The 576,716-nt window shown below is 47.2% G+C and overlaps 1 protein-coding gene across 8 annotated transcripts; it reads left to right on the top strand.

Moving 5' to 3' along the window:
* The first annotated feature begins 313,292 nt into the window (after nt 1–313,292).
* Nucleotides 313,293–563,291, top strand: prickle1b (prickle homolog 1b). 8 transcript variants are annotated; one of them, XM_086008701.1, is made up of 9 exons: nt 313,293–313,584; nt 405,084–405,163; nt 540,334–540,517; nt 545,907–546,020; nt 548,540–548,677; nt 551,212–551,415; nt 557,230–557,416; nt 559,243–560,109; nt 561,331–563,291. In XM_086008701.1, exons 3-9 carry the CDS (start codon nt 540,386–540,388, stop codon nt 562,182–562,184), a joined length of 2,496 nt encoding a protein of 831 aa, XP_085864827.1. In that variant the 5' UTR covers nt 313,293–313,584; nt 405,084–405,163; nt 540,334–540,385; the 3' UTR covers nt 562,185–563,291. The 8 variants fall into 8 exon arrangements, with proteins under 8 accessions (XP_085864827.1, XP_085864829.1, XP_085864823.1 ...); XM_086008703.1 differs by lacking the exon at nt 405,084–405,163 and having other exon boundaries at nt 540,334–540,409; XM_086008697.1 differs by lacking the exon at nt 405,084–405,163.
* The last annotated feature ends 13,425 nt before the right edge of the window (nt 563,292–576,716 follow it).

The raw sequence follows: 576,716 nt of genomic DNA, 5'->3' as shown, positions 1-576,716 counted from the left end.
GCAAAGCTGTGTAGCTCGCAAGGAATTCTGGGCAATGAAGAGGCCTGAGAATTAAAGGGACCATGCACATTGAAGCAATACAAATTAAAATGAAGTGAAACAATGCAGTTTTCAGCCCTTTCTGCCTTTTGAAGAAAAAAATTAACATTAAAAAGAAATCCCAAACGTGAATATTCAGCTCTTAAAGCTGAATTCCTTTCCTAACCTCAAAAAAATAAGAAAACTGCCTCAGCACTAACACAAATGGCTCAGCAAGCCAGGGAAGGGGCACCCAGGGTCTCACATGCAGCACTCCAGCTTTGTGCAGGGGTTCAACACTGCAAGAGAGGTCCTCGACCCACAGGTGCCAGGAGGCTCTCCAGAAACAAGGATGTAGGACCACATCACCGAGGCCATCACTGCCAGCAGTGTTGCCCCCACCACCTGGCTCCAGTGCCCAAAGAAGTTTCATGACCTCAGACCACTGGTCAAGATCAGTGAATGCATCTTCAAAAGCCGTCTCCTACCAACTGCACCACTAGCCTCACACATTGCTCAATGCACGACCCCCACCCCCAATCACTCACCTACCAACTATCTGTACCAATCACAAGGCACAACTCCCATTCCTAGCCTCACCTCACCTCCTTGAAGGAGACGGTGCAGGCCATTCTAGGCAGGGGCATGGCTGAGCCCTTGGCCAGCGACAGGGCAGCAAAGGATACAAGATGCTGGTATCCTCATACGTTTTCCTCCTTCTGGCATGCACCTCGCTTTCCCGCCCTCCATTCACCACAACTGCACCCTCGGGCCTTCCTCATTTCACACACACAAGAAATGCAGCCTGTCCAGCCAGTGAATGATCAAGAAGAGGGAGGGGAGAGTGAAGAAGAACAAGAAGAAGAAGAGTGATTTGACACCAGCCACCAGCTCCTCAAGGCCAACCAGCAAGGCCATCTGCAGTGTCCCCCACTGAGTCAGCAGCCTACCACCAGCCATGCTGCAGCCACTGGGGTAGCACTGCATGACATCTGTAGGATAGGCAAAGGCACACACAAGACACGCACTAAGAGAATGTGTAAGGGTGATGAGTTGATTTCTTGATGTCATATTGGATGGATAGACGTACATAGGTGGATTGGAAAGTTTGTTTTGTGGTGGCTTTTATTTCAGCATCATGGCCAAGAGGACGTTGTGATGGTCAGTAACAGAGGGAAGGTAAGGTGTAGGACAAACGTGGAAAGGGGAATTGGGGTTGTGGATACCGGGACCACAGGCGGATGATTCCATCTCGTATATCCTGGCCACAAAGGGGCTGTCTGGGATGCATCATTCCGTCTGATTCTTCCTCTTCTGCTTCCTCCTCTTCTGTGTCTTCCTCTTCCTTCTGCAAGCAGATGCTGTAAATGTGAAATGACAGCATAAAATGCTGGAAATACTCAGCTGGTCAGGCAGCATCTTGTTCTGAGACGTGAACACTGTTTTTCTCTCCTCGGATGTTGCATGACCTGCTGAGTATTTGCATCATGTTCTGTCTTCTCAAAGGCCTTCATTTACCATCTGAGCACTTGCAAACGTCCAGCAGCACTCCCCACACACTTAAAAAACTTTTCACATCTATTGCAGCAAGCCACCATGTCAATAAAATTTTTAAAAAGTCCAAAACCTTAAATCCAAATGTACCTGAACAATGTGTGTGTCCCTTTAAGAGGAGCAGACTTCGCCACTGTCAGCTTGCTTGCATGCCAGTGGGTCGAAATTGGTGTTTGTCAGGTAAAGCCGGCGTTGCACATCGATTTACGACACAATGCCTCCACTTTGTTGGAGATGGCGCTGGCAGTGCAAAGGCAAGGACCAAAATGGCGGCTGCTGTGGGACCTGCCAGCAGCTGGCGAAAGACCGGCAGCCACCATTTTAGCACCATTTAAATTCAGTTAATTAAATAAATCTGGAATAAAAAACCAGTATCAGTAATGGTGACTATGAAACTATCGGATTGTCGGAAAAACCCATCTGGTTCACTAATATCCTTTAGGGAAGGAAATCTGCCGTCCTTACCTGGTCTGGCCTCTATGTGACTCTAGACCCACAGCAATGTGGTTGACTCTTAACTGCCCTCTGAAATGGCCTAGCAAGCCACTCAGTTGTAACAAACCGCTACGAAACAAAATAATAAGAATGAAACCGGACAGACCACCCGGCATCGACTTCGGCACCGGCTATGGACATGGCAATGGCACAACCAGCCCAGTTAACTGTGCAAAGTCCTCCTCACCAATATCTGGGGACTTGTGCCAAAATTGGGAGAGCTGTCCCACAGACTAGTCAAGCAACAGCCTGACATAGTCATACTCACAGAATCATACCTTTCAGCCAATGTCCCAAACTCCTCCATCGCCATCCCTGGGTATGTCCTGTCCCACCGGCAAGGCTGAAGCGTTTGCAACCACCTTCAGCCAAAAGTGCCGAGTGGATGATCCATATCGGCATCCTCCTGAGGTCCCCACCATCACAGAAGCCAGGCTTCAGCCAATTCAATTCACTCCACGTGATATCAAGAAACAGCTGAGCGCACTGGATACAGTAAAGGCTATGGGCCCTGACAACATCCTGGTTATCGTGCTGAAGACTTGTGCTCCAGAACTAGCTGTTCCTCTAGCCAAGCTGTTCCATTACAGCTACAACACTGGCATCTATCCAACAATGTGGAAAACTGCCACAAAGTGCAGGAAAAATCCAATCCAGCCAATTACTGCCCCATCAGTCTACTCTCAATCATCAGCAAAGTGATGGAAGGTGTCATCAACAGTGTTATCAAGCGGCACTTACTCACCAATAACCTGCTCACTGATGCCCAGTTTGGGTTGCGCCACGACCACTCGGCTCCCGATCTCATTACAGCCTTGGTCCAAACATGGACAAAGGAGCTGAATTCCAGAGTGAGGTGAGAGTGACTGCCCTTGATATCAAGGCAGTATTTGACCGTGTGTGGCATCAAGGAGCCCTAGTAAAACTGAAGTCAATGGGAATCGGGGGGGGGGAAACTCTCCACTGGCTGGAGTCATACCTAGCACAGAGGAAGATGGTTGTGGTGGTTGACGGTCAATCATCACAGCCCCAGGACATCACTGCAGGAGTTGCTCAAGGCAGTGTCCTAGGCCCAACCATCTTCAGCTGCTTCATCAATGACCTTCCCTCCAACATAAGGTCAGAATTGGGAATGTTCGCTGATGACTGCACAGTGTCCAGTGCCATTCACAACTCCACAGATAATGATGCAGTCCATGCCCGCATGCAACAAGACCTGGACGACGTTCAGGCTTGGGCTGATAAGTGGCAGGTAACATTCGCGCCACAGAAGTGCCAGGCAATGACTATCTCCAACAAGCGAGAGTCAAACCACCGCCCCTTAACATTCAATGGCATTACCATCGCCGAATCCCCTGGGGGTCACCATTGACCAGAAACATAACTGGACCAGCCACATAAATACTGTGGCAACAAGTGCAGGTCAGAGGCTAGGTATTCTGCGGCGAGTGTCTCACCTCCTGACTTCCCAAAGCCTTTCTACCATCTATAAGGCACAAGTAAGGAGTGTGATGGAATACTCTCCACTTGCCTGGATGAATGCAGCTCCAACAACACTCAAGAAGATCGACACCATCCAGGACAAAACAACCTGCTTGATTGGTACACCATCTACCACTTAAACATTCACTCCCTCCACCACCGGCGTACCGTGGCTGCAGTGTGTACCATCTACAAGATGCACTGCAACAACTCGCCAAGGCTTGTTTGGCAGCACCTCCCAAACCCGCAACCTCTTCCACCTAGATGGACAAGGGCAGCAGGCGCATGGGAACACCACCACCTCCAAGTGCCCCTCCAAGTCACACACCATCCTGACTTAGAGGTATATCGGCGTTCCTTCATCGTCGCTGGGTCAAAATCCTGGAACTCCCTCCCTAACAGCACTGTGGGAGTACCTTCACCACACGGACTGCAGCGGTTCAAGAAGGCGGCTCACCACCACCTTCTCAAGGGCAACTAGGGATGGGCAATAAATGCTGGCCTTGCCAGCGACGCCCTGATCCCATAAAAACAAATTTAAAAAAAATGTTAATGGCGCTAAGGCCACAAATTTCTCGTCACCAGCTCAGAAAATGGCACTGTGCGAACTTTATAGGATAGTATCGAGGCAGGATCTTCACAGGATGAATCACCGGGCACGAGTGGGCTGCAACCAAGGCAGGGGGGAAAGGGTAGCACAGTTGCCAGCTATCCGGATTGTGAGGTCGCACATGAGTTCTGCTGCAGAGAACTCAGATGAGGACTTCGATGGGGCAGACTTAAGAAGAAGAGCGATGGGCATGCACAGAGATGCTTGCGCAATGGCAGGCATTCCAGAGAGCTTCTTGTCGCTGTCAAGTAGCATGGAGGAGTCTGGCTCCAACTTTGCATGGGGCTTTGCGCAGAGCTTGGAGCCCATGATTTCATAGAAACATAGAAACATAGAGATAGGAACAGGAGTAGGCCATTCGGCCCTTCGAGCCTGCTCCGCCATTCAATGAGATCATGGCTGATCTTCGTCTGAGATCTTAGCTGATCTTATCAGTTCAGTACCCCGTCCCCGCCTTTTCTCCGTAACCCTTAATCCCCTTAGCCTTCAGAAATATATCCAATTCTCTCTTGAAAATATTTATTGAATTAGCCTTCACAGCCCTCTGTGGCAGGGAATTCCACAGGCTCACCACTCTTTGAGTGAAGAAATTCTTCCTCATCTCTGTTTTAAATGATTTGCCCGCTATTTTTAGACTGTGGCCCCTGGTTCTGTGCTCCCCTGCCATTGGAAACATTCTCTCTGAATTCAGCCTGTCCAGGCCTGCCATAATTTTATATGTTTCGATGAGATCCCCTCTCAATCTTCTAAACTCCAGTGAGTACAAGCCCAAACTATTCAATCTCTCCTCGTAGGTCATTCCCGCCATTCCAGGTATCAGCCTGGTGAATCGCCGCTGCACTCTTTCCATGGCAAGAACATCCTTCCGCAGATGGGGCGACCAAAACTGTACACAATACTCCAGATGCGGTCTCACCAGCACCTTGTACAGCTGTAGTAAGGTATCCCTATTCCTATACTCGAACCCCCTTGATATGAAGGCCAACATACCATTTGCCTTCTTAATCGCCTGTTGCACCTGCATGCTCTCCTTCAGTGACTGGTGCACAAGAACACCCAGGTCCCTCTGCACTTCCCCATCTCCCAATCTATTGCCATTTAGATAATAATCTACCCTCCTGTTTTTACCCCCAAAGTGGATAACCTCGCATTTATCCACATTATAGTGCATCTGCCACGTATCCGCCCATTCCCCCAACCTGTCCAAATCGCACTGTAGCCTCCTGACATCCTCATCAGAGCCCACCCCTCCTCCTAGTTTAGTGTCGTCAGCGAATTTGGAAATATTGCATCCAATTCCCTGATCCAGATCATTTATATATATTGTGAACAGCTGGGGTCCCAGGACAGATCCTTGCGGCACCCCGCTGGTCACTGCCTGCCACTCCGAAAACGAGCCGTTTATTCCAACTCTCTGTTTTCTATCCGCCAGCCAGTTCTCTATCCACGTTAATACTTTGCCCCCAATCCCATGAGCCTTAATTTTGCATGATAATCTTTTGTGTGGAACCTTATCGAAGGCTTTCTGGAAGTCAAGGTACACCACATCCACTGGCTCTCCCCCATCTATTTTACCAGTTACTTCCTCAAAAAATTCCAGCAGATTAGTCAAACACGATTTACCCTTTGTAAATCCATGTTGACTCTGTCCGATCCTTTCCCCATTTGTCAAGTGCTCCGCTATTTTATCCTTAATAATGGACTCTAGCATTTTGCCCACAACCGATGTAAGGCTTACTGGTCTATAATTCCCTGGATTTCGTGGATGGAAATGATGGGCAACTCCATTAGAGCACTTGTGGACCCAACCATGATGCTGGGTGTGATGGGCGATGTCGCAGCTTCCATTGCACCACAAGCGGAAGCGACCCAACGCTGCAGTGGAAGCTCAGACATCTGTCCTGCAGGCTCTGCTTGATGCTTCGCCAGCTCGGACTGCTGCCATCATGGCTGTGTTTATGAGTGTGGAAAGGAGCTTGCATAGTATCACTGCAGTTCAGCACTCTGTCCTCCAACAGATGGATATGAGCTGAGGCACGCTCCAGGGGAGTGGCAGTGGCTGCATGGAGCTTGAACCTGCTGTCCTCTCTCAGGATGACAACATTTGTCCTCCCACCACTGCCACTCCTTCAGTGCCCTTGCTGTTGCCTGTCATCCAGCCAGCCCAGACTGCTGCTGCCCATGCCAAGGTGGTTCTGTTTACAGCCGAGCCTTCTAGGCCCAGAGCTGCTTGAGGTCGTCCTGCAAGGACATCTGCAGTGTTCCCTACGGAAAGTCAGCAGCCTTCCACCAGCTGTGCTACAGCCACTGGGGTAGCACTGCATAGCAGCACTAGGATACGCAAAGGCACACAAAAGACAGACACAAGGGAATACACAAGGGTGATGAGTTGACTTTGTAATGTAGTTTTGGAATTAATCATTTATAAATTATGCTTGGATTGTTTGTTTTGTGGTGGCTTTCATTTCAACATTGTGGCCAAGAGGACGCTGTGATATTCTGTGACAGAACCTGTCTCATCCCTTCCTCCTCCTCCTCTTCCTCAACCTCCAACTCCTCCTCCTGAGGTGGTCGCAGAACCCCTGGTGGCAAGGGCTGCGCCCTCATGATGGCCAACTTGTGGAGGATGCAGCAGACCACCACGAATTGGGCTCCTCCTGAGTGGTCAAGGCAGTGGAACTGTCGCTTCAGCACCCCGATGGTCTGCTCGATGATGTCCCTCGTGGCAACATGGCTGTCATTATATGAGTGCTGTCCACGAGTGGTGGGGTTGCGGAGGGAAGTCATCAGCCAGGTGTAGAGCGGAGAGCCCTTGTCGCTTAGCAGCCATCCTCGAGTTCGACATGGTGGCTGGAAGATTGCTGGCACACCGGACTGGCGCAGGATGAAGGCAGCATGACTGTTGCCAGGATAGCGGGCATTCACCATCATGATACGCTGGGCCTGGTCGCACGCCAACTGCACATTAAGTGAATGGTAACCTTTGTGGTGATAGTACATCTCAGCATTGATTAGCGGTGCCCACAAAGCCATGTGTGTACAGTTGATGGCGCCCTGCACCATGGGGAAGCCAGATATCCTGGCAAAGCCACACGCGCGCTCCTCCTGCTTCTCTCTGTTTAGAGGGAAGCCAATGTAGCCCCTTCTGCTGACGTAGAGAGCCTCTGTGACCTCCGGGATGCAGAGATGGATGACGAGCTGCGAGATGTTTGCTATGTCACCTGTTCCAGCCTGGAAGGATCCGTTGGCGAAAAAATTCAGGGCCACGGTCACCTTGAGGGCCACTGGCAGAGCTGTTATCGCCCTGCTCTGAGGCTGCAGGTCTGGTTCCAAGAGGTGGCCGAGTTCTGTGACCACCTCCTTGGTGAAGCGGAGCCGCCGACCATACTGCTCCTGACTTCGGTGCAGGTGAGATAAGTGCTCCCTGAAAACCCTAGGTGGGTAAAGCCCCCTGCTGAGAGCCCTTCTAATCCTCCCTCTGTGAGCAGCTTGTCTTCTTTGCTGCCTCTGCTCCATCTCTCTGTCATGCTGCAGCGCGAGGGGGTCTGCTAGTAAAGTCCCGATGACTGGGAGCAAGTGGTGTAGTCAGAGGCCTTCCAGTAGCAGCCAACGCCTGCCTAACATCCAGCAAGCCAGTATTCATATAAACTCTGCAAGAGAAATAATCAACGTACCTGTAAGTTGGGTGTATCCCTTTAAATAGCACTGGTGCATGTTCAGCTGTGCATGTTTAGGAGACAGCGTTGATTGAAGCGGTGACATCACAATCTGCCTACTCTGCATACTGCCGGCGCACACATGTCCCACCACGCTATCGCCCCCGCCAAGATGGCGAATATCGCGGACCACACCGGAAGTGGGCAGACGCAAGGTGGCCACCATTTTTTTCTCCAAACCGGCCTTAACTGCTGACGCTAAGGTGCCAAATCTCACGACCACAGTGTCTAAGATGAAAAAAACGTGCTCTCCGCAAGTTTTTAAAGGATCAACATTAAGTGGAATCAAATACGCAGAGCTAGAAAATTGTTTGCATTGTTCTCTGACAGAAACAGAATCTTGTTGCTTCTTTTATGTTTTGGTTTTACTTTACACAAAAAAATGTCATTGCCGTCCTCACCGCTAAGACCAAACACAAAGCAACTTTTTCCCAGTGAGTTGACACTGTATTATTGACATTATTGTTTGTGGTAATCCATTTCTTTTAAATACTTTTATGGCATGTTATGTCTGATCAGTGTCTCAACTGCGACATTGTGGAGTGATTACTGATATTCAAAGCCCATATTATGAGTTGCAGCTGAACCATTGGGAGGCTCACAAATGCTGCAATGATACGTAGGTATTTTGTAACTAGTTATTTTATCTAGTTTCAAGATAAGTCTAAATTGTAAAGTATAGAAAAAAACTGCTCAGGAGGACACAGAGTATAATACCTGATAAGAAGACCTTGTGCATTGGGAGCACTTAAATCATAAGCAATACTCAGGAGAATTAAACTGGATAAGACCCAAAAACTGGTGCAGGGATCGTAGTCCACGATTAACCAGCGCCCCGTCATTGCGGTGCAGGCAGGATGTTAAATTTGTGCTGCATGCTGATTTCCATGATTGCTGCATGCGGCCAGCGCTCCCCGCGCTGTTCATTGGCTGCACGCATCAGTGGGGGACCTGACATGGTGAGTAGCTAGCGCTACTTAAAGGTAGCCTGCATTTCTTAAAGGGGAGGTGCATTGTGGCCGCTGGAAGTTGTGTCAGGAAGTTAATCGCGCTTGAATATGTTTTCAGGATGGCTCAACCTGCGAGTGAGCGCGCACCAAGGTTTTCTGGTAACGGACTGGCTATTTTATCTAGTTTCAAGAGGTGGGAGAGAAGGAGAGACATCCTGTATCCGCAGGGGGCAAAAGGCCCTCGAGACATATGCTCAGGAGGCAGCAGGGACAAATAGCAGCGCAGGTCAATGCCAGGAGTGTTACTCCAAGAACATAGATCCAGTGCAGGAAGAAGTTTAACGATCTGACACGAGTTGTCAAGGTGAGTGAGTTCAATCTTCAAATGGCATATCCTACCAACTGCACCACGAGCCTCATCCACTGCTCAATTCACTACACCCAATCATCTACCTACCAGCAATCTCTATCAATCAGTACTCAACTCTTCAATTCATATGATTTACCTCACCCTCACACACTTAGCACTGTTGCAAGCCTTGCACCCACAATTCACGGCTCGCACCCACTGACAGCTATTCAACCATGATAGCCACATCACCCAAACATATTGCAGGAAACTCACTGACAAACTTCCTTCTTTCTTGCAGGAGAAGGTGGTGCATAACAGGAGGCAGCAGGAATGAACTGGAGGAGGACAAGCGTGCCTGCATGTTTTAACCCCCATGGAGGAGACAATGCTGGCCACCACGGGAAGGGCCTTCGCTGAGGCCGTGGCCAATGATGGCGCTGGAGGAATTGATGATGAGGGTATCTGTAAACCCAATCCTCCTTCTCTCTTCCCACTTCTCCCTCATTCCACAATCTCTTCTGACTCACAAGCTACAGATGGTGTAAGCAAGCACTGTTACCTTTCTCGTCTCCCCACACCACAACCAACACTTGTCCCTTTTTCATTTTAGATACACAAGAACTGGAACCTTCCCATTCAGACGGGGAAGAAGGCAGTGAAAGTGAAGAGACACTGTCACTTGATCTTACACTCAAAACAACCAGCTCAGAAACCGACGCTGCTCGTTTTTTAGAGGCTAGGGTAGAGAAGAGACACAGGCACAAGTGCCCAGGAGCCAGGGCGAGGGGGAAAGGATAGCACAGATGCCAGCTCGCTGGAGAGCGAGGTTGCACACTAGTTCTGCTGCAGAGGAGTCAGATGAGGGCCTTGATGGCCCAGGCTACAGAAGAAGGCTGATGGGTTTACATAACCAAATGTTTGGTTCACTGGAAAGCCTGCCAGAAAGCCAGCGCCCAATATCAAGGAGAATGGAGGAGTCCACCTCCAACTTGGCACAGGGCTTCGTGCAGAACTTGGAGCCCATTCTTTCCAAAATGGAATGGGTGGTTAACTACATTAGCAGACCTTCAGAATCCACCATGATGCAGCGTCTGATGGCTGAGGTCACAGCTTCCATCGCAGCACAAGCAGCTTCCAACAAAGGTCTTGCTGCCTTGCAAGCTCAGATTGCTGCCATCATGGCTCTGGATACCATTGTTCAAAGGGCGTCAGAGCAGTCCATCAGTCTGTTCTCCAACAGATCAGTAGGATTGCTGAGACACCACTCCAGGAGAGTGGAAGTGGCTCCACGGAGCATGAACCTGCTGACCTCTCTCAGGATGACAGCATTACTGCTCACACCCCTGCCACTCCACCATTGTCCTCGCTGTTGCCTGTCAGCCAGCCAGCCCAGACTGCTGCAGCCCAGGCCGAGCTGGTGCCCGGCCCTCTATGCCCAGAGCGACTCGAGGTCGTTCTCCAAGGCCATCCACAGTCTCCTCAATTGGAGGTCAGCAGCCTTCCATCACCCATGCTCCAGCCACTGGGGAAGCACCTCGTAGGAGCACTAGGAAGACAGGCACTAAGGGAATGCACAAGGGTGATTAGTTTAATTTTGTATGCATAATTTAAGGAGTGAATTTATAAAATTGGATTTGAATGTGCATTTTCTGGTGGTTTTTATTTTTGTGCTGTCAGAAAGAAAACAATATGATGGTCAGAGATAGAGGAAAGGTAAGGCGTGTGGGACTGTTAGTCGTGAATAATCTGATCACGTAGAGCCGTGACAGAAAGGGGCTGTCTACGTTGTAGCCTCCCTTCCTCTTCCTGTTCTTTCACTTCCTGTTGCACTTCCTCCTCCTCTACTTCCTCCCCCTCCTCTTCCTCGTGCTCCTGCTCCTGAGCTTCTCGCTTGAAAGGTGGTGGCAACAGCTGTTCCCTCATAATGGCCAGGTTGGGCAGCATGCAACATTCTACCACGAATCTTGATACCTGCTCAGCTGAGTGATGCAGGGCTCCTCCAGAGTGGTCCAGGCAGCTTAAGTGTTGCTTGAGGATGCCAATGGTGTGCTCTATAATGTTCCTTGTGGCAGCTTGGCTCTCATAGTCGGTTCCTGACCGGAGTTATGAGCCATGTCATGTGGGGATAACTCTCGTTGCCTAGCAGCCAGCTTTTGACTTACCGTGGTGGTTCGAATTCAGGTGGAACAGAGGCCACAGACTGAATGAATCTTGACTGCTGCAGGATAATAGGTATTCATTTGTGATGCCTGTGAACAAAAGAACATAAGAAATAGGAGCAGGAGTCGGCCATTTGGCCCTTTGAGCCTGCTCCGCCATTCAGTAAGATCTTGGCTGAACATCTACATCAACTCCACTTTCCCGCCCGATCCCCATATCCCTTGATTCACTTAGTGCACACAAATCTATCAATCTCCGTCTTGAATAGACTCAATGACTAAGCATCTACAGCCCTCTGGGGAAGAGAATTTCAAAGATTCACAAACATAGAAACATAGAAGATAGGAGCAGGAGTAGGCCAATCGGCCCCTTGAGCCTGCTCCGCCATTCAATGCGATCATGGCTGATCATCCAAATTCAGTACCCGGTCCCTGCTTTCTCCCCATACCCCTTGATCCCTTTAGCCTTAAGAAATATATCCAACTCCTTCTTGAATATATTTAATGAATTGGCCTCTACTGCCTTCTGTGGTGGAGAATTCCAAAGGTTCACCACTCTCTGGGTGAAGAAATTCCTCCTAATTTCTGTCCTAAATGGCCTACCCCTTATTCTTAGAATGTGACCCCTGGTTCTGGACTCCCCGACCATCGGGAACATCCTTCCTGCATCTAGTCTGTCCAGTCCTGTCAGAATTTTATGTTTCAATGAGATCCCCTCTCATTCTTCTAAACTCCAGCGAGTACAAGCCCAATCATTCCAATCTCTCCTCATACGTCATTCCTGCCATCCCAGGTATCAGCCTGGTGAATCTTCGCTGAACTCCTTCCATGGCAAGAACATCCTTCCTCAGATAAGGCGACCAAAACTGCACACAATACTCAAGATGTGGTCTCACCAAGGCCCTGTACAACTGCAGCAAGACACCCTTGTTCCTGTACTCAAACCCTCTCGCTACAAAGGCCAACATACCACTTGCCTTCTTAACCTCCTGCTGCACCTGCATGCTTACCTTCAGCGACTGGTGCACAAGGACACCCAGGTCTCGTTGCACTTCCCCTTCTCCCAATCTATTGCCATTCAGATAATAATCTGCCTTCCTATTTTTGCACCAAAGTGGATAACCTCACATTTATCCACGTTATATTGCATCTGCCATGCTTCTGCCCAATCACCCAACCTGTCCAAATCATCCTGTAGTTTCTCAGCATCCTCCTCACAGCACACATGCCCACCCAGCTTTGTGTTGTCTGCAAACTTGGAGATATTACATCTAGTTCCCTTGTCTAGATCATTTATATATATTGTGAATAGCTGGGGTCCAATGACCGATCCCTGCGGTACCCCACTAGTCACTGCCTGCCACTCGGAAAAAGACCCGTTTATTCCAACTCTTTGCTTCCTGTCTGCCAACCAGTTCTCTATCCAAGTCAATATCTTGCCCCCAATCCCATGTGCCTTAACTTTACACGCTAATCTCTTATGCGGGACCTTATCGAAAGCCTTCTGAAAGTCCAAATACACCAAATTCACTGGTTCTCCCTTATTTATTTTACCAGTTACAGCCTCATAAAATTCCAGTAGATTAGTTAAGCACGATTTACCTTTTGTAAATCCATGTTGACTTTGTCCGATCCTGTCACTGTTTTCCAAGTGCTCTGCTATTACATCTTTTATAATGGACTCTAGCATTTTCCCCACTACCGATGTCAGGCTTACCAGTCTATAATTCCCCGTTTTCTCTCTACCACCTTTTTTGAATAGTGGAGTAACATTAGCTACCCTCCAATCCATGGGTACTGTTCCAGATTCCATCGAATGTTGGAAGATGATCAGCAATGCATCTACTATTTCTAGGGCCACTTCCTTAAGTACCCTAGGATGTAGATTATCAGGCCCTGGGGATTTATCGGCCTTAAATCCCATCAATTTCCCTAACACCATTTCCCTACAAATACGGATTTCTTTCAGTTCCTCCCTTTCATCAGACCCTATGTTCCCCGACATCTCTGGGAGGTTATTTGTGTCCTCCTTTGTGAAGACAGAACAAAAATATGTATTTAATTGGTCTGTCATTTCTTTGTTCCCCATTATAAATTCCCCTGATTCTAACTGCAAGGGACCTACGCTTGACTTCACCAATCTTTTTCTTTTCACATATCTATAAAAGCTTTTACAGTCAGTTTTTATGTTCCCTGAAAGCTTACTCTCATATTCTATTTTCCCTTTCTTAATTAATCCCTTTGTCCTCCTTTGTTGAATCCTAAACTGCTCCCAATCCTCAGGTTTACTGCTTTTTCTGGCCAATTTATATGTCCTCTCCTTGGATCTTATGCTATCCCTAATTTCCCGCCTCCATGCCAGTTTCAAAGGAGGCGGGTACCCGCCCCGCACTGGGACCCGCTTCCCCGAGGCAGGAAGGGATTAGTGCCAAATAACTGCCTGTTAACAGGTAGTTGACAGGCAGTTTTTAGCCTAATCCCTATTTTTAAGCTTGAACTGTGGGAATCCCGACGGCTCCAAACCACGCCAAGTTGGAGGAGTCGGGCCGTCGGGTTGAAGAGCTTGGAGGGTTCAAGATGTCGGTGTTCAGATGAGTGATGTGTGCATGAGTGCAAAGGTAAGTGTGTTTGGTGTGTCTAAAGTGATTAAATAAGTTTTACATACCTTTCATTACCTTTTCAGCCTTCCTTCCTCTCGGGAGTCCCTCATCTCACTGGCATAGAAAGCAGAATGGCTGCGATCTGTCAAAAGCGACAGCCTGCAGCTTTCTGTGCAGAAGAGATTTCTAACTGAGTCAGTGGAGAAGGACTCATGTTAGAAGTAAGACTGTCAGTGTTTGACAGCTTCAAACAGCTGTGAAACGCTGATATTTCATCTGTCAAAATATCTTGACAGATGAAATTTAAGTCTGTGACGTCACCTGTTGCCGGGTGGCCCTTAATTGGCCTGCTGAGCCCGCTGGGCTGGCTCAACAAGGTCAATCAAGTTAAAATCGCGTGGATTGGCCACATCTCAATGGAGGCGGGACTACAACCCCGAAAGTTGTAGTCCCGCCTCTAACCCGACTTCTGAATGAAAATCCAGCCCATTCAATACAAAACCAAGGAAGTCATTCTAAGCCTTTATAAATCACTGGCTAGGCCTCAGTGGGAGTACTCTGTATAATTCTGGGCACCACACTTTAGGAAGGATGTCAAGGCTACAAAGGGTACAGAGGAGATTTGCCAGGATGATACCAGGGATGAGGAACTGCAGTTATGTGGAGAGATTGGAAAAGCTGGGATTGTTCACCTAAGAGCAGGGAAGGTTAAGGGGAGATCTAATAATGGTATTCAAAATTATGAGGTGTTTTGATAAAGCACGTAGAGATAAATTGTTTCCTTTGGCAAGTGGGTTGGTAACCAGAGGTCACAGATTTAAAATAATTGAGAAAAGAACTAGCGAGGAGTATTTTTTTCACTGAAAGAGTGGTGGAAGCAGATTCCATAGGAACTTTCAAAAGGTAATTTAATATGTATTTGAAGAGAACTAATTTGCAGGGCTCTGGGGAAAAAGCGGGGGTGTGGGACTAATTGGAAAGCTCTTTCAAAAAGCCGGCACAGGCACGGTGGGCTGAATGGCCTCCTAATGCCTACTGTGCTATAAGATTCTATGATTCTATTCTATGATTCTAAACTAAATGTTTCATAGTGCAGAAAATTTGCTTCTCTTTGAAGTCCATTTTTCAAGAGAAAGTCTTTAATATTTTATGTATTGAGGAGAATAGTGAATGTAAGCTTTGCAGTTTTATACGGCATACTGTTCATGTTCCTGTTTTACTTAAATAGACTATCTTTCGGTTTAGAGCCTGAGTCTCCGTCTGATGAGAATATATATTCAATACACTTTTCAAAGAGAAGAGTCTCACGTGGAGGAACATTCCAGAAGTCAGTGTACAAAGTAAGGGTTCTCTGTTACAATTCCTGGGTCTCACTATTGTTTACAAAAGCAAAATACTGCGAATGCTGTAAATCTGAAATAAAAACAGAAAATGCTCGAAATACTCAGCAGGTCAGGCAGTATCTGTGGAGAGAGAAACAGAGTTAACGTTTCAGGTCGATGACCTTTCGTCAGAACTGGAAAAAGCTGGAGATGGAACAGGTTTTAAGCAAGTGTAGGGGCAGGGAGAGGGGGGAGGGGAGAAAAGAACAAAAGGGAAGGTCTGTGATAGGGTGGGCGGCCGGAGAGATTAAGAGACATTAAGAGATTAAGAGATGGTGCAAGGCAAAAGGAGATGGTAATGGGACAAGTTAAGAAACAAAAGATGGCTCTAGAGAAGTGTAAATGGCACTGGCAGAATGAAAGGCAGCTGCCATGTGGGAGAGAGAAAAAATAAATAAATGGAGCAAAAAAAAAGATAGGGGCAGAGGTTATGGTCTGAAATTGTTGAACTCTATGTTGGGTCCAGAAGGCTGTAAAGTGCCTAATCGAAAGATGAGGTGCTGTTCCTCGAGCTTACGCTGAGCTTCATTGGAACAGTGTAAGAGGCCGAGGACAGTGAGGTCTGAGTGGGAGTGGAGCGGAGAATTAAAGTGACAGGCGACCGGAAGCTCCGGGTCACGCTTACGGACTGAACGGAGTCACCCAATCTGCGGCTGTAATGTGCCGAATTGAAAGATGAGGTGCTGTTCCTCGAGCTCACTATTGTTTACCTAAATATTAAGCAGGGAAATGTAAACTCTGTACCATAGGGAATGCAAGGTTCACTTACAGGAGTGACCAGCAATACTGAACGTGAGAAAATATCTAGTGTAAAAACCCCAAAATGTGAAAAACATCTATTTGCACTTCGTAAAGATCACCCACCTCTGCCCTGACCTCACCCCACTGCCACTGAAAGTCTTAGGCATACCTTCATCAGCTGCAGATTCAACTCCTCAAACACACTCCTCATCAGCCTCCCAAGCTCCACCCTATAAAAGATGGTATAAAAAATAGTAAATGTCCAGGGACACATGGTATAAAAAAGAATAAATCCCCAGGGATGGACAGTATTAAAAAAAACAATAAATCCCTGATGGACAGACAGTATAAAAACCAGCAAATGCCCAGGGACAGATAGTATTAAAGTACCAATAAATCCCCATGAACGGATGGTGTAAAAAATGAATTCCTGGAGACAGATGGTATGTATAAAACAAAACAATAAATTTGCATGGATGAACAGTGTAAAACACAATATTTCTCCAGGGACAGATGATATAAAAACAGTAAATCTTCAGCGATAGATGGTATATAAAAAAGAACAGTAAACCCAGAGGTAGACGATATATCAAAAAACTCCGGGGACAAAAGGTATAAAAAAAGCTAATAAATCTCCAGGGACAGTTGCTATAAGAAACAATAAATCTCTAGAGACAGTATATATATTTTAAAACTCTCTCCAGGGACAGTGTATATATCTTTAAAATCTCCAGAGATGGTCGCTATATATAAAAAAAGCAATAAATCTCCAGGGGAAGATGGTATTTATAATTTTAAAGAAACTCCAGAGATGGACGCTACGTATAAAATATAATGGGCCAGAAATTCGGGTCGGAGGCTTCCTGCGGACGCAAGCCCCCGACCTGCACTTACATAGCGCGCCTGCCATTGTGCTGTGGGGCCGCATGGGATTTCGATCCTGGGCCTCCTCCAGCTGCCGGCGCGCAGTGCTTGCGTATCCCAGCAGCGAAGTTAGTTTGCAACGTCCCCTGGGATCACGTGGGCCATGGGGAGCCAATCGGAGCAGGGAATCTCTATTCACAGATTTGACAAACCTGTCAAATCTATGACTAGAGATCGGCCCCAAAACCTAACTAAAGCTTCAAATAATTTTTTTTTTAAACATCACATTTTTAAAGTAACTATAAATTACATCAAATAACTATTTTAAACAATAATTTAAATTTTTGAAAAAATTAATTACAGTTTTTAACGGGGCTAAAAATAAACTTACCTTTCTTTAAAGTATTTAAAAATAATAAACCTGTGCAAAAAATGTTTTAATTTTACTTAATTCACCACTTACGTTGTTAAAAGCAGGTCTTGCGCCTGCTTGTTAAATGCACAGCTGCTAGAGACTTACTCTCCCGGAGAAACCTGTAAAAAAAACGGAAGTTCCAGGCGTACGCGCTGCCTCACCGGCGCATGCGTTTGACCTGTGAACTCCTTCCTTCAAGGGAACGGAAGTTCCGGTTTCCAGCGCATGTGCAGTGCATGCACGAAACTGGCACTTTCGTTGGCCCTATGCATGAGTACACAGCGCGTACTCACCCATGGGGACCCGAATTTCTGGCCCATTAATTCCAAAGGGACGGATCGTATGAAATCCCGATAAATCTCCAGGGACAGATGGTATATAAGAAAAACAATGGGGGTGATTTTCAGCTTCGCCACCCGAGCTGGTAACCTGGCGAGGGAGGTTTCTGCCCATTGTGGACCCGCCCAAATTTCATTCAAGGTTCATGAATTTTTTTTTAAGGTAGTTCTGTGGTTATAATAGGTTCTATTCAAATAATGCCACGCTCAGTCTTGTGGCAACCTTGTTTACCTGCTTCACAATCTGTATCTTCATCCTGTAATCTGATCAGAATGTCGCAACTTGATTTTGGCCTGAAAAATGGGTGGATGACTACAGAATGACTATGGGAGAGCAGCTCTCTGTCTTTGTGCCTACTGTGATTGACAGCTAGCTGTATTTATTAGTCAAAGATACATTTATCGGTCCATTGGCTCAGAGGTAAAGGTTGGTTATCAGCTCCATACCCAGAGGCATATAATAAGTAGCTTTCTGCCAGTTCTTCAGCTTTTCCTGTAGTAAATACACGAAGGCTCCCTGTGGGCGGGACTCAACGTGATGCTTTGCATTACAGATACTGATCCGAGTTCACAGTTCACTTGCATGCAATTCTCCATCCGCACCACTGGGGTGCTCCATCCAAGCCTGCACCTGGACCTCTGTGTAATTCTGAAAATGAGCTGACCCTAGCAAGCCAAGTGCCATTACCAACAGCATCTGAACCAGCTCTCAACCATTTAGAACTGGCGTACTACGCCAGTAGAGGAAAATCGGCCTCTCTCTCAACCTCAAGTCAGTCGAGTGTTGCTGAACGTTATTTTTATTCAGCACCCAAGTGATTCTGTCCAGTCGCCCACACTACAATTATTGAATAAGCAGAAGGTTCCATCGAACTGTTTATGTTTTTCCACTCTTAAATACACATAAATTAAACAAAACAGCGATTCAACCACCGCAACCACTCAGAACACATTACAAAGTATATCCAATACAAAGATTCAAAAGAGCTTCTTTTTGGGATTGGTAGATCGACCTCTGGCCAGGTATGGCTGGAATATTCTACGTGGACAGATCTGACAGGAAGTAGGAGTTTCAGCATTCATTGAGGTTTTGTTAGGGAATGATTTGGATGATAAGCGAGTTTAGGCCAATATACTTAAAGAGGGTTGGAAAAGGGAGTACATCCAATGCTAAGTCATTGTAGTCAACTGTATTAGGCACTGAGACTGTGGGGCCCAGAAAGGGACTTCACCCACCTGAACAGCAGCAGGAGGCAGAGACCTGCTCCAAACAAATCATGTGGAGTGGCGACACATCACACGCTGAACATCACACTGTATCTAGCTGCATAGTGCAAACCAGGAGGGATCAGAAGGGATTCAGTTAGGTGGCTCTGCTTGAAGATCCATGGGGAGGCAGGACTCGCAGGACAGCCAAGTTCAGCCTCAGATTTGTTAAACAAGAATGAAAGTCCAGATCCTTGATCCACTTTCCTCCCACTAACCCAGGCACTGAGGCCACTGTAGACCCAGCTGAGATCACCTAACTTAACACAGACCATAGAGAGTTGCGTACTTGGATCAGTTGTGTAGTTATCCAGAATGACCACAATTGCTTTTTACATGCCACTGATTTTTTTCTCCTTTTTGATAATTTTTGAATACTTTAGCAAAGGCACAAGGCATGACATCAACGTTATAAAGGGGCTTGGCTTATTGCAACATCTACTTAGAAGCAGGCAACACACAGTAGTGACATACTCACTACACTTGGCCAGCCTATTCAATAATACACATTGTAATTACTCATAAAAAGGTGAAGAGAACACAAGTTATGAGCTAGACAATCCATGAGTACGGTTTGTAAAATAACTAGTGCTAACCTATGCAAACTGGTTTGATTGATTAAACAAGAAGTGCCGTAAAATGATGCTCTTGGTTCAAAGCAATTCTATACAATGGAGAAATAGCAGTGTTTTGGCTCATATTAAGAAACCATCCATGATAACGTGGTAACTTCCTTAGTTCTAGCTTGGACTTTCTAGTCTTATATTTAATCTCTTGATCCTCTTGCCTAAGACTTCTCTTGAAGTTTTATCTTTATTAGCAGGTGTTGGAAGGCATACTCTATGGGAATGTGGTTATGAGGGAGTCAGATTTCCCAAGTTACCAGCCAAAGTTTCCTTTTATTCCCCAGGTGGGATGTCCTATCACAGGATACGACTGAGTACAACAACAACAAAAGCAGCACAACTTGCATTTACTTAGCGCTTATAACATAGAAAAACAGCCCAAAGCATTTCACAGAGGCATAATAAAAAAAATGGAAGCCAAGCCAAAGGAGATATTAGTAGGGGTGATCAAAATCTTGGTCAAAATGGCCTTAATGGAGGTGAGTAAGATGGCGAGTATTATGTCCGTGTATAATTGAGACACGGACTGCAGGAGTTGATTATAACAAGTCTTTACTGAATGGAGACAACCTGGAAACTGAAACTACAGAAGCCTGCTAGGGCCTTTTATACAGGGGTGGTCACTGCCGGTACTGCAGTCTGAGACCAGTTATTCCCTTAAAGGTACATACACAACAGTTCCTCCCCTTTTAGATAAACAGTACATAACATTCATTTAACAACTAAATAATAACTAATTACAATTACAATTACGGTTGCTAGGTACATTGGTTGAAGTTAAGCAATTATAAGTTCAGTCTTTGAGGAGGCTTCCTGATTCTGTCTGGATAATGCCTCTTTGGGATATCAGGTTCTTCTGGCAAGGTTGCGTCGGGATCAATGTCGTTGTTTGGTTCGTCTGCTTCCAATATCACCGATTCTGCGGTAGATGCCATTGGTACTTCGGTTTCATCGCCAGGTGTATCAGATCGTGGTGTGGAGTTGACGTTTTCCAGTGACTCTAGCATCTGGTCAGCATGGCGTCTTACAATGCTCTCTCCAACGTCCACGGTATACATTAGAGGTCCTTGCCGTGTACAGATCGTTCCTGGCTGCCATTTCTCTGTGCGGTAGTCCCGGACCAAAACTGGTTGACCTATCTTAAAACTCCTGGTCGGCCTTTCATTCATATTCTGAAACTGCCTGTTCTCCACATCTCTTCTGACGTTTGGCTTAACCAAATCCAAGCGGCATCGTAGTCTTCGATTGAAGAACATCATGGCTGGCGTTTGGTTGGTAACCGCATGTGTCGCATTTCGGTAGGCAAACAAGAAGTTATCCACCTTGTGTTGTAGGGGTATATCTTCATTACACATTGCCTTGATAGCCTTCTTGAATGTTTGAACAAACCTCTCGGCCAATCCATTAGTGGCTGGATGATATGGGGCGGATGTGTAATGCTTAACACCATTGTTCTTTAAGAACCTCCGGAACTCTTCAGACACAAACTGTGGTCCATTGTCAGAGCAAATCTGTTCAGGCAGCCCATTCCTGGCGAATATGGTTCGTAAGACTGTGATAGTTTTTTCTGTGGTGGTTGAGGACATTTTTATTACCTCTGGCCACTTTGAATGTGCATCTACCGCAATTAAAAACATCGAGTCCATAAAGGGACCAGCAAAATCAATGTGCACCCTTTGCCATGGAGATGAGGGCCACTCCCATGGATGTAGAGGGGCTTGTGGTGGGGCGTTTTGGACCTTCTGGCATCCTGTACAGCTCTTGGTCATCTCTTCGATTTCTCTATCGATTCCCGGCCACCACACAAACGCTCTGGCTAAGTTCTTCATTTTTACCCCTCCCAGATGACCCTCATGAAGTTCATTGAGCACTCTATCCTTTAATTTGGGTGGAATTACTACACTGGATCCACACATCAAGGTTCCTCTGCACACTGACAGCTGTTCTCTTCTCGGCGAGAATGCTGGCAGCAGTGGTTTGCCATGTGCTGGCCATCCTTTCACCGTTAAATCATAGACCCAGGAGAGTGTCGGGTCATTTTGTATTTCCTTTTCTATGTTTGCATTCGTCACAGGGAGACATTCGACTATAGTCGAGTGGAATAACTCCACTGGATCCACTGCCAGTTCTTCTTCCACCGTCGGCAACGGTAGGCGCGACAATCCATCAGCATTCCCATGCTGTTTAGTTCCTTTGTACTCGATGTCATATTGGTGTGCCCCTAGGAAAAGGGACCACCTCTGTAGCCGTTGTGCTGTCATTATCGGTACGCCCTTCTGAGGGTTGAAAATGGAGACGAGAGGTTGATGATCAGTTAGTAGAGTAAATTTCTGACCGTGCAGGTAGTGATTGAACTTCTTCACCCCCCACACCAGGCTGAGGGCCTCTCTGTCAATCTGGGCGTAGTTACGCTCGGCTGAAGTTAACGAGCGTGACGCAAAAGCTATCGGCCTCTCTGAACCATCAAGGAATTTATGTGACAGTACCGGCCCAACACCGTAGGGAGACGCATCACACGCCAGTCTTATCGGTAGTGATGGGTTGTAGTGAGCCAATACTTCTCTTGAAGTGATTAGGTCCTTACTCTTCTGAAAGGCCCGCTTACATTCATCGCTCCATTTCCATGCTACTCCCGTTCGTAGTAGGGCGTTCAGTGGATGCAGAATAGTGGACAAATTCGGCAAAAACTTATGGTAGTAATTCACCAATCCGAGGAATGACCTCAGTTGCGACACATTTTCAGGCGCTGGAGCCTTAACTACCGCTTCAATTTTGTCAGGGGACTTATGCAACCCCTCTTCATCAATCACGTGGCCACAATACGATATCTGTTTCTTAAAAAACTCGCACTTAGGGCGATTGGCTCGTAGCCCATGTTCACGTAGTCTAGTGAGCACCTGCTCTAGGTTGGCAAGGTGTTCACTGTCATCATCACCTGTCACTAGGATGTCGTCCCCAGAATCCCTTGCAGGACTTGTTCCATCACTCTTTGCCATATCGCGGGAGCTGATGCAACTCCGAATACCAGTCGATTATACTGGTAAAGACCTTTGTGAGTGTTTATCGTGAGGTACTTTCTAGAGGATTCTTCAACCTCCATCTGCAAATATGCTTGTGCTAGGTCAATTTTTGTAAAACGCTTCCCTCCAGAAAGTGAGGCGAAGATATCTTTTATCCTTGGAAGAGGATATTGTACTGTGTGAAGGACTGGGTTCACCGTCACCTTGAAGTCCCCACAGATGCGAACCTTCCTTGGCTCCTCAGACTTATTGTTTAACGTTTTCTTCATGACAGGAACGATGGGTGTCGCCCACTCGCTCCAGTCTACCTTAGATAACACGCCTGCCTTCTCCAGATTCTCCAGCTCTGCCTTGACGGCTGGGCGAATTGCATATGGTACCGGTCTTGCTTTGAAAAACTTGGGAATTGCATTCTCCTCTATTTTTATCGAGGCGGTTACGCCTTTAAGAGTGCCCAGTTCTTGTTGAAATACCTCTTTGGCGTCAGCTAAGATTGTTGACAATCGTCCAGGAGTGACGTCGTCATCCTTTTTACCAGCCACCGTCAGTGCCTGAATGGAGTGCCAGTCTAAACTTATCTTTCTGATCCATTCATGTCCCAATAACGGTGGTCCACCATCTTGCAGAATGTAGAGATACAATTTCCGTATTTTCTTGCCGTTGTATTCGACAGGCACCCTTATTTTTCCTCTGGGGTATACTTTTTGCCCCGTATACGTCCTCAAGACAATGGATGTCTCTCTCAAAGGTATGTGTGAGAATAGCCGCTCGTAGTCTCGTCGATTCATGATGGTTAGAGCTGATCCTGTATCCAATTCCATTTTGACTTGGGACCCTGCTATCGTGAGGGTGACCCAAATGGTTCGGTGATCCTCTTTTGCGATTACGTTGTGAAGTTTGAGACAGCTTAGTCTCTTGTTCCCAGATTCACTATCGCTCATCTGGTCTTCGGAACTACTGTCCGTCATCTTTTGTACTTTCCTGTACGGTTCCTTAGTAGCCTTTTTGTTGTCATTGGTCTTCTTCCCAGACCTGCAAACTCGTGCAATGTGTCCCATCTTTCCGCATTGCCTGCATATTTTGTCCTTGGACCAGCAGTCCTTCTGGTCATGGTTTGTTCTGCCGCAGCGATAACATTTTGCAAATCCCCGTGTCATTTCGTGGGTGCCGTATTCCTGTGGCTTTTGTTGTATTTCCACAGCTCCCCTTGCTGCTGCTTCGTACGATACTGCCACGCTGAAAGCCTTATCTAGCGTCAGCTCTTTCTCTGAGAGTAACCTCTTCTGGGTTCCTTCACTCAGGAGTCCACAGACAAATTTGTCCCGTAAGGTATCTGCCAGTCCTGCTCCGAATTGGCAGTGCTTTGATAGCTTGCGTAGTTCCGTAAGGTAATCAGCATTGATCTCATTTTTATGCTGATTTCTCCTGTGGAATTTAAATCTTTCTGCGATCAGCAGCGGTGTAGGATTTAGGTGTTCCTGTAGGATAGCAACAATTTTGTTAAAACTCTTCGCCTTCGGTTTGGCTGGAGTAATCAGGTCTCGCAATAGGCCGTACGTTCTTGCGCCCATTAAATTTAGTAATACCGATGCCTTTTTCTCATCGGCTATTTCGTTTGCCTCGCAATATACCTCGACTCTTTTGACATACGTGGTCCAGTCTTCTATTACATTGTCGAAGGCAGTGATATCGCCAGTCTTTGGCATCTTGAAAATCTAAGATGGCGCCTCCCGTGCTTTGCCTTCGTCCCCGATGGATCAAAATGGCGCCTCCCGCGCTTTTCCTTCTTCCCCGCCGAGTTAAGATGGCGCCTCCCGCGCTTTCCTGCCACTGCCACTGCTTCCAACGCTGTTGCTGGCGATTATATTTATTTTACTATCCTGTAATGGTGATGCCCTATGATCTTCGCGCCTCCCCGATCGCTGCTGCCAACGCCGCTCTCCGCGGTATTTTTATTTTTCTATCGCGCTTCAATATTTGCTCCATTAATTGAAGAACCATTCCCGTCGTGGAGCGGACCCTCTGGGACACTTCCCACCCTCTTCTTAGGTCCAAACGCTGCCCGGCTGCGAAGCACCGGCCGCGCCCTGTGTGCTCCACCCTCTCTCTCTCTCTTTGCTTCCCGACTCGTTGCCCGGCCCCGTTGCAGAGCCACCCGATCGAGCTCTAGCCCACCGCAGCCCAGGAAAGATCGGTGCACTACCTGCCACCAGCTCGATTAGCTGGGAAACCACAGACTGGAGACCAAGCCTGGCTCTCGACAGTCTCTCCTGCACTTTTCAATTCGATGATTTGGAGGGCGGTTGCCCACAGTCGACGCCCGTTTCTCGAGTTTCTTTGGATTATTTTTTTTTCTTTCTTCTGGCTTCGACCTTCAATAACGTCATCTGAGGTGCTGCCGAGTTGCAGGTAAGTTCGTTTCTTACTCATCGCCAGTATTACGTCCGTGTATAATTGAGTCACGGACTGCAGGAGTTGATTATAACAAGTCTTTACTGAATGGAGACAACCTGGAAACTGAAACTACAGAAGCCTGCTAGGGCCTTTTATACAGGGGTGGTCACTGCCGGTACTGCAGTCTGAGACCAGTTATTCCCTTAAAGGTACATACACAACAGCGAGGCAGAAAGATTTACGGAGAGAATTCTAGAGCATGGGGCCTAGATGGCTAAAGACACGGCCACCAGTAGTGGGGCGAAGGGGGCGGGGGAGATGAATGCGGCCAGAGTCAGGGGAGCTGCAGGCAGTGTGTGGGGTCATAGGGCTAGATGAGGTGACAGAGATAAGAAAGAGCAAGGCCATAAAGAAAATTAAACATTAGGAAGACAGAAGGTTTCGAGTTCCTGGTATATTGATGGAATTGCTTCTTCACATATTAATCTTCCAGTGAAGATTACCCATCCTTTCACTGGTTATTCACCTTGTAAAATACAGTGCTATCATTACTAGTAGTTTGGCTTACAAGAACTCCACCTTAAGGTTAATTCTGCAATGCAGCGCATGCACCGGAGAAGCCTAACTCAAAGGGAGCATGGGTTGGAGATTGGGCTACAAGCTGTAGTTCCAATTCTCTGACCCATTCCACCTGTGAGCGCAGCTCCTTGGTGGGAGATCGGGATCATGGACTTAGCCCTCTAATGTCTAAAAATCCCTCTGCATCTTTATTTCCTTGGTACAGTATCGAATCATAGAATAATACAGCACAGGAGGCCATTCAGCCCATCGTGCCTGTGCCAGCTCTTTGGTAGAGCTATCCAATTAGTCCCACTCCTCTGCACTTTCCACAAAGCCCTGTAAATGTTTCCCCTTCAAGTATTTATCCAATTCCCTTTTGAAAGTTACTATTGAATCTGCTTCCACTGCCCTTTCAGGCAGCGCGCTCCAGATCACAACAACTAGCTGTGTAAATTTTGTTTTTTCTCATGTCGCCTCTGGTTCTTTTGCCAAGTGCCCTAAACCTGTGTCCTCAGGAAATCATCCACACTGGTTACCTAGTATAAATATGTACCTTTTTTAACATTGAAGGATTAACTTGCTTTCTTCAAAGTAGTTCCAGCAATAGAAGTCACATAGTTTGTAGTTTATGTATTTTTACTTTGCTATTTCTGAGAATGGAGAGAGCGAGCCTGAGGGGAAGCAGTGTGAGAGGACAACAGATAAAAGCAGGAGAAACGGTGGCAGAGAGTCAATGAGAGCGATAAATCAGAGTTTGAGCACGAGCGGAACACGGAAATCTGAGAAAGAAATTCAAAAGTGATGTCACTGCCGTGGAGCAAGCGGATTGGTGGGTAACAGGCAAGTATTTGTTTTATTAAATTGTTCGTTTTTCACTGTTGAAATTCACATGATGGTAGTTTCCATTGTGTTTTAGATTTATAAATATAATTTCCAGTGCCTTTAGTTAACTTTTTACGTACTATTTTAGTACCTCAGCCTTTCAGTGGTCAGTTGCTTAGTATTTTATAGGTCAGTGCTAATTATTTTAGTGGTTAGGGTCTCACGGGGTTTAGAGGTCAGTGGATTGACTACCATGGCAGGCCAGCTGGGACCCGTTGCATGCCCATGCTATTCTATGTGGGAACTCCAGGACACTTCGTGCATCCTGGACAACCACATGTGCAGGAAGAGCCGCCAGTTGCTCGAGTTTAGGAGCTTGAGGAGTGGCTGGAGTCACTGCAGTACATCCAGGGGTCTGACAGTTTCCTCGAACGTATGTTCCAGGAGGTGGTCACCCCACAGCTATAGAGGTGAGGGAATGGGTGACCACCAGATAGGGTGTGAGGAAGGCACAGGTAGTGCAGGAATCCCCTAAGCCAGTGGCACTCGCTAACAGTTTTGAATACCAGAGAGGGTGACTACTCCTTGGAGGAATGTAGTAAGAATCAAACCCCCGGCGCTACATCAATGTTTTTTTGCAGGTTTCTCCGGGAGGATAAGTCTCCAGGAGCTACGCTTCACAAGGCCTGCTTTTAACAAGGTAAGTGGTGAATTAAGTTAAATTAAAACATTTTTTCAACAGGTTTATTATTTTTAAATACTTTAAAGAAAGGTAAGTTTATTTTTAGCCCCATTAGAAACTGTAATTATTTTTTTCAAAAATTTAAATTATTGTTTAAAATAGTTATTTTATGTAATTTATAGTTATTTTAAAAATGTGCTTTAAAAAAAAAATTATTTGAAGTTTTAGTGATGTTTTGGGGCTGAATTGTATTCATAGATTTGACAGGTCTTCGAACTAACTGTGTCCCTGGGATACGCAAGCACTGCGCGCCGGCAGTTGGAGCAGGCCCAGGATCGGAATCCCACGCGGGCCCACAGCACAACGGCCGGTGCGCTACGTAAGTGCCTCCGACCCGAATTTCTGGGCCATAGTGCTAAGGGTAGGGAAGGAGACGAATTTCTGATATGTGCACAGGAGAACTTTCTCGATCAATATGCCTCCAGTCCAGAAAGGAAGAATCTGGTTCTGGGAAATTAACCAGGGCAAGTGGAGTGTGCTACAGTTGGAGATCATCTAGCTAACAGTGACCACAACATTATTCGGTTTAAAGTAATTATGGAAAGAATCAGAAAATAGCGAACGTAAAAATGCTCAACTGGGGAAGAGCTAATTTCAGTGAAATTAGAAGAAGGGACTTAGCACAGATAGATTGGAAAAGGCGATTGCAGGGTAAAGCAGTAACAGAGCAATGGAGGGAATTCAGGGAAGAGATAGTTCAGGTACAAACTAGCATATTACTTTGAAGGGAAAAGGTAGAGCATCCAAAGCTAATGTGCTCTGGATGACAAAGGAAATAAAAGTTAAAATAAAATAGGAAATGGAGGCTTATGACAAATGTCAGGAGCAAGATTCAGTTAATAACCTGGAAGATTATGGAACGTACAGGAGGAAATTGAAAAAATTAATATGGGAGGCAAAGAGAGGTTACGAGAAAAGATTAGCAGGCAGCATTAAATTGAATCCTAAAATATTTGATAAATATATAGGCCTAGAAATTCATTAGCCCCTGAAAACAGGTGCGAGGCTCACGATGCGATAGCACACCACACCCGTTCGGAGGACTGCAGGCAACACGTGAACTTTGTGCTGCCTGCTCATCTGCATGATTGCAGTGTTCAGCCTAGCGCTGAATGCGCTGCTGAGTGACTGAACCCTCAGCAGGGAACCCGAGTTCATGCAGGACTAGCTCTAATTAAAGCTAGCCTGCACTACTTAAAGGCAGTCTACACTTCTTAAAGGGGAGGTGCTTTCTGCCTGCAACAGGTGATTGAAGTGGCTGGGAAGACAGTGGACAAGAAAGTTATAATGATGGCACAACAGGGGAGAGAGTGTGCACCAAGGTTTCCCAATGCAGCACTTGAGGCCATGGTCCAGGAGGCCAACTCCAGAAGAGAGGTCCTCTTTCCACAGGGGCCTGGAGACCATCCAGGCAACAGGCCAGAGTGCAGTGGGAGCAGATAGCCACTGTGGTAAATGCCAGCAGTGTAGCCCCGAGGACATGGATGTAGTGCGGGAAGAAGTTTAATGACCTCACACGAGTGATCATGGTCAGTAAATTCATCTTCAAATGCCATATCCTACCATCTACACCAATAGTCTCACACACTGCTCAATGCACCACACCCCCATCACTCACCTACCGACAATCTCTACCAAACACGACTCACACCTCACATTCATAGCTTTACCTCACCCGCGCACACTTACCACTGCTACAAGCCTCACACCCACATCTCACAACTTGAACACACAGTCATCTATTCAACCATGGCAGCCACATTGCCCAAACCCATTACACCACACACACTGACCCACTTCCCTTTCTCTTACAGGAAAAGGTGGCGCATAATTGACGCCAGCAGAACCTAACCCCCGGCGGGGGACAGGCACACCTGCATGACCTCACCCCCATGGAGGAGACGATGCTAGCCATTCTTGAGAGGGACATGGCTGAGCCCGTGGCCAGTGGCGGGCCTGAAAGAATACAAAATGACGGTATCCTCATACGTTAACCTCCTTCTCACATCCCACTTCCCCCTCATCCCACAATCTCTTCTGATTTACAAGCTGCACATGGTAAGCATGCGCCTCTTGCTTTCCCCCGCTTCCCTCACCACAACCCGTCACCTGTGCCTTTCTCATTTCAGACACCCAAACAATGGGCGCTGTGCATCCACATTTTTAGCCCCTAAAGTGTAAGCGGTTTGCTGGGGAACTAGTTGGGCCTATTAAGGACTCAAAAGGGAAATCTTCATGTAGAGGCAGAGGACATGGCAAAAGTATTAAATGAATACTTTACATCTGTCTTCACAAAGGAAGCGGATGACGCAAAGGTTACACTAAAAGAGGAGAGGGAAGTTATGGACAGGATAATAATAGATAGAGAAGATGCACTAAAAAGATTAGCATTAATAAAAGTTGGTAAGTCACTTGGCCCAGATGGGATGCATCCTAGGTTGCTGAAAGAAGCTAAGGTAGAAATAGCAGAGGCATTGGCCACAATCTTTCAATCCTCATTGGATACAGGAGTAGTACCGGAGGACTGGAGAGTTGTTAATGTTATATAGGCCAGTTTGCCTAACATCGGTGATGGGGAAGTTATTGGAAACCATTATCAGGGACAAAATAAACTTTCACTTGGAAAGGCATGGGTTAATCAAGGAGAGCCAGTCTGGATTTGTTCAAGGTAAATCGTGTCTGACTAACTTGATTGAATTCTTTGATGAGGCAACAGAGCAGGTTGATCAAGGTAGTGCAGTAGACGTTGTATACATGGACTTTCAGAAGGCATTCGACAAAGTGCCACAGTGAAGACTTATTAAGAAGATGGAAGCCCACGGAATTAAGGGGAAAGTGACGGTATGGATACAAAATTGGCTCAGTGACAGGAAGCAAAGGGTGGTGGTGGTGGATGGTGGTTTATAGTGATGTTTCCCAAGGATCAGTTTTGGGTCCTCTTTGCAATTTTTATAAACGACCTAAACTCAGGTGTAAGGAGCAGCATTATAAAGTTTGCAGATGATACGAAGCTTGGCAAAGTAGTAGACCATGTAGTAGATAGTTATAGGCTTGAGGATGACATAGACAGGATGGTGAAATGGGCTGAAGCATGGCAAATGGAGTTCAATGCAGAGAATTGTGAAGTGATGCACTTTGGGAGGACTAATACGGAAAGACAATATACTATAAATGGCACGATTTTGAAAAGTGTAGATGAGCAGAGGGACCTTGGTGTCCATATACACAAATCCTTAAAGGTAGCACGACAAGTTGATAAGGTGGTTAAAAAAAATATGGGTTACTTGGGTTTATAAATAGAGGAATAGAATATAAAAGCAAAGCGATCAAGCTAGAACTTTATAAATCACTGGTTAGGTCTCAGCTGGCGTATTGTGGACAATTCTGGGCACCACACTTCAGGAAAGTGTAAAGGCCTTGGAATGGGTACAGAGGAGGTTTATCAGGATGTCACCAGGGATGAGGGACTTCAGTTATGAGGAGAGGTTGGAAAATTTAGGACTGTTCTCCTTGGAACAGAGAAGGTTAAGAGGTGACCTAATAGAGGTTTTCAAGATGATGAGAGGATTTGATAGAGTAGATAGAGAAAAACTATTCCTCTGGCGAGTGGGTCAATAACCAGAGGTCATAGATTCAAAATCATTGGAAAAAGATCTAGCGGGGAGATGAGGAGAATTTTTTTCACCCAGAGAGTTGTCGGGATCTGGAACACTCGACCTGAAAAGGTGGTGGAAGCTGATTCCATAAATCATTTTAAAAGGGAGCTGGACAGATACTTGAGGAGAAGGGACTTGCAGGGATACGAACAAAAAGCGGGGATGTGGGACTAAGCACGACTACTCTTCAAAGATCCAGCACAGGCAGGACGGGCTGAATGGCCTCCTTCTGTGCTGTAAATTTCTATGATTCTATGATGTTTGGTATAACCAGACGGTTGCATTCAGACTTCGCATCATACATTTTATTTTGGAACAGCATACGAAACTGGATCACCAAACTATATTTCGCAGTTTGTAGATTATCTTTAACACTAATCTCTCACTTCTAGTTGGTGCTTAGAGATTATGGGCTAAAAATTCAGTTGCGTAGCGCCCATTGTTTGGGCACTACGGGTGCCGTTTTGGGTCAAAAATGGCATCCAAGCAGTGCGCGCGCACTTCAGGTGTGGGCCGCGACGGATGCCACTTTGATGAGGGCAGTAGGTTCGGCACTGGGAGCGTGTGCCGGAAGTATGCAGAGTACGCAGATTGTGACGCCAATCAGCAAGTAATGCTGATTCGACGCCAGCGCTGCCATTTTCAACCTCAACGCTGGAGCTAATGCCCTCTCTTAACCTCTTACAGCTGAGCATGTGTTCAGCAGCAGGAAGGACCCCCCCCACCAACGCTATTTAAAGGGATCATCACCTACTTACAGGTTAGTTACTGATTGATTTCTACGAGCTGTTGCTGAGTTTGTGGAAGTGTTTGGTGCTTGGACTTCTTTAAAGTTGCCTAAAGTCTACGAGGATTAGTGTGGCACGTGCTCAAGGACTTGGTACTGACTTGCAAGGGGTCTGCTCAGGCTAGTTGCTCCCAGACATGGGAGCAGTAGTTTGTATCCCGCCTTGGCCTGCACCATGACAGGGAGAATGAGCAGGACAAGCTGCTGGAAGAGGCCGGAGGAGGAGGGGGGAGAAGGGCTCTCAGCAGGAGACCATATCCACCCAGGGTCTTCAGTGAGCAATTCTCCTACCTCAACTTCAGTGATGAACAGTGTGTGATGTCTCTGTTTTACTAAGGAGGTGCTCACTGAAATCTGCCGCCTGCTGCAGGCAGACCTGCGGCCTCAGTCCAGGGCGAGGACGGCGTTACCAGTGGCTGTAAAGATGACCATGGCCTTGAACCTCTTCACATCGGGCTCCTTGCAGGCTGGACCAGGCGACATCTATAACATCTCCCAGTTCGCCGTCCCCTCCTGTATAAGGGAGGTAAGTAAGGCTCTGCATGCAAAGACAGCTGAATACATTTCATTCTCTCTTGCCAAGGAGAAGTAGGTGGAGCAAGCTTGCAGCTTCGCCAGGATAGCCGGCTTCCCCATGGTGCAGGGTGCCACTGACTGCACACACGTCACTTTGTGGGCGCCGCATCTGAATTTGGAGATGTACAGCAACCAGAAGGGATTCCACTCCCTCAATGTCGAGCTGGTGTGTGACCTATCTCAGCGTATCATGCAGGTCAATGCTCGGTATCCTGGCAGCAGCCATGATGCCTTCATTCTGCAGCATTCCCATGTCCCATCAGCTTTTGAGCCACCACGACAAGTCAGAGGGTGGCTACTGGGCGACAAGGGCTACCCGCTGACCACCTAGCTCGTGACTCCGCTGCACAACCCAAGCAGACGTGGCCAGCATGCACTCAATGAAAGCCAGGCTGCCACACGGAATCTGATAGAGCAGACCAGTGGCGTGCTTAAACAGCACTTCCACTGCCTGGAGCACTTTGGAGGAGCCTTGCAATACTCGCCAGAGTACTCAAGAATCGTGGTGGTCTGCTACATGCTCCACAACCTCGCCATCATGAGGGCACAGCCCTTGCCACCAGGCATACGGCGACCAGCTGAGGAGGAGGAGGAGGGAGCGGAAAACATGGAGGAGCATGCAGCCATTCAGCAGCATGTTTAGCACTGGGCTGCAAGCCGCCATCATTTAAATTAGCAAGGAGCACCAAGTTTGCATGCTGCCTGCATTACTTTGAACAGGCGTGGGTTAATTGTGCATCGTGATCCCTGCGCCAATTTTCAGGGGCTATCGAATTTTTAGCCCGTTATATTTTTACCTCAATTTTATGTACACAGCAGGAGAAATATTACTTTTGCATTAGTGCTATCTGAAGTTCTCAAAGGCTGGAAATCTTCCTAGCTCTGTACAGTTTTTACACAGGTGTGCCAACATTTTAATCCTTCAGATGGATGAATAGATTAGATAATAATAACTAAAAGAGAACAGGGTATTTGTGGCCTCCAGATTTTTAAATGTGACAAGGTTTCCAGGTCTGAAATCTCCTGTTGTAATACTTAATCTATATTATTTTGGCTTTCACCCAGAAACTGCAACTGGGAATGACCAAAGTTGTCTTATTTGTGGTAGAAATAGCCTGAAACAAAGGGCAGGGATGGAGTGGAAAAGGACTAACGTAATACGCAGAAATAATAAAGCCCCTCACCGCAGCATTTTCCACGAATGCACAGCCTTTGAGTTATATGCATGGTTTGTGCCCCTCCCCACCCTCATTAGAGGGGTAACTATATAAAAACACACTCTCTATAACACTGAACATAGTATATGGCTCCAGAACAAAGGCTCTATTGTATTTTTACCAACACACACTGAAAACTGTGTGCCGCTCCCAAAAGGAAAATATGCCTTTCCCATTCGCACAAGTAAATACCTACAGGGTAGAAAACGTCCTGCACACACAGTGCTCTCTGAAGATGACTTTTCTGCAGCTTCCCCAACACAATGAAAGCGAAATTTGTCCGTACATGGCCATCAGTGAACAGAATGCAAAAGAATACAAGCACACCGCGCTTTAAACATTTTTGACTTTGCATTTTTGTGGCATTTTCCAACAGCCATAGAACGTCAAATATCAACCGTATATCACATATCGTACCCCCAACCCTGAGACTAATTTGGATAAATAAGGTCCCCGCTGTGGTTGGCTATACAGCAAAATCATCATCGGTGGGGATTAAACCATCTCCTGATGCCCTCAAACAGTAATTTTATTGTTCAAAAAGCACAAAGTGAGCTGATAGCATCAGATCTGGTATGTACTTTAATTACAAAAAACTTTCCCATAAATATGTATGCATCAGTGATTAGTCCATTCAAGAATTAAAGTCATCCATCATGGCCCAGAATGGAAATCAGTGTTGTGGGGTCCACTGGGGCATGACATAGTTTACACAAGGTTATTTTAACTTGTGGTCCACTTGATCTTTGGTCTGACCTCCCAGCTGTCAAAAAAACAACCATTCCATCGGAAAACTGAAGTGACTTTTGTGCTTAAGAGAACAACTTGTTTTTTGTTTCCACTAACTCGTGGATAGGATGAAGTTCAAAAAAATGTAGTTGTGAAACAGAAAAGAACATCCATTCTCTCTCATGATAAATCGAGCTTTACGTTAACTTAAGCAATTCTATCATGACGGCTGAATGCACATTAGAAGGATCAGGGCTAGCTACTAAAATGGCAGCAATTACATTTTATATGAGCAGTGATTACATGGATAGCAACTGGTTATTACAAAGGGTGTGCAAAGACAATGACTGGATTCAATATTAATGGAGCAATGATTTAAATATTCAAATATATTAGAAATCATACAATCTCTCAGCCCATCCTGCCTGTGCTAACTCTTTGAAAGAGCTAGCTGATTACTTCCACTCCCCTGCTCTTTCCTCACAGCCCTGCAAGTTTTTCCTTTTCACGTATATATCCAATTCCCTTTTGAAACCTGCTATCGAATCTGAAATGTTGGGGCATTACAAAGGCAATGATTGACGAGATATGAAGGGGCAGTAGTTGGATATCAAACAGGCAGTAGTGGTACATTACTGTATTTGGGAAGCTATTGGACATAATGGTGCCAATTCCTGTTTTACTACGTTAGAAGGCGCTATACACATACAAGTTGTTGTTGTAGGTGGGAATGTAAGTGGGCATCACACGAGTGACCCCACTGACTGAACTCGCATGGCCATTTTCACCAGATATTCATGATTTACATAAGGGATCTGATTTGTGTAAACTCCCACCCACATAGTGGGCTGCCTGGCGCAGCACCCACGCAGCTGGCAATAATGTACAGGGCAACAGCAATCATTAAAGGGCTGCCTTCTCATATATAAAATAAGGAAAGGTATTATTCTGTTATAGTCCTGCAATAATGGAGGATACTATCCCAGTTATGCCTAGATTCACAGATTCTGCGCTTGAAATCTTACTGGATGAAGTGGGGCAAAATAGAGCTGCTCTCTTTGGCAGTGAAGGGCACCCTCCCCAGAAAAGGCAAAGTTCAACAAGGCAGGGCAAATGCTGCCGCAGAACATAGCTGCAAATGCGTAAGGCGACAGACCTGAGGAATGACGCTGAAGTAAAGCTGCACAAAAGCTTCTTGTAACAAGTAGCTATTCCAAGTAGGCATGCCAGTGTTTCCTCATCACCTGAGACTCTTTCACAGCTGCCTTATCCAAAGCACTTAGACATCTTTATAGCTCTTTGAACGTTTAACGTGGATGGCCATGCTGCAGCAGGACACAAACTCAAGCTGCAACTTACAATAGTCGTATTGAAATGCTAAAGGAGCTTCACATAGCACATCCAAAAAAGCAACCTAACTGCTTGATGCATATTCATTTACTCACACACACACCATGGCCTAAATGATGAGCACCTGTAGGTCAATATATGTGCTCTTTAAAAGCTTATAACATCTCAAATCTATTTCTTTGCTTACAGGGAACAAGATGGCTTATTACAGAAGTGAACAGATCTGAATTAGAAGAGGATGTTCAAGCTCTTGACCACCTTCGAAGAGGCTGTGCTGTATCTGAACAGCTATGATTGCGTAGAGGGAGTGGGGGGAGGATGAAGTTGCATCTAAACTCAGTACAAGTACCATCCTGCACTTGTTATGACCTGCACCCCACCCCCACCCCCACAAACATGCACCCAACCACCAAACCATTACATGCTCTATATTGCAAGGCAATCACTGTTTGAAAATGTCTCTTGCGCCAACATTATGACATTAGGTCATCTTCTGTCTCTGTAGGCCTGGAAGAATAGCATTGCGTTGCCCTGAGCAAGACATTACTCTCTGTCACAAGCATAGATACATCCATACTTGTGTATGCAGAAATTGAGCTTCAAGAGGCGCACAGCTAAGGAGGAGCAAAGACGAGGCATGATCCGGCTCGCTAGAGAACCATATCAGTTCCTGCTTCATGTCAGTGCCTAGGGGCTTCCCATCTAGGGATTCGACCCTCACAGGGCCTGCATATAAAAAGGAGATTGTTGTCTCACAGGATTTTCTACAGGAGTCAGTTGAGTCTATCCAAAAGACCCTTTAAGGTCTGGCTAGGATTTTTGACAAGTCCATTGGCCATATTTGTAGTGATAGAGAAAGGCCTTTTGGCACTGTAGTCCATCGTGGAGTGCATGGCCACTCTAACGGCATCAGCAGAAAAACTTCCTGTGGTAAGTGTCCTGTCAGAATATCTGTTGTGAATGCTCGGGCTATTATCTTAGAAACCTCTGGCTCTAATATACAAAAGAATGTCTTGTCCAGCTTCAACATGCTGGGGAACTGGATGGAGAGAAAGGGCTCCACAAACATCATTACTGCCCTTGGATCTAGTCCAATTCAGATTGGATTGCAGATTAGTGTTGAGGAAGTACCCTGCAACAGAGGCATGACTGGAGAGGCACAGGTAAAGCTGCTATCTCTCAATGTGACACCATAACTGTCCCATCCAGCTACCCACACCCCACCCACACACCCTCCCTCAGTTGATGTGCCAGAAAATGGGCAAAACCATCCTTCCACTCCAGCAGCAGACGTGGCTGAAACACTGACAGGGCCAGCTCAGGAACCAGCACAAAGAGATGCAGGCCCACCTGAATCCCAACCAGTTTCTACCAGGACCAGCAGCACATTTACAACAACAACTTAATTTATATCGAGCCTTTAACATAGAAAAACATCCCAAAGCGCTTCACAGAGGCATAGTCAGACAAAAATTGGACACCAAGACAAAGGAGATGTTAGGAGGGGTGACAAAGGCTTGATCAAAGGAATGGGTCTTAAGGAGAGCTTTAAAGGATAAAAGGGAGGTGGAGAAGCAGAGGGGTTTAAGGAGGGAATTACAGAACATGGGGCCTCGATGGCTGAATGCACAGCCACCAATGGTGGGGTGAATGGAGGGCGAAACACAAACGACCATGTGGGAACGAGGGTTCACATTACCTGAGTTCTTCAAATGTTCTTCCTGGGCAGTCTGTGAGACCAGCACATGATGAGTTAAAAGTTAAAACAGCTTTCTGCTGAGCATGGGTTGTAAATTGTGTAAGGGGATTTTAAAGCAAGGATATTTTCACAGGAAAGTGAAATAGTAGAATGTGTAAGAGTCATTCAGCCATATCTGTAATGGTCTGGAATATGTCAGCTTGGTCACTTGTGTTTAGGGGAATTGTAAGAGTTTATGACGGCAATCGGGTCACTTGTGCTAATGGAACTGCAAGTTTGTTTAGTTCATGCTGTTATTCTGTTGTCATTTGTATGTATCTTTGATGTACTATGATTTATTGGTGATATGTATGGAATGTAGTGTTCAGAGGGGAAATTTGGTACAAGAGATGTGAGTGAACCAGTGTTCAGCAGCTCGCTCTCATACTGGAATAGTGCAGTGTGGAAAGACCTGTGAGCTCACACTGGAATCGTGAAGTGTGATGTCACAGCAGCAGTTCATACTGGTTGTGGATGGTATGTGGTTTCAATAAAGACTGATCTTGCATTGCTACAACTGAGTGTGTGTGTGTAATCTGGCGTTTAAAGCAACGAGATGAAAAAGAACAAGAAAGCAGTCCAACAGACCACAGAGTGAGAAACGGAGATCTCGGGAGAGTTATAGGGCTGGAGGAGGCGCCAGAGATAGGGATGGGCAAGCCCATGAAGAGATTCAAACACAAGGATGGGAATTTTAAATGTGAGGTGTGGCGGGACTGGGAACCAATGTAGGTCAGTGAGAACAGGGGTGATGAGTGAGCGGGTCTTGATTCAGGATAGGATCTGGGTAACAGTTTTGAATTTGCTGAAGTTTATGGGGGGTGGAGGATGGGGGAGGCCAGCTAGGACAGCATTGGAATAGTTGAGTCTGGAGGTGACAAAGTCATGGATGAGAGTTTCAGCAGCAGATGAGCTAATTCAGGGGTGGAGGTGGACATTGTTGGAGAAGTGGAAGTTGGCGGTCTTTGCAATAGAGAAGATATGGGGTCAGATGGGTCAGCTTGGGGCTGAATAGATTGCCAAGGTTCTGAATAACCAGGTTCAGCCTGAGGCAATGGCCGGGGAGGGGGTAAAATTGGTCGTTAGAATATAGAGTTTATGGTGGGGGCTGAAGACAATGGTTTTGGTCTTTCCAGTGTTTAACTTGAGAAAATTGCAGCTCATCCAAGACTGAAAGTTGGACAAGCAGTCTGACAACACAAAGGCAGTGGAAGGGTCCAGAGTGATGGTGGAAAATTAGAGCTGGGTGCCATCAGCGTATATGCGGAATCTGACCCATATCTACAGATGATGTCGGCCAGAGGCAACATGTGCGTGAGGAACAGGAGGGGCCAAGGACAGATCCTTGGGAGGCTCCGGAGGCAACAGTGCAGGGGCAGAAAGAGAAGCCATCGCTGGAGATGGTCTGAGTACAATTGGATAGGCAAGAGTGGAACCAAGCAAGGGTAATGCCACCGAGCTGGACAATGGATTGGAGAAGGATGGTTTGGTCAACCGTGTGAAAAGCTGCAGTGAGGTCCAGGAGGATGAGGAGGCGAAATGTACCATGGTCACAGTCACAGAGGATGTCATTTGTAACTTTGATTAGAGTCATTTCAGTGCTGGGCCAGGGATGGAATCCTGATTGGAAAGGTTCAAACACAGAGTTGCAGAAAAGATGGTCGTGGATTTGGGAGGCAACAACACATTCAAGAACTTTGGAGAGGAAAGGGAGGTTGGAGATGGGGCAGTAGTTTGCAAGGACAGAGGGGCTGAGGGTGGATATTATAAGGAGGGAGCTGATGATGGAAGATTTAAAAGTGAGAGGGACAGTACTTGAGGATAAGGAATGATTTACAATGTCAGCTAATGTGGGGGCCAGGAAGGAAGCTGGATGGTCAGCAGTTTGGTGGGAATAAGATCAAGGGAGCAGGAGAACATAGGAACATAGGATCATGGCCAAGTTGAGCTGAGAGAGGGCATGAGGGGAGATTAGAGACAAACTGGAGAAAGACACGGGCTCAGGGCTAGGACTGGGGGAGCCTAAGGGGAGGTTTGACTTGGTGGGGAAGGGGAGGAAGCAGCAGAGGCAGCTAAACGGTCTTGCAAACTACTGCCCCATCTCCAACCTCCCTTTCCTCTCCAAAGTTCTTACAAGGAAGTCCATAAACTCCTCATACTTGTAATTAGATATTCTATGGGCAGTAGTTGGATATTATATGGACAGTAGTTGGTTATTATAAAGGCAGAGACTAAATATTATAAAGTTAGTAATTGTTTATCATGGAGACAGCAGTTGGATAAAATATGGGCAGTGGTTGGAACTTATAAGGGCTGCAGTTGGCTATTATGAGGACAGTAGTTGGTTATTTTATGGGTAGCAGTTAAATATTAAAGGGACAGTGTCTGACTATTATGAGGACAGTGATTGTATATTATAAGGGCAACAGTTGGCTATTATAAGGTCAATGTTTGGACATTATATGCACAGTGGTTGAATATTATATAACCATCGGTTGAATATTATAATAGCAGCAATTAAACAACAGCAGTTGGATATTATATGGTCAGTGATAATGTAATGAGCTTACATAGATCTTATAATCCAGCCTTGGCCAATGAGAAAAAAATTGTTCACTTTCCTTGATTGCAATGACAGCGCCATGCACAAAGAATGTAAGGCCAGAAATTACTGCTTACAATAAGACCAGCTGACTGCTCAGTGTATTGTATGGCATTCCTTGTCAGCTGGTCAGCTATTTTAACACAGCTTTATGTGATTTCATAAATTTTCCTGGCAATAAATGTAATGCTTTAATTGTGATTCAGTAACTTCACAGGAGGGTCATATCATCGCTACGTCACGTTGCTGTGTTACCTGTCGAAACAACACTCTTGTTATCTAATATCCTGCAATAAATCTGAGTTTTGTCTGACAGTGGTTTTGAGTGTGATTCCTGATGCAATGCTTCAACAACTTGTTTTAGAATTTGGAGGGAAAGCTCCGCATTTTTTCTTTTCATTATCAAAACAAATGAGGGTTACAAACCCAGCATTGCAACTCATTTCTTGATACTTGCAATTTTATTTCTGCAGCTGAATTTAAATACTGAAGGATAATTAATCTTTGTCACGCTAAAAAATTATGAAATAAATACACCAATAGAATGAATTGGGTACCGTTTTGGGGGAGGAAAGGGACAAGCAGAATGCACAATATTTTGGTCACAATGGTGCCACCCACAAGTGCCACAATTATATTTTCATAATGTAATGACACTTTCAGACATGGCTGTTATAACCACAATGCAAAATACATCATTGTGTCACTCGCTTACAAACTATCCCAACAACTCTTGGTGGGCAATGATGGCCTTTCAATATGTTATGTGACGGACTTCAAATGGAGATCTACAATTTATCACGTCAAAAGAATTTGGTGGGTGCTCCCCTCTCTTAATGGTTCAGTCTGAATCGTAATGAGCCAAACAGACCAGGAAAACCCCAAGCTCCATCCTAGAATCATAGAGTCATAGAGTTATACAGCACAGAAAGAGGCCCTTCGGCCCATCGTGTCCACGCCGGCCATCAAGCCCTGTCTATTCTAATCCCATTTTCCAGCACTTGGTCCGTAGCCTTGTATGCTATGGCGTTTCAAGTGCTCATCTAAATGTTTCTTGAATGTTGAGGGTTCCTGCCTCTACCACCCTTTTAGGCAGTGAGTTCCAGATTCCAACCACCCTCTGGGTGAAAAAGGTTTTCCTCAAATCCCCTCTAAACCTCCTGCCCCTTACCATGAAACTGTGCCCCCTGGTTATTGACCCCTCTACTAAGGGGAAAAGCTCCTTTCTAGCTACCCTATCTATGCCCCTCATAATTTTGTACACCTCAATCAGGTCCCCCCTCAGCCTTCTCTGCTCTAAGGAAAACAACCCCAGCCTGTCCAGTCACTCTTCATAGCTGAGGCGCTCCAGCCCAGGTAACATCCTGGTGAATCTCCTCTGCACCCTCTCCAATGCAATCACATCCCTCCTATAGTGTGGCGATCAGAACTGCACACAGTATTCCAGCTGTGGCCTAACTAGCATTTTGTACAGCTCAATCATAACCTCCCTGCTCTTATATTCTATGCCTCAGCTAATGAAGGCAAGTATCCCATATGCCTTTTTAACCACCTTTTCTACCTGTCCTGCTGCCTTCAGGGATCTATGTACATGCACACCAAGGTCCCTCTGATCCTCTGTCCTTCCTAGGGTCCTACCATTCATTGTGTATTCCCTTGCCTTGTTAGTCCTCCCAAAATGCATCACCTCACACTTTTCAGGGTTAAATTCCATTTGCCACTGTTCTGCCCATCTAACCATCCCATCTATATCATGCTGTAGCCTGAGGCTTCCCTCCTCGCTATTTATCACTCCACCAATTTTTGTGTCATCTGCGAACTTACTGATCATACCTCCTACATTCATGTCTAAATCATTAATGTACACTACAAACAGCAAAGGACCCAGCACTGATCCCTGTGGTACACCACTGGACACAAGCTTCCAGTCACAAAAACAACCTTCGACCATCACCCTCTGCCTCCTGCCACTAAGCCAATTTTGGATCCAATGTGCCAAATTGCCCTGGATCCCATGGACTCTTACCTTCTTGACCAGTCTCCCATGTGGGACTTTGTCAAAAGCCTTACTGACGTCCATGTAGACTACATCAATTGCACTACCCTCATCCACACACCCAGTCACCCCCTCGAAAATTCAATCAAATGGTTAGACATGATCTCCCCCTGACAAAGCTATGCTGACTATCCTTGATTAATCCTTGCCTCTCCAAGTGGAGACTAATTCTGTCCCTCAGAATGTTTTCCAATAATTTCCCTACCACTGATGTTAGGCTCACTGGCCTGTAATTCCCTGGTTTATCCCTACTACCCTTCTTGAATAATGGTACTACATTAGCTGTTCTCCAGTCCTCTGGCACCTCCCCTGTGGCCAGAGAGGTTCTGAAAATGTGTCTGTGCTGAGTTAGCTGACTTTGGTAGAGAAATGAAGTTTGCCTCAGTGTCCCTGAACTGGGGCAGGGAAAGGTGGGAAAATCAGTTGAGATTTTAGGTAAAGAAATGCAGAATTTTTGTAGTCTCAATGCTTAATATGTACAGTCAATGTAGTAAAGGATTTAATAAATAATGTATTTATATCGCACCTTTAATGTAAAAAATGTCCCAAAGGTGATTCACATAAAGGAATGAACAAGGTCACCCACCCAGGAACAAAGAGGTTAGGAAGGGTGACCAAAACCTTGATCAACAATGTGGGGTTCTGAGGACATTTTATAAGTCGGAGAGAGAGGTTTTGGGAAGAGGTTCTAGAGTAAGATCTAAACAGCAGAAGATTTTGTCACCAGTGGATCAAAGGAAAGAGGGAGAACAATGAAGCTTTTGGGAGATGGAAGAGGGCTGGAGGAGATTATACCGGGAGGGTGAGATGAGGCCATGGAAAGATCTATAGACCAAGATGAGGATGTGGAATTGAAAGCATTGGGAGATGGGGAGCTAGCGCAGATCAGTGACGATGGGGTGATGGGCGAGCAGGACTTAGTATAGAACAGGATACAAGTGCCAGAGCTTTGGACAAGTTGGAGTTTATGAAGGATGCAGTTGGGAGGCCAGAAAGGAAATTGTTAAGAGACAAAGACATGTTATAAGGATTTCAGCAGCAGAGGAACTGATGTAGGAGTGGAAACAGGCAATGTTGTGGAGATTACAGTAAGAGGCTTTAGTGAGGAGATAGGATGTGGGTTTAAATCTCAGCTCAGGTTCAAACAGGAGGCCAAGACTCCCAATGGTCTGCTTTAGCCTGAGGGAGTGGCCAGGGAGGGGGGTGGAGTTTGTGTTGAGGCCAAAAGCAATAGATTTGGCGGGGGGGGGGAATTGGGTAGTGTCCATTTTGGGGCGCTAGCGCCGAAAAATGTAGCGCCCCTCCTCCATAAATTCAGTAGTAGTACCCCAAGAAGGAGGTGGAGTGCTATTGGAAACGCTCCACCTCCTTCATGGGACGCTACTACTCAATGTCGCGGCACACAGTGCCGCGTCATTGCAAGCTTCCTCCCCTGATTAAAGGGAAGGGGCCTAGCGCTGCGCACACCGGTGCCCTGCCGAACCACTGGGCAGTGGGGTGCCGTGGAAACAGCCAAGAGTGCCAGGCTGAGCGATCGCGGTCGGCACACCGCATAGAAATGTTAAAGGTGGGCAGGTGCTGGCAGTCGCCAAAATAAAAATGGCCGCCTGACACCTGCCTTTAAGTAACACCACCGCACTCTACTGCCACTGCAAAACTGCCTCCTGATCCTGTTGGTCCCATCGCTCGGCAATAGTTCAAGAGGCGCAGGGGAAGTTTGCGGCTGGGGTGCAAATGGGGCACTGCGCATGGCGATGACGTCATCATCGCTGGCGCAGCACAGCAAGACACTACCGGCTACCGCCGCCACTAACCTCCCGCTGAATTTTGTGGGAGGTGTTAGCGGCGCTGTGCCCGGGCGCTAGGGCATTTGCGTCCCGTTAGCACCACCCGGGACGCTAACGAGAGGCGCACAGCAACCCAATTTCTTGGGTCTTTCCAATGTCGAACTTAAGGAAGTTGTGATGCAGAAGCAAACAAAATGTTGAACTAAAGAGACAGAATAGAAACATAGAAACATAGAAGATAGGAGCAGGAGTAGGCCATTCGGCCCCTCGAGCCTGCTCCGCCATTCAATGAGATCATGGCTGATCATCCAAATTCAGTACCCTGTCCCTGCTTTCTCCCCATATCCCTTGATCCCTTTAGCCTTAAGAAATATATCTAACTCCTTCTTGAATATATTTAATGAATTGGCCTCAACTGCCTTCTGTGGTAGAAAATTCCACAGGTTCACCACTCTCTGGGTGAAGAAATTCCTCCTCATCTCTGTCCTTAATGGCTTACCCCTTATCTTTAGACTGCGACCCCTGGTTCTGGACTCCCCCGCCATCGGGAACATTCTTCCTGCATCTAGTCTGTCCAGTCCTGTTAGAATTTTATAAGTTTCAATGAGATCCCCTCTCATTCTTCGAAGGCACCACAGCAATACACTCCGCTACTCCTGACGCAATTATCTGGTTTAACCACCTAAATGTAAAATGATAGTTGTTGCTGTACATCGGCCATATGAAGTAATAGTAGTATGTCTGATCCAAAGGATGGCACCAATATACCGCACTCCCTCAGTACTCACTGGCATGTCTGCCTGGATAATCAGCTCAAGTAATGGTGTAGGGCTTGAACCCCCAACTTTCTGAATCAGAGGAAAGAGCACGACCAAACGAGCCAATCTGGCACACTCGTCTTGAATGACATAAAATGGGGTATGATTCACCACTTGGATGACACAAAAGGGGGAGTTACCTGAAGAGGGAGGGGGTGGTAATTACATAAACAGAGCCTGTGGGAAACAAAAGGGACCACGGTATTCTTTCCTTGTAAAATTAAGAGGCATTCAACAGTTGAGGCTGATTCTACTTTAAAGCAAGTGCAATTCTCATGTGATACTCAATTCATCGCTGCTAATTGTCCCTGCACCACCAATGAGAGATCTGTGATCGTTGGTACTTTGTGTTAAATTGATAGTGGAGTATAAGTCTGAGGATGTCCTGCTCAAAAGCATAGAGTGCTCTGGACCTTGAGTATTGTTTCCAAGACACATGAGGATATTTAAGCCATTGAGGCAGTACAGAGAAGACACACTAACATTCGAGGACTGAATTTGAGGAAAGTATAGAAAAAACTTATTTTATTCAGCCTCAAAAGGTGACTACGAGAGTAACCAACGCCTTACAGGTATTTAAAACCGCAATTGGGATGGTAAATTAATAATAGTACCTTGTGGCATACCGATCACAGAAAGGACACAATCCGCTTTCCGGTCCGTAGACTATAAATCAGGCGTCATGCCTTTAAGAAGGATCACACCTTTAAGAAACTCGATCTGCAACATAGTTAAGCCCAGAGCGGGGGAGGGGCAGTCGAAGCTGTGGACTGATGAAAGGCAGTCGTACTTTGTGCAGTCTCTGACTCCATTTTGTGTTCAGCATGCAGCCTCAACAAATAAACCTTTTCTGTTGAACCTCTCTGAGTTCAGTATTTTTGCTAGGAGTACATAGACTCCTACAACCTCAAGATAAACCATAACAGTGGAAGAAGGGGCACAGGTCAAACTAGTAAAAGGCAACTTTGGGACAGTCAGGAAATTCTTCACACAAGGGGTGGTCAACTGACGTAGGCAAAACATTAGACTCCTTTAACAGTTGTGCTTCTGGGGCTGTAGGCTCTTTCTGAATGGATGAGCTTAGATAGGATGAATAGCCTTCCTCACCCTCTTCTATAATGTGATTTTGTGATCCTGGCTACTAATTACTATCCAGCAATCCCTGATGGAAAGTGTGGATGTTCGGGGAAGGACAACATCGGACATCTACAGTCAATAGCTTACCAACATTCATTATCTGAGCTCAAATGTGAAGATTGGCCACTTAGGAAAATAGCAAACAGCTGCTAATCCCCAGCATGAGCCTGCTTTTTTTTGTGAGGAGAAAATTAGGGGATGCAGAATGTGTAAAACAAATGTGTAATTCATCACTAATTCATGAATTGTTCGATGTACGTTTATCGGGTGTTTTTCTCTAGGGTGTACGTGAAGATTAGGTCTCCCTTTCTCAAATCTGCCTCCATAGTAGAGTGGAGAGATTAGGGCAGTGTAATCATGGGAGTGTGTGTGCAGAGATAAATATATCACTGTTCACCCAGAACACAGAGCTAGCTTAACAGTGACATGTGCAGCACCCTTGAAATTCACTTCACAAGCCTTCAACGCCTGAATGCTTTGTTATATAAAAGGTAGATGCTGCAGCATGGAATGTGTATAAAAACTTAAAAATAGAAACAGGCAAAAGAAACAGAGCAGAATCATTTGAATGAATGTAAAAACTCATATGGTCTTGAACACTTGGAACATTTTAATCGCATCTGTCATGTTGCCAGAGAGTTCTTCAAAGGGACAAGATTCCCTGAGATCGCTGCCCACCCCCCCCCCCTTCCTCCACTGCCATCCACAAAATAGACTCAATGTCAGCAAAATATGCTTCCCAGGTATAGCAAACAAACAAGCTCCCAGGTCCTGTTGGAACACTCAGTAAGCAGGGTGACGGCAGTGCATGTTGGCCGAATGTTCTTCTTGTCTCACACTGATCCCAGCTCTCCCCTGTCAGGGTCTCATTTCACTCAAACCACTCAGGCTTGGAATTTACAGGCAGGCAGAGCTGATAAAGATCTGCTTGTGAAGGGAGAGCTGACAGCTTTATTAATCGTCAGTGAATCTGGCGATGAATTTTAATGGACACTTTTTCACTCCATTGCATAAACACAATAGGTACTAAATGCAGCACAAGAGGTTGAGGAACTGTCTTCTTCTTGGCCTTATTTTATTTTTTGGCACCGCCACACCGAACACATTAAATGAAATATTAAGTTTCCCCATGTAGGCTCTTGCTGCATTCTCCCCGGACTCATGTTAATTGACTAAACTAAACAGTTTAGATCTATTTTTTCTGATAACAGAGCAAATGCATTCTTTCCTTAAAGCGCACAGTTTAATCTATCGGTCAGAAGCCATGTGTCACTCAGCTGGGCATGGAGGGAAGTAAGAAGTAGCAAACACTTTGCTCCCTTCACTAAGATTTGAACACAATACAGTATGGTTGCACTATTCAATTAATGTTTGTATTATACACCGTCATATTTCCCTGCTTAATTCACTATAAGTGGTATTTCATTGGTAAAAGCAGCATGGTTTAATATTACAGTATTTTCCAGCAAGAGAGTCAGCCTCATTTTTATAATTGTACTTCACTGTGCCAGTCACACTACCACGGTCGTTGCGTCGCTGTGTGAAAGAGCTGATGCTTAGTGGGTTTTGGAGACAAGTTGTCACATGAACCCCTTTTACCTGGACAGTCCACTTTTTGACGAGACCAGATGTTTACAGTACCCCAACAAGGAATCAACACCTTCATGGAGAAGATAGATGGTGAGAAATTAATGAGAAGAGAAGGGAAACAGTCTTTTAAACGTGTACCACCTCCATTAAAAAGAATGTTTCATGTCCTCGAGATGTCCCAAAGCGCTTTATACCCAGTGGATTACTTGTGACGTGCAGCCACTGTTACAGAGCCAATTTCCGCACAAACAGCAAATGAATGACTAGGAGGGGGGAATGCTTTCCAGGACACCAGGGGAACCCGCTGCTCTTCTTCAGAAAGTACCGTGGGATTGTTTACATCAAACCTAGGCAGGCAGATGCAGCCTTGGTTTAACATCTCATTCAAAATACAGCACCTCTGACAATGCAGCACTCCTTCAATATGGCAGTGATGTGTTAGCCTAGACTGTGGGCTTGGGTCCGTAGCAGGGCTTGAATCCAGATCCTTGCGAGTCAGAGGTAAGAGTGCTACCACTGAACCAAAGTGAATATAACAGAATAACTGGATAAATATGGAATTCATTCATATATTGCTATTCATATAATTAATGCCTTCAAAAATGTACTTAGCTTTGGAAATGACCTGGCTACAAGTAGCAACAAGACTGATTGTAAAGGGGATTAGCTATGAGGAAAGATTAAGCTTTACAGTCTAGCAAGGTGGTCAATGGGGACCTCAACAAGGCTGATACCTGGGATGGCAGGAATGACGTATGAGGAGAGATTGTGTCAATTGGGCTTATACTCACTGGAGTTTAGAAGAATGAGAGGGGATCTCATCAAAACCTATAAAATTCTGTCAGGCCTGGACAGACTAGATGCAGGAAGGATGTTTCTGATGGCCGGGGAGTCCAGAACCAGGGGTCATAGTCTAAGGATAAGGGGTAAGCCATTTAGGACTGAAATGAGGAGGAATTTCTTCACCCAGAGAGTGGTGAACCTGTGGAATTCTCTGCCACAGAGGGCGGTGGAGGCCAGTTCATTAAATATATTCAAAAAAGAGTTGGATATATTTCTTAAGGCTAAAGGGATCAAGGGATATGGGGAGAAGGCAGGGACTGGGTACTGAATTTGGAGGATCAGCCATGATCTCATTGAATGGCGGAGCAGGCTCGAAGGGCCGAATGGCCTACTCCTGCTCCTATCTTCTATGTTTCTATGTTTCTATAAAATATTGGCCCTGAAATTAGGATCGGGAGCTTGCCGCGCGTGCAAGCCCCCGATGTTCACTTACCCGGCGCGCTGACATTTTAATTCTGGCCCGCATTGCATTTCCTCTCACTGGCCCGTTTGAGGTCCTGCCGCGCTGTGCGTGCGTGACCCAGCGGTGTACTTAGTGCGATGAGCCGGCTGGGATCACGTGAGCACAGGGCAACCAATGGGAGGTTGCAAAAGTTCATTCATGAGTTTGACAGTAAAAGCTGTCAAACTCATGAAAACTCCTGGCCCCAAAACATTACTTAAGCCTGAAAGAAAATTTAAAAAAACATTGCACTACTTAAATGAACCATAAAGAACTCTGAAAAACTATTTTAAACAATAATTTTAAAATTTAAAAAAAAAATTTATATAAAAAATCGGGGCTAAAACTAAACTTACCTTACTGTAAATTCTTTAAAAATAACAAACCTGTGGAAAAAAAATTTCTCAATTGTATTAATAGACCACTTACCTGTAAAACTAAGTACTTACGTGTGGTTTTTCAATGCGTAAATACCGGAGGCCTTCACACACGCGCAATGTTGTGTATGTGCCTTTAAGAGAAGAACTGCAGTACCGGCAGTGACCACCCCTGTATATAAAGCCATAGCAGGCTTCTGTATTTCAGTCTTGAATTACTCTCTCTTCAGTAAATACCTGTTTTATTGTTCTCCTGCAGTCTGAGTATTATTGATCCTCGGACACTACACTGGCGACGGGCAGGTTTGAACTCACCTGCAGTACTGCATCACCTCACGGGGATCTTTTCCCTGAAGAGAAGCTTCTTGGAGGTCGAAGTCAGAATGGCGGGCGTCGACCGCGGGCAACCGCCCAGGGATCCATCGGAGAGTTGCAGGGGAGGCTGTGGAGAGCTGGGCCTGGCTCCCCAGTCAAGGTGTTCCAGCAAGTCATGCTGGTAGCAGGAAGTGCGCTGACCCTTCCGGACTGCGGCGGGCTCGGGCTCGATCAAGCGGCTCTGCAAAGGGGCCGTGCAGCGTCGTCGGGAGGAAGAGAGAGGGAGAGGGTGGAGCGCACAGGGCGCAGTCGGTGCTCAAGAACAGGGCAGTGTGGAGAGGATAGAATGCCGGGAAGGAAAAGTGAGACGCGCCGAAGCCGCGGGTCACCGCCATTACCCTGTGGAACGCTAGGAGCAGCGTGGCAGCAAGGGGAAGAAGGAAAAGCGCGGGAGGCGCCATTTTATTCCATTGGGGAAGAAGAAAAGGTGCCATTTTATTACATTGGGGAAGAAGAAAAAGCACGGGAGGCGCCATTTTAAATCACCCAAGATGCCGAAGAGTGGCAGTATCACTGCTTTCGACAACGAGGTAGAAGACTGGACCACGTATGTGGAAAGAATTGAAGTGTACTGCAATGCCAATGAGGTGGCCAATGGAAAGACGTCGGTATTATTAAATTTGATGGGCGTGAGAACGTACGGCCTATTGCGGAATTTAATTACCCCAGCTAAACCAATGGAGAAAAGTTTTGAAGAGATTGTTAATATCTTACAGGAACACCTAAACCCTACACCGCTGCTGATAGCAGAAAGATTCAAGTTCCATAAAAGAAACCAGCACAAAGATGAGAACAATGCTGACTATCTTATGGAACTACGCAAGTTATCGAAGCATTGCCAGTTTGGAGCAGGACTGGCAGACAGCTTGCGGGATAAGTTTGTCTGCGGGCTCCAGAGTGAAGGAATCCAGAAACGACTACTTTCGGAAAAGGACCTGACACTAGAACAGGCTTTCAGCGTGGCAGTATCCTACGAAGCAGCAGCACGGGGAGCTGCGGAAATACAACAGAAACCACAGGAGTACAGCGCTAACGAAATGGCGTATGGAGCAGAAAAGTGCTATCGCTGCGGCAGAACAACCCATGATCAGAAGGACTGCTGGGTTAAGGACAAAGTATGCAGGCAATGTGGGAAAATGGGACACATAGCAAGAGTCTGCAGGTCGGGAAAGAAAACCAACACTACAAGAACTACTAAGGAAAAGTACAAGAAAGTAAAGAAATTGACAGACAGTTGTTCGGAAGATCAGGAGAGTGATAATGACTCCGGGAGCAGGAGACTAAGTTGTCTAAAGTTACACAACATGATCGCAAAGGAGGATCACCGAACCATTTGGGTCATCCTCATGATAGCAGGGTCCCCAGTAAAGATGGAATTGGACACAGGATCAGCCCTAACTGTCATGAATCGACGAGACTATGAGCGGCTATTCTCACACATACCCTTGAAGGACACGTCCATTGTATTGAAGACATACACGGGGCAAAAAGTCTAGCCAGAGGAAAAATAAGGGTGCCAGTTGAATACAACGGCAAGGAAACACAGAAACTGTATCTATATATACTACCAGATAGAGGACCACCATTATTGGGACGTGAATGGATCCGAAAAATTCAATTGGATTGGCATTCCATTCAGGCGCTAACTGTGACTGATAAAAAGGATGATGACGGCACACCTGGACGACTGTTAAAAATTCTAACTGACGCGAAAGAGGTGTTCCAACAAGGACTTGGGACTCTAAAAGGAGTAACGGCAACGATAAAAATCGAAGATAACGCAAACCCAAAATTTTTTAAGGCCAGATCGGTACCTTACGCGATCTGCCCAGCTGTTGAAGCAGAGCTGGAGAGTCTGGAGCGTTCGGCTGTGCTGTCCAAGGTGGACTGGAGCGAGTGGGCCACACCCATCGTTCCTGTAATGAAGAAATCATTGAGCAGCACGCCTGGGGAACCAAAGAAGGTTCGCATCTGTGGGGACTGCAAGGTAACTGTGAACCCAGTCCTGCACACAGTACAATATCCACTTCCACGGATAGAAGATATTTTCGCCTCACTATCTGGAGGGAAACGCTTTACAAAGATAGATCTGGCCCAAGCGTATCTACAAATGGAGGTGGAAGAAGCGTCTAGGAAATACCTCACGATAAACACTCACAAAGGCCTTTACCAGTACAATCGACTGGTATTTGGGGTAGCATCAGCCCCGGCTATTTGGCAGAGGGCGATGGAACAATCCTGCAAGGGATCCCGGGGACCCAGTGTTATTTGGACGACATCCTGGTTACGGGCAAAAATGACAGTGAACACCTTGCCAACCTGGAGCAGGTGCTCACGAGATTACAGGAATATGGGCTACGAGCCAACAGCCCCAAATGCAAGTTCTTCAGGAGACAAATCTCGTATTGTGGCCACATGATTGATGAGGAAGGGTTGCATAAGTCGCCGGACATGATTGAGGCTGTAGTCAAGGCTCCAGCACCGGAAAATGTGTCGCAACTGAGGTCGTTCCTCGGGTTGGTGAACTACTACCATAAGTTCTTGCCGAATTTATCTACAATTCTGCACCCACTGAACGCCCTGCTGCAAACTGGAGTAACATGGAAATGGAGTGATGAGTGTAAGCGTGCCTTTCAGAAATGTAAGTGCCTAATCACTTCAAAAGAAGTATTGGCCCACTACAATCCAACACTACCGATTCGGTTAGCATGTGATGCGTCTCCCTACGGCATCAGAGCGGTGCTGTCACACAAATTCCCTGACGGTTCAGAGAGGCCAATAGTCTTTGCGTCGCGCTCGTTAACCTCAGCCGAGCGTAACTACGCCCAGATTGACAGGAAGGCCCTCAGCCTGGTGTGGGGGGTGAAGAAGTTCAATCACTATCTGCACGGGCAGAAATTCACCCTACTGACTGATCATCAGCCCCTGGTCTCCATTTTTAACCCAAAGAAGGGCGTTCCGGTGATGACGGCGCAACGGCTGCAAAGATGGTCACTTTTTCTAGGGGCACATCAGTACGACATAGAGTACAAGGGTACGAAACAGCATGGAAACGCTGATGGGCTGTCACGCCTACCGTTGCCTACGGTGGAGGAAGCACCTGCAGTGGACCCTGTTGAGATATTCCATGCGACCATAGTCGAATGTCTACCTGTTACAAACTCAAGTATAGAGAAGGAAACCCAAAATGACCCGACACTCTCTCGGGTCTATGATTTGACGGTGAAGGGATGGCCAGCACATGGCGACTCACTGTTGCCAGCATTCTCGCCAAGGAGAGAACAGCTGTCAGTGTGCCGGGAATTCCACCCAAGTTGAGAGATAGAGTGCTCAATGAGCTTCATGAGGGTCATCTGGGAGGGGTAAAAATGAAGAGCCTAGCCAGGGCGTTTGTGTGGTGGCCGGGAATCGATAAAGAAATCGAGGATATGACCAAGAGATGCACAGGATGCCAGAAGGTCCAAAACGCTCCACCACAGGCCCCGCTACATCCATGGGAGTGGCCCTCATCTCCATGGCAACGGGTACACATTGATTTTGCTGGTCCATTTATGGACCCAATGTTCCTAATCGCTGTGGACGCCCATTCGAAATGGCCAGAGGTCATCAAAATGTCCTCCACCACCACGGAGAAAACTATTGCAGTCCTATGGACCATCTTCACCAGGAATGGCTTGCCAGAACAGATTTGCTCCGACAATGGGCCACAGTTTGTGTCAGAGGATTTCCGGAGGTTTCTGAGGAATAATGGGGTGAAGCATTACACATCTGCCCCATATCATCCAGCCACAAATGGATTGGCTGAGAGGTTTGTTCAGACCTTTAAAAAGGCCATAAAGGCAATGCATAATGACGACATACCACTACAACACAAAGTGGATAATTTCTTGTTTGCTTACCGGAATGCGACACATGCAGTCACCAACCAAGCTCCAGCCATAATGTTCTTCAACCGAAGGCTAAGATGTCGCCTGGATTTGCTCAAACCAAACATAAGACGAGATGTTGAGGATAAGCAATTCCAGCACATCAATGAGAAGCCAACCAGGAGCTTCAAGATAGGGCAACCAGTCTTGGCCCGCGACTACCGAACAGAAAAATGGCAGCCAGGAACGATATGCACACAGCAGGGACCACTAATGTACACAGTGGATGTTGGAGAGAGCATCGTGAGACGCCATGCTGACCAGATTCTAGAGTCACAGGAACAAGCCAAACCCATACCACGAGCAGGTGCAGCTGGTAATCAACCCGAAGTACAGATTGCGTCTACCTCAGAAGCAGTGGTATTGGAAGCTGACGAACCAACCAATGACAATGAGCCAGAATCAACTCCGCCGCAAGAACAGGATACTCGAGAAAGGCGCTATCCAGTCAGGATCAGGAAGCCCCCTCAAAGACTGAACTTATAAATGATTATTTCAGTTGATGTATATAGTACAGAGAAAATTGTAGTTGTAATTAGTTATTATTTAGTTGTTAAATGAATGTTATGTACTGTTTATCTAAAAGGGGAGGAATTGTTGTGTATGTGCCTTTAAGAGAAGAACTGATTCTATACTGCAGTACCGGCAGTGACCACCCCTGTATATAAAGCCATAGCAGGCTTCTGTATTTCAGTCTTGAATTACTCTCTGTTCAGTAAATACCTGTTTTATTGTTCTCCTGCAGTCTGAGTATTATTGATCCTCGGACACTACACGCAACTCTCTAAAAAGAGGAAATCCAAGTCGCATGCGCTGCCCGATACCGCGCACGCGTTCAGCCTCTTAACCCCTTGGGTCAGAGGACAGGAAATGCCGGTTTTCAGCGCATGCGCTGTGCATGCTGAAAACCGGCAATTCCTCCGGGCACACGCGTGAGTACCCCGTCCGTACTCACGCGTTGTGACAGGAATTACTGGGCCAGTAAATGCTACAGACAGGACATTCAACAGCAATTATTGACGCGTACGTTTAGAACAGATATCAGGAGAAACTTTTTTTTATTCAAAAGTGACAAATGTTTGGAATAATCTTCCAAGCAAGATAATAGAGGCAAAAGCACTGGGGTTATTCAAAATGCAGTTAGATGTCATCATGGGGAAATTGAGGGTAAGTTCCCCATTCCCTTCTACCCAGCGGGGAGTCACACTCTAAAAAGAGCAGGATCAGGGTTAGCGCTGCAGCACTCTTTCGTGTTCCCTTTGATATTGGCTTCTTGTTGAGAGCAGAGGATCTGTGACTGTACCTTATACTAGACACAGGATCAGCTTGGATGAGCCAAATAATCTTACAACGGGGGCTGCTCTTTTTTTGTCTCTGGTATTATACGTGAGTGTGTGATTTAAAAAAGTTTTTAAAAATCTAATTGTCATTTTTCTTAGAATAAACAATAAGGGTTCAAGGGTGAAGAGAAGGAAAATGTTTACAGCAATAAATGCAGTCAAATGTGGCAATTTTTTTGTTTAATGCCACTCCAAAGTAAGTGAAAAAACCCTACCTAAACAGCATTCTATTAGCAGTGTCTCAACCTTAGCGTGTTTGTCACCTTATCCATTCTTGCTCAAAAGAAATGGCCGCAAAATTTGGCTCCGTAGCGCCCATTGTTTTGGTACTACGATTGCCATTTCGGTTCCAAAATGGTGTCCGCACTGCACACGCACACTTCTGGTGGCAAGGGTGGGAGGATGAATGCTGTCAACCTGAGAGAGGACAACAGGTTCACGCTCCATGGAGCCAATACCAGTCCCCCCGGGCTGGTGCCTCAGCAATCCTAGTAATCTGTTGGAGGACAGATTGCTGGACTGCTGTGACACCCTGCAAGCCCCTTTGAACACTGGTAACCACGGCCATGATGGCAGCAGTCTGAGCTTGCATGACAGAAAACTGAGCTTCCACTGCAGCACCCAGATGGGTGGCTTCAGCTTGTGCTGCAATGGAAGCTGGGATGTTGGCCATCAGACGCTGCATCATGGTTGGGTCTGCAAGTGTGCTAATGGAGTTGCCCATCACTTTCATGATTGAAAGGATGGGCTCCAAGCTCTGCGCAAAGTTCTGTGCCAAGTTGGTGCCGGAGTCCTCCATGCTTCTTGACATTGAATGCAGGCTTTCTGGCAGGCCTGTCAATGCACCAAGCATTTCATTGTGCATAGTCATCAACCTTCTTCTGTAGGCCACCCCATCGAAGTCCTCATCTGAGTCCACTGCAGCAGAACTCATGTGCACCCTCACCCTCTGGTGAGCTGGCACCTGCGCTACCCTTGTCCACTGCAGGCCATTCATGCCCGGTGTCTCACCACGTGCAGATCCCGCATCTAAGCTATCCTCTAAATTACGTGCCATGTCAGTGTCTGAGCTGGTGGCTGCAAGTGTGAAATTGAGTGACGGTGCTGTGTCTTCATCATCACTGCCTTCTTCCTCTTACACCTATTGCTGTTCCACCACTGCATGGCTAGGTTGCAGTTCTTGGATATCTGAAGGCAGAAAGGCACAAGGGTAGGGTTGCGGTGCAGGGAGGGCGGGGAGGTGGGTGTGTGGGTGGGAAGTAAGAGGTGTATGCTTATACCATCTGCAGCTTTTAAATCAAAAGACATTGTGGGATGAGGGGGAACTGGGATGTGAGAAGGAGGATTAGGTATGAAGAAACCGCCATCTTCGATGGTTTCAGTCCCACTGCTGGCTGCAGTTTCAGCGATGGCCGCTCCAATGAAGGCGACCACCATCTCCTCGATCGGAGTAAGATCATGCAGATGCACCTGGCCCCCGCTGGTTAGCTCCTACTGCCTCCGGTTGTGCGCCAACCTGTCCTGCAAGAGAGAGGGAAGTGTGTCAGTGAGTGCGGTGCATTGTGTTTGGGTGATGTGGCTGCCATGGCTGAATAGCTGACAGTGTGTGCAAGCTGCGAGATGTGGGTGTGAAGCTTGCAGCAGTGGTAAGTGTGTAAGGGTGAGGTGAAGCCACGAATGTGAGGTATGAGTCCTGTTTGATAGAGATTGTTGATAGTTAAGTGATGGGGGTGTGGCGCATTGAGCAGTGTCTGAGGCTAGTGGTGGAGTTGGTGAGATATGGCATTTGAAGATGAATTCACTGACCCTGACCACTCGTATGAGGTCACTGAACCTCTTACGGCACTGCATCCAGGTCCTCTAGACTTGACTTCTGGCATTGACCTCCATGGCTATCTGCTCCCACTGCCTTTGAAGAGTTAGTCTGGACGGCCTCCTGGCCCCCTGTTGACAGAGGACCTCTCTCCTCCTGTCCACCTCCTCCAACAAGGCCTCCGGTGCAGCGTCTGAGAACATTGGAGCACGCTCTCTCCCCTGTTGCACCATTAGTCACTCTTCTTGCAGGTCAGACTCTCCTCCCCAGCCACTTCCAGCACTGCTCCAACCAGAATGCACCTCCCCTTTAAAAGGTGCAGGCTGTCTTTAAGTAGTGCAGGCTAGCTTTAAATGGTGTTAGCCTTGCTCGAACTTGGGCCCCTGCTGAGGCATGCAGCCAATCAACAGCACGTTTAGCGCTGGACTGAAATCATTTAAATTAGCAGGCAGCATGAATGGGGGCTGTTAAATTTAGCTGCCATTATCTCCATATGAGCCATTTCCTTACATTCAGGAAACATTTAGAAAAATAGTGCTCGCACCCAACAGCCATTCTACTCTAATCACCATTCTTGCCACTTCAGTGTTGATCATTATCAATGGTTCCACTTTAATTCTACTCATCAGACCAGCACTGATGCTTTATCTTTTGCTATCAAGAACAATTTGGCGCACTCCTCTGATCAGCCTAGCAATTCAGTTAATCTCCTGGGCCTTTTCCGCACTACCATGTCTTATCTTTGCTGGTGTCAGCTGTGGCTCAGTTGGTAGCACTCTCGCCTCTAAGTCGAAAGGTTGTGGGTTCTAAATCCCACTCCAGAGACTCAAGTACATAATCCAGGCTGACACTCCAGTGAGGTACTGAGGGAATGCTGCACTGTTGGTCTTTCGAATAAGTCGTTAAACCGAGGCCCTGTCTGCCCTTTCAAGAGGATGTAAAAAATCCCATGACACTATTTTGAAGAAGAGCCAGGGTCATTATTTATTTGTTGTAAGTGGCACTTTGCTGCGTTACTTGGTTGCCACATTTCCCACATTACAGCAGTGGCTACACTTCAAAAAGTATTTCATTGGCTGTAAAGTGCTTTGAGACATCCTGAGGTCTTGAAAGGTGCTAAATAAATGCAAGTCCTTTATTTTCTTCTTTTTCTTTCACTCTTCGTCCTTTTCCAACCATTGACATCTTGGGCTCATTATCTACTCTGATCTCAAATAGGACACCCATCACTAAAACTGCATCCAAGAAGCTCAGATCCCTCTTTCATGCCAAACACTCCCATTTCTCTCAACAACTCTCAACTCTCTATAAAGTCAAAGTTTATCCTAGTAAACACTGTTCCCATATAAGGAGAAGACTCTTCTAACACCTCTATCACACTCCTGGAGGGGATGCATGAAAAAGCTTGTTGTCTGACAGAAAATCCCTACTTCCCTCCTCACATACTCTCTCTCTCTCTCTCACAAACATTTTCTTTCTCTATTTTATCAATATTACTATAGTCAGTGCTCCCCTGAACTTACCTCTCTTGGGCCTAGAAATTCAGTGCCCTTAGCACCGATTTTGCGGCGCTAGAGGGCCTAGCGCTGCAATTGGCGCTGGTTCCTAAATTGCCTGGGGCCCTTCCGCGGCGGTAGACCGGTAGTGCTGCGCCGGCACCGATGACGTCATCAGTGTGCGCAGCGTCCCGGTTGCCGTGGTAACCCGGCCCCAAGCCGAAATTCAGTTGCGGCCGCCTCGCCAGTGGCAGCCGCAACTAAGACTCCGGCAAACGAGTGTTGCCGGAGTCTGCACCGGCGCTTTAAGGAGGCGCGGCGGCCGGCCGCTTTCCCGCCGGCCGTCTGCCCGCAGCTCCCTCCCCGGACTTCTCCCCCCCCCCCCCCCGGAACAGATGCAAGCCCGGCACTTGTCCGAGGTGCCGGGCTCATTTTTGAAGAGATTTGCGCGGGCCGCGGCCGGGTGCAGGCAGCTCCTCCTTAACGGAAGGAGGAGGCCTGCACTTCCCGAGCCTGCCGCACCGCAGCGGGCGCCGCAGCGCTGGAATAGCGCCGCAATGCGGCGCGTTGCGCCAGTTTTCAGGCGCTAAAACCCTTCAGTAGCGCCGGCAGCCGTTTGGGCGCGGCGCTACTGAATTTTTGGCGCGCGCAAAGGGACTTAGCGCCGGCGCTAACTTCCGGCGCTAAAGCCCTGGCGCAGCGCAAACTCAATTTCTAGGCCTTGGTCTTTTCAAGTTCCAAATACACCATTTACTGCTCATCTTCTTTCCCAGATCCTCATTTTGTTGAAATCAAGATTTATCACGTCATCACCTAATAAAACTCCTTCACTCCCAAGACTTCAAAACTGCTTGCTTCCTTTAATATTCCCTTGCAGCTACAATCTACTGACCTTTAAAACACTAGCTTGCCGTCACCTAATCACTAATTCTTAATTTATCTTGTTTTCTCTCCTCTTTCTCAGCCTTAGTGTTGCCCTGCTAAATGGCTTGGCCTTTCACCTTGGTTTCTCAATATATTTTAAAAAATGGTGGCCTTTTAGGTGTAAGCCAGGCTGTAGTAACTATCTGACATCAATGGAGCTACTGGGAATAAACTGGTTCTCCTGGAATCAGTGTGCAGCACCGCACAGGAATGATAGGTCTGAAAGTGTTTGTCATGCTCCATTCCAGCACAATCACATCACGTTCCCAATGGCCATGTTGGACCACCAACAAGGTACCATTTATCTAATGCTTATAATATGCAATTCACACTGTGTAAAATATGCCCTATGTAACAACTTAAGAAGAATTCACCACAATCATGATCATTTGGTCAATGAGCCAAGTTGCCCTACAGGATATAAGGCTAATTTTAACATTTCTTATAATCCCTTCCAACAACACCAAATTCCTTATGCTATCGCTGATGGGTATCTTTGACCCTTATGTTTGACCATAAATTCTTGCATGTAAATTTTCAACTCTATCATCCATTGCTATGCTTTAATATAAGACCTTCATTCTAATGTTGGCAGGTTCTGTAATAAGGACAGACATACCAAATGGCAACACAAATACTTTTTGACATAACTTTGTTCTGTCCTTGTCCAAAATCAACTTCCTGAAGGAATTATGATTATGCTATTGAACCCTGGCTGCAGTATGTGCAGGTGCCTGGCCAAAACACTAATTAAGATTGTCAGAGCAAACAGATACTGAGAATGCACACGAATGCCATGTGCATGAAATGGACACTTTGGGGAGAGTTTGAACTATTTTCATACTTGCAGAAACTAGCTCATGATATAGAGCCTTAAAGCACACCCACACTATAAAAAAGAGCTGTCCCCTAGATTCCTAAAGTACATCTGCTTTTCACTAAACACATCCGCCTATCTGCCACATTTATGACCTTTAACCTTCAATAAATTTCCAGAACGGAAAGAAACCAAATTATAGTCCTTGCTCCCAGCTTCTTGGGTGCTTGCTGCCAAACTCTGATGTACACATGCATTTCTGTGGTTTTACGTGTCAGGTTCATTTTGTTGTTGTGATTTTCATTCTGAATTTTTTTGGGGTTTGGATACATTTATTAGTTGTAAACAATATCTATCCTCTTTCATCCTAGCTGGATCAAAGGGAAGAGAAAGATATCGCCCAGGTTGGTCGCTCCTGCTCTTCAGTTTCCTTGATGCTGTACCACTATATGGGTCAGCTGCCAATGGAGGATTCGGTGGGTTATCTTTCTCATGTTTACTTCCTGGATGTGTGGCCCACGAGTTTGAGGCTTTTGAGACGGTTTCAAAGTATTAGTGAGAAATAAAAGGGGAGAAATAGGGTACCCGTGTTCCTCCTGTTATCACCTCCGGGGGGCGATAACGGAGCGCTAACCACTTACCGCCCGGGCGCGGCAAGAATATCGCCTCCAGCTAAATTCGCCGGGAGGTTTGCGGCAGCGGTACGGCGTTGCGCCCCGATCTCCTTCGCACAGAGATCGTGACATCGTCACCGTGCTCATCACCCCGGTTGCGCCCCGGACCCGAACTTCGGTTTCGCCCCCTGCAGCATCGCCAGACGACAACACCGGCAGCTGGAGGAGGCGTTCATCGGGAGGCCGGGCGCTTCAGGGGGGCGATACTTAAAGATGAGGTGGCCAAGGTAGGGAAACAAATAATCAAATGCGCATTTTCTGTTTGTTCCCCTTTTTTCCCCAGCGCTCGATCAGCTCGGCACTCTGCTGCAGTGTATCGGGCTGATCGGGCCGGGTCGCAGCTGCCGTCGGGGACCAGGTAAGTTTTTTCCTTGCAGAGCCTGCAGCGATGGCCCTTCCCTTTAAGGGCCCATTGAGCAGCACTGCACACCTACCGCCCCGCCTGCTCCCTGTTGCGCTCCAGGAAGGAAGTGGACGCTTGATTTAGCGCTCCACTTCCTTCCTGTAGCGCAAAACCACATTTTTTAAAAGTTGAGAAACATTAGCGCCTGGCACTAACTTTTTCAACTTTTATAAGTTAACGCCCCAAATGGGGCTATAATGAATTGCTCCCCCTAAGTATTTTATTGCTGTATTCCTTCTGCTGATCAGTTTTGCTTCAATGTTGTTAGTTTCTCAATAAAAATGAGCAGTTTTCAACCTGAACTATATGGTCTGCAAATCTGTTAGATTCTTTGTACTGTAGAAAGATCAGGAGTGAGATTCCGCACTAGCAGACACCTGAGTGGTGAAATGGTTTACATGGGGCTCACACGACAGTAAAAGCAGCACTTCAAGTATATAAAACAAGCAAATGGAAGTTTTTATGACAAGAGGTATAGAATGTAAATGTTGAGATTTAATGGTGTATCTATATAAAACTTTAGTAAGACCACAGTTGGAGTATTATGTGCAGTTTTGGGCTCCACAGTATAGGAAGGATGTTGAGGCAATAGAGAGAGTACAGCAAAAATTCACTGGGTGCTTTCTGATATGAGGAAGTACAAATACGAAGAAAGACTTGAAAATCTGGGGCTATTTTCATTAGAGCAGAGGAGGTTATGGGCTGATTTGATACAGGTGTTTAAAAACATGAGGGGTTGGAACAGTGTAGATAGAAACAGTGAAGGGTCCAGAGCACAGGACATGGATATAAGTTTAAAAGTAAGAGATTTAGAACAGAGAACAGGAGAAACCTTTTTACACAGAGGGTTATGAGGCTATGGAATGTTAGTGATTGAAGCAAAGACCATGTCATGTTCTAAGAATAGGTTAGATAGATGATTGAAGGAAAGGGGGATTAAGGGACATGGGAATAGGGTGGGCATATGGGATTAGGACTACTGCTCGTGTTAAGGATAACACCAGTAGCCCGAGGCTGGGCGGCCTGTTCCCGTATTGTGATTTCTATGTAATTCTTTGTATGTCATTTTCACTAAGGAGCATGCTATCCCAGTTATTTCACCCAGACGGTGATGTTCCAGTTCATAAGAGGCAAGCGCTGGACCCAAACAAAATATCGTGGTAACTAAACTAATTCATTGCAATCACCACCTTCAGGAGAGGGGAGAAAATTGGGGCTAATTGAATGTCACTCCACAGTTCTAGAAAAACCTTTAGTTATTTCATATAAACAGATATAGGAATAATCCCCAAGTAAAGTGACTAACATTAATATTTAGCCTCCCCCTCACGCAAACCTCCCGGGACGGTAGCCGGCTGGCCAAATGTCAATAATGCCCAGCTGCTAAAATGAACTGGACTGGGCCTCCTGCGGCAAGTCTCAGGTGGGAAGTCCAGTGCCTCTCCCCTGCTTTCCGCCTGGGAGCTTATATCCCTGCTTAGAAGTTGGTCAGGTGGGCTTTATTTTAATTCATTTTTATGATATGTGGGCGTCGCTGGCAAGGCCCTCCCCCAATTCCCCCATTTACCGATGCCCACCAAATTCCCCATTTACTGATCTTCTCCCAATTACTAGTGCTGTCCCACAATTCCCCCATTGACTGAGGCCCTCCCCATTTACATGGAGTCCATTTATATGGTGCCCAGTAACACTGAACCCAAGGAGAATATCTAGAGTAAAAAAATCTAAAAACATAACAGGACATGTAAACCAGACAAAAAATAAATGGGGTTGGATTCACACTCCCCATCATCAGTGGTAGCACTCTCGCCTGTCAGAAGGTTATGGGTTCAAGTTCCACTGCAGAGACTTGAGCACAAAATGTAGTCTGGCACTCCAGTACAGTACTGAGCAACGTTCCCAAAAAAAGTAACATTGGTACTGAGAGAGTGCTGCACTGTTGGAGTTGCCATCTTTCAGATGAGACGTTAAACTGAGGCCTCGTCTTCACTCGCAGGTGAACGTAACGGATCCCATGGCATTATTCGAAGAAGAACAGGGGAGCGCTGCCCAGTGTCATGGCCAATATTTATCACTCAGCTATCATCGCTGCAACACATTATCTGGTCATTATCTCATTGCTGATTGTGGGAGCTTGCTGTGTGAAAATTGGCTGCCACGTTTCTTGCATTACAACAGTGACTGCACTTCAAAAGTCTTCTTCTTCTTAGGCAGTCTCTCGGGAACCGAGGATGACTTGCTTCCACATTAAAAATGAGTTCGCAGGTGACTGATGAGTCCAATGCAGGACCTACAGTCTCTGTCACAGGTGGGGCAGACAGTGGTTGAAGGGACGGGTGGGTGGGGTGCTTGGGTTGACGTGCGCTCCTTGCGCTGCCTGCGCTTGGCTTCCGCTTGCTCCCGGCGAAGAGACTCGAGGTGTTTGGCGCCTTCCCAGATGCTTCTCCTCCACTTTGTGCGGTCTTGGGCCAGGGATTCCCAGGTGTCGGTGTGGATGTTACACTTTTTCAAGGAGGCTTTGAGGGTGTCCTTGAAGCGTTTCCTCTGCCCACCTGGAGCTCTCTTGCCGTGTCGGAGCTCCGAGTAGAGCGCTTGTTTTGGGAGTCTCATATTGGGCATGCGGATGATATGACCCGTCCATCGGAGCTGATTGAGCGTGGTCAAAGCTTCGATGCTGGGGATGTTGGCCTGAGCAAGAACACTGACGTTGGTGCACCTATCCTCCCAATGGATTTGCACGATCTTGCGGAGGCAGCGTTGGTGGTACCTCTCCAGTGCTTTGAGGTGCCTGCTGTACATGGTCCATGTCTCTGAGGAATACAGCAGGGCGGGTATTACTGCTGCCCTGTAGACCATGAGCTTAGTGCCGGGTTTGAGGTCCTGGTCTTCAAACACTCTCTTCCTCAGGCGACCGAAGGCTGCACTGGCACACTGAAGGCGGTGTTGGACTTCGTTATCGACGTCTGCCCTTGTTGACAGTAGGCTCCTGAGGTATGGAAAGTGGTCCACGTTGTCCAAGGCCTTGTCATGGATTTTGAGCAGCGGATTTTACAGCCATGAAGTACTTCAAAAATATTTCATGGCTGTAAAACACTTTGGGATGTCCTGAGGTGGCGAAAGGTGCTATGTAAATGCAAGTTCTTTCTTAAACCAAGTGATTTTCTGATGTCCCGATGAGTTTATCCTGTGAGTAGCTGAGCCACTCTGAGCAGATTGTTCCATTTCTCCCATAAATGCAATAGAAGTATAAATGATCACACTAAGGTTTACAGACTACTGTCAATACACAAGGCAACCTGTTTAAAGTGTACACAGGAAGGCATGTACTGCATCCCACTGAAAGGACCTGTGTATAATGGGAACGCATGAATATACGGCAGCAGGGTACAACACGGAGATAGATCAAGGATCATGAATTAGGTTCAGTCTGTAATTAAATTGTAATGAAATCCATGAAGGACTCAAGTCAATCAATCTACAGAAAGAGGAAACTGACAGTTGTAAAAGTAACTGTACAGGGTACAATCACGTACATAACTACAGTAATATCATTAAATGATTTTGCAGTGCTTACTAACTTTGATACAGCTGGGGTTGCAGCATATGTCCTAACAGCCCCACAAAACAAAACTAACAAAAGTAGTAAAGAGAAAAACACAGACTTAAATATTAACCAATGAAAGTAATTGAAACTTATAAAATTCTGACAGGACTGGACAGACTTGATGCAGGAAGGATGATCCCGATGGTCGGGGAGTCCAGAACCAGGGGTCACAGTCTAAGGATAAGGGGTAGGCCATTTAGGACAGAAATGAGGAGGAATTTCTTCACCCAGAGAGTGGTGAACCTGTGGAATTCTCTATCACAGAAGGCAGTAGAGGCCAATACATTAAATATATTCAAGAAGGAGTTGGATATATTTCTTAAGGCTAAAGGGATCAAGGGGTATGGGGAGAAAGCAGGGACCGGGTACTGAATTTGGATGATCAGCCATGATCGCATGGAATGGCGGAGCAGGCTCGAGGGGCCGAATGGCCTACTCCTGCTCCTATCTTCCATGTTTCTATGTTTCTATGAACAAAATTGACCAAAGACTTAACAGTCACAAGAGACCCAACACAGACAACATGCCTGATAGCCTGTTGTAGATAATAGCCTTGACAACAGACTCAAACGCTTGACATAGATGCCAGACTCTGATTTGACTCAAGATAGATGGCAGTCAAAAGCAGACAGACTATGGGGCTTAACAAACTCGACTGCTCAACAGTTTGATATAGGTGACAAACTCAGTGGCTCAACGTAGATGACAGATTAGGTACACAATAGACAAGTGTTAGTATCCTGGGAGTCATGACACGGGGTGAACAGCTTGTCGGAGATGTAAATGGCTGTAAGTAGTTCTTAGAGTAGAAAACTCTGGATGTTAGCCAAAATTATACCATACATACCTTAGATATGACTTCATAAGTATATAGGTTCACACTGACTGCTTTGTTGGCCATCTTTGTCTGGTATTGAAGTCTAGTGATAGACTTGCTCAGTGCTGAGGTACCCATCAGTCCCAACCATTTTGATGAAAATCTTCTTTTCCATTCTCTCAAGACTTTTCGCCTCTCCTCTCCTGAGGGTATTGGCTTCTCATTGAGGCACTGTTTCACAGGCACAGATTGTCTTCCAGCATCTCACAAAAGTCGCCATTAATGTGTATTCTTCGATAGGCTATTCAACCACGGGGAGCTGAGCAGCCAGCCTGATCTGGCCCTGATGCTATTTTTAGATTCAAGCAGTTCCAGCAGAGTTGCTAGACAGTGATCAAGAACACGCTTGTCAATTTTGCCCTCTTTAACTGTGGCACTGAGGCCAATTGTAGTGCCTCAAGCAGTATCTTCATGCTGCTTAGCGAACTCAGCAAATACCAGGGATCAAACCTTGGCCTGTGTGACTCTGTCGCTCACGAGGAAAATTCACCAAACCACTGGGGGAGCAGGGATGTATTTTAAACACTTTGCTATTCTTCCACAAAAGGCTCTTTGCCAAAGTTAATCCTTGGAGGCAACAAAACTACAACATTCACAGGCCTTAATCCTTGGTGTAATGTCACATTTTTAGTCATGTATATCCCTATCACCACCATGTGGGAAGCCAGCAATGGATAGTCCAAACACCCTACATGACTACACTGTCTGAAAATAGGCAGCCAATCAAAGACCTTGCGCTCTACATATGGCAGCCATTCATTTTCGAAAATAGCCAAAAGTTATCCAGCAACAAAGGAAGTCCCGGTAACTGCTTTTGGAAATATTTGAAGAGAAAAACAGAACTGAGATTTGAATTAGGCTGAATAAAATTAAAAACGTTAGTTGGGTATTCTCCAGAGAATAGTCTAAGTCTGTATCAGCTCCCACAGTGGTAAGGAATTTAAGGAAAAATCAACACTGTTAAATAAAAGAACAGCTTAGCATTATATTGTGGCTTATTGGACAGCGGTTCATCGGTGCTCCGTGCCGGCGCCATCCTGCTTACATCGTCTTTCTCCTTCCCTGACTTTGACCCTGGTCTCCCTACTATTGTCTCCAACATGTTCCCTGCTGCCAGGAAATATGTATCCCATTAATGGTTACATTTAACTAGGTCTGTGTCACCTGAGCTTTTCCCGTGTCCATTCGCGTGCGCACTTTGGCTGCTGCTCCGTACCCGAGCCATTCAATACTTTTCCACTTTTTTTCCCCATTTTCCTTTTCTCTCTATCCCTCCCTGACTGCTCTCTCCTGTCGTCATGCCTCCTTTCATCTCTCCTCTCTCTCTGCCCTCCCAAATCTCTATCCCAATCCTTCATTACTCTTCGACCTTCCTACTCTCCTGCTGCTGTCCCAGGCTTGACTCCCTCTTAGATAAGCCCACAGCTTCCCTCTGTGCCTCTCTTGGCATCCTATGAAGGGCCCATTGAGGCACTCGTCGCTGCCGCCTTACGAGCAGCAACCCCAACTGTCCCATCCTACTCTCTCGATGACCTTCCTGCCCAGCGCGCCCACTTGGGGCAAATCTTGCCAATCTCCTCCCTGTCCAACTCATTCCACCCCCCCAGCACTGACCCTGTGGACGCTGGCAGTGGGGCAACCATCGCCGATCCTCTCCGCAGGTCCCTCACTCCCTCTCCACATCTCCCGCATGTCCGTTCACTTGCGAACAAGGCCCTTGCCATCCATGAGCTTATCGTGGATGACTGCATCAACATCATGGTCCTGACGGAAACTTGGCTGAGGGGTGATGACACCTTACACTTAACTGAAGCCTCCCGCCTGGCTATACCTTCCATCACAGACCGCCATGGGGGCGGTGTGGCTCTGATCACCAAATCACACCTTGGTCTGTCCCTCTACTCCTCCTGCACTTTCTCCTCCTTTGAGTATCTCACTGTGTTCCACCCCTCTCTCCTCTCATTTAAAATTCTCGTTCTCTACCACCCACCCAAGCACCATAAAAATGTTATTACTGAGATATCTTCACTGCTTTCCTCCCTCAGCCTTTGCACCGAATGACTTCTCATCCTCGGTGATTTCAAATCCATCTCAATTCATCATGCTCTCTTTCCTCTGATTTCACTGCCCTCCTATCCTCCATTAATCTCTCCCTCCACGTAAACTCCCCAACCCATATTCACGGCCACCCCCTCACCCTTGCCATCTCTCGTGGCCTCGCTACTCCCATCGTGTCAATCGCAGATAAGGCCATCTCTGACCACTTCCTGTATCGCTCTCCCCCCACATCCCCCTTCCAACCTCCCCACCACCCCCCACCCCCCAACCCTACTTCCTTCTGTGACCACCACTGGAAAAAAACTCTCTCCCAGCTCTCTTGCAACTGCACTTATGAAATCCCAACTGTCCAGCCTTTGGCCCTCCATTCACCATGACATTTCTGCAGCTACCGATCTGCTCAACCACACCCTCACCACCACCTTTTATGCCCTAGTCCCTATTAAAACAATTACTCTCTCTCACCCTGGCTGTTCCCTCTGGTAAGTCCAAGAGACGCAGACTTGAACAGATATGGCGGACAACTGGTTTAGTCATTCACCACCAGATCTGGCTGGACCACATAAAGCATTATCGGGCCCTGCTCTCGTCTGCCAAAATTGCTCACTATTCCACAATCATTCTAGAATGCAAAGATAAACCCCGGCTTCTATTCTCCACTGCTAACGATCTTCTTAAACCCCTCTCCCCTGTTTTCTCCACCCTCACCTCCGATAACAAGTGTGAGAAGGTCATGGACTTCTTTGTCTCTAAGGCTCAGACCATCCGTTCAGTTGCCTCTGCCACTTCCCTTCCTTCCCCTAGCCCACAGGGCCTAACTTCCTCTAAGGTTCCCCCCTGCCCTAGCCCTGAACTCACATCTTCAGTTTCTCTCTGATCTCCCCTCATGACCTCTCCGCGCTCATCTTGTCCATGAGACCCACTTCCTGCTCCTCGATCCTATTCCCACCAAACTGCTGACCACCCAACTTCCTTTTCTGGCTCCCATGTTAGCTGACATTGTTAACGGTTCTCTCTCCTCAGGTACTGTCACCCGCTTCCTCAAATCTGCCATCATCACCCCTCTCCTCAAAAAAACCCTTGATCCCTCCATCCTTGCAAACTACCACCCATCTCCAATTTCCCTTTCCTCTCCAAAGTCCTTGAACGTGTTGTCGCTTCCCAAATCCATGCCCATCTTTTCCGCAACTCCATGTTTCAATCCCTCCAATCAGGTCTCCGCCCTGCCACAGTACCAAAACGGCTCTCATCAAAGTCACAAATGATATCCTTTGTGACTGTGACAAAGGTAAGCTATCCCTCCTCATCCTTCTTGACTTGTCTGCAGCCTTTGACACGGTTGACCGCTCCATCCTTCTCCAACACCTCTCCACCATCGTCCAGCTGGGTGGGACTGCACTCGCCTGGTTCCATTCTTATCTATCTAATCATAGCCAGAGAATCACCTGCAACGACTTCTCTTCCCGCTCGTGCATCGTTACCTCTGGTGTCCCCCCCAAGGATCTATCCTTGGCCCCCTCCTATTTCTCATCTACATGTTGCCTCTTGGCGACATCATCCGAAAACACAGCTTCAGTTTCCACATGTATGCTGATGACACCCCGCTCTACCTCACTACCACTTCTCTCGACCCCTCCACAGTCTCTAAATTGTCAGACTGCTTGTCTGACATACTGTTCTGGATGAGCAGAAATTTTCTCCAATTAAATATTGGACTGGGTATTATGTAATGAGAAAGGATTAATTAGCAATCTTGTTGTGCGAGGCCCCTTGGGCGGAGCACTAATAATATGATCGAATTCTTCATTAAGATGGAGGGTGAAGTAATTGACTCAGAGACTAGGGTCCTGAATTTAAATAAAGGAAACTACGATGGTATGAGGCACGATTTGGGTAGGATGGATTGGGGAATGTTATGTAAAGGGTTGACGGTGGATAGGCAATGGCAAACATTTAAAGATTGCATGGATGAACTACAGAATTTGTTCATCCCTGCTTGGCATAAAAATAAAACAAAAAAGGTGACTCAACCGTGGCTAACAAGGGAAATTAGGGATAGCTTAAGATCCAAGGAGAGGACATATAAATTGGCCAGAAAAAGCAGAAAACCTGAGGACTGGGAGCAGTTTAGGATTCAGCAAAGGAGGACAAAGGGATTAATTAAGAGGGGGAAAATAGAGTATGAGAGTAAGCTTGCAGGGAACATAAAAACTGACTGTAAAAGCTTCTATAGATATGTGAAGAGAAAAAGATTGGTGACGTCAAGCATAGGTCCCTTGCAGTCAGAATCAGGGGAATTTATAATGGGGAACAAAGAAATGGCGACCAATTAAATACATACTTTGGTTCTGTCTTCACAAAGGAGAACACAAATAACCTCCCAGAGATGTTGGGGAACATGAGAGGGAGGAACTGAATTAAATCAGTATTTGTAGGGAATTGGTGTTAGGGAAATTGACGGGATTGAAGGCCGATAAATCCCCAGGGCCTGATAATCTACATCCTAGGGTACTTAAGGAAGTGGCCCTAGAAATAGTAGATGCATTGCTGGTCATCTTCCAGAACTCGATAGACTCTGGAACAGTGACCATGGATTGGAGGGTAGCTAATGTTACCCCACTATTCAAAAAAGGTGGTAGAGAAAAAGCGGGGAATTATAGACCAGTAAGCCTGACATCAGTAGTGGGGAAAATGCTAGAGTCCATTATAAAAGATGTAATAGCAGAGCACTTGGAAAACAGTGACAGGATTGGACAAAGTCAACATGGATTTACAAAAGGTAAATCGTGCTTGACTAATCTACTGGAATTTTTTGAGGATGTAACTGGTAGAATAGATAAGGGAGAACCAGTGGATGTGGTGTATTTGGACTTTCAGAAGGCTTTCGATAAGGTCCCGCATAAGAGATTAGCGTGTAAAGTTAAAGCACATGCGATTGGGGGCAAGGTACTGACTTGGATAGAGAACTGGTTGGCAGACAGGAAGCAAAGAGTTGGAATAAACGGGTCTTTTTCCGAGTGGCAGGCAGTGACTAGTACCGCAGGGATCGATGCTAGGACCCCAGTTATTCACAATATATATTAATGATCTAGACGAGGGAACTAGATGTAATATCTCCAAGTTTGCAGACAACACAAAGTTGGGTGGGCGTGTGTGCTGTGAGGATGATGCAGAGAAACTCCAGTATGATTTGGACAGGTTGGGTGATTGGGCAGATGCATGGCAGATGCACTATAATGTGGATAAATGCGAGGGTTATCCACTTTGGTGGCAAAAACAGGAAGGCAGATTGTCATCTGAACGGCAATAGATTGGGAGAAGGGGAAGTGCAACAAAACCTGGGTGTCCTTGTGCACCAGTCGCTGAAGGTAAGCATGCAGGTGCAGCAGGCGGTTAAGAACGCAAATGGTATGTTGGCCTTCGTAGCGAGAGGGTTCGAGTACAGGAGCAAGGATGTCTTGCTGCAGTTGTACAGGGCCTTGGTGAGACCACACCTTGAGTATTGTTTGCAGTTTTGGTCGCCTTATCTGAGGAAGGATGTTCTTGCCATGGAGGGAGTGCAGCGAAGGTTCACCAGGCTGATACCTGGGATGGCAGGAATGATGTATGAGGAGAGATTGGGTCGATTGGGCTTATACTCGCTGGAGTTTAGAAGAATGAGAGGGGATCTCATTGTAACTTATAAAATTCTAACAGGACTAGACAGACTAGATGCAGGAAGGATGTTCCTGATGGCGGGGCAGTCCAGAACCAGGGGTCACAGTCTAAGGATAAGGGGTAAGCCATTTAGGACAGATATGAGGCGGAATTTCTTCACCCAGAGAGTGGTGAACCTGTGGAATTCTCTACCACAGAAGGCAGTTGAGGCCAATTCATTAAATATATTCAAGAAGGAGTTAGATATATTTCTTAAGGCTAAAGGGATCAAGGGATATGGGGAGAAGGCAGGGACAGGGTACTGAGTTTGGATGATCAGCCATGATCTCATTGAATGGCGGAGCAGGCTCGAGGGGCCGAATGGCCTACTCCTGCTCCTATCTTCTATGTTGCTATGTTTCTATTGTTTTCGGTCCCCGTCACAAGCTCTGATCCCTAGCCACTGACTCCATCCCTCTCCCTAACATCTTTCCGAGGCTGAACCACACTGTTCGCAACTTTGGTGTCATATTTGTCATTAGAGGAAGTTTGAGCTTCCAACCACATATCCGTGGCATAACTAAGACCGCCTATTTCCACCTCCATATCATCGCCCGTCTCTGCCCCTGCCTCAGCTCATCCGCTGATGAAACCCTCATCCATGCCTTTGTTACCTCTAAACTTGACGATTCCAACACACTCCTGGCTGGCCTCCCACATTCTACCCTACGTAAACTTGAGGTCATCCAAAACTCGGCTGCCCATGTCCTAACTTGCACCAAGTCCCATTCACCCATCACCCCTGTGCTCGCTGACCTACATTGGCTCCGGTTAAGCAACGCCTCGATTTCAAAATTCTCATCCTTGTTTTCAAATCCTTCCATGGCCTCGCCCCCTCCCTATTTCTGTAATCTCCTCCAGCCCCACAATCCCCACCCCCGCCCCCCCTGAGATATCTATGCTCCTCTACTTCTGCCCTCTTGAGCATCCCTGATTATAATCGCTCAACCATTGGTGGCCGTGCCTTCTGTTGCCTAGGCCCTAAGCTTTGGAATTCCCTGCCTAAACCTCTCCGCCTCGCTACCTCTCTTTCCTCCTTTAAGATGCTCCTTAAAACCTACCTCTTTGATCAAGCTTTTGGTCACCTGCCCTAATTTCTCCTTGTGTGGCTCGGTTTTAAATGTTTTTGTCTTATAATACTCCTGTGAAGCGCCTTGGGGTGTTTTATTACATTAAAGGTGCTATATAAATAAAAGTTGTTGTTGTTCTTCTTATTGTTTTCATTTCCAGCAGATACAAGGATTTCTAATGAAAATATATATGTGTATATGAATTAGTTATTCACTTGTTCATCATTTGTAAAATAAATTTGCTTAATAATTTAAAATGAAGTCTGATGTTGTGATGTTATATTGTTTATTGAAGAGAGCCCATGGAAGAATATTTTTATTCCAGTAGCTAAAAGCAATTAGCAGAAAAGAGCACTCTGTTCATTACCCTGGGTATGTTACAGAACCTTACCTAGATACCAAGTGGATATACTCTTGAAGTCACAGGATGTTGGGACTCACCCAAGAATGTAACAATGCTATGCAGAAGCTTTCAGACTTGAAGGAAAATGCTGTGGCAAATTGCCTGTCAAATAACTACACATTAACTCAGATTCAGTGTGTGTGCTATCTAAAATGAATATTTGTTTCATTTATCTGCTGAAGTTGCCAACTCTTCTTGGGGTTCAGGTTCATGGACAAGGCAACAAACTGCAGCATTCACCGTCCTTAATCCTTGGTGCAGGGTCAATAGAGAACAGGCATCTTGGCAAAAATGTTCCCTCTCTGGTCCAGGGATATTGAGGCCAATTGTAGCACTCTTCAACCTGAAGTGCCGAGTGGATGATCCATCTTGGCCTCCTCCTGAGGTCCCCACCACCACAGAAGCCAGTCTTCGGCCAATTCAATTCACTACACATGATATTAAAAAATGGCTGAGCACACTGGATACAGCAAAGGCTGTGGGTCCCGACAACATCCCGGCTGTCGTGCTGAAGACTTGTGCTCCAGATCTAGCCGCGCCTCTAGCCAAGCTGTTCCAGTACAGCTACAACACTGGCATCTATCGGACAATGTGGAAAACTGCCCAGGTATGTCCTGTCCACAAAAAGCAGGACAAATCCAATCCAGCCAATTACCACCCCATCAGTCTACTCTCAATCATCAGCAAAGTGATGGAAGGTGTCGTTGACAGTGCTATCAAGTGGCACTTACTCACTAATAATCTGCTCACTGATGTCCAGTTTGGGTTTCACCAGGACCAGTCAGCTCCAGAGCTCATTACAGCTTTGGTCCAAACATGGACAAAAGAGCTGAATTCCAGTGGTGAGGTGAGAGTGACTGGCCTTGATATCAAGGCAGCATTTGACCAAGTGTGGCATCAAGGAGCCCTAGTAAAACTGAAATCAATGAGAATCAGGGGCAAAACTTTCCACTGGCTGGAGTCATACCTAGCACAAAATAAGATGGTTGTGGTTGTTAGAGGTCAATCATCTCAGCCCCAGGACATCGCTGCAGGAGTTCCTCAGGGCAATGTCCTAGGCCCAACCATCTTCAGCTGCTTCATCAATGAACTTCCCTCCAACATAAGGTCAGAAATGGGGATGTTCGTAACTCCTCAGATAATGAAGCAGTCCATGTCCGCATGCAACAAGACCTGGATGACATTCAGGTTTGGGGTGCTAAGTGGCAAATAACATTCGCGCCACACAAGTGCCAGGCAATGACTATCTCCAACAAGAAAGAGTCAAACCACTGCCCCTTGACACTCAACGGCATAACCATCGCCAAATCCCCCACCATCAACATCCTGAGGGTCACCACTGACCAGAAACTTAATTGGACCAGCCACATAAATACTGTGGCTACGAGAGCAGGTCAGAGGCTGGCTATTCTGTGGTGAGTATCTCACCTCTTGACTCCCTAAAGTCTTTCCACCATCTGCAAGGCACAACTCAGGAGTGTGATGGAATACTCTCCACTTGCTCGGATGAGTGCAGCTCCAACAACACTCAAGAAGCTTGTCACCATACAGGACAAAGCAGCCCACTTGATTGGCACCACATCCACCACCTTAAACATTCACTCCCTCCACCACCGGCCCACATTGGCTGCAGTATGTACTATCTACAAGATGCACTGCAGCAACTCGCCAAGGATTCTTCGACAGCACCTCCCAAACCCGCGACCTCTACTACCTAGAAGGACAAAGGCAGCAGGTGCATGGGAACACCATCACCTCCAATTCACACGTCATCCTGACTTGGAAATAAATCGCCGTTCCTTCATCATCACTGGATCAAAATCCTGGAACTCCCTCCCTAACAGCACTGTGGGAGTACCTTCACCACATGGACTGCAGCGGTTCAAGAAGGCGGCTCACCACCACCTCCTCAAGGGCAATTAGGGATGGGCAATAAATGCTGGCCTTGCCAGCGACACCCACATCCCAGGAACGAATAAAAAAACACTTTTACATCAGCTAACACAGCACTGATCGGGTACTTTTGACCACGTCAATGTCTGGTCTATATATAAGTTAAGAAAATGAAGATTGTCATGTTCAATGAATCTCAATTAATTTGTTGAATTTCACCCAGTCCGCACCCCAGTAGGGGTGGGTCTGGTGTGTTCCTTTGTGCACGCTATCTTTGAGCCTGTAAATATTTTTTCAGAAAGTCTCTATCTTTGCTGCTTACCATAAATTCCTAAACAACATCCATTTCTACTAACATTAACTTTGCTTTAGAATGCAAGGTGCTTTCAGTGAATTTAGAAGAATGTATTGGCAATTCCGATTATTAAAAAGAACTCAGGTAATTTACTCACTGTATGAACATTGCGGCAGCACTACTCTTGTTCTGTGCTTGCTGAACAATAAAGGTCTTTTAAACACAGACAGATTGAGGCTGATGATAGCTTACTGAACAATGCTGAGTTTATTCTGAACAAAACCTTTATTGAATGCAACATTCACGACACCATTATACAACTAGTACCGATCTCAGACCAGGACCTGTGTGGATAGACACAGAGCTGGCAGCTCCAACTTGTACTGCCAATGCCCTGGACAACAGAGCTCTGTCTATGGCTGGAGCTGTCCTGTCGCCCCTAACATTGAAAAAATTAGAAATGATGTTTAAAATGTTGGCCTTGCTGTGAACTTTTAAACTTGGTTGTGATTGCACTGCAGGAGTGTGAACTTGAAATGTGTGAAGCTACGTACTGAAACTAACATCACAGCCCTTCCTGATGTGCGCTTCAGATGACTTCATACCTGAATTGCACTGTACAGTTTTCATCAATGCAAACTGCCATATCACTGGCCCATAAGTAACTTCGAAAATTCTTTGGCATTATTCAAATCTTTATAATGAAACAGATCTGAACTAAAGATCTTGATAAATTTTGAGTGGCTAAACATCCTAACATTGGGAACCATTGCCAAGTATCTATCATAGGGAAACGTGCTTATTTTATTTGTAGTGTGAATGGAAGAAAAGAATAACTCAACTGAAAAGATATTGGGCTCTATCCAAAATTTATGATTGGCCAAGGCAATTTTTAATATGCTTAGCCACAATACAGACTATGCTGGAATTATGAGGACAGTTACAATGCAAGTGTTCCCAATGCAGCCACAGTCAATGTGCCCTTTGCATATTGTCACTTTGCATAAGCAGATATCTCTTCACATGAACAGCCCCTTGTAATATCTCTAACATTGCAAATTAATCTATTGAAGATGCATTAAGGTTTGACCGTTCTGTGATCCAGAAAAGTCTGTCAGGATTCAGGCCTCAGCTCAATGTTGGTAATGATGTTGATAACTGAATTACCCTCTCGGTAGAATTTGGAGCCCATTCCTGTTTTCAGCTGCAAGCAGCATTTTCGCTGCTGTGTCTGTACAAAGCTTGCAAGGCAAGGTCACTACAGAAGTGCAAGACAATGAATGGTTTGGCAAATCTAAAAAAAAATGCAAAATTTCCATACGAAGGGCTATGGGTCAAATGCGGGTAAATGGAGTTGAGGTACAGATGATCCATGAATTAATTGAATGGTAGAACAGGTTTAAGGGGCGGAATGGTCTACTCCTATTTCGAAATTCCTAAATTGATTCAGTGAGTCTGTGCACAATCCTCTCTCTGTAGAGACCATTTTTGGCAGTAGATTCACTTAAACATGACATAAAACAAATCAACAACTTGAGTCACTAGAAAGTAAACTACCTCACAACACTGGAAGTACTTCACCCGTTCATCTTTCTTGCTTATGGATTATGCTTTCATGATGTTATGTGGCTAATTTTCCAGTAAGCAACTGGACTCTTTATTCTAAATGGACAGAATGTTGGCAGTGTCACAGCCAACTGTGGAATCACACGCATTTTTAAGACTAGACCTGAGACAAGCAGAATTTTTCCTATATTACAACAGCAACTACACTTCAAAAAGTACTTAATTGGCTGCAATGCGCTTTGGGATTCCCTGAGGTCATGAAAGGCACTATATAAATGCAAGTCTTTCTTCTTACAACACTGCTGCCTGATGGTATTTGATTCCCCTAGTAACAGCAGCACTCGGGAGGTAGCTGTACTTTATGTTGTACAAAGGGCAGAAAGGTCGGTTAGTCTCTAAGAGCTGGATTTAGCCACCGCTCAGAGGGCGGGTTTGGAGGCGGGTCAAAGGTTAAAATCGTTTTGCTTGACAGCGGGTTGCGATCCCACCATCAACTCACCTCCAAACAATTTTCCCAAGTGTCGGATCCCCGATTTGCGCATGACCCCACACCTAGCGCGGGAAGAGGATTAAAGGCAATTACCTGCCTATTAACAGGTAGTTGCTAGTAGTTGACAGGCTCTTTTTGAATTTTGCTGCTTCTGGCTCGGGTTTCCCGACGTCCGGACACCACGCCAGGTAAGTGTGGCGTGCTGTGAGTCTGCTGTAATGTTTCTGGATTGATGACAGCTGCAGAAGTGATGTGAAGGATCCAATGTTGCACTGGTGAGTCTCAGAGGTAAGAAAATGTTGGGAAATGCATTTTTAATACATTTACACATTTCTTTAGGTTACAAATTTTGAAATCCATGTCCAGTGCCACCTCATTGAGAGAACCTCTCTCACCAGTGATAGATCGCTTCTGTTACCTCACCTGCAGCTGCAATCTATTCCAGCCTATGGAGGGAGTCATTGGAGAGCCTGGGTGCAAGAGGTCACCTTTGTACAGTGATTGTCAGTGTTTGTGGCACCTCAATGCTGTCAAAAAAAATTGTATGTGGTCCCTTTAAGAAAACCGGCAGATGATGCGTCATTAAATGATATCACACAGAATCCCCACAGTGCAGATAGAGGCCATTTCGGCCCATCGATCCTGCACCGACACATATCCCACCCTATCCCCGTAACCCCACGTATTTAATCCCCTAACACTAAGGGTCAATTTATCATAGCCAAATCAACCTAACCCGCACATCTTTGGACTGTGGGAGGAAACCGGAGCACCCGGAGGAAACCCACGCAGACACAGGGAGAATGTGCAAACTCCACACAGACAGTCGCCCGAGGCCAGATTTGAACCCGGGTCCCTGGCGCTGTGAGGCAACAGTGCTAACCATTATGCCACCGTGCCATCTGACCAGCTTCCTCTTAATTGACTGGCAAGCCTGCAGGGTGGGCTTAACAAGGTCAATCAATGTAAAATCACATCTGTGGGCCGGATGCAGTTGGGGGGCGGGACTGGAAGCCGGAAACCACCTGGCCCACACCCAACCCGCCTCGATTGATAAAATCGTGGCCTTAGTGTCTGAGACTCCTGTTTTTTCTTACCAAACACAAGCCAAAGGGCTTGTTATTTTCCCTGTCTGCTATCCTATAATTATTTATCTAGCAATTGAAAATACTCATCTTAACACAGCACTGTTGTTTTGTATCAAACAAGGTAGTCAAATACACACAACAGGGTTCCACAAACAGCAATGAACAGTTAGTCTGCTTTGATGGTGTTGGTCGAGGGTTGAATGTTGGTCAGGATACTGGAAGAACTCCCGGCTCTTTAAAAAAAGTGCCATGAACATCTTTTATGTCCGCCTGAATTAAATATGAATCCCAGGTAATCTAGGAATTCATGCTTAAAGCCTGTTGGCTAGCAGTCAAGAGTTCAACTATTTGTTCAGCTACATGAGACAGGAACATCTTCAGCCCTGAAAAATGACTCCCTAAATATAACCATAGTTGAATGACATAGTTGATTTGAGGAAAACGAGAGGAAAAATGACAACAACATCTTGCATTAACATCCCAAGGCGCTTCATTGAGACGTAATCACACAAAAATGTAAGTCAAGCCAGAGAAGGAGGTGTTAGGACAGATGAACAAAAAGCTTGGTCAGAAGTAGGTTTTAAGGAAGTTCTTAAAGGATGAGTAGCAGGTGGAGAGGCAGAGGGGTTTAGGAAGGAAATTCCAAAACATGGGGCCTAGGTGGCTGAAGGCATAGCCTCCAATGGTGGGGTGAAGGGAAGGGGAATGCATAAAAGGCAAGAGTCAGAGGAACGGAGAGTTCTGGAAGAGGTTACGGAGATAAGGAGGGATGAGGATGTGATGGCATTTGAACAGGAGAGTGAGAATTTTAAACTGGAGGAATTGGGGGACCGGGAGCCAATGTAGGTCAGCAAGGACAGGGGCGATGGTTATGGAGGATCTGGTGTGGGAAAGGATGCAGGCAGTAGAGTTTTGGATGAGTTGAAGTACACAGAGCATGGAGGATAGGAGGCGGGCCAGGAGAGCATTGAAATAATCAAGTTTCAAGGTGACAAAGGCATGGAAAAAACTTTCAGCTGCAGATAGGCTGAGGCAGGAACAAGGCCGAGCAATGTTACAGAGGGGGAAATAAGCACCCTTTGTGATGAAAAGGGTTGGAAACTCATAGAAACATGGAAACATAGAAGATAGGAGCAGGAGTAGGCCATTCGGCCCCTCGAACCTGCTCCGCCATTCAATGCGATCATGGCTGCTCATCCAAACTCAGTACCCTGTCCCCGCTTTCTCCCCATACCCCTTGATCCCTTTAGCCTTAAGAAGTATATCTAACTTCTTCTTGAATATATTTAATGAATTGGCCTCTACTGCCTTCTGTGGTAGAGAATTCCACAGGTTCACCATTCTCTGGGTGAAGAAATTCCTCCTCATCTCAGTCCCAAATGGCTTACCCCTTATCCTTAGACTATGACCCCTGGTTCTGGACTCCCCGGCCATCAGGAACATCCTTCCTGCATCTAGTCTGTCTAGTCCTGTTAGAATTTTATACGTTTCAATGAGATCCCCTCTCATTCTTCTGAACTCCAGCGAGTATAAGCCCAATCGACACAATCTCTCCTCATACGTCATTCCTGCCATCCCAGGTATCAGCCTGGTGAATCTTCGCTGAACTCCCTCCATGGCAAGAACATCCTTCCTCAGATAAGGCGACCAAAACTGCACACAATACTCCAGGTGTGGTCGCACCAAGGCCCTGTACAACTGCAGCAAGACATCCTTGTTCCTGTACTCGAACACTCTCGCTACGAAGGCCAACATACCATTTGCCTTCTTAACCGCCTGCTGCACCTGCATGCTTAACTTCAGCGACTGGTGCACAAGGACACCCAGGTCTCGTTGCACTTCCCCTTCTCCCAATCTATTGCCATTCAGATAATAATTTGCCTTCCTGTTTTTGACACCAAAGTGGATAACCTCGCATTTATCCACATTATATTGCATCTGCCATGCTTCTGCCCAATCACCCAACCTGTCCAAATCATACTGGAGTTTCTCAGCATCCTCCTCACAGCACACACGCCCACCCAGCTTTGTGTCGTCTGCAAACTTGGAGATATTACATCCAATTCCCTCGTCTAGATCATTAATATATATTGTGAATAGCTGGGGTCCCAGGACCGATCCCTGCGGTACCCCACTAGTCACTGCCCGCCACTCGGAAAATGACCCGTTTATTCCAACTCTTTGCTTTCTGTCTGCCAACCAGTTCTCTATTCAAGTCAATACCTTGCCCCCAATCCCATGTGCCTTAACTTTACACGCTAATCTCTTATGCGGGACCTTATCGAAAGCTTGCGTTTGAATAGGACGCCAAGGATGTGAATAATCTGGTTCAACCCGAGACTGTCACCAGAAAGAATATGGGCAGCGATTTTACTTACCTCGGCGGTCCATGGCAGGTGACATCGGTGGCAGGTCCCGACCCCGCTGCTGGCTCCATCCCGCTCTGTAAAATTACTTTCACTTGATTGGGCTTGTTAAGCCCGCCCAGCGCATTTCCCGGCCAATTAGAGGAAGTGGGTCTGGTGACGTCATTTGATGACGCGTCACCAACCTGTTTCTTTAAAGGGGCCATGTCCAAATTGATTTTGACATTTGTGCTGTCAGTGTTCTACAGCATTGAGGTGCTGCAAACACTGATAATGACTGCACAAAGGCACAGGGCTGCACCTAGGCTCTCCCATGACTCCCTCCATAAGCTTGCACGGAGGTCCTCTTCCCTTCCCATGGGTGGAAGAGACCTCCCCAGGAGATCAACGTAGCCTGGTTGCACATTGCAGAGGAGGGCACAAGCAGGGTTGTGGTCAGGAGGACCTGGGTGCAGTGCTGCAAATGTTTCAATGATCTCAGTAGATCACGAAATGTTAGTACAAAGCCACACTCAACCTCATCCTGCTGTGCCTCTCATCACATTCCCATTATTCTGCCTTCCCTACCCTACTCCTGCACATCCTTACTCACACCAACTTACCTTGTACCTCCACCCATCTCTCTCTATCTACATTATCATATCCCCATCTCACGAGTCACCCCTCACACTCACCCTCATCTTAGTGCATTCATACCAACCAACAACACACAAGGGTAGGCACCTGGGTGGTTTAGCCAATGTCATGTGAAGTTTCTGTTAATGTGGTGCCAAACATTGAAACCTTTGTTGTCAACACTTTGTGTTCTTGGACAGATTTGTGTGCCCCTTTGGAAGTGGCTTAGTGAGTTGCAGTGAATGGTGAGACATAACAGTACCCCCCGCAATGGTGATGAGTGTGAAAGGAATGGCTTGGGCATTGCAGGGATGCTTTATGGTGTTGGTGTGGGGTTGTGCCAACTTGGCACATCATGTGGCAGCCAAGGTGTACAGCATCAAGTGAAGTAAATCTGGCTATGGTGAGGCTATCCCTTGCCTCCCGGGCAGCAATGTAGTTGGGTGCTAATGCCCTCTTTCCTGTGCAGCATCAGGTGATTGCGGAGAAGGTTGATGGTGTTGTTGTTGGTGCTGCTGGTGTGCCTGGTGCTGCTGGTGTTGGGGCTGATCGTGGTGGGATTCTGAGGACCAAGGTGAGAGAGTATAAAGGGTACCCATGCTGATGGAATAGATGGCAGGTGAAGCAGAGATGACAGAAGTGATCTGTCAATGGTGAGAGAGGTAATGAGGTCAGACTGGATGGAGACTTGTGGAAAGACTTGCAGCATGGTGAATCTGTTGTGGAAATGCAGTGAGGAACAGCTTGTGGCTGAGGGAAGATATCTCTGTAAGGTGGGAGCTTTTACTATACATTTGAAGCGGTCAACTCAACAGCTGATTCAATGGCCACTGAACTCCCGCCTCAGTTTGACAGGCATGGTCCACGACCACCGTGGACCCCATGGGTGAGCTGTCAAATGCAGAAGTTAAGATGAAAATCATTCTTAAGTGGCTCTAAACAAGCCACTAATTACCTGTATTGGGTCCCCCGCTGCTGCGTGTCGGGTCTGCTCAGCACCGACAGACCCGACATTGGGAAAGGGGTGTGGCGGCAGGTACACAGCGGGGTCCCGACCAACCACTGATCACGCCCACTGACACCCCGGAAAACTCCAGCCATAGAGTTTGTGGTGGGGGTCAAAGACGATGGCTTCAGCATCGTATGGTTTAACTGGATGAAAATACGGTTCATCCAAGACTGGATGTCAGTTAAGCAGTCTGACAGCATAGAGGCAGGATCGAAGGAGGATGGTGGAGGTCAAGATGGGTGTCATCAGCATACATTTGGATGCTGACGCCATGTAGAATTTCCATTTTGATCATTCATACTGGGCCTTTAGTAGAAGATGTTAGTCACCACCAGACTGTTCCATCACTGCATTCCACCACCCCACCCCCCACCCACCCCCCGCCCACCCCACAAGCAGAATGTCACAGCAGTAGAATTTGTGTCAAATACAGATATCAGTATAATTGCTGAAGCTCTCTTTATTAATGTCATTATTTGATATGCTGCAATGTCACATTCATTTTTCATTGGCCTTTTAATTGCAAGGCCGATGATTTGTAGTGTTAATCATGTGGAAGTCTTAGTTCAGCATGATGTAATTTGAACTAGAGATGAAATTAAAAGTAATTTCTTGAATCTAATTTTGCCCAGACACTGTCATCCTGGGAATGGGATGAGACTTGACTGAACAAACATACAAATCGCTTCTGATAGTTTCCAATTTTCCAGTTTACAACATTTTAGGCTTCATGCAACATTTTTGCTTGTTTTAGTTAAGTACAGTGACAGGAGTAACAACAGCTAACACTGAGCATTGCAAATCTGAATCCCATTTCAGATTTAGACTTCTGCTAAATCAAATTCAAGAAACTTCAATTGTCATTGATGTGCCTCAATAATTCCGAGACTCGATGTTAGCAAAACAATACAAGGCTTTTATTAACTTAGAAGGTAACACGCAGTGGAGAGAGGTATCTTCCATCTGGAGGTCTGCAGTACTGGATATGAGGCCAGATTGAGCTTGCTTACATAGGGGCCAGGTATGGGCGGAGCCCTACACACAATACATTACAATATACAATACAATGGTGAGGAGACGGAACTGAGGTAAGGGAACTGAAACCTGAAACCAACCACAGTCACAGGCAGTGATGAATGGAATATTTCATCACAGTCATTGTTCACTCCTAATTAATAAACACAATCTGCAGGTCTCTCTGCATCTACTGCATCTACAGCCCATCTACTGCTTAAACTCTCATCCCTGCCTTTGCCACCACCAGACTCAACTGTGCCAATGCCATTCTGACCAGCTTCCCATCCTCAATCCTCTGTAAACATCAGCACATTCATAACTCTGCTAGCCCGCATCCTATCCCACGCCAAGTCACGCGCACCCGTCACTCCTGTCCTTGCTGACTCACGTTGGCACCCGGTTAGATAGACCACTAATGAACTAATGCAACCATGCTTCTACCTGTAGATCTTTAGCCTGGCTCTTACAAATGATCTATCTGTATCATCCCCTTTCTCTTAACTCAACCAAACCTGCAACCTCCTGCCCTTGCTGGGTTTCAGAATGAGAACAGAAGCCAAGCACATCCAGATTGGAAAAAGTCAGAGGTGGGTTTGATGGGATTAAGAAAAAATGGAGAGATACAACTGGTTTAAAATTAAACAGAACATCGAAGAAAACAAACTTATTTCGCACATGTAGATGCAGTTTTCCTCCAGGTGGGGTGGAGTACTTGCACCCTCAGCAATGCAAGTATTCTCACCAATGCAGGAGGGACATAAAGGCACCTCAGTTTCTTCCGCAGTGCAAGGCTGGTGCCCCCTAGGAAGGGCGTCGGGAAGAAGTAGGCATTAGGTTCTGCACCCGGCCCCTCTCAGATCAGAAGGTGTGAAAGGGGCTGGCAGCAAGAACAACAAAGTTAAAAACAAAGGCCTAGAAATTCATTAAGGCGCTGCCAGCTTTGCGGCCAGTTACCGCCTAAAGAGGGCTTCTGCGCCAAAAATGAGTTTGCGCAGCGGTATTGGCGGCGGTAGCCGTTAGCGCTGCGCCGGCACCGATGACGTCATCGGTGTGCGCAGTGCCCCGGTTCCGCCCCGAAACCGGCCCGATCCCCATATTTAGTAGCGGCCGCCTCCTCCGAAGCGGCCGCAAACAGCGACCAGAAAACGGGGCCGTGCTGTAGCCTTAGTGGGGCGCTTTAAAGGGGAAGGTGCGGCCGGCCGCTTTTTCGGCAGCCGCCTGCCCGCACCTCCTTCCCCGGCCTCCTCCACCACCACCCCCCCGCGGCATTGCCGGCTGCTTTCCGCGAACCCGGCACTTCTCCGTGGTGCCGGGCTCATTTGCCGGCACTCTCCAGCGGCGATCTCCCCGTTGCAGGCAGCTCCCCCTTAAGAGAAGGAGGAGGCCTGCAGTACCGCAGCCTGCCGCTCCGCAGCGGCTGGCGCAGCGGCGCCAAGAGCGCTGAAATTCAGTGTCAGCGCCCCAAGCAGAGGCGGGCACACCCTGGTATAGCGCCCGGTTCCGAATTGGGGCGCAAACACTGAATATCTGACGATCGCTAATGGCTCCCCGCCCAGTGCTAACTTTTGTGCGCGAGCGAGCTGGCCGCCCCAAAGTGAATTTCTAGGCCAAAGTGTCATCTTTTTTCAATGGCCAGCAGGAAAACTCTCAGGACTGGGGGCCTTGTGACTGCTGTTTCAGCCGTACATCCACATGTTTTGTGAAGGAATAAGCCATATAACCTGATGTAAGAAAAAGGAGTCTTACCATCAAGTAACTTTAAAGTAAGCTTTAAGTAACTTATAAACACACTATATACAAGAGAGGTTTTTACCATGCCTCTGGTAGAAGCCTCTTACAATACTGAACAGACCAGTATTTATACCAGTCCAACAGGAAGTGACATATGACAGGAAGTGAGGTATGTACACAGTTCATAGTTCATAGTTCACAGTTCACAGGAAGTGATGACATAACTTCCCGGAAGTTATTATTATTATCACATTCTTCCCTTCTGCAGGATTAGGAGGCTGTGGTCTACCTTTTGGTCCGCAGCCGCCGAACAAGGAAGAGTCGCACCCGTTTGGATTCCCGTCGTAGAGGGTCGCTGGTCCGCTTACATGCGGTTGGCCATTGGTCAGAGTCTGTGTGGCCTGGATTGCCCTGTGAAGGGTCGGGGAGATCATGGCTTCGAGTACGAGCCCCAATAGGTTCAAAGTCGGACTGCCTCTGTTCAGAGGGAGGTGCAGAGCTGGTCTGTGGCGGATCAGTACTTTCATGCACGGTACTGGGAGGGTCGCAACCTTGAGTACAGGGTTCGACCGGCACCAAGCTAGTTGGTGTCCGATCAGGATCCTGGAGAGGGGTACCCGATAGGTCCCAAGAGTTTCCTGGTGAAGTGCCATCACCCGATGTCCCACTAGGTCCTGGTGGGCAGGGAGCCAGATCCCGTAATGATACGGTAGATTCTCGGCCGTCGGAATATCGTATGTTTGCATAGGTGGGGTTGGCATCGGTTAGTTCGACCTCATCTACGAGAGGGTCATTTTTAGACGTCCGAATGTATCTTCGGAGTAATACAGGTCCAGGAGTAGTTAGCCATGACGGGAGTGATGTCCCATGAGATGAGCGACGCTGGAATCCAAAGAACCGCTCATGAGGTGTAGTATTTGTGGCTGTAGAAAGCAGGGACCGTATAGAGTGCAATGCATCCGGAAGCACTGTTTCCCATTGCTGGTCTGGTAGGCCCCGAGATCTTAAAGCGAGACGTACGGAATTCCAGATGATACCGTTATACCTCTCTACCTGCCCATTTCCGATGGGATGGTATGGTGTTGTTTTGCTTGTAGCAATTCCCCGTTCTGAGAGGTAGTCCTTGAGTTCCCTTGACATAAAGGATGGACCCCGATCTGAGTGAATATAAGCCGGCATGCCACAGAGAGAAAATACCTGCTCAAGGCAGCAGATTACTGTGGACACCAGCATATTGGAGCAGGGGAAGGCAAACAGAAAACGTGAATATTCGTCGATCATGGTGAGCAAATATGTGTTCCGAGTTGAAGAGGGCACTGGGCCCTTAAAATCGATGCTAAGTCATTGCATCAGTTGGGTTGCATGTATGAGTATACCATCTGAGGGGCGGAAGAACTGAGGTTTTAATTCCGCACAAAGCCGGCATTCTGAGCATATTTTCTTTACATCTCCAGTGGAAAAAGGGAGATTCCGTGATCGTACGAAATGTAGCATGCGCGTAACGCCAGGATGACACAATCCATTGCCCGTTGGAAGACAGCCACTCCATTAGTAACCCCGAATGGGAGGCGACGAAATTGGTACAGCCGTCCATTAGCCTCAAAGGCCGTGTACTACTTATCTGAGACCTTCAAGGGTACCTGATGATAGGCACTTTTTAAATCGTAAGTTGAGAACACTTTGTATTCGGCCAGTTTATTAACCATATCATCAATGCGTGGCAATGGGTAGGCGTCCAAGTCGGTATATTGATTGATGGCTTGCGAATAATCGATGCATAGTCGCTGTTTGTGAGGTTTTAGAGGGTTCTTGACAATGACGACTTGAGCCCGCCAGGGCGACGAACATGGTTCGATGATATCCTCTGCTAGAAGTCGAGAGATTTCAGCCGCAATAAAAGATTGGTCTTCCTGATTAAAGCGCCGCGATTTCGTTATTATTGGTTTGCATCGAGGCGGAATACTGGCAAATAATGAGGGTTCATCAAGTGAAGCTGCCAATGCACAAAACGGTAATTTAGACGGTATATTAGAAATAGCAAGTCCGGGTTTGGATCCACCAAACTCAATGGTGAGTTTCTTATGCTGTTTTTGGAAGTCCAGCCCTAAGAGGAGATCACTACATAAGTCCTTGAGCACCGAAAGTCGGGTGGAGGGATACATACAACCATGAAGTGTCATATCAGCAACACAAAAGCCGGAGATTCTGGTAATAAGTGATGACTGAGCCATCGCAATTGCCTGGTCCGATGGGAAGACATGTAGTTTCAATTTCGCAACAATCTGTTCCTTAATGAAACTATCGGTACTTCCTGAGTCAATTAAGGCATCTAAGGTATGCCCTTTAATTGAAATTTTTGTGGCTGCATGAGACAGGTTCTGTGGGCAAGCAGCTGTAATTGGTGTCGTTGCACAGAGAGTGGCTAAAACTCTCGGTGTGCTTCTTCGGGAGAGAGCTCAAGGGGAAGCTTGATAGGTCCTAACTGGAGCATCTTGATAGGCCCTAATTGGGGCAGTTCGGTAGGCCTTAGCTGGATTGGCCCTCGTAGAGGCCCTTGATAGGCAAACTTTAGCAAAGTGTCCTTTTTTTTTGCAATAACTGCAGATTGCATTGCGAGCAGGGCAGGTTTTCCTAGGGTGAAAAGCATCTCCACAAAAGAAACATTCCTTCCTAGATTGCCAAGAGGCTGCTAAAGTGGGGTCATCCTCCTCTTCTTCATCAGAATTATCAGAATTAGATTCCCCCATGATAGGGTTCACCTGAGACCGCTTGAATTGTCTGGTTGCAGCTACAGCAGCAGATCGAGATCTGGGCAGCTGATAGAGGTCTGCATTTCTCTTTGCCAAATCCAGAGAACAAGCTAGGTCAAAAGCTTTTTGTAGCTCAAGTGTTTTACTTTCTAGTAGACGCTGGCGTATAAATGGAGAAGCAATCCCGCAGATGAAAGCATCACGAATCATTTCTTTGCGGTACAGCTCAGCTGAGGCTGCCTGAAAGTTACAATCTATGCTGAGCCTGCGAAGTTCTTGCAGGAATTTGTTAATTGATTCCCCTGGCCCTTGTTGGGCTGTGGCCAGTAGATGTCTAGCATAGACCTCATTTGGGGTCTTGGCATACAGTTTCTTAAGTGCCCGAATCACCTCATCGTAATTATCCCATTCATCAACATATTCGAATACTTTTGGGGTCACATAATTGATAAGTATCCTCAATCTAGCAGGAGCATCCGCTTTACATTCATCCAGAAAATTCTCAAAAGTACGGTACCAATGCTTCCATACCCTGCCAGCTGCTGGTGTATTCGGGTCCAAGTCCAGACGAATAGGTCTAAGGATTCTCTCCATGATGGGTGGTTCCCTGGATCCTTAACTCCGAGTTTGTCCGAAGGTCTAGTATTTGTGAGTGTAAATACTAAGTTACTTAAATTGATGTAAGAAAAAGGAGTCTTACCATCAAGTAACTTTAAAGTAAGCTTTAAGTAACTTATAAACACACTATATACAAGAGAGGTCTTTACCATGCCTCTGGTAGAAGCCTCTTACAATACTGAACAGACCAGTATTTATACCAGTCCAACAGGAAGTGACATATGACAGGAAGTGAGGTATGTACACAGTTCATAGTTCATAGTTCACAGTTCACAGGAAGTGATGACATAACTTCCCGGAAGTTATTATTATTATCACATAACCTATTCAGAAAAATACACCATTCTATGAAAGAATTCTGGCCGTATTAAAACATGACAAACTGGGTCTGGAAATCTAGAAACCTAACGATGAAAAAGCTGTGAAAGCATTCTGGCTATAGAGATAAGATAGTTGTTGACACTGAATCAATAACCTTATTGAAACAGAAAGTTAAAGGCTCCGGTAGTCTGAACCTTTTGGAATAAAACAATGGTTCACCCTGGACAAGGTGTTTTAATTTACACCTTGTAAAGAAGCACAAACATCTGCCTTCGTAAAAATAACATCAAGTAAAAAACACACCTGCCGTAACACCGTTTTTTATGATAAACTTAGAACACCTAGAGAAGAGACATAGGGGGAAAAATTCAGTTGTTTGCGCCACCCGTTAGCGCCTAAAGAGGCCGACAAGTGGGGCGCTAACCAACTAGCGCCCGGGCGCAGCGAACCCTGCGCCTCTCCCCATATTCAGTGGACATTTAGCACTGGCGCTAAACCGTAGCGCCCGCTCACCGGCGCACGCAGACCATGAAGTCATTTCAGTGTGCAACGCCTTTGGGGCGCCCCGGACCAGAAATTCAGTGGCGCCCCCCTCCGTTCCGCCTGATGCTAATAAGGACAGCTTACCTGGAACGTTTCCCAGTTGCTGTCGGGCTGGGGCGGCGTTCTTTAAAGGGGACTGTTGTGGTATAAAAGCGGCAGCCATTTTTGGACCACAACTTCTTAGAGAGATACAGAGAGTTGCTCAGCTGCACACAGAGAGCCCTTTCTACACTGAGCCAGCGCTGGCAGAAGAACTTCAGCCTTCTGACCATCACCTTGGTGAGCATCTCAAACGGGATAACTTTCTGTGCGCACTTAATATGGGGGCTGCATTGGATGGGAACATCCTGCTGCTGAATCATCTTGACAGGGCACAGAGACACAGGGATAGAGGGGCAGGCATGGCCAGATGGAGGAGGGCCAACAGACGTCGCCATACGAGACCTTACACTGCCAGGGTTTTCCGACAGCAATTTTCATATATGAACATGTCGGAGGAGCAGTGTTCCCGAAGGCTGCGCTTTAGTAGGGAGGTGGTGACTGAACTGTGCCGCCTGCTTCAGCCAGATCTGCAGCCTCAGCTAAGGTGCAGGACATCTCTGTCGGTGGCTGTGAAGATCACTGTTGCCCTTAACTTCTATGCAAGCGGCTCCTTTCAGGCCGCAACTGGGGACATAGCCAACATCTCGCAGTTCGCGGTGCATTGCTGCATCCGTCAAGTGACTGATGCCCTCTTTAGAAGGAGGCAGTACATCTCCTTCCCAATGACCCTGGACAAGCAGCGGGAGCGCGCAGAGGGCTTTGCAAGAATAGCGGACTTCCCCGTGGTGCAGGGCGCCATTGACTGCACGCATGTGGCTTTGCGGGCACCTGTAGAGAATGCGGAGGAGTTCCACAACCGCATGGGGTTCCATTCCTTGAATGTACAGCTGGTCTGTGACCACCGACAGCTGATCCTCGCTGTGAATGCCCAGTTTCCAGGCAGCAGCCACGACGCCTTCATCCTGCACCAGACTTCTGTGGCAGACCTTTTCGAGGCCCTGGCTCACCCAGGAGGCTGGCTTCTCGGGGACAAGGGCTATCCTCTGTGCCCGTGGCTGATGACCCCGCTCTGTTCGCCCAGCACCCCTGCTGAAGAACGCTACAATGCGAGCCATCAAGTGACCAGGAACATTATTGAGCACACAATCGGCGTGCTGAAGCAACGGTTCCGCTGTCTGGACCATTCCGGAGGAGCCCTTCAATACTCACCTGAGCGAGTCTCCCACTTCGTGGTTGTGTGTTGCATGCTGCATAACCTCGCAATCCTGAGGACCCAGCCAATGCCACCAGACATTGAAGCACCAGCAGAGGAGGAAGAGGAGGAGGAGGAGGACCAAGACGGGAGGGAGGCAGAAACTGGAAGGGCCGTCTGTCAGAGGCTTATCAGAAGTCGCTTCTAGGCCACTCTCAGGGAATGCTTGCTGCCATTCCAAGAACAGGAATGGAACCGATCTGATACCCCAAAGCCTGTGAAGGGCAAAATGTATGTAAAGAGCAGACATGGCCATTGTAAATAAAGAAAGTTGTTTATTTTACAAAATGTGCTTCCTTCCCGCATGACAAAGCAATGGCAACAAAAAGCAAAACAAACAGACTGCCACATAAGTGTCTTGCACACCCGGGAGACTGTTCAAAACATAACTAACATTCAGACCAGCATCCTCGGCCTTGAATTCTACAAATAACAGGTTTCAGCAGCACCTTTTACTTTTTCCCCCTCGATGGTGATCTGCTTCGCTTGCGAGATTGGCCCGTTCCCTCCCTGCAGCTCCTCCGTAATGGGACCCCAGTGGCTGCAGCAAGGCTGGGGGAGGCCTGCTGACTGTCCAAAAGCGCAGATGCCCCTGAGGGACGGCCTGGACGAGCTCTGGGCCGTGGCAGCGCTCAGCACTTGCGCGGCAGCTGCCAGTGCTTCGGTGAAGCCCTGGACAATCCTTTCCAGTGCTGACCTGCTCCTCCAGGTCTGTGAGGGTCTGCAGGTGAGGTGGGCCTCCTCCGGTATGAAGCTGCTGCCTGCAGTTCCTCGCCAGCTTGGCCTGCAAGAGAAAGGACGGGGTGTGATGAAACATGCTGCCCTGAGCTGACATCACATGCCTCCCATGGTAGAATAGCCCTTACATTATGCTGCCCTGAGCTGACATCACATGCCTCCCATGGTAGAATAGCCCTTACATTATGTTGCCCTGAGCTGACATCACATGCCTTCCATGGTCGAATAGCCCTTACATTATGCACTGAGCTGAATGTGCGTGTGTGTTTCCAGAAAGGGCATGGGTGCTGGATGACAGCTGGCCATTGGGGCTTTGCGCACCCTCTGGCCATAAAGTGAGGTGCAAATGGAGGGATGAAGATAAATCTGAAAAAGGCACTCACCCTAACGACCCGAATGAGGTCGTTGAACTTCTTCCTGCATTGCACAGGAGTCCTGGGCACCATGCTGCTGGAGGTGACTCTTTGGGAAACCTCCCTCCAAGTTCTGCGGTATTCGGTCTGATTAGGCCTCCTGCCATTCTCTGGGTACAGCACAGATCGCCGGTGCTCCACCGCGCCAACCAGAGCATCCAATGCCCCCTCGCTGAAGCGCTGCACTCTCTCCCTGACCCTCTCCATGTCCTTGAAGTTTTGGCCGCCACAGGTAGGTCACCATCGATTTTGAGGCCTACAAGGCGCAGAATGTGGCTGCAGATGAGAATCGATCCACCTCTTTAAGAGCTGACCGGCGCCAGCGTGTCTAGGTCAAATTGATTATTGACAGCACCTGCGCTGCGCCCGCCCGCGGAGAAATTGCATTGCACCGCCGGGTTAGCGCCTTAAGACTACCGTGCAGCGCCTGATTTAGCACCGCGATCACCTTCAGGGGCGCTACAACCCAATATCGCTCAAGGTGGCGAGAACCTGCACCTGGCGCTAAACTTTGCGAACCGCCAATACTAATGCCCCAAACGGGGCGATACCGAATTTTCCCCCCATAATTCTGTAATGCTACCAGCTGAGGTGACTGTAAGAATTGCAGGGGTCTGCAGAAAAATGACTGGAGATAATTAGCTAGCATCAGCAGAAAACCTTAAAGGAAATACCACTGGAAAAGGGTATAAATATTGAACTCTCAAATTGGATAGTAGACTCGCTTTAAAGGGGCAAAGTGATTCTTGGCTTCAGAGGTGGCTCTGTAAGTCTCCAACTCTTTGTACCTCGGGGATCAAAGGTATTTGATTTTGGTGGATATCCTGAATAGAACTTTAAGAACTGGGAAACTGTAGCGAAGTTAAGATTTGAGAGTAAGGTTCTCTGGTAATAGAATTGTAAGCTTTCTCTTTTTGGAACTGTTAATGTTGCGATTGACTCACCAACTGTAAATTACATGTCGGTTCTTTAATAAATCCATATATTTTTAGAATTGTCTCACATAAGACTTCTGTATCAAACTCGCGAACTCAATCTCTGTACACTCTTTGGTGAGGAGATGCAGAATTCTGGGGGAGTTTTCTGGACCCTCATAATATCCGGAACGTTATAGTCTAGCTAAACTTATTAAAAGTGCTATCTGGAGGATGGTAACATTTTCAGGTTGTTCCTTTCCTTTAGGAAGAGATAGACCCAATTAAACGTCTTTAGGATTCGGCTACCTCAAACTTTCGTTGAAAGTGAACATCTGAGAAATACGCCTGATCTGGGGTAGCCCTAAAGGGGCTAGGACAGTAATTATCCCTTCAGCTTGCCTGAGCACATCAGATACTATATTTATGAATCGCATGCTCACGTCAGACCTGTGAAAATGCTCATCTTTTTAACACAGTAAGTGGTTAACAAAAAGCTGATGGGAAATTGAATGGGTTGAATGTGCCAGAAGGCAGCTGCAGAAAAGTGGAAGACGTGAATTCAAGGAGCATAATTCACCAACTCTGTCAGTCTGATGGACGTCCGCTAAATTTGGGGTCCAATCCAGCTGCTGCTCCAAGAGTGAAGCCTTTCATAGATTCAGGTTTCAGGAACAGTTTTCTTTGCAAAGAAAAATGAAAGAAGGAAAGAGATTTAAAAGCATTGGATATTTGTCATTGTATATTATGAAAACAATCAGGCAGCCCTGTAAGCTGTTAACCACAAGTTGTTGTACTGTTGCCTGGCAGGGCACAAGTCTGCACCCTTAAACTCAGACATGCTGCCATGGAGAAGAGCTAAGCAGAGGCCCAGCATAGGAGAGGGATGGGAAGGAAGTACCTTATGAAAAAGGTCTCATGTAATGGCCTATTGGGTAAAGGCACCATCTCAGTTGAGAAGGGGTTACAGTTGGCCTCAGCACCCTTAGCCTAAAGAGGGAAAATTCCACTACGGCCCCCCTGCCTAATCATTATCTTGTGATTCCTGCTGGAAAGTGAACGATGGTAAACTTCGGCTTAGAACTAGAATAGAAGTTACACCCGTAGACAAACATGCACAAATATATTCAGCATTACTTGTAACGTCTTTGGATGCAATGAAAGGAAATAGCTTGTCAATTTAAAAAATTGCTACTTTGTGAGAACACACTTCAACTTTTAATGAAAGAGCAGCGAGCCACTGCTTCCTGCTGGTTACAGGACTCATCATCATGACACCCCTCCGGTGCAAATTAGAGAGCCACATCCCTCGTGTGGGTTATGACCTTCTGCTAAATGTGGCTTATTTGATGCAAACACGCCTGGCCTTTCCACTTTTATTAATGAGGAGCAGTATTTATCATTTTGTTTTCATTACTGGGTCTTAGAGATGGACCTCTGTTCTAAGGCCTGGAACTAGGCACTATTCATTGTGCTAGAAGCTTAACTAGCTAGTTAAAAATAATAACGGTTAGTGATAAATAGTGTTGAAGATAGTACTCATCAGGGTTAAAGCACAGCAAAATTCATATCTTTCTGCTTATCCATTGTTATTGGTGAACGAGGATCTTATTTGTTTTGGTAGGTGGAGATGTTACTGTGTTCTTTTTTTGCCATTTTGAGCAAAGGTGAAATACAGTACAACGTGACGTCAAACCTGGTATATATAAAATTGTTGGTGGGCTTTCCCAAAGGCAGTGCTTAGCAAAGGCATACGCCACACATGGTTCCAGGTTTAATTCCCAGTCTGCATTAATTTAGTTCATGTCAGCTGGGGTAATAGGATGCTGTGGCAGAACCACTGAATGACTCTGGCTAACTGTATATAATTCTCTTTAACGATGTTCTAACACCAGCCTAAGCCTGTACCATTGTGTTAGACATTACTGTGTTTTGTATATAGAGTTTGCATGTACGGGGCGTGACCCCTTTAAGAGCGCGGGCAAACGCGATGACGTCACGCCGCAAACCACGTGACTCCTCGTGGCATCTCCGTTGAGTAAAGACCTGTTTCATTGTTCTCCTGTGTCGATTTCAGTTATTCGTAGGAATTTGTCAATTCCTACAATGCTACAGTTGGCCGCATTTCATCTCTGGCTTTGGAATGGGCGGAGGGGGAGATGTTAACCAGGGTTCCCGCTGTTGCTTACTATCCAGTGACCCCCACTGAAAAAGCACATGCATGTAGACATTAGGCAATAACAAGTTTGGGTTGGGCGGTGATGCCTCCCCTTGCATGCCTCACACTCGAAATACGGTCACTCAGTTTACGGTACCAAGCGGCCACCAGTTACCATTTAGCACCAGCCCAGATAGAAGCAATGCGTTCAGAAGAAAAAGGGAGCTAACTGGAGGAAATGAGTGAGAATCACGTGCCAAGAAAAGGGGCCATAAAGCAAAAAATGACGTGATATAAGCAGGACAGAATGTAACCATTCCCTCCTGAGATTTTTCTGCCTTTTACGAGTTGGTTGGTCCTGTAAAGATGCCAATCACATAACTGCCAGAGGCAGTTATAGATTACTCATGAACAGAAGCAAATAAAACAAGAAAAATATTCCCAGCTACGCTACAAATATGCATTGGAAAGAATTAGTGACCAGAATGTCTGCCCTTTCAAGGACAGCTAAATATAATTAATTACTGTGGGCAAGCTATTAAGCCTATTTACATTTGCATTCTGATGAGTAATCCTGTTGACATCAAAACTTGAATGCCATTTGCATCACTATCCCTTTCATCTGTTAAAGATGATGAGAAGGAACTGTTCCAAGCATTTACATAAAATGAATTTTTAGATAATGTTTGCGACCACAAACACAAAGTTTATGAATATACAAGTTTAAAATTCATTGTAACAAAATTTTACAATTCAAATCATCATTACTCAACAGAAAGGCCAACTCATAAAATAAAATAAAATAGTCTGAAAGGTCAACAACATTAATTGGTTGGGCCTACAGTTCACCTGTTCAATTGCAGAGTTCCCTATCTCTGCCTTTCGGAGGTCTAGGTATAACAAGTCATAGTGCTTTGCACAGTCCGATTGAGTGGTCGCTTCCTCAAAGAAGCCAAGGAGTTTGATCAGGAATAATCTTCCCTTTATGAATCCATGTTGACTACTGTTTACTAGGTTAGTACTGTACAGATAATCCTTAGGTTTACTCCAAGTAATTAATTCCATTATTTTCCATGGGACAGAAGTATAACTAATGGGTCTGTAGTTGCCCATGTCTGTTTAGTCACCCTTTTTGAATATGAGCATAAAGTTGGCCTTTTATCAATCTATTGGTTTAGAGGGTTAATTATGAGGACAGGTTGCATAAACTTGGCTTGTATTCCCTTGAGTGTAGGAGATTGACGGGTGACCTGATTGAGGTTTTTAAAATGTTAAAAGGATTTGATAGGGTAGATGTGGAGAAACTATTTTCTCTGGTGGAGGAATCAAGGAATCAAGCACAAGGGGACGTAATATTAACGTTAGAGCTAGGCCATTCACGAGCAAAACCAGGAAGCACTTTTTCACATAAAGGATAGTAGAAATTTGGAATTCTCGCCCCCCAAAAGCTGTGGATACTGGGCCAATTGTAGCTTTGAAGACTGAAATCGATAGATTTTTGATGGGTAAGGCTATTAGGGGATATGGCACAAAGGTGGGTAAATGGAATTGAGGTGCAGATCAGCCATGGTCTAATTGAATGGCGGAGCATGCTCGAGGGGCTGAATGGCCTACTCCTGTTCCTATGTATCTCTGTGTCCAGTGACTTCATCGTAAATAATACTCAGTACCTCACAAATCTCTTCCCTAGTACCTCTTAGCACTGTGGGATAAATGGCATCTATCCCTGGGGACGTATTTATTTTGAGCTATTTTGCTCATTTAATGGAAGTGATTGATTTTGCTTAAGTTATATTTGTTTGGAGAGGGCATATTATTCATGTCAATCCTTGTGAATACTTGAAGGACGTAATCATTCAGATTATCTACAAACTTGTTTCAAGCTTGTTTGCACCTTTTGTGATTCTCACCTCTTCTACAACTCCCCTCTATCCATTGAAGTACAGAATTTTTTCCTGTTATGGTTTCCCTCCATAGCTATATTTTTCTGGGTGTCCCTTTTGCCCTGTGACCACCCTTTTAACATGTTTCTGCGTATTCCTATATTCATCCATTCAAGCCCTTCCCCTTTCTCCCTGCATGCTTTGTAGTTTTTTTGCTTTATTTGACTTTTAATTAGTTTGCTGATTAATTTAGGGTCACATTTGTTTCGTCTGATGCTTACTGATTCTAAGTATATATTTATCCTCTATCAACTGAAAGAGTGTGGAAAGAAAGTTATTGCATAAAAGGAAAGTAGCTGGACTGCCAAAATACTGGGCAAATAGGTCATCTAACAACTGTATAGTGGACCCTTGATACCTGCCAATAACCAGGGAATGGGGAGCCATGTCCCTCCATTACAAAATATATTCAAGGTTCCACTGCATATTCATCTACGCATTTTACAGCTAATGCTTATCAGTATCAATATTACTATCCTTGTGCACAGATGCTGTCCAGGCACAGCACAAACTTAAATAGAAGTGCTTTGCAAGTCCCCATGCAATGCGTTATAAAGGCATGTCATAATAATTTGATTTGGGATAAAAATAAGCTCAAGTCACAAACACTCCAGTTTCTGAATAGAAAATATTACAAAATGTACCAGAGAATCTCACCCCTTCTGTGTTCCTGCAGATCTCAGACAAAAATGAAACTAAACACAGTGCTTAACGACTCCAGACAGTCTGGCTCCATCACGCACATTTCCCAGATGCTGCTGTGTATGGCTAAGATTTAAAACACACCACTTATGTGATTAACACATAATAATCACCTATTTAATATAGTCCAAGATGTGCAATGCCCAAAGATTAGTAACAATTGGTCTTTCTATCTAAGCTATGACTTCCGGGGCATGTATGTTCCTGTAGGGAGAGAACATGGCCACTTCCATGCACACAATATTGTATCTGAGACTGTTCTGGAGATCATGATGGCATCATGAATGTAAAATAATCCTGCTCCAAAAATTCAAAGATGAGTAGCATTTGGTCATTGTAGTGTCCGAGTATAAATAATACACGGACTGCAGGAGAACAATAATAACAGGTATTTACTGAACAGAGGGTAACTTAAGACTGAAATACAGAAGCCTGCTATGGCTTTATATACAGGGGTGGTCACTGCCGGTACTGCAGTATAGAATCAGTTCTTCTCTTAAAGGTACATACACAACAATTCCTCCCCTTTTAGATAAACAGTACATTTCATTTAACAACTAAATAATAACTAATTACAATTACAATTTTCTCTGTACTATATACATCAACTGAAATAATAATTTATAAGTTCAGTCTTTGAGGAGGCTTCCTGATCCTGACTGGATAGCGCCTTTCTCGAGTATCCTGTTCTTGCGGCGGAGTCGATTCTGGCTCATTGTCATTGGTTGGTTCGTCAGCTTCCAATACCACTGCTTCTGAGGTAGACGCAATCTGTACTTTGGGTTGATTACCAGGTGCACCTGCTCGTGGTATGGGTTTGGCTTGTTCCTGTGACTCTAGAATCTGGTCAGCATGGCGTCTCACGATGCTCTCTCCAACGTCCACTGTGTACATTAGTGGTCCCTGCTGTGTGCATATCGTTCCTGGCTGCCATTTTTCTGTTCGGTAGTCGCGGGCCAAGACTGGTTGCCCTATCTTGAAGCTCCTGGTTGGCTTCTCATTGATGTGCTGGAATTGCTTATCCTCAACATCTCGTCTTATGTTTGGTTTGAGCAAATCCAGGCGATATCTTAGCCTTCGGTTGAAGAACATTATGGCTGGAACTTGGTTGGTGACTGCATGTGTCGCATTCCGGTAAGCAAACAAGAAATTATCCACCTTGTGTTGTAGTGGTATGTTGTCATTATGCATTGCCTTTATTGCCTTTTTAAAGGTCTGAACAAGCCTCTCAGCCAATCCATTTGTGGCTGGATGATATGGGGCAGATGTGTAATGCTTCACCCCATTATTCCTCAGAAACCTCCGGAAATCCTCTGACACAAACTGTGGCCCATTGTCGGAGCAAATCTGTTCTGGCAAGCCATTCCTGGCGAAGATGGTCCGTAGGACTGCAATAGTTTTCTCCGTGGTGGTGGAGGACATTTTGATGACCTCTGGCCATTTCGAATGGGCGTCCACAGCGATTAGGAACATTGAGTCCACAAATGGACCAGCAAAATCAATGTGTACCCATTGCCATGGAGATGAGGGCCACTCCCATGGATGTAGCGGGGCCTGTGGTGGAGCGTTTTGGACCTTCTGGCATCCTGTGCATCTCTTGGTCATATCCTCGATTTCTTTATCGATTCCCGGCCACCACACAAACGCCCTGGCTAGGCTCTTCATTTTTACCCCTCCCAGATGACCCTCATGAAGCTCATTGAGCACTCTATCTCTCTACTTGGGTGGAATTACCACTCGGGATCCACACATCAAGGTCCCCCGGCACACTGACAGCTGTTCTCTCCTTGGCGAGAATGCTGGCAACAGTGAGTCGCCATGTGCTGGCCATCCCTTCACCGTCAAATCATAGACCCGAGAGAGTGTCGGGTCATTTCGGGTTTCCTTCTCTATACTCGAGTTTGTAACAGGTAGACATTCGACTATGGTCGCATGGAATATCTCAACAGGGTCCACTGCAGGTGCTTCCTCCACCGTAGGCAACGGTAGGCGTGACAGCCCATCAGCGTTTCCATGCTGTTTCGTACCCTTGTACTCTATGTCGTACTGATGTGCCCCTAGAAAAAGTGACCATCTTTGCAGCCGTTGCGCCGTCATCACCGGAATGCCCTTCTTTGGGTTAAAAATGGAGACCAGGGGCTGATGATCAGTCAGTAGGGTGAATTTCTGCCCGTGCAAATAGTGATTGAACTTCTTCACCCCCCACACCAGGCTGAGGGCCTCCCTGTCAATCTGGGCGTAGTTACGCTCGGCTGAGGTTAACGAGCGCGACGCAAAGGCTATTGGCCTCTCTGAACCGTCAAGGAATATGTGTGACAGCACCGCTCCGATGCCGTAGGGAGACGCATCACATGCTAACCGAATCGGTAGTGTTGGATTGTAGTGGGCCAATACTTCTTTTGAAGTGATTAGGCATTTACATTTCTGAAAGGCACGCTTACACTCATCACTCCATTTCCATGTTACTCCAGTTTGCAGCAGGGCGTTCAGTGGGTGCAGAATTGTAGATAAATTCGGCAAGAACTTATGGTAGTAGTTCACCAACCCGAGGAACGACCTCAGTTGCGACACATTTTCCGGTGCTGGAGCCTTGACTACAGCCTCAATCTTGTCCGGCGACTTATGCAACCTTTCCTCATCAATCATGTGGCCACAATACGAGATTTGTCTCCTGAAGAACTCGCATTTGGGGCGGTTGGCTCGTAGCCCATATTCCTGTAATCTCGTGAGCACCTGCTCCAGGTTGGCAAGGTGTTCACTGTCATTTTCGCCCGTAACCAGGATGTCGTCCAAATAACACTGGGTCCCCGGGATCCCTTGCAGGACTTGTTCCATCGCCCTCTGCCAAATAGCTGGGGCTGATGCTACCCCAAATACCAGTCGATTGTACTGGTAAAGGCCTTTGTGAGTGTTTATCGTGAGGTATTTCCTAGATGCTTCTTCCACCTCCATTTGTCGATACGCTTGGGCCAGATCAATTTTGTAAAGCGTTTCCCTCCAGATAGTGAGGCGAAAATATCTTCTATCCGTGGAAGTGGATATTGTACTGTGTGCAGGACTTGGTTCACAGTTACCTTGAAGTCCCCACAGATGCGAACCTTCTTCGGTTCCCCAGGCGTGCTGCTCAATGATTTCTTCATTACAGGAACGATGGGTGTGGCCCACTCGCTCCAGTCCACCTTGGACAGCACACCCGAACGCTCCAGACTCTCCAGCTCTGCTTCAACGGCTGGGCGGATCGCGTAAGGTACCGGTCTGGCCTTAAAAAAGTTTGGGTTTGCGTTATCTTCGATTTTTATCGTTGCCGTTACTGCTTTTAGAGTCCCAAGTCCTTGTTGGAACACCTCTTTCACGTCAGTTAGAATCTTTGACAGTCGGCCAGGTGTGACGTCATTACCCTTTATATCAGTCAGCGCCTGAATGGAATGCCAATCCAATTGTATTTTTCGGATCCATTCACGTCCCAATAATGGTGGTCCTCCATCTGGTAGCATATATAGATACAGTTTCTGTGTTTCCTTGCCGTTGTATTCAACTGGCACCCTTATTTTTCCTCTGGGGTAGACTTTTTGCCCCGTGTATGTCTTCAATACAATGAACGTGTCCTTCAAGGGTATGTGTGGGAATAGCCGCTCATAGTCTCGTCGATTCATGACAGTTAGGGCTGATCCTGTGTCCAATTCCATCTTTACTGGGGACCCTGCTATCATGAGGGTGACCCAAATGGTTCGGTGATCCTGCTTTGCGATCACATTGTGTAACTTTAGACAACTTAGTCTCCTGCTCCCGGAGTCCTTATCACTCTCCTGATCTTCCGAACTACTGTCTGTCAATTTCTTTACTTTCTTGTACTTTTCCTTCTTGTAGTGTTGGTTTTCTTTCCCGACCTGCAGACTCTTGCTATGTGTCCCATTTTCCCACATTGCCTGCATACTTTGTCCTTAAACCAGCAGTCCTTCTGATCATGGGTTGTTCTGCCGCAGCGATAGCACTTTTCTGCTCCATACGCCATTTCGTTAGCGCTGTATTCTTGTGGTTTCTGTTGTATTTCCGCAGCTCCCCGTGCTGCTGCTTCGTAGGATACTGCCACGCTGAAAGCCTGTTCTAGTGTCAGGTCCTTTTCCGAAAGTAGTCGTTTCTGGGTTCCTTCACTCTGGAGCCCACAGACAAACTTATCCCGTAAGGTGTCTGCCAGTCCTGCTCCGAACTGGCAGTGCTTCGATAACTTGCATAGTTCCGTAAGATAGTCAGCATTGCTCTCATCTTTGTGCTGGTTTCTTTTATGGAACTTGAATCTTTCTGCTATCAGCAGCGGTGTAGGGTTTAGGTGTTCCTGTAAGGTATTAACAATCTCTTCAAAACTTTTCTCCATTGGTTTAGCTGGGGTAATTAAATTCCGCAATAGGCCGTACGTTCTCGCGCCCATCAAATTTAATAATACCGACGCCTTCTTTCCATCGGCCACCTCATTTGCCTTGCAGTGCAATTCAATTCTTTCCACATACGTGGTCCAGTCTTCTACCTTGTTGTCGAAAGCAGTGATACTGCCACTTTTCGGCATCTTGGGTGATTTAAAATGGCGCCTCCCGCGCTTTTTCTTCTACACCAATGGATTAAAATGGCGCCTCCCGCGCTTTTCCTTCTTCCCCAATGTAATAAAATGGTGCCTCCCGTGCTTTTCCTTCTTCCCCTTGCTGCCACGCTGCTCCTAGCGTTCTGCAGGGTAATGGCGGCGACCCGCGGCTTCGGCGCGTCTCACTTTTCCTTCCCCTTGTTTTATTTTCGCTACGCTGCCCGGTTCTTGAGCACCGACCGCGCCCTGTGCGCTCCACCCTCTCTCTCTCTCTTTTCCTCCCGACGACACTGCATGGCCCCTTTGCAGAGCCGCTCAATCGAGCTCGAGCCCGCCGCAGTCCGGAAGGGTCAGCGCACTACCTGCTACCAGCACGATTTGCTGGAACACCTTGACTGGGGAGCCAAGCCCAGCTCTCCACAGCCTCTCCTGCAACTCTCCGAACTCCGATGGATCCTTGGGCAGTTGCCCGCGGTTGACGCCTGTTGTTCTGACTTCGACCTCCAAAAGCTTCTTCTCAGGCAAAGATCCCCGTGAGGTGATGCAGTACTGCAGGTGAGTTCAAACCTGTTCGTCGCCAATGTAGTGTCCGAGTATAAATAATACACGGACTGCAGGAGAACAATAATAACAGGTATTTACTGAACAGAGGGTACTCTTTTATTTGGACCCCAAAAAAAAACCAATTCAACTGTAAATAAACAAAAGTTCAACTAAAGCTTAACAAATCAAATTCAAATTTGGTTTTCCATGTTGATGATGCACTCCAGTCCCCGCGGCGCCCACCGGTCGCGGAAATACTCAAGCACACCGGCGGACACCGCGTGCTCCATCTCCAGGGCCACCCGGGCGCGAACATGGCCGCGGAAGAGAGGCAGGCAATCTGGCTGGACGATCCCCTCGACCGCCCGCTGCCTGGACCAATTGATGGCTCTTTTAGCCAGGCCCAGGAGCAGGCCCACAAGGAGGTCCTCCAACCTGTCCGCTCCCCTCTGCACCGGGTGACCGTAGATCAAGAGCGTGGGACTGAAGTGCAACCAAAAATCGAGGAGCAGCCCCTTCAAGTAGTGAAAGAGGGGCTGCAACCTCTCACAATCCATATAAACGTGAAACACGGACTCCTCCAGGCCGCAAAAAATGCAGGCGGCCTGGGAGTCCGTGAACCTACTTAAAACCTTATTGCACGGGACCGCTCCGTGCAACACCCTCCAGGCCAAGTCCCCGATGGAACAAGGGAGGGCTCCCGCATAGAGAGCCCTCCATTGGGGACCTCCACAACCGCCGGTCGGCAAGACGCCACGCCAAGTCGTGTCCGGACGGTAGACGAAGATGGCAAAGTGGAGAGTGTGCAGGAGTAGCCCGTACAGGAAACCCCTCCGCGCGGAATGAAAAGGCACGGAGGGTATTTCCTCAAGACGGCTCAAGTTGTGAGGCGCCGGTTCCCGAGGGGAGTTTCGGGGCCGGGCGCCGATGAGGAATTCCGTCCGAACAGGGGTAAGCTCGGACGGGATCGCCCCACGTGCTTGAGTCGCCTCGATACACCTAGTGGAGTCGGGGCCCAGTGCCGCTTTTACCGATTCGATGATTTCGACCGCGAGCCGGACGTTGGCCCAGGACAGGCGCCGCGCCAGCTCCTCCGGCGCCATCCAGCCCGCTCCTCCGCCATCGAGCAGGTCCCCGACTCTGGTCACCTTGCCAGCCACAGCCCTACCCTCCGCCAGCTGCCCGAACCCGTGTTCGTGGAGGTGCGGATTCCTGAGCAGCGGCTCCCGAAGGAGAGCCGCCGCTCCTGACGCGGGAGAGCTCCGCCTGGAAGCGACGTAGTTCCAAACCCATAGTAGTTCCTGGTAGAAGACAGGCAGCTCCCGCAGGCCGGCACGCCTGCTGCCCACTTTCGCAAACAGGAGCTGCGTGTCGTAATTGAGGCCGTGTAGCTGGCGGAAGAAAAACGTCACCAGCGCACACCATCTCGGAGGATTCTCGACGTACAGGTATCTCTGCAGCGTCTGAAGACAGAAAGTCACAGCCTGGATGCGAAGGCACACCAGCGCCTGACCGCCCTCCCTAAGCGGGAGGCACAGAACCGCGGCAGAGACCCAGTGCTTCCTTTTGTCCCAGAAGAAGTCGATGAGCTTCTTCTGAATCTTGGCGACAAACGCAGGGGGAGGGATCAAAGTGACCAACCGGTACCACAACATGGCGGCCACCAGCTGGTTTATGACCAGCGCTCGACCCTTGTAGGACAACACTCGGAGCAGTCCTGTCCAGCGTCCTAGGCGAGCGGTGACTTTGGCCTCCAGCTCTTGCCAGTTCGCCGGCCAGGCGTCCTCGGCAGGGCTAAGGTAGACTCCCAAATAGGAGGAGGTGCGTGGTGCTCCAGGCGAAAGGCCTGAACTCCTCCGGCAGGGAGTCCACCCGCCACTGACCCACCAGGAGTCCGGAACATTTCTCCCAGTTGATCTTGGCGGAGGATGCGTCCGAGTAAATCTGCTGGCATTCCCGCATCCTCCGCAAGTCAGCGGGATCCGTGACCGTGAGGAGCACGTCATCGGCGTAAGCCGAGAGGACCACCTCCACGCCCGGCCCTTGCAGAGCCAGTCCCATCAACCTCTTCCGCAAGAGGCACAGGAAAGGCTCCACGCAAATGGCATATAACTGACCGGACATGGGGCATCCCTGACGCACCCCCCTCCCGAAGCGAAGGGGCGCCGTCAAGGACCCGTTAACTTTAATCAGACACTCCGCGGCGGCGTACAGAAGTCAGATCCGGGCGACGAAATGCGTCCCGAACCCGAATGCGCGCAGAGTCCCGAAGAGGTACTCGTGATCCACCCTGTCGAACGCCTTCTCCTGATCCAGGGAAAGGAAGGCGACCGACAGACCAGCCCTCTGGGAGTGGTGGACCAGGTCCCGGACCAGATGGATGTTATCGTGGATGGTCCGGCCCGGGACCGTGTAGGACTGGTCGGGGTGGATCATGTGGGCCAGCACGGTGCCAAGGCGAGCAGACATGGCCCTGGCAAAGATTTTATAGTCCGTGCTGAGGAGGGAGACCGGGCGCCAGTTCTTAAGGAGGCGGAGATCGCCCTTCTTAAGCAGCAGGACAATGACCGCCCTGCGCCAAGAGAGGGGCATCTCCCCGGTCGCCAAACTTTCCCCCAGGACCCACGCGTAGTCGCCCCCCAAGACGTCCCAGAACGCCCTGTGGAACTCCACGGTCAGCCTGTCCAGCCCCGGGGACTTTCCCCTAGAGAGCTGGCGGAGGGCGCCGGTCAGCTCCGCCAGGCTTAGCGGAGTGTCCAATTTTTCGGCGCCCTCTGGGCCGACCTTCGGCAGGTCCTCCCACAAAACTCTGCACGCATCCTCGCTGGACGGATCCGGAGAGAACAGAGCCCCGTAATAGGCGCGGGTCTCCGCGCTGATTCCCTCCGGATCCGAGACCAGAGATCCGTCGTCGGCCAGCAGCCCCAAGAGCTGCTTACGGACCCCCCGTCTTTTTTCCAGCGAGTAGAAGAAGGGGGAGCCGCGGTCCAGGTCCCGCAGGAGCTGGATCCGCGACCTCACGTACGCGCCTCTGGACCCGACGAGCTGCAGGTCCTTCAGCGCGCCCTTCTTCTCTTCGTACACCTTCCGCAGGGCCGGGTCCGCGACGACCTGACCGAGACGGGACTCCAGGTCGAGCACCTCCTTCTCCAACCGCCCGACCCGGGCCTCCCGCCTCTTGGTCGACCCCTTCGCGTACTCCTGACAGAAGAGACGGATGTGAGCCTTGCCCACATCCCACCATAGCCTCAAGGAGGGGAAGCCCCCCTGCTTCCTTCTCCAGTCGGCCCAGAATCGACGAAACGAATCCCGGAACCGTGCGTCCTCCAGCAGCAGGTTGTTAAAATGCCAGTACACGGACCCCCCCCGCGCGTGCAGCGGAGCGAGCTCCGCCCACACCAGGTGCTGGTCCGTGCACGGCACCGGCCGCATGGAAGCTGCCGGAACGCAGGAGACGTACGCCCGGGATATGTAGAGGCGGTCGATTCTGGACCTTCCTCCCCCAGACCTCACGCTAGTGAAGGCGCTGGAGTCGGGGTGGAGATTTCGCCAGACGTCCACCAAGTCGAAGGACCCAACCAGGTCCCTCAACTTCTCCATCGCTGCCGGGCTTCACGGGGGACCCAAACGGTCCCTCGCCTCGAGGGTGCAGTTAAAATCCCCCCCGAGGATGACGCACTCGCCCACGTCGATGGAGCCCAAGAGAGCGGACACTTCTTCGAAGAAGCGCACTTGCTGCGCACTGGTCTCAGGGGCGTACATGTTCACTAGATGGAGCGGCACGCCCCCCAGGCGAACAGTGACCTGGAGCAAGCGGCCCGGCACGTGCTCCTTGACCCCCAAGATCTCCGGCTGAAAATGCGGGGCCAGCAAGATAGCCACCCCGCTGGAATTGTTGGAGAGGTGACTCATGCTGACCCCTCCTTGCCACTCCAAGAGCCACGTGGCTTCATCTCCCGGAACGGTGTGGGCTTCTTGCAGGAAGCACACCGCATACTTCCCGTCCCGAAGGACCGAGAAGTTATTGAATCTGCGGCGCGCCTCCCTGCTGCCGTTGATGTTGAGGCTGGCTATGATTATCTTCATGTCAGAAGCATAGTGCAACCTCTACCTACACTTAACGGGGGGAGGAAGCGCAGCCGCTGGTCAGCCGCCACTTCCTCAGCAGCCCAGTGAGAAACGTTGTGAGCCGACGCAGCTAGAGTGGGTTCACACCCTCGTCCGCGCCCATGATCTTAACGGCGGCGCGGACGGAATCGATGAGCAGCGCCAGCTCCGACCACCTGTCGAGGGCCAGCCGGACCTTATTGCGCTGACCCAGGCATGTGGCCATAAAATCCCGGAGTTCCCTTATGGGAATGAGGGGAGACTCGGCAAGGGGCACGAGGTCATCCATCACCTCGTCGGTGCTGGAGTCCGAATCGTCCTCCGTGCCCATCACCGAGTCCCCATCCTCCTCCAGGGGGTCGTCACCAGCGGCCGACCCGTCCGCCGCGCAGTGCGAAGCGAACGGCTCGGCCGCGCCAGCCAGCCCCGCCTCCGCCCGGATCCCACCCCCAGGATCGGCGGCAGAGGATTTCTCCCTGGGCTCCTCTAGGGGTGCTGGGCCAGAAGACGGCGGCGGTTCAGAGCCCCCCTCCGCCTCAGACGCCGGAACGACCGGAGAAACCGGGGAGAGAACAATTCCCAGCTCCTCCAGTACGTCCGGCACCAGAGACGCAGCCAGGGGGCCATCCTCCTCCCCGCCACCACCCTCCGACCCAGCGGATGGGGGGTTTTGAATTAAAAGCTCTACCAGGACGAGCATCCCCTGGGAGATGTCCGGGTCGCAATGGGTGAGCTCAACAACCTCGAGCTCGCCCGACCCAGACCCCAGGCCGCCCGACCCGGCGAGGGGTAATGGCACCGATAGGTCAATTTCAATTACCGCCGCGGGTGGTTCCGCGACCCCCCCCACGGGCAGGGTCTCGTCCCCATCCCCGGGAGGCATGCGCCGGACAGACACATCTGCCTCAGCCTCCCGAGGGACAGGCGACCCCTGCCGATCGCTGGTGATGACGACAGCGGGGGGCGGCGCAGCACCCGCGGCGGGCGACGACTCCCCCTGCTCGGAGGGACATTCCTCCTCCCGGTCCTCCTCCTCTTCCAGGGGGTCGCGCCTTTTTAGCACGGAGGGAGTGAGGGAGACCTCCATGTCTGCAAAGGCCTCCTCCTCAGCTCCCTCCGGCGGAGCAGGTTTGTCGGGTTCCTCGGGCCCAAGCCCGGCCGCAGGTATCGGCGTTACCGCTGCGGCGGTTGCGGCCACAGGCTCGGGCACGAGGCCCCTCCCGCTCGCGTCTGCCTCGATTAACTCCGCGAGGAGCGCGGGTGTAAGGGGCTCAAGGGGCAAGGGCTGGCCATCCACGGGGGGACACGCCCTAAAGTGTTTATTTTTCCGCCGCGCCTTCTTTCCGGCCGGACACGCTCCCTCCCCCCCGCCGGAGGCCTTGGTGGCATCGGCCCCCGACGTCGACCGCGCATCAGACGTTCCCGACGCGCGGGCAGATCCGGTGGGAGGAGCGTCGGCGGAGCCAGCCTCGGCCGTACGAGCTGATCCGGCGGCCTTGGAGGCAGGGCAGTTTTTCCAGATGTGCCCCACCTCCTTGCAGGCGTGGCACCGCACGCCGTCCGACGTCCAGAAGACGCGATAGGCGGTCCCCTCGTGGTGGACGACGAATGCCCCGTCAGTGTCCTCCTCCCGCGCCAGCTGGATGAACAGCTGGCGCCGGAAGGAGAAGACGTGGCGAAGGCTGGCCTCCCGGAAGCCGAGCGGGATGGGTGTGATCCCCGACCTCACCTCCCCAAGTTGACGTAGATGGGGAAGGAGGAGCTCACCAGGAACATAGGGCGGGACGTTCGAAATAACCACCCTCTGCGCGGTGGCCTCGAGGGGGTCCACCGGCAGGAAGGTCCCGCCCACGGTAAGCCCCTTGGTGACAGCCAGGGACACCGCCCGCTCCAACCCCAGGAAGAACACAGCCTTCCCATACATTTTTGAGGCCGCTACAATGGCTGAGGGGCCGACAACCCCAGCCATGGCTTTAACGCAGGCCTCAATAGTCATAGTGGGGCGAGTGTAGCTCTTCACCCCAAGCTTTTTTGTCATCAGCCTAAAAAGGTGACAGGGCAGCAGAAGCAGCGGGAGCAGCTGTGGCTGTGGCTGCCACTCCCGCATACGTCTTGGCTGGCCCCGTCACCGGCGAAGATGCAGTCGCCATTCTGGGGCGGTATTATAAAGGGCTACACTCACCCCAAGTCACAGGCCTGAAGATGGAAATGGCCTCAGGTATTTTTTTTTTTTGGTTCTCTACCGAGCAGAGGGAGCTGTTTAAAATGAAGGCACACCTCTCCCCTTATTGCCTGAGATTGGGAGAGGGGCCTTCTCCCCTCTGTTCAATAGGCAATTAATTAAAAAAGTAAACAGAGGTGCCTTAGAAAAAGAGGCAGAGAGAGACAAAGAGAGAGAGAGAGGGGGGGTGGGAAGGAGGGAAGCCGCAAAGGCAGGGTCGCCACTCAGGATGGCGGGTGGGTGGGTGGGTGTTGGCAGGGGTGCACTCTCCTGATGGAATTTTAAAGTCTCTGACAGTGGTGTTCTTCTAGCAGGGGGAGAAGATGTCTTCACCTGGGAAGCTGGAGATGCTCAGGCTCAGTCCTGCACCAGGTCTTAATGATGTAATTAATGGAATTAACCACTTAACCTAGGCAGCTCCAGCTGGCCCAGGTCAGGCAATAGAAGGGATGCTTAATTAGTGGTGTGTGTGGCCTAGTTTTTAACAAGAACCACACACACACACACACAGCCACCCCTTGATGTTCCGGCCTTGTTTCTTCTTTTCTCCCCCCACCTAAAATACAAAGTCTTTGGGAGAGTGCCCCAAATAACACCCACCTGTAGATATTTTGAAGATGATATTCCTTCCTCCTTCCGAACAGTTGGTGTTGGTTGATAGTGGTTTCTCCCCCCTCTCTCCTTCTCCTGAAGTGGAGGCCAATTTGGGGGGGCAGTGATAGGAAAGGCCTCTCCCCTGGTTGATGTTATTGCAGGCCTCCTTTCTCCTTCTCCTCCTCTGTCCTCTCTCTCCAGGCACCCCAGCTGCTTTGATGATGGTGGAGGTGGAGGTGGTGGTGGTGGTCCAGCGTTCTCCTCCTCTGCCTGGTCAGGGGACCACCACTTTAGTCCACTCTCCAAAGTCTGGCTGCTCCCTCTGCTCGTGCTTGCAGCTGCACAGCCAGCAATGCTGTGCAAACTGAACAGAGGGTACTCTTTTATTTGGACCCAAAAAAAACCAATTCGACTGTAAATAAACAAAAGTTCAACTAAAGCTTAACAAATCAAATTAAAATTTGGTTTTCCGTGTTGATGATGCACTCCAGTCCCCGCGGCGCCCACCGGTCGCGGAAATACTCAAGCGCACCGGCGGACACTGCGTGCTCCATCTCCAGGGCCACCCGGGCGCGAACATGGCCGCGGAAGAGATGCAGGCAATCCGACTGGACGACCCCCTCGACCGCCCGCTGCCTGGACCAATTGATGGCTCTTTTAGCCAGGCCCAGGAGCAGGCCCACAAGGAGGTCCTCCAACCTGTCTGCTCCCCTCCGCACCGGGTGACCGTAGATCAAGAGCGTGGGACTGAAGTGCAACCAAAAATCGAGGAGCAGCCCCTTCAAGTAGTGAAAGAGGGGCTGCAACCTCTCACAATCCATATAAACGTGAAACACGGACTCCTCCAGGCCGCAAAAAATGCAGGTGGCCTGGGAGTCCGTGAACCTATTTAAAACCTTATTGCACGGGACCGCTCCATGCAACACCCTCCAGGCCAAGTCCCCGATGGAACAAGGGAGGACTCCCGCATAGAGAGCCCTCCATTGGGGACCTCCGCTACCGCCGGTCGGCAAAACACCACGCCAAGGCGTGTCCGGACGGTAGACGAAGATGGCAAAGTGGAGAGTGTGCAGGAGCAGCCCGTACAGGAAACCCCTCCACGCGGAATGAAAAGGCACGGAGGGTATTTCCTCGAGACGGCTCAAGTTGTGAGGCGCCGGTTCCCGAGGGGAGTTTCGGGGCCGGGCGCCGATGAGGAATTCCGTCCGAACGGGGGTAAGCTCGGACGGGATCGCCCCACGTGCTTGAGCCGCCTCGATACACCTAGTGGAGTCGGGGCCCAGTGCCGCTTTTACCGATTCGATGGTTTCGACCGCGAGCTGGACGTTGGCCCAGGACAGGCGCCGCGCCAGCTCCTCCGGATCCATCCAGCCCGCTCCTCCGCCATCGAGCAGGACCCCGACTCTGGTCACCTTGCCAGCCACAGCCCTACCCTCCGCCAGCCGCCCGAACCCGTGTTCGTGGAGGTGCGGATTCCTGAGCAGCGGCTCCCGAAGGAGAGCCGCCGCTCCTGACGGGGGAGAGCTCCGCCTGGAAGCGACGTAGTTCCAAACCCATAGTAGTTCCTGGTAGAAGACAGGCAGCTCCCGCAGGCCGGCACGCCTGCTGCCCACTTTCGCAAACAGGAGCTGCGTGTCGTAATTGAGGCCCTGCAGCTGGCGGAAGAAAAACGTCGCCAGCGCACACCATCTCGGAGGATTCTCGACGTACAGGTATCTCTGCAGCGTCTGAAGACGGAAAGTCGCAGCCTGGGTGCGAAGGCACACCAGCGCCTGACCGCCCTCCCTAAGCGGGAGACACAGAACCGCGGCAGAGACTCAGTGCTTCCTTTTGTCCCAGAAGAAGTCGATGAGCTTCTTCTGAATCTTGGCGACAAACGCAGGGGGAGGGATCAAAGTGACCAACCGGTACCACAACATGGCGGCCACCAGCTGGTTTATGACCAGCGCTCGACCCCTGTAGGACAACACTCGGAGCAGTCCTGTCCAGCGTCCTAGGCGAGCGGTGACTTTGGCCTCCAGCTCTTGCCAGTTCGCCGGCCAAGCGTCCTCGGCAGGGCTAAGGTAGACTCCCAAATAGAGGAGGTGCGTGGTGCTCCAGGCGAAAGGCCTGAACTCCTCCGGCAGGGAGTCCACCCGCCACTGACCCACCAGGAGTCCGGAACATTTCTCCCAGTTGATCTTGGCGGAGGATGCGTCCGAGTAAATCTGCTGGCATTCCCGCATCCTCCGCAAGTCAGCGGGATCCGTGACCGTGAGGAGCACGTCATCGGCGTAAGCCGAGAGGACCACCTCCACGCCCGGCCCTTGCAGAGCCAGTCCCGTCAACCTCTTCCGCAAGAGGCGCAGGAAAGGCTCCACGCAAATGGCATATAACTGACCGGACATGGGGCATCCCTGACGCACCCCTCTCCCGAAGCGAAGGGGCGCCGTCATGGACCCGTTAACTTTAATCAGACACTCCGCGGCGGCGTACAGAAGTCGGATCCGGGCGACGAAATGCGTCCCGAACCCGAATGCGCGCAGAGTCCCGAAGAGATACTCGTGATCCACCCTGTCGAACGCCTTCTCCTGATCCAGGGAAAGGAAGGCGACCGACAGACCAGCCCTCTGGGAGTGGTGGACCAGGTCCCGGACCAGATGGATGTTATCGTGGATGGTCCGGCCCGGGACCGTGTAGGACTGGTCGGGGTGGATCATGTGGGCCAGCACGGTGCCAAGGCGAGCAGACATGGCCCTGGCAAAGATTTTATAGTCTGTGCTGAGGAGGGAGACCGGGCGCCAGTTCTTAAGAAGGGCGATCTCCGCCTCCTTAGGCAGCAGGACAATGACCGCCCTGCGCCAAGAGAGGGGCATCTCCCCGGTCGCCAAACTTTCCCCCAGGACCCGCGCGTAGTCGCCCCCCCAAGACGTCCCAGAACGCCCTGTGGAACTCCACGGTCAGCCCGTCCAGCCCCGGGGACTTTCCCCTAGAGAGCTGGCGGAGGGCGCCGGTCAGCTCCGCCAGACTTAGCGGAGCGTCCAATTTTTCGCCGCCCTCCGGGCCAACCTTCGTCAGGCCCTCCCACAAAACTCTGCGCGTATCCTCGCTGGACGGATCCGGAGAGAACAGAGCCCCGTAATAGGCGCGGGTCTCCGCGCGGATTCCCTCCGGATCCGGAGACCAGAGATCCGTCGTCGGCCAGCAGCCCCAAGAGCTGCTTACGGACCCCCCGTCTTTTTTCCAGCGAGTAGAAGAAGGGGGAGCCGCGGTCCAGGTCCCGCAGGAGCTGGATCCGCGACCTCACGTACGCGCCTCGGGGCCCGACGAGCTGCAGGTCCTTCAGTGCGCCCTTCTTCTCTTCGTACACCTTCCGCAGGGCCGGGTCCTCGACGACCTGACCGAGACGGGACTCCAGGTCGAGCACCTCCTTCTCCAACCGCCCGACCCGGGCCTCCCGCCTCTTGGTCGACCCCTTCGCGTACTCCTGACAGAAGAGACGGATGTGAGCCTTGCCCACATCCCACCATAGCCTCAAGGAGGGGAAGCCCCCCTGCTTCCTTCTCCAGTCGGCCCAGAATCGACGAAACGAATCCCGGAACCGTGCGTCCTCCAGCAGCAGGTTGTTAAAATGCCAGTACACGGACCCCCCCCGCGCGCGCAGCGGAGCGAGCTCCGCCCACACCAGGTGGTGGTCCGTGCACGGCACCGGCCGCATGGAAGCTGCCGGAACGCAGGAGACGAACGCCCGGGAAATGTAGAGGCGGTCGATTCTGGACCTTCCTCCCCCAGACCTCACGCTAGTGAAGGCGCTGGAGTCGGGGTGGAGATTTCGCCAGACGTCCACCAAGTCGAAGGACCCAACCAGGTCCCTCAACTTCTCCATCGCCGCCGGGCTTCGCGGGGGACCCGAACGGTCCCTCGCCTCGAGGGTGCAGTTAAAATCCCCCCCGAGGATGACGCACTCGCCCACGTCGATGGAGCCCAAGAGAGCGGACACTTCTTCGAAGAAGCGCACTTGCTGCGCACTGGTCTGAGGGGCGTACACGTTCACTAGATGGAGCGGCATGCCCCCCAGGCGAACAGTGACATGGAGCAAGCGGCCCGGCACGTGCTCCTTGACCCCCAATATCTCCGGCTGAAAATGCGGGGCCAGCAAGATAGCCACCCCGCTGGAATTGTTGGAGAGGTGACTCATGCTGACCCCTCCTTGCCACTCCAGGAGCCACGTGGCTTCGTCTCCCGGAACGGTGTGGGTTTCTTGCAGGAAGCACACCGCATACTTCCCGTCCCGAAGGACCGAGAAGTTATTGAATCTGCGGCGCGCCTCCCTGCTGCCGTTGATGTTGAGGCTGGCTATGGTTATCTTCATGTCAGAAGCATAGTGCAACCTCTACCTACACCTAACGGGGCGAGGAAGCGCAGCTGCTGGTCCGCCGCCACTTCCTCAGCAGCCCAGTGAGAAACGTTGTGAGCCGACGCAGCTCGAGCGGGTTCACACCCTCGTCCGCGCCCAAGATCTTAACGGCGGCGCGGACGGAATCGATGAGCAGCGCCAGCTCCGACCACCTGTCGAGGGCCAGCCGGACCTTATTGCGCTGACCCAGGCACGCGGCCATAAAATCCCGGAGTTCCCGTACGGAAATGAGGGGAGACTCAGCAAGGGGCACGAGGTCATCCATCGCCACGTCGGCGCTGGAGTCCGAATCGTCCTCCGTGCCCATCACCGACTCCCCATCCTCCTCCAGGGGGTCGTCACCAGCGGCCGACCCGTCCGCCGCGCAGTGCGAAGCGAACGACTCGGCCGCGCCAGCCAGCCCCGCCTCCGCCCGGATCCCACCCCCAGGATCGGCGGCAGAGGATTTCTCCCTGGGCTCCTCTAGGGGTGCCGGGCCAGAAGACGGCGGCGGTTCAGAGCTCCCCTCCGCCTCAGACGCCGGAACGACCGGAGAAACCGGGGAGAGAACAATTTCCAGCTCCTCCAGTACGTCCGGCACCAGAGACGCAGCCAGGGGGCCATCCTCCTCCCCGCCACCAACCTCCGACCCAGCGGACGGGGGGTTTTGAATTAAAAGCTCTACCAGGACGAGCATCCCCTGGGAGACGTCCGGGTCGCATTGGGCGAGCTCATTATCCTCGAGCTCGCCCGACCCAGCCCCCAGGCTGCCCGACCCGGCGAGGGGTAACGACACCGATAAAAGGTCAACTTCAATTACTGCCGCGGGTTGTTCCGCAACCCCCCCCACGGGCAGGGTCTCATCCCCATCCCCGGGAGGCATGTGCTGGACAGACACATCTGCCTCAGCCTCCCGAGGGACAGGCGACCCCTGCCGATCGCTGGTGATGACGACAGCGCTGGGGGGGCGGGGGGGCGCAGTACCCGCGGCGGGCGACGACTCCCCTTGCTCGGAGGGACCTTCCTCCTCCCGGTCCTCCTCCTCATCCAGGGGGTCGCGCCTTCTTTTTAGCACGGAGGGAGCGAGGGAGACCTCCATGTCTGCAAAGGCCTCCTCCTCGACTCCCTCCGGCGGAGCAGGTTGGTCGGGTTCCTCGGGCCCGAGCCCGGCCGCAGGTATTGGCATTACCGCTGCGGCGGTTGCGGCCACAGGCTCGGGCACGGGGCCCCTCCCGCTCACATCTGCCCTGATCAACTCCGCGAGGAGCGCGGGTGTAAGGGGCTCAAGGGGCAAGGGCTCACCATCCATGGGGGGACCTGCCCTAAGGTGCTTCTTTTTTCCCCGCGCCTTCTTTCCGGCCGGACACGCTCCCTCCCCCCGCCGGAGGCCTTGGTGGCATCGGCCCCCGACGTCAACCGCGCATCAGACGTACTTGACGCGCGGGCAGATCCGGGGGGGGGAAGGGCGGCGGCGGCGGCGCCAGCCTCGGCCGCACGAGATGATCCGGCGGCCTTGGAGGCAGGGCAGTTCCTCCTGATGTGCCCCACCTCCCTGCAGGCATGGCACCTCACACCGTCCGACGTCCAAAAGGCGCGGTAGGCGGTCCCCTCGTGGAGGACGACGAACGCCCCTTCAGTGTCCTCCTCCCGCGCCAGCTGGATAAACAGCTGGCGCCGGAAGGAGAAGACGTGGCGAAGGCTGGCCTCCCGGAAGCCGAGCGGGATGGGCGTGATCCCCGACCTCACCTCCCCAAGTTGTCGCAAATGGGGAAGGAGGAGCTCACCAGGAACATAGGGCGGGACGTTGGAAATAATGATCCTCTGCGCGGTGGCCTCGAGAGGATCCACCGGCAGGAAGGTCCCGCCCACGGTGAGCCCCTTGGCGACAGCCAGGGACACCGCCCGCTCTGACCCCAGGAAGAACACAGCCTTCCTATACATTTTCGAGGCCGCGACGATGGCTGAGGGGCCGACAACCCCAGCCATGGCCTTGACGCAGGCCTCGATGGTCATAGTGGGGTGAGTGTAGCTCTTCACCCCAAGCTTTTTTGTTATTAATCGAAAAGGTGGCGGGGCAGCAGGAACAGCGGGAGCAGCTGTGGCTGTGGCTAGCACTCTCGCATAGGTCCCGGCTGGCCCCGCCACCGGCGAAGATGCAGTCGCCATTCTGGGGTGCTTTTTTTAAGGGCTACACTCACCCCAAGTCACAGGCCTGAAGGTGTTAATGGCCTCGGTGTATATATATATATATTTTTTTGTCCTCTATTGAGCAGAGGGAGCTGATTAAAATGAGGACACACCTCTCTCCTTATTGATTTAAATTGGGAGAGGAGCCCTCGCCCCTCTGCTCAATTGGCAATTAATAAAATAGATGAAACTAAGGTGCCTTAGAAAGACAGGCAGAGAGAGACAAAGAGAGAGAGAGAGGTGGGGGGGTGGGAAGGAGGGAGGCCGCAAAGGGCAGTGTTGCCACTCAGGATGGTGGGTGGGTGTAGGCAGGGTTGCACTCTCCGATGGAAAAAGTCTTTGGTGATGGTGGTCTTCTGGCAGGGGGAGAAGACGTCTTCACCTGGAAAAGCTGGAGAAGCCCAGGCTTAGTCCTGCAACAGGTCTTAATGATGTAATTAAATTAAATTAAGGACTTCACCTTGGGCAGCTCCAAGCTCTCCCAGGGCAGGCAATAGAAGGGATGCTAATTAGTGGTGTGTGTGGCCTAGCTTTTAACAAGAGCACACACACACACTACACCCCTTGATGATCCGGCCTTGCTTCTTCTTTTCTCCCCCCACCTAAAATACAAAGTCTTGGGAGAGTGCCCCAAATAACACCCACCTGTAGATGTTCCGGATGAAGTTTTCTTCCCTCCTTTCAAGCAGTTGGTTTCTCTCCCCTCTCTCCCTCTCCTGAAGTGGAGGCCAATTTGGGAAGGCAGTGATAGAAAGGCCTCTCCCCTGGTTGATGTTGATGTAGGCCTCCTTTCTCCTTCTCCTCCTCTGTCCTCTCTCTCCAGGCACCTCAGTTGATGTAATGATGGTGGAGTTGGTGGTGGTGGTCCAACGTTCTCCTCCTCTTCCTGGTCAGGGGACCACCACTTTAATCCACTCTCCAAAGTCTGGCTGCTCCCTCTGCTCGTGCTTGCAGCTGAACAGAGGGTACTCTTTTATTTGGACCCAAAAAAAACCAATTCGACTGTAAATAAACAAAAGTTCAACTAAAGCTTAACAAATCAAATTAAAATTTGGTTTTCCGTGTTGATGATGCACTCCAGTCCCCGCGGCGCCCACCGGTTGCGGAAATACTCAAGCGCACCGGCGGACACCGCGTGCTCCATCTCCAGGGCCACCCGGGCGCGAACATGGCCGCGGAAGAGATGCAGGCAATCCGGCTGGACGACCCCCTCGACCGCCCGCTGCCTGGACCAATTGATGGCTCTTTTAGCCAGGCCCAGGAGCAGGCCCACAAGGAGGTCCTCCAACCTGTCCGCTCCCCTCCGCACCGGGTGACCGTAGATCAAGAGCGTGGGACTGAAGTGCAACCAAAAATCGAGGAGCAGCCCCTTCAAGTAGTGAAAGAGGGGCTGCAACCTCTCACAATCCATATAAACGTGAAACACGGACTCCTCCAGGCCGCAAAAAATGCAGGCGGCCTGGGAGTCCGTGAACCTACTTAAAACCTTATTGCACGGGACCGCTCCATGCAACACCCTCCAGGCCAAGTCCCCGATGGAACAAGGGAGGACTCCCGCATAGAGAGCCCTCCATTGGGGACCTCCGCTACCGCCGGTCGGCAAAACGCCACGCCAAGGCGTGTCCGGACGGTAGACGAAGATGGCAAAGTGGAGAGTGTGCAGGAGCAGCCCGTACAGGAAACCCCTCCGCGCGGAATGAAAAGGCACGGAGGGTATTTCCTCGAGACGGCTCAAGTTGTGAGGCGCCGGTTCCCGAGGGGAGTTTCGGGGCCGGGCGCCGATGAGGAATTCCGTCCGAACGGGGGTAAGCTTGGACGGGATCGCCCCACGTGCTTGAGCCGCCTCGATACACCTAGTGGAGTCGGGGCCCAGTGCCGCTTTTACCGATTCGATGGTTTCGACCGCGAGCTGGACGTTGGCCCAGGACAGGCGCCGCGCCAGCTCCTCCGGCGCCATCCAGCCCGCTCCTCCGCCATCGAGCAGGTCCCCGACTCTAGTCACCTTGCCAGCCACAGCCCTACCCTCCGCCAGCCGCCCGAACCCGTGTTCGTGGAGGTGCGGATTCCTGAGCAGCGGCTCCCGAAGGAGAGCCGCCGCTCCTGACGGGGGAGAGCTCCGCCTGGAAGCGACGTAGTTCCAAACCCATAGTAGTTCCTGGTAGAAGACAGGCAGCTCCCGCAGGCCGGCACGCCTGCTGCCCACTTTCGCAAACAGGAGCTGCGTGTCGTAATTGAGGCCATGCAGCTGGCGGAAGAAAAACGTCGCCAGCGCACACCATCTCGGAGGATTCTCGACGTACAGGTATCTCTGCAGCGTCTGAAGACGGAAAGTCGCAGCCTGGGTGCGAAGGCACACCAGCGCCTGACCGCCCTCCCTAAGCGGGAGACACAGAACCGCGGCAGAGACCCAGTGCTTCCTTTTGTCCCAGAAGAAGTCGATGAGCTTCTTCTGAATCTTGGCGACAAACGCAGGGGGAGGGATCAAAGTGACCAACCGGTACCACAACATGGCGGCCACCAGCTGGTTTATGACCAGCGCTCGACCCCTGTAGGACAACACTCGGAGCAGTCCTGTCCAGCGTCCTAGGCGAGCGGTGACTTTGGCCTCCAGCTCTTGCCAGTTCGCCGGCCAAGCGTCCTCGGCAGGGCTAAGGTAGACTCCCAAATAGAGGAGGTGCGTGGTGCTCCAGGCGAAAGGCCTGAACTCCTCCGGCAGGGAGTCCACCCGCCACTGACCCACCAGGAGTCCGGAACATTTCTCCCAGTTGATCTTGGCGGAGGATGCGTCCGAGTAAATCTGCTGGCATTCCCGCATCCTCCGCAAGTCAGCGGGATCCGTGACCGTGAGGAGCACGTCATCGGCGTAAGCCGAGAGGACCACCTCCACGCCCGGCCCTTGCAGAGCCAGTCCCGTCAACCTCTTCCGCAAGAGGCGCAGGAAAGGCTCCACGCAAATGGCATATAACTGACCGGACATGGGGCATCCCTGACGCACCCCCCTCCCGAAGCGAAGGGGCGCCGTCAAGGACCCGTTAACTTTAATCAGACACTCCGCGGCGGCGTACAGAAGTCGGATCCGGGCGACGAAATGCGTCCCGAACCCGAATGCGCGCAGAGTCCCGAAGAGATACTCGTGATCCACCCTGTCGAACGCCTTCTCCTGATCCAGGGAAAGGAAGGCGACCGACAGACCAGCCCTCTGGGAGTGGTGGACCAGGTCCCGGACCAGATGGATGTTATCGTGGATGCTCCGGCCCGGGACCGTGTAGGACTGGTCGGGGTGGATCATGTGGGCCAGCACGGTGCCAAGGCGAGCAGACATGGCCCTGGCAAAGATTTTATAATCCGTGCTGAGGAGGGAGACCGGGCGCCAGTTCTTAAGGAGGCGGAGATCGCCCTTCTTAGGCAGCAGGACAATGACCGCCCTGCGCCAAGAGAGGGGCATCTCCCCGGTCGCCAGACTTTCCCCCAGGACCCGCGCGTAGTCGCCCCCCAAGACGTCCCAGAACGCCCTGTGGAACTCCACGGTCAGCCCGTCCAGCCCCGGGGACTTTCCCCTAGAGAGCTGGCGGAGGGCGCCGGTCAGCTCCGCCAGACTTAGCGGAGCGTCCAATTTTTCGGCGCCCTCCGGGCCAACCTTAGTCAGGTCCTCCCACAAAACTCTGCGCGCATCCTCGCTGGACGGATCCGGAGAGAACAGAGCCCCGTAATAGGCGCGGGTCTCCGCGCTGATTCCCTCCGGATCCGAGACCAGAGATCCGTCGTCGGCCAGCAGCCCCAAGAGCTGCTTACGGACCCCCCGTCTTTTTTCCAGCGAGTAGAAGAAGGGGGAGCCGCGGTCCAGGTCCCGCAGGAGCTGGATCCGCGACCTCACGTACGCGCCTCGGGACCCGACGAGCTGCAGGTCCTTCAGCGCGCCCTTCTTCTCTTCGTACACCTTCCGCAGGGCCGGGTCCTCGACGACCTGACCGAGACGGGACTCCAGGTCGAGCACCTCCTTCTCCAACCGCCCGACCCGGGCCTCCCGCCTCTTGGTCGACCCCTTCGCGTACTCCTGACAGAAGAGACGGATGTGAGCCTTGCCCACATCCCACCATAGCCTCAAGGAGGGGAAGCCCCCCTGCTTCCTTCTCCAGTCGGCCCAGAATCGACGAAACGAATCCCGGAACCGTGCGTCCTCCAGCAGCAGGTTGTTAAAATGCCAGTACACGGACCCCCCCCGCGCGCGCAGCGGAGCGAGCTCCGCCCACACCAGGTGGTGGTCCGTGCACGGCACCGGCCGCATGGAAGCTGCCGGAACGCAGGAGACGAACGCCCGGGAAATGTAGAGGCGGTCGATTCTGGACCTTCCTCCCCCAGACCTCACGCTAGTGAAGGCGCTGGAGTCGGGGTGGAGATTTCGCCAGACGTCCACCAAGTCGAAGGACCCAACCAGGTCCCTCAACTTCTCCATCGCCGCCGGGCTTCGCGGGGGACCCGAACGGTCCCTCGCCTCGAGGGTGCAGTTAAAATCCCCCCCGAGGATGACGCACTCGCCCACGTCGATGGAGCCCAAGAGAGCGGACACTTCTTCGAAGAAGCGCACTTGCTGCGCACTGGTCTGAGGGGCGTACACGTTCACTAGATGGAGCGGCACGCCCCCCAGGCGAACAGTGACATGGAGCAAGCGGCCCGGCACGTGCTCCTTGACCCCCAAGATCTCCGGCTGAAAATGCGGGGCCAGCAAGATAGCCACCCCGCTGGAATTGTTGGAGAGGTGACTCATGCTGACCCCTCCTTGCCACTCCAGGAGCCACGTGGCTTCGTCTCCCGGAACGGTGTGGGTTTCTTGCAGGAAGCACACCGCATACTTCCCGTCCCGAAGGACCGAGAAGTTATTGAATCTGCGGCGCGCCTCCCTGCTGCCGTTGATGTTGAGGCTGGCTATGGTTATCTTCATGTCAGAAGCATAGTGCAACCTCTACCTACACCTAACGGGGCGAGGAAGCGCAGCCGCTGGTCCGCCGCCACTTCCTCAGCAGCCCAGTGAGAAACGTTGTGAGCCGACGCAGCTCGAGCGGGTTCACACCCTCGTCCGCGCCCAAGATCTTAACGGCGGCGCGGACGGAATCGATGAGCAGCGCCAGCTCCGACCACCTGTCGAGGGCCAGCCGGACCTTATTGCGCTGACCCAGGCACGTGGCCATAAAATCCCGGAGTTCCCTTACGGAAATGAGGGGAGACTCGGCAAGGGGCACGAGGTCATCCATCGCCACATCGGCGCTGGAGTCCGAATCGTCCTCCGTGCCCATCACCGAGTCCCCATCCTCCTCCAGGGGGTCGTCACCAGCGGCCGACCCGTCCGCCGCGCAGTGCGAAGCGAACGACTCGGCCGCGCCAGCCAGCCCCGCCTCCGCCCGGATCCCACCCCCAGGATCGGCGGCAGAGGATTTCTCCCTGGGCTCCTCTAGGGGTGCCGGGCCAGAAGACGGCGGCGGTTCAGAGCTCCCCTCCGCCTCAGACGCCGGAACGACCGGAGAAACCGGGGAGAGAACAATTTCCAGCTCCTCCAGTACGTCCGGCACCAGAGACGCAGCCAGGGGGCCATCCTCCTCCCCGCCACCAACCTCCGACCCAGCGGACGGGGGGTTTTGAATTAAAAGCTCTACCAGGACGAGCATCCCCTGGGAGACGTCCGGGTCGCATTGGGCGAGCTCATTGTCCTCGAGCTCGCCCGACCCAGCCCCCAGGCTGCCCGACCCGGCGAGTGGTAACGACACCGATAAAAGGTCAACTTCAATTACTGCCGCGGGTTGTTCTGCAACCCCCCCCACGGGCAGGGTCTCATCCCCATCCCCGGGAGGCACGTGCTGGACAGACACATCTGCCTCAGCCTCCCGAGGGACAGGCGACCCCTGCCGATCGCTGGTGATGACGACAGCGCTGGGGGGGCGGGGGGGCGCAGTACCCGCGGCGGGCGACGACTCCCCCTGCTCGGAGGGACCTTCCTCCTCCCGGTCCTCCTCCTCATCCAGGGGGTCGCGCCTTCTTTTTAGCACGGAGGGAGCGAGGGAGACCTCCATGTCTGCAAAGGCCTCCTCCTCGACTCCCTCCGGCGGAGCAGGTTTGTCGGGTTCCTCGGGCCCGAGCCCGGCCGCAGGTATTGGCATTACCGCTGCGGCGGTTGCGGCCACAGGCTCGGGCACGGGGCCCCTCCCGCTCACATCTGCCCTGATCAACTCCGCGAGGAGCGCGGGTGTAAGGGGCTCAAGGGGCAAGGGCTCACCATCCACGGGGGGGCCTGCCCCAAGGTGCTTCTTTTTTCCCCGCGCCTTCTTTCCGGCCGGACACGCTCCCTCCCCCCCGCCGGAGGCCTTGGTGGCATCGGCCCCCGACGTCAACCGCGCATCAGACGTACTTGACGCGCGGGCAGATCCGGGGGGAAGGGCGGCGGCGGCGGCGCCAGCCTCGGCCGCACGAGATGATCCGGCGGCCTTGGAGGCAGGGCAGTTCCTCCTGATGTGCCCCACCTCCCTGCAGGCATGGCACCTCACACCGTCCGACGTCCAAAAGGCGCGGTAGGCGGTCCCCTCGTGGAGGACGACGAACGCCCCTTCAGTGTCCTCCTCCCGCGCCAGCTGGATAAACAGCTGGCGCCGGAAGGAGAAGACGTGGCGAAGGCTGGCCTCCCGGAAGCCGAGCGGGATGGGCGTGATCCCCGACCTCACCTCCCCAAGTTGTCGCAAATGGGGAAGGAGGAGCTCACCAGGAACATAGGGCGGGACGTTGGAAATAATGATCCTCTGCGCGGTGGCCTCGAGAGGATCCACCGGCAGGAAGGTCCCGCCCACGGTGAGCCCCTTGGCGACAGCCAGGGACACCGCCCGCTCTGACCCCAGGAAGAACACAGCCTTCCTATACATTTGAGGCCGCGACGATGGCTGAGGGGCCGACAACCCCAGCCATGGCCTTGACGCAGGCCTCGATGGTCATAGTGGGGTGAGTGTAGCTCTTCACCCCAAGCTTTTTTGTTATTAATCGAAAAGGTGGCGGGGCAGCAGGAACAGCGGGAGCAGCTGTGGCTGTGGCTAGCACTCTCGCATAGGTCCCGGCTGGCCCCGCCACCGGCGAAGATGCAGTCGCCATTCTGGGGTGCTTTTTTTAAGGGCTACACTCACCCCAAGTCACAGGCCTGAAGGTGTTAATGGCCTCGGTGTATATATATATATATTTTTTTGTCCTCTATTGAGCAGAGGGAGCTGATTAAAATGAGGACACACCTCTCTCCTTATTGATTTAAATTGGGAGAGGAGCCCTCGCCCCTCTGCTCAATTGGCAATTAATAAAATAGATGAAACTAAGGTGCCTTAGAAAGACAGGCAGAGAGAGACAAAGAGAGAGAGAGAGGTGGGGGGGTGGGAAGGAGGGAGGCCGCAAAGGGCAGTGTTGCCACTCAGGATGGTGGGTGGGTGTAGGCAGGGTTGCACTCTCCGATGGAAAAAGTCTTTGGTGATGGTGGTCTTCTGGCAGGGGGAGAAGACGTCTTCACCTGGAAAAGCTGGAGAAGCCCAGGCTTAGTCCTGCAACAGGTCTTAATGATGTAATTAAATTAAATTAAGGACTTCACCTTGGGCAGCTCCAAGCTCTCCCAGGGCAGGCAATAGAAGGGATGCTAATTAGTGGTGTGTGTGGCCTAGCTTTTAACAAGAGCACACACACACACTACACCCCTTGATGATCCGGCCTTGCTTCTTCTTTTCTCCCCCCACCTAAAATACAAAGTCTTGGGAGAGTGCCCCAAATAACACCCACCTGTAGATGTTCCGGATGAAGTTTTCTTCCCTCCTTTCAAGCAGTTGGTTTCTCTCCCCTCTCTCCCTCTCCTGAAGTGGAGGCCAATTTGGGAAGGCAGTGATAGAAAGGCCTCTCCCCTGGTTGATGTTGATGTAGGCCTCCTTTCTCCTTCTCCTCCTCTGTCCTCTCTCTCCAGGCACCTCAGTTGATGTAATGATGGTGGAGTTGGTGGTGGTGGTCCAACGTTCTCCTCCTCTTCCTGGTCAGGGGACCACCACTTTAATCCACTCTCCAAAGTCTGGCTGCTCCCTCTGCTCGTGCTTGCAGCTGAACAGAGGGTAACTTAAGACTGAAATACAGAAGCCTGCTATGGCTTTATATACAGGGGTGGTCACTGCCGGTACTGCAGTATAGAATCAGTTCTTCTCTTAAAGGTACATACACAACAGTCATGTTGCCAAGTAGTCAGCTAGGGAGGATAGCCATAATCTGAAGAGCATTTGTCTCGAACAAAGGACAGCAAAAGGACATAGAGAACAGCAGACCCCATTGCAACTTGAACTATAGAATTTGTTCATCCCAGTTTGGCACTAAAATAAAACAAAAAAAGTGACTCAACCGTGGCTAACAAGGGAAATTAGGGATAGCATAAGATCCAAGGAGAGGACATATAAATTGGTCAGAAAAAGCAGTAAACCTGAGGATTGGGAGCAGTTTAGGATTCAACAAAGGAGGACAAAAGGATTAATTAAGAGGGGAAAAATAGAGTATGAGAGTGAGCTTGCAGGCAACATAAAAACTGACTGTAAAAACTTTTATAGATATGTGAAGAGAAAAAGATTGGTGAAGTCAAGCGTACGTCCCTTGCAGTCAGAATCAGGGGAATTTATAATGGGGAACAAAGAAATGGCAGACCAATTAAGTACATACTTTGGTTCTGTCTTCACAAAGGAGGACACAAATAACCTCCCAAAGATGTCGGGGAACATAGGGTCTAATGAAAGGGAGGAACTGATAGAAATCAGTATTTATAGGGAAATGGTGTTAGGGAAATTGACGGGATTGAGGGCCGATAAATCCCCAGGGCCTGATAATCTACATCCTAGGGTACTTAAGGAAGTGGCCCTAGAAATAGTAGATGTATTGCTGGTCATCTTCCAAAATTCAATAGACTCTGGAACAGTACCCATGGATTGGCGGGTAGCTAATGTTACCCCACTGTTCAAAAAGGGTGGTAGAGAGAAAACGGGGAATTACAGACCAGTAAGCCTGACATTGGTAGTGGGGAAAATGCTAGAGTCCATTATAAAGGATGTAATAGCAGAGCACGTGGAAAAAAGTGACCGGATCGGACAAAGTCAACATGGATTTACAAAAGGTAAATCATGCTTGACTAATCTACTGGAATTTTTTGAGGATGTAACTGGTAAAATAGATAAGGGAGAACCAGTGGATGTGGTGTATTTGGATTTTCAAAAGGCTTTCGATAAGGTCCCGCATAAGAGATTAGCGTGTAAAATTAAGGCACATGGGATTCGGGGCAAGGTATTGACTTGGATAGAGATCTGGTTGGCAGACAGAAAGCAAAGAGCTGGAATAAACGGCTCTTTTTCCGAATGGCAGGCAGTGACTAGTGGGGTACCGCAGGGATCGGTCCTAGGACCCCAGCTATTCACAATATTTATTAATGATCTGGACGAGGGAACTAGATGTAATATCTCCAAGTTTGCAGACGACACAAAGCTGGGTGGGCGTGTGTGCTGTGAGGAGGATGCCGAGAAACTCCAGTATGATTTGGACAGGTTGGGTGATTGGGCAGAAGCATGGCAGATGAAATATAACGTGGATAAATGTGAGGTTATCCACTTTGGTGTCAAAAACAAGAAGGCAGATTATTATCTGAATGGCAATAGATTGGGAGAAGGGGAAGTGCAACGAGACCTGGGCATCCTTGTGCACCAATCGCTGAAGGTAAGCGTGCAGGTGCAGCAGGCGGTTAAGAAGGCAAATGGTATGTTGGCCTTTGTAGCGAGAGGGTTTGAGTACAGGAACAAGGATGCCTTGCTGCAGTTGTACAGGACCTTGGTGAGACCACATCTTGAGCATTGTGTGCAGTTTTGGTTGCCTTATCTGAGGAAGGATGTCCTTGCCATGGAAGGAGTGCAGCGAAGGTTCACCAAGCTGATACCTGGGATGGCAGGAATGACCTATGAGGAGAGATTGGGTCAATTGGGCTTGTACTCACTGGAGTTTAGAAGAATGAGAGGGGATCTCATCAAAACTTATAAAATTCTAAGAGGACTAGACAGACTAGATGCTGGAAGGATGTTCCCGATGGTCGGGGAGTCCAGAACCAGGGGTCACAGTCTAATGATAAGGGGTAAGCCATTTAGGACAGAGATGAGGAGGAATTTCTTCACCCAGAGAGTGGTGAACCTGTGGAATTCTCTGCCAAAGAAGGCAGTAGAGGCCAATTCATTAAATATATTCAAGAAGGAGTTGGATATATTTCTTAAGGCTAAAGGGATCAAGGGATATGGAGAGAAGGCAGGAACAGGGTACTGAATTTGGATGATTAGCCATGATCTCATTGAATGGCGGAGCAGGCTTGAGGGGCCAAATGGCCTACTCCTGCTCCTATCTTCTATGTTTCAGTAGATTGTAAGTCATCAGCATCAGGGAGACACCACACAAAGTTAAGTGTGTATATACTAAAGGTATATGGTCTGGGAACCTCCAGACATTGGCCAGGAGCACCTTGGGGGAGAGGGAGGGTGGTGGCAGGAATTCATGGCTGAAGGGACAATTTAAAGGATTCAATGCAGGAGAGCAACAACAGCCAAAGGAGCCAGTTGGAGAAGATTACCAGCCAAGGGAGGAGGGAGATGATCTACGACCTGAGGCACTTCTCCAATGCTGCACAATCCTCCGCAGTTTTACTTTCCTTCCCGCCCCACTTCCACTGCTTCTCTGGCACAAAGAGCCCCAGCCTATATGTCCAAAGGTTAGACCCAGCCAATCTCTGAGTGCAAGTAGAAATGTATCAGTTTATTCACCATGTGGAAGAAAATAAAGCATTTGCTTTATAGTCTCTGTGGTTTGAGTGTTCATTCGGGATGTTTAAAGTTAGAAAGTGGATAATTGTCCTTTACATCCACTTTGTGGTTGCAAATGCCTTATGCCCAGTGTGGTCAAGAGACAATATCATTAGTTCCTTGGTTCAGCCTATAGCAACAACTGCTGCCTTGAACACAGCCAGGATTCTGAGCCATATTTACAGTAAGATTAATCCTACCAACAGCCAGGGACTAATAACAGGATGTATGGGCCCATTAACGGATTGGAACACAAAATTGCTCTCCATGGCTCGAACTGAGTGGAAAAGGGAAGAATAATTAAACTCTGTGGAAAGGTCGGGGTGTACAGAAGGTTTAGGTGTAGAACTTTTTCAAACATGCTATTGTGCTAAGATGGTTTGGTTCAGATGACGCAAGGACCTGGAATTTTAAGAAATCGAGGGACAAAGAAATAACCGAAGGCTTAAACACAGTTGAATCCTGATAAATGCATGCAAGAAATTTGGCAAGGAGGGAGTTATATTTGGATATAGAACTCCTATATAATGGGAGTAAATGTAAAATTCTATCTTGGAATCGCTAAACATTTATCCAGATGTCACTGCACTTGGAAACAAACCTATCACCATTGGCTTGAGTTCTTCCGAAAGAGAGGCTAAGCACTTTTCATATTTTGGAACCTTTAACCTTTCAAAAGTACAGCAACTGTTTTAAGTTACTTAAAACTCACTCCTAATGGTGCGAGATCATTTGTTCACAGAAAGCTGACTATTGCAACTCATATGAAATGCTGCAGCCCACATCGTTACCCACGAGTCTCACAAATGCCATCACCCAAACCTTTCCAAGGTCCACTAGCTCCCCATGTTCCAGCAAGTTGACTTTAAGCTCCTTGCCCTCGCTTTCCAAACTCACTACCCTACCCTATCTCAGCAAATTTCTCCAACACGTGGAAGTAAATAAAGTGTTTCTTTCAACGATTAACTGCCCACTAGAACTCCCCAATTCCTCTGTTGTCATCTTCCTCCCTGCTTGCCTCCTAAATCCCCTTTCTCTTTAACTCTGCTTTTCACCTTTCCCTCACCTTTCCATTATCCCCTGCCTTTCTCTTGCTCAGCATCCCCCTGTCTTTCTCTTTACCCTGTAAAATGCTCTAAGATAACCTCCTGGCACTATTTTGAAGAAGAGCAGGGGAGTTCTCCCCAGTGCCCTGGCCAATATTTATCCCTCAATCAACATCACTAAAACAGATTATCTGGTCATTATCACATTGCTGTTTGTGGAAGCTTGCTGTGCACAAATTGGCTGCCACGTTTCCCACATTATAACAGCGACTACACTTCAAAAATACTTCATTGGCTGTGAAGTGCTTTGAGACGTCCGATGGTCACGAAAGGCGCTATAGAAATGCAAGTCTTTCTTTCTTTCAAGTCTTTCTTACTGTAGGTAAGGAGCGCTTTAGATATACAATTGAATGGGACACTATCTCTTTGAGATAATGACATTCAGAACATCAGTCTCAGAGTTATAGGCCTAGAAATTGAGTTGGCGCCGCGCCAGGGCTTTAGCGCCGGAAATTTAGCGCCGGCGCTAAGTCCCCCTGCGCGCGCCAAAAATTCAGTAGCGCCGCGCCCAGACGGCTGCCGGCGCTACTGGAGGGTGTCATCGCCTCGCAATGGGCGCTGACTGCCGCATTGCGGCGCTAATCCGCCGCTGCGGCACCCGATGCAGTGCGGCAGGCTGGGGAAGTGCAGGCCTCCTCCTTCTGTTAAGGAGGAGCTGCCTGCACCCGACCGCTGGCCGTTGATCTGTGGAGAAAAATGAGCCCGGCACCTCGGAGAAGTGCCGGGCTCGCGGCCCACACGCATCTGTGCCGCGGGGGGGTGTTGGAGGAGTCCGGGGAGGGAGGTGCGGGCAGGCGGCCGCCGGGAAAGCGGCCGGCCACCGCGCGACCTTAATGCGCCGGCGCTAAGACCCGTAGCGAACTTTTGAAAAATCGTTGGTTGCGGCTGCCACGGGCGAGGCGGCCACAACTCAATTTCGGCGTTCGGGCGCGTTGCCATGGCAACCGGGACGCTGCGCACACCGATGACGTCATCGGTGCCGGCGCAGCGCAACCGGCTAACGCCGATGGCAGCGCCCAAGTGAATTTCTCAATCGGCTGTACTTGCGGCGCTAGGCCCTCTAGCGCCTCAAAATGGGCGCTAACCCCACTCAATTTCTAGGCCATATTGTCTTAAAGTAATTGTTTCAGGTCTGACATTTTTTAATGGATATGCTTCAAAGAACAGCAATTGCTAACTTGCCAACAGGATGGTTACATCTCGCTGGATTCAGGTATAATGCATCAACATTTGAACTAGTTACCAACTGCTTTTTGATTATAGATGTTGATGGGAACTAATTGTAAAAGAATCACATTATTTTCTGTCCTCTAGGGGGTTTTATATTGCCTCATCCCAGATGTTTACCAACCCAAGCTCAATCTTAGCCAGCAATTCTCCTGATGTTAAACAATCTATCCCACTGAATATCAAAAACTTTACAATTATTAATCCTACAATTATCAATAGATGCAATTGAGTTGGAAGGATTTCTCAGTGCACAAAGCAACATAATGGAAAACTCAACAGATTGAAGTTTTAAAAAAATTAATAGCAAAGTGTCTTAACTGTCTTAATAAAAAAGATGCTGGCTGTTTTTTTCCCCCACCAGCTAAATTTGTTCCACTTCTATGGAATATTGACTATTAGCTTTTCAAACTCTATGTATTTCTATTTCTATTGTACTGACACCATTGTATATGCTGTGCTTGCAGTGAAAGCTTTATAGCGTATGTTTACACACAAATTCTGCATATTGTAACTTTAACCAGCTTGATCTAAGTAAGATCTTAGATTGTTGAAGCTGCCACTGAGTAATGAGTGAACTCAGCGTTCTTGTAGTAATGGCTTCAAATCAGATAGGGCAAGTTTTATGAGTTGGCATCAGTGCAGTCCACAACAGTTTACAGATTACCCTTCTGAATACTGGCACAGCATCCTCGTGAAGGCAGACAAATGGTTCCCGCCTTTTGCACTTAGCCTTAAAGAGCAGGAAGCTGCATTAAAATAATTATGGTCCTGCTTGGCTTTTATTATTTCTCTTTTGAATGATCCTTACAAACATAGCTATTTTCCTTTTTCTTGTGGAGCCGTTTGATAATTTGTATACAAATGCTGCATAGAATATCCTTTTATATACTACAAAGGCCGTGGTACTGTTTTTGAAGTATCCATATTATTATATTGCTTAACATTAGGCCCACCTTCTCTGTCTTTCTTCTCCCTCCCTCTCATTGATGTTGCCTTTTGTTTTATTATTAAATCTTCATGAAAGGAAATTAAAGGTTGATCTTATCTGGCCTAATGTATTCATAATAAATCTTATGACATATTAAAAAGAAATTACCACATAAATACACTGGAGCACGACAGTTGTGTGCCGTCATAGTAAATATAATTATTTTTTAATTATTGCAAACTGCAGTGTCACACCCGGTTAATCTTTTGTACATAATTATTTTAGTCCTTTGCCAAGTATTTAACAGAAAGGTTAAGACATATAAATCATCCTGACAACATACCAAAGATCAAGTGTGAAAGGCTATGCCAGTCCATTATCACTTCTGTTCAGCACCTGCGAGGACGCACTGGAGTCTGTGTAGCTAAACCTGCATGATCTTCATAAAAGCAATAAAAAGGCATTCAGTGCCGGTAGGTGGTCTAACACCTGCTTCTCCAAAACTAGGGCAGAAGCAGCTGCTTTTAAAAGGCATGTCTGTGGTGAGGACCTATAGAGGGTGGCTGTTGACAAAAAAGCAGTAAGGGAAGGTCGTCTACAAGAACACCAATATCACATGGAGAAGAACAGGGAAAGAGAGAGAGAGAGATAATGAGTGAGAGAAAGTGAATTTTGCATTGCGTAGATTTGAAAACTTTGACAAATAAATACATATTTAAAAGAATGTTTATAGGATGACGATATTTTCTATAATAGTTTATATATCTATATAATAAAAGTAATCGGCCACTATTCAGACATTACACTTGCAAGTATCTAAAGTATAAAATAGAAAGAAAGGCTCTATTCTGATTTGGAGCTAGGAATCTGCAAGCATTTGGCAATCTACAAATCTCCCTCTCCAAACAGCAATTAAACTCTGACTGATCTGAGGGCTCATTTAGACCATTTCCTCATTGGGATGACCTGAGCAATCATCTTAAAGGGACAGGCCAGATTAGTAGCTAAACATCATGGTCAGGTTTTCCCATCCCAAATTGTGCTCCAGACAGCAGACTACTCGCGAGGAACATCACAGCAGATCACCTAAAAATCGGCTGGTATATATAGGGGCTGAATTTCCTCAAACATTCTGCTGGAATCCTATCGTAACACCGCCGGGAGTAACCCAACCTAATTTGGGGCTTCCCCCTGGGCCTTGCAAGGGCCGAAGCCTCCATCCACCCCTCATGTGGCCAACCAATGTCAGAGGGGACAAAGTCAGAGCCGGGGACTCCCGATACTGGGAGCTCCCGCTTTCCTGGCCCATAATGGAACTGGTGCAACACTGAAGGTGGGTGCACCGGGTCAGGTGAGGCACACCAGACTCCAGAAGGGTGAGTGTACTCCACCAGGGGGATCCAGGCTATGCTAACATCCTGAACCCCTACAAATGGGTAAGTTCTGTTAAATTTTTGTATCAGCCCCCTTATAGAGGGGCTTGATGGGGGTAGAGAATGGGGTCTCTTGTGGGGATTGGGAATGACACCGTCACCATTAGCTGGCAGTATAGCGGGGGTGGGAAGCCAAGGTGAGCCCTTAGTGGTGCCCTTGGTATGGCCTGCCAGCCTCATGTAATTGGAGTGGCACCAGCGGTCGTAATCCTGGTGTAACGGTGGGGTTGCAGCCTGTGGATCTTCGGCCCCTGTTTCTATCGCAGTAACCAGGTACTAGAAGCAATAGCTTGAAAATATACGGCAGCATGCGACAGTCCCAGTTATACACTGCCGAATCATTTCAAATTTCACATTGCCTGCACCTTCAATACCTATCGGTTTGCATAATGTCACCCGTGTCACATCAAGCTACATAGCTGCAAGAAAACTCAGAAGAGAATTTGGCGTTGAACAGTCGCTTTGTCTGTGCTGAGTTCAGGTGGGATGGCAGTGGGGGCACTACAATTATAGTGTCCCAAGCTAGAACTTGGCGGGTTGTGAGGGGGCATAAGGAATTCAGCATAATTATCGAGGAACCACCGCTGGAAGGATATGTGTGTGCCAACACTGAGATGGCACCAAATCTTGAACACTTGTGACGCCAACAAGGCAAACATGGCCATCCTGCCCACAGCAAATATTGCCATCCACAATTTTTGGTATCTTACTATTAGACTTACAGGGTTAGATTTTCTGAACAAACGTGCTGGCTGTGGAGGCTAAGAATGGGCATGGGGGAGCAGAGCGTTAGACAATCCAGGCTTCAACATGTTTTGCACCCGATTTCTTCTGTCTGTGATTTTGCTGCAGTTTGCACGTTAAAGTGTGAGCACATTTCATACCGGAGCCTCGTTAAGCCTCATTAAGGCTCCGGAAGGCATGCAAGAATATTCATAACGAACACTTGGCATGATTTCCGAGCAATTGCACTAGAATTGCACTTTTTGTGTTCAAACCCCATTGTGAATGGGTCAAGCAGGTACGGTAGCTTAGTGGTTATGTTACTGGACTAGTAATCCATGAGACCTGAACTAATGTGGGTTCATAATCCCACCATTGGCAGCTGGGGAATTTAAATTCAGTAAATTAAATAATTCTGGAATAAAAAGCTAGCATCAGTAATGGTGACCATGAAACTACCGGATTGTTGTAAAAACCCACCTGGTTCACTGATGTCCTTTAGGGAAGGAAATCTGCCGTCCTTACCTGATCTGGGCCTGTATGTGACTCCAGACCCACAGCAATGTGGTTGACTCTTAACTTCCCTCTGAAATGGCCTAGCGTATCAAAAAAAACACTGTTACGATGGACTGCAGATGGACTGATTCAAGAAAACGGCTCACCGTCACCTTCTCAAGGGGCAATTAGGGATGGACAATAAACGTTGGCCTTGCCACTGACGCCCACATCCCGTGAATAAAAAGAAGCTGAAGATCCATGTGCAACAGAGCTCTGAAAGGGAAGTGGGCTTTGGATGCTTTTATGTTGCAATGTTTACATTACTTTTTTAGTCAGAGATTTTTTTCTCAACATTTCTGAAATTTTTATTAATACGTATTTTTGGAATCAGTATTCCAATGGCCGTGATTTTACTTACCTCGGCGGTCTGTGGCGGGCGACATTGGTGGCGGGTCCTGACCCGCTGCTGGCTCCATCCCATTCTGTAATATGAATTTCCCCTGATTGGGCTTGTTAAGCCCACCCAGCGCGTTTCCCGGCCAATTAGAGGAAGTGGGTCTGGTGACGTCATTTGATGACACGTCAACAGCTGGTTTCCTTAAAGGGACCATGGCCAACTTTATTTTGACATTTGTGCTGTCAGTGTTCTACAGCATTGAGGTGCTGCAAGCATTGACACTGACTGCAGAAAGGCACAGGGCTGCACCCAGGTTCTCCCATAACTCCTTCCATATGCTTATGGAGGGAGTCACAGCACGCAGGGATGTCGTCTTCCCTTCCCATGGGCAGAAGGGAACTTCCCAGGAGATCAACACAGCCTGGTTTCACATTGCACAGGAGGTCACAAGCAGGAATGTGTTCAGGAGGACCTGGGTGCAGTGCCGCAAACATTTCAATGATCTCAGTAGATCACAAAATGTTAGTATAAAGCCACACTCAACCTCATCCTGCTGTGCCTCTCATCACATCCCCTTTGTTGTGTATGTACCTTTAAGAGAATAACTGGTCTCAGACTGCAGTACCGGCAGTGACCACCCCTGTATAAAAGGCGCTAGAGAGCCTCTGTTGGTTAGTTTCGTTTATGCCTTTCACCAGTAAAGACTTGTTTGTTTCTCTCCTGCTAGTCCGTGTCTCAATCATTCATGGACTTAACACTGGCGACGAGTTAGAAACGAACTTACCTGCAACTCAGCAGCAGCTCCGACGACGTGTTGAAGGTCGGAGCCAGAAGAAAGAAGAAAAAAAAAAAAAAAAATAGGCCATTGAAACTCGAGAAACGGGCGTCGACCGTCAATCATCGATTTCAAAACTTGCAGGAGAGACTGTCCAGAGCCAGGCTGGGTTCCTCGGTCCGTGGTTTCCCAGCTAATCGGGCTGGTGGCAGGTAGTGCTCTGATCCTTCCTGGGCTGCAATGGGGCCGGGCAGCGAGTCAGGAAGCAAGGAGAGAGAGAGAGGGTGGCACATACAGGGCGCGGCCGGTGTTTCGAAGCTGGGCAGCGTTCGGGCCTCAGAAGAGGGAGGGAAGTGTTCCAGAGGGTCCGCTCCACGACGGGAAAATAATAAAAGAAAAAGAATACGTGCAAGAAACCGTGGAAAGCAGCGCTAACAACAGCGGGGAAGAAGGAAAAGCGCGGGAGGTGCCATTTTGTTAAATCGGAGAAGAAGGCAAAGCGCGGGAGGCGCCATTTTAGATTTGCAAGATGCCGAAGACTGGCTGTATCACTGCTTTTGATAATACATTAGAAGACTGGACCACGTATGTGGAAAGAGTCGAGGTATATTTCGAGGCAAATGAAATAGCGGAGGGGAAAAAGGCATCAATATTGCTAAACGTAATGGGCGCTAGAATGTACGGCCTATTGCGGGATCTGATTACTCCAGCCAAACCGAAGGCGAAGAGTTTTAACGAAATTGTTGCTGTTCTACAGGAGCACTTAAACCTGTAGAACAGGTAAACCTGTTGATAGCAGAAAGATTTAAATTCCACAGGAGAACTCAGCACAAAGATGAGAGCAATGCTGAGTATCTTACGGAACTACACAAGCTATCAAAGCACTGCCAGTTCGGAACAGGACTGGCAGATACCCTACAGGACAAATTGGTCTGTGGACTCCTGAGTGAAGGAACACAGAAGAGGTTACTCGCAGAAAAAGAGCTGACGCTAGATAAGGCTTTCAGCGTGGCAGTATCGTATGAAGCAGCAGCCAGGGGAGCTGCAGAAATTCAACAAAAACCACAGGAATACGGCACCCACGAAATGACACGGGGATTTGCAAAATGTTATCGCTGCGGCAGAACTAACCATGACCAGAAGGACTGCTGGTCCAAAGACAAAATATGCAGACAATGCAGGAAGATTGGACACATTGCATGAGTTTGTAGGCCTGGGAAGAAGACCAGCGACAACAAAAAGGCTACTAAGGAACCGTACAAGAAAGTACAAAAGATGACGGACAGTAGTTCCGAAGACCAGATGAGCGATAGTGAATCCGAGAACAGGAGATTAAGCTGTCTCAAACTTCACAATGTAATCGCAAAAGAGGATCACCGAACCATTTGGGTCACCCTCACGATAGCAGGGTCCCAAGTTAAAATGGAATTGGATACAGGATCAGCGCTAACCGTCATGAATCGACGAGACTATGAGCGGCTATTTTCACACATACCCTTGAGAGAGACATCCATCGTCTTGATGACGTATACGGGGCAAAAGGTATACCCCAGAGGAAAAATAAGGGTGCCTGTCGAATACAATGGCAAGAAAATACGGAAATTGTATCTCTACATACTGCCAAATGGTGGACCACCGTTATTGGGACGGGAATGGATCAGGAAGATAAACTTAGATTGGCATTCCATTCATGCAATGACGGTGGACGGTAAAAAAGATGAAGACGTCACTCCTGGACGATTGTCAACAATCTTAGCTAACGCCAAAGAGGTATTTCAACAAGAACTGGGCACGCTTAAAGGCATAACCGCCTCGTTAAAAATAGAAGAGAATGCAGTTCCCAAGTTTTTCAAAGCGAGACCGGTACCATATGCAATTCGTCCAGCCGTCGAGGCAGAGCTGGAGAATCTGGAGAAGGCGGGCGTGTTGTCTAAGGTCAACTGGAGCGAGTGGGCGACACCCATCATTCCTGTCATGAAGAAAACGTTAAGCAATAAGTCCGGAGAGCCAAGGAAGATTCGCATCTGTGGGGATTTCAAGGTGACGGTGAACCCTGTCCTTCACACAGTACAATATCCTCTTCCAAGGATAGAAGACATCTTCGCCTCACTGTCTGGAGGGAAGCGTTTTACAAAAATTGACCTAGCACAAGCATATTTGCAGATGGAGGTTGAAGAGTCCTCTAGAAAGTATCTCACGATAAACACTCACAAAGGTCTTTACCAGTATCATCGATTGGTATTCGGAGTACCATCGGCTCCGGCGATATGGCAAAGAGCGATGGAACAAGTCCTGCAAGGGATTCTGGGGACTCAGTGTTACTTGGACGACATCCTTGTAACAGGTGAAGATGACAGTGAACACCTTAACAACCTAGAACAGGTGCTCACTAGACTACAGGAACATGGGCTGTGAGCCAACCGCCCCAAGTGCGAATTTTTTAAGAAACAGATATCGTATTGTGGCCACGTGATTGATGAAGAGGGATTACATAAGTCCCCTGACAAAATTGAAGCGGTTGTTAAGGCCCCAGCGCCTGAAAATGTGTCGCAACTGAGGTCATTCCTCGGGTTGGTGAATTACTATCATAAGTTTTTGCCGAATTTGTCGACAATTCTGCATCCACTGAATGCCCTGCTACGAACGGGGGTAGCATGGAAATGGAGCGATGATTGTAAACGTGCTTTTCAGAAGAGTAAGGACTTAATCACTTCGAAGGAAGTATTGGCTCACTACAATCCAGCACTGCCAATCAGGCTGGCGTGTGATGCGTCTCCCTACGGCATTGGGGCGGTACTGTCACATAAATTCCTTGATGGTTTGGAGAGGCCGATAGCTTTTGCGTCACGCTCGTTAACTTCTGCCGAGCGTAACTACGCCCAGATTGACAGAGAGGCCCTCAGCCTAATGTGGGGGTGAAGAAGTTCAATCACTATCTGCACTGTCAAAAATTTACTCTACTAACCGATCATCAACCTCTTGTCTCCATTTTCAACCCTCAGAAGGGCGTACCGATAATGACAGCACAACGGCTGCAGAGACGGCCCCTTTTCCTAGGGGCACACCAATATGACATCGAGTACAGGGGAACTAAACAGCATGGAAATGCTGATGGATTGTCACGTCTACCATTGCCGACGGTGGAAGAAGAAGACCTTGCAGTGGATCCAATGGAGTTATTCCACTCGACCATAGTCGAATGTCTCCCTGTGACGAATGCAAACATAGAAAAGGAAACACGGAATGACCCGACACTATCACGGGTCTATGATTTAACGGTGAAGGGATGGCCAGCACATGGCGAACCACTGCTGCCAGCATTTTTGCCAAGAAGAGAACAGCTGTCAGTGTGCAGAGGAACCTTGATGTGTGGATCCAGAGTAGTAATTCCACCTAAGTTGACGGATAGAGTGCTCAATGAGCTTCATGAGGGTCATCTGGGTGGGGTAAAAATGAAGAGCTTAGCCAGAGCGTTTGTGTGGTGGCCGGGAATCGATAGAGAAATCGAAGAGATGACCAAGAGCTGTGCAGGATGCCAGAAGGTCCAAAACGCCCCACCACAAGCTCCTCTGCATCCATGGGAGTGGCCCTCATCTCCATGGCAAAGGGTGCACATTGATTTTGCTGGTCCCTTCATGGACTCGATGTTTTTAATTGCGGTGGATGCACATTCAAAGTGGCCAGAGGTAATAAAAATGACCTCAACCACCACGGAAAAAACTATCGCAGTTTTACGAACCATATTCGCCAGGAATGGGCTGCCTGAACAGATTTGCTTTGACAATGGACCACAGTTTGTGTCTGAAGAGTTCCGGAGGTTCTTAAAGAACAATGGTGTTAAGCATTACGCATCTGCCCCATATCATCCAGCCACTAATGGATTGGCCGAGAGGTTTGTCCAAACATTCAAGAAGGCTATCAAGGCAATGTGTAATGAAGATATACCCCTACAACACAAGGTGGACAACTTCTTGTTTGCCTACCGGAATGCGACACATGCGGTTACCAACCAAACTCCAGCCATGATGTTCTTCAATCGAAGACTACGATGCCGCTTGGATTTGGTTAAGCCAAACGTCCGAAGAGATGTGGAGAACAGGCAGTTTCAGAATATGAATGAAAGGCCGACCAGGAGTTTTAAGATAGGTCAACCAGTTTTGGCCCGGGACTACCGCACTGAGAAATGGCAGCCAGGAACGATTTGTACACAAGGACCTCTCATGTATACCATGGACGTTGGGGAGAGCATTGTAAGACGCCATGCTGACCAGATTCTAGAGTCACTGGGAAACGTCAACTCCACACCACGATCCGATACACCTGGTAATGAAATCGACGTTCCAATTGCAGCTACCGCAGAACCGGTAATATTGGAAGCAGATGAACCAAACAACGACATTGATTCCGACTCAACATTGCCAGAAGAACCTGATACTCCAAAGAGGCATTATCCAGACAGAATCAGGAAGCCTCCTCAAAGACTGAACTTATAATTGCTTAAACTTAACCAATGTATCTAGCAACAGTAATTGTGATTGTGATTCATTATCATTAGTTGTTAAATGAATGTTATGTACTGTTTATCTAAAAGGGGAGGAATTGTTGTGTATGTACCTTTAAGAGAATAACTGGTCTCAGACTGCAGTACCGGCAGTGACCACCCCTGTATAAAAGGCGCTAGAGAGCCTCTGTTGGTTAGTTTCGTTTATGCCTTTCACCAGTAAAGACTTGTTTGTTTCTCTCCTGCTAGTCCGTGTCTCAATCATTCACGGACTTAACACCCTTCACTCTGCTTTCCCAACCCTACTCCTGCACATCTTTCTCACACTAACTTACCTTGCACCTCCACCCATCCCTCTCTATCTATATAATTACACCCCACTCTCACTAGCCACCCCTCACACTCATCCTCAACCTAGTGCAATTATATCAACTAACAACACACAAGGGTAGGCACTTGGGTGTTTTATCCAATGTTCATGTAAAGTTTCTGTTTATGTGGTGTCAAACATTGAAACCTTTATTTTAAACACTTTGTGTTTTTGGACAGATTTGTGTGCACCTTTGGAAGTGGCTTAGTGAGTTACAGTGAATGGTGAGACATAATGGTACCCCCCGCAGTGGTGATGACTGTGAAAGGAATGGCTTGGGCATTGTAGGGATGCTTTATGGTGTTGGTGTGGGGTGGTGCCAGCCTGGCGCATCATGTGGTAGCCAGGGTGTACAGTGTCAAGTGAAGTAAATCTGGCCATGGTGGCGCCATCCCTGGCCTCCCAGGCAGAAATGTGGTCGGGTGCTGATGCCCTGTGTCCTGAGCAGCATCAGTTGATTGCAGAGAAGGTTGGTGTTGTTGTTGGTGGTGTGCCTGATGCTGCTGGTGTTGGGGCTGATCGTGGTCGGATTCTGAGGACCAAGGCGAGAGAGTATAAAGGGCACCCATGTGAAGTAGAGACAATGGTGAGAGAGTTCTTCCAATGAGGTGAGAGTGGATGGAGAGTGGAAAGTGGAAAGCCTGCAGAATCTGTGCTGGAAATGGACTGAGAAACAGCTTGTAGCTGAGGAAGTTGATGGTCTGTCAGGTGGGAGCTTTTACTGTACATTTCAAGCTGTCAATTAATCAGCTGGAGCAATGGCAATTCAAATCCTGTCACAGGTTCACAGACTTGGTCCCCAAGCAGCGTGGACCCCGTGGGCGAGCAGTTAAAGTTAAACTGTAAGGTTAAAAGCATAATTAAAGGTCTGTCCACAACCCAATAATTGGTTTAATTGGGTCACCCGCCTCTGTGGGTCGGGTCGGATCGGAGATCACACACGCGCCTGTGGGAAAGGCATGTTGCGGCAGGTTGAGAGCGGGGTCCTGACCCGCTGTCAAAAAAATCTAATTTGCCACCTGACACACCACCGATCCTGCCCGCTGACCCCCTGGAAAATTCCCCCTTCATCAATACTGCATTCTTCCTCTTCCACCTGTTGCTCCATCACCACTGCCTGACCAGGTTGCAGTTCTTGGGTCTTCTTCTCTTAGGCAGTCCATCAGAACCGAGGATGACTTGCTTTCTCATTAAAAATGAGTTCTCAGGTGACTGATGAGTCCAATGCGGGACCTACAGAGCTCGATTTTGCCAGTGTGGTCGAGCTGGAGCGTGTCAGGTGTTTTTAGAGTCCTGAACCCGACTCCAGTGTGATGTGGGGAAAAAGAGCGATTTTCCCCTAATTGGGCAATTGATTTCCAACGTGTGGGAACCCCTGGCCCAATTAGTCTTTCCATCCTGAAAGTCGCCTCCGATGACGTCATCAGTGCTGCTGGATTTAAAGCCTGTAAGCAGCCTTGCTTCTTCCGGAGACTGGAAACGCTTTGGACATTGTATGAAGGACTGCATTTACCGACCATGTCCACCAGCAAGCAAAAGTGTGCACCTCGCTTTGATGAGCCCTCCCTCCAAGCTCTGGTGGAGGGAGCAAGATCTAATAAGGAGGTGCTTTTCCCCTCCTCAGGGAGAAAAAAGCCACCACAACAGACTAAAGCTGTGTGGCTGCAAGTGGCCAGGGAGGTCAATGCCATCTCTATGTTCCGCAGAACCTGGCTGCAGTGCAGGGAGTGGTTTCATGACCTTCTGTGCACTGGAAAAGTGAGTATGACTTTCTCATCACCCTCAATCTGATCCCCATCGCCTCTTCTCAGCAGCACTCTGCTTTGCCAACCTTTTCCTCCACATCCCACTTGACACTTACATCCCTGCACTCTTACCCATTCCCTCTCTCTCTATGGTCGCATTCACTTAACTATTTGACCATGCAGCCCTCTCACTCTCTATCACTGCGATGCAATGACAACTTACAACACACAGGGAGGGCCCTTTGTCTCCTTCTAAGTATCTATGCTATGCATTCTCTACACTCACTCCTTCATTCTCACTCAAACTCCACTTGTCTCCCTCATTGCAGGAAAAGAGAGCCCACAATAAGAGGGAAAGAGCAAGGACAGGAGGAGGGCCACCCTCAGTAGCCCAGCTCACCACCTAGGAGGAGGCAGCCCGAAAATTGCCAGGATCGAGGAGGATTCCCAAGTGGGGGACAGACAGGCAGGCGCATCACAGCAAGCTGGTGACAGAATAGTTTGGCATCTCTCTCATTGACATTGCATGAGTCACTGACACTGAATCTGATGCTCTAACAGATTGACTTATGATCATCTGCACTATTTAATGTACATGTAACCTTGACCTCATCTCTAATTCTTTCCTTTACTCCCCCACAGGACCATCGACAGCCCCCGTCCCCACTGTTCAGGAGGAAGAGCCTGAGCTTCCAGACTCCTCAGAGGAAGCTGCAATCTCTGAGGGTGCTGCATCAGCAGAATTAAGCACACACATTACCAGCGCAGACACTCACACCTCAGTGGGACTTTCAGGACATAGAGTTGTCACCTGGTGTACCACAGCTCACAAGTGAGCATCAGCAGATGATGGAGACAGGGACAGCAGTGGAGAGTCCTCGTCGGAGGGTGCAGGACACTCCCAGCTCAGCTCCGCTGCATGTCGACCCTGTGCCTCCGGGTCCATCCAGAAGGACAGCGGTGCAGGAAGTCCAGGAATAGGTGCAGGAGTCTCTGGCAGGTTTTGTCTCCAGGGTCGCTGCGAGTGTGGAGCGAATGGAGGAGTCCATCGCTAACATGAGCAGAGCCTTTGTGGCGGCGTTGGCGCATGAATGCATCACCACGGAAAGGATGGCAACCTCCGTGGAAAGGCTGGCTACCGTAGAGGAGAGGATGGCTACAGCCATGGAGGAGCTTAGTCGCCAGGGTCGCGAAAACATGGTCATTGTTCACAATAGACTGACATCTCTTGAGGAGCGATGGTCAGCTTTGAGCATACAAACCAGACATTCATGCAAGTCCTCGGCAGTAGGACTTCAGTACAGAAACGGGTCCTCATGGCCCCCCTGAAGTGCAGCAAGGTGCTGTCAAGCCACTTGCTAGCTCTGAAGTGGGGCTGACCCATGAGAGGGAAGTTGGTGGCAGACAGCAAGGAAGTGGGGGCTCCTCTCCAAGCGCTCACACGACCATGCCACTGCAAAGCCCTCGGTCAGAGCCCCACCAGTGTCCCCACCCAACTGAGATCGGCGTCTCAACCCCTGCACAGCTGCAGGAGCAGCAGACTGTTGCCGAGCCCTCACAGGTTCGCAATCCCAGAGGACGCCTGCCAAAGGTGTCGAGACAGGAGCAGCAAGGGGCCTCCACATCTGCTGAAGCCACAGGGGAAGCACCATGTAGGAGCACGTGTAAGAGGAAGATAATGCGCAAGTAGTCACAAGGGTTGTCACTTGAGTGTAATGTTATGTTTAATGTTGAAAAGCCATCAGATGCTTATTGCCATTAAAAATTCTGATGGCAAACTGTTGCAGTTGTGGCGTGTGCCATGTCGTTAATGGGACTTCCACATAGAGGGCTTAGGATTACTTGCGATTGTCAGTATGGTGGTCAGAGTGATAGGAATCCATAGGTTCCTGGCCATTGTCGAGGGTTTGATAAGAAGGTGTGAGGCAAAAGTGTTTGATTGTGCAGGCTAAGCAAATCTGGCCAAGATGAGTGCATGCCTTGCATCCCGGGCAGCAATGTGCTCGCAAGCTGCTGCCGCTGGTTGATGCACCTCTGCAAGCTGTTCGTTGTCGCTCTCCTCCTCCTCCTCCTCCTCCTCACCTGAGGAGGCTATGTGATGAGCCATTTGTTCCTCAGGCATCTGCAAGCCACGATGCTGTGCCATGTTGTGAAGTGCACAGCAAACCACGACCATTCTGGAGACCCTGGCTGCTGAGTACTGCAGGGCTCCACCTGATCTATCAAAGCATCTGAAGCGCATCTTTAGCAAGCTGATGGTTTGTTCGATTATGGATCTGGTGGAAATGTGGCTGGAGTTGTAGCGCTCCTCAGCTTCGTTGGAAGGGCTCCTCAACGGCGTCATTAACCATGTCCTCAGGGGATAGAACTTGTCTCCAAGTAGCCATCCGCAAAGTTGGTCTGGCGGACTGGAGAGTGGAGGCACACTAGACTGGCGCAGGATGAAGGAGTCATGGCAATTGCCAGGGTACTTGGCACAAACATGCAAAATTTCCTTCTTGTGGTCACACACCAGCTGTATGTTGAGGGAGTGGAATCCCTTGCGGTTGACAAAAATACCTGGATTGTGATGGGGTGCCTTTAGGGCCACATGTGTGCAGTCAACGACGCCCTGCCCCCTTGGAAAGCCTGCCAGATTGTCAAACCCAACCGCACGCGCAGTTACACTGGCTTGATCCTTGGAGAAATTGATGTGATTGTGCGCGATGGCAAAAAGGGCATCGGTTACCTGCATGATGCAAGTGCATGCGGCCGCCTGGGAGACGCCGCTGATGTCTGCTGCTGATCCCTGGAATGAGCCTGAAGCTAAAAAGTTGAGTGCGGTGGTGACTTTGACGGCCACTGGTAAGGGGTGCCCACCGGATCCTCTGGGCTCCAGGTCTTGCTGCAGCATTGCGCAGATGTCACCCACTACCTCTCACGAAAGTCTGAGCCTCCTTTGGCACTGCTGCTCAGTCATGTTGAGGTAGATGATCCTCTGTCTGTCGACCCTGTTTTGGGGGTATCTCCTGCGCCGACGTGCTTCCATGCGCTGGCGCCTTCTGGCCTGTGCAGCTTCAGGTGGATGAGCAGCAGTTTGGAGCTCCTGCTGTTGCTCCTGCAGTTGGTGCTGCTGTTGGTCAGGGTTCTGCTGCTGCCGCAGCTGGTCTTCGTCCGAATCTGATGTCCAGGAGGAAAGGAAATAAATAGTTCCCATTCTTCTGGTAAATACCTCAGTTGAGGAAGCGCTCAGTCAAGGTGGGGAGAGGGGTTTCCCAGGAGGTCACACTGGAGATGGGTGTCAGGCTCCAAACTTCCAGAACAATGAGTATGCCTGCTAAAAGTTCCCCCAGACATGAGACAACAAAGTTCTGCCACCTGCAAATGATGATTGGTGAAAACTCCTTTATAATGGTGGAGCTGCAGCTGTTAGTAAGCAGTCCACTTGTGAAGCCACCAGGATTCACTGGCGTGTTCCAGAGGAGGCGTGCAGAACGTGGGACTCCCGAGACCTAAATGAAGGAAGGCTGAAAAGGTAAGAAAAGGTAATTTAAACTTCTTTAAACACTTTAGACACACCAAACACACTTACCTTTGCACTCATGCACACATCACTCACCTGAACACCGACATCTCAACCCCTCCAAGTCCTTCAACCCGACGGCCCGCCTCGCAAACTTGGACTGGTTTGGAGCCATTGGGAATTCCACACTTCAGCATTAAAAATAGGGATTAGGCTAAAAACTGCCTGTTGACTACCTGTTAACAGGCAGCTAATTGGCACTAATCCCTCCCCCCCTCGGGTAGGCGGGTCCCAGTGCGGGGCGGGTACCCGCCTCCTTTGAAACTGGCATGGAGGCGGGTTGGGTGCGGGATGGAGTCGGGACCCCTGATTTCGGGATTTTAACCCCCCACACGCCTCCAATCCCGACTCCACGGCCCAATGAAAATCCTGCCCGAGGTGTTCGGCGCCTTCCCAGATGCTTCTCCTCCACTTTGTGCGGTCTTGGGCCAGGGATTCCCAGGTGTCGATGGGGATGTTGCACTTTTTCAAGGAGGCTTTGAGGGTGTCCTTGAAGCGTTTCCTCTGCCCACCTGGCAGTGTCGGAGCTTCGAATAGAGCACTTGTTTTGGGAGTCTCGTATCGGGCATGCGGACGATGTGACCCGTCCATAGGAGATGAACGAGCCTGGTCAGAGCTTCGATGCTGGTGTTGTTGGCCTGAACGAGAACACTGACGTTGGTGCGCCTATCCTGCCAATGGATTTGCAGGATCTTGCAGAGGCTGTGTTGGTGGTACCTCTCCAGTGCTTTGAGGTGCCTGCTGTACATGGTCCATGTCTCTGAGGCATACAGGAGGGCGGGTATCATTGCTGCTCTGTAGACCATGAGCTTGGTGTCGGGTTTGAGGTCCTGGTCTTCAAACACTCTCAGCCTCAGGCGACCAAAGGCTGAACTGGCACACTGAAGGCGGTGTTGGACTTCGTCATCGACATCTGCCCTTGTTGACAGTAGGCTCCCGAGGTATGGAAAGTGGTCCACGTTGTCCAAGGCCTTGTCGTGGATTTTGATAATCGGGGGGCAGTACTGTGTAGCGGGAGCAGGTTGGTAGAGGACCTTTGTCTTACGGATGTTTAGTGTAAGGCCCATGCTCTTGTACGCTTCGGTGAACGTGTTGACGATGGTTTGGAGTTCGACCTCCGTGTGTACAGAGGCAATCGCCGTCTGCATACTGTAATTCAGCGACAGAGGATGGGACGACCTTGGATCTGGACTGGAGGCAACGGAGTTTGAACAGTTTCCCGTTTGTTCTGTAAATTAGCTCCACTCCAGTGGGGAGCTTACTGAGGGTGAGATGGAGCATTGCAGCAAGGAAGGTAAGAGCGTTGGTGCGATGACACAGCCTTGCTTGACCCTAGTTCGTACATGAATTGGGTCTGTGGTGGAACCATTGGTCAGGATCATGGCTTGCATGTTGTCATGAAGCAGGCGGAGGATGGTGACAAACTTTTGAGGTAGCCAAATTTGAGGAGGACACTCCATAATCCCTCACGGTTGACAGTGTCGAAGGCCTTTGTGAGGTCAAAGAAGGCCATGTACAGCGGTTGGTGCTGTTCCCTGCATTTCTCTTGTAATTGACGCGCGGTGAAGATCATGTCCATTGTGCCCCTTAGTGGATGGAATCTGTATTGCGATGCTGGGAGGAGCTCTTCAGCCACTGGGAGAAGGCGATTGGGGAGGATTCTTATGAAGACTTTCCCTGTGGCAGACAGCAGGGAAACTCCTCTGTAATTACCGCAATCGGACTTGTCACCTTTCTTGAAGATGGTCACAATTACGGCATCTCTCAGATCCCCTGGCATGCTCTCCTCCTTCCAGATAAGAGAAATTAGCTCATGTATTCGCACCAATAGTGCTTCTCCGCCATGTTTTAGTGTCTCGGCGGGGACTCTATCTCCTCCTGAGGCCTTGTTGTTCTTCAGTTGTTGGATGGCCTTTTCAACCTCATGCCGGGATGGGGTTGTGCTGAGGTGGTGGTGGGTAGCATGCTACGGGATGGAGTTGAGACACTCACGTCGAAGACAGAGTCTCGGTTAAGGAGATCTTCGAAGTGCTCCTTCCAGCGGGCACTGACTGCCTCCCTGTCCTTGATGAGTACCTCTCCGTTCTTAGCCCGCAGTGGGGTCGGACCTTGGGTGCTTGGGCCATAGGTGGTCTTGACTGCGCTAAAGAATCCATGCATGTCGTGGTTGTCAGCTAGCTGCTGGATCTCCTGCGCATTCTCCACCCACCATCTGTTCTTTAGGTCGCAAGCTTTTTGTTGGACCTCGGCCTTCAGGCATCTGTAGAGCTGCTTTCTTGCTCTCGAGTTGTGTTGCTGTTTCCAGATCAGGAATGCCTTGCACTTGCAGCTTATTAGCTCCTGGATCTGCTGGTCGTTCTTGTTGAACCAGTCTTGATGTTTCCTGTAGACACTCTGGGGGAGAAATTCAGTATTGCCACGTTTGGGGCGTTATACTCGAGCGGGTGCGAAATTTAGCGCCCGGCGCAAATTATCGCCGCCTACTGCTAAATTGACCTGCTTCGCCCCAGGAGGTGCTTGGAGCGCTAAAACAGGCGCGGCACGACTGTCTTAAGGCGCTAAGCCGGAGAAGCGAGACGCTACCACCGAGGGCGGGCGCAGCGCAGGTGCAGCCAGTTAGCGATTGCACGCAGACACACTGGCGCCAGTCAGCTCTTAAAGGGGAGGTTCGATCTTGGATTGCAGCCACACACTGCGCATCGTAGCCCTGATTCTCGGCCTGGACTGACCTGCTGCCACATTCTAATGCCTAGAACCATGGAGAGGGCCAGGGAGTGAGCGCAGCGGTTCAGTGAGGGAGCCCTGGAGGTTCTGGTTAGCGCAGTGGAGTGCATGCGATCTATCCTGTTTCCAGACAGTGGCAGGAGGCCGCAGCCCAACGACTATCGCAAAGCTTGGAGGGAGGTAGCTCACAGAGTGACCTCCAGCAGCATGGTGCCTAGGACCCCTGTGCAATGCAGGAAGAAGTTCAACGACCTCACTCGGGTCGTCAGGGTGAGTACCCTTTTCAGTATCCTCTTCATCCCTGCATGTCCACCTCACTTTATGGCCAAAGGGTCCTGAAAGCCCCAATGCCCAGCCCTCATCCAACACCTATAGGCCTTTCATGAAACTCACATGCACATTCAGCACTTTACACACTGTAAGGGCTAATCGACCATGGGAGGCAGTGCAGCCAAGATCAGGGCTTCACACTGTAAGGGCTATTCCACCATGGGAGGCAGTGCAGCCAAGATCAGGGCTTCACACTGTAAGGGCTAATCGACCATGGGAGGCAGTGCAGCCAAGATCAGGGCTTCATACTGTACTCAGAGCCCGTCCTTTCTCTTGCAGGGCAAGCTGGCCCATAACAGGAGGCAGCAGCAACGGACTGGGGGAGGCCGGCCTCACCTTCAAGACCTCAGCGATCTGGAGCAGCGAGTCCAGCGGATTATGGCAGGCCGGATGATTGGCCCCGTCGCCACTGGAGATGCCGACCCCGTTCTGGACAGCAATGGTAAGGTCATCACCTTTTTGACCTCTCTCCTTCCACTTGTGCCTCGCTCGGACGATGACGTAGCCCAGCAGATGCCGTGAGGGTGCTGCCATGAAGCCTTGTACTTGTCTCTCTGATGGAACAAGGTGTTGGTTATGACAAGGCCATGTTCTAAGCATTTCGTCAGGAGGAGTGTACCATTGGAGTTGGCTTTCCCTACCCCCTCTCTGCCGATCACACCTTCCCAGAGATCTGTGCCCTTTCCAACCCAGTTCTTGGGTATCTGAAAGGAGAAAGGCACAAAGGTAGGGTTGTGGTGCAGGCAGGGGAAAGTAAGAGGGCCATGCTTACACCATCTACAGTTTTTAAATCAAAAGACATTGTGGGATGAGGGATGAGGTTTTAAAGTTTTGGGCAAGAGATACAGGGGGGATATAAGGAAAAACTTTTTTACGCAGCGAGTGGTGAGGACCTGGAACTCACTGCTGATGGAAGTGGTGGAAGCGGACACTCTCAATGTTTTCAAGGGGAGACTGGATAGGCACTTGAGGGAAATAAACTTGCAGGGCTACGGGGATAGAGCGGGGGAAAGGAACTGACTGGATTGCTCTACAGAGAACCGTCACTGACTCGATGGGCCGAATGGCCTCCTTCTCTGCCATTATGACTCTATGGGCTGGATTTTACCAGCCCTGAGGAGGCAGGTTTGGAGGCAGGACAGCTGGGAAAATGGGAAAAATTGGGATCGGGTCCCAAACCCGCTCCCAACTCACCTCCGAACCATCTTCCCAGGAAGCGGGTCCCTGGCTCGTGCAGGGACCCGTCTCCCAGCAGCAGGAAGGGGATTAGAGCCAATTAACTGCCTGTTAAGAAGTAGTTAACAGGCAGTTAAGACGCTTTTCCCCATTTTCAGCCTGCTGATGCGGGCTTCCCGACGGCGGGAAACGTCGCCAGGGTCAGCGAGGTGAGTTGTGGGTCTGCTGCAATCTAAGTGTGCAAATGACAGCTGCAGAGGTAGTGTGATGGGTGCAATGGTTCACAGGTAAGTATGACAGGTGAGAGAATGCAGTGAGAAATATTTTTATTCTGTTTATATATATCTGCAGGTGACAAGATTTGATGTTTCTGTGAAGCCACAACTGATCGGGAGAATTGACAGATTGACAATCTGCAATCTCATATGCAGCTGCCATCTGTTTTCTCCTAAGGAGAGAGCAATTGGTGAGCCTGGGTGCAAGGGCTCACCTTTGGACAGTGATTGTCAGTGTTTGACAGCACCTCAATGCTGTCAAACACTGACAATTCATCTGTCAAAAAATTATGGGGTCTGTCCCTTTAAGAAAACCAACAGATGAAGCATCATGCACTGACAACATCTGACACTGGCTTTCCCTTAATTAGCTGGCAAGCCCGCAGGGTGGGCTTAACAAGGCCAATCAAGGGAAAATAGCGTCTATTCGTCAGACGTCGCTGGGGGCGGAACTAGAACCCAGAAACCAGCAGTCCCGCCCCCAACGCGCCTCTTCAGGTAAGATTATGGCCAAAGACTCTGTGACTAAGTGGGATGTGAGAAGGAGGATTAGTTATGAGGATACCGCCATCTTTGATGAATTCAGACCTGCTGCTGACCACTGTCTCCTCCATCGGGGTAAGGTGCTGCAGACGCACCTCTCCCCCTGCCAGTTATCCCCTGCTGCCTCCTGTTATGCACCAACTTGTCCTGCAAGAGAGAGGGAAGTGTTTCAGTGAGTGTGGTGCAATGTGTTTGTGTAATGTGCCTGTCATGGTTGAATAGCTGGCAGTGTGTGCAGGCTGTGAGGTTTGGGTGTGAGACTTGCAGCAGTGGTAAGTGTGTGAGGGTGAGGTGCCGCTATGAATTTGAGGTACAAGTCCTGCTTGATAGAGATTGTTGGTAGGTGGGTGATGGGGGTGTGGTGCATTGAGCAGTGTGAGGCTAGTGGTGCAGTTGGTGGAATAAGACATTTGAAGATGAATTCACTGATCTTGACCACTCATGTGAGATCATTGAACTTCTTGTGGCATCGCACCCAGGTCCTCGGGGCTTGACTTCTGGCATTGACTGCCATGACTAGCTGCTCCCACTGCCTTCGCAGATTTTGCCTGGCGGGCCTCCTGGCCCCCTGTGGATAGAGGATCTCTCTTCTCCTGTCCACCTCCTCCACCTAAGCCTCCTGTACAGTGTCTGAGAACCTTGGAGCACACTCTCTCCCCTGTTGTGCCATTAGTCACTGTTCTTGCAGGTCAGGCTCTCCTCCCCAGCCACTTCTAGCACCTGTTCCAGCCAGAACGCACCTCCCTTTTAAGTAGTGCAGGCTAGCTTTAAGTGGTGCTAGCCTCGCACGAACTTGGGCCACCTGCTGAGGCGTGCAGCCACTCAACAGGGTGTTTAGCGCTGGGCTGCACGCTGCAATCATTTAAATTAGCAGGCAGCACAAAGTTTGTGTGCTGCCTGCAGTAGAACCAACGGGCGCGGGTTAATCGCACATCACAATCCCCGCACCTGTTTCCGGGGGGCTATCGAATTTAGACCCCAAGCGTGAAGTGGGAGCGAAAAGGAGAAGAAGGATGCCTGCACAAAGTGGGGGAAGAATAGTAGTGTCTTTTTGAACTGTGGGGTAAGGGGATGGGAAGAGAAATGTCTCCATATCATTGTGATAATAAGATAAACAATTTGACAATGACATGTAGCAACATAAAATATTAAAAGTACCCATAGAACACTACAATTTCTCCACAAGAAATTAGTGGAAATCTCCACTATGTTTTACCACAATCTTCCACTATGCAAATGATGGAATGTTAGCTATAGCTGTGACTTAAGTTATGATGAGTCCATGCCCCAACACACTTTCAGTGTGACTTATACGTGTGGTTGTTTTGGGGGTGATGGTAACTTTTGCTTGTTTGCTCGGTCTGAGAAGTGAAGGTTACCAAAGCAGCTCATCGGGGAGGGCATCCCTTCTCAAGAATCTCCCTGTTGGCTAGAAAATTGGCATTTTAAAATAAACATCACAAAAGTTTACAGTGAGATTATCATTTTCTCCCATGGAAAGGGGGAAGGGCATCTTTGAACAAATGTTATTCCACCAAGACCTTCACTACCATTTAATTCAATGTAATGCTGATAGCAGCAAGAGAATCTAGCTTTTAGGGATAATTCATGACAGTTCCCATCACTTTGGTCTATGACTGAAAGTGTCAGTAAATTGACTGTGAAACTAATGCTATCAGACATTGAAAGCAATCCTGTCGCATGCTTGACTCCAAAGAAACCATCGCAGACAGGGGAGGGGGGTGGGGTGAGAAGTATCGTGGGCTGATTGCTTCCTTGAATCGAAGCACAAGAGCAAACTTACACAGATTAGTGTCGGGCCAAGCCTCATGAACAGAAAATGAACAAACAAAAGCTATCCCTCCACTTTGCAGACACGAAAGAGACACTCCAGCATGAGAGACAAATAACAGCTGAGCTAAAATCACCATTCAGGCGTACATCAATGTTAATATGTTAGAATCACAGGGGAATCTACTATTTCAAATTAAATAACCATTTATTGGGGGTGTTGGGGTGGGGGGAAAGAGTTCAATCATTCCACCAAAGTAATCAATTATGTTAAAATCGAGCACCAACCTGTCTTTCCCCCTCCCTTTAATCACTAATTACTACGCTCAGTCTTTAGTTTGCATAATTTTATCGTTCAATCGCAGCAGAGCATCAGAACCACCTGGGACAGTGACATGTGGCATGTTCGATGTTCAATTGACGGAGCTTTTAATTGCCACCTTTGGAGCATGAATGCCGAATTATCTGAGAGGGGGTTCTGCACCACATTAGGTTCATTCTGAATCAATAGTCTGTTAATAATGAGAGCTTTGTTGCTTTCTAAATACTTCAGGGATATTCCAGGGAAACATTATACAGACACATGCCAGTATAATGGCATTGCACGGGGAGAGAGATTGATGCATTTGCCCCATTTAAAAATAGGTTTCCTTTCCGTTTGTGAGGCAGGCTAGATAACTCACCAGTGCCAAGGCACTGAATGCTATAGGGTCTTCTAGGGAGACTGCAGAACAAGTAACCAATGGAAATGAACTATTAAGCAGAAATAAGAACAGTATTTCAAGGGTTGGAGCAAATAACCCCTTTATCACCCTTCCTGACCAGAGCTCTGGCTCTGAATTCTGGGCTGACATCCACTGGAATACTCGTCTCCGATGGGTGTAGGTTCCCCCCCCCCCTTCCCCTCATCGTATGGGTTGTGGGAGCCTATAAAACCCTTCCACCATACAGGACTAACCACTATCAGAAGGTATAAAGATGGCTATGGCCATGGAAGAAGTGTTCACGGCATGGCCTATCCGACTGTTAATCAGTCTGCGAATCCTTCCACTATTTCACACCATTCTTCAAGGGAAGAGTGTGAAGATACAAAAACAACATCACTCTCCCTATCCTCTTCTAATTGAACACAAAAACAAATTCGAAGGGGAGGCACACTCCGCTCATACACCAAATTGCATTTTGAATAACCCCAGCAACTTTGCCTGTCTTAACTTTGCTCAGTAGATTATTCCAAATACTTGTCACTCGGTGAGCAAAGATGTTTCTTGTTTTAAGTTTGCTTTGCACTAATTGTCATTTATAGGCCCTATTTCCCTGGCTTACTTTGAAGTAAAAAGAAAATAAACAACTTGCATTGGTATCGTACCTTTCACATTCTCAGGATGCCCCAAAGTGCTTCACAATCAATGAAGTACTTTTCAATATTAGTCACTTCTGTAATGTAGGGGAACATGGCAGATACATTGCACACAGCAAGATCCCACAAACAGAAATGAGATAGATGACCAGATCTGTTTTTCATGGTGTTGTTTGGGGGATTAATGTTGGCCAGGACATCCTGAGGATGTGGGAGTTTAGTGAAGACAGAGGCAATAGAGGCAAAAGTGCTACCACTGAGCCAAGGCTGACAGTTCAATAAATATATTAAGTAATAACTTGGCTTTGCCTGATCTACACCATTTAATAATTTAACCACCTTTACGAAGGTTGCTATTGAGCATCTCTGAACAATATTGTCATAGAGCAGCCTGTAAGCAGGGGTACTAGAGGTGATGTGTTGCATGTGGAGTCTATGGAGAAGGCAGCGGGTTGGGATTAATGATTAAATCATGAAAACAAGTATAGAGACCACATTCGCAATCTCACTACAAATAGCATCAAGGAAAATATCACTGCAGGAGAGGTGACGTGAAAATATTAGAATATATACTGAAAAAAATGGTTTGTTTCACAAAGCACAGAGCAAAGAGAGTTACAAAGCACCAGTAAAATATTTCCATAGTTGGAAGCCTATCAGATAGAATGCATTGTTTGTTCTGCAGAATTCTTTTTAATTTATTTTGCAACGTCTTTATCATTTTAGAATGATCCAACAGGATATTACACGATTTGCTCTTGAAAGCAATCCAGAATTCCATGCAAATCCTCCACAAATTTTTCTCCAAAAATCCCATGAGCTTATACTGAATCGCTTTAAAAAGATGACAGGATCTTTATTCTACATATTTTATGAACCTTTAAGAACTCTGTGCAGAATTTTTTCCCCCTCCAAAATGTACAAAAACATCCAGGATAGTTCTGAAGCAAACTTGCCCTGTTTGAAATTCTGGTCTGTTTCGGTTTGTGTCTGCTTTGTGTTGCTAACTGGCCTGAATTGCTCCTGACAAGCAACATTTTCTGAAATGGATTGCACAAATGTGGTGACTTTTACTTCAATGAAGATAAGGCCATGTTCACACAGCCAGGTCATGTTCACACAGCCAGACTCACGCAGGAACCAATCCAACAGTTACAGCAATCTGGCACAGAACTGTCAGTACAAAACATGCTGAGTGGCAAACTCCAACTCGTACAAGGACCATAGTCCACGCTGGCAAGGGATAGTTTAATGAATACATCAGCTTGATGAGCAGCTTTATTAAGGTCCCCTGAGGACTCAGGATGGGTCGTGGCCAAGCAACGCACTTGTTTGGATTGAGACCAATGTTCCATTTCTCCCAGCACAGAATGCATCCTGGTCTACTTGCCACAGACTTTACATGTGCCCTGTGCCGAAACCATCCAATAATAGATACAGATGCAAGACTCTGAGCTATCCTTGTAGAAGCGTACTTTCCTCGGTGTTGAATTTAAAAATAATGTAATGAATAAACAGGGGAAGAAGACCAGTAGAAAGTGGTAAAAAATAAATTCTCTCTCCATTTGTACTGCTCCTTTGAGTCTTGCTCCCATCTGAAAATGCATTTATGAAAATTAGCAAGAAGAAAAAAGTTCCTTGTGAAGGACACGTTAAAGGCGAGCCATGAGAAACTCAAACAGAATTGCACATGGGAGGAAAAATCATAACAACAACAACTTACACTGATATAGCGCATTTAACGTAGTAAAACACCCCAAGGTGTTATAGAATCATACAGCACAGAAGGAGGCCATTCGGCCCATCATGCCTGTGAGAGCTATTCAATTAGTCCCACTCCCTTCTTTTCCCATAGCCCTGCATATTTTTCCTTTTCAGGTATTCATCCAATTCTCTTTTGAAAGTTACTATTGAATCTGCTTCCACCACCCTTTCAGGCAGTGCATTCCAGATCGTAACAACATCCTGCATAAAAAATAATCTCATCACCCTCTGGTTCTTTTGCCAATTATCTTAAATCTGTGTCCTCTAGTTACTGACTCTCCTGCCCGTGGAACCACTTCCTCTCTATCTACAACTCGTTTTTGAACAAGAAGGGGGAAAATAAAGTGAGTTCTGGTGGAGTTAGTGTTGTCAATTAAAGGGTGGATTTCAAAATGTCTTCAAAGCACTTTCCAATTCAGGATTCCTGTTGTTTTATCATCAGTTATGAAGAAGGAATAGAATGAAATGGAGCTCCAAATAATTATTAGATAAAATCTAGTTTTTATTAATGGTGCACATGGTACATGCGCTTTTTTTTAAAAAAGGAACCGATTTTGGAAGCAGTAATCCGAGTAGAAGGGGACGTTTGTACAGGGGGACAGACCTTTTAAGTATTCTGGCAGGTTGAGCATTGAGGGAGGGTCGTCTTGTGCTGATTCTGAGAGAGGTTCAAAAAGCTCCAAGATTTTCAGGTTTGCTGAGTTTTAGAAAATTAATCGGCATAAAATACATCATAACAGCAAATTAAAGAACATTCCCTCAGCTGTAGAATTGGAAATATTGCTTTTCAAGTCACTTAATAAATAATCGATTCAACACAGAGACGGTAGGATTGCAAAAGTCTGGCCCATTTTCTAACATCCAGGCGTGATGTAGGTTTATTATTATCCTCAAAGATCCAGGGACGGGCACAGTCGTGGAAATTAATTCACTTCCAGTTTATTTTACAGAAATAATTCGTAACAACAAAAGCAACAACTTATACTTGTATAATGCCTTTAACATCTCAAGGAGCTTTAGAATCAGAATCATAGCATAATACAGTGCAGGAGACCATTTGGCCCATCGTGCCTGTGCTGGCTCTTTGGGAGAGCTATTCAATTAGTCCCACTCCCCTGCTCTTTCCCCATAGCCTTATAAACTTTTTCTCTTCAAGTACAGGAAACTTTGAGTTATCCGGAGGCGAACCGTCCGGCAAGATCAAGCCACCGGCAAAAATCAGGAGCCGTTTTTTATTCTTTTCGTTTCTTTTCTTTGCTTTTTTTTCCCAGTCAAGCACTGCAAGGTCTGTAGCTATAGCAACAGCTTCAGCTACAGACGCTTGCAGCTGCAGCCGAGTGTTTAGAAGCTGTTGCTAAGCAACAGTGTTTGTTGTCAGATACGGAGATGAAAATCTCCGTATCTTTCAACATTAACTCTGGAGTGTCCGGCAGTTTTGAGGGAACGGCAGCAGCTTGGTCCCGTCGGTGCCGGATAGCACAAAGTTTCCTGTATATATCCAATTCTCTTTTGAAAGTTACGATTGAATCTGCTTCCACCGCCCTTTCAGGCAGTGCAATCCAGATCACAACTCGCTGTGTAAAAAAAATGTTTTCTCATGTCATATCTGGCACTTTTGCCAAAGACCATAAATCTGTGTCCTCTGGTTACCGACCTTCCTGCCACTGGAAACAGTTTCTCCTTATTTACTGTATCAAAACTATTCATGATTTTGAACACCTATCAAATCTCTTAACCTTCTCTGCTTTAAGGAGAACAACCCCAGCTTCTTCAGTCTCTCCACATAACTGAAGTCCTTCATCCCTGATACCATTTTAGTAAATCTCCTCTGCACCCTCTCTAAGGCCCTGACATCCTTCCTATAGTGTGTTGCACAGAATTGGACACAGTACTCCAGCTGAGGCCTAGCCAGTGTTTTATAAGGGTTTAGCATAACTTCCTTGCTTTTGTACTTTATTCCTCTATTAATAAAGCCAAGGATCCCATATGCTTTTTTAACAGCCTTCTCAACTTGTCCTGCTACAATCAAAGATTTGTGTCCATACACCCCCAGGTCTCAGTTCCTGCTTTAGAAGTGTACCATTTTGTTTATATTGCCTCTCCTCATTCTTCCTACCAAAATGTATCACTTCACACTTCTCCGCATTAAATTTCATCTGCCATGTGTCTGCCCATTTCACCAGTCTGTCTATGTCCTCCTGAAGTCTATTAATATCCTCCTCAGCGTTTACTACATTTTTAAGTTTCGTGTCATCTGCAAACTTTGCAAACCTGTATAAATCCAGGTCATTAATATATATCGAAAAGAGCAGTATTCCTAATACCAACCCATGGTAAACACTATTGTATGCCTCCCACCTGTCTGAAAAAGAATGTTCACCACTACTCTTGGCTTTCTCTCCCTTAGCCAGTTTTGTATCCATCCTGCCACTGTCCCTTTAATCCAATAGGCTTTAATTTTGTTAACAAGTCTATTATGTGGTATTTGCCAAATACCATTTGAAAGTCCTTATACACAACATCAACCACACTATCCTTATCAAACCTCTCCATTACTTCATCAAAGAACTCAATCAAGTTAGCCAAACACAATGTTCCTTTAACAAATCCATGCTGACTTTCATTTATTAGCATATACTTTTCCAAATGCCAATTAATTTTGTCTCGGATTATTGTCTCTAAAAGTTTCCCCACCACTATCATTTGACTGACTGGCCTGAAGTTACCAAGTTTATCACTCTCCCCTTTTTTTAAACAGGCATCTAATATTTGCAACCCACCATTTCTCTGGCACTACCCTCATATCCAAGGAGGATTGGAAGATTGTGGCTAGAGCCTCCGCAATTTCCACTGTTATCGAGGATGCATCCCATCCAGACCGGGTGACTTTTCTATTTTGAGGACTGCCAACCTTTTAAGTACCTCGACCTAGAAATTCAGGTGGCTTGCACCACCCGTTACCGCTATGAAAGCGGAAAAACGGCGACCGCCACTTTTTTGCCAACTGGTGGCAGGTCGTGCGGCGGCCGCTATTTTTGGCAGGTCGGCAGTGCTGCCGTTGCCTGCTATCGACGGGAATATTTTACTGAGTTAGAGCATGGCGTCAATCAGCTTGCAACGCCTAGTTGACACCAACTCATCCAATTTGGAGTTCTCCACTTGCATTGCTGCCTGCATTAAATCACGCCAGTGTGCACTGCCGCTAAAAGGTGTTTCAGCAGCATTAACAGCCATGAGGAGTCTGGCAGGACTTATGAGGATGGATGCCGGAACTTCAAACGCCTTCTTTGCCAAGGTTCTTCTTTTAAATTTTCATTTTTTGCCCATCAGTGGTGGGGTAGGGGGAAGGATGGTTGCATTTCTGCCAGCTTTCCAGGAGGCCTAGTGTTTGTGGGTCAGGAAGTAATTTTTTTCAAAAAATGTTTATACTCATTCATAGGATGTGGGCGGCGCTGGCAAGGCCAGTATTTATTGCCCATCCCGAATTGCCCTTGAGAAGGTGGTGGTGAGCCACCTTATACAACTGAGTGGCTTGCTAGGCCATTTCAAAGGGGCAGTTAAGAGTCAACCACATTGCTGTGGGTCTGGAGTCACATATAGGCCAGACCGGGTAAAGACGGCAGATTTCCTTCCCTAAAGGACATTAGTGAACCAGACGGGTTTTTACAACAATCCGGTAGCTTCATGGTCACCATTACTGATACTAGCTTTTTTTCACTCCTCAACAAATACACACCCATTTCCTCTCAATGCTCGACCTCAACAACCGAACCTAAACATTAGTATCTTGCTTTTCCAATCAGTAGTTGTTGTTCAACGTCCGCGAAAAACATAACACTCGCAGTGAAATTCACATCCGCTTCCCTTGATGCAGCTCTTGGTAATTAAATGTTATTCCATTTATTGATACAGGTCAACAGTATCATTCCATCTGCTTAAACTGAAAACCAAACATAATCACAATACATTTGCGGCCTGTGGTGGATTCAGACTGTATTAGATGACAAGCCTCACAGTTGGATTTCAGATGGATTGGCCCAGATAATCAACGAGCCCCGTTGGGCACAGAAGAATAACTAAACCTAACGATGAGACTTTACCAGACCTGTTCCCAGATTGGATACCTATACAAGGATTTTTCATTAATCCTTTAATAACTGAGCGGACACCACAGGATTCTTTGTGGGGAACTACATTTGCAGACTTTGAAACACAACAGAGAATATAGACATTTCAGTTACTCATTTATTATATGGAGAAATACATGTAATGAGCCAGCATTATATGTTCCAGGATATACAGGCCTAGAAATTGAGTTTTGGCGCAGCCAGGGCTTTAGCGCCGGAAGTTAGTGCCGGAGCTAAGTCGCGCTGGTCGGGCCCAAAATTCAATAGTTCTGCGCCCAAACGGCTGCCGGCGCTGCTGAGAGCTGTTTGCGCCTGAAAACTGGCGCAACGCGCTGAATTTCGGCGCTATTCCGGCGCTGCGGCGCCCGCTGCGGTGCGGCAGGTTCGGGAAGTGCAGGCCTCCTCCTTCCCTTAAGGAGGAGCTGCCTGCACCCGGCCGCGGCCCGCGAAAATCTTTTTAAAAATGAGCCCGGCACCTCGGACAAGTGCCGGGCTTGCTTCTGTTCCGGGGGGGGGGGGGGGAAGTCCGGGGAGGGAGCTGCGGCCAGGCGGCCGGCGGGAAAGCGGCCGGCCGCCGCGGGGCCTTTAATGCGCCGGCGCAAAGTCATGTAAGACTCTGTTGCCAGAGTCTTAGTTGCGGCTGCCACGGGCGAGGCGGCCGCAACTGAATTTCGGCGCTGGGGCCCGTCGGCATGGCAACCGGGACGCTGCGCACACCGATGACGTCAGCGGTGCCGGCGCAGCGCTACCGGTCTACCGCGGCGGAAGGGCCCCAGGCAATTTCGGCGCCGGCGCCAATTGCAGCGCTAGGCCCTCTAGCGCCGCAAAATCGGCGCTAAGGGCACTGAATTTCTAGGCCGTATTATCTAAGAATAATTTCATGTAATTATTGAGCCTTCATGAATTATACAATGTGAATTGACCATATATTTTTACCGATCAATCAATGGGTGAACTCCATTGTAACGATGATCTGTGATGCGATCTCTTTTATCTGCATTCATATCATAAACAAATAAAAATCGACAAATATCGTGGGCTGGGTTTTGTCAATGGGGATGTGATGGAGGCGGGACTCCCACTTTTTGGGTTGTAGTCCTGCCTCCATCGACTTGTGGCCAACCCACGCTATTTTGCCTTGATTGACCTTGTTAAGCCCGCCCAGCAGGCTCAGCAGGCCAATTAAGGGACACCTGGTTACTGGTGACGTCAGTGATTGACATTTCATCTGTCAAGAGCTTTTGACAGATGAAAAATCAGTGTTTGACAGCTCTGTGAAGCTGTCAAACACTGACAATCTGTCTTCTAACTTGAGTCCTTCTACTCAGACACAGTTAGAGAGCTCTCCAGACCAGAAAGCAGAGGCTGCAGCTTTTGACAGTTCAACGGCCATTCTGCTTTCTGTGCCGGTGAACTGAGAGACTCCCGCGAACTGAAGGAAGGAAGCCTACAGGAGAAAGTAAAGGTAAGTAAAACTTATTAAAACACTTTACACTTACCTCACACACTTACCTCTGCACACATGCACCCATCACTCACCTGCACAACGGACATCTCGACTCCTCCAACCCCTGCAGACCGACGGTCCGCCTCGCTGACTTGGCATGGTTCAGAGCTGTCAGGAAGCCCACACTTCAGGGCTAAAAATAGGGATTAGGCAAAAAACTGCCTGTTAACTATCTGTTAACAGGCAGTTAATTGGCACTAATCCCCTTCCCGCCTCGGGGAGGCGGCTCCCAGCACAGGTCGGATACCCGCCTCCTGGGACATTGGCACGGAGGCGGGTTGGGGCGGGATGGGTTCCTGCCCCCCGATTCTGCAATTTTCCCACCATTCCTGCCTTCAAACCCGCCTCCACAGGGCTTGGAAATTCGAGCCCCAGGTGTCAGCTAATATTTTTGGAACACGTACGGCAACTGTTCAGGTCGCTCCTTTCTTCCCCATTCCTCTACTCTGCGAGGGGGAGACAGAGGCGAGCTTTGGTCTCCTTCGGAGATTAGCAATGCAAAGAGCGCATTGCACTAGAAAATCACCGCCACGCTGGTGTTAATGAGCAGCCAGTGCCAAAATACCAGTACTGCCAGCGGCCGTTATCCTTGGCCGCCAATGTTACCGGCAGGTTTCCAGCATTCTCCAATTTCTAGGCCGCTCTCTTTATCTATTTTTATCCTATTCAATATCACTATTGCCACCTCCTTTACTGCTACATTGGCATTCTCTAATGAAGACAGAGGCAAAGTACCCATTTATTACCTGTCATGCCTTCTGCCTCCACAAGGAGATCTCCTTTTTGGTCCCTAATCAGCCCCACCCTTCCTTTGACTACCATTTCACTATTTATGGGAATGGAGGGGGAAGAGGATTGGATGGCTAGCAACAGGTTCGAGAAGTGACCAAATGGGTCATTAAAAGAGATCATTTTTTGAATGTGAGGAGAGATGTGGTATGAGGGAGGGTTTTAAGGGGAGAATTTTTTTTCATTCACGGGATGTGGGCTTCGCTGGCCAGGCCAGCATTTATTGCCCTTGAGAAGCCTTTACAGCTATGTGGCTTGCTGGGTCATTTCAGAGGGCAGTAAAGAGTCAACCATATTGCTGTGGATCTCGAGTCACATTTAGGCCAAACTGGGTAAGGACGGCAGATTTCCTTCTCTAAAGGACATTAGTGAACCAGCTGGGTTTTTACAACAATCTGGTTATTTCATGGTCACCATTACTAATACTGGCTTTTTATTCCAGATTTATTTAATTCATTTAAATTCCCCAGCTGCTGTGGTGGGATTATGAACTCATGTCTCTTGGATCATTAGTCCAGGCCTCTGGATTACTAGTCCAGTAACATAACCACTATGCTACCATACCTCTAAATTCTACATTGCTGGGGCATAGTGACTGAAAGCTCTGCCACCAGCAGTGGGGCAGAGAGTGTGGGAGATACACAGAAAGCCAGAGTCAGAAGAGCAGAATTGGCAAGCTGGGAAATAAGGTTGAAGGAGATTGGAGAGGTAGGGCAGAGCAAAGCCACGGAGAGATGCACACAGACAAGGAAGAAATAAGTGTGGTGTGAGATGGGAAACCAGTGGAAGTTCAGTGAAGACAGAGGACAGGTTGGGATGCGGGCAGTGAAGTTCTGGATGTCAGAGTTTATGCAGAGTGGAGTTTGGGTGCGCCACCCTCAAACAGAATATCCCTAGGGACTTTGACCAGGGTACGCTCGATGTTGTGGGTAGGAAGACAGAGATCAAAAGGATTTGAATTGGGGTTATACATTCAGGAAGATTATAAAGGAAGGAGAGAATAGAGATATAATGCTGTAGATAAAGACAATGAGGTTCAAGATGGGCATTTTAAGGAAGAGGTGAGATGACAGTAGGTATAAGTTAATCTGATTAAAAAAGTAAGCGGCAGAGTTAAATTTTAATGAAAATTAATGAAAAAAAGATGACGTTTATCCCCCAAAAATTAATATATTAAAAAAACATTTAAAAACTTAGGCCTAGAAATTCAGTTGTTAGCGCCAGCCGCTAGCGCCTTAGGAGCAGGAGAAGTGGGGCGCTAAGCGGCTAGTGCCCGGGCGCAGCGCGATCTGCGCCTCTCGCGAACTTCACTTAAGATTTAGCGGTGGCGCAAAACCGTAGCGCCCGCTCAGCTGCGCATGCAGATCCTGACGTCATTTCATGGTGCAATGCCCTTGGTGCGCCCTGAACCGGGACTTCAGTGGCGCCGCCCTTATGTGTGCCTGGCGCCCCCAGCGACTGGTAGAGGGGAACGGTTCCCAGTCACTGCGGGGCGTGGGGGGCGCTATTTAAAGGGGACTCCTCCTGCAGTATAAGTGGCAGCCATTTTGCTCCACACCTTCTTTGTGAGAGATGGATATTTGGAGAGAGACAAAGGGAGAGAGCTTTCTGGTTTGACTCAACGCTCGCACAGGTACTTGTGGCTTCAGGCCAGGGCTTTGCACTTGGATTTAACTTTCAGTGCCATAGCCTTGATTCGAAACATATAATGGGGGCTGCAATGGGTGGAAACGTTGGCTTACTGCATTGCATTCAAAGGGCTCAGAGACGCCGTGAGAGAGTGCCAGTCATGGCCAGATGGAGAAGGGCCAACAGGCATCGGCACAGGAGGCCTTACCCACCCAGGGTATACCGCCAGTAGTTCTCATATCGGAACATGTCTGAGGAGCAGTGTGTTCGGAGGCTGCGATTCAGAAGGGAGGTGGTCAATGAGATCTGCCACCTGCTTCGCAGAGATCTGCAGCCACAGCTGAGGATCAGGACGTCTCTGTCGGTGGCAGGGAAGGTGACGGTGGCACTCAACTTCTATGCCACCGGCTCCTTCCACTCCACTACTGGGGACATTTCCAACATCTCCCAGTTCGCGGTACATTGCTGCATCCGCCAGGTGACCAATGCCCTTTTCAGAAGGAGACATCAGTTCATCTCCTTCCCCATGACCCTGGACAAGCAGCAAGAGCGTGCAATGGGATTTGCAGCATTAGCGGGCTTCCCCGTGGTGCAGGGTGCCATTGACTGCACGCATGTGGCTTTGCGGGCACCTCTGGAGAATGCCGAAGATTACCGCAACCGGAAGGGCTATCATTCGCTCAACGTGCAGTTGGTGTGTGACCACAGGCAGCTCATACTAGCTGTCAATGCCCACTTTCCAGGCAGCAACCACGATGCCTTCATCCTGCACCAGACTTCTGTGGCAGACATTTTCGAAGCCCAGCCTCACCCACGAGGATGGCTTCTCGGGGACAAAGGCTATCCTTTGTGCACCTGGCTGATGACCCCGCTCCATGCGCCCAGCACCCCTGCTGAAGAGCGATACAATGACAGACATCAAGCAACCAGGAACATCATTGAGCACACAATCGGCATGCTCAAGCAATGGTTCCACTCTCTGGATCGTTCCGGGGGAGCCCTACAGTACGCGCCTGAGCGAGTCTCCCATTTCGTTGTAGTGTGCTGCATGCTGCACAACCTGGCTATCCGGAGGACTCAGCCACTGCCAGCAGACATTGGAGGACCACCAGAGGAGGAGGAGGAGGAGGAGAAGGAGCACCAGCACGGGAGGGAGGCACAAAGTGCAAGGGCCATCCATCGGCAGCTTATTGCAACTTGGTTCTAGGCCCCCTCTCAAGGAATGGCTTGTGCCAATGAAAGGAGATGAATGTAGCCGCTCCGCAAGCCCTCACCCGGTCAAGGCAACAAATACTTCCAAAAGCAAACATGGACAGTGCAATTGAAGAAAATTTTTTACTGTGCAAACTCTGTGCCCTTCCCGCATGACAAACTAATTCAGAGAAACCCCCCAAAAAACAGTCAGAGACATAGCTGGCTCTCACAACCTTCAGAAAATGCAAAATGCAGTTAAACAAAAATGACCATGATCCTCAGCCTTTATAAAAAACAAACACAACAGTCTCGGCCTTCATATATAAAAGAACACAACAGTCTTGGCCTTCATATATAAAAGAACACAACAGTCTCGGCCTTCATATATAAAAGAACACAACAGTCTCAGCCTTCATATATAAAAGAACACAACAGTCTCGGCCTTCATATATAAAAGAACACAACAGTCTCGGCCTTCATATATAAAAGAACACAACAGTCTTGGCCTCATATATTAAAAAATCATTTGGCCACACCTTCTACTTTTTCCCCTGTGAGGGTGATCCGTCTCACTTCCGCGACTGGCCCCTTCCTGCCCTGCAGCTCCTCCTCAATGGGACCCCAGTGGCTGCAGCAAGGCTGGGGGAAGGCTGCTGAGGGTCAGATGGTGAGATGGCAGATGCCCTTGGGGGTCGACCTGGACCAGCTCTGAGCCTGGAGGGGCCGGCTGCTGACTGCTCCAACTCTGCTTGGGCAGCAGCAGTCTGTCCTACGGGTGGTGGCAGCTGCAGTGGAGGAGTGACAGTGTTGGCTGCAGGAATGCTGCCAACCTGACAGAGCACAGGCACTCCCTGGTCGGCTGATACACTGGCACTCGCACGGGCCAGCACTGCAGCATGCGCAGCAAACTGCTGAAGCAAAGACTGCTGGGCTGCGGCGAGTGCCCCGGCGATGCCTGGCCGATCCAGCGAGGGTGGCAGCAGTTAGTGTCCGTGTGGCCCTGGTCTGTGTCTGCATGACACCAGCCAGTGAATGCACGGCACGACTGAGCACTTGGCTGGAAGCCGCCTGTGATGCAGCGAAGTCCTGCTGACTCCTAGCCTGTGCTGCCACGAAGTCCTGCAGACTCCTGGCCTGTGCTGCACTGAATTCTTGCAGACTCCTGGCCTGTGCTGCCCCGAATTCCTGTACACTCCTTGCCAGTGACTCTATGGAGTCAGGCATCCTTGCCACTGCAGCCATGAGCTCAGTGTGCCTGCACTCAGCCTGGGTGCCCATTTCCACAAGGAGCCGCACCTCCTCTGCGCTCACTGTAGCAGGACTGGAGGCCGCACTCACCCTCTGGGGAGAGGGCCGCCGAGCTTCCCCACCCCTCCCGCGTTGCTGCAGCCCGCTGGGCCCCGGAGCTTCACTCTCCTCTGACCCTTCCCCCCTGCTCCCCTCCAGGGAAGACGTGTCCCCATCATGGCCTCTTCCTCCTCCTCGATTTCTGATTCAGACACAGTGCCAGCTTGAGGGGCCGCCTCCTCACCTGGCGATTCACCATCTAAAAGCAGGGAGGCACAAGAGTTGCTTTAGAGTGAGGACAGGGCGGCAGCGAGGGAGGCATGAGTGATGCTATGCACTGCATTGGTTCGATAGTGGCAAAGGATGCTGGTGTGAGGCGCAAGAGGTCAAAAAGGTGATGCCCTTACCATTAGGGCCCAGAACGGGGTCGGCATCTCCACTGGCGACGGGGCCAATCAGCCGGCCTGACATAATGCGCTCCAGACGCTGCACCAGGTCGCTGAGCTGCTGCCTTCGGTTGTGCGCCAGCTTGCCCTGCAAGAGAAAGGACGGCCTCTAAGTACAGTGTCAAGCCCTGATCTTGCCTGCACTGCTTCCCATGGTGGAATAGCCCTGACAGTGTGAAGCCCTGATCTTGCCTGCACTGCCTCCCATGGTGGAATAGCCCTGACAGTGTGAAGCCCTGATCTTGCCTGCACTGCCTCCCATGGTGGAATAGCCCTGACAGTGTGAAGCCCTCATCTTGCCTGCACTGCCTCCCATGGTAGAGTAGCCCTGACAGTGTGTAAAGTCCTGAATGTGCAAGTGATTTTCATGACAGTCCCATAGCTGCTGGATGAGGGCTGGGCATTAGGGCTTTCAGGTCCCTTTGGCCATAAAGTGAGGTGCACATGCAGGGATGAGGAAGATACTGGAAAGGGTGAGGTCGTTGAACTTTTTTCTGCATTGAATTGGAGTCCTGCCAACCACGCTGTTGGAGGTCACCCTGTTGGCCACCTCCCTCCAGGCTTTCCGATACTCGTTGGGCAGCGGCCTCCTGCCACCCTCAAGGAAGAGGACAAGGCTCCACTGCGCCAACCAGTACCCTCAGGTCACCGTCGCTGAAGCGCTGCGCTCTCTCCCTGGCCTTCTCCATTGTCCTGGGCGTTGAACAGTTCAAGCAGCAGTGGCCAGGCCTTCAGGGCTGCAGTGTGCAGGGCGTGGCAGCCAAACAATTCCACCCTCCCCCTTTAAGAGCTGACCGGCGCCAGCGTGTCTGCCTTCAGTCAGCAACTCGCCGCACCTGCACTGCGCCCGCCCTCGGTGGTAGCGCCCCGGCTCGCCGGCTTAGCACCTTATGATAGTCGTGCATCGCCTGCTTTAGCGCAGCAGCAACCTCTTGGGGCGATGCAACTGAATATCGGCGAAGGTAGCGCTAAGTTGCGCCGGGCGCAAAATTTAGCGAACTCCCGGCTGTAGCGCCCCAAACGTGGCTATACTGAAATTCTAGGCCTTAATATTTTGGGAAAACAAGAGCCGTGAACCTCAATATAAATTATTTCCATTATGTAATTTTTTATATTTTTAAATGAATGGACAACACTTTTTAAAGTCAAATAACAGATATTCAGCAGTCAAAGCTCATCAAAAGACACTGCAAATACTGGAGAACTTGAATTATTCAAAAGCTGTCAATGGAAATTAGAATTACTTTTCCATTTTCAGCTGCTGTATTTATTCCTGGTTTATTTATAAATGATTTATAAATGTAAAGGTTTCATCATTTTGAAGTCACTTGCTACTTTAAACCCCCAAAAATACTTAATGTGGAAAGAAAAATTTTCATATTACACCTATTCGAATTGCATGCAATGCTGCTGCGATATCATGTAATAAATTTTCCCTCACACAGACTGACATGGTTGTTCCCCTTAAATCCTGGAAAGTGACAGAATCATGAGGCGATCAGCTTATTCACTGAACAGGAATCAAACACACAGCAGAAGCCAAGGAAAATTCATTTCAATCTTATGGCTCTTGAAATCTCAGGAGGCAGCGATAAGTCTTAATTTGAGTCGCAGTTAGCAGACACTCAGCCCAACACTGAAGCATGTCAGGAGGGATTTGTATGGAGAAGTTGTGATTTATGCTGGGTTGTTTGAAGGATGCAACAATATAAGATAGATAGGCAGACATACATTATGGGGTAGAGTTCCCGCTCAGTTGCGTTGGTTTTTGAAGCGCAATTCGCCTGAAATCAACCAAACCAGCGCGAAAGATCATAAGAAATAGGAGCAGGAGTCGGCCATTTGGCCCTTTGAGCCTACTCCGCCATTCAATAAGATCATGGCTAATCTTCTACCTCATCTCCACTTTCCTGCACTAACCCCATATCCCTTGATTCCCTTAATGTTCAAAAATCTATCAATCTCTATCTTGAATATACTCAACGACTGAGCATCCACAATCCTCTGGGGTAGAGAATTCCAAAGATTCATCACCCTCTGAATGAAGAAATTTCTCCTCATCTCGGTCTTAAATGGCCGACCCCTTATTCTGAGACTGTGACCCCTGGTTCTAGACTCCCCAACCAGGGGAAACATCCGCCCTGCATCTACCCTGTCAAGCCCTGTAAGAATTTTGTATGTTTCAATGAGATCACCTCTCATATAGCGCCTTTCATGACCTCAGGATGTTCCAAAGCACATTACAGTCAATGAAGTACTTTTGAAGTGCAGTCACTGTTGTAATGTAGGAAAAGTAGCAGCCAATTTGCACACAGCAAGGTCCCACAAGCAGCAATGAAATAATGACGAGATAATCTGTTTTAATGATATCGGTTGAGGGATACATGTCGGCTTTCAGTCCCATTAATTTCTCCAGTACTACTTTTTACTAATACTAATATCTTTCAGTTCCTCATTCTCACTAGACCCTTGGTTGTCCACTATTTCTGGGAAGTTTTTTGCATCTTCTTCCATGAAGACAGACACAAAGGCCGTGATTTTCCCAGCGAAGGCGGATTGGAGTCGGGTTGAGTGGTCGGTTGCTTCCGGTCCCGCTGCCGGCTTCAGCCACTCCGAAATCATGATTTTAATTTAACTGGGCTTATTAAGCCCGCCGTGTGCGTTACCCAGCCCAATCAGTGGGTGCGGGTGTGCTGCTCGCCTCTGCTGACATCTTCCATTCAGGAGGTTTTAAGGGGCCCATGTAGCCTTCGATTTCATTTCCTTTATGCTGCTCCTGAAAACGGATCCTCTGAGAATGACTGCTGCAAGATCGAAGGCTGCTCCTCGATTTGATGATGACTCCCTCCATTCTCTGGTGGGGGGAGTAAGAGGGCGCAGGGAGGTTCTGTTCCCTCTCGAAGGCCGAAGGAAGCCTCCTCAGCAGGCAAAAGCAGCCTGGCTGCAAATTGCTGAGGAGGTAAGCGCCAGGTCATTGTGTGCACCTGGGTGCAGTGCCGGAAATGGTTCAATGATCTGCTACACTCAGCAAAAGTGAGTATCACATCACACTTACCTTCAATCTGCTTCCCATCTGTTCTCATCACCAGCACTCTGCATTGTCAGCCTACTACTCCACATCCCAACGTACACTTACTTCCCTTGCACTCTTACCTATCCCTCTCTCTCTATGTACAGAATCACTTCACCATCCTACTATGCACCCCTCACACTCGCTCTCACTGTTATGCAATGACAACAACTAACAACGCACAGGGAGGCAACTTGGTTTTGGCACCTCACTCCATCTTTGTCTCCCTCTAAGCTTCTATGTTATGGAATCTTTACACTCACTCAATCAATCTTGCTGAAACTCCACTTGTGTCCCTCATTGCAGGAAAAGAGAGCCCACAATAAGAGGGAGAAAGCGAGGACAGGAGGAGGCCCACCATCCCTGGCCACTTTAACAAACACTGAGGAGGTTGCTCTCGACATCATTGAAGGTGCTGAGGAGCTGGAAGTGGGGGACGGAGAGACGGGCGCAGTAGAGCAAGCTGGTGACAGAATATATTTGCATCTGATGTTCATAGAGATTGACTTCTGATCATCTGCACAATAGGATGTGTCTGCTACCTAAATATCACAGGTCTAACTCATGCCTTTACTCCCTCACAGGGCTATCGAAAGCCCCCCTCCCCACTGTCCAGGAGGAAGAGCCGGACGACTCCTCAGAGGAACCTGGAGCCTCTGAGGGAGCAGCGTCGCCAGAAATCAGCGCACCCAGCTCGAGCGCAGAAACGCACACCTCGGCGGGTCCTTCGTGACATAGAGTAGTTTTGTCACCTGGTGTATCACAGCTCACAAGTGAGCATCAGCCGATGGTGGAGACAGCAACAGCAGTGGAGAGTCCTCATCAGAGGTCGCAGGACGCTCCTAGCTCTGTTCAGCTGCATGTAGACGCTGTGCTTCTGGGGCCATCCAGAAAGAGAGCGGTGCTGGAACTCCAGGAACAAGTGCAGGAGTCTCTGACAGGGTTTGCATCCATGGTAACTGCACGTGTGCAGGGAATGGAGGAGTCCATCTCAAACGTGAGCAATGCGGTGGTGCACTCAATGGTGTATGTAGGTGCCGCCATGGAAAGGATGGCAACCTCCATGGAGGACATAAATCGCCAGACTCTTCTAAATAAATGGTCTGCTATGGAGGATAGATCAGCATCTATTGAGGAGAGGCACCAGAGGTACATGGACGTCCCCATTATGAGGACTATCAGTACAGAGACGGGTCCTCATGGCCCCACTGATGTGCAGCAAGGTGCTCTCCAGCCACTTGCTAGCAGTGAAGTGCGGGTGACCTATGAGAGGGATGTTGGTGGTCGACAACAAGGAAGTGTGGGCTCCTCTCCAAGCGCTCACACTACCATGCTACAGCGGAGCCCTCGGTCAGAGCCCCAGGTTCCTCACTCAACTGAGCTGGCCGTCTCAGCCCCTACACAGCTGCAGGAAGAGCAGACTGTTGCGGAGCCCAGGCTCCCAAACCCAGAGGATGCCCGCCAAAGGCGTCAAAGCAGGCACAGCATAAAAGTGAGCAAGCTGCCTCTACATCTGCTGAAGCCACAGGGGTAGCACCACGTAGGAGCATGAGTAAGAGAAAGTTAACACACAAATAGTCACAAGGGTAATCACTTGGGTGTTTTCATCTGATACAAACTTCTGTCATCGTTATTATTAATGTATTGAAGAAAAGCAATGGCAAAGATTCAAAGAGTTGGCCTATGTGTGCTTAGTGAAGGGTCAGGGCGCCTTTCATCTGTAATGATGGTGGTGAGAGTGATATAAAACCACAGTTTATTGTACAGATGCTGTATGGTCGACCAGACATTGATTTCCATGTGCCAGCCATATGTGGTTGATGCGTCAAATTACGTAAATCTGGCATGGATAAATATATCCCTTGCCTCATGGCCAGCAATGTGCTCACGTGCTGGTGGAATTGGCACATCCACCCCCGCAAGGCGTCCCTCATCTTCCGCCTCCTCCTCCTCCTCTTCTGAGGAGGCTGTGCGCTGAGCCACTTGTTCCTCAGCCAGTGCTAAGCCACGCTGCTGTGCGATGTGCAGGGCACAGCAGACCACGATGATTCTGGAGACCCTGGCTGGTGAGTACTGTAGGGCTCCACCAGATCTGTCGAGGCATCTGAATCGCATTTTGAGCAAGCCGATGGTTTGCTCTATGATGCTTCTGGTGGAAATGTGGCTCACATTGTAACGCTCCTCAGCTTCATTTGATGGCCTCCTCATCAGTGTCATTAGCCACTTTTTCAGGGGATAGCCCTTGTCTCCAAGTAGCCATCCGGATAGTTGTGTTGACAGATTGAAGAACTGAGGCTGCTGCAGGATGAACGAGTCATGGCAACTGCCAGGGAACTTGGTGCAAACATGCACAATGTTCTTCCTGTGGTTACACACCAGCTGGACGTTAAGGGAGTGGAAGCCCTTGCAGTTGACAAGTACAGCTGGGTTGTGATGGGGTGCCCTAATGGTCACATGTGTGCAGTCTACGACACCCTGCACCCTTGGGAAGCCTGCCATATTTGCAAAGCGAACCGCACGCGCAGTTACACTTGCTTCATCTGTGGAGAAGTGGATGTAAAGAGGGTATCGGTAACCTGCGTGATGCAAGTGTGTGCGGCCGACTGGGAGATGCCACTGATGTCTGCTGATGATCCCTGGAAGGACCCTGAAGCAAAGAAGTTGAGTGCGGTGGTGACTTTAACAGCCACTGGTAAGAAGTGGCCACACGCTCCTCTGGGCTCCAGGTGTTGGTGCAGCATTGTGCAGATGTCAGTGACTAGCTCTTGCAAAAGTCTCAGCTTCCTTTGGCACTGCTGCTCACTCATGTTGAGGAAGCTCATCCTCAGCCTGTAAACCCTGTGTTGGGGGTATCTTGTGTGGCGAGGTGCAGCCCTGCACTGATGCCCTCTGCCCTGTGCAGCATCAGGTGGCTGAGGAGAAGGTTGGCGCTCCTGTTGTTGCTGCTGCTGTTGTGCCTGGTTCTGCTGCTGCCATGGCTGCTCTTCCTCCGAATCTGAGGACCAGGATGAGCGGATATAAATGGTTCCCATCCCACTGGTATATATTTCAGTTGAGGAAGAGATGTTATAAGCACTCAGTCAATGTGGCCAGAGGGTATTCCAAGGAGGTCACAGTGCATATGGATCTCAGCTTAAACACTCACAAGCTCAATAGACCTGCAAAATGTGTTCCAAAACCTCAAAACACAAAGTTCTGGCATCTGAAACTCAGCCATGTTGCAGGTCAGCTGTTACGCTGCAGGAGCAGCTGTCAACAATTCAGCTACTTGCCGAACCTGGCACAATCAGTTGGCGTGTTTGTCGCACGACAGGCAACACGCTGAAAATGTAGTGAAATGGGAAGAACCAGTTAAAAAGGGATTATCTAGGCAATTAACAAGCTGTTAACTGCCTTAAGTGCCTCTCCCACCGTTTGATGTTGGGTCTGATTGGGACTCGCAGACCCGACACTTTGCAAAGTTGCGTGGAGGCGGGATGGCGACAAGTTAGCAATCCGCCGTCAATCATTTGGAATTTTACTCCTGACCCACCTCCAAACCCGCCCTCTGAGCGCCGATAAAATCGCAGCCAAAGTATTTGTTTAATTTCTCTGCCATTTCCTTACTCCCCATTATAATTTCTCCTGTCTCAGCATTTCGCTAATCTTTTCCTTTTCACATACCGATAGAAGCTTTTACAGTCTGTTTTTATGTCTCTCGCTAGTTTACTCTCATATTCTATTTTCCCTTTCTTTATCAATTTCTTGGTCCTCCTTTACTGAATTCTAAAATCCTCCCAATCCTCAGGCTTACTATTCTTTTTGGCAACATTATAAGCCTCTTCCTTTGAACTAATAATACCTTTAACTTCTCTTGTTAGCCACGTTTGGATTACTTTTCCTGTGGGGTTTTTGTGCCTTAAAGGAATGTATATTTGTTGTAAATTATGTATTAATTCTTTAAATGCTAGCCATTGCTCATCGACTGTCATACCTTTTAATGTCGTTTCCCAATCTACCTTAGCCAACTCGCCTCTCATACCTATGTAATTTGCTTTGTTTAGATTTAAGACCCTAGTTTCGGATTTAACTAAGTCACTTTCAAACTCAGTATAAAATTCTATCATATTATGGTCACTCTTCCCTAAAGGTCCCTTTACTAAAAGGTTATTAATTAACCCTTTCTCATTGCGCAATACTAGATCTAAAATAGCCTGTTCCCTAGTTGGTTCCTCAACATACTGATCTAGAAAACTATCTTACATACATTCCATGGATTCGTCCTCCACACTATTACTGCAAATTTGGTTTGCCCAGTCTATATGTAAATTAAAGTCCCCCATGATTACTGTATTACCCTTGTTACATGCGCCTCTAATTTCCTCAATAATACTCTGCCCTACTTACAACTACTGTTTAGAAGAATGAGAGGGGATCTCATTGAAACTTATAAAATTCTAACAGGACTAGACAGACTAGATGCAGGAAGGATGTTCCCGATGGTCGGGGAGTCCAGAACCAGGGGTCACAGTCTAAGGATAAGGGGTAAGCCATTTAGGACAGAGATGAGAAGGAATTTCTTCACCCAGAGAGTGGTGAACCTGTGGAATTCTCTACCACAGAAGGCAGTTGAGGCCAATTCATTAAATATATTCAAGAAGGAGTTAGATATATTTCTTAAGGCTAAAGGGATCAAGGGATATGGGGAGAAGGCAGGGACAGGGTACTGAGTTTGGATGATCAGCCATGATCTCATTGAATGGCGGAGCAGGCTCGAGGGGCCGAATGGCCTACTCCTGCTCCTATCTTCTATGTTTCTATGTTTGGGGGCCTATAAACAACTCCCACCAATGTTTTCTGCCCCTTGCTGTTTCTTAGCTCCATCCAAACTGATTCTACTTCTTGATTTTCGGAGCTAAGATCCTTTCTCTCTACTGTCTTTATCCCATCCTTTATTATCAGGGCTATCCTTCCTCCTTTTCCATTTTGCCTCTCTCTTCAAAAAGTTATGTATCCTGGAATATTTAGTTCCCAACCTTGGTCACATTGCAACCACGTCTCCATTACGGCTATTAGATCAAACCTGTTCATTTCTATCTGCACTATTAATTCATCTATTTTGTTGCGAATGCTTCGCATATTCAGATATCGTGCCTTTAGCTTTGGCTTATTTCTCTTTTTCCCTGATGTCACCTTAGTCACTGATGCCTTATTACCTTTGTTACTCTCTCTGTCCCTTCCTGACCCACTCTGCTTATTTTTACCCAAAACTCTACTCTGCTCTAGAGCCTTGACATTTCTCTCGCTGCTTTTAAATTTACTCTTTCCTGAATCCTCCCGCCCCTCTTCATTAGTTTAAAACCCTGTCTACTGCTCCAGCTATTCGGTTCGCCAGGACACTGGTCCCAGCCCAGTTTAAGTGGAGCCCGTCCCAACAGAACAGCTCCCTCTTTCCCCAGTACTGGTGCCAGTGCCCCATGAACTGAAACCCCTTCCTCCCACACCACTCTTTGAGCCACGCATTTAAACCTCTAATCTGGTTGTCCCTATACCAATTTGCGCGTGGCTCAGATAACAATCCAGAGATTATTACCTTTGAGGTTTTGCTTTTTCATTTGGATCCTAGCTCCTCAAACTCCCTCAGCAGAACCTCATTCCTAGTTCTACCTATGTCATTGGTTCCTACGTGAACCACGACAACTGGATCCTCCCCCTCCCACTCCAAGTTCTTCTCCAGCCGCGAGGAGATGTCTTTAACCCTGGCACCAGGCAGGCAACACAACCTTCAGAACTCTTGGTCACGGCTGCAGAGAACAGTATCTATCCCTCTGACTATACTGTCCCCTACCACGACTACATTTTCTTTCACTCCCCCCACTTGAATGGCCTGCTGCACCATGGTGACATGGTCAGCCTGCTCAACCATCCTACAGGCTTTTCCCTCATCCACACAGGCAGCAAGAACCTCATACCTGTTGGACAAGGGCAAAGGCTGAGGCTCCTCCAGCACTGCACCTGGGGTCCCCTTACCTGCCTGAGTTGCAGTCACACCCTCCTGTCCCTGACCACTAACCAGACCTGTACCACTACCTAATCTAAGGGTGTGACTGCCTCCTGGATCAAAGTGTCCAGGTAACTCTCCCCATCCCTGATGCCCCGCAATGTCTGCACCTCAGAATCCAGCTCAAAAAATCTGAGCTTAAGTTGCTCAAGATGCAGGCACTTACTGCAAACGTGATTGTCCGGGGTCACAATGCTCTCTACAAACTCCCACATGCTGCAGTTACGGCGCACCAATACAATACAATACAATACAAATCGCTTTATTGGCATGATAAGGTACATCTTATGTTGCCAAAGCATCAAAATACATTTATGGTTGATCACATAAACGCGGTTCCATTCATACAGTGTATAAACAGGTATATCCCTGAGTTTATAAATATATTTTCGCCTTGTTTATATATACTCTTGTCTTAGTTTACTGGTTGTCCCTCTGTTCATGGCAAGCTGTAACATAGTGTGCCGCCAGTGTTACACAGCTTCTCTCCTCCCCCAGTAGGAATGGGAGTTTTTGGTTGTCAGTCAGATTTCTGAATTCAGGGCATATTTGTGAGAATTTTTGATAGAAATTCTCTCTGATGCCCTGATATTTTCCACAGGCTGTGAGGAAGTGCATCTCTGTCTCAACTACTCCCTGACTGCAGTGAGAGCATATCCTGTCTTCTCTTGGCAGCCTGGTCTGCCTGTGTCTGCCTTTTTCGATCGCTAGGCTATGTTCGCTAAGTCTGTACCTTGTCAAGGTTCTTCTCAGTTTGTTATCCTTTACCATGGTCAGGTAATCAGCTATGTTGTATTGTCTGTTTAGGGCCAAGTAGCAATTGAGTTTGCTTTGGGTTTTTGTTGTTTCTGCCCAATATGACAGATATTTTTCCTTTTGCTTAGCGACGATTGTGTTGGGTCGAATTCTTTGTGTTACCCTGTCACTGTCCTGGGGCTGGTTATTGTTAGTATTGTTATTAGTTACTTTATTGAGTCCCAGGACTAGTTGACTGAGGGTATTCTTCTTTATGGTCAGCTCTTGGCATTTCAGGGCATCGTAGTGATAGCATTGGGGGTTGCTCATTTGTAGGTGATTCCAAAATTTGGTGGCTCTTTTTTGGATAGTGATTATTAATGGGTATTGGCCTAGTTCCGCCCTGCATGCGTTGTTTACTGTTTTCCTTTGAGTCCGGAGGATACTTTTACAGAATTCCGCCTGTAGGATCTCAATTGGGTGTTTGTCCCATTTTGCAAAATCTTGTTGTGTTAGTGGTCCCCAGACCTCACTGCCATAGAGTGCAATTGGTTCAATTACTGATTTGAAAATTTTGAGCCAAATGCTAATTGGGATTTCTATTTGGATTGATTTTTTGATGGCATAGAAAGCCCTTCTTGCTTTCTCTTTCAGTTCATTCACAGCCAGTTTGAAGTTTCCCGTAGAACTGATTTTTAAGCCCAAGTATGTGTAGTGAGTGGTTTGTTCAATTTTGGTTGTTCCTACTGTGAAATTTATTGTGGGTCCATGTTGTTTGGATCTTTGCTGGAACACAAGGACTTTGGTTTTTTGGGGATTTATTGTCAGGGCCCAAGTCTGGCAGTACGACTCCAGCAGGTCCAGGTTCTGCTGTAGACCCTCCTTAGTTGGTGACAGCAGAACCAGGTCGTCGGCATAGAGGAGGAATTTAACCTTGGATTCATATAGGGTGAGGCCGGGTGCTGTAGATTGTTCAAGTAGTTTTGCCAATCCATTAATGTAAATATTAAAGAGTGTCGGTGAGATTGGCGAGCCCTGCGTCACCCCCCGCCCCTGTGGGAAGTATTTTGTTTGTTTGTCTCCAATTTTAACTGCACATTTATTGTTTGTATACATTGATTTAATTACATCATATGTTTTACCTCCTACCCCGCTTTCGATAAGTTTCAGGAATAAACCGTCATGCCAGATGGAGTCGAAAGCCTTCTGGAAATCTACAAAGCATGCGTAGATTTTGCTTTTGTTATGGTGAACGTGTTTGTCAATTAGGGTCTGTAGGGTGAAGATATGATCGGATGTTCTATAGTTTGGCAGGAATCCAATTTGGCTTTTACTCAAGACATTGTGCTCTTCAAGGAAGTTTATAAGTCTTTTGTTTATGATGCTACAGAATACCTTCCCCAGGTTACTGTTTACACAGATGCCTCGATAGTTGTTTGGGTCGATTTTGTCCCCACTTTTGTATATGGGTGTTATGAGTCCTTTGTTCCAGATGTCAGGGAAATAACCGACACTCAGAACCAAGTTGAAGAGTTTTAGGATAGCCAGTTTCAGTTTGTCGTCTGCGTGTTTAATCATCTCGTTTAGTATGCCGTCTGTCCCGCAAGCTTTTCCTGGTCGCAGGTCCTTGAGTTTTTCAAGAAGTTCTTTTTCTGTTATTATGGCGTCTAGCGGGTTTTGGTTATCTTTTATGGCCATTTCAAGCTTTTCAAGTTTTTTGCGTATTTGGTGTTGCTCTGGTCCTAGTGTGTTTTTCTGGTATAATTTTTCAAAGTGGTTTACCCATGTGTCCCCATTTTGAATGGACAAATCGTCGTGTTGTTTTTTGTGTAGTGTTTTCAAGTTGTCCCAGAAACAATTCGACTCAATGGATTCCTCCATGGAGCTGAGTGTATTCTTAATAAATTGCTCTTTTTTGGTCCTGAGTGTGTTTCTGTATTGTGTTAGCTGCACTGCTATCCTTATATGACCTTGATTTATTTAATTAAATTTAATTAAATTTGTAATTAGGTAACATAGTTTACAGTGTAGTTTCCTGACTACTCACTTGATCTAGATTAAGTTAAGGGTACTGAAATTAAATATCTACCTGTAACACAAAGCACTACAAGTAATGTAAGCAAAAAGCAACAACTCCTTCCCTCTCTTCAAATTCCCACTCTTTCCAAATTCCCAACCAAATCACTCTGTTCAAGTCCACTCCGTTTAAACCCGCTCTGTGCATACCGAGGAATTTCAAATGCAAATTACATTCAGCGCAAATCAACTTTCTTGCGCTGGTTTAAAAAACATCGCGCTGGAAGCTGGCCCCGCCCACAAATCTGGCCACGCCCCCCCAGATCGAATTAATCACCATGGCGAGTTTCCGCTAATTGCATTCGTTTGCAGGCTTGCGAGGAGGCTCTTAAAATTAAACTTTTTTTTAGGCGCAGGGACACAAATAGGCACCTTTTTAAAAGCTTTTAAATGTAAAAAAATATTTAATTTGCTAAGAAACTGACAGCTGTACATCAATGAAACTAATAAATGGTTCTGTAGTTTTTTTCAGTAATTTTCAGTGATTTTAAAATCGGGTTACTCACGGGTGGTGGACTAGACATTAAAATGCTTATTTTTTGTGATAAACCCATTTCCAGCTATATTAATCAAACTACACCAGGTTACCACACTTAAATATATCAAGGAATATTCTTAATGCAAGGAAAAAGAAAGCAATTACATTCTAAAATGCTGCCTGATTGAGCTGGTTTGTGGAAGATTTTAGGTTTGTGATTATGCAAATTAGTTTGAGCGGAAACTTGAACCATGACTTCATTTTGGTAAATTAGCGTAATTTTAAGTGCAATTTCTGCCTGAATTGCCCAAAGCGGAAACTCTACCCCTATATATAAAAAAAATATTCACACATGCATTAGATAGATAGATAGAGAGATGAAGTCCCCATTTTAAGTCTGTCCTTATTTTCATATGTCCTTATTCCTATATGTCCTATAAAAAAAACTGTGTATGTAAACTTGTCATGCTGTAATAACACGCTTCAACCAGTGGTGGTGCTGCCACACCCCTATTGGTGGGAGGATTTAATTTCAGTATTTACATAGGCACGTTTCCATTATAAATCTGGACATTGGCATTTATAAATGGAAAAACGTTGACATTAAGCACACACAGGCATATTTTAAAAATATATTACATAAAGATAACTCAAATTTAATTAAAACACGAGAACACTAAAGACATACGGCTGCTTTTTGAGAAGATCGAGCCTTGTGCAAAACCCCAGATTTTTGCCTTTTTTGTGGAGCTTTTACACAATTATTGTACACTCAACAGCTGAATCATTGAACATCCCGCCAGTGATACCCATATGGTGACATTTTGGCTATTTAAAGAATAGGAATGGAGTATTATCACAACTGTACCATCATTGGCTGGTTTGCTGAAAATTAAATCAGTATTTACAAAATCACCTGCATGAGAATTATTGTAGTGAAAGGTCATTAAATGCTACAAAAAATTCGGGTTGATTATTGCTTTTACACAAAAGTTCATTATCAGACTCACCTTAAGAGTCAGGATGTCATCCTTAGACCCATTGCCAAGATAAAGGGGAAACACATCACAGGCAGCAGTGTGGTGTCCCATTCATCTGCACAATTAAAGCTGACCAGAAAACTCCAAAGTGGCAGTCACGAATGAGTTATGGCAAATAGACACAGCTCATCACAAAGAGACCACGTCACAGCGCTTGCAAATGATGTTTTGAACAGCAAAAAAAAAATCACACAAGATTTGAAAGGTTAATTTGGGTGCAGACGTCCCGTCAGAAACATGGTAACCCAACTTTTCTCTTCTCAGATGCTGAGAGAGTTGCTGTGTCTCTGTTTTTATTGCAAATTTCCGTTCATTTAACTTCACGAGGTTTCTTTGCTTCTTTATTTTGGTTTTCAAGGCTCTGTTGAAAGTGTTGGGTAAATTCCCCGATCAGTGTGCAGACGCACCAATTCAATAAGATTTTTATTGTCACTGGTGCTCCTCTGCCTGAGCAATGACGAGTGAGACAGGAGTTAATAAAAACCTTTCAAAACAGTTTTTTGACTGGTCCAAACCCAATCCAGCAGGGCTTCTTACAGAACAATTTCACAATGAGAAAACTATAGATTAGTATGTTGTAGATAAATAGAGGATTCATATTGAATAAAATATTTAACCAACAGGTCAGTTAATCCCAATCAATAGCACACAAAAATATTTGCTTAACATTTCCATCGAGTGCTTGACATGTTTTTATTTCATGTCATGGGTTCATATCCTATTGTTTTAACAAAATTTTGTCAATTGGTACATTACTAAGCCATAGGCTCCAGGAAGACAGGACAGGCTTGAGGAGCTAAATGGCCTACTCCTGTTCCTATGTTAAAGCCCAGGTTGGTGCTGAGTTAGCTGATCTCAGCTGGGGCAGCGGTCGGGATATAACAGAACCTCTGTGTTGGAGAAAGGAAAATAAATCAGCCAAGATGCCCTCTTCTCGTCTCATGCTTACAAAGTGCCCACAAATGGACGTTGGGTGAGGATGGGATAGGACAAGGCTGATGCCCTCCACAGTCAAACAACACTCATTGTCTAGGCTCATGACTGAAAAATGAAAACTCGAGCAAGGTACTGGAGGGCTGCAGAATCCACGGAACTAGACCCCAGCTCCAGTCAGTGTTTTAGGAGAGGAGAAAATCTGTGGGAGTGGGGAAATATCAGCCCAATCCGGCAACATTTAAAACTATCCAAGCTAGCTTTGTACGTCAGCAAGGCCCTGGAAGCATGGTAGCCTGAGTCATGGAATGCTACATGTCCCAAGGAAAAATTTAAAGCAGAAGGGGTGGGTAGGGGGGCAGGGAAGAACTGGAAAAAAAAACTAGCAAGCAATGAGGGAGAAACACAACGACCGCGATTGTGCCGGCGCTCAGAGGGCGGGTTCGGAGGCGGGTCCACTGTCAAAATCAAAATGATTGACAGCGGGTTGGGAGCCCGCTCCAAACCCACCTCCTGCGATTTCAGACCCGACACAAAGCGGCGAGGGAGGCATTTAAGAAAGTTAAATGCTTGTTCAACGCTTGTTGACTACTATTTTGCCAGTCTATTTCTATTTTCCCACTTTTTAACGGAGTTCACGTCGTTTGGAGATCACGTCAGGTAAGTAGGTTGGGTTCTCTGTGTGAATAGGTGACAGCTGCAAAAGTGGTATGAAAGCTACCATTTCACAGCTGGTCACTTTCCAATGTTAGAAGCTTGAGCCTTCAGCATTTGGAAGACACTTTTGAGCTTTATGCAGTTTGGAAGTGTTTGGAGTAAACTTTCTATCCAGTGTCACCTCTTTGGAACAACCTCTCTCACCATTGACAGATTGCTTCCGTCATCTCAACTTCAGCTGCCATCTATTCCAGCAACATCAGTGCCCTTGAAAAAATATTACCTTGGCCCTCTGAATCCCTCCACGATCAGCCCCAACACCAACATCACCAGGCACACCAACATCACCAACAACAACACCAACCTTTTCCGCAATCACCTGCACAGGACACAGGGCATCAGCACCCGACAACATTGCTGCCCGGGAGGCCGGGGATGGCAGCATCATGGCCAGATTCACTCAACTTGGCGCTGTACACCCTGGCTGCCACATGATGCGCCAGGTTGACACCACCCCACACCAGCACCATAAAGCATCCCTACAATGCCCAAGCCATTCCTTTCACACTCATCACAATTGGGGGAGCGGGGGGTCTTATGTTCATTAATAACTAGACATTCTTATTATGAACACAGCTAGCTTTTGCTAGACACTTTTATTGAGCACATGTGGACTAGGTACAGTATCTGTAGAGGCTTCCATCTTGACTGTTGCCTTGTGGGTAGCCTAGTGCCTCATGGGTAATGTAGTCTTAATATACATACAGCTGGGTAGTGTAGTCTTATACATACAGCTATATACAACTCTACGGCTCCACCTAGTGTCCACTATAGAATGACATGTTATTGATCATTACATCCCCCTTTCTTTGAGGTTTAACAAAATCAATATCAATCAACTTTAAAGAAAACAATAAAGATAATATCAGTAACACTTTTGTTAGTGCTCTATAAACATAAACATTTTCAAAACAGTCAACACATTTTCAAAGCTTTACATTGTACTCAAAGATTAAGTCTATCAGGCTTTTTTACTTCACGTGTGGATCTTCTCAACACGGGTAAGTCTGATGTGTCTTCCTGAGATTGTTCTGGCGGTGAATGACAAGATGCAGTTGCGGCATTGTCATCGATCTGCTCTTGTATAGATCGAGGTCTCCTTGCGATCTTTGCTTGGAGATGGTTTCAGTGTTTCCTTCACTCTTCATGCCATAACTCTCAATGTAGTCAATGCACTCTCGAAAAACTGCTGGCAGCTGGATCCCATCATACAGCATAGTCCTCTCAGCAGCCTCGGCTAATGGAACACCAAAGATTGGCCTGAGGGAAGAAGGAGTATCCACCGGAACTGCTTCCTGCTCTGGTGCAGGCTTCTTCTTTTTCTTTTTCTCTTTCCACTGCTTAACAACATCTGCTGCGGTTATATCTTTGGACTTTTTCTCCTTGTGTTTTTCCTCTTTGTGCTTTTCTTCCTTTGGCTTCTCTTTGACCTTAAAGTCTTTTTCTTTCTTCTTGGAGAAACTAGGCTTTTTGAAGACATGGATACCCTTTGGTCTTTTCATCCTTGATGGGCTCTCTGCTTCATCACCTGAGTCATCTGGTCTGCTTATGGCACAGTTTATATGGTAGACTCTCTTGACCAGTTCTAAGTCTTCACAAGCTTTGTCACCTAATAGTGAATCAAGTCTTTCAGCCACAACAGAAAACATGAGATGATGCACTTTGTCTTTGACTGTCACTTTAAGTCTGCATACACCTAAGCTATCTATTTTCTGTCCATTATAGTCCTTCAGTAGTACTGACTTTTTCTGTATTTTGGGCTTTTCTTTCATATATTTAATGTCACTCATACTGATTAAGTTTGCTTTTGCCCCAGTGTCTAGTTTCAATGTAACTAATGCTCCATTTATCTGCAGTGGGATCATCCATTTGTCCACTTTTACTGCATTGACTTTATGTTCAGCATTGTCCATTTCTGAGGGCTGCACATTTTCTGTATCTTTTTTGTTATCGTCACATGACACCATTCCTACAAAAAATGTCTCACTTAAATCAGTGTCCTCAATCACATTAACTTGTTGCCCTTTCGTTGTTTTTACTTTTGAAAAGCATTGTTTGGCAAAGTGATTCTTTCCATGACATTTTGTGCATATTTTTCCAAACGCTGGGCATTGTCTTAACTGGTGTTTGTAACCATAGCGTTTACAATTAAAAATTTCATCCTCCGATTTCTTTTCATTTCTGTTCTGCCCATGTTTCTTCCCCTTATAGGACATAGCACCGACAGCAGCATTATCACTCATTACAATCGCATCATTATTGATTTCACTGAAAGTCTTCGCGTGCTTTTGAGTTAGCTCGCTGGCTTAGCATATTTTCACTGCATTTTCCAAATTTAATTCGGTTTCTCTCAACAGACGTTCCCTGACTTTTTTATCATGAATACCAAACACAATCTGGTCACGAATCATGGATGATTTCAGCTCAGAGAAATTAAATGTCTGTGCTTTCAGTTTCAGATCAGTTATAAAGCTATCAAAAGTCTCATTTTGTTACTGTGTCCAAGAACGGAAGATGTATCTTTCATACGTCTCATTCTTTTTGGGAGAGCAATGTGCACCAATTTTTTTTAGCACATCTTCTAATTTTTCTCTGTTCTCCTCTGGATTAAATACAAATGTATTAAATATCTCTATCGCCTGTGGGCCTGCAACCATAAGCAGCAACGCTACTTTTCTTGTGTCTGGCTTCATACCGAATCTGATGGCAGCAATGAAGAGTTCGAATTGTTGTTTAAAAATCCGCCAATTGTAGTCGACATTTCCCTTGAGATTCAAACGCTCTGGTGGCTTCAAATTCTCCATGTCGCTTTTCACAATTTTTTAGCAGATATTTACAACTCTTGGTATCCTGGTACCATCTTATGTTCATTAATAACTAGACATTCTTATTATGAACACAGCTAGCTTTTGCTAGACACTTTTATTGAGCACATGTGGACTAGGTACAGTATCTGTAGAGGCTTCCATCTTGACTGTTGCCTTGTGGGTAGCCTAGTGCCTCATGGGTAATGTAGTCTTAATATACATACAGCTGGGTAGTGTAGTCTTATACATACAGCTATATACAGCTCTACGGCTCCACCTAGTGTCCACTATAGAATGACATGTTATTGATCATTACAGGGGGGAGGGAAGTTATGTCTCAACATTCACTGCAACTCACTAAGACACTTCCAAAGGTGAGCACAGATCTGTCCAATAAGGTAAAGTGGTGAAAATATAGATTTCAATGTTTGACAACACATTAACAGAAACTTCACATGAACATTGGATAAACCACCCAGGTGCCTACCCTTGTGTGTTGCTAGTTGGTATATGATTGCAGTAGGTTGAGGGTGAGTGTGAGGGTTGGTTAGTGAGATGGGGAAGTGATAATGTAGTTAGAGAGGGATGGGTGGAGGTGCAAGGTAAGTTGGTGTGAGTAAGTATCTGCAGGTGTAGGGTAGGGAAGGCAGAGTGATGGAGATGTGATGAGTGGCACAGCAGGATGAGGTTGAGTGAGGCTTCGCAGTAACGTTTCGTGATCTGCTCAGATCATTGAAAGGCCTGCGCCACTGCAGCCTGGCCCTCTTGGTGACATCCCTGCTTCTGCCCTCCTGTGCAATGTGCAACCAGGCTGTGCTGATCTCCTGGGGAGGTCTCTTCCGCCCATGGGAAGGGAAGAGAATGTCCTTGCGTGCATTTGGAGGGAGTCATGGGAGAACCTGGGTGCAGCCGTGCACCTCTGTGCAGTGCTTATCAGTGTTTGCAGCACCTCAATGCTGTAGAACACTGACAGCACACCTGTCAAAATCAATTTGGACATGGTCCCTTTAAGGAAACCGGCTGATGACGCGTCATCAAATGACATCATCAGACCCACTTCCTTATAATTGGCCAGAAAACTCGCTGGGCGGGCTTAACAAACCTAATTAATGTAAAATCACTTGGAGAGTGCGGGCTGGGGCAGGCAGAGGGCTGGGAGCGCGACACCGACCCCAGCCGCCCCGGACCCACAGTTGGCGAAATCGCGGCCAATGTCATTTTTTAAATCGTAAAATTGCAAATATTTTGAGAAGGTGTGTTGGGTTTATTTTTAACAGGTTTAGATGAAGGATTAGGTATCGGGCAACAGGGCAGACTAATTAATTGCTGCTGATGCCTTAGGCAGTTCTGAAATAAATGACATTACATATTTTGTGTGATGGAAATGATAATGTAGGCACAAATTTATCATATAAATGATCCTTCTGTGAGAAGTGTGCTGAAAGCTTTTAATCTCCAAGATGACAACAGTATCCGATTCCAACTTTTCAGATGACCTCAATTGCGTCCAATTGTTCGTCAAACAAATTCCTGTGGCTACAAAGGTTGAATATTTATTTTCTCCCCTGCTCTCCCTGAGGAGTTCACGCAGTTGATGAAGTACAGCTCCACTGGCTCCAGAAGCCCTCTGGTACCTCAACTAAGTGGCCACCTCTGTAGGCCGAGGCAGTGAAAGATAGAAAGAACATGCATTTCTATAGCCCCTTTCACGACATCCCAAAGCGCTTTACAGCCAGTGAAGTGCTTTTGAAGTGTAGTCACTGTTGTAATGTAGGAAACGCGGCAGCCAATTTGCGCACAGCAAGGTCCCACAAACAGCAATGTGATAATGACCAGATAATCTTTTTTAGCGATGTTGGTTGAGTGTAACATCCCCACCGACACCTGGGACCACTAAAAAAGTGTAACATCCCCACCGACACCTGGGAATCCCTGGCCCAAGACCGCACAAAGTGGAGGAGAAGCATCCGGGAGGGCGCCGAACACCTCGAGTCTCTTCGCCGGGAGCAAGCGGAAGCCAAGCACAGGCAGCGCAAGGAGCGCACGTCAACCCAAGTACCCGCCCCTTCAACCACTGTCTACCCCACCTGTGACAGAGACTGTAGGTCCCGCATTGGACTCATCAGTCACCTGCAAACTCATTTTTAATGTGGAAGCAAGTCATCCTCGGTTCCGAGGGACTGCCTAAGAAGGAAGAATGTTGGTTGAGGGATAAATAGTGGCTTCCGCATCGGGGATAACTCCCCTGCTCTTCTTCGAATAGTGCCATGGGATCTTATCCATCCACCTAAGAGGGCAAATGGTTTAACATCTCATCCGAAAGATGACACCTCCAACAGTGCAGCGTTCCATCAGTACGGCGATAGAGTCTCAGCCTAGAAGGTCAGTTGGTTATTTGTTTGTGAGGGGGTATCACAGCCCAGCCTAATCTGGCTCTCACTCAATGCCCACCACACGTGCACTTTCCAACAGGAATCACTGGATAGTGATCAGCAGCAGGAACCGTGGCTGATTTTTCTGCTTTCTAACCCAAAAGCACTGAGGTCAAATGTAACACTCTCCCCTGTGCCCTGGCTTACGACAGCTAAGTCAGCACAGGTCGAGACCTTGCGGTTTTAATTTCTTCCAGCTTCTTGGATACTATTTGTTAAATATATAAATAACGCCTCTTTGAAGGATGATTCCAATTTGGAGTTCATGCACTTTGAAACATTTTTCTCCAGTGGACAATGAACTGAAAAACACTGTTGAATCTTTCACTGCTAAAAAAGCCTCAAGGAGTTGGTAGGAAGCCCACTCTCCCCAGAAACCTTCCATTTATATTCTGAAAAAAAAAGTTTTCCTCTCTGAATGGAAAGCATACCCCAGCTTGGCTTGGCTGAGAAGTAATGAAGTTGTCACATCACGGCACGTATGTTTGTCTGCTATCCTGAAACTGCATCCACAATATAAATGACTTGAATAAGTTCCAATTATTTTTTTTAGATCTCTAGGGTTTATGTAACTTGCTGGCACAATGAGCTTGTAAAACATTCTGTAAGTAAGTTTTTAATAAAAGCCAGGCTGAAAATATATTTGCCTCTGTTGCCTTGCTCGGCAACACAGGATGTAATTAGGTTGGAAATGCAGTTCATCTTTCATTGTTTTCTGCTGGTGACCTATTTCAGTATCATTCCGAGAGTCTACCCAAAGCAAGGCTACTGGGGACTATTTAACTCAATGTTATCATGGAAACGCGGCACAGAATTCCTAAGTAATCGACTAAAGATTATTTCCCGATGAATGTGCGTTAATGCCATCATGGCTGTTATGTGAAGAGCACGAAGCATCAGTGATATAGAGTGAGCTGACAGTTGGCATTCATACTCACAGCCATTGCCAGGACAGAAATGGACCCAAACTAAATAAAATCCCTCACGCAAAATCAAAACAGATGAGATTGTAAACAACAGATTCCAGGAAGCCATTTTGAGGCTGCAATCCAACGCTGAGATTCAGATGATGGTTAGAAACCACTCAAGCCTCTCGCTAATGATCTTTGGCAACACATGTGCCTCAGCTATGCACCTTACTAGTTTACCAATCTATGCAGGAATCCCAGATCATCCGTCCCAGCCCCTGCTCTGATTAGGATCATAGGAACAGGAGTAGGCAATTTGCCCCTCGAGCATGTTCTGCCATTCAATTAGATCACGGCAGATCGGTACCTCAACTCCATTTACCCGCCTTATCTCCATATCTTTTGATTGCCTTACGTAACTGTGATGAAATATGTCATTCATCAGACTCTGTATTTAACTACATATATTGTATTGCCTGCTCCTGTGTTTTTACCTTGTATTGTATATAGTGCACCGCCCCCTTTCTCCCCATTGGGTGTGTCGGCTCCGCCCATACCTGGCCCTACTTAAGACAAGCCCAGGCTTGTCTTGCAGCAGAACAGCAGAATGCTAGGTGAAGACACAGGCATCTTTCTTTGCTAATAAAAGCCTAGTTTTATCCAGTTAACTTTGAGCCTTGAAGTTATTGAGGCGCATCAGTAACAAAAAGCTTTCAATATCAATGGGACAAGTTAAGAAACAAAAGATGACTCTAGACACTTTTTAAAGTGGGGGTTGGTAAGGCAGAGAGATGGAGGGGAAGCAGTTCCAGAGAACAATTTTCCAAGTATCCACAGCATTTTGGAGTAAAGAATTCGAGATTTCTACTACCATTTGTGTAAAAGAGTGCTTCCTGACTTCTCTCCTAAATGGCCAGATTGCTCTATCTGAAGCACGCAGTCAGGAGGTTGCCTGCAACGTTGGGGTTTGATCCAGTCAGTTAATCCAGGATCATGCTGGCATACAATGCCTTGTACTCACTGCTGATATCTATTATAACATATATTACCAACAGTACCACATACAGGAAACTTTGGTTTATCCGGAGGTTGTATGGCCGGAAACTTTGCTCTAACGGCAGAAATCAGCAGCTGTTTTGGTTAGTTTTTTTTCTTCTCCTAGCATTCTGTTAACAGGCAGGCTCTGGAAAGCATCTTTGTAGCTTAGCAACAGCTTCAGAGATGCTTCCAAGGTACAGGCCGAGTGTTTACAAGCTGTTGCTGAGCAACAGTGTTTGTTGTCAAATACGGAGATTTTCATCTCCGTATGCTTCAACGTTGACTTTGCATGTCCGGCAATTTTGATATATCGGCAACACGCCGGTCCCGTCGGTGCCGGATATCAGAACCTTTCCTGTAATTTCAAAATTTTATCACCCAACATTGAATTGAATAGCAAGTCCACTCTTAACAATAACTTACATTTCAGTAGTGCTCCTTATTTACAGAAGATGTTGCAAAGCAGAGCAGGAGGAAGAAAGAGAGGAAAAAACAAGGAGTTAAAGAAGGTAGGGTCAAAGGGAAAGGTTTCTAGGAGGCTTTTTAAAGTGGGAAATAAAAACAGAAAATGCTGGAAATACTCAGCAGGTCAGGCAGCATCTGTGGAGAGAGAAACAAAGTTAACATTTCAGGTCGATGACGAAGAGTCAGAACTGGAAAAAGTTGGAGATGGAACAGGTTCTTAAGCAAATATAGGGGCAGGGAAAGGGGGGAGGGGAGGAAAGAACAAAAGGGAAGGTCTGTGATAGGATGGAAGGCAGGAGAGATTAAGAGACAAAAGGGATGAAGGTGCAAGGCAAAAGGAGATGGTAATGGGACAAGTCAAGAAACAAAAGATGGCTCTAGACACTTTTTAAAGTGGGGGTTGGTAAGGCAGAGAGATGGAGGGGAAGCAGTTCCAGAGAACAATTGCTGAAAGCAACTACCAGTGGTGGAGTAGAGTGAGAGAGGGGGGCATAATGAGCAGACAAGTGTTGTAGGAGCTGAGTGTGTGCATGAGGATGTCTGGCTGGAGGACATCACTAAGGTAGGGAGGGGTAAGGCCATGGGGGCATTTGAAAACAAGAGCAAGAATCTGAAAATCAATGTGCTGGAGCACGGAGAGCAAGGTGTAATGGAAGAGTGACGGTGGAGGACTTAAGACGGTGGCATTTTCAATAAGCTGTGGAAGCAGGAAGCGCCAACGAGGACAGCATTGAGGTGCTGTAGGTATGAAATTGTGTTTCAGTCATAGTTGGAGTGGGATAGGAAGGCGCAGCGCCGGTCGATGTTGTGAAGGGGGATGGAATCAGCTTTGGTGACGAAGTGAATGTCTGGAAGGAAAACCAGCTGCAGATCAAGCAGCAAACCAGAAGTTCCACACATCCAGGCTTAGTCTGGCAGTCAGGGCGAGTGATATCAAGAAGGTGTTGGTGGGAGCCAAAGAGGATGGCCTCGGGTATTCAAACATTGAACTGCAGAAAATTTTGGATCATCCGTGTTGACTAGAAACTAAAGAGAATTTTACCAGGATGCATTTATTACCCATCCCTAGTTGCCCTTGAGAAGGTGGTGGTGAGCCGCCTTCTTGAACCGCTGCAGTCCTTGTGGTGAAGGTACTCCCACAATGCTGTTCGGGAGGGAGTTCCAGGATTTTGACCCAGCGACGAGGAAGGATCGGCGATATACTTCTAAGTCAGGATGGTGTGTGACTTGGAGGGGAACTTGGAGGTGGTGGTGTTCCCATGCGCCTGCTGCCCTTGTCCTTCTAGGTGGAAGAGGTCGTGGGTTTGGGAGGTGCTGCCAAAAAAGCCTTCGCGAATTGCTGCAGTTCATCTTGTAGATGGTGCACACTGCAGCCACAGTGCACCAGTGGTGGAGGGAGTGAATGTTTAAGGTGGTGGATGGGGTGCCAATCAAGTGAGCTGCATTGTCCTGGATAGTGTCGAGCTTCTTGAGTGTTGTTGGAGCTGCACTCATCCAGGCAAGTGGAGAGTATTCCATCACACTCCTTACTTTTGCCTTGTAGATGGTGGAAAGGCTATGGGGAGTAAGGAGGTGAGACACTCATCACAGAATACCTAGCCTCTGACCTGCTCTTGTTGCCACAGTATTTATGTGGCTGGTCCAGTTATGTTTCTGGTCAATGGTGACCCCCAGGATGTTGATGATGGGGTATATGGCGATGGTAATGCCATTGAATATCAAGGGGCAGTGGTTAGACTCTCGCTTGTTGGAGATAGTCATTGCCTAGCACTTGTGTGGCACGAATGTTATCTGCCACTTATCAGCCCAAGCCTGAATGTCATCCAGGTCTTGTTGCGTGCGGGCATGGACTGCTTCATTATCTGAGGAGTTGCGAATGGCACTGAACACTGTGCAGTCATCAGCGAACATCCCCATTTCTGACCTTATGTTGGAGGGAAGGTCATTGATGAAGCAGCTGAAGATGGTTGGGCCTAGGACACTGCCCTGAGGAACTCTTGCAGCGATGTCCTGGGGCTGTGATGATTGACCTCCAACCATCACAACCATCTTCCTTTGTGCTAGTTATGACTCCAGCCAGTGGAGAGTTTTCCCCGGATTCCCATTGACTTCAGTTTTACTAGGGCTCCTTGATGCCACAGTCAGTCAAATGCTGCCCTGATGTCAAGGGCAGTCACTCTCACCTCACCTCTGGAATTCAACTCCTTTGTCCATGTTTGGACCAAGGCTGTAATGAGGTCTGGAGCCAAGTGGTCCTGGCAGAACCCAAACTGGGCATCAGTGAGCAGGTTATTGGTAAGTGCTGCTTGATAGCACTGTCCACGACACCTTCCATTACTTTGCTGATGATTGAGAGTAGACTGATGGGGCGGTAATTGGTTTCCAATAGCCCAGTATAGTTCTAACAAGAGTACAAAGCAGAGTATCCTGCACTATCTGTTATTTTAGTACAGCTCACAAAACTTATAATACCCGTCCTGTTTCTCAACACAAGGGGTAATCTTACGACTTCTCAGTCCCAGCTGTAGATCCTCGCCTGTCGAGAGAACGTAACAAAATTTCAAGTTTTCCTACCACTTAAAACAATGGCCAGACAAACAATCGGGTGCAGTGCAAGCCCAAGTTTCTGATATGGGCTCGCTTTTGTCGAGCAGTGTGAAGTCAGAGAATGACCCCTATAAGCCCCATTAGCAATCTTCTACATTAATACATGTGTTGGAAAAAATAATCTTCATGGATTTCCGTGCTCAATGCTGAGATCGGATGGTGTATTCCTGCACCGAACTAGACGTTACGCACTTAATTACTGTTGCCGATATTATTGAGCACACATTTATTTCCTAAAAGGGTGCTGTCAGCGAGGAGTGCCGCTCGCAGGGAGCTTTGTCCGGGAAATTACCCTCCCACCCAGCTTTGTGTCGTCTGCAAATTTGGAGATATTACATCCAATTCCCTCGTCCAGATCATTAATATATATTGTGAACAGCTGGGGTCCTAGGACCGATCATTGTGGTACCCCACTAGTCACTGCCTGCCACTCAGAAAACGACCCGTTTATTCCAACTCTTTGCTTTCTGTCCGCCAACCAGTTCTCTATCCAAGTCAATACCTTGCCCCCAATCCCATGTGCCTTAATTTTGCACACTAATCTCTTATGTGGGACCTTATCGAAAGCCTTCTGAAAGTCCAAATACACCACATCCACTGGTTCTCCCTCATCTATTTTACCAGTTACATCCTCAAAAAATTCCAGTAGATTAGTCAAGCATGATTTAGCTTTTGTAAATCCATGTTGACTTTTTCCGATCCTGTCACTGCTTTCCAAGTGCTCTGCTATTACATCTTTTATAATGAACTCTAGCATTTTCCCCACTACCGATGTCAGGCTTACCGGTCTATAATTCCCCGCTTTTTCTCTACCACCTTTTTTGAATAGTGGGGTAATATTAGCTACCCTCCAATCCATGGGTACTGTTCCAGAGTCTATCGAGTTCTGGAAGATGACCAGCAATGCACCTACTATTTCTAGGGCCACTTCCTTAAGTACCCTGGGATGTAGATTATCAGGCCCTGGGGATTTATCGGCCTTCAGACCCATCAATTTTCCTAACACCATTTCCCTACAAATACTGATTTATTTCAGTTCCACCCTTTCATCAGACCCTATCTTCCCCGGCATCTCTGGGAGGTTATTTGTGTCCTCCTTTGTGAAGACAGAACCAAAATATGTATTTAGTTGGTCTGCCATTTCTTTGTTCCCCATTATAAATTCCCCCGATTCTGACTGCAAGGGACCTACGCTTGACTTCACCAATCTTTTTCTCTTCACATATCTATAAAAGCTTTTACAGTCAGTTTTTATGTTCCCTGCAAGCTTACTCTCATATTCAATTTTCCCCTTCTTAATTAATCCCTTTGTCCTCCTTTGTTGAATCCCAAACTGCTCCCAATCCTCAAGATTATTGCTTTTTCTGGCCAATTTATATGTCCTCTCCTTGGATCTTATGCTATCCCTAATTTCCCTTGTTAGCCACAGTTGAGTCACCTTTTTTGTTTTATTTTTATGCCAAACTGGGATGAACAAATTCAGTAGTTCATCCATTCGGTCTTTGAATGTTTGCCATTGCCTATCCACCGTCAACCCTTTGAGTGCCATTCCCCAATCAATCCTACCCAACTCGCTCCTCAGACCATCGTAGTTTCCTTTATTTAAATTGAGAACCCTAGTCTCTGAGTCAACTACTTCATTCTCCATCTTAATGAAGAATTCGATCATATTATGATCGCTCCGACCCAAGGGGCCTCGTACAACAAGATTGCTAATTAATCCTTTCTCGTTACATGACTTGGTTGCTGCATTGCATAAGGTAACAGATTAGCATTTCTGACAAAAAGTCATCGACCTGAAACATCAACTCTGGTTCTCTCTCCACAGATGCTTCCTGACTTGCTGAGCATTTCCAACATGTTCTGTTTTTATTAGCAATTTCTTTTTCGATTCATGTTTACCTTTGCTCTATTTTTTCCTCCTCTACATCTTCTGTGCCCATCTGGTATTACCATAGGTAGGCGTCATGAGAAGGAGCTTGCACCAGAGTTAAAAGTGATGGTGCACAGAGAGTTGACTCAAGGTGCATCTGGAAGCAGTTTCTATGAGCTGGACCCTTTCTGTGGCGTTTCTTCATACTGACGTTTGTTTTTGCACAGACCTTGTGGCTCAGCGTGGTACAGTGCTTTCATTCAGGACTGTGCACACAGCCGTTTGACTCTTGTAACCTATACATTTTATCTCGTTTTCCATTCACTCCAGTCTCTCTTTATTTAAAAAAAAATTGGCAGCATTGCTCCTTCTTCATCTTTCATCTGATACAACATTTTTTTTAAACCTAAAATGTACAAGAAATGGAGAACAGAGAGGCTTGAAAGATTAATTTGTGGTGGAAATTAAAAACTATTACTTGCATAAATCTAAATATTATGGAGTTAAGATTCAATTTATTGACCCTGCAAAAATATTGAGTTCAACTGAGAGCTGAGGTAAAACATGTCTTTATGTATACCTACAGAATATGACACGTTGGGCTTTTCTCTGTCATTTTGGCCATTGCCTCAGAACTGGTGTTTTTAAGAAAATTCATTATCTGGACTTTTTTTTAAACTGACAAGCCACACACCACGTTCTGTTTCAGTCAATTAAAAATGATGTATGGCCTTTCCTTGGTAAATAGCTGTCTGTTTGGAAGTTAATTTCCATTCATCTTTCCGCCCATCCATCCATCCATCCATTTGTTGTTCCTTGACAGTAAGCTTGAAAGTCCTATAATCCTATTACTTAACACCATGGGGATAAGACTTAACTGGAGACGGATGTCATGATCCTGGCACATTGTATTGATTTATGGAAATCATTTTTTTATTTTTTTTAAGAACAAGTAGGGACATTGCTGAGCTGTAACCATAATTTCAATGTCAATAGATGGAAGCAAAACTGTTATGATATAGATGCTGTGAGTTAAACGCATACCTGGCAGACTGTAATTCTAATTGAAGTCAAGTCATTGAATCACTTTCTCGTTCATGCCCACTACTTAGATACAAGCACAGCCTTTAAAGAGGAACTCCCTTCATCACTTGGAACCGAGAACAGTCAAAATGGGCACACAGCATTTTCAGGGCACCAATCTCATCCGTAAGTGGCTTTGATAATGTTTGTCGTGTGCATGTGTGTGTGTGACCCAAACATTGCATTTCGACATAAATTGTTGTCAACTCATTACAGCGTGAAAGAGTCACCGGAAAAGAGTTTGCCAAATGCTGAGACTTTTACATCGACATTTGTACAGCTTAGATTATTGGGAGAGAGAGAGAGAGACATCAGTGCACATATTTACACTACTAAAACCATCCCCCTTTTCCTGCTCACAGTAACATGGGTCTACGATTCTCCCACTGCGCTAAGGAAACCGGGTTTAAAGGCTCACAAACTTCACCTCCCACAATCCAAACAAGTGCCAAATGCAAGAGCATGTTTTATTTGGAATTGCAAAGCATTGTTTGTACGCCTGCCAAAATCAATATGCTCGATCGCATTGCTATGCATTTCCAGGTTTTCACATCATCGTGACAGAATTTCTTCAGGAGGAAATAACCTGAAACATTGCACTTAAAATAGCAAGACCACATTGGTGGTACTTAAAAAAAACCACGATGGCTGGGCTTGTAGCTGAAGGCACTGCCCAGTGTAGCATTGAGCCATACAGACCAGAAGGTCCCAGGCTCAATCCGGGGGCCTGGGCTGAGTTCATTGTTTCCAGGTGAGATTTTGCAAACTGGCCTTAGTTCCTTAGGATTTGGAAAAGGAGAAAAAAAAAATTATCCAAGTCTCTGCCGTCATGCCTGCCATAGTCACGTAGCCTAAAACGAAGAATGGTTACTTCGGTAAGGCATCAGAGGACTGCCAGTGAAAGAAAGAAAAGAAAGACTTGCATTTATATAGTGCCTTTCACCACCTCAAGACATCCCAAAGCACTTTACAGCCAATGAAGTACTTTTTGAAGTGTAGTCACTGTTGTAATGTCAGAAACACAGGAGCTAATTTGCTCACAGCCAGGTCACACAAACAGCAATGAGATAATGACCAGATCATCTGTTTTAAGTGCTGGTTGAGGGATAAATTTGGGCAGGACACTGGGAAGAACGCCCCAGCTCTTGTTCAAAATAGTTCCATAAGACCTTTTGCATCCACCTGAGGGCAGATGGGGTCTCAGTTTAACGTCATCCAAAAGGTGGCACCTCTGACAGTGCAGCACTCCCTCAGTGCTACACTGAAGTGTCAGCCTAGATTAAGCACTACAAAGTTCCATGGAGTGGGACATGAACCCACAACCTTCTGACTCAGAGGCAAGAGTGCTAACACTGAGCCACAGCTGACACTGTAACCGTAGGGCTCATGGAACCACAGGGTAACTTTCCCACTTGCACATTGCCAGGGTGGAGTCTGGCTTGTTAGGACCCCATATGGAGAAAATTACATGCATATCCCACAGTTTTTCATCCTTGTATTCTGGAAAGTGTCATTGGCTTGGAAACCTTGGGTCTCAATCTCAAAGATTACACTGGGATCATGCTAGGCAGTGCCCTCCAGCACTAACCCGGTCTGGAATTTGCGGTACCGGTGAGAGGGTACGTGATTTGCATGGGCCAGGCAGACGCAAGCACACAGCCACCCGTGGAGGGCTCGAGGTTTCCAAACCCCTCCCCCCCACCCCCTGCATGCCGACCACGCCAATGTTCCTATCACCACCCACCCCCACCCCCCCACCCCACCTATAAGAAAGGGGGTGATTTGGGTACAAGGGGGCAAAACTGACTCTTTGAGGTTCCAGGCCTTTTGCCTGTCCTGAACTCCACTAGTAGGGCTCACTACACGTTTTTTAAATTAATATTAAAGAAATTCCAGGAAATTACAGAGACCTGGCAGTACTGGGACCCCAGAACACTTTGAATATTATCTATAAAATACGTTCTTGTCATCTACTGTACACTCTATGGTGGGATATGGGGTACGACATGAATCTTGTCATTCATGTGGAAATGACGTATGAAATTATACTGGACGGCCTGCTGGTGGCGCTGTCCAGGGACAGTATAAATACTCGGGCATGGGCCCAGCTTGCTCAGGACATTCTTTAACAGGAGCTAGTGAAGGACACAACTAGATCTCCATGTTGTAAAACAGTTGATTAAAGCCTTGTTTAATACTCAGACCAAGTGCCTAGTAGTTTTCTTACATCAGGGTATATTTTACAATTTAGTGATCGTGGCTCGTGGCCTCTCTCGATGGGACCCTAGTAGGTTTCCTGCTGGAGTCAAAGTGGCAAACTGGCAGGATGCCCCGCAGAATATCAGGGCCATTGTGCTCAGGACAGGACAGCTGCACTAAGTCCATGAATGCGATGGATTATGACTGATTGTACACAGATAAGCATTACTGTGCACAGAAATATCTTTTGTGCTGCTGCAATCATTTGTACTCCACTCAAAGGCAGAATGATGTCATGTGTATCGGAGAGGATCAAGCGTGCTTCACATTATCAGAATCACTTGTAACTTCTGTGACAGCACTTTACCTCGCCCAAAGCAGCATAATGCATGGATCATGCACCAACCACTAATAGGGAGGGAAAATACCTTGAACATTATCTATAAAGTACGTTCTTGTCATCTATTGTATGCGCTTTGGTATGATATGGGGTATGTTTTACAATTTAGCGATCGTGGCTCGTGGCCTCACTCGATGGGAGCAGACAGGTCAATGGGGCACGGAGGACAATGTGTCAGACTCACACCCACTCATTTTCTGGTTATTAATTGTAATCGTAGGAGAATCAAGCATGCCATGAATTGGGGGTGCTTACATCCGTGCCCGATTACCTGATTTGCTCTCCCATCGAGCTTGCTAACTTCTAGAACGTAGCCCATAATAGTTCAGTTTAGATTCCATCATCATTTAACTGATTAAATTGTGGGGGTGGTGTGGGGGGTGGTTTAATGTGTTTTGAACGCACAGTCAATATAAGCATTGAAACTTCTGAAAAGATTAAGGCCTAGAAATTGGACACAGCTGGAAAACGGGCGTGGGCATCACGATGCGAGATATGCCCGCGCCCGTTCAAAAAGCACCGGCAGCACATCAAATCCATGCTGCCTGCTAATTACCAGGATTATAGCGCACAGCCTAGCATGGAACATGCTGCTGATAGACTGTGCACTCCGCAGGGGGCCGAAGCTTGTCTGCTCCTCTTCAAGGCAGTTTGCAGTTCTTAAAGCTGAAGTGTTTTCTGCAGTTAAAGCATTTTCAAATTCCTTCAGCACTAAGCAGTCTGCACTTCTAAGCTACCTTCTGCTGATCAAAAATGCTAAAAGTGCTTCTCCACTAACACAATTGACTCAATAGGCCAGGGAAAGGGCACCCAGGGTCTCGGACGCAGCTCTCGAGCTTTGTGCAGGGGTTCAACATGGGAAGAAAGGTCCTCAACCCACAGGGGGCCCAGGAAGCCCTCCAGAAAGAAGGATGCGTGACCAGATCATCAAGGCAGTCACTGCCAGCAGTGTTGCCCCCAGGACCTGGCTCCAGTGCCCAAAGAAGCTTCATGACCTCAGATGAGTGGTCACATTAATGAATGCATCTTCAAGAGCTGTCTCCTATCAACTGCGCCATTAGCCTCACACACTGCTCAATACATGACCCCCCCGCCCCATCACTCACCTACCAACAACCTCTATTAAACATGAGGTATATCTCTCATTCCTAGCTTCACCTCACCCCCTTGGAGTAGACAGTGCTGGCCATTCATGGCAGGGGCATGGCTGAACCCTTGGCCAGCAGCGGGGCTGAAAGTATGCTCATACGTTATCCTCCTTCTCACATCTCACTTCCCCTTCATCCCACAACCTCTTCTGATGTACAAGCTACACATGGTGTAAGCATGCGCCTCTTGCTTTGCCCCCTCCCCTCGCCACAACCCAACCCTTGCGCCGTCCTTATTTCAGACATCGAAGAAATCCAGCCTGCCCAGCCAGTGGTTGGCCAAGAAGAGGGAGAGGAGAGTGAAGAAGAAGAAGAAGAAGAAACACCGTCACTCGATTTCACATATCCCAACCACCAGCTCTTCGAGGTTGTCCTGTAAGGCCATCTGTAGTGTCCCCCACTGAAAGTCAGCAGCCTTCCACCAGCCATGCTGCAGCCACTGGGGTAGCACCGCGTAACAGCACTAGGATAGGCAAAGGCGCACACAAGACAGTCACTAAGGGAATGCCAACGGGTGATGAGTTGATTTTTTGATGTAATATTGGATGCATAGATGGATAAAGTAGGATTGGAAAGTTTTCTTTGTGGTGACTTTTATTACAGCATTGTGGCCAAGAGGATGCCGTGATGGTCAGTAACAGGGGGAAGGTGAGGCGTAGGAAAAATGTGGAAAGGGGAATTGGGGTTGTGTTCACTGGTGCCACAGGCGGATGATTTGATCCCGATATCCCGGCCAGAAAGGGGTTGTCTGGGTTGCCTCCTTCCTTCCGCTTCCTCCTCTTCTGTGCCCTCTTGCCTCTGTGAGCAGCTTGTCCCCTTTGCTGCCTCTGCTCCATCTCCATGTGATGCTGCAGCCCAAGGGGGACGACAGCTAGAGCCCCCAGGACTGGGAGCAAGTGGTGTTCTCAGAGGCCTTCCTTTAAGAGCCAAAGCCTTGCAAACGTCCAGCTGCACTCCCTGCACAATTAACAACTTTTTTAATGTATTGCACGAAGCCACTATTCCAACAAAATGTAAAGAAACCAGTCCAAAAGCAAAAATCTAAACTTACCTGAAAGTTGTGTGTGTACCTTTAAGAAGCACTGGCAGCGGCTCCGTTGTACTGCTACATGCACATTCTTACATGCATGGTTTGGAGAGGACGTTATTAAGAGCGGCGATGTCTAAAATCCCAGACGTGCATCAATTCAGGCGTTGCACGCTGATTGACGTCACAATCCGGATCATTTAAATTTTGGGAAGCGAGCGCAGGCAACGGCAGCGCTGCCGACCTGCCCAAAATGGTGGCTGCCGGAAGCGGCCGGAAACGAGGTGGCCGCCATTTCTTCTTCCAAACCGGCCTTTAACGGCCGGCGCTTAAAGGCTCCAATTTCCCGGCCTAAGTGTACGTATCTGAACTGAAGTTATGAGACAGAGTGAGATATAATTCACAGTCAAAATAAATCACTGCAGCCGTTGGTCATCCAAAACACTTCAGACCTCCTCAAAGCAATAGTGCAGACTGAATCAGTGTAATGAGTGATATCTATGCAATGTGGCTGTGTGCTGTTTTATTTTGCACGAGAATTATGGCGTTTATACTTGTACCATATGCCGTTCTCAGAAATCTGTGAAGCCGCTGCTTTCAAAATCACAAGCTGTCGTACAAGGTCAATTGAGTGATTTATATTCATGACAAAGCAAAGAAGCATTTGCCTCTAACAGTCCTGGATATTTAATTTACTTTGGCGTTCTTAGAATCCTAGGAATATGTAAACATTAACAAAACATATTACATAGGCTCGACCCATTTGCCAGCAAGATTGGTCCAAACCAGCCTTTGAATTTGAATGTCAAAACAAACCCCATTTCGTTTGTTTCCTTTACTGATTGAGTCATCTTTGAACAACAGTTGACAAAAAAATTTGCAAGCAAGTAAAAATTATACTGAGACCACTTTTATAATACTTGAGTAATTTAAGGCACCAAAATGTTGCATTTTTCAAATGATGTGCAATGCATTGTTGGGGCAATTGGGGCATCAGAGATTGCAGCGCACACAGTAAAAGCTGAAGCACTGTCTCTTCGTGCTATATTGCATCAGATTAGTGGGCTGAGGGTGGGGGGATATGTCCTGAGTTTCCTGCTAAACGTATTTAATTTAAATCAATTTCCATTACATTTCCTTCAAGTGCTTTGGGGCATTCCATTACTTAGCGGACACATGCATGATATCACTATGATAAATGCCCAGGATGTTTAATCTGAGCTAGAGCTGTGGCTCCACTGGCTTGGGCAATGGCACTTTGATTGATAGCTAGTTAAGGATTTCCTCAGTACAATATCTTGTTCATTGGTTACTAAATCAGAAAGCTGAATCACAGACATCATGTCTGAAACTAATACTCTTCAATGCTGTGCTCCTGAGATTAGAACTCTGCTGATAACTGTAATACGTTATAAATGCATTTAATTTTACATCATTAACCTTTTCACCGGTAGGGTCCTTTGCAAGGTTCAACTAAATGGCATAATAGGTAAGAGCTATATTTAGTTCCAATTGATATTTTGCTTTTGAGATGGCCACGTCTCTAGCTTACTATAAATCAGCGAGTGGATGTAATTCAGTAACAATTTGAACTACATGTTTTAACAAATAATCTTCAACCCCGACATCACAGCAGTCAAGCATCCTGTTCCAACAGTAAACCACACAGTTGGCCTGGAAAGGTTCATTTCAATGTTGTTCTGGGGCACTCACCATGAAGTATCTTGTAAGACACTTCATCGGGTTGTGTGCATAGGAGTACTCAACAACATAATTGGTGCTGAATTACATCACTCATCCAAAGTGACTGTCCCTACAAGTAGCTACAGTGAAATCTGGGAACTCTATTGTTAATAGATTCCCTTTCTCTGGGCTTGAGATGAAACTGAATGATAAATGCAAACCAAATTTGGGCCTGTAGTACTGTCGGAGGGGTGAAACTTCTGGCTTTTTACACTGTAATCTGCTTCTAGTTGCAGAAGTATGACAGAGGTGCTGCCCACAGAATAAAACCACCTTAATGTGATCCCACTTCAATCCTCCTCCTCCCCCTACTGTTTTAGATACGTCCAAGTAGCGATAATTCAACAATCACTGGAGGCTCAACCTCAAACCCACACAGTTATGTCATTCAGAAACAGGAGCTCCACACCCTCCACCACCAGACAACCCCACTGAATTTGACAAGAATAAAATAATCACTGAAGCCGTGGAGAGAGAGAAGTGAGCATATTGTAAGCACGAGGCCTTCATTTCTTGCTTTGCTCATTCAGGAACCATTTCATTTTTTCTTAAAGTCAAATCTGAGAGCCCTCACCTCCTCCAATTGCCAGGCCAAACCACACTGCATTTTTCCCAAGTGTTACATTAATTATTTATACAAGGTAAATATACACAACAGCAGGTACTTACATTGAACTCCTCACATAGAAGAATGTTTCTGAGTATTAAGCAGGTAGTTTACTAAATGGAAAATCCTGAATTACTCAAGGGCCAGTTTGCGATTGAGTGCTGTAGAGTCACTGCTGTATACTTAAAAGTTAGAAGGGCAAAAAAAAAATTGCAAGCACATTGCAAAAGGTAAGCATGCAAACAGCAAACAACTAAAAGGAAATTCAGATGCCAACACGGAATTGAAGCCATCTGAGTGAAGTGTGTTACTGGCCCCATCCAACACCACACAAACACAGCTCCAACACGGGTCACAGGATAGCATTCAGGAAACAGGAACCATAGCAAGATTTTTGTTCCCCCTCTTCCAAGATCAGCAACACCGAGGCCAACTGTAGTGTACTGTCTATGTCATGATTCCAGCTGAGACTTTTTACCCACTGATCTAGCAGAGAAGCTAATCTCACATATTTCTTAGCAGATACTTAATGGAATGATCCAGCGTAGACCTAAGTAAAGCTCACCTGGTCCCCACATTTTCTTACAATGCTGAATAGTGAGGAACCTAAAGGAGAGGAAAGAGAATACTTCCTTTTTCTTTTGGTAAAAGATAGATTTGAGAAGTTTATAGTTGGGTAACTAGGCTGAGACTATTTTGGACCTGGGCTACTCTACCCTAGACAAAGAGTGACCCATACCAGCTGCCTTGCCCAGCGGCTAGCATTCTTACCATGAGCTGAACTCGGAGCAGTAGTACTGCTGGAAATTAAGACAGAGGCATGACAACTCGTTGATTTTCCACGACTCAGAGAGGATGAATGGATATAAACGACGATGATCTTAAGGTTTGTTATTGAAGCAAATATAAAACATAGCAACTGTGATGAGATTTAAAACAAAGAATGGATGATCGAGGGTTATCCCAGCCTTAATATTATACATTCATAGAATCATACAGCACAGAAGGAGGCCATTCAGCCCGTCGTGCCTGTGCCAGCTCTCTGAAAGAGCTGTCCAATTAGTCCCACTGCCCTGCTCTTTCCCCATAGCCCTGCAAATATTTTCTTTTCAAGTATTTATCCAGTTCCCTTTTGAAAGTTACTATTGAATCTGCTTCCACCGCCCTTTCAGGCAGTGCATTCCAGATCATTACAACTCGCTGTGTAAACAATTCTCATCTTTTCCCCTCTGGTTCTTAAAAATCTCAACTTTTAAAATCAGATCCCAAGATAGTTTTTGGGATAAATTGGGATAATTAGCTTTGTCCATCTGGAACTGCTCACCTTGTCATCAAAGGGAGTTAACAAATGCACAAATGATTTTCCACAACTTGTACCATCTGTGCTGCTCAATATCCCCTTGGCGTAGGGAGAGGGCCCGTGGGAGGTTTTCATATACGAGGCAACAAAGGAGACTAATTTTTTCCCTAGGTATAATCCTAATTTTACAACATTTTGCGCAATGTCAAGCTTGTGTTATTTTAAATGAATATCCCACTATTGAAACAGTTTAAAAATTAAGTACAACTACAGTATTTAGTTTATGAGAAAATCGCTCATTGTGTTCCTCCTGGCGAGTCAGCAGAAATTCATTGCACCCCATGGGCTTTGTGGACCCACCTGCCACCAGTGTCCCTTCACAATCCACTACTGCCAGACCCAACCTGTTCTCCCCTCCTACATCTGCTCTCCCATCGCCTTCCTGTGCCATTCATTGGGGCAAGATTCCCAACAGGCCAGGCAGAATGACAACATGATGCCAGGAACATGAGGGCAGAGGGGAGATGGGCGAAAGGCAGTGGGGAGATAAGACCGGAGGAGGAGATCTGGCTAATTTTGAGGGAACGATTCTGCCCCCCAATTAACCACCCCCCACCTCGCCATTTTTCCTCGTCTCCACCAGCCACCAGCTATTCCACCATCTCTTTCCTTACACTTACTGACCCCAGCCCATTCCCTTCTCCACTTTACATAGAATAATTTGCAGTTGTCTTCATGGGTAACTTGGTAAAGCTATTGTATAATTGTCCACCCTCCCTGTGCTCCGAACAGACTGGCTGCTTGGAGACAAGGACTGTTCACTTAAAACATGATGTGGAGTTGCCGGTGTTGGACTGGGGTGGACAAATGTAAGAAGTCACACAACACCAGGTTATAGTCCAACAGCTTTATTTGAAATCACAAGCTTTCGGAGCGCTGCTCCTTCATCAGGTGAAGTGGAGAGATGCATATGGGCACAGCATATATAGTCAGAGAATACTGCCAGATGATTACAGGTAATCTTTCTAACTGCCCTTTATCACACCTCGGCAGAGAGATAATTACAGCAATCAAAGGTGTGAATGGTGTCCAAACAGGTCAGTCAGGAAAACATTACATCAAAGAGCAATGAGGTGGGGTCACAATGTTGCAGATGCTGGGGTCTGTATGAAAAACAAAAAACTATTTTTTTGCTGGAAATCACAGCCGGTCCGGCTGCATCTGTGTAGAGAGAACAAACCAACGACGACTCGAGTTTGGATGACTCTACGTCAGGTGGGGTTACATGTAGCGTGACATGAACCCAAGATCCCGGTTGAGGCCGTCCTCGTGAGTGCGGAACTTGGCTATCAGTTTCTGCTCGACGATTTTGCGTTGTCGTGTGTCTCGAAGGCCACCTTGGAGAATGCTTACCCGAAGATCGGAGGCTGAATGTCCTTGACTGCTGAAGTGTTCCCCGACTGGGAGGGAATGCTCCTGCCTGGCGATTGTTGTGCGGTGTCCGTTCATCCGTTGTCACAGTGTCTGCATGGTTTCGCCAATGTACCATGCTCCAGGGCATCCTTTCCTGCAACGTATGAGGTAGACAACGTTGGCCGAGTCACATGAGTATGTACCATGTACCTGGTGGGTGGTGTCCTCACGTGTGATGATGGTATCTGTGTTGATGATCTGGCATGTCTTGCAGAGGTTGCCGTGGCAGGGTTGTGTGGTGTCGTGGTCGCTGTTCTCCTGAAAGCTGGGTAATTTGCTGCGAACGATGGTCTGTTTGAGGTTAGGTGGCTGTTTGAAGGCGAGTAGTGGGGGCATGGGAATGGCCTTAGCGAGGTGTTCATCATCATTGATGACATGTTGAAGGCTGCAAAGAACATGGTGTCGTTTCTCCGCTCCGGGGAAGTACTGGACGACGAAGGGTACTCTGTTGGTTGTGTCCCATGTTTGTCTTCTGAGGAGGTCTAAACGATTTTTCGCTGTGGCCCGTCGGAACTGTCGATCGACGAGTCGAGCGTCATATTCCGTTCTTATGAGGGCGTCTTTCAGCGTCTGTAGGTGTCCATCGTGTTCCTCCTCGCCTGAGCAGATCCTGTGTATTCACAGGGCTTGTCCATAGGGGATGGCTTCTTTAACGTGGTTAGGGTGGAAGCTGGAGAAGTGGAGCATCATGAGGTTGTCCGTGGGCTTGCGGTAGAGTGAAGTGCTGAGGTGTCCGTCTTTGATGGAGATTCGTGTGTCCAAGAATGAAACAGATTCTGAGGAGTAGTCCATGGTGAGTTTGATGGTGGGATGGAATTTGTTGATGTTATCGTATAGTCTTTTCAGTGATTCTTCGCCGTGGGTCCATAGGAAGAAAATGTTGTCGATGTATCTGGTATATAGCATTGGTTGGAGGTCCTGTGCAACGAAGAAGTCTTGCTCGAACTTGTGCATGAAGATGTTGGCGTATTGGGGTGCGAATTTGGTCCCCATGGCTGTTCCGTGTGTTTGGGTAAAGAACTGGTTGTCGAAGGTGAAGACATTGTGGTCAAGGATGAAGCAGATGAGTTGTAGGATGGCGTCTGGAGATTGGCTGTTGTTGGTGTTGAGTACTGAGGCTGTCGCAACGATGCCGCCATCGTGGGGGATACTGGTGTAGAGTGCCGAGACGTCCATCATGGCGAGGAGTGTTCCTGGTTCAACTGGTCTGTGGGTGCTGAGTTTCTGTAAGAGTTCTGTAGTGTCACGACAGAAGCTGGGGGTTCCCTGTATGATGGGTTTCAGGATGCCCTCGACGTATCCAGAGAGGTTATCACACAGGGTTCCATTGCCTGATACGATAGGACGTCCGGGTGTGTTGGCTTTGTGTATCTTTGGGAGGCAGTAGAAGTCTCCCATGCGGGGAGTACGTGGGATGAGAGCGCGTAGGGAGCTTTGAAGATCTGGATCGAAGGTCTTGATCAGTCTGTTGAGTTGGCGGGTGTGTTCTTTGGTCGGATCTGCGGGTAACTGTCTGTAGTGTTCCTGGTTGTCCAGTTGTTGGTATGCTTCTTTGCAATAGTCCATTCTGTTCTGTATGACGATGGCTCCTCCTTTGTCTGCTGGTTTGATGACGATGTTGCGGTTGGTTTTGAGAGCGTGGATGGCGTTGCGTTGTGCTCGGGTGACATTCTGGACTGTCTTGTGAGTGCGGCTGATGAATCTGGCATTGATGTATCTCCTGACAGCTTGAGCATACATGTCAAGCTTAGGGCAGCGACCCTCCGGAGGGGTCTAATTTGACTCTTTCTTCTTCGGTTGCTGCACTGTGGATCCCTCTGTCTGCTGTTCCAGATCATTGATTGGTGGTTGATTGATCCAAGGCGGCCTTCGAGACACACAACAACGCAAAATCGTCGAGCAGAAACTGATAGCCAAGTTCCGCACTCATGAGGACGGCCTCAACCGGGATCTTGGGTTCATGTCACACTACATGTAACCCCACCTGACGTAGAGTCATCCAGACTTGAGTCCTCATAAAGATGCGGCCGGACCGGCTGTGATTTCCAGCAAAAAAATAGTTTTTGTTTGTTTTTTGTTTTTCAAACAGACCCCAGCATCTGCAACATTGTGACCCCACCTCATTGTTCTTTGATGTAATGTTTTCCTGACTGACCTGTTTGGACACCATTCACACCTTTGATTGCTGTGATTATCTCTCTGCCGATGTGTGATAAAGGGCAGTTAGAAAGATTACCTGTAATCATCTGGCAGTATTCTCCGACTATATATGCTGTGCCTATATGCATCTCTCCACTTCACCTGATGAAGGAGCAGCGCTCCGAAAGCTTGAGATTTCAAATAAAGCTGTTGGACTATAACCTGGTGTTGTGTGACTTCTTACACTTAAAACATGGCTGATGACACCTGTAAGGAGCCCAAGCAATGAGGCCCAAGAGCCCTACTATCAAAGCCATATGATGACAAGATGTGTCATTGAGCAAGCAATCGGGATGCTGAAGATGCATTTCAGGTGCCTGGACAGATCTAGAGGTGCCCTTCCAATACGCACCAGCCAGGGTCTCCAGAATGATCACGGTGTGCTGCGCTCTGCACAAGACAGCGCAGCAGCGAGGATCGGAGCTGCAGGAGGAGCAAGGCACAGAGCACACAGCCTCTTCAGAGGAGGAAGATGATGATGAGGAGGAGGAGGAACGTCATGAGGCCATGGCACCAGCAGTGGCGCACATTGCTGCCTGGGATGGACTCATCATGGCAAGATTTAGTTAGGTTGCACCACTGTACCCCTCTGGCAGCCACATGCTGATCCTACTTGCCCACCTGTCCTCCCCCAGCATAAGGCAGTCCTGCAATCAACAAAGCATCTCTTTCACAGACACCCATTGCTTGGATTTAAGTCTTGTCTTATCATTCATCAGAACTGAGAAGGCCACTTGCCAGGCTGCAGGCAAAAATGGACAAGACGGGAAAGTGGTGCAAAGAAATAATTTTTGTGTGGCTCAAAATATATACATAAACTTAATAGTGTAACATTGTGTAACACACACATGTGCATAGCCTTGTGCAGCTACTAACCTTTCATCTTCCTTTTCCTACTACTCCTACATCATGCAACACCTGTGGTTTCAGCAGAGTTAGAGGCAGGCCACTCACTTCCCTGCTCTGACTGTTGAGATGATATTGACCGAAGTCCTCTGGGTTTTGGAGCTGGTGAGGGCCAAAGACTGCTCCACCTGCACCTGTGCAGGGGCAGATTCAGCCATCGGGACACGAGGCAGCTTGTGGGGCACTAACTGGGGGAGGGAGGGGGGCAATGGGTGAGAAGTGGAAGCGTTTTGAGCAGAGTCCCCACTTCTATATCCCCTTTCTCCATTTCCCTCTCATGGCCCACCCACACTTCCCTGCTAGCACTGAGCCAGAGAGCACTTTGCTGCACAGCAGTGGGGCACTGAATGGCCATAGCTAGGTTTTGATCGATCGTAGTTAAGGTGACACTGTGCAAACCATTGGTGAGGGCCTGCATGCACTTGTTTGACTGCCACGTTTGATGCTCCATGCAGGTGGCCACTCTTTCCATCATAGCTAAGGGCTGCGACATCATGCTACTCATGCTTGAGATGGACTCCTCCATTCTCTCTACAAGCGTGCACAGTGCGGCTGGAAATCCTGCCAAAATCTCACATTTATTGCTGCTGCTCCAGAATCATCTTCTTTGTTGATGGCCCCCAAGGTTCAGCATCTTCTTCTGGCTGAGCACAACTTGGCACGCCCTGCGCCCTCCAACGATGACTCTCCACTGCTGTCCTTGTCTCCACTATCTGCTCTTGCTCACATGTGCTGTGTGAGAGACCGGGTGACAACACAACTATCTGTCTTACTGGACCCACCGAGGTGTGTGTATCTGCGCTGGTGCACGGTGTGCATGTGTCTTGTGACGGTGCATCCTCAGAGTTAGCGACCTCTTCTGAGGAGTCATCATCCTCCTCCAGCATTACCTCCTGCAGGACACTTGATGGGCCTGTGGGAGATTAAAGACATGAATTAGAACTGTCATGGTAAGAATGTTTTAAGTGAACATTATGCATATGATCATATTTAACTGCCTGCTGACAACAAATCAGCATGAGTGACTGTTGTACGCCAGGTGGCTGTGTGATATTTAATTCTGTCACAAGGCAGCTGGGAGGCCCCCACCTTTCCATCTTCGACTGCCAGGCATGCCAACACTCGGTTTATCTCCAGAACATCCTCATTTGCAGCTTTCAGTGTGGTGATGACTGGAGGGCCACCTCTGTTTCTCTGCCTCTCCCTGGTGCTCTCATAGAATCATAGAATGGTTACAGCACAGAAGGAGGCCCTTTGGCCCATCGAGCCCGTGCCAGCTCTCTGCAAGAGCACTTCAGCTAGTCCCACTCCCTCGGCCTTTCACCGTAGCCCTGCAAAAACATTTTCCTTCAGATACTTATCCAATTTCCTTTTGAAAGCCGTGATTGAATCTGCCTCCGTCACCCTTTCAGGCAGTGTATTCCAGGTCCTAATCACTCGCTGCGTAAAAAAGTTTTTCCTCATTTCGCCTTTGGTTTTTCTGCCAATCACCTTAAATCTGTGTCCTCTGGTTCTCGACCCTTCCGCAAATGGGAACAGTTTCTCTCTATCTACTCTGTCCAGACTCCTCATGATTTTGAATACCTCCAACAAATCTCCTCTCAACCTTCTCTGCTCCAAGAAGAACAACCCCAGCTTCTCCAGTCTATCCACACAACTGAAGTCCCTCATCCCTGGAACCATTCTTGCAAATCTCCGCTGTACCCTTCATATCCTTCCTAAAGTGCGGTGCCCAGAATTGGACACAATACTCCAGTTGAGGCCGGACCACTGTTTTATAAAGGTTCATCATAATTTCCTTGCTTTTGTACTCTATGGCTCGATGAAGCCCATATGCTTTCTTAACCTGCCCTGCCACCTTCAATGATTTGTGCACATACACCCAGGTCTCTCTGTTCAAGCACCCCCTTTAGAATCTCCAGCCGCTCCTCTCGCTCTCTTAGTTAAAGATTGCCTCTCCTCATTCTTCCTTCTAAAATGTATCACTTTGCACTTTTCTGCATTAAATTTCATTAAGTGTCCACCCATTCCACCAGCCTGTCTATGTCCTCTTGAAGTCTATCACCATCCTCCTCACTGTTCACTATACTACCAAGTTTTGTGTTATCTGCAAATTTTGAAATTGTGCCCTGTACACCCAAGTGCAAGTCATTAATATATATCAAGAAAAGCAGTGACCCTAATACCGACCCCTGGGGAATATCACTGTATAAATTCCTCCAGTCCGAAAAACAACCATTCAGTACTACTGTCTGTTTTCTGTCACTTAGCCAATTCCATATCCATGCTGCCACTGTCCCTTTTATTGCATGGGTATCAACTTTGCTGGCAAGCCTATTATATGGCGCTTTATCAAACGCCTTTTGGAAGTCCATGTACATCACATCAACCGCATTGCCCTCATCAACCTCATCAAAAAACTCAATCAAGTTAGTTAAACACAATTTGCCTTTAACAAATCCGTGTTAGCTTTCTTTAATTAATCCCAACTTGTCCAAGTGACTGTTAATTTTGTTAAAAAAACAGAAAATGCTGGAAATACTCAGCAGGTCAGGCAGCATCTGCGGAGAGAGAAACAGAGTTAACGTTTCAGTTCGATGACCCTTCGTCAGAACTGGAAAAAGCTGGAGATGGAACAGGTTTTTAAGCAAGTGCAGGGACAGGGAGAGGGGGGAGGGGAGGAAAGAACAAAAGGGAAGGTCTGTGATAGGATGGAAGGCAGGAGAGATTAAGAGACATTAAGAGAGATTAAGAGATGGTGCAAGGCAAAAGGAGATGGTAATGGGATAAGTTAAGAAACAAAAGATGGTTCTCAATGAAGTGTAAATGGCACTGGCAAAATGAAAGACAGCTGCCATGTGGGAAAGAGAAAAAAAAAGGAAAATAAAAGTATGGGGCAGAGGTTATGGTCTGAAATTGTTGAACTCTATGTTGAGTCCAGGAGGCTGTAAAGTGCCTAATCGACAGCTGAGGTGCTGTTCCTCGAGTTTACGTTGAGCTTCATTGGAACGGTGTAAGAGGCCGAGGACAGAGAGATCAGAGTGGGAGTGGAGCGGAGAATTAAAGTGACAGGCAACCGGAAGCTCGGGGTCACCCTTACAGACTGAACGGAGGTGTTCCGCAAAGCGGTCATCCAATCTGCGTTTGGTCTCCCCAATGTAGAGGAGACTGCATCATGAGCAGCGAATACAAGTAAACTGTATTCGCACTGACTGTCACTGACCTCATCTCCTCTGGAGATCTTCCCTCCATGGCTGCCAACCTTATACTTCCCCAACCCCACACAGCCCGCTTCTACGTCCTTCCCAAGATCCACAAACAGGACTGCCCTGGTAGACCCATCGTTTCAGCCTGTTCTTGCCCCACGGAACTTATCTCTTCCTATCTCGACTCTATTTTTTCTCCCCTGGTCCAGTCTCTTCCCACCTACATCCGCGACTCTTCCGACGCCGTCCGCCACTTTAACAGTTTCCACTTTCCTGGCCCCAACCGTCTCCTTTTCACTATGGACGTCCAATCCTTCTATACCTCCTTCCTCGTTGGGCCGGAAAAGTACTGTTCAAGAAAATTCTCCTAAACACACTTCAGAAATTTTTCCCCTTCTCTGCCCTTTACACTATTACCATCCCAGTCTATACTAGGATAGTTGAAGTCCCCCATTATCACTATATAGTTCTTGCACCTCTCTGTAATTTCCCTGCAAATTTGCTCCTCTATATCCTTCCAACTAGTTGGCGGCCTATAGAATACATCTAGTAGTGTAATGGCACCTCTATTGTCTCTTAACTCTAACCAAATAAATTCTGTCCTTGACTGCTCCAAGACAACCTTTCTCTCTAGCACTGTTATATTCTCCTTAATAATCAATACTGCCACCCCACCTCCTTTCTTTCCTTCCCCATCTTTCCTGAACACCTTATATCCAGGAATATTTAGTACCCAATCCTGCTCTTTTTTGAGTCAGGTCTCCATATTGCCACGACATCATATCCCCATGTGGATATTTGCGCCTGCAGCTCACCAGCCTTATTTACCACACTTTGTGCATTTACACACATGCACTGTAAACCTACCTTCTTGTATTCTCTCTTAGTCTGACCCCACCTAATACCGTACTATTTCTTACTCTAGTGCTATCTGTCTCTCCAAATCCTTTGTGCACTTTGTTTCTCCTTTCTAATGCTACATCCTGGTGCCCATCCCCCCTGCTAACTTAGTTTAAACCCTCCCCAACAGCACTAGCAAACCTCCACCCCCCCACCCCCCATCACGATGATATTGGTTCCGGTTCTGTTGAGGTGTAACCCATCTGGCCTGTGCAGGTCCCACCTCCCCCAGAACCAGTCCCAATGCCCCAGGAATCTGAAGCCCTCCCTCCTGTACCATCTCTCCAGCCACGCATTCATCTGCTCTATCCTCTTCTTCTCTTCTTCTTAGGCAGTCCCTCGGAACCGAGGATGACTTGCTTCCACACTAAAAATGAGTTCTCGGTGACTGATGAGTCCAATGCGGGACCAACAGTCTCTGTCACAGGTGGGGCAGACAGTGGTTGCAGTACGGCATTCCCGTCTGTTGCTGTTGGGGTTGTCCATGAGGGTCCTGACGTTCCAGGTCCCGAACTTCATTTTAAAGGGTGGAGATGCCTGTGCATGAATTCTTTTAATGTGGGGCGGCCGTTGCACACCAGCTACCACATGGGCTTGACAGAGCAAGGTCTTGGTCCAATGGCAAGGGGATCCAAGACGATTGGAGACCAGGCTCTGCTACAACGGCCTAGACCACTATCCTCCTATTTCTATACTCACTAGCTCGTGGTACTGGGATTAATCCAGAGATTATTACCTTTGAGGTCATGTTTTTTAATCTATTTTCCAGCTCCCTAAAATCTGCTTGCAGGACCTCATCCCGCTTTCTACCTATGTTGTTGGTACCGATATGGACTATGACCTCTGGCTGTTCACCCTCCCCCCTCAGAATGTCCTGCAGCTGCTCTGTGACATCCTTGACCCTGGCATCAGGGAGAAAACATACCATCCTGGAATCACATCTGCAGCCACAGAAACGCCTGTCTGTTTCTCTAACTATTGAATTCTCCATCACTATTGCTTTCCCGATCTTCCTCCTCCTGCCCTGTACAGCTGAGCCACCTGTGGTGCTGTGGCGCTGTACTCCCCAGAGGAACCATCGCCCTCACCAGTATTCATACCGGTTAGAGAGTGAGATGCACTCCGGGGGCTCCTGCACTACCTGCCTGGTCCTCCTTGTCTGTCTGACGGTCACCCATTCCCTCTCTGCCTGCACACCCTTACAATGCGGGGTGACCACCTGCTGAAACGTCCTATCCACGAAGCTCTCAGCCTCACGGATGCACCGCAGTGACGCCAGCTGCTGCTCAAGCTCCAAAACCCAGAGATTAAGCTCCTACAGCTGACCACACTTCCTGCACACGTGGTTGTCCAGGGTACGGGAAGCGTCCTGGAGTTCCCACATGGAACAAGATGTGCATTCCACAGGACTGAGGTGCCCTGCCATGCCTCTACTTAATAGACTATTAGCTAACAAGTCTTAAAGGTCGGGCCTACCTTTATCTCTGGCCGCTCCTCTCGCTCTCTTAGTTAAAGTCTTTATTCAAACGATTATTTATAGTTATATTAATTCATTTATCTAGTTAAGTTATTAATTTAATAAAGTACATTATAGTTTTCCCGCTCTTAGTTTAAACCATTGTCCCATCAATCACCTACCTGCTGTCCTGTGGCGTCACTCCTTGATTTTTGCTGTTGTTTTAGAATTCGCTGAATTTGTACTGCCACCTCTGATGCTGACTTCTTCCAGGTCCGTGCTGCCTCTGTGCTCTCTTCTCCTGCAAGGAGGGAAACAAGAGACCTTTGAGTGAGAGTCATGGAATGAGTGGAATGGATGGATGGACAACATCTGTTGAGGGTGACTATGTGGGAGAGGCATGACATTGTATTAAGATGAGGGTGAGTCAGTGGTAGATGGTCAGATGGGGATGTGAGGAAGTACATAGACAGAGAGGGATGGGTGCACCTGCTAGGTACGTTGGTGTGAGGAGTGATGTACAGAAGTAGGCTTGGGAAGACAGAGTGAGGGGGTTGGGGTGACACGCACATCAGGATGTAGTTGATTGTGCCTTTGTACTCACCATCCCTGCCCTCATTAGGTTACTAAAGCGCTTCTGGTACTGCATCCAGGAGCATGGCCCCACACTCCTGCTACTGACCTCCTCAGCGATCTCCAGCCACGCCTTCTTGGTCTCTGAGGCTGGCTTCTTCCTCCCATCAGCAGGGAATAGTATCTCCCTGCGGGCCCTTATACCTTGCACCATCAGGTCTAGGGACCCATCGTTGAAGCGAGGTGCAGCTTTTGCACATGTGGGCTGGATTTTGTCAATGGGGACATAATGGAGGCGGGACTCCCACATTTTGGGTTGTAGTCCCGCCTCCATCGACTTGTGGCCAACCCACACTACTTTCCCTTGATTGACCTTGTTAAGCCCGCCCAGCGGGCTCAGCAGGCCAATTAAGGGACACCTGGTTACTGGTGACGTCAGCGATTGACATTTCATCTGTCAAGAGCTTTTGACAGGGCAGGGGGCAAGGATAGCGCAGGCGCCAGCCCGCCGGAGGGTGAGGTTGCAGGCGGGTTCCATTGCAGAGGACTCAGATGAGGACTTTGATGGGGCAGCCTAAAGAAGAACGCTGATGGGTATGCTTGGTGCATTGGGAAGCCTGCCAGAAAGCCTATGTTGAATGCCAAGGAGCACGGAGGAGTCTAGCACCAGCTTGGCCAAGGGCTTTGTGCAGAGCTTGGAGCCCATCCTTTCCAGCATGGAAGTGATGGCCAACTCCGTTCGCACCCTTGTTGCCCCAACCATGATGCAGCATCTGATGGCTGATGTCTCAGCTTCCACTGCAGCACAAGCAGAAGCCACCCAGTCTGAGTGCTGCAGTGGAAGCTCAGACTTCTCTCATGCAAGCTCAACTTGCTGCCATCATGGCTGCGGATTACAGTGAGCAAAGGGGCTTGCAGGGTGTCACAGCAGTTCAGCAACGGATTACTAGGATTGTTGAGGCGCCTCCCCGCGGGAGTGGCAGTGGCTCCATTGAGCACGAACCTGCTGCTCTTTCTCACAAAGGCAGCATTTGCCCTCCCACCCCTGCCATTCCGCCAGTGCCCTTGCTGTTGCCTGTCAGCCAGCCAGCCCAGACTGCTACTGCCCATGCTTTTTTTTAAATTCATTGATGGGATGTGGGCGTCGCTGGCTGGCTAGGCCTGCATTTAGTGCCCATCCCTAATTGCCCTTGAGAAGGTGGTGGTGAGCCGCCTTCTTGAACCGCTGCAGTCCATATGGTGTAGGTACACCCACAAGGCCAGATCACCAACAACGATGAGTCAGCCTACAGGGAGGAGGTCCAGCATCTCGTGAAGTGGTGCGCCGATAACAACCTGGCCCTCAACATCAAGAAAACCAAAGAAATCATTGTGGACTTCAGGAAGTCTAAAGGCGGAAGTCACACCCCCATCCACATCCATGGGGCTGTGGTGGAAAGGGTGGACAGCTTTAAGTTCCTCGGAGTCCACATCACGGAAGACCTCTCCTTGTCCCTCAATACCTCCTCTCTGGTGAAGAAGGCCCAGCAGCGCCTATATTCCCTAAGGAGGCTGAAGTTTTGTAACCTGTCACCCCTGATCCTCTCTAACTTTTACCGCTGCACAATAGAGAGCATCCTGACGAACTGTATCACAGTATGGTATAGCAGCTGTAGCTACTATGACCGGAAAGCCCTGCAGCGGGTAGTCAAAACTGCCCAACGCATTACCGGCACCCGGCTACTGACCATAGAGCACATATACCAGAAACGCTGTTTACGGAGGTCACGGACCATCATCAAAGACCCTACCCACCCCAGCCACAGTCTGTTCGCCCTCCTGCCATCTGGGAGACGCTACAGATGCATTCGCACCTGTACGACCAGATTTAGGAACAGCTTCTTTCCCAGGGCTGTCATCCTACTGAACTCCACAATTAAACTCTAAAGCCTGCACATCTGCTAATGCACTTTATTATGTTTATGTTAATGTATTACAAGCCAAATGAATGTTGAATGTTTAAATGTCTTAATCTAAATGTACACTCTCGGGAGCCGCAAGCCTACATTTCGTTGTACTGCACTTGTGCACGAACAATGACAATAAAGTTGATTATGATTATTATGATTATGAGGAAGGGAGTTCCAGGATTTTGGCCCAGCGACAGTGAAGGAATGGCGATACAGGTCCAAGTCAGGATGGCGTGTGGCTTGGAGGGGAACTTGTAGGTGGTGATGTTCCCATGCGTCTGCTGCCCTTGTCCTTCTAAGTGGTAGAGGTCGCGGGTTTGGAAGGTGCTGTTGAAGGAGCTTTGGCGAGTTGCTGCAGTGCATCTTGTAGATGGTACACACTGCAGCCACAGTGCGCTGGTGGTGGAGGGAGTGAATGTTGAAGGTGGTGGATGGAGTGCCAATCAAGCGGGCTGCTTTATCCTGAATGGTGTCGAGCTTCTTGAGTGTTGTTGGAGCTGCACTCATCCAGGCAAGTGGAGAGTATTCCATCACACTCCTGACTTGTGCCTTGTAGATGGTGGAAAGGCTTTGGGGAGTCAGGAGGTGAGACACTCGCCGCAGAATTCCCAGCCTCTGGCCTGCTCTTGTAGCCACAATATTTATATGGCTGGTCCAGTTCAGTTTCTGATCAATGGTAACCCCCAGGATGTTGATAGTGGGGGATTCAGCGATGGTAATGCCATTGAATGTCAAAGGGAGATGGTTAGAGTCTCGCTTGTTGGAGATGGTCATTGCCTGGCACTTGTGTGGTGCGAATGTTACATGCCACTTGTCAGCCCAAGTCTGAATGTTGTCCAGGTCTTGCTGCATATGGACACGGACTGCATCAGTATCTGACGAGTCTCGAATGGTGCTGAACAGTGTGCAATCATCAGCGAACATCCCCACTTCTGACCTTATGATGGAGGGAAGGTCATTGATGAAACAGCTGAAGATGGTTGGGCCTAGGACACTGCCCTGAGGAACTCCTGCAGTGATGTCATGTGATTGAGATGAATGACCTCCAACAACCACAGCCAACTTCCTTTGTGCTAGGTATGATTCCAACCAATGGAGAGTTTTCCCCTTGATTCCCATTGACTTCAGTTTTGCTAGGGCTCCTTGATGCCACACTCGATCAAATGCTGCCTTGATGTCAAGGGCAGTCACTCTCACCTCACCTCTTGAGTTCAGCTCTTTTGTCCATGTTTGGACCAAGGTTGTAATGAGGTCAGGAGCTGAGTGGCCCTGGTGGAACCCAAACTGGGCATCAGTTAGCAGGTTATTGCTGAGTAAGTGCCGCTTGATAGCACTGTCGACGACACCTTCCATCACTTTGCTGATGATTGAGAGTAGACTGATGGGACGGTAATTGGCCGGGTCGGATTTGTCCTGCTTTTTGTAGACAGGACATACTTGGGCAATTTTCCACATTGGCTATGATGGTGCAGTCCGAAGCCGGCCCCTCTAAGCCCAGAGCTACTCAAGGTCAGCCTCCAAGGCCATCTGCAGTCTCCTCCACTGAAAGTCAGCAGCCTTCCTCCAGCCATGCTGCACCCACTGGGATAGTATACGTAGGAGCACTAGGACAGGCAAAGGCACACAGGAGAGTGACATTAAGAGAGTGCACAAGGATGATTAGCTGACTTTTGTATGCAATATGGCATGATTTCATTTATAAATTTGGTTTGGAATGTTTATTTTGTGGTGGCTTTTATTTTTGCATTGTGTCCAAGTGGACACTGTGATGGTCAGTGACAGAGGGAAGGTAAGGTGTGGGAGTGTTGGTGAATGGGGAATTGGGGTTGCGGTTGTTGGTATCACCCTTGGATGAGTTCTTCACGGACAACCCGGGCAGAAAGAGACTGTCTAGGTTGCCTCCTCCCTTCCTCTTCCTCCTCCTCCTCATGCTCCTGTTCCTCCGCTGCTTGCCGCATAGCTGGTGGCAAGAACTGTGCCCTCATGATGGCGAGGTCATGCAGCATGCAGCAAAACACCATGAATCTTGAAACCCGCTCTGCCGAGTACTGCAGGGCTCCTCCAGAGCGGTCCAGGCAGTGGAAGCGTTGTTTCAGCACGCCAGTTGTCTGCTCTATCACATTTTGTGTGGCAGCATGGCTCTCATTGTATGCATGCTGTGCACGTGGGCGTGGGTTGCGCAAAGGAGTCATGAGCCATGTTGTCACTGGATAGCCCTTGTTGCCCAGTAGCCACCCTTTGATTTGCCGTGGTGGCTGAAATGCAGGTGGCACAGCGGACTGCCACAGAATGAAGGCATCGTGACTGCTGCCAGCATACCGGGCATTGACCTGCATGATGTGCTGCCTATGGTCGCACACCAGCTGGATGTTGAGGGAGTGGAATCCCTTTCGGTTCTGGTATATGGCAGAGTTGAAATGTGGTGCCCGCAAAGCCAAGTGTGTGCAGTCAATGGCACCCTGCACCATGGGGAAGCCTGCAATCCTAGCGAAGCCACATGTTCCCTCTGCCTCTGCCAGAGACAATGAAGTGTAGTCAGCTCTCTTTGAATAGAGTCTCAGTGACCTCCCTCACGCAACAGTGGACGGCAAACTGCGAGATGATGCAAATATCTCCAGCTCCAGCCTGGAAGGAGCCAGACACATAAACGTTCATCACCACGGTCACCTTCACAGCCACTGGCAATGTAGTCCTTGCCCTGCTCTGAGGTTGCAGTTGTAGCTGCAGCAGGTTGCAGATTTCAGTGAGGACGTCCTTAGTGCAGCGCAGATGTCTCACACGTTGTTTCTCGCTGAGGTTCAGGTAGGAGAATTGCTCCCTGAACACTCTGGGCAGATATGGCCTCCTGCTGAGACTCCTTCTCTGCCTCCCCCTCCTTCTTTCAGCAGATTGTCCTGCTCTGCAAGGCCTCTGTTCATTCTTCAAGTCATGCTGTATTCCAAGGGGAATTCCTACTCGTGTACTCATGTCTGGCAGCAAGTGGTTTGTGCAGAAGCCTTTAAGTCAGGAAAAAGCCCTTCAGCACCAGCGCACCACTACCTGTAGACTTCTGCAACTTGAAACAATTATAGAAAGCACCAAACTCTTGTAGAATCATAGCAACAACCAAAAGAAATCAACCAGCAACTAACCTGTAAAATAGTTGATGATCCCTTTAAATAGCGTTGGTGGGGGGTCCTTCCTGCTGCTGAACGCATGTTCAGCTGTGCGAGCTTAAGAGAAGGTGTTGGCTGGAGTGTTGAGCTCCAAAATGGCACCGCTGGCATCAAATCAGCATTGCACGCTGATTGACGTCATGATCTGCCTGCTCTGCATACTTCGGCGGACATTAGCTGCACGCGCGCTAACGCCCTCACCAATGTGATGTCTAGTACGATTCACCCCACAAATGTCGGACGTCATTTTGGTACCGAAATGGCACCTATAGTGGCCAAACATCGGGTGCTACCGATCCCAATTTCGTGCCTTTTGCATCTAAAAAAAGCTTAATTTTAAGAGCCTCCTTGAAGGCCCACAAATGCGTGCACTTAGCGGAAACTCGCAATGGTGATTATTCAATCTGAGGCTGTAGCCAGTTTTGTGGGCGGGGCCGGCTTCCTGCGCAATGTTTTTTAAACTAGCGCAAATGATCGCGGAAACTTGATTTGTGCTGGATGTAATCTATTGTGGGCTGTATCATGTGGTCATTTTCCACTATGATTCCAATGGAGGCTTGACCATTCCAAAAGCAATAGTTTTTGATTCTAGATCTATTTTTCATGATAGCCGTGACTTGTCAGCAATGTTTCCTGGTAATGAGATATATTCGGATGAAAAGGGCTCTTCAGACCATTGGATTCCATCCTTTCAGAATACCAACCCAACGTCCTCCTACTACAGCATCTTGTTGTTTTTAACTAACTCCAGTGTCTTTGTCTCGATTTCTCTTCCTAGCAATCCATTCCAGCTGTTGATCACCATCTATCTAAAGAAATAGTTATTGATGTCCTTTCAGTATTTGCTCTTCACAACCCTGAATGTCTTGTTCTACTGCCCTGGTATATCTGAAAGTATTGTCTCAGGTTTTACTTTCTCTATCCCAGTAGGTCTCCTATGTACCTTCCATGAGGCCTCCTTGGAAATGTCTTTTTTTGTGGTTGGAGAACTCTAGCTTATCACAGTTCCTTTTTCCGACACCGGGTTTTAACTTCACTGTTCTGCTTCCAACAACTGGACTGCACCCTCATGCTCTGCAGATCAGAACTGTTTGTGTTACTCCAGGCAGAGCTTGGCCAGGGCACTGTACAGCTTCAGCATGAGATTTGAACTGAATCGGTCATCATTGTGAACATGCATCCTCTTCCCATGTGGCCTAGTGCGGATATGCATCTGTTTCCTCAATGGTCCAGTGGAAACGAGGAGCGGCCAGCTTTGACTCCGTTCTTACTGAGTATCTGCCAACAGACGCAACAGGATCTTTGGTTTGTCTCTACTGGAATAAAGATAGACAAACCTACAAGGCACAAGTCGGGAGTGTGATGGAATACTCGCCACTTGCCTGGTTGGGTGCAGCAGCAACAACATGGGGCGCTATCTAGGACAAAGATTAGCATCCCTTCCACTGGCTTAAACATCCACTCCCTCCACCATCGGCATACAGTGGCTGTACTGTGTACTATCTACAGAATGCACTGCAGCAACTTGCCAAGGCTTCTTCGGCAAGGGCAGTAGGTGCATGCGAACATCATCACTCCCAAGTTCCCCTCCAAGTCACACACCATCCCGACTTGGACATATATCGCCATTCCTTCATCGTCGCTCGGTCAAAATCCTAGAAATCCCCACCTAACAGCATCGTGGGAGTCCCTTCACCACACGGACTGCAGCGGTTCAAGAAGAAGGCTCACCACCACCTTCTCGAGGGCACCTAGGGATGGGCAATAAATACTGGCCTTGCCAGTGATACCCACATCCTGAGAATGAATTTTAAAAATCAGTAAGTTGTAATGCCTCTGTGCATAATGGCCTCATACAAGATAGGCCAATATACAATTGCTTGGCTGATCTGCAGATTTGAGAGTAAATTACAGTCGAATTATTAAAAAAATGTTCAAAGGAATAAACCCAAACCAAATTAAAATCCTAGTTACATTAGTTGGTCTACTTTAGGATTATTTCCAATTATTAGAGTTGTGTCCAATTCAGACGATCTTTGCTCATATGTTCTCAGTTCCAAAACTGTTATTGTGACAAACTGAGTTTCTAAAAGACACAGGACATAGCTCCTGTGGACAGCTTTGTTCACAACATCTTGTGGTCATTATTTGGAATATTAATTGTCCACTTATGCAAGAAGCAAGAATGTATGAACAAAAATATGCTAAAGATGTAAAATAACTCCCTTCGTCTGGTCAGTTATACCATCTACAGGAACAGGAAGTGCTTATAATTATGGTATCTACTGCACTGATTTAATTGGAACCATCTTTCAAATATAGAAGAGTAGGTTGATAAAAGGGATACCCTTTCCTTCATGCTTAGAGCTAATAACATCAGAATTGTCTATAATTTAACAAAAAAAATGTCATAATAGCCATCTTATCCTGCCACTGTCAATGAGAAGAATTTTAAGGAGATTTTTGAAAACAGGAAAGAAGATGGAGAGGCAGAGGGATTTTGAGAGTCTTGGAGGATAGGGGTATAGTGGCTGAAGGAACAGCTGCCAATAGCGGAATGAAGCGAACAGGGTATAAGCAGTAGACTGGTGTTGGAGGAGCTCAGATGTGTGCAGGAGAATGTAGCTGGACATCTCAAACATAGGGTGGAGCAAAGCCATGGAAGAATTTAAACATTAACATAAGGAGCTTATGGTCAACTCACTGGGGTGCAGAAAGTTCAGCAAGGTTGGGTGACAGGAGTGATATTGTGGGGTGTGGAGGCAGACAAGGAGAACATTTGAGAAGTCAGGTGGAGGCAGAGAGGCAGGCAAAGAGAGCATTTGAAAATTTGAGCATTTAAGGGATGAAGGTATTCCGTATGGTGCCAGCAGCAGTGGGGCAAGACGGGCAATATTTCACAGGTGAAAGGAAACACGTGAGGTTTGAGGTGAGAGTTGGGAATCTTCGAACCATCAAAGTTTACAGCATAGAAGGAAGCCGATTGGCCCTTCATGTCTGTTCTGGCTATTTGCTAGAGCAATCCGAAAATAATCCCACTGCTCTGTGTTCTCCACACACACCAAATGTTTATTTCTTCTTCCCTTAAAAAGTGCAACGGTCTCTTCCCCCTTCCCTGTGGCGCAACATCATAAAGAAATTTCTCCTAAGTTTCAGTGATAACCCCTTATCACAGACTCCAACCAGAGGAAATAATCTTTCCCTATTCACTCTATCAAAACCTAAATTTAAAATCAAAATATATATATTTTAAAACTCTATTAAATCTCCTCTTAGCCTTCTCTGCTCCAATAGGAATAATTTCAGTACAGGAAACTTTCGATTTACCGGCACCTAAATAACCAGAAATCTCGGTTAACCGGCAAAATTCAGGAGTAGGTTCAGGTAACTTTTATTACTTGCCTTCCTCCATTTGTTGCTGTGCAAGGGTGTGGCTGCAGCTGTTGCTAAGCTACAGAGACGCTTGCAACTTGTGGCCATTGTTCTGAAGCAACAGGGTTTGTTGCTTTATACGGAGCTCTCAGCTCCGTATCTTTTACTATAGCTTTCGGTTATCTGGAATTTTTGATGAACCGGCACCACGTCGGTCCCATCCGTGCCGGATAAAAAAAAGTTTCCTGTATCTCAGGTATCACTTTATAACTATGGGTTCTCATCCCTGGTATCCTACAGGTGAATCAATGCTGTATCTATGGGTTTAATGTTATTTCTATATTGAAGCTCCCAAAATTAATCATAATACTGTAACTGTAATCTAATCATAGAATCAAGGAATGATACAGTATAGACGGAGGTCATTCGGCCCATCGTGCCTGCGCCGGCTCTTTGGTATAGCTATCCAATTAGTCCCACTCCCCTGCTCTTTCCCCATAGCTTTGTAATTTTTTCCCCTTCGAGTATTTATCCAATTCCCTTTTGAAAGTAACTTGGATATGCTTCCACCACCCTTTCAGGCAGTGCATTCCAGATCACAACTAGTTACCGAACCTCCTGCCACTGGAAACAGGTTTGCCTTATTTACTCTGTCAAAGCCATTCATGATTTTGAACACCTCTATCAAATTTCCTCTTGCCTTGTCTAACTATTGCCTTTACCTTAACCCCTTTGTTCTTGTACTCTATGGCCCTATTTATAAAATCCAAAATGTTATGCTTTTTTTAAATAGATACCTCCCTTCATTCACACTTTCAAAGAATAATATATTCCTCTATTCCTCTATACCCTTCAGTATCTTTCTGTTGAGTACATACTCCCCTTCCTTGTTTACCCTGTATTAAATTGCATCTGCCACCTATCTGCCCATTCCACTAATCTGCATGGTCTAGAAATTCGTTAGCCCCGGAAAATGGGCACGGGGATCACAATGCATAATCAACCCACGCCCGTTCAGAGGAATGCAGGCAGCACACAAACTTTGTGCTGTCTGCTCATTTCCATAATTGCGGCGTTCAGCCCAGCGCTGAATGTACTGCTGAGTGGCTGAATGCTCAGCAGGGGGCCCAAGTTCCTGCGAAGCTAGCTCCACTTAAAGCTAGCCTGCACTACTTAAAGGCAGTCTGCACCTCTTAAAGGGGAGGTGCATTCTGTCTGCAGCAGCTCATTGAACTGGCTGGGTGCGCAGGAGCAACAACTAATGATGACACAACAGGGGAGAGAATGTACACCAAGGTTCTCGGATGGAGCTCTAGAGGCCTTGGCGCTGCAGGTGGATAGGAGGAGAGAGGCCCTCTTTCCACAGGGGGCCAGGAGATCCTCCAGGCAAAATCACAAATGGCAATGGGAGCAGATAGCCATAGCTGTCAATGCCAGCAGTGTAGCCCCAAGGACCAGGCTGCAGTGCAGGAAGAAGTTTAATGACCTCACATGAGTGGTCAAGGTCAGTGAATTCATTTTCAAATGCCATATCCCACCATCTGCACCACTAGCCTCACACACTGCTCAATGCACCACATCCCCATCACTCACCTACCAACAATCTCTACCAAACACGACTCATAACTCACATTCATAGCTTGACCTCACCCTCACACACTTACTGCTGCTGCAAGCCTCACACACACAACTCACAGCTTGCACACACTGTCAACTATTCAACCACGGCAGGCATATCACCCAAACACATTGCACCACACTCACTGACACACTTCCCTTTCTCTTGCAAAACAAGGTGGTTCACAATTGGAGCTAGCAGGGGCTACCTGAAGGGGCACAGGCGTGCCTACACAATCTTACCCCCCAAGGAGGAGACGGTGCTGGCCATTCTTGGGAGGGCAATTGCTGAGCCCATGGCCACTAGCAGGGCTGAAGTAATCCAAGATGACGATATCCTCATACCTAGTCCTCCTTCTCACATCTCACTTCACCCTCATCCAACAATCACTTCTGACTTACAAGCTACAGATGGTGTAAGCATGCACCTCTTGCTTTTCCCTCACCACAACTTTACCTTCATGCCGTTCACCTTTTAGGTAGCCAAGAACTGAAACCTGGCCACACACTGGTGGAAGAGCAGGAAGACAGCGATCATGAAGACATGGCGTCACTCAACTTCACACTCGCAGCCACCAGCTCAGATACTGACACTCGGCGTACTTTAGAGGATAGGTTAGATGCGGGATCCGCACCTGGTGAGACGCCGGGCACGAGTGGTCTGCAGTCAGGATGGGGGCAGGAGTAGCACAGGTGCCAGCTTCCCGGAGGGTGAGGACGCACATGGGTTCTGCTGAAGAGGACTCAGATGAGGACTTTGATGTGGTGGTCTCCAGAAGAATGATGATGGGTATGCACAATGAAATGCTTGGTGCATTTGCATGCCTGCCAGAAAGCCTGAGGGCAATGTCAAGGAGCACGGAGGAGTCCGGCACAAACCTTGCACAGGGCTTTGCACAGAGTTTGGAGCCCATGATTTCCAGCATGGAAGTGCTCGCCAAATCCATTAGCACACTTGTCGACCCAACCATGATGCAGAGTCTGATGGCTACATTGTATAGAAACATAGAAGATAGGAACAGGAGTAGGTCATTCAGCCCCTCGAGCCCACTCCACCATTTAATGAGATCATGGCTGATCATCCAAATTCAGTACCCTGTCCCTGCCTTCTCCCCATATCCCTTGATTCCTTTAGCCTCAAGAAATATATCCAACTCCTTCTTGAATATATTTAATGAATTGGCCTCAACTGCCTTCTGTGGTAGAGAATTCCACAGGTTCACCACTCTCTGAGTGAAGAAATTCCTCCTCATCTCTGTCCTAAATGGCTTACCCCTTATCCTTAGACTGTGACCCCTGGTTCTGAACTCCCCCGCCATCGGGAACATCCTTCCTGCATCTAGTCTGTCTAGTCCTGTTAGAATTTTATAAGTTACAATGAGATCCCCTCTCATTCTTATAAACTCTAGCGAATATAAGCCTAATTGACCCAATCTCTCCTCATACGTCATTCCTGCCATCCCAGGTATCAATCTGGTGAATCTTCGCTGCACTCTCTCCATGGCAAGAACATCCTTCCTCAGATAAGGTGACCAAAAATGCACACAATACTCAAGGTGTGATCTCACCAAGGCCCTGTTCAACTGCAGCAAGACATCCTTGCTCCTGTACTCAAATCCTCTCGCTATGAAGGCCAACATACCATTTGCCTTCTTAACCGCCTGCTGCACCTGCATGCTTACCTTCAGCGACAGGTGCACAAGGACACCCAGGTCTCGTTGCACTTCCCCTTCTCCCAATCTATTGCCATTCAGATAGTAATCTGTCTTCCTGTTTTTGCCACCGAAGTGGATAACCTCGAATTTATCCACATTGTACTGCATTTGCCATGCATCTGCCCAATCACCCAACCTATCCAAATCATACTGGAGTTTCTCTGCATCCTTCTCACAGCACACACGCCCACCCAGTTTTGTGTCGTCTGCAAACTTGGAGATGTTACATCTAGTTCCCTCATCTAGATCATTAATATGTATTGTGAATAGCTGGGGTCCTAGGACCGATCCCTGCGGTACCTTCCATGTACCACAAGCAGAAGCCAGTCAACATCTGAGTGCTGCAGTGGAAGCTCAGACTTCTGTCATGCAGGCTCAGCTTGCTGCCACGCAAGCTCAGACTGCTGCCATTGTGGCTGCATTTACCAGTGTGGCAAGGGGCTTGCGGAGTCACAGCAGTCACAGCAGTCCAGCAATCAGTCCTCCAGCAGATTACTAGGATTGCTGAGAGAGTGGCTGTGGCTCCGTGGAGCACGAACCTGCTGACCTCTCTCAGGATGACAGCATTTGTCCTCCCACCACTGCCACTCCACCAGTGCCCTTGATGTTGCCTGTCAGCCAGCCAGCGCAGACTGCTGCCGCCCATGCTGAGGTTTTAAGCAGCATCTTAAAGGAGGAGAGAGAGGTGGAGAGGCAAAGACGTTTGGGGAGAGAATTCCAGAATTAGAGCCTAAATAGCTGAAGGCACAGCCGCCAATGGTGGGGTGAAGGAAGTGGGGGATGCACAAAAGGCCAGAGTTGGAGGAACGCCGAGAATCAATTACTGTATATATCCATGACATTTTCCTTAAGCTCCTTTCGAAGATCTAACCTTGAGGCCTGCTTTAAACATTCGTGTAGGTAGGTATTTCTCAGAGTTTTTGGCACAGTCATCAATATGAACTACAGGGATGAGCAACACATCTTTGCTTCTCTTCACTGAAGAAGTACCTCCCTACCCAATGTTCCAACTGAAGTTTTCAGCCCTCTACAGCTCCAACAAGGAAGGAAGGTCTCCAAGACTTTCTTAAATAAATTTGGCAGGAATACAACTCTGCAACTAAAGTCAAAGTCAATGAAGCAGGCACCTGTGCCTTTCAGCATGTTGAGACTTGTGATCGAGAACCTCCAGCTGCTGTTGAGGTTTGACTGCAGACTCATTTACCTTACACTAGTTTTACAGAACCTTATCTGATTAACCTACCCACAAGGTTTATTATGCCTCGTTGTAAGGAACATATGTTTCCACTCTACAGATTTAAAAAAGGTTTAAGTACTTCTAAATATATACTTCTCATGGTTACCTTCATGTCTAATCCATTCAGTCTCTCTATGTGTGACTTCATTTATAGTTGCAAGTCTTTAGATTTACCCTTTAGGTTTAAATCAGTGACATGTTGCCGTCTGCACACTATCTTTGTAACTTTTAAGATTTTTCGTAACAGTCAATATAAACTCAATTTATTTTACCAGTCCTCTGCTAAAAGCACTGACCCAGGCTGGGGCACTGCTCAGTGGGCACTGGGTGACTTCAACCCTCTGCTAAAAGCACTGTCTCAGACTGGGGCGCTGTTCAATCGGCATTGGGTAACTCCCATCCTGCCCCCAGATAAGTGGCAAAATGCCGATCTGCTACCCCTGGTCTGCTGTTGGGCCCAGGGAGCGTTATTAACCTGCCGGTTGCCTGGCACCTTTATGTAAATTAATCCATCGCTGGAGTTTGGTACAGGTCAACACTCGAGCTGAGTAGGCCAGGAATCCCACACACGTGACTGCCAAGCTGAGAGGCAGAATTTCGGCATGCCATTATATCAACAATTTCTGCAAGAGGGCACAGATGAAAGGAAGACTTGCATTTATATAGCGTCTTTCTATAGCCGGGAACCTAAGTGTGGGCCCAGAATGGAGAGAAACAAAGCTGGAACTGCAAGTTATAAAATTAGTCAGCAAAACAAATAGGGAGCAGAAACAAAGGCCAACAGTAAAGAGGGTCAAAGTACTGAAAAATATTAAACAGGCAAAGTTGAAGGCACTTATCTAAATGCATGTAGCATTCGCAACAAGGTGGGTGAATTAATGGCACTAATAAAAGTAAATGGGTATGATGTAATTGCCATTGCAGAGACATGGTTGCAGGGTAACCAAAGCTGGGAACTGAATGTTCCAGGGTACTCAACATTTAGGAAGGACAGACAAAAAGGAAAAGGAGGTGGCGTAGCGCTGTTAATAAGGGATGAGATCAGTACAGTAGAGATAAAAGATCTTGGCTCGGCAGATCGTGATGTAGAACTGGAATCAGTTTGGGTGGAGCTAAGAAACAGCAAAGGGCGGAAAACATTGGTGGGAGTTGTGTATAGGCCACAAAACGGTAGTGGTAATGTAGGGCACAGTATCAATCAAGAGATTAGAAGTGCATGTAACAAGGGCAATACGGTAATCATGGGGGACTTTAATCTACATATTGACTGGGCAAATCAAATTACCACTAATGGCGTGGAGGACGAATTTTTGGAATGCATGCAAGATGGTTTCCTGGATCAGTATGTGGAGGAACCAACCAGGGAACAGGCTATTCTGGATCTGGTACTGTGTAATGAGAAAGAGCTAATCAATAATCTTGTGGTTAAGGGGCTTTTAGGGACAAGTGACCATAATATGATTGAATTTTACATTAATTTGGCCCAGAAATTCGGGTCTCCACGGGTGAGTACACATGGGGTACTCACCCGTAAGCCCAATGGAAGTGCCAGTTTCCTGCATGCACTGCGTATGCGTGGGAAACCGGCACTTCCGTTCCCCTGAAAGAAGAGGTTCAGAGGTCGAACGCGTGCGCGGGAGAGGCAGCGCGTGAGCATTGAACTTACGTTTTTTTGCAGGTTTTCCCGGGAAGGGTACGTCTCCAGAAGTTAGACATGTAAAAAGCAGTTGCAAGGCCTGCTTTTTACAACGTAAGTGGTGAATTAATTAAAATTAAAACATTTTTTCCACAGGTTTATTATTTTTAATACTTTAAAGAAAGGTAAGTTTATTTTAGCCCCGTTAGAAAATAAAATTATTTTTTTCAAAAATTTAAATTATTGTTTAAAATAGTTATTTCATGTAATTTATAGTTTATTGAAAAAATGTGATGTTTTCTTTTTATTTATTTGAAGATTTAGTGATGTTTTGGGGCTTGTAGTATTTATAAGTTTGACAGCCCTTCCGGTCAAACTTATGAATGAAGCATTCCCTGCTACCATTGGCTCTCCATGGCCCACGTGATCCCAGGGGACGCATCGAACTAACTGCGCCCCTGGGATACGCAAGCACTGCGCGCCGGCAGTTGGAGGAGGCCCAGGATCGCAATTCCACAGGGGCCCACAGCACAACGGCCGGCGCGCAAGGTAAGTGCAGGTCGGGGGCTTACACCCGCGGGAAGCCCCCGACCCAAATTTCTGGGCCATTAAGTTTGAGAGTGATGTAGTCCAATCTGAAACTAAGGTCTTCAATCTAAACAGAGGAAACTACAAGGGTATGAGGGACAAGTTGGCCATGGTAGATTGGGAGACTGCACTAAAAGGCATGAAGGTGGACATACAATGGCTAACATTCAAGGAAATAATGCATGATTTGCAACAAACACATATTCCTCTAGGGCATAAAAACCCAAAAGGAAAAACGATTCAACCATGGCTAACAAAAGAAATTAAAGTTAGTATTAAGTCAAAGGAGGAAGCTTATAAAGTTGCCAGAAAATGCGGTCAGCCTGAGGATTGGGATCTTTTTAGAAATCAGCAAAGGGGGACCAAGAAATTGATAAAGAAAGGGAAAATGGAATATGAGCACAAACTAGCGAAAAATATAAAAACGGACTGTAAAAGCTTCTATAGGTATGTGAAAAGGAAAAGACTGGCGAAGGTAAATGTAGGTCCTTTACAGTCAGAGACGGGAGAATTTATAATGGGGAATGAGGAAATGGCAGGGAAATAAATGAAATAAATACTTTGTTTCTGTCTTCAAGGAGGAAGACACAAAAACCTCCCAGAAATACGAGAAAACCAAGGCTGTGGCGAGAATGAGAAACTTAAAGAAATTACTATTAGTAAAAAAAACACTACGAGCAAAATTAATGGGACTAAAAGTCGATAAATCCCAAGGACCAGATGACCTACATCCTAGGGTTTTGAAAGAGGTGGCCATTGGGATAGTGGACGCACTGGTTGTCATCTTCCAAAATTCAATAGATTCTGGAACGGTTCCTGCAGAATGGAGGATAGCAAATGTAAGAAAGGAGGGAGAGAGAAAACGGGGAACTACAGACCTGTTAGCCTCACATCAGTAGTTGGGAAAATGCTGGAATCTATTATAAATGATGCAATAACTGGGCACTTAGAAACTAACTGGGCAGAGTCGACATGGATTTATGAAAGGGAAATCCTGTTTAATAAACTTATTGGAGTTCTTTGAGGATGTAACTAGTGGAGTAGACAAAGGGGAACCGGTAGATGTGGTGTATTTGGATTTTCAGAAGGCCTTTGATAAGGTCCCCACAAGAGGTTTGTGAACAAAATTAGGGCACATGGAATTGGGGGTAATATACTAGCATGGATTGAGAATTGGTTAACAGACAGAAAACAAAGAGTAAGGATAAACGGGTCTCTTTCAGGATGGCAGGCTGTTACTAGTGGGGTACCACATGGATCAGTGCTTGGGCCCCAGCTATTCACAATCTATATCAATGATTTGGATGAGGGGACCAAATGTAACATTTCCAAATTTGCTGATGATACAAAGCTAGGTGGCAGTGTCAGTTGTGAAGAGGCTTCAAGGGGATCTCGACAGGCTCAGTTAGTGGGCGAGAACATGGCAGATGGAATATAATGTGGATAAATGTGAAGCTATCCATTTTGGTAGAAAAAACAGAAAGGCAGAGTATTTCCTAAATGGTGAAAGATTGGGGAATGCAGATGCTCAAAGGGACCTGGGTGTCCTTGTACATGAGCCACTGAAAGTGAATGTGCAGGTGCAGCAAGCTATTAGGAAGGCAAATGGTATACTGGCCTTCATTACAAGGGGATTTGAGTACAGGAGTAAAGAAGTCTTACTCCAATTATATAGGGCCTTGGTGAGACCACACCTGGAGTACTGTGTACAATTTTGGTCTCCTTACCTAAGGAAGGATATATTTGCCATAGAGGGAGTGCAATGAAGGTTCACGAGATTGATTCCTGGGATGGCGGGACTGTCGTATGAGAAGCGATTGAGTAAACTAGGCCTGTATTCTCTTGAATTCAGAAGAATGAGAGGGGATCTCATTGAAGCATACTGGGCTTGATAGGGTGGATGCTGGGAGAATGTTGCCCTTGGCTGGAGAGTCTAGAACCAGGGGCCACAGCCTCAGGATAAAGGGTCGGCCATTCAGGACTGAGATGAGAAGAAATTTCTTCACACAGAGGGTGGTGAATCTTTGGAATTCTCTACCCCAGAGGGCTGTGGAGGCTCAGTCATTGGGTATGTTCAAAACTGAAGTCGATAGATTTCTGACTAGTAAGGGCATCAAGGGATATGGCGATAGGGCCGGTGAATGGAGTTGAGGCAGAAGATCAGCCATGATCTCATTGAATGGCGGAGCAGGCTCGAAGGGCCGAATAGCCTACTCCTGCTCCTATTTCTTATGTTCTTATGTTCACGACCTCAGGATGGACAGCCAATTAAGTACTTTTGAAGTGCAGTCACTGTTGTAATGCAGGAAATGTAACAGCCAATATGCACACAGCAAGCTCCCACAAGGAGCAATGAGGTAAATGACCAGATAACCTATTTTACGCTTTGGTTAATGCATAAATGTTGGTCAGGACATCGGGAGAACTCCCCTGCTCTTCTTCGAGGGTCTTTTACGTCCACCTGGGAGAGCAAATAGCGATTCGGTAAACGTCTCATCTGAAAGATGGCACCTCTGACAATCCAGAACTTTTTTTTTTCATTCATGGGACAAGGCCAGCATTTATTGCCCATCCCTAGTTGCCCTTGAGAAGGTGGTGGCGAGCCACCTTCTTGGACCGCTGCAGTCCATGCAGCGAAGGTACTCCCACAGCGCTGTTAGGGAGTTCCAGGATTTTGACCCAGCGACGATGAAGGAACGGCAATATATTTCCAAGTCAGGATGGTGTGTGACTTGGAGGGGGTAGTGTTTCCATGTGTCTGCTGCCCTTGTCCTTCTAGGTGGAAGAGGTCACAGGATTGGTAGGTGCTGCCAAAGAAGCCTTGGCGAGTTGCTGCAGTGCATCTTGTAGATGGAACACACTGCAGACATGGTACGCCGGTGGTGGAGGGAGTGAATGTTTAAAGTAGTGGATGGGGTGCCAATCAAGAGGGCTGCTTTGTCCTGGATGGTGTTGAGCTTCTTGAGTGCTGTTGGAGCTGCACTCATCCAGGCAAGTGGAGAGTATTCCATCACACTCCTGACTTGTGCCTTGTAGATGGTGGAAAGGCTTTGGGGAGTCAGGAGGTGAGTCACTCACCGCAGAATACCCAGCCTCTGACCAGCTCTTGTTGCCACAGTATTTATGTGGCTGGTCCAGTTAAGTTTCTCCCTCAGTACTGCACTTCAGTGTCAGCCTATAATATGTGTTCAAGTCTCTGGAGTGGGACTTGAACCCACGACCTTCTGACTCAGAGGCAGCAGCTAGTGTTACGAAACGTCCAGAATTGGTAACAGCACCACATGAATAGTTAATAAAATATTACAAAATACATTAATACTTTATGGAAAAAATGGATTTTTGTTATTCAGATATCCCTGCTAAGTCATTCACTTAAAACAACTGTTTCACCTCTGCTACACAGACATTTTGAATCAATGACAGACTTTTGTTTAATCAATTTTATCAGTTCAAGCGGCGCAGCACTATGAAGCACTGTGTGCTTCTTTGCAGCTGTAACTCGGGACTGAATCTAGCCCAAAGGAAAAAAAATCATATTTTTTCTTTCTGGCAGGTGTTAAGAATCAAAAAGTAAAATTAGTTACAGCAGTCGCCATCTAGTTCTCAGTGGATACAAAACTCCAACAGAGATTCAAGTGGTTCAAATAAGTGGTCATAAGATCCACAGGAAAACCAAGCAATGGCAAATGAACAGTACAAGACATTCAGAGCAAATTCTTGCTTGAGGACGTTTGGAAACATTATACAAACAGAGCTCGCCCTCCCCCAAACGATGTTGCCGTTTTCAGCTACACGGCCTAATGAAAAGCTGTGCAATTTAAAACAACGGCTCTGAACCAAAAGTTCATATCCTAAGGTTGTAAAAGCCTGCATGTTTCAGTTTACGATGTCTGTATGATGGATAAGGGCCTCATCAAAAAAAGTTAGGTGCACACTTCCCAATATTCTGTGAATTGGCTCACTGGAGACACTATGTTACGTGAACCCGTGAGCATTTATTTTAAAAGGAGAATCAATCAGTTTGTAAGGACACAGTCATCAACAGGGTAGGGTTATTTTGCCGTTACATGCATCATGCGGCTGCATGATGACTGAGTTACAGAGACTTCTGCACAGAGTCACTTGGTTTCATTACGATGTGTTTCCTGTATTTGTTTGCTCTTTAACTGCATTGCTTGAACAGTTGTGTTTAACGCAAGCTTTGAAGTGGCAGACATCTCTCGTAAATGTTCTGTGGGTCCTGCTCCATGCCTTTTCGTGGTATGTTTTCCCCAGTACAATCTGCTTGGCTTATCCTCTTGGTGCTGGTGCTTGACTTAAACCTTTTCCCATAATCTGTACGTCTCACTAATCCCTCTAGTAAGTTGGTGTGATTTATCATTCACCCAAGCCTCTCACCCTCTTGTACTTTTTTTTGTTGTCTGAATAGGAACCCACATTTATATGAATAGTGTGGTCAAGCTGCACATGGGCATTCTTCTACAGGAGTGTCCCCATATGGTAAAAGAATGGCAAGGAGGCCAAGAGATGCAATCACAGTGAAAAGTATGTGTTTGCAACAAATAGTAGGAACTTTAATGGCTTGATTTGAAGTAGAAGGATCCCAGCCAACAATATTGGCTTCAAGTTCTACTTTCGTTTAAACTGATCTGTTCAATCTTCTACAAGGCTTCTTATCAGTATTGTATACTGGAATATAGCAGATAATATCATTATCAGCACTTAGCTGGGACTCTGGCCTTATCTGTAGAGGTAGGCAGGGGTGACTCATATGCTGCAGGTACATCAGATGACCCTTCCACAACATAGTCAAGAGAAGTTATTCCAAAAATATATATTTGGCCTCAGTGGGACCATATTTGGAGTACTGTGTGCAATTTTGATTGCACTAGATTGATTCCAGAACTAAGGGTCAGAGCTATGAGTGCAGGTTAGCCACCGTGGGACTTTCTTGAACAGAGGTCACTGTGGGAATGGTAGTCTAGTGGTTATGGCACTGCTCTAGCAAACCAGAGGTCATAAGTTTGGAATTCCACCATGGCAAGTTATAGAACTGGCACCATGAAAATTGCTGGATTTTTGTATATACCCAACTGGTTCACCTATATCCTTCAAGGGAGGTAACCCATTACCCCCCACCTGACCTGGCCTACACATGACTCTCAAATGCCCCCAACATGGCCTAGCAAAGCACTCCGTTGCTTTTTTTTAAATCACTAAGAAGGCCCATCACCACAATCTCAGAGCCACTAGGGATGGATAATAAATGTGGCCTTGCCAGCGTAGCTCACATCCCTTGAACAATACAAGACTGAGGGAAGATTGGATGGAAGTATTTAAGATTGTGAACGACTTGGAGAATGTAGATTCAGGATAGAAAAACTTAAGTCAGTTCCAAATCAAGGACAACAAAAGAACTGAGAAATTCAGGCAAAAAAAATCTTTAAAAGTGTAATAAATGTGTGGAACAACAAACTATTAAAAAGGGACTAGACACATTCCCGTTCGCAATTTGGAATTCATGGTTAATAGAGTTAGAAATACATCAAGGTTAGTCTTGTACCAATGGTCTACTCCAGCCTGAAGATTGTTGCTGGGTTACTGTAGTACTCCCGCCAGAGGAGGCAGTTGCCACTTTTCATATTCCCAATTGCTCCTTTGCTATTTTTTTTCTGCATCCCTTTCCCCTATTGGCAGGAATTGGGAGCATGTTTGGAGCCTATGCAGATGAAGAGCTATGTGTTCTAGATGTTAATAGGGAGAAAAGGAAGCTCTCCAACACAGTTAGGAGCCTGAAAAGCCCAACATAGTTGCTAGACAATGAGGAAAACTCTTACCTAAAGGTTTCGATACAAGTCAGCTTCTCTTGATGGTGAGACAGCCTCAGTTGCTGTCAGTTGTGCATGACAGCCCTGTCAAACATCGGCGATATTCAGTCCAAAACTTACTCTTGGCACCCGCAAGAACGTCCGTCTCCATTTATCATAGTCAAGATGCCTGGGTTATTGCAGAGCTGTACTGTTGGAGATGCCGTCTTTTAGATGAGAAGTTAAACCAAGACCCTATCAGGTGGACATAAAAGATCCCATGGTACTATTCTAAGAGCAGGGGAGTTCTTCCAATGTTCTGGTCAATATTCATGCCTCAACCGACATCACTGAAACAGATTGTCTTGTCATTTATCTCATTTGTTTATAAACCTGGCTGTGCGCAAAGTGGCTGCTGTGTTCCCTACATTACAACAGTGACTACACTTCAAAAGTACTTAATTGGCTGTGAAGTGTTTTGGGAATCCCTCAGGGCATGAAAGATGCTATATAAATGCAAGTTCTTTCACAGAGCGGCGGCGGCAGCGGCAGTGGCGGACCTGCAAGGAACAAGGCGGCCGAGCGGCGGGATAAAAGCAGCGGCGAGGCTCAGGTAGGCTTGCCAATCTCCGAGCTCAGAGGGAGGGAGAGAAGTAAAAAGTAATCGAAGTGTGACGTCACCAGAAAGCAGGTAAGTGATTGGTTGGTGAGTATTTCTCTCTTTTTTAAACTTAAACTCTGTGGTTTATAGTTTCTGAGCTCTCTGTGGTGTAGCGGGGACTGTTTGTAAACCAGGGCCCTTAAATATATCATTTAACTGTAGTGTAATTGGTGGGATTGATTTGATTTAATTTATTTTGAATTAATTAAAGGGTAAGTCATGACAGGAGAACTCGGCCCTGTGGTATGCTCCTCCTGCGCTATGTGGGAACTCAGGGACACTTCCTGTGTCCCTGACAACCATGTGTGCAGGAAGTGTATCCAGCTGCAGCTACTGGCAGACCGCATTGCGGCGCTGGAGCTGTGATTGGATACATACTGGACCATTCACGACGCTGAGGATGTCGTGGATATCACATTTAAGCAGTTGGTCACACCGCAGGCAAAGGTTGCACAGGCAGAAAGGGAAAGGGTGACCAACAGGCAGAGTAGTAGGCGCAGGCAGGTAGTGCAGGAGTCCCCTGTGGCCATCCCGCTCTCATACAGATATACCACTTTGGATACTAATGGGGGGATGGCTTACCAGGGGAAGGCAACAGCAGCCAACTTCCTGGCACCAGGGGTGGTTCTGCTGCACAGGACGGGAGGAAAAAGAGTGGGAGAGCTATAGTGATAGGGGATTCTATTGTAAGGGGAATAGATAGGCGTTTCTGCGGCCACAAACGAGACTCCAGGATGGTGTGTTGCCTCCCTGGTGCAAGGGTCAAGGATGTCTCAGAGCGGCTGCAGAACATTTTGGAAGGGGAGGGTGAACAGCCAGTTGTCATGGTGCATATAGGTACCAACAATATAGGTAAAAACCGGGATGAGGTCCTAAAAGCTGAATACAGGGAGTTAGGAGGTAAATTAAAAAATAGGACCTCAAAGGTAGTAATCTCAGGATTGCTACCAGTGCCACGTGCTAGTCAGAGTAGAAATAGAAGGATATTTCAGATGAATACGTGGCTAGAGGAATGGTGCAAGAGGGAGGGATTCAAATTCTTGGGACATTGGAACCAGTTCTGGGGGAGGTGGGACCAGTACAAAATGGACGGTTTGCACCTGGGCAGGGCTGGGACCGATGTCCTAGGGGGAGTGTTTGCTAGTGCTCTGGGGGAGGGTTTAAACTAAAATGGCAGGGGGTTGGGAACCTGAGCGTGGAGACAGAGGAAAGGGAAACAAGGATAAAAGCAAAAGACAGGAAGAAGAAAAACAAAAGTGGCAGACAGAGAAATCAAGAGTTTAAATCAAACATGGTAAATAATAATTCTAAAAGATCTAAGAGCGTTAAAAAAACAAGCCTCAAGGCTTTGTGTCTTAATGCGAGGAGCATTCGGAATAAGGTGGATGAATTAGCTGCGCAAATAGAGGTAAACGAATATGATATGCTTGGGATTACGGAAACATGGCTCCAGGGTGGCCAAAGCTGGGAACTCAACATCCAGGGGTATTCAATATTCAGGAAAGATAGGCAAAAATGAAAATTAGGTGGGGTAGCATTGCTGGTTAAAGAGGGGATTAACACAAATGTAAGGAAGGATATTAGCTCTGATGATGTGGAATCTGTATGGGTAGAACTGAGAAATACCAAGGGGCAGAAAACGTTAGTGGGAGTGGTATATAGACTGCCAAACAGTAATGCGGAGGTTGGGGATGGCATTAAAAGGGAAATTAGAGAAGCGTGCAACAAGGGCACAGCAGTTATCATGGGTGGCTTTAATTTACATATAGATTGGGCTAACCAAATTAGTAACAATACTGTGGAGGAGGAATTCCTGGAGTGTATATGGGGTGGTTTCCTGGACCAATATGTCGAGGAACCAACTAGAGATCAGGCCATCTTAGACTGGGTATTATGTAATGAGAAAGGATTAATTAGCAATCTTGTTGTGCGAGGCGCCTTGGGTCGGAGCGATCATAATATGACAGAATTCTTCATTAAGATGGAGAGTGAAGTAGTTGACTCAGAGACTAGGGTCCTGAATTTAAATAAAGGAAACTACGATGGTATGAGGCGCGAGTTGGGTACGATTGATTGGGGAATGTCACTCAAAGGGTTGACGGTAGATAGGCAATGGCAAACATTCAAAGATTGCATGGATGAACTACAGAATTTGTTCATCCCAGTTTGGCATAAAAATACAACAAAAAAAGGTGACTCAACCGTGGCTAACAAGGGAAATTAGGGATAGCATAAGATCCTAGGAGAGGACATATAAATTGGCCAGAAAAAGCAGTAAACCTGAGGATTGGGAGCAGTTTAGGATTCAACAAAAGAGGACAAAGGGATTAATTAAGAGGCGGAAAATAGAGTATGAGAGTAAGCTTGCATGGAACATAAAAACTGACTGTAAAAGCTTCTATAGATATGTGAAGAGAAAAAGATTGGTGAAGTCAAGCGTAGGTCCCTTGCAGCCCGAATCAGGGGAATTTATAATGGGGAACAAAGAAATGGCCGACCAATTAAATACATACTTTGGTTCTGTCTTCACAAAGGAGGACACAAATAACCTCCCAGAGATGTCGGGGAACATAGGGTCGAATGAAAGGGAGGAACTGATAGAAATCAGTATTTGTAGAGAAATGGTGTTAGAGAAATTGACGGGATTGAAGGCCAATAAATCCCCAGGACCTGATCATCTACATTCTAGGGTACTTAAGGAAGTGGCCCTAGAAATAATAGATGCATTGCTGGTCATCTTCCAAAATTCGATAGACTCTGCAACAGTACCCATGGATTGGTGGGTAGCTAATGTTACCCCACTATTCAAAAAAGGTGGTAGAGAGAAAACGGGGAATTACAGACTGGTAAGCCTGACATCGGTAGTGGGGAAAATGCTAGAGTTCATTATAAAAGATGTAATAGCAGAGCACTTGGAAAACAGTGACAGGATCGGACAAAGTCAACATGGATTTACAAAAGGTAAATCGTGCTTGACTAATCTACTGGAATTTTTTGAGGATGTAACTGGTAAAATAGATAAGGGAGAACCAGTGGATGTGGTGTATTTGGACTTTCAAAAGGCTTTCGATAAGATCCCGCATAAAAGATTAGCGTGTAACGTTAAGGCACATGGGATTCGGGGCAATGTATTGACTTGGATAGAGAACTGGTTGGCAGACAGAAAGCAAAGAGTTGGAATAAACGTCTCTTTTTCCGAGTGGCAGCCAGTGACTAGTGGGGTACCGCAGGGATCGGTCCTTGGACCCCAGATATTCACAATATATATTAATGATCTGGACGAGGGAACTAGATGTAATATCTCCAAGTTTGCAGACGACACAAAGCTGGGTGGGCGTGTGTGCTGTGAGAAGGATGCCGAGAAACTCCAGTATGATTTGGACAGGTTGGGTGATTGGGCAGAAGCATGGCAGATGAAATATAACGTGGATAAATGCAAGGTTATCCACTTTAGTGTCAAAAACAGGAAGGCAGATTATTATCTGAATGGCAATAGATTGGGAGAAGGGGAAGTGCAATGAGACCTGGATGTCCTTGTGCACCTGTCGCTGAAGGTAAGCATGCAGGTGCAGCAGGCGGTTAAGAAGGCAAATGGTATGTTGGCCTTCGTAGCGAGAGGGTTTGAGTACAGGAACAAGGACGTCTTGCTGCAGTTGTACAGGACCTTGGTGAGACCACATCTTGAGTATTGTGTGCAGTTTTGGTCGCCTTATCTGAGGAAGGATGTCCTTGCCATGGAAGGAGTGCAGCGAAGATTCACCACGCTGATACCTGGGATGGCAGGAATGACGTATGAGGAGAGATTGGGTCAATTGGGCTTGTACTCACTGGAGTTTAGAAGAATGAGAGGGGATCTCATTGAAACTTATAAAGTTCTAACAGGACTAGACAGACTAGATGCAGGAAGGATGTTCCCGATGGTCGGGGAGTCCAGAACCAGGGGTCACAGTCTAAGAAAAAGGGGTAAGCCATTTAGGACAGAGATGAGGAGGAATTTCTTCACCCAGAGAGTGGTGAACCTGTGGAATTCTCTTCCACAGAAGGCAGTAGAGGCCAATTCATTAAATATATTCAAGAAGGAGTTGGATATATTTCTTAAGGCTAAAGGGATCAAGGGGTATGGGGAGAAAGCAGGGACCGGGTACTGAATTTGGATGATCAGCTATGATCGCATTGAATGGCGGAGCAGGCTCGAGGGGCCAAATGGCCTACTCCTGCTCCTATCTTCTATGTTTCTATATTTCTATGTTTCCTAAATTTGTATTGCTCCATGGACTGATTACGGACTGCAACCAGAAAAGAGATACCAGCAAGTTCATCTTAAAATTATTCATCCATGCCAAAGAGCTCAGCTAGAAGGTCCATCCAGTGCTTCACGTCATCCTGGATAGTTTTGAGCCAAGTAGAACTGAATATAGTTGTGAACAAAATGATTAAAGTAAGATTACCTATCTTGTAGAGTCAACTGCATTGCTTTTCCATTCCCCCAAATTGGCCATAGGCTTTTTTCCACCTCTCCCAGGCAATTGCATGACTATTGAGTGAATGATGCGGATGGCTGAAGACTGCAGCTTGCAGCATGTCTGGATGGAGTGGGCTTGATGGACCATATGATCTTTTCTTGTCCAGAGTTTTCATATGTTCATAATCTGGGTCCCTGCTGCAAGCTAGAGTATCACGCTCTTAGTTTTATGCATAGTCAGAAAAAAAGCAGACACAAAGTTCTAACTTGGATAGAACACCCACTACTGGGCCGGACGCTTTATTTTGTTGAGGGAAACTATGAGCTAGATTTCTGACGTAAACTTCGTGCTGCCTGGTAATTTACATGATAGAAACGTGCAGCCCAGCACTGAATGCTCTGTTGAGTGGCTGCACGCCTCAGCAGGGGGCTCAAGTTCGTGCGAGTCTAGCACCACTTAAATCTAGCCTGCACTACTTAAAGCCAGCCTGCACCTCTTAAAGGGGAGGTGCATTCTGTCTGAAGCAGGTACTGCAAGTAGCTAGGAAAGACATTCTGAGCAGGAAGAAGATGTACTAATGGCACAACAGGGGCGAGAACGGGCTCCAAGGTTTTCCGACGCAGTACTGGAGGCCTTGGTGCAGGAGGTGGACAGGAGGAAAGAGGTCCTCTATCCACAGGAGGCCCTCCAGACAAACTGTGAGAAGGCAATAGGAGCGGATAGCCATCACGGCCAATGTCAGCAGTGTAGCCCCGAGGTCCTTGATGCAGTGCCGCAAGAAGTTTAATGACCTCACATGAGTGGTCAAGGTCAGTGAATTCATCTTCAAATGCCATATCCTTACAACTGAACCACTGGGCTCAATTAACCACCCCCACTTCACTCACCTAACAACAATTGCTATCAATCACGCCTCATAGCTCACATTCATAGCTTCACCTCACCCCCAGATACTTAGCACTGTTGCAAACCTCACACCCACATCTCACAGCTTGCACACACTGCCAGCTATTCAACCATGATGACCACATCACCGCACAACTGGCTCATCAGCTTTTAAACAGGATAAAACGCGCATGCGAGATATTTTGAATGAGCCACGCAGCCTCTTGAAGGGACTAGGCACCCAAAAAAAAAGGAAAGGGAACATTGCACATCACCCACACAGATTGCACGACACTCACTGACACACTTCCCTCTCTCTTGCAGGAAAAGGTGGCTGATAACCGGAGGCAGCATGAGCTACTAGCAGGGAGACAAGCGCACCTACATATCCTAACCCCGACGGAGCAGACGGTGCTGGAGATTTTTGGAGCAGCCATCACGGCTGAAACAGTCGAAGATGACGGTATCCTCATACCTAATCCTTCTTCTCACATCTCACTACCCCCTCATCTTACAATCTCTTCTGTTTTACCAGCTGCATGCACCTCTTGCTTTCCCCCCCTCCCCTCACCACAGCCTTACCCTTGTGCCTTTCTCCTTTCAGATAGCCAAGAACTGCAACCTGGCCAGGCAGTGGTGGAGGAGCAACAACTGGAAGAAGAAGAAGGCGGTGATGATGAAGACACAACACCATCACTCGATTTCACACGCGCAGCCACCAGTTCAGATACTGACACTCTGTGTCCTTTAGAGGATAGGTTAGACGCAGGATCTGCACGTGGTGAGACACCGGGTATGAGTGGCCTGCAGCCAGGACAGGGGAAAGGGTAGCTCGAGTGCCAGCTCCCCAGAGGGCGAGGTCGCACACGAGTTCCGCTGCAAAGGACTCAGATGAGGACTTCGATGGGGTGGCCTACAGAAGAACGCTGATGGGTATGCACAATGAAATGCTTGGTGCATTGGCAGGCCTGCCAGAAAGCCTGAATGCAATGTCAAGGAGCATGGAGAAGTCTGGCACCAAACTTGGCACAGGGCTTTTCACAGAGCTTGGAGCCCATCCTTTCCAACATGGAAGTGATGACCAACTCCATTAGCGCACTTGTGGACCCAACCATGATGCAGCGTCTGACAACCAATGTCTCAGCTTCCATTGCAGCACAAGCAGAAGCCACCCAACATTTGAATGCTGCAGTGGAAGCTCAGACTGAAGTCATGCAAGCTCAGCTTGCTGCCACACAAGCTCAAACTGTTGCAGTTGATGATCCCTTTAAATGACATTGGTGGGGGGCCCTTCCTGCTGCTGAACACATGTTCAGCTGTGCGTCTGTAACAGAGGGCATTAGCTGGAGCATTGAGGTTGAAAATGGCAGCGCTGGCATCAAATCAGCATTACACGCTGACTAACGTCACAACCTGCCTACTGATGTAATAAAACTCACTACGCACTTGGTTTGAGTATAAAGCAAGGCTTTAATCAACTTGTTTCAGAACATGGAGGTCTAGTTGTACTTCACTAGTTCCTTGTCTTACAAAATGTCCCTGGCAAGCTGGGGCCGTGCCCGAGTATTTATACTCCTTGGACGGCGCCACCAGCTGGCCATCCAGTGTTATTTCATGAGTAGTTTCTTGATGATGGAGATTTATAACACCTACCATGCATACTTCCGGCGCACGCTCTCAGCACCCACACTAACGACCTCACCAAAATGGCATCCGCTGCGGCTCACACCAGCAGTGTGTGCACACGGCAAAGACGCCATTTCGGACACAAAACGGCACCCATAGCTCCAAAAAAACAGGCACTACGGAGCCATATTTCATGGCCAATACCTGCTGAAGACATAAGGACATAGCAAGCTGAGATTTTGAAAACAGTGGAATTGTATCCAAAGTGGGCAATTTTGCCTGGCGATACTGTATCTGGTGAGCTCATACACAAGAGATTAACTAGAAGAGAAACAGATAATAGATAAACTAAGCATTTACAAGAGTTAAACACTGTGCTTATCTCTCCTAAACCCACTAAAAACTGCTCGGCCTGGCTCTGGAAGTTCATTGAAAGCAATGCTTAGAGCTTGGGGAGCCATCTCAAAACTTAGGGGAAAGAAAAGATTTGATCCAGCCTGCCCAGATCCTGGGTGTTTATATAGGGCGAATGTCCTGGTCACATGAAGAGGGTAGTCCCAATAACAACAAAAAAATTGCACAAGTTCCCATAGTGTGTCAGGAATGCCTGACTAACTCCATCCCCAGTGTACACAATATATGACTTTCAGGACAATAATGTCTCTTATTTTCTTCATCTTGGACATTGTTAAATGGACGTATCACTCGTTTTTAATCTTCCGCTTGAATTGTCAGTTTTAGTTCAGAGAGATCAAGCATGGAGAGTAGGGGAGTGGGGATTCCAGATTGGTGCAGCTCAGAAAAGATGTTAATCATTCAAATGTGGCAGCAGACATTGTAACTTTTCTGTGCCATGCCCTGAATATAAATACTCAATTAACACAGTCATCCATAATATTTGGTTTAACATGAGATTGTACATCAGTATTAAGATGCAGTGCTTACCTACCATAAACACGTGGAAGTCATTTACTGTTATTAACATTCCATGCTGGCTACTAAATTTGGTAAATTCATCAACAACTCTTGGATGTCGAGGAACCTAATACATCTTGTGACGATGGCATTGATGGAAAGTACCAAATCAAATCAAATGATTGAAGAGTTAAGTTTTTTTTACCCCCATTCTAGATAATTTCGTCTAGCAACAGCCAGCTACATGTACAGAACTGTAGGCCATCTATATTAGAACATGTTTAAAAAATGGAGCCTATTTTAAGCCAAGTACTGGGGATGAGAACGTTAATCAAGTACTTGTATGTTGGACATGGCACAGGATGGCTGTAATGTTTGCGGCTACATCCCAACAATAAATTTCACTTCTAAACTCAGGAGTGTGGCAACCCAACCTTTTGAGCTGCACCAGACAATCTAACTATTACGTCCATGATCTTTTCACTAGGTTGTTCTGCTGATTGGTATTCCTATTTCTCAGTGTTACTACACGTTTCTCATCAGAAAACCCTAAAAGAGTTGCTAAGTACACTTAATACAGATGAAGTTGCTTATGGCGGTATTGTGTGGTAATTAATGATGATAAATGCTGATTTAAATGCATAACAGGCACACAAGAACCTGGCAAACTGTCTTTTTTTACTTTTAAAATCAATGCCACAAGCAAGAAGCAGAAATCAAGTGTAGCATTGTGCTGTTTATTTTGAATAAACATCAATTCACATTAGTCGGAAATTCAGTGATGTTAAGCTTGTTTCAGAATTTCATTCAATGCGTGCCTTTTTGGTTTGGACTTTATAAATGCCTATTTTTGTAACACTTGGGCATACGTCCAAGATACAACGGCCGACAAAAGTACATCGGGCCTGGTCTTGAAAGGAATCACTGCACATATGCAATTTGAGTAGGTGCTGTAACGTTCATTGTAACTGTGGCAATATAAAATCACAAAGCTTGTTCGGATTCCAGCTTGTGTGGTAAAGAAGAGTTTTGACATGGTACGTTGCAAGAGGATGGTGTGTAAGATGCAGGAGCATGTCATTCCCGTCACATCAGTGCTGCAGGAGCATGTCATTCCCGTCACATCAGTGCTACAGGAGCACGTCATTCCCGTCACATCAGTGCTGCAGGAGCACGTCATTCCCGTCACATCAGTGCTGCAGGAGCACGTCATTCCCGTCACATCAGTGCTGCAGGAGCATGTCATTCCCGTCACATCAGTGCTGCAGGAGCACGTCATTCCCGTCACATCAGTGCTGCAGGAGCATGTCATTCCCGTCACATCAGTGCTGCAGGAGCATGTCATTCCCGTCACATCAGTGCTGCAGGAGCACGTCATTCCCGTCACATCAGTGCTGCAGGAGCACGTCATTCCCGTCATATCAGTGCTCCTGGAAATGTTTTGTAAGCTGCCTTATCGGGGATGAGCACTAAAAAAAAAACTGAAACCCCAAAGTGGCCATCTCAGCTTTGTTTGCAAATACCAAAATTTGGACCGATTAAGATCATCCAGTGTTTTGGATTAGCCTTCATCTTAGAAAGTATCCAAGTTCTCAGAGCTCATTAATTTGTTTTTTTTTAAAAAGCATCACAAATATTTCAAAACAGATCAATCAACTATCCGCGTGGCTCAGCGAGTTTATCCAACCAGTCGCTGAACCACATAGGCTGGGAAAATCTAAGATTCCGTCACTGGCCTCCATGAAATTTAACCACAATTAGCCTCAGCACCTCTGGGTCAGGGAGAGGGAATTCAGCTCCTTATCACTTGCCAGTGACTTATATTGCAACGGCCCATGTATGAATGCCCGGTGAGGATAGGATGAGGATCAGCTGCAATGCTCATTATGGTTGACTATCCTTTCATCGTTAAAGACCACATATGACTAATGGCCATTTGGGCAAGACACCAGAGAGAGAGCAGGCAACCAGTGCTCACGGGACCATACTCCAGTAACGAATCAACACCTTGGAGAGGTGGGGTGGGAAAGAGAGGAAGAGAAGAACATTTCCATGAGGATATAAAACCTGACTCTTTGGAACTCACCACACCACTAACCTGCTCAGTCTGGCCCCATCCTGTGTATGGTCTAGAAACAAGGGTAAAGGTAGTGCAGAACTGGAGCACAGAAATAACAAACAAGAAAGGATTGCATGTTCCACGGCACTTTAAAAATGACAAGAAGCTCCCATCACAGCTTAGTCAGTAAATGCACCAAATACAAATTACAAATACCCAACCATACCAGAGTAGAACGTCCCAGGGTTGATACTGAGTTAGCTGATCTTAGCCAGGGCAGTGATTCAGGCACCGCGACTGCCCTCAACACTGCTGGGCTAAAGAATGGGGGAAATATATCAGCTAGGGTTCCCGCCCCCAACCTCTGTCAAGTGACAACCATTGGAAAATGTATGTGCGTGGATGGGAACGAGTACAGGATCAAGCCCGGCCGTGATGCCCTTCACAGCCAAGCGGCCTTCTGACACTTTTATCGTCTCAGCTCAAACTGGGGTGAGGTACCAAAAGGCTGCCAACATCCATGGAACCAGACCCTACCAAAACTCATGGCCTTGAAAAGAACAGGGGCAAAAATTAGTCAGAAAAAAGTAAGATTACAATAAATATTCTGCCTAGAAGATAGCCCTAACATTTTTCCGGATATCTGACACACAGAGAAACCAATCAGCAGGCTTGAGCCTCTGAACCAAGCTACTGAGAATTCCACACATGTCGAATTCCTGTTTGCGTGATACAGAAATACTCTCTTGGTAGGGCCAGGTTCAACATACCCAAGTCTAGAGTTTCACAGGTTGACAGAACCAAGGCTTAGGGACCCCCCCCCCCCCACCCCCCACCCCGGGTACATACAGAGGCACTTCTGGGGTTAACCAGCTAAAACCACAAAGAAGTGGTAAGTTTCCCTCTGCTGTCCAACTAAGACCATCCTTCCCATTATAGCATTGGGGTGCAGGGTTACCTGGAGCTGAGTGGAAAGAACCCAAGCCCCTACATCTTCAAGTTCTATTAGTGAGCCAGACTGGTTAAAATATCAACAGTGCCCAGGAGCACTGCGAACCTGCCTGGTTCAGGTGTTGGAATACCAAGTCTGGCGCGCAGGGTCGACTTGGCTCTGGTCTGTCATCACCAGGTTTAGCATCTTGGAGCAATAGCTAATCAACTATGAAACATATGAATACCTTCGGCTAATCAAATGATTTCAGACTTGTGTATACTTGCTTTGTGTATATTTATACTTGGTATCGGAGCAATTATCAAAATGCTGGGACCCTTAATAAATTTGTATAAAACCTTAATGTAGTCCATATATATTGAGACAATATTTCAACTCAATGACCGGAATTTTGCTTACCTGGGTGGGTCCGGTGTGGGCGGTGTCCGTGGCGGGTCACGACCCCTCTGCTGGCTCCATCCCACTGTTGAAAATGAACTTCCCTTAATGGGGCCTATTAAGCCCGTCCAGCGCGTTACCCAGCCCAATGAAATGGAGCAGGTCTGGTGACATCATTCATGACGCATTTTCAGCCGGGTTCTTTAAAGGGACCATGGCCACATTACATTTGAAGTTTAATCTACCATAGTGCTGTCAATGCACTACAGCATTGGAGTGCTGCAAACACTGACAATGACTGCACAGAGGCAGAGGGCTACACCCAAGTTCTCCGATGACTCCCTCCATATACTGATGGAGAGAGTCAGAGCACGCAGGGAGGTCCTCTTCCCTTCCAATGGGCAGAAGAGCCCTCCCCAGGAGACCAAAACAGCCTGGTTGCAGATTGCAGAGGAAGATACAAGCAGGGATGTGATCAGGTGGACCTGGGCGCAGTGCCGCAAACGTTTCAATGATCTCATTAAATCAGGAAACGTTAATACAAAGCCACACTCAACCTTATCCTGCTGTGCCTCTCATCACATCCCCATCACTCTGCCTTCCTTACCCTACTCCTGCACATCCTTACTCACACCAACATACCTTGCACGTCCACCCATCCCTCTCGCTCTCTCTCTCTATCTACATTATCACACCCCCATCTCACTAGCCACCCCTCACACTCACCCTCATCCTAATGCAATCATAACAACTAACAACACACAAGGGTAGCCACTTGGGTGTTTTATCCAATGTTTATGTAAAGTTTCTGTTAATGTGTTGTCAAACATAAAAATCTTTATTTTCAACACTTTGGAAGTGGCTTAGTGACTTGCAGTGAATGGTGAGACATAACGGTACCCCCCGCAATGGTGATGAGTGTGAAAGGAATGGCTTGGGCATTGTAGGGATGCTTTATGGTGTTGGTGTGAGGTGGTGCTAACCTGGCGCATCATGTGGCAACCATATTGGAGTACAGCATAATGTTAACTAAATCTGGCCATGGCGAGGCCATCCCTGGCCTCCCGGGCAGCAATGTGCTCGGATGCTGATGCCCTGTGTCGTGTGCAGCATCAGGTGATTGTGGAGAAGGTTGGTGTTGTTGTTGGTGCTGCTGGTGTGCCTGGTGATGCTGGTATTGGGGCTGATCGTGGTCAAATTCTGAGGACCAAGGTGAGACAGTATAAAGGGCACCCATGTTGATGGAATAGATGGCAGGTGAAGTACAGATGACAGAAGCATTCTGTCAATGGTGAGAGAGTTCTTCCAATGAGGTGACACTGGATGGAGGCTTTGCTGGGAAGACTTGCAGCCTGCAGAATCTGTGCTGGAAATGGACTGAGCAACAGTTTCTGCCTGAGGAAAGTGATCATCTGTCAGGTCGGAGCTTTTACTGTACATTTGATGCTGTCAAGTAATCAGCTGGAGGAATAGACACGGAACTTCTGCCTCAAGTTGACAGACGTGGTTCCTGAGCTGCGTGAATCCCATGGCCATGCAATTAAATTTTAAAAGTACAGTAAGTGAAAAAAGACTCTTAAGTGCCCAATAATGATTTCAATTGGGTCGCCCGCCGCTGCCGGTCGGGTCGGCTCTGTGATGACAGGCGTCCCTGGGGGAAAGGCACGTGGGAGCGGGATCACAGCGGTTTACCGACCCGCTGTCAGAAATAACAACTTTCCCACCTGACCCGCCACCGGTCACGCCCGCTACCACCCAGAAAATTCCAGCCAATATCATTTTCATAATAGAATAAGGTGTAGGTATAAATAGGATACTATTCTCTACTCATTCCTTCCTCAACGATTGGACTGTTCACTCACCTATTCCTCCCTCACCCCAAGATGTTATACGCCAGCAATCATCCTCCAATGGCCTGGAATTTGCAGTCAGCAGCGAAGCAAAGACGTTTGTTGCTGGCCCCGAAGTATGCTCCACACAAAGTCTCGTGATCCCTGTGTCGAGAAGTTTGGGTTTTCTGACCTTCAATTCAAATCAACGAAATATAGTGGGGATCCCCTAGTGCGAGCTGCTGTGATGTCAACAGGCTTTCTAAGCAGCCAATCAAAATGCAGAATTCTCACAAATTGTGACCAAGGAAGTGGGCAAGCTCTTAAAATTCTAACTTTTTAAAAATGTTAGAGAGAGCAAAACAAAGATTGGGGCTGTCACATGGGGAAAAGGCAAGTCATGAAATAAAGATGGACAAACTTTAAAAAAAATGTTTTTTATATTTTTTGAAATGTTTCTTAAAAATTTAATTTTTATTAAAATGGACAAATTTCACACTGCACAAAATTAAAATTAGTTTTCCAGGCCCGTAACATTTGTGTAGCAGTAATAACGCTGTTAAAACCCCAGTTACATCTAATCCCTTTGGGTCTAACATTTGGTGGGGAATTTAACAGCGGTATTACTGCAGAATAGCCGAAGTTTTTGTCAGTTTCCCTGATTTGGGTTATTCCACAGATTGCCGGCTCTTTGGGAGGGGCGGGGGGGCGGGCACAGCGCAGCCTGTTTCGGAGCTGTCAATGACAGAACGCAACTTCAGGATTTCCGCATGCGCCTGCGCCAAATCCCGAAGCTGCGGTCAGTTTCAGCGGCGGAATGCCAGCGAACGCTGCCAGTTCGTCGTCATCCCGACCACAAATTCCGGGCCATTAGCTCTCTGCCTTGACCTCCCATTGCGGGCATCACAACTTTGTGTAAATTAAAACTAAAAGGAACCATTGGCTTTCTGCAGGAAAGTCTTGGCCAGGATTTGAAGTTTACAAGCAGCCATCACCCTCCAATATCTACAATAGAAATTCTGTGAAAGTCAGACTCAAAGAAAACATTCAAGAGTTTTCCCCTCCCTCCTTATCATTGGCAGGAGAAGTGTCCAAATGAACAAAGGTCTCAACAGGGACAGTAACTTCTGATCCTCCACATCAGTAATACACATCCGCACAAGAATGAGCAAAGTAGAGTTACTGATGGAACTATTTCTATATAACAGGTTTACCCCAAGGTCACTGCCTCCTCCAATAGCAAAATACCAGACAAGGGACAGGGAGAAGTACGTAAAACAAGTAGAAACTCTCATTTTTGTTCTTTTACTTTTTGTGCTTTGTATATGCTATAAAATTGTTCGTGTTTCTCTTCCCTATTCTGTTTCTCATCCATGCCCCTCTATGTTAGGATGCCATTGGATCTATGCTGCTCTGTGTTCCGGATCAGTATCTGCTCTGCTCTGGGCAGCATGTAACTCCCACTCACACTGTAACTCCCTTTCTGCTGGGACTCCCAGACTGACGAGCAGTGTTTATTGAGCTCAATAATCAATGAAGAATTTTTTTATTGTGCAGTACGATATTTTGCAAGTTCACCCATTTTCAAAACTGCAATACCTCGACATTTTTAATTGTTGGTGTATGTAATATGAAACCTCCACTCCATCGACGTTTTGCTGAAGAATTCCTTTCCATGTACTACTTGTTAGTATGGAGATTCATTCTTATATATTGTTTGTTTTCTCTCCTGCTCATTATTGTTGCTGCAGGAGGGTCAGACATTTAAGAACAAATATAAGGAACAAGGCTGGCTTGCAGGCACGCCGTCCTCATGATGAAGTTGATTCCAAGCCGCGCTCCAATAATTTGCATTTTATTTCTGTGCTCATTTTAATTTATTTTTCCAGTTTCCTCCCCCTTTTCCTGAAGCCACCAAACTTTATTGGCTTACACTTCCACAGGCTCTATCTGCCCTCAAGAACCTTGCCCAAGTGGCCATTCTTCATGCATGGTCACAGAAAGTGAATGTCATCCACTATTCAACTTTGAGGGGCATCACAGCCGAACTGATCTTGCTTTCAGCCAATAGGCACACTTTGCAGCAACAGTGATCAGCAGTACGGCTGAATTTTCCTCTCCATCCCCCATGTCTCTGAGGCTGATTGAAACACCCACTCTGAGATCGGGGATGGGGGGGGGGGAGAGAACTTTCAGAACTTTGGAGGGAAAAAATATCATTTCCAGATAAATCTATAGAAGGTCTTGCGTCTGTCTCACTTTATTACAAATGCAAACCAACCTTAAAGAAAGAGAAAGAAAGGCAGTCATTTCATTCTAGGTTGTTCTGATCTGCACAACAACTAATTGACCACAGGAGTTGACGAGCAGCTACAATCACCTGGACTTACCAATTGGGATCACTTCCCCACAGAGTGCTGTGGCCTTAAAGGGACAGGCTAGGTAAAACACAGCTCTATCACAGCCGCTAAGCACCGTAACCATGCGCCAGACCCCCAGCTACTCATAAGCAATGCCCCAAGAGATCAGTTAGTAGTTACATTCTATTTTTTGGGGGCAGTCATTTTCCATTAACTTATTACATCTTTGACCTCTAATTAAATGTTCTGCCAGATCACTCACTCTGCTACTTGAAACATTCATGACTTCCTGGGGCATCAAGAAAAATACAAGCTTTTGACTGATTCATCTCTAGATGTGATGCTTGTGGGATAGAATGGTGGAGCTGTTACTAAGTCAGTCACCAAGGCACACTCGACTCCCCTTGCAAATATATTGCTGAGCCTTTCTGTACCAACCTTAATGAGGTGCTCTTGGGTTATATAGTGGCCTTGTTAAAAGAAAAAACTTGCATTTATATTGCCCCTTTCACAACCTCGGGACACCCCAAAGCGTTTTACAGTATTTTACATTACTGAAGTACTTTTTCAACTGTAGTCACTGTTGTAATGTAGGAAGCACAGCAACTAATTTGCACACAGCAAGGCCCCGCAAACAGCAACATGATAATAACCAGATAATCTGTTTTAGTGGTGTTGGTTGAGGGATAAATATTGGGCAGGACACCGGGGATAACTCCCCTGCTCTTCTTCGAACCAGTGTCAAGGGATCTTTTACACCCACTTGAGAGAGCAGACGAGGCCTCAGTGTAACGCCTCATCCGAAAGACGGCATCTCCGACAGTGCAGCACTCCCTCAGCACTGCACTGGAGTGTCAGCTGAATTATGGTGCTCAAGTCTCTAGAGTGGGACTTGAACCCACAAACTTCTGAATCACAGGTGCGAGCGCTACCAACTGAGCCACAGCTAACATCTTGTTTCAAAATATCCTCGACCCGAGATAACTGAGCAAGTCGTCTGCTTTAGAAGCTGATTGTTGTTGGAACACCCATCCCAGTGGGGATAACTTCCTCTCGGCTGCGAGGAGAGTGTGACAACCAAAGTTAGGAAGGTTTCTCCTCGTCGCTATTCCCAGCAAAATCATAAGCATGTTATTTGTTTGAGCCCATATCCCATTTCAGTACAAATGACGGGCAGAAGCAAACCGTCCCACATTTGTTTATGCTGTCGCGACACACAAGTGGCCGGAAGAAATCATCCCCTCGGGGGTGACCTGGAAACTCTAGACACATTCCTCAGATGGAACCGAGACCATGCACACAGTGGGAAGTTCCTCAGCACCTACACAAAGCTCAGAGTAAATGGGTATAATGCACATGTCACGCCTGCAAGCGATTTTGAAAAAAAAGGTTGAATCGTATTCTGTTTTCTCACAATGACCATCAAAATGGCACAAAGCTACATAAAATCTTCAACATCTGTCCCTTGTAAATACCTACTTCATTCCAGTTTTAAAAAAACGTTTGCGTTTTACACCCTATCATTTAAAAGTTCTGTTCCCTCAGATTCTGTCTGTGGTTATTTACTGCATTTTATCATCATTCCATCAACTCTGCGTTAGGGAGCTGCTTACTAACATTGGCTCAGTCTCTCCCTTATTGCCATTTTACTGCCTACAAGTGGCTAAAAGGACTGCTGCCCAGGGGAAGTTCCAAAGAATGCAATGTCTTGTTAAAACCTGAGTGAGTAATGGAGGAAAGAGAACCTCCCAGCCGGGAGAACGAAAGGGCCTTGGGATGAATAATGTCTTGAACCTTTGCTGTGTACCAGTGACCCAGCATGTAGACCACAGCAATGAAGTGAATAATTCACTGACTGCATCGCTGACCTCCTGCCAGCTGACCCCAGCGTTGTACTGACTGACAAACATATTGTCCCCAAGAATGGGACGTGACAGGAGTTTCATGTCAGCAATTGTTCCAACAATAAAACATTACAAGACAGTTACGTAAAACAGCACGGGGAGGGTGAAAAGAAACGGGTGAGCTCGTTAACCCCGCAGAGTGCATCTGGTCACATTTCTTTCCACAGTGCGATACAAGTTTGAATTAACCCTCTGCATGCTGGAGATCACTGCAAGAACTTAACTCGGATTTTCAGTCAGCGTCGCAGTCGGTGATGGGACAAAGACAAGCCTTAGACGCGCACCATTTCTGACACTATGCTGCATGGGTTTAACACTGCGATTGTATTTTTCTTTCACCTCTTATAGTCTTGTATTAAATGTTATGTAAAAAATACATAGCGCCCAATTACAGCATTTTTCAAAGTTATTTAAGCAGTGTACATTGCTGCAGAATTTATAAAAGAATACAAGGACTGACAAGGATAAATTATTAATAAATGCATTTTTGCCAACTAAATGCTGCATTTTTGGTGTATATCGCTACTGGGCTTTATGAACTATTTTTAATTATGATAGTAATGAAGATATTTGCCTTACGTCTTTCTGTGCCCAGTGTGGCTTCTTTTATTTTTGGAAACTGAAAAAGATGAAAAAATTCTAGAACCGACCTGTTCAAATTAGTTTATCTACCAAACTGGCAACAGCTAGAATTAGCAACAGGGTGAACTCATGATCAGACTGTAAGGTCCAGTTGTGATTGAGACATAAAAGTTCTCTTGGATATATTTACTTGTTTTTCTTCACCAAAAGTCTTGCTGCACTACACATATTGGAGATTTGATGTGACTATGTTCTCTCCTTTGGTCTTTGTTTGAAATCTCCCCATGATGACAGGAATTAGATCAGTCATTCAGCCTTGTGGGGAATCACAAGCAGGAACCAAAGGTCATGGTGCAACAAGTGGAAGCTTCAGTTTATATGTTCTATATTTTATCACAGATTTGGATTATAATTATGACTCGGCAGAAAGTTGGTTTTATTATATTAATCGACAGAAAATGTGTGTAATTTTTTTGAAGATTACAATACTTTAAGATTTAAATTTTGACAGGTGAGCCAAGAATATTTTTTGATTTGGTAGCAGTAGGAACTCATTTGAATTTTCATTGGCCATTTGTGTGGGAAGGTGAAACAATATTATAGACTTGTTATTCAATGTCTGCTGTTAAGAATGCTGATACTTCAGACAGAATATTGCACTTGTTAATGTTCTTCCTTAGGATAACTCCTCATAATTGTCAAGCCAATTTACCACATATCACCTTCTTACCCGAGCACTATAGTAAAAGTGAGCACAAATTGCTGCAATAAACCGCAATTGTAATTCGATGGGGTCTAATCAGCTGAGGCATCTTCAACCATTCCACATTACACCAACAAGTGCTGTTTGTTAATATAATGCATTACTACTCAGTCCATTAATGGAACAAAGTGTTCAGGAATAATTCATGACATCTCCTCATGTTCGAGGCTCTGTAAAGTAAGCATAATGTGCAATTACCAGAAAGGGTGAAATTAAACCTTTCAGCAACTTGTCAAAACCAACTGAAACTTTTGAAAGTCCAATTTAAAAAGTATTCAAGATACCAGACCTGTGCAGTTAGCTGATCTCAGTGCCTCTGGATTGGAAGAATCAGCCAGGCTTTCCACTGCTGATTGTTATCCAGTGGACTTTGCTGGAGGTGCGTGTGTAGCCATCAGATAAAGGCAACATCAGGCTCTGCTGTTAGAAGCCTGCTGATATTAACCATTGGTTAAGATATTGAAGGCAACCATAGAATTAGAACTCCTGGTCACTCGTCACCTCTTCCTATGCTATCTGGCATTGCAATAGTTCCCTCATTCAAAACTGCATCATCACCCCTTCCTCAAAAATTGCACTCTTGATCCATTTATCTTCCCCAATTATCACTCCATCACCAACTTCCATCGCCCTCAGCCCTACCATAAACTTCACCCACTTGCCACTGATTCCATCCCTCTCCCAGCCACTCTTTTAGGTTGGACCTTGACCCTGAACTGAGCTTTGAACTCCACATCCTACACATCACCAAGAGTGCTTACTTCCAACTCTGCAACAATGTCCATCTTCATCCCTACCTCAGCACCTCTGATACCATAGACGCTTCACTGCAGGGCCTTACAGGACAGTTTCATGGCTGTCCGTTGTTCCTTTGAGTGACTGGAGTGTCGAACTTGGAGCTTCAAAGATGGTACAAGTCTCCCCAGCAGCCTGTCTCTGCTTCCTTTCACATGTCGAATCATTACACAAGATTGTCATGGGATTCAAACTGGCATAACAATTGATCAGATAGCTGGGAATAGGTTGGCATGGCGTTCATTTTCAAATGGTGTTGTTTAATGTCGCTGGAAAATTTTGGAACCATTGTCCTTCTTTATCAAGGGGCAAGGTGTGCGACGCATGACAAGGGATAACTGCCAAGTCAGAGTTGTTTACAGGCTCTTTGCAATGAGTGGTCATGCCACAGTGCTCAACCACTAGAAGGATAATGCTGACCAGGTCTGTGTGACTCGACTCAATAGCGGATGATGTGGACAATAATTTTCCTTCCTCTGCAGCTGAAGTCATAAACAAGCTGAACCTGGACCCTGCTAGAAGCTCAGGCAACAAGCAAGGTTTTGCAGAATGAACAAGAGCTGTCGGTTGCATCAGGGGCAGATTAACACACAGGCCTGTGGGGCCCATGCCAGGGACCCCAGCCAAATATGGATCTCCCCGTAAAACTCACCCTAATGCAGAAAAACGGCATACTACCACTGCATCAGTTTTACTTAAGCGTAGTATATTGTGATATGATTTATTTTATTATTAATGCAGTGTGTAAACATTCTACAGGCCTATTTTTTCATGCATTTTACTACACGTTTATGTTTTAATGGATCGGGGCAGGGGAGCGGGGGGGAGGTGTTGTGGGACAGGGTGCAGACAAGCCCTTGGTGCCTTGGGCCTCAAGAATTCTTAATCCGGCTCTGGGATGCGTTCATGCGAAAGGGCTCCAAATTACAAAAATATGATCTTAAATCATTGGTATGTTGGCTAAAGTGTGTTGTGATTCATGGTCAAAAAGGATTCTTCCAGGCTAATGTCTACGTCCTCAGGGTCTGGAGAGTGCATTGCATTGACTTTGCATCTTCGACAGTATCTCGCTTCATACCAGAGATTTCTAGACAACTCCATCTTTTAACAAGTACTGCATACATAAGATTCATTCCTTGCTTGCAGCCCTACTTCTTCATCTACCCAAGCAGAAACACACAGCGATCAATAATTGGTAATAGGTTATGAATTGACCTAAAATTAAAATTGCTGATCAGAAGAGGGACTCCACAGCTTTTTGCCCAGTGACAGCTCGCATAATAAAGGCACTACCCCAAGCGCTCTGTCACATTTTTATCTAATGACTTGGAAACGTCTACTCAGTGAAACCATGTGAAATAAGATTACAAAAAACAGAGTGGAATTCGTAATAGACTAGCGTGAATAATTTATTAGGCCATTCCATTTAGGAGTTGTTTTGTTCAGTGCGCACCAGTGATGGTGCTGTCAAATTATCAATCAGACACTATGCTCAAACTAGGAACGCCATCCAATTATGATAATGACTGAGAATGCAACAGACTTGAGCAGACAGCATAAAGGGTCGATTTGAAGAAAACATTGTATATGAATTAGGTTAAGTGCTGCTATGCAATTAACCCTGTCGTTCCCACAATCCCAGCTGAACTGATTGAAGACAGTTCGTGAATGTCTGGAGCAAACATGATGAATTTTTATGACTTACTTGCAGATAAACATCCACATAAGAATAGCCATGGGTATAAAATGGTTGAGGAACATCAGTCCATGAAATGCTCAAATGTCACAAATAAATGGATTACATGAATGTGCAAATAGAACAGATGTTCCTAATCACAGTCACATAGAAGTAATAGAAACAGCTCAATATACTTTCCATGATGTTCATGTAACATAGCTATTCGGTGACTTTGTAAACAATATATCCCTTTTGGATACCAGCCATTCATGAATATCCACTGTCTGTCCTGAATAACGACAGTTTGATCACAGCTCGTTGGATCCTTGATCCTGATTGGCTACTAGATGTCTTCCATTCTCAATTAAAGGACACTTCATATTCAGACCCTCTTCACGTGACCAGCAAAGTATGAGACTTCTTCACTGGCATCAATTGCTTAATCATTTTCACTTAGCAAATGTGGAGAAATGTTTTAATTCTCTTTCCCAACTTTTCACGTCCTCTCCTGAAGGGGATGAATCATGTGGTAAATCACTTGGACTCAGGCTGACGTACGGTTCCACATGTGCAGACAGCTCACGAGTACATTTTTCAAATGGTCATTCTTTTGGTCGAGCCAGTGACTGTCAGCAGGCTATTTGATTATGGTGGACATCACAGTCAGGCTCAATCCTGTCCTCACCAGACATCTACACACATAAACCTTTCAGCACAGGTCACTAGACAGTAAACAGCAGTAGCAATCCTGACTATTTTTTCCCTCCTGGCTAACCAGCTGAGCTGAGACCAAAGATCTGCCTCAACTGTTGCCCTGATTGAGATCAGCTGACTCAATGCAGTGTGGGAATCATATTTGGGGTCTTCTGGTCTTCAGAGCTCAGTATTACACCAGAAAGGAAATATATCGCCAATCCTTCATCGTCGCTGGGTCAAAATCCTGGAACTCGCTACCTAACAGGCACCTTCACCACACGGACTGCAGTGGTTCAAGAAGGCGGCTCACCACCACCTTCTCAAGGGCAATTAAGGATGGGCAATAAATGCTGGCCTTGCCAGCAACGTCCACATCCCATAAATAACTAAAAAGAAGGGCATTTACCCTCTGGGAAATTTGGGCAATGTGGAAAAATCTTTGACTTTTCTGCTGAAGATCCTTGGTTTTAAGTTGGAACAAACTGTTTACAATACCTGGCACAGTCTGATAGCATATACTATCCCTTGATTATAGAAGATTAACAAGGGGTGATCTAATTAAGGTGTTCAAGATAATTAGAGGATGTGATAAGGTAGGGGACCAATGTCCTCGCGGAGGGGGAAGGGGGCGTTGCTAATGCTGTTGAGAAGGGTTTAAACTAATTTGGCAGGGGGATGGACACCAGGATGTAGCATTAGAAAGGAGAAACAAGGTGCACAAAGGATTGGGAGAGACAGATAGCACTAGAGCAAGAAATAGTATGGTATTAGGTGGGGTCAGACAGAGAGACTACAAGAAGGTTTAAGATAGGTTTACAGTGCATGTGTGTGAATGCACAAAGTGTGGTAAATAAGGTTGGTGAGCTGCAGGCACAAATAGACAAATGAGAATATGATGTTGTGGCAATAATGGAGACCTGGCTCAAAAAAGGGCAGGATTTTGACCTAAATATTCCTGAATATAAGGTGTTCAGGAAAGATAGGGACGGAAAGAAAGGAGGTGGGGTGGCAGTATTTATTGAGGGGAATATTACAGTGCCAGAGAGAGAGGATGTCCTGGAGGGGTCAAGGACAGAATCTATTTGGTTAGAGTTGAGAAACAATAGTGGTGCCATTACATTCTATAGACCGCCAACTAGTGGAAAGGATATAGAGGAGCAAATTTGCAGGGAAATTACAGAGAGGTGCAAGAACTATAGAGTAGGGATAATGGGGGACTTCAACTATCCTAATATAGACTGGGATAGTAATAGTGTAAAGGGAAGAGAGGGGGAAGAATTTCTGATGTGTTCATGAGAACTTTCTTGATCAGTACGTTTCCAACCCAACCAGGAATCAGGCATTGCTGGATCGGGTTCTGGGGAATGAGGTGGGTCAACTAGAGCAAATGTCAGTAGGTGAACATTTAGGGAACAGTGATCATAGTATCATAAGGTTTAGATTAGCTATGGAAAAGGACAGGGAGCAATCTAGAGTCACAATACTTAATTGGAGGAAGGCCAATTTCGGTGGGTTGAGAATGGATCTGGCCCAGGTAAATTGGAATCAAAGATTGGCAGGCAAAAATGTAATCGAACAATGGGCTACCTTTAAAGAGGAGATGGCTCGGGTACAGACGAGATACATTCCCACGAGGGGGAAAGGCACAGCAACCAAAGCCAGAGCTCCCTGGATGACGAAAGAGATAGAGAGCAAGGTGAAGCAGAAAAAGTGGACGTATGACAGATGTCAGGTTGAGAATACAAGTGAGAATCAGGCTGAATATAGAAAGTTCAGAGGGGAAGTGAAAAAGGAAATAAGAGGGGCAAAGAGAGAGTATGAGAATAAATTGGCAGCCAACATAAAAGGGAATCCAAAAGTCTTCTATAGGCATATAAATAGTAAACGGGTAGTAAGAGGAGGGGTGGGGCCGATTAGGGACCAAAATGGAGACCTACGCATGGAGGCAGAGGGCATAGCTGAGGTACAAAATGAGTACTTTGCATCTGTCTTTACCAAGGAAGAAGATGCTGCCAAAGTCATAGTGAAAGAGGAGGTAGTTGAGATACTGGATGGGATAAAAATTGATAAGGAGGAGGTACTAGAAAGGCTGGCTGTACTTAAAGTAGCTAAGTCACTAGGCCTGGATGGATGCATCCTAGGATGCTGAGGGAAGTAAAGGTGGAAATTGGACTGGGCATAATCTTCCAATCCTTTTGGATACAAGGGTGGTGCCAGAGGACTGGAGAATTGCAAATGTTACACCCTTGTTCAAAAAAGGGTGCAAGGATAAACCCAGCAACTACAGGACAGTCAGTTTAACCTCGGTAGTGGGAAGCTTTTAGAAGCGATAATCCGGGGCAAAATTAACAGTCACTTGGACAAGTGTGGATTAATTAAGGGAAGCCAGCACAGATTTGTTAAAGGCAAATCATGTTTAACTAACTTGATTGAGTTTCTTGATGAGGAAACAGAGAGGGTTGATGAGGGCAATGCGGTTGATGTGATGTACATGGACTCTAAAAGGCGTTTGATAAACTGCCACATAATAGGCTTGCCAGCAAAGTTGATACCCATGGAATAAAAGGGTCAGCAGCAGCACGGATATGAAATTCGTTAAGTGACAGGAAACAGAGTAGTGGTGAACAGTTGTTTTTTGGACTGGAGGAAGTTATACAGTGGTGTTCCCTAGGGGTCGGTACTAGGACCTCTGCTTTTCTTGATATATATTAATGACTTGGACTTGGGTGTACAGGGCACAATTTCAAAATTTGCGGATGACACAAAACTTGGAAGTATAGTGAACAGTGAGGAGGATGGTGATAGACTTCAAGAGGACATAGACAGGCTGGTGGAATGGACAGACACTTGGCAGATGAAATTTAATGCAGAAAAGTGCAAAGTGATACATTTTGGTAGGAAGAATGAGGAGAGGCAATATAAACTAAAGGGTACAATTCTAAAGATGGTGCATGAACAGAGAGACCTGGGGGTATATGTGCACAAATCATTGAAGGTGGCAGGGCAGGTTGAGAAAGCAGTTAAAAAAGCATACGGGATCCTGGGCTTCATAAATAGAGGCATGGGGCTCGATTTTAACTCAGGTACGGGCTGTTGTCGTGTTATCCGAATTTCATGTTTCCCACACGAATCTAAATGGATGTGGGAGATTGATGCAATTTTAACTCAATTGGCCAATTGATTTCCAATGTGTGGGAAGCCTTAGCAAAGGGGTTTTTCATGACTGGAAGTCCCCTCCGATGATGTCATCATTGCTGCTGCATTTAAGGTCCACAGCAAGCCTTGCTTCTTCTGCAGGCTGCCAAGCTTCCTCCATTTGGTGTCAGAGGGACCTGCAGGAAAGATGACAAGCGGGAGGGCAAGAGCAGCTCCTCGCTTTGACGAGGTGGCACTGCAGGCATTAGCCAATGGGGCTAGGGCCAACAGGGAGGTCCTGTTCCCTTCATCAGGGAGGACGAGGCCTCCCACTCAGACCAAGACTGTGTGGATGCAGGTAGCTGAGGAGGCCAACTCCTTGGGAGTCACCCGCAGAACCTGGATACAGTGCAGAAAAAGATTTCATGACCTTCAGCGCACTGGAAAAGTGAGTATGAATTTCCCATCACCCTCAATCTGATCCCCATTGCCTTTCCTCACCAGCACTCAGCTTTAGCAATCTCTTCCTCCACATCCCACTTGACACTGACATCCATGCATCCTTACCCATTCCCTCTCTCTCTATGCTCACATTCACATAACTATTCCACCATGCAGCCCTCACACTCCCTATCACTTTGATGCTTTGAACACAACTGACAACACACAGGGAGGGCCCTTGGTCTTGCAACCTCACTCCATCTTTGTCTCCTTCTAAGTATCTATGCTATGCAATCTCTACACTCACTCCGTCATTCTCACTCAACCTCCACTTGTCTCCCTCATTGCAGAAAAAGAGAGCTCACAACAAGAGAGAGCGAGCCAGGACAGGAGGAGGGACAGCCTCAATAGCCCACCTGACCCCCTGGGAGGAGGCCGTCCTGGAAATCATCGGCATTGAGGATGATTCGCGCGTGGGGGACGGACAGACGGGTGCAACACAGCAAGCTGGTGACAGAAAAGTTTCCCATCTCTCTCTTTGACATTGCATGAGTCACTGATAATGATTGTGAAGCTGTAACAGATGCACTTATGAGCATCTGCAAAAAGCTATGTGCATGTAGCCTTTGCATCACATCTCTGACACTTTCCTTTACTCCGCCACAGGACCATCACAAGCATCCGTCCCCCCTAGCCAGGAAGAAGAGGCTGAGCAGCCAGACTCCTCAGAGGAAGCTGCAACATCTGAGGGCACAGCGTCAGCAGAATTCAGTGCACCCAGCACCAGCGCAGACACTCACACCTCGGTGGGACTTTCGGGACATAGAGTAGTGTTATCACCTGGTGTATCACAGCTCACAAGTGAGCGTCAGCCAATTGTGGAGACAGGGACAGCAGTGGAGAGTCCTACTCGGAGGGCGCAGGATTCTGCCAGCTCGGCTCTGCAACATGTCTGCCTCTGGGTCCATCCATAAGATCAGAGGTGATGGAACTCCAGGCACAGGTGCAGGAGTTTCTGGCAGGTTTTGTCTCTAGGGTCGCTGCGAGTGTGGAGCGAATGGAGGAGTCCATAGTGAACATGAGCAGAGCCTTTGTGGAGTCATTGGCGTATGAATGCATCAACATGGAAAGGATGGCTACCTCCGTGGAAACGATTGCTACCTCCATGGTAAGGCTGGCTACCGTGCAGGAGAGGATGGCCACGGTAGAGGAGAGGAGGGCTATGGCCATGGAGGAGCTTAGTAGCCAGGGTATGGAAAACATGGTCATTGTTCAGAATAGAATGACATCTCTTGAGGAGCGATGGCATCTATTGAATAGAGAAACCAGACCTTCATGGAAGTCCTTCCGAGTAGGACTGCTATTGCAGATACGGGTCCCCATTGCCCCCCTGATGTGCAGCAAGGTGCTCTCCAGCCACTTGCAGGTGCAGAGGGGGACCTGACCCAAGAGAGGGAGGCTGGTGGCAGACCTCAAGGAAGTGGGGGCTCCTCTCCAAGCGCTCACACTTCCATGCCACTGCAGAGCCCTCGGTCAGAGCCCCACCGGAGTCCACACCCAAGTGAGATAGATGTCTCAACCCCTGCACAGCCGCAGGAGCAGCAGACTGTTGATGAGCCCTCACAGGCTCGCAACCCCAGAGGACGCCCGCCAAAGGTGTCGAGACAGGAGCAGCAGGAAAGTGAGCAAGGGGCCTCCACATCTGCTGAAGCCACAGGGGAAGCACTACGTAGGAGCATGTGTAAGAGGAAGATAAAGCACAAGTAGTCACAAGTGTAGTCACTTGGGTGAAATTTTATGTATTGTTATAAAAAGCCATCAGATTAATAATGTTAATAAAAAATCTGACGGCTACTGCTATAGTTGTGGCGTGAGTCATTTCGCGAATGTGACTTTCACATTGAGGGCTTAGGATTACTTGCAATTGTCAGTATGCTGGTCAAATAGCTAGGAATCCACAGGGTCTTGGCCATTGTCGATGCTCAGGTAAGAAGCTGCGAGGCAAAAGTGTTTGATTGACTAGGCTAAGCAAATCTGGCCAGGATGAGTGCGTTCCTTGCATCCCTGGCAGCAATGTTCTCGCGTAATGCTGCCGCTGGTTGATGGGCCTCTGCAGGATGTTCGTTTTCGCCCTCCTCCACTTGGTCCTCAGGAATCTGCAAGCCACGATGCTGTGCCATGTTGTGAAGTGCACAGCAAACCACGACGATTCTGGAGACCCTGGCTGCTAAGTACTGCAGGGCTCCATCTGATCTATCCAGGCATCTGAAGCGCATCTTCAGCAAACCGATGGTTTGTTCGATAATGGATCTGGTGGAAATGTGGCTGGAGTTGCAGCGCTCCTCAGCTTCGTTGGCTGGCCTCCTCAATGGCGTCATCAGCCACGTCCTCAGGGGATAGCCCTTGTCACCAAGTAGCCATCCGTTAAGTTGGTCTGGTGGACTGAATAGCAGAGGCACACTAGACTGGCGCAGTATGAAGGAGTCATGGCAATTGCCAGGGTACATGGCACAAACATGCAAAATCTCCTTCTTGTGGTCACACACCAGCTGAACGTTAAGGGAGTGGAAGCCCTTGCAGTTGACAAAAATACCTGGATTGCAATGGGGTGCCCTAAGGGCCACATGTGTGCAGTCAACGACGCCCTGCACCCTTGGAAAGCCTGCCAGATGAGCTAATCCAACCGCTTGCGCCATGACACTTGCTTGATCCTTGGTGAAATGAATGTAATTGTGCGCGAGGGCAAAGAGGACATCGGTTATCTGTGTGATGCAAGTGTGTGCGGCCACCTGGGAGATGCCGCTGATGTCTGCTGTTGATCCCTGGAATGAGCCTGAGGCAAAAAAGTTGAGTGGGGTGGTGACTTTGATGGCCACTGGTAATGTTTGTCTACCTGGTCCTCTGGGCAGCAGGTCTTGCTGTAGCATTGCGCAGATGTCAGTCACTACCTCTCGCGAAAGTCGGAGCCGCCTTTGGCACTGCTGCTCAGACATGTTGAGGTAGCTGGCCCTGCGTCTGTAGACCCTGTTTGGTGGGTATCTTGTGCACCAACGGGCTTCCAGGCGCTGGTCCCTTCTGGCCTGTGCAGCCTCAGGTGGGTGAGCAGCAGCCTGGCGCTCTTGCTGCTGCTGCTGTTGCTGGTGCTGCTGTTGTTCCTGGTTCTGCTGCTGACGCGGCTGGTGCTCAAGCTCCTCTAATGCCCAGATGGGAAGGAAATAAATGGCTCCCATGCTTCTGGTATATGCCTCCGTTCGGGAAGCACTGAGTGAAGGTGGCGAGAGGGGTTTCCCAGGAGGTCACACTGGAGATGGGTGTGAGGCTCCAACCTTCCACAGGTGTGGTTAAGCCTTCTAAAAGTTGCCCCAGGCCTGAGACCACTAAGTCCAGCCACCTGCAAATGATGGCTGATCAAATCTCCTCTTTAATGGTTGACCTGCAATTGATAGTCAGCAATCCAATAGTGCTCCCGCCAGGTTTCACATTCGTGATTCCCACCAGGCGTGTTTTACGTGGGAAAAGGGTTAAAGTTGCAAGGGCCTGTTAAAATAGGATTATAGAGACCATTTAGTGGTAATTAAGGGCCTTTAAAGACCAGTCCCACCTGTTGGATGTGGGACGGATTCGGGACCATCAGACACGCCTGAGTTAAAATTGCTCGGAGTCGGGAACCAGGCGGGGGGGGGTCTCGCCCGCCAGTTTTTGCGATTTTAACCCTCCGCACGCCTCCAAGCCCGACTCCACGGCTCAATGAAAATCGAGCCCATATAGTACAAAAGCAAGGAAGCTATGATGTACCTGTATAAACCAGTGGTTCGGCCTCAACTGGAGTATTGTGTCCAATTCTGGGCACCGCACTTTAGAAAGAATGTGAAGGCCTTAGAGAGGGTGCAGAAATGACTTACAAGAATGGTTCCAGGGATGAGGGACTTCAGTTACATGGATAGAGTGGAGAAGCTGGGGTTGTTCTCCTTCGAGCAGAGAAGGTTGAGAGGAGATTTGTTGGAGGTGTTCAAAATCATGAGGAGTCTGGACAGAGTAGATAGCGAGAAACCGTTCCCATTGGTGGAAGGTTCGAGAACCAGAGGACACAGATTTAAGGTGATTGGCAGAAGAACCAAAGGTGACATGAGGAAAAACTTTTTTACACAGCAAGTGGTTAGGATCTGGAATGTGCTGCCTGAAAGGGTGGTGGAGGCAGATTCAATCGTGGCTTTCAAAAGGGAATTGGATAAGTACCTGAAGGAAAAAAATGTGCAGGGCTACGGGGAAAGGGCGGGGCAGTGGGACTAGCTGAAGTTCTCTTGCAGAGAGCCACCACGGGCTTGTGGTGATTATTCCTTGTTTAGTAAAAGTATTGTGATTGGTTGTTTGTTAACTGCCTTGGGATATATGTTGTAATCTCATTGGTAGTTGATGATCACATGATGTGTTGTGGCCACCTTAAATTCAGTTCTTTTCCAGCTTTGGTTGGGACTGGATGTGGGAAGATGTGCTGCAGATTTTAAAGTTAATAAAGCCTAGCTTTGGAAGGCAAATCTATTCTTTATTTCAATTTATTAACTTTAAGTTAGAATGGAGCGATATCTTCAACCAGAACGATTCAAGGCTGACCCCAATTCTGCTGGAGTGGATGATAAATGGAAACATTGGTATTGTACATTTAAAAACTTTTTGGGCGTGTTGGATCAAGAGTCTCTAAATAAGCTGAACATGCTGATCAACTACATTGCTCCGGATGTATATAAATATATTTTGGACTGTAAAACTTATGAAGTGGCTATTTCTACATTGGAAAAGATTTTTGTTAAACCAAAGAATGAGGTATTTGCACGTCACCTTCTATCTGCCCGTAGGCAGCAGGTGGGAGAATCTTTTGGATACTTATTTACAAGCACTTCAGTGCCTTAGTGTTAACTGTAATTATAAGGCCGTGACGGCTGAAGAATATAAGGAAGAATCGGTACGGGATGCTTTTATTAATGGATTACTGTCTAGATCAATTCGTCAGCGGTTGTTAGGAAATAAGACTTTGAATCTTAAAAGTGCTTTTGAGCAAGCTTCTACATTGGATGTGGCTCAGAGAAGTTCGTATTCTTATGCTCTTTTTAATTGGCCTGCGACTATGGTTTCGGCAGTTTCGGATGAAAAGGAATTATGTGGACTTAATGGGAGTGGTTTACTAGATTCTGAAACAGTTTCTACTTCGGCGGCTGTTGCCTCTAGGATTCAGAAGTGTTACTTTTGTGGGAATATCCGGCACCCTCGTCTGAAGTGTCCTGCTCGGGAGGCTGTGTGTGATAAAAATAATAACTTCCGGGAAGTTATGTCATCACTTCCTGTGAACTGTGAACTGTGAACTATGAACTATGAACTGTGTACATACCTCACTTCCTGTCATATGTCACTTCCTGTTGGACTGGTATAAATACTGGTCTGTTCAGTATTGTAAGAGGCTTCTACCAGAGGCATGGTAAAGACCTCTCTTGTGTATATAGTGTGTTTATAAGTTACTTAAAGCTTACTTTAAAGTTACTTGATGGTAAGTCTCCTTTTTCTTACATCAATTTAAGTAACTTAGTATTTACACTGACAAATACTAGACCTTCAGACAAACTCGGAAGTTAAGGATCCAGGGAACCACCCATCATGGAGAAAATCCTTAGACCTATTCGTCTGGACTTGGACCCGAATACACCAGCAGCTGGCAGGGTATGGAAGCATTGGTATCGTACTTTTGAGAATTTTCTGGATGAATGTAAAGCAGATGCTCCTGCTAAATTGAAGATACTTGTCAATTATGTAACCCCAAAAGTGTTCGAATATGTTGATGACTGGGATAATTACGAAGAGGTGATTCGGGCACTTAAGAAACTGTATGCGAAGACCCCAAATGAGGTCTATGCTAGACATCTACTGGCCACAGCCCGACAAGGGCCAGGGGAATCAATTGACGAATTCCTGCAAGAACTTCGCAGGCTCAGCGTAGATTGTAACTTTCAGGCAGCCTCAGCTGAGCTGTACCGCCAAGAAATGATTCGTGATGCTTTCATCTGCAGGATTGCCTCTCCATTTATACGCCAGCGTCTACTAGAAAGTAAAACACTTGAGCTACAAAAAGCTTTTGACCTAGCTTGTTCACTGGATTTGGCAAAGAGAAATGCAGACCTCTATCAGCTGCCCAGATCTCGATCTGCTGCTGTAGCTGCAACCAGACAATTCAAGCGGTCTCAGGTGAACCCTATCATGGGGGAATCTAATTCTGATGAAGAAGAGGAGGACGACCCCACTTTAGCAGCCTCTTGGCAATCTAGGAAGGAATGCTTCTTTTGTGGAGATGCTTTTCACCCTAGGAAAACCTGCCCTGCTCGCAATGCAATCTGCAGTTATTGCGGGAAAAAAGGACACTTTGCTAAAGTTTGCCTATCAAGGGCCTCTACGAGGGCCAATCCAGCTAAGGCCTACTGAACTGCCCCAATTAGGGCCTATCAAGATGCTCCAGCGAGGACCTATCAAGCTTCCTCTCGAGCTCTCTCCCAAAGAAGCACACCGAGAGTTTTAGCCACTCTCTGTGCAACGACACCAATTACAGCTGCTTGCCCACAGAACCTGTCTCATGCAGCCACAAAAATTTCAATTAAAGGGCATACCTTAGATGCCTTAATTGACTCAGGAAGTACTGATAGTTTCATTAAGGAACAGATTGTTGCGAAATTGAAACTACATGTCTTCCCATCGGACCAGGCAATTGCGATGGCCCAGTCATCACTTAATACCAGAATCTCCGGCTTTTGTGTTGTTGATATGACACTTCATGGTCGTATGTATCCCTCCACCCGACTTTCGGTGCTCAAGGACTTATGTAGTGATCTCCTCTTAGGGCTGGACTTCCAAAAACAGCATAAGAAACTCACCATTGAGTTTGGTGGATCCAAACCCGGACTTACTATTTCTAATATACCGTCTAAATTACCATTTTGTGCATTATCAGCAGCTTCACTTGATGAACCCTCATTATTTGCCAGTATTCCGCCTCAATGCCAACCGATAATAACGAAATCGCGGCGCTTTAATCAGGAAGACCAATCTTTTATTGCGGCTGAAATCTCTCAACTTCTAGCAGAGGATATCATTGAACCATGTTCGTCGCCCTGGCGGGCTCAAGTCGTCATTGTCAAGAACCCTCTAAAACCTCACAAACTGCGACTATGCATCGATTATTCGCAAACCATCAATCAATATACCGACTTGGACGCCTACCCATTGCCACGCATTGATGATATGGTTAATAAACTGGCCGAATACAAAGTGTTCTCAACTTACGATTTAAAAAGTGCCTATCATCAGTTACCCTTGAAGGTCTCAGATAAGCAGTACACAGCCTTTGAGGCTAATGGACGGCTGTACCAATTTCGTCGCCTCCCATTCGGGGTTACTAATGGAGTGGCTGTCTTTCAACGGGCAATGGATGGCCTGGTTAAGCAGGAAAACCTAAGGGACACTTTTCCCTATCTTGATAACATTACCATTGCAGGTCACGATCAACAGGAACACGACTCCAACCTCCAAAAATTTCGGGATGCCCTCCATCGCCGTAATTTGACCCTGAATGAATCCAAATCTGTTGAGTCGCAACCGACCATCAACATCCTTGGCTACTGCGTAGGCAATGGTATCATTAAGCCAGACCCAGAAAGACTTCGCCCGCTCCAAGAGCTCCCGTCACCTAAGAATCCGGCTTCTTTACGTCGGGCTCTCGGTCTGTTTGCATACTACGCTAAATGGATTCCTCATTTTTCGGACAAAATCCAACCCTTGCTGCATGCTAGATCATTTCCACTGGGAACAGCGGCTGTTGCAGTCTTTAACCTTCTCAAAAAACAGTTGGAGAAAGCGGCTCTTCACTCCATTGATGAGAATCTCCCTTTCGTGGTTGAATGTGATGCCTCGGAGGTGGCGATCTTGGCTACTCTGAATCAGGAAGGTCGTCCTGTAGCATTTATGTCCAGGACCTTACAAGGTGCCGAGCTACATTATCCTCCGGTTGAGAAAGAAGCCACAGCCATCATAGAGGCAGTACAGAAGTGGAACCATTTTCTAGCTCGCCAGCACTTTACATTGATCACGGACCAACGATCAGTCGCCTTCATGCTCGATAATCGCAAACGAACCAAAATTAAGAATAATAAAATACAACTTTGGAGGATGGAACTGGCCTCTTTTGGTTATACCATTCTCTATCGGCCTGGCAAGGAGAATGTGGCCCCGGACACCCTCACACGGGCATTCTGCTCCACTATGTCATCCTCCACTCTCATGGATGTCCACAATGGTTTGTGTCATCCTGGCGTTACGCGCATGCTACATTTCGTACGATCACGGAATCTCCCTTTTTCCACTGGAGATGTAAAGAAAATATGCTCAGAATGCCGGCTTTGTGCGGAATTAAAACCTCAGTTCTTCCGCCCCTCAGCTGGTATACTCATACATGCAACCCAACCGATGCAACGACTTAGCATCGATTTTAAGGGCCCAGTGCCCTCTTCAACTCGGAACACATATTTGCTCACCATGATCGACGAATATTCACGTTTTCCGTTTGCCTTCCCCTGCTCCAATATGCTGGCGTCCACAGTAATCTGCTGCCTTGAGCAGGTATTTTCTCTCTGTGGCATGCCGGCTTATATTCACTCAGATCGGGGTCCATCCTTTATGTCAAGGGAACTCAAGGACTACCTCTCAGAACGGGGAATTGCTACAAGCAAAACAACACCATACCATCCCATCGGAAATGGGCAGGTAGAGAGGTATAACGGTATCATCTGGAATTCCGTACGTCTCGCTTTAAGATCTCGGGGCCTACCAGACCAGCAATGGGAAACCGTGCTTCCGGATGCATTGCACTCTATACGGTCCCTGCTTTCTACAGCCACAAATACTACACCTCATGAGCGGTTCTTTGGATTCCAGCGTCGCTCATCTCATGGGACATCACTCCCGTCATGGCTAACTACTCCTGGACCTGTATTACTCCGAAGATACGTTCGGACGTCTAAAAATGACCCTCTTGTAGACGAGGTCGAACTAACCGATGCCAACCCCACCTATGCAAACATACGATATTCCGACGGCCGAGAATCTACCGTATCATTACGGGATCTGGCTCCCTGCCCACCAGGACCTAGTGGGACATCGGGTGATGGCATTTCACCAGGAAACTCTTGGGACCTATCGGGTACCCCTCTCCAGGATCCTGATCGGACACCAACTAGCTTGGTGCCGGTAGAACCCCGTGCTCAAGGTTGCGACCCTCCCAGTACCGCGCATGAAAGTACTGATCCGCCACAGACCAGCTCTGCACCTCCCTCTGAACAGAGGCAGTCCGACTTTGAACCTATTGGGGCTCGTACTCGAAGCCATGATCTCCCCGACCCTTCACAGGGCAATCCAGGCCACACAGACTCTGACCAATGGCCAACCGCATGTAAGCGGACCAGCGACCCTCTACGACGGGAATCCAAACGGGTGCGACTCTTCCTTGTTCGGCGGCTGCGGACCAAAAGGTAGACCACAGCCTCCTAATCCTGCAGGAGGGAAGAATGTGATAAAAATAATAACTTCCGGGAAGTTATGTCATCACTTCCTGTGAACTGTGAACTGTGAACTATGAACTATGAACTGTGTACATACCTCACTTCCTGTCATATGTCACTTCCTGTTGGACTGGTATAAATACTGGTCTGTTCAGTATTGTAAGAGGCTTCTACCAGAGGCATGGTAAAGACCTCTCTTGTATATAGTGTGTTTATAAGTTACTTAAAGCTTACTTTAAAGTTACTTGATGGTAAGTCTCCTTTTTCTTACATCACTGTGTGCATTAAATGCGGCAAGAGAGGTCATTATGCACGCGTGTGCAAATCATCAGGTTCAATTACCTCCTCCTCTCCTGGTGTGGGAGGGCCCTCCTCCACTACCTCCTCTGTGACTATTCAGCCTTTAGATAGGGCGTTTATTGCATCAATTTCTGCTGCATTTGCTCATGGCCTAAACAAAGCTATAGTTATGGCTCAAGTTAATGGGTTGGAAGTGAAGGCCCTTATAGATACGGGCAGTACTGAGAGTTTTATAAGTCTTCAGTTTGCGAAGGAGAAGCATTTGAAAATTTCGCCTGTTACGTATCAGGTGTGTATGGCTCAGACGACCCTTACTTCACAAATAGCTGGTTGTTGCTTTGTGAAAATGATTCTTCTAGGTAATACGTATACTGATATACGCCTATCTGTTTTGCCTAATCTCTGTGCGGATATTTTGATTGGACATGATGTGCTTCAGTTACACGAGTCTTAGTCTTTCATTTGGAGGGACTAAGCCACCTTTATCTATTTGTGGATTAACCTCTTTATCTATTTCTCCATTATCACTTTTTTCCAATTTGATGTCGGATTGTAAGCCAATTGCTACCAAGTCAAGAAGATATAGTAGTCAGGATAGAGAATTTATTAATTCTGAAGTTCAACATCTCTTATTGGAAGGAATCATTGAACCTAGTTGTTCGCCTTGGCGAGCACAGGTAATTGTCACGACTAACGAGAGACACAAGAAACGAATGGTGATAGACTATTCCCAAACTATTAATAGGTATACTCAATTAGATGCGTACCCTTTGCCTAAGATTGATGAGCTTATCAACAAAGTATCTCAGTATAAGGTTTTTAGCACTATTGATTTAAAGAGTGCTTATCATCAGATTCCTATTGTTAAGAAGGATCAACCATATACGGCCTTTGAGGCTGGTGGAAAGCTGTATCAGTTTTGCCGAATACCATTTGGTGTTACTAATGGTGTTGCTTGTTTTCAACGGGCAGTGGATGCTTTTATAAGTGATAACTCCCTCTCTGACACCTTTTCATACTTAGATGACATCACAGTGTGTGGCAAATCAAGGGTGGAGCATGATTCTAATTTTAAAAGATTCCTTCAAGCTGCGGAAAAATTTGGTTTAACTTTTAACAAAGAGAAATGTATCTTTTCGACTACTGAGGTAAATCTATTGGGGTATATTATCTCGGGAAACAAGATTAAACCAGATCCAGAACGTCTGCGACCATTGATTGATTTACCTTGTCCTACTAATTCTAAGGCTTTGCAACGAGTTGTTGGACTGTTTTCTTATTATTCTAATTGGATTGCAAATTTTTCACGGAAGATCCGGCCTCTTATTCGGGTTACGACATATCCTCTATCATGGGAGGCCAGGACATGTTTTGAGAATTTTAAAAAGGACATTTTAGGAGCAGTTGTGCATTCTATTGATGAGCAGGTTCCCTTTGTGATCGAGACGGATGCTTCGGATTTTGCAATTGGGGCTACTCTGAACCAAAATGGAAGACCTGTGGCCTTTTTCTCACGTACTTTGAACAATAGTGAAAAAAGACATTCTTCAATAGAGAAAGAGGCATATGCAATAGTAGAAGCATTGCGTAAATGGAGACATTATTTATCGGGGCGACATTTCGCGTTGGTAACTGATCAAAAATCTGTGTCCTTTATGTTTGATGTTAAACATTTTGGAAAGATCAAAAATGATAAAATAATGAGATGGAGGATTGAGTTGGCATGTTACCATTTTGACATAGTTTATCGTCCGGGGAAGGATAATGTTGCTGCTGATGCACTGTCGAGGGCTTATTGTTCTGTGATTCACGGAGATACGCTTATTAATCTTCACAATGCCTTATGTCATCCTGGGGTTACGAGGATGATACACTTTGTACGCAGTAAGAACTTGCCTTTTTCAGTTGAAGACGTCAAGCGGATGACTTCATCGTGTTCTATCTGTGCTCGGTGTAAACCGAATTTCTTTAAGCCTCAACGAGCTCATCTTATAAAGGCTACTTCTCCTTTTGAACGTTTGAGCGTCGATTTTAAGGGGCCTCTTCCTTCAACTGCTCAAAACCGATATATATTTACTGTTGTGGATGAGTTTTCAAGGTTCCCTTTTGCTTTTCCTTGTGCAGATGTATCAGCTGCTACAGTTATTAAATGTCTGACTCAACTTTTTGTCATCTTTGGGATGCCTGCGTATATCCATTCGGATCAGGGAAGTTCTTTTATGTCTTCCCAGTTGAAGGAATACCTTCAGAGTCGGGGAATTTCTACTAGTAGAACTACCCCGTATAATCCCCAGGGTAATGGACAGTGCGAACGATACAATGGGGTGATCTGGAAGGCAGTTATGTTGGCTTTGACATCCCGGAACCTTAAGAATACACAGTGGGAAATGGTACTGCCTGATGCCCTGCATTCCATTAGATCATTGCTTTCAACGGCTACTAATGTGACCCCCCATGAAAGGCTCTTTAACTATCCGCGGAGATCTACTACGGGATATTCGGTACCTTCATGGCTTACTATGCAGGGACCTGTGCTGCTTCGACGCCATGTTAGATTGTCAAAATATGATCCTTTGGTGGAGGAGGTGGAGCTGTTGGAGGCAAATTCCCAATATGCTCATATTCGATTCCAAGATGGGAAAGAAAGTACTGTTTCAATTAAAGACTTGGCTCCTTGTGGGTGCCAGCCCTCTTCTGAGGATATTAACAATAGTCATGATTCAGATAATGTGGATGCTGTTACAGATACTACGAATATTTCTAATCCGATTGCAGATAATTATACTTCTATTAGTCAGCCCTTGATAGATGTTTATGACCGTCCCAGTTTACCTTCTGATGGGATTTCTAATCCGGAAACCGTTGAAAATCGGGATATGGATAGCCTTCCTGCTGAAGATACTTCTGTGCCTTCTGGTGTGGGAGGGCAAGGAATTTCACCAAGGTTAAGAAGGTCGACACGAACAAGATATCCGGTCGACCGATTGAAAATGGACTTTTAAATTGATAGTAATGTTTTAAAATTGTTGAAATATTATAGTATATTGTTTTAGTTGAGAGATACTTAATACTTATGTGCAATGTTACTATTTGTTGTTGTTCACTTAGTATTGTGTCATGTGAACAGTTTTAGTCTTGTTGTGCATAGTTTTAGTTGTAAATAATTAATTATAAATTGTAAAGGTTATTTAGGTTGGAGTATATTTTAAAAGGAGGGGTGAATGTGGTGATTATTCCTTGTTTAGTAAAAGTATTGTGATTGGTTGTTTGTTAACTGCCTTGGGATATATGTTGTAATCTCATTGGTAGTTGATGATCACATGATGTGTTGTGGCCACCTTAAATTCAGTTCTTTTCCAGCTTTGGTTGGGACTGGATGTGGGAAGATGTGCTGCAGATTTTAAAGTTAATAAAGCCTAGCTTTGGAAGGCAAATCTATTCTTTATTTCAGGGCTCGACAGGCCAAATGGCCTCCTTCTGTGCTGTAACCATTCTATGATTCTATGATAGAGAGAAGTTATTTCTCCTGGTGGGGGAGTCCAGAACAAAAGGGCATAACCTTAAAATTGGAGCTAGGCAATTCAGGGGTGATGTCAGAAAGCACTTCTTCACACAAAGGGTAGTGGAAATCTGGAACTCGCTCCCTCAAAAAGCCATTCAGGCTAGGTCAATTAAAAATTTCAAAACTGAGATTGATAGATTTTTGGTAGCTAAGGGTATTAGGGGATATGGAACTAAGGTGGGTAAATGGAGTTAAGATACAGATCAGCCATGTTGATCTAATTAAATGGCAGAACAGGCTTGAAGGGTTGAATGGCCTACTCCTGTGCCTGTGTTTCTAACTCCATACATTGCCATAGCAGAAATTGTACAAACAAATTACAAAACATTTCTTACTTTTTTTAATCACAAAGTGATGGAGCAACAACAAGCGTGGAATTATGCATCAGCAACTTGTGTGAGGGACTCGGCCCTCTCATCTTCCTTCAAACAGTGACATCTGCTCCACATTATTGTACATCTGTGTGCCTGTTGTTGTTTAACTTTAGCGGGATGGCTTATCAAGAATGTTAAATAATATTTCACAATAGAGGGCTCACCAATTGCCCAGCGAGTTTATTTGTTGAGTCTGTGAGCCAGTCAGAGTAGTTCCACATTCAATCACTGGTCTATGCTGAGTTAGCTGATCTCAGATGAACTGACCGAAGGAGCATTACAGTTGCCCTCAGCACCCTTAGTTATGAAGAGGAAAGTCACACAGGATTCTCGTCTTTTATCAGTATTCAGTGACAATTGCTAGAAGTGCATAATAAGAACAGAAAATGCTGGAAATACTCAGCAGGTCAGGCAGCATCTGTGAAGTGAGAAACAGAGTTAACGTTTCAGGACAGTGACTTTTCATCAGAATTGCATGCATGGTTTGGATGTAATATCCATCACATCAAACAGCCTGCTGGCGCTGATTGTCAAGACTCATATGTTAAAAGAAATACTTGCATTTACATAGCACCTTTCATGACTTCAGGATGTCCCAAAGCACTTTACAGCCAATGAATTTGTACATAGAATTCACATTTACATCTGCAGAATACAACAAAATACAATAACAAGTATCAAAATGCAACATTTTGACATTACCTGCCCATCTTACAAAAAATCTGGTACTTCCTCTTAACATATATTAAGGGGTTCTTTACAAATTGTGAATTAAAGTTACATTTGTTATACTGTTCAATAAAGATATATGACTTTAATCAATTCTCTTGCTAGCTACTTATGTCATCTTTTCTAAATTGTTGCCTGAATTATGGAGATGCTGACCAAAGTCGCAGTTTGGGTAGTTTTTGGATGAGACGTTAGACTGACTGTTCAGGTGCCTGGTCTGCCTGTTTAGGTGGATGTAAAAGATCCAAAGGCATTCTTTTGAAGAAGAGCAGGGGAGTTCTCCTGGTATCCTGATCACTAAAAAGGGTTGTCTGGTTATTTATTCACTACTGTTTCTGGGACCTTGCTACATGCAAATTGGCTGCCTTGTTTCCCTACATTCCAATAGTGGCTAGACTTCAAAAGTACTTCACCAGTTGTGAACCACTTTAGGATGTCCTGAAAGGTTCTATATAAATGCAAGTTCCTTTTATCTTTGATACCACAGCATTTTAGAAATAATTAAAATCTGGTGCAGAGGAAGCTATATCATAAGAGCTTGAATTTATAAGCAGGCCGCAGGCTGTCATTATACCTTTGGGTGCCATTTCAAGCATTATTTTGGAACAGCAATTGTTTTCTCTGTACTACTTTCCAAATAGCTTTCTATCTATTTGATATTAAAAATAAAGGGGGAGAAATTCGGTATAGCCCCGTTTGGGGCGCTAGAATTGGCGCTGCGCAAATTTTATCGCCAGGCGCAACTTATCGCCACCTCGAGCGATATTGGGTTGCTGCGCCCCGCAAGGTGATTGCGGCGTAAAATCAGGCGCTGCACGGGACTATTAAGGCGCTAACCCGGCGGCGCTACTCAATTTCTCGGCGGCCGGGCGCAGCACAGGTGCTGTCAATAATCGATTTCCCCGAGACATGCTGGCGCCGGCCAGCTCTTAAAGGGGTGGGTCAATTAGGATCAGCTGCCACACTCTGCGCCTTGTAGGCCTTAAAATCGGCGCTGTGCTTTCTGTGGTGTTCCAAACTTTCAACAGATGGAGAGGGTGAGGCAGAGAGCAGAGCGCTTTACCGATGGGGCATTGGATGCTTTGGTTGGCGCAGTGGAGTGCCGGCGAGCTGTGCTGTACCCCGACAATGGCAGGAGGCCTCATCAGAGCGAGTACCGCAGAGCTTGGAGGGAAGTTTGTCAAAGAGTCGCCTCCAGCAGCATCGTGCCCAGGACTCCTGTGCAATGCAGGAAGAAGGTCAACGACTTCACTCGGGTCGTTAGGGTGAGTGCCTTTTTCACAATCATCTTCATCCCTCCATCTGCACCTGACTTTATGGCCAGAGGTTGCGCGAAGCCCCAATGGCCATCTGTCAGCCAGTACACATGGCCCTTTCTGGAAACACACACGCACATTCAACTCAGGGCATAATGTAAGGGCTATTCTACCATGGGGGGCATGTGATGTCAGCTCAGGGCATAATGTAAGGGCTATTCTACCATGAGGGGCATGTGATGTCAGCTCAGGGCATAATGTAAGGGCTATTCTACCATTGGGGGCATGTGATGTCAGCTCAGGGCATAATGTAAGAGCTATTCTACCATGGGGGGCATGTGATGTCAGCTCATAAGAACATAAGAACATAAGAAATAGGAGCAGGAGTAGGCCATACAGCCCGTCGGGCCTGTTCCACCATTCAATAGGATCATGGCTGATCTGAATCTAGACTCACGACCACTTCCCTGCCCTCTCCCCATAACCCTTAATTCCCTTATCTGCTAGGAAACTGTCTATCTCCATTTTAAATTTATTTAATGTTGCAGCTTCCACAGGGCATAATGTATCATCACCTCCCGCCCTTTCTCCTGCAGGCCAAGCTGGCCAGGAACCGGAGGGAGCAGCTTCGTACCGGAGGAGGTCGGCCTCACCTGCAGACACTCACGGACCTGGAGGAACGAGTCCACCAGATTGTTGGAAGCCGGATGATTGGTCCTGTTACTACTGGAGCTGCCGACCCCATTGTGCACAGCGATGGTAAGGTCATCACCTTTTTGAACTCTCTCCTTCCACTTGTTCCCCCCACCAGCATGCTTTTCCACTGTGGCCCCATGTCAGAGCATTGCAGCACTCTTGCATCCCTTGCTGCCACCCTGTCCTTTTGCTAAAGCCACTCTTCAACTTCCCTGCTTTCAGATGCTGCATCACCAGCTCGGGAGCCGGGCCCTCAAGCTGCCACTGCCACTGACTCCAGAGGCGACGAGCAGGAGGAAGCCAGACCATCCGTTCCACCCTCAGGCAAGCCAGCCCATCTGCAGACTGGGGATAGTACTTCCCTGGAGGGGAGCGGGGGGGAAGGCTCTGAGGAGGAACCAGCTCCAGGACCCAGCGGGCTGCAGCAACGCAAGGGGGGTAGGGAAGCTCGGGGGCCGTCTCCCTGGAGGGCGAGTCAGGCCGCGAGTACTGCTGCACAGAGCGCAGAAGAGGTGCGTTCCCTCGCAGAAATGAGCACCCAGGCTCAGCTCAGGCACACTGAGCTCATGGCTGCAGTGGCAAGGATGCCTGAATCCATCGAGACACTGGCAAGGAGTGTCCAAGACTTCAGCGCAGCACAGGCAAGGAGTGCGCAGGACTTCGGGGCAGCACTGGAAAGGACTGTCCAGGACTTCGGGGCAGCACTGGAAAGGACTGCCCAGGGCATTGGGGCATCACTGGAAAGGACTGTCCAGGGCATCGGGACATCACTGGAAAGGACTGTCCAGGGCTTCACCGAAGCACTGGAATGGACTGTCCAGGGCTTCACCGAAGCACTGGCACCTGCCACGCAAGTGCTGAGTGCTGCCACGCAGTCACTCGCTGGTCTCATGCAGACGCAGATTGAGGCAACGCGACCACTGACTGCTGCCACCCTCGCTGGATCAGGCAGGATTACCCAGGGCCCTTGCAGCACCACAGCAGGCCAGCAATCTGTGGACCAGCCGATTGGTGCGCATGCTGCGGTGCTGCCCCGTCAGTGTGCCAGTGTGTCGGCCGACCACAGAGCAGGTGTCCGCTCTCAGGATGACAGCATTCCTCATGCCACCACTGGCATGTCTCCACTGCAGCTGCCACCACCTGCAGGACAGACTGCTTCCACCCATGCACAGTTGGAGCAGTCAGCATCCGGGCCCTCCAAGCCCAGAGGTCATCCAGGCCGTCCCTCAGGGGCATCTGCGCTTTCGGACAGTCAGCAGGCCTCCCCCAGCCTTGATGCAGCCACTGGGGTCCCATTACGGAGGAGTTGCAGGGAGGGAAGGGGCCGATCTCGCAAGAGAAGTAGATCACCATCAAGGGGGAAAGAGTAGAAGGTGCTGCTGAGACGCCTTATTTGTAGAAATCAAGGCCGTGGATGCTGGTCTGAATGTTAGTAATGTTTTGGATAGTCTCCCGGGTGTGCGAGTCACCTGGTCTGAATGTTAATTATGTTTTGGATAGTCTCCCGGGTGTGCGAGGCACTTATGTGTTAGAGTGTTAGTTTTGCTTTCTGTTGCCATTGCTTTGTCATGTTGGAAGGAAGCACATTTTGCAAAATAAACAAATGTTTTTATTTACATTGGCCATGTCTGCTATTTACATTCATATTGCCCTTCATAGGTTTTGGGTTATCAGAACGGTTCCATTCCTGCTCTTCGAATGGCACCAAGCATTCCGTGAGAGGGGCCTAGAAGTGACTTCTGATCAGTCTCTGATGGACGGCCCTTCCAGTTTGTGCCTCCCTCCCGTCTTGGTCGTCCTCCTCCTCCTCCTCCTCTGCTGGTGCTTCAATGTCTGGTGGCATTGGCTGGGTACGTAGGATAGCGAGGTTATGCAGCATGCAACATACAACCACGAAGTGGGAGACTCGCTCATGTGAGTACTGCAGGGCGCCTCCGGAATGGTCCAGACAGCGGAACCATTGCTTCAGCACGCCGATTGTGTGCTCCACAATGTTCCTCATCGCCTGATGGCTCACATTGTAGCACTCTTCAGCAGGGGTGCTGGGCGAACGGAGCGGGGTCATCAGCCATGGGCACAGAGGATAGCCCTTGTCACCGAGAAGCCAGCCTCCTGGGTGAGCCGGGGCCTTGAAAAGGTCTGCAACTGAAGTCTGGCGCAGGATGAAGTCGTCGTGGCTGCTGCCTGGGAACTGCGCATTGACTGCGAGGATCAGCTGTCGGTGGTCACAGACCAGCTGCACATTCAAGGAATGGAACCCCTTGCGGTTGCGGAACTCCTCCGGATTCAATACAGGCGCCCGCAAAGCCACGTGCGTGCAGTCAATGGCGCCCTGCACCATGGGGAAGTCCGCCATTGCTGCGAAGCCTTCTGCGCGCTCCCGCTGCTTGTCCAGTGTCATAGGGAAGGAGATGTACTGCCGCCTCCTTTTAAACAGGGCATCAGTTACTTGACGGATGCAGCAATGCACCGCAAACTGCGATATGTTGGCTATGTCCCCAGTTGCGGCCTGAAAGGAGCCGCTCGTGTCGAAGTTCAGGGCAACAGTCATCTTGACAGCCACCGACAGAGAGGTCCTGCACCTTATCTGAGGCTGCAGATCTGGCTGAAGCAGGTGGCACAGTTCAGTCGCCACCTCCTTTCTGAAGCGCAGCCTTCTGAGACACTGCTCCTCTGACATGTTCAAGTAAGAGAACTGCTGTCAGAAAACCCTGGCAGCGTAAGGTCTGATGTGGCGATGTCTTTTGGCCCTCCTCCGTCTGGCCATGCCTGCCACTCTCTCCCTGTGTCTCTGTGCCCTTTCCTGATGGTTCAGCAGCAGGACGTTCCCCTCCAATGCAGCCCCCATAATATTAGCGCACAAGAAAGTTTTCCCGTTGTAAATGCTCACCAGCAGCAATGTAATGGTCAGAAGGCTGAAGTTCCTCTGCCAGCGCTGGCTCACTGGTGAAATGGCTCTCAGAGCGCAGCTCAGCAACTCTGTGAAACTCTCGAAGAAGTTGTGCTCCCAAAATGGCTGCCGCTTTTATACCAGTGCAGTCCCCTTTAAAGAACGCCCCCCCAGCCCGAGAGCGACTGGGGAACATTCCAGGTAAGCTGTCCTTATTAGCGCCAGGCAGAACGGAGGGGGGCGCCACTGAATTTCCGGTCCGGGGCGCCAAAAAGGCGTTACACACTGAAATGACGTCATGATCTGCCTGCGCCCGTGAGCGGGCGCTAAGATTTAGCGCTGGCGCTAAAAGTCCACTCAATATGGGAAGAGGCGCAGGGTTCACTGCACCCGGGCGCTAGTTGGTTAGCACCCCACTTCTCGGCCTCTTTAGGCGCTAATCGCTGGCACTAACAACCGAATTTCTCCCCCAAAGACTTGCATTTCTATACCACCTTTCATGACCACAGGACATCCCAAAGCACGTTACGGTCAATTAAATACTTTTGAAGTGTAGTCACTGTTGCAATGTGAGAAACGCAGCAGTCAACTTTCACACAGCAAGCTCCCACAAACAGCAGTGTGATAATGGCCAGATCATCTGTTTTTACTGATGTTGATTGAGGATAAATATTGGCCAGGACACCGGGGATAACTCCCCTGCTCTTCTTTGAAATAGTGCCATGGGATCTTTTCTGTCCACCTGAGAGAGCAGACGGGGTCTCAGTTTAACATCTCATCCAAAAGATGGCACCTCCAACAGTGCAGCACTCCATTGTTGTGCTCAAGTCTCTGGAGTGGGACTTGAACCTCACAACCTTGTAACTCAGAGAGTGAGAGTGCTAGCCACTGCCACAGCTGACATAAAGACACATGAGGACACATAAAGGTACAAAATCAGCAGAAAATATTACTCTGTTCCTGTGATATAAGAGCATTATGTAGGACAGATAGTGTTAACGAGGAAGTGAAAATGATTAATGGACAGAACTTGAAAGAGTGAAAACAGTGTTGTTAGCAAACTATACAAAACAGAACATTATCATCAAAACAGAATCAAAGCACAGTCTGATTTCTTATATGATAAATTACATTGCTTTGATTTTAGTAGCAGGTCAATTAGCTTAAATGAAGAAATGTATTACATTGCTAGGATGGAGGCTGTTATGAAATTTCACACATGGCTGAACCTCGCAAGTACTTATAGCCAAAGGTTGTGCCTCAGGCCATTTTCACAGACATCCCTTTGTCAAAGTGCATTCTTCCCTAACAGAAGGTGAATAAATACTCGACACATTCAGCATATGATAGTTTTTGTTAATCACAGACTGGTTACATGTTAGTGTTTCCTATGTGAAGCAAATAGCTCTCACATGTAGAGATAATTGGTCACTTTTTAACCTATTGACAGCTTCTAAAGAAATAATTTAAATGTTGTACTGTATGAATAGTAGCAATAGGTTATTGAGTTTGGCATGTTCCTGACAGTTCATTCGGCATAGTCAGCATGGTGTTAACCATGGCTCAGTTATAGAATCCTTGCCCCTGAGTCAGAAAGTTGTGGGTTCATGTCCTACTTTAGAGATTTGTAGCACAAAATCTAGGTTGACACTCCAGTACTGTATTTTAGGTGAGATGTTAAACTGCCCTCTCAGGTGGACATAAAAGATCTCATTGCATTATTTTGAAGAAGAACAGGGGAATTTTCCAACAACACTAAAACAGGTTATCTGCTCATTAACACACTGCTGTGCACACATTAGCTGCTGCATTTACTACATTAGAACACTGATGTTGGTGTGCCTATCCTGCCAATGGATTTGCAGGATCTTGCGGAGGCAGCGTTGGTGGTATCTCTCCAGTGCTTTGAGGTGCCTGCGGTACATGGTCCATGTCTCTGAGGCATACAGCAGGGCGGGTATCACTGCTGCTCTGTAGACCATGAGCTTAGTGCCAGGTTTGAGGTCCTGGCCTTCAAACACTCTCTTCCTCAGGCGACCGAAGGCTGCACTGACACACTGAAGGCGGTGTTGGACTTCATCGTCGACATCTGCCCTTGTTGACAGTAGGCTCCCGAGATATGGAAAGTGGTCCACATTGTCCAAGGCCTTGTCATGGATTTTGATAATCGGGAGGCAGTACTGTGTGGCGGGGGCAGGTTGGTAGAGGATCTTTGTCTTACGGATGTTTAGTGTAAGGCCCATGCTCTCGTACACTTCAGTGAAGATGTTGACGATGGTTTGGAGTTCGACCTCCAAGTGACCGCAGACGCAAGCGTCGTCTGCATACAGTAATTCGACGACAGAGGATGGGACAACCTTGGATCTGGACTGGAGACGACGGAGGTTGAACAGTTTCCCGTTTGTGCTATAAATTAGCTCCACTCCAGTGGGGAACATCCCCAGCATCGAAGCTTTGACCACGCTCAATCAGCTCTGATGGACGGGTCACATCGTCCGCATGTCCGATATGAGACTCCCAAAACAAGCGCTCTACTCGGAGCTCCGGCACAGCAAGAGAGCCCCAGGTGGGCAGAGGAAACACTTCAAGGACACCCTCAAAGTCTCCTTGAAAAAGTGCAACGTCCCCACTGACACCTGGGAATCCCTGGCCCAAGACTCCACAAAGTGGAGGAGAAGCATCCAGGAAGGCGCTGAACACCTCGAGTTTCTTCGCCGGGAGCAAGCGGAAGCCAAGCACAGGCAGCGCAAGGAGCGCACGTCAACCCAAGCACCCCACCCACTCACCCCTTCAACCACCGTCTGCCCCAGCTGTGACAGAGACTGTAGGTCCCGCATTGGACTCATCAGTCACCTGCAAACTCATTTTTAATGTGGAAGCAAGTCATCCTCGGTTCCGAGGGACTGCCTAAGAGAAGCGAGAGACTACATTACAACAGTGGCTACACTTCAAAAGTACTTCATTGGCTGTGAAGCGCTTTGGGACGTCATGAAAAGCACTATATAAATGCAAGTTCTTTCTCTTCCTTTTACCTTAGCCACACAGACAGTTCCAAGTTTGATTCTTGGGCTGTGCGGGATTAGCTGAGTTCAGTTGGTACGTCAGTACAAGCATTGCAATTGGCCCCATCATTCCCTGGGTCAAGACCAGGGGAAATTAGCCAGGCTTCCCGCTCCTGATCACTATCCAGTGAACCCTGCTGGGAAACGTGCATGTGTGAATGTCAGGCAAGGACAGAATCAGGCCTGGCTGTGATGCCCCATGTGGAGGGATAGCTTCCGAACACTCAGGGGGAGAAATTGGGCACCTTAGCATCTCCTGTTAGCGCCTCTGGGGGGGCGATAACAGGGCGCTACCGGCTTTGCGACTGGGCGCGGCGATAGTACCGACGCCCGTGAAATTGAAGTGGCGATTTGCGGCAGCAGTAACCACTAGCACCACGCTCTCCTGTGGCCGGAGATCGTGACATCATCCGGGTGCACAGTACCCCGGCATTGAAATTCACTCTCGGCCCCTGCCTGAGCGCCTGCCGTTAGCAACGACAGGTAGAGGAGGCGGAATGCAGTCGGATGAGTGCTGGAGGAGTGCTATATAAAGATGGCAACTTCCGGGTTTTTTTGTCGGCAAAGAATGCTGCCTTGTCAGTTTGACAAAAGCAAACAGGCGTTTTGAGCAATTTGAGCATTCTCAACTTGAAGGAGCATTCTGACTGAGAGAAATTTATCACTTTCATTTGGGTTACATTTGATAGTGCAACATTTCCATCATTTAATGGGGCTGTACTGGCACTGGACCTCGCCCTCCAGTGTTACCGTCAGAGGCAATGGAGGCAGAGAGAAAGATTGCAAAATGTGTCCAGAGGGAGGAGGGCCAACGGGGCTCTCAACAGGAGGCCTTACCCTCCCAGGGTATTCCAGCAGCATTTCTTCTTCATCAATCTCACTGAGGAGCAGTGTCTTAGAAGGCTCCGCTTCACCAAGGACGTGTCCACAGAGCTCTGCCACCTCCTGCAGCCAGACCTCGAGCCTCACATCAGGAGCACCACGTCTCTCTCAGTGGCAGTCAAGGTCACCGTCGCCCTCAATTCCTACACCAGCGGATTCTTCAACAGGCGACATATCTAACATATCGCAGTTCGTCATCCATTGCTGCATCTGCAAGGTCACAGCTGCTCTGTACAGAAGGAGAAGGGACTACATTTCCTTCCCCATGACCAGAGAGAAGCAGCGCAAGCGTGCATGTGGCTTTGCCAGGATAGCGGGCTTCCCCATGGTGCAGGGCGCCATTGACTGCACCCACGTCACTTTGCGGGCACCTCATAACAATGCTGAGGTATTCCGTAACCGCAAAGGCTACCACTCACTTAATGTGCAGTTGGTGTGTAACCACACACAGCACATCCTCACCATCAATGCCCGCTATCCTGGCAGCAGCCACAATGCCTTCATCCTGCAACAGCACTCTTCCAGCCACCACATCAAGCTAGCGGACGGCTGCTGAGAGACAAGGGCTATCTGCTCTCCACCTAGCTCATGACTCCCCTCCGCAACCCCAGCACTCGTGCCCAACACTTATACAATGAGAGCCATGCTGCCACCAGGAACATCATTGAGCAGACCATCAGAGTGCTCAAGTAACAGTTCCACTTCCTTGACCGTTCAGGAGGAGCCCTCCAGTACTTGGCTGAGCAGGTGTCCCTTTTCGTCATTGCATGCTGCACAACTCGGCCATCATGAGGACCCAGCCATTGCCACCAGGCATAGCGAGACCACCTCAGGAGGTGGAAGAGGAGGACGAGGACAAGGAGGAGGAACAGGAGGAGCATGAACAGCAGTGACAGAGGATCCAGCCACCCCATTGACCCTGTGGAAGGGTGGTCCGTGACCGCCTCATCAGACTGCGGTTCCAATGAATTCATGGCCACTTCCTGGTTGCTCATCCAGTCCCCATCATTCCATCAATTTCTCATTCCATACCACGCCCCAAAGCTGAAATGAGACACAGCACCATTTCTGCAACATTCCAATAAGAAATGTATCCAAATTCAGCAACCACATATATACAGCAACAATATTAACTAATCACCCTTGTGCAAACCCTTACTTGCCCTCTTTACATTGCCTTTTCCTAATGTACTGCTCCTACGTATTGTCTCCCCAGTGGCTGCAGCAGGGCTGGTGGAAGGCTGCTGAGTGTCGGTGCCAGAGGCTACAGATGGCCTTGCAGGACGCCCTCGACCAGCTCTGGGCCTGGAATGCCCAGCTGTACACTGCACCACCTCAGTATGGGCAGCAGCAGTCTGGGCTGGCTAGATGACAGGCAGCGGCAAGGGCAATGGTGGAGTGGCAGTGGTGGGAGCAGGAATGCTGTCATCCTGAGAGAGGACAGCAGGTTCCTGCTCCATTGACACATAGCCACTACCCCGGGGTAGAACCTCAGCATCCCCACCAATCTGCTGCATCACAGATTGCTGGGCTGCTGTGACACCGTGAGATCCCCGGTGGATTGTGGTGGTCCCAGCGACATTGGCAGCAGTCAGAGCTTTCATGGCATCAAGCTGAGACTGCATGAGAGCAGTCTGAGACTGGATGGCATCAACCATTGACAGCATTACACTGATCGCATCGTGCCAGTATCTGAGGTGGTGCCTGCAGGTGAGAGATGCAGTGACGCGGTGCTTTGCTCCTCCTCCTCTTCTCCTTCCTCACTCTCAGTGGGGACAGACTGGTCATCTGGTGGCTGATTCTCTGAAAGCATAAAGGCACAAGACTCGCATTAAGGTGGAGGGAGGGGGGCAGGAATAGAGCAAGGAATGCAGACAGTATCAGGAGCAGGAAAGTGGGAAAGGCTTGTGGTGTGAGGGGGAAGTAGGATGAGAGAAGGAGAGGGGATGAACATACCATTGTTGCCCCCAAGGGGGTTGACGTCACCGACGGCCACGCCGCCCACCACCTGCTGCCGAATGAGTCACAGCACCCGCTCCTCCAGGTCTGAAAGCTGCTCGAGCTGTGCATCACCCCCGCCTGTTCTGTGCTGCTCCCTCCTATTGTGAACCATCTTGGCCTGCAAGAGAAATGAATGTGTGTGAGTCAGAGCCCAGCTATGTGTTTGGGAGATATGCCTGCCGTAGTTGAATAGCTGTGATTGTAAGCAAGGCATGAGATGTGGATGTGAGTTTGAGTAGGTGTAGGTACTTGGTGGGTGAGTGGTGGTTTGTGCAGTGTGTACAGACTGAGGTTCAGATGCTGGTATGTAGGACCTGTTGAAGCATGTACTCACCTTGACCACCCGCGTGAGGTTGTTGAATTTCTTCCCGCACTGTGTCAGGCTGCGTACAACCACACTACTGGCCAAGACCTCCTGGGCCACTTCCTTCCACATTGCCCTGAATACCTGGGGCAATGGCCTCCTTCCAGTGTCCGGGGACAGCACTGCCCTCCTTCACTCCACTCCTGCGACCATTGCCTCCAATGCCTCATCCGTGAAACGACGAGCTCTCTCCCTGGGAGTGGGGTCAGCCATCACGATCAGGGGATTGAGTTCCTTGCAGGTCGCCTTCACAGCCAGCAATGTTGGTAATGAGGACCTGCACAATGATGCAACCTCCCCTTTAAGAGCTGGAAGGGGCCAGTGTGAAGGATCATTCCCGATTGCATAGAACCTGAAATTCATTATCGCTCTGCTGATAGTGCCCTGTAGCATCCTGCTTAGGTCACTAGCGCTTGATTCAGCGCTCCAGCTCTCTACAGGAGAGCTAAAAGCCAATTTAGGGAAACCTCAGACTCATTAGCAGCTGGCGCTAATTTTTCACGATTTCAAAATTTAGTGCCCCAAACGGGGCGATACCGAATTTCTCCCCCTCAGTGTCTAGGCTCGCATATAAAGGAAGGCCACCTGTGGTAGTACTGAGGGAGTGCTGCACTGCAGGAGGTGCTGTGGAAGAGGACCCCTCTTCTCTTCTCCTCTGCTAAAAGAAAGTATGGATTTACAAAGCCTTATAACTTCCACATGGATATCGGTCTCATACATGCATTACCTTTTTTTGCACAGCCCCTCTCTGTCTGATATACTTGTACCATGACACTAGAAGTATCTTTAGAGTTCTCTCATTAGCAGATGAACTGTATAAAGCAACATCTGTAAAACATGCCCTTAAAATTGCATACTTTCTGCATAGCTCTCAATATACATAAAAAAGCAGCTTAGATAAACCAATTCATGGCTGAGCACTTGGTCCACTGTATACCTAACACTAGCTGTCTGTTATAGACACCCTTCCTCATCAGAGAAAATGGCTAGGAAACCTTCTGACTGACAACACTGTCATATAATTAAACATCCAGTCTCGGGGATTCAAACACTTAATAATATCCCATCATTGAGCAATAATTGTGGGAAGGTGGGTCTGCATACACACTGCTGAGTTGCTTTGCCTCGGCGTGTGATGATGTAAAGGAGCTACATTAACTTGAGGCATTGTGAGCAATGGAAGCAGGAGTGTCCGCAGGCTAACGATGATCATAGAAGACGAATGTAAGGTTAACAGCCAGCTGCCAGAACGCTAAAGGATAAAATGTTGGAAACTGATTGAGAAATTATAAACTGAAATCTTGAGGGCACCACTATTCACTAGAGAATACAGTTCTTAAATCCGATAACGTCCTGCGATTCATTAAGTCTTTAATTATTGCGGCAGAAAAGATTATTATTTTAATCAACAATCCATTTAGCAGGCATTAATTCCTGATAAAACATGATTGAAATACTCAATAGTGGTACTTCATGCATTCTTAAAGGGACCCCACACAGCACTTATCAGGAAAGGCTGAACTGGCTGGGGCCCTTTTCTCTAGAAAAGAGAAGGCTGAGAGGTGACCTAGAGGTCTTTAAGATAATGAAAGGGTTTGATAGGGTAGACATAAAGAAAAAGTTAAAAACTACATATAAGGTAGTTACTAATAAATCCAATAGAGAATTCAGGAGAAACTTCTTTACCAAAGAGTGGTTAGAATATGGAATGTGCTACCACAAGAAGTAGTTAAGGCAAATAACATAGATGCATTTAAGGGGAAGCTAAATAAGCACAAGAGGGAGAAAGGAATAGAAAGACATGCTGATAGAGGTAGATGAAGTAGGGTGGGAGGAGGCTCGTGTGGAGAATAAACGCGGCATAGGCCAGTTGGGCTGAATGGCCTGTTTCTGTGCTGTACACGCGATGTAGCTATCTGTTGGTTCTGCTGCAGGATTGAAGAGGCTGATTTTTATTAAGTCTTCATCAAGTGTTGAGCACCGTTGCCTAGCATTTATCTAATTATAAACTGCTTTTTTACTGTACCTAGTGTGGTGCTAAGGATTGCCAGCTCCTGATGCACACACATTATGCAGCTGTCGGCAGTCCCAGAGTGAACTTGTTGGAATGTGTAAGGTCAGCTGCTGGGAAGGCCCATTTTTTTAACTGGTCGTGCTTAATGAGACCACTAACTTTAATCTGGTGTTTCTGCTAGCTGCGTAAGACTCCTGTATCACGAACTGGTGGCCCACACTATAACAGCAGCTATAGGTTATAAATATAATACCTATAGTACTCACTGGGAATCAGACTCCAACTGCCCAAAGTCATTTCATTTAAGATGAGAGAAAGGAGATTGCTACTTCTGTTGGTCTGGACTGGTTTGGAATGCAGGTCCCCAATATTCTGATCCATTCTATCATCCAACCCACACTTAAAGGAAGAAAGAATTTGCATTTATATAGTGCTTTATCATACCCTCAGAACATCCCAAAGTGCATTACAAATAGATTATTACTTTTAAAAAGCAGTATATTATAATATAATAGTAATTTTCACTGTAGTTATGTATGCAAACATGGCGACCAATTTGGATTCAGCAAGTTCCCTGTCAGCAAATAAATTAATAATAATTTTTTGCTGATGTCCGTTTAGCGAAGATTATTGGCCAAGACACCATAGGAACTCAATGCTCTTCTTCAAATAGTGCCAGGAGAACTTTTGCATCCATTTAATCAGAGAGATAGGAATTTGGTTTAATGTCTCATCATAAAAAACAGCAGTCCTATCATTGACGTACTTACTCAGTATTGTACTGGAGTGTCAGCCTAGATTATGTGTTCATGTTCATAGTGGGGCTTGACCCCATGAACTTCTGACTCCGAAGCGAGTGATAGCAACTGATCTAAGCTGGCACTAAATTTGGAGAAGAATGATAGAAATTTATGACACAGCCCCTGTTTTTAGAACCTTAGATCCAGCAACTACCCTGTAGGATAATAATGTACAAATCTACAACTTCTTCATCTGAAATTCCTTTACCCATTCTCTTAGCGGAGGCATTAACCCACTTATTTTAAAAGATACTGGACAAAGGAATTTCAGACAAATGCACTAATCATCCATAATTTATTATCTCATGTTATGATTTCAAGGTCTTAGTGTGAATATTAGCAAGAAGAAATCAAGCTGAAATAATAGTCAAAAGTTTAAATATTGTTTTAATATTATAGATATCCACAAACTCCGTTCCCTAGCCACTGACTCCATCCCTCTCCCTAACATCTGTCTGAGGCTGAACCACACTGTTCGCAACCTTGCTGTCATATTTGACCCTGAAATAAGCTTCCAACCACATATCCGCAGCATAACTAAGACCGCCTATTTCCACCTCCGTAACATCGCCCCTCTCCGCTCTTGCCTCAGCTCATCCGCTGCTGAAACCCTCATCCATGCCTTTGTTACCTCTAGGCTTGACTATTCCAACGCACTCCTGGCTGGCCTCCCACATTCTACCCTACATAAACTTGAGGTCATCCAAAACTCGGCTGCCCGTGTTCTAACCCGCACCAAGTCCCGTTCACCCATCGCCCCTGTGCTTGCTGACCTACATTGGCTCCCGGTTAAGCAACGCCTCAATTTCAAAATTCTCCTCCTTGTTTTCAAATCCCTCCATGGCCTCGCCCCTTCCTATCGCTGTAATCTCCTTCAGCTCCACAACCACCCCCCGGGTTATCTGCGCTTCTCTAATTCTGCCCTCTTGAGCATCCCTGATTATAATCGTTCAACCATTAGTGGCCGTGCCTTCTGTTGCCTAGGCCCTAAGCTCTGGAATTCCATGCCTAAACCTTTCTGTCTCGCTACCTCTCATTCCTCCTATAAGACGCTCCTTAAAGCCTACGTCACCTGCCCTAACTTCTGCTTATGTGGATCGGTGTCAAATTTTTTGCCTTATAATACTCCTGTGCAGCAACTTGAGATGTTTTACTACGTTAAAGGCACTATATAAATACAAGTTATTGTTGTAGATTGTAATGTATTATCACGTGGTTTGTCACATGGTTTGTCACATGGTTTAGTATGAGCATTCTCAGTTCGCTCTGGCTACTAATACAAGCACATGGACTAACAACTCATCCTGTCTTTGTCCTTCATTTGTTCTACCCACATACATTACATAGATAGATTGATGTACTAAGGCAGGCTGTAACAAACCAACTCCAATTCAAAGAAGCAGCTCTCCCCAAATCATTCCCCTATCCTCTCTGTGGAGGTGCTGACGGAAATATGTATATCCAGCACTTTTGGTTTTGAATTTCAGATTTGCAGAATTTGCAGCTTTTCCTTTTTAACATGAGACTTTTTATTTAAATGAAGAGTCTGCAAATTCATACACCTTCAATGGCAAAAATTACACTTTGAGAATCATGAGCTGTAAACTTTGGCCAGGTTGTCATGAAGGAGACGCATGCTATCATTTCTTCCATCGAGGCATTCTGATTAATAATGAAAGAATACATGATGGGATTCATGCAGGCCTGTGGCCAGCATGTCTGATTGCTGTGAGGAATATATTTACTAAGTGATCATTGCATCAACGAATGCTCCATGTCAAGGACTACGAGGAAATGTGAGGTACCGCTGCACGAACAGAACCTTCAATTTTCCACTTCTTCCTGCAGATAGATGCCACAGTTTCCACTCGGATTGAGGAGTGTTCCCTCCCCCCAACTCTGTCCCTCCATTCCCACCACAAGTCTTTGCCCTCCTAGTGTTTGCATACGAACATACGAAAGGAAGGGTGGAGAAAGACCATCAGCCTAGCAGGCCCGGCCTGTCCTGTCTTGGTGCAACCATGCACATCATTGCCCCGCCCCCTAAACCATGCAATCTTCTAGGAGAGGCAAAAACAAAGGTGGAAAAAAACCTGCAGTCAATTCAGGAAATACTGTGAGGAAACTCCTCTACAACTTCTGCAGGCAAAAAAAGCTCCGGTATACCGTGGTCCACATAATACCTCATATTTGCAACCATGCTCAATGCCTCTGGGAAACTATGTATTTTTTCCCTCTGCCAATGTCCTTGCTTTCTCGCTGAAGGCGTTGGCCCCTTGCTGCTTCATAGATCCATGGGTCACAAGTGCCCTCTATTGTGTTGCCCAAATAGCTGCTCTGTAGGTGTTAACGTAGACAGTGAGTGTCACCAAGCTTAATGACTGTGGCAGGCATCACATAGGATGAGCCGATCTTACCTTCACCCATTGTCCACACACTTCCAGAAGAGGTCACTGGAAGACAACCAGGAGCAGAAATCACAACTGCATTTCCCTCCTAGACCTAGGGGAGTTGAATCATGACTGATGTCAGCTAACTCAATACAAACCCATCTCAAACCTGCCTCCTATATAATCTGTATGGTTTAATAAGAACATAAGAACATAAGAAATAGGAACAGGAGTAGGAATTCAACCCTTCAAGCCTGCTCCACCATTCAATAAGATCATGGTTTATCTTTTACCTCAACTCCACTCTCCCGCCCGATCCCCATATCCCTTGGTTCCCATAGTATCCAAAAATCTATCATTCTCTGTCTTGACTGTACTCAACAACTGAACATCCATAGCCCTCTGGGGTAGAGAATTCCAAAGATTCACAACCCTATGAGTGAAGAAATTTCCCCTCACCTCAGTCCTAAATGGCCGACCTCTTCTTCTGAGACTGTGACCCCTAGTTCTTGACTCCCCAGCCAAGAGAAACATCCTCCCTGCATCTACCCTGTCAAGCCCCTTAAGAATTTTATACATTTCAATGAGATCACCTCTCATTCTTCTAAACTCTAGGGAATATAGGCCTAGTCTACTCAATCTCTCCTCATAGGACAACACCGCCCCCCCACCACCCCCCCTATCCCAGGAATCAGTCTAGTGAACATTTGTTGCACTCCTTCTAAGGCAAGTATATTCTTCCTTAGGTAAAGAGACAAAAATTGTACACAACACTCCAGGTGTGGTCTTACCAAGGCCCTATATAATTGCAGTAAGGCTTCTTTACTCTTACACTCAAAACCTTTTGTAATAAAGGCCAACATACCATTTGCTTTCCTAATTGCTTGCTGTACCTGCATGTTAACTTTCAGTGATTCGTGTACAAGGACATGCAGGTCCCTCTGAATACCAACATTTTCCAATCTCACACCATTTAAAAAAATTATGCTTTTCTATTTTTCCTACCAAAGTGGGTAACTTCATGTTTCTCCACATTATATTCCATCTGCCATCTTCTTGTCCACTCACTTAATCTGTCTATATCCTTTTGCAGCCCCTTTGCGTCCTCCTCACAACTTAATTTCTCACCTAGCTTTGTAAAATCTGCAAACCTGGGTACATTACACTCAGTCCCCTCATCTAAGTCATGAATATAGATTGTGAATAGCTGAGGCCCAAGCACTGATCCTTGTGGCACCTCACTAGTTACAGCCTGCCAACCTGAAAATTACCTGTTTATTCCTACTCTCTGTTTTCTGTCCGTTAACCAATCCTCAATCCATGCTAGTACATTACCCCCAATCCCGTGAGCCCTAATTTTGTGTAACAATTTTGTGTGTGGCACCTTATCGAATGCTTTCTGAAAATCCAAATACACTACATTCACTGGTTCCCCCTTATTTACCCTGCTAGTTACAACCTCAAAAAACTCTGAGAGATTTGTCAAACACAATTTCCCTTTCATAAATCCGTGTTGACTCTGCCCATCATATTATGATTTTCTAAATGCCCTGTTACCACGTCCCTAATAATAGATTCTAACATTTTCTCTACTACTGATGTCAGGCTAACTGGTTTATAGTTCCCTGTTTTCTCTCTCCCTCCTTTCATGAATAGCAGTGTTACACTTGCTATCTTCCAATCCATGGGGACCATTCTAGAATCTAGGGAATTCTGGAAGATCAAAACCAATGCATCCACTATCTCTGTAGCTGCCTCTTTTAAAACCCTAGGATGTAGTCCATCAGGTCCAGGGGATTTGTCGGCTTTTAGTCCCATTAATTTCTCCAATTTCCTGAACCAGGGATGTCCAAACGACAGTAACTGTGGACTACATTCAGACTTTTAAATCTGGAAATCAGTACTATTATATCTCTTATTGTCTGGTTTATCCTGTTTGAGTTTTGCTGGCTTGGAGAATTTGAAAATGGCTGGTCTTAGCAGGGTTGGTGGATAAATGGTAATCAGAACACCAATTCATGGTAGGATCAGCAACTTGTGATATATGCAAATTAACAACAACATGGATTTAAATTTTCCATGTTGCCCTGAGGCTCTATCTTATGGGCTGTACATCTATGTGGCCCATGAATATAAAATGTAGAAACACAGAAGATCTCAAGGCCAGTAAAGACCATAAGCCCACCCAAGTCTGCCTTTCTGCTGCCCTACCAGTTGTAACTGATGACGTGTTACTCTTCAAGATACCATTTTGACCTTGAAAAGTTTGGAGCTCTCTGCTTTAAGCAATTGGGTGAGCTTTGGAAAATATTTCTAATGGGGAGAGAAACATTCACTGTACTAATGCACATGGATGGATAAAGGGTGGTGATAGTTTAGCCCTGAGCTCACATCTTTCTCTAGTTTCTCTCCTATCTCCACTCATGCCCACTTCGAGCTCATCTTGTCCATGAGACTCACCTCCTGCTCCCTTGACCCTATTCCCACTAAACTGCTGACCTCCCAACTTCCCTTCCTGGCTCCCATGTTAGCTGATACTGTTAACGGTTCTCTCTCCTCAGGTACTGTCCCCTCCCCTTCAAATCTGCCGACATCACCCCTTTCCTCAAAAAAACAACCCTTGACCCATCTGTCCTTGCAAACTACCACCCCATCTCCAACCTCCCTTTCCTCTCCAATGTCCTTTAATGTGTTGTCGCCTCCCAAATCCGTGCCCATCTTTCCCATAACTCAATGATTGAATCCCTCCAATCAGGTTTCTGCCCTGCCAGAGTACCAAAACGGCTCTCATGAAAGTCACAAATGACATCCTTTGTGACTGTGACCGTGGTAAACTATCCCTCCTCGTCTTTCTTGACTTGTCTGCAGCCTTTGACACGGTTGACCACACCATTCTCCTCCAACACCTCTCCTCTGTCGTCCAGCAGGGTGGGCCTGCACTCGCCTAGTTCCATTCTTATTGATCCAGTCTTAGCCAGGAATCACCTGCAATGGATTCTGTTCCCACTCCCACACCATTACCTCTGGTGTCTCCCAAGGATCTATCCTTCGTCCCCTCTTACTTCTCATCCACATGCTGCTCCTCAGCGACATCATCCAAAAACATAATTTCAGGTTCCGCGTGTATGCCGACGAAACCCAGCTCTACCTCAGCACCACCTCTCTTGACCCCTCCACTGTCTATAAATTGTCAGACTGCTTGTCTGACATTCAGTACTGGATGAGCAGAGATTTCCTCCAACTAAATATTGGGAAGACTGAAGCCATTGTCTTCGGTCTCCACCACAAACTCCTTTCCCTAACCACTGAATCCATCCCTCTCCCTGGCAACTGTCTGAGGCTGAACCAGACTGTTCGCAGCCTTGGTGTATTTGACCCTAAGACGAGCTTCCAACCACCTATCTGCTCCATCATCAAGACTTCCTATTTCCACATTCATAACATCGCCATTGCCTCAGCTCATCTGCTGCTGAAATCCTCATCCAGGCCTTTGTTACCTCTAGACTTGACTATTCCAACGCACACCTGGCCGGCTTCCCATCTTCCACCCTCCGCATGCTTGAACTCATCCAGGACTCTGCTGCCCATATCCTAACTCGCACCAAGTACTGTTCACCCATCTGTGCTCGCTGACCTACATTGGCTCCCAGTTAAGCAACACCTCGATTTTAAAATCCCTCCGTGGCCTCGCCCCTCCCTGTCTCTGTAACCTCTTCCAGCCTGACAACCCTCCAATATATCTGCACTCCTCCAATTCTGGCCTCTTATGCATCCCTGATTTTAATCACTCTACCATTGGCAGCCGTGCCTTCAGCTGCCTAGGCCCTAAGCTTTGGCATTCCCTGCCTAAACCTCTCTGCCTCTCTACCTCTCTTTCTTCCTTGAAGACGCTCCTTAAAAACTACCTTTTTGACCAAGCTTCAGCCCTAACATCTCCTTATGTCCTTATGTAGCTCGGTGTCAAATTTTGTTTGATAACGCTCCTGTGAAGCGCCTTGGGATGTTTTATTACGTTAGAGATGCTATATAAATGCAAGTTGTTGTTGTTATGTACATTTGATGATTTCAGTAAGTAGAGAAGCTGTACTTGTCTGGGAGTAGCTTTGAGTCTGCACTAAATAAGAATACCTAAATTATTGCTGTGTGGTTTCAGGTATAAATCCCTTTGCTGGATGCTATTCCAATCCACCTATTGGTACAGTTACATTCCCATAAGACATTGGCTTTGAATTTGAATATTTTCATGTTTTCATCAAAATGGACCTATTTAAATGGACCAAATGAGGATTATGGTATATCAGAATCAGTGCTTAGCAATGAAACATAGAAACATTGAAACATAGGAATAGGAGTAGGCCATTCAAGCCTGTTCCATATCTCTTGATACTCTTACCAAACAAATATCTATGAACTCAGTATTCAAAATTCAATTGGCCCAGCATCCACAGTTTTTTAGGGGGAGGAAGTTCCAGATTTACACTACCCTCTATATGAAAAAAATGCCTTCTGATTGAAATGGATTAGCTCTAATTTGAAGATTATGATCTCATGCAAAGGACAATATTTTTGGAGCAGGTATTTGTTTACCACGTTCCACTGTACAGGTTGCAGCTAGCAATGTGAACTTTGTATATACTGTTGAATCTGTGTTTCCAAATGTAGTTATGCTGAATAACTGGACACAGACTACAGAAATAATTAAACAGGTCTTTAGTAATTGAGGGTCAGGGCTGAACTGGGATACACTTTGCTCCACAGGGTTTATATACCGGTGTGGTCACCACCGGTACTACAATGTACAGGAGCCATCAAAAAGTAGTCCATCACCTTAAGGTATCCTCTTAAGGTGGTACAGGTTACATACACTACAATTACCAGCTAATCGACCTTGCCCCACAACACCTCACATCCATGTATAGAATCACTTGGACTCTAACCCAAACCATGTAGACATCATCTACACCTGGCGTAAAAAGACAAATTGGTAACAAATGGCCAAGGGACTGATCCCTCCCCACCAGAAAAAATATCCAATGCACTTTACAGAAGCACGACCAGACAAAAATTGACACTGATCCAAATAAGGAGATATTAGCAGGGTGTGACTAAAAGCTTGGTCAAAGAGGTAGGTAGGTTTCAAGGAGGGTCTTAAAGGAGGAGAGGAAAGTGGAGAAGTGGAGAAGTTTAGAGAGGGAATACCAGAGCTTCAGGTCTAGATGGCTGAAGGCACGGCCACCAGTGGTGGGGCGAAGGAAGTGGGAGATGCACAAGAGGCCATAATTGGAGGAACGCAGACTTCTTGGAGGGTTGGGCGGCTGGAGGAGGTTACAGAGATAGGGAGGGGTGAAGCCATAGATGGATTTGAACATGAGGATGAGAATTTTAAATTGGAGGCGTTGGAGGACCGGAAGCCAATGTAGGGCAACGAGCACAGGGGTGATGGGTGAGCGAGACTTGATGCGGGTTAGGATACGGGCAGCAGAATTTTGGATGAGCTTAAGTCTATGAATGGTGGAGGATGGGAGGCTGAAGTAACCCTGAAATAAATTTGTTCGCAAATCCACGCATGGCACACGCATTCCTACACCCACGCCGCTTTTGTCAGGCAGGACGCCCCAGTAATCAAAATGCTGAAGCTAAGATACTCTGCTCCCCACAGAGCTCCACAGAAACCTGGGAGGAGCCTGCAGTCTTTCTAGTTTCCTGTCTTGACTCTCTGGCAGACGCAAGCAGCCATTTACAAGGCAAGTCATTTCAAAAGATTTAGAAAAATGTGTGAATAAAACACTTTAAATACAATCAGAATGTTAACAATTTAGCTCCCCTTTCTATATCAGGTTGGAGTAGTCTTTTATAATAATCATGTGTGGCCTGCATGCAATTAAGGATCAAATATTGGTGTAATTAATGTTCCTTTCATTTCTTTAATTAATAGGGTACTACTCATTGTAGAGCTCTGGCTTTATCACCAGTTCATTCTTGTGGTATTTTTGGTGCCTGATTTCACAGACAGTCTCTGCTGACTTCACGTTTCAACATAAGCGGCTACAGGCCAAGTTCAGTAAGCTCAAATAGCCATGTTCACAAAGATTTCTTTTTACATCCTGTTGCTCTTTTTCATTGCCAGGATTGAAATTCTTCAAAATTAGATCTTCAAGTATGCCAAGGAGAAATGAGATGAGAAAAAAATCGAGATTTATTCTTTAATAACCTTTGAATGCAAAGTTATTCTCAAGTGTAGGATTTGTTGCTGTTGAAAAGCTGGTTGCATGAGAGGAAGCAATAATCTGTCTCTCTTTCATATGTATACATATGTGTTTGTATCTATATATCTATATAATATCTTTATATTTATACCTATATATATCTCTATCTCTATATATCTATATCCATGCCTTTGTTACCTCTAGACTTGACTGTTCCAACGCACTCCTGGCCGGCCTCCCACGTTCTACCCTCCATAAACTTGAGGTCATCCAAAACTCTGCTGCCCGTGTCCCAACTCGCACCAAGTCCCGTTCATCCATCACCCCTGTGCTCGCTGACCTACATTGGCCTCCGATTAAGCAATGCTTCGATTTCAAAATTCTTATCCTTGTTTTCAAATCCCTCCATGGCCTCGGCCCTCCCTATTTCTGTAATCTCCTCCAGCCCCACAACCCTCCGAGATATCTACACTCTTCCAATTCTGGCCTCTTGAGCATCCCCAATTTTAATTGCTCCACCATTGGTGGCTGTGCCTTTAGCTGCCAAGGCCCTAAGCTCTGGAATTTCCTCCCTAAACCTCTCCGCCTCTCTCTCTACCTTTCTTTCCTCCTATAAGACGCTCTTTAAAACCTACCTCTTTGACCAAGCTTTTGGTCATCTGCCCTAATATCTCCTTATGTGGCTCGGTGTCAAATATTGTTTGATAACGCTCCTGTGAAGCACCTTGGGATGTTTTACCACGTTAAAGGCACTATGAAAATACAAGTTGTTGTTGTTATATAAGGCACGCAAACATAATTCAGTCCCCGTTTTAAATTCATAAATTAAGTCCTTAATTTTATTTTAATACTTTGTTTTTTTTATTACTAATAATAGTCAAATGCTAAAACTTATGGGAGATTGAGAGACAGAAAAGTAGGTCAAAGCACAGGGGTGTCTCTGTGGTACAGGCTAAAGCGCTGGGAGGAGCAAAACTGAGGTGCTACAGCACCACCACTGGTGGGAAGGTATAATTAGTGTGGCAAGTTTAAATAGGTAGTTTTGCAATTATAATAGGCCTTTCATGACCTCAGGACATCCCAAAGAGCTTTATTTTAGAAGTGTAGTCACCGCTGCAACACAGAGAAAGAAGGAGATATTAGGAGTTTTATACAAAAAGAAAATACTGCAGATGCTGGAAATCTGAAATAAAAAAAGAAAATGCTGGAGACACTCAGTAGGTCAGGCAGCATCCGTGGAGAGAGAAACAGAGTTAACGTTTCAGGGCGATGACCTTTCGTCAGAACTGGAAAAAGCAGGAAATGGAACAGATTTTAAAGCAAGTTTAGGGGTTGGGAAATGGGGGAGGGGATGAAAGAACAAAAGGGAAGGTCTGTGATAGGATAAAAGGCAGGGAAATTAAAGAGATATTAAGAGATATTCAAGGCAAAAGGAGATGGTAATGGGACAGGTTAAGAAACAAAAGATGGCTCTAGATGAAGTGTGAATTGCGCTGGCAGAATGAAAGACAGCTGCCATGTGGGAGAGAAGAACAAAAGGCACAAACAAAAAGTGTGGATAAAAATACATATACAGGAAACTTTGTTATATCCGGCACCGACGGGACCGAGCTGTTGCCGATCTATCAAAACTGCCGGACATACCAGCGTTAATGTTGAAGCATACGGAGGTTTTCATCTCCGTATCTGACAACAAACACTGTTGCTTAGCAACAGCTTCTAAACAGTCGGCCCGTACCTTGAAAGCGTCTCTGTAGCTTAGCAACAGCTTCAGAGAGACTTTCCAGAGCCTGACTGTTGAAAAAAAAGCCACGAGAAGGAAAAAACCTAACAAAACAGCCCCTGATTTCTGCCGGTAGATCGAGGTTTCCGGACATACAACCTCCGGATAAACCAAAGTCTCCTGTATATGATAGGGGCCGAGGTTATGATCTGAAATTGTTGAACTTTAAGTTGAGTCCAGAGGGCTGTAAAGTGCCTAATCGGAAGATGAGGTGCTGTTCCTCGAGCTTACGCTGAGCTTCCGTGGAACAATGCAAGAGGCCGAGGGTGGTGAGGTCTGAGTGGGAGTGGAGCGGGGAATTAAAGTGACAGGTCACCGGGAGCTCGGGGTCCCCCTTACAGGCTGAATGGAGGTGTTCCGCAAAGCGGTCACCCAATCTGCGTTTGGTCTCCCCAATGTAGAGGAGACCACATCGTGAGCAGCGAATACAGTATACTAAATTGCAAGAAGTACAAGTAAATCACTGTTTCACCTGGAAGGGTGTTTGGGGCCCTGGACAGTGGGAAGGGGGGAGGTAAAAGGGCATGTGTTGCATCTCCTGCGCTTGCACGGGAAGGTGTTGGTCGAAGGGGAAGGAGTGCTGGGGGTGATAGAGGAGTGGACTAGGGTGTCGCGGCGGGAACAGTCCCTACGGAATGCTGAAAGGGAAGGTGAGGAGAAGATGCGTTTGGTGGTGGGATCACATTGGAGGTGGCGGAAATGGCGGAGGATGATCCGTTGAATGTGAAGGCTGGTGGGGTGAAAGGTGAGGACAAGGGGAACTCTATCGTGGTTCCGGGAGGGAGGAGCAGGGGTGAGGGTGGAAGTGCGGGAGATAGAACGGACACGTCGAGGGCCATGCCAACCACTGTAGAGGAGAACCCTCGGTTGAGGAAAAAGGAAGACATGTCGGAAGCACTGGTGTGGAAGGTGGCATCGTCAGAGCAGATGCGGCAGAGACGGAGAAACTGGGAGAGTGGAATAGAGTCCTTACGGGAGGCGGGGTGGGAGGAAGTGTAGTCCAGGTAGCTGTGGGAGTCAGTGGGCTTGTCGTGAATGTTTGTCACAATGTATAGGAGTTATATACATTGGGTTAGAGTTTTTGCAGTAGTTTTATCAGTGCAATCCGGGCGAAATCGACCGAACCAGCGCAAAAGATCGCCAAAACTCAAGCGTAAGTTACATCAAGCGTAAATCAAGTTTTCGCGATCTTTAATCTTTTAACCTTTAACAGTTTAAAAATCATTTTGCCCGAACTTGGACCCGCCCACAAAACTGGGCACACCCCAGATGAAAATAATGGGCATGGTGAGTTTCTATTGATTGCGCCCATTCAAGTAGGCTCTTCAAATTGAGTTTGTTTTATTGGTGCACAGGCAAATTTTAGACGTTTTCATATATTAAAAAATATTTAATTTACTAAGAAACTGACTAATGAAACTAGTAAATGGTCCAGTATAGCTTTTTTTAAGTCATTTTCAGTGATTTAAAATCAGATTACTCACAGGTGGAGAACTAGACACTTATTAATAATGTTTATTTTTTGTGATAAACCCATTTTAAGCTGTATTAATAAAACTGCACCAGGTCACCACTCTTAAATACAGCAAGGAATATTTTAAATGCAAAGATAAAAAACCCAATTACGTTCTTTTACGCTGACCAATTGCATTGGTTTGTGGAAGATTTTACGTTTGCGATTATGCAAATGCATTTTAGCAGCAACTTGAACTCTTACCCAACCAGCGCAACTTCAAGTGCAACTTGTGCCCAATATCCCGACTGCACCCAAAGCGGAAACTCGACCCCATTTTATATCCCAACATAGGAATTATAACATGAAAAATTTACAGGAAGTGCACACAGATATAAGAATTTTAATTTTTTTTTAACTTTCAGCCATTTCCCTACTCTCACTGTATCTTTAATACTCAGAGGACACATTGTGCATTTGTGCTAGTGGCAATGTGCATGCACATGTGAAAGGATTGCAGGCATGCTGCCCACGGTATTGCAATACACATCGGCAGTGGGTGAGCTATCTCACCAGTGAAAGGAATTTGGAAAACGTAGGCGCTATGTTCTTTAAAAATGGCACAGTTATGCTGGTAATATATCCTCCTGTAAATGTGCTTCAAAATGCACAATTGCACCAATGGATGTCAGTGTATGTCATTTTTCTCATTTCATAATAAAAATATATTGGACAAGTGACACTCCAGAATCTCTCTCTCTCTCCCCCACTCCTCTCTCTAGCTATCCCCCTCCTACTCCTTTCTCTCTCCCCTCCTACTCCCCTCTCTCTCTCTCCCTCTTACTCCCTCCTCCCTCTCTCAGTATCCTATTCTTCTTTCTCTCCCCCTCCCACCCCTCTTTCTCTTCCTCTCCCCCTCTCTCTCCCCTCCCACAACCCTCTCACTCTCCCACTCCCCTCTCTCCACTCCCCTCTTTCTCTCCTTCCCATTCCCCTTCACACACCCGCTCTCCCTCCCTCCCATTCCCCTCTCTCCCTCTCCCCCTCTCCTCTATCTCCCCTTCTGGGCATAGTCTATAGGCCTCCGAACAGTGGCAACTCTGTTGGACGGAGTATCAATCAGGAAATAGTTGAGGCTTGTAATAAGGGAACATCTATAATTATGGGGGATTTTAACTATCATATTAATTGGACAAATCAAATTGGGCAGGGCTGCCTTGAGGATGAGTTCATTGAGTGTATTAGGGATGGGTTTCTTGAGCAGTATGTAACTGAACCGACCAGGGGGCAAGCAACCTTAGATCTGGTCCTGTGTAACGAGACAGGATTAATTAAAAATGTCCTAGTAAAGGATCCCCTTGGAATGAGTGACCATAACATGGTTGAATTCCATATTCAATTAGAGGGTGAGAAGGTTGGATCTCAAACAAGCATACTAAGCTTGAATAAAGGAGACTATGAAGGTATGAGAGCGGAATTGAGTAGAGTGGATTGGGAAAATAGATTAAAGGGTAAGACGATACATGATCAGTGGTGTACATTTAAGGAGTTATTTTACAACTTCCAAAAAATATATATTCCACTGAGAAGAAAAGGGTGTAAAAGAAAAGACAGCCATCCATGGCTAAGTAAAGAAATTAAGGATAGTATTCGACTAAAAACAAGGGCATATAAGGTAGCCAAATCTAGTGGGAGGATAGAGGATTGGGAAAACTTTAAAAGACAGCAAAAAATAACAAAAAGATTGATTAAGAAAGGGAAGATAGATTATGAAAGTAAATTAGCAAAAAATATAAAAATAGATAGTAAGAGTTTTTATAGTTATATAAAAAGAAAAAGGGTGGCTAAAGTAAATGTTGGTCCCTTAGAGGATGAGACTGGGAAATTAATGGTGGGAAATATGGAGATGGCAAAAACACTGAATGAATATTTTGTATCAGTCTTTACAGTAGAAGACACTAAGAATATCCCAACACTGGACAAACAGGGGGCTAAAGGGGGGGAGGAGCTAAACACGATCAAAATCACTAAGGAAGTGGTACTCGGTAAAATAATGGGACTCAAGGCGGATAAGTCACCTGGACCTGATGGCTTACATCCTAGGGTCTTGAGGGAAGTGGCGGTAGGGATTGTGGATGCATTGGTAATAATTTTCCAAAACTCCCTGGACTCGGCAAAGGTCCCGGCAGACTGGAAAACTGCTAATGTAACACCCTTATTTAAAAAGGGCAGTAGACAGAAGGCTGGAAACTATAGACCGTTAGCCTAACATCTGTGGTAGGTAAAATTTTGGAGTCCATTATTAAGGAGACAGTAACAGGACATTTGGATAATCATAATTTAATAGGACAAAGTCAGCATGGTTTTATGAAGGGGAAGTCATGTTTGACAAATTTGCTGGAGTTCTTTGAGGAAGTAACATATAGGGTGGATAAAGGGGAACCAGTAGACGTAGTGTATTTAGACTTCCAAAAGGCATTTGACAAGGTGCCACACAGAAGATTATTGCTTAAGATAAAAAATCACGGGATTGGGGGTAATATTCTGGCATGGATAGAGGATTGGCTATCTAACAGAAGGCAGAGAGTTGGGATAAATGGTTCATTCTCAGACTGGCAATCAGTAACTAGTGGTGTTCCGCAGGGGTCAGTGCTGGGACCCCAACTCTTTACAATCTATATTAATGATTTGGAGGAGGGGACCGAGTGTAACATATCAAAGTTTGCAGATGATACTAAGATGGGAGGGAAAGTAGTGAGTGAGGAGGACATAAAAAACCTGCAAGGGGACATAGACAGGCTAAGTAAGTGGGCAGAGATTTGGCAGATGGAATACAATACTGGAAAGTGTGAGGTTATGCACTTTGGCAGGAAAAATCGTAGAGCAAGTTATTATCTTAATGGCAAGAAACTGGAAAGTACTGAAGTACAAAGGGATCTGGGGGTCCTGGTGCACGAAACTCAAAAGGTTAGTATACAGGTGCAGCAAGTGATTAAGAAGGCCAATGGAATGTTGGCTTTCATTGCTAGGGGGATAGAATATAAAAATAGGGAGGTATTGCTTCAGTTGTACAAGGTATTGGTGAGACCGCACCTGGAATACTGCGTACAGTTTTGGTGTCCATACTTAAGAAAGGACATACTTGCTCTCGAGTCAGTACAAAGAAGGTTCACTCGGTTAATCCCGGGGATGAGGGGATGGACATATGAGGAGAGGTTGAGTAGATTGGGACTCTACTCATTGGAGTTCAGAAGAATGAGAGGCGATCTTATTGAAACATATAAGATTGTGAAGGGGTTGGATCGGGTGGATGCGGGGAAGATGTTCCCGATGATGGGTGAAACTAGAACTAGGGGGCATAGTCTTAGAATAAGGGGCTGCTCTTTCAAAACTGAGATGAGGAGGAACTACTTCACTCAGAGGGTGGTAGGTCCATGGAATATGCTGCCCCAAAAAGCTGTAGAAGCTACATCATTACATAAATTTAAAACAGAAATAGACAGTTTCCTAGAAGTAAAGGGAATTAAGGGTTATGGGGAGCGGGCAAGAATTTGGACATGAGTCTAGGTTCAAATCGGTCATGGCCCTGTGGGTAGCGGAGCGGGCCCAGGGGCCGTATAGCCTGATCCTGCTCCTATTTCGTGTGTCTAATTCTGTTAGATTCAGGAGATGGTTCTGTGATAGTGGATTGGCGGTTAGGATCAGATCAGCCATGATCTTATTGAATGGCGGAGCAGGCTCGAGGGGCCGATTGGCCTACTCCTGCTCCTATTTCTTATGTTCTTATGTTCTTATGTTCTTCCCCTCTCTCTTCCCCTTCCCCTTTCTCTCTCCCACTCCCATTCCTCTCTGATGTCTCTCTCTCCCTTCACTCCCCTCTCACCCTTCCCCTCCCTCTCCCCCTCCCACTCCTCTCTCTGTCTCTCTCTTCCCCCCACCCCCTTCATCCTTTATCCTATAGTCTTTGTGTTGGTCCATCAATATACAACAATATTATATCACAACATTAGGGTTAGGGTTTCTCTGTTTCTCTCTTCGGTACCTTATTTAAGTTATAAATGACGGAGAAGAACTTCACTACTGATTACACAAGCCTTTTATATATAATGACAAATTATACTTCGCATTCCCCATATTGCAGCAGATTTTCAAGCAATTTTGAAAATGTATTTGAACTATTACAGGGACACTCTTCACAGACAAGCAGAATCAGTTCAGTTCTGAGTCATTTTAGGACTGGCTAAAACAGAAGACAAATTATCATCTCACTCACATGCACACACACATAAACAACCTACCAAGAGACAATTATCAGTGCATTGAAAATTCAACAGAGTTGCTTCCTTAGAGCATCTGTCTCTTTATCTCAATCCATGAACATATCTAAAACACTTCTACGCCACACACACGGCCCTCAACAGAGAACACTGTTCTGTAGACTGCTTGTGAAATGGCATTTTCTCAATGTTTGGTTTATACACATCAGTAATTTGTATAAGGGTTGCACCTTTTAATAAACAAGCAGTGTAAGCTAAGAGGGAGGGCTTCTCTCACGAGGTAGATTTTGATGAAGGAGGTCATGTGGCCCATTTGATCTCATCTATTCCCTGTACATTGTGGGACTTAACCTTATCAAAGTGGTACTTTCCCCGAAGGAACTTTGGATATCACTAGTTATAGGCACGTGCGCACCATCACACGGTATTGGTTGATCTTTGACGCCAGTAGGTGCAGGGGCTTTAACCCTGGTGTAGTTTGTAGTGCGCATCATGTATGTCGAATGCTTTTATGTACACGCTGCTTCCTTGGAACAGGTGAGACGTAGAGGGCTGTTTTTGATGGGACACCATCTCCCTTGCCAGAAATTCTTCCATTGCTTTCTGAAGTCATAACTTGACTCCCTTCAACAGCGTTGAGGAATGTTTTTCCTCTTCCGCTGGGTCCGCTGTTGGACTTTGCTCCTAAACCTGAGCAGGGCCCTTATGGACAGCCATCAACAGTTGGACCCAAGGCTCATAAGGGCAGGGGTGGCCACTCCTTGAAGTAGTGCGACAGGTGCTACAGAAGATGGGAATCAAGATCAGGAAGGGACATCGACTGCTCCAGATTGGAGGCGACTACGGTATTGTTCTTGGTTAACCTGGGCTCCATCAGATCAGTAACGATCCAATGGAACTCTATGATGCTTGAAATGGAGCCATATGTGTGGTTATGGACAGCCAATGCTACGGACCTTTTCTGTCGAAGCGTACTTGTTTCCAAAATACCACCCCCACTGTCTGCCCATGGAAATATCCAGCTACTTCTTAAATGAGTCAATTGCAATGGCCTCCTCCACTCTTTCTGGCAACCCATTTTGCTTGTTGTGAGTTAGAAGCACTTATTTTCTTTCCTGTGCGGTAGGTTTCAAGTATGGCCTGTGAACTATGTACTGAGGTGGCCTATATGCGCATCAATACGGTACTTGTTAAAAAACATGGCTTTTGGGTCATGCTCAGCAGTGTCTTCTGGGTAGTTTACAGGTCTCACAGGAAACAGCTTTTTTTTAAGTAACAAAGACACAAGGTTCTTCCCAAAGGTCACAAACTGCCCAAAGACATGAAAACCACGGAATTTAAAGCAACGGTTGTTCAGGGGAACGAGATTAGATCATTTCAGTGTGGATTCTCACTCAAGATACCTGAGTCTTTGCACATAATTATAAAAATGTGGCAGGCAGGCCAATTTCAGTAACTAGACAAAGTACTCTTAGGCACAAAGTTAACAGGAAATGTTGATCTTTACCAATAGCAAAAGCAGCGCAGTTCGAGTAATCAAGTAAATACTGTCGAGGTTTTGAAAATAAATATAAAGTCAAATTAAGTTATATACAAATCTGGCTGAAGTAAATTCCTTGTAAATTCCTGGCTTAGCCAGAACTTGTATAGTCATTCCTGTTACATCCAATTCTACACTGAGACTTTGACATGTACCACTGATCTTTCCTTTGGATCATAAATCATGACTCCAGTTGTTGACAATCATCAGTTTTTTTTTCTCTGACCTTATTCTTAAAACTGATCCTTCAAGTTGCTGATCCTGACACAGTTACCTTACTCTTGTAGTTAGGTGATTTAATCATCAATGAATGACAATGACCTCTAAAATGTCCTTACTGGGCTATTCCCAAAGAAAACCGGATTAACAAATACCGACAGGTTGCAAAATAACCGCAAGTAAAATGCTGGAGACCATTTCTGGGACACTATTCTGAATGCTCACCCTCATTTTGGAGTGGGCCTTTGGCGTAGCGGTAGCATCCCCGCCGCTGGGCCAGAAGACATAGGGTTTCGAACCCTGCTCCAGACAATCCCGGCAAGTGGAGTCAGAGCTCCGGCTCTAAATTCTGGGTTGACATCCAGCGGGATACTTGCGTCCGTGGGTGTGGGTGGCCCCCCCCCCCTTGTATGGGTTGTGGGAGCCCGTAAAACCCTCCCGCCATAGGACTAACCACCCTAATGGCTGGTACGAAGATGGTTACGGTCACAGAAGGAGCGTTAATCGCAGCCAGAAATCCTTCCACCACTTCATACAGTTCCCCAAAAGGGAACAGTATGACATGTACGACGACAACCCTCATTTTGCAGAATATTTTTTTCTTTGTTTCATGTCCAGTGGGGTTTCATTAATCCAGCAGGACTCCAGGGTGAGGAAAGGGAGAGAGATAGAGATAGAAAGAGAGGAAAAGGAAAAGAGCGAGAAAGAGAGAGAAAAAGAAAGAGAAAAAGAAAATGAGAAATAAAGGGAGAAAGAAAGAACGTTATCTATATCAGACTATAACACTCAGAATGCTCAGGATGTCCCAAAGTGCTTCACAAGAGATTTCCTCTGTTCACTATTCTAATGAAGGCATTTATGATTTCATTAGAAAGTTGTCAGAAGAAATGTTGCCAACATTTTATTGAGCACCATATATAGATATACCACAGTGCTCACACAAGTAGAGCTTGGAGCTCAGTGGGAAATCCTCCTTGATTGCTGCATAACATTTGTAATGAACTTGATGACTTAGGGCGCTCCCTGGAAGGCAGACAGACAGTGTCGTCATGGCAGCCTGAAGAGTGGAAGTAATGAGGAAGAATGATGAGGAAAGTTCCCAACAAAGGGACAAACAATCAAAGTGAGGCAGCCAAAAACCTCCTCTGGATACTTTGAGTGGCTTTCATCGATGGTGAGGGCACTCTCTCCCAGGAATCGTGAATTAGAGCTTGTGGATTGTGACCATCAGAGAGTGGATAGAGTGGGGATTGCTAGTGCGAGGAGACAACGGCTGGAGGGCGGCTGATAAGAGTGACAGAAAGGATAAGATAGTGATTTGTGTATTAGCAGATGGTTGCAGTCTGGTCCAATTAGGATTAACTGTCTACATTTATGTGCCATAAGCTTTTCCTGTTTTCTTCTTATGGCACTCCCCTAAAAGGGGTTTTAGTGCATAAATCAACTCGTTTCATTTTTCTCTATAAACAGATATAAACATTCTATAGCCCCCATTTAACAACGTCTAACACAAAAGCAAACTACTGCGGATGCTGGAAATTTGAAATAAAAACAGAAAATGCTGGAAATACTCAGCAGGTCAGGCAGCATCTGTGGAGAGAGAAACAGAGTTAACGTTTCAGGTCAATTACCTTTCGTCAGAACTGGATAAGGTTAGAGACGTAACAGATTTTAAGCAAGTGCAGAGGCAGAGGAGGGGAGGAAAGAACAAAAGGGAAGGTCTGTGATAGGGTGGAATGCAGGAGAGATTAAATGACAAAAGGGATGATGGTGCAAGGCGAAAGGACGTGGTAATGGGATAAATAAACAAAAGATGGGTCCAGAGGAGGTGTAAATGGGAACATCAGAATCATCAGTAACAGCTGCTGTCCGAAACAATGGGGGCAGAGGTTATGATCTGAAATTGTTGAACTCAATGTTGAGTCCAGAAGGCTGTAAAGTGCCTAATCGAAAGATGAGGTGCTGTTCCTCGAGCTTATGTTGAGCTTCATTGGAACAGTGTAAGAGGCCGAGGACAGAGAGGTCAGAGTGGCAGTGGTCTGAAGAATTAAAATTAACTTCTGGTCACCTGTCATTTTAATTCCCAGAGTGTGTGCGTTTGATCCCTCACAGGCTGGTGCAGGAAGCTGCATCGACCTAGTCATCCTCAGGTGGGTAGGGTGCCTGGTCCCTCGCAGCAATACATCCCCAGCATTGGGTCTTACAGCCACTTGGATTTTCACCAGTTAGTCCCCAATATGCATCCTTGCTCTTCCCAATGTAAAGCCCAGTGTGTTAGCACTTTAAATGGAACGTGAACACAGGGGCCACAGCCTCAGGATAAAGGGTCGGCCATTCAGGACTGAGATGAGAAGAAATTTCTTCACACAGAGGGTGGTGAATCTTTGGAATTCTCTACCCCAGAGGGTTGTGGAGGCTCAGTCATTGGGTATATTCAAAACAGAAGTCGATAGATTTCTGACTAGTAAGGGCATCAAGGGATATGGCGATAGGGCCGGTGAATGGAGATGAGGCAGAAGATCAGCCATGATCTCATTGAATGGCGGAGCAGGCTCGAAGGGCTGAATGGCCTACTCCTGCTCCTATTTCTTATGTTCTTATGTTCTTCAAAAAGCATAAAACCAAAACAGAAAAAATGTGGCAGGTCTGTCAGAGATGATCAGGCTGACTTGTGCTCCCTGCTGCAAGTGCCTGATGAAAACCTAGACACACCCATGCCTCATTTTCCAGCATTTTGGAAAATCGGGTGGAGCATGCGCCCGAATTTCTGTGATAAACTCACTCATAAAGCTGCGGCTCAAAACGGGCAATGGCGATTCGGCAAACCGTTTTTCATTCCGCCCAGTATTCTTTTCCACAATCGCTGATCCGCTAATGCTCATTCTGTGCGACCGCCAATGGTGAACTCCACCCCCATAAAGTGATAAAATTAGCCTGAATCTGTTAGCATTTCAGCTGCAGACACTTACGGAGGGTCTATACCTGACACATAAACCTACCTTTTTCTCTTTACTGACAGAGCTGCTAAGTATTTGAAGCATCTTCTGGTTTCATTTCAGGTTTTTTTTCACTTTTTCTAAAAGTGTGGCGTCCCATCACAAAAAAGAGTTTTACTAGTGAAACTATATCTGGGGAGGTTACAGCAAGTTATGAATTTTTTGGAGTGGATTAGATTTCCAGCCATAGCATTTCTGTCGATTCATTTTTATTCCTTTCCTATACTAGGCTTGTAAGCAGAATTTTCAATCAGGTGTGTTCAAACAGTAAAGTAAATCAAATATTCAGCTCTCTTTACAAACAGTCCATGAGGCAAAAAATAAAAATATTTGTTATTTCCTCTTCTGACAAGGGGGTGACATGACTCGGATTTCTTCAAAACAAAGCTGCCATTGGAAGTTTTGGAAGGTGAAGGATTTGCGAGACGCAACCGTAGGCCACAAGGGTCTCCTGACAGATTAATTGGCCAGGAAAAAAACAGCACAGAAGTGAAAAACAAAAAGAGGGAGCTCAGTAGTGGTATAGCCTGAAGGGTCCAGAGGCACAATGGTCCCACAAATGGAAAGCATGCACTGGCGAATCTGAAGCGGCTCACAATGCTGTGCAGACAACAGGGTGTGAAATAACTGCTTGGGAGGATCTGTGCAGTGTAAGGGCCGGTCACTTCCCAGCCCATACAATATGAATCTAAATACAGGTACATACTGCAGCCTCCGTTCTCAGTAACAGGATACATAGGTGTATATACACACATATATAAATCTGTATAATATATATATACATTCATATATATTATATATAATATATATATACATTTGTATATATTATACAGATACATGCATATAAAGAAAGACTTGCATTTATATAGCGCCTTTCACGACCACCGGACATCTCAAAGCAGTTTACAGCCAACAAAGTACTTTTGAAGTGGAGTCACTGTTGTAATGTGGGAAACACGGCAGCCAATTTGCGCACAGCAAGCTTCCACAAACAGCAATGTGATAATGACCAGATCATCTGTTTTTGTTATGTTGGTTGAGGGAGAAATATTGGCCAGGACACCAGGGATAACTCCCCTACTCTTCTTCAAAATAGTGCCATGGGATCTTTCACGTCCACCTGAGAGAGTTTAATATCTCATCCGAAAGACGGCACCTCCGACAGTGCAGCACTCCCTCAGCACTGCACTGGAGTGTCAGCCTAGCTTTCTGTGCTCAAGTCCCACAACCTTCTGACTCAGAGGCGAGTGTGCACCCAACTGAGCCACAGGTGTCACTGACACATACATATCCATAGCTGTACACGTGCATATACACATATACATACATATACACACACATACACATATATACATACACACAGATATATACATCTATATATATATATATGTGTGTATGTCTTTAATGTAGTAAAGAGTCCCACGGTGCTTCATGGGGCCAGCGTGGGGAACAGGCGGTAGGCAGGAGTTAAAGTAAGTGACTGGAACCATGGTCTGAAGTGTGGAGAGGAGTAGTGAGCAGAAGGGGTTTCAGGAGAGAATTCTAAAGTCATGGGGCCAAATGGCATCAACTTCTCCCACCAATACCAGCAAATGCTGGTTTTATATTTCTTGTTAAAACAAAGCATCGACACTACCCCAATGGCTCAGCAAGCTTGTCCAATGAGCAACTGAACCATGAAGACAATGAAGGTCCCCAGTCCATGTTGAATTGGGCTGATCTCAGCTTGGGCAGTGGGAAGGGTGCTACAATTAGCCTCAGTACCCCTTGAAATGAGCCTGCGCCCCCACTACTGTTTACCATCCAGCTGGTGTCAGGTGCGGTCAGGATTACGCGAGGCTCCGATGCTCCCTGAGGTGAAAGAGCCTGTCAAAGCTTGCTTTCAACGTTCCCACATGAATAATGGCCTCTCTGGGTGAGGTACCAGAGGGCTGTGCTCCTGAAACTGTACCAAAGTATGAATTAGACACTTTGAGAGCTGAGAGAAAGAGGAGGGAAAAAATGAGAACCGGCCAACAATCTGTCTCCCAGAGAATCTTATCCCTGAGTCAAACTAGAGCAATGTTGATTCCAGACCTGTTACCTCCTGCAGATCAACACCAAAGTCTCTATTTCAGCATAAGCAAATAAACATGAGCTCAATCCAGTAAAGTGCACTGGGCTCAATTCAGCAGGACCACACCAAGTCAAATAAACCTAGGTGCCAAACCCCATTTTTAAAAATAATTTAGAAAATACTGTAATAATAAAAACTAACCTTTCTCTTTCATTTTCTTTCTGTCACTTAATAAATTACTCACTTCGGGAATGTTACACAACAGAGTGAATTGTAGCTATTCTGAGCGGAGTGACCTGGTTAAGTAATGAATGGACAGGGTTACGGAGTTCATCTGATATCAGGAAGACTTTATAACCCACAAAAGAAGCAGTAATGCGGGATATGGATATCCCATGAGTAGGGATAAGGGCAGCGTCACTCTGTTATCTCACACCACAGGTAAAATCTTGGGCTCAAACTAGTTTTGTGGTTAATTGAGAACTACTGTTTTGTGAGCTAACCCCAGCCAGCATGGCAAGTTGGGGTACTAAACTTGGCCTTAGAATGTAACAGTCAGGAAGAGGGGAAAAAATAAGTTCCTGCTCGCTATCTGGTGACTCAAGCTGGAGAGGGTACATATTTAGAGATGTCAGGTGAGGGTGGGATTGAGCTTCAACTGTGATGCCTACCAAGATGGAATAGCCTGCTGACATTCTCTGTCTTGGCTCTCATGTGAAGAATGATCATTTGAGTAAGGTGCTGATGGGTAACTGTAACCCAGGATGAGACAGCGCCTTCAGGAGAAGAGGACAGATAATGGCAGAAGATAAACAAAGCTACACTGAAGTGTGTTGTGATCGTTCAACACTATCCATAGGAAGGTATTGTGCCACCAGCAAAATTATTGTGACATCTTGAAAAATCAATATTATGTTCAATATAGACAACAACAACAACTTGTATTTATATAACGTCTTTAATGTAGATAAACATCCCAAAGCACTTTACAGGAGTGTATTCAGGCAAAAAATGACACCAAGCCAAAGAAGTAGACATTAGGGCAGGGCTTGGTCAAAGAGGTAGGGCTTAAGGAGCATCTTAAAGGAGGAGAGAGAGGTGGAGAGGTTTAGGGAGGGAATTCCAGAGCTTAGTGCTTAGACGGCTGAAGGCCGTCACTGTTGAGGTGAAGAAAGTGAAGAAAGCACAAGAGGCCAGAGATGGAGGAGCGCAGGAGGGCTGTAGCGCTAGAAGACGGGAAAGGCCATGGAGGGGTTTGAACTTAATGATGAGAATTTTAAAATCGAGGCATTGGTAAACTGGGAGCCAATGAGCACAGGGGCGATGGGTGAGCGGGACTTGGTGCGAGTTAGGATACAGGCAGCAGAGTTTTGGATGAGCTCAGGTTTATGGAGTATGGAAGATGGTAGGCCGGCCAGGAGAGCGTTGGGATAATTGAAAGGTCATCGACCTGAAACGTTAACTCTGTTTCTCTCTTCACAGATGCTGTCTGACCTGCTGATTATTTCCAGCATTTTCTGTTTTTATTGGAATAGTCGAGTCTGGCGCTAACGAAAGGATGAGAGTTTCAGCAGTGGATGGGGCTGAGGCAGGGGTAGAGACAGGCGATATTATGGAGGTATAAGTAGGCGGTCTTTGTGATGGACAGGATATGAGTTCGGAAGCTTTACTCGGGGTCAAATGGGTCACCGAGGTTGCAAACAGTCTGGTTCAGTCTGAGACAGTAGCAAAGTGGGGATGGAATCGGTAATGAGGGAACAAAATTTTGTGACGGGGGCAGAAGACAAAGGCTTCAGACCACATCTGAATGGTGTTTCATTAGAATTAAAATATACCTTGTGATTATACGGCAAAAATTTGAACAGGGTAACCTGATCCCATCCTAAACCACAAGAGCAAAAGTTGAGAACTATCATCTGAATCTTGGGATGAGATCACAGTCTTCTGGCCTGTCTGGAGTGTGTGTTTTCCCCAACTTCTGTCCTCAGTTTGTTTTCGCATCACTGGGTTAGGGATGGATAAAAAAAAATCAGCCAGGGTTCTTGCTCCTAAATACTACTCAGCAATGCCTTCAGGCAGCATATGCGTGTTAGTGGACTTCAGTTCAGGGCAGGATTGTGTTCAGTTGCAATGCCCTCCACGGTTGAATGGCCTACCCACACTCACCCTTAAGGTTTACAGGAGAACAATGACCATTTCGATAAGGAGCAGGAGGTTGACTGGTATGTGTGGGACTCTGCAGCAAGGACTCAATGCATTCAGAAAGGGTGAGCAAAGTGAACTAGTAAAAAAAAATTTTTTACTATCGAACGTGTAGTTGTAGATTGGAAGCCTGGCACGGACGGGTGGCTGTTCGGGTACTGAATGCGAGCAGGCGTCTCAGACTTGGCAAACTGACAGCCCAATACGTTTGATCCCTGCACCACTTGAAGTACTAACATCACTTATTAAAAGATTTCGCAGCAGAGATCTTTCATGCATCGCTGAGGCACAAAGCACAGATAAAAAAAATCCTTGCTGCACAGTTAATCATAAATATATTCCGCTGACATGGGAAAAGGATCTTTCCATGGGGGCATAGCAACATGAAACTTACCCTTTTTAAAAAAAAATAACAAACCCGGGAGGGGGGGGGGAAGCGGCAGGACCATTCCTGCTGACTAGGCTCCCGCACCGGGTTTTCTTTCTCTCTGGGCTCCTCCGCTTCCCTGGATTGGACGGTGTCTGGTGTTTCAGCCAATAGGCTGACAGTGATGTTAATGTGCTTTCAGTCTTTAGGAAAGCTTGAGATCATTAGGGAGGGAGTCGGGGCGGCAGCCTGATTACTCCAGTCCCTAAAGCCAACTGCGCTTTCAGAAAGCCGATCAAACACTTTTCTCCCCATTGCTCAAGACTCGCCCTGAAAAAATGTCTCCGGTCATTCTTTGCTGAGCTGCCTAGCGAGTCCGAGGAAGGAGCAACGCGACCCAACTCCGCGGGAGGACCGAAGTCTTCAGAGCAAATGCGATTGATTTTAAAAGGGATATTCTAGCTGGACTCTCTCTCTCTCCCCCCCTGCTTATGCCAACTTGACTGGGGTAAGTCTAGTGAGATTTTTCTGCCCGTTTTGTTTTCTCTTGATGTCTCACTGATAGCTGAAGGATTGCCAGCGGAAAAGTTATGTCCGTGTTCATTGGTCCGGTGTTTGCGGATGGTGAGAATGTGGCTGTGGTATGTCAGCCTCCTCTGGGTTTAATGTCACCTCGTCCTTCACAGACACAGTCAGTTCCAACAGTGTCACAAGGGTAAGTGTAAAAGGGAAGTGCCCTTTGGCTACTTGTTGCATGGGTTTAATACTAAAAGTTTCAAAGGGGCTTTGTTTGTCTGTTTTCGCTGAAATAGCCAAATTATTTTCGCATTATTGAACGCCTTCCTTTCGATGTGTGCCCTCTTAAGAAAACCTCAATGTGTTATAGCTGAGGCAAAGAGTTGCTGGGAAATGGAATAGCTGTGCAAGGTATTAATATTAATTTAAGGCTGAACCTGTCAACACAGTGTGATCTATCAAGGTTGCTTTTTGGTGACTGTTTTGTACTCGAGGTACTTTGCACTGAGATGTGTTGAGGTCTGTCGGCGGAGGTGCTGTTGCCGCTGTTCTTTCTTTAAAAATAAGGGAGGATGCCGAGAGTTGGGCTGTTTGCCCGAACCAGACTCCAGATGTGCAAGCAGCTGTTGTCTGTCACTTGGGTGACAACTGGTCATTTTCCTTTAAGCACCGGCCTCTACTATTATCCTCAGTTAGAAATGTCAAGGTTTCAGCCCTCGCGCCATTATCATCATTTTTCATTCCCATGTAGGGAGGGTGAGTGAGTTTCCCCCTCTCCCTCCCTGCAGTCTGTCTCAATGTTAGGTTCTCTTTTCTATTTCTCTGACAGCTAGTGGGATATATTTGGAATTGAGCAATCAGCTTCAAGTAAAAGAACAGGCTGATGCCCCCTGAGTTGAGAGGGCTCCGAAAAGGGTGACGCAATATTTGTCAAGCCCTTTCTCTGACAATATTTACTCCCACCAGGGGATTGTAAACTTAAGCACTGACCATTTATCAAGCTGTCTGTCTAGGGTTCAGTTCAGCATGCTTTCAAAACTACTGTCGGCTTAAAGTGGCAAAGTCTGGGCCTTAAAGACAGAAATCACTCGTACCAACAGTAAGGGCCAGAAAGAATCAAAATATCACACACTGCAAGTACAGAAAACTATTTCTAAATATCACAGACTTGGTAGGGGGGAGAATCACTCGAAGAAAGAAGAGTGTAATGTTTGTGCAGAAGATTTTAAGGTCAGTGTCAAATCCTGTTTGCTTTTAAAGAATGTATATATTTCCTTAAAGGACATAGCTGCTTTCTTCCTTGCCATTCCAGCTGTGGTTCCCTGTGTTTGAAGTAACACAACAATTAGTTTCTTCAATGCAAAGATTAATCCAATATTTCTTCGGCAGTATTTAATTGACCGGGAGGAACCATCGTGACTTCTATTGGAGCTGTCTTGTCAGAAAAGCCTGAAAGGATTAGTAATCCAATTAATTTCATATTCTGACATCATGTTAATCCTTGCAACAAGCAGTACTTCTTGCTTAGGGCCTGTGATTTATAATAACCACAAAAGGAGGGAGGTGAGGGGGAGAAAAGGAGTGAAAGGCGAGGTTTGTGAAACAACGCCACATAAAACAAGCAAGCACACAGGTCCTCTACTGGAAAACTAATGTATTAAAATGTCCTTTCAAATGCAATCTGTAGGACCTGGCAGCTTTAGATAAAATACCCTTCTTGTACATTTGGAACAAAACTATTTACTTCAAGCTTTTTGAAGAAGTTTTTTTTAATGCTGTAGCTTTATATATATGCACTTGAAAGAAAGACTTGAGTTGAAGCAGTACCTTAACACATCATCAAAAGGTCTCAAAACGCTTTACATACAATTAATTAGATATTTTTCAAACATGGTGACTTGTTATGGTGCAACAAATAGGATATTAATTATAGTTCATAGTTACACATCATTCAATATAAAAAAAAGTTAATTATAAGCTCCACTTTTTAAAACGTCTTAGAAATGAAAGAAGACATAAAGCTTTGAGCTGAACTCATTAAGTCGAACATGTTTTTTAAAATTAGTTTGTAAGTCTCCTTTTTTATTGAAAGTTATTTTTATTTTTATTTTTTTGCCTCCACCTCTCCCTGCCTGAAGCTGTTGATTCATTTCTGAGTGATGGATTCGCAAAGGCCAGTTGCCTTCTGGTGCCTTGCCAGTGCCCATTCTGCATGCCCAAGCATGCACGGTAGCTGCTTTTACAGTAGCGAGACCTACACTTTTGTCACCACTTAAGTCAAATTTAGGAACTGGCCAGGACTCGTGAAGGTTTGGGCAAGTCATGGCGGTTTTATGATCGGCTTGAGCTGTCTGCCGCGAGACCAGACATTCGGAAACCGGCGACACTTGTGTGAATGTCACATGACATCAAAGCAGCTAAGTGAGTGTCATCGGGCTATTCAGCATTGGGTGCATCACAGCCATGCCCCATTACTACCGCATGCCCACAAACACACACACTTTCCAGTAGTGGTCACTGGATAGCGATCAGGAATGAGAACTTTGGCCAAACTTCCTGTCCTTAACTCAGGACCACTAAGGGCAATCATAGCGTCCTTGGTGCTGAGATCAGCTAAATCAGGAGAGAACAAGGATCATAGCTAGATCCTTCCTGGTCTGTAAGCTTCAACAACTAACTGGACACAGTCACTGAACCACTGGGAAGCCTATTATGTCTCTCTCCCCTCGCCTTCCTAATCCACACACCAATCCTGGGTAAGAGGGAGGCAAAGATCTGCTCCGAGGGACTGGGAATCCCATCAATGCCATTCTTCAGTCCAGAGATTTGTGCGCATAATCTAGGCTGACAATCAAGTGTGGTACTGAGGGAGTGCTGCACTGTCGGAGGTGCCGCCTTTCGGATGAGATGTTAAACTGAGGCCCAGTCTGCCCTCTTCAGGTGGATATAAAATATCCATTGGCACTAATTTGAAGAAGAGCAGGGGAGTTCTCCCCAGAGTCCTGGCCAATATTTATCCCTCAACCAACACCACTAAAAGAAACAAATTATCTGGTCATTATCACCTTGCTGTTTATGGGACCTTGCTGTGTGCAAATTGGCTGCCACGTTTCCTACATTTCAACAGTGACGACACTTCAAAAGTACTTCATTGGTTGTAAAGCAATTTGGGAAGCCCTGAAGTCGTGAAAGGCGCTATATAAATGCAAGTCTTTCTTTCTTTTTCACTTGTCCTCTAAGAAACACGAAGAGCCTGCAACTTTCCCTCCCTCCCTACCTGCGTTAAGGAACTAGCCTAACTTCAGTTTAGAGCTCTCACCCTGACAGCGAGACCTAGGCGGGGTAAACCCTATTCCAACGGTGTCATGGCAACCTGGAGGAGAGCACCACGTGCTCTGTGGCATGGGCTTCGCACGTTTCAAAACAAACTTTTACACGGGCACGTTAATGAATGTTCAGGCTTTGAACCGGACTTGGCCTGATTAACCCTGGGAGTCCTCGGGCACATTGAAACAAGATGCAACTCCAGCTGCACAGGGGGGGAGGCATGACTAATACTGTCTGTGCACAGGGTTAATTCAGTAATTACATTTACAGGCAGCTGATGCCAGTTTAAAAAAACACCAAAAAAATTGTGGCAGCACAACGTTGTCTTTTAGAGTGAAAAGTGATAAATCGCACTCCTCTGCAGCATCTCTGGACTAATGAGCTCTGGTAGTAACACAGAGATGTCTGAGAGTAAATCAAGTGTCTGCACAGAAAATGACTATTCATCTTCATAATGAACAGCGCTGTCACAAGTTGACTTGGGTCAACCTGCCGCATTTCTGCATAAAATTAAACCTATCAACTAAAAGGATCTTACAGGGTTAATAAATAAACTATTAAATCAGTGTCAGCTGTAGGAGAGAGCACAGCGAGAGAGTTATTCTCCAGAGTGTCTCAGAAGGCAGTTAGGTGTTGGGGGGGGGGGGGTGGCGGGAGCGGTGGTGGAGAGAGGAGAGGCAGGGAAAGTGTAGGAGGGCGTGGCTGGAGAAAAGAGGAGGAATTACAAGCAAAAGCTCTCCAATTCTGAGGATTTGTATTTTCTATCCCCCACCCCCCTCCCCTTTCCTGTCCACTGTCTGTGCAAGATTGTGTTGAATCAAATCTGTGCCAAAGAGTAAAAAATAGCCATTTCTGGCAATAGCAGTTTGAGAGGACATATCCCTCAAATTGCCAGCGGCAAAACCAGGTGCCATCCAAACATATTGAATGGAGTCAATTAAAATGTTTGATTTTCTTTTTATTCGTTCATGGGATGTGGGCGTCGCTGGCAAGGCCAGCATTTATTGCCCATCCCTAGTTGCCCTTGAGAAGGTGGTGGTGAGCTGCCTTCTTGAACCGCTGCAGTCCATGTGGTGAAGGTACTCTCTCAGTGCTGTTAGGGAGGGAGTTCCAGGATTTTGACCCAGCGACGATGAAGGATCGGAGAAATACTTCCAAGTCAGGATGGTGTGTGACTTGGAGGGGAAGTTGGAGGAGGTGGTGTTCCCATGCGCCTGCTGCCCTTGTCCTTCTAGGTGGAAGAGGTCGCGGGTTTGGGAGGTGCTGCTGAAGAAGACTTGGCGAGTTGCTGTAGTGCATCTTGTAGATGGTACACACTGCAGCCACAGTGCGCCGGTGGTGGAGGGAGCGAATGTTTAGAGCAACACCAGAGGAAATGGCTGGTTTATAATCTGTGGTTGTCAGCCAATGTCATACTTATTTCAGAATATTGTGTGAATTGATTGTCGTGGTGGAGGGGCAGTCTTTGCTGAAGTTGTCCGATCTATATAAACAAAAGTATGGCACAATTTGAGGCGAGGTCAAGCTTTGCAGCGTCCTGGTGCCAGTTCCAGCTGCAGCACCAGTCGGAGCTCAATCAAGGTGAAAGCGGTGACGGCTGCCCGTGTGTGGCCGCGAGTAACGTGCGTATCCCAAGAGTGATCGCACAAGTGACTCAAGTTTTTTCACGTCTCCTCCGTAGAACTCAGATTCTGAAACACATTCAGCTGTCAACCGTGGCACGGCGGGAATTTGAACACTTCCCCCCCCTCAGCGGCAACGGAGCGGCCAAATCAGCAGCTCCATCTTCCGCTCCCTTCTCCACGATTTCCGATTTTATGCCAGCGGTCTTGGCGGCGGCTAAGGCAAATGCCGGATTTGGGCATAAATGCTAATTGAGGGTCCTACGACATCAATAGGAGCCCAGTGGCATTTTAATCTCGTCCTCCTGAGTGGAACATCCAGCTCAGTGACACCTGGTCTAACGGCAGCAAAGGCCTTCTTCTTCAACCACTGCAGTGCAGCAACTGAGCGGTTTGCTGTGCCACTTCAGAGAGCAGTTAAGTGTCAAACACAATGGTGTGTGACTGGAGTGCCATATAGACCAGACCAGGAAAGGATGGCAGTCTCCTTCCCTAAAGGGCATTAGTCGGGTTTTTACAACAACCTACCAGCTTCACTCAATTCTAATGCTCATGGTGAGATTTAGAACTCACATTCTATGGCTTACTAGTCCATCAACAATACCACTACACTATCGTATTTTCAGCTACCAATGTGTCCGCTGAAGGCTATACATTGTCCGCAGGCCCAATACGAGACTCCCAAAACAAGTGCTCTACTCACAGCTCCGACACGGCAAGAGGGCCCCAGGTGGGCAGAGGAAACGCTTCAAGGACACCCTCAAAGCCTTCTTGAAAAAGTGCAACATCCTCACCGACACCTGGGAATCCCTGGCCCAAGACCGCACAAAGCGGAGGAGAAGCATCCAGGAAGGCGCCGAACACCTCGAGTCTCTTCGCCGGGAGCAAGCGGAAGCCAAGCGCAGGCAGCGCAAGGAGCGCACGTCAACCCAAGCACCCCACCCACCCGTCCCTTCAACCACCGTCTGCCCCACCTGTGACAGAGACTGTAGGTCCCACATTGGACTAATCAGTCACCTCAGAACTCATTTTTAATGTGGAAGCAAGTCTTCTGAGGGACTGCCTAAGCTTAGATACATTCTGTCCAGGCTCCATATTTGTCCCTGTGCATAGACTGGGGTGTGTGTTAGTGCCTGTGAGAGAAATCCTTTTTTTCCCAGCACTAACCATTCTGTGTGGGGCTGAACATCACGTCATGGTTTAAATATAGTGCAAAAAGGAATGATTTACCTGATGGCTGGTTAACATTCCTAACTATGAACTGGCAGCAAAATGACTAAAAAAACCTTTGTGGGGGGTGGGGATTGTGGGAGAGGCATATTGTGCCACACTCTGGATGCAGCATACGAAACACATGGCGAGATTACGCCTAGAAGAAAAAATATTGATGTACATTAAGGATATATTTATATGTCTGCTTCTTGTGTGGGAGTAACACATTTTATTGCTTCAGCTACCCTTTGCAAGCAGCCACTTAATGACGTTTATAAATGATGGGATGAGATGCAAGCCAAACTGAGACCTTTGTGCGCTGAACAATTTTTTTTTCTCAAAGCAGTCCAATCAGTCAGGAGGGTAAATTCAAATGGAAAAAAAAGTTTTAACATGGAAACGTATTAAAGAGGACGTCACCGCGGCACTTAAAACGGAGTTCGAGACCCACACTTTTGATTATTTAAAAAAAAATTTTTTTTTTATTGATCGTTTACAACAGAGGGGGCAAGAAAAGCGACATTTTCCTCGCAGACAATGGAATGTGGAGTCGCAGTTTGCATTCAGAATTAAGGATGAAATGCTTCACCTGACAGCTGCTGCTACCTTCACCATTTAAGACCCTTTGTAGATTCGCACACAAGAGTTTACTGAGCCTGAGGTTATTATGGAAATAAATCAGTTCTTTAAAAAAAAGGTAGGGGAGGCTACATTGTCGTTGGTCACATCTCTCGCTGTTGGGCCCCAGGATCTAAGGGAAATCAGGTTCACGCCCTTGTTCGAGAGAGCGATATGGGAAAAATCAAAGACCTTTTAAGCTGCTACAGATAGTTTTGTCACCAGCGCACCTTGTTGGACAATATTGCAGGCGTGCTCGCCGCTTGCTGTGAATTACGGATCTGTGGGTCAGAGTTGGGCAAAAACGAGATTCTGTTGTTACAGTTGCTCTAACGTTTACGCACCGGAGGCTAGTCTCGCAAATCATGTCTGGCTTTCTGATTTACAGCACCCAGAGGATCGGTCTCTCCCACTTCTGGCCCACTTTGTGACCGTCAGGTTTTTTGGGGGCTGGGCGGTGCTTTTCTGCTGTTTGGGATCGGCAAGGTTTCTGCATGTAGAGCAGATTTATCCCGAGCCCATCACCTTAACTGAGGTCCATGTCCCTCCTTTGACAGTTATGCCCTTTCGACTCTGGTTAGCATTTGCTCAAAATGTTTCCAATTAGATAAATTATTGGCATTGCCGAGCCAGCCATGTGCCAAAGAACATATCCGAACGCATTTCAAGAATGAGACTTAATGTAAATGAGGCTATTTAGTTGCATGTGATTCTATAATCCCCACTCTACACAGGCTCTGGCCTCATCTTTCAAATGGTTGCAATTAGTTGGATTTAATTTTTTTAAATTCCAGTTAGATCGAGAAAAAAAGCCTTTGGACTGGGAAAAATGTTCTCAGCTCAGCTGGAATCGTTCCAGTGGGAGAAGTGTTTTCCCACGAATGGTTTTCTGTACTTGAATTCGTTGTTGAGACATAAATACTAGACTGTGGTGACACAGCTCTGATGAGTGAAAATCAGTTTCCATCAAATTTTCGCACACACCCTGAGCTTTTCCATTTTTGGCCAGGTTTCTTCCCTCTTCCAGAGCTGCTGGATATTGCTGGGGGTGGTTCCATCGGCACTACTTGCTGGGGGTGGTTCCATGGGCACCAGTTGCTGGAGATTGTTCCATGGGCACTAGTTGCTGGGGATGGGTCCATGGGCACTAGTTGCTGGAGATTGTTCCATGGGCACTAGTTGCTGGAGATGGTTCCATGCTCACTAGTTGCTGGGGATGGTTCCATGGGCAGTAGATGCTGGAGATGGTTCCATGGACACTAGTTGCTGGGGATGGGTCCATGGGCACTAGTTCCTGGAGATGGTTCCATGGGCACGAATTGCTGGAGATGGTTCCATGGGCATTAGTTGCTGGGGATGGTTCCATGGGCATTAGTTGCTGGGGATGATTCCAAGGGCACTAGTTCCTGGAGATGGTTCCATGGGCACGAATTGCTGGAGATAGTTCCATGGGCACTAGTTGCTGGGGATGGGTCCATGGGCACTAGTTGCTGGAGATTGTTCCATTGGCACTAATTGCTGCAGATTGTTCCATAGGCACTAGTTGCTGTAGTTGGCTCCATGGGCACTAGTTTCTGGAGATGTTTGCATGGCCACTAGTTGCTGGATATGATCCCATGGGCACTAGTTGCTGGAGATGGTTCCATAGGCACGAGTTGCTGGGGATGGTTCCATAGGCACTAGTTGCTGGGGATGGTTCCATGGTCACTAGTTGCTGGGGATAGTTCCATAGGCATTAGTTGCTGGAGATGGTTCCATGGGCATTAGGTGCTGGGGATAGCTCGAAGGTCACTAGTTGCTGGGGGTGATTCCATGGGTACTAGTTGCTGGGGATTGTTCCATGGGCACTAGTTGCTGGAGATGGATCCATGGGCACTAGTTGTTGGAGATGGATCCATGGGCACTAGTTGCTTGAGATGGTTCCATGGGCATTAGTTGCTGGAGATGGTTCCATGGACATTAGCTGCTGGAGATGGTTCCATGGGCACTAGTTGCTGGGGATGGTTCCATGGGCACTACTTGCTGGAGATGGTTCCATGGGAAGCAGTTGCTGGAGCTGGTTCCATGGGCACTAGTTGCTGGACTTGGTTTCATGGGCATTATTTGCTGGAGATGGTTCCTTGGGCACTAGTTGCTGTGGGTGATTCCATGGGCACTAGTTGCTGGAGATGGTCCCTGGGCACTAGTTGCTGGAGTTGGTTCCATGGGCACTAGTTGCTGGGGATGGTTCCATGGGCACTAGTTGCTGGAGATTGTTCCATGAGCATTAGTTGCTGGGGATGGTTCCGTGGGCACTAGTTGCTGGGGATGGTTCCATGGGCATTAGTTGCTGGGGATGGTTCCATGGGCATTAGTTGCTGGAGATGGTTCCATGGGCACTAGTTGCTGGTTATTGGTTCCATGGACACTAGTTGCTTGAGATGGTTCCATGGGCACTAGTTGCTGCAGATGGTTCCATGGGCACTAGTGGCTGGCAATGGTTCCATGAGCACTAGTTACTGGAGATTGTTCCATGGGCACTAGTTGTTGGGGATGTTTCCATGGGCACTATTTGCTGCAGATGGTTCCATGGGCACTAGTTGCTGGAAATGGGTTGATCAGCACTAGTTGCTGGGGGTGATTCCATGGGCACTAGTTGCTGGAGATGGATCCATGGGCACTAGTTGCTTGAGATGGTTCCATGGGCATTAGTTGCTGGAGATGGTTCCATGGGCACTAGTAGCTGGGGATGGTCCCATGGGCACTAGTTGCTGGAGATGGTTCCATGGACATTAGTTGCTGGAGATGGTTCCATGGGCACTAGTTATTGGACTTGGTTTCATGGGCACTATTTGCTGGAGATGGTTCCTTGGGCACTAGTTGCTGGACTTGGTTTCATGGGCACTAGTTGCTGGAGATGGTTCCTTGGGCACTAGTTTCATGTTGGTGATTCCATGGGCACTAGTTGCTGGAGATGGTTCCTGGGCACTAGTTGCTGGAGTTGGTTCCATGGGCACTAGTTGCTGGAGATGGTTCCATGCTCACTAGTTGCTGGGGATGGTTCCATGGGCAGTAGATGCTGGAGATGGTTCCATGGACACTAGTTGCTGGGGATGGGTCCATGGGCACTAGTTGCTGGAGATGGTTCCATGGGCACGAATTGCTGGAGATGGTTCCATGGGCATTAGTTGCTGGGGATGGTTCCATGGGCATTAGTTGCTGGGGATGATTCCAAGGGCACTAGTTCCTGGAGATTGTTCCATTGGCACTAATTGCTGCAGATTGTTCCATAGGCACTAGTTGCTGTAGTTGGTTCCATGGGCACTAGTTTCTGGAGATGTTTGCATGGCCACTAGTTGCTGGATATGATCCCATGGGCACTAGTTGCTGGAGATGGTTCCATAGACACGAGTTGCTGGGGATGGTTCCATAGGCACTAGTTGCTGGGGATGGTTCCATGGTCACTAGTTGCTGGGGATAGTTCCATAGGCATTAGTTGCTGGAGATGGTTCCATGGGCATTAGGTGCTGGGGATAGCTCGAAGGTCACTAGTTGCTGGGGGTGATTCCATGGGTACTAGTTGCTGGGGATTGTTCCATGGGCACTAGTTGCTGGAGATGGATCCATGGGCACTAGTTGTTGGAGATGGATCCATGGGCACTAGTTGCTTGAGATGGTTCCATGGGCATTAGTTGCTGGAGATGGTTCCATGGACATTAGCTGCTGGAGATGGTTCCATGGGCACTAGTTGCTGGGGATGGTTCCATGGGCACTACTTGCTGGAGATGGTTCCATGGGAAGCAGTTGCTGGAGCTGGTTCCATGGGCACTAGTTGCTGGACTTGGTTTCGTGGGCATTATTTGCTGGAGATGGTTCCTTGGGCACTAGTTGCTGTGGGTGATTCCATGGGCACTAGTTGCTGGAGATGGTTCCTGGGCACTAGTTGCTGGAGTTGGTTCCATGGGCACTAGTTGCTGGGGATGGTTCCATGGGAACTAGTTGCTGGAGATTGTTCCATGAGCATTAGTTGCTGGGGATGGTTCCGTGGGCACTAGTTGCTGGGGATGGTTCCATGGGCATTAGTTGCTGGGGATGGTTCCATGGGCATTAGTTGCTGGAGATGGTTCCATGGGCACTAGTTGCTGGTTATTGGTTCCATGGGCACTAGTTGCTTGAGATGGTTCCATGGGCACTAGTTGCTGCAGATGGTTCCATGGGCACTAGTGGCTGGCAATGGTTCCATGAGCACTAGTTACTGGAGATTGTTCCATGGGCACTAGTTGTTGGGGATGTTTCCATGGGCACTAGTTGCTGCAGATGGTTCCATGGGCACTAGTTGCTGGAAATGGGTTGATCAGCACTAGTTGCTGGGGGTGATTCCATGGGCACTAGTTGCTGGAGATGGATCCATGGGCACTAGTTGTTGGAGATGGATCCATGGGCACTAGCTGCTTGAGATGGTTCCATGGGCATTAGTTGCTGGAGATGGTTCCATGGGCACAAGTAGCTGGGGATGGTCCCATGGGCACTAGTTGCTGGAGATGGTTCCATGGACATTAGTTGCTGGAGATGGTTCCATGGGCACTAGTTATTGGACTTGGTTTCATGGGCACTATTTGCTGGAGATGGTTCCTTGGGCACTAGTTGCTGGACTTGGTTTCATGGGCACTAGTTGCTGGAGATGGTTCCTTGGGCACTAGTTTCATGTTGGTGATTCCATGGGCACTAGTTGCTTGAGATGGTTCCTGGGCACTAGTTGCTGGAGTTGGTTCCATGGGCACTAGTTGCTGGAGATGTTTCCATGAGCATTAGTTGCTGGGGATGGTTGCATGGGCATTAGTTGCTGGGGATGGTTCCATGGGCATTAGTTGCTGGGGATGATTCCATGGGCATTAGTTGCATGGTGAAGATTCTATGGGCATTAGCTGCTGGAGATGGTTCCATGGACATTAGTTGCTGGAGATGGTTCCATGGGCATTAGTTGCTGGTGATGGTTCCATGGGCACTAGTTGCTGGGGATGGTTCCATGGGCACTAGTTGCTGGAGATGGTTGCATGGTCACTAGTTGCTGGGGATGGTTCCATGGGCATTAGTTGCTGGAGATGGTTCCATGGGCACTAGTTGCTGGAGATGGTTCCATGGGCACTAGTTGCTGGAGATGGTTCCATGGGCACTAGTTACTAAGGATGTTTCCATGGGCAGTTGTTGCTGGATATAGTTCATTGGGCACTAGATGCTGGAGGTGGTTCCATGGGCACTAGATGCTGGAGATGATTCCATGGGCATTAGTTGCTGGGGATGGTTCAAAAGTCACTAGTTGCTGGGGGTGATTCCATGGGCACTAGTTGTTGGAGATGGATCCATGGGCACTAGTTGCTGGAGATGGTTCCTGGGCACGAGTTGCTGGAGTTGGTTCCTTGGGCACTAGTTTCATGTTGGTGATTCCATGGGCACTAGTTGCTGGAGATGGTTCCTGGGCACTAATTGCTGGAGATGGTTCCTTGGGCACTAGTTTCATGTTGGTGATTCGATGGGCACTAGTTGCTGGAGATGGTTCCTGGGCATTAGTTGCTGGGGATGGTTCCATGGGCATTAGTTGCTGGAGATGGTTCCATGGTCACTTGTTGCTGGGGATGGTTCCATGGACATTAGTTGCTGGAGATGATTCCATGGGCATTAGTTGCATGGTGAAGATTCTATGGGCATTAGCAGCTGGAGATGGTTCCATGGGCATTAGTTGCTGGAGATGGTTCCATGGGCACTAGTTGCTGGAGATGGTTCCATGGGCATTAGTTGCTGGGGATGGTTCCATAGGCACTAGTTGCTGGGGATGGTTCCATGGGCACTAGTTGCTGGACTTGGTTTGATGGGCACTAGTTGCTGGAGATGGTTCCATGGGCACTAGTTGCTGGGGGTGGTTCCATGGGCACTAGTTGCTGGAGCTGGTTCCATGGGCACTAGTTGCTGGAGATGGTTCCATGGGCACTAGTTGCTGGAGATGGTTCCATGGGCATTAATTGCTGGGAATGGTTCCATGGGCATTAATTGCTGGGGATGGTTCCATGGGCACTAGTTGCTGGTTATTGGTTCCATGGGCACTAGTTGCTGGAGATGGTTCCATGGGCACTAGTGGCTGGCGATGGTTCCATGAGCACTAGTTGCTTGAGATGGTTCCATGGGCATTAGTTGCTGGAGATGGTTCCATGGACATTAGCTGCTGGAGATGGTTCCATGGGCACTAGTTGCTGGGAATGGTTCCATGGGCACTAGTTGCTGGAGATGGTTCCATGGACATTAGTTGCTGGAAATGGTTCCATGGGCACTAGTTGCTGGACTTGGTTTCATGGGCACTAGTTTCTGGAGATGGTTCCTTGGGCACTAGTTGCTGGGGGTGATTCCAGGGGCTCTAGTTGCTGGAGATGGTTCCTGGGCACTAGTTGCTGAAGTTGGTTCCATGGGCACTAGTTGGTGGGGATGATTCCATGGGCACTAGTTGCTGGAGATTGTTCCATGAGCATTAGTTGCTGGGGATGGTTGCATGGGCTTTAGTTGCTGGAGATGGTTCCATGGTCACTAGTTGCTGGGGATAGTTCCATAGGCATTAGTTGCTGGAGATGGTTCCATGGGAATTAGGTGCTGGGGATAGCTCGAAGGTCACTAGTTGCTGGGGGTGATATCATGGGTACTAGTTGCTGGGGATTGTTCCATGGGCACTAGTTGCTGGAGATGAATCCATGGGCACTAGTTGTTGGAGGTGGATCCATGGGCACTAGTTGCTTGAGATGATTCCATGGGCATTAGTTGCCAGAGATGGTTCCATGGACATTAGCTGCTGGAGATGGTTCCTGGGCACTAGTTGCTGGAGTTGGTTCCATGGGCACTAGTTGCTGGGGATGGTTCCATGGGCACTAGTTGCTGGAGATTGTTCCATGAGCATTAGTTGCTGGGGATGGTTCCATGGGCATTAGTTGCTGGAAATGGTTCCATGGGCACTAGTTCCTGTGGATGGTTCCATGGGCATTAGTTGCTGGGGATGGTTCCATGGGCATTCGTTGCTGGAGATGGTTCCATGGGCATTAGATGCATGGTGATGTTTCTATGGGCATTAGCTGCTGGAGCTGTTTCCATGGGCACTAGTTGCTGGAGATGGTTCCATGGGCACTAGTTGCTGGTTATTGGTTCCATGGGCACTAGTTGCTTGAGATGGTTCCATGGGCACTAGTTGCTGCAGATGGTTCCATGGGCACTAGTGGCTGGCGATGGTTCCATGAGCACTAGTTACTGGAGATTGTTCCATGGGCACTAGTTGTTGGGGATGTTTCCATGGGCACTAGTTGCTGCAGATGGTTGCATGGGCACTAGTTGCTGGAAATGGGTCGATCGGCACTAGTTGCTGGGGATGTTTCCATGGGCATTAGTTACTGGAGATTGTTCCATGGGCACTAGAGGCTGGAGATGATTCCATGGGCATTAGTTGCTGGGGATGGTTCGAAGGTCACTAGTTGCTGGGGGTGATTCCATGGGCACTAGTTGCTGGAGATGGATCCATGGGCACTAGTTGTTGGAGATGGATCCATGGGCACTAGTTGCTTGAGATGGTTCCATGGGCATTAGTTGCTGGAGATGGTTCCATGGGCTCTAGTAGCTGGGGATGGTCCCATGGGCACTAGTTGCTGGAGATGGTTCCATGGACATTAGTTGCTGGAGATGGTTCCATGGGCACTAGTTATTGGACTTGGTTTAATGGGCACTATTTGCTGGAGATGGTTCCTTGGGCACTAGTTGCTGGACTTGGTTTCATGGGCACTAGTTGCTGGAGATGGTTCCTTGGGCACTAGTTTCATGTTGGTGATTCCATGGGCACTAGTTGCTGGAGATGGTTCCTGGGCACTAGTTGCTGGAGTTGGTTCCATGGGCACTAGTTGCTGGGGATGGTTCCATGGGCACTAGTTGCTGGAGATGGTCCCATGAGCATAAGTTGCTGGGGATGGTTCCATGGGCATTAGTTGCTGGAGATGGTTCCATGGTCACTAGTTGCTGGGGATGGTTCCATGGGCATTAGTTGCATGGTGAAGATTCTATGGGCATTAGCCGCTGGAGATGGTTCCATGGACATTAGTTGCTGGAGATGGTTCCATGGGCATTAGTTGCTGGTGATGGTTCAATGGGCACTAGTTGCTGAGGATGTTTCCATGGGCAGTTGTTGCTGGATATAGTTCATTGGGCACTAGATGCTGGAGGTGGTTCCATGGGCATTAGTTACTGGAGATTGTTCCATGGGCACTAGATGCTGGAGATTAGTTGCTGGGAATGGTTCGAAAGTCACTAGTTGCTGGGGGTGATTCCATGGGTACTAGTTGCTGGGGATTGTTCCATGGGCACTAGTTGCTGGAGATGGATCCATGGGCACTAGTTGTTGGAGATGGATCCATGGGCACTAGTTGCTTGAGATGGTTCCATGGGCATTAGTTGTTGGAGATGGCTCCATGGGCACGAGTTGCTGGGTATGGTCCCATGGGCACTAGTTGCTGGAGATGGTTCCATGGACATTAGTTGCTGGAGATGGTTCCATGGGTACTAGTTGCTGGACTTGGTTTCATGGGCACTATTTGCTGGAGATGGTTCCTTGGGTACTAGTTGCTGGACTTGGTTTCATGGGCACTTGTTGCTGGAGATGGTTCCTTGGGCACTAGTTTCATGTTGGTGATTCCATGGGCACTAGTTGCTGGAGATGGTTCCTGGGCACTAGTTGCTGGAGTTGGTTCCATGGGCACTAGTTGCTGGAGATGGTTCCTTGGGCACTAGTTTCATGTTGGTGATTCCATGGGCACTAGTTGCTGGAGATGGTTCCTGGGCACTAGTTGCTGGGGATGGTTCCATGGGCATTAGTTGCTGGAGATGGTTCCATGGTCACTTGTTGCTGGGGATGGTTCCATGGGCATTAGTTGCTGGAGATGATTCCATGGGCATTAGTTGCATGGTGAAGATTCTATGGGCATTAGCAGCTGGAGATGGTTCCATGGACATTAGTTGCTGGAGATGGTTCCATGGGCATTAGTTGCTGGAGATGGTTGCATGGTCACTAGTTGCAGGAGATGGTTCCATGGGCATTAGTTGCTGGAGATGGTTCCATGGGCACTAGTTGCTGGAGATGGTTCCATGGGCACTAGTTGCTTGAGATGGTTCCATGGGCATTAGTTGCTGGGGATGGTTCCATAGGCACTAGTTGCTGGGGATCTTTCCATGGGCACTAGTTGCTGGACTTGGTTCGATGGGCACTAGTTGCTGGAGATGGTACCATGGGCACTAGTTGCTGGGGATGGTTCCATGGGCACTAGTTGCTGGAGCTGGTTCCATGGGCACTAGTTGCTGGAGATGGTCCCATGGGCACTAGTTGCTGGAGATGGTTCCATGGGCACTAGTTGCTGGAGATGGTTCCATGGGCATTAATTGCTGGGGATGGTTCCATGGGCACTAGTTGCTGGTTATTGGTTCCATGGGCACTAGTTGCTGGAGATGGTTCCATGGGCACTAGTTGCTGGGGATGGTTCCATGGGCACTACTTGCTGGAGATGGTTCCATGGGAACCAGTTGCTGGAGCTGGTTCCATGGGCACTAGTTGCTGGACTTGGTTTCATGGGCATTATTTGCTGGAGATGGTTCCTTGGGCACTAGTTGCTGTGGGTGATTCCATGGGCACTAGTTGCTGGAGATGGTTCCTGGGCACTAGTTGCTGGAGTTGGTTCCATGGGCACTAGTTGCTGGGGATGGTTCCATGGGCACTAGTTGCTGGAGATTGTTCCATGAGCATTAGTTGCTGGGGATGGTTCCATGGGCATTAGTTGCTGGAAATGGTTCCATGGGCACTAGTTGCTGGGGATGGTTCCATGGGCATTAGTTGCTGGGGATGGTTCCATGGGCACTAGTTGCTGGAGATGGTTCCATGGACATTAGTTGCTGGAGATGGTTCCATGGGCACTAGCTGCTGGAGATGATTCCATGGGCATTGTTGCTGGAGATGGTTCCATGGGCATTAGTTGCTTGAGATGGTTCCATGGGCATTTGTTGCTGTGGATGATTCCTTGGGCACTAGTTGTTGGAGATGCTTCCATGGACACCAGTTGCTGGAGATGGTTCCATGGGCATTAGCTGCTGGGGATGTTTCCATGGGCATTAGTTGCTGGGGATGTTTCCCTTTGCACTAGTTGCTGGAGATGGTTCCATGGGCAGTAGTTGCTGGAGATGGTTTCTTGGTCACTAGTTGCTGGAGATGTTTCCATGGGCACTAGTTGCTGGAGATGGTTCCATGGGCACTAATTGCTGGAGATGATTCCATGGTCACTTGTTGCTGGAGATGTTTCCATGGGCACTACCAGCTGCAGTTGGTTCCATGAGCACTAGCTGTTGGAGGTTGTTCCATGGGCATTAGTTGCTGGAGATGATTCCATGGTCACTTGTTGCTGGAGATGTTTCCATGGGCACTACCAGCTGCAGTTGGTTCCATGAGCACTAGCTGTTGGAGATGGTTCCATGGGCATTAGTTGCTGGAGATGGTTCCATGGGCACTAGTTGCTGGAGATGGTTCCATGGGCATTAGTTGCTGGAGATCTTTCCATGGGCACTAGTTGCTGGAGTTGGTTCCATGGGCACTAGTTGCTGGAGATGCTTTCATGGGCACTAGTTGCTGGAGTTGGTTCCATGGCCCTAGTTGCTGGGGATGATTCCATGGGCATTCGTTGCTGGAGATGGTTCCATGGGCACTAGTTGCTGGAGATGGTTCATGGGCATTAGTTGCTGGAGATGGTTCATGGGCACTAGTTGCTGCAGATGGTTCCATGGGCATTAGTTGCTGGAGATGGTTCCATGGGCATTAGTTGCTGGAGATGGTTCCATGGGCACTAGTTGCTGGAGATGGTTCCATGGGCATTAGTTGCTGGAGATGTTTCCATGGGCACTATTTGCTGGAGATGGTTCCATGGGCACTAGTTGCTGGGTATGTTCCCATGGGCACTAGTTGCTGGTGATGATTCCATGGCCACTAGTTGCTGGAGATGGTTCCATGGGCTTTAGTTGCTGGGGATGATTCCATGGGCACTAGTTGCTGGAGATGTTTCCATGGGCATTAGCTGCTGCATTTTGGTTCCATGGGCATTAGTTGCTGGAGGTGGTTCCATGGGCACCATTTGCTGTAGATGGTTCCATGGGCACTAGTTGCTGGGTATGTTCCCATGGGCACTAGTTGCTGGAGATGATTCCATGGCCACTAGTTGCTGGAGATGGTTCCATGGGCTTTAGTTGCTGGGGATGATTCCATGGGCACTAGCTGCTGGAGATGTTTCCATGGGCATTAGCTGCTGCATTTTGGTTCCATGGGCATCAGTTGCTGGAGAAGGTTCCATGGTCATTAGTTGCTGGGTGTTGGTTCGATGGGCATTAGTTGCTGGGTGTTGGTTCCATGGGCATTAGTTGCTGGAGATGGTTCCATGGTCATTAGCTGCTGGTTATGGTTCCATGGGCATTAGTTGCTGGGGATGGTTCCATGGGCACTAGTTGCTGGAGATGGTTCCATGGGCACTAGTTGCTGGGGGTGATTCCATGCGCATTAGTTGCTGGAGATGTTTCCATGGGCACTAGTTGCTGGAGATCGTTCCAAGGACCTTAGGTGCTGGGGGTGATTCCATGGGCATTAGTTGCTGGAGATGGTTCCATGGGCACTAGTTGCTGGACATTGTTCCACCGGCATTAGTTGCTGGGGATTGTTCCATGGGCACTGGTTGCTGGGGATTGTTCCATGGGCACTAGTTGCTGGAGATGGTGTCGAAGTCTCGACTCCCGAGTAAGACTCTTTAAACACAAAGTATCGTTAAAGACAGGCTTTATTTGCTTGCAAGGGAAGGGTTGTGTAGTCAAAGGCTACATCAGACCTCTTCGAAGTAAAACAGAATTTGTAACATATTTATACAGTACAGAAACAAAACAGGCTTTCTATGCCACATGACATAGTATTAAATCATACCTTATTACAAAGGCACAGACCTTGCAAATTACTGAAACAACGTATTCCAGGCTTCGTTAAAAATAATGAACGGAACTACCTTGGGATAAGATTAACTAATCCTTTATTATGGGGTCCCTTTGCTCTCCCACTGTACCAACTGAGCCTGTGGGCCGATGTTTACTTTATCATGTCCTTGGCTATAAATTTGGTAAATGAGGCTCCTTGCTAAGCTTATCATAGATAAGGAGTACATATGTTGCATCCCTAAATTGCCTCATCCTTTTGAAACTAATTAGTGAATCCTGCTGTCGGCCATTTTAGTTCTGTATTCTATGCCCAGGAAGCCATTTTGTGTCTAAGTGAGAAACTGTACTTCCACATTCTTCCCTTTTGTCCTTACTAGGACAACATAACTGAAATTAACCTCTTATCGGTCCTTATACCAAATTTAGATTTTAGCCAAGGATACCGATTTCTTTGCCGTTTTGAACCATCCTCGGGATATACCTGTATTGATGGTTGACCTTATCTAAGATCGTCTTTCTTCTTTGTTTATTCTTAGTGTTTGGGCGTGTGTTCTTGTAGGGGTTTAGTTGTGTTTGATTTGAATTCAGGTTTATGTCTTTGTAAAGTTCTGCAGCTTATGTTAGCCTGCAGTGTTCTAATTTCCCTGCAGCTTATATTAGCCTGCAGTTTCTAATTTCCCTGCAGCTTATATTAGCCTGCAGTTCTGGTGCCACTATGCACTTTCTAAGAAGATAGGGAACAGCAGCTTATAGAGGAGGACTAAATCATGGCCCACACAGTTTATACCTAACCTGTGGGGTTCTCCTAAGCACAAGTGCTTCTATGTAAGCCCCCAAAGTGCGGACCAAGTGATATACAATGTCGACGTCACTGGCTTGTTGTTGAAAGGAGTCCTCTCTCTTTTTCCTAGCCTGCAGTTCCCATTTGAGTGGAAAAATATGTTTAACAGAAAGTGGAGAGCATGCGGAATATATATGTGTATATATTTTTCTAAGTCTTCTAATCCTTATAATTGTATTTTATTCAATCGTCTCAGTTCCTCATCTAGGGGACCATTCTTTTCCTCTACTGACTTTACTTTTCTCTGTATCATCATACTTACTTCAGGTAAGACTGCCTTGCCTATTCTATTGCAACAACACTTAATCGTTGTGACAAACAGAGCAATGCATATAATCAGGGCTATCACTACTACTAGTCCATGGAATAATATTTGTCTCGTTTCTTTCGGGATCTTTCCCCATCTCCTTGGCATAGTGGACTCAGTAGTCCGATTAGTATACAAAATATAAGTAACGTTTTCATTGTTAAAGTCTTTCAAAATTCAATGGTCTCTATTCAGTGCCTTCTTGCAGTGGGATGCGTGAATCCAGGAAGATCTTTCCTTGACCTTTACGGCTGTGCTTGTTGTTAGGAGCACTTGATATGGTCCTTCGAAGCGTGGTTGCAGACCGTTCTTCCTTTTAAAAACCTTCACGTAGACGTCATCTCCAGGTTCCAAGTCATAGCACTTTCCCTCTGCTGGGCTCGTTTGAGCTTCCTTTACCTGTTGGTGAAAGCTGGAAATACATTTAGTTAATGCGATGCAATAGTTTAGCATAGCCTCGTCCATTTTATGAATGTCCATTTGTTTCACCGTAAATGGTGCCGAGAATGGCAGCCTTAGGGGTCGTCCCATAACAATCTCATGTGGAGACAATCCATTTGTCCTGTTAGTTGCTGCTCGCATTATCATCAATGCTAAGGGTAATAGTTCGACCCATTTAAGTCCAGTTTCACTGCAAAGTTTAGAAATTTTATTCTTCAGTACTCCGTTATGTCTTTCCGCCAGTCCTGCGGATTGTGGATGATAACTGCAGTGAAAATGCTGGTTAATCTGCAAAGCTTTACATAGTTCTTTTATAATCGCTCCAGTGAAATGCGATCCTCTGCCGCTTGAAAGCTGCATAGGTATTCCAAACCTTGGTATGATTTCTTTTAACAAGCACTTTGCTACTGTTACAGCATCATTCTTTTTACATGGGAAGGCTTCGACCCATCTTGAAAACATATCTATAATTACTAACACATACTTAAATCCTAAACATGGCGGTAATTCAATAAAATCCATTTGTAAATGTACGAAAGGGCCTGATGGATTTGGGTGGGAGGCAGCCTGTACTTTCTCTGTCTTGCCTGGATTCATTTCCTGGCAAATGGTGCACCTTTCACTAATTTGTTTTGCAATTGCCGAAATACCTGGTGCATACCATGTTTGATTAATATAGTCTGCCATCCCCCCTTTGCCCGCATGCGTGAACACATGAACGCATCGGGCAATCCATGGGAGTATACTTCCACAATGGTTCCATGGACACCATTTGCTGGGGATGGTTCCATGGGCATTAGTTGCTGGGGATTGTTCCATGGGCTTTTGCTGCTGGAGTTGGTTCCATGGGCACTAGTTGTTGGGGGATGGTTCCATGGACGCTTGTTGTTACGGAATGGTTCCATGGACACTTGTTGTTGCGGAATGGTTCCATGAGCACTAGTTGTTGGGGGATGGTTCCATGGGCACTAGTTGTTGGGGGATGGTTCCATGGGCACTAGTTGTTGGGGGATGGTTCCATGGGCGCTCTTTGTTGGGGGATGATCCCATGGGGACTAGCTGGTGGTTTATGGTTCCATGGGCACTAGCTCCTGGGGATTGGTTCCATGGGCATTAGCTGCTGGTGATGATTCCATGGCCGCTAACTGCTGGGGGATGATTCCATGGGCACTAATTGCTGGTGCATGGTTCCATGGGCACTAGTTGCTGGAGATGGTTCCATGGGCATTAGTTGCTGGAGATGGTTCCATGGGCACTAGTTGCTGGAGATGGTTCCATGGGCACTAGTCACTGGAGATGTTTCCATGGGCACAAGTTGCTGGAGATGGTTCCATGGGCACTATTTGCTGGTGATGGTTCCATGGGCACTAGTTGCTGGGTATGATCCCATGGGCACTAGTTGCTGGTGATGATTCCATGGCCACTAGTTGCTGGAGATGGTTCCATGGGCACTAGTTGCTGGGGATAGTTCCATGGTCATTAGTTGCTGGGTGTTGGTTCCATGGGCAATAGTTGCTGGAGATGTTTCCATGGGCACTAGTTGCTGGAGATGGTTCCATGGGCACTAGTTGCTGGAGATGGTTCCATGGGCACTAGTTGCTAGGGGTGATTCCATGCGCATTAGTTGCTGGAGATGCTTCCATGGGCACTAGTTGCTGGAGATGGTTCCAAGGACCTTAGGTGCTGGGGGTGATTCCATGGGCATTAGTTTGCTGGAGATGGTTCCATGGGCACTAGTTGCTGGGGGTGATTCCATGCGCATTAGTTGCTGGAGATGTTTCCATGGGCACTAGTTGCTGGAGATGGTTCCAAGGACCTTAGGTGCTGGGGGTGATTCCATGGGCATTAGTTGCTGGAGATGGTTCCATGGGGACTAGTTGCTGTGGATGGTTCCCTGGGCATTAGTTGCTGGGGATTGTTCCATGGGCACTGGTTGCTGGGGATGGTTCCATGGGGACTAGTTGCTGCGGATGGTTCCCTGGGCATTAGTTGCTGGGGATTGTTCCATGGTCACTAGTTGCTGGAGATGTTTCCATGGGCACAAGTTGCTGGAAATGGTTCCATGGGCAATAGTGGCTGGAGATGGTTCCATGGGCATTAGTTGCTGGAGATGGTTCCATGGGCACTAGTTGCTGGAGATGGTTCCATGGGCATTAGTTGCTGGAGATGGTTCCATGGGCACTATTTGCTGGTGATGGTTCCATGGGCACTAGTTGCTGGAAATGGTTCCATGGGCAATAGTGGCTGGAGATGGTTCCATGGGCACTATTTGCTGGTGATGGTTCCATGGGCACTAGTTGCTGGGTATGATCCCATGGGCACTAGTTGCTGGTGATGATTCCATGGCCACTAGTTGCTGGAGATGGTTCCATGGGCACTAGTTGCTGGGGATAGTTCCATGGTCATTAGTTGCTGGGTGTTGGTTCCATGGGCACTAGTTGCTGGAGATGTTTCCATGGGCACTAGTTGCTGGAGATGGTTCCATGGGCACTAGTTGCTGGAGATGGTTCCATGGGCACTAGTCACTGGAGATGTTTCCATGGGCACAAGTTGCTGGAGATGGTTCCATGGGCACTATTTGCTGGTGATGGTTCCATGGGCACTAGTTGCTGGGTAAGATCCCATGGGCACTAGTTGCTGGTGATGATTCCATGGCCACTAGTTGCTGGAGATGGTTCCATGGGCACTAGTTGCTGGGGATAGTTCCATGGTCATTAGTTGCTGGGTGTTGGTTCCATGGGCAATAGTTGCTGGAGATGTTTCCATGGGCACTAGTTGCTGGAGATGGTTCCATGGGCACTAGTTGCTGGAGATGGTTCCATGGGCACTAGTTGCTAGGGGTGATTCCATGCGCATTAGTTGCTGGAGATGCTTCCATGGGCACTAGTTGCTGGAGATGGTTCCAAGGACCTTAGGTGCTGGGGGTGATTCCATGGGCATTAGTTTGCTGGAGATGGTTCCATGGGCACTAGTTGCTGGGGGTGATTCCATGCGCATTAGTTGCTGGAGATGTTTCCATGGGCACTAGTTGCTGGAGATGGTTCCAAGGACCTTAGGTGCTGGGGGTGATTCCATGGGCATTAGTTGCTGGAGATGGTTCCATGGGGACTAGTTGCTGTGGATGGTTCCCTGGGCATTAGTTGCTGGGGATTGTTCCATGGGCACTGGTTGCTGGGGATGGTTCCATGGGGACTAGTTGCTGCGGATGGTTCCCTGGGCATTAGTTGCTGGGGATTGTTCCATGGTCACTAGTTGCTGGAGATGTTTCCATGGGCACAAGTTGCTGGAAATGGTTCCATGGGCAATAGTGGCTGGAGATGGTTCCATGGGCATTAGTTGCTGGAGATGGTTCCATGGGCACTAGTTGCTGGAGATGGTTCCATGGGCATTAGTTGCTGGAGATGGTTCCATGGGCACTATTTGCTGGTGATGGTTCCATGGGCACAAGTTGCTGGAAATGGTTCCATGGGCAATAGTGGCTGGAGATGGTTCCATGGGCACTATTTGCTGGTGATGGTTCCATGGGCACTAGTTGCTGGGTATGATCCCATGGGCACTAGTTGCTGGTGATGATTCCATGGCCACTAGTTGCTGGAGATGGTTCCATGGGCACTAGTTGCTGGGGATAGTTCCATGGTCATTAGTTGCTGGGTGTTGGTTCCATGGGCACTAGTTGCTGGAGATGTTTCCATGGGCACTAGTTGCTGGAGATGGTTCCATGGGCACTAGTTGCTGGAGATGGTTCCATGGGCACTAGTTGCTGGGGGTGATTCCATGCGCATTAGTTGCTGGAGATGCTTCCATGGGCACTAGTTGCTGGAGATGGTTCCAAGGACCTTAGGTGCTGGGGGTGATTCCATGGGCATTAGTTTGCTGGAGATGGTTCCATGGGCACGAGTTGCTGGGGGTGATTCCATGCGCATTAGTTGCTGGAGATGTTTCCATGGGCACAAGTTGCTGGAGATGGTTCCAAGGACCTTAGGTGCTGGGGGTGATTCCATGGGCATTAGTTGCTGGAGATGGTTCCATGGGGACTAGTTGCTGCGGATGGTTCCCTGGGCATTAGTTGCTGGGGATTGTTCCATGGTCACTAGTTGCTGGAGATGTTTCCATGGGCACAAGTTGCTGGAAATGGTTCCATGGGCAATAGTGGCTGGAGATGGTTCCATGGGCATTAGTTGCTGGAGATGGTTCCATGGGTACTAGTTGCTGGAGATGGTTCCATGGGCATTAGTTGCTGGAGATGGTTCCATGGGCACTATTTGCTGGAGATGGTTCCATGGGCATTAGTTGCTGGAGATGGTTCCATGGGTACTAGTTGCTGGAGATGGTTCCATGGGCATTAGTTGCTGGAGATGGTTCCATGGGCACTATTTGCTGGTGATGGTTCCATGGGCATTAGTTGCTGGAGATGGTTCCATGGGTACTAGTTGCTGGAGATGGTTCCATGGGTACTAGTTGCTGGAGATGGTTCCATGGGCAATAGTGGCTGGAGATGGTTCCATGGGCACTAGTTGCTGGGGATGATTCCATGGGCACTAGTTGCTGGGGATAGTTCCATGGGCATCAGTTGCTGGAGATGGTTCCATGGTTGTTAGCTGCTGGTGATGGTTCCATGGGCATTAGTTGCTGGGTGTTGGTTTCATGGGCACTAGTTGCTGGAGATGTTTCCATGGGCACTAGTTACTGGAGATGGTTCCATGGGCACTAGTTGCTGGAGATGGTTCCATGGGCACTAGTTGCTGGGGATGGTTCCATGGGCACTAGTTGCTGGAGATGGTTCCATGGGCACTAGTTGCTGGGGGTGATTCCATGCGCATTAGTTGCTGGAGATGCTTCCATGGGCACTAGTTGCTGGAGATGGTTCCAAGGACCTTAGGTGCTGGGGGTGATTCCATGGGCATTAGTTTGCTGGAGATGGTTCCATGGGCACCAGTTGCTGGGGGTGATTCCATGTGCATTAGTTGCTGGAGATGTTTCCATGGGCACTAGTTGCTGGAGATGGTTCCAGGGATCTTAGGTGCTGGGGGTGATTCCATGGGCATTAGTTGCTGGAGATGGTTCCATGGGCACTAGTTGCTGGGGATGGTTCCATGGGGACTAGTTGCTGCGGATGGTTCCCTGGGCATTAGTTGCTGGGGATTGTTCCATGGGCACTGGTTGCTGGGGATGGTTCCATGGGGACTAGTTGCTGGGGATGGTTCCCTGGGCATTAGTTGCTGGGGATTGTTCCATGGTCACTAGTTGCTGGAGATGTTTCCATGGGCACTAGTTGCTGGAGATGTTTCCATGGGCACTAGTTGCTGGGGATGGTTCCATGGGCATTAGTTGCTGGAGATGGTTCCATGGGCACTAGTTGCTGGGGGTGATTCCATGGGCATTAGTTTCCTGGAGATGGTTCCATGGGCACTAGTTGCTGGAGATGGTTCCATGGGCATTAGTTGCTGGAGATGTTTCCATGGGCACTAGTTGCTGGGGGTGATTCCATGGGCATTAGTTTCCTGGAGATGATTCCATGGGCACTGGTTGCTGGAGATGATTCCATGGGCACTAGTTGCTGGGGGTGATTCAATGCGCATTAGTTGCTGGAGATGTTTCCATGGGCACTAGTTGCTGGAGACGGTTCCAAGGACTTTAGGTGCTGGGGGTGATTCCATGGGCATTAGTTTGCTGGAGATGGTTCCATGGGCTCTAGTTGTTGGGGGATGGTTCCATGGGCACTAGTTGTTGGGGGATGATCCCATGGGGACTAGCTGGTGGTTTATGGTTCCATGGGCACTAGCTCCTGGGGATTGGTTCCATGGGCATTAGCTGCTGGCGATGATTCCATGGCTGCTAACTGCTGGGGGATGATTCCATGGGCACTAATTGTTGGTGCATGGTTCCATGGGCACTAGTTGCTGGAGATGGTTCCATGGGCTTTAGTTGCTGGAGATGGTTCCATGGGCACTAGTTGTTGGGGGATGGTTCCATGGCACTAGTTGTTGGGGGATGGTTCCATGGGCACTAGTTGTTGGGGGATGATCCCATGGGGACTAGCTGGTGGTTTATGGTTCCATGGGCACTAGCTCCTGGGGGTTGGTTCCATGGGCATTAGCTGCTGGTGATGATTCCATGGCCGCTAACTGCTGGGGGATGATTCCATGGGCACTAATTGCTGGTGCATGGCTCTATGAGCACTAGTTGCTCCCCACTTAGCTGTCCAGGCAGCTGCTCTTCATGTGTAAAGCCTGGAATATGACTATTGGCAGGATGCTTGATCGTGGCATGAAGGGGTGGGCATAACAGCATGGCCCAATTCTATCCTTGACCAATGTCCTCACAAGAACACTTACCAGGTCTCATTCGATGTCAATCAGCAACCATACCTGATTTGTATCCTCCCTACCCAGTGATATTGAGACCAATTGTAGCACCATCCGATTGCCATCCTGGCTCAGATTAGCTAACTCAGCACAATGAAGATAAAACATATTGGGGGGATGTGGTAAACCACTGTTATACCTGCCTGTACGGGTGTTTGTATTCCACTGTGTAAATGTCTGTACATGCCTCGGCTGACTCCTCCCACAAGTCCAGGTATAAAGGTGACTGCTCCACAGTCCCTCTGTATTCTGGACTGGTCGACCACTCGAGGCACGCCTTCATTCTCTTGTTAATAAAAGCTTGTTAGTTACTCGCTTAACCTCAGTCTTTTGGGTAATTGATAGCGCATCAATTTTATTAACAAGATTTTTTATAATGGAGAAGATCCTCACACCAGCATGCCTGGACTTAGACCATCGGGAGGCAGACGCATCCACCAAGTTTGCTCACTGGCTTAGGTGCTTTGAAAAATTCCTGATCGCCTCCGCTGCAACGGTCAAATCGGATGAGGACAAACTGGATGTCCTGACCTCCAAAGTGAACCACCGAGCGTACTCGGTCATCCAGGACGCGACCTCGTACACGGCTGCTCTCAAGCTACTCAAGGACCAGTACACGCGCCCAGTGAACGAGGTGTACGCCAGGCACCTCCTGGGGAGTCGTAAACAACAACCTGGGGAAGCGACCGAGGAATACCTTCAGGCACTGTCTGTGCTTGGCCGGGCCTGTGGTTGTAAGGATGTAAAGGCCGCCGTGTACACAGAGGAACTTATCCGGGACGCTTTTGTAGCGGGCCACAGGTCCAATTACACCCGACAGCGACTGTTGGAGCAGAGTGACCTCGACCTCAACAAGGCCTCTGAACTCGCACTATCATTGGACGCAGCCTACCGGGGCATGGATGCCTACTCCTCTGCACCGTGGACGCCGCGGGGAACGACAGCCTGGGACACGGTAGGACCGTCTCATAGCGCCGTGCCACCCCAGCCGCATCCCAGCAACGGCCCAACTACCGCAGCAGTGTCCCAAGGCCAGAAATGCTACTTCTGTGGCCAGGCCAAACACCCCAGAGCGCGCTGCCCGGCGAAAAATGCGATCTGCTCGGGCTGCGAGAAGAAGGGACACTACGCCAGCGTCTGCAGGGCCAAAGCCACCCCGAACCCCAGCAACGCCGCGTGTGGGCCGTGCGCGCCGCCATCTTGGGCCTCCCCAGCCATGTGCGAACCACCGGAACAGCAGCCATTTTGGACGCCTCCAGCCACATGGGGATCATGGACGCCGCCATCTTGGACGCCAGCCGGGACGCAGCAGGCCCCCAACACCGCCTCATCTGATACCCGCAGCGACACACCGACCCCTACGCTGGCCTCCGTTACGCTGGACCAAGCGAGACCGCACCAACTGGCCCGGTCCACAATGGATATTAAGGTAAATGGTCACGAAACAACCTGCCTTTTTGACTCTGGGAGCACGGAGAGCTTCATCCACCCCGACACAGTGCGGCGTTGCTCTCTCCCAGTCCTGCCTGCGCACCAGCGGATTTCTATGGCCTCCGAGTCCCAGTCGGCAGACATTGGCGGCTACTGCGTGGTGACACTCTTAGTAGACGGGACTGTGTACGATAATTTTAAACTTCTGGTCCTGCCCCACCTCTGTGCTGCCGTTCTACTGGGGTTAGATTTTAAGTGCCACCTTAAAAGTGTTAGATGGCGTACGGTGGACCCCTCCCCCCATTCACAGTCCGCAGCCAGCAGCTTCCAAACTGCCCGCCGCGCACCAGGTGCAACCTCTCCACACTCAGAGTCACTCCCCCACCACTGTTTGCTAACCTCACCCCCGACTGTAAGCCCATCGCCACAAAGAGCAGGCGATACAGTGCCGGGGACACTGAAGTGGAGCGGCTCCTGAAGGAGGGGATTATTGAGGGCAGCACCAGCCCCTGGCGAGCCCAGGTTGTGGTCGTTAAGACCGGCGAGAAGCAGCGCCTGGTCATCGACTACAGCCAGACAATAAATCGCTACACCCTGCTGGACGCTTACCCACTCCCCCGCATAGCTGATATGGTCAACCAGATCGCGCAGTACCGCGTCTTCTCGACCATTGACCTGAAATCAGCGTACCACCAGCTCCCTATCCACCCTGAGGACCGCCAGTATACTGCCTTTGAGGCAAACGGCCGCCTCTATCACTTCCTTAGGGTTCCCTTTGGCGTCACCAACGGGGTCTCCGTCTTCAAAAGGGAGATGGACCGGATGGTCGATCAAAATGCGTTGCAGGCCACTTTCCCATATCTGGACAATGTGACCATCTGCGGTCATGACTTGCAGGACCATGACGCAAACCTCGAAAAATTCCTCTGCACCGCCCAACTCCTGAACCTGACGTATAACAAGGAGAAGTGCATATTCCGCACAACCCGCCTCGCCATCCTTGGCTGTGTTGTGGAACACGGAGTCATCGGTCCCGACCCCGACCGGATGCGTCCCCTTATGGAACTCCCACTGCCCCACTGCCTCAAGGCCCTGAAGAGGTGCCTAGGGTTTTTCTCCTATTACGCCCAGTGGGTCCCCTACTATGCGGACAAGGCCCGTCCGCTGATCAAGTCCACCTCTTTTCCCTTGACGGCAGAGGCCAGCTTAGCCTTCCACCGTATCAAGGAAGACATTGCCAAAGCCACCGTGCACGCAGTGGACGAATCCATCCCCTTCCAGGTGGAAAGCGACGCGTCCGACTTTGCCCTGGCCGCTACCCTTAATCAGGCGGGGAGACCCGTGGCCTTCTTTTCACGAACCCTCCAGGGCCCGGAGACCAGACACTCCGCTGTTGAGAAGGAGGCCCAGGCTATTGTGGAGGCTGTGCGTCATTGGAGGCACTACCTGGCCGGAAAACGATTTACCCTGCTCACTGACCAGCGTTCAGTTGCTTTTATGTTTAACAACAAGCAGAGGGGCAAAATCAAAAACGACAAGATCTTGAGGTGGAGAATCGAACTTTCCACCTACAATTACGAGATTTTGTACCGGCCCGGGAAGCTCAATGAACCCCCGGATGCTCTATCGCGTGGCACCTGCGCCAGCGCGCAGATCGATAGACTGCGGGCCCTCCAGAATGACCTCTGCCACCCGGGGGTCACCAGGTTCTTCCACTTCATCAAGGCCCGCAACCTGCCTTACTCCATTGAGGAGGTCAGGACCATGACCAGGAACTGCCAAGTCTGCGCTGAGTGCAAACCGCACTTTTATAGGCCAAACAGGGCTCACCTGATAAAAGCCACTCGCCCCTTCGAGCGCCTGAGCGTTGATTTTAAAGGGCCTCTCCCCTCCTCCGACTGCAATGTGTACTTCCTCAACATTATTGATGAGTACTCCCGTTTCCCGTTCACCATCCCCTGCCCGGACATGACCAGTGCCACGGTCATTAAATGTCTGAACGACCTCTTCACCCTGTTCGGTTTCCCCAGCTATATCCATAGCGACCAGGGCTCATCGTTTATGAGCGACGAACTCCGCCAGTACCTGCTCGCTAGGGGTATTGCCACAAGCAGGACCACCAGTTACAACCCCCGGGGGAACGGACAGGTGGAAAGAGAGAATACGACAGTTTGGAAGGCCACCCTGCTAGCCTTAAAGTCTAGGGGCCTTCTGACCTCCCGCTGGCAGGATGTGCTCCCCGATGCGCTCCACTCTATTCGGTCACTGCTCTGCACTGCCACTAACGCCACCCCTCATGAGAAAATGTTTGTCTTCCCAAGGAAGTCCACATCGGGGACATCGCTACCGCCATGGCTGACGTCCCCAGGGCCGGTCCTACTGAGAAGACACGTGAGGACCCATAAAACGGACCCCCTGGTCGAGAGGGTCGACCTCCTCCACGCCAACCCCCAGTATGCTTACATTGCGTACCCGGACGGGCGGGAGGACACAGTCTCCATACGAGACCTCGCACCCTCGGGGGCCCCAGTAACCCACTATCCACTACCACCCCCCCCCACGATCCAATATCCAACCCCAGCAGATGGCACGCCTGGGCCCCGCGACCCGCTCGACACCCACGAGGACTACACACCAGTGCCCCAGCCTACGCGGGACTCGACGCCGGAAGCTTCACTACCCCTGCCGTCGCCACGTCGATCACAGTGGCAGACAAGACCTCCGGAGAGACTCCAATACACAAACTTTTAATACACTTCACCCCGCCGGACTCATTTTTAAACAAGGGGTGAATGTGGTAAACCACTGTTATACCTGCCTGTACGGGTGTTTGTATTCCACTGTGTACATGTCTGTACATGCCTTGGCTGACTCCTCCCACAAGTCCAGGTATAAAGGTGACTGCTCCACAGTCCCTCTGTATTCTGGACTGGTCGACCACTCGAGGCACACCTTCATTCTCTTGTTAATAAAAGCCTGTTAGTTACTCGCTTAGCCTCAGTCTTTTGGGTAATTGATAGCGCATCAGGGGAAAAATTCAGTTGCTTTGCGCCTCCCATTAGCACCCTATGAGGGCGCTAATGGGGCACAACGCAACTAGTGCCCGGGCGTGGCAATGTTTGCGCCGCTCGCGAAATTGACCAGACATATTGCGGCGGCGCTAAACACTACCGCCACGAGCTCCTGCGCCCGCAGATCATGACGTCAGTCGAGCGTGCAATGCCCCGGTAGCGCCCCGAACCAGATATTGAGTGGCGCTCCCTTCCTTACCGCCTGCCGCTAGCAACAACCAGTTGAGGGGAGCGTTTTGCAGTCGGGAAGAGACTGGGGGAGCGCTATTTAAAGGTGACCACTTCCTGCCTTTTATTGTCGGCGACATTTTTGCACCACGCATTCTGAGAGAGAGAGAAAGACTTCTGGAGAGATCCAACGCTGTGTGAAGGAGTTTTGGGTACTGAGCAGCACTTTGCAGGTTCATTTTGATTTGACCTTCCTTGCATTGATTTGGAAGAGACTGTGGGGGCTGCACTCTGAGCTCTTTCCCTGGGCCTCTCCATTGTTCTTTCCTGCGTATTTGATGTACAGGTCTCTCCAGGCTGAGATTCAAGGCTGCAATGAGCAGGGTGTGGCTGGAGAGTAAGATCGACCCTCCCCTTTAAGAACTGGCCAGTATGTCTGTGTTCCATTGCTGACTGACATCACGAGCTTTGCCAGCGCTCTGAGGTAGCGCCTCGCTTCTCGGCGTTAGCACCTTAAGAGAGGCGTGTAGCGCCTGATTTAGCGCTCCAATCACCTCCAGGGGCGATAGAAGCCAAGTTTGCAGTCGGAGGTGATAATTAGCAGCAGGCGCTAAACTTTGTGCCCGGCTGATAATTGCGCCCCAAACGAGGCGATACCGAATTTCTCCCCCATTGACATTCTAGCTGTATAACAGAGTGAAATGTTACACTCTATCTCTGTCTGTGTGTGTGTGTGTTTTTTAAACTAATATAGCGTCCCATTTAATCTTGATTCCAAACAGGTCAGTATCTGAAACTGCATGTTTTCCATGCAGCTCAAAGGATATAGAAGCTAATTGTTTCACTGTGGACACCATTCTGTATCTCTGTGTGATGTGTGTCCATCTGCACAAACTATTTAGAGAAAAAGACACATATAGCCATATACGGATAGAGGAGGGTCACTGGATTGAATTTCAACTCAAGCTGACTGATCGATGTCACAAAAATGGGTTTGTGCCCTTTCTATAAATTTTAAAAAAAGAACTGCAGACATATTTTAAATTTAAATTTAAATTTAAATTTAAATTTAAACATGTGAGTTAACTCCGGCAAGTGGGTTTTCCAGTCTTCTTGCCAGATTTCTACGAAGGTAATTGCTTGTGTTGTCTGGTCGATTGGTTACGTTTCATGCGTTTTCGCACTGGTTATGAATTCATTGCAAAGCCAGTTCGACAGTGCGGATCTGCAACCAGCAGTCAAGACTGGCAACCTCATTATAGTCGGAAAGAGAGGGAGAAAGGGAGCGAGAGTCCGTCATACCATTCCACTGGGCTGTATTCAGACTGAGAGGCGGCGACAGGACAATATTCTCAGAGCACTGGGCGCTAGGCTGAGGCCCCAGTTATGCCCCTGTTGAATTTGAAACACTGCAGTATTTGTTATGTGCTCTATTACAGTGCAGCCACACGCTTCAAATGTGCAGATAGCCGACCTCTTTATTCAGTAAATTGGCTGTTACGTTCAATTTTGTTTAATTAGATGACTGAAAGAAAAACTTTCCTCTTTCGATTCTCAAGCAGCATGTTTCCACTTTCCTGGATTGCTCTCCGGCACCTCCCGCAACTTTCCTGGCACTGTACAGGAACAGCAAGGGCAGGCATTAATACGTGAGATTTTATAGGAAAAGTATAAGGGTGAGATAGAACACAAACCCTACCATTTAAATGCTGTGTATATATTAACCGTGTCTATTTTCAAAGCCTAGGCAGACAGAAACAAACTACCTTATATTACCAAAGTAAATGAGCATCACATGAAAAGGGTTAGGCTGTTAATATAGAGAGGCCTAGAGGCTAGGGCCTAGAAATACGCTAGCGTCAGTTTTTGGGCGCCTTATCCGCAGAGTGCTAACAGCCCACGCTCAAATGGGACATGTCCTCCTCATCTTCCCCCCAACCCAAAGTTACCCCTATGTACTACTCTTTTATTTTCTTCCCTTTTCTCTTGGAGGTGTTAACTTTTGCTGGAGTATAGAATCATAAAAATTCCAGAGGTCGGCCCTTTGGTCCATCTTGCCTGTGCCACTCTAATTCAATCTCCCTGCTCTTTGACTATTCCCTTTAATCATTTGTCTACTTCAAGTGTCTGTCTAACTTGCCCAGTGTACGGTCTGGCTGCCCTCCCCCTCCTCACTAAAGTGAATGTCAGCAGGCGATTTAACAACAGCTGAGCCTATTCTGGTCTCACCAACATCCACACAAGTGCTCTACCCGGCGCAGGTCGTCGGATACCAATCACATCAGGAGACCAGCAAGGCAGGGCATTGGATAAATCAATTCTATCGGAGCCAAAGACATGGTAAGGGTTGCAGTGGCATGGGAGTATGATAGTGATGGAGGTGGGCAATGTTGTGAAAGCAAGCAGTCTTAGTGTTGGATATGATATGTTACATCATCGAGTTACATCAAGTCTACAGCACAGAAACAGGCCATTTGGCCCAAAAGGTCTATGCCGGCGTTTATGCTCCACATGAGCCTCCACCCACCCTTCTTCATCGAACCCTATTCACAGAATCACAGAAACCCCACAGTGCAGATAGAGGCCATTTCGGCCCATCGAGCCTGCACCAACACATATCCCACCCTATCCCCGTAACCCCACGTATTTAATCCCCCTAACACTAAGGGTCAATTTATCATAGCCAATCAACCTAACCCGCACATCTTTGGACTGTGGGAGGAAACCGGAGCACCCGGAGGAAACCCACGCAAACACGGGGAGAATGTGCAAACTCCACACAGACAGTCACCCGAGGCCGGATTCGAACCCGGGTCCCTGGCGCTGTGAGGCAACAGTGCTAACCACTATGCCACCGTGCTGCCACTATTCTTCTATTGCTTTCTCCCTCATGTGCTTATCTAGCTTCCCCTTAAATGCATCGATGCTATTTGTGCCAACTATTCCTTGTAGTAGTGTGTTCCACATTCTTACCACTCTTTGGGTGAAGAAGTTTTTCCTGAATTTCCTATTGGATTTATTAGTGACTATCTTATATTTATGACCTCTAGGTTGGACTCCCCTACAAGTAGAAACATTCTCTCCAGGTCGTTCATTATCTTAAAGACCTCTATCAGGTCACCCCCCTCAGCCTTCTCTTTTCTAAAGAAAAGAGACATATCCTATTCAGCCTTTCCTGGTAAGTATATCCACAGTTGTGGTATCATCCTTGTGAATCTTTTTTGAACCTTCTCCAATGCCACTATATTCTTTCTATATTGAGATCAGAACTGTTCACAGTACTCCAAGTGCGGTATAACCAAGGTTCAATACAAATATAACATATCTTCTCTGCTTTTCAATTCTATCCCTCTAGAAATGAACCCCAGTGCTTAGTTTGCATTCTTATAGCCTTATTAACCTGCATCACTACTTTTAATGATTTGTGTATCTGTACCCTTAGATCCCTTTGCTCCTGTACCCCATTCAGACTCATTATCCAAGCAGTATGTGGCGTTCTTATTCTTCCTACCAAAATGTACCACCTTACACTTATCTATATTGAAATGAATTTGCCAATTACACACCCATTCTGCAAATTTATTAATGTTTTCCTGTATTTTGTCGCATTCTTCCTTTGTATTAATTACAGCTCCCAATTTGGCGTCGTCTGCAAATTTAGAAATTGTACTTCCGATTCCCGAGTCCAAATCATGAATGTAAATTGTGAACAACAGTGGTCCCAGCACCGATTCCTGTGGAACACCACTTCCCACCTTCTGCCAGTATGAGCAGCTACCCTTAACCCTTACTCTCTGTTTTCTATTTTGTAGCCAGCTTGCTATCCATTCTGCTACCTGTCCCCTGACTCCACATGCTCTGACCTTAGTCATGAGTCTACTATGATCAGTTTACCTTATCAAAGGACTTTTGAAAATACAAATATATTACATCTACTACATTACCCTTGTCCACTCTTTCTGTTACTTCTTCAAAGAGTTCAATAAGGTTGTTCAAGTATGATCTTCCCTTTCGAAATCCATGCTGACTGTTCTTTATTATATTTTCAGTTTCTAGATGTTGTTCCATTACACCTCTACCTAAACAATACTAATTGGCCTATAGTTCCCTGGAATTGTTCTAGCTCACTTTTAAAATTTAGGAATATAACATTAGCTGTCCACCAGTCCTCTGGCACTATTCCCTTTTCTAATGAATTGTTATATGTATGTAATAGTGCCTCTGCTATCTCTTCCCTAACTTCTTTTAATATGCATTGATCCAATCCAGCCAGACCAGGGGTTTTATCCTCTCTAAGTAATGCAGTAGATGTGGTGTACATGGACTTCCAGAAAGCGTTTATAAGGTACCACATGGAAAACTATTGGAGAACATTAAGGGGTATGGAATTGGGGGAAGATAGCAAATTGGAATCAAAATTGGTTAGAAGGGAGGAAATGGAGAGTAGGAGTTAAGAGAAGTTTCTCAGAGTTGGAGGTGGTTCTAAAATAAATTACTTAGTAAATAATTCTGAGGACCAAAGAAAGCTACAAAGGGATATTGCTAAGATAGTGGAATTCAATGTCAGTAAATGTCAGGTGGTATATTTTAATAATCATATTTTGAATAGGGAAAGCTGGATGATGTGGAAGAGTAGAAGGATTTGAGGGTTCAGGTTCACAAGATATTGAAAGCAGCACTTTAAGTGGATAAAGCCATAAAAAAATGTTTTATGGCAAGAGGTACAGAATATAAAGAGCAAAATGTAATGATGAATCTATATAAAACATTAGTAAGACCATAATTGGAGTACTGTGTGCAGTGTTAGGCTTCACACTAGGAAGAACATTGAGGCAATAGTGAGGGTACAGCACAGATTCACTAGGATGCTGTCTGGTATGAGGAAATACAAATACGAAGAAAGACTTGGAAAAGTGTAAGGAGATTTGAGTAGGCACTTTGTCATAGAGACAAGCAATTGTGGATTTCCCTTAACCTTCAGGGTGATGCTGGAATAAGAGAAGTTGCGATGGGAGGGACGTGCAGTAGTGCTTGACTAGCATGATCCAGACACAGTTTCCAGTGAAGAAGAAGAGCAATGATGAGGTAGGTGAACCCTCAGTGTTTAGAATGCAGAATTGGAAGGATGAGGGTGGGAGACAGAGGGTGACTTGGCGCAGCCAAAGGGCATTGAAGGCAGAGGTGAGGCAACTGTTTAGCAAGTCAACAGTGACAATGTGGGTGGAGGATCTGAGGCGGGAGGGCTGGGCGTTGAATGAGTGAGTCGGTTGTGGTGGGGGACAGGAAAGTTGGGAGGTAAAGAATAAGTTGGTGGGGGAAGGGGAGTTGGGAGTTAAAGTGAATTGTGAGGAGGTGTGTCTTCCAAAAGTAGACGCGAGGGTAGTGAAATTGGAGGCAGGCTGACACATATAGGTAGTAGTAGTCAGAGTTAGACTTGTCAGTAAGTTGATTTTGAGACACTGCAGCTTTTACTGTTACCATAATCATATTTTGCTGTCGTTTGCAGAAAAGGGCACAAAATGCACTGAAGCTGTTGCGTATTTTGGTGTGTATAAAAACTTAGACCTGCACATTGGGCAGTATCTTTCTGACACAGCCTTTGGCATTCTCCCTTAAAAAGGAAAGTACAGCGGCTGACTTCCCGCCCCGCCCCTCCCTGGCCCAGTTTTACCACCCCGCCTGCTGCCATGCCCTGCCTGAGATTCAGCGACACCTACTGATCAGTGGCTGAGGCTAACATTCACTTTGGGTATGGTGTTGGCAACTATAAGGCTATAACCTAGCAAGGGAGGAAAGAGAAACAATGGGAATATGAGACAGCGGTACTGACCTATTTATTGCCCCTTGGCTCTAACAACATCCCGAATGACCAAAGAACAACACTACTATCCAATCTGTGCTTAATTCACAGGGTAGACGTAAATGAGAAAACCATTCCACCCACCTTAGCTCTTCCATCCAGAAAATTCCTACAGCCCCTTACCCCTGCCCCATCACATCAGCCAATTGTTTCTTAAATGTTCCACGGGATTTCATCTCAACTCCTCTACCTGGACGTTCATGCTGTGCACTGATCAATCTTAGTGTGAAGAACTCCCTGATACCAGTCCTAAATTTGCCTGTTGCCATTTTACTAGCTTCAACCCATGTCCTCTTGTCTAACTCTCATTGTTTAGTAAACTGATCTATAAGAACATATAAGAAGTAGGAGCAGGAGTAGGCCATACGGCCCCTCGGGCCTGCTCTGCCATTCAATAGGATCATGGCTGATCTGAATCTAGACTCACGTCCACTTCCCTGCCCTCTCCCCGTAACCCCTAATTCCTTTATCTGCTAGGAAAATGTCTATCTCCATTTTAAATTTATTTAATGTTGCAGCTTCCACAGCTCTCTGGGGTAGCAAATTCCATAGATTTACTACCCTCTGAGTGAAGAAGTTTCTCCTCATCTCAGTTTTGAAAGGGCAGCCCCTTATTCTAAGATTATGCCCCCTAGTTCTAATCTCACCCATCAGTGGAAACATCCTCACCGCATCCACCCGATCAAGCCCCCTCACAATCTTATATGTTTCGATAAGATCGCCTCTCATTCTTCTGAACTCCAATGAGTAGAGTCCCAACCTACTCAACCTTTCCTCATACGTCAACCCCCTCATCTCTGGAATCAACCGAGTGAACCTTCTCTGAACCGCCTTGAGAGCAAATATATCTTTTCTTAAATATGGAAACCAAAACTGCACGCAGTATTCCAGGTGTGGCCTCACCAATACCCTGTATAACTGCAGCAAGACTTCCCTGTTTTTATACTCCATCCCCCTTGCAATAAAAGCCAAGATTCCATTGGCCTTCCTGATCACCTGCTGCACCTGCATACTAACTTTTTGTGTTTCATGCACCAGGACCCCCAGATCCCTTTGTACTGTAGCACTTTGCAGTTTCTCTCCATTTAGATAATAACATGCTCTTTGATTTTTTCTGCCAAAGTGCATAACCTCACACTTTCCAACATTATATTGCATCTGCCAAATCTCTGCCCACTCACTTAGCCTGTCTATCTCCGCAAGAGCAGCCATTAGGGTGTGATAAAGGGCCTTAGTGCCACTAGGGATCAAAGGGAAAACATTAAGTCAAGGTTTCCTGCACTTGATTGCTATTCAGGGACTCTTGTGGCTCTCCAATGAGGACAAGATTCAGCTTGGCTACGATGCCCCCAGGGTTCAATAGCCCATTGATACTCTGTATCTGGACTCACAAATGCAGAATGGGCACTTGGGTGAAGGATCAGAGAGCTACTGATACCCGTGGACCTATACCCTTGGAAGAGTCAGTGGGGTAGATTTTCACCTTGACATCCGGGCATAAAACTGGCAATGTGGATTGGCCACCAGTTATTGGAAATAAAAATTGGGTGTTTTTTATAATGGGTGGTCTACCCTAGTGTCTTCAGGAGAGGAGAGGGGGCAAATGGAAGAAAACTGGAACTTGCTAGAGATAAACTAAAGGTGAGGGTTCTTGTCTATGCATAGTTCCATGGGCAATGTTCACCCACTGAAAGCCTACCTAAGTGAGCATTTTCCATGTGTGAGCCTTGACAGCGTGTGTCAATGGACTATTCACCTACAGAGGGCATCACAGTGGAGCCAGATGCGAACCCAATAGCCACACAAGCACACTTCCAGCAGTGGTCACCGGATAGCAGAATTGGTTTCCTTTTCCTTCCTTAACTCAAGGGTACTGGAGCCAATTGTAGCAGCCCAGCTGAGATCAGCTAACTCAGCATTGAACTTGGGGTTGAATCTGGGATCTTCCTGATTTTCACTGCTCAGCTGCTCACTAGATAAGCAACTGTGTTTCATCCTCGTGCTCAAATCCCTCAGTCCCTATCTCTGTAACCTCCTCCAACCCTACAATCCACTGCGTTCCTCCGCCTCTGGCCTCTTGTGCTTCCTCCAATCCCTTTGCCCCACCATTGGCAGTTGTACCTTCAGTCGTCTAGACCCTAAGCTCTGGAGTTCCCTCCTTAAACCTCTCCACCTCTCTCTCCTCCTTAAAACCTACCTCTGTGACTAAGTTTTTAGTTACCCATGGTTCATAGTCAATTTTTGTCTGATTATGCTCATGTGAAACACCTTGGGACGTTTTACTACATTAAAGGTGCTATATAAATGCAAATTGTTGTTGGTTGAATATTCTGCAGCACTGGAGACGTCAATGAAGCTTCTTCTAGATCCGTCACTGAGTACCACGAACTCTCACATATTGTAGTGCAATAGAACTGGGCAAAACAGTTACATGAAGAGATGCACTTTCACATCCACAAGAATGTTTGTGCAACATTGTAACAATGATCCAGAGCTGTAAATACTGAACAGCATCAATCTGCTTGCTGAGTTGGCTTTGCATTCTCGAGTTTGATGTGCAGAATGCGTGTTTATGTGTTTAATGAAATTAATCACAGGAGTCTTCTTTGTTCTGTCAATGTATCCTAAACATTGTGGCAGGATAATATCCAGTGAAATGTACGAGAGCCTCGCCAAGTGAGCTGTAAGTAGGCCAGAATTCCCCCATGTCACAGACTTTAAGAATAACATTGCCTTGTCTCACTGGTGGTGGGGATCTGGACGTCAATTAGCCACAGTACAGTGCAGTCTTTTAGCTAGCAAAAGACATATTGTGCGCTGTAGGGGAAGATGAATAAGTGCTGTATGTCTGTGAGATGGATATCTTAACTCCAGGTGACTGGTGACTGGAACCCCTTCAAAACAAGTCAATTCTCTGCATGCAAGCCATACAGTGTCACTGAAACAATGCAGCACTGTACTTGCAAAAGGAGAGAACAATTACCAAGGTCTTATCTCAAGTATTGTCCATGACAACCTTTTCAATTAGGATTTATGTCTGGTTATTGATTAACCTCAACCCATAATTTCTATAGCCTCATACACAAAAAGCAAAAGGATTTTGTCACTTTTTTTTTGTAACTCACCATCAGTGGCCCATTAAGTAAAAGATTCTCACTTATTGTGGCTCAAAGCGTCAAACTGGCTCATCGAAAGCTCTCTCGCCGCCAAGTCAGAAGGATACGAGCACAGAATCTCGGCCGACACTTCAGTGCGGTTTTGAGGGAGAGCTGAATTGTTGGCATTGCTGTCTTTCTGATGAGGCTTTCAACCGGGGCCCCATCTGGCTGCTCACATACAAGATGCCATGGCATTTTTTACAGACGATCGGGCAGTTCTCCCGATATCCTGGACAACATTCATCCCTCAACCAACACCACCAAAACAGATGTAACAGATTAACTGATTATTTATCTCATTGCTGTTTGTGGGACCATGCTGTGTGCAAATTGGCTGCCACATTTGCCTACAAAATAATTACACTTAAAAATGTAATGAATTGGCTGTGAAGAACCTTGGGACATCTTGGAAGGTGCTCTATCGATGCAAGTTTGTTCTTCATGCTCTTTTCACCCTGGGCTAAGTAGGGTAAAATTCAGCTGGGGGTTCTTGCTTCTATGACCCCAGCTAGCTGTGACACCCTCCCACAGTCAAATGGCCTGCTGACACTCTGGGGGTAAACTTAACCTAAGATGCCTGGCAGGAAACAGGTGGTTTCGGGTTGGCACCTATTTTACACCCTGTCCGAAGTCAACGGAAAGTAAAATGGGCCAAGGGTGTAAAACGGGTGTCTGACCCAAACCCACCTGGCTGGTTATGTTGAAGTTACTCCCTCACTGTCAGTGGGTGAGGTAGCAAAAAAAAGACTTGCATTTATTTAGCGCTTTTCAAAACCTCAGGACGTCCCAAAGTGCTTTACAGCCAATGAAGCAACGGACTGCCATCAACTACCTCAGTATGTGCTTTCTTAATGGATAAAACCACAAACACAGTGGCATAGTGGTTAGCACTGTTGCCTCACTAGCGCCAGGGACCAGGGTTCAAATCTGGCCTCGGGCGACTGTCTGTGTGGAGTTTGCACATTCTCCCTGTGTCTGCGTGAGTTTCCTCCGGGTGCTCCAGTTTCCTCCCACAGTCCAAAGATGTGCGGGTTAGGTTGATTTGGCTATGATAAATTGACCCTTAGTGTTAGGGGATTAAATACATGGGGTTACGGGGATAGGGTGGGATATGTGTCGGTGCAGGCTCGATGGGCTGAAATGGCCTCTATCTGCACTGTGGGGATTCTGTGATTCTGTGATTTCTTACAGGCTCGAAGCCATCAGACATGGGTACAGTGAAGCCTATCTTTAGACTACAATTTCAAACTTGAATTACTGTATTGACAAACAGAGGTTCATTAGTTTTTCTATTGCTTTTCATTTTATTTTTTAAAACTGCATCTTTATTACTTTTTTCTAAACCAGGTCTGCATTTGGCATTTTGTTTGTGTTTTTATTTTCTTCAGCCTCACTCTTTTCCTTTTGTACCTCTCGTATCTGAATAAGTAAAAATGACAGGCACAACATCTGTCACCCCTTCACCATTTGGCAGAAGGTGTGCGTCTATGCCAAGACACATCTAAAGCTGGCTTTACCCAAGAGAATCCGAGGCACTCCACATGACTGCATCACACTGAAGGTCTCAGCTGTGTAAGAGCTGACACTCCAAAGTATTGGCTTACATCGGCGCACACCAAGTACATCAATGTTCCGATGTCACAGCACCACATACTGACTAGTTAGCATGTGGTCTACTTCAGAGGTCATCTCCAAAGTGATCTTGCAAGGCACCAGCCCCGTGCTGGATGGTGCCTGTGGAACCAGACCACCGCACGAGTCAGCGGCGATGGTGGAGGAGGGGGTTACGAGAGAAGGGACAGAAAAAACAAAAACCACAAGAAGTAGGCGCATGGGGGTCTGGGAGAAACAAGTGGGTCAGACGACTGCCAGTTTAATGCTAAGGAACCAGGCGACAAATGGTAAGCCTCACCATATATACAATTGGCAAGGAACTTGCACAGCAAGTGTGATATGTGAAGTGAGTGAGTTTACTCTCTGATTACATATTGCGTGACTGTAATGATTGACTTCTGTAAAACGTAGCTGCCTTGTGTACTGCAGACTGCTCATGACACCATAGTATTCTAAGAATGCCAAACGAACTGAAGACATGAACAAAATCCATGTTTTAGACATAGTCCCAGGTAGTAAGAGGAAGTGCTACACACCATTGCCCGTATTGCTAATTTACTTCAGATGCTCTTGGAGGAGTAGAGCCTCAGTCAGGAGTCGGGTTTTGGTAGGCGCAATCAGCCCCACTATTTGGCTTTCCAGTTGAAAAGTCATGTTAAATTCCAGGTAAAATTGTCAGCGGCTCCCCTTGCACCACTGCAAACACGCACAATATAAGAAGGCAGACTTGTGACTTAAACCTTTTCAAACAAGGCACAAAATCACCCTGATGGCCGTGACATCAATAAATAGTAAAGTTGCTTTGTAAGTAACCCCAAACAGGATGGAACTAAAATACTTGGATTGTTATTCTTTTTAAATTTAGCACTTGTTTTTTTTTGTGGGGTGGGAGGTGGGGTTGTGGACAGGGTTACAGACTTTCCTAATCTTTTATGCATTCATTCGCAGTGCTACAGGGAATGTTGCTTTTTTTTTCGATTTCAGATAAGGAGCAGCTGGAATTGAAGCTATAAATTACTCGCATACACTGAGGTCATTTTAAAAGTAGCCAGCATGAGGTGGCTGGTGGGGGCCGGATTTAATTGCATAGTTCGGGGGACGGAGGATAATAAATTATTGCTTTCCGCAACAGTGACTTCAAACGTGTTGTTGGCCTTTTCTTCCAGCCTGCTCCACTCCAATGGGTTTCCCTTCTTTGTCAAGAGAGGTGGATTTAAGTGTGATTGATTGAATAGCGATAGTCACATTTTTTCTTTGAGGGCCTGTCCATGAGGACCGGAGTCAAAGTTTTGTTTTTTGGTAAGGGGAGGAGGCCAGGGCCCACAAGCTGAGTTGGCCGAGGTAAGGTACTTGTACCTGAATATTTTTTGGAAATCAGTGCTCTTGAAAGGGGAGGCTGCAGTCAGCAGGGGGCAGCCTTGACAAAGAAACAAGAGCTGCGTGAAAATGTGCTGGAAGGAAAGCTTCAGCATTTATGTTTCCCATTCGCACAGGGACAAGCTACAACTCTCAAAGGTCTAATGGAGACCTACCTAAAGCAGGACCAGCTCCGAATGAAATAGTTTGGAAAGGCAGCTGTATTTTTCAGTCAAATATTGAAACACCTACGTGGTTATGTTTAATATGTAGTTATGCTCCATCAGACATTACAAGAGTCATACTTGTGAAAATTACATTTTAACATTCTGTGGTAATTTTCCACATGTTGTTCACATAATTTTTATTCTAAACTGCTAAGTACTGTTTATTTTTTTTTTGCTACTTTTCGCTCTTTCCTCCTAGAAATGTTGCTAAGCATTTGTTTGTGTGCCAGTGACTGCACCGCAGCGGGCCAAACCCAATCCTGTCCTTATAAGCATCAGATCCAAACACACTCTCCCAGCAGGGGTCACTGGATAGCAATCAAGAGAAGGAATTGTGGCCTATTTGCCCATTCTTAAAGGTGAGGCCAGTTGAAGTAACTCCACCGCTGCACCGCCTGTGGATCAACCAACTAACACGCGGTATGCGTGGCTCAGTTTAACCAGCTGAGCCATCAGGGAAGCTCCTTGACTCTTGTCCTACTGGCATCCCACTCAACATGCCTTGGCCCTTCCTTGCTCGATGACCACTTGCACTGCCGGTATAGTGAGGCAGATTTTCCTCTTCATTTTGAATTAGCCACTTGGACAATCTGCAAATCAATTGATCTCAATCAGCTGTGGCTCAGTGGTAGCACTCTCGGCTGAGTCAGAAGGTGCTGAGTTAAAAGCCCACCCCAGGGACTTGAGCACAAAATCTAGGCTGGCACTCCCAGTGCAGTACTGAGGGAGTGCTGCACTGTTGGAGGTGCCAATTGTCGGATGAGATGTTATACCAACATCTGCCCTCTCAGGTGAACCTAAAAGATCCCAAGGCACTATTCGAAGAAGGACAGGTCAGTTTTTCCCAGTGCCCTGGCCAATATTTATCCCTCAACCAACATTACTAAACAAGATTATCTGGTCATTATCTCATTTCTGCTGTGTGGGAGCTTGCTGTGCACAAATTGGCTGCTGTGTTTCCTGCAGTACATCAGTGACTACACTTCAAAAGTACTTCAGTGGCTTTAAATTGCTTTGGGATGTCCTGAGGTCATGAAAGGTGCTATTATAAATATATAAATAAGTGTCTCTCTCTTCTCTGCACTAGGTAAAGCAGCCCTGTAAACCATCACGATAGCAAAATACTGCAGATGCTGGAAATCCGAAATAACAACAGAAAATGCTGGAAAAACTCAGCAGGCCAGGCAACATCCGTGGAGAGAAATTAGAGTCGACGTTTCGGGTCAAACCCTTTTTCAAAATGTTTTGAAAAAGGGTTTGACCCGAAATGTCGACTCTAATTTCTCTCCACGGATGTTGCCTGGCCTGCTGAGTTTTTCCAGCATTTTCTGTTGTTATTTCGGATTTCCAGCATCTGCAGTATTTTGCTATCTTACTAAGCTGCATGTTGCATGATGTTATCTCCTCATTTGCATCTTATTATAATACGCCACAGCATTTTACTTCCGACAACACTTTCACTGGAAAAGTGGTGTCGGGTGGCAGGGAGCTATCAGAACGGCTCACAGCCTGATTTTCATCCCTTGCCTATCCAGCTTAAAATCTTAGGAGAAAGGGGTAGGCCCTTTAGGACAGAAATGAGGAGGAATTTCTTCACCTAGAGAGTGGTGAACCTGTGGAATTCTCTACCACAGAAGGCAGTAGAGGCCAATTCATTAAATATATTCAAGAAGGAGTTGGATATATTTCTTAAGGCTAAAGGGATCAAGGGGTATGGGGAGAAGGCAGGGACCGGGTACTGAATTTGGATGATCAGTCATGATCGCATTGAATGGTGGAGCAGGCTCGAGGGGCCGAATGGCCTACTCCTGCTCCTATCTTCTATGTAAATTCTGCCTCAGCATGTTTTGTAATACAACAAAACATCCCAAGGCACTTCACAGTGGGCACAGTGGGGGGAGAGGGGGGCAGACACTGACTGGGAGTCGACGCAGAGTTTTTTGGGGAGCTGACTGAAGGTGTGCTCAAAGAGAGAAGTTTCAAGGAGATTTTTGAAGTTGGAAAGAGATTGGGGGAAAGCAGAGGGATTCGGGAAAGGAACTTCAGTGCAGGGGTGTGATAGTCGAAGACTCTGCGCACCGGAGATGGGAAGGAGGAACACGCGAATGGCCTGAATTGGAAGAGAGGTGGGTGTGAGGTTGCAGAGTCATTCATAAGCGAGAATGTGGCTATGTTATATTTAGTGTATTTCCCATAATTTATATTAAATTATGTAATAAAAAGGTAATGTTACATATTCTTGGCTGTATTTTGTCATCCATGTCATAATCTCACAAAGCTCCAGATAGGTTTATCTGATATCCCAAAATTGGAAAACTGTCAATCTGTAGTAGTGGAACCATGCCTATAATTATATATAAATATAACTGCAAGGTACTAGAGCTCAACAAAAAACTGATCATAACATGCCAATCTTCAACTTGACCCCTTTCTCCCCAGTTTTATCCTCGAGTTGCTGATTTTTGTTGGTGTATGGCTCCACCAGCTCCAACACCTCACCCAAGAGGCCATTCTTCATGTGTGAGCCTAGATTGGGAAATGTCAACAAACTATTTGGCCATGGAGGACCTCACAGTCACGGCTGATCCCGGCCTCATCTAACATCCAAGCACAATCGGAAGCACAATCCAGCAGGAGTCGGTAGATACCAATTAGGAACAAGGAACCCTGGCTGAATCGTCTCTTCCTGGACCAGGGGTCACTGAGGGCAATGAAAAGAAAGAAAGACTTGCATTTATATAGTGCCTTTCACAACCTCAGCATGTCCCAAAACACTTTGCAGCCAATGAAGTACTTTTTGGAGTGTAGTCACTGTTGTAATGTGGGAAACACGGCATTCAATTTGCGCACGGCAATGTGATAATGACCAGCTCATCTGTTTTTTAGTGATGTTGGTTGAGGGATAAATATTGGCCAGGACACCGGGGATAACTCCCCTGCTCTTCTTCAAAATAGTGCCATGGGATCTTTTACGTCCACCTGAGAAAGCAGACGGGGCCTCAGTTTAACTTCTCATCCGAAAGACGGCACCTCTTTGCATTCCACCTGTAGCCCTAGCCCAGACCAAACTTGACCCGTTCCTGATTTGTCACAGCGGTACTCCCCCAATTTTCCTGGAATAACAGTGTCAATTCTCGGAACCCTGAGCCATCCCACATTGATTCAGGTCAGTATTAGCACCACTCAAAGCAGTCTGTCCCCGAGGGCAATCCATTCCACGTGTAACATGCTATGGGAACTTCACACACTCTGTAGACTTTTAGAAGGTAACGGTGCAAAGCGTCATTCCTAGTGGGAATCCTCGCTAGTGACAAATGCATGACAGAAAAGTGGGGCTAAACTGTTGGAGCCCAATCTCCATTACCATGCTCACAGCTAGCAAGGCTCCACTCTAGGAGAGCATCAAGAGATCACTCCCATGATGTCAGTACTCAAGACCTCAAGATTGCATTGTTTCCCTGCTTGCAAACAAGAAATTGTTTGTCATAGGAATTCTAAAACACCACAGAATGAAAGCCATATGTCCTTTTATGCCAGGGACCGAAGGCAGCCTACCCAGCAGTCTGTGACTGTCAGATATCAAACTGAGATGCTGGATGAAATTGCTCCCCATTTTCTCCCACTTATTTTCTTAGGGGCTGTTTCATTCTGGGGGTGGGGGGTGTGGGGAGGGAGGAACGGGCGTGGAGGCAATGCAATGTTTGAAACAACACTGATCAGCCGAAACAATTACCTTAACAATATGCGGCATCGCCCATAGCGTCAAACACTTAACACTTACACACAGATGGTGAAAGGTAGTATTAACAGTTACCTCTCTTTTTCACAATAAAGGCTTCATTTCATTCTTTAACATTTTCTAATCTGTTATCTTTCTGCAAGTCTCCTAACCTGAGAATAGTAGCTTTGAAACTGTCCTCAAACAATATTTATGCTAAAAACTGCAGGAGAATCATTTTTTGTTACCAAGAGCATGATTGAATGGCACAGAGCCGTTAACAGATGCTCTGCAGTGAATATTAACAGGCTGTTTGACCATGTGCATGTCACAACTGAGCTCTATCTTGTTCTTATCCAATGTCCACACTGACTGCTGGCCTCTGCAAAGTGTGGATGTCAGGTGAGGAGTGGACTGTGGATGTGGTGGCCCCCATGTTAGAATTGCATGCTAATATCCACAGTGTCGTTTCACACGTGAAGAATGGTCAACTGGATAAGGCAGCACTAGCTGCGAGGGAGACGAAGAGGGGAAACTGGGGGCGGGGGAGGGATTCACAGCGGGAGAAACTGGAAATGGGAGGAACTTTGATTCCACCAGTAACTAGTGGTAACTCACTTAAATTGCATTGAAAACTAATAGTGATAATAACTAATAGGCCCTAACTATAATCTTCCAAAGTTCTCTCAATTCAGGAACCATTCCTTTAGATTGGAAAATTGCACATGTCACTCCTCCATTTAGGAAAGGTGAGAGAGGGAAACCTCACATCTGTTGTCAGAAATTACTAGAGCCTATAATTAAGGATAGGGCGACTGAACACCTTGAAAATTTTCAGTTGAGCAGAGAGAGCCAGCGTGGATTTGTAAAGGGTAGGTCATTACTGACGAACCTGATTGAATTTTTTGAAGAGATGACTAAAGTAGTGGATAGGGGAATGTCTATGGATGTTATTTATATGGACTTCCAGAAGGCATTCGATAAATAAATTCGATAAGAGACTGTTATCTAAAGTTGAAGCTCATGGAATTGAGGGCAAATTATTGACCTGATTAGGAGATTGGCTGAGTGACAGGAGACGGAGAGTAGGGATAATGGGCAGATATTCTAATTGGTAGGATGTGACAGGGATCTGTGTTGGGACCTCAACTATTCACAATATTTATTAACGACTTAGATGATGGGATAGAGAGCCACATATCCAAGTTTGCCAATGACACAAAGATAGGCGGCATTGTAAGCAATGTAGATGGAAGCATAAAATTACAAAGAGACATTAATAGATTAAGTGAATGAGCAAAACTGTGGCAAAAGAATTTCAATATAGGCAAGTGTGAGGCCATCCACTTTGGACCTAAAAAGGATAGTACTTTCTAAATGGTGAAAAGCTAGAAGTAGTGGAGGTCCAAAGAGACTTAGAGGCCCCTCTCAACTCTCAACTCCTGTGTCTCTCCACCTCCAAGTTCCCCTCCAAGTCACACACCATCCTGACTTAGAAGTATATCGCCGATCCTTCATCGTCGCTGGGTCAAAATCCTGGAACTCCCTAACCAAACAGCACTGCGGGAGTACCTTCAACACATGGACTGCAGCGGTTCAAGAAGGCAGCGACTCACCACCACCTTCTCAAGGGCAACTAGGGATGGGTAATAAATGCTAGCCTTGCCAGTGACGCCCACATCCCTTAAACGAATAAAAAAACATTATCCAGGAGACTTCCCGAGCAATGCAGGGAGGGTTGACAACCCTAGTTGTTAATCAAAATCAACACTTGATAATCTTCCTAATGTAGTGCATAAGTCAATCATTCAAATAATTACTATATCCAGCAGTCTTTCTGGTGAAGAAAAACATTTATCTTGTCAAAACTTTTTGTCTGAGGATCTGTAAGGCATAACTTTTGCCAAGTGAAATGCTTACACAGGGTTTTACAAAGAAACCATAAAGGATAGAGCCAAGTTGATTGTTTGCACACAAATTGCAGTCATTTCTTCAAGAACCTGTACACTACTGACAACTGTAGAACGTGCCTCATCAGTTCAGGTCTAGCCATGGAATGTAGAAATGAGGGCTGTTCACATCTCATTTATATTATTTTTTTATACAAAGCTCATTTCAAGCCATCTGATATTGCATCCTGGCCAAACAGGCCAACAAAACCGGCTTGTTTATGCAACAGGGGTGGGGCAACAGCCCTCATTGAAATCCAAACCACTTAACTCCTAAAGTCCACATACTCTCCTCAACTCAAAGAAACATTGGAAAAACCTGTCATGGTTCCAGGTTTCTCTTTGGCCATCTTTTTTTTTAAAGAAAGGCTTTCCGTATACAACTAAAGAAAAGTTTAATTTTTTAGCTCTGTTCTACAAAGGTGAAGCATAAGCTGGGATGTTTCTACCAACTGATAACGGATGTGACAAGTAGTCCGCTGCTTTATCCCAAAGCTGAGCTATCACTCCCAGAGCTGCCCCCCTTGCCTTCTATTAACAGCCACTGCCAGACATCATCTTCTAAGCAAATGGCCAGGATTTGGAAGAATGAAGTCCAATGGAGACAGCGCTGAATTCTCCAATAATGGGATGACTGTCTAGGTTGCTGCTGTATTCACCAGTTAAATCCGCAATCACCATTAACTACAAAACTGATTTACGAACTCCAAGCCCAACCCAATGAAGAGGATGCTCACACTTTCAGTGCTTGCCCCCCCACCCCCCACACCTTCAACTTTTCTCCCACATCTACTGAAGTGCTGGCTCCTGCTGAGGTACAGTCAATGGGCACCAGTAGCCCTATAGTACCTCACTCAAGTACCACCCTTGTGTGTGCTGACAGTCTATTGAACTATGGAGAGAATCACATGAGCTGACCCTGTCCTCACCTGACATCTACACACACACACACACACTTACCAATGATGGGGGAGTTAGGGGGTCATTGGATAACAATCAGAAGTAGAAGCGTTGGTCGTTTTCTTTGCAGTACCTAGGAATACTGAGGCCTATGCCTGTCCTGCAACAGCTGCCCTAGCACAGAACGGCAATCAAACCTGGGACTTTCTGGTCTGAATGGCTCAGTAGCGCAGCATTTGTTAAACTTATAATTGTTAAAAGCTTGGCTGCACTGTTGGAGAAACTGTTGAAATATGTGAGATAATTCACTGCAGTTAGAAAATGAAAATTCTCCCTATAGGTCATTTAAAGATACCCATTTCTACCAAACAGTTCACTGATGATCAAAGTTTTAGCAAATTATCCCTTTCCTCTCCCCAAATTGTTACAGACTTGAAGCAACAATCTTACTACAAGGCTGAGGTCAGGGGCATTGATCTACAATGACTGAATAAGTCAACTTCTATTTTTATTATATTGATTCTGGGATTGTTTCCTTGGTATTTTAGGAATCACGTTTGGCAATTCTCCTCATTTGTCCCTGAAAACCAGTGGCCTGGGCCACGATTCTGTTAGAAGCTAGTCACTTTCTTCATTTTCTACTGTGCAATTTGACAGGAGTTGCACAACAAACAGGCTGCTCCCTTCTATCTGTAAGTCAGGAACTTGATTCAAATTCCTCACATCACTTAATGCTGGTAATGTAAAGGGCGATAATGAACCAATTCTGAAATACTCAGAACTAGGAAGTGTGTGACGCAGCAAGTTGGAATATTAATATGGTATCACATTTACACTCCAGCATCACTCCACGGAATTTGTTTGGACTTGTTCAGTGCCATGCTGAACTATTGCTTTCTCTGTTAGCCCAAGCACTCACACACACACAAGCAAATTATTTCATTTTCTTGCTACTCACTGAACTGAGTTAGGGCAGTTATCAAGTCATACAACTGGCTTCAGTGCTGCTGGCTCAGGGAAGAGAAATAAAAATCAGCCAGGGTTCCCACTCCTGCTATCCAGGCTGATATCATGTTGTGCCAGCCGTAGCTTATTGGCAGCACTCTCGTCTCTAAGTCAGAATATTTGGAGTCAAGTCCCACTCCAGAGTCTTGAGCACAGGCTGATACTCCAGTGCAGTACTGAGGGAGTGCTGCATTGTCTGAGGTGCTGTCTTTCGGATGAGACATTAAACCAAGGCCTTATCTGCCCTCTAAGATGAACGTTAAAGATCATGTGGCGCTATTTCGGAGAAGCACAGGGGAGTTCTCCCTGGTGCCCTAGCCAATATTTATCCCTCAACAAACATCACTGGTCATGATTACATTTCTGCTTGTGGGTGCTTGCTGTGCACAAAATTGGCTGCCACGTTTCCTACATTAGAACAGTGGCTATGCTTCAAAATGTACTTCAATGGCTGTGAAGTGCTTTGGGATGTCCTGAGGTTGTGAAAGACGCTATATAAATACAAGTTTTTCTTAGGTCACAGCTCTTGCCATCACTTTCCTGGGTGTCAGATTCTTGTCGTGATTGAAAGAGCTGTCAGTGGCAAACATAAATGGTTTGTCATCACCATTTTGGGTTTGGTTGTGGGCGTGCTGATGAAATAACGCCACTCGCCTGAATGGGCGGGATAAGGCACCAGCACACCCACAGCCAGACATAACACACTGAATCATTTAGATACACCACTGGCAGCTGTTTCCATCAAGGGCAACAGGCAAGACCTGCATTTCCAGGAACGTTTTACAGCCTTTGATGGTAAGAACTACGAGGTCCTTTTACACTACCAGGTTGCATCTGCCAGCCTTCTCACTATTAAAGCCAAACGTGTCTTATAAAGAAGGCAAGACAGGACTGATGTGAGTAATGGTAAAGGAAGCATTACAACGGCTTTTCTAAGACCTGTTTTATACTGTCTCCATTTTAGTCCATGAGCTAGCTCTAAATTACTAAATCGGGCTCCCTTATCCCTCAGACTCTTAGAACCATTTTCTGTAGGTTTATAAGTCAGCTGGAAAGATAAGAGAGCCATGTATATCAGCATAAATGCTGGGAGCTAGGCCACAGATACCAACCCTAGCAATCCAAGCTAAAGCATCATTGGTATAAAGAGCTTTTACTCAGCATTTGACCCCATTCTGTAGCTGACATGGGAGTGTAGCTTGATGCTGCTACTGGGTTCAAGTGGAATAACGTTCCATTCCCACCACAAACATCCCTCAACTGAATACATATAATCCCTCCAAAAAAAACCCGACATGCAATGAGATTGGAACATGACCTTTACAATACCCTGACACTTCCTAACAGAATTCTACAGACTCAGTTGACAGGTACGACTGCAGACAGTGAAAGATAACTGTAAGTGCTGGCTCGGGAACTGATGCATTGCTTGCATTCCAGGCTGGATCAGATCATCATGCAGGGAGACCAAAGATGCTCCAGTAGTTTAACCTTTGGCCATCCTCAGATGTTCTCACTCAGCAGGGGGGGGAGGGAGTAGTATCATCGCTCTCCACCATCCCCCCTCCATCCCTCCCCCACCTCCCCCCATCCACCTTGTTCTCCACAGTCAACCAATTGTCGGTTAGTTATTGCTGACAGGCTGCCACAAACGTGTTTAGTCAGGAAAATTCCAATCTCTTTATTTAAGCCTCATTTACACACTCGTTTTGCTGCAGAGAGGATGCAAGGCAGCTTCCACACCGCAGTAAAGTGTTCCGTGTAAACATCAGTGAATAGACCACATCTTCAGATATCCCGCTGGAGGGTTCGGACCCCCTGCTGTTCCACCCAATACAAACGTACCGTGCTGATTGGGTTATACTGCGGTCCATGATAGACCATTTCGTTTTCATCTTGTTCCTTTCCTGAAGGTGTTGACTCACACTGACATATAGCAGATAAAATTTAATACAGACAAATGCAAATTATGACACATAAGAAGGGAAATGAGCAACACACATACTCCATGAGGGAATGAACAGCGTTGAAATAGCTAGGGATGAAGTTGAAAAAGACCTAGGAGTCTTAGTAGACTCGACACATAACATATCCAACCAATGCCAAGCAGCAATCAACAAAGTCAATACAATGTTGAACTACATATAACCAAAGTAGTACAATACAAACCAGAGGATAGTCAAACTGCACAGTGCTCTGGTCAGACCACACCCTGAGTACTGTGCCCAGCTCTGGTCACCGCAACACATTCAAACACCGGAGGCAGTGCAACATGCCACAAGGATGATCCCCGGTCTTAGAAGTTTCAGTTATGACGAATGCCTGAGAAACATGGGCTCTTCAGGCTTGAAAGAAGACATCTAAAAGGTGATCCTCTACATGTGTACATAGAACCATAGAATCATAGAAAGTTATGGCACAGAAGGAGGCTATTTGACCCATCGTGTCGGTGCTGGATCATAAACACAATGGAAAAAATACATTCTGGCTTTGGTCCCACTGCTAAATTCGTGGTGGCCCTTTTTTTATGCCTCTCGGGCAGATGCCTAAAACAAGCAGGCCCCTTAAATATGTAAATACCTGTTAAAGGGCCCCTTTCAAAATTCAAGGGCGCTGAGTGGGACAGGCGTTGGGCCTGCCCGTTTAGGATTCTTCAGTGGCCCCCGCAGCCGCAAAACTTTTTTTTTAAAGCCCATCCTATGAAGCCAGGAGAAGCACTCCAATCCCATTCCAATCGACAAGGCAGGTGGCCCGACATTGATCTCAGGCATTCGTCATAACTGAAACTTCTAAGACCGGGGATCATCCTTGTGGCATGTTGCACTGCCTCCGGTGTTTGAATGTGTCTCGGTGACCAGAGCTGGGCACAGTACTCAGGGTGTGGTCTGACCAGAGCACTGTGCAGTTTGACTATCCTCTGGTTTGTATTGTACTACTTTGGTTATATATAGTTCAACATTGTATTGACTTTGTTGATTGCTGCTTGGCATTGGTTGGATATGTTATGCGTCGAGTCTACTAAGACTCCTAGGTCTTTTTCAACTTCACCCCTAGCTATTTCAACACTGCGGAGGCATGACCAGTGTCGTCAGCTCGGCCGAGTATGCTGAAGAGGCCTGAGGACCAATTTCCACCGATCCCCAGGCATCTTGTTTCGGGCACGAGTCTGGGCCATGGGCCCAGACCAAAATCTACCCCAAGTGATCAATACATGGAATGGGCTCCAGTGTAGTAGAGGCAAAAACCCTGGAATCCTTTAAGAACCAATTCAATACTGAAATGGGAGGACTTTAGGGTTATTCGGGATGGGTGAATGGCCTTCCTCATCCGTAAGAACCTTTTGTTATGGTTCCACAGGTGCCAGGCAAGCTCCTCTATCTTACTGACTCACATTCACATGTAGTTCCATGGGCACCAGGCATCCTCCTATATCTCAAGCAAGTGATCATCATTCATGTGTGAGCCTTGAGTGTTTGTACTGGGCGGAGCAGTGGGTTAGTAGTTTGTGGGACCTGGATTCTAATGCCAGTCCAGGCTGATGGAATGAAAGCCTCTTCTGTCTGCTGGCTGTAAGGATCTTTCATGAAATAAGTTTGGGCAACCTCAATCCAGTTCCTAGTGAGCATGGGTCTAAAGCACAAGACCGCCAATTTGACAATTGCAAATGTCACTCTGATAGGCCTGAAGACGATTGAAGTGGGAAATGGAAAAATAGCAAACTAGTGCAATAGGGGGTTCTCTTCTGCTGTTGAAGTTGAGACTGAGGCACATTATTGGGACAGAGTAGAGGGACTTTTACTCTGCACTGAGCTGTGCTATTAAGGAGTGCTTGCTGCTTACACTGGGTGGCTGAAATGAAAAGTTTTCTATTTCCTAATACTAAAATTGAAGAGTGAATGTTGGACTTCAGGGGCATCACGGTTGAGCCATTGCCACATTCTTACACCGCGGGCACTGGATAGTGAGCAGGAGCAAGAATGCTAGCTAACTAACCCAGGGAAGCTGAGGCCAGTTGCAGCACCCCAATCGCTGCTCTGTCTGAAATCAATGAACTCAATATGGACAGCCGGCAGGCATGCAGCTGAGAGAGCCCCATCTTATTATAGTCTCACAATTTTAACTGAAAAGAATTATAGAGACCGAGGGGCTCCATGTTCAAAATCAAAATGTTGAGATGTACATGAATAGGGAGCTTCATTCTCACCCCCCCTGAAGGCAATGGCTTCTTTGCTAATTCATTCTCCCCCCAGCCCCCACACGCTGCCCCTCAATTCAGTGACTTGGGCTGGTGTTCAGCTCCAGTCTTTGCATCATAGCCTAAACGGTCGTCGTCGTACGTGTCTTCACACTGTTCCCTTTGGGGAACTGTATGACGTGGTGGAAGGATTTCTGGCCCCGATTAACGCTCCTTCCGTGACTGTAACCATCTTCGTACCAGCCATTAGGGTGGTTAGTCCTATGGCAGGAGGGTTTTACGTGCTCCCACAACCCATACGAGAGGGGGGGCCACCCACACCCATGGACGCAAGTATCCCGCTGGATGTCAACCCAGAATTTAGAGCCGGAACTCCGACTCCACTTGCCGGGACTGTCTGGAGCGGGGTTTGAAACCCTACGCCTTTTGGCCCAGCGGCGGGGATGCTACCGCTACGCCAAAGACCCACTCCAGCCTAAATGGTGAAGGTCCTTTTACTTATACTGAAATTTCCTCCAACTAAATATTGGGAAGACCGAAGCCGTTGTTTTCGGTCCCTGCCACAAACTCCGTTCCCTAGTCACTGGCTCCATCCCTCTCCCTGGCAACTGTCTGAGGCTGAACCAGACTGTTCGCAACCTTGCAATCGGATTTGACCCCGAGCTGAGCTTCCGACTGTATATCCGTGCCATCACTAAGACCGCCTATTTCCACCTCCGTAACATCGCCTGACTCTGCCCCTGCCTCAGCTCATCTGCTGCTAAAACCCTCATCCACTCATCCCTGCCTTTGTTACCTCTAGACTCGACTATTCCAACGCTCTCCTGGCTGGTCTTCCATTTTCCACCCTCCATAAACTTGAGGCCATCCAAAACTCTGCTGCCCGTGTCCTAACTCGCACCAAGTCCCGTTCACCCACCACCCCTGTGCTCGCTGACCTACATTGGATCCCAGTTAAGCAACGCCTCAATTTTAAAATTCTCATCCTTGTTTTCAAATACCTCCATGGCCTCGCCCCTCCCTATCACTGGAAACTCCTCCAGTCCTAGAACCCTCCAAGATTTATGTGTTACGTCAATTCTGGCCTCTTGCGCATCCCCGATTTTAATCACTCCACCATTGGTGGCCGTGCTTTCAGCTGTCTTGACCCTCTGGAATTCCCTCCCTAAACCTCTCCATCTCTGTACCTCGCTTTCCTCCTTTAAGACACGCCTTAAAACCTACCTCATCTGCCCTAATATCACCTTTTGTGGCTCAGTGGCAAATTTTGTTTGATAACACTCCGGTGAAGCGCCTTGGGACGTTTTACTACGTTAAAGGTGCTATATAAATGCAAGTTGTTGTTATGCTGGCTCCAGTGCGGTGTTTATGCCTCTGGTTCTTGACGTGTGGGTTGTGCGCGACTGCCTGGACCAGTGGAACTATATCTTAGCAAGTGTCTGCACCTTCAAGGGAAAGAAAGAGAACATAGCCTGTATCAGTGGCTTCCTCCTGCATTGTTCACTATAAAGCAAGGTGCAATGAGATGCCTGCCCATACAATATGGGCAGCTGTGCAATGACAATGTATTTTGATCTGTGTCAGTTGAGCTTTTGTCTCCCAGTGCTATCAGCCAAACTCGCTATATATCACCATTGAATGCACTGAGCTTTCACAGCGCACAATGCAGGAGGAAGGTACTGATAGGGATTCGATTCTATCCCATTGTACCTTTTTAAAGCACACACACATGTTTGAAGTCATTCTGACTAATGCCTCCATCTGCTTCTGCACATCCTAGATTGAAATATTACTCAGAAGCTCAGAAGAGCTACGGAACAAGTTGTGAGCCTGCTTGTTAATTAGTTACACATATTTCAGCTGCCATTATGTATTCTTTTTGGAACATTTCATGCTTGTTGGGAGCTCATAAGCTATGCACTACTGGAGCACGCGTGATTAGACAGTTACTTCCTGTTGCTTTGGAGCCAATGCTTCACTCATTTTTAACAAGAACCATCAGCTGACCAGCATCATTGGGTAGATGGATCCCAACTGGATCCAGTCACTTCAGATGTCAGATGACTCAGTAAAATGCTATCTCCAGACCTGAGCGGGTTTGTTAAAAAGCACTAGCCCTGGCAGTAATTGGCACTAGCCTGGAGCGATCCTTTCAACCGTGACTGACAACAGACGTTAGCCAATGGAAATATGATTTAGGAGAATGTTTCTGTAATTGCAAGGCCTTGTGGATAAGCGAAACCCACTGATCCCACTCATCACTCTAATTATTGTCTTAGACTCACAATTCATGGCATTATAATCATACCTTCACAGTGGCTTTTGATTGCCTCAAGGGCCTTTTGCTTTCACCTCACAACCCTCTGACCTGCAGCTCCAACAACACTCAGGAAGTTCGACACCATCCAGGACAAAGCCCATTTGATTGACACCCCATCCACCAACTTAAACATTCACTCCCTCCACCACCGGCGTACCGTGGCTGCAGTGTGTACCATCTACAAGATGCACTGCAGTAACTCGCCAAGGCTTCTTCGGCAGCACCTCCCAAACCCGCGACCTCTTCCACCTAGAAGGACAAGGGTAGCAGGCGAATGGGAACACCACCACCTCCAAGTTCCCCTCCAAGTCACACACCATCCTGACTTGGAAATATATCTTTGTTCCTTCATCTTTGCTGGGACTAAATCCTGGAACTCCCTACCTAACAGCACTGTGGGAGTACCTTCACCACACGGACTGCAGCGGTTCAAGGTGGCGGCTCATCACCGCCTTCTCAAGGACAGCTAGGGATGGGCAATAAATGCTGGCCTTGCCAGCGATGCCCACATCCCATGAATGAATTTTTAAAAAAGTTACCCTAACAGGACCCTGCTTAGCAGATGAGCAGCAAGCTCTAACTTCAGCTTGTTTGTGATGCAGAGGCAAGAAAATCATTGGCCTCATCATCCAGTGTGCAGTTCACTCTATTAGCAGTCACACAGACCCAGTCAGCAATATTTGCCTTGTGGCTGAGCACATTGGCTACCAGCCACACTGCCTTGGCAGTCGACCTTTTGGCTCAAGGCCAGCGTCTTGCCTAAGACAAAGAAGCTAACCAGCTGGTGGTCCAAATTTCCCAGCAATATTGAGCAATGAAAGTAGAAAGCAAAGGACGTGCCAAACTTTTCACAGCTACATGACTAATTACTGTGTCACTCTCAAACATCACGTTAAAGCCACATAGTTGGCTAATCTTGCAAAAGATGCACAGAGTACCATTGATAGGAGAGGCTGCACCACCAATTAAGCTCCCGGCTTGACATATTACATTTAGCAATAAGAAAGAACTTTTATTTATATAGCGCTCGCTCATGTCCTCAGAGCATTCCAAAGTGATTCTCATGAAATGAATTATTCTTGAAGTGCAGTCATTTATGTAGGCAACTCTGTCAGAAAATTTACACACAGTAAGATGACAGGAGTCATGGCAATATCCCGTGATTTGGTTTGAGCCATGTCCTGGCCATTCAGCTTAACTCAGAGGGAAGCCTGTAATATCCCAAACGAAATCTGAAGAAATTGTATTTGAATAATACCTGCTAGATGTCCAGAACCTGCTTATAGAAGTGTTGCTTTCCTGCAGATAGCATTCGTCTGGTTGGTAATATTTTTATTGATTGGTTTTGGCTATTCCTTGGGCACTCATGTGGATGTCTCTAATGGCCCAGTCCCTGGCATCTGCTCCTTAATAAACACTTCTACTGTAAGAATACACTAGTGGAAAGCAGCCCCTTCCTGATGTACCCTGTCCTGTGGAAAATTGCTGACAGGATTAGGTAATTGTGTACTACACTGACTATTAATAGCCTGGTGCCCTACTTCTATTTGGACACTCCCAGCTTACGTTGGGTTGAGTGAAATCAATCATGATTGCCTCATTATTGTCAGTACATACACTTCTTATTTGTCATAGAATATTTTATCTTCCCCCTTATCCTGACCGGGGGGTCTATGACAGACTCTGATCATTAATCCTATCCTACGCATGCTTGTCAATTCAAGCCAGACTTTCATTTTCTGTCCTCCCCTGGGATGTCAGTTCAACTTCATTAGATTTCTGGCTTCAACTCAGGCTGGGTACTCTGCGGCGAGTGTCTCACCTCCTGACTCCCCAAAGCCTTTCCACCTTCTACAAGGCACAAGTCAGGAGTGTGATGGAATACTCCCCACTTGCCTGGATGAGTGCAGCTCCAACAACACTCAAGAAGCTCGACACCATCCAGGACAAAGCAGCCTGCATGATTGGCACTATTATGTCCGTGTATAATTGAGACACGGACTGCAGGAGTTGATTATAACAAGTCTTTACTGAATGGAGACAACCTGGAAACTGAAACTACAGAAGCCTGCTAGGGCCTTTTATACAGGGGTGGTCACTGCCGGTACTGCAGTCTGAGACCAGTTATTCCCTTAAAGGTACATACACAACAATTCCTCCCCTTTTAGATAAACAGTACATAACATTCATTTAACAACTAAATAATAACAAATTACAATTACAATTACGGTTGCTAGATACATTGGTTGAAGTTAAGCAATTATAAGTTCAGTCTTTGAGGAGGCTTCCAGATTTTGTCTGGATAACGCCTCTTTGGGATATCAGGTTCTTCTGGCAAGGTTGAGTCGGGATCAATGTCGTTGTTTGGTTCATCTGCTTCCAATATCACCGATTCTGCGGTAGATGCAATTGGTACTTCGGTTTCATCGCCAGGTGTATCAGATCGTGGTGTGGAGTTGACGTTTTCCAGTGACTCTAGAATCTGGTCAGCATGGCGTCTTACAATGCTCTCTCCAACATCCACGGTATACATTAGAGGTCCTTGCCGTGTACAGATCGTTCCTGGCTGCCATTTCTCTGTGCGGTAGTCCCGGGCCAAAACTGGTTGACCTATCTTAAAACTCCTGGTCGGCCTTTCATTCATATTCTGAAACTGCCTGTTCTCCACATCTCTTCTGACGTTTGGCTTAAACAAATCCAAGCGGCATCGTAGTCTTCGATTGAAGAACATCATGGCTGGAGTTTGGTTGGTAACCGCATGTGTCGCATTCCAGTAGGCAAACAAGAAGTTATCCACCTTGTGTTGTAGGGGTATATCTTCATTACACATTGCCTTGATAGCCTTCTTGAATGTTTGAACAAACCTCTCGGCCAATCCATTAGTGGCTGGATGATATGGGGCGGATGTGTAATGCTTAACACCATTGTTCTTTAAGAACCTCCGGAACTCTTCAGACACAAACTGTGGTCCATTGTCAGAGCAAATCTGTTCAGACAGCCCATTCCTGGCAAATATGGTTCGTAAGACTGTGATAGTTTTTTCTGTGGTGGTTGAGGACATTTTTATTACCTCTGGCCACTTTGAATGTGCATCCACCGCAATTAAAAACATCGAGTCCATAAATGGACCAGCAAAATCAATGTGCACCCTTTGCCATGGAGATGAGGGTCACTCCCATGGATGTAGAGGAGCTTGTGGTGGGGCGTTTTGGACCTTCTGGCATCCTGTACAGCTCTTGGTCATCTCTTCGATTTCTCTATCGATTCCCGGCCACCACACAAACGCTCTGGCTAAGTTCTTCATTTTTACCCCTCCCAGATGACCCTCATGAAGCTCATTGAGCACTCTATCCTTCAATTTGGGTGGAATTACTACTCTGGATCCACACATCAAGGTTCCTCTGCACACTGACAGCTGTTCTCTTCTCAGCGAGAATGCTGGCAGCAGTGGTTCACCATGTGCTGGCCATCCCTTCACCGTTAAATCATAGACCCAGGAGAGTGTCGGGTCATTTCGTGTTTCCTTTTCTATGTTTGCATTCGTCACAGGGAGACATTCGACTATAGTCGAGTGGAATAACTCCACTGGATCCACTGCCAGTTCTTCTTCCACCGTCGGCAACGGTAGGCGCGACAAACCATCAGCATTCCCATGCTGTTTAGTTCCTTTGTACTCGATGTCATATGGGTGTGCCCCTGGGAAAAGGGGCCACCTCTGTAGCCGTTGTGCCGTCATTATCGGTACGCCCTTCTGAGGGTTGAAAATGGAGACGAGAGGTTGATGATCAGTTAGTAGAGTAAATTTCTGACCGTGCAGGTAGTGATTGAACTTCTTCACCCCCCACACCAGGCTGAGGGCCTCTCTGTCAATCTGGGCGTAGTTACGCTCGGCTGAAGTTAACGAGCGTGACGCAAAAGCTATCGGCCTCTCAGAACCATCAAGGAATTTATGTGACAGTACCGCCCCAATGCCGTAGGTAGTCGCATCACACGCCAGTCTTATCGGTAGTGATGGGTTGTAGTGAGCCAATACTTCTCTTGAAGTGATTAGGTCCTTACTCTTCTGAAAGGCCCGCTTACATTCATCGCTCCATTTCCATGCTACTCCCGTTCGTAGTAGGGCGTTCAGTGGATGCAGAATTGTGGACAAATTCGGCAAAAACTTATGGTAGTAATTCACCAATCCGAGGAATGACCTCAGTTGCGACACATTTTCAGGCGCTGGAGCCTTAACTACTGCTTCAATTTTGTCAGGGGACTTATGCAACCCCTCTTCATCAATCACGTGGCCACAATACGATCCCTGTTTCTTAAAAAACTCGCACTTGGGGCGATTGGCTCGTAGCCCATGTTCACGTAGTCTAGTGAGCACCTGCTCTAGGTTGGCAAGGTGTTCACTGTCATCTTCACCTGTCACTAGGATGTCGTCCAAGTAACACTGAGTCCCCGGAATCCCTTGCAGGACTTGTTCCATCGCTCTTTGCCATATCGCCGGAGATGATGCTACTCCGAATACCAGTCGATTATACTGGTAAAGACCTTTGTGAGTGTTTATCATGAGATACTTCCTAGAGGATTCTTCAACCTCCATCTGCAAATATGCTTGTGCTAGGTCAATTTTTGTAAAACGCTTCCCTCCAGATAGTGAGGCGAAGGTATCTTCTATCCTCAGAAGAGGATATTGTACTCTGTGAAGGACTGGGTTCACCGTCACCTTGAAGTCCCCACAGATGCGAACCTTCCTTGGCTCCTCAGACTTATTGTTTAACGTTTTCTTCATGACAGGAACGATGGGTGTCGCCCACTCGCTCCAGTCTACCTTAGATAACACGCCTGCATTCTCCAGATTCTGCAGCTCTGCCTCGACGGCTGGGCGAATTGCATATGGTACCGGTCTTGCTTTGAAAAACTTGGGAATTGCATTCTCCTCTATTTTTATCGAGGCGGTTACGCCTTTAAGAGTGCCCAGTTCTTGTTGAAATACCTCTTTGGCGTCAGCTAAGATTGTTGACAATCGACCAGGAGTGACGTCGTCATCCTTTTTACCAGCCACCGTCAGTGCCTGGATGGAGTACCAGTCTAAACTTATCTTTCTGATCCATTCATGTCCCAATAACAGTGGTCCACCATCTTGCAGAATGTAGAGATACAATTTCCGTATTTTCTTGCCGTTGTATTCGACAGGCACCCTTATTTTTCCTCTGGGGTATACTTTTTGCCCCGTATACATCCTCAAGACAATGGATGTCTCTCTCAAGGGTATGTGTGAGAATAGCCGCTCGTAGTCTCGTCAATTCGTGATGGTTAGAGCTGATCCTGTATCCAATTCCATTTTGACTTGGGACCCTGCTATCGTGAGGGTGACCCAAATGGTTCGGTGATCCTCTTTTGCGATTACGTTGTGAAGTTTGAGACAGCTTAGTCTCTTGTTCCCGGATTCACTATCGCTCTTCTGGTCTTCGGAACTACTGTCCGTCATCTTTTGTACTTTCCTGTACGGTTCCTTAGTAGCCTTTTTGTTGTCGTTGGTCTTCTTCCCAGACCTGCAAACTCGTGCAATGTGTCCCATCTTTCCGCATTGCCTGCATATTTTGTCCTTGGACCAGCAGTCCTTCTGGTCATGGTTTGTTCTGCCGCAGCGATAACATTTTGCAAATCCCCGTGTCATTTTGTGGGTGCCGTATTCCTGTGGCTTTTGTTGTATTTCCGCAGCTCCCCTTGCTGCTGCTTCGTACGATACTGCCACGCTGAAAGCCTTATCTAGCGTCAGCTCTTTCTCTGAGAGTAACCTCTTCTGGGTTCCTTCACTCAGGAGTCCACAGACAAATTTGTCCCATAAGGTATCTGCCAGTCCTGCTCCGAACTGGCAGTGCTTTGATAGCTTGCGTAGTTCCGTAAGGTAATCGCCATTGCTCTCATTTTTATGCTGATTTCTCCTGTGGAATTTAAATCTTTCTGCTATCAGCAGCGGTGTAGGATTTAGGTGTTCCTGTAGGATAGCAACAATTTCATTAAAACTCTTCGCCTTCGGTTTGGCTGGAGTAATCAGGTCCCGCAATAGGCCGTACGTTCTTGCGCCCATTAAATTTAGCAATACCGATGCCTTTTTCTCATCGGCTATTTCGTTTGCCTCGTAATATACCTCGACTCTTTCCACATACGTGGTCCAGTCTTCGATTGCATTATCGAAGGCAGTGATATCGCCAGTCTTTGGCATCTTGAAAATCTAAGATGGCGCCTCCCGCGCTTTGCCTTCGTCCCCGACGGATCAAAATGGCGCCTCCCGCGCTTTTCCTTCTTCCCCGGCGAGTTAAGATGGCGCCTCCCGCGCTTTCCCGCTGCTGCCGCTGCTGCCAACGCTGTTGCTGGCGATTATATTTATTTTACTATCCTGTAATGGCGACGCCCTATGGTCTTCGCGCCTCCCCGATCGCTGCTGCCAACACCGCTCTCCGCAGTATTTTAAGTTTTCTATCGCGCTTCAATATTTGCTCCGTTAATTGAAGAACCGTTCCCGTCGTGGAGCGGACCCTCTGGGACACTTCCCTCCCTCTTCTTAGGTCCGAACGCTGCCCGGCTTCGAAGCACCGGCCGCGCCCTGTGTGCTCCACCCTCTCTCTCTCTCTTTGCTTCCCGACTCGCTGCCCGGCCCCGTTGCAGAGCCACCCGATCGAGCTCTAGCCCGCCGCAGCCCAGGAAGGATCAGTGCACTACCTGCCACCAGCCCAATTAGCTGGGAAACCACAAACTGGAGAACCAAGCCTGGCTCTCGACAGTCTCTCCTGCACTTTTCAATTCGATGATTTGGAGGGCGGTTGCCCACGGTCGACGCCCGTTTCTCGAGTTTCTTTGGATTTTTTTTTTTCTCTTTCTTCTGGCTTCGACCTTCAATAACGTCGTCTGAGGTGCTGCCGAGTTGCAGGTAAGTTCGTTTCTTACTCGTCGCCAGTATTATGCCCGTGTATAATTGAGACACGGACTGCCGGAGTTGATTGTAACAAGTCTTTACTGAATGGAGACAACCTGGAAACTGAAACTACAGAAGCCTGCTAGGGCCTTTTATATAGGGGTGGTCACTGCCGGTACTGCAGTCTGAGACCAGTTATTCCCTTAAAGGTACATACACAACAAGCACCCCATCCACCACCTTAAACATTCGCTCCCTCCACCACCGGCGTACTGTGGCTGCAGTGTGTAGCATCTACAAGATGCACTGCAGCAACTCGACAAGGCTTCTTCGGCAGCACCCCCCAAACCCGCGACCTCTTCCACCTAGAAGGACAAGGGCAGCAGGCGCATGGGAACACCATCATCTCCAAGTTCCCCTCCAAGTCACACACCATCCTGACTTGGAAATATATCGCTGTTCCTTCATCGTCGCTGGGTCAAAATCCTGGAACTGCCTCCCTAACAGTGCTGTGGGAGTACCTTCATCGCACGGAGTGCAACGGTTCAAGAAGGCGGCTCTCCACCACCTTCTCAAGGGCAATTAGAGATGGGCAATAAATGCTGGCCTTCCCAGCGACGCCCACATTCCATGAATACATATTTTTAAATTATCTTCCAAACAATCGTGAATGTACAGAGCAACCTCTCCTTTTTTCCTACCATTGCTCTCCTTTATAAATGTAACCCCTAGTATTGAATTGCCACTGAACATATTTCCAACTGAAGCATCCTAAGTAATTTTATTTACCTTTATCTTATATATATTTTATTTTTTCAGCAGCTCAGTTGGAGGCAATCCAGCCTGTCGTGCCTCTCTTTGAAAGAACTGTCCAATTTAGTCCCACACCCCAGCTTTTTCACCATAACCCTGCAAATTAGTCCTCTTCAAATCCATGTCCAATTGCCTTTTGAACGTTCCTATGGAATCTGATTCCACCACCCTTTCAAGGTAGTACGTTCCAGATCATAACAACCCTCTGTGTGAAAAAAATTCTCCTCCTTTCCCCTCTTGTTCTTTTGCCAATTATTTTAAATCTGTGGCTTATGGTTACTGACCCACTTGCCAACTGAGAGGGGAATGTTTAGTTCCTTTGCATTTATTTGCAACACCTGATTTGATTTTCTGTTTTGCATTTTTTTACCTCACTGGGATTTTGTTTCTAGACCATTTTAATCGTCAATTTATGTACAGCTCGCTTTAAATCCTTGGTGGGTACAATATCACACTCCTGTACCCAAAAGCCTCGGCGGACAGGTTCCTGCTGGACTTAGAAACATAGAAACATAGAAAAATAGGAGCTTGGCATGGCCATGCCTCTGTTTCCATGGGCACGAGTCACTGTTTCCATGGGCACGAGTCACTTTACCCCAAATAGGAGGTGTGGTTAGATACAAGGAGCTGAACTCAGCCACAGGAGAGCCACCCACCATGAGATATCAGTTGGCCACCCATCCCTGCTGTTGTAAAATGGATGGGTCTCACACATTTTGAGAATGCTGAAAGCCCATTAATATTGGATTAACTTCAAGAATCCTTTCTGTGCACACTGTCTTAGCAGATGCTTTTACATTAAGAACTTGAGGTCTGTAGGTTTCCTTTCTGTTGCATTCCATTGTGTAAACAGGTCCAGGTTGCAGGTATCTTAGACCCAGGTAAATAGCTCCCCGCTCCAAATGTAAAATTGGGAGAGTGGAGCATTCAGGTCACTCTCCCACAACAAGATGTACAAAAATAAAGGCACCTTTAGATCAATGCCTAAGAAGAGGTTACTAAATGGGTCAAGGTATACCAGGTCATTCAGGGTATTCCCATAACCGAGCTAAGCACCACTTGTTGGAAAACAGTACTCTACCCTGTGCCGAGAACCCCCTCTATCACACCCAGAAACGACCAGCCACAGTATTGGGTGCTACAAAAACACAGACGAACCTGAGCTTGGATTAGCAAAGATGTCGCTCCAAATGAAACTGACGTGAAATGAGAGTGCAGATCATTGCTGGCATCCGTTTAATACAAGTGAGGACAGGCTGTTAGTCTGGGTGATGGTTGGTATTTTTTATTCTAACAGAGTTATTACACCAGTAAAGTTACATTTCGAGGAAGAGCACGGGAGTTAGCCCCGGTGTCCTGGCCAATATTTATCCATCAATCGGCATCAGAAAAAAAAAGATTATCTGGTCATTATTACATTGCTGTTTGTGGCAGTTTGGCTGCCCTGTTTCCTACATTACAACAGTGACTACACTTCAAAAGTACTTTATTGTCTGTAAAGCGTTTGGGACGTCCTGAGGTCGTGAAAGATTTTAGATAAATGCTAGTCTTTCTTTTCTTTATTTAGATCCTCTGGATTTGGGTTACCCCTACGTGTTGAGATGAGTGCCTAAGGCATGGTCCTAATATAGGTCATTGGGGAGATCCCTATGACTCAAGTAGGCACAACCTGCTGGAAAGAGGCACTCCTGTGTGTTCCAGGAGCCCCCTGCATCAGATAATAATTGTGGTAACAGTAGTGGGTGTTATTCAACTGCTGTTGTATTAGTAAAAAAAAACAGCAATTGAGCAGAGGACTAGGGTAAGGTTCATTCTTTCTGTCAGCCTTGGCTCAGTGGTAGCACTCACACCTCTGAATCAAGAGGCTCTGGGGGAAAAATTGGGTGAGTAGCACCACCTGTTAGCGCCTAAAGAGGCAGTCAGTGGCTGTAGCGCCACTGGCTGCGCCTCCCGTGATATTCAGCAGGGGCGCTAATGGTGGCGTTAGCCATTTGCGCTGCGCCGCCACCGATGACATCATCGGTGTGCGCAGCGCCCCATTCGCGCCCCAAACGCGATATTTGGTAGCGAACGCCGCTGTAGCGCCGTTCGCTACCTGCGCCCGGTTCATGGGGCCTTGCTGCGCCGGCAGAGGTGCAAGTTAAGGTGGAGTTGCGGGGCGGCCACGTTTTCGGCGGCTGCCTGCCAGCACCTCCGTCCCCGGCCTCCTGGTCCCCCCCCAGCGGCATTGCCGGCTGTTTCCCGAGAGCCCGGCACTTCTCCTTGGTGCCAGGCTCTTTTGCTGGCACTCGCGATCGGGGTTCACGCTGTTGCAGGCCCCTCCCCCTTAACAGTGGGAGGAAGGCCTGCAGTACCGCAGCGTGCCGTGCCGCAGCGTGTGGCGCTGTGGCACGTTGCGCTGCGATATTCAGTTTCAGCGCCCTAAGAGGGACGCGGAGCGCCTCGAGCCTCGCCCCGTCTCCCTCTAGGGGCACTTCAACTGAATTTCTGACGATCGCTACAGCTTCGAACGCTGCACAAAAACCAGCGCCCAGGCGAACTTGGCGCCAGTTTGGCGCCTCAACCCAATTTCTAGGCCAATGTATTCTATAGCATTGAGGTGCTGCAAACACTGACAAGCACTGGACAGAGGTGCATGACTGCACCCAGGCTCTCCATGACTCCCTCCATATGCACGCAGGGAGGTTCTCTTCCCTTCCAATGGGCAGAAGAGACCTCCCCAGGAGATCAACGCAGCCTGGTTGCACATTGTACAGGAGGACACAAGCAGGGATGTTGTCAGGAGGACCAGGCTGCAGTGGCTCAAACCTTTCAATGATCTCAGTAGACCGCGAAACGTTACTGCAAAGCCACACTCAACCTCATCCTGCTGTGCCACTCATCACATCCCCATCACTCTGCCTTCCCTGCCCTACTCCTGCACATCCTTACTCACACCAACTTACCTTGCACCTCCACCCATCCCTCTCTATCTACATTATCACATCCCCATCTCACTAGCCACCCCTCACACTCACCCTCATCCTAGTCTAAACCCGCTGTCAAAAAAATAAACATTTTCTCACTCGAGCTGCCACCGGAAGTGCCCGCTGACCCCCCCCGGAAAATTCCCCCCAATGAGATGGGGAGAGAAAATGAATGAGAGGGTGAGTGATGGAAGAGTAAGTGACTGACTGACTGACTGAGTTAGAGCGAGTGAGTGAGAGAGTGATTGAGAGCGAGTGAAAAAGAGAATAAGAGTAAGAGTGTGTGGAGGTGGAAGGTTTGAGTATGGTTCTTAATTAATATTTTGCGCCTGTCTTCACAAAAGAGGGGAATGATGCAGACATTGTAGTTAAGGAGGAAGAGTGAGAAATATTAGATGAGATAAACACAGTGAAAGAGGAAGTACTAAGGGATTTAGCATCTTTGAAAGTAGATAAATCGCCAGGCCCGGATGAAATGTATCCCAGGCTGTTAAGAGAAGCAAGGGAGGAAATAACGGAGGCTCTGACCCTCATTTTCCAATCCTCTCTGGTTACAGGCGTGGTGCCAGAGGACTAGAGGACTGCTAATGTTGTACCGTTGTTTAAAAAGGGAGAAAGGGATAGACTGAGTAATTACAGGCCAGTCAGCCTAACCTCGGCAATATGGTGGGCAAATTATTGGAAACATTCTGAGGGACAGTATTAATCATCATTTAGAAAGGGATCCAAAATTGGCTCAATGGCAGGAAGCAAAGGGTAATGGTCGACGGATGTTTTTGTGACTGGAAGGTTGTTTCCATTGAGGTTCCACAGGGCTCAGTACTAGGTCCCTTGCTTTTTGTGGTATATATCAATGATTTAGACTTCAATGTAGGGGGCATGATTAAGAGGTTTGTAGATGATGCAAAAATTAGCCGTGTGGTTGATAGTGAGGATGAAAGCTGTAGACTGCAATGGACAGGTCAGGTGGGCAGAAAAGTGGCAAATGGAATTCAATCCGGAGAAGTGTGAGGTAATGCATTTGGGGAGGGCTAACAAGGCATAGGAATACACAATAACTGGTAGGATACTGAAAAGTATAGTGGAACAGAGGGACCTTGAAGAGCATGTCCACAGGTTCCTGAAGGTAACAGGACAGGTAGATAAGGTGGTTAAGAAGGCATACAGGATACGTTCCTTTATTAGCCGAGACATAGAATATAAGAGCAGGGAGGTTATGCTTGAACTGTATAAAACACTAGTTAGGCCACAGCTAGAATACTGCGTACAGTTCTGGTCACCACATTACAGTAAAGATGTGATTGCACTAGAGAGGGTACAGAGGAGATTTATGAGGACGTTGCCAGGACTGGAGAATTTTAGCTATGAGGAAAGATTGGTTAGGCCTGGGTTGTTTTCTTTGGAACAGAAGAGGCTGAGGGGAGATTTAATTGAGGTGTATAAAATTATGTGGGGCCTAGATAGAGTGGATAGGTAGGACCTACTTCCCTTAGCAGAGAGGTCAATAACCAGGGGGCATAGATTTAAAGTAATTGGTAGAAGGATTAGAGGGGAGTTGAAGAGAAATTCTTTCACCCAGAGGGTGGTGGGGTTCTGGAACTCACTGCCTGAAAGGGTGATAGAGGCACGAACCCTCATCACATTTAAAAAGTACTTTGATGTGCACTTGAAGAGCTGTAACCTACAGGGCTACGGACCTAGTGCTGGAAGGTGGGATTAGGCTAGATACAGTACCTCTTTTTTGGCCGGCATAGACACGATGGGTCGAATGACCTCCTTCTGTGCCGTAAACTTCTATGATTCTATAAGAGTGAGTGAGAGAGATTAAGTGAGAGCGAGACAGAATAGGCCAGAATTTGCTGTAGCTGGGCATCTAACAGCATCAGCTCAAAAAAATGTTGCCCACAAAGTTGCTGAAAGTGCGAGCTGATAACAACACAGCGAAGGAAACAGGACATCTGGGACTGGAGTGAACAGGGCAAACAACAGAGTATCTCCTTACCCAATGAGATAAGAGGATTGGGAAATAAACACAGGAAAGACTGAGAAGGAGGGTGAATTAGAAGGGGTGGTTTCAGATACAAAGAGGAAAAGAAAGATTGAATAAAGAGAGGGAAAAAGAGGAAAAGTAAGAAAAAAATTGACAATTTTTAAAATATCCCCCAAAAATTCAAAACGTGGAGGAATGAGCCTCCACACTTGGAAGAGTTCATTTTCAGTGCCAAAGAGGTTGATCGGCAGTAATTAACACTTATCACGTCATTAAAAGGGTACTTACACAAGACTTAACTTTCTGTGGCGCATTTGTAATACGTTCCTAAAACAACAGGGAGGCTAAGTGCAAGCTAACGGCGGAGTGGCACAACACGGACAGCAAATTTTGACTATTCATATTTAACCGCACATCTGCTCCTCGCCTGAAGTTGCTGTACCATTTACCCATAAATAACAGCGAGCGCCATTAGTCTTGCCGTTATTTTGACAGCAAATTCTCTTCCAAATGAGTAAGTGAGAGTGTGAGTGAGAGGGTGAATGAGTGTGCAAGAGAGGGTGAATGAGTGTGAGAGAGGGTGAATGAGTGTGCAAGAGAGGGTGAATGAGTGCGAGAGAGGGTGAATGAGTGTGCAAGAGAGGGTGAATGAGTGTGCGGGAGAGGGTGAATGAGTGTGCAAGAGAGGGTGAATGAGTGTGTGGGAGAGGGTGAATGAGTGTGCAAGAGAGGGTGAATGAGTGTGTGAGAGAGGGTGAATGAGTGTGCAGGAGAGGGTGAATGAGTGTGCGGGAGAGGATGAATGAGTGTGAGTGAGAGGGTGAATGGGTGTGCGGGAGAGGGTGAATGAGTGTGAGTGAGAGGCTGAATGAGTGTGAGTGAGAGGGTGAATGAGTGTGCGGGAGAGGGTGAATGAGTGTGCGGGAGAGGGTGAATGAGTTTGCGGGAGAGGGTGAATGAGTGTGCGAGAAAGGGTGAATGAGTGTGTGAGAGAGGGTGAATGAGTGTGCGGGAGAGGGTGAATGAGTGTGCAAGAGAAGGTGAATGAGTGTGTGAGAGAGGGTGAATGAGTGTGCAAGAGAGGGTGAATGAGTGTGCGAGAGAGGGTGAATGAGTGTGTGAGAGAGGGTGAATGAGTGTGTGAGAGAGGGTGAATCAGTGTGCGAGAGAGGGTGAATGAGTGTGCGGGAGAGGGTGAATGAGTGTGCGGGAGAGGGTGAATGAGTGTGTGAGAGAGGGTGAATGAGTGTGCAAGAGAGGGTGAATGAGTGTGCGGGAGAGGGTGAATGAGTGTGAGAGAGAGGGTGAGTGAATGTGTGAGAGAGGGTGAATGAGTGTGAGAGAGGGTGAATGAGTGTGCAAGAGAGGGTGAATGAGTGTGCGGGAGAGGGTGAATGAGTGTGCAAGAGAGGGTGAATGAGTGTGTGGGAGAGGGTGAATGAGTGTGCAAGAGAGGGTGAATGAGTGTGTGAGAGAGGGTGAATGAGTGTGCAGGAGAGGGTGAATGAGTGTGCGGGAGAGGATGAATGAGTGTGAGTGAGAGGGTGAATGGGTGTGCGGGAGAGGGTGAATGAGTGTGAGTGAGAGGCTGAATGAGTGTGAGTGAGAGGGTGAATGAGTGTGCGGGAGAGGGTGAATGAGTGTGCGGGAGAGGGTGAATGAGTTTGCGGGAGAGGGTGAATGAGTGTGCGAGAAAGGGTGAATGAGTGTGTGAGAGAGGGTGAATGAGTGTGCGGGAGAGGGTGAATGAGTGTGCAAGAGAAGGTGAATGAGTGTGTGAGAGAGGGTGAATGAGTGTGCAAGAGAGGGTGAATGAGTGTGCGAGAGAGGGTGAATGAGTGTGTGAGAGAGGGTGAATGAGTGTGTGAGAGAGGGTGAATCAGTGTGCGAGAGAGGGTGAATGAGTGTGCGGGAGAGGGTGAATGAGTGTGCGGGAGAGGGTGAATGAGTGTGTGAGAGAGGGTGAATGAGTGTGCAAGAGAGGGTGAATGAGTGTGCGGGAGAGGGTGAATGAGTGTGAGAGAGAGGGTGAGTGAATGTGTGAGAGAGGGTGAATGAGTGTGCGGGAGAGGGTGAATGAGTGTGCGAGAGAGGGTGAATGAGTGTGCGGGAGAGGGTGAACGAGTGTGCGAGAGAGGGTGAATGAGTGTGCGGGAGAGGGTGAATGAGTGTGCGAGAGAGGGTGAATGAGTGAGCGAGAGAGGGTGAATGAGTGTGTGAGAGAGGGTGAATGAGTGTGCGAGAGAGGGTGAATGAGTGTGAGTGAGAGAGTGAATGAGTGTGCGGGAGAGGGTGAATGAGTGTGTGAGAGAGGGTGAATGAGTGTGAATGAGTGTGTGAGAGAGGGTGAATGAGTGTGAGTGAGAGGGTGAATGAGTGTGCGAGAGGGTGAATGAGTGTGTGAGAGAGGGTGAATGAGTGTGCGAGAGAGGGTGAATGAGTGTGCGGGAGAGGGTGAATGAGTGTGCGGGAGAGGGTGAATGAGTGTGCGAGAGAGGGTGAATGAGTGTGAGTGAGAGGGTGAATGAGTGTGCGGGAGAGGGTGAATGAGTGTGCGGGAGAGGGTGAATGAGTGTGCGGGAGAGGGTGAATGAGTGTGCGGGAGAGGGTGAATGAGTGTGTGTGAGAGGGTGAATGAGTGTGCAAGAGAGGGTGAATGAGTGTGCGAGAGAGGGTGAATGAGTGTGCGGGAGAGGGTGAATGAGTGTGCGAGAGAGGGTGAATGAGTGTGCGGGAGAGGGTGAATGAGTGTGCGGGAGAGGGTGAATGAGTGTGTGAGAGAGGGTGAATGAGTGTGCGGGAGAGGGTGAATGAGTGTGCAAGAGAGGGTGAATGAGTGTGCAAGAGAGGGTGAATGAGTGTGCGGGAGAGGGTGAATGAGTGTGCGAGAGAGGGTGAATGAGTGTGCGGGAGAGGGTGAATGAGTGTGTGAGAGAGGGTGAATGAGTGTGCGGGAGAGGGTGAATGAGTGTGCAAGAGAGGGTGAATGAGTGTGAGTGAGAGGGTGAATGAGTGTGCGGGAGAGGGTGAATGAGTGCGGGAGAGGGTGAATGAGTGCGGGAGAGGGTGAATGAGTGTGAGTGAGAGGGTGAATGAGTGTGCGGGAGAGGGTGAATGAGTGCAAGAGAGGGTGAATGAGTGTGTGGGAGAGGGTGAATGAGTGTGCGAGAGAGGGTGAATGAGTGTGCAAGAGATGGTGAATGAGTGTGCGGGAGAGGGTGAATGAGTGTGCAAGAGAGGGTGAATGAGTGTGAGTGAGAGGGTGAATGAGTGTGCGAGAGAGGGTGAATGAGTGTGCGAGAGAGGGTGAATGAGTGTGTGAGAGAGGGTGAATGAGTGTATGAGAGAGGGTGAATGAGTGTGTGAGAGGGTGAATGAGTGCGGGAGAGGGTGAATGAGTGTGCGAGAGAGGGTGAATGAGTGTGCGGGAGAGGGTGAATGAGTGTGCGAGAGAGGGTGAATGAGTGTGCGGGAGAGGGTGAATGAGTGTGCGAGAGAGGGTGAATGAGTGTGCGAGAGAGGGTGAATGAGTGTGCGAGAGAGGGTGAATGAGTGTGCGAGAGAGGGTGAATGAGTGTGAGTGAGAGGGTGAATGAGTGTGCGGGAGAGGGTGAATGAGTGTGCGAGAGAGGGTGAATGAGTGTGCGAGAGAGGGTGAATGAGTGTGCGAGAGAGGGTGAATGAGTGTGAGTGAGAGGGTGAATGAGTGTGCGAGAGAGGGTGAATGAGTGTGCGAGAGAGGGTGAATGAGTGTGTGAGAGAGGGTGAATGAGTGTGTGAGAGAGGGTGAATGAGTGTGCAGGAGAGGGTGAATGAGTGCGAGAGGGTGAATGAGTGTGTGAGGGAGGGTGAATGAGTGTGTGAGAGAGGGTGAATGAGTGTGCGGGAGAGGGTGAATGAGTGCAAGAGGGTGAATGAGTGTGTGAGAGAGGGTGAATGAGTGTGCGAGAGAGGGTGAATGAGTGCGAGAGGGTGAATGAGTGTGTGAGAGAGGGTGAATGAGTGCGAGAGGGTGAATGAGTGTGTGAGAGAGGGTGAATGAGTGTGTGAGAGAGGGTGAATGAGTGTGAGAGAGAGGGTGAATGAGTGTGCGAGGGAGGGTGAATGAGTGTGAGTGAGAGGGTGAATGAGTGTGCGGGAGAGGGTGAATGAGTGCAGGAGAGGGTGAATGAGTGCGAGAGAGGGTGAATGAGTGTGCGAGAGAGTGTGAATGAGTGTGTGGGAGAGGGTGAATGAGTGTGCGAGAGAGGGTGAATGAGTGTGCGGGAGAGGGTGAATGAGTGTGAGTGAGAGGGTGAATGAGTGTGCGGGAGAGGGTGAATGAGTGTGCGAGAGAGGGTGAATGAGTGTGCGGGAGAGGGTGAATGAGTGTGCTAGAGAGGGTGAATGAGTGTGCGGGAGAGGGTGAATGAGTGCGGGAGAGGGTGAATGAGTGTGCGAGAGAGGGTGAATGAGTGTGCGGGAGAGGGTGAATGAGTGTGCGGGAGAGGGTGAATGAGTGTGCGAGAGAGGGTGAATGAGTGTGCGGGAGAGGGTGAATGAGTGTGCGAGAGAAGGTGAATGAGTGTGTGAGAGAGGGTGAATGAGTGTGAGAGAGGGTGAATGAGTGCGAGAGAGGGTGAATGAGTGTGCGAGAGAGGGTGAATGAGTGTGCGAGAGAGGGTGAATGAGTGTGCGAGAGAGGGTGAATGAGTGTGCGAGAGAGGGTGAATGAGTGTGTGAGAGAGGGTGAATGAGTGTGCGAGAGAGGGTGAATGAGTGTGCGAGAGAGGGTGAATGAGTGTGTGAGAGAGGGTGAATGAGTGTGCGAGAGAGGGTGAATGAGTGTGTGAGAGGGTGAATGAGTGCGAGAGGGTGAATGAGTGTGCGAGAGAGGGTGAATGAGTGTGTGAGAGAGGGTGAATGAGTTTGCAAGAGAGGGTGAATGAGTGTGAGTGAGAGGGTGAATGAGTGTGTGAGAGAGGGTGAATGAGTGTGCGGGAGAGGGTGAATGAGTGTGTGGGAGAGGGTGAATGAGTGTGTGAGAGAGGGTGAATGAGTGTGCGAGAGAGGGTGAATGAGTGTGCGAGAGAGGGTGAATGAGTGTGTGAGAGAGGGTGAATGAGTGTGCGAGAGAGGGTGAATGAGTGTGTGAGAGAGGGTGAATGAGTGTGCGGGAGAGGGTGAATGAGTGTGTGGGAGAGGGTGAATGAGTGTGCGAGAGAGGGTGAATGAGTGTGTGGGAGAGGGTGAATGTGTGTGCGGGAGAGGGTGAATGAGTGTGAGTGAGAGGGTGAATGAGTGTGTGAGAGGGTGAATGAGTGTGCGGGAGAGGGTGAATAAGTGTGTGGGAGAGGGTGAATGAGTGTGCGAGAGAGGGTGAATGAGTGTGTGGGAGAGGGTGAATGTGTGTGCGGGAGAGGGTGAATGAGTGTGAGTGAGAGGGTGAATGAGTGTGTGAGAGGGTGAATGAGTGTGTGAGAGAGGGTGAATGTGTGTGCGGGAGAGGGTGAATGAGTGTGAGTGAGAGGGTGAATGAGTGTGCGAGAGAGGGTGAATGAGTGTGCGGGAGAGGGTGAATGAGTGCGGGAGAGGGTGAATGAGTGTGTGGGAGAGGGTGAATGAGTGTGCGAGAGAGGGTGAATGAGTGTGAGTGAGAGGGTGAATGAGTGTGTGAGAGAGGGTGAATGAGTGTGCGGGAGAGGGTGAATGAGTGTGAGTGAGAGGGTGAATGAATGTGTGGGAGAGGGTGAATGAGTGTGTGAGAGGGTGAATGAGTGTGCGGGAGAGGGTGAATGAGTGTGCGGGAGAGGGTGAATGAGTGTGCGGGAGAGGGTGAATGAGTGTGTGAGAGGGTGAATGAGTGTGCGGGAGAGGGTGAATGAGTGTGCGAGAGAGGGTGAATGAGTGTGTGAGAGAGGGTGAATGAGTGTGTGGGAGAGGGTGAATGAGTGTGCGGGAGAGGGTGAATGAGTGTGCAAGAGAGGGTGAATGAGTGTGTGAGAGAGGGTGAATGAGTGTGTGGGAGAGGGTGAATGAGTGTGCGAGAGAGGGTGAATGAGTGTGCGAGAGAGGGTGAATGAGTGTGCGAGAGAGGGTGAAAGAGTGTGAGTGAGAGGGTGAATGAGTGTGCAAGAGAGGGTGAATGAGTGTGAGTGAGAGAGGGTGAATGAGTGTGAGTGAGAGGGTGAATGAGTGTGAGTGAGAGGGTGAATGAGTGTGCAAGAGAGGGTGAATGAGTGTGAGTGAGAGGGTGAATGAGTGTGTGAGAGAGGGTGAATGAGTGTGCAAGAGAGGGTGAATGAGTGTGAGTGAGAGGGTGAATGAGTGTGTGAGAGAGGGTGAATGAGTGTGCAAGAGAGGGTGAATGAGTGTGAGAGAGGGTGAATGAGTGTGCGAGAGAGGGTGAATGAGTGTGTGAGAGAGGGTGAATGAGTGTGGGAGAGAGGGTGAAAGAGTGTGCGAGAGAGGGTGAATGAGTGTGAGTGAGAGGGTGAATGAGTGTTTTCTGGCCATTCTGAATTCAATGAATGTGATTAACAGACAAGGCACGTGCCCCTTTTAAAATCCTACCTCTTCTGATTGGGCTACTGTGGGGCAGAGTGAAAGGCCCACACCCGCACAAACAGGAATGATATACTGCTTACAGGTGTGTTATTGACAGTGCTTCAGAGGAGATAGTCCATTCAACAAGGAGTGTACAGAAGAAGGTTAAATGATAACAAAGATGGACTGTTTGCCTAGGACCCAACACATCAGTTAACAGCGCATTGTGCTGTTGTCCTCTCCTCTTTGATAAACTAATTTCAAAGGCACCGTTCGAGATTTGTTTGGTGTGCTCACAATGCTCTTCCTGTTTAAGTAACAAGATGAAAAAAAATCTAGCACTGAAGATAATCTCCCACAACCCACTTCCCAGAAAACACTAACCACCATGTAAACAAAACGAACATTACGCTATGCTGGTATGAGCTTTGAAGGCCAATGGTGCTAGGTTGAATATTTTTTTAATCTCACCAGTTTTCCCCTTCCAATCCACTTCTGAAGGTTTTGAATCCTTGCTGGATATGCTTCCATACAGACCATGAAGGTGTCTGGTTCAATCTCCAGTCACTACTGAGTTACCTGACCTCTGCCAGGCCAGTACTGGGGGAACGACTAATCGCTTTTGGGTTATAAAAGGGGAAATTAAGCCAGGGTTCCCATCTAGATTTCTGTCCAGTGATCCCTGCTGGAAAGTACAAATCTGTCAACATTGGAGGAGGATCGATTGGGATTGGTTGTGAGGCCTTCCATGGTAAAATAACCCACTTTGGAGGCTCTCACATGCATAATGGCCACTTACGAGAGATGGTGGAGGGTTATGGGCACTTGTGGAACAGTTCCCCAGTAAGCAGTCAATGCCTTTGGGAATGGAGGGAAGGGAGAAAATTGCTTAGAGAAAAATGGTGAAATAAAATAATTAAGTATCCTGAATAGCTCAGTCGGGGGATACTGCACCATGCAGTATCCAGCAGTATGAACCAGGAAACCATGACCACCGGCTCAGCTCTTGACCTGTGCAGCTTTAGATGGTTATCAGCAGCGGGGTTGCTACAGTTGTCCTCAGTACCCTGGACTAGGCAAGAGAAAAAATGATCAGGCAAGGATTCCTGCTTCTGATCATTGTCCAGTGCCCTTCAGCAATCTGTCTCGCAGAAAGTGCACACTTGCAGATTCAAGAGAAGGATAGGATTAGACGCTTCAGTGCTGACCTTACTGATTAACAGCCTGCCAACAGGGACCGTCTCCTGTTTCAGCGCAGCACTAAGGAGATCTTGTTTAGTGTTTGACAGCGATTCTTGAAAGCTACAAAAACAATTCAAATCAAACAAGACAAATGGCTCAAACAGTGGCAGATTCTGTGGTGAGACTGTAAGAATGGAAAGTCAGACTACAGAAATTGGTATCTTGCTACAGTCAACCTATTTTACATCATGCTATAGCAAGATGAATAGCTGGGCTGAATAATCCGAGCAACGAGCTTAGGTATCAATTTCAAGGACAGAGCCAACTAGAACACAGGCTGAACAACTAACAATTGCTATTTAACATATATCACACCAGCCAGCATTGTCGGAGCGGGGGAACAGTGCATGAGCCAGCTGGGTCTTCTTAAATAAAATCATCATTTCGTTTAATAAATTAATATATATATATATAAAATATATTATTTTATTATATATCGATACATAATATACTCAAAATAATTAAATAAATGAACTATTGGCAAAACTTGATTGAAATATATAACATCCTGAGGGGTCTGGACAGGGTGGATGTGGAGAGGATGTTTCATCTTGTGGGAGAATCTAGAACTAGGGGTCACTGTTTAAAATAAGGGGTCGTCCATTTAAGACAGAGATGAGGAGAAATTTTTTCTCACAGAGGGTCGTGAGTCTTTGGAACTCTCTTCCTCAGAGGGCGGTGGAAGCAGAGACTTTTAATATTTTTAAGGCAGAGGTAGATAGATTCTTGATAAGCAAGGAGGTGAAAGGTTATCGCGGGTAGGCGGCAATGTGGAGTAATCAGATCAGCCATGATCTTATTGAATGCCGGAGCAGGCTCGAGGGGCCGAGTGGCCTACTCCTGCTCCTAATTCGTATGTTCGTATGTAACTCAATGATTTAAAGGACCTGTGAAGTAAAACTGCCGAATCAAGTCCCAGTGTAACACTTATATTGTTCCAACAATAGTGTGCACAATGCTGCAAATCTGCTGCTTATTGAGCAAGTCCCACCACTAGTCACTTTCCAGATGAGTTGTTTTGGTCATTTGGAGGCTCGTCTCACATGTGCCTCCTTCATTATCACCATTTACAGTGCAACATGCTTCAAATCATAGCATAGCGGGGGTAATTTTGACCATACGATAGTGTACGACGGGTGATAGCAAATCGGCAGCCCGCTTTACATCTCTTCCTGATTTTTATTTCCATTGACTTCATCGATTTTAAACAGCCGACAAAACTGCCCCATACATTTCTTCACATCACTACAGGAGTGAGTCATGTTTCTACCCCAAATTTTTTAAATATATTAAAAATGGAAAATGCTTTGAAAGATGATGCCAAGCTTAAACACTATGTTGAAAACAGCTTGGAATGTTTACAGATAAATACTAAATCCCAATTCCACAGCATGATTGTGGGGCCCAACCCTTCTGAGCCACAGTCTTAAAATTCTAACAGGATTAGTTTAGATGGGCTTTGAATAGCAAGTAGACGGCCGTGATCCTTAATACTATCCTTGTAAAGTCAGTTGTTCAGAGAAACATGAATGCATATGCAAGGCGTTTTCTCGTGTCTATCATGTATTTCCTATTTGCAACACATTGCAGATCAGATTAAGTGCTTGTGGTCTATTAAAGGGACAACTATTGTTGTCACCTAAAGTATAATTGCCAATGGTTTCCTTTCTCTCTTCCACATTTTCTCTGTCCCCTCTCCCTCCCGAAGGCGTTGACACATGTCTCCATGGAAAGCAGTATCACATCAAACTGCCCATCCCACCTCTCTGAAACTTGGACAATTAAAGCCAAGAGGCAATTTGACCATGAACTGAAACAGAGCCCAGCTTGAAAATGTCCTCGTCTGGGTGGGAACATTTCCTCTGGTTGCTATGTGTTAGTGATACTGTAATAATAGTGGGGTGTCAGCTATGGCTCTGTAGTAACCCCGTTCCCTCTGAAGGTCGTGAGTTCAAGTCCCACTCCAGAGACTTGATCACATAACCTCGGTTGACATTTCAGTGCAGTACAACAACAAGCTGTATTTATATAGCGCCTTTAATGTAGTAAAACGTCCAAAGGTGCTTCACAGGAGCATTATAAAACAAAATTTGACACTGAGCCACACAAGGAGCTATTACGACAAAGAGGTAGGCTTTAAGGAGCGTCTTAAAGGAGGAAAGAGAGGTAGAGAGGAGGAGCGGTTTAGGCAGGGAATTCCTGAGCTCAGAGCCTTGGCAGCTGAAGGCACGACCACCAATGGTTGAGCGATTGAAATCAGGGATGCTCAAGAGGCCAGAATTTGAGGAGTGCAGATATCTCAGGGGGTTGTGGGGCTGGAGGAAATTACAGATAGGGAAGGGTGAGGCCATGGAGGGATTTGAAAACAAGGATGAGAATTTTAAAATTGTGGCGTTGCTTAACCGGGAGCCAGTGTAGGTCAGCAAGTACAGGGGTGATGGGTGAAAGGGATTTGGTGCAAGTTAGGACACGGGCAGCAGAGTTTTGGATGACCTCAAGTTTATGGAGGGTAGAACGTTGGAGGCCAGCCAGGAGTGCATTGGAACAGTCAAATCTAAAGGTAACAAAGGCATGGATCAGGGTTTCAGTAGCAGATGAGCTGAGGCAGGGACGGAGTCGGGCGATGTTCCAGATATGGAAATAGGCGGTCATAGTGACGCCACGGATATATGGTCAGAAGCTCATCTCGGAATCAAATATGACACCAAGGTTGTGAGCAGTCTGGTTCAGCTCCAGGCAGTTGCCAGGTAGAGGGATGGAGTTGGTGGCTAAGAAACGGAGTTTGTGGCGGGGACTGAAGACAATGGCTTCGGTCTTCCCAATATTTAGTTGGAGGAAGTTTCTGCTCATCCAGTACTGGATGTCGAGCAAGCAGTCTGACAATTTAGAGACCGTGGAGGGGTCGAGAAAGGTGGTAGTGAGGTAGAATTGGGTGTCGTCAGCGTGCATGTGGAAACTGACTCTGTGTTTTCAGATGATGTCACCGAGGGGCAGCATGTAGATGAGAAATAGGAGGGGGCCAAGGATAGATCCTTGGAGGACACCAGAGGTAACGATGCTGGAGCGGGATGAGAAACCATTGAACGTGATTCTCTGACTACGATTAGATAGATAAGAATGGAACCAGGCAAATGAGTCCCACCCAGCTGGACGACAATGGAGAGGCATTGGAGGAGGATGGTATGGTCAACTGTGTCAAAGGCTGCAGACAGGTTGAGAAGGACGAGGAGGGATAGTTTACCTTTGTCACAGTCACAAAGGATTTCATTTGTGATTTTGATGAGAGCCGTTTCGGTACTGTGGCAAGGGTGGAAACCTGATTGGAGGGATTCAAACATGGAGTTCTGGGAAAGATGGGCATGGATTTGGGAGACGACAACACGTTCAAGGACTTTGGAGAGGAAAGGGAGGTTGGAGATGGGGGGCGGTCGTTGGCGAGGACGGCAGTCAAGGGTTTTTTTGAGGAGAGGGTGATGACAGCAGATTTGAAGGAGATGGGGACAGGACCTGAGGAGAGAGAACCATTAACAATCTCAGCTAACATGGGAGCCAGGAAGATAAGTTGGGTGGTCAGCAGTTTAGTGGGAATAGGGTCGAGGGAGCAGGAAGTGGGTCTCATGAACAAGATGAGCTCGGAGAGGGCATGAGGGGAGATAGGAGAGAAACTGGAGAAAGATGCAAGTTTAAGGCTCGGGCAAGGGACAACCTTAGAGGAAGTTTGGCCTGGTGGGCTAGGGCAAGGGAGGGAATTGGCATAGGCAGCTGATTAGATGGTCTCTTAGGGATGGGCAATAAATGCTGGCCTTGCCAGCGATGCCCACATCCCATGAACGAATATTTAAAAAAATCTTAGTGACAAAGAAGTCCATGAGCTCCTCACATTTGTTGTTAGAAGTGAGGGTGGAGGAGACAGAGGAGAGGGGTTTAAGAAAATGGTTTGCAGTAAAGAAAGGAAGTTATCTTTGCATTCCAAGATAATCCTGGAATAGTGAGCAGTTTTGGCAGACGAGAGCAGGACCCAACAGTGCTTTATGTGGTCCAGCCAGATCTGGCAGTGAATAACTAAGCCAGTTGTCCACCATATACACTCAAGTCTGTGTCACATGGACTTAAGGGAGCAGAGATGAGGGCTGTACCAAGGGGAGTGGCCAGGGTGAGAGAGAGTAATGGTTTTAATGGGGATTTAAAGGTGGAGTTGAGGGTGTGGCTGAGCAGATCGATAGCTGCAGAAATGTTGTGGTGAATGAGGGCCAAAGGCTAGACAGTTGGGATTTTAAAAGTGCAGTTGTAAGCAAATTGGGAGAGCATTTTTTCCAGGGGCGGACATAGAAGGAAGTCGGGTTAGGAGGGGGAAGGGGGATATGGGTGGAGAGCGATACGAGGAAGTGGTCAGGGATGGCCTTATCTGTGATTGACACAATGGGCCCGATTTTGTGGATTGTGTGGGAAATGGTCGGATTCCCTGAATGTGGGGTTCTGACACACAAAAAAATGGGTCAGCCAGCTGCACGCAATTTTCCCTCAAGTGGCCAATTAACTTCCAGCGTGTGGGCAGCCTTGCTAATTGTCCATTTCCAGTCAGGAAGCCCCACAGTGTGATGTCAACATTCGTGGTGCTTTCAAGGTCCACAGCAAGCATTGCTTCCTCTGTTGGCTTCCAAATGAACCACACAGGATGGCAGAGGAGCCTGCAGCAGCTGTGGCCAGTGCCAGACCCTGAGCTGCCTCCAAATTCGACGAAGCTTCACTGCAGACATTACTGGATGGGGTTAGGGCCCACAGGGAGGTCCTCTTCCCTAGGTCAGGCAGGGAGAGGCCTCCCACTGAGACCAAGGCTGCATGGATGCAGGTGTCAGCAGATGTCAACTCGAATGTGCATGTAACCTTGGCATCACATCTCTAACTCCTTCCTCTACTCCCCCACAGGACCATCCAGAGCCCCCGTCCCCACTGTGGAGGAGGAAGAGACTGTGCAGCCAGACTCCTCAGAGGAAGCTCCAACCTCTGAGGGCGCAGCATCAGCAGAAGTAAGCGCACCCAGCACCAGCGCAGACACTCACACCTCGGGGGGACCTTCGGGACATAGAGTAGTGTTGTCACCTGGTGTTTCACAGCTCACAAGTGAGCCTTAGCAGATTCTGGAGACAGGGACAGCAGTGGAGAGTCCTTGTCATAGGGCGCAGGACTCTGCCAGCTCAGCTCAGCTCAGCTGCGCTGCATGTCGACCCTCTGCCTTTGGGTCCATCCGCAAGAGAAGAGGTGATGGATCTCCATGCACAGATGCAGGAGTCTCTGGCAGGTTTTGTCTCCAGGGTCGCTGTGAGTGTGGAGCGAATGGAGGAGTTCATAGCAACCATGAGCAGGGCCTTTGTGGAGTCTTGGCGTATGAACGCATCACCATGGAAAGGTTTGCAACCTCCATGGAGGAGATAAGTCGCCAGGGTAGGGAAAACATGGTGAGTGCTCATAAGAGAATGACATCTCTTGAGGAGCGATGGCCATCTATTGAACAGAGAAACCAGACCTTCATGGAAGTCCTTCTGAGTAGGACTGGCAGTGCAGAAACGGGTCCCCATGGCCCCCTAAAGCGCAGCAAGGTGCTCTCAAGCCACTTCCAAGCGCTGGCCCCTTCTGGCCTGTGCAGCTTCAGGTGAGTGAGCAGCAGCCTGGTGCTCCTGTTGCTGATCCTGCTGTTCCTGGTTCTGCTGCTGCCACCTCTGCTGCTGGAGATCCTTTAATGGCAAGAAGGGAAGGAAAAAAAGGCGTCCCATGCTTCTGGTAGATGCCTCCGCTGAGGAAGCGCTGAGTGAGGGTGGCGAGAGGGGCTTCCCAGGAGATCACATTGGAGAAGTGTGTGAGGCTCCAACCTTCCACAGCTGTGCCTAAGCCTTGAAGAAGTAGCCCCAAGCCTGCAGCAACAAGGTCCTTCAACATACAAATGCTCTCCGTTTAAATCGCAGCTTTCCCGAATGACCTGCAGCTGACAGCAAGCAAGCCGGCAAGCTTCACGCCAGGTTTCATCAGCAGGGTTCCCCGCAGGCGTGTTTAGCGTGGGGAACCCCTGAAAATAGCAAGGGCCCCTTAAAATGGCATTAAACATGCCAATAATTGGTGATTAGGGTCCCGACGGCCAGTCCCGACGGCCAGTCCCGCCAGTGGCGGGCGGGACTGATCCGGGTCGTGGAGAAACGGCGGTCCGAAAGTCGGACAGGGTGGGGAATCAGGCGGGGGGGGGTGGGGGTCGCGACCCCCATTTCTGCGAATTTCAGCCCCCGCCCGCCTGAAAACCCGCCCGACGGCTGGCAGAAAATCGGGGCCAATGAGAGTAGCGAGGCCACGTGAAATGGCAAGGTCAAGGGGGTGGCCGTGAACATGGGTTGGGGAGTTTACTTGGAGGGAGAGATTAAGGGAGGATAGGAGGGCAGTGAAATCAGAGGAAAGAGAGCATGATGAATTGAGATGGAGGTTGAAATCACCGAGGATGAGAAGTCACTCGGTGCAGAGGTTGAGGGAGGAAAGCAGTGAAGATATCTCGGTGAGAAAATTTATATGGTACTTGGGTGGGCGGTAGAGAACGAGAATTTTAAATGAGATGAAGGGGTGGAGCAAGTTGAGATGCTCAAAGGAGGGGAAAGTGTCAGAGGAGTAGGGGGCAGACTAAGGTGTGATTTGGTGATAAGAGCCACACCGCCACCACGATGGTCTGGGCGGGGCAAGTGGTGGAAGGTATAGCCAGGCGGGAGGCTTCATTTCGGGGAAAGGTGTCATCACCCTTCAGCCAGGTTTCTGTCAAGGCCATGATGTTGATGCAATCATCCACAATAAGCTTATGGATGGCAAGGGCCTTGTTCACAAGTGAACGGACATTCTGGAGGGAGATGCGGAGAGGGGCAGTGATAGCTGATCCGTTGGCAGAGTTCACAGGGTTAGCACTGGGAGGGGTGAGTTGGATGGTGGGAGATTGGCAAGATTAGCACCCAGCGAGCGCACTGGGCGGGACGGCCGGCGAGAGAGTAGGATGCGGCAGTTGTTGTTGCTGCTAGTAAGGAGGCAGTGACGAGTGCCTCGATGGACCCTTCGGAGGATGCCAAGAGAGGCACAGAGGGAAGCTGTAGGCTTATCTAAGAGGGAGTCAATCATGGGATGGCGGCAGGAGAGTAGAAAGGTCAAAGAGTACTGAAGGGTTCAATCGGAAGGGTACTGATGGAGTGCTGAACTGTCGGAGATATGCTCTTTTGAATGAGACTATAAACAGAGGCACAGTCTGCCTGCTCAATTGGATATGAAAGATAGTGTAATCACATCTGGAGTACGGCATTAAGTTCTGGGCACAGCACCTCAGAAAGGATCAGGAAGGATGTATTGGCCTTAGAGGTGGGTGTAGCATATGTTCACCAGAATGATACCAGGCCTAAAAGGAATAAATGGTGAGGACATATTGCATAAACTAGACTTGTATTCTCTTGAGTGCAGGGCCGCAAAATTCGGCTACATAACGCCCGTTTTTTCAGCGCTAAGAATGCCGTTTTGGTTCCAAAATGGCGTCCGCGGCACGCGCGCACGCTTCTGATGCGAGTCACGCCAGATGCCAGCTTGGTGAGGGTGTTAGTGCGGGCGCAGTCAGCATTTGCCAGAAGTATACAGATCATGTTGTCACTAATATTGTAAACACTATGGAGTAAAAATTGGGTAGCGGGCGCTACCTTCGCGGGCCCGAAAAGTTAGCGCCCCGCGGCCGATTTTCCTAGGTAGCGCCCCGAGAGGGAGGAGGGGTGCTACTGGAATCACCCCGCAGCCCTCTTGGGGTGCTGCGAGCCAATATCGCGGCGCTACGTGCCACGGTACTGCCGGCCTTCCGCCCCTTATTAAAGGGGAGGGGCCTGGTGCAGTGCGTCCCAGCACCCAGCTGGGCCACCAGGGATCGGGAGTGCTGGCAAATGAGCCCGGCACTCAAGAGGAGTGCCGGGCTCACGGAGAGCAGCCGACACCCCACGGGGGGGCTTCACGGGGACCGGGGACAGCAACGGCGGCAGGTGCTGGCAGGCAGCCAACAACAAAAATGGCCGCACGCCACCTCCCCTTTAACTAGCGCTGCCCCGGCCGCAGGTAGGCCCCCCTGACCCCGGCGGACATAGCGTCCGGCGGTAAGCCAGGGGGGGCGCCACCCAATATTACAGCCGGGGCGCGAGTGCACAGCGATGACGTCATCACCGGTTGTGCAGCACCGCGCGGCGCTAATGGTTAGCGCCACCGCTAACCTCCCGCTGAATTTCATGGAAGGCGTTAGCGGCGCCACACCCAGGCGCTAGTTGATTTGCGCCCCGTTACAGGAGGCGCAAGTCAACCAAATTTAGCCCCCAAAAAAATCTTTCCTCTGGTTGCTATGTGTTAGTGGCGAACAAACAGCGCCAGTCATTCATTACACTTGCACTTGCCCACAGACTTTCTGTAGGATTTTGCGTTGGAACTTACTGCAATTAGAAAGCCATTTTGGGGCAGCACCTTCTACAGGAGGGCTGTGACCTGTGTGAACACAGCAAGCAACTGGGGATCTCCTTAATCAATCAGATTGAAGAATCGTTAATGAGCAGTGCAGAGTCTGAACCAGGAAATGTCAGTTAGGATATTTAATCCAATGATAATCAGATACAGAAAGCAAAATAAAAAGATGGAACAAGAGATGGGATTCAGAGTGGGGTAAAAGAGACAGAAAGAACAAGAAAAAAGTATTTCAATTACTCATTTTTTTAAATCTCCAAAAATAATGAAAAGGAATGCGGCTCCACACTTGTAAAAGTTAATTTTCAGTGCCAGAGAGGTAGTTTGGCCATAATTAAGACTTATCAAACTGTTAAATATTTACTTACCCAGGAATGGACAAGCCCAACCTTTTCTGGCATGTTTAGTGGGTAAATCTAGTGGGTCACATAAGTAAAACAACTTCCCGCAGCTTCTGGAGGAGCAGGGCATCTCGAACAGCAACTTATGGAATTACACGTTTAACTGCGTACGTGTGGTCGCTGGAAGTTGCTGTCCGATTTACACTTTAATAAAGGTGAGCGCTGTTAGCCTCACCATTATTTCTACAGCAAAATCCAGCCCAATGTAAAGACAGTATGAACATTTCCTCTGGTTACTATAAGTTAGTGATATTATAATCACAGTATGGGGATTTCCTCCGGTTGCTACTTGTTAGCAATAATGTAAACACAGTACAAATTTTGCCTTTGGTTGCTATGTTTTAGTGATATTGTAATAAGGATATTTGCGTGGGTCTGCTCCTGGGACTGGTCAAGGTGATGTGACGTGAACTTCAACATTTTACGCAATATTCTCGCTGTAAAAATCACTGGAAAATTTAAGCCATGCTGAATGAGGTGTAACTGTGTTTTTAATAGCATACTATGCCATAATTATGGCTGAACAACCTCTCTGGCCCTGTAAAGCTAATTTTATGTCTGGAGTGTTATTTCCTCCATTTCATGATAAAAATTCCATAGATTTTAAAAATAATAATAATTAATTAATTTTTTTTTAAATTTGTTTATGATATTACAGTTTCTATCTTAATCCCATGTGTATATCCCAATCTTTATTTCACTTTCTGTGAAATTATCAAAAAGTGAATGATAAAACCTGCTTGTTACTTCCTGGTTTGCTGTCTGTGAGAATTCTTCCATCTGATTGGCTGCTCAGTTTGCTTGATGAATTCACTGTTGGTAGACGCCACAGATCCCCTATAGAAGGGACCAGATGGAAAGTCATGTCGGAAAAGGGGAAATCGATGCCACAGAGCCCGCTAAAACTTTGTGGGCAGCTTTCTTCAAGTGCCATCACTTCGCTGCTGACTGCAAAATCCGGGCCATTGTAAGAATGGTATAAACATTTCCTCTGGTTGCTATGTGTAAGTGATATTGCAATCACAGTGCGGACATTTTCTCTAGGTTTCTACGCGTAAGTGATATTGGAATAACAGTATAATATTGCCTCTGGTTGATATGTGTAAGTGATATTGTTATCAGTATGAACATTTCCTCTGGTGCTGTGTTAGCGAAATGATAATCACAGTATGAACATGTTAGTGATATTGTAAAAACAATATGAGCATTTCCATTGGTTTCAATGTATTGGCATTAGTATGAACATATGCTCAGGTTTCTGTGTGAAACTGATATTGTAATCACAGTATGAGCATTTCCTCTGGTTACTATGTGTTGGCAGCATTGTAAACACAGTATAAAAATTTCCTTTGGTTGCTAGTGCCAGTGATATTGTAATCACAGTATGATAGTCCATTCTAGGATTCTAAGTGCAAGTGATATTATGGTTATATATTTTGAGCATTTCTTCTGCTTGCTCCTTGTTAGTGATATTGTAATCACAGCATGAAGAGTTCCTCTAGCTGCTATGTTGTAATCACAGTATGAACACTTCTGGTCGCTAAGTGTTAGTGATACTGTAAACACGGTATGAATATTTCCTCTGGTCGCTATGTTCAAGTGATATTGTAAATACAACATGAAGATTTCCTCTAGTTTCTGTGTGTTGGCTATGTTGTAATAACAGTCTGGTTGCTATTTGCCAGTGATATTGGCCACACTGTATGAATATTTCCTCTGGTCACTATCTGTTGGTGATATTGTAAACACAGTATGAGAATTTCCTCTGGTTGTTCTGTGCTAGTGATATTGTAAACATAGTATGAACATTTCCTCTGGTCTTGATGTGTTAGTGATATTGTAATCACACTATGAACAATTTCCTCTGGTTGCTCAGTGTAAGTGATATTTTAAACATGGTATGAACAATTTCCTCTGGTTGCTGTGTGATAGTGATATTGTAAAGACAGTATGAATATTTTTTCTGGTCGCTATGTGATAGTGATGTTGTAATTACAATATAAAGATTTCCTCTGGTTGCCCTGTGTAACTGATATTGCAATCACAGTAAGAAAGTTTCCTCTGGTTGCTATGTAGTAGTGATATTGTAAACACACAGGCCAGGATCTTGCGGTCAGCGGTGAAGTGAGGGCTCTCGCCGCTTACCTCGAAGAAAGCTGCCCACAAACTTTTAGCATGCTATGTGTCGTCGATTTCACCTTTTCTGACATGATTTTCCATCTGGCGCTATCCATAGGTGATCTGTGACGTTCACCCGTCTGTGATGTCATCAAGCAGCCAATCACATTGAAGCATTCTCACAGACAGCAAACCAGGAAGTAAAAAGCAGGTTTTATCATTCATTTTTAAAATTTTACAGGAAGCGAAATAAAGATTGGGACATACACATGGGATTAAGGTAGAAGCTGAAATAACCTACACAAACTTGAAAAAAATAAAATAAAAATTAATTATTATTTTAAAAATCTATGGAATTTTTATCATGGAATGGAGAAAATGACACTTCACAAATATAAAATAAGTTTTTCAGGGCCAGGGAGGCTGTTAGGCAGTAATTATGACTTAGTACGCCGTTAAAAAATCAGTTACACCTCATTCAACAAGGCTTAACTTTTTAGAGAGTTTTTACACTGAGAATAGTGTGTAAAAAGTTGAAGTTCACGTTAAGAGATTAGCGTGTAAAGTTAAGGCACATGGGATTGGGGGCAAGATATTGACTTGGATAGAGAACTGGTTGGCAGACAGAAAGCAAAGAGTTGGAATAAACGGGTCTTTTTCCTAGTGGCAAGCAGTGACTAGTGGGGTACCGCGGGGATCGGTCCTTGGACCCCAGCTATTCACAATATATATTAATGACCGAGATGAGGGAACTAGATGTAATATCTCCAAGTTTGCAGACGACACAAAGCTGGGTGGGCGAGTGTGCTGTGAGGAGGATGCCGAGAAACTCCAGGTTGATTTGGACAGGTTAGGTGATTGGGTAGAAGCATGGCAAATGCAATGTAATGTGGATAAATGCGAGGTTATCCACTTTGGTGTCAAAAACAGGAAGGCAGATAATTATCTGAATGGCAATAGATTGGGAGAAGGGGAAGTGCAATGAGACCTGGGTGTCCTTGTGCACCAGTCACTGAAGGTAAGCATGCAGGTGCAGCAGGCGGTTAAGAAGGCAAATGGTATGTTGGCCTTCGTAGCGAGAGGGTTTGAGTACAGGAGCAAGGATGTCTTGCTGCAGTTGTACAGGGCCTTGGTGAGACCACATCTTGAGTATTGTGTGCAGTTTTGGTCGCCTTATCTGAGGAAGGATGTTCTTGCCATGGAGGGAGTTCAGCGAAGATTCACCAGGCTGATACCTGGGATGACAGGAATGATGTATGAGGAGAGATTGGGTCGATTGGGCTTATACTCGCTGGAGTTTAGAAGAATGAGAGGGGATCTCATTGAAACTTATAAAATTCTGACAGGACTGGACAGACTAGATGCAGGAAGGATGTTCCCGATGGTTAGGGAGTCCAGAACCAGGGGTCACAGTCTAAGGATAATGGGTAAGCCATTTAGGACAGAATTGAGGAGGAATTTCTTCACCCAGAGAGTGGTGAACCTGTGGAATTCTCTACCACAGAAGGCAGTAGAGGCCAATTCATGAAATATATTCAAGAAGGAGTTGGATATATTTCTTAAGGCTAAAGGGATCAAGGGGTATGGGGAGAAAGCAGGGACAGGGTACTGAATTTGGATGATCAGCCATGATCTCATTGAATGGCGGAGCAGGCTCGAGGGGCCGAATGGCCTACTGCTGCTCCTATCTTCTATGTTTCTATTTCCATCTGCGAGTACTGCAACAGTGCACCCTGTGGAGGAACAGGGTATCACTGACAGCAACTTCCAGATTGCCGCGTTTAACTGCGCATGCACAGGCTCCAGAAGTGTCTGTCAGTTTTACAGAGTAATGTCGGCAAACGCTGACAGTTTTGTCGTCATTACAACTGCAAATTCCAGGCCATTATGAGCATTTCCTCTGGTTGTTCCTTGTTGGTGTCACAGTATGAAAAGTTCCACTGGTTGCTATGTGTTGGCTATATTGTAATCACAGTATCAACATTTCCTCTGGTCGCTATGTTCAAGTGATATTGTAATTACACTATGAAGATTTCCTCTAGTTGTTGTGTGTTAGCTGCCCAATGATATTGAACACACTGTATGAGTATTCTTCTGGCCGCTATCTGTTAGTGATAATCATATTATGAATATTTCCTCTGGTTGCTATGTTCAAGAGTTATTGTAATTGCAACATGAAGATTTGCGACTGTTGCTATCTGTTAGTGATATGTAATCACAGTATGAGAATTTACTCTGGTTATTCTGTGTTAGTGATATTGTAAACATAGTATAAACCTTTCTTCTGGTTGCTATTTGTTGCTGTTTCCCACATTACAACAGTGACTACATTCCAAAAAAGTACTTCATTGGCTGTAAAGCACTTTGAGTCATCTGCTGGTCGTAAAAGGCGCTACATAAATGTAAGTCTTTCTTTTATTATTACAGTATGAACATTTCCTCTGGTCTCGATGTGTTAGTGATATTGTAATTACACTATGAACATTTCCTCTGGTTGTTATGTGCCAGTGATGTTGATCACACTGTATGAACATATGCTCTGGTTGCTATGTAAACTCAGTTTGAAAATTTTCTCTAGTTGCTATGTGTTTTGACATGAACAGTATGAACATTCCCTCTGGTTGCTGGTTCGCAATATTGTAATCATGGTTTGAAAAGTTCCTCTGTTTGCTATGTTTTGGCGATATTGTAATAGTAGTACAAACATTTTCTCTTAAAAGAGAAAGACTTGCATTTATATAGTGCCTTTCATGACCACCGGATGTCCCAAGGTGCTTTACAGCCAATGAAGTACTCTTGAAGTGTAGTCACTGCTGTAATATGGGAAACACGGCAGCCAATTTGCACACAGCGAGCTCCCACAAACAGCAATGTGATAATGACCAGATAATCTGTTTTGTTTAATGATGTTGATTGAGGGATAAATATTGGCCAGGACACCGGGGATAACTCCCCTTCTCTTCTTCGAAATAGTGCTTTGGGATCTTTTACGTCCACCTGAGAGAGCAGATCTATGTGTTAGTGATATTGGAATAACAGTATGAACATTTCCTCTGGTTCTTTTGTGTAAGTGATATTGTCATCACAATTTGAATATTTCCTCTAGTTGCTATTTGTTTCTGATATTGTAAAGACTGTATGCACATTTAATCTGGATGCTGTGTGTAAGTAATATAATAATTTCAGTCTGAACATTTCCTGACATTGTAATGTGCTCTGGTTTCTATGTTTTTGTAACATTGTAAACACAGTATGAATATTCCCTCTGCTGGTACTTGATGCCGACATTGTAAACACTCTATGAGCATTTGATCTAGGTGCTATGTGTTTGCAATATCACAATCGCAGTATTAACATTTCCCGTAGATGCTATGTGTTAGTGATATTGGAAACACAGTTTGAACATTTCCACTGGTTGTGTGTGTTTGCGATATTGTAATCACAGTATGAAAAGTTTGTCTGGTTGCTATGTTTTGGTGATATTGTAACTGTGGTGACAGTATGAACATTACTTGTGATTGCTATGTGGTATTGATATTGTAAACATAATATGAACATTTCTGTTGGTTGCTATTTGTAAGCTATTTTCCAATCACAGTATGCATCAGGCTCAGCTGTGATGTGTCCCACCCTTATCTCCCCATGGTCAAAGGACCTGCTGACACTCATTGTCAAGGCTCGCAATTGCAAAATGGGCATTTGGGTGACCAGCACCTAATGAATTAGACGGCGAGAATCAGTCAATGGGCTAAAAATTCGGGGGCTTTACACCACCCATTACCGGCAAAAAAATAGCGAAAAGAGGGCAACTGCCGCTCTTTCACCAGCTGGTGGCGGGTCCTGCAGCATCCTCCATTTCCCCAGGCCCAGCAGCGCTGCCAGTAAGATCCATCACCCTGCAAATTAAAATGAGGGAGAGGTGACTTGGACCTTTGCGCTGAGTTCAGCACTGGGTCCTAAGCTCGGCATTTAAACCTAGAGTGCAGCAAACTAACAGAGGCACTGTCAGCACCTCTTAAAGCGACAAATACATCTTTCAGATAAGTTTGCATTTAAGCTTTTGGACTGGGCTTTATTGATTTTATTGAACTAGTGGCTTGCTGCAATAGATATTATAAGTTTTTAAGTGTGATGGGAGTGCTGCTAGACGTTTGCAAGGCCTCAGATGGTAAAGGAGGGCCTCTGAGAAGACAGAAAATGCTGCAAATACTCAGCAGATCAGGCAACATCCATGGAGCGAGAAACAGAGTTCATGTCTCAAGTCAAGATGCTGCCTGATCTACTGAATATTTCCAGCATTTTAAGCTATCATTTCAGATTTACAGCATCTGCTGGCAGAGGGAAGAGGAAGAAACAGAAGAGGAAGGAGCCAAAGAGGAGAAACAGAAGAGGAGAAAGCAGAAGATGAGGAAACAGAAGAGGAGGAAGCAGAAGAGAAGGAAGCAGAAGAGGAGGAAGTAGAAGGAAGGATGCAACCCAGACAGCCCCTATGGCCGGGATATCTGGGATGGAACCAGTGACCACAACCCCAATTCCCCTTTCACTATTAGTCCCACACCTTACCTTCCCTTTGTTACTGACCATAACAGTGTCCTCTTGGCCACGATGCTGAAATAAAAGCCAACAAAAAACAAACTTTTCAATCCATCTTTATACATCTATCCATCCAATATGACATCAAGAAATCAACTCATCTCCCTTATGCATTCTCTTAGTAACTGTCTTGTGTGTGCCTTTGCCTGTCCTACTGATATCACACAGTGCTACCCCAGTGGCTGCAGCATGGCTGGTGGAAGGCTGCTGACTTTCAGTGGGGGACACTGCACATGGCCTTGCTGGTCGACCTTGAGGAGCTGGTGGCTGGAAATGTCAAATCAAGTGATGGTGTTTCTTCTTCTTCTTCTACTTCACTCTCCTCTCCCTCTTCTTGGTCAACCATTGGCTGGGTAGGCTGCATTTCTTGGGTGTGTGAAATGAGGAAGGCACAAGGGTGGAGTTGTGGTGAGGGGAGGGCGGGAAAGCAAGAGGTGCAGGCCAGAAGGAGGATAATGTAAGAGGATACCAGCATCTTGTATCCTTCCTGCCCTGCTCCTGGCCTAGGACCCAGCCAGGCCCCTGCCAAGAATGGCCTGCACTGTCTCCTCCAAGGGGGTGAGGTGAGGCTAGGAATGGGACGTATGCCTCATGATTGGTACAGATTGCTGATTGGGAGTCGTGGGGGAGCCATGCATTGAGCAATGTGTGAGGCTAGTGATTCAGTTGGTGGGGGACGTCTTTTTAAGATGCATTCACTGACCTTGGCCAGTGGTCTGAGGTCATGAAGCTTCTTTAGGCACTGGAGCCAGGTCGTGGGGGCGACACTGCTGGCAGTGACAGCCTCAGTGATGTGGTCCCACATCCTTCTTTCTGGAGGGCCTCCTGGCACCTGTGGGTAGAGGACCTCTCTTGCAGTGTTGACCCCCTGCACAAAGCTGGAGTGCTGCGTGTGAGACCCTGGTTGCCCCTTCCCTGGCTTGCTGAGCCATTTGTGTTAGTGCTGAAGCACTTTTACCATTTTTTGAGGTTCCAAAGGGAATTCTGCTTTAAGAGCTGGAGACTCCCATTTGGGACTTCTTTTTAATGTTAATTTTTCTAAAAAGGCAGTAAGGGCTGAAAACTGCAGTTTTTTACTTCATTTTAAATTTTTATTAGTTCAGAAGGCATTGCCCTTTTAATGCATTGCCCTTTTAATTTCCCACAATGCCTAGCAAACTCTATTGCCTCGCTTTCAGAGGCTGTTGGAAGCTGGAACGCCACTCCTGGACGAGAACTTCGACTCCCATGTCTGCACTAACACCACCAATCTTTAGCCGCCAGCGCGAATTTTTCTCTGGTAGCGCTTCGTCCATTTTCAGCAGCTGTTAACCCGAGGCCACGGTGACACCGGCTACTCTCGTGGCAGCCACGAATTTTTAGCCCAATGCCTGTATGAGAAGAGGGAATTATACTAGCAGAGAAAACAGCTGAAAATCTTTAAAAATTGGGGTGGAAGGCAGGTCACAGGATGCCACTCCTGAATTATCTTTGAGATTTAAAAAAGAAAAAAGAAAGACTTTCATTTATGTATCGGCTTTCACAACCTCAGGATGTTCCAGAGCTTTCTACAGCCAATTTTTGAAGTGTAGTTACTGTTGTAATGTAGGAAACATAGCAGACAATTTGCGCACAGCAAGCTCCCAAAAACAACAATGAAGTAAATGACCAGATGTTTTAGTGATGTTGGTTGAGGAGTGACTATTGGCCAGGACACTGGGAGAACTTTCCGGCTCTTCTTTGAGTCGTGCCGTGAGATCTTATACTGAGAGGGCAGACGGCGCCTCGGTTTAACGTCTCATCTGAAAGACAGCACCTCCAACAGTGCAGCGCTCCCTCAGCACTGCACTGAATTTCACTCAAAATTGTTGGCAATTTGTTCATTGACTAGCAGGGCAAAGTTTAACAGCGTGTTCCTTTAAATCTAAGGATCAATTGTAGAAATTTAAGGGTGGTAATCTATCATCTCATAAATACTGAAAAGGGCAATACAATTTCAAGAAAGAAAGTGGTGACTCTGTAAGAAATTTTGCCCTCTTTGGTCGACGTGGCAGCGGAATTGGTGTGTGTATATATATATTTATATCTTTCCCTACCACTCGTGTCCCCACCAGCCCCCGCCCCCACATGAGGTGCAGCTACCACAGACACCAACATCAAACACATAAAACATGATTTTACCCTTTCCCTCAAATTGCATATTATTACTGCTTTTAACTTTCCATCACCACCTCAGACACAGATAGTTGTCTTTCAAAGATCTCTCCTCTGTGATAATTATTGGCTCATGATGGCTTCAAAATCTTGTATCTCGGACTCAGAACCCTAACCAGATAAGTTGCAGTATTTACATATTTCAAGTATCTCTCTAGGTTATGGTATTTGGCTCCTATGTTTATTACGTGCTTATTGTTGACCCCACACCCGCCTTCACCCGCCAGCTTTCTTCCGTCCTCTCCTGTCTCTTGCTTGGGTGTGGTTCTATGGATTCCAGCAGCCCTCCAGTATCTCCAGTGACCAACTGGCCATTCCAAATCTGGGAGCCTGCTCACCATGTGTAGCTAGGCTATTCAACCATGGGGGAGGGGGGCATCACGGCTGAGCCAAATCCCACCCACACGTGCACACCTAACCCCCAATCGCTGGGCACTGATCAGCAGCAGGGAAGTGTAGCAAACTTTATTTTTCCCCTCCCCAGTCCTGGGCCGCTGATGCCAGTTATAGCATTACAACTGCCACATTCATGCCCACTCACTTAACCTGTCTATATCCCTTTGCAGCCTCTTTGCCTCCTCCTCACAGCTTACTTTCCCACCTAGCTTTGTATCATCAGGAAACTGGGATACACTGCACTCGATCCCCTCATCTAAGTCATTGATATAGATTCTAAATAGCTGAGGCCCAAGCATTAATCCTTGAGGCACCCAACGAGATACACCCTGCCAAACCAAAAATTACCCATTTATTCCTACTCTCTACTTTTTGTCCATTAACTAATCCTCAATCTAAGCTAATATATTACATCCAATCCCATGAGCCCGAATCTTGTGTAACAACCTCTTGTGTGGCACCTTGTCGAATACCTTTTCAAAATCCAAATATACTCCATCCACTGGTCCTTATCTACCCTACTAGTTACATCCTCAAAAAAACTCAAAGATTTATCAAACACGATTCCCCCTTCATAAAACTGTGTTGACTCTGTTTAATCATATTATGATTTTCTAAGTGCCCTGTTACCACATCACTAATAATAGATTCTAAGGGGGGAAAATTGGGTTGCGTCCCCTTTGGGGCACTAACTTTGCCAGAGCACAACTTTTAGCGCCTCGAAAAAATTAGCGCCCCCCCCCCCCCCATGGCTGAAATTCACCGAAATACTGGAAGCACCCCGCCTCCCTCTTGGGGCGCTGCGAGTGAATATCGCGGCGCTACGTGCTGCAGCGCCAAGGCCTGCGGCACGTCGCGCTGTGGTACTGCAGGCCTTCCTCCCCTTATTAAAGTGGATGGGCCTAGCGCAGCGCGGCCTGAGGCCCAGCTGGGCCACCAGGGATCGGGGTGCCGGCAAAAGAGACCTGCACTCAAGAGAAGTGCCGGGCTCACAGAGCGCAGCCGGCACTCCGCAGGGGGAGGCTGAACAGAAGGCCGGGGACTGCAGCGGGGGCAGGTGCTGGCAGGTGGCCAGCAACAAAAATGGCCGCCTGGCACCTTCCCTTTAATTAGTGCCGCCCCGGCCACAGGTAGGCCCCCCCTGACCCCGTCGGACGTAGCGTCCGGTGGTAAGTCAGGGGGCGTTACCGAAGATCGCAGGGCGCTAACGGTTACCGCAGCCAAAGCAGAGGGCAAGGATCGTGCAGGTGCCAGCCCACCGGAGGATGAGGTTGCACATGAGTTCTGCTACAGAGGACTCAGATGAGGACTTTGATGGGTTAGGCTACAGAAGGGGTATGCACAATGAAATGCTTGGTGCATTGGCAAGCCTGCCAGAAAGCCTGCGTGCAATGTCAAGGAGCACGGAGGATTCTGTCACCAACTTGGCACAGGGCTTTGCGCAGAGCTTGGAGCCCATCCTTTCCAGCATGGAAGTGATGGCCAACTCCATTAGAACATTGTAGACCTAACCGTGATGCAGCATCTGATGGGCGATGTCTCAGCTTCCATTGCAGCACCAGCAGCAGCCACCCAGTCTGAGTGCTGCAGTGGAAGCTCAGACTACTCTCATGCAAGGTCAGCTGGTGCCATCATGGCTGTGGATTACAGTGAGCAAAGGGGCTTGCAGGGTGTCACAGCAGTCCAGCAATCTGTCCTCCGACAGATTACTAGGATTGCTGAGGCACCGCCCTGAGGGAGTGGCAGTGGCTCCATGGATCATGAAACTTTGTCCTCTCTCAGGATGACAGCATTCATCCTACATCCCCTGCCATTCCGTCAGTGACCTTGCTGTCGCCGGTCAGCCAGCCAGCCCAGACTGCTGCCGCCCATGCCAAGATGCTGCCGTCTGCAGCCGGGCCTTCTAGGCCCAGAGCTGCTTGAGGTCGTCCTCCAAGGCCATCTGCAGTCTCCTCCACTGAAAATCAGCAGCCTTCCACCAGCCATGCTGCAGCCACTGGGGTAGCACTGCGTAGGAGCACTAGAACAGGCTAAGTGTAGTGTATGTACCCGTCTACCTTTAAGAGAACTATTGTATGTAACCGTCCACCTTTAAGAGAACTACTTTAGGTGTTGCACTACTTTGTTGGCTTCTGTATACTGTAATACCGACGGTGACCACACCGGTATATAAGTGCTGTGTCAGGATTTATTGGGCAGATTCGCCCTGACCTTCGAATAGTAAAGTCCTGTTTTAAGTTACTCTGGTAGTCTGTGTATTAATTAACTAAACAACCCACAGACTTTACAGTGGCGACGAGTCCGATCGTACCCTGTGGCAACAATACGTCCGAAGCAGTTAACGAGCGTCGAGAAGAGGCAACCGCCCTCGTCGTTCTGCTGGGAGAAAACTCGAGGCTGCAGAACTAGAAAGGAAGAAGAAGTTAGAGACAAAGACTTCCATCAGCAACAGGCACTGACTGTCCCTTCTGCCACGGTGAGGAGTGAGCCGATCAGCACGAGAAGCAAGGCGGCCACGGTGACTGTGAGTAAGGGAAAGGAAAAAGAATAACCGGAGGATAAGGGCGGTGCACTCGACCACGGTCGAGGGGGAAAGGAGCCGGACAGAAGTCGGGTCCAGAGGCGCTGAGACTGGGGCAGCGTGGAGCAAGGAAGCCGCGGTACAGACAGGCTGGGGGACGCAACGGCATCGTGAGACAGCTAGACCGCGACCGGCGAGAAAGGCCGGGCAGCGACCGAAGCCACGAAGCGCTGCGACCAGGAGCGTAGGCGCGGGAAGAGATAAACTCAGCCGCAGCCGGGGAGGGAAGCACCGGACTGCGAGAGGGCTGGGAGCCGAGTGAGCGGGAGAGGCAGAGCCGACCAAGGGGGAACTGAGCGAGAGCCAGCCCAGCGGCTGAAACTGTTCGCCGTCAACGGGGTGTACCCAGAACGCAACGGAAAGAGGAAAGCAACGCGGAGTACCTGATTGAACTGCGTAGGCTAGCGAAACACTGTCAGTTTAGGGAAAATCTGGCAGAGGCACTCAGAGACAAATTTGTGTGCGGAATGTCGAAGGGAGAAACACAAAAACGACTGCTCGAAGAGAACGATCTTACACTTGATAAGGCTGTCCTTATTGCTGCATCGAACGAAGCCGCAGCGAAAGGAACGGCGGAAATGCAGCTAAAGGCAGTGGCACTCAGTGTGCAGCAAATTACTTCGGGTACAACGAAATGCTATCGTTGTGGGAAGACAACACACGACCAGAACCAATGCTGGTTTAAAAACCAGGAATGTAGGAAATGTGGCAAGCTCGGTCACATAGCTAAGGTATGCCGGTCAGGAAAGAAGACCAACAATAATGAGTCACCACAAAAGAGGTACAGGAAGGTACATGAGGTGACTAGGAAGAGTCCGGAAGAACAGAATTCGGACTCACACTCCAACTGCAAGGAACTGGATAGTCTGAGAATTCACAATGTGAGTAATGAAGCTGACCGACAAGCTATCTGGATCACACTACAGATTGCAAAAGTCCAAGTGAAAATGGAAGTGGACACCGGATCGGCGTTGACGGTCATGAATAAGCATGATTATAAAAAGTTATTCAAGCATATTCCCCTACGGGATACGGAACTAGTATTGCAGACATACACGGGGCACAAAGTATACCCCATCGGAAAGATAGAAGTCAAGGTGAGATACAAGGACAAAGATCACCAAAGGATGGACCTGTATGTGTTGCCTGAGGGAGGTCCACCACTTCTGGGATGGGAGTGGATCAGGAAAATAAAGATAGACTGGCATTCACTAAACACCATGACGGTAGATTCCGGAAAGGAAGATGTCAAACCTGAACGGTTGTCCAGAATATTGGACGAAGCTAAAGAGGTATTCCAGCAAGGACTGGGAACACTGCGAGGAATTAAAGCAAAGGTTAAGATTGCAGAACATGCAAGCCCAAAATTTTTCAAAGCCAGATCGGTACCTTACGCGATACGACCTGCTGTGGAGGCAGAACTGGAAGAACTTGAACGATCAGGGGTACTGTCAAAAGTGGACTGGAGTGAGTGGGCCACGCCCATTGTTCCCGTCATGAAGTCTTCACCAAGTAACAAGCCAGGGGGACCGGGGAAGGTCCGCATCTGCGGAGACTTCAAGATCACAGTGAATCCGGTGCTTCACACGGTACAATACCCGCTTCCGCGGATTGAAGACATCTTTGCTTCGTTGGCTGGAGGGAAACACTTCACCAAGATAGACCTGGCACAGGCATACTTACAAATGGAAGTCGAGGAAGAGTCGCGTCAGTACCTCACCATCAACACACACAGAGGCTTGTATCGTTATAATAGACTGGTTTTTGGGATAGCTTCGGCTCCAGCAATTTGGCAGAGGGCCATGGAGCAGGTATTACAAGGAATTCCAAGCACGCAGTGTTACTTAGACGATATCCTGATTACGGGAGAAGACGAGGAAGAACACCTCACAAATTTGAAACTGGTGCTCACTAGGTTGAAGGAATATGGCCTTCGAGTTAATCGCAAGAAATGTGAGTTCTTCCAAAAACGGATCTCGTACTGCGGTCATGTCATTGACCGAGAGGGGCTGCACAAGTCACCTGACAAGATAGAAGCTGTCGTGAAGGCCCCCGCTCCGGAAAACGTATCACAGTTAAGATCATTCTTGGGGTTGATTAATTATTATCACAAGTTTCTGCCGAATCTATCCACGGTGCTGCATCCGCTGAATGCTCTGTTGCGGAAAGAAGTACCATGGAAGTGGAGTGAGGAATGTAAAAAGGCCTTTCACAGAAGCAAGGCGTTGATTACCTCTGAAGAAGTGTTGGCTCATTTCAACCCAACGTTACCTCTTCGTCTAGCTTGTGATGCTTCCCCCTATGGAATTGGAGCAGTACTTTCACACAAGTTACCAAATGGCTCGGAAAGGCCAGTGGCATTCGCGTCCCGATCATTGACCTCCGCGGAGCGAAATTATGCTCAAATAGATAGGGAGGCCCTCAGCCTTGTGTGGGGCGTAAAGAAATTCAATCATTACCTGCAGGGCAAGAAGTTCACATTACTGACAGACCACCAGCCGTTGGTGTCCATATTCAACCCTAACAAGGCCGTTTCCACCATGACAGCGCAAAGGTTACAGAGGTGGTCCGTGTTACTTGGGGCACACCAATATGACATCGAATACAAAAGGTCCAAACAGCATGGAAATGCTGATGGGTTATCGCGCTTGCCATTGCCGATAGTAGAAGAAGCGACTACAGTGGACCCGGTAGAGATGTTCCACTCATTCATAGTGGAATGTCTACCAGTAACAAATTCGATGATCGAAAACGAAACAAGAAATGACCCGACTCTCTCACGAGTCTATGATTTAATGGTGGAGGGATGGCCAGCACAGGGCGAACCAACGCTGCCAGCATTTTCGCAGAGAAAAGAACAGCTGTCAGTGTGTCGAGGAAGCCTGATGTGTGGATCTATAGTGGTGATTCCACCCAAACTTCAACAGAAGGTGTTAAAGGAGCTGCACGAGGGACATCTGGGTGGAGTGAAAATGAAGAACCTAGCAAGAGCGTTTGTGTGGTGGCCAGGCATTGATGGGGACATCGAAGAAATCACTAAGAGCTGTCTAGGATGCCAGAAGGTCCAAAACGCGCCACCACAGGCTCCTCTGCATCCATGGGAGTGGCCCTCATCTCCTTGGCAAAGGGTACACATCGACTTTGCTGGTCCATTTATGGACTCAATGTTTCTAATAGCGGTGGATGCACACTCCAAGTGGCCGGAGGTAATAAAGATGTCCACCACCACCACGGAAAAAACCATCACAGTGTTAAGGACCATGTTTGCTAGGAATGGGCTGCCGGAACAGATCTGTTCTGATAATGGACCGCAATTTGTGTCTGAAGAATTCAAGAAATTCTTAAAGAGCAATGGGGTTAAGCACTACACGTCAGCCCCATACCATCCCGCCTCCAATGGATTGGCTGAAAGGTTTGTCCAGACCTTCAAGAAGGCCATAAAGGCCATGGGTAATGAAGCCATTAACTTACAACATAAGGTGGATAGCTTCTTGTTGGCGTACAGGAATGCAACACATGCGGTCACAAATCAAACTCCCACCATGATGTTTTTTAATAGACGACTAAGATGCCGGCTGGATTTGCTTAAGCCAAACGTCAGAAGGGACGTAGAGAACCGGCAATTCCAGGGCATGAATGAAAGGCCAACTAGATCTTTTCAGATAGGTCAAAAGTCTTGGCCCAGGACTACCGTACCGAGAAATGGCAGCCTGGAACTATTGGAAAAAGGCTAGGGCCGTTGATGTATACGGTGGACATTGGGGACAGTATAATAAGGCGCCATGGTGACCAGATCATAGGGTCAGCCACAAATGGCCAACCTACTCCACCACCTTACACGGTTAATGTTGAGACAGAGATACCCAGAACACCTACCTCCGATCTGGTAATACTGGAATCAGATGAACCTGACACTGTCCTTCAAGCCGAATCGACCGTGCCAGAAGCACCTACTACCCCGCCGGGAGTTACGACACCACCGAGGCGTTATCCGGACAGAGTCCGGAAACCTCCAGAGAGACTGAATCTGTGAACTGTCTTGCATAAAGTTGTATATATGTTATAATGTATGTTTAATGGGGAATCAGTATGTTGTAAGCTAAAAAGGGAGGATTGTAGTGTATGTACCCGTCTACCTTTAAGAGAACTATTGTATGTAACCGTCCACCTTTAAGAGAACTACTTTAGGTGTTGCACTACTTTGTTGGCTTCTGTATACTGTAATACCGACGGTGACCACACCGGTATATAAGTGCTGTGTCAGGATTTATTGGGCAGATTCGCCCTGACCTTCGAATAGTAAAGTCCTGTTTTAAGTTACCCTGGTAGTCTGTGTATTAATTAACTAAACAACCCACAGACTTTACACTAAGGCACACGGAAGACAGGCCCTAAGGTTGCACAAGGGTGATTAGTTTACATTTGTATGCAATATGGCATTATTTAATTTATAAATTTGGTTTGGAATGTTTATTTTGTTGCGGATTTTATTTTTGTATTGTGTCCAAGTGGACACTGTGATTGTAGTGTCCGTGTGTAGATAAAGACACTGAAGACAGGAGTTGGTTCATAGGTATTTACTAAGCAAGTCTGGGGGGGGTTTCTAAAGGATATACACAATACACAGGCTTATATAGCCCAAGTGGCAATTACCGGCATTACGCACACCTGGGGCTCTTAAAGGCACATACACCATAATTGCTCTTAAAGGCACATACACCACAGTGATGGTCAGTGACAGAGGGAAGGTAAGGTGTGGGAGTGTCGGTGAATGTGGAATTGGGGTTGCAGTTACTGGTATTGCACTCGGATGAGTTCTTCACTGACATCCCAAGCAGAAATGGGCTGTCTAGGTTGCCTCCTCCCTTCCTCTTCCCCACTCCCCACACCCCGCTGTATAGCTGGTGGCAAGGGCTATGCCCGCACGATGGCGCGATAATGCAGCAGGCCATCATGAATCTTGAAACCCTCTCTGCCAAGTATTGCAGGGCTCCTCCAGAGCGGTCCAGGCAGCGGAAGCGTTGTTTCAGCACATCAATGGTCTGCTCTATCTCATTTTGTGTGGCAGTATGGCGTCATTCAGTGCAAGCTGCCCACATGTGCGTGGGTTGCGCAGCGGAGTCATGAGCCATGTCATCAGCTGATAGCCCTTGTTGCCCAGTAGCCACCCTTTGGTTTGCCGTGGTGGCTGAAATGCAGTTGGCACAGCGGACTGCCGCAGAATGAAGGCATTGTGATTGCTGCCAGGATACCGGGCATTCACATGCATGATGTGCTGCCTATGGTCGCACACCAGCTGGACGTTGAGGGAGTGGAATCCCTTTTGGTTCTGATATATGGCAGAGCTGACATGCGGCGCCCGCAAAGCGATGTACATGCAGTCAATGGCACCCTGCACCATAGGGAAACCTGCATTCCTAGCGAAGTCAAGTGCTCGCTCCATCTGCTGGTCTCTGGCAAGAGAGAATGAAATGTAGTCAGCTCTCTTTTAATAGATAGCCTCAGTGACCTCAGTGATCCCTTTAGCTAGTGCTGGTGGGGGATCCTTCCTGCTGCTGAATGCATGTTCAGCTGTGCAAGGTTAAGAGAGAACATCAGCTGGAGAGTTGAGCTCCAAAATGGCACTGCAGGTGATTTGACGGCATGATCTGGCTGCTCTGCATACTTCCAGTAGACGTTCACTGTGCACGCGCCAACGCTCTCACTAAATATGGCATCCGGCACAATTCGCCCACAAATGCGCATGCACCACAGATGCCATTTTGGAGCTCCAAGGACAATAATAGCGCCCAAACGATCCAAATTTTGTGCTCTTTATTTCTCAAGGGAATGTATATTCATTGAGAATTATAAGTTATTTCTTTAAATGTTTGCCATTGCTTATCTACCGTCATATCTTTTAATCTAATTTCCCAACCTACCTTAGCCAACTTGCCCTTCATACCTTCATAATTGGCTTTGTTTAAATTCAAGTCCCTAGTTTTGGACTTAACCACATCACTCTCAAACTCAATATGAAATTCTATCATATCATGATCACTCTTCCCCAGAGGATCCTTTACTGTAAGATTACTAACTAACCCTGTCTCATTACACTACCTCGACATATTATTCTAGAAAACTGTCTCAAATGCATTGTATGAACTCATGCTCCAAATTACCTTTGCCAATTTGGTTTGCCCAGTATATATAAAGATTAAAGTCCTCCAGGATTATTGCATTACCCTTGTTACATGCTCCTCTAATTTGCTGATTTATACTCTGTCCAACACTGTAACTCCTGTTAGGGGGCCTATAAACTACTCCCACCAGTGTTTTCTGTCCTTTGCTATTTCGTAGCTCCACCCATACTGATTCTACAATCCTGATTTTCTGGGCTAAGATCCTTTATCTCTGGGATACACATTGGCAGTTTTCATGGAGGTACAGTCTTTTCATAATAAGCTGGTACATATAGGCTCCGATCTTTTGTTAATTGGCTGGGGCAGGTTTTTACAATATTGATGTCTCCACTCTTTTTGATTGATTGCTAGGCGTCTAATAATTATGGTCACAATTAGGTTCTTAGAACCATTGCATAATCGTTGCTCCCTCCCACTCTCAGCCCAAGCCTAATACAACCTAATACAACAATCTGGGGACTTAAAACAATAATAACAGTAATTATTTTATGAAAATACCTCACTAGATGGATTTGGACTGTATTCACCTCATGCATAATGACTGTAGGGAGCTTCACGGTGATTCATTTATGATAACTCATTTAAACTGAGGAGACAGTTTACATCTTTTTTAAACTCCATTGGGTTGGTTACTGTGGGAAATTAATTTTTCTTTTCAAAATGAAGTGAATAGTTTTGGTGCTGAGTTGGAAAAGAAGTGAGAATAATGAAGGACAGAAGATGACTTGTGAGGTATTAAAGTAATCCTGGGTCAGGTCTCTCTTTCTTCCTCTCGCTGTTTTTACCTGTTGCTTGCCGACTATGTATCAGTGCTCCAGCTGGGAGAGTGTGCAGACGGGCCATGGGTCCTGCCACAACTTCCCCTTGTTCCTCCAAAAGGGAAACAAAATGGAAGCAGTGCAATAGTGATTTATTGGAATACAGCCCCATCCAGGGAAGTGGAAAAATCAGCCTGTTAATCACCGAGGCACAATCGAAATCTAGAACTGGTATCTGCCTCAGGCAACCTGAAAGGCCCTTTGTCATCCTGTTTCTTAATCGAGTACTTGTAGGTCTGGAACAGCCCAGGCCCTGAGTTTTCCCCCCTCACTTCTGAAGAACTATGCATCGTGTGGTTCCTGACCCAAACAGCCATAGTGTGAGCCTTGGCAGTGAGTGTCGGCAGCCTATTTAGCCATGGGAGTATCACCAATGAGCCTTATTCTGTCCTCACAATCTTGACACCTGCACTTCCAGCAGGGGAAGTGGAGTCCTGGATTTCCCTTCCATAACCTTGGGGGACTGAGGCCCACACTAACGTCAGACTGTCTCCTCTGCCAAGATCAGTTAGCTCAGCACCAAAGAGGGCTCGAGCCCGAGACAGATCCGAAGTTTTTTTTACAATAGATTTGTTTTTCAGAACACTGACATATGGAAGTTATTAAATAACGTTACTGTTAGAAACAGGGCTGAAAAAAACCTTGAATCTGAAATGAAAACAGAAGTGGCTGGTAATACACAGCAGCTCAGTGAGAACCCGAGAAAAGTAAAGACAGGTTAACAGTTCGAATGTAAACTATTTATCAGTTGCAAGCGTTAATCCATCATTTTACCGGTGCTGATGGGCCTGCTATGTATTACCAGCTTTCTCTGGCTTTATTTCTAAAGCTCTGTCTTGTAAAAAAAATTACAGTGAAGACATCCCCAATAATTTTCAGGAATGGATTATGGTTTTCTCTGGCAAATATTTTTCCACAGCACTCGTTGGTTGTAAAGCTGCTAGCTAGTTTTGGTTCAACTTCGAGTTTGGCCAACTGAGGGGTGAGACAGTGAGCCAGGACTAAACTGAACATCTAAACCTCAAATAAATTGCTCATCCCTACTTAAGACCTCACACCATTTTACATCAAAAGACTTGGCCCTAAAAAAACCTCTTTGATTCCTAGAATGGACTGAGTGGAGTCCGTTGGAATCTGTTTCACTTCTTCTCCTTAATTACAAACAGTGAGGAATCATCGCTGGCCCAATTTTTTGAACGTGAGTTCATTAAGGAGGCAGACAGACTGGAGAACTCATTAGGTCAGTTCATAATGAATTGCAGTCTTCCTGTGCCCTACAATACATCATCTACACTTCTTCATCTAGATCAGTCAGCCTCAGGGCCAAAGCAAGAAACTGTTTGAGAAACTGTTGGATGCATCTGCTTTCAATAACATGGGTGCCTGTAAGATGGTTAATATTCTCCTGGTTCAGTACTGTTGCACTGATGATCTTAATATTAAAGTTAATAGCCCAGTTCTCAACAAGACAGCAGTGACTGCAAGAGTTCAATAGGGAGAGAGCCGCGCTGAGGGCAACATCAGAGAACTCTGACCTGAGGTGGAACATGAGCTGATGAGAAACACTCACAGAAGCCACCAGCCTGCTACCTCTACAGGTCTTCTCTTCTAATGAGAGCAATAAAGTAAATTACATCCGTCTTTGTAGGGTAATAGAGGGGGTCATGAACTTTGGATGCAATACCACACGACAGCTCCTGTTCACAATTTTATCTCTGATCACTATAAATTGGAACGGTGAATTATATCCTTTGAACTTATATACCTGAAAATTTGCAGGACTATGGGGAAAGAGCAGAGGACTGGGACTAATTGGCTAGCTCTTTTAAAGTCAGCACAGGCACCATGGGTGAATGGCCTGCTGTATGACTGAGGCAGAGTTGATTTGGAGCAGGACCGATGGCTTAACTCAGGAGAATAGAAACATTTGGTTGCATTTGTGCCCTGTGCCAATTAAATATCTCAACATCAGGCTTGAACCATGTGGAAAGAACGTCCAACTTTCTTACATCAAGTTACTTTGTGGGATAATCAAGCCAAGCTTATTTGGAGCCACATATTGTGCTGACTGCCGCGTAAACTGATCTGAGACCAAGGGTGACTGATGTAGGGGTGGCACCCACCCATACAACAGTAATTTGGTCTCAGGGCATGGACAGTGCTCTCAACCGCAAGAGCAAATCTTGAGCCACTTGTGCATGACAACTCCCAGATTAAATTACTGCATGTTATTCAGATTCAGCCACAGTTATAAATACATACAACAGGCTCTCGTGTCATTACTTTCCAATACCATTATTGTCAGACTGCCGCAGCAGGTATTTTATGTATACAATCATTTTAAAATTGTTTCCCTCGCAGTGGAAATCAAAGGTTTTGTTCCGACAATTAAGAATCATGGAACGTTTCAGCACAAAGACAGGCTATTGAACCAATTAAGTCTGTGCCGGTGTTTTTCTCTACATGAGTCACCTAATCAAATCCCAGTGTCCTGCTTGTTCCCCATACCCTCTTTTACAAGCAGCTATCTAATTACCTTTTAAAGGAAATTTTGGACTCTGTTTCAATAACATTCAGAACAGAGCATTCCACGTTCTAACCACCCTCTGTGTAAAGAACTTTTTCTGACCTCCTTTTAATTGTTTGTGTGATTATTTTAAATTTATGCCCTCTTGTTAGCATCTCACAATCTATCACTATTTACCTTATTATAACAGTCTGTAACCTTGATGACGTCTACCAGGTCAACCCTTAATCTTCTCCGCTCTGGTGAAAAATAGCGCAACGTCTCAAGTTTCTCTTCATAAATATAACCCCACTTCCCTCGAAACATCCTCATGAACCTACACTGCACCTATTCCATTGCCTTTACAAATGTCCTATAATGAAGTACCCAAAACTATACACAATGCTAAATGTGTACGTTTTGCATATGGGGTCACTACCTTGGAGGCCATGAATACTTAATAACATCTGACCCAACAAACTGGGCAGGAGCCAATGTGGGGTCGGGGTAGCAGGCGCAAGTCCTGTCCGGACCCTGTAAGGATGGGAAAGGGTAAAATCCACACTTGGTCACTGCAAACCAGACGCCTATGGAACATCTCTCCCAAGACAAGACTTATGAGATATGGTAAACCAAAAACACGTTAAAAGTCAGTTGGATGCTGTTATGGGCGGAGGAATGTCTTAGCCTGATGATTGATAAATGGAATACTTCTTTCTTGTTTTTTTTTGGCAGCCATGTAAACTGCAGTGTAATAAGACTGGGAAATATTTCCCATGAGGGTCAACTAAAGGAAAGAAAGAACTTCCACTGCTATCGATAAAGAACTTCCAAGGCTTTCGATAAGTTCCCGAATAAGTGATTAGCATGTAAAGTTAAGGCACATGGGATTGGGGGCAAGGTATTGACTTGGATAGAGAACTGGTTGGCAGACAGAAAGCAAAGAGTTGGAATAAATGGGTCTTTTTCCGAGTGGCAGGCAGTGACTAGTGGGGTACCGCAGGGATCGGTCCTTGGACCCCAGCTATTCACAATATATATTAATGATCTAGATTAGGGAACTAGATGTAATATCTCCAAGTTTGCAGACGACACAAAGCTGGGTGGACGTGTGTGCTGTGAGGAGGATGCCGAGAAACTCCAGTATGATTTGGACAGGTTGGGTGATTGGGCAGAAGCATGGCAGATGCAATATAACGTGGAATAATGCGAGGTTATCCACTTTGGTGTCAAAAACAGGAAGGCAGATTATTATCTGAATGGCAATAGATTGGGAGAAGGGGAAGTGCAATGAGACCTTGGTGTCCTTGTGCACCAGTCGCTGAAGGTAAGCATGCAGGTGCAGCAGGCAGTTAAGAAGGCAAATGGTATGTTGGCCTTCGTAGCGAGAGGGTTTGAGTACAGGAACAAGGATGTCTTGCTGCAGTTGTACAGGGCCTTGGTGAGACCACGTCTTGAGGATTGTGTGCAGTTTTGGTCGCCTTATCTGAGGAAGGATGTTCTTGCCATGGAGGGAGTGCAGCGAAGATTCACCAGGCTGATACCTGGGATGGCAGGAACGATGTATGAGGAGAGATTGGGTCGATTGGGCTTATACTCGTTGGAGTTTAGAAGAATGAGAGGGGATCTCATTGAAACGTATAAAATTCTGACAGGACTGGACAGACTAGATGCAGGAAGGATGTTCCCGATGGTCAGGGAGTCCAGAAGCAGGGGTCACAGTCTAAGGATAAGGGGTAAGCCATTTAGGACAGAGATGAGGAGGAATTTCTTCACCCAGAGAATGGTGAACCTGTGGAATTCTCTACCGCAGAAGGCAGTAGAGGCCAATTCATTAAATATATTCAAGAAGGAGTTGGATATATTTCTCAAGGCTAAAGGGATCAAGGGATATGGGGAGAAAGCAGGGACAGGGTACTGAATTTGGATGATCAGCCATGATCTCATTGAATGGCGGAGCAGGCTCGAGGGGCCGAATGGCCTACTCCTGCTCCTATCTTCTATGTTTCTATGTTTTTCTATAGCACCTTATCACCTCCTCAGATCATCCCAAAGTGCTTCACATCTCACAAATTAATTTTGAAGTGCAGTCACTGTTTTGCAGGCAGACACAGCAGCCAGTTTGCACACAGCAAGGTTCCACAAATAGCACATGATATAAATGACCAGATAATCTGTTTTTAGTGGTGTCAGTTCAGCAAGGAATGTTGGTCAAGACACCAGGAGAACTCCTTGCACTTCTTTATAGTCTCATTGGCCCTATTACGCTCCTTTACAACCCTCCCACTCCCCCCAAACAGGCAGACGGGACCTCACTTTAACCTCATCCAAAAGACAGCAACTCTGACAGAGTCACTCAGTACTGTACAGAAGTGTCAGGCTGGATTACACCTCAGAGTGCAACCAACTGAGCCAAGCTGACGCATCAAAATAAAGGAATTTATTTGTAAAGTAAAATTACAGAAGACATATTATAGGAGGATACAGAGTATTGTGTTAATTAGAGACAAGAATTGGCCATATGTGACTTTTTTAAATCACTTGCCTCGATCATGAAAAGAAGCCTAATTTCACCTGAAAACGAGTTTCACACATTTAACACAGAGCTGCAAGACAAGAGTTAACCACTCATTGGAACCTACAATCTGGTACCACACTACTACATCCATCCTATTCCATTCAATTAAAAAACAGTTGTCTGGCAACAAGGCTGATTCTTATTGAGACTAATAAGGTCTAAATTCATTAGGCTAATTTATAAAGCCATTTTTTGGGCTGAGCCCTGATGTGGGAGAGCCACAACACTCACATATCCTGCAGCTATCACTCCCAAACAGCGCAGTGTCATCAGACAAGCAGATTATTAATTCAGACAAGGACTACAGTTATCTCGAAAAGTCTCTATGCTGCCCCTGTTGGGCTAATGGGTACACGCACTGTATAATGTAGGCCTAATCTATACAGATCATCCCAGGTTCAAGCTGACGTGAACCAGGATGCTACAATGTCCCTCCGCTAGAAGGCATAAAAAGTCACAAGTGTTCTTGCTCCTGATTGCTCTCTAATGATATTGAAAAGTCTGCTTGGAGGATATCAGGAGGAGAGGACAGGGTCAGGCTTCACTATGAGATCCTGCATCGTTTAATAGTCTGCTGACAGTTAGAGAAAGGGAGAAAAGTGGGGCAAAATAGCTGGATCCAAGCAGATTCCTGGCCCCATGACTGATGGTGGCAGACCAGTGCGGATGAAAGCAAATGGAAAGATTTCCATCGACCAAGTTAATATCTTGCTGGCTCAACCTGCTCAAGGGCTATGGCTCGAGTTTTCAAGTGCCAAAATACTTATACCACTTGAGGAATATTGGGCCCAAATGCAAACCTAAGGGGGTGATTTTGTCAAAGGGGGCACATTGGGGGCGGGACTGCTGGTTGTCGAGTCGATGTCCCGCCTCCATCAATTTGTGGCCAACCCACGCTATTTTCCCTTGATTGACCTTGTTAAGCCCACCCAGCTGGCTTAGCAGGCCAATTAAGGGAAAGCCGGTCACAGAGAACGTCAGCGTATGACGTTTCATTTGTCAAAAATTTTTGACAGATGAATTGTCATCGTTTGACAGCTCTGTGAAGCTGTCAAACTCTGACATTCTCTGTAGTTTGATGAATTATTGAATTCAAGACCTCATCAAACCTCTTTCTTTTGCAGAAATTAGATGGTTGTTGTATTGGAGAATGCAACAGCCATCTGTCATCTCTGCCGCGGAGGTGCCAGACTCTCCGCATACCCACCGACTGAAGCCTGCAGGAAGAAACAAAGGTAAGTACACTTTTTCTAACACTTTGCACTTACCTCACATACTCACCTCTCCACACTTGCACCCATCACTCACCTTCACAACGCACATTTGGACCCCTCCGACCCCCGCAGACCCACTGCTCGCCTCGGTGACCCTGGCGGGGTTCACAGCCTTTGGGAAGCCCGTACTTGTGTGGGCAAAATGGGGATAATTCTCTTATCTACCTGTTAACTAACAGGCAGCTAAGTGGCTGTAATCCCCTTCTCGCCTCCAAGGAGACGGGACCCGGCGCGGGACGGCTACTTGCCTCCTGGGAAGATAGCACAGAGGCGGGTTGGGGGCGAGTTGGGCACCCGCCCCCAAATTCTGCCATTTTCCCGGCAGTCCCGCCTCCAAACCCGCCTCCCCAGGGCTGGCAAGATCGCGCCCTTAAAGACACAAGTAAGTCATGCCGTTTGCGACTGACTATACGGAGTTCCTGTGTAATCAACAGGGTAAATAGGGATTCAAACATCCCTCGCTGCATCAAAATGCCACCAACTTTTAATTGCACAAAAAAATAAAATGCTGAAATAAATCTAAATGCAGAAGTGCACGTTTCTGCTCAACTCTGAAATCAAGTTTGCATTGTGGATAGCACTAAAATTCAGAACCAAGCACTATCCCCAATATATTAATCCCCAGTCGGAAATCTGCATGGTACAAACATTGAATGAGGATAGGATCAGGCTTAGCTGTGATGGCCCATCATCACTCCAACTGGCAAAGCGGACACAATTGGGTGGGGTACTGGAGGGAGACCAGCCTCATGAAACTCTACCCCAGTGAGAAGTCAACACTTACAGGAAGATAGGTAGGGGATGATAACAGGTGAAAACTGTCAAAAATAAAATATAACTTAGCTCAAAAAATACATAAGGGACTTCATTTCCATCGCTCGCTAAACTCAGGACTTTTTTTAAATGAATGAAGGTGTCTGGGATTTGATTGTCTTTTATAGTTATTGTCGACAGTTGCTGGGAACGTTTCTTGTGTATAGTATGGGGGAAGAAATTAATTATCGCCCCGTTTGAGGGCGGTAACTTTTGAAAGCTGAGAAACTTAGCGCCAAGCGCTAATGAGTCCCAGCTTTCACGAAATTGGGTTTAGCGTTAAAGGACGCAGGCAGGACGGTAGCACACTGGGCCGTGCAGCACTGCCAAATTCTGAGGCTCCTTCCCTCCCTAAAGGGAAGGGCCATCACTGCAGGCTCTGCATTGGGACCGGTTAGCTGGTCCCCGACGGCCGCCGTGATCCGGATCGATCAGCCCCTCCAGCTGAGTGCTGGGCTGATCGATCCAGGACAAGTTAAAAAAAAATTGACCAAAACCATTTCAGAAATTTATGGACTTACCTCTGCAACCTCCTTTTTAACATTCGCCCCCGAAACGCCCGGCCTCACGATCAATGCCTCCTGCAGCTGTCGGTGTCATCGCCCGGCGATGCTGCAGGGGACGGAACCAAAGTTTGGGTCTGGGGTGTTACCAGGGCGATGCGCATGGCAATGACGTCACGAAGGAGATCGTGGTGCGAAGTCTTACCGCCGGCGCAAACCTGTCGCCAAATTTTGGGGGAGTTGTTCATCTCGACATGCCCAGTCGTTAGCACCCTGTTATCGTCCCCCCCCCGCAGAGGTAATAACAGGAGGCGCTAAGGAGGCCAATTTCTAGCCCTGTGAGCTTTACAGAGGCTTTGGGGGGGGAATCTTTACTTGCTGGAGCGAGTGGGTTTGGGAGCGGGTGGAGGGTTAAAAGTGCTAAAATTGACCGTGTCAGAAATCCGGCTCCAACCCGCCGATTTCTGCGATTAACTGCAGCATGTTAGGCTGCGTGTGAGCAACCCTCTCAGGTGAGGCGAGTTGTCAATTTCAATATGTTAATAGCTCATTAAGAGCGATATTAACATGGGTTTGGGGATTTAACTGTGGGTGCAATGGTTTCCCGGGCTTCTAGGCACTGGCCAGTGAAAGCAAGGCGAGAACAGTGGAAATTGAGGGGCTGAAGAAATGACTGGCAAATATTCCCATAAGTACTGAAACCTCACGGCTGCTTCCTTGCCTAATTGTGTGAAAGGCTTTTGCTCACAGTACTTGTGCTGAGAGATTATTTTCACTACTTTACAGGTGACTTTTACTACTTTGGAGGTTTGTATGTCTGATCTCCACTTTGCAGCTGTAATCTATCAGATCAGCATGGGTGCCACTTATGTTGTTTTACTTTGGACCTCAGATGAGGACCAAGATGACCAGCAGCATCTACAGCGCTAGCAGGAAGAGCACTGGCATCAACAGCACCAGCAGCAGGAGCACCACCAGCATCAACAGCACCAGCAGGACCAGCAGCCTGCTCCTCACAGACCTGCCGTTCCACAGGAGAGAGGGGATGAGCAGGGAAGTACAGCTCGCAGGAGGCGGTACCCACAATACAGGGTGTACAGGCAGAGGATAATTTTCCTGGACATGTCGGAACACCAGTGCCTCAAGAGGCTCAGGGTCTCACGTCAGGTGCAGGCAGACATTTGCAGCCTGCTGGAAGAAGACCTGCTGCCAAGTGGACCTGGTGGCCATGCTTTACTATCAAAGTCACCACCACCCTCAACTTCATAGGTCCTCTGGCTCCTTCCAGGGGTCTGCCGGAGACATTTGCAGGATTTCGCAGTCAGCCGCCCACAAATGCCTCACACAATTGTGTACACTTTGCCACTGATGATGCCAGTCAGAATGAGTGGGCGCTCAGGTTTGTGGCTCTGGCTGGCTTCCCACAGATGCAGGGCATCAGCGACTGCACACATATGGCAATGAAGTCAACCCCAGATCACCAGGAGTATTCATCAACCGCAAGGGCATCCACTCCATCAATGTACAGCTGATGTGCAACCTCAAAAAGATGTTTATGCAGGTGTGCGCTACATTCCCAGGCAGCTGCCATAATGTTTTTGTCCTGCGCCAGTCCACTCTCCCTCAGCTCTTCGCACCGCGAAGCAGACTTACCAGCTGGCTGCTTGGAGACAAGGGATACTCACTTAAAACATGGCTGATGACACCCATGAGGAACCCAACCAACGAGGCCCAGGAGCGATACAATGAAAACCATATGACAAGCAGATGTGTCACTGAGCAAGCAATCGGCATGTTGAAGATGCACTTCACGTGCCTCGACAGATCTGGCTGTGTCCTTCAATACGTACCAGCCAGGGTCTCCAGAATGGTTGTGGTGTGCTCAGAGCAGGCCAATGCACCAGCAGCCGTGCTCATGGCTGCCCGTGATGCCCTCATAACGGCGAGGTTCAGTTGGGTTCCACCAGAACACCCATCTGGCAGCCACATGCTAAGCCCACTCCCCTCCCCTTCCTCCAACACAAAGCAGTCCGGCAATCAATCAACCATCCCTTTCACAGCCACCCATTGCTCGGCATCAATTCTTGTCTTACCATTCATCCCAAGTGAAAAGGCCACTTGCCAGGCAGCAGCCAAAAATGAGCAAGACGGGAAAGTGGTGGAAACAAATAATATTTACGTAGTTCAAAAATTAAACAGAAACTTAACAATCTAACATTGTGTAACACACCCATGTGCATACCCTTGTACTACAAATCTTTACTCTTCCTCTTCCTAGCACTTCTACATGGTGCAACCCCTGTAGCTTCAGCAGAGGTAGAGGCAGGCTGCGCAGATCCCTGCTCTGACTGCTGAGATGCTCTTGGCCGACGTCCTCTGGGTTTTGGAGCCTGTGAGGGCCCCGCCAAAGACTGCTCCACCTGCACCTGAGCAGTGGCAGACTCGGCCGTTGGGACACGAGGCAGCGTGTGGGGTACTGACTGAGGGGGAACATAAGAACAGGAGTAGGCCATTTAGCCCCTTGAGCCTGTTCCACCATTCAATGAGATCATGGCTGATCTGCGACCTAACTCTATATACCTGCCTTTGCCCCATATCCCTTAATACCTTTTGGTTAACAAAAATCTATCAAGCTCAGATTTTAAATTAACAATTGATCTAGCATCAATTGCCTTTGTGTGTAGAAGTGTTTCCTAATTTCACTCCTGCAAGGTCTGGCTCTAATTTTTTGATTATGCCCCCAAATCCTAGACTCCCCAACCAGCGGAAATAGTTTCTCTCTAGCTACCCTATCTGTTCCCTTTAATATCTTGAAAACTTAAATCAAATCACCCCTGAACCTTCAAAATTCTAGGAAATACAATGCTAATTTGTGTAATCTCTCCTTGTAATTTAACCCTTGGAGTCCAGGTATCATTCTGGTAAACCTACGCTGCACTCCCTCCAAGGCCAATATATCCTTCCTATGGTGTGGTGCCCAGAACTGCTCACAGTACTCCAGGTGTGGTCTAACCAGCGCTTTGTATAGCTGTGGCATAACGTCTACCCCCTTGTATTGTAGTCCTCTAGATATAAAGGCCAGCATTCCATTAGCCTTTTTGATTATTTTCTGTACCTGTTTGTGACATTTTAATGATCTATGTACCTGGACCCCCAAGTCTCTTTGGACATCCACTGTTTTTAGCTTTTTACCAAATAGAAAGTACCCTGTTCTATTCTGTTTAGGCCCAAAGCAGATGACCTCAAATTTGCCTACATTGAAGTCCATTTGCCACTGTTTTGCCCATTCACTTACTCTATCCTGTTGTAATTTTATGCTTTCATCTACAATGCTGCCTATCTTTGTGTCATCGGCAAATTTGGATATGTGGCTTTCTATCCCATCATCATTAATAAATATTGTGACTAGTTGAGGCCCCAACACAGATCCCTGCGGGACACCACTCGTCACATCCTGCCAATTAGAATAACTGCCATTATCCCTACTCTCTGTCACCTGCCGCTCAGCCAACTTCCTAACCAGGTCAATAATTTGCCTTCAATTCCATGGTTTAGTTTAACCTTAGTTAACAATCTCTTATGAGGGCCTTTATCAAATGCCTTCTGGAAGTCCGTTTAAATAGCATCCATAAACATTCCCCTGTCCACTACTTTAGTCACCTCTTCAAAAAATTCAAACAGGTTCATCAGGCATGACTGACCCATTACAAATCCACACTGGTTCTCTCTGATCAGCTGAAAATTTTCAATCCTTAATTATAAACTCTAGTAATTTCCCGACAACAAATGTTAGGCTAACTGGTCTATAATTCTCTGGTTTCTCTCTCTCGCCATTCTTAAATAGTAGAATGACATGCGCAATTTTCCAATCTAAAGAGACAGTTCCTGGGTGAACTTTGGAAGATTATAGTTAGGGCATCTGCAATGTGCTCACCTACTCCCTTTAAACCCCTGAGATGGAAACCATCTGGTCCTGGGGAATTGTCACTCTTTAGCGCCGTTATTTTCTTCATTACTGTTATTTTGCTTACGTTAATTGTATTGAGTCCCTGTCCCTGATTCAGTATTAGTTTCCTTGAGATTTCTGGCATGCTATCCTCTTCCTCTATTGTAAATAATGATGCAAAGTCATTATTCAACATGTCCGCCATTTCCTTATTATCATTGACAATATAACCTCTTTCAGTTTTTAAGGGGCCAACATTGCTCCTGACCGCCCTCTTTTTCCGAATATAATTGTAAAAATTCTGTATTGATTTTGATATCCCTTGCAAGTTTCTTTTCATACTTCCTTTTTGTAGCTCTTACTATCTGTTTTGTCACCCTTTGCTGTTCTTTGTATCTTTCCCATTCAGGACCTGTGCTATTTTTGCATTTTTGTATACTTTTTCTTTTAGTTTGATGCTGTCCCTTACCTCTTTAGTCGTCAATGGCTGTTTTTTTTTGGCAAGTACAGCTCTTGCCCCTCAGGGGTAGAAACTGGTTCTGTATCACCTTAAATTCTTTTTGAATACCTCCCACTGATCTTCTGAGAGGGGCAACAGGTGAGAAGCGGGAGTGCTTTGAGCCGAATCGCCACTTCCTTGTCCCCTTTCACCATCATCCCTCTCATGGCCCACCCGCACTTCCCTGCTCGCACTGAGCTGGAGAGCACTTTGCTGCAGCTCAGTGCAGCAATGAACAGCCAAGGCTGGGGTTTCATCAATCCTATTTAAGGTGGTATAGCGGTACCACCGGGTGTCCCTTACTTATGATATATAATTCCCTTTAACTTACCTATGTTGTATTGAGTTTGCATGTTCGGGCCGTTGCCCCTTTAAGAACGCGAGCCGGGCCAGCTCGGTCTCCCGCTCCCACGGCAATCGCCGGCCCAGCTCGGTCTCCCGCTCCTGCGGCAAGCGCCGGCCTAGCTCGGCCTTCCGCGCCCGCGACTTCAGCCGCAACGGCCAACTCCAGTGCCGGGTAAACGCAGTGACGGCATCACGCGAGTCACGTGACCGCCCCAAGCGCGGGCAAACACGATGACGTCACGTCGCAAGCCACATGACGCCCCGAGCGCGGGAAACGCGAGCAACGCGATGACGTCACGACGCAAATGCGATGACGTCATCGCACAAACCTCCGGACTGCCTAGTCAGTCCTCGTGGCGTCCCCATTCGGGTAAGACCTGTTCCAAGGCTCTCCTGCATTGATCTTTGTTGTTTTCTGTACTTTGTCAAATTCTTCATTAAAAACCTATTGAATTGTTTCTCCTGAGTTGACCTCAGTGATTTGGTTAGGAATACACCTATTCCTACAGTGGTATTCATCATGTGCAAGCCATTAGTGAGGGCCTGCATGCACTCATTTGATTGCCGCGTTTGATGCTCCGTGCAGGTGGCTACTCTTTCCATGGATGAAGATATCATCATACAGGCCTGAGACATCATGTCACGCATGCTTGAGACAGACTCCTCTGCTCTCTCTGCAAGTACATTACACATTCTCTGCTGCTGCTCCAGAAGTATCCTCTTCGTCGCTGGCCCCCCGAGGTTCAGCATCTGCATCCAGCTGAGCAGAGCTTGGAGCGTCCTGTGCCCTCCAATGCGGACTCTACACTGCTGTCTCTGTCTCCACCATCTACTCCTGCTCACTTCTGATATGTGAGTCATCAGGTGAAAACCCAACTATCTTCCTTACCGGTCCCACCGAAGTGTGAGTATCTGAGCTGGTGCACGGTCTGAATGAGTCCTGTGGCGGTGCACCCTCAGAGTGAGTGACCTCCTCTAAGGAGTCGTCGTCATCCTCCTGCACCACCTCCTGCAGGACGCTTGAAGGCCCTATGGGAGATTAAGGACATGAAATAGAATTGTCTAGGTAAGAATGTTTTAAGTGATCATTGGGCACATGATCATATTTCACTTGCTGCTGACATCGAGTCAACCTGACTGAGTGTTGTATGCCATGTGGCTGTCTGTTATTTAATTCTGTCACCAGGTAGCTGGGAGGACCCCCTTCTTCCCCTCTCTGATGGCTAAGCACGCCGAGACTCCACTGATGTCCATCACCTCCTCCTCTGCTGATGTTAACTGTGAGATTGATAGAAACACAGAATCATGGCTGATCATCCAAATTCAGTACCCTGTCCCTGCTTTCTCCCCATATCCCTTGATCCCTTTAGCCTCAAGAAATATATCCAACTCCTTCTTGAATATATTTAATGAATTGGCCTCAACTGCCTTCTGTGGTAGAGAATTCCACAGGTTCACCACTCTCTGGGTGAAGAAATTCCTCCTCATCTCTGTCCTAAATGGCTTACCCCTTATCCTTAGACTGTGACCCCTGGTTCTGGACTCCCCCGCCATCGGGAACATTCTTCCTGCATCTAGTCTGTCTAGTACTGTTGGAATTTTATGTTTCAGTGAGATCCCCTCTCATTCTTCTAAACTCTAGCGAATATAAGCCTAATTGACCCAATCTCTCCTCATACGTCTGTGTGTGAGAGAGTGAGTCTCAGAGACTGTGTGAGAGAAAGGCCTCGATTTTCCTGGAGCCGTCAGGCGGGGTTTCAGGCGTGCAGGGGTGGAAAATCGCAGAATTAGGGGGTCACGACCCCCCCCACCCGATTCCCCGCCCCGTCCGACTTTCGCCCCGGCGTTTCAACGCGACCCGAATCATTCCCGCCCGCAGCAGGCGGGACTGGTCGTCGGGAGCCTAATCAGCAATAATTGGCATCTACAATGCCATTTTAAGGGGCCCTTGTAATTTTCAGCCTTTCCCCACGTAAACCACGCCTGGTGGGAACACCGCTGATGAAACCTGGCGTGAACAATGTCAGCTTGCTTACTTTCAGCTGCAGGTCAATCAGGAAAGAAGAGATTTAATCAGACAGCATTTGTAGGTTGCAGGACCTTGTTGTTTCAGGCTTGGGGCAACTTGTTCAAGGCTTTGGCACAGCTGTGGAAGGTTGGAGCCTCACACACTTCTCCAGTGTGAGCTCCTGGGAAGCCCCTCTCACCACCCTAACTCAGCGCTTCCTCAACAGAGGCATCTGCCAGAAGCATGGGAGGCCTCTTGTTCCTTCCCTTCTTGGCATTAGAGGATCTCCAACAGCAGAGGAGGCTGCAGCAGATCCAGCAACAACAGCAGCACCAGCAACAACAGCAGCACCAGCAACAGCAGCAGCAGCAGGAGCGACAGGCTGCGGCTCAGCCACCTGAGGCAGCACAGGCCAGAAGGGGCCAGCGCATGGAAGGCCGTCGGCGCAGGAGATACCCCCCAAACAGAGTCAACAGACACAGGGTGAGCTACCTCAACATGACTGAGCAGCAGTGCCAAAGGCAGCTCCGACTTTCGCGAGAGGTAGTGACTGACATCTGCGCAATGCTCCAGCAGGACCTGGAGCCCAGAGCACCAGGTCGACACTCCTTACCAGTGGCCATCAAAGTCACCACTGCACTCCACTTTTTTGCCTCAGGCTCCTTCCAGGGATCAGCAGCAGACATCAGCGGCATCTCCCAGTCAGCCGCACACACTTGCATCACTCAGGTGACCGATGCCCTCTTTGCCCTCGCGCACAATCACATCCATTTCACCAGGGATCGCGCAAGTGTGAGGGCGCGAGCGCTTGGATTAGCTCAGCTGGCAGACTTTCCAAGGGTGCAGGGCGTCATTGATTGCACACATGTGGCCCTTAGGGCACCCCATCGCAATCCAGGAGTTTTTGTCAACCGCAAGGGCTTCCACTCCCTTAACGTTCAGCTGGTATGTGACCACAAGAAGGTGATTTTGCATGTTTGTGCCAAGTACCCTGGCAGCTGCCATGACTCCCTCATACTGCGCCAGTCTACTGTGCCTCCGCTATTCAGTCCACCAAATGAACTTCAGGGATGGTTACTTGGAGACAAGGGATATCCCCTGCGGACTTGGCTAATGACGCCATTGAGGAGACCAGCGCTCAATAGATGCCCATCGCTCCTCAAGAGATGTCATTCTATTCTGAGCATTCACCATGTTTTCCATACCCTGGCGACTATGCTCCCCCATGGCCGTAGCCCTCCTCTCCTCGGCCGCAGCCCTCCTCTCCTCGGCTGCAGCCTCCCTCTCCTCGGCCGCAGCCCTCTTCTCCACGGAGGTAGCCATCCTTTCCGTGGTGATGCTTTCATGCACCAATGACTCCAATAAGGCTCTGCTCATGTTCGCCATGGACTCCTCCATTCGCTCCACACTCGCAACGACCCTGGAGACAAAACCTGCCAGAGACTCCTGCATCTGTGCATGGAGATCCATCACCTCCTCTCTTGCAGATGGACCCAGAGGCATAGGGTCGACATGCAGCTGAGCTGAGCTGGCAGAGGCCTGCGCCCTCCGATGAGGACTCTCCACTGTCGTCCCTGTCTCCACAATCTGCTGATGCTCACTTGTGAGCTGTGAAACACCAGGTGACAACACTACTCTATGTCCCGAAGGTCCCCCCCGAGGTGTGATTGTCTGCGCTGGTGCTGGGTGCGCTGAATTCTGCTGACGCTGCGCCCTCAGTGGTTGGAGCTTCCTCTGAGGAGTCTGGCTGCACAGCCTCTTCCTCCTCGACAGTGGGGACGGGGGCTCTGGATGGTCCTGTGGGGGAGTAAAGGAAAGAGTTAGAGATGTGATGCTAAGGTTACATGTACATTGGATTTTGCAGATGCTCATAAGTCCAAATGATGTAGCTTCAGAATCATAACAGCGACTCATGTTATGTCAATGAGAGAGATGGAAAACTATTCTGTCACCAGCTTGCGGGTTTGCTCCTGTCTCTCCTTCCCCAGCTTCCGCAGCCACGTCAGCCCCGGCAATCTCCATCACTCCTTCCTCCCAGGGGGTCAGGTGGGCGATTGAGGGTGGGCCTCCTCCAGTCCTTGCTCGCTCTCTCTTGTTGTGAGCTCTCTTTTCCTGCAATGAGGGAGACAAGTGAAGTTTGAGTGAGAGTGCAGGAGTGAGTGTAGAGATTGCATAGCATAGATACTTAGAAGGAGACAAAGATGGTGTGAGGCTGCAAGACCAAGGGCCCTCCGTGTGTGTTTTCAGTTGTGTTCCAAGCATCAGAGTGAGAGGCAGTGTGAGGGCTGCATGGTGGAATAGTTATGTGACTGTGAGCATAGAGAGAGGGGGAATGGGTAAGGGTGCATTGATGTGACTGGGAAGTGGGATGTGGAGGAAGAGAGTGCTGAAGCTGAGTGCTGTTGGGGAAAGGCAATGGGATCAGGTTGAGGGTGATGGAAACTTAATACTTACTTTTCCTGTACGGTGAAGGTCATGGAAGCGCGTCCTGCACTGCATCCAGGTCCTTCTGGTGACTCCCTGAGAGTTCACCTCTGCTGCCACCTCCATCCAAGCAGCCCTGGTCTCATTGGGAGGCCTCTTCCTCCCTGAGCTAGGGAAGAGGACCTCCCTGTGGGCCCTTACCCCATCCAATAATGTCTGTAGTGAGGCTTCGTCAAATTTGGCGGCAGCTCGGGCTCTGCCACTGGCAACAGCTGCTGCAGGCTCCTCCGCCATACTGGACGGCTCGCTGGGAAGCCTGCAGAGGTTGAGAAGCTTGCTGGAGACTTTAAAAGCACCACGAATGATAGCATCATACTGTGGGGCTTTCTGACTGGAAATAGTCAATAAGCAAGGGTGCCCACACGCTGGAAATAATTTGGCCAATTGAGGGAAAATTGCATCCAGCTGGCTGACCGATGTAGATTTGTGTCGGAACCCGACAATTCCCCGCACCTGCGGGAAAATCGGCCCCTAAGTCTCAGAATCTGTGTGTGAGAGAGTGAGTCTCAGGTTCTGTGTGTGAGAGAGTGAGACTCAGAGTCTGTGAGAGAGAGAATGAGTCTCAGAGTCTGTGTGTGAGAGTGAGTCTCAGAGTCTGTGTGAGAGCGTGAGTCTCAGAGTCTGTGTGAGAGAGAGTGAGTCTCAGAGTCTGTGTGAGAGAGAGTGAGTCTCAGAGTCTGTTTGAGAGAGAGTCTCAGAGTCTGTGTGAGAGAGAGTGAGTCTCAGAGACAGTGTGAGAGAGAGTGAGTCTCAGAATCTGTGTGAGAGAGTGAGTCTCAGGTTCTGTGTGAGAGAGAGTGAGACTCAGAGTCTGTGTGTGAGAGAGTGAGTCTCAGAGACAGTGTGAGAGAGAGTGAGTCTCAGAATCTGTGTGAGAGAGTGAGTCTCAGAGTCTGTGAGAGAGAGAATGAGTCTCAGAGTCTGTGTGTGAGAGAGGGAGTCTCAGAGACAGTGTGAGAGAGAGTGAGTCTCAGAGTCTGTGTGAGAGAGAGTGAGTCTCAGAGTCTGTGTGTGAGAGAGGGAGTCTCAGAGACAGTGTGAGAGAGAGTGAGTCTCAGAGTCTGTGTGAGAGAGAGTGAGTCTCAGGTTCTGTGTGAGAGAGAGTGAGACTCAGAGTCTGTGTGTGAGAGAGTGAGTCTCAGAGTCTGTGAGAGAGAGAATGAGTCTCAGAGTCTGTGTGTGAGAGAGGGAGTCTCAGAGACAGTGTGAGAGAGAGTGAGTCTCAGAGTCTGTGTGAGAGAGAGTGAGTCTCAGAGTCTGTGTGTGAGAGAGTGAGTCTCAGAGTCTGTGTGTGAGAGAAAGTCTCAGAGTCTGTGTGTGAGAGTGAGTCTCAGAGTCTGTGAGAGAGAGTGAGTCTCAGAGTCTGTGTGAGAGAGAGTGAGTCTCAGAGTCTGTGTGAGAGAGTGAGTCTCAGAGACAGTGTGAGAGAGAGTGAGTCTCAGAATCTGTGAGAGAGAGTGAGTCTCAGAGTCTGTGTGAGAGAGTGAGTCTCAGAGTCTGTGAGAGAGAGTGAGTCTCAGAGTCTGTGTGTGAGAGTGAGTCTCAGAGTCTGTGTCAGAGAGAGTGAGTCTCAGAGTCTGTGTGAGAGAGAGTGAGTCTCAGAGTCTGTGTGTGAGAGAGTGAGTCTCAGAGTCTGTGTGTGTGAGAGTGAGTCTCAGAGTCTGTGTGAGAGAGAGTGAGTCTCAGAGTCTGTGTGAGAGAGAGTGAGTCTCAGAGCCTGTGTGAGAGTGAGTCTCAGAGTCTGTGTGAGAGAGAGAGTGAGTCTCAGAGTCCTTGAGAGAGTGAGTCTCAGAGTCTGTGTGAGAGAGTGAGTCTCAGAGTCTGTGTGTGAGAGTGAGTCTCAGAGTCTGTGTGTGAGAGTGAGTCTCAGAGTCTGTGTGAGAGAGTGAGTCTCAGAGTCTGTGAGAGAGAGAGTGAGTCTCAGAGTCTGTGTGAGAGAGAAATCTCAGAGTCTGTGTGTGAGAGTGAGTCTCAGAGTCTGTGAGAGAGAGTGAGTCTCAGAGTCTGTGTGTGAGAGAGTGAGTCCCAGAGTCTGTGTGAAAGAGTGAGTCTCAGAGTCTGTGTGTGAGAGAGTGAGTCTCAGAGTCTGTGAGAGAGAGTGAGTCTCAGAGTCTGTGAGAGAGAGTGAGTCTCAGAGTCTGTGTGAGAGAGTGAGTCTCAGAGTCTGTGAAAGAGTGAGTCTCAGAGTCTGTGTGTGAGAGTGAGTCTCAGAGTCTGTGTGAGAGAGTGAGTCTCAGAGTCTGTGAGAGAGAGAGTGAGTCTCAGAGTCTGTGAGAGAGAGACTGAGTCTCAGAGTCTGTGTGTGAGAGAAATCTCAGAGTCTGTGTGTGAGAGTGAGTCTCAGAGTCTGTGAGAGAGAGTGAGTCTCAGAGTCTGTGTGTGAGAGAGTGAGTCCCAGAGTCTGTGTGAAAGAGTGAGTCTCAGAGTCTGTGTGTGAGAGAGTGAGTCCCAGAGTCTGTGTGAAAGAGTGAGTCTCAGAGTCTGTGTGTGAGAGAGTGAGTCTCAGAGTCTGTGTGAGAGAGAGTGAGTCTCAGAGTCTGTGTGTGAGAGAGTGAGTCTCAGAGTCTGTGAGAGAGTGAGTCTCAGAGTCTGTGAGAGAGAGTGAGTCTCAGAGTCTGTGAGAAAGAGTGAGTCTCAGAGTCTGTGTGTGAGAGAGTGAGTCTCAGAGTCTGTGAGAGAGTGAGTCTCAGAGTCTGTGTGTGAGAGAGTGAGTCTCAGAGTCTATGTGTGAGAGTGTGAGAGCAACCCCCAATGCTATCACTACGACGCCCTGAAATGCCAAGAGCTGACCATAAAGAAGAATACCCTCAGTCAACTAGTCCTGGGACTCAGTGAAGTAACTACTAACACTACTAACAATAACCAGCCACAGGACAGTGACAGCGTAACACAAAGAATTCGACCCAACACAATCGTCGCTAAGCAAAAGGAAAAATATCTGACATATTGGGCAGAAACAACAAAAACCCAAAGCAAACTCAATTGCTACTTGGCCCTAAACAGACAATACAACATAGCTGATTACCTGACCATGGTAAAGGACAGCAAACTGAGAAAAATCCTGACAATGTACAGACTTAGTGAACATAGCCTGGCGATCGAAAAAGGTAGACACAGGCAGACCCGGCTACCAAGGGAGGACAGGATATGCTCCCACTGCAGTCAGGGAATGGTGGAGACAGAGATGCACTTCCTCACAGCTTGTAGAAAATATCAGGGCATAAGGGAGAATTTCTACCCAAAATTTACAAAAATATGCCCGGAATTCAGAAAATTGAATGACGACCAAAAACTCCCATACCCACTAGGGGAAGAGAGAAGTTGCATAACACTGGCGGCACACTATGTTACAGCTTGCCATAAACAGAGGGACAACCACTAAAGATAAGATAAGAGTATATATAAATTATATGAAAGTATATTTATACACTCAGGGATATATCTGTTTATACACTGTATGGATAGATCTGTATTTTTGTGAACAAACATGAATGTTTTCCAATGCTTTGGCAACATAAGATGTAACTTGTCATGCCAATAAAGCGATTTGAATTGAATTGAATTGAGTGACTCTCAGAGTCTGTGTGTGAGAGAAATCTCAGAGTCTGTGTGAGAGAGAGTGAGTCTCAGAGTCTGTGTGTTAGAGAGTGAATCTCAGAGTCTGTGTGTGAGAGAGTGAGTCTCAGAGTCTGCGTGTGAGAGTGAGTCTCAGAGTCTGTGTGAGAGAGAGTGAGTCTCAGAGTCTGTGTGTTAGAGAGTGAGTCTCAGAGTCTGTGAGAGAGTGAGTCTCAGAGTCTGTGTGTGAGAGAGTGAGTCTCAGAGTCTGTGTGAGAGAGAGAGAGTGAGTCTCAGAGTCTGTGTGAGAGAGAGTGAGTCTCAGAGTCTGTGTGAGAGAGTGAGTCTCAGAATCTGTGTGTGAGAGAGTGAGTCTCAGAGTCTGTGTGAGAGAGTGAGTCTCAGAGTCTGTGTGAGAGAGAGAGAGTGAGTCTCAGAGTCTGTGTGAGAGAGAGTGAGTCTCAGAGTCTGTGTGAGAGAGTGAGTCTCAGAATCTGTGTGTGAGAGAGTGAGTCTCAGAGTCTGTGAAAGAGTGAGTCTCAGAGTCTGTGTGTGAGAGTGAGTCTCAGAGTCTGTGTGTGAGAGTGAGTCTCAGAGTCTGTGTGTGAGAGTGAGTCTCAGAGTCTGTGTGAGAGAGTGAGTCTCAGAATCTCACAGAAACTCACAGAAACCCCACAATGCAGATAGAGGCCATTTCGGCCCATCGAGCCTGCACCGACACATATCCCACCCGATCCCCGTAACCCCTACACCAACACATATCCCACCCTATCCCCGTAACCCCACGTATTTAATCCCCCTAACACTAACGGTCAATTTTTATCATAGCCAATCAACCTAACCCGCACATCTTTGGACTGTGGGAGGAAACCGGAGCACCCGGAGGAAACCCACGCAAACACGGGGAGAATGTGCAAACTCCACACAGACAGTCGCCCGAGGCCGGATTCGAACCCGGGTCCCTGGCGCTGTGAGGCAACAGTGCTAACCACTATGCCACCGTGCTGTGCGTGAGAGTGTGAGTCTCAGTGTCTGTGTGAGAGTGTGAGTCTCAGTGTCTGTGAGAGAGAGAGGAGAGAGTGAGTCCCAGAGTCTGTGTGAGAGAGTGAGTCTCAGAGTCTGTGTGAGAGAGAGTGAGTCTCAGAGTCTGTGTGAGAGAGTGAGTCTCAGAGTCTGTGTGAGAGAGAGTGAGTCTCAGAGTCTGTGTGAGAGAGAGTGAGTCTCAGAGTCTGTGTGAGAGAGAGAGTGAGTCTCAGAGTCTGTGAAAGAGTGAGTCTCAGAGTCTGTGTGTGAGAGTGAGTCTCAGAGTCTGTGTGTGAGAGTGAGTCTCAGAGTCTGTGTGTGAGACTGAGTCTCAGAGTCTGTGAGAGAGAGAGAGTCTCAGAGTCTGTGTGTGACAGTGAGCGGCACGCTATGTTACAGCTTGCCATGAACAGAGAGCCAACCAGTAAACTAAGAAAAGAATATATATAAACAATGCGAATGTATATTTATACACTCAGGGATATACCTGTTTATACACTGTATGAATAGAACTGCGTTTATGTGGTAAACCATAAATGTATTTTGATGCTTTGGCAACATAAGATGTAACTTATCATGCCAATAAAGCGATTTGAATTGTGAATTGTGAATTGAGTCTCAGAGTCTGTGTGTGAGAGTGAGTCTCAGAGTCTGTGTGTGAGAGTGAGTCTCAGAGTCTGTGTGAGAGAGTGAGTCTCAGAGTCTGTGAGAGAGTGAGTCTCAGAGTCTGGGTGTGACAGTGAGTCTCAGAGTCTGTGTGTGAGAGTGAGTCTCAGAGTCTGTGTGAGAGAGTGAGTCTCAGAGTCTGTGTGTGAGAGTGAGTCTCAGAGTCTGTGTGTGAGAGTGAGTCTCAGAGTCTGTGTGAGAGAGTGAGTCTCAGAGTCTGTGTGTGAGAGTGAGTCTCAGAGTCTATGTGAGAGAGAGTGAGTCTCAGAGTCTGTGTGAGAGAGAGTGAGTCGCAGACTCTGTGTGTCAGAGAGTGAGTCTCAGAGTCTGTGAGAGAGAGAGTGAGTCTCAGAATCTGTGTGTGAGAGTGAGTCTCAGAGTCTGTGAGAGAGTGAGTCTCAGAGTCTGTGTGAGAGAGAGTGAGTCTCAGAGTCTGTGTGTGAGAGTGAGTCTCAGAGTCTGTGTGTGAGAGAGTGAGTCTCAGAGTCTGTGTGTGAGAGAGTGAGTCTCAGAGTCTGTGTGTGAGAGAGTGAGTGTCTCAGAATCTGTGTGTGAGAGAGTGAGTCTCAGAGTCTGTGAGAGAGAGTGAGTCTCAGAGTCTGTGTGAGAGAGAGTGAGTCTCAGAGTCTGTGTGTTAGAGAGTGAGTCTCAGAGTCTGTGTGTGAGAGAGTGAGTCTTAGAGTCTGTGTGAGAGAGTGAGTCTCAGAGTCTGTGTGAGAGAGAGTGAGTCTCAGAGTCTGTGAGAGAGAGAGTGAGTCTCAGAGTCTGTGTGAGAGAGTGAGTCTCAGAGTCTATGTGAGAGAGAGTGAGTCGCAGAGTCTGTGTGTCAGAGAGTGAGTCTCAGAGTCTGTGAGAGAGAGAGTGAGTCTCAGAATCTGTGTGTGAGAGTGAGTCTCAGAGTCTGTGTGTGAGAGAGTGAGTCTCAAAGTCTGTGTGTGAGAGAGTGAGTCTCAGAGTCTGTGAGAGAGAGTGAGTCTCAGAGTCTGTGTGAGAGAGTGAGTGTCTCAGAGTCTGTGTGAGAGAGTGAGTCTCAGAGTCTGTGTGAGAGTGAGTCTCAGAGTCTGTGTGTTAGAGAGTGAGTCTCAGAGTCTGTGTGTGAGAGAGTGAGTCTCAGAGTCTGTGTGAGAGAGAGTGAGTCTCAGAGTCTGTGTGTGAGAGAGTGAGTCTCAGAGTCTGTGTGAGAGAGAGTGAGTCTCAGAGTCTGTGTGTGAGAGAGTGAGTCTCAGAGTCTGTGTGAGAGAGAGTGAGTCTCAGAATCTGTGTGTGAGATAAATCTCAGTCTGTGTGAGTGAGTCTCAGTTTGTGTGTGAGAGAGTGAGTCTCAGAGTCTGTGTGTGAGAGAGTGAGTCTCAGAGTCTGTGTGAGAGAGTGAGTCTCAGAGTCTGTGTGAGAGAGAGTGAGTCTCAGAGTCTGTGTGAGAGAGTGAGTCTCAGAGTCTGTGTGTGAGAGTGAGTCTCAGAGTCTGCGAGAGAGAGAGAGTCTCAGAGTCTGTGTGAGAGAGTGAGTCTCAGAGTCTGTGTGAGAGAGAGTGAGTCTCAGAGTCTGTGTGAGAGAGAGTGAGTCTCAGAGTCTGTTTGAGAGAGTGAGTGTCTCAGAGTCTGTGTGTGAGAGAGTGAGTCTCAGAGTCTGTGTGAGAGAGAGTGAGTCTCAGAGTCTGTGAGAGAGAGTGAGTCTCCGAGTCTGTGTGTGAGAGAGTGAGTCGCAGAGTCTGTGTGTGAGAGTGAGTCTCAGAGTCTGTGTGAGAGAGAGTGAGTCGCAGAGTCTGTGTGTGAGAGTGAGTCTCAGAGTCTGTGTGTGAGAGAGTGAGTCTCAGAGTCTGTGTGTGAGAGTGAGTCTCAGAGTCTGTGTGAGAGTGAGTCTCAGAGTCTGTGAGAGAGAGTGAGTCTCAGAGTCTGTGTGAGAGAGTGAGTCTCAGAGTCTGTGTGTGAGAGTGAGTCTCAGAGTCTGTGTGAGAGAGAGTGAGTCTCAGAGTCTGTGTGTGAGAGTGAGTCACAGAGTCTGTGTGAGAGAGAGTGAGTCTCAGAGTCTGTGTGTGAGAGAGTGAGTCTCAGAGTCTGTGTGTGAGAGTGAGTCTCAGAGTCTGTGAGAGAGAGTGAGTCTCAGAGTCTGTGTGAGAGAGAGTGAGTCTCAGAGTCTGTGAGAGAGAGTGAGTCTCAGAGTCTGTGTGTGAGAGTGAGTCTCAGAGTCTGTGTGAGAGAGTGAGTCTCAGAGTCTGTGTGAGAGAGAGTGAGTCTCAGAGTCTATGTGAGAGAGAGTGAGTCGCAGAGTCTGTGTGTCAGAGAGTGAGTCTCAGAGTCTGTGAGAGAGAGAGTGAGTCTCAGAATCTGTGTGTGAGAGTGAGTCTCAGAGTCTCTGAGAGAGAGAATGAGTCTCAGAGTCTGTGTGAGAGAGAGTGAGTCTCAGAGTCTGTGTGTGAGAGTGAGTCTCAGAGTCTGTGTGTGAGAGAGTGAGTCTCAAAGTCTGTGTGTGAGAGAGTGAGTCTCAGAGTCTGTGTGAGAGAGTGAGTCTCAGAGTCTGTGAGAGAGAGAGTGAGTCTCAGAGTCTGTGTGAGAGAGAGTGAGTCTCAGAGTCTGTGTGAGAGTGAGTCTCAGAGTCTGTGTGAGAGAGTGAGTCTCAGAGTCTGTGTGAGAGAGTGAGTCTCAGAGTCTGTGTGAGAGAGTGAGTGTCTCAGAGTCTGTGTGTGAGAGAGTGAGTCTCAGAGTCTGTGTGTGAGAGAGTGAGTCTCAGAGTCTGTGTGTTAGAGAGTGAGTCTCAGAGTCTGTGTGTGAGAGAGTGAGTCTCAGAGTCTGTGTGAGAGAGAGTGAGTCTCAGAATCTGTGTGTGAGATAAATCTCAGTCTGTGTGAGTGAGTCTCAGTTTGTGTGTGAGAGAGTGAGTCTCAGAGTCTGTGTGTGAGAGAGTGAGTCTCAGAGTCTGTGTGAGAGAGAGTGAGTCTCAGAGTCTGTGAGAGAGAGAGAGTCTCAGAGTCTGTGTGAGAGAGAGTGAGTCTCAGAGTCTGTGTGAGAGAGAGTGAGTCTCAGAGTCTGTTTGAGAGAGAGTGAGTCTCAGAGTCTGTGTGAGAGAGAGTGAGTCTCAGAGTCTGTTTGAGAGAGTGAGTGTCTCAGAGTCTGTGTGTGAGAGAGTGAGTCTCAGAGTCTGTGTGAGAGAGAGAGTCTCAGAGTCTGTGTGAGAGAGAGTGAGTCTCAGAGTCTGTGTGAGAGAGAGTGAGTCTCAGAGTCTGTTTGAGAGAGTGAGTGTCTCAGAGTCTGTGTGTGAGAGAGTGAGTCTCAGAGTCTGCGAGAGAGAGAGAGTCTCAGAGTCTGTGTGAGAGAGAGTGAGTCTCAGAGTCTGTGTGAGAGAGAGAGTCTCAGAGTCTGTGTGAGAGAGAGTGAGTCTCAGAGTCTGTGAGAGAGAGTGAGTCTCAGAGTCTGCGAGAGAGAGAGAGTCTCAGAGTCTGTGTGAGAGAGAGTGAGTCTCAGAGTCTGTGTGAGAGAGAGTGAGTCTCAGAGTCTGTTTGAGAGAGTGAGTGTCTCAGAGTCTGTGTGTGAGAGAGTGAGTCTCAGAGTCTGTGTGAGAGAGAGTGAGTCTCAGAGTCTGTGTGAGAGAGAGTGAGTCTCAGAGTCTGTTTGAGAGAGTGAGTGTCTCAGAGTCTGTGTGTGAGAGAGTGAGTCTCAGAGTCTGTGTGAGAGAGAGTGAGTCTCAGAGTCTGTGAGAGAGAGTGAGTCTCCGAGTCTGTGTGTGAGAGAGTGAGTCGCAGAGTCTGTGTGTGAGAGTGAGTCTCAGAGTCTGTGTGTGAGAGAGTGAGTCTCAGAGTCTGTGTGTGAGAGTGAGTCTCAGAGTCTGTGTGAGAGTGAGTCTCAGAGTCTGTGAGAGAGAGTGAGTCTCAGAGTCTGTGTGAGAGAGTGAGTCTCAGAGTCTGTGTGTGAGAGAGTGAGTCTCAGAGTCTGTGTGAGAGAGAGTGAGTCTCAGAATCTGTGTGTGAGATAAATCTCAGTCTGTGTGAGTGAGTCTCAGTTTGTGTGTGAGAGAGTGAGTCTCAGAGTCTGTGTGTGAGAGAGTGAGTCTCAGAGTCTGTGTGAGAGAGTGAGTCTCAGAGTCTGTGTGAGAGAGAGTGAGTCTCAGAGTCTGTGTGAGAGAGTGAGTCTCAGAGTCTGTGTGTGAGAGTGAGTCTCAGAGTCTGTGAGAGAGAGTGAGTCTCAGAGTCTGTGTGAGAGAGAGTGAGTCTCAGAGTCTGTGAGAGAGAGTGAGTCTCAGAGTCTGTGTGTGAGAGAGTGAGTCTCAGAGTCTGTGTGAGAGAGTGAGTCTCAGAGTCTGTGTGAGAGAGAGTGAGTCTCAGAGTCTATGTGAGAGAGAGTGAGTCGCAGAGTCTGTGTGTCAGAGAGTGAGTCTCAGAGTCTGTGAGAGAGAGAGTGAGTCTCAGAATCTGTGTGTGAGAGTGAGTCTCAGAGTCTGTGAGAGAGAGAGTGAGTCTCAGAGTCTGTGTGTGAGAGTGAGTCTCAGAGTCTGTGTGTGAGAGAGTGAGTCTCAAAGTCTGTGTGTGAGAGAGTGAGTCTCAGAGTCTGTGTGAGAGAGTGAGTCTCAGAGTCTGTGAGAGAGAGAGTGAGTCTCAGAGTCTGTGTGAGAGAGAGTGAGTCTCAGAGTCTGTGTGAGAGTGAGTCTCAGAGTCTGTGTGAGAGAGTGAGTCTCAGAGTCTGTGTGAGAGAGTGAGTCTCAGAGTCTGTGTGAGAGAGTGAGTGTCTCAGAGTCTGTGTGTGAGAGAGTGAGTCTCAGAGTCTGTGTGTGAGAGAGTGAGTCTCAGAGTCTGTGTGAGAGAGTGAGTCTCAGAGTCTGTGTGAGAGAGAGTGAGTCTCAGAGTCTGTGTGAGAGAGTGAGTCTCAGAGTCTGTGTGTGAGAGTGAGTCTCAGAGTCTGCGAGAGAGAGAGAGTCTCAGAGTCTGTGTGAGAGAGTGAGTCTCAGAGTCTGTGTGAGAGAGAGTGAGTCTCAGAGTCTGTGTGAGAGAGAGTGAGTCTCAGAGTCTGTTTGAGAGAGTGAGTGTCTCAGAGTCTGTGTGTGAGAGAGTGAGTCTCAGAGTCTGTGTGAGAGAGAGTGAGTCTCAGAGTCTGTGAGAGAGAGTGAGTCTCCGAGTCTGTGTGTGAGAGAGTGAGTCGCAGAGTCTGTGTGTGAGAGTGAGTCTCAGAGTCTGTGTGTGAGAGAGTGAGTCTCAGAGTCTGTGTGTGAGAGTGAGTCTCAGAGTCTGTGTGAGAGTGAGTCTCAGAGTCTGTGAGAGAGAGTGAGTCTCAGAGTCTGTGTGAGAGAGTGAGTCTCAGAGTCTGTGTGTGAGAGTGAGTCTCAGAGCCTGTGTGAGAGAGAGTGAGTCTCAGAGTCTGTGAGAGAGAGTGAGTCTCAGAGTCTGTGTGTGAGAGTGAGTCTCAGAGTCTGTGTGAGAGAGTGAGTCTCAGAGTCTGTGTGAGAGAGAGTGAGTCTCAGAGTCTATGTGAGAGAGAGTGAGTCGCAGAGTCTGTGTGTCAGAGAGTGAGTCTCAGAGTCTGTGAGAGAGAGAGTGAGTCTCAGAATCTGTGTGTGAGAGTGAGTCTCAGAGTCTCTGAGAGAGAGAATGAGTCTCAGAGTCTGTGTGAGAGAGAGTGAGTCTCAGAGTCTGTGTGTGAGAGTGAGTCTCAGAGTCTGTGTGTGAGAGAGTGAGTCTCAAAGTCTGTGTGTGAGAGAGTGAGTCTCAGAGTCTGTGTGAGAGAGTGAGTCTCAGAGTCTGTGAGAGAGAGAGTGAGTCTCAGAGTCTGTGTGAGAGAGAGTGAGTCTCAGAGTCTGTGTGAGAGTGAGTCTCAGAGTCTGTGAGAGAGAGTGAGTCTCAGAGTCTGTGTGAGAGAGAGTGAGTCTCAGAGTCTGTGAGAGAGAGTGAGTCTCAGAGTCTGTGTGAGAGAGTGAGTCTCAGAATCTCACAGAAACTCACAGAAACCCCACAATGCAGATAGAGGCCATTTCGGCCCATCGAGCCTGCACCGACACATATCCCACCCGATCCCCGTAACCCCTACACCAACACATATCCCACCCTATCCCCGTAACCCCACGTATTTAATCCCCCTAACACTAACGGTCAATTTTTATCATAGCCAATCAACCTAACCCGCACATCTTTGGACTGTGGGAGGAAACCGGAGCACCCGGAGGAAACCCACGCAAACACGGGGAGAATGTGCAAACTCCACACAGACAGTCGCCCGAGGCCGGATTCGAACCCGGGTCCCTGGCGCTGTGAGGCAACAGTGCTAACCACTATGCCACCGTGCTGTGTGTGAGAGTGTGAGTCTCAGTGTCTGTGTGAGAGTGTGAGTCTCAGTGTCTGTGAGAGAGAGAGGAGAGAGTGAGTCCCAGAGTCTGTGTGAGAGAGTGAGTCTCAGAGTCTGTGTGAGAGAGAGTGAGTCTCAGAGTCTGTGTGAGAGAGAGTGAGTCTCAGAGTCTGTGTGAGAGAGAGAGTGAGTCTCAGAGTCTGTGAAAGAGTGAGTCTCAGAGTCTGTGTGTGAGAGTGAGTCTCAGAGTCTGTGTGTGAGAGTGAGTCTCAGAGTCTGTGTGTGAGACTGAGTCTCAGAGTCTGTGAGAGAGAGAGAGTCTCAGAGTCTGTGTGTGACAGTGAGCGGCACGCTATGTTACAGCTTGCCATGAACAGAGAGCCAACCAGTAAACTAAGAAAAGAATATATATAAACAATGCGAATGTATATTTATACACTCAGGGATATACCTGTTTATACACTGTATGAATAGAACTGCGTTTATGTGGTAAACCATAAATGTATTTTGATGCTTTGGCAACATAAGATGTAACTTATCATGCCAATAAAGCGATTTGAATTGTGAATTGTGAATTGAGTCTCAGAGTCTGTGTGTGAGAGTGAGTCTCAGAGTCTGTGTGTGAGAGTGAGTCTCAGAGTCTGTGTGAGAGAGTGAGTCTCAGAGTCTGTGAGAGAGTGAGTCTCAGAGTCTGGGTGTGACAGTGAGTCTCAGAGTCTGTGTGTGAGAGTGAGTCTCAGAGTCTGTGTGAGAGAGTGAGTCTCAGAGTCTGTGTGTGAGAGTGAGTCTCAGAGTCTGTGTGTGAGAGTGAGTCTCAGAGTCTGTGTGAGAGAGTGAGTCTCAGAGTCTGTGTGTGAGAGTGAGTCTCAGAGTCTATGTGAGAGAGAGTGAGTCTCAGAGTCTGTGTGAGAGAGAGTGAGTCGCAGACTCTGTGTGTCAGAGAGTGAGTCTCAGAGTCTGTGAGAGAGAGAGTGAGTCTCAGAATCTGTGTGTGAGAGTGAGTCTCAGAGTCTGTGAGAGAGTGAGTCTCAGAGTCTGTGTGAGAGAGAGTGAGTCTCAGAGTCTGTGTGTGAGAGTGAGTCTCAGAGTCTGTGTGTGAGAGAGTGAGTCTCAGAGTCTGTGTGTGAGAGAGTGAGTCTCAGAGTCTGTGTGTGAGAGAGTGAGTGTCTCAGAATCTGTGTGTGAGAGAGTGAGTCTCAGAGTCTGTGAGAGAGAGTGAGTCTCAGAGTCTGTGTGAGAGAGAGTGAGTCTCAGAGTCTGTGTGTTAGAGAGTGAGTCTCAGAGTCTGTGTGTGAGAGAGTGAGTCTTAGAGTCTGTGTGAGAGAGTGAGTCTCAGAGTCTGTGTGAGAGAGAGTGAGTCTCAGAGTCTGTGAGAGAGAGAGTGAGTCTCAGAGTCTGTGTGAGAGAGTGAGTCTCAGAGTCTATGTGAGAGAGAGTGAGTCGCAGAGTCTGTGTGTCAGAGAGTGAGTCTCAGAGTCTGTGAGAGAGAGAGTGAGTCTCAGAATCTGTGTGTGAGAGTGAGTCTCAGAGTCTGTGTGTGAGAGAGTGAGTCTCAAAGTCTGTGTGTGAGAGAGTGAGTCTCAGAGTCTGTGAGAGAGAGTGAGTCTCAGAGTCTGTGTGAGAGAGTGAGTGTCTCAGAGTCTGTGTGAGAGAGTGAGTCTCAGAGTCTGTGTGAGAGTGAGTCTCAGAGTCTGTGTGTTAGAGAGTGAGTCTCAGAGTCTGTGTGTGAGAGAGTGAGTCTCAGAGTCTGTGTGAGAGAGAGTGAGTCTCAGAGTCTGTGTGTGAGAGAGTGAGTCTCAGAGTCTGTGTGAGAGAGAGTGAGTCTCAGAGTCTGTGTGTGAGAGAGTGAGTCTCAGAGTCTGTGTGAGAGAGAGTGAGTCTCAGAATCTGTGTGTGAGATAAATCTCAGTCTGTGTGAGTGAGTCTCAGTTTGTGTGTGAGAGAGTGAGTCTCAGAGTCTGTGTGTGAGAGAGTGAGTCTCAGAGTCTGTGTGAGAGAGTGAGTCTCAGAGTCTGTGTGAGAGAGAGTGAGTCTCAGAGTCTGTGTGAGAGAGTGAGTCTCAGAGTCTGTGTGTGAGAGTGAGTCTCAGAGTCTGCGAGAGAGAGAGAGTCTCAGAGTCTGTGTGAGAGAGTGAGTCTCAGAGTCTGTGTGAGAGAGAGTGAGTCTCAGAGTCTGTGTGAGAGAGAGTGAGTCTCAGAGTCTGTTTGAGAGAGTGAGTGTCTCAGAGTCTGTGTGTGAGAGAGTGAGTCTCAGAGTCTGTGTGAGAGAGAGTGAGTCTCAGAGTCTGTGAGAGAGAGTGAGTCTCCGAGTCTGTGTGTGAGAGAGTGAGTCGCAGAGTCTGTGTGTGAGAGTGAGTCTCAGAGTCTGTGTGAGAGAGAGTGAGTCGCAGAGTCTGTGTGTGAGAGTGAGTCTCAGAGTCTGTGTGTGAGAGAGTGAGTCTCAGAGTCTGTGTGTGAGAGTGAGTCTCAGAGTCTGTGTGAGAGTGAGTCTCAGAGTCTGTGAGAGAGAGTGAGTCTCAGAGTCTGTGTGAGAGAGTGAGTCTCAGAGTCTGTGTGTGAGAGTGAGTCTCAGAGTCTGTGTGAGAGAGAGTGAGTCTCAGAGTCTGTGTGTGAGAGTGAGTCACAGAGTCTGTGTGAGAGAGAGTGAGTCTCAGAGTCTGTGTGTGAGAGAGTGAGTCTCAGAGTCTGTGTGTGAGAGTGAGTCTCAGAGTCTGTGAGAGAGAGTGAGTCTCAGAGTCTGTGTGAGAGAGAGTGAGTCTCAGAGTCTGTGAGAGAGAGTGAGTCTCAGAGTCTGTGTGTGAGAGTGAGTCTCAGAGTCTGTGTGAGAGAGTGAGTCTCAGAGTCTGTGTGAGAGAGAGTGAGTCTCAGAGTCTATGTGAGAGAGAGTGAGTCGCAGAGTCTGTGTGTCAGAGAGTGAGTCTCAGAGTCTGTGAGAGAGAGAGTGAGTCTCAGAATCTGTGTGTGAGAGTGAGTCTCAGAGTCTCTGAGAGAGAGAATGAGTCTCAGAGTCTGTGTGAGAGAGAGTGAGTCTCAGAGTCTGTGTGTGAGAGTGAGTCTCAGAGTCTGTGTGTGAGAGAGTGAGTCTCAAAGTCTGTGTGTGAGAGAGTGAGTCTCAGAGTCTGTGTGAGAGAGTGAGTCTCAGAGTCTGTGAGAGAGAGAGTGAGTCTCAGAGTCTGTGTGAGAGAGAGTGAGTCTCAGAGTCTGTGTGAGAGTGAGTCTCAGAGTCTGTGTGAGAGAGTGAGTCTCAGAGTCTGTGTGAGAGAGTGAGTCTCAGAGTCTGTGTGAGAGAGTGAGTGTCTCAGAGTCTGTGTGTGAGAGAGTGAGTCTCAGAGTCTGTGTGTGAGAGAGTGAGTCTCAGAGTCTGTGTGTTAGAGAGTGAGTCTCAGAGTCTGTGTGTGAGAGAGTGAGTCTCAGAGTCTGTGTGAGAGAGAGTGAGTCTCAGAATCTGTGTGTGAGATAAATCTCAGTCTGTGTGAGTGAGTCTCAGTTTGTGTGTGAGAGAGTGAGTCTCAGAGTCTGTGTGTGAGAGAGTGAGTCTCAGAGTCTGTGTGAGAGAGAGTGAGTCTCAGAGTCTGTGAGAGAGAGAGAGTCTCAGAGTCTGTGTGAGAGAGAGTGAGTCTCAGAGTCTGTGTGAGAGAGAGTGAGTCTCAGAGTCTGTTTGAGAGAGAGTGAGTCTCAGAGTCTGTGTGAGAGAGAGTGAGTCTCAGAGTCTGTTTGAGAGAGTGAGTGTCTCAGAGTCTGTGTGTGAGAGAGTGAGTCTCAGAGTCTGTGTGAGAGAGAGAGTCTCAGAGTCTGTGTGAGAGAGAGTGAGTCTCAGAGTCTGTGTGAGAGAGAGTGAGTCTCAGAGTCTGTTTGAGAGAGTGAGTGTCTCAGAGTCTGTGTGTGAGAGAGTGAGTCTCAGAGTCTGCGAGAGAGAGAGAGTCTCAGAGTCTGTGTGAGAGAGAGTGAGTCTCAGAGTCTGTGTGAGAGAGAGAGTCTCAGAGTCTGTGTGAGAGAGAGTGAGTCTCAGAGTCTGTGAGAGAGAGTGAGTCTCAGAGTCTGCGAGAGAGAGAGAGTCTCAGAGTCTGTGTGAGAGAGAGTGAGTCTCAGAGTCTGTGTGAGAGAGAGTGAGTCTCAGAGTCTGTTTGAGAGAGTGAGTGTCTCAGAGTCTGTGTGTGAGAGAGTGAGTCTCAGAGTCTGTGTGAGAGAGAGTGAGTCTCAGAGTCTGTGTGAGAGAGAGTGAGTCTCAGAGTCTGTTTGAGAGAGTGAGTGTCTCAGAGTCTGTGTGTGAGAGAGTGAGTCTCAGAGTCTGTGTGAGAGAGAGTGAGTCTCAGAGTCTGTGAGAGAGAGTGAGTCTCCGAGTCTGTGTGTGAGAGAGTGAGTCGCAGAGTCTGTGTGTGAGAGTGAGTCTCAGAGTCTGTGTGTGAGAGAGTGAGTCTCAGAGTCTGTGTGTGAGAGTGAGTCTCAGAGTCTGTGTGAGAGTGAGTCTCAGAGTCTGTGAGAGAGAGTGAGTCTCAGAGTCTGTGTGAGAGAGTGAGTCTCAGAGTCTGTGTGTGAGAGAGTGAGTCTCAGAGTCTGTGTGAGAGAGAGTGAGTCTCAGAATCTGTGTGTGAGATAAATCTCAGTCTGTGTGAGTGAGTCTCAGTTTGTGTGTGAGAGAGTGAGTCTCAGAGTCTGTGTGTGAGAGAGTGAGTCTCAGAGTCTGTGTGAGAGAGTGAGTCTCAGAGTCTGTGTGAGAGAGAGTGAGTCTCAGAGTCTGTGTGAGAGAGTGAGTCTCAGAGTCTGTGTGTGAGAGTGAGTCTCAGAGTCTGTGAGAGAGAGTGAGTCTCAGAGTCTGTGTGAGAGAGAGTGAGTCTCAGAGTCTGTGAGAGAGAGTGAGTCTCAGAGTCTGTGTGTGAGAGAGTGAGTCTCAGAGTCTGTGTGAGAGAGTGAGTCTCAGAGTCTGTGTGAGAGAGAGTGAGTCTCAGAGTCTATGTGAGAGAGAGTGAGTCGCAGAGTCTGTGTGTCAGAGAGTGAGTCTCAGAGTCTGTGAGAGAGAGAGTGAGTCTCAGAATCTGTGTGTGAGAGTGAGTCTCAGAGTCTGTGAGAGAGAGAGTGAGTCTCAGAGTCTGTGTGTGAGAGTGAGTCTCAGAGTCTGTGTGTGAGAGAGTGAGTCTCAAAGTCTGTGTGTGAGAGAGTGAGTCTCAGAGTCTGTGTGAGAGAGTGAGTCTCAGAGTCTGTGAGAGAGAGAGTGAGTCTCAGAGTCTGTGTGAGAGAGAGTGAGTCTCAGAGTCTGTGTGAGAGTGAGTCTCAGAGTCTGTGTGAGAGAGTGAGTCTCAGAGTCTGTGTGAGAGAGTGAGTCTCAGAGTCTGTGTGAGAGAGTGAGTGTCTCAGAGTCTGTGTGTGAGAGAGTGAGTCTCAGAGTCTGTGTGTGAGAGAGTGAGTCTCAGAGTCTGTGTGAGAGAGTGAGTCTCAGAGTCTGTGTGAGAGAGAGTGAGTCTCAGAGTCTGTGTGAGAGAGTGAGTCTCAGAGTCTGTGTGTGAGAGTGAGTCTCAGAGTCTGCGAGAGAGAGAGAGTCTCAGAGTCTGTGTGAGAGAGTGAGTCTCAGAGTCTGTGTGAGAGAGAGTGAGTCTCAGAGTCTGTGTGAGAGAGAGTGAGTCTCAGAGTCTGTTTGAGAGAGTGAGTGTCTCAGAGTCTGTGTGTGAGAGAGTGAGTCTCAGAGTCTGTGTGAGAGAGAGTGAGTCTCAGAGTCTGTGAGAGAGAGTGAGTCTCCGAGTCTGTGTGTGAGAGAGTGAGTCGCAGAGTCTGTGTGTGAGAGTGAGTCTCAGAGTCTGTGTGTGAGAGAGTGAGTCTCAGAGTCTGTGTGTGAGAGTGAGTCTCAGAGTCTGTGTGAGAGTGAGTCTCAGAGTCTGTGAGAGAGAGTGAGTCTCAGAGTCTGTGTGAGAGAGTGAGTCTCAGAGTCTGTGTGTGAGAGTGAGTCTCAGAGCCTGTGTGAGAGAGAGTGAGTCTCAGAGTCTGTGTGTGAGAGTGAGTCACAGAGTCTGTGTGAGAGAGAGTGAGTCTCAGAGTCTGTGTGTGAGAGAGTGAGTCTCAGAGTCTGTGTGTGAGAGTGAGTCTCAGAGTCTGTGAGAGAGAGTGAGTCTCAGAGTCTGTGTGAGAGAGAGTGAGTCTCAGAGTCTGTGAGAGAGAGTGAGTCTCAGAGTCTGTGTGTGAGAGTGAGTCTCAGAGTCTGTGTGAGAGAGTGAGTCTCAGAGTCTGTGTGAGAGAGAGTGAGTCTCAGAGTCTATGTGAGAGAGAGTGAGTCGCAGAGTCTGTGTGTCAGAGAGTGAGTCTCAGAGTCTGTGAGAGAGAGAGTGAGTCTCAGAATCTGTGTGTGAGAGTGAGTCTCAGAGTCTCTGAGAGAGAGAATGAGTCTCAGAGTCTGTGTGAGAGAGAGTGAGTCTCAGAGTCTGTGTGTGAGAGTGAGTCTCAGAGTCTGTGTGTGAGAGAGTGAGTCTCAAAGTCTGTGTGTGAGAGAGTGAGTCTCAGAGTCTGTGTGAGAGAGTGAGTCTCAGAGTCTGTGAGAGAGAGAGTGAGTCTCAGAGTCTGTGTGAGAGAGAGTGAGTCTCAGAGTCTGTGTGAGAGTGAGTCTCAGAGTCTGTGTGAGAGAGTGAGTCTCAGAGTCTGTGTGAGAGAGTGAGTCTCAGAGTCTGTGTGAGAGAGTGAGTGTCTCAGAGTCTGTGTGTGAGAGAGTGAGTCTCAGAGTCTGTGTGTGAGAGAGTGAGTCTCAGAGTCTGTGTGTTAGAGAGTGAGTCTCAGAGTCTGTGTGTGAGAGAGTGAGTCTCAGAGTCTGTGTGAGAGAGAGTGAGTCTCAGAATCTGTGTGTGAGATAAATCTCAGTCTGTGTGAGTGAGTCTCAGTTTGTGTGTGAGAGAGTGAGTCTCAGAGTCTGTGTGTGAGAGAGTGAGTCTCAGAGTCTGTGTGAGAGAGAGTGAGTCTCAGAGTCTGTGAGAGAGAGAGAGTCTCAGAGTCTGTGTGAGAGAGAGTGAGTCTCAGAGTCTGTGTGAGAGAGAGTGAGTCTCAGAGTCTGTTTGAGAGAGAGTGAGTCTCAGAGTCTGTGTGAGAGAGAGTGAGTCTCAGAGTCTGTTTGAGAGAGTGAGTGTCTCAGAGTCTGTGTGTGAGAGAGTGAGTCTCAGAGTCTGTGTGAGAGAGAGAGTCTCAGAGTCTGTGTGAGAGAGAGTGAGTCTCAGAGTCTGTGTGAGAGAGAGTGAGTCTCAGAGTCTGTTTGAGAGAGTGAGTGTCTCAGAGTCTGTGTGTGAGAGAGTGAGTCTCAGAGTCTGCGAGAGAGAGAGAGTCTCAGAGTCTGTGTGAGAGAGAGTGAGTCTCAGAGTCTGCGAGAGAGAGAGAGTCTCAGAGTCTGTGTGAGAGAGAGTGAGTCTCAGAGTCTGTGTGAGAGAGAGTGAGTCTCAGAGTCTGTTTGAGAGAGTGAGTGTCTCAGAGTCTGTGTGTGAGAGAGTGAGTCTCAGAGTCTGTGTGAGAGAGAGTGAGTCTCAGAGTCTGTGTGAGAGAGAGTGAGTCTCAGAGTCTGTTTGAGAGAGTGTGTCTCAGAGTCTGTGTGTGAGAGAGTGAGTCTCAGAGTCTGTGTGAGAGAGAGTGAGTCTCAGAGTCTGTGAGAGAGAGTGAGTCTCCGAGTCTGTGTGTGAGAGAGTGAGTCGCAGAGTCTGTGTGTGAGAGTGAGTCTCAGAGTCTGTGTGTGAGAGAGTGAGTCTCAGAGTCTGTGTGTGAGAGTGAGTCTCAGAGTCTGTGTGAGAGTGAGTCTCAGAGTCTGTGAGAGAGAGTGAGTCTCAGAGTCTGTGTGAGAGAGTGAGTCTCAGAGTCTGTGTGTGAGAGAGTGAGTCTCAGAGTCTGTGTGAGAGAGAGTGAGTCTCAGAATCTGTGTGTGAGATAAATCTCAGTCTGTGAGAGTGATTCTCAGTTTGTGTGTGAGAGAGTGAGTCTCAGAGTCTGTGTGTGAGAGAGTGAGTCTCAGAGTCTGTGTGAGAGAGTGAGTCTCAGAGTCTGTGTGAGAGAGAGTGAGTCTCAGAGTCTGTGTGAGAGAGTGAGTCTCAGAGTCTGTGTGTGAGAGTGAGTCTCAGAGTCTGTGAGAGAGAGTGAGTCTCAGAGTCTGTGTGAGAGAGAGTGAGTCTCAGAGTCTGTGAGAGAGAGTGAGTCTCAGAGTCTGTGTGTGAGAGAGTGAGTCTCAGAGTCTGTGTGAGAGAGTGAGTCTCAGAGTCTGTGTGAGAGAGAGTGAGTCTCAGAGTCTATGTGAGAGAGAGTGAGTCGCAGAGTCTGTGTGTCAGAGAGTGAGTCTCAGAGTCTGTGAGAGAGAGAGTGAGTCTCAGAATCTGTGTGTGAGAGTGAGTCTCAGAGTCTGTGAGAGAGAGAGTGAGTCTCAGAGTCTGTGTGTGAGAGAGTGAGTCTCAGAGTCTGTGTGTTAGAGAGTGAGTCTCAGAGTCTGTGTGTGAGAGAGTGAGTCTCAGAGTCTGTGTGAGAGAGAGTGAGTCTCAGAATCTGTGTGTGAGATAAATCTCAGTCTGTGTGAGTGAGTCTCAGTTTGTGTGTGAGAGAGTGAGTCTCAGAGTCTGTGTGTGAGAGAGTGAGTCTCAGAGTCTGTGTGAGAGAGAGTGAGTCTCAGAGTCTGTGAGAGAGAGAGAGTCTCAGAGTCTGTGTGAGAGAGAGTGAGTCTCAGAGTCTGTGTGAGAGAGAGTGAGTCTCAGAGTCTGTTTGAGAGAGAGTGAGTCTCAGAGTCTGTGTGAGAGAGAGTGAGTCTCAGAGTCTGTTTGAGAGAGTGAGTGTCTCAGAGTCTGTGTGTGAGAGAGTGAGTCTCAGAGTCTGTGTGAGAGAGAGAGTCTCAGAGTCTGTGTGAGAGAGAGTGAGTCTCAGAGTCTGTGTGAGAGAGAGTGAGTCTCAGAGTCTGTTTGAGAGAGTGAGTGTCTCAGAGTCTGTGTGTGAGAGAGTGAGTCTCAGAGTCTGCGAGAGAGAGAGAGTCTCAGAGTCTGTGTGAGAGAGAGTGAGTCTCAGAGTCTGCGAGAGAGAGAGAGTCTCAGAGTCTGTGTGAGAGAGAGTGAGTCTCAGAGTCTGTGTGAGAGAGAGTGAGTCTCAGAGTCTGTTTGAGAGAGTGAGTGTCTCAGAGTCTGTGTGTGAGAGAGTGAGTCTCAGAGTCTGTGTGAGAGAGAGTGAGTCTCAGAGTCTGTGTGAGAGAGAGTGAGTCTCAGAGTCTGTTTGAGAGAGTGAGTGTCTCAGAGTCTGTGTGTGAGAGAGTGAGTCTCAGAGTCTGTGTGAGAGAGAGTGAGTCTCAGAGTCTGTGAGAGAGAGTGAGTCTCCGAGTCTGTGTGTGAGAGAGTGAGTCGCAGAGTCTGTGTGTGAGAGTGAGTCTCAGAGTCTGTGTGTGAGAGAGTGAGTCTCAGAGCCTGTGTGTGAGAGTGAGTCTCAGAGTCTGTGTGAGAGTGAGTCTCAGAGTCTGTGAGAGAGAGTGAGTCTCAGAGTCTGTGTGAGAGAGTGAGTCTCAGAGTCTGTGTGTGAGAGAGTGAGTCTCAGAGTCTGTGTGAGAGAGAGTGAGTCTCAGAATCTGTGTGTGAGATAAATCTCAGTCTGTGTGAGTGAGTCTCAGTTTGTGTGTGAGAGAGTGAGTCTCAGAGTCTGTGTGTGAGAGAGTGAGTCTCAGAGTCTGTGTGAGAGAGTGAGTCTCAGAGTCTGTGTGAGAGAGAGTGAGTCTCAGAGTCTGTGTGAGAGAGTGAGTCTCAGAGTCTGTGTGTGAGAGTGAGTCTCAGAGTCTGTGAGAGAGAGTGAGTCTCAGAGTCTGTGTGAGAGAGAGTGAGTCTCAGAGTCTGTGAGAGAGAGTGAGTCTCAGAGTCTGTGTGTGAGAGAGTGAGTCTCAGAGTCTGTGTGAGAGAGTGAGTCTCAGAGTCTGTGTGAGAGAGAGTGAGTCTCAGAGTCTATGTGAGAGAGAGTGAGTCGCAGAGTCTGTGTGTCAGAGAGTGAGTCTCAGAGTCTGTGAGAGAGAGAGTGAGTCTCAGAATCTGTGTGTGAGAGTGAGTCTCAGAGTCTGTGAGAGAGAGAGTGAGTCTCAGAGTCTGTGTGTGAGAGTGAGTCTCAGAGTCTGTGTGTGAGAGAGTGAGTCTCAAAGTCTGTGTGTGAGAGAGTGAGTCTCAGAGTCTGTGTGAGAGAGTGAGTCTCAGAGTCTGTGAGAGAGAGAGTGAGTCTCAGAGTCTGTGTGAGAGAGAGTGAGTCTCAGAGTCTGTGTGAGAGTGAGTCTCAGAGTCTGTGTGAGAGAGTGAGTCTCAGAGTCTGTGTGAGAGAGTGAGTCTCAGAGTCTGTGTGAGAGAGTGAGTGTCTCAGAGTCTGTGTGTGAGAGAGTGAGTCTCAGAGTCTGTGTGTGAGAGAGTGAGTCTCAGAGTCTGTGTGTGAGAGAGTGAGTCTCAGAGTCTGTGTGTGAGAGAGTGAGTGTCTCAGAATCTGTGTGAGAGAGAGTGAGTCTCAGAGTCTGTGAGAGAGAGTGAGTCTCAGAGTCTGTGTGTGAGAGAGTGAGTCTCAGAGTCTGTGTGAGAGAGAGTGAGTCTCAGAATCTGTGTGTGAGATAAATCTCAGTCTGTGTGAGTGAGTCTCAGTTTGTGTGTGAGAGAGTGAGTCTCAGAGTCTGTGTGTGAGAGTGAGTCTCAGAGTCTGCGAGAGAGAGTGAGTGTCTCAGAGTCTGTGTGAGAGAGAGTGAGTCTCAGAGTCTGTGTGAGAGAGAGTGAGTCTCAGAGTCTGTTTGAGAGAGTGAGTGTCTCAGAGTCTGTGTGTGAGAGAGTGAGTCTCAGAGTCTGTGTGAGAGAGAGTGAGTCTCAGAGTCTGTGTGAGAGAGAGTGAGTCTCAGAGTCTGTTTGAGAGAGTGAGTGTCTCAGAGTCTGTGTGTGAGAGAGTGAGTCTCAGAGTCTGTGTGAGAGAGAGTGAGTCTCAGAGTCTGTGAGAGAGAGTGAGTCTCCGAGTCTGTGTGTGAGAGAGTGAGTCGCAGAGTCTGTGTGTGAGAGTGAGTCTCAGAGTCTGTGTGTGAGAGAGTGAGTCTCAGAGTCTGTGTGTGAGAGTGAGTCTCAGAGTCTGTGAGAGAGAGAGTGAGTCGCAGAGTCTGTGTGTCAGAGAGTGAGTCTCAGAGTCTGTGAGAGAGAGAGTGAGTCTCAGAGTCTGTGAGAGAGAGAGTGAGTCTCAGAATCTGTGTGTGAGAGTGAGTCTCAGAGTCTGTGTGTGAGAGAGTGAGTCTCAAAGTCTGTGTGTGAGAGAGTGAGTCTCAGAGTCTGTGTGAGAGAGTGAGTCTCAGAGTCTGTGTGTGAGAGAGTGAGTCTCAGAGTCTGTGTGAGAGAGAGTGAATCTCAGAGTCTGTGAGGGAGAGTGAGTCTCAGAGTCTGTGTGTGAGAGAGTGAGTCTCAGAGTCTGTGTGTGAGAGAGTGAGTGTCTCAGAATCTGTGTGTGAGAGAGTGAGTCTCAGAGTCTGTGAGAGAGAGTGAGTCTCAGAGTCTGTGTGAGAGAGTGAGTCTCAGAGTCTGTGTGTGAGAGAGTGAGTCTCAGAGTCTGTGTGAGAGAGAGTGAGTCTCAGAGTCTGTGTGAGAGAGTGAGTCTCAGAGTCTGTGTGTGAGAGAGTGAGTCTCAGAGTCTGTGAGAGAGAGTGAGTCTCAGAGTCTGTGTGTGAGAGAGTGAGTGTCTCAGAGTCTGTGTGAGAGAGTGAGTCTCAGAGTCTGTGTGTGAGAGAGTGAGTCTCAGAGTCTGTGAGAGAGAGTGAGTCTCAGAGTCTGTGTGAGAGAGTGAGTCTCAGAGTCTGTGTGTGAGAGAGTGAGTCTCAGAGTCTGTGAGAGAGAGTGAGTCTCAGAGTCTGTGTGAGAGAGTGAGTGTCTCAGAGTCTGTGTGAGAGAGTGAGTCTCAGAGTCTGTGTGAGAGAGAGTGAGTCTCAGAGTCTGTGTGTGAGAGTGAGTCTCAGAGTCTGTGTGTGAGAGAGTGAGTCTCAGAGTCTGTGTGTGAGAGTGAGTCTCAGAGTCTGTGTGAGAGAGTGAGTCTCAGAGTCTGTGTGAGAGAGTGAGTCTCAGAGTCTGTGTGAGAGAGTGAGTCTCAGAGTCTGTGTGAGAGAGTGAGTCTCAGAGTCTGTGTGTGAGAGTGAGTCTCAGAGTCTGTGTGAGAGAGAGTGAGTCTCAGAGTCTGTGTGAGAGAGAGTGAGTCTCAGAGTCTGTTTGAGAGAGAGTGAGTCTCAGAGTCTGTGTGAGAGAGAGTGAGTCTCAGAGTCTGTTTGAGAGAGTGAGTGTCTCAGAGTCTGTGTGTGAGAGAGTGAGTCTCAGAGTCTGTGTGAGAGAGAGAGTCTCAGAGTCTGTGTGAGAGAGAGTGAGTCTCAGAGTCTGTGTGAGAGAGAGTGAGTCTCAGAGTCTGTTTGAGAGAGTGAGTGTCTCAGAGTCTGTGTGTGAGAGAGTGAGTCTCAGAGTCTGCGAGAGAGAGAGAGTCTCAGAGTCTGTGTGAGAGAGAGTGAGTCTCAGAGTCTGCGAGAGAGAGAGAGTCTCAGAGTCTGTGTGAGAGAGAGTGAGTCTCAGAGTCTGTGTGAGAGAGAGTGAGTCTCAGAGTCTGTTTGAGAGAGTGAGTGTCTCAGAGTCTGTGTGTGAGAGAGTGAGTCTCAGAGTCTGTGTGAGAGAGAGTGAGTCTCAGAGTCTGTGTGAGAGAGAGTGAGTCTCAGAGTCTGTTTGAGAGAGTGAGTGTCTCAGAGTCTGTGTGTGAGAGAGTGAGTCTCAGAGTCTGTGTGAGAGAGAGTGAGTCTCAGAGTCTGTGAGAGAGAGTGAGTCTCCGAGTCTGTGTGTGAGAGAGTGAGTCGCAGAGTCTGTGTGTGAGAGTGAGTCTCAGAGTCTGTGTGTGAGAGAGTGAGTCTCAGAGTCTGTGTGTGAGAGTGAGTCTCAGAGTCTGTGTGAGAGTGAGTCTCAGAGTCTGTGAGAGAGAGTGAGTCTCAGAGTCTGTGTGAGAGAGTGAGTCTCAGAGTCTGTGTGTGAGAGAGTGAGTCTCAGAGTCTGTGTGAGAGAGAGTGAGTCTCAGAATCTGTGTGTGAGATAAATCTCAGTCTGTGTGAGTGAGTCTCAGTTTGTGTGTGAGAGAGTGAGTCTCAGAGTCTGTGTGTGAGAGAGTGAGTCTCAGAGTCTGTGTGAGAGAGTGAGTCTCAGAGTCTGTGTGAGAGAGAGTGAGTCTCAGAGTCTGTGTGAGAGAGTGAGTCTCAGAGTCTGTGTGTGAGAGTGAGTCTCAGAGTCTGTGAGAGAGAGTGAGTCTCAGAGTCTGTGTGAGAGAGAGTGAGTCTCAGAGTCTGTGAGAGAGAGTGAGTCTCAGAGTCTGTGTGTGAGAGAGTGAGTCTCAGAGTCTGTGTGAGAGAGTGAGTCTCAGAGTCTGTGTGAGAGAGAGTGAGTCTCAGAGTCTATGTGAGAGAGAGTGAGTCGCAGAGTCTGTGTGTCAGAGAGTGAGTCTCAGAGTCTGTGAGAGAGAGAGTGAGTCTCAGAATCTGTGTGTGAGAGTGAGTCTCAGAGTCTGTGAGAGAGAGAGTGAGTCTCAGAGTCTGTGTGTGAGAGTGAGTCTCAGAGTCTGTGTGTGAGAGAGTGAGTCTCAAAGTCTGTGTGTGAGAGAGTGAGTCTCAGAGTCTGTGTGAGAGAGTGAGTCTCAGAGTCTGTGAGAGAGAGAGTGAGTCTCAGAGTCTGTGTGAGAGAGAGTGAGTCTCAGAGTCTGTGTGAGAGTGAGTCTCAGAGTCTGTGTGAGAGAGTGAGTCTCAGAGTCTGTGTGAGAGAGTGAGTCTCAGAGTCTGTGTGAGAGAGTGAGTGTCTCAGAGTCTGTGTGTGAGAGAGTGAGTCTCAGAGTCTGTGTGTGAGAGAGTGAGTCTCAGAGTCTGTGTGTGAGAGAGTGAGTCTCAGAGTCTGTGTGTGAGAGAGTGAGTGTCTCAGAATCTGTGTGAGAGAGAGTGAGTCTCAGAGTCTGTGAGAGAGAGTGAGTCTCAGAGTCTGTGTGTGAGAGAGTGAGTCTCAGAGTCTGTGTGAGAGAGAGTGAGTCTCAGAATCTGTGTGTGAGATAAATCTCAGTCTGTGTGAGTGAGTCTCAGTTTGTGTGTGAGAGAGTGAGTCTCAGAGTCTGTGTGTGAGAGTGAGTCTCAGAGTCTGCGAGAGAGAGTGAGTGTCTCAGAGTCTGTGTGAGAGAGAGTGAGTCTCAGAGTCTGTGTGAGAGAGAGTGAGTCTCAGAGTCTGTTTGAGAGAGTGAGTGTCTCAGAGTCTGTGTGTGAGAGAGTGAGTCTCAGAGTCTGTGTGAGAGAGAGTGAGTCTCAGAGTCTGTGTGAGAGAGAGTGAGTCTCAGAGTCTGTTTGAGAGAGTGAGTGTCTCAGAGTCTGTGTGTGAGAGAGTGAGTCTCAGAGTCTGTGTGAGAGAGAGTGAGTCTCAGAGTCTGTGAGAGAGAGTGAGTCTCCGAGTCTGTGTGTGAGAGAGTGAGTCGCAGAGTCTGTGTGTGAGAGTGAGTCTCAGAGTCTGTGTGTGAGAGAGTGAGTCTCAGAGTCTGTGTGTGAGAGTGAGTCTCAGAGTCTGTGAGAGAGAGAGTGAGTCGCAGAGTCTGTGTGTCAGAGAGTGAGTCTCAGAGTCTGTGAGAGAGAGAGTGAGTCTCAGAGTCTGTGAGAGAGAGAGTGAGTCTCAGAATCTGTGTGTGAGAGTGAGTCTCAGAGTCTGTGTGTGAGAGAGTGAGTCTCAAAGTCTGTGTGTGAGAGAGTGAGTCTCAGAGTCTGTGTGAGAGAGTGAGTCTCAGAGTCTGTGTGTGAGAGAGTGAGTCTCAGAGTCTGTGTGAGAGAGAGTGAATCTCAGAGTCTGTGAGGGAGAGTGAGTCTCAGAGTCTGTGTGTGAGAGAGTGAGTCTCAGAGTCTGTGTGTGAGAGAGTGAGTGTCTCAGAATCTGTGTGTGAGAGAGTGAGTCTCAGAGTCTGTGAGAGAGAGTGAGTCTCAGAGTCTGTGTGAGAGAGTGAGTCTCAGAGTCTGTGTGTGAGAGAGTGAGTCTCAGAGTCTGTGTGAGAGAGAGTGAGTCTCAGAGTCTGTGTGAGAGAGTGAGTCTCAGAGTCTGTGTGTGAGAGAGTGAGTCTCAGAGTCTGTGAGAGAGAGTGAGTCTCAGAGTCTGTGTGTGAGAGAGTGAGTGTCTCAGAGTCTGTGTGAGAGAGTGAGTCTCAGAGTCTGTGTGTGAGAGAGTGAGTCTCAGAGTCTGTGAGAGAGAGTGAGTCTCAGAGTCTGTGTGAGAGAGTGAGTCTCAGAGTCTGTGTGTGAGAGAGTGAGTCTCAGAGTCTGTGAGAGAGAGTGAGTCTCAGAGTCTGTGTGAGAGAGTGAGTGTCTCAGAGTCTGTGTGAGAGAGTGAGTCTCAGAGTCTGTGTGAGAGAGAGTGAGTCTCAGAGTCTGTGTGTGAGAGTGAGTCTCAGAGTCTGTGTGTGAGAGAGTGAGTCTCAGAGTCTGTGTGTGAGAGTGAGTCTCAGAGTCTGTGTGAGAGAGTGAGTCTCAGAGTCTGTGTGAGAGAGTGAGTCTCAGAGTCTGTGTGAGAGAGTGAGTCTCAGAGTCTGTGTGAGAGAGTGAGTCTCAGAGTCTGTGTGTGAGAGTGAGTCTCAGAGTCTGTGTGAGAGAGAGTGAGTCTCAGAGTCTGTGTGAGAGAGAGTGAGTCTCAGAGTCTGTTTGAGAGAGAGTGAGTCTCAGAGTCTGTGTGAGAGAGAGTGAGTCTCAGAGTCTGTTTGAGAGAGTGAGTGTCTCAGAGTCTGTGTGTGAGAGAGTGAGTCTCAGAGTCTGTGTGAGAGAGAGAGTCTCAGAGTCTGTGTGAGAGAGAGTGAGTCTCAGAGTCTGTGTGAGAGAGAGTGAGTCTCAGAGTCTGTTTGAGAGAGTGAGTGTCTCAGAGTCTGTGTGTGAGAGAGTGAGTCTCAGAGTCTGCGAGAGAGAGAGAGTCTCAGAGTCTGTGTGAGAGAGAGTGAGTCTCAGAGTCTGCGAGAGAGAGAGAGTCTCAGAGTCTGTGTGAGAGAGAGTGAGTCTCAGAGTCTGTGTGAGAGAGAGTGAGTCTCAGAGTCTGTTTGAGAGAGTGAGTGTCTCAGAGTCTGTGTGTGAGAGAGTGAGTCTCAGAGTCTGTGTGAGAGAGAGTGAGTCTCAGAGTCTGTGTGAGAGAGAGTGAGTCTCAGAGTCTGTTTGAGAGAGTGAGTGTCTCAGAGTCTGTGTGTGAGAGAGTGAGTCTCAGAGTCTGTGTGAGAGAGAGTGAGTCTCAGAGTCTGTGAGAGAGAGTGAGTCTCCGAGTCTGTGTGTGAGAGAGTGAGTCGCAGAGTCTGTGTGTGAGAGTGAGTCTCAGAGTCTGTGTGTGAGAGAGTGAGTCTCAGAGTCTGTGTGTGAGAGTGAGTCTCAGAGTCTGTGTGAGAGTGAGTCTCAGAGTCTGTGAGAGAGAGTGAGTCTCAGAGTCTGTGTGAGAGAGTGAGTCTCAGAGTCTGTGTGTGAGAGAGTGAGTCTCAGAGTCTGTGTGAGAGAGAGTGAGTCTCAGAATCTGTGTGTGAGATAAATCTCAGTCTGTGTGAGTGAGTCTCAGTTTGTGTGTGAGAGAGTGAGTCTCAGAGTCTGTGTGTGAGAGAGTGAGTCTCAGAGTCTGTGTGAGAGAGTGAGTCTCAGAGTCTGTGTGAGAGAGAGTGAGTCTCAGAGTCTGTGTGAGAGAGTGAGTCTCAGAGTCTGTGTGTGAGAGTGAGTCTCAGAGTCTGTGAGAGAGAGTGAGTCTCAGAGTCTGTGTGAGAGAGAGTGAGTCTCAGAGTCTGTGAGAGAGAGTGAGTCTCAGAGTCTGTGTGTGAGAGAGTGAGTCTCAGAGTCTGTGTGAGAGAGTGAGTCTCAGAGTCTGTGTGAGAGAGAGTGAGTCTCAGAGTCTATGTGAGAGAGAGTGAGTCGCAGAGTCTGTGTGTCAGAGAGTGAGTCTCAGAGTCTGTGAGAGAGAGAGTGAGTCTCAGAATCTGTGTGTGAGAGTGAGTCTCAGAGTCTGTGAGAGAGAGAGTGAGTCTCAGAGTCTGTGTGTGAGAGAGTGAGTCTCAGAGTCTGTGTGTTAGAGAGTGAGTCTCAGAGTCTGTGTGTGAGAGAGTGAGTCTCAGAGTCTGTGTGAGAGAGAGTGAGTCTCAGAATCTGTGTGTGAGATAAATCTCAGTCTGTGTGAGTGAGTCTCAGTTTGTGTGTGAGAGAGTGAGTCTCAGAGTCTGTGTGTGAGAGAGTGAGTCTCAGAGTCTGTGTGAGAGAGAGTGAGTCTCAGAGTCTGTGAGAGAGAGAGAGTCTCAGAGTCTGTGTGAGAGAGAGTGAGTCTCAGAGTCTGTGTGAGAGAGAGTGAGTCTCAGAGTCTGTTTGAGAGAGAGTGAGTCTCAGAGTCTGTGTGAGAGAGAGTGAGTCTCAGAGTCTGTTTGAGAGAGTGAGTGTCTCAGAGTCTGTGTGTGAGAGAGTGAGTCTCAGAGTCTGTGTGAGAGAGAGAGTCTCAGAGTCTGTGTGAGAGAGAGTGAGTCTCAGAGTCTGTGTGAGAGAGAGTGAGTCTCAGAGTCTGTTTGAGAGAGTGAGTGTCTCAGAGTCTGTGTGTGAGAGAGTGAGTCTCAGAGTCTGCGAGAGAGAGAGAGTCTCAGAGTCTGTGTGAGAGAGAGTGAGTCTCAGAGTCTGCGAGAGAGAGAGAGTCTCAGAGTCTGTGTGAGAGAGAGTGAGTCTCAGAGTCTGTGTGAGAGAGAGTGAGTCTCAGAGTCTGTTTGAGAGAGTGAGTGTCTCAGAGTCTGTGTGTGAGAGAGTGAGTCTCAGAGTCTGTGTGAGAGAGAGTGAGTCTCAGAGTCTGTGTGAGAGAGAGTGAGTCTCAGAGTCTGTTTGAGAGAGTGAGTGTCTCAGAGTCTGTGTGTGAGAGAGTGAGTCTCAGAGTCTGTGTGAGAGAGAGTGAGTCTCAGAGTCTGTGAGAGAGAGTGAGTCTCCGAGTCTGTGTGTGAGAGAGTGAGTCGCAGAGTCTGTGTGTGAGAGTGAGTCTCAGAGTCTGTGTGTGAGAGAGTGAGTCTCAGAGTCTGTGTGTGAGAGTGAGTCTCAGAGTCTGTGTGAGAGTGAGTCTCAGAGTCTGTGAGAGAGAGTGAGTCTCAGAGTCTGTGTGAGAGAGTGAGTCTCAGAGTCTGTGTGTGAGAGAGTGAGTCTCAGAGTCTGTGTGAGAGAGAGTGAGTCTCAGAATCTGTGTGTGAGATAAATCTCAGTCTGTGTGAGTGAGTCTCAGTTTGTGTGTGAGAGAGTGAGTCTCAGAGTCTGTGTGTGAGAGAGTGAGTCTCAGAGTCTGTGTGAGAGAGTGAGTCTCAGAGTCTGTGTGAGAGAGAGTGAGTCTCAGAGTCTGTGTGAGAGAGTGAGTCTCAGAGTCTGTGTGTGAGAGTGAGTCTCAGAGTCTGTGAGAGAGAGTGAGTCTCAGAGTCTGTGTGAGAGAGAGTGAGTCTCAGAGTCTGTGAGAGAGAGTGAGTCTCAGAGTCTGTGTGTGAGAGAGTGAGTCTCAGAGTCTGTGTGAGAGAGTGAGTCTCAGAGTCTGTGTGAGAGAGAGTGAGTCTCAGAGTCTATGTGAGAGAGAGTGAGTCGCAGAGTCTGTGTGTCAGAGAGTGAGTCTCAGAGTCTGTGAGAGAGAGAGTGAGTCTCAGAATCTGTGTGTGAGAGTGAGTCTCAGAGTCTGTGAGAGAGAGAGTGAGTCTCAGAGTCTGTGTGTGAGAGTGAGTCTCAGAGTCTGTGTGTGAGAGAGTGAGTCTCAAAGTCTGTGTGTGAGAGAGTGAGTCTCAGAGTCTGTGTGAGAGAGTGAGTCTCAGAGTCTGTGAGAGAGAGAGTGAGTCTCAGAGTCTGTGTGAGAGAGAGTGAGTCTCAGAGTCTGTGTGAGAGTGAGTCTCAGAGTCTGTGTGAGAGAGTGAGTCTCAGAGTCTGTGTGAGAGAGTGAGTCTCAGAGTCTGTGTGAGAGAGTGAGTGTCTCAGAGTCTGTGTGTGAGAGAGTGAGTCTCAGAGTCTGTGTGAGAGAGAGTGAGTCTCAGAGTCTGTGTGAGAGAGAGTGAGTCTCAGAGTCTGTTTGAGAGAGTGAGTGTCTCAGAGTCTGTGTGTGAGAGAGTGAGTCTCAGAGTCTGTGTGAGAGAGAGTGAGTCTCAGAGTCTGTGTGAGAGAGAGTGAGTCTCAGAGTCTGTTTGAGAGAGTGAGTGTCTCAGAGTCTGTGTGTGAGAGAGTGAGTCTCAGAGTCTGTGTGAGAGAGAGTGAGTCTCAGAGTCTGTGAGAGAGAGTGAGTCTCCGAGTCTGTGTGTGAGAGAGTGAGTCGCAGAGTCTGTGTGTGAGAGTGAGTCTCAGAGTCTGTGTGTGAGAGAGTGAGTCTCAGAGTCTGTGTGTGAGAGTGAGTCTCAGAGTCTGTGAGAGAGAGAGTGAGTCGCAGAGTCTGTGTGTCAGAGAGTGAGTCTCAGAGTCTGTGAGAGAGAGAGTGAGTCTCAGAGTCTGTGAGAGAGAGAGTGAGTCTCAGAATCTGTGTGTGAGAGTGAGTCTCAGAGTCTGTGTGTGAGAGAGTGAGTCTCAAAGTCTGTGTGTGAGAGAGTGAGTCTCAGAGTCTGTGTGAGAGAGTGAGTCTCAGAGTCTGTGTGAGAGTGAGTCTCAGAGTCTGTGTGAGAGAGTGAGTGTCTCAGAGTCTGTGTGTGAGAGAGTGAGTCTCAGAGTCTGTGTGTGAGAGAGTGAGTCTCAGAGTCTGTGTGAGAGAGAGTGAATCTCAGAGTCTGTGAGAGAGAGTGAGTCTCAGAGTCTGTGTGTGAGAGAGTGAGTCTCAGAGTCTGTGTGTGAGAGAGTGAGTGTCTCAGAATCTGTGTGTGAGAGAGTGAGTCTCAGAGTCTGTGAGAGAGAGTGAGTCTCAGAGTCTGTGTGAGAGAGTGAGTCTCAGAGTCTGTGTGTGAGAGAGTGAGTCTCAGAGTCTGTGTGAGAGAGAGTGAGTCTCAGAGTCTGTGTGAGAGAGTGAGTCTCAGAGTCTGTGTGTGAGAGAGTGAGTCTCAGAGTCTGTGAGAGAGAGTGAGTCTCAGAGTCTGTGTGTGAGAGAGTGAGTGTCTCAGAGTCTGTGTGAGAGAGTGAGTCTCAGAGTCTGTGTGTGAGAGAGTGAGTCTCAGAGTCTGTGAGAGAGAGTGAGTCTCAGAGTCTGTGTGAGAGAGTGAGTCTCAGAGTCTGTGTGTGAGAGAGTGAGTCTCAGAGTCTGTGAGAGAGAGTGAGTCTCAGAGTCTGTGTGAGAGAGTGAGTGTCTCAGAGTCTGTGTGAGAGAGTGAGTCTCAGAGTCTGTGTGAGAGAGAGTGAGTCTCAGAGTCTGTGTGTGAGAGTGAGTCTCAGAGTCTGTGTGTGAGAGAGTGAGTCTCAGAGTCTGTGTGTGAGAGTGAGTCTCAGAGTCTGTGTGAGAGAGTGAGTCTCAGAGTCTGTGTGAGAGAGTGAGTCTCAGAGTCTGTGTGAGAGAGTGAGTCTCAGAGTCTGTGTGAGAGAGTGAGTCTCAGAGTCTGTGTGTGAGAGTGAGTCTCAGAGTCTGTGTGAGAGAGTGAGTCTCAGAGTCTGTGTGAGAGAGAGTGAGTCTCAGAGTCTGTGTGAGAGAGAGTGAGTCTCAGAGTCTGTGTGAGAGAGAGTGAGTCTCAGAGTCTGTGAGAGAGAGAGAGTCTCAGAGTCTGTGTGTGAGAGAGAGTGAGTCTCAGAGTCTGTGAGAGAGAGTGAGTCTCCGAGTCTGTGTGTGAGAGAGTGAGTCTCAGAGTCTGTGTGTGAGAGTGAGTCTCAGAGTCTGTGTGTGTGAGAGTGAGTCTCAGAGTCTGTGTGAGAGAGAGTGAGTCTCAGAGTCTGTGTGAGAGAGTGAGTCTCAGAGTCTGTGTGAGAGAGAGTGAGTCGCAGAGTCTGTGTGTCAGAGAGTGAGTCTCAGAGTTTGTGAGAGAGAGAGTGAGTCTCAGAGTCTGTGTGAGAGAGTGAGTCTCAGAGTCTGTGTGTGTGAGAGTGAGTCTCAGAGTCTGTGTGTGAGAGTGAGTCTCAGAGTCTGTGTTTGAGAGAGTGAGTCTCAGAGTCTGTGTGTGAGAGAGTGAGTCTCAGAGTCTGTGAGAGAGAGTGAGTCTCAAAGTCTGTGTGTGAGAGAGTGAGTCTCAGAGTCTGTGTGAGAGAGTGAGTCTCAGAGTCTGTGTGAGAGAGTGAGTCTCAGAGTCTGTGTGAGAGAGTGAGTGTCTCAGAGTCTGTGTGTGAGAGAGTGAGTCTCAGAGTCTGTGTGTGAGAGTGAGTCTCAGAGTCTGCGAGAGAGAGAGAGTCTCAGAGTCTGTGTGTGAGAGAGAGTGAGTCTTAGAGTCTGTGTGTGAGAGTGAGTCTCAGAGTCTGTGTGTGAGAGTGAGTCGCAGAGTCTGCGAGAGAGAGAGAGTCTCAGAGTCTGTGTGTGAGAGAGAGTGAGTCTTAGAGTCTGTGTGTGAGAGTGAGTCTCAGAGTCTGTGTGTGAGAGTGAGTCTCAGAGTCTGTGTGTGAGAGAGTGAGTCTCAGAGTCTGTGTGAGAGAGAGTGAATCTCAGAGTCTGTGAGAGAGAGTGAGTCTCAGAGTCTGTGTGTGAGAGTGAGTCTCAGAGTCTGTGTGTGAGAGAGTGAGTGTCTCAGAATCTGTGTGTGAGAGAGTGAGTCTCAGAGTCTGTGAGAGAGAGTGAGTGTCTCAGAGTCTGTGTGAGAGAGTGAGTCTCAGAGTCTGTGTGTGAGAGAGTGAGTCTCAGAGTCTGTGTGAGAGAGAGTGAGTCTCAGAGTCTGTGTGAGAGAGAGTGAGTCTCAGAGTCTGTGAGAGAGAGTGAGTCTCAGAGTCTGTGTGAGAGAGAGTGAGTCTCAGAGTCTGTGAGAGAGAGTGAGTCTCAGAGTCTGTGTGTGAGAGAGTGAGTCTCAGAGTCTGTGTGTGAGAGTGAGTCTCAGAGTCTGTGTGTGAGAGTGAGTCTCAGAGTCTGTGTGAGAGAGTGAGTCTCAGAGTCTGTGTGAGAGAGTGAGTCTCAGAGTCTGTGTGAGAGAGTGAGTCTCAGAGTCTGTGTGTGAGAGTGAGTCTCAGAGTCTGTGAGAGAGAGTGAGTCTCAGAGTCTGTGTGTGACAGTGAGTCTCAGAGTCTGTGTGAGAGAGAGTGAGTCTCAGAGTCTGTTTGAGAGAGTGAGTGTCTCAGAGTCTGTGTGTGAGAGAGTGAGTCTCAGAGTCTGTGTGAGAGAGAGTGAGTCTCAGAGTCTGTGAGAGAGAGTGAGTCTCCGAGTCTGTGTGTGAGAGAGTGAGTCGCAGAGTCTGTGTGTGAGAGTGAGTCTCAGAGTCTGTGTGTGAGAGAGTGAGTCTCAGAGTCTGTGTGTGAGAGTGAGTCTCAGAGTCTATGTGAGAGTGAGTCTCAGAGTCTGTGAGAGAGAGTGAGTCTCAGAGTCTGTGTGAGAGAGTGAGTCTCAGAGTCTGTGTGTGAGAGAGTGAGTCTCAGAGTCTGTGTGAGAGAGAGTGAGTCTCAGAATCTGTGTGTGAGATAAATCTCAGTCTGTGTGAGTGAGTCTCAGTTTGTGTGTGAGAGAGTGAGTCTCAGAGTCTGTGTGTGAGAGAGTGAGTCTCAGAGTCTGTGTGAGAGAGTGAGTCTCAGAGTCTGTGTGAGAGAGAGTGAGTCTCAGAGTCTGTGTGAGAGAGTGAGTCTCAGAGTCTGTGTGTGAGAGTGAGTCTCAGAGTCTGTGAGAGAGAGTGAGTCTCAGAGTCTGTGTGAGAGAGAGTGAGTCTCAGAGTCTGTGAGAGAGAGTGAGTCTCAGAGTCTGTGTGTGAGAGAGTGAGTCTCAGAGTCTGTGTGAGAGAGTGAGTCTCAGAGTCTGTGTGAGAGAGAGTGAGTCTCAGAGTCTATGTGAGAGAGAGTGAGTCGCAGAGTCTGTGTGTCAGAGAGTGAGTCTCAGAGTCTGTGAGAGAGAGAGTGAGTCTCAGAATCTGTGTGTGAGAGTGAGTCTCAGAGTCTGTGAGAGAGAGAGTGAGTCTCAGAGTCTGTGTGTGAGAGTGAGTCTCAGAGTCTGTTTGTGAGAGAGTGAGTCTCAAAGTCTGTGTGTGAGAGAGTGAGTCTCAGAGTCTGTGTGAGAGAGTGAGTCTCAGAGTCTGTGAGAGAGAGAGTGAGTCTCAGAGTCTGTGTGAGAGAGAGTGAGTCTCAGAGTCTGTGTGAGAGTGAGTCTCAGAGTCTGTGTGAGAGAGTGAGTCTCAGAGTCTGTGTGAGAGAGTGAGTCTCAGAGTCTGTGTGAGAGAGTGAGTGTCTCAGAGTCTGTGTGTGAGAGAGTGAGTCTCAGAGTCTGTGTGTGAGAGAGTGAGTCTCAGAGTCTGTGTGTGAGAGAGTGAGTCTCAGAGTCTGTGTGTGAGAGAGTGAGTGTCTCAGAATCTGTGTGAGAGAGAGTGAGTCTCAGAGTCTGTGAGAGAGAGTGAGTCTCAGAGTCTGTGTGTGAGAGAGTGAGTCTCAGAGTCTGTGTGAGAGAGAGTGAGTCTCAGAATCTGTGTGTGAGATAAATCTCAGTCTGTGTGAGTGAGTCTCAGTTTGTGTGTGAGAGAGTGAGTCTCAGAGTCTGTGTGTGAGAGTGAGTCTCAGAGTCTGCGAGAGAGAGTGAGTGTCTCAGAGTCTGTGTGAGAGAGAGTGAGTCTCAGAGTCTGTGTGAGAGAGAGTGAGTCTCAGAGTCTGTTTGAGAGAGTGAGTGTCTCAGAGTCTGTGTGTGAGAGAGTGAGTCTCAGAGTCTGTGTGAGAGAGAGTGAGTCTCAGAGTCTGTGTGAGAGAGAGTGAGTCTCAGAGTCTGTTTGAGAGAGTGAGTGTCTCAGAGTCTGTGTGTGAGAGAGTGAGTCTCAGAGTCTGTGTGAGAGAGAGTGAGTCTCAGAGTCTGTGAGAGAGAGTGAGTCTCCGAGTCTGTGTGTGAGAGAGTGAGTCGCAGAGTCTGTGTGTGAGAGTGAGTCTCAGAGTCTGTGTGTGAGAGAGTGAGTCTCAGAGTCTGTGTGTGAGAGTGAGTCTCAGAGTCTGTGAGAGAGAGAGTGAGTCGCAGAGTCTGTGTGTCAGAGAGTGAGTCTCAGAGTCTGTGAGAGAGAGAGTGAGTCTCAGAGTCTGTGAGAGAGAGAGTGAGTCTCAGAATCTGTGTGTGAGAGTGAGTCTCAGAGTCTGTGTGTGAGAGAGTGAGTCTCAAAGTCTGTGTGTGAGAGAGTGAGTCTCAGAGTCTGTGTGAGAGAGTGAGTCTCAGAGTCTGTGTGAGAGTGAGTCTCAGAGTCTGTGTGAGAGAGTGAGTGTCTCAGAGTCTGTGTGTGAGAGAGTGAGTCTCAGAGTCTGTGTGTGAGAGAGTGAGTCTCAGAGTCTGTGTGAGAGAGAGTGAATCTCAGAGTCTGTGAGAGAGAGTGAGTCTCAGAGTCTGTGTGTGAGAGAGTGAGTCTCAGAGTCTGTGTGTGAGAGAGTGAGTGTCTCAGAATCTGTGTGTGAGAGAGTGAGTCTCAGAGTCTGTGAGAGAGAGTGAGTCTCAGAGTCTGTGTGAGAGAGTGAGTCTCAGAGTCTGTGTGTGAGAGAGTGAGTCTCAGAGTCTGTGTGAGAGAGAGTGAGTCTCAGAGTCTGTGTGAGAGAGTGAGTCTCAGAGTCTGTGTGTGAGAGAGTGAGTCTCAGAGTCTGTGAGAGAGAGTGAGTCTCAGAGTCTGTGTGTGAGAGAGTGAGTGTCTCAGAGTCTGTGTGAGAGAGTGAGTCTCAGAGTCTGTGTGTGAGAGAGTGAGTCTCAGAGTCTGTGAGAGAGAGTGAGTCTCAGAGTCTGTGTGAGAGAGTGAGTCTCAGAGTCTGTGTGTGAGAGAGTGAGTCTCAGAGTCTGTGAGAGAGAGTGAGTCTCAGAGTCTGTGTGAGAGAGTGAGTGTCTCAGAGTCTGTGTGAGAGAGTGAGTCTCAGAGTCTGTGTGAGAGAGAGTGAGTCTCAGAGTCTGTGTGTGAGAGTGAGTCTCAGAGTCTGTGTGTGAGAGAGTGAGTCTCAGAGTCTGTGTGTGAGAGTGAGTCTCAGAGTCTGTGTGAGAGAGTGAGTCTCAGAGTCTGTGTGAGAGAGTGAGTCTCAGAGTCTGTGTGAGAGAGTGAGTCTCAGAGTCTGTGTGAGAGAGTGAGTCTCAGAGTCTGTGTGTGAGAGTGAGTCTCAGAGTCTGTGTGAGAGAGTGAGTCTCAGAGTCTGTGGGAGAGAGAGTGAGTCTCAGAGTCTGTGTGAGAGAGAGTGAGTCTCAGAGTCTGTGTGAGAGAGAGTGAGTCTCAGAGTCTGTGAGAGAGAGAGAGTCTCAGAGTCTGTGTGTGAGAGAGAGTGAGTCTCAGAGTCTGTGAGAGAGAGTGAGTCTCCGAGTCTGTGTGTGAGAGAGTGAGTCTCAGAGTCTGTGTGTGAGAGTGAGTCTCAGAGTCTGTGTGTGTGAGAGTGAGTCTCAGAGTCTGTGTGAGAGAGAGTGAGTCTCAGAGTCTGTGTGAGAGAGTGAGTCTCAGAGTCTGTGTGAGAGAGAGTGAGTCGCAGAGTCTGTGTGTCAGAGAGTGAGTCTCAGAGTTTGTGAGAGAGAGAGTGAGTCTCAGAGTCTGTGTGAGAGAGTGAGTCTCAGAGTCTGTGTGTGTGAGAGTGAGTCTCAGAGTCTGTGTGTGAGAGTGAGTCTCAGAGTCTGTGTGTGAGAGAGTGAGTCTCAGAGTCTGTGTGTGAGAGAGTGAGTCTCAGAGTCTGTGAGAGAGAGTGAGTCTCAAAGTCTGTGTGTGAGAGAGTGAGTCTCAGAGTCTGTGTGAGAGAGTGAGTCTCAGAGTCTGTGTGAGAGAGTGAGTCTCAGAGTCTGTGTGAGAGAGTGAGTGTCTCAGAGTCTGTGTGTGAGAGAGTGAGTCTCAGAGTCTGTGTGTGAGAGTGAGTCTCAGAGTCTGCGAGAGAGAGAGAGTCTCAGAGTCTGTGTGTGAGAGAGAGTGAGTCTTAGAGTCTGTGTGTGAGAGTGAGTCTCAGAGTCTGTGTGTGAGAGTGAGTCGCAGAGACTGCGAGAGAGAGAGAGTCTCAGAGTCTGTGTGTGAGAGAGAGTGAGTCTTAGAGTCTGTGTGTGAGAGTGAGTCTCAGAGTCTGTGTGTGAGAGTGAGTCTCAGAGTCTGTGTGTGAGAGAGTGAGTCTCAGAGTCTGTGTGAGAGAGAGTGAATCTCAGAGTCTGTGAGAGAGAGTGAGTCTCAGAGTCTGTGTGTGAGAGTGAGTCTCAGAGTCTGTGTGTGAGAGAGTGAGTGTCTCAGAATCTGTGTGTGAGAGAGTGAGTCTCAGAGTCTGTGAGAGAGAGTGAGTGTCTCAGAGTCTGTGTGAGAGAGTGAGTCTCAGAGTCTGTGTGTGAGAGAGTGAGTCTCAGAGTCTGTGTGAGAGAGAGTGAGTCTCAGAGTCTGTGTGAGAGAGAGTGAGTCTCAGAGTCTGTGAGAGAGAGTGAGTCTCAGAGTCTGTGTGAGAGAGAGTGAGTCTCAGAGTCTGTGAGAGAGAGTGAGTCTCAGAGTCTGTGTGTGAGAGAGTGAGTCTCAGAGTCTGTGTGTGAGAGTGAGTCTCAGAGTCTGTGTGTGAGAGTGAGTCTCAGAGTCTGTGTGAGAGAGTGAGTCTCAGAGTCTGTGTGAGAGAGTGAGTCTCAGAGTCTGTGTGAGAGAGTGAGTCTCAGAGTCTGTGTGTGAGAGTGAGTCTCAGAGTCTGTGAGAGAGAGAGAGTCTCAGAGTCTGTGTGTGACAGTGAGTCTCAGAGTCTGTGTGAGAGAGTGAGTCTCAGAGTCTGTGTGTGAGAGAGTGAGTGTCTCAGAATCTGTGTGTGAGAGAGTGAGTCTCAGAGTCTGTGAGAGAGAGTGAGTCTCAGAGTCTGTGTGAGAGAGTGAGTGTCTCAGAGTCTGTGTGAGAGAGTGAGTCTCAGAGTCTGTGTGTGAGAGAGTGAGTCTCAGAGTCTGTGTGAGAGAGAGTGAGTCTCAGAGTCTGTGTGTTAGAGAGTGAGTCTCAGAGTCTGTGTGTGAGAGAGTGAGTCTTAAAGTCTGTGTGAGAGAGAGTGAGTCTCAGAGTCTGTGTGTGAGAGAGTGAGTCTCAGAGTCTGTGTGAGAGAGAGTGAGTCTCAGAGTCTGTGTGTGAGAGAGTGAGTCTCAGAGTCTGTGTGAGAGAGAGTGAGTCTCAGAATCTGTGTGTGAGATAAATCTCAGTCTGTGTGAGTGAGTCTCAGTTTGTGTGTGTGAGAGTGAGTCTCAGAGTCTGCGAGAGAGAGAGAGTCTCAGAGTCTGTGTGAGAGAGTGAGTCTCAGAGTCTGCGAGAGAGAGTGAGTCTCAGAGTCTGTGTGAGAGAGTGAGTCTCAGAGTCTGTGAGAGAGAGTGAGTCTCAGTCTGTGTGAGAGAGTGAGTCTCAGAGTCTGTGTGAGAGAGAGTGAGTCGCAGAGTCTGTGTGTCAGAGAGTGAGTCTCAGAGTTTGTGAGAGAGAGAGTGAGTCTCAGAGTCTGTGTGAGAGAGTGAGTCTCAGAGTCTGTGTGTGTGAGAGTGAGTCTCAGAGTCTGTGTGTGAGAGTGAGTCTCAGAGTCTGTGTGTGAGAGAGTGAGTCTCAAAGTCTGTGTGTGAGAGAGTGAGTCTCAGAGTCTGTGTGAGAGAGTGAGTCTCAGAGTCTGTGTGAGAGAGTGAGTCTCAGAGTCTGTGTGAGAGAGTGAGTGTCTCAGAGTCTGTGTGTGAGAGAGTGAGTCTCAGAGTCTGTGTGTGAGAGTGAGTCTCAGAGTCTGCGAGAGAGAGAGAGTCTCAGAGTCTGTGTGTGAGAGAGATTGAGTCTTAGAGTCTGTGTGTGAGAGTGAGTCTCAGAGTCTGTGTGTGAGAGTGAGTCGCAGAGTCTGCGAGAGAGAGAGAGTCTCAGAGTCTGTGTGTGAGAGAGAGTGAGTCTTAGAGTCTGTGTGTGAGAGTGAGTCTCAGAGTCTGTGTGTGAGAGTGAGTCTCAGAGTCTGTGTGTGAGAGAGTGAGTCTCAGAGTCTGTGTGAGAGAGAGTGAATCTCAGAGTCTGTGAGAGAGAGTGAGTCTCAGAGTCTGTGTGTGAGAGTGAGTCTCAGAGTCTGTGTGTGAGAGAGTGAGTGTCTCAGAATCTGTGTGTGAGAGAGTGAGTCTCAGAGTCTGTGAGAGAGAGTGAGTGTCTCAGAGTCTGTGTGAGAGAGTGAGTCTCAGAGTCTGTGTGTGAGAGAGTGAGTCTCAGAGTCTGTGTGAGAGAGAGTGAGTCTCAGAGTCTGTGTGAGAGAGAGTGAGTCTCAGAGTCTGTGAGAGAGAGTGAGTCTCAGAGTCTGTGTGAGAGAGAGTGAGTCTCAGAGTCTGTGAGAGAGAGTGAGTCTCAGAGTCTGTGTGTGAGAGAGTGAGTCTCAGAGTCTGTGTGTGAGAGTGAGTCTCAGAGTCTGTGTGTGAGAGTGAGTCTCAGAGTCTGTGTGAGAGAGTGAGTCTCAGAGTCTGTGTGAGAGAGTGAGTCTCAGAGTCTGTGTGAGAGAGTGAGTCTCAGAGTCTGTGTGTGAGAGTGAGTCTCAGAGTCTGTGAGAGAGAGAGAGTCTCAGAGTCTGTGTGTGACAGTGAGTCTCAGAGTCTGTGTGAGAGAGTGAGTCTCAGAGTCTGTGTGTGAGAGAGTGAGTGTCTCAGAATCTGTGTGTGAGAGAGTGAGTCTCAGAGTCTGTGAGAGAGAGTGAGTCTCAGAGTCTGTGTGAGAGAGTGAGTGTCTCAGAGTCTGTGTGAGAGAGTGAGTCTCAGAGTCTGTGTGTGAGAGAGTGAGTCTCAGAGTCTGTGTGAGAGAGAGTGAGTCTCAGAGTCTGTGTGTTAGAGAGTGAGTCTCAGAGTCTGTGTGTGAGAGAGTGAGTCTTAAAGTCTGTGTGAGAGAGAGTGAGTCTCAGAGTCTGTGTGTGAGAGAGTGAGTCTCAGAGTCTGTGTGAGAGAGAGTGAGTCTCAGAGTCTGTGTGTGAGAGAGTGAGTCTCAGAGTCTGTGTGAGAGAGAGTGAGTCTCAGAATCTGTGTGTGAGATAAATCTCAGTCTGTGTGAGTGAGTCTCAGTTTGTGTGTGTGAGAGTGAGTCTCAGAGTCTGCGAGAGAGAGAGAGTCTCAGAGTCTGTGTGAGAGAGTGAGTCTCAGAGTCTGCGAGAGAGAGTGAGTCTCAGAGTCTGTGTGAGAGAGTGAGTCTCAGAGTCTGTGTGAGAGAGAGTGAGTCTCAGAGTCTGTGAGAGAGAGTGAGTCTCCGAGTCTGTGTGTGAGAGAGTGAGTCTCAGAGTCTGTGTGAGAGAGTGAGTCTCCGAGTCTGTGTGAGAGAGAGAGAGTCTCAGAGTCTGTGTGAGAGAGTGAGTCTCCGAGTCTGTGTGTGAGAGAGTGAGTCTCAGAGTCTGTGTGAGAGAGTGAGTCTCCGAGTCTGTGTGAGAGAGAGAGAGTCTCAGAGTCTGTGTGAGAGAGTGAGTCTCCGAGTCTGTGTGAGAGAGAGTGAGTCTCAGAGTCTGTGAGAGAGAGTGAGTCTCCGAGTCTGTGTGAGAGAGAGAGAGTCTCAGAGTCTGTGTGAGAGAGTGAGTCTCAGAGTCTGCGAGAGAGAGAGAGTCTCAGAGTCTGTGTGAGAGAGTGAGTCTCAGAGTCTGTGTGAGAGAGAGTGAGTCTCAGAGTCTGTGAGAGAGAGTGAGTCTCCGAGTCTGTGTGTGAGAGAGTGAGTCGCAGAGTCTGTGTGTGAGAGTGAGTCTCAGAGTCTGTGTGTGAGAGAGTGAGTCTCAGAGTCTGTGTGTGAGAGTGAGTCTCAGAGTCTGTGTGAGAGTGAGTCTCAGAGTCTGTGAGAGAGAGTGAGTCTCAGAGTCTGTGTGAGAGAGTGAGTCTCAGAGTCTGTGTGAGAGAGAGTGAGTCGCAGAGTCTGTGTGTCAGAGAGTGAGTCTCAGAGTCTGTGAGAGAGAGAGTGAGTCTCAGAATCTGTGTGTGAGAGTGAGTCTCAGAGTCTGTGAGAGAGAGAGTGAGTCTCAGTGTCTGTGTGAGAGAGAGTGAGTCTCAGAGTCTGTGTGAGAGAGTGAGTCTCAGAGTCTGTGTGAGAGAGTGAGTCTCAGAGTCTGTGTGAGAGTGAGTCTCAGAGTCTGTGTGAGAGAGTGAGTCTCAGAGTCTGTGTGAGAGAGTGAGTGTCTCAGAGTCTGTGTGTGAGAGAGTGAGTCTCAGAGTCTGTGTGTGAGAGAGTGAGTCTCAGAGTCTGTGTGAGAGAGAGTGAATCTCAGAGTCTGTGAGTGAGTGTCTCAGAATCTGTGTGTGAGAGAGTGAGTCTCAGAGTCTGTGAGAGAGAGTGAGTCTCAGAGTCTGTGTGAGAGAGTGAGTGTCTCAGAGTCTGTGTGAGAGAGTGAGTCTCAGAGTCTGTGTGTGAGAGAGTGAGTCTCAGAGTCTGTGTGAGAGAGAGTGAGTCTCAGAGTCTGTGTGAGAGAGAGTGAGTCTCAGAGTCTGTGAGAGAGAGTGAGTCTCAGAGTCTGTGTGTGAGAGAGTGAGTCTCAGAGTCTGTGTGTGAGAGTGAGTCTCAGAGTCTGTGTGAGAGAGTGAGTCTCAGAGTCTGTGTGAGAGAGTGAGTCTCAGAGTCTGTGTGAGAGAGTGAGTCTCAGAGTCTGTGTGTGAGAGTGAGTCTCAGAGTCTGTGAGAGAGAGAGTCTCAGAGTCTGTGAGAGTGAGTCTCAGAGTCTGTGTGTGACAGTGAGTCTCAGAGTCTGTGTGAGAGAGTGAGTCTCAGAGTCTGTGTGAGAGAGTGAGTCTCAGAGTCTGTGTGTGAGAGTGAGTCTCAGAGTCTGTGTGAGAGAGTGAGTCTCAGAGTCTGTGTGAGAGAGAGTGAGTCTCAGAGTCTGTGTGAGAGAGAGTGAGTCTCAGAGTCTGTGTGAGAGAGAGTGAGTCTCAGAGTCTGTGAGAGAGAGAGAGTCTCAGAGTCTGTGTGAGAGAGAGTGAGTCTCAGAGTCTGTGTGTGAGAGTGAGTCTCAGAGTCTGTGTGAGAGAGAGTGAGTCTCAGAGTCTGTGAGAGAGAGTGAGTCTCCGAGTCTGTGTGTGAGAGAGTGAGTCTCAGAGTCTGTGTGTGAGAGTGAGTCTCAGAGTCTGTGTGAGAGAGAGTGAGTCTCAGAGTCTGTGTGTGAGAGAGTGAGTCTCAGAGTCTGTGTGTGAGAGTGAGTCTCAGAGTCTGTGTGAGAGAGTTAGTCTCAGAGTCTGTGAGAGTGCGAGTCTCAGAGTCTGTGAGAGAGAGTGAGTCTCAGAGTCTGCGAGAGAGAGAGAGTCTCAGAGTCTGTGTGTGAGAGTGAGTCTCAGAGTCTGTGAGAGAGAGAGTGAGTCTCAGAATCTGTGTGTCAGAGAGTGAGTCTCAGAGTCTGTGAGAGAGAGCGTGAGTCTCAGAATCTGTGTGTGAGAGTGAGTCTCAGAGTCTGTGAGAGAGTGAGTCTCAGAGTCTGTGTGAGAGAGAGTGAGTCTCAGAGTCTGTGTGAGAGAGTGAGTCTCAGAGTCTGTGTGTGAGAGAGTGAGTCTCAAAGTCTGTGTGTGAGAGAGTGAGTCTCAGAGTCTGTGTGAGAGAGTGAGTCTCAGAGTCTGTGAGAGAGAGTGAGTCTCAGAGTCTGTGTGTGAGAGAGTGAGTGTCTCAGAGTCTGTGTGTGAGAGAGTGAGTCTCAGTCTGTGAGAGAGAGTGAGTCTCAGAGTCTGTGTGTGAGAGAGTGAGTCTCAGAGTGTGTGTGTGAGAGAGTGAGTCTCAGAGTCTATGTGAGAGAGAGTGAGTCTGAGAGTCTGTGAGAGAGAGTGAGTCTGAGAGTCTGTGAGAGAGAGTGAGTCTCAGAGTCTGTGTGAGAGAGTGAGTCTCAGAGTCTGTGTGAGAGAGTGAGTCTCAAAGTCTGTGTGAGAGAGAGTGAGTCTCAGAATCTGTGTGTGAGATAAATCTCAGTCTGTGTGAGTGAGTCTCAGTTTGTGTGTGAGAGAGTGAGTCTCAGAGTCTGTGTGTGAGAGAGTGAGTCTCAGAGTCTGTGTGAGAGAGAAATCTCAGAGTCTGTGTGAGAGAGAGAGTCTCAGAGTCTGTGTGTTAGAGAGTGAATCTCAGAGTCTGTGTGTGAGAGAGTGAGTCTCAGAGTCTGTGTGAGAGTGAGTCTCAGAGTCTGTGAGAGAGAGTGAGTCTCAGAGTCTGTGTGAGAGAGAGTGAGTCTCAGAGTCTGTGAGAAAGTGAGTCTCAGAGTCTGTGTGTGAGAGTGAGTCTCAGAGTCTGTGTGAGAGAGAGAGTCTCAGAGTCTGTGAGAGAGAGTGAGTCTCAGAGTCTGTGTGTGAGAGAGTGAGTCTCAGAGTGTGTGTGTGAGAGAGTGAGTCTCAGAGTGTGTGTGTGTGAGAGTGAGTCTCAGAGTCTGTGTGTGAGAGAGTGAGTCTGAGAGTCTGTGAGAGAGAGTGAGTCTCAGAGTCTGTGTGTGAGAGAGTGAGTCTCAGAGTCTGTGTGAGAGAGTGAGTCTCAAAGTCTGTGTGAGAGAGAGTGAGTCTCAGAATCTGTGTGTGAGATAAATCTCAGTCTGTGTGAGTGAGTCTCAGTTTGTGTGTGAGAGAGTGAGTCTCAGAGTCTGTGTGTGAGAGAGTGAGTCTCAGAGTCTGTGTGAGAGAGAAATCTCAGAGTCTGTGTGAGAGAGAGAGTCTCAGAGTCTGTGTGTTAGAGAGTGAATCTCAGAGTCTGTGTGTGAGAGAGTGAGTCTCAGAGTCTGTGTGAGAGTGAGTCTCAGAGTCTGTGTGTGAGAGTGAGTCTCAGAGTCTGTGTGTGAGAGTGAGTCTCAGAGTCTGTGAGAGAGAGTGAGTCTCAGAGTCTGTGTGAGAGAGAGTGAGTCTCAGAGTCTGTGAGAAAGTGAGTCTCAGAGTCTGTGTGTGAGAGAGAGTCTCAGAGTCTGTGAGAGAGTGAGTCTCAGAGTCTGTGTGTGAGAGAGTGAGTCTCAGAGTCTGTGTGTGAGAGTGAGTCTCAGAGTGTGTGTGTGTGAGAGTGAGTCTCAGAGTCTGTGTGTGAGAGAGTGAGTCTGAGAGTCTGTGAGAGAGAGTGAGTCTCAGAGTCTGTGTGTGAGAGAGTGAGTCTCAGAGTCTGTGTGTGAGAGAGTGAGTCTCAGAGTCTGTGTGAGAGAGAGTGAGTCTCAGAATCTGTGAGAGAGAGTGAGTCTCAGAGTCTGTGTGAGAGAGTGAGTCTCAGAGTCTGTCTGTGAGAGAGAGAGAGTCTCAGAGTCTGTGTGTGAGAGTGTGTCTCAGAGTCTGTGAAAGAGTGAGTCTCAGAGTCTGTGTGTGAGAGAGTGAGTCTTAGAGTCTGTGTGACAGAGAGTGAGTCTCAGAGTCTGTGTGTGAGAGAGTGAGTCTCAGAGTCTGTGTGAGAGAGTGAGTCTTAGAGTCTGTGTGACAGAGAGTGAGTCTCAGAGTCTGTGTGTGAGAGAGTGAGTCTCAGAGTCTGTGTGAGAGAGAGTGAGTCTCAGAGTCTGTGTGAGAGAGAGTGAGTCTCAGAGTCTGTGTGAGAGAGAGTGAGTCTTAGAGTCTGTGTGACAGAGAGTGAGTCTCAGAGTCTGTGTGTGAGAGAGTGAGTCTCAGAGTCTGTGTGAGAGAGAGTGAGTCTCAGAGTCTGTGTGAGAGAGAGTGAGTCTCAGAGTCTGTGTGTGAGAGTGAGTCTCAGAGTCTGTGTGTGAGAGTGAGTCTCAGAGTCTGTGAGAGAGAGTGAGTCTCAGAGTCTGTGTGAGAGAGAGTGAGTCTCAGAGTCTGTGAGAAAGTGAGTCTCAGAGTCTGTGTGTGAGAGAGAGTCTCAGAGTCTGTGAGAGAGTGAGTCTCAGAGTCTGTGTGTGAGAGAGTGAGTCTCAGAGTCTGTGTGTGAGAGTGAGTCTCAGAGTGTGTGTGTGTGAGAGTGAGTCTCAGAGTCTGTGTGTGAGAGAGTGAGTCTGAGAGTCTGTGAGAGAGAGTGAGTCTCAGAGTCTGTGTGTGAGAGAGTGAGTCTCAGAGTCTGTGTGTGAGAGAGTGAGTCTCAGAGTCTGTGTGAGAGAGAGTGAGTCTCAGAATCTGTGAGAGAGAGTGAGTCTCAGAGTCTGTGTGAGAGAGTGAGTCTCAGAGTCTGTCTGTGAGAGAGAGAGAGTCTCAGAGTCTGTGTGTGAGAGTGTGTCTCAGAGTCTGTGAAAGAGTGAGTCTCAGAGTCTGTGTGTGAGAGAGTGAGTCTTAGAGTCTGTGTGACAGAGAGTGAGTCTCAGAGTCTGTGTGTGAGAGAGTGAGTCTCAGAGTCTGTGTGAGAGAGTGAGTCTGAGAGTCTGTGTGACAGAGAGTGAGTCTCAGAGTCTGTGTGTGAGAGAGTGAGTCTCAGAGTCTGTGTGAGAGAGAGTGAGTCTCAGAGTCTGTGTGAGAGAGAGTGAGTCTCAGAGTCTGTGTGAGAGAGAGTGAGTCTTAGAGTCTGTGTGACAGAGAGTGAGTCTCAGAGTCTGTGTGTGAGAGAGTGAGTCTCAGAGTCTGTGTGAGAGAGAGTGAGTCTCAGAGTCTGTGTGAGAGAGAGTGAGTCTCAGAGTCTGTGTGAGAGAGAGTGAGTCTCAGAGTCTGTGAGAGAGAGAGAGTCTCAGAGTCTGTGTGAGAGAGAGTGAGTCTCAGAGTCTGTGTGTGAGAGTGAGTCTCAGAGTCTGTGTGAGAGAGAGTGAGTCTCAGAGTCTGTGAGAGAGAGTGAGTCTCCGAGTCTGTGTGTGAGAGAGTGAGTCTCAGAGTCTGTGTGTGAGAGGTAGTCTCAGAGTCTGTGTGAGAGAGAGTGAGTCTCAGAGTCTGTGTGTGAGAGAGTGAGTCTCAGAGTCTGTGTGTGAGAGTGAGTCTCAGAGTCTGTGTGAGAGAGTTAGTCTCAGAGTCTGTGTGAGAGTGCGAGTCTCAGAGTCTGTGTGAGAGAGTGAGTCTCAGAGTCTGTGTGTGAGAGAGTGAGTCTCAGAGTCTGTGTGAGAGAGAGTGAGTCTCAGAGTCTGTGTGAGAGAGAGTGAGTCTCAGAGTCTGTGAGAGAGAGTGAGTCTCAGAGTCTGTGTGTGAGAGAGTGAGTCTCAGAGTCTGTGTGTGAGAGTGAGTCTCAGAGTCTGTGTGAGAGAGTGAGTCTCAGAGTCTGTGTGAGAGAGTGAGTCTCAGAGTCTGTGTGAGAGAGTGAGTCTCAGAGTCTGTGTGTGAGAGTGAGTCTCAGAGTCTGTGAGAGAGAGAGTCTCAGAGTCTGTGAGAGTGAGTCTCAGAGTCTGTGTGTGACAGTGAGTCTCAGAGTCTGTGTGAGAGAGTGAGTCTCAGAGTCTGTGTGAGAGAGTGAGTCTCAGAGTCTGTGTGTGAGAGTGAGTCTCAGAGTCTGTGTGAGAGAGTGAGTCTCAGAGTCTGTGTGAGAGAGAGTGAGTCTCAGAGTCTGTGTGAGAGAGAGTGAGTCTCAGAGTCTGTGTGAGAGAGAGTGAGTCTCAGAGTCTGTGAGAGAGAGAGAGTCTCAGAGTCTGTGTGAGAGAGAGTGAGTCTCAGAGTCTGTGTGTGAGAGTGAGTCTCAGAGTCTGTGTGAGAGAGAGTGAGTCTCAGAGTCTGTGAGAGAGAGTGAGTCTCCGAGTCTGTGTGTGAGAGAGTGAGTCTCAGAGTCTGTGTGTGAGAGTGAGTCTCAGAGTCTGTGTGAGAGAGAGTGAGTCTCAGAGTCTGTGTGTGAGAGAGTGAGTCATAGAGTCATAGAGTTTTACAGCACAGAAAGAGGCCCTTCGGCCCATCGTGTCTGCGCCGCCCATCCATCCCTGTCCAGTCTAATCCCATTTTCCAGCATTTGGTCCATAGCCTTGTATGCAATGGCATTTCAAGTGCTCATCCAAATGCTTCTTGAATGTTGTGAGGGTTCCTGCCTCTACCACCCTTTCAGGCATTGAGTTCCACATTCCAACCACCCTCTGGGTGAAAAAGTTCCTCCTCAAATCCCCTCTAAATCTCCTGCCCCTTACCCTGAATCTATGCCCCCTTGTTATTGACCCCCCTACTAAGGGGAAAAGTTCCTCTTTGTCTACCCTATCTATGCCCCTCATCATTTTGTACACCTCAATCAGGTCCCCCCTCAGCCTTCTTTGCTCCAAGGAAAACAACCCCAGCCTGTCCAGCCTCTCTTCATAGCTGAGGCGCTCCATCCCAGGTAACATCCTGGTGAATCTTCTCTGCACCCTCTCCAAAGCAATCACATCCTTCCTATAGTGAGGCGACCAGAACTGCACACAGTACTCCAGCTGTGGCCTCACCAGCGTTTTGTACAGCTCCATCATAACCTCCCTGCTCTTATATTCTATGCCTCGGCTAATGAAGGCAAGTATCCCATATGCCTTTTTAACCACCTTATCTACCTGTTCCGCTGCCTTCAGGGATCTATGTACATGTACACCAAGGTCCCTCTGACCCTCTGTACTTCCTAGGGTCCTACCACTCATTGTGTATTCCCTTGCCTTATTTGTCCGTCCAAAATGCATCACCTCGCACTTTTCAGGGCTAAATTCCATTTGCCACTTTTCCGCCCATCTGACCAACCCGTTTATATCGTCCTGTAGCCTGAGGCTTTCCTCCTCACAATTTACCACCCCACCAATTTTCGTGTCATCTGCGAACTTACTGATCATACCTTTTACATTCTCATCCAAATCATTTATGTAGATCACAAACAACAAGGGACCCAGCACCGATCCCTGAGGTACCCCACTGGACACAGGCTTCCAGTCACAAAAGCAACCTTCGACCATCACCCTCTGCCTCCTGCCACTCAGCCAGTTTATGATCCAACGCGCCAAGGCACCCTGGATCCCATGGGCTCTTACCTTCTTGACCAGTCTCCTATGCGGGACTTTGTCAAAAGCTTTACTGAAGTCCATGTAAACCACATCCACAGCATTTCCCTCATCCACCCCCCTAGTCACCCCCTCGAAAAATTCAATCAGATTTGTCAGACATGATTTACCCTTGACAAAGCCATGCTGACTATCCCTGATTAATCCTTGCCTCTCCAAGTGGAGACTAATTTTGTCCCTCAGAATTTTTTCCAATAATTTCCCTACCACAGATGTTAGGCTCACTGGCCTGTAATTCCCTGGTTTATCCCTGCTACCCTTCTTGAATAATGGTACTACGTTAGCTGTTCTCCAGTCCTCTGGTACATCCCCTGTGGCCAGAGAGGTTCTGAAAATTTGTGTCAGAGCCCCTGCAATCTCCTCCTTTGCCTCCCACAGCAGCCTGGGATACATCTCGTCTGGGCCTGGGGATTTATCCACTTTTTGGCCTGCTAAAACCGCTAGCACCTCCTCCCTCTCGATGCTAATATGTTCAAGTATGTCACAGCCCCCTTGCCCGATTTCTATGTCTGCATCGTCTTTCTCCATAGTGAACACAGATGCAAAAAATTCATTTAAAACCCCGCCTACATCATCTGGCTCTACACACAGATTGCCACTTTGGTCCCTAATGGGCCCTACCCTTTCCCTGGTTATCCTCTTGCCCTTAATATACTTATAAAACATCTTAGGATTTTCCTTTATTTTGCTCGCCAGTGTTATTTCATGGCCCCTCCTCGCCCTCCTAATTTCTTTTTTAAGTATGCCCCTGCATTTTTTATACTCCTCTAGGGCTTCTTCCGTCTTTAGTCTTTTGTAACTGCCAAAAGCCCCCCTTTTATTTCTAATGCATTTTTGTATGTCCCTTGTCATCCAAGGTTCCCTTTGCTTGTTGGTCCCACCCTTGACCTTTACAGGAACATGTTGGCGTTGTACTCTCTCTATTTCCCTTCTGAAAGTCTCCCACTGTTTTGATGCGGATTTTCCTATAAGTAGCTGCTCCCAGTCCAATTTGGCCAGATCCTGCCTTATCATATTAAAATCGGCCTTCCCCCAATTTAGAACCCTTATTTCCGGGCCGTCTTTGTCTTTTTCCATGACCACCTTAAATCTCACCGAATTGTGGTCACTGTCGCCAAAATGCTCTCCTACTGACACTTCCACCACTTGCCCGGCTACATTCCCCAGAATTAGGTCCAGTACCGCCCCCTCTCTTGTAGGATTTTCTACATGTTGGCTCAAAAAGCTCTCCTGGATGCACTTTAAGAATTCTGCACCCTCTAAGCCTTTCACACTCTGACTATCCCAATTTATATTGGGGAAGTTGAAATCCCCCACTATTATTACCCTATTATTTTCGCACTTTTCTGAGATTTGCCTACATATCTGTTCCTCTATCTCCCCCTGACTGTTTGGGGGCCTATAGTACACTCCCAGCAAAGTGCTTGCCCCCTTTTTGTTTTTAAGTTCTACCCATATGGCCTCATTAGAGGAACCCGCTAATATATCATCCCTCCTTACAGCAGTAATTGACTCCTTAATTAATATTGCAACACCCCCTCCCCTTTTACACCCCCCTCTGTCTCGCCTGAAGATTCTATACCCCGGAATATTGAGCTGCCAGTCCTGACCCTCCCTCAACCATGTCTCCGTGATAGCAACAATATCGTACTCCCATGTGTTCAACAACAACTTCAGTTCATCCACCTTATTTGCAAGACTCCTTGCATTAAAATAAATGCCTTCCAGCCCTGCCATATTCTCTTTTGCCTTCACATATTTGCTTTGCCTTCCCAGCTGACTTGTTTTTCCCTCTGTATTTGGCTGTAAATCACCCCCTACTATAGCTCCACTCTGTACCCCATCCCCCTGCCAAGTTAGTTTAAACCCCCCCCAGCAGTGCTAGCAAACCTCCCCGCAAGGATATTGGTTCCCCTCTGGTTCAGGTGTAAACCGTCCGACTTGTACAAGTCCCACCTTTCCCAGAAGCAGACCCAGTGATCCAGGAAACTAAAGCCCTCCCCCCTGCACCATCCCTTTAGCCACGCATTCATCTGTTCTATCTTCCTATTCCTATACTTACTAGCACGTGGCACCGGGAGTAATCCAGAGATTACAACCCTTGAGGTCCTGCTCTTTAATCCTTCACCTAGCTCCCTAAATTCTTGCTGCAGGACCTCATCCCTCTTTTTACCTATGTCGTTGGTACCAATGTGGACCACGACCACTGGCTGTTCACCCTCCCCCTCCAGAATGCCCTGCAGCCGCTCAGTGACATCCTTGACCCTGGCACCAGGGAGGCAACAAACCATCCTGGATTCACGTCTACGGCCACAGAAACGCCTATCTGTTCCCCTTACTATAGAATCCCCTACCACTATTGCTCTCCCACTCTTTTTCCCCCCTTCCTGGGCAGCAGGAGCACCGCCAGTGCCAGGAAGTTGGCTGCTGCTGCCTTCCCCTGGTGAATCATCCCCCTCAACAGTATCCAAAGCGGTATACTTGTTTGAAAGGGGGATGTCCGCAGGGGTTCCCTGCACTACCTGCCTGCCTTTGTTGCTCCGCCTGATGGTCACCCCCTGTGCTGCCCTACCCTGAGGCGTGAACAACTCGCTAAACGTGCTATCCACGAGCCTCTCAGCATCGCGTATGCTCCAAAATTCATCCACCCGCAGCTCGAGCGCCACAATGCGGTCTACAAGTAGCTGCAGCTGGATGCATTTCCCGCACACAGTCTCAGAGTCTGTGTGTGAGAGTGAGTCTCAGAGTCTGTGTGAGAGAGTTAGTCTCAGAGTCTGTGTGAGAGTGCGAGTCTCAGAGTCTGTGACAGAGAGTGAGTCTCAGAGTCTGCGAGAGAGAGAGAGTCTCAGAGTCTGTGTGAGAGAGAGTGAGTCTCAGAGTCTGTGAGAGAGAGAGTGAGTCTCAGAATCTGTGTGTCAGAGAGTGAGTCTCAGAGTCTGTGAGAGAGAGCGTGAGTCTCAGAATCTGTGTGTGAGAGTGAGTCTCAGAGTCTGTGAGAGAGTGAGTCTCAGAGTCTGTGTGAGAGAGAGTGAGTCTCAGAGTCTGTGTGAGAGAGTGAGTCTCAGAGTCTGTGTGTGAGAGAGTGAGTCTCAAAGTCTGTGTGTGAGAGAGTGAGTCTCAGAGTCTGTGTGAGAGAGTGAGTCTCAGAGTCTGTGAGAGAGAGTGAGTCTCAGAGTCTGTGTGTGAGAGAGTGAGTGTCTCAGAGTCTGTGTGTGAGAGAGTGAGTCTCAGTCTGTGAGAGAGAGTGAGTCTCAGAGTCTGTGTGAGAGAGAGTGAGTTTCAGAGTCTGTGAGAAAGTGAGTCTCAGAGTCTGTGTGTGAGAGTGAGTCTCAGAGTCTGTGTGAGAGAGAGAGTCTCAGAGTCTGTGAGAGAGAGTGAGTCTCAGAGTCTATGTGTGAGAGAGTGAGTCTCAGAGTCTGTGTGTGAGAGTGAGTCTCAGAGTGTGTGTGTGTAAGAGTGAGTCTCAGAGTCTATGTGAGAGAGAGTGAGTCTGAGAGTCTGTGAGAGAGAGTGAGTCTCAGAGTCTGTGAGAGAGAGTGAGTCTCAGAGTCTGTGTGTGAGAGTGAGTCTCAGAGTCTGTGTGTGAGAGAGTGAGTCTGAGAGTCTGTGAGAGAGAGTGAGTCTCAGAGTCTGTGTGTGAGAGAGTGAGTCTCAGAGTCTGTGTGAGAGAGTGAGTCTCAAAGTCTGTGTGAGAGAGAGTGAGTCTCAGAATCTGTGTGTGAGATAAATCTCAGTCTGTGTGAGTGAGTCTCAGTTTGTGTGTGAGAGAGTGAGTCTCAGAGTCTGTGTGTGAGAGAGTGAGTCTCAGAGTCCGTGTGAGAGAGAAATCTCAGAGTCTGTGTGTGAGAGTGAGTCTCAGAGTCTGTGTGTGAGAGTGAGTCTCAGAGTCTGTGTGTGAGAGTGAGTCTCAGAGTCTGTGAGAGAGAGTGAGTCTCAGAGTCTGTGTGAGAGAGAGTGAGTCTCAGAGTCTGTGAGAAAGTGAGTCTCAGAGTCTGTGTGTGAGAGAGAGTCTCAGAGTCTGTGAGAGAGTGAGTCTCAGAGTCTGTGTGTGAGAGAGTGAGTCTCAGAGTCTGTGTGTGAGAGTGAGTCTCAGAGTGTGTGTGTGTGAGAGTGAGTCTCAGAGTCTGTGTGTGAGAGAGTGAGTCTGAGAGTCTGTGAGAGAGAGTGAGTCTCAGAGTCTGTGTGTGAGAGAGTGAGTCTCAGAGTCTGTGTGTGAGAGAGTGAGTCTCAGAGTCTGTGTGAGAGAGAGTGAGTCTCAGAATCTGTGAGAGAGAGTGAGTCTCAGAGTCTGTGTGAGAGAGTGAGTCTCAGAGTCTGTCTGTGAGAGAGAGTGAGTCTCAGAGTCTGTGTGTGAGAGTGTGTCTCAGAGTCTGTGAAAGAGTGAGTCTCAGAGTCTGTGTGTGAGAGAGTGAGTCTTAGAGTCTGTGTGACAGAGACTGAGTCTCAGAGTCTGTGTGTGAGAGAGTGAGTCTCAGAGTCTGTGTGAGAGAGAAATCTCAGAGTCTGTGTGAGAGAGAGTGAGTCTCAGAGTCTGTGTGTGAGAGAGTGAGTCTCAGAGTCTGTGTGTGAGAGAGTGAGTCTCAGAGTCTGTGTGTGAGAGTGAGTCTCAGAGTCTGTGTGAGAGAGAGTGAGTCTCAGAGTCTGTGTGTGAGAGTGAGTCTCAGAGTCTGTGTGTGAGAGAGTGAGTCTCAGAGTCTGTGTGTGAGAGTGAGTCTCAGAGTCTGTGAGAGAGAGTGAGTCTCAGTCTGTGTGAGAGAGTGAGTCTCAGAGTCTGTGTGAGAGAGAGTGAGTCGCAGAGTCTGTGTGTCAGAGAGTGAGTCTCAGAGTCTGTGTGAGAGAGAGTGAGTCTCAGAGTCTGTGTGAGAGAGTGAGTCTCAGAGTCTGTGTGTGAGAGAGTGAGTCTCAGAGTCTGTGTGTGAGAGTGAGTCTCAGAGCCTGTGTGAGAGAGAGTGAGTCTCAGAGTCTGTGTGTGAGAGAGTGAGTCTCAGAGTCTGTGTATGAGAGTGAGTCTCAGAGTCTGTGAGAGAGAGTGAGTCTCAGAGTCTGTGTGTGAGAGTGAGTCACAGAGTCTGCGAGAGAGAGAGAGTCTCAGAGTCTGTGTGTGAGAGAGAGTGAGTGTTAGAGTCTGTGTGTGACAGTGAGTCTCAGAGTCTGTGTGTGAGAGTGAGTCTCAGAGTCTGTGAGAAAGAGTGAGTCTCAGAGTCTGTGTGTGAGAGAGTGAGTCTCAGAGTCTGTGTGAGAGAGTGAGTCTCAGAGTCTGTGTGAGAGAGTGAGTGTCTCAGAGTCTGTGTGTGAGAGAGTGAGTCTCAGAGTCTGTGAGAGAGAGTGAGTCTCAGAGTCTGTGTGAGAGAGAGTGAGTCTCAGAGTCTGTGAGAAAGAGTGAGTCTCAGAGTCTGTGTGTGAGAGAGTGAGTCTCAGAGTCTGTGTGAGAGAGTGAGTCTCAGAGTCTGTGTGAGAGAGTGAGTGTCTCAGAGTCTGTGTGTGAGAGAGTGAGTCTCAGAGTCTGTGAGAGAGAGTGAGTCTCAGAGTCTGTGTGAGAGAGAGTGAGTCTCAGAGTCTGTGAGAAAGTGAGTCTCAGAGTCTGTGTGTGAGAGTGAGTCTCAGAGTCTGTGTGAGAGAGAGAGTCTCAGAGTCTGTGAGAGAGAGTGAGTCTCAGAGTCTGTGTGAGAGAGAGTCTCAGAGTCTGTGTGTGAGAGAGTGAGTCTCAGAGTCTGTGTGTGAGAGTGAGTCTCAGAGTGTGTGTGTGTGAGAGTGAGTCTCAGAGTCTATGTGAGAGAGAGTGAGTCTGAGAGTCTGTGAGAGAGAGTGAGTCTCAGAGTCTGTGAGAGAGAGTGAGTCTCAGAGTCTGTGTGTGAGAGTGAGTCTCAGAGTCTGTGTGTGAGAGAGTGAGTCTGAGAGTCTGTGAGAGAGAGTGAGTCTCAGAGTCTGTGTGTGAGAGAGTGAGTCTCAGAGTCTGTGTGTGAGATAAATCTCAGTCTGTGTGAGTGAGTCTCAGTTTGTGTGTGAGAGAGTGAGTCTCAGAGTCTGTGTGTGAGAGAGTGAGTCTCAGAGTCTGTGTGAGAGAGAAATCTCAGAGTCTGTGTGAGAGAGAGAGTCTCAGAGTCTGTGTGTTAGAGTGAGTCTCAGAGTCTGTGTGTGAGAGAAATCTCAGAGTCTGTGTGAGAGAGTGAGTCTCAGAGTCTGTGTGAGAGTGAGTCTCAGAGTCTGTGTGTGAGAGAAATCTCAGAGTCTGTGTGAGAGAGTGAGTCTCAGAGTCTGTGTGAGAGTGAGTCTCAGAGTCTGTGTGTGAGAGTGAGTCTCAGAGTCTGTGTGTGAGAGTGAGTCTCAGAGTCTGTGAGAGAGAGTGAGTCTCAGAGTCTGTGTGAGAGAGAGTGAGTCTCAGAGTCTGTGAGAAAGTGAGTCTCAGAGTCTGTGTGTGAGAGAGAGTCTCAGAGTCTGTGAGAGATTGAGTCTCAGAGTCTGTGTGTGAGAGAGTGAGTCTCAGAGTCTGTGTGTGAGAGTGAGTCTCAGAGTGTGTGTGTGTGAGAGTGAGTCTCAGAGTCTGTGTGTGAGAGAGTGAGTCTGAGAGTCTGTGAGAGAGAGTGAGTCTCAGAGTCTGTGTGTGAGAGAGTGAGTCTCAGAGTCTGTGTGTGAGAGAGTGAGTCTCAGAGTCTGTGTGAGAGAGAGTGAGTCTCAGAATCTGTGAGAGAGAGTGAGTCTCAGAGTCTGTGTGAGAGAGTGAGTCTCAGAGTCTGTCTGTGAGAGAGAGAGAGTCTCAGAGTCTGTGTGTGAGAGTGTGTCTCAGAGTCTGTGAAAGAGTGAGTCTCAGAGTCTGTGTGTGAGAGAGTGAGTCTTAGAGTCTGTGTGACAGAGAGTGAGTCTCAGAGTCTGTGTGTGAGAGAGTGAGTCTCAGAGTCTGTGTGAGAGAGAAATCTCAGAGTCTGTGTGAGAGAGAGTGAGTCTCAGAGTCTGTGTGTGAGAGAGTGAGTCTCAGAGTCTGTGTGTGAGAGAGTGAGTCTCAGAGTCTGTGTGTGAGAGTGAGTCTCAGAGTCTGTGTGAGAGAGAGTGAGTCTCAGAGTCTGTGTGTGAGAGTGAGTCTCAGAGTCTGTGTGTGAGAGAGTGAGTCTCAGAGTCTGTGTGTGAGAGTGAGTCTCAGAGTCTGTGAGAGAGAGTGAGTCTCAGTCTGTGTGAGAGAGTGAGTCTCAGAGTCTGTGTGAGAGAGAGTGAGTCGCAGAGTCTGTGTGTCAGAGAGTGAGTCTCAGAGTCTGTGTGAGAGAGAGTGAGTCTCAGAGTCTGTGTGAGAGAGTGAGTCTCAGAGTCTGTGTGTGTGAGAGTGAGTCTCAGAGTCTGTGTGTGAGAGTGAGTCTCAGAGTCTGTGTGTGAGAGAGTGAGTCTCAAAGTCTGTGTGTGAGAGAGTGAGTCTCAGAGTCTGTGTGAGAGAGTGAGTCTCAGAGTCTGTGTGAGAGAGTGAGTCTCAGAGTCTGTGTGAGAGAGTGAGTGTCTCAGAGTCTGTGTGTGAGAGAGTGAGTCTCAGAGTCTGTGTGTGAGAGTGAGTCTCAGAGCCTGTGTGTGAGAGAGTGAGTCTCAGAGTCTGTGTATGAGAGTGAGTCTCAGAGTCTGTGAGAGAGAGAGAGTCTCAGAGTCTGTGTGTGAGAGTGAGTCTCAGAGTCTGTGTGTGAGAGAGTGAGTCTCAGAGTCTGTGTGTGAGAGTGAGTCTCAGAGTCTGTGTGAGAGAGTGAGTCTCAGAGTCTGTGTGAGAGAGTGAGTCTCAGAGTCTGTGTGTGAGAGAGTGAGTCTCAGAGTCTGTGTGTGAGAGTGAGTCTCAGAGTCTGTGTGAGAGAGTGAGTCTCAGAGTCTGTGTGAGAGACTGAGTCTCAGAGTCTGTGTGTGAGAGTGAGTCACAGAGTCTGCGAGAGAGAGAGAGTCTCAGAGTCTGTGTGTGAGAGAGAGTGAGTCTTAGAGTCTGTGTGTGACAGTGAGTCTCAGAGTCTGTGTGTGAGAGTGAGTCTCAGAGTCTGTGTGAGAGACTGAGTCTCGGAGTCTGTGAGAGAGAGTGAGTCTCAGAGTCTGTGAGAGAGAGTGAGTCTCAGAGTCTGTGTGAGAGAGTGAGTCTCAGAGTCTGTGTGTGTGAGAGTGAGTCTCAGAGTCTGTGTGTGAGAGTGAGTCTCAGAGTCTGTGTGTGAGAGAGTGAGTCTCAAAGTCTGTGTGTGAGAGAGTGAGTCTCAGAGTCTGTGTGAGAGAGTGAGTCTCAGAGTCTGTGTGAGAGAGTGAGTCTCAGAGTCTGTGTGAGAGAGTGAGTGTCTCAGAGTCTGTGTGTGAGAGAGTGAGTCTCAGAGTCTGTGTGTGAGAGTGAGTCTCAGAGTCTGTGTGTGAGAGTGAGTCTCAGAGTCTGTGAGAGAGAGAGAGTCTCAGAGTCTGTGTGTGAGAGAGAGTGAGTCTTAGAGTCTGTGTGTGAGAGAGAGTGAGTCTTAGAGTCTGTGTGTGAGAGAGTGAGTCTCAGAGTCTGTGTGTGAGAGAGTGAGTCTCAGAGTCTGTGTGTGAGAGAGTGAGTCTCAGAGTCTGTGAGAAAGAGTGAGTCTCAGAGTCTGTGTGTGAGAGAGTGAGTCTCAGAGTCTGTGTGAGAGAGTGAGTCTCAGAGTCTGTGTGAGAGAGTGAGTGTCTCAGAGTCTGTGTGTGAGAGAGTGAGTCTCAGAGTCTGTGTGTGAGAGTGAGTCTCAGAGCCTGTGTGAGAGAGAGTGAGTCTCAGAGTCTGTGTGTGAGAGAGTGAGTCTCAGAGTCTGTGTATGAGAGTGAGTCTCAGAGTCTGTGAGAGAGAGAGAGTCTCAGAGTCTGTGTGTGAGAGTGAGTCTCAGAGCCTGTGTGAGAGAGAGTGAGTCTCAGAGTCTGTGTGTGAGAGAGTGAGTCTCAGAGTCTGTGTATGAGAGTGAGTCTCAGAGTCTGTGAGAGAGAGTGAGTCTCAGAGTCTGTGTGTGACAGTGAGTCTCAGAGTCTGTGTGTGAGAGTGAGTCTCAGAGTCTGTGTGAGAGACTGAGTCTCAGAGTCTGTGAGAGAGAGTGAGTCTCAGAGTCTGTGTGTGAGAGTGAGTCACAGAGTCTGTGTGTGAGAGTGAGTCTCAGAGTCTGTGTGAGAGACTGAGTCTCAGAGTCTGCGAGAGAGAGAGAGTCTCAGAGTCTGTGTGTGAGAGAGTGAGTCTCAGAGTCTGTGTGTGAGAGAGTGAGTCTCAGAGTCTGTGTGTGAGAGAGTGAGTCTCAGAGTCTGTGTGAGAGAGAGTGAGTCTCAGAGTCTGTGTGTTAGAGAGTGAGTCTCAGAGTCTGCGTGTGAGAGAGTGAGTCTCAGAGTCTGTGTGAGTGTGAGTCTCAGAGTCTGTGTGAGAGAGTGAGTCTCAGAGTCTGTGTGTGAGAGAGTGAGTGTCAGTCTGTGTGAGAGAGAGTGAGTCTCAGAGTCTGTGTGTGAGAGTGAGTCTCAGCATCTGTGAGAGCGAGAGAGTCTCGGAGTCTGTGTGAGAGAGTGAGTCTCAGAGTCTGTGAGAGAGTGAGTCTCAGAGTCTGTGTGAGAGAGTGTGTCTCAGAGTTTGTGAGAGAGTGAGTCTTAGAGTCTGTGTGACAGAGAGTGAGTCTCAGAGTCTGTGTGTGAGAGAGTGAGTCTCAGAGTCTGTGTGAGAGAGAAATCTCAGAGTCTGTGTGAGAGAGAGTCTCAGAGTCTGTGTGTTAGAGAGTGAATCTCAGAGTCTGTGTGTGAGAGAGTGAGTCTCAGAGTCTGTGTGAGAGAGAGAGTCTCAGAGTCTGTGTGTGAGAGAGTGAGTCTCAGAGTCTGTGTGTGAGAGTGAGTCTCAGAGTCTGTGTGAGAGAGTGAGTGTCTCAGAGTCTGTGTGTGAGAGAGTGAGTCTCAGAGTCTGTGTGTGAGAGTGAGTCTCAGAGCCTGTGTGAGAGAGAGTGAGTCTCAGAGTCTGTGTGTGAGAGAGTGAGTCTCAGAGTCTGTGTATGAGAGTGAGTCTCAGAGTCTGTGAGAGAGAGAGAGTCTCAGAGTCTGTGTGTGAGAGTGAGTCTCAGAGCCTGTGTGAGAGAGAGTGAGTCTCAGAGTCTGTGTGTGAGAGAGTGAGTCTCAGAGTCTGTGTATGAGAGTGAGTCTCAGAGTCTGTGAGAGAGAGTGAGTCTCAGAGTCTGTGTGTGACAGTGAGTCTCAGAATCTGTGTGTGAGAGTGAGTCTCAGAGTCTGTGTGAGAGACTGAGTCTCAGAGTCTGTGAGAGAGAGTGAGTCTCAGAGTCTGTGTGTGAGAGTGAGTCACAGAGTCTGCGAGAGAGAGAGAGTCTCAGAGTCTGTGTGTGAGAGAGAGTGAGTCTTAGAGTCTGTGTGTGAGAGAGTGAGTCTCAGAGTCTGTGTGTGAGAGAGTGAGTCTCAGAGTCTGTGTGTGAGAGAGTGAGTCTCAGAGTCTGTGTGACAGAGAGTGAGTCTCAGAGTCTGTGTGTGAGAGAGTGAGTCTCAGAGTCTGTGTGTGAGAGAGTGAGTCTCAGAGTCTGTGTGAGAGAGAGTGAGTCTCAGAGTCTGTGTGTTAGAGAGTGAGTCTCAGAGTCTGTGTGTGAGAGAGTGAGTCTCAGAGTCTGTGTGTGAGAGAGTGAGTCTCAGAGTCTGTGTGAGTGTGAGTCTCAGAGTCTGTGTGAGAGAGTGAGTCTCAGAGTCTGTGTGTGAGAGAGTGAGTCTCAGTCTGTGTGAGAGAGAGTGAGTCTCAGAGTCTGTGTGTGAGAGTGAGTCTCAGCATCTGTGAGAGCGAGAGAGTCTCGGAGTCTGTGTGAGAGAGTGAGTCTCAGAGTCTGTGAGAGAGTGAGTCTCAGAGTCTGTGAGAGAGAGTGAGTCTCAGAGTCTGTGAGAGAGAGTGAGTCTCAGAGTCTGTGTGTGAGAGTGAGTCTCAGAGTCTGTGTGTGAGAGAGTGAGTCTGAGAGTCTGTGAGAGAGAGTGAGTCTCAGAGTCTGTGTGTGAGAGAGTGAGTCTCAGAGTCTGTGTGTGAGAGAGTGAGTCTCAGAGTCTGTGTGAGAGAGAGTGAGTCTCAGAATCTGTGAGAGAGAGTGAGTCTCAGAGTCTGTGTGAGAGAGTGAGTCTCAGAGTCTGTGTGAGAGAGTGAGTCTCAGAGTCTGTGTGTGAGAGTGAGTCTCAGAGTCTGTGTGTGAGAGAGTGAGTCTCAGAGTCTGTGTGAGAGAGAGTGAGTCTCAGAATCTGTGAGAGAGAGTGAGTCTCAGAGTCTGTGTGAGAGAGTGAGTCTCAGAGTCTGTGTGAGAGAGTGAGTCTCAGAATCTGTGAGAGAGAGTGAGTCTCAGAGTCTGTGTGAGAGAGTGAGTCTCAGAGTCTGTCTGTGAGAGAGAGAGAGTCTCAGAGTCTGTGTGTGAGAGTGAGTCTCAGAGTCTGTGTGAGAGAGTGTGTCTCAGAGTCTGTGAAAGAGTGAGTCTCAGAGTCTGTGTGTGAGAGAGTGAGTCTCAGAGTCTGTGTGAGAGAGAAATCTCAGAGTCTGTGTGAGAGAGAGTGAGTCTCAGAGTCTGTGTGTGAGAGAGAGAGTCTCAGAGTCTGTGTGAGAGTGAGTCTCAGAGTCTGTGTGTGAGAGTGAGTCTCAGAGTCTGTGTGTGAGAGTGAGTCTCAGAGTCTGTGAGAGAGAGTGAGTCTCAGAGTCTGTGTGAGAGAGAGTGAGTCTCAGAGTCTGTGAGAAAGTGAGTCTCAGAGTGTGTGTGTGAGAGTGAGTCTCAGAGTCTGTGTGTGAGAGAGTGAGTCTCAGAGTCTGTGTGAGAGAGTGAGTCTCAGAGTCTGTGTGAGAGAGAGTGAGTCTCAGAGTCTGTGTGTGAGAGTGAGTCTCAGAGTCTGTGAGAGAGAGTGAGTCTCAGAGTCTGTGAGAGAGAGTGAGTCTCAGAGTCTGTGTGTGAGAGAGTGAGTCTCAGAGTCTGTGTGAGAGAGTGAGTCTCAGAGTCTGTGTGTGAGAGTGAGTCTCAGAGTCTGTGTGTGAGAGTGAGTCTCAGATTCTGTGAGAGAGAGTGAGTCTCAGAGTCTGTGAGAGAGAGTGAGTCTCAGAGTCTGTGAGAGAGAGAGTGAGTCTCAGAGTCTGTGTGTGAGAGTGAGTCTCAGAGTCTGTGTGTGAGAGAGTGAGTCTCAGAGTCTGTGTGTGAGAGTGAGGCTCAGAGTCTGTGTGAGAGAGAGTGAGTCTCAGAGTCTGTGTGTGAGAGAGTGAGTCTCAGAGTCTGTGTGTGAGAGAGTGAGTCTCAGAGTCTGTGTGAGAGAGAGTGAGTCTCAGAGTCTGTGTGAGAGAGTGAGTCTCAGAGACTGTCTGTGAGAGAGAGAGAGTATCAGAGTCTGTGTGTGAGAGTGAGTCTCAGAGTCTGCGAGAGAGAGACAGTCTCAGAGTCTGTGTGAGAGAGTGAGTCTCAGAGTCTGTGTGAGAGAGTGAGTCTCAGAGTCTGTGAGAGAGAGTGAGTCTCAGAGTCTGTGTGTGAGAGTGAGTCTCAGAGTCTGCGAGAGAGAGAGAGTCTCAGAGTCTGTGTGAGAGAGTGAGTCTCAGAGTCTGTGAGAGAGAGTGAGTCTCAGAGTCTGTAAGAGAGAGAGTGAGTCTCAGAATCTGTGTGAGAGAGAGTGAGTCTCAGAGTCTGTGTGTGTGAGAGTGAGTCTCAGAGTCTGTGTGAGAGAGAGTGAGTCTCAGAGTCTGTGTGTGAGAGTGAGTCTCAGAGTCTGTGTGCGAGAGAGTGAGTCTCAGAGTCTGTGAGAGAGAGTGAGTCTCAGAGTCTGTGTGTGAGAGAGTGAGTCTCAGAGTCTGTGTGTGAGAGAGTGAGTCTCAGAGTCTGTGTGAGAGAATGAGTCTCAGAGTCTGTGTGTGAGAGAGTGAGTCTCAGAGTCTGTGTGTGTGAGAGTGAGTCTCAGAGTCTGTGTGTGAGAGAGTGAGTCTCAGAGTCTGTGTGAGAGAATGAGTCTCAGAGTCTGTGTGTGAGAGAGTGAGTCTCAGAGTCTGTGTGAGAGAGTGAGTCTCTCTCTCACACAGACTCTGCTGGAGGGCCACCTCCAGTTCTCTGCCTCTCACTCATGTTCTGTGCTCTCTTCTCCTGCAAGGAGGAAAGGAAGTGACATATGAGAGAGTCGTGGTAATGGATGGATGGACAACATTTGTTGAGGGTGACTATGAGGGTCAGGCGTGATATTGTATAAAGATGAGGGTGTCAGTGGTGGAAAGGCAGAGAGGGATGTGAGGAAGTGCATAGACAGAGAGGGATGGGTGCACCTGCAAGGTAAGTTGGTGTGAGGAGTGATGTGCTAGAGTAGGCTTGGGAAGGCAGAGTGAGGGGGTTGGGGGTGATACGCACATCAAGGTGTAGGTGAATGTGCCACTGTACTCACCTTTCCTGCTCTGCTTATGTCATTAAACCACTTTCGGCACTGAATCCAGGAGCGTGGCACCACACTCCTACTGCTCACCTCATGAGCAACCTTCGGCCACACCTACACAATAGCAAAATACTGCGGATGCTGGAAATCTGAAATAACAACAGAAAATGCTGGAAATACTCAGCAGGCCAGGCAGCATCCGTGGAGAGAGAAACAGAGTTAACGTTTCAGGTCTGGGACCCTTCATCAGAACTGGAAAAAGCTGGAGATGTAACAGATTAAGCAGGCGCAGAGACAGGGAGGGGAGGAAGGAATTGAAGGAACATACTGTGCTGAGGTAAGAGTTGCAAATGGGGATGTCAAAATCATACAGCATGAAAATTGGGAGCAGGGGTTATAGTTTGAAATTGTTGAATTAAATGTTGAGTCCAGAATGCTATAAAGTGCCTAATCGAAAGATGAGGTGCTGTTGCTCGAGCTTACGTTGAGCTCCATTGGAACAGTGTAAGAGGCCGAGGACAGAGAGATCAGAGTGGGAGTGAAGCGGAGAATTAAAGTGACAGGCGACCGGAAGCTCAGGGTCACCCTTACGGACTGAATGGAGGTGTTCCGCAAAGCGGTCGCCCAATCTGCGTTTGGCCTCCCCAATGTGGAGGAGACCACATCGTGCGCAGCGAATACAGTATATTAAATTGCAAGAAGCACAAGTAAATCGCTGTTGCACCTGGAAGGAGTGTTTGGGGCCCTGGACAGTGGGAAGGGAGGAGGTAAAAGGGCAGGTGTTGCATCTCCTGCGCTTGCACGGGAAGGTGCCGGGCGAAGGGGAAGGCCTGTTAGGGGTGATTGAGGAGTGGACCAAGGTGTCACAGAGGGAGCGGTCCCTTCGGAATGCTGAAAGGGGAGGGGAGGGGACCTTCTTGGTTTCACTGGCAGGCTTCTTCCTCCCGTCAGTAGGGAACAGTATCTCCCTGCGGGCCCTTACAGCCCCCAGCATCACATCCAGGGAGGCGTCACTAAAGCGAGGCGCAGCCTTGGAACTTTGGGACCCCATTCTGACAGTTCCTTCTTTTCTTCTCCCACCTCCAGAATCCATCAAATGTCAGTTTTGCAGTATCCCTTTAAATAGCAGAGTTTAAATCAACTCAAGCAGGTCGTCATCACGCCTGTTCAACCTAATTGTTCGGGAAAACCGGACGTTAGATGCATATGCAGTGGCTGGGTTAAAAAGCCACTGACAGACGTGCTGCACTTATCTACGGGTTTCCCGCTCCCAGCGCGTCGTCAAGTAAACCCCCCCCTTTGTCTCAGAAATGTTGAAAGTAAAATGTCCCTTGTATGATTTAGTTATTTTTCCCAGACCCTTAAATTAAGAGGCAAAGCAGTGTTTTATGCAGAACAACTCTCATCTTGTTTAACAGCATTTACTTAACTCGCAGTTTTGGCTGACAAATATACTTGAGATTTTAGCATTGGTTAAAGTGAAATTTCTGTTTCCCAACACAACGGTGACTGCACTTCAAAAGTACATCATTGGCTGTAAAGTGCTTTGGGACGTCCTGAGGTTGTGAAAGATGCTATATAAAGGCAAGTCCTTTACTTTGCCTTCCTTTACAGTCAGCTTGCTACACGAGAGTTATGCTTTGGGAACTGGCCCCTCTATTACTGGTCTCAGATAATGCAAAAGCAGCTTGACACACTTTGAGCTGCCTACCAATTGGGTTTCACTAAGAGTAAAATAATGGCCCAGAAATTCGGGTCGGGGGCTTCCCGCGGATGCAAGCCCCCGACCTGCACTTACCTTGCGCGCCGGCCGTTGAGCTGTGGGCCCGCGTGGAATTCCGATCCGGGGCCTGGTCCAGCTGCCGGCGCGCAGTGCTTGCGTATCCCAGGGGCGCAGTTAGTTCGATGCGTCCCCTGAGATCACGTGGGCCATGGAGAGCCAATCGGAGCAGGGAATGCTCCATTCATAAGTCTGACAGGAAGTGCTGTCAAGACTTATAAATACTACGGCCCCAAAATAGCACTAAATCTTCAAATAATTTTTTTTTTAAATCACATTTTTTAAATAAACTATAAATTACATGAAATAACTATTTTAAACAATAATTTAAATTTTTGAAAAAAGTAATTTTATTTTCTAACGGGGCTAAAAATAAACTTACCTTGCTTTAAAGTATTTAAAAATAATAAACCTGTGGAAAAAATGTTTTAATTTTAATTAATTCACCACTTACCTTGTAAAAAGCAGGCCTTACGCCTGCTTTTTACATTTCTAAATTCTGCAGGCTTACGTTCCCAGGAAAACCTGTAAAAAAGACCGAAGATCGATGCGCACGCGCAGCCCCTCCTGCGCACGCATTCGACCTCTGAACCCCTTCGTTCAGAGGAACGGAAGTGCCGGTTTCCCGCGCATGCACAGTGCATGCAGGACACCGGCACTTCCATTGGGCCTACGGGTGAGTACCCCATGCGTACTCGCCCGTGGAGACCTGAATTTCTGGGCCAATATATAAATTGACGCTTGATCTGTGGAACTTAAATTGCTTCAAATGTGTATTATATTAATTTAAGCATGTTTTCTAAAACAAATGAAGGTAAATTTAATTTCCTCCTGTGTGTGCTGAAATAACTGGTTGAAAATCATGTGGACTATTTAAAAAACAGTGACATTTAACACAAAAGCGTGCGTGTGAATGTGAATTACAAAGATGTGTGAACGTCCGATTAGTTGTGCAAGGTGAAAAACAGTCGGAACATTTGGTTTAAGTTCTCCATATATTTAGCAACTGAGGGTTGCTAAACTCTAAGGCCTAAATTCAACATTGTTGTGCTCGTTTTACAAGCATAAAATAGCCGCAACTATGCCGTATTTGCAGTGGGAAGGCCCGCGCCCGACTTGTGTGTGCACTCAGGCCGCGCCTGAATTCGGCAGGGCCTATTTAGGTGGGTGTAGCCGCTGCCTGAAATGAGCACAGGGCTGATTTTAATATTGAAATGAGGCTCCTGCGCTAATTTCCAGTCCCATTCGTTCCAACAACTTTGTCAGGTTCCACAGCAGCCCACCCGGTGGTCCTTAGAGGCAGTCCTTGGAAGTACCCTGCAGGTAAGGTTTTTTTATTACTTACATTAATGTTGAGCCAGGAGGAGCAGGAGTGCTCCCCTTACCTCCACATCAAGACTATAGCCACTGCCGACCCATCCCCCACCCCCAGCGCCCCCACCCGATTGCTTCCAGTAAGATCGGTAGAAACCCCGGAAAATCTGCTTAATGCTTACCCTATTTCTCTGGGGTTTGGTCGATCTTCCTCCTAAGTTATAGTAGGAGATCCTGACTCCTGGCTGGCCTCCCACATTCCACCCTACGTAAACTTGAGGTGATCCAAAACTCGGCTGCCCGTGTCCTAACTCACACCAAGTCCCATTCGCCCATCTCCCCTGTGCTTGCTGACCTACATTGGCTCCCGGTTAAGCAACACCTCGATTTCAAAATTCTCATCCTTGTTTTCAAATCCCTCCATGGCCCCGCCGCTCCCTATCGCTGTAATCTCCTGCAGCCCCACACCCCCCCGAGATATCTGCGCTCCTCTAATTCTGCCCTCTTGAGCATCCCTGATTATTATCCCTCAACCATTGGTGGCCGTGCCTTCTGTTGCCTAGGCCCTCAGCACCAAAATTCCCTGCCTAAACCTGTCTGCCTCTCCTACCCCTTTCCTCCTTTAAGACGCTCCTTAAAACCTACCTCTTTGACCAAACTTTTGGTCACCTGCCCTAATTTCTCCTTATATGGCTCGGTGTCTTATAATACTCCTGTGAAGCGCCTTGGGATGTTTTACTACGTTAAAGGCACTATATAAATTCAAGTTGTTGTTGAGATCAGGAGGTCAATTCTACACTCCATAGGTTTCAAGTCTTTTGACAAAAGAGCCCTCTGCACTAGTAACTGTGAACATCTGATTGAAAGCTCTACAATCACCTCACATAAACTGAATCAACAACTGTCAGAAGTGTTGTGAAACTAACCAGAGTATTCACTTTCTTTAAACATATAAAATCTTGGCAGGAGATGGGATGTCCACAGATACCTCAAGGCAACGCAGTTGGGGGGATAGTGCAGCATTTTGGAAAGAGTGTGCTCAATTTCAAATTTGCTGCCTATGCCCTTTGTCTGTACTTGCTTAAATAATACATCCATCGTCAAGCATCACAAAGCATTTTCCTTGTAATGTTTCATTGCCAGAATTTAAGGTGGAATTATTTTTTTTTTTAACGCATGAAGCAAGTGTTAGCATGTGTGAGATCTGGGAAATGTTAGAACCTGTTTTAGTGCAAATGGGAGTGGCTATAGATGGAGAGTTTACAGGGTGGGTCAGAATAAGCACCAGGCTTGAAGCAGAGCTCAGATTGCTCCTCTCCCGACAACTCAATTGCACTATAAATCTTGGTCTGCAATCAGATCTGTTTGATGTTCCAACAAGATAGGCTGCAATCGGACGATAGTGGGAATTGCTGGTGAGTTCTACAAACACTTGACAAATATTTGAATTGTTATCTCTTGTGGGGTGCTGAGCTCTGTGTTTCTGAGTTGAAGAGACAGCTGCTTCAAGCACTTCTATCAGTGGCACTGAGATCGGTGCAGATAATGCCAGCATTATCATTTGTGTGTGGTATTTCTTGTTGTTGGCTGTTTAAAAGTTAATTGTGCTATTGCATTTTGAGAGTAATTACCTGAAAGAGTTGAAGTATCTCACACATGTTAATTAATGAGGTGCATTACTTAACATTTAGTATGCGTGACACCGTTTTGAGCCTTCTGTCCCCTTTCTTTTCGCACCGCATTTGATGCCAGTTCACAGCTAATTCGGAGTAAAAGTGAATGGTGCAGTTCTCGGCTTCTTATTAAGTTTCCACCTCTGGATGCCGGGTTTTAATCAGCTGCGATTCTCAACGGGGGCACCGCCTCGCCCTTCACCTCCCCCCCGGCTGCTGGAATATTACTCTCCGCCCCCCCCCCAACCTCTGGTGAAAGTCCTGTCTTAGTTTTTCAATTTGGGTCCGTGGTAGAGAGAAAAAAAAAATCAGAGACTGCTAACGTGATAGGTGAAGTGAAACAGGGGCAAAGGCCTGCGTGACCCTGGCCTTAGCTACACACTGGCGGTGGTGATGTCCAAGCAATGCTGATGGAAACCAGACCCACTAAAGGAGGGATGGGGGGGCCAAATATTGCAAATGATGGAAAGCTGAAATAAAAAAGAAAACGCTAGCAATCTACACCAAGCCTGTGAGCATCTGAAAACATTGGTCAACCTTTTGGGTGGAGACCCTTCACCGGAACGGTTTTCACACTAACGCCCATTCCAATCACTGTGCTTATATCCTAGCAGAGGACTCAGAACCCCCACAAAATCCTCCCACACCATACCGCTCATCGCAGCCACTCCATTCTGCCTGTCGTCTGATTTCACACTGCTTCAAGTTAATTTAAAAGCACGTTGCTTTTCCCCTGCAGATATAAAGAGCATGGGCAGAATATAATCAAACATTTCAGATGTTGAATTTTCACTCTTAAAAGCACCCCATGTGGCTGGGGTAGCTCCCCCGGGCCCGATTCACCATACTGGGCCTGGATTCCAGCTAGCCAGACTTAACCCCTAGGTGAGTCAGAAGATTACGTAGCCTTTATTTCTATCTTTGTGCTGTTTTCTTGCAAACGGACTCAAACAAACCTTTTTTTCCCCCACAATCCAGTTGCTTGCGCGGAACAGCATCTGAGTCAAGATGCAGATGTATTGTGCTTCAGGGTAGTTGTGCAATGTTCTGCCTCTTGGATAGATGGCAATATGAACTGAAGGAGTAAAGAGGCCCAGGGCCTTAAGCTACTGAACCAGGTGTGTGAGTGTTTAGGATTAAGAGTTAAGTTGCTGTTTCAAAGATGGAAGTTGCAATTTATTTTGAAACCAAAATGTAAGTGGATCTGTCGTTGTGTACCTGCCGTTTAGATTGAGGTTAATCATTAAGGGGTAGGGTTGCAAATAAACTCTGATCATTTCTCCCAGGATATTGAGAATATGATTACTCAACCAGAGAGGGAAGAAGGCTCCAGGTTCAGTCCCTGGTCTGTGCTGTGTTAACTAAACTCACCTGGGGCAGCATTAGAGGACTTCAATGCCCAAGCTTAGGGAAATGAAAAATCAAGTAAGGCTTCTGCTCCTGGTTGCCCCTGCTTAAAAAATGCATGTGTGCCAGTGTGGGGCGATCTGCATTAGGTGTGATTTCTACTGCTGTCTAATTCTCAAAATACTGTCTAGGCTCACACAAAAATAGCCACTGGAATGGGGTACTGGAGGGAGGCTGGTGCATGCTGACCCATAACAAGAAAGAAACAATGTCGACAGGAGAGGGAAATAAGAGGAATAAAAAATAAATTTTAAAACAAAGGTACCTTTAATGGAAAAGCAGGTCTATTGGCGCCATACAGTAACAAAGCCAGTTCCAAGATAAAGAAACAGGAGATTCTTTAACACTGGCACTTGTTTAGTTCGTTTCTTGGGAGATTGCCTGGAAACCAATGCAGATTCCCTTCTCTGGTGATCCAAACTCACCAAGCACCAGTGTGTAGAGAAGCACCTTTCAGCCTCCTCATCCTAACGGGGTCAGCCTTGGCATAGCGGTAGCACACTCTCGCCTCTGAGTTAGAAGGTTATGGGTTAGGAACATAGGAACAGGAGGAGGCCATTCAGCCCCTCGAGCCTGTTCCGCCATTCAATGAGATCATGGCTGATCTGTGACCTAACTCCATATACCCGCCTTTGCCCCATATCCCTTAATACCTCTGGCTAACAGAAATCTATCAATCTCAGATTTAAAATTAACAACTGATCTAGCATCAACTGCCGTTTGCGGACGAGAGTTCCAAACTTCTTTCACCCTTTGTGTGTAGAAGTGTTTCCTAACTTCACTCCTGAAAGGCCTGGCACTAATCTTTGGCCTATGACCCCTAGTCCTAGACTCCCCAACCAGCAGAAATAGTTTCTCTCTATCTACCCTATCAGTTCCCCTTAATATCTTGAAAACTTCGATCAAGTCCCACTCCAGAGACATGAGCCCAAAATGTACAGTGGCCTCATAAAATATATGTGAATATACCTCAAAAGCTTCATAAAATATATGCGTGAATGCACACCTATATGCACAATAGCTGAATAAAATATATTCCTGAATGTACTTTCTTGAGAAAGAAAAACAAGTGGACAAGGGAGCATCATAGGATTGTATTAACCGGTTGTCCACTAATACCAGCACCAGTGATTTCCAGTCTAATGTTTTCACACTACAAGACAGCATTGACAGGTGAATAACACAATACTAAGCTGTTTCTTTGTTATTCAAGGAATCACATGGTAGGAGTACTGATATCTAGAATAAATTAATATGCTTCAGGCACAACATAGTTCCAAAATGAACAGCTGTACCATTTACAGGACTCCTCTGTGGTGTCTGCAGTGCATCTTTTTAATTGTAGTCTTACCATGACGTGTTTTGCTGGTTTAAGTTGTCTGCTGAACATAAACCCAATGTTAATTCAATGGAAAAGCCTTCACATCGGGGTGAAACAAATGTGTGGCTGCAAAATACTGGTGCAACCAGTAAAGACATAGGGCGGGGAGTGGGTGGGAAGTTGCGGGAAGAACTAAGAGCTGTGAGAAATCAGAAATCGGGAGGTGAGAATAAGAGGGTCGAAGGCATTAGTAACAGCAACAGAATCCGCATACCAAATTGATGTGACTGGTGAAGGAGTCATAAATGAACTTGAATGGCTGGAGGGGAATCATAGCCCTAGGGTTGGTTTCTAATGGAAGGGTTCCAATTCAATGTGGGTGGAGTGCTGCAAATATTCAAATATTCATTTGTGACTGTTCAAACAGCCATTGTACTCCAGTGTGGCCCAGTGCCTGAACGATTACACCCTCATTTATACCAGAGCTGTAAATTCCAGATTTTGTTCTGATGATACTGCTGTTGCAACTTAAAAGGTACCACCCAACCATAGTAAATCCAATCTTACTTATGTTGCTCCAAAACAAAAAACTGCTCTAAAACTGACTCTGATGTAGCCCCCCTTTTGAACTGAGTTGGTACGAACAGGGTGATTACAACTGAGGACTTCATTTGCACAGATACTGCAATTGAAAATTCACTTCCACAAACTGGACCCTTTGTGAAATGGCCCTGATTTTCCAGTTTCTTTCAGCAGATCTGTACCAGTGCCAGCTGTGATAGAGAACATCCATGTGGGTTAATGTGACAGAAGTTGTGCGACAAGCTTGAGGAATCCATAAAAATGTGGGTCCCTGATGCTGTTGAGTCTCGTGAGGTCACCAGTTTTGTACTGGAGACTGGTGTCAGTCTTGGCCCAATGGTAACACTTGCGTCTCTGAGTCAGAAGGTTGAGAGTTAAAGTTCCATTCTAGGGACTTGAACACATAACCTAGGCTGACACTTCAGTGCAGTACTGTCGGAGGTGCCGTCTTTTGGATGAGACATTAAACCAAGGCCCCATCTGCCCTTTCAGGTGGAATTAAAAGATCCCATGGCACTATTTTGAAGAAGAGCAGAGGAGTTCGCCTTGGTATCCTGGCCAATATTTATCCCTCAACCAACGTCACAAAAAAGATTATCTGGTCATTATCACATTGCTGTTTGTGGGAGCTTGCTGTGCGCAAATTGGCTGCCACATTTCCTACATTACAACAGTGACTACTCTTCAAAAGTACTTCATTGGCTGTAAAGTGCTTTGGGACATCCTGAGATTGTGAAAGGTGCTATATAAGTGCAAATCTTTCTTTTCTTTTGTAATCAAAAGGAGAATCGCGATTATGCCATTAACGTAAAAGAGCCTCCAACTAACACATTCCAACAGCACCAGTGAGACACCAGAATCTGTCTCTCTTTTACAGTACTTGATTCCAGCACAGGGCCTTGTGGCACCTGGGAGCCCGTTGTGGCTCGGTTCTAAAGTCTGAAGTCTTCAACTGTGTAGAAATGCAGAGCTCAGTGTACCAGAAGTGAATCAAAACTGGTCTCTTGTCAAAGAGACTTTAGTGGGCTTAACCTGTTGCATAAGGGTTAACATGAAGGCCATTATAAATGAGGGCTTTTTGTCTTTGCTCGGGGGTGAGAGGTGCAGGAGACAGAAGTGGGGATCTGGTCTTCAACAAATAACAGAAACTGAAATATATTCATTGCATCTTAGTTACAAGCAACAGACCAAGGAAAGCACTTTGTAGAGTTGGTGATCTAAACTAGCAGTGAACTAAGCAGAAACGTCAAAGTCAGTGTTCATTGACGTGGAAATGAGCCTGTCCTTCTGCATAAAGACTTGCTATTCAACAGGAAGTAAAATGTCTTCACTGACTGGTGTGAGTGAAATATATGGGAGAATAATTGTGGTAAGGCAATTGATCTTCTTACATGGAGGCGATTTAAAAAGCAGCAGGTTTTGTGATGCGACTTGGTAAATAGTCATGACACTGACAGCTCATAAATCTATTGGGCTTTCTTCTTCTTTGACTGCTGAAAGTCAGCCAGAACTGTAAAAAGTATCAGGCCCATTATAGATATATTTTTCAAATTAATGTCTGTATTACCTCATTGTTCGGGAGGCTCTCCTGCTAGTTACAAAGTATTTTAACAGTGAAAAGGTAGATCTAGCCCAGTTCTCCCTCTCCCACATTCCTTAAACGTCTCAGTTGTTTGGGGAAAGGACTGCATCGTAAAGCCACAATCTGCCATTGGGTTTAAAGCTGCCTATTCTTCCAAAGTAAATGTGAAAGCCAAACTCCAATAGTAATTGGGCCTCTGCATTACACAGTGGAGCCAAGCAGCGCTGCACAAGTCTCTTCCCGACTCAGAGATTTGATAGTGAGGCAGCAGTGCATGGACATCCTGCTTCCTACTCAAGAAGATTTCTAACAGGCATAGGAGAGCTTTAGGGGAGCAGTAACCTAGTTAGCAGCACTGCACAACTAAGACTATAGAAGGTGTTTTGCTACTTGTGGTAGGGACTCTATTTGTTAGATGGGACTAGTTTCTGGCGGTGGTATCCCCAATATCTGAGTCTGTTTCATTAGTATAAACTGGTCATACCTGCACACTTCTGTGGAGATTAGGATTTCTTCAAGGCCTTGAGATGTAACTAAGAATTTCAGATGAGTATAGGAAGCTGTGCAATGAGAATAGAAGGTGAATAAGTCATGATATATTTTTACTCAACTTCCCCAAAACCCTTTTACATATACTGAACATCTACAGTCATCTAGTGTCAGCTGGAGCTCAGTGATAGCTCTCTCGCCTCTGAGTCCAGAGACTTGAGTACAAAATCTAGGCTGACACTCCAGTGCAGTACTGAGGGAGTGCGGCACTGTCGGAGGTGCTGCCTTTCGAATTAGACATTAAACTGAGGCCTCGTCTGCCCTCTCGAGTGGATCTAAAAGATCCCATGGCACTATTTCTAGAGTTCTCCCCAGTGTCCTGGCCAATATTTATCCCTCAAACCAACATCACTAAAACAGATTATCTAGTCATTATCACATTGATTTTTGCAGGATCTTGCTGTGCACTAATTGGCTGCCGCGTCTCCTACATTACAACATTGGCTACACTTCAAAAAGTACTTCATTGGCTGTAAAGTGCTCTGGGGCATCCTGAGGCTGTGAAAGGTGCTATAGAAATGGAAGTCGTTTTTTCTTTTTCATTCATTCTTTACCTCATGCAGACCTGTTCAGAGCAGACCACCGAAGCAAAAAAAACAAATCTAAAATTCCCAGGCTTGATATCAATGATGACAGAGCCTGGGCTGCACTTTCTCCAAGCCCACAAGCGTTGCACTTTTCAGCCCTGATGTTGATTTGGTGAAGTCGGCAAATCTGTGGAATCTTCGATAGATTAAACCTTGAGTGGCCAGCAGGAAGATGCACGAACCCAGCTTTAAATTATTGTTTCTGTGGTCAATTTGTGCTCATCAAGGCATGTCAGTGCTGGGAAATGGAACAATGTTTAGTGTGGGCAGCAAGTACTCCCAAGATCATGAACTGAATGGACCCAGAGCCAAGCCCCCTCTACCCTGCCTCAACCTCAGAATTTCCATTTCTCACACCAGTCACTTTTGTAATCGCTCAAAGTGACAATACAAATTGGTGTTGAATAACATGTTGAGGACTTTGGGTCGATAGCTTTTACTCCCTTAGGAGACTCCCATCCCGTTTGCCTAGTCTCGGAGGTGAAAAGACATTGTTCTAACCCATTAAGATGCCCAGTTCTCCAGAAACAACTGCACTTTAATATGGACGCCAAGCTAACTGGAAGCATTCATACAAGTGATATTGTCCATGATGTGCAAAATGAGCTGGCAAACCCGAACATACTTCAGTTACAAGTAATCTTCCTCCACAAAGTATAAAGTAAGGTAAAATTGTATCAAATTAATTAGTTAAAAGCAAGTTCAAAGCTGATGTTAGGAAGTACTCTTTACACAAACAGTGATTAATACCTGGAATGTTTCCCGGATAAAGCAGAGAAGGAATGAGAATCATTCAGGAGGCATCTGAATGCCGAATTGGTAGGGAGGGACTGTAGGCTTCAATGGAAGGATGAGCTGGAATGACCTCTGTCATTTTCATTTATCTTTGTGGCATTTATCTATCTGGCATGAAAAGAATGGCTTTAAACTTTCATTCAGACATAATTAATTCTAATACCAGTTTAATCCCTGCTAAAGAGAGACTGCCAGAATCTCATTAAATTCCCCCATTCTGCTTGCAGAACAGTTTCTGTTTAATTACCATATAAACGACTTCAAAAACAATTTATTTAATATTAATATTGAAAACAGACTGAGATTAAGCCATAAAACACAAATTCTTGGGTGTGTACTCCAGACAAAGTATAAATCTGAACCCTTGTTACATTTGGAATGTGCCAAAAATGTTACTATAATTAAAATGCTGTTTAATGTTGGCTACAGACATGAGGGATTTTAATAGATAATCCATTTAATTCCTTTGATTTATTATTTTTTCCTACAAAATTACTTCCATATTGAACAAAACTTTCCATTTTGTGGCATTAGTGCTATCCCTAGTGGAAACTCAATGCGAGCTCATTGCAGATGCATTGGCGAGCCCATGCTGATTGCTGTGGTAATGCTGAAGGGTTTAGGAGGAGAATTCCAGATTGGAAGACCATGATGGCTGCAGGATATGCCACCGGTGTTAGAGTTGAGGGGGAGTAGGTCACACTGTAGTCCATAGGTGGAGGTTCGGAGCTGGAATATAGGGTTGGAGTTTGCACAGTAGAATGGAGCAAGGCTAAAGAGTTGTTGTAAAGAGACGTTTGTGTCGGAGGTGTAAGCTAGTTGGAGTTTTTATAGACTGGAGCTTGGCAAGGCAGGCATTGCACTGAAAAGGTCAGGCTTGGAGGTGATAATGATGTGGGTAAGGGTTTTGGGGAAGTGGTGGTGAGCTAGGGATGGACATTGGTGGTGTTTTGAAGTGGAAATAGATGGTCTTGGTGATGGATATTGGGTCTGAAGCTCAGCCCAGGGTCAGGCAGGACGCCAGGACAGGTCGCACACTGTCGGGGTCCATTTAAGTGCCAGTGTAAGTGGGCTGTGCTGATTATACTTGCTTTTTACACCAGTATGAGAAGGTAGGGAACATGAGAGATTGGTGACAGAGCTCGGCACACACACACACAAAGAATGCAAGCTTGTGTGGAACGTGATTTATATTACCTCCTGTTTGCTTCTGATTTAAAGAAACCGATGGAATAGATAGATGGCGACAGGATTTTTAAAATCAGCAGGGCCTACATAAGTGCCATGGCATGGAGACAATCAGATAAAGCCCCTCGATTTCACAACATTAATATGTCGTGGTAAATACACCACCCAGTGTGTCACTAAGCTATACAGAGCAACAGGTCCAGCTTGAATTCCAAGCTTGTGCTGCATTAGCTAATGTCAGCGGGGTAACACTTGTGGCGCTATAGCTGGCCTCAATGTCCTTGAGCTAGGAAGGGCTACATCAGCCAGGGCTCTTGATTACTATTGAATAGCCACCATGCTGGAAACTGGGTATGTATGGAGATCGGGTGAGAATAAGATGAGGCTCAGTTCTGATACCTGACACACACTTCCAGCAGCGGCACAAACGGCGTTCTCTAGCCACCAACTCCATCTCTGGCAACTGTCTGAGGCTAAACCAGACCGCTCGCAACCTTGGTGTCATATTGACCCCGAGATGAGCTTCCGACCACATATCCGCTCCATCACCAAAACTGCCTATTTCCACGTCTGTAATATCGCCCGACCCCGCCCCTGCCTCAGCTCATCTGCTGCTGAAACCCTCATCCAGGCCTTTGTTACTTATAGACGTGACTATTCCAAAGCACTCCTGGCCGGCCTCCCATCTTCCACCCTCCACAAACTTGAGGTGATCCAAACCTCCGTTGCCAGTATCCGAACTCGCACCAAGTCCCGTTCACCCATCACCCCTGCGCTCGCTGACCTACATTGGCTCCCGGTTGAGCAACGCCTCGATTTAAAAATTCTCATCCTTGTTTTCAAATGCCTCCATGGCCTCGCCCCCTCCCTATCTCTGTAACCTCCCCATGCCCTACAAGCCTCCGAGATATCTGCGCTCCTCCAATTCTGGCCTCTTGAGCATCCCTGATTTTAATCACTCCACCATTGGCGGCCGTGCCTTTTGCTGTCATGGTCCTAAGCTCTGGAATTCCCTCCCTAAACTATTCTGCCTCTCTACCTCTCTTTCCTCCTTCAAGGCACTCCTTAAAACTTAGCTCTTTGACCAAGCTTTTGGTCATCTGCCCTAAAATCTCCTTACGCAGCTCGGTGTCAAATTTTGTTTGATAACACTCCTGTAAAGCGTCTTGGGACGTTTTACTACATTAAAGGTGCTATATAAATGTAGGTTTGTTTCTTTCTCATTAGTCAGCATTGTTAGTCATTGTTCTTTGAAGGTTGATAGCCTAGGTATATAGATGGAAGTGTCCAAGCCCAGTAACATCAGCTCTGTGTGCAGCAACATCGCAGCTTGAGAGCAGAATGCTAACCAGGCCGTTCCCACCAGACAAAAGACAATGGAAATCCACAAGCACTCCAGATCTGGATCCTTTCTTCACCTCCCTGTGTATGTGTGTTCTGGCCTTGACTGTAACAATGGCGATCAAAGGAGGTTGACTCCTTTTAGCACCCTGCGGACACAAACAGATTCATAACACTCCCTGCCGATATTCAGTTTAAACTGCCTCGAAACTGCTTGCTCCATCACCTCAGCGTGTAGTGCTGGTAACTGGTGCAAAAATAACCGCTTCATTTGAACCTACCTAAACTTGGCTGGGGGTTTAATCAACTGGATAAACTGTGGTTTAAACCCTGGTTAAATTTCTCCTCGCAGTGTGCTAAGGTGGCTTAAAAGCTACCTTAAAGCTAGAGGTTTTTCATGATGTACATGGAAAGCTGGAGCTATACATGAACACAGTGTTCTTTTCCTCGGGCTATGCTGCTCTGTTATTTAATGCTGTCTTTGGCATAGCTACCCAAACTGTAACATGAAGCTGTGAGTGAGGCTGGAATCGGTGTACACAAGATAACATCCAAGTGTTGGTCTTGCAATGTTTTCAGTGCCTACCAAACACAGTGGGACAGCTGCCAAGAGGTATACTGCCTTTTAAATCAAGTTGCCTTAGCGAGAGAGAGAGAGAGAGAGATAGATAGAGATAGAGATATAGAAGGAATGAAAGGGAAGAACTTGCATTTATATAGCGCCTTTCATGGCCCCAAAGTGCTTTACAGCCAATGTAGTCACTGTTGGAATGTCAGAATCATGTTAACTGTTGCAACGACAGCGTAACACCAGCATTTAAATCCACTCTCAATGTCCGACATGGGCTCAGTGGACCATTCCTTTTAAAGGGGTGTTGTCATCATTTAAAGGGGTTTTCAGGCCTGCCTGGCTCTGTAAAGGTTTTGGAGCAGCTCAGTGGCTCTGTCGTTACCAGCACTGGGATTGGACCATACAGGCAGACCAGGAGGATACCAAGTTTATTCTTTCCGAGTCGCTCGATCTCAGCTGAGTCACAGTAGAGATGCTGCAATGAGACTTGTACGGAGTCATTTTCACCTTCACTGCCTGGGCAGTAACCTGGTGGAGCGGATGGCCCGCCCATTGTGAAACCCTCCCAATTTTTGATCCCATTGACTGGAAAGAGTTAAAAAGAGAGACTTGCATTTCTATTGCGCCTTTCACAACCACCGGACGTCCCAAAGCGCTTTACAGCCAATTAAGTACTTTTGAAGTGTAGTCACTGTTGTAATGTGGGAACTGCGGCAGCCAATTTGTGCACAGCAAGCTCCCACAAACAGCAATATGATAATTGACGTAAGAAAACTACAAGGCACTTGGTCTGAGTATTAAACAAAGCTTTAATCAACTGTTTTTCAACATGGAGATCGAGTTGTGTCCTTCACTAGTTCCTGTTAAAGAATGTCCTGAGCAAGCTGGGCCCATGCCCGAGTATTTATACTCTCCCTGGACAGCACCACCAGCAGACCGCCCAGTATTATTTCATAAGTCATTTCTACATGAATGACAAGATTCATGTCAATAATGACCAGATAATCTGTTTTAGTGATGTTGGTTGAGGGATAAATATTGGCCAGGACACTGAGGAAGAACTCCCCTGCTCTTCTTCAAAATAGTGCCACAGGATCTTTTACATCCACCTGAGAGAGTGGACGGGGCCTCAGTTTAACGTCTCATCTGAAAGACGACACCCCTATCCAGTGCAGCACTCCCTCAGCACTGCACTGGAGTGTCAGCCTAGATTTTTACGCTCAAGTCGCTGGAGTGGGACTTGAACCCACAACCTTTCTTTATTCAGAGGCGAGAGTGCGACCCACCGAGCCACAGCTGACACTTATCAGTCACAGGTTCCTGCTCCTATCCCTACCTAGTGACCTCTGCTGGAAAGTGCATGTGCATGGAATCAGACTTGGCTATGATGCCTTCATTGGTTGAACAGACAATGCCCACTTGGGGAAGGGAAGAAGAAAATTGAATATATACATGTAAAAGCTTCCTCAACAGCTTTCTGGGTAAATGCAATGCATAGTGTAACACTGAGCCATGCAGATCAGAAGGGCCCCAGGCTCAGTCGCGGCCTGAGCTGAATTAGTAGTCTGCAGTAGAGACTCTGTCATCGCCCATAGACCAGATTGAGCAAAATTCAGCCAAGGCTCGCACTCCTACCCACTATCCAGGGACTCCTGCTGAAGTGTGCGTGTGTGCTTGCATTTATGCGTGGGTGCATGTGTGAGCATCAGGAGAAGACAATATCAGCCTTGCCTGATACCTCCCCATGGTCAAATAGCTTGTGGACGCTCACTGGGCTCGGGCAAAGAATGGACACTTATGCGAGAGAGCAGAGGGCCACCAGTAGGTGCAAACTGCTCCTCCGCTTGTGTTCACCTTCAGGAGAGAAAGGGAGAACACAGCGGAGAGAAAAAAGGCCTTTTTGGAGCTGCCGTATTGGAGGCCTTCTTCACAGTAAATTGTGACATCAACTTTAACATGAACTTCAGCAATTTGGCTTCTGGGCGCTTAATATTTTTTTAATTATTTTTTTTGCGCAAGTTCAATCCGTGACATAAATGTAATCACGGCATTCTGGATGACAGCATTCGCATTGTATAGGGGCACATATTGCTACAGGTTGGTTAACAACTTTTCAACACTGCCCCTTTAAAAGCCTGGTTAAAATGCTATGCTGTCTTCTTCTTGGCCTGCGAATAGCACTGGTAACAGGAGCCGATATCTAAGCTTCTAATGCCAGTGCCACCCCCCTCCCCCTCCCCCACCCGTCTTTAGTGAATTAGTGACAATAACCTGAATTTTATGACAAGGTTTGGGATACGCGATGAAAAGTGTGTATTGGCTGGACCATTAGGTTAATAGAACTTGTGTAGATCGACTAAAAAGATTGTCTCCTTAAAGTATCTCGTTAAGAAAAGTTAACTTTGTCTTTGTTTTTTTAAGACTGGCCCCTTTCCCACTAATCAGATTCTAATTTATTCTGCTTCTATATGCGTAGCCTGAAACAATTCCCTCAGTTCATGCTTTTTGTGTCTCTTCAAAAGGAAAAGGGTGTGAATGTGAGTTTGAGCCAATGTCCTGGACGAGTGAATAAATTCCTCATTAATTATATGACCATTTAACACTGGGTATCTAAACAAAAAGCTACACAATTTCATTGAAAACAAGGCCCTTTTGCATTTTTCTGACCTATAGATACTGCGCTAATAAATTATCTTTGATAATGACTTCCCATGGGAAGCAAAATAAACCAGCTAGTTGTAGGAAAAGGAAATGGGACCTAGGTGTTCACAGATAAATATTCAATTCCACTGAGGAAGCAGCTTGCTGGCCTTTGCAGGGCCTATGAAACTAGGCCCAACAATTGCAAAGAGACTGTTTTTGATGCAGGATGGGACACACCTTGCAGGTCCCAAGGAAATGAAGGCGGCAGCAAAGGCAAGTCGTTCCTCCTTTGTGCAGTGTTGACTGTGAGAGCCGTCACCAGCTCTGGCCAGGAGCCAAACAAGTCAAAATGATTTATACCTACAAGCTGTCTCTTTAAATGCGTGCTCTAAGGCAACTCACTGCTTCCATTCATGATTTAGTGCCATTGAGTCGTCCCACTCTTTCACAAACACTTACACCAAACGTATATCTCTGGTCGGCAAATCTGTCTGCGGCTTCCAACTGATGTTTGTTTCAACAAAATAACTGTTATGCTTTACACCTCTTTCTTCTACTTGTTCTGACTTACAATTTTGCCTCTGATTAAGCTACAGTAATCATTGTCTTAAATCTTAAAAGGTCTCAGTCCATAGTACCAAATATCAATCATTTTCAGCTGTAGATCAGTGGTAGCTCCCTCACCTCTGAGTCTAGAAGGTAGTAGGTTCATAGTCCCACTTGCAGAGACTTGAGCACAGAATCTAGGCTGACACTTCAGTGCAGCATTGAGGGAGTGCTGCACTGTCAGAGGCGCTGTTTTTCGGCGGTCCGGTGCTGAGATCACTCTCCCTGCTTCGGGCGGCCAGCTCTCGCCGCTCGCTCCTGCAACCGGAGCGAGGTGCTCGGCGAGTCGGGCAGAGGCAGCGCAGCGCGGTGAGCAGCAGCAGCAGCCAAGCCGACCCGCTGGAGCACATCAGCCAGCAGCTCCTCGGCGGGAAGGAATTCCGACTGGGAGGAGAGGAGCCGAGCATGGCGGCCAGAGGCTGACCCGCAAAGAGAGAAAAGTAGGCCCCGGGCCGTGGAGCCGGTGACGGTGAAGAGGAGGCTGAATTGAAGCATTCAGATCCCGACGATGTGTTCGGCGAGTTGGGCGGAGGAGCGCAGCGCAACGAGCAGCAGCAGCAGACTCACGATATGCTGCAGCACGTCGGCCGGCAGCTCCATTTCGGGTAACTCGCAGTCCGGATGGGAGGAGGGGAGCCGGGCATGGTGGCCAGAGCGGGAGAAGCAGGCCGCCACACGTGGAGCCGGCAACAGTGAGGAGGCCGCGGTGAAGAGGAGGACGGAGCGGCTGAGGGACATCGTGCTCCCAGTGCCACGGGAAGCCATTGTATTGACCCTGAACGCGGCGCTGTATGTATAGCTGACGCGTCCCCACGGGGAACAAGCATTCCATTGTACTTTGTTACATATGGCAAATAAATCTAATCTGAATCTGAATCTGAATATTAAAAACCGAAGCCCCGTCTGCCCTCTCAGGTGGAAGGGATCCCATGGCACTATTTCAAAGAGGAACAGGGGAGTTCTCCTCTGTGTCCTGGCCAATATTTATCCAACAACCAACATCACTAAAACAGATGATTTGGTCATTATCATATTGCTGTTTCTGGGAGCTTGCTGTGTGTAAATTGGCTGCTGTGTTTCCTAAATTACAACAGCAACTACACTTCAAAAGTACTTCATTGACTGTAAAGTGCTTTGGGACGTCCTAAGGCCATGAAAGGCGCTGTAGAAATGCAAGTTATTTCTTTTCTTCTTTCTTTATTAATTTGACACTAGCAAGTGATATAGGTTCTGCTGTGAGCCTCAACAATTACACTGAGCTGCTGGCAACACACGCACATTGTGTCAGGGACAAGTGCTGAGGTACATTGTTTATAAAAGCCCAAGTCTGAATTTCAGCTTCCATTACAAAGTACCACACTTGGGCCTTTTCAGGTACAGCTGTCCGTGGCCTTAAATAAAATTAAAAGGGGATTGCAACAGCATATTGATAAAAATGTGATTCAATTCAGTTATCATCTGTTCTCTGGTAGATTTTTTTACTTACAATTTATTTTAGTCCCAATATTTGTGTACCTCTATTTGTCTAGTTTGAGATTGAGGATATTCCAATCCCTGGTGGTGTTAGTGTCTATGAATTGGTTTCCTGGTATTCTACCGTGAAGGTCTTGCAATCCCCGGTAATCTAGAGTGCGTGAGGTTAGCTTGGAAATGTCTCTGTTCACTGGTAATCTTCACCGACCTTGGTTATTAAGATCAGGCTTTGGTTATGTAACCACTAAGTAAAGAGCTTGGTGGGAGTGCACTCAAAATGTCTTCTTCTCATGTTGCTGAAAATTGACATCTGTTGCGAGCTGGTGTGGTAAAATTGTTGGTGAGTTGTTTACTCTGACATTCCAAATTAACACTCCCATTCACAGATTCTTAAGAATCTCAGCAAAGTCTGGTGTTAATGGCCTATTGCAAGTTCCTGTCACTAAACATAATGCAAGTGCCATGCAGGTAATTACATACAGTACGTACATAAGGTGTCAGCCTTGGCTCAATTGGTAGCACTTTTGCCTCTAAATCAGAAGGTCGCGGGTTCAAGTCCCACTCCAGAGATTTGTGCACATGATCCAGGCTGCCACTTCAGTGCAGCTGAATACACCCAGTGTAAGTGGAGCAGCTCGAACAACACCTTTAACATAGCGAGGCACTTACAGGAGTGTAAATCAGACAAAAATTGACCAAAGAAGGAGACTTTAGGACATCGACCAAAGGCTTGGTCAAAGAGGTAGGTTTTAAGGAGGGTCTTAAAGGTGGAGAGGTTTAAGGAGGGAATTCCAGTTTAGGGCCTAGACCGCAGTAGGCACACCGCCAATGGTGCAGCGAAGGGCTATGGTGGGTCCACTAAACCATCCTCATTAATTCTGTATATTGAGCCTGGATGACAAAATCAGCTCTCAGGATAACCAAGGCATTACTTAACCAGACTTGCAAATGTGCTGAACAGGCATTTTATAAAGACAATCGTACACCTCTTCCAGCGTTAGAACCGAGATAGTACACTTGACCTTCATTCTGGGTCAGATTTCTGCGAATTGAATGCAGCCTCTCGGTATTTGCGCTCAGCTCTTGTCCTGAGCCTGGTCACAAACTGATCGAGCTCAGCGTGTGGGCTGTGGTTTTCCTCCGGGCTGAAAGTGAGTTGAGATTGGAATCCAGCCGTCTGCAACTGAACAACTCGAGCCACTGTAATTCACAGCCAGCTCTTGTTGGATATTTCTGGGGTTGCGAGCCAAACATTCCTGGATGCGGGATGAATTGTGGGGGTACTTGTGAATAAAAGTGGCTGTGTAGAAGCTGATGTAATTTTCACGTAGGTGTTTCATTTCAAAGAAAATTATTTGATTTTGGCCACTGGCATTTGTAATACTCTATTGTGCCTGTGTTTACATGCAGGATTTAATTTCACTTGCAAGCCAGGAATTCCAAGCAACAATGTCTCTTTGAACTGGCACCAAGAGGTGGGAGTTTTTGCCCTGAACTTAAACTATCACAAAACATCTCTGCAATTTTATTGTAAATCTACAAGAAATTAGAGTTTCCAGCTGTAGTGTGAACGGGACTTGTTATTTAGGTTTATCCTACATTTTTCATTTTATTGGTACATATTTTATGTCAGACCATCTCATCCGCCCAGCATAAGTGGTTATTTGGCAGCAGTCTGATTATAGTTTAGATTTTTGCACGTATATAATTTACATTCTTCCGTAGGAAACTAAACTTGCAAAAAAAAAGCTACCTGTTGACATAATTTTATAATGATGGGTTTGACTTTTAAGTTATCCCAATTTCTGAAATGGATTTCAGTCTTTTCAAGAGTCCAATTTTCTTCCCCATCTCTCCTCAAGGAATCAACTCACTCCACAGATGCCAGCGGCACTCAGTTACCCCACTCCAAGCGCTTGAGTGCCAATTGTGAACGTCGGCAGGCTATTCGATCTTGGGGGGCCGGGGTGCTATCCAGCCGAGCCCAATTTTAACTCCACTCAATGTTTACACACACACGCTCCAGAAGGGGTTACTGCACAGTGATCAGGAATAGGAACCACAGTCGATTTCTGCCCCCAGCCCAGGGACACGGGTCAGATATGGTCTGCGTGGCTCAGTAGGACACCTATCCGCTGCCGAGCTGAACCCTCATCACCATATGGAGTCTTACATAGAGCCAATTTACTGCGAGGTATAAATTCACCGTTGTTGTTGTTGCTTTTCAAATGGGTTACAGCCGGCATTAAAACATTGCCAGTCAGAAAATCTAGGCTGAGAGCCCTCTTGGGAAAAGCAGTGAACAGCCCTCCTCACTTCTCAAAGTGCTTCAGAGGCCAGAGGATGGGATTGAAAACGTAGGTGACAACATTGGCATCCATTAAGATCAATAGAGTTGCTGTTATGTTATTTAAAGGTACCGATAGAGAAAGAGGATGCATTTCTCACAGAAACACTCGGTGAGTTAAGAAGTCTGTAACAGTGTTGTTCGATTATTGTCTGATCCCCATTCATTTGGGTCAAAGATGACCTGATCTGGGTGCGATCTCTGAGCCAGTTTATCCACTGGGAACCAACAAATGCTGGAAAATGGGATTAGATTAGACAGGGCTTGATGGACGGCGCAGACACGATGGGCCGAAGGGCCTCTTTCTGTGCTGTATAACTCTATGACTCTATATGTCTTTGAGATTAGGCCCAATGAAAAGGTTAATATCAAGATAGAATAACCAGCTTTGATGTTGGAGCCCGGATCTGTACATATGGTAAGAGGTAGGCGTTATAATGCAGACGTGGAGTCAATAAACCTTTAGCCGAGGGTCCTTTGTAATGTATCAGGGTCTTTTTACGGCAGCCCTCACCGGCTGCAGTGCTATTAGATAAGTGAGATAGTGATGGTGCCTCTGGTGGCAGCTGAACCATGCACCCGGTTCTTTAGCACTGGACGAATCCTTCCTGTGAGATTTTCAGTCGCGGCTGTATGCATAAACGTGGCTAAAGGCAGCAAGCAGTGACATTTTCTTTCCTCCATCTTTATCCTCTGTTCCCTGTCCCGTCCTCTCTCTTCGCTTGACTGGGCAGAGTGGCCTCCTTTAAACCACGCTGCCACCTTTACTGTTCAATGACAGGCGCCAGTCCGCACCGCGGGCGGGCACATTTACGTGGTACGGAGAGTCAGCGTGCAAACGTGCGGGAAACAGTCCTCTACATTGACTTTTGCTCAATGGGTGGCCTTAAACTGAGGGCCCTTGTGGAATTAGGCTGCTGTCGCTTCTCAGCAAATATACTCAGGAGTGCAGCTAACAAAAGGAGTCTGTCCATCTGCAGTTGGCTGCACACTCATATAAATTATTTTGCTCTCTCCGTGGCCCACCTGGCAGTGGGATTTGCAAGTACATAGGCACAGGAATAGGTCATTCAGCCCCTCGAGCCTGCTCCGCCGTTCAATCCGATCAGGGCTGATCTGTATCTCACCTCCATTTACCCGCCTTTGCTCCATGTCCCTTGACACCCTTATCTGACAAAAATCTATCGATCTCAGTCTTGAAAGCTCCAAATGACCCCCAGCATCCACAGCCTTTTAGGGAAGAAAATTCCAAATTTCCACTGCCCTTTAAACAAATGCTTCCTGATTCGGGCCCGGCTCTAATTGTAAGATTATGCCCTCTTGTTCTGGATTCCCCCTAGGTTCTCCGTATCTACCCTTTCAAATCCTTTTATCATTTTTAAACGCCTTGATTAGATCACTCCTCAATCTGCTAAATACCACAGAAATCACAGAAACCCCACAGTGCAGATAGAGGCCATTTCGGCCCATCGAGCCTGCACCGACACATATTCCACCCGATCCCTGTAACCCCACGTATTTAATCCCCCTAACACTAAGGGTCAATTTATCATAGCCAATCAACCTAACCCGCACATCTTTGGACTGTGGGAGGAAACCGGAGCACCCGGAGAAAACCCACGCAAACACGGGGAGAATGTGCAAACTCCACACAGACAGTCGCCCGAGGCCGGATTCGAACCCGGGTCCCTGGCGCTGTGAGGCAACAGTGCTAACCACTAATATAAGGGACTACAAACCAAATTTATACTACCTGGCCTCATAATTTAACCCTTTAATTCTCTACCACAGAAGGCTGTGAATATATTTAAGAAGGAGATAGATAGATTTCTAGACACAAGGGATATGGGGAGAGAGCAGGAATATGGTATTGAGGTGGAGGATCAGCCATGATCATATTGAATGGTGGAGCAGGCTCGAAGGGCCGAATGGCCTACTCCTGCTCCTACTCCTATTTTTCTATGTTTAAACCCTGGTATCATTCTGGTGAATCTGCGCTGTACCAGCACTCTTACTCTCCATCTTTGAAAAGCCACAGAAGTGCCAGGATTTACTGGTACGATGCAAGAGGAATCACAATCTCCCGCGAGTCTCCAGGTGAATGAAGGCGAGTGGAGATATGTCTGTTCTGTGCTAATCTCACTTTGGATTATCAAACGCAGGTCCGCAGTGTGAAGTCGGAGGTTTACACTGAGCTGCTATCGACAGACTGATGCCAACTAATCGCCAGGTGACACCTGGTAAAACTGTCAGTATTGGCACTTTTATGCTTAAAATAGTGCGATCAACGGAAAATGCGCAGTTCTCTGCTACCGGCGGCACTTGTACACGTCAAAAGTCCGAATTTGGTTGTTCTGAGTGTAGCAGAGCGTCAGATGTACCTGGCTGTTCTGAGCCGCCTGTGTTTAAAAGAGAGGAATCTGATTCTCTTGTTTTTTTTAGAAAATGGAAATCCTCGGTCTCCCCCCGTACAACAGGAGTGAGCGGTGGCATCGGTTTTGCTAGCCGGGCAGAGTGCTGGGTCTCATGTTTCAGCCCTGAATCAGGAAAACGATGCCTCCTGGTGCTTGAAGTGACTGTGGAGCAGCCTTTCTGTTAAAATCTCTGGGCAATCACTCAGAGCGAATTGTTGCATGGAACCGTCCTGTTGCATTACAAGAAAGAAACCATATGATTTGTACTTTTAAACTCCTAATGAAAGGCTTGGGTTCCATTATATTGTATAGTTGAATTGGCATCCACATAACATATTAGCTATTAACACCTCTGATTACCCACACAGTACACTTCTACCTTGCAGTCAACATACTGGCATAACATTAGCCATCTACACTTGAGGAGGTGGTCAGGGGGAGAGAGAGAGAGAGAGAGAATGCAAAGAAACCTACCTGGAACATTGGAACAAAATAACCGAAAGCCAAAGCAGATTAGAATGTTACCGGGCCCTAAAAAGAGAATATAAACTGGCAGACTACCTCACGACCATCAGAGACACAAAACAGAGACAGACCCTCACCAGGTACAGACTAAGCGACCACCAACTGGAAATTGAAAAAGGCAGATACAAGAAATCCTGGCAGCCTAGAGAGAATAGAATATGCGATCAATGTCTGGCTGGCGAGGTTGAAACAGAAATGCATTTCCTCCTAAAATGCGAAAAATTCAACACATCAAGAAACATATTATTCAACAAGCTAAGCCAAACAACCCCAGATTTCAAGGAATTGGATGATCTGTCAAAATTGAGATTAGTCCTAGGAGAAGGAGACAGACCATACCTTGGGGCTAAATATGTAACAACATGTCACAACCTGAGGACTGTTTAAAAGTAAGACTGTTTAAAATTAATATTGAACGTACCAAATGAAGTAGAAAGACTGTTTAAAATTAATATTGTTTAAAAGTAATATTGTATATACCCAACAAATGTCAAATCGATTGACACCTACAGAATGTTGGAAAACTGTACCTTTTTGCAATGTAAGCTTTGGCAATATGGTTCTCTGTAAACTTTCATGCCAATAAAGCATTTGAACTGAACTGAAACTGAACTGAATGCCTGTTTAGGAAACGAGCTGTAAGAATTCATATGTTAATGACCTCTTCAGCATCTGTGGAGACATGTTAAATTATTCTGGCACGATGCTACAGACTTGCTGACATCATTGTTAATTGTGAAGTAAGAGATGATTACAGAGGGCCGTGGATAGACATTCATTCAGTCTTTCTGTGTGTGTGTGGAAAGGCAGTCAGTAACAGGAGGAAGTTTACTTTAGTTTCTGGAGGCTTTGTCTCTCTCGAGTATCTCATAAACAGTCCCCGAGTCCTCAACAAACCAGCGCCCGGGAGTAGATAAGGAAGGATAAGGGAAACATTTTTTCAAGGAATGAGGTAAGACACCAGGCCCACAGCCCGGGCAGCTATTCTGAGCAGCCCTTTCCAACCAGTGAAATAATTTGGCTTTTACTGTGGTATGTGTGCTGCTGTTTTTATAGGGGTTGTGATTACTGACTCACTGCTCTGTCACAGGATTGTGCTTGGGGTTCTACAGGGTTAAAGGCATTACAGAGTTAGCAGGGATTAAGGGTATTAATGCTGGTAAACTGATATTATTTTCTATGTGTGTGTAATGTATAAATCTCCAGTAAATTTAAAAGGGACAGGTTTTTTTTCCCTCCAAAAAGAGCAGTTTCAGGATTTTAAGAAAAAGAGCATCGCGAAAACTGAGTAAGTCTTATCTCGCAGATCGAATCGAAATATAATTGACTGCAGGTTAAAGGAATGGGACTGCACTTGAAAGGCTTTGTGTGGAGGTTGTTCAAGTTGCTGAAAGAGGAATGTTCATCTTGCGCAGCAGTCGGCGCAAGAAAAGCTTCTCTTGAAATGCTCTGCGGTGTGTTGTTGCAAGTGTCCCCGGTGTGTTTGATGTGGGTTGCAAGGGTCTCCCTCCCTGGTGTTGTGGCTCGCGGGGGAGTGTTGCAAGGTTCACTGCACGTGCTGGAGCCCAGAGGAAGTTGGTGATGCTGGTTGCCATCTGGGTTTGCTGGGGGGGCTTTATTTCTCTCTCTCTCTCTCTTCCCCAGTGTGTCTGCCCGACACCTTCATATAAAGAAGGGGCCGCTAGGTTGGTGACAGCATGAATATGGATGTTTCAGCAGTCGATGTGTAAGCTTGCAAGTTTAGCACAGCGTTCCCCGAGCAAGCAAGAGAGAGAGAGAGAGAGAGGGTCATATCCTGAGCAGGCGAGTCAGCTGCTGGCTCTTACAGCGTGAAGGCTGCTCGCTCAGCAAATCACAGGACTTCACAGGAAGAAAGTGAGATATGCAGGCGTCTTTCAGCTGCAAATAGTTAGTCACAGAAGGAATGCTTCGCTGCCTCTGAAGGTAAGATTGCAAAGGCTTCTTCTGGCTTTTAGCAGCTGATATGCAACACAGCAGAATGTGTGGCGCAGTCCTTTGTAATGTTGCTGTGCTGGATGGATGGAAGCATTTATCTGGGCTTTATTGGTTGTCAAAAGTTGCATGAAATTCTGGACAAATGCTTTGTTGTTTCTGAAAAGAGTGAGTTGGAAATCGGATGTCTCTGAAGGCTGGTGTTGTCAGTTAGTCTGTGGAACTGCCTTTCCTCCGAGCCCCTGTAATCCTGCACGGATCCCATTCTCTGCTTGGCTGCATGTTGGTAATGACGGGGAGATCGGCAGATAGTGCGAGTTCAGGGGGTGGTTTCCAGCCGATACTCGCTGACCAGGCTATTCCGCACACTTCCTCGGCTAAACTGACAGTTTGCTGCTCGCTGAGAGACTTTTTTTGTTGTTGCATTTAAGCTGAATGAACTTGCCACTGGGTGAGTGAGTTGGCGCATGTTCACTTCGTGTCGGCGTGAATCGCCGGCCGTGTAGACCCGGCTGACTTGCCAGGTGGTCTGTTGTAAGACTAGACTGCACTCTTGAGCGAGTGTCGGTAGAGATGTGCCCTTGGAATAAAGGGTTTAAGGAAGGAGTTCAGCTGGCAATTTGAGGCACCGCTCCTCAGATGCACTTCTAGGGTTTCTGCTCTTTAGGGTGGAGAAGAACGGAAAATTCGTAGCATTTGTGGACTGTCAGTTAGAATTTTGTGGCTGTTTATATAACGGGAAAGAGATCAGAAGTCTCTTGCACTGAAAGGAGGATCCATAAAGTAACATTAATTCAACGAGACTAAAGGCACAATATTGTCTGGTATTGAAAATTAAGGACTTTAAACTGATGATATTTTAGCTTGTTGTGCAAGTTAGAAAGGAAAACTTGCCTCGTTGGAAAAAAATATAATACAGGGATCCAAAAGTCCTGTAAACAGAGTTAGCGGTTGTATATATTCTGTTGGACTTTTGCTTGAGTAATTTTGCACAGATTTTTACTTAAGAAACACACAATGGTCTAGGTTAAATTTCAGTCTCTAATCTTTTATCCTGCATGTCCCAAATTTATTTCTAGCAAAAAGTTGATCCTTTCCATATAGGCTCTAGTTATACCGAGACTGGCAATGTAAGCCAAGATTGTGATGACCAATTGAGCTGTATAGTGAGTGCTCTGAGAAGATCATCTCCTCAGCTCAAATATATAGTTTAATATTTGTCTTTTTTTTGGCAGTCTCTCGTTTTCCCCCTTCCCAATTTTGCAACAGCTCTCCTAAAGGCAACGACCGTTGTTGGCTTACAGCTACATGGACACTGGGCCACCCTCCTGTACCATGTCCAGGTGGAGCCATTATCCATGCACCTTGAAGGTGACTATTCGACTGCGGGAGACGTCACAGCCGAGCCAGATTGTGACCTCATCTGACATCCAAACATAAGCACTTGCAGCCGAGATTGCCGATCAGGAGCAAAGAACCCCTTTCCCATTTTGCCCATCCTAGTTTAAGAGAACTGTAGTGAAATTGAAGGGACTCCAATGTGGGAGAGCTGATCCAGTCTTCTGTCCATCATCAGGTTAGACATGCCCGAATTTGCACTGGTGTTAAACCAATCCCTGAGATGTGTAATTTTTACACTAGCGTGTCTTTCAAAAACAATTATCAAAAGAAACACATTACCCTTCATTCCATGAATTTGACTACCAGTAATTTCAATTTTTACTTTTTGAAGATTAAAGAGTAAATCTTACAAGTAAGCTGGTAAGTAAATGGCTTGGGTAGAGTCTGGGATACAGTAGACAGTTTGTGGAAGAAACAGACATGATGATCTAAGTTGCCTTATATTTAAGGCATACCCTAGAACACATTAATTAATCTGTCACTAGGTCTATTAAAACCCAGTCACTTGACAAGATTAATTTAGATGTGACTGCAGTGAACCAGAACCAAATGTCTAGCTATCTGATTTCACTTTACAAATCCAAACTAACACTATCCAAACTAACGCTAGACATTGTTTCCCACTGCCAGGTCAATGTGCAGCAATATATATATTATATATAGTTTACAGAGTAAGTTTTTATTTAGTCTTCGCAATGGCCAAAGACTTTAGCGCTCACTGTTATGAAGTGGTACATTGCTGAGGGTTTCCTCACACTTGTGCTAAAGCCTGGGTTTGTTAAATATCACACCATCCTCTTGGCTTCTCAAATACCTATCAAGTGTCCCTACTGAAACCTGTCTGAAGCAGGGCTTGTAAAGTGCAACAAAGGAGCGTGTTGTTCAGGAGCCAACAGGTGAGAGAGTGTAACCTGAGTGCGTGTGTGCATTGGAACAAGGTTTACCGCTGACACTGCCTTACAGTCTGAAAGAAAGAGAAGGACTCTAAATCCCAGTGTAAAAACTGTACTATCCATTTGGAATTATAGTTCCATGAGCCCATTCAAATAAAACTATCTGATTACAACAAAAATTTTTGTGTTGGCTGGACTGCAACCATAAGAAAACACATTCTTATTTTTGTTACAAGTACAGAGGCCAACAAAAATATCACAACTGGAAAGTCCTTTTGACCAAAAAAGCATATTGGAATATCAGCAATTTTATTTTTCTGAATCATTGAGATTCATGACCATTGAGTGATGTGTCCGATGCTGTTTTTCCATTTAATGTTTTTTTTGAATTACCACAAATAATCGTACTCATTTTGTTTTTGCGGCCTGGGCTATAAGAGGCCGGAAAAAGGATGAATTTGGTTTCCTGAGCATTTGGCTGCCTCCGCGCATCATTTTGGCAAGCAGCCACCGAGGCTACCTGCAGTTTGGGGAGTGATCGCTGCTGTTCTGGGCTGGGACAAATGCCCAAGTCAAGCCATTCTTGTAAAGCTGAAAGCATTCAACTGATGAGCATTCAGCAATCTGTGCAGAACAATACATCCAAATATAACCTCCCTCTTCCTATTGGGGACTTCAATTGGCACCAAAGTTTTTTTTAAAAAAGGACACGGTTAAAATGTGTTGTTTTTTAAAGCTGATGCAATACATTGATAACGTTTTGGGGTACAGGATATTTTTCAAGTTTTTCCATTTTCTCACCTAACAGTCAAAAGTAATGCATTGTATGTGAAGCACGACATTTCCGAGATGTGATAAGGTGCTCTGTGACTGGGAGTCAAAATGCTACTTTATAATATTCATTTTACATAATGTACAGTCAGCCCTGATAAAGATTGCATCTGTTGATTCAAATTGCTCTATATCACAGACGTAAAGTCCCTTTTTATCCTCATTCATCCAGACAAAACTAAAAATCACATTGTTTTAGATCTGAATTTCACCCTGCACTGGCAATGCGACCCGACCTGGTTTCGCTGAATTTCCCCTGCTCCCACACTCTGTATTACCAGCTTTGTGTCAGATTGCAGAACTATTTGAATATACAAGAAGCTGCTTTGTTTTAAAGAATGTAATGGGTGTTTTAATATATTTTTTTCCGTAGCACTGCACCGTCGTGGCAATGTGCTGTGCTTGTGGTTCACTACAATACAGGTTTGTACCGAAGGATGTGCATTCCCAGCCACGGAAACGCGCTGCCTGCTTGACCAAGGGGAAGAAAATTGAAGGGAGAGCATCAGAGCTGGCTTGATGGCAGCACTGCTGCAGACCACTATAAACTGGTTGGCCTGCTCACAGCTAGGGAGCAGGGTTGGGCGGAAGGTGATTGGGGGGTGGAGGGGCGAATAGCACCTAAAAGAGGTGAGAAATAATGTGTGTTCAAGCAGGTACATTCAAGGTACCCAATTGACATTTAGAATAAAGATTGTGTTAATTACACGAATGACACTGAGGAGTCAATTTAGTTTAAAGGAACAATGTTTAGTGCTTCTAACTATGACCAAGATTGCTAACACCTGGCTCCATGAATGATTGGCAGGGAGTAAAGATTAAATGTGACTATCAGGGCAGTCTATTATGTTTGAGGGTTCTCCCATCTCAGGAAAAATTCACGCATCTTCCAAACCAATTATGCTAACGCACTTCTACTTACTTTTAATCTGATACATAGGACACAGAATTTATGCTGGGTGGGAGACTTCATTGCCCATCACCAAAAGTGGCTCAGTAGCACCACTGGGGACCGAGCAGCCCGAGTCCTGAAGGACAGAGCTGCCAGATTGGGCCTGCGGCAGGTGGTGAGAGAACCAACACGAGGGAAAACCCTACTTGACCTCGTCCTCACCAATCTACCTGTCGCAGATACATCTGTCTATAACACTGGCATCAACCCGACAAAGTAGAAAACTGCCCAGGTATGTCCTGTCCACAAAAACCAGGACAAATCCAATCCATCCAATTGCCACCCCATCAGTCTACTCTCAATTATCAGCAAAGTGATGGAAGGTGTCGTCGACAGTGCTATCAAGCGGCACTTGCTCACCAATAACCTGCTCACCAGTGCCTAGTTTGGGTTCCGCCAGGACCACTTGGCTCCTGACCTCATTACAGCCTTGGCCCAGACATGGACAAAAGAGCTGAATTCCAGAGATGAGCTGAGAGTGACTGCCCTTGACATCAAGGCAGCATTTGACTGCGTGTAGCATCAAGGAGCCCTAGTAAAACTGAAGTCAATGGGAATCAGGAGGAAAACTCTGCACTGGCTGGAGTCATACCGAGCACAAAGGAAGGTGACTGTGATTATTGGAGGCCATTCATCACAGCCCCAGAACATCGCTGCAGGAGTTCCTCAGGGCAGTGTCCTAGGCCCAACCATATTCAGCTGCTTCATCAATGACCTTCCCTCCAACATAAGGTCAGAAGTGGGGATGTTGGCTGATGATTGCACAGTGTTCAGTTCCATTTGCAATTCCTCAGATAATGAAGTAGTCCATGCCCACATGTAGCAAGACCTGGACAACTTTCAGGCTGATGATGGCAAGTAATATTCGCGCCACAAGTGCCAGGCAATGACTATCTCCAGCAATAGAGAGTCTAACCACCTCCCCTTGACAGTCAACGGCATTACCATTTTCAAATCCCCCACCATTAATATTCTGGGGGTCATCATTGACCAGAAACTTAACTGGACAAGCCACATAAATACTGTGGCTACAAGAGCAGGTCAGAGGCTAGGTATTCTGCAGCAAGTGTCTCACCTTCTAACTCCCTGAAGCCTTTCCACCATCTATAAGGCACAAGTCAGGAGTGTGATGGAATACTCTCCACTTGCCTGGATGAGTGCAGCTCCAACAACACTCAAGAAGCTCGACACCATCCAGGACAAAGCAGCCCACTTGATTGACACCTCAACCACCACTCCATCCACTACCGCTGCAGTGTGTACCATCTACAAGATGCACTGCAGCAACTCACCAAGGCTTCTTCGGCAGCACCTCCCAAACCTACGACCTCTACCACCCAGAAGGACAAGGGCAGCAGGCGCATGGGAACACCACCACCTCCAAGTTTCCCTCCAAGTCACACACCATCCTGACTTAGAAGTATATCGCCGTTCCTTCATCATTGCTGGGTCAAAATCCTGGAACTCCCTCCCTAACAGCACTGTGGGAGTACCTTCACCACACGGACTGCAGCGGTTCAAGAAGGCGGCTCACCACCACCTTCTCAAGGGCAACTAGGGATGGGCAATAAATGCTGGCCTTGCCAGCGACGCCCACACCCCGTGAATGAATTTAAAAAAAAAAATCCTATGTAGACATTTGCCACACGGGAACGGAAATTCCATAGATGGAAGGTTAATAGAGATGAACATCACTTGGGGGCTCTTGTTATACCTTTTTGAAACAATTGGGTTCCTCCAGAGGATCTCTGCACACTAATGTAGTTTTCCGTTTGAACATGTTGTTCCTCACTGCTGTGCCCAGTGCACATGGGAAGACATCGGATGATCCATTAATGATCCTTAAGGTGCTCTAGGCAGAGGGTGTTACGTTATCCTAACATGTATTTAGTTTGCTGCTAATTAACATCTGGTTTTGGGAAAAGTGTTACACACCTAATTTCCATACTCTACCCACCCCCCCTTTTATTTTATCTCATCCGCTTGCCGTGGCCCCATGAAACACTCACCGGGAATGTGGGGAATCATTTCCTCTGCGCATGTTGCAGTGCAATGGTGTTATCATGGTGGTGCGTTTTAACCTCGAGTGTTTCAATTGGGAAGCTTTTGCCACTACTAAGGTAAGCCGACCATACGTTTAATGGGCCACACACAGGTGGAGCACATGAATCCCTGAGTGACTCGCAAGAACTACCAAAGGAAAGTGAGTCTCCAATGCCACTAGAACGATGAGGGTTGGGGTTTCTATATACAGGGGTGAGACCTACAAGTAGCAAGGTTCCCTGCCCACCAACACTAAGAGAATACGAGGTTCTTTCTCAGAAGGAACTAAGGGGAAATCGGAGGGACAGTCAACTGTGACTTTCCTTGTACACCTTATAGGGTGCAAAATTCCTCTGTAGTTAGCGCTCGTTAAATGTCACAGAACATGTGGGTCTGAAGACATGCGATCTGTTAGTGGGGTTGTTAACTGCAGAAAAAGCAGTCACCTTTTTTCCATTAAGAGGAATTTCACCCCCTAGTGGCTGTACTGCAGACTGAAATGAGCATGGAACAGGTCTTGTGCCCCATTTCATCCTCATGTTCGGGAGTAGTGCACCGAGGCACAGCTAGAAAATACATCTTAAAACAAGGGGGTGAATACTTCAAACTATTAATTAAAAATATATATAATGCGAACCACACAATGCTCAGAATATGTCTTTTCAAATTAACCTTCTTTGAGCAAACTTTTATGCACCTCATCTTTCGATTAGGCACTTTACAGCCTTTTGGACGCAACATTGAGTTCAACAATTTCAGACCATAACCTTGGCGCTAATTTTTTTCCCTCTCTCACATGGCAGCTGTCGATCATTCTGCCATCGCCATTTAAACCTCATCTAGAGCCATCTTTTGTTTCTTAACTTGTCCCATTACTATCTCCTTTTGCCTTGCACCATCATCCCTTTTGTCTTTTAATCTCTCCTGCCTTCCATCCTATCACAGACCTTCCCTTTTGTTCTTTCCTCCCCTCCCCCCTTTCCCTGCCCCTACACTTGCTTAAAAACCTGTTCCGTCTCCAACTTTTTCCAGTTCTGACGAAGGGTCATCGACCTGAAACGTTAACTCTGTTTCTCTCTCCACAGATGCTGCCTGACCTGCTGAGTATTTCCAGCATTTTCTGTTATTATTTCAGATTTCCAGCATCCGGAGTATTTTGCTTTTGTATTATGCAAGGCACTTCTGTTTTAACAGTAGGGGCATTGGAATTTGATGTACTCACCTCAAGATTGTAGTTAGCTCCAGTTTCATTAACACCGTTTCAGTGCTGGTCTATTTTGTGAGCTATTGTGAATCTTGCTTCTGACCGTCGCTAAACTCTTCAGTCAACAAGTTTTATTAACGTTTGTTTCCCTCAAAAGGCTTAGTGGGTGAATCGACTGCGGCACTGAGACATAATAGTCTACCAGCTGAATCGCTGGGTTATAGCTGGGTTATAGCTGGGCTATAGCTGGGTTATAGCTGGGTTATAGCTGGGCTATAGCTGGGTTATAGCTGGGTTATAGCTGGGTTATAGCTGGGCTATAGCTGGGTTATAGCTGGGCTACAGCTGGGTTACAGCTGGGTTACAGCTGGGTTAGAGCTGGGTTATAGCTGAGTTATAGCTGAGTTATAGCTGAGTTATAGCTGAGTTATAGCTGAGTTATAGCTGAGTTATAGCTGAGTTATAGCTGAGTTATAGCTGGGTTATAGCTGGGTTATAGCTGGGTTATAGCTGGGTTATAGCTGGGTTATAGCTGGGTTATAGCTGGGTTATAGCTGGGTTATAGCTGGGTTATAGCTGGGTTATAGCTGGGTTATAGCTGGGCTATAGCTGGGCTACAGCTGGGTTATAGCTGTCTCGGCCAAGGGCAGCAGTCAGGCTGCGACAGTTGGCCGGCGTTCGCGTTCCTGATTGCTACCCTGCTGGAAAGGGCATGTCAGGTGACGATGGGATTGTGCCCGGGTGTGGTGCCATCCATGGTCAAATAACTTGCTGGCATTTCATCTGATGCAAGTGATCGCTTGACTTTCCAGATGCCTGTGATAAACAGCCACAAGGGTTTGGTGCATGAGGAACTATGTCCCAGTCTTAGCCAGCATTTTTAGAGAATATTTGGGCAATAAAAATTTTCTGTATTGGAACTGACATTTTGTTCTGGTATATTAAAAAAAACATATAATACAGTTTTGCTGCATACAAGTTTGAAAGTAATTGTGTGCACTATGAATTGTGCACTCATTGAAAATTGTTTCCTAAATCATTTACTTTAATAAAGTTAGAAGTTATTGAAAAATCGGGCTTAGTTTAGCCTTATAAGCATATTTAAGTTCAACACTGAAGTCAGTGTGATGGTAACATGAGACCTCTTGGCAGGTGTCCAGTGTTTGGAGGAGCTTTTTTTTGCAGTCAGCTGACTCTTGTGTCAGTTGAGTTAAACCCTGGAAATAAAGATGTCCTTCTCGGCTCTGACTGGACTTCCCAGTGAGAAGCCAACTAGGCTAATCTTGTTGCGCGAACACGTTCGTCAGAATGCAGACTTTTTGAGGAGTGGGTGGATGGGTGGGGTGGGGGGGGTGCGGTGCAGTGGTGAGTGACTGCTTTAAAAAGTGCACAAGGGAGCTCTGAGCATGTTTGAAGGTGTAACAAGTCTCTTGTTGATCTGATTCCTGTGTGCCATTGTTGGTCAGTGTCTGGCCATTGTTTCCCGAACCTTATTAACCATATGAGCTCGGGCTGCCATTCCAGTCTCCTGCTCAATCAGCCACCTCCAGCTCCTCCCTGCAGTGCATTGTGGGCAAACGCATCTGATGTGCATCTTGTATTCCCCAAAGCCATGTTAACGAGAAGTTTTACAAAGGGGAAGTTGTTAAGCAATTTGCCCCCATACAGGACAAGGGATGAACGGCAGGGGTTGGGCAAGAGAGAATGCTTATGTCTCAGTGGCTTGACCTCTTGTTGCAAGTCAGTGCTGACCACAGGATTCAGAGCTCAGTTCAACTGCAATTCCACATTGACTGAATACCAGGATACTGCAGCCACTTCACTAAATGAAGAACTTAGCGATTAACTCTTCCAGTTAGCTCTAGGCTTTTTGAGATGAGCCCACTGACAGACCTAGCTAAGGATCACACAGGAATTGCGAGCAGAAAGTCCTGGGTAACTGTTCTATTTTCTAGTCAAATGAATTGATATAAAATTACAGTGAACTCCCACATTATCAGGTTTCTTTAATATACACCCCAGAATTAATGGACTGCTGGATGTAAAGCACAGATCGTCACAGAAAACTGCTTTTAATAACTTAGATTCATGCAATATTCTGTACATTGCATCCCAAACTAACTGGGCTTGATTAAGCCTTGCAATATGCCCATATATTAATGGAACTGAGAAACTCGAAAAGCCAGAATTAATACTGTGTTACTCATCAAATTATCATGTTCGGCACTGTGAAGTATTGGTACATTACAACACTGACTACATTTCAAAAAAAGTGTCCTGGCCAACACCCCTCAACCATCACTAAACCAGATGATCTGGTCATTAGCACTTGTGGGAGCTTGCTGTGCACAAATTGGCTGGTGTGTTTCCTACATTACAACAGTGACTACACTTCAAAAGTACTTAATTGGCTGTAAAGTGCTTTGGGACGTTCAGAGGTCATGAAAGGTGCTATATAAATGCCACTTTTCTTTCTTTTTATCTAAATACTTCACCAGTCTGCCATCTTTTAAAATCTCAAAGTGAGATAACCGGCTTGCTGTAATGAAGCACACATTTAGAGAGCTGTTCTGTTACGTTTAGCTGAACAGGAAAGTTCTGTGGTCACTTGGAGAGGGATTGTTAATTATTGATAAGTGGTCGAGTAAAGCTCTGTAAAGCAATTAGGTGAGGAAAGCTTCATTAGATTGAACAAATAGCCGCTGAATATGGCTGGCACTCCAAAAGTTAATTGTGTGTAGCCTACAAAAACAGAACTTTTATTTTATTTTTCACCTATAAACTACCTCGCTTTACTCAAAACAAACAAAGGCCCTGTTCTGTTGGAGGTCGTTTTTTCAGCTGTTTCTGTTACCTCCTACGTGCCAGCCGCTGACTGATAGACATTGCTTATTTATGAATTGGCTGGGTCAAGACCCACGACGCTGAGAAAAAGGATATCGTAGCACGAAGATATCTGTTTTTTATTGAGCAGTGTTATTAATGAGCCAAGCCATACAATACTGGAGCCTTTTCTGTCATTTGCATTCTCGGAAAAATATGTATAGAATTCTGGGTTGAATACTTATGCTTGAATATTCTGAATACAGTTCAGCTTCATATGCTCCAAAGATTGACTTTTATTCTTGTTACTAGAAATTGTTTCCCTTAACTCTTTAGTCTGAAGCATTGACTGTTTGCCAGTATATGTAAAATTCTTATCAGTTTCTGGTAACTTACTCCATTGGCTGTTCTTCACGTGCGGGCCTCGATGTTTGCTAGCTATTCAACTGTAAGTGGCAGCACAGCCAAGCTCCATTCTGTGCCTCATCTGGCATCCACACTTGACCAGTCCCTGTAGAGAGTCGCTGGATAGCAACAAGCAACGAGAACACTTGGCCTATTTTCCTCTCTCTAACCCAGGGTAGCAAGGTCATTGACCTTGCTGAGATCAGCTAACTCAACATAGGCGGGGGATAGAACCTGAGACTCTCTTCATCCATACGTGGCTTAGCTGCTCACTAGACAAACTCTCTGAGCTATCGAGGAGCTTTAGACGCATTTTCTGCACAAATAGCTGTCGAAACCAACTTGGCAATCAGTAGAGGATGAATACTCAGCCGGAATCCGTGGAATACGCAAGATTTTTTCTGGGAATTCTGAGGGGCTGGCATTTTGTTTGTGACTAGTCAGGTTCTTCTGACTATTGGAGGATCGATTTTAACCCCTACCCGCCCAGTGAAAAACTGGGTGGGTGGGCCGTTCAAAACGAGGGGGATACTTGTTCACTTGTACTTTCCTGACATTGTCCATGTTAATCTGCAGGGTGGTTGTGAGTGTGACGCCTCCTGATTGCTGTGCAGTGACTCCAACTAGAAAGTACATAGATCTGGCTGGTGGGAGACGGTGTGATTGGGCTCGCCTGTGATGCCTCCCATGACTGAAGAGCTCACTGCCACTAAAAAGGCTTAGGATTATGTTTGATGAATGGCTGCAGGTTCCCGCGGAACCAAAGCCCAGCTGAAGTCAGTCTCTTCTGAAGGTGACGGGAGAAAATGGAGAACTCTTCTCAAAGAATAAGCTTTTAATGCAAATTATTCAATGGACATGACCGCACAATCTTCTTGCAGGAAGCTGGCTGAAGTTACACTGCGTGCTCCAGCAGTCATTTATTTCACAGAAACCCCACAGTGCAGATAGAGGCCATTTCGGCCCATCAAGCCTGCACCGACACATATCCCACCCGATGCCCATAGCCCCTACACCAACACATATCCCACCCTATCCCCGTAACCCCACGTATTTAATCCCCCTAACACTAAGGGTCAATTTATCATAGCCAATCAACCTAACCCACACATCTTTGGACTGTGGGAGGAAACCGGAGCACCCGGAGGAAACCCACGCAAACACGGGGAGAATGTCTGTGTGGAGTTTGCACAGTCACCCGAGGCCGGATTCGAACCCGGGTCCCTGGCGCTGTGAGGCAACAGTGCTAACCACTTTTTGGGTTCGCTTTTCCCATGTTCTATTTATTATTATACTTAAACCCTTTTAATCTTGAGAGGTCTTGAAATATTCCCATTACATAGGCTTGTTCTATTCAAGCATAACCTTTTTCAAATTGCAGTGTCCTTCAGTATATAGTAGCTGAAGAACTGTTACAGGTAGAAATCCATAGTTGTAAGAAAATACAGGAGCCAAGCACTAGCTTCAGTAGCTGATATAGTTCCCTCCAAGATCCAAAATGCTGAGATCTGGATCCACTGCGGACAAGGTTCAGTATTCGAATAGTCTTGCAGCTTGTTTACTAATGTTTATGGGCTGATGAGGCTCCGCAGTCTTTTTACAGAAGACGAGTTCCAACGGAAGCTGAAGAAGAAAAGAAAATCCGCTGATTCTAGAGTGGCGGCATGTCACAGAGCTTTAGCCCACCAACACAGTCCCTAATGAAGACAAAAAAAAGCTGCAAAGTACAGCAGGTCACTAGAAATAATGAGGCCCTTCCTCAGGACTGGACTTGGAACTGGTAGGGCATGCCTCCCTGGGCACCACTCTCCATAACGCCAGTTCGCATTCTCAGTGTGCTATCAGTGGAGGTTAGGTACATCGCCATAGGGATTGTATTCAGAGGGTGATTTTCCGCCCCCCACCCCCCCCCCCCCCCCCACCCGTCATTGTGGTCAGATACCCTCACGTCACTTACTGGCTGGGCTCATACAGAGCAATGATCATTTGGGAACCCCAGTAAGAAGATTTCGCAGGGAGATTTCCTGCAGTGTTCTGCTGATCTCCCACAGTAACCACTCCTAGGCTAGTAATATGAAATACAAAAGTTGTTGTTGTACAGTAAGCCCTATTGGGTCAGTGGGCAAATATTCTGAGAAGGTTAGACCCAAAATATTAACCCACCATTTCTATTTATGACTTCTGGCTGACTTGCTGTGTATTTACAACATTTTCTGTTTTTTTGTTACAGATTTGTATTTTTTTAAAATAGAAACACTGCTTGGTACATTGCTGGGACATATAGACTAGGCTGGTTCTAGGTTTAATCCCTGCTCTGGGCTGAATTTACTGATCTCAGCCGTAACAACTGTTGTAGCATTACAATTGAGCCTGGGTTAAGGATGGGTTTTGATCACTGCCCAGTAAGTGGGCCTGGCTACAAGGTCTCTCCTTGATGAATAGCTTATGTTACTGTCAAGGTTCATACTTGGTTACTTGGGCAAAGATACTAGAGGGGTTGCCAGTGCCCATGGAACTGTAGCCAAGCAGGACTCGCCACTTCAGGAGAGGAGGAAAAGTAGTGCAGGAAGGAATTCCCAAAACAATTATTGTTCATCTTCTGTGTCATCTGATACTCATCGTACTTATGTGTCAGTTAATGAAACTAGTACAGAGTGCATTGCTTGATTAACTCTGAACCTCAGCAGGAGAACACTTAAACCTGTGTTCAATTCTACAGGTTTGTCATATCTGTCTTTTTTTCTCCCAGCTTTTTCCCCTTTGGCAGCCTCTGATTCATCCTCCCTCATTTCATCACTCCTGCTCCACAATTGACAGGCAGAAGCCACAATTCAAGAGTCAAGTGCATGTCCCTTTGTGATGGGGCGACATTGTGGATAAGCACACAGCCCTTTTCACCTTTGGGACCAGGGTTCAAATGCCACCCAGACTGATGGGATAAAAGTCTCCTCTCTGACAATGGTATAGGCTCTGTTTCAGCAATCTCACTGGGCGTTCAGCAGCATGAAATTTGGAACAACTGAGCACTCAAAGGTAAAGAGGTGGTCACTATGGGAAAGGTTGAGGATGTTTATCTGCGGGGGTTTGTGTGATGCTGAGGCAGAATAGAGGGCGCTTTACCTTGCATTTGAATATGTGATACCTGACCTCGGGAGTGCTCTTGGGTTTAAATTGGGTGGGGAAAGAGTTCCATGTGCCTGCGTTGAAACCCCTCGCTTTGGTAAGTGCAGCAGCACGTCCACTCATCTTAAATGGACCTCCTCCTTAACCTGCTAGCTGAGGATCAAGCCGCCCAACTGTGGCAAGTGGTGGGCTGCCCTGGAACAGTCTGGAGCAGATAAGTGTTCACATGCTTCAGGTACTTTGGGGAAGCTACAGCGGCCTGGGGATCAACTTACAGGAACACGTGAACACATTTTTGCTGGGCATTTAAAAAAAAGAAATTGAGGGGAGATTTACTTCACACAAGGAACCGTGAGAACGGCAATCGCAAACATTCTAAGGAAAACGCTTGTTCCGCTGAGTAAATCCAAATCTGCTGATATGTCACAAGGTTACAACCACCATCATCATGTGATAACGGACTTTGATTTATAAATCAGCCTAACCTTTTGCACCAGGTCTGGTGCTGAAGGCAACAATCAGTTAGCTAACCAAATAATCTATCGAATCTTGGAGTGAAAATGAATGTATTAAAAATATTCCGCTCAAGCTTGCAACTAAGTAAGCGAGAGAATTAATCTCAGATGTCTCATTAACAGGCCAACTGTAAGGGCTTGGATGTGAAATATGTGTGGATAAAGTCAGTGGGCATTCCTGACAGAAAATGTTAGTACCAAATCAAACACAGCCAGCATTTAATGACAAAAGGACAGCTGGCCTGCAGAAATTGGGTATTGCCGCCTATCATTTATGTGATTACATTAAATTTGTGCCCTCTCGTTACTGCTGCTGACAAACACTGATATAATAACTTGGCTTCTGTACCACAAGACAGTCTCCCTCACCATTGAAATGGATGAGAAAAGCACTCATGGATGCTCGATTTCTGAAAATTTGCTGGATAGTTTTCGTACTTCATCTATGATATTACTGCTAAAATGGTGAGGCAGTACGAACCTTTTTTTGCTGAATATAGCGTTTTTGGCCATTTCGTTGGCAAGTACACATGCCCAAAGGGCAATTTATTCCAGGTTTGTGCAATGGGATATAGCCATTATCACAATGAAACTCAAACCAGGTTTTTTTCTTGTTTTGGTATATTATATGGCAAATCAACAGGGTACATCTGGAGTGAATTGTAACAATTACACAAACCTCACAAACGAAAGCCTGCTGCTTGTTAGGGATGCAGAAAGGCTTGGGAGTTGCAATCATACTGTGCAACATTAGTAAGGAGCACGTTAACATGTTTGCATGAGATTCCCCTGTCCACTATTTTAACAGAGTCATTAAACCATTTAAAATAAATAGATTGATGCCTTTTATATTAAAATAGCTGAAAGAAGAATTTCATACAAACCCCTTGGCATGTTCCTTATTAATATTGCACCACATATGTCAACTCACTGGAGCAAAATGCACTGAGGTACCAATGGGCTTGATACGAGTTTCTGTTGCTTTATGCTCCACTCATCCTGGTTTGCTGAGGACAACAACTTGCATTTTATATAGAGAGAGCCCTTGACATATAAAAAGGTCCCAAGGTGCATCACAGAGGAAGAATGGAATAGATGCCGAGCTACTGTAGGGGAGAGGAGAGGTGACCAAGGGCTTGGTCGAAGAGATAGGTGTTGAGAATTTTAAAGGCCAAAGCAAAAATGTTGCCAGATAGTTCCACATTAAGACTGGGACTGCTTCCCCTGTCTTTCTAAAAGATATTCAACTCTTGCAATTGTATGGTTCATTACAATGCATGTTCATTTTGAATCTAGATTTTAATACTTGGGTTTACTCACACTAAGTTTCCAGAGGAAATGCACTTACTACCACATACAAATCATGGAATATCCAACCATTTCTGCTTAACAGATGACTCGAGCCTGTTTGCATCCAAACAATTCTATATATTTTCACTGGCTCAATCTACAATCTATTAACCTGCACGCACTTTATGTCTTCACAGAACCGTTGTGTGCTGAATCATAGCTGCCCATTGGACCCCATCTCGTGGCATCATGGCTTTAGAAATGGAGCAAAAAGTAAGCAAGCTGACTTTTGGATTTCAGCGCAGCTCAACCTCGGATGATGATTCTGGCTGTGTTTTGGAAGAATATGCATGGGTTCCTCCGGGTCTAAAGCCAGAACAGGTAGGCCTGCCCAATCTTTCTCACATATACCAAGCATAATTTCTGGAAGGACTATTTGATAAGGTGGGGAGGTGAGAGAGAGCCTCTGGCCATATGCAATCTAAAAAAAAAAGTCCTCTTCCTCCCCCTCCCCCTCAAACCATCTCCTTAAATCTTTTATTTTTTTTATTTCCCTTCTTTACGTACCCATCTTCAGCTTAATGCTGCCCTCCTTTCTGGCAGCCAAGACTGGTCCAACCCGAGAGCTTCTGCATAGCATATCCCCACCCACCATTGTTATTCCATGTTGTCTGATGGGAAAGAACTCAATGTCGAGTTATTTATTTCCCAAACACAAAGCATGCTGATGATACTCTATTCAGTGGGCAAGGAGGGAACAGGCAAAAGCGTGCAGAGAGAGGAGAGCTTTGAATATCAATGGGAAGTAACAACACTGTATCACAAGAGATAACAGTCATTCTCAACAATTTAATTGTTTAAATCTTTTTAAGTCTTTTTTATCTTAGGTAAAAAAAGTAATCATCATTAACATTTTAAAGGATGCGCTGCATTTTTAAAGCTTGATCATTTGCCATAATTAAGACTAATAGCTAAAATCTCTCTCTTGGCAAGTGTTAGAACATTAAGAAAATTAGCTCAGTACATTTCTGACATTTCATCATGTATATATAATTATACACCTACAAATGGCCCAAGAAAATAATCTTTCAAAATAACAACTTTTATTCCAACCTTCAAAACACTATCCTGCTGTGCCCACTGTTTATTCCATGGGGTAAAGGTTGGCAATTGTGTTAATGTGTGTTTCTGCTTTCTCACAATGGCTGGGCTAAAAATATAATGGTAGAGTGTGTTGCAAATTATACCGTTACAATCTACTGAGCAAATGAAAGGAGGGTATTTGCACCCAGTGAAATAAAGTCATCATTTCCCGTCATGAAAACTGGGACCTTAAATATCCCGTTGGCTTTTCCTTAATCTGTGCGGAACAAATGACTTCTGTTAAAGGTAATGTTTCAAACGAATGCTTTATGTGAAAAGACAGGGTGTTGAAGTACACTGAAAAGCACCACGCGCAGCTAACCTTTTCTGAAAGTAATTTATTGCCCAATAATCAGGCATGAACTTTGAAGAATGAGGCACTGTTGAATTTTTGATGTATTGTAAAGGTGCACCTGGATTAATGGTCCTTTGCTTTTGAAAATGGGGTGATTGTTTTAGATGCAAGTTCCTTTTACTAATTGACAGGTTCTGAATAACAACGTATGTTGACGTGCCCCATCTTAAAACTGCACGGTGAACTTTTCAGAGGCTTGCCCTGTCATTTAATGAAACAATGTCGCACCGTACAATCAGCACGTAGTAAAATGCTTGGAAGGGGAAAAAATGTTATTGTCACAGAAATGTAATCCTATAAAATCCTGAACACATAAGTGAGATTGATATGTTGCTGGCAGCAAAAGGACTCACTCAGTTTAAGTAAGCTTCTTTAAAAATCTTAATCAAGCACACAAGCACTGATAAAGGCTTATTGCAGAGCAGTGTAGCGTTTGAAGATTGGGCACGTGTTTCAGAGATTTTTATTTGGTAGGGTCAACAATGGAGGTAGCTGCTTTTAAGCAAGTTTGTTAGTTTTTAAAGTATTTCAGATTAGCAGATTTCCACTGGTGAGTTCAAACTGTAGCCATAAAACGTCAATATTACAATAATGTCATAGGTTATCCGAGAGCTGTTTTTTCTATCAGGTCTCAATCAGCTATTCAAGGTTTCAGCAGCAATTCTGTCATGGATTTTAAGGATACTTTTCAGTTAATTATATTGCAGGACAACTTTTAATTTATCCTATTCGCACACTGCAAAAAGAACCGTTTAAGTCGAAGAATGTTTTTTCCCCCCCATTCACTGGTAGATCAAAGAGCTTGTGCCAGATTCTCAAAACCTAAAAGTTACTAATTGGATATGCTAGGCCTAAACATCACTCCAAATCAGTAACCTTATTTTATTCGGATAAGCTGGCAGTATTCAGTTGGCCTACTGAGTGCTTAAATGGGCATCGTTGAGTTTTCAGTCGTGGAGTAACACTTCTGGTAGTTGTGAGTTTTTCGCTCCGCTGTGGCGGTGGATCCCTTGCTCTCAGACATCTGTAAATGGAGAAGAAAATTAGCACAAAAGGAAAAAAGCAAATTGCTGGTGATTTTGTTAAAAACTGAGACAATGGAAAAATCCATAAAGCATATTATTAAATTCATTTTTTTTCATGGCAGTGAATTTATATAGTTATATTTTAATGTAATGCAATTTATTGTTCTGGATATAGCATCCTAACTAAAGGAAGTTCCCGTCACATGTTATTTATAACTGGTGAAGAAGTGGCCAATTCTGAACAGTTCTGCTGACAATGTTTCTTGTATCAAATTCTTCTCTACTTGAGCCAGTTGTCAGCTTGCCTACACAATGCTGCAACACAATTCTTCTGGCCTAGACTTCTTCTCCTCTTGGCCCAGTTACTTGACGACAGTTGGTTTGTTTCCTATCAAAAGTCAGTAGAGTATTTAAGGAATTGTACATCAGCACTGTGCCTTATTGGCCAATGGTAACTCAGTAGGCATTATAGCAGGCTAATTTACTGCCAGGCTAATTTACTGCCAAGTTCTACACTTCGAATTAAAAATTCTCATCCTCAATGTTTAAATCCCTCCAAGGCCTCACCCCTCCCCATCCCTGTAACCTCCTCCAGCCCTACAACACTCAGAACTCTGCATGCCTCCAAATTCTGGCCTCTTGTCCACTCCGCATTTCATTCACCCCATCATTGAATGGGCTTCAGCTGCCTAGGCTCTAAGCTTCTGGGATTCCCTCACTAAACCTCTCCCATCTCTCCAGCTCTCTTTCCCCTCCTTTAAGACACTCCTCAAAACCTACCTCTTTGACAAAGCTTTAGGTCACCTGTCCAAATGTTTCCTTTGTTGACTCGGTGTCAATTTTTGTCCGATTATTCTCCTGCGCTGCACCTTGGGAAATTTTACTACATTAAAGGTGCTATGTAAATACAAGTTCTTGGTGTTGTTCATTTTCAGTACCTAATCCCATTCTCTAAACTGGTATCAGATACAAATTCCTAATACATTCTGCGGGAAGAGAGTCTGTGAATGTACAAGTTTTATAAACGTTAGCATTCCAACACTTTCAAATGGCAGATTCACCAAAGTTTGTCTTTCTATTTGAGAGCTATGTGTGGATCTGCATTCCATTGCTAGTTAATTAACGAAAAGTGGATCTTATTGGGAATGATGGGGACAGCGCAGTATATTTAATGAGAGAGCCCGGTGGAGAAAACTGCGATTCGATATATCGCAGATATCAAGAACTGATATTGTGCAAGCAGCACACAGTATAGCAGTACCTTTTTATAGACTCCCACCTTTTTGGACCCTAAGGGAATGAATGGGATATGGGGATCGGGCGGGGAAGTGGAGTTGAGGTAGAAGATCAGCTATGATCTTATTGAATGACGATGCTGGCTCAAGGGGCCGCATGGCCTACTCCTCTTATTTCTATGTTCTATATAAAGTATATCTATGCAGTTCTTAATGAAATACATGCATCTTTTTATTATTTGGTTACTCTCTTTGGGCAGGCTTGTTTGACAGTGTAGATGCAGATTCGGGTAACTTTTTTATAACACATTTTTCTATTGAAAGCGGTGCTTGCCAACTTTTTATGAAACCGACCAGTGCTGCTTTCTCAGTCCATCCCCCCCCCCCCCCCCCCCCCAGCCTCATTTGTCATCCTTCCTCCCACATGCCTGCGTGCAGATTGTCCTTCTTCCATGAACATCATGCTCTCTATTAGTACAGCTGAAGCCTATTAATTCGAGGTGCCCCAGTTGAAATCAATGGTCCCATATCAGATCACCTCCATTAAGCGCAGAGGCTCAACATATTCATCTGTTGTGAAGATTTATGAGTTACACTTCAGTGTTTTGCTACATTAATTGTGCATTAACTTTTGGTTAATACTTACATAGGTGTGTTTTAATTTTGTGTGTGTGTATGTTCATAAGTTCTAATAAAAATATGTTGTGTCTTGGGAATTGATTGAAATGTGTGAGAGAGAAAAAACTCCCTTAAATAAAGGAATTTCCTCATTAAGCATGATCTCATTAAATCATGTGAACTGTACTCCTAACATAGCTCCCCAAAATTAAGGAAGGTCCCACAGAAGCGATGGGAAATAATACATTTTGTGCTAGGGCAGGAAATGTCGAGAAGTAACGTTGTCGGCTCCATCTGGGCTAAAGGTCTCGAATAAGAACAATCCCATTTTAAAACTGAAGGGGAAATAATCGTACCATCCTCAGCCTGTTTAGATTAACTTCTTCTCTAGCCCACTCCCTTCTCCCAGCAGAGTGCTGCTGACTTTTGATCCTGTGTAGGAGGTATCTCCTTAATTTTTCTGCACAAGAGTCAGTTTGGAGACCCCCAGTTGGGAGGTGTTCAACTATAGAGCCCCATTTTATGGCTAGTCTCTCATTTGACCTGCAAATAATTATTTCCAATTACCAGCCATTACCTTTGATTAGAATAGCCCCACGCCAGATGCTTTACTGTAATAAATTAGTGGCTGTACAGTCAGCGAACCTGGTGTCTAGTAAAATAATGGCTGGAACCCAAGGCTGGAAGAAATTTTCTTCAGCCACAGCCCAGAAGCACACATGGAAGCAATGAAGTCAACTTGCTTGGATGAGCTTTGCCTGTGGGAGATCAGAAAACCGAACACACTTTTCTCTTTTAAGTCTACTGAATCTGCACAGCCCGTGGGACAAGCTTGTGTTTGTGTGCAGTGGTTGTTTTCTGGGCAACTTCACACGTTATTTTTGGGTAATTGCTGACAGAACTGTGAAATTTTCACTGCCGATCCCAAACAGCTTTTGAAGGGGCAGGCAGGGGTAATAACCACATTAAACGCGCATTATTTACGATACCCTAATTGTCACTGCAAATTGCATTCCAGAATGGCAGCTCCACAGCTGTTGGGCACTGGTCATATCTGAAGCAATCCAATTTTGCTGACTTCAATGATCTCTGGTCCTTGTAATGGTCAAAAGAACATAAATCCTGTCAGACTCCTGTTCAGTGTAACATCACACCAATCCCATAAATCGTAAATCCCTGTTTTTTAAAAAAAAAGTCAATAACTAGGTGCATTTGGAAGTTGCTTTATGAGAATGCTCGCAGTGTCTGATGTGCAACCAATGGCAGAAACTGATGGAATCTGTAGATAGCATGATATAATGAATGAACCATTTTGTATTGTGACATCTCTCTGTTGGGCTGACTTTTTAAGCTTTCAGTTGTGCATTTATTCTCCTTTTTGACCCCAACTACAGGTACAACTGTATTTCTCATGCCTGCCAGAAGAGAAGGTCCCTTATGTTAACAGCCCTGGCGAGAAACACAGAATTAAGCAGCTCCTGTACCAACTACCACCCCACGATAATGAGGTAAAAAAAAAAAAAATCATTAAAAAAGCACAAGCCCCACTCACACACACCAGGTGTTCAGTATTTATAGGCCCATTACAGACAGGGGCGAGGAAAGCAAACTCCCTTTCTGTTGCCTTTCCTGTCTGTCGTGGCTATCCAGATTTTTGTGTAAAAAGTTTAAAACTGTCGTAGGAATGGTATCCAATCCCTAAAGCCCGCAATTAGTATGTCCTGCACATGCTGAATTGTTTAACTATTTACTCCGAAGCAAACATTCCTTGTGCTTTTGTTAGTGAGCGTCGCCTTCCCCTTGTGTTCTGTTTGTTGTATTTAGCTTCACTTTCTTGACACTAGTTGCTTTTATGCTGTTTGTTGCCACCCTCTTAACTGTCGCCATGTGCCTAAAATTCCGAGCATCACTTTACTGCGGCGGGGTGGAGGAGGGAGAAACAGGACGCTTTGTAACAGTGAGATTCTGCGACTTGAAGTAGGCATTGTGTTCCTGCGTACTTGTTGTTGGAGAGGAGGGCCCTTTCCTGAATAAATAAGCCGCAGCTCATGTTTTAATCCAGTCCACATTTCACAATTACAAAAGGCCTCGTAGTAAAACAGAAATGTGCTTTCTGGCAGGGGGCTTAAGTTGTAAAGTGCTGCTAACAATTATCCCTTTCTATTTAAAGTCCTTCTTCTTTAGTCATTTAAGTGTCTTTTGGTTGGGCCTCTTTGCCTGTTTTTAAATCTAGCTCTTGTCTAGCCGCCTGTATTAGCGCAGTTAACATTTTGAAAAGCGCATTCACAGCTCATATGTCCCACTTTAATCAGAAGCTGCTGTTGAGCTAATATCATCGCACGTATTTTCCACTCAATCCTACCTAGAATTTCTAAGTAGGCATTTGCATTAGTAACCTAATCTACTATGTGTCAGCAACACCCTAGTAATATTAATACTGTATATAAAGTTGTAAGCATTGTCACAACAAACCCTTTATTTACTGATTTGTAAAACCACACAGTTGATCGTCTAGTACAGAGGAGATAAGATTTCCCCTAGTTGCTTTGTGTTAGCTTTGTTGAACAATAGTAGAAAGATTTCCTCTGTCCACTGTCTCTATTTCATAAAAGAACAGTTTTATTAGAAGTTGTGATCAGAGGAAACTTTCCTGCTAGGTTTAAGATGTCATTAGCATACAGCAACCAGAGGAAACTTCTGCATAATGTAAACTTTTATTTTAAGAATACAATATTTTGTTAATTTTTTCCAATGGAACTATCCACCTCCTCTTCCCCCACAAAAAGTGTGACATTTAATTTGTACAATGTTTTCTCCCATCCTGTGCTGACTGTTGTTGGGGAGCGGTTCCGATGCCACGAAGAGCCCTCTGCTACCTTGCATAGGTGGGCCATTCCTCTTGTGTGAGTTTAGCTTTAGACATTGAGTGTTGGCAGGCTCGTGAACCGTGGGGGGGCATTCAAGGCGAGCCCAATCCTGTCCTTACTTGACCGCTGTCCCCCAGGAGTCACTGGATGGAGATCAGGACTGAGAACCCTGCCTGGTTTGGTTTTCCTCCCCAGCCCAGGATACTGAGGCCAATTGTGGTGCCTCAGCGCCAACCCGGCTGAGAGCACTTAACTCGGCATTGACTGGGGATTGAACCTGGGACCCTCTGGTCTGTAGCACTTTTACAATCACAAGGTGATCGAGGGAGTTTAAGATTCTACAAATTTGATAACTGAAGGGTTTACCTTAATAGACCACCAGCATCAAATGTCACAAAGTAGCAGAGGTTACCTCACTGAGCTCTCTGTCTGTCTTACCAAGGCCACTGTGGGGAGTGATGAGTGGAAGTGAGGCACTTTAGCACAGGGGGAATTTTAGTCCTCTGCAGATCCTTACGCACGTCTCCAGATTTACAATTCAGAGTCACACTGGTAGAGGCCTGAAAGCAGGTCTCTGGCCTACATTTTGGTCGCAGGGGAGAAAAACTAAAGGCTAGGTACCCTAAAAAAAATTCAGTTGGTAAGTGACTTCACATCATATTGTTGTGTTGTCCTGTACACCTGCTTAAAACAACTCCAGTTCTACAGCACCACCTCACTGTGCCTCCGACTTGGAAAATGGAGGGCGAGGGGGCTCGGAAAGGATGAATTGGCGAGTGTGGAGCTGACAACAGTGGTGGGAGTGCGGAGCTGGACAAAGTGAATCCTGAAGCTGCCCATAACACACATGCAAGGGAGGCAAAGAAGGGGAGCTAGAGCATTGAGTGTGGGTACAGGAGGATGCAGAAATCAGGCAGAGTTGGTAAAATGGGGGCTTCATGGATGGGAGAAGACTGGACTCTGTCATGGCTCCCAAAACCGAATTGATATTCCCCCCCCCCAATGATGATCTGATTCGTCCGCAATTAGTGTGGACCCATGAAAGACTAGTCTAGTACTGTACTACATTTATGAGTTAAGTGCTTCAGAACCGGTTTAAATGTTACAGGTTATAGGTAGCTGCAGAAAGATAATAAAACATTACTTATGTATTTTTTTAGGTGCGTTACTGCCAGTCATTGAGCGAGGAAGAAAAGAAAGAGTTGCAGCTCTTTAGTGCCCAGAGGAAGAAAGAGGCACTGGGAAGAGGAACTATCAAACAGCTACCAAGAGCCGTAATGCATACAGCTTGTGATCAGGTACAAGGAAGCAGTTACCAGACAAGCACTATATTCACTTTCTCTATCTCCTTTCCTGAAGCCACCGATTCATGCTGGTTCCAACCATCACAAGTGGTCATTATGAGCCAATCAACCTGACATTGGCAGGCATTCCAACCCTTGAAGGCGCCACAGCCGGGCCCAATCCCGTCCTCTCCCGACAATCCCTGGGGTCGCTGGGAAATTGTAGCATCTCCACTGTCACTGAACCAGGCACCTTCTGGTTTGTATGGTTCAGTTTTGCACTGATTTTCCCAATCAAACCTGTGGTGAAAATCCATAATTAAAACAAATGTACTATAAAATAAAATGACTTAATTTTCACACTGTAAGACCGCCTAGTTCCACCTCCGTAACATCGCTCATCACCACCCTGCCTCAGCTCATCTGCTGCTGAAACCCTCATCCATGTCTTTGTTACCTGTAGACTTGACTATTTCAATGCACTCCTGGCTGGCCTCCCACGTTCTACCCTACGTAAACTTGAGTTGTTCTAAAACTCGGCTGCCCATGCCCTAACTTGCACCAATTCCTCTTCACCCATCCATCACCCCTGTGTTCGTTGACCTACACTGGCTCCCGGTTAAGCAACGCCTCGATTTTAAAATTCTCATCCTTGTTTTCAAATCCCTCCATGGCTTCGCCCCTCTGTATCTCTATAATCTCCTCCAGCTCCACAACCCCATATGATATCTGCGCACCTCTAATTCTGACCTTTTGAGCATCCCTGATTTTAATCGCTCCACCATTGGTGGCCTTGCCTTCAGCTGCCAAGGCCCTAAGCTCTGGAATTCCCTCCCAAAACCTCTCCGCCTCTCTACCTCCTTCTTTAAGATGCTCCTTAAAACCTACCACTTTCATCTGCCCTAATTTTTCCTTATGTGGCTTGGTGTCAAATTTTGTTTTATGACACTCCTGTGAAGCGCCTTGGGACATTTTACTACATTAAAGGCGCTATATAAACACACGTTGTTGTTGTATTGCACCAGTTAAGGTTCATTATTGAGAATCTCAGTAGGATTGATCATACTCATATCTTGTTATGGTTCACTGAGCTTACCCAGTGAGTAGCTGAGCCATAGAGATAAGAACATGCTAGGTTCACTCTACGCTCTATGCTGAGTTATCTGATCTCAGCTGAAATGCTACAATTGTGTCCCTGGGTTAGGGAGCGAGGGGAACAGAAATTCAACTAGGTTTTTCAATGATCGCTTTCCAATGACTCCTGATGGAAGTGGATGGGCAGTGGAAATCTGGTGAGGACAGAATTGGGCTCGTCTGTAATGGTCCCTATGGCTGAATAGCTATGCACACCAAGAATAATGGTCACTTGACACAAGGTATCGAACTGTGACTGGCAAATGTACATCCATATCCCAGCAAGGAGGCAACACCTTCAGAAGAGGAGAGAAAATTGGCAGAAAAATGAAATTGCTGTGTTCACTGTGGGAAGCATATTCAATGAAAGCACACAGCAACTTGCTTAATTCTCACAACTGGAATTAAAATACTGAACATTACATGGCTTGTGCAAACTAAACTGGTATAAGCGACTATTACTCCTTTCAAGCAACAGCAGTTTAATAGGTAGTTCATAGACATGTATAATACCACTAATGCATTAATGAGGGGTTTAATAACGTACATCAAATCCCACACACAGGGAAGATTTTTGTAAAATTAAAAGAATGATTGAAGTCAAGTAAGAGTTGAATTTGATTCAGTAATTAGTAATGTGTAAAACATGTACTTCAGCATTCGTTTACTGCTTAAAAGAATAGTCATTCTGGGATTGACATGACCGTCACAACACCTTCATTTGGTTTTAAACAAAATTGCACAATGTCACCACCATGTGTGTCACTAACCTGACAAGTTTCCTATCAGCTGACAGAGCTGCTCTGTAATGACACAGATCAGAGAAGGCTGTTCTTGACTGTTGCAGGAATGCAGCCTGACTGTAAACTTCCACATACCAGGTCCAATGTCTCTACTCAAGGAGAAACCCTCCATAGTCTGGCGTGTAGGCATTCTTCTTCCTGATGTGCTGTTTTAGACTGCTTATCTCTCCCAAACCTTGCACAGAAACGAGCCATATTGAGGGCTGGTGAGTGCCATTCAACACCAGAGAAGAATGGGGTGTGTGGTTCCGATTCTTTAAAGCTGCAGATGTGAAAAACAGGTATTGGTCCCTGTGGGCACTGTAAATGGGCTTTTAAAGATCGTTGGTTTTGGTGTAAAACCCTTGGTGCTTACAAAAATGTAAATCACAGGCAATTGACTGGCCTTGTTGAAACCACTGTGATAACAGGAAAATTCTGGTAAAACTACTGATGTGACTCTGGACAAGCCATGTTCTGTGTTTATCTTGGTCCACTTGTTACAGTTTTTGCTTTCGTTTTTGGCTCCTAATAAATCTTGAGATCATTAAATCTGGGCATCAATGCAATGTTGCAGGAGCCCGACCAGGAGTGCGATTTCTAATTCCCCCCTCTCCTGATTGTATCTTCCAGTGCGAGGAGAAGATAAATGGAGGCGAAGTCGCAATATTCGTTTCCAGGGCTGGCTCCGCTGTTTGCTGGCACCCAGCATGCTTTGTCTGCTCAACCTGCCAGGAGCTCCTCGTTGATCTTATCTACTTTTACCAAGACGGGAAAATCCACTGCGGCAGACACCACGCCGAACTTCTGAAACCCCGCTGCTCTGCCTGCGATGAGGTGAGATGAGGTGTATTACTGAAGTGACAATTTAATGCTCAATGGCTGTGTCAGCTGTGGATCAGTGGGTAGCACTCTCGCCTCTGAGTCCGAAAGTTGTAGGTTCAGGTCCCACTCCAGAGACTTGTGCACACAAAGCTAGGCTGACACTCCAGTGCAGTGCTGAGGGAGTGCTGCATTGTCGGAGGTGCCGTCTTTCAGATGAGTCGTTAAACCGAGGCTCCGTCTGCTCTCTCAGGTGGACGTAAAAGATCCCATGGCACTATTTTGAAGAAGAGAAGGGGAGTTATCCCTGGTGTCCTGGCCAATATCTATCCCTCAATCCATGTAACAAAAACAGATTATCTGGTCATTATCACATTGCTGTTTGTTAGGGCTTGCTTTGCGTAAATTGGATGCTGCATTTCCCACATTACAACAGTGACTACACTCCAAAAGTACTTCATTGGCTGTAAAGCGTTTTGAGATGTCCGGTGGTCATGAAAGGCGCTATATAAATGCAAGTCTTTCTTTCTTTCTTCTGTCCTTCTTGAAAGCCGTTCTCTTTCCATAATGACAGGGAGATGAATGTGTGACATTTAAGTGGGCCGCTGTCACAGTATGTAAGAAAGAAAAGAAAGAATTTGCAATTGTATAGTGCCTTTCACAACCTCAGGACAACCCATAGTGCTTTACAGCCAATGAATGCCTTTTGAATTGTAGTCACTGTTGCAAAGTAGGAAATGCGGCAGCCAGTTTGCACACAACAAGCTCCCACAAACAGCAATGAGATAATGACCAGACAATCTGCATTAGTGATATTAGCTGAGAGATAAATATTAGGCCAGGACACCAGGGAGAATTCCCCTGCTCTTCTTCGAATTGTGTGATGGAAGCTTTTACATCCACCTGAGCGGGCAGATGGGGCCTCATTTTGACGTCTCATCTAAAGACTGCACCTCCGACAATGTCATCCTAGATACTGTGCTCAAGTCTCAGGAGTGGGATTTAAACCCATGTCCTACTGACTCAGAGGCGAGAGCACAGCCGCTAAGCCACAGCTGGCACTGTAGGAAGATTGATTTAGATTCTTGTGGTCAGAGTTTCAGATTCCAGGGATGGCTGAGATGCGAATCCGCCAGCAAGAATAGGTCTAAGGTTCTGTAGGCTCCTCTTGCACAATGTATTTCCGTGAGACCCCACATCATTTCCCACTGCAGCACTGGAAAAATTATAGCCTTACTGTAAACGCTCAAACTTCAACTCTAAACACCGTCCATGCCCACATACACAATTTCTACTGAGTATTGGCTACAGGTCTTAAATTAAAAGCACTTATAAAACAACAACAACTTGTATTTATATAGCACCTTTAACGTAGTAAAATGTCCCAAGGGGCTTCACAGGAGTGTTAAAAGACACAAAATTTGACACCGATCCACATAAGGAGAAATTAGGGCAGGTGACCAAAAGCTTGGTCAAAGAGATAGGTTTTAAGAAGCATCTTAAAGGAGGAAAGAGAGGTAGCGAGGTGGAGAGGTTTAGGCAGGGAATTCCTAAGCTTAGGGCCTAGGCAACAGAAGGCATGGCCACCAATGGTTGAGCGATTATAATCAGGGATGCTCAAGAGGGCAGAATTAGAGGAGTGCAAATATCTCGAGGGGGAGGGGTTGTGGGGCTGAAGGAGATTACAGAGATAGGGAAGGGCGAGGCCATGGAGGGATTTGAAAACAAGGATGAGAATTTTGAAATCGAGGCGTTGCTTAACCGGGAGCCAATGTAGGTCAGCAAGCACAGGGGTGATGGGTGAATGGGGCTTGGTGCGAGTTAGGACACGGGCAGCCGAGTTTTGGATCACCTCAAGTTTACATACGGTAGAATGTGGGAGGCCAGCCAGGAGTGTGTTGGAAGAGTGAAGTCTAGAGGTAACAAAGGCATGCATGAGGGTTTCAGCAGCGGATGAGCTAAGGCAAGGGCGGAGACGGGCGATGTTACGGAGGTGGAAATAGGCGGTCTTAGTTATATGATCGGAAGCTCATTTCAGGGTCAAATATGACACCAAGTTTGCGAACAGTGTGGTTCAGCCTCAGACAGATGGTAGGGAAAGGGATGGAGTCAATGGCTAGGGAACGAAGTTTGTGGCAGGGACCGAAAACAATGGCTTCGGTCTTCCCAATATTTAATTGGAGAAAATTTCTGCTCATCCAGAACTGGATGTCGGACAAGCTGTCTGACAATTTACAGACTGTGGAGGGTTCAAGAGAAAAGGTAGTGAGGTAGAGCTGGATGTCATCAGCGTACACCTGGAAACTGACGCTGTGTTTTCGGATGATGTCACCAAGGGGCAACATGTAGATGAGAAATAGGAGGGGGCCAGGGGACACCAGAGGTAACGATGCGGGAGCAGGAAGAGAAACTGTTACAGGTGATTCTCTGGCTATGACCGCCTATTAATGGCAGTTGGAAAGGTTACCTGTAAACATCTGACATGATTCTCTGACTATATAAGCTGTGTCTTTATGCATTTCTCCACTTCACCTGAAGAAGGAGCAGCGCTCCGAAAGCTTGTGATTTCAAATAAAGCTGTTGGACTATAACCTGGTGTTGTGTGACTTTTTACATTTGTCCACCCCAGTCCAACTCCGGCATCTCCACACCATGGCTATGATTAGATAGATAAGAATGGAACCAGGTGAGGGCAGTCCCACCCAGCTGGATGACGGTGGAGAGGCATTGGAGAAGGATGGAGTGGCCAACTGTGTCAAAGGCTGCAGACAAGTCAAGAAGGACCAGGTGGATAGTTTACCTTTGTCACAGTCACAACGGATGTCATTTGTGACTTTGATGAAAGCTGTTTTGGTACTGTGGCAAGGGTGGAAACCTGATTGGAGGGATTCAAACATGGAATTGCGGGGAAAATGGGCACAGATTTGGGAGGCGACAACACGTTCAAGGACTTGGGAGAGGAAAGGGAGGTTAGAGATGGAGCGGTAGTTTGCAATAACGGAGGAGTCAAGGTTTTTTTTGAGAGAGAACCGTTAACAATGTCAGCTAACTTGGGAGCCAGAAAAGGAGGTTGGGTGGTCAGCAGTTTGGTGGGAATAGGGTTGAGGGAACAGGAAGTGGGTCTCATGGACAAGATGAGTGCAGAGAGGTCATGAGGAGAGGAACTGGAGAAAGATGCGAGTTCAGGGCTAGGGCACGGGGGAACCTTAGAGGAAGTTTGGCCCGGTGGGCTTGGGAAGGAAGGAAAGTGGCAGAGGCAGCTGAACGGATGGTCTCAATCTTAGAGACAAAGAAGTCCATGAGCTCCTCACACTTGTTGTCGGGGAAAGGGTGGAGGAGACCGGGGAGAGGGGTTTAAGAGGGTTAGCAGTGGAGAATAGAAGCCGGGGTTTAGCTTTGCATTCCAGAATGATTCTGGAATAGTGAGCAATTTTGGCAGACGAGAGCAGGACCTGATACTAGTTTATGTGGTCCAGCCAGATCTGGCGGTGAATGGCTAAACCAGTTGTCCGCCATATCCGTTCAAGTCTGCGTCCCTTGGATTTAAGGGAGCGAAAATGAGGGTCATACCAGGGGGAATGGCAAGGGTGAGAGAGAGTAATTGTTTTAATAGGGACTTGGGCATCAAAGGTAGTGGTGAGGGTGTGGTTGAGCAGATTGGTAGCTGCAGAAATGTCATGGTGAATGGAGGGCCAAAAGCTGGACAGTTGGGATTTCATAAGTGCAGTTGTAAGAGAGTTTTTTTCCAGGGGCAGACACAGAAGTAGGGTTGGGGGGTGGTTGGAAGGGGGATGTGGGTGGAGAGAGATACGAGGAAATGGTCAGAGATGGCCTTATCTGCGATTGACACGAGAGATGGCAAGGTCGAAGGGGTGGCCGTGAATATGGGTTGGGGAGTTTATATGGAGGGAGCGATTAAGGGAGGATAGGAGGGTAGTGAACTCAGAGGAGAGACAGCATGATGAATTGAGATGGAGGTTGAAATCACCGGGATGAGAAGTCGTTCGGTGCAGAGGCTGAGGGAGGAAAGCAGTGAAGATATCTCGGTAATAAAATTTTTATGGTACTTGGTTGGTAATAGTAATATAAATCGGGAGTGGGGTGGAGGTGGCTCAGCGAGTTTATTTGAAGGGTAGTTGAGTCAATCGGTACAAGAACGTGTCAGAATCAGTCTCTGCTCTGTGCTACGTTCACCCATCTTAGCAGGAGCTGCAATACAATTGGCTACAATGCCCTTGAGTTAAGGAGGGGGTAAAAAATAATCAGCATAGGCTTCCTACTCCTGATGGTTATTCAGCTACTCCCGCTGGGCGAGGCTGGGGTTGGACTTGACTGTGATGTCGCCTGCCACGAGAAGAAATCAGCAGGAGCCGGGGGTTTCCAGACAACGATCGAGAACAAGATTGTTGGTTGGTTGGTTTTCCCCCTCCCTAATCCATGGGCACTGACTGCTACTGCAGCAGCCTCCCCCAGTCGAGCAGCGGGGTTTGTACCTGGGACCTTACAGATTGGTGTGGCTCAGCTACACATTGCCTTCAGTGGCTGAGGCAGGGGGAGAGTATTTCTGGCCTTCCAAGGCAAAATGATCTAAAACCTGAAACCTTCCAACGAATATTGGGCTAACTCTAGAATTGCGCTTCACGCCCTTTTGATACAACACGTTATTGGAATTCTCAGTTTGCAGTAATAGATAGCACCGCTTGAGGTCTTCAGCGATGGACAGTACACCTCGGCCGCCGACCGTGGCAAGTCAGGCAAGTTTACTCTTGCGTCAGCTTCCGGCTGTGAGAGACCTGCATGTCAGGAGCTGGTAGGAAAGGACAGTCAACTTTTTAAACCTAGGTCTTATTTGACAGTTCAGGTGGGCGATAAAAGATCTCGTGCCACTGATCAACATGAGAGGAGGGAGTGCTGCCGGTGTCATGGCCAAACATTCCTCCCTCAGTCAAGAGCGGAGAGAGGGAAAAAAATGAACTGGTCATTCATCTCATTGCTGTTTGTGGGACATTGCTGGCACAGATTTACTGCTGCATTTGCCTACAACAGCACTGCAGTCCAAAAAAAGTAATTGATTGTCAATAGCATTTCAAAACAAGGCATTATATAAATTCAAGCATAATTTACTTTTTACTTAGTGTACGCCAGATGCCTGTGTGGAAAAAACGATTTCACTAGGAATTCACACCAACAACAACAGCAACTTCTATTTATATAGCACCTTTAACGTAGTAAAATGTCCCAAGGCGCTTCACAGGAGCGTTATCAGGCAAAAATGTAACAACAAGCCTCATTAAGCATATATATTAGGACAGGTGACCAAAAGTTTAGTCAAAGAAGTAGGTTTTAAGGAGTATCTTTAAAGGAGGAGGGAGAGGTAGAGAGGTGTAGAGTTTTAGTGAGGGAATCCCAGAGATTGGGGCCTAGGCTACTGAAGGCACGGCCTCCAATGGTGCGGCGATGGAAATCGGGATGTACAAGAGGCCAAAGTTGGAGGAACACAGAGTTCTTATAGGACAATCTACAAATAACTGTTTTTCAGAGTATGCAGCTATGGACTATTGGTTACTAACTCCTAGATGTGATTTAAGTGTGTGATCGAGCAGAATACTGTACTCTTGTGTCCTCTGACTAATATTTAGCTAGAAGCTAGCAGAACACTTTTATGCATTCTTAATCTAGTTGCTAAGAACCTACAAAAGAGACACTGTCTTTTTTTTTAAAAAACAGAATATTTATTTACACTACAGTTTAAATATGAACTGCAGATATCCATGAGGCACCTAAGAGATTTGGACATTTGCCTAACAAAGCGTTCTTCTGGAATTTCAGATTATTTTTGCCGATGAATGCACAGAGGCAGAAGGCCGTCACTGGCACATGAAGCACTTCTGCTGTTTTGAGTGTGAAACTATCCTGGGTGGACAGAGGTATATTATGAAGGATGGACGCCCATACTGTTGTAGCTGCTTCGAGAGTCTATACGCAGAATATTGTGAAGCGTGTGGGGATCATATAGGTAATCCAGTATTTCATTTTCTTATATACTGTAATGCCCAGCTGCAATTTGAAAACCCATAATTGCAAGTTTTTTTTAAAAGGATATCCACACATCATTACCAGTTTCTGTTTCAGATTTGTAAACGTTAGCCTACGTTTTGAATTTTTTTTAAGCAATTGGTAATGAACAAGCTTAGGTGAAGCTTTATCACAGACATCAGTCTAGCAAGTGAGAAATATGTGCATGTTTTGCAGCTGAACACTTTCTTCGAAAGTCTGTGGATGGTTGTTAGAAGGCAATAAAATGATCAGAAGCCAAACTTTGGTTGTGTCATATTGCTTACCCTGACCAGTGGTGGATTGCCTCAGCCGGATAGGATAGCTTCAGCAATGTGGGAGTAGAAATTGGTATGCATTACAGGTGTAAAACAGGCACAAAGCATATCAATTTAGCAGTGGGATGGCCATCGCCCAATCTGCGCAGGCATTGGTCCCGCTGCTAAATCATGGGCCCTATTTCTTTGGTGTCCCAGGTGAATGTCTAAAACAGGCGGTAGGCTCCTCGAATATGATAATGAGGGGACAAACGCTTGTTTAAGGACCCCTTGGAGATATTAGTCAGCACTGAGCGGAGCAGGCCCCAGGCCTTCGGGCATCTAACCACCGCCCCTTGACATTACCATCGCCAAATCCCCCACCATCAATATCCTGGGGGGTCACCATTGACCAGAAACTTAACTGGACCAGCCACATAAATACTGTGGCAACAAGAGCAGGTCAGAGGCTATTTATTCTGCGGCGAGTGTCTCACCTCCTGACTCCCTAAAGCCTTTCCACCACCTACACGGCACAAGTCAGGAGTGTGATGGAACACTCTCCACTTACCTGGATAAGTGCAGCTCCAACAACACTCAAGAAGCTCGACACCATCCAGGGCAAAGCAACTCGCTTGATTGGCACCCCATCCACCACCTTAAACATTCACTCCCTCCACCACTGGTGTACCGTGGCTGCAATGTGTACGATCTACAAGATGCACTGCAGCAACTCGCCAAGGCTTCTTCAGCAGCACCTCCCAAACCTGTGACCTCTACCACCTAGACGGATAAGGGCAGCAGGCACATGGGAACACCACCACCTCCAAGTTCCCCTCCAAGTCACACACCATCCTGACTTGGAACTATATCGCCGTTCCTTCATCATCGCTGGGTCAAAATCCTGGAACTCCCTAACAGCATTGTGGGAGTACCTTCACCACACGGACTGCAACGGTTCAAGAAGGCAGCTCACCACCACCTTCTCAAGGGCAACTAGGGATGGGCAATAAATGCTGGCCTTGCCAGCGACGCCCACATTCCAGGAACGAATAACAAAAAAAGTTTGCTGCAGCCCAACAAGCTGCTGACAACAAACAAGTAAGCTCTTTTTTCAAAAAGACTTTAATGTGTTGCCAGGATATTTGTAGAGTGTTCCTCCGAGCTCCACTGTACTCCTGTCGGCTGAGATTTGTCCCCTCTCTGCACCCACCCCGCCCCTGGGAATTACCTGAGGCCCATAATTGAATCTTCCTGAAGGGCGGAGGTGCAACAGGCTGGCAGCTCACCCAGAATATTGAGAGACCCAAAGTTCGTGTAGCATCGAGTCTGCGACGGAAAACGGGGCCCAGACTAATTTCTACCCCGTAGAGTGCTACTTGTTTATAGCGTTCAGTAATGTGCTCTGTATGTGGCTACCCTTCCTCACATACATTAGAAGTGAAACACACACAAGCTGCAGGTAACAGTCAAATAATGTCTCACTGTTTGTTGCTTTTGTTGATGTGAAGTGTTTTTTTATTTAATGCAGGAGTCGATCACGCACAGATGACGTATGATGGGCAGCATTGGCATGCCACCGACAAATGCTTTTGCTGTGCTCAGTGCAGGACTTCACTTCTGGGATGTCCTTTCCTCCCAAAACAAGGACAAATTTTCTGCTCGAAAGCCTGCAGCCTGGGTGAAGACATACACGCTTCAGACTCCTCCGACTCTGCCTTCCAGTCTGCGCGGTCAAGAGAGTCCAGGAGAAGCGTGCGAATGGGAAAAAGCAGCAAATCCGCAGATCAGTGTAGGCAGTCGCTGCTACTGTCCCCTGCTATAAATTACAAATGCCCCGATTTCTCTGGTAGGGGGGATGACCCCCTTTCTCAACAAATGGATGCCCTCAGCCTCTCCAGCCAAGCTGCGAGTCTCAGCAACGATCTCTTCTGGAAGGGCCGGATGGAACCAGACGCATCAGAAGAACATGAAGAATGGGCTGAGCACGATGATTACATGACCCAGCTGCTGCTTAAATTTGGGGATCGGGGAATCTTTCAGCAGTCCAATGAAGACAGCAGGCAGTGCGAGCACTGGATATCAGACAGTGAAGCCAAAAGTAAATTGGAGCTGAATGGCCATAATAGTCAAGGCTTGGTGAGCAAGAAATATGAATCCAACATGTACTGGGCACAATCCCAGGACAACCTGGGAGATTCAGCCTACGGCAGCCATCCAGGTCCTGCCAGCAGTAGAAAGATTCAAGAGCTTGACATCGAACACGGCGCTGTGGGCTACAAACATGACCAAAACCAGTGGTACGAAGACTCGCTGGAATGCCTGACTAATGAGTTAAAGCCGGCAGAACAAAGTGTTCGAGATTCTGTGGATTCCTTGGCCCTGTCTAACATCACAGGTAGGAAATGCATTGATAAACGGTATCAACAATTACACAAGTATTTTTCATTTTGGAGAATTAATTCACACATTAATTTTAGGAACTATTTATAACAAAATTACCATCTTTTGGAGAGAATCTTTTTAAATTACAGGGAATTGTAGCCAATGAGCAATAAAAAGAAATAGTTGGAAAGTGAAATTAAATTTTAGACAGGACATTCATTTTCTCTGTCCTGTGCTCAACAGTAATGCAACATCAGAGTGTACAGAAAAACCCTTAAATATCTCACACACCATTCCCTTGCTCTTGGTGGGTAAAAAAGACAATTGATCAACATGATGTCGACAACAATAACTTGCATTTATATAGCGCCTTTAACGTAGTAAAACATCCCAACAGATGGTGTAATCAGAGAGTTTGATTAAAGAGGTAGGTTTTAAGGATGAAGATGAAGAGAGAGGTGGGGCGGAGGAGAGGTTTAAGGAGAGAATTACAGAAGCTTAGGGCCTAGACAGCTGAAGGCACGACTGCCGGTGGTTTGGCGAAGGAAGTCAGAGATGCACAAGAGGCCAGAATTGGAGGAGCGCAGAGATCTCGCAGGGTTGTGGGGCTGGATAGGCAGGGGTGAGGCCATGGAGGGATTTGAATACGTGGATGAGAATTTTAAAATCGAGGCGTTTGGGGACCGGGAGCTAATGTAGGTCAGCAAGCACACAGGTGATGGGTGAATGGGACTGTGCGAGTTAGGATACGAGCAGCAGCGTCTTGTATGTGCTCGGGTTTATAGAGGAGTGATATGTACCACAGAACCAAGTAGTAGACAAATTTCTAGGCTTGTACACTGAAGATATGTTGTATCATCTTGTACAGTTCCACCACAGGGTGATGAGCGATCAAAGTTTCTCTCTCATTGGGCCTAGCACATTTTGCATCCTTCTGCGATGCTAATTAGCAGTGTGGAAACTATAGTTTTAATTAGCATGCTCAGATTCCAGCAGATTTTGTGGATACAATGCGATGGCAATGTTGGTGGCATAACTGGATAGATGATGTGAGGAGTGGGTGTATTTGTGGTACTTTGGAGGGGAAGGGGAGAAACTATAATTCTCAGTATGAATTGATAATTTAAAACAAATTCATTAATGAAGCTATATTTTAGTACATAGCGGTAGTAAATAATTAACATTGCCAAGTAATGTTACAAATTATTTTATTTTCCCTAATCCTTTTTTGTAGGTGCCTCAGTAGATGGAGACAGCCAGCAAAGGTCGTCCATGTTTGCTCTACAGGACTTCCAAGAAATGGAGAATGACTGTGAAAAAATGAGTAACATGGGAACAATGAACTCCTCAATGCGTCACCGCAGCACAGAATCCCTCAAGAGTTTGACATCGGATCTGTGCCAGGTCATGACACCAGAGGAAAAGCAAAAGCCTCTCTACAACCCGATGCTGAGAAGGTCAAAGTCCCAGTCAAGGCCACAGCAAGTTAAATTTTCTGATGACGTTATCGATAATGGGAACTATGAGGAGATAGAAATTCGCCAACCTCCAATGAGTGAAAGAACTCGCCGGCGTGCGTACAATTTTGATGGACATGGTAATCGGCACCACCATCGCCGCCGCAGGAGCAGGAAGTCCCGGTCTGACAATGCCCTCCATCTGGCCACAGAAAGGAGGTGTCCAAGAGAAAGGCCTCGTTTCTACTCTCCGGAAGACTGTGACAAGTTAATCCAGGCCAAAGTCTCACGTGAAAGGCAAGCATACATTCAAAACCAGGAAATGTACGGGCACTACAATCATAACCCAGACTATGCACTACAGAATCAAGTCGTAGACAAATTTCTTGGCTTGTACGCTGACGACGATGACTCCTGGTGCTCAACATGCTCCTCGTCATCCTCCGATTCAGAAGAAGAAGGCTACTTCCTCGGGCAACCTATTCCACAGCCCAGGGCCCAAAGATACCAGTATTATACAGATGACCTTACAGGGCCGTCGTCGGTGCTGCCGGCGTCCAGTGTTGGACCACGGACCATCAAACCCAAAAAGAAAAAGGGGCACAAAGGGAAAAATTGTATAATTTCCTAGAGCAGCATTGGTACGAACCAAATCTGCAAGGAGCTTTTCTCGCATAACTACCCTGTGAATTTAAATGGTGTTACTAAAATGTCTGGTGGAAGCAACCTGTAAATTAAATTGGAGCTACAGAATACCCAGAGATAAAGTTGTTGGTGGCGAGAATGCTACAAGTCTACTTTAAATCCAGGAAAGACTGATACGACACTTGTGGATAAACGTACTATTGTTTACACCTGTGGCAGTACTTTGTTTCTCTGTTTTCTTGGGCTACCTGCCTGCAGTTCTTTGGGCATCCAGTACAACTCAGAACTTCATCATAATGCCGGGTTTACACTTCGGGAAAGCTTTAAGCGGTTTCATCAGCAAAATGCTTTTAACTTTGTAACCTTTTAATATGTCTTAATTGGTGCTTCATGTTATTATGGTCTTAAATGTTCACTTACAGTAAAAGTATTTGCAATGAGTTTGTAAAGGCAATACAAAAGGGGCTGAATGACCAGAGGGGCAAAAAAAAGGTCAGGCTGGGGTATATTGGTGCAAATCTGCTTCCCCCCCAATTCTAATATTGCAAGCATTAAAGTAGCTGCAATCTGTAATTTCAAAGAAAAATGTTGGTATTTATAATGTAGCATTTAGCAACTAAACTTAATCATAATTTAACAGTGCAAATAATGTATATATTGTAAAGTTCAGATTAAGAAACTGATATTTTTATATATCCCTGAATTACAAAAAAAGTCGTTTATGTTTGGTTGTAAGAAATAGATGTAATGAAGTGATTGGCAGCAATAGATTAATTCTCTTAATGACCCTTTTGTTAAGCAACGATTCAGCATTTTGTTTTTAGGTTGTATAGTGGTTAATGCTTCTTCTATATACGGCAAACAGCTTCCCCCTGCTCTTTTTTAGTTAAATTCCTGTTAGGGTTCCTTTGTATGCAGTAGTATTAAACTACTCCTTCCCCGTCCCCGATTCCGTAAGAGCACCTGAAGCCCTTGCTATGTTACAAGAGCTCATTGTGAATCAGATAGTGTAAAGAAGTATCAGACTGATGTATAAATGTAAAAACTGCAACATGTGGATGAATAAAATAAAAAAAAGGTTATTGTAAAATAATCCAACTTGTTTCACTAAAATGCATTACATTCAATAATAAATAGTGGATCTGCATATGATTTTTATAATTGCTAGATGTGGCACCCCATGCAGAAACCCAGAACTGATGGGAATCTTCCGCAATCATTTTTAGTTTAAAAAAAAACCTTTGTTGATAACATCGTACTTCCTGCTGTTGTATTCTCATTACTTGGGTGGGGAAAACAAACAGTTTGTAATTGGAACTGATAGACTGTAGCTTGCCCAATTCAATGGAGAGGTTGCATTCAGACTACTATCTATATTTTTCCCCAAAGATAAGGAATGGAGACTTGGTGGCACAGTGGGTTAGAATAATGTCATTTGATCTTCTGGGATTGCAGTTTAAAAACAGCAAAGATTAGTCTCTTCCGCCTTAATGCTTATTGAGGATCATGTGCATTTCCAGTTGGTAAAGGTCCAAAATTAAACACTACAGTAATTCAGAACTAATTGTATAATTTAAATCAGCAGCCATAAGGACAGGAAATGGAACATCTCATTGCTTGAGCAGTCGGTTGCACCTTCTGAGCGGTACGGCACAAAAGAGGGTGGGTGCAACTCAGGCTACAAGCATCCTTAATGCTGAGTAAAGAATAAGTTTACAACTATCTATGTATCTATCTATTATATATAATTTTTCATATTGGGTATAGAAGATTATGTGGTAGAGTTTCCGCTAGTGATATCAGCGCAATCCAGGCGGAAGCGGTTGAACCAGCGCAAAAGATCGGGGAATTATAATTACGAGTTACACCGAAAACCACTTATGTTTGTGTTTTCCGCGATCTTTTACGCTGGTGTAAGATTCAATTAGCCCAGATCAGGACCCGCCCACAAAACTGGCCAAGCCCCCAGGTGGAAAATGCAAGAGTCTGCCGATTGTGCTGGTTAGGGAAGACTCTTCAAATTGCACTCATTTCATTAGGCACACAGGCTGTAGTCGGCATGTTTTAAAAGTTTTTTTCATATCAAAAAATATTTAATTTACTAAGAAGCTGACTAGTGTACACCAATGAACCGATTAAATGGTTCAGTATCATTCTTTTAAGTCATTTACAGTGATTTTAAATCAGGTTCCGCACAGGTGGAGGACTAGAGCTCTTAATAAAAATGCTTATTTTTGGTCATAAACCCATTTCAGCTGTATTAATAAAACTGTACCAGGTAACCACTCTTAAATACATTAAGGAATACTTTTTATTGGAAAGGAAAAAAACGATTACGTTCTATTACGCTGCCCAATTTTGCTGGTTCATTGAAGATTTTATATGATTATTATGTAAATAAATATTATCAGAAATTTGAACTGTAACCTAACCAGCGCAATTTGGAGCGCATTTTGGGCACAGTTTTCTGATTCCACCCAAAGCAGAAACGCTACCCTAACATATATATATATCTTCTATAACTGATACTAAAATAATACATTTGTGCATGCTAATGTCACACTTCATACAGATGCAAAAACTACCCAGAAAGAGTATGGAAAGAAAGATATTGGCCTAGAAATTGGAAGGTTTAGTGCTGGCTGTTAAGGACCATTTTACTGAAAAAAAATGTCGGCGCCTCACTTCCGCCCGCTTCCGGCAGGTCCAGTGGCGGCCGCCATGTAGGCAGGTCGGCAGCGCTGTTGTTGCCTGCGTTCGCCACAAGTATTTTAATTAGCAGGAGTGTGACGTCAATCAACACTCAACCATTTTGTAACTCGCCGCTCCTCTTACTGCCCTCTCCAAACCACGCCCGTGCATGCAGCCATTGACCGCGCGTAGAGGCGGGAGAAAGCGACGGTGAGCTAGAAGCCATACAGTAAACAGCTGCTGAGATAACTGGTAACTATGGAGAGCTCAGACTATGTAATTGAATGAAAACTGCTTCCAATGAGATGCATCAAATCTCCTCCCTGGGTCAGTCAAACATTACAGGAGATAAATCTTTTAAAATAAACTATACTGTACTACAGTTGTAAGAATCTCAGGAAAAAAATCAAAGCTGCATTTCCTTAAATTTTATACATTGGGTTTTCTAGTTTAGGAACTGATAAAATAAGATGCAAAGTTTGGAAGTCTTTTTAAAGACTTAACACCATATTCTCACCAAGAGTTCTTCAAAAGTCTGCTGCTGTTAAAAATTTAATTGAACTCTCTTCTGCACCATTTACACCAGTAAACTCCTGACCAAGAGGTTCATGTTCCCCTTTTTAAAAAAAATGTATTTCAATTGATTTCTCATGCAATGGTTTAAGGACATCTATGCCACAGTCTTTATGTGGTGTTTCCAGTCACAGTTCCTCCAGGCCTGAGCCTGTGCTTCAAGACCCACTCACCAGGGAGTGAATCCCCTACGTGATACGTAGGTTAGCGCAGGGTCACTGCTCACTGCAAGATAGTGCAGCCCCAGCCCCCTCTCCCTTCAGCACCATGGTGGAGTACAAACCTCCGCACAGCAACCATCTGGGTGAAACATCTGTGGAGTTATGGCAGCCAGCGAAGGTGGGAGTGCTATGCCAGGCAGTCTGGTGTCCATTTGTGGACTCCACACAAGACCAAGACAAATGTCTGCGAAAGTAAGAGGGGAGCCGTGGACAAACAAATGCCTCCTAATGTGCCACAACACACAATGCTTCAACCCTACGTGGGCCATCAGCGGAATTGATACCTCCTCACCCAGCAAAACCCAGGAGCCGCCACCAAATGATCCGAAACAGCACATTGGCTGAGAAAGCCGCACCGATCCTTCAGACGCGACCTTCGCCCCCTTGCTGAGGTTAGCGCTGGAGAGAGCGCGTTGCACAAGAGATTCTCCGCTCCACTCACGTAAATCAGCAGACAGCACCAAAATACCGGTGCTGCCTGCGCTCTTTTTGTGGGCAGCCAATAACCTTGGCCCACGGTGTCAGCGGCTGTTTTCCGCCCAATCGAACTTCTAGGCCATTGTCCCGGATCAGCAACTGTTCAATCTGCAAAGTTTCCTGACTAAATAACACCTGAACGGTGATTGACCAGAGGCTGTATTTACTTAGCAACAATTAAAATTTTAGACTTAAAGGCACGCAACTCCACCTTAGTCAAAGAATAGCGCACCGTATGTTACATGACACAGCCCTCCGGTCCTTATAAAACAACACATCATCCAACTTATCATAGGCAACACCATGAGAGGTCCACTGGCAATATAAAAATAAATAGCGTGTGAAATCACTCATAAGTCGTCTTAGAAACAGAGTTGTGGAGGTACAAAACCGAGCAAAAATATAAATAGCAACTGAACATGCTGCAAGGTCTCTTTTTCATTTTAAAAACAATAATTGTTAATTGTAGGTAAATCAGTTGCAATGCAGTCCAATCTTGTAAATAGCAATTGGCTTATTTAAAACGTAGTGGACGTCACTTGTTGCAAGCTTCCCCCCGACTCCCAGTTAAAAACAACGAATCTATTTTTGATCTATTCCATAATATGACCATATGAATAATGTTATTCAAGTGAGACTAAAAGCCACTTAACCTATACAGGTTGTCTCTCATTTAGCAGCTCTTCCAGACTTACATAGTTTCACCTCTCTCCTGCCTGCTGCCAAGTCCATGTTCACTGTGCTGAGTACCAACGTAGTACATAATTCTGTTATTCATTCAGCGTTTGTCGAGGGCCACAATTCAACCAATGTCTTTTTTTAAATGTTATTTGTTCATGGGATGTGGGCGTCGCTGGCAAGGCCAGCATTTAATGCCCATCCCTAATTGCCCTGGAGAAGGTGGTGGTGAGATGCCTTCTTGAACCACTGCAATTCATATGGTGATACTTCTTTGTAGCGGTTTGGTACAACTGAGTGGTTTGCTAGGCCATTTCAGAGGGCAGTTAAGAGTCAACCCCATTGCTATGGGTCTGGAGTCACATATAGGCCAGACCATGTAAGGACGGCAGATTTCCTTCCCTAAAGGACATTAGTGAACCAGATGGGTTTTTACGACAACCTGCTCACCGATGCTCAGTATGGGTTCTGCCAGGACCACTCGGCTCCAGACCTCATTACAGCCTTGGTCCAAACATGGACAAAAGAGCTGAATTCCAAAGGTGAGATGAGAGTGACTGCCCTTGACATCAAGGCAGAATTTGACCGAGTGTGTCATCAAGGAGCCCTAGTAAAACTGAAGTAAATGGGAATCGGGGGGAAAACTCTCCACTGGTTGGAGTCATACCGAGCACAAAGATGGCTGTGGTTGTTGGAGGCCAATCAGCTCAGCCCCAAGACATCGCTGCAGGAGTTCCTCAGGGCAGTGTCCTAGGCCCAACCATCTTCAGCTGCTTTATCAATGACCTACTCTCCATCATAAGGTCAGAAGTGGGGATGTTCGCTGATGATTGCACAGTGTTCAGTTTCATTCGCAACTCTTCAGATAATGAAGCAGTCCGTGCCCGCATGCAGCAAGACCTGGACAATATTCAGGCTTGGGCTGATAAGTGGCAAGTAACATTCATGCCACACAAGTGCCAGGCAATGACCATCTCCAACAAGAGAAAGTCTAACCACCTGCCCTTGACATTCAATGGCATTACCATCATTGAATCCCCCGCCATCAACTTCCTGGGGGTCACCATTGACCAGAAACTTAACTGGACCAGCCACATAAATACTGTGGCTACAAGAGGAGGTCAGACACTGGGTATTATGTGGCAAGCGACTCACCTTCTGACTCCCCAAAGCCTTTCCACCATCTATAACAACAGCAACAACTTGTATTTATATAGCGCCTTTAACGTAGTAAAACATCCCAAGGCAGGCTGGGCCATGAACGAAGACCCAGACTTGGATAGAAAAGCTAGTTTTTTGTGGGTAAGAGAATAATAATTGTAGTGTATGTACTTTGCAGAAGGAACTATATTCTGCAGCCCCTGTATACTGCAGTACCAGTAGTGACCACCCCTGTATATAAGCCTGTGTAGTAACTTTGCATAGTAGTTCCAGTTTTGTCTCCACTCAGTAAACACCTGTTGTAACCAACTCCTGCAGTCCGTGTCTCAATTACACACGGACATAATACTGGCGACGAGCAGATCCGAACTTACCTACAGCCTGCACCACCTCATGGGGATCCATCCCTGAAGCGAAATTGTCAGAGGTCGAGGCCAGAAGGAAGAAAGAAAAAGAAAACAAACAGAAGAAACGGGCGTCGACCGTGGGCAACCGCCTCTGATTCATCGGATTTGAAGATTTGCAGGAGAGGCTGTCGAGAGCGGGGCTTGGTTATCCTGTCTATGGTGTTCCAGCTAATCGGGCTGGTGGCAGGTAGTACACTGATCCTTCCTGGGCTGCGGCGGGCTAGAGCTCGATCGGGTGGCTTTTCAACGGGGCCGAGCAGCGTTGTCGGGAAGAGGAGAGAGAGAGAGAGGGTGGAGCACACAGGGCGCGGCCGGTGCTACGAAGCCAGGCAGCGTACAGACCCGAGAAGAGGGAGGAAAGTGTCCCGTAGGGTTTGCTCTGACGATGGGAAAATAAAAGAAATTAGAAGCGCAGAAAGCCGCGAGGAGCTGCAGTTTGCCACGGGGACCGCGGAGAGCGGCGTTAGCAGCAGCGCGGGGGGGAAGTGCGCGAAGACCATAGGGCGTCGCCATCAAGGCATAAAAACGCCAGCAACAGCGCTAGCAGCAGCGGAGAAGACAGAAAGCGCGGGAGGCGCCATCTTAATCCAGCGGGGAAGAAGGCAAAGCGTGGGAGGCGCCATTTTGTTCAATCGGGGAAGAAGGCAAAGCGCGGGAGGCGCCATCTTAGATTTCCAAGATGCTGAAGACTGGCAATATCACTGCCTTCGATAATGCAATAGAAGACTGGACCACGTATGTAGAAAGAGTCGAAGTATATTGCAAAGCAAACGAAGTAGCCGATGAGAAAAAGGCATCGGTACTACTAAACTTAATGGGCGCAAAAACATACGGCCTATTGCGGAACCTGATCACTCCAGCCAAACTGATGGTGAAGAGTTTTAACGCAATTGTTGATATCCTACAGGAACACCTAAATCCTACACCGCTGCTGATAGCAGAAAGATTTAAATTCCACAGGAGAAATCAGCATAAAGATGAGAGCAATGCTGATTACCTTACGGAACTACGCAAGCTATCAAAGCACTGCCAGTTCGGAGCAGGACTGACAGATACTCTACGGGACAAATTTGTCTGTGGACTCCTGAGTGAAGGAACCCAGAAGAGGTTACTCTCAGAGGAAGAGCTGACGCTGGATAAGGCTTTCAGCTTGGCAGTATCGTACGAAGCAGCAGCAAGGGGAGCTGCAGAAATACAGCAAAAGCCACAGGAATACGGCACCCATGAAATGACACGGGGATTTGAAAAATGTTATCGCTGCGGCAGAACAACCCATGACCAGAAGGACTGCTGGTCCAAGGACAAAATATGCAGGCAATGCGGAAAGATGGGACACATTGCACGAGTTTGCAGGTCTGGAAAGAAGACTAACGACAACAAAAAGATTACTAAGGAACAGTACAGGAAAGTACAAAAGATGACGGACAGTAGTTCCGAAGACCAGAAGAGCGATAGTGAATCCGGGAACAAGAGACTAAGCTGTCTCAAACTTCACAACGTAATCGCGAAAGAGGATCACCGAACCATTTGGGTCACCCTCACGATAGCAGGGTCCCAAGTCAAAATGGAATTGGATACTGGATCAGCCCTGACCGTCATGAATCGACGAGACTACGAGCGGCTATTCTCACACATACCCTTGAAAGAGACATCCATTGTCTTGAAGACGTATACGGGGCAGAAAGTATACCCCAGAGGGAAAATAAGGGTGCCTGTCGAATACAACGGCAAAGAAATACATAAATTGTATCTGTACATACTGCAAGATGGTGGACCACCGTTATTGGGACGTGAATGGATCAGAAAGATAAGTTTAGACTGGCACTCCATTCAGGCACTGACTGTGGCTGGTAAAAAGGATGACGACGTCACACCTGGTCGATTGTCAATAATCTTAGCTAACGCTAAAGAGGTATTTCAACAAGAACTGGGAACTCTTAAAGGCGTAACCGCCTCGATAAAAATAGAAGAGAATGCAATTCCCAAGTTTTTCAAAGCAAGACCGGTACCGTATGCAATTCACCCAGCCGTCGAGGCAGAGCTGGAGAATCTGGAGGATGCAGGCGTGTTATCTAAGGTAGACTGAAGCGAGTGGGCGACACCCATCATTCCTGTCATGAAAAAAACGTTAAACAATAAGTCTGAGGAGCCAAGGAAGGTTCGCATTTGTGGGGACTTCAAGGTGATGGTGAACCCAGTCCTTCACACAGTACAGTATCCTCTTCCGAGGATAGAAGATATTTTCGCCTCACTATCTGGAGGGAAGCGTTTTACAAAAATTGACCTAGCACAAGCATATTTGCAGATGGAGGTTGAAGAATCCTCTAGGAAGTATCTCACGATAAACACTCACAAAGGTCTTTACCAGTATAATCGACTGGTATTCGGAGTAGCATCAGCTCCGGCGATATGGCAAAGAGCGATGGAACAAGTCCTGCAAGGGATTCCGGGGACTCAGTGTTACTTGGACGACATCCTAGTGACAGGTGAAAATGACAGTGAACACCTTGCCAACCTAGAGCAGGTGCTCACTAGACTAAGAGAACACGGGCTACGAGCCAATCGCCCCAAGTGCGAGTTTTTTACGAAACAGATATCGTATTGTGGCCACGTGATTGATGAAGAGGGGTTACATAAGTCCCCTGACAAAATTGAAGCGGTAGTTAAGGCTCCAGTGCCTGAAAATGTGTCGCAACTGAGGTCATTCCTAGGATTGGTGAATTACTACCATAAGTTTTTGCCGAATTTGTCCACAATTCTGCACCCACTGAACACCCTACTACAAACTGGAGTAGCATGGAAATGGAGCGATGAATGTAAGCGGGCTTTTCAGAAGAGTAAAGACCTAATCACTTCAAGAGAAGTATTGGCTCACTACAACCCATCACTACCGATAAGACTGGCATGTGATGCGTCTCCCTACGGCATTGGAGCGGTACTGTCACATAAACTCCTTGATGGTTCAGAGAGGCCGATAGCTTTTGCGTCACGCTCGTTAACTTCAGCCGAGCGTAACTACGTCCAGATTGACAGAGAGGCCCTCAGCCTGGTGTGGGGGTGAAGAAGTTCAATCACTACCTGCACGGTCAGAAATTTACTCTACTAACTGATCATCAACCTCTTGTCTCCATTTTCAACCCTCAGAAGGGCGTCCCGATAATGACAGCACAACGGCTACAGAGGTGGTCCCTTTTCCTAGGGGCACACCAATATGACATCAAGTACAAAGGAACTAAACAGCATGGGAATGCTGATGGATTGTCGTGCCTACCGTTGCCGACGGTGGAAGAAGCACCTGCAGTGGATCCTGTGGAGATATTCCACTCGACCATAGTCAAATGTCTACCTGTGACGAATGCAAACATAGAAAAGGAAACACGAAATGACCCGACACTCTCCAGGGTCTATGATTTAACGGTGAAGGGATGGCCAGCACATGGCGAACCACTGTTGCCAGCATTCTCGCCAAGAAGAGAACAGCTGTCAGTGTGCAGAGGAACCTTGATGTGTGGATCCAGAGTAGTAATTCCACCCAAATTGAAGGATAGAGTGCTCAATGAGCTTCATGAGGGTCATCTGGGAGGGGTAAAAATGAAGAACTTAGCCAGAGCGTTTGTGTGGTGGCCGGGAATCGATAGAGAAATCGAAGAGATGACCAAGAGCTGTACAGGATGCCAGAAGGTCCAAAACGCCCCACCACAAGCCCCTCTACATCCATGGGAGTGGCCCTCATCTCCATGGCAAAGGGTGCACATTGATTTTGCTGGTCCATTTATGGACTCGATGTTTTTAATTGCGGTGGATGCACATTCAAAGTGGCCAGAGGTAATAAAAATGTCCTCAACCACCACAGAAAAAACTATCACAGTCTTACGAACCATATTCGCCAGAAATGGGCTGCCTGAACAGATTTGCTCCGACAATGGACCACAGTTTGTGTCTGAAGAGTTCCGGAGGTTCTTAAAGAACAATGGTGTTAAGCATTACACATCCGCCCCATATCATCCAGCCACCAATGGATTGGCTGAGAGGTTCATTCAAACATTCAAGAAGGCTATCAAGGCAATGTGTAATGAAGACATACCCCTACAACACAAGGTGGATAACTTCTTGTTTGCCTACCGGAATGCGACACATGCGGTTACCAACCAAACTCCAGCCATGATGTTCTTCAATCGAAGACTACGATGCCGCTTGGATTTGGTTAAGCCAAACATCAGAAGAGATGTGGAGAACAGGCAGTTTCAGAATATGAATGAAAGGCCGACCAGGAGTTTTAAGATAGGTCAACCAGTTTTGGCCCGGGACTACCGCACAGAGAAATGGCAGCCAGGAACGATCTGCACACGGCAAGGACCTCTAATGTATACCGTGGATGTTGGAGAGAGCATTGTAAGGCGCCATGCTGACCAGATTCTAGAGTCACTGGAAAACGTCAATTCCACACCACGATCCGATACACCTGGTGATGAAACCAAAGTACCAATTGCATCTACCTCCGAATCGGTGATATTGGAAGCAGACGAACCAAACAACGACGTTGATCCCGAATCAACTTTGCCAGAAGAACCTGATACTCCAAAGAGGCGTTATCCAGGCAGAATCAGGAAGCCTCCTCAAAGACTGAACTTATAATTGCTTAACTTCAGCTAATCTAGCAACTGTAATTGTAAATATGTTATTTAATTATTAATCGAATGTTATGTACTGTTTAGCTGAAAGGGGAGGAATTGTAGTGTATGTACTTTGCAGAAGGAACTATATTCTGCAGCCCCTGTACACTGCAGTACCAGTAGTGACCACCCCTGTATATAAGCCTGTGTAGTAACTTTGCATAGTAGTTCCAGTTTTGTCTCCACTCAGTAAACACCTGTTGTAACCAACTCCTGCAGTCCGTGTCTCAATTACACATGGATATAATAATAATAATAAGTGGGTAAGGGCTGCATTATGTGTACTGCTGTCAGAAATCAGCTATTTGCACTAAACTCTTTAGTACTGTTTATATTATACTCACCATTTCTGTTATGCATATTGGCATGTATTTCATCTTATTCCTCTGGTTGTGGTGCTGCAGAGCACATCTTTAAGATCCAAAAAGCTATTCAGATCATTTAAAACCAATACAACCGTGTTTGACAGTTTGATCTAATAACAAAGATTTTTATTTTGACAAGTGCTGATCAGTGGTACATGCATTGACCATTTTTTCCAATATATTTACAAAGCCATAAATCTGAGGAGACAGTTTAAAGGAACTGTCCAACCCCATTCTTTTCTTTGCTATTGATTCCGTTCTATTTCAGATTGCACTAGATGCCCATTCACATACCGAATGCACTCTACAGTACTCAGAATCCCTATTTCTTTCACAGTACCATGGTCAAATCACTACATCTTGATCTCCTCTGTGCCTTTTCATGCATTAATGAAAATCTTGTTTCTTTCCATTCTTCAAAGACACGGGGAACTTTTAACAGGCAAGAGCGGGTGGGTTGGGATCGGGTGCGTAATTAAATTTGGAGAAAAAAGAATCGTGACCGCAACCTGCCTCCAACGCTCCGAGTTCCGGGTTTCACTGAGGAGCGTTTGGCTGCGGGTGAACAACTTGCTCGCTGGAGTCGGTGCGATCATTAGCACAGGCGGGTGGGCAATGAATACATAATTTAAGATGATAATTGGATGCAAGTGAGGGCCTTTGCACAAGAATTTAACATGGTTTCGGATTTAACACCTCCAGTACAGGTTTCCCGGGGCTCGGAGAAAGGTGGCAAGTTTGCAGGTGCACTGTGAGGGCCTATCCACTTCAAATTTCCCAAACTTAATAAATGCTCAGTTCTTACAGCTGCTTTTTAAGTTTTCTCGAGAAAACATTTAGCAGAGAGTTCTTGTCACCGTACAGGTATTACAGAAGTTTGGAGGCTTTCAAACAGACACCATCAGGATGGCAGGCACATTGGATGTTTTTGACAGTACATCAGAAGAGGAAGACCATCACCATCCATGGCAGCGATGACGTGCTGTGCTGGGATCAGCAGGTGCACAGGAGAGAGATAAACAGGAGCGGGGTTGAGGTAGTCACATCAGGTAGTTGTAGACACCTGTAGGCTCCTAGAAGAAGACCCGCTACTGCTGGACCAGGTGCCCACACATTACCAGTGGCTGTGAATGTCACCACCGCACTCAATGTTTTTACCTCTGGTTCCTTCCAGGGCTCTACTGGAGACATATTCAAGGGTCTCACAGCGCACCAGAACAGCCGCTAACATTGCTACCCCGGATGCCAGAGATTCCCTAATTACTCAAATGTTCAGCTAGTGGTGACTCACACCGGAAAATATCACAAATGCAATCTTCTGGCCCACTCCCACCACCAACCCCAACCGCTCTCCCCCCATCTCCCTTTGCACTAAACACTCCTTCAACCACGCATCCACCCATTGCACATCCCAGCATGTTTTGACATTCATCATGAAACAAGTGAAAGGGCGAGTTGACACTCGAGACGCAATAATGGTGAAGACGTGAAAGTGGAGTTGATCAATAAATTTTGAGTGTTGTTATAAGAAAAGGAAACTTAACAACATAACATTTTGTCAAACATCCATGTGCATACCCTTGGTGAATTTCAATAGCTTTCTCTTATGCTTCCTCCCACTTCTCCGTAGTTCATCCTGTGTGGCTTCAGCAGAGGTAGAGGCAGGCTGCTCAGATCCCAGCCCTGGCTGCTGAGAAACTTTTGGCCTACGGTCTCTGAGTTTCAGAGCCCCTGAGGGCCCTGTCAAAGACTGTTCCTCCTGCACCTGCAGACTCGGCCATCAGGAGATGAGGCAGCATGTCGGGTACTTATGGGGGAGGCGTGGTGGGGCGGGGGGGCAATGGGTGAGAAATGGGAGTGCTTGAGTGGAGTTGCCCCTTCTATATCCCCTTTCACCATCATCCCTCTCCTGGGCCAGCACCACATAACTCCTATCAGCTTGGTGAAGATCAGTGACATGTTGTAAGGCCAGAGATAAGGGCCGAAATTTTCTTTACCTGGGCAGATCCGGTGCGGGTGGTCACCGTGGCGAGTCGCGATCCTGTTCTAGCTTTCATCCCACTGCAGAAATTGACATTGCGCTAATGGGGCCTATTAAGCCCGCCCTGTGCGTTACCCGGCCCTATTAAATGGTGCGGGTCTGATGACATCAACGATGATGTGTTTTCAGCTGGGATATTTAAAGGGGCTGTGGCCACCTTGCATTTGAAGGTTCCTCTAGGAGTGTGCAGTCACTGCACTGGATGCTTTGATTGCTCCAAACACTTGGAGACATTACTGCACAGAGGCAGAGGGCTGCACCCAGGTTCTCAAATGACTCCCTCCATACGCTTGTGGAGGGAGTGAGAGCACGCAGGGAGGTCCTCTTCCCTTCAAATGGGTGGAAGAGACCTCCCCAGGAGACAAAAAGAGCCTGGCTCTGTAAAGTCTGTAGGTATTACGGCGAATTAATACACAGACTACAAGAGTAACTTTAACAGGACTTTACTATTCGAAGGTCAGGGCGAATCTGCCCAATAAATCCTGACACAGCACTTATATACCGGTGTGGTCACCGTCGGTATTACAGTATACAGCAGCCAAGATAAAGTAGTGCCACACCTAAAATAGTTCTCTTAAAGGTGGACGGTTACATACAATAGTTCTCTTAAAGGTAGAACAGTTACATACACTACAATCCTCCCTTTTTAGCTTACAACATACTTATTCCCCATTAACATAACATCATAACATATATACAACTTATGCAAAACAGTTCACAGATTCAGTCTCTCTGGAGGCTTCCTGACTCTGTCCGGATAACGCCTCGGTGGTGTAGTAGTTTTCGGCGGGGTAGTAGGTTCTTCTGGCAAGGTCGATTCGGCTTGAAGGACAGTGTCAGGTTCATCTGATTCTAGTATTACCAGATCGGAGGTAGGTGCTCTGGGTATCTCTGCTTCAACATTAGCCGTGTAAGGTTGTGGAGTAGGTTGGTCCTTTGTGGATGACCCTATGATCTGGTCAACATGTCGCCTTATGATGCTGTCACCAATGTCCACGGTATACATCAGCGGCCCTAGCCTTTTCCCAATAGTTCCAGGCTGCCATTTCTCGGTACGGTAGTCCCGGGCCAAAACTTGTTGACCTATCTGAAAGGATCTAGTTGGCCTTTCATTCATGCCCTGAAATTGCCGGTTCTCTACGTCCCATCTGACGTTTGGCTTAATCAAATCCAGCCGGCATCTTAGTCTTCTATTGAAAAACATCATGGCGGGAGTTTGGTTTGTGACCGC

The sequence above is a fragment of the Somniosus microcephalus genome, chromosome 16 (assembly GCF_052327205.1).
Source record: "Somniosus microcephalus isolate GS21.2 chromosome 16, FLI_Smic_1.0, whole genome shotgun sequence".
NCBI classification, from domain to species: Eukaryota; Metazoa; Chordata; class Chondrichthyes; order Squaliformes; family Somniosidae; genus Somniosus; species Somniosus microcephalus.
Note: the sequence above shows the minus strand (reverse complement) of the source record. Positions and strands in the feature narration are given on the sequence as shown.

Excerpts from the sequence above, each read along its gene's own strand:
- prickle1b (XM_086008697.1), top strand. The coding sequence starts at position 540,386 with ATGGCTTTAGAAATGGAGCAAAAAGTAAGCAAGCTGACTTTTGGATTT. Across the intron at positions 546,021-548,539 it reads TACCACCCCACGATAATGAG|GTGCGTTACTGCCAGTCATT; the intron begins GTAAAAAAAAAA and ends GTATTTTTTTAG. Across the intron at positions 548,678-551,211 it reads TGCATACAGCTTGTGATCAG|TGCGAGGAGAAGATAAATGG; the intron begins GTACAAGGAAGC and ends TGTATCTTCCAG.